Source organism: Castor canadensis, chromosome 2 (genome assembly GCF_047511655.1).
Source record: "Castor canadensis chromosome 2, mCasCan1.hap1v2, whole genome shotgun sequence".
NCBI lineage: Eukaryota > Metazoa > Chordata > Mammalia > Rodentia > Castoridae > Castor > Castor canadensis.
In genome coordinates, this window is record NC_133387.1 from 189,181,525 (window position 1) to 189,758,240 (window position 576,716).

At 40.5% G+C, this 576,716-nt stretch overlaps 13 protein-coding genes and 1 non-coding gene across 33 annotated transcripts; 6 read left to right on the plus strand and 8 right to left on the minus strand.

Moving 5' to 3' along the window:
- Positions 1-571: 571 nt before the first annotated feature.
- Positions 572-63,724, minus strand: Dixdc1 (DIX domain containing 1). Its single transcript, XM_074066733.1, is given in 21 exon segments — positions 572-3,863; positions 5,083-5,191; positions 6,137-6,242; positions 16,649-16,712; positions 17,224-17,385; positions 17,713-17,802; positions 18,488-18,559; positions 18,759-18,851; positions 19,300-19,353; positions 19,747-19,851; positions 22,198-22,248; positions 23,881-23,934; positions 25,136-25,225; positions 27,912-28,060; positions 29,872-29,984; positions 35,142-35,249; positions 35,875-36,106; positions 38,497-38,622; positions 41,570-41,607; positions 41,609-41,772; positions 63,405-63,724. Coding segments are annotated over 21 exon segments (2,121 nt in total). The 5' UTR covers positions 63,465-63,724; the 3' UTR covers positions 572-3,782.
- Positions 63,725-72,151: 8,427 nt separating this feature from the next.
- C2H11orf52 (chromosome 2 C11orf52 homolog) lies at positions 72,152-78,053 on the minus strand. The gene is made up of 4 exons (XM_020175748.2): positions 77,895-78,053; positions 74,341-74,378; positions 73,301-73,353; positions 72,152-73,063 (listed from the first exon to the last, which is right to left on the minus strand). Exons 1-4 carry the CDS (start codon positions 77,924-77,926, stop codon positions 72,815-72,817), a joined length of 372 nt encoding a protein of 123 aa, XP_020031337.1. The 5' UTR covers positions 77,927-78,053; the 3' UTR covers positions 72,152-72,814.
- Positions 78,054-81,459: 3,406 nt separating this feature from the next.
- On the minus strand, positions 81,460-82,790 carry Hspb2 (heat shock protein family B (small) member 2). The gene is made up of 2 exons (XM_020175742.2): positions 82,580-82,790; positions 81,460-82,116 (listed from the first exon to the last, which is right to left on the minus strand). The coding sequence occupies exons 1-2, from the start codon at positions 82,671-82,673 to the stop codon at positions 81,662-81,664; spliced, it is 549 nt and encodes a 182-aa protein (XP_020031331.1). The 5' UTR covers positions 82,674-82,790; the 3' UTR covers positions 81,460-81,661.
- A 758-nt stretch (positions 82,791-83,548) lies between these two features.
- Cryab (crystallin alpha B) lies at positions 83,549-86,919 on the plus strand. The gene is made up of 3 exons (XM_020175744.2): positions 83,549-83,958; positions 85,037-85,159; positions 86,572-86,919. The coding sequence occupies exons 1-3, from the start codon at positions 83,758-83,760 to the stop codon at positions 86,773-86,775; spliced, it is 528 nt and encodes a 175-aa protein (XP_020031333.1). The 5' UTR covers positions 83,549-83,757; the 3' UTR covers positions 86,776-86,919.
- Positions 86,920-96,713: 9,794 nt separating this feature from the next.
- Positions 96,714-102,637, minus strand: Cfap68 (cilia and flagella associated protein 68). Of its 3 annotated transcripts, none has more exons than XM_074066742.1 (4): positions 102,413-102,637; positions 99,532-99,762; positions 98,976-99,042; positions 96,721-98,772 (listed from the first exon to the last, which is right to left on the minus strand). In XM_074066742.1, the coding sequence occupies exons 1-4, from the start codon at positions 102,452-102,454 to the stop codon at positions 98,597-98,599; spliced, it is 516 nt and encodes a 171-aa protein (XP_073922843.1). In that variant the 5' UTR covers positions 102,455-102,637; the 3' UTR covers positions 96,721-98,596. The 3 variants fall into 3 exon arrangements, with proteins under 3 accessions (XP_073922844.1, XP_073922843.1, XP_020031330.1); XM_020175741.2 differs by lacking the exon at positions 102,413-102,637 and adding an exon at positions 101,199-102,315; XM_074066743.1 differs by lacking the exon at positions 98,976-99,042 and having other exon boundaries at positions 96,714-98,772; positions 102,413-102,552.
- Positions 102,638-102,853: 216 nt separating this feature from the next.
- On the plus strand, positions 102,854-110,825 carry Fdxacb1 (ferredoxin-fold anticodon binding domain containing 1). Of its 2 annotated transcripts, none has more exons than XM_074066740.1 (6): positions 102,854-103,058; positions 103,295-103,451; positions 104,531-104,734; positions 104,911-105,069; positions 105,521-106,694; positions 110,687-110,825. In XM_074066740.1, the coding sequence occupies exons 1-5, from the start codon at positions 102,854-102,856 to the stop codon at positions 106,692-106,694; spliced, it is 1,899 nt and encodes a 632-aa protein (XP_073922841.1). In that variant the 3' UTR covers positions 110,687-110,825. The 2 variants fall into 2 exon arrangements, with proteins under 2 accessions (XP_073922841.1, XP_073922842.1); XM_074066741.1 differs by lacking the exon at positions 110,687-110,825 and adding an exon at positions 108,850-109,242.
- On the plus strand, positions 109,637-209,344 carry Alg9 (ALG9 alpha-1,2-mannosyltransferase). Of its 3 annotated transcripts, none has more exons than XM_074066739.1 (16): positions 109,637-109,846; positions 110,687-110,825; positions 111,667-111,801; positions 115,913-115,983; positions 118,454-118,542; positions 120,296-120,431; positions 122,953-123,040; positions 123,506-123,611; positions 131,549-131,671; positions 134,822-134,976; positions 137,978-138,107; positions 138,956-139,103; positions 140,390-140,519; positions 165,133-165,263; positions 193,681-193,799; positions 194,103-197,609. In XM_074066739.1, exons 1-16 carry the CDS (start codon positions 109,716-109,718, stop codon positions 194,138-194,140), a joined length of 1,869 nt encoding a protein of 622 aa, XP_073922840.1. In that variant the 5' UTR covers positions 109,637-109,715; the 3' UTR covers positions 194,141-197,609. The 3 variants fall into 3 exon arrangements, with proteins under 3 accessions (XP_073922840.1, XP_073922839.1, XP_020021388.2); XM_020165799.2 differs by lacking the exon at positions 109,637-109,846 and adding an exon at positions 110,188-110,370; XM_074066738.1 differs by lacking the exons at positions 109,637-109,846; positions 193,681-193,799; positions 194,103-197,609 and adding exons at positions 110,183-110,370; positions 208,888-209,344.
- On the minus strand, positions 207,847-208,038 carry LOC141420937 (U2 spliceosomal RNA). Its single transcript, XR_012445660.1, has one exon. It is a non-coding gene; the product is annotated as a U2 spliceosomal RNA (small nuclear RNA).
- A 77-nt stretch (positions 209,345-209,421) lies between the features above and the next one.
- Positions 209,422-245,559, plus strand: Ppp2r1b (protein phosphatase 2 scaffold subunit Abeta). The gene is given in 18 exon segments (XM_020165854.2): positions 209,422-209,567; positions 210,312-210,402; positions 211,140-211,240; positions 215,229-215,461; positions 215,745-215,892; positions 219,273-219,428; positions 219,639-219,753; positions 220,181-220,251; positions 220,660-220,794; positions 221,975-222,148; positions 226,263-226,323; positions 230,550-230,704; positions 231,039-231,181; positions 231,682-231,773; positions 235,993-236,114; positions 244,255-244,335; positions 245,282-245,294; positions 245,297-245,559. Coding segments are annotated over 18 exon segments (2,082 nt in total). The 5' UTR covers positions 209,422-209,453; the 3' UTR covers positions 245,374-245,559.
- Sik2 (salt inducible kinase 2) lies at positions 242,176-348,682 on the minus strand. 7 transcript variants are annotated; one of them, XM_074066744.1, is made up of 16 exons: positions 348,385-348,682; positions 335,515-335,631; positions 333,122-333,185; positions 281,857-282,018; positions 270,146-270,270; positions 269,605-269,728; positions 268,209-268,429; positions 266,394-266,546; positions 260,091-260,180; positions 252,976-253,204; positions 252,104-252,388; positions 251,807-251,970; positions 250,411-250,521; positions 249,620-249,711; positions 248,189-248,800; positions 242,176-246,750 (listed from the first exon to the last, which is right to left on the minus strand). In XM_074066744.1, exons 1-16 carry the CDS (start codon positions 348,517-348,519, stop codon positions 246,726-246,728), a joined length of 2,709 nt encoding a protein of 902 aa, XP_073922845.1. In that variant the 5' UTR covers positions 348,520-348,682; the 3' UTR covers positions 242,176-246,725. The 7 variants fall into 7 exon arrangements, 6 of the variants coding, with proteins under 6 accessions (XP_073922845.1, XP_020021418.1, XP_073922846.1 ...); XM_020165829.2 differs by having other exon boundaries at positions 260,091-260,255; positions 348,385-348,681; XM_074066745.1 differs by lacking the exon at positions 348,385-348,682 and adding an exon at positions 335,251-335,290 and having other exon boundaries at positions 260,091-260,255.
- Positions 348,683-352,182: 3,500 nt separating this feature from the next.
- Positions 352,183-453,236, plus strand: Btg4 (BTG anti-proliferation factor 4). The gene is made up of 6 exons (XM_074066756.1): positions 352,183-352,975; positions 395,132-395,281; positions 448,086-448,271; positions 448,735-448,872; positions 449,754-449,949; positions 452,946-453,236. Exons 3-6 carry the CDS (start codon positions 448,099-448,101, stop codon positions 453,195-453,197), a joined length of 759 nt encoding a protein of 252 aa, XP_073922857.1. The 5' UTR covers positions 352,183-352,975; positions 395,132-395,281; positions 448,086-448,098; the 3' UTR covers positions 453,198-453,236.
- On the minus strand, positions 380,159-403,554 carry Layn (layilin). Of its 9 annotated transcripts, none has more exons than XM_074066752.1 (9): positions 403,318-403,553; positions 402,745-402,768; positions 400,222-400,519; positions 394,635-394,792; positions 391,283-391,315; positions 390,577-390,660; positions 389,484-389,520; positions 387,818-387,920; positions 385,621-385,759 (listed from the first exon to the last, which is right to left on the minus strand). In XM_074066752.1, exons 1-8 carry the CDS (start codon positions 403,400-403,402, stop codon positions 387,824-387,826), a joined length of 816 nt encoding a protein of 271 aa, XP_073922853.1. In that variant the 5' UTR covers positions 403,403-403,553; the 3' UTR covers positions 385,621-385,759; positions 387,818-387,823. The 9 variants fall into 9 exon arrangements, 7 of the variants coding, with proteins under 7 accessions (XP_073922849.1, XP_073922850.1, XP_073922855.1 ...); XM_074066751.1 differs by having other exon boundaries at positions 389,484-389,523; XR_012445619.1 differs by having other exon boundaries at positions 385,740-385,759; positions 389,437-389,964; positions 403,318-403,554.
- On the minus strand, positions 407,083-431,072 carry Hoatz (HOATZ cilia and flagella associated protein). The gene is made up of 7 exons (XM_074066755.1): positions 430,873-431,072; positions 426,715-427,172; positions 426,076-426,105; positions 425,576-425,646; positions 410,416-410,475; positions 409,796-409,845; positions 407,083-407,319 (listed from the first exon to the last, which is right to left on the minus strand). Exons 2-7 carry the CDS (start codon positions 426,938-426,940, stop codon positions 407,262-407,264), a joined length of 495 nt encoding a protein of 164 aa, XP_073922856.1. The 5' UTR covers positions 426,941-427,172; positions 430,873-431,072; the 3' UTR covers positions 407,083-407,261.
- Positions 453,237-538,898: 85,662 nt separating the features above from the next.
- On the plus strand, positions 538,899-562,518 carry Pou2af1 (POU class 2 homeobox associating factor 1). The gene is made up of 5 exons (XM_020178095.2): positions 538,899-539,070; positions 556,935-557,065; positions 557,598-557,640; positions 557,723-557,988; positions 560,449-562,518. The coding sequence occupies exons 1-5, from the start codon at positions 539,055-539,057 to the stop codon at positions 560,761-560,763; spliced, it is 771 nt and encodes a 256-aa protein (XP_020033684.1). The 5' UTR covers positions 538,899-539,054; the 3' UTR covers positions 560,764-562,518.
- Positions 562,519-576,716: the final 14,198 nt, after the last annotated feature.

Below are 576,716 nucleotides of genomic sequence, written 5' to 3' on the forward strand. Positions count from 1 at the left end.
TTCAAACTGATTTGGAAATTGTGGTTTTTAAAAATACACATTTCTAGCCTGTAGTTCCAGCTGAGGCAGGATCATTTCAGCCCACCAGTTTGAGATCAGTCAGGAAAACACAGACATCATCTAAAAACAAAAACACACATTTCTGGCTGAGGCTGTAGCTCAGTGGTACAAAGCCAGCTTATCATGAGCAAGATCCAGGGTTCAATCCCAAACACCAGAAAAATTTTTTTTCTGAGTCTCATTAGTATTTGCAAATTAAGACTTCTGTCATATAGTTTATACTCTCACATTCGTATTTGTTTTGTACATTCATAATTTCAAAAGGAGTGTAAAATTAGCTTCTTTGATAATAACTTATTTTGTGTTTGCATTAGAAATACCAATAATAAAATATCTGTGGCAGTAACGCAATCTTTATCTCCACTTTCCACTTATTTCCACTTTCCATGTTTCCTCCATGAGTAAACATGCTGCCAGGGAGATCACTTGAGGAAATTTACCTGCACTAAAGGTAAATGGCTTTACTGATTAACCTCAGTCAGTAAACACAAATGAAAAATGATTAATGGAATTTAGTTTGCAAGCTCCATTTTATTCATAGTTTATGTGTGTGTGTTTAATTCGTTCACAAATCTGGTACATACAGGCAATTAAAACTGGTTATCACTTTGATAATCAGAAGCCTCTGGTATACCATAGTTGTCATGAAAACCTTGTAAGACAGGGAGAAAGAATACATGGTAACATTCTCTGAAAACAACAGTTGCAAACATCCATGTTTCTAAGAAAATATAATTTAGATACATATATGTATTTCAAGCAAGCTATACTTCTTACATAAATTCAGATAATAGGAATGTGCAATCATACAGCTTATTTTATGGAAAAATGAAAATAATTATGACCTAAATGCTCTTAAATAATTAGAATCCATTTGGATTGGATAGAGAACATAAATTTTTCCTAATTTACAATCATCCCAGTCAAAAGCAAACTGAAAAGTTGGTCAGTAAGTAGGATTTCCATTACCACGTGTGTTTCTTTTGAGACGGTCTCACTGTGTACTCAGGCTGGTCTTGAACTTGAGCTCCTCTTGCCCTAGCCTCCCAAGTACTGGGATTACATACATGTACCACCACACCCAGCTAACCCATATTCTTCAAGTACAGATTATAATGTTTCAATCCCAGCTAATTTAGGGAATTGAACAAGAAGGGTTTTCAATTTTTAAATTACTTTTTTAAGGAATTAAGCTCTCAACTAAACTAGTTTTTCTGAGGTCATTTGTTTTTAACCTATTGCGGCTTAGTGATAATTTTATGAACTCTAAACATTCCAGTTCTCAAGGATTGAGAACTTTAGCAGTAGCAGGATGGACTATCCCATATCACTGGCACTAAGGGACAATACGATTAATGAGTCACAAGGCTCCCTAGAGTGCAGCCAGTCTATTCCAAACAATGAATCAGTGTTTACTGCTGCTCAGAAGGCTCCCCTCACTTCTGGAATGAAGATCACAACACAATTTATATATGAGTTACCCATGGTGCGTGAGATTAATGCACTAGAGTGGGAAATTTTATCTCATATTCTCCCCTGAATTCAACTTCTGCTTTTTATGGAAGCACTAAGGCCATGCCGACCCCTTTTCCAAAAGGGATGAGATAAAACACAAGGTAGAGGACTTTGATTCTTTGATTTAATTTTCTTTGAAAAGTTAAATTCCACATAGTGGTAAAACTTTGCTGAAAGAAAACTTGACAAGTAAAAACTGATTTAGTGACAAACACTCAAGATAAATTGTACTGGAAATACAATGACAAATTTTGGCCTGCAGCCCTCATGCTGTTATACAGAAAAACACTAAAATTCATGCAACAGAGAAATTGGCAACATAAGAACTTTTTTCTCCACACTTCTTGTGGGGGGTGGGGGGAAGCCCTGAAAACGTACTGTTTTCTTTCCTACCACATTATTCTTGCTTATGGCTGACTTTCCCAAACTTTCCCAGTTATTTCTGCTGAAAAAAAAATCATTCTTCAATAGAAGACCAGGTAAACTTACATGAAAGACATCGGGTGTCTTGAACTCCTGTCTGTTAGAAAAGCAGTCAACTGGATTACATAAAACTAACTCCACAACTAAATACATAGAATTGGAGAGGAATTAGTTGTCATCCGTTTACTCATAATAAAATAAAGCTTGTTCTGAAACTACAAGAGGTGGTAGGAAGAGACTGTATAAAAGCTGCTGGATTCTCTAGAAAATGGGCACAGTATACAGAATGTGAGAGTATATAGAATTCACACTTGAGTTATAAAAATAGACATGGTTCTCAGACAAAAAGAAATGAGTACAAAAGAATTCTCCAAACATGAACTATTTAAAAAAGACACAGCTATATAAAACAACAAGATGTTTTCTCAGAGTAATCTGAGAAATCTGTTTCCAAGGAGTAATCTGTTCAAATGGCTGAAAGGGGGAGATGAACTAGAGACAGGTCAAGAACCCAGAACTGATCTGCCCTACTCTTCTGTTTGGCAGTGTACACTGGTGGTTACAGACTGAATATATATGATATATATATCATATATATAATGGCTGACTGATGCTGGGTGGGTGAATGAGAAAATCCAAGTTATTAAGTAATCTCTGGAAGTTGAACACAATTTAGCTTCTACACTTGAAAATGTTGCACATGAGATATGATTCTAGGTTTTTTCAGCCTGAATCAACCCTGCCATTCACAATTCATGCTCCATGCCCCATGGGTTCTAATGTGCCCTAAAGAATCACCCTACATTAAATATATAATAGAAAATAACTCCAGCCTTGAAATGAGAGCAGACCAGTAAGTCATGCTTAGTACTCATAAATCACAAAGAAACACTGAAATTAATGGTCTGTCTCCTTTCTACAGCAAAGGAGATACCATGAGTTAAAGGAAGTTATGAGACAAAGTCAAGAAGATAGGAGTAGCAGCACCTTTCCATACCTGCCTGGATTCTTAAGGAGCTTTTCACTCCTTATTCCTTTCAAACATGAAGTTCGTCAGTTTGAAGAAAAATAAATGGCTCTAAAGCTACAGAGTCCCCAGAGAAAGCCAGCAGTACTTGAAATATGCCCTATGTGGCTGAAGGACAAGCTGCAGAACCAGTTAAGACCAGGAGAGGCAGCCCAAGGTCTTCAGGTTTTAGCATAGTTCGGCGCAATATGGACAGTACTTTTCCATCCAATCAGCAATTCAGCACCGTTCATGTCCAGTTCAATAGATCAGTGATGAGTAGGCTTTCATCTTTGGTACCATCTCATGAATTAGTTCTGGTTTGCAATATCTGAAAAGCAGAAAAGCTGGTACCTTTGCCTTGTCTGTGAGCAAAAATGCTGGGACTCTGATTGCTGCAACCATTGAGGCCACTTAATACTGTAACACACAAGAGTGATGCATCCAGTTCCCAGGTTCCAGATAATAGCAGCCATACTCCCACAGGAGTGGGATCATCCATCCCCATTGGTTAAGGCCTTCGGTTTGTTATCCTCAGAGTAGAACAAAACACTGTTCTCATGGACAAGGAACTCCAGGTGAACCCACGGTCTGCACTTGGACACGGATCTTAAGTACCAGATATGCCAGGCACAGACACAGGGCTGGCCTGTGACCATCACACTTGGAGAAGCTTCTGTTTTGGCAGCATGATTTAGAAACTTCTTAGTGTACTCTGGTTTCAATCCTCTTTCCTGAGTGAAGCAGCCAGAGAATGTCCATGTTCTAATACTCAACATTAATTCTCTCCATGGTCTTCTTCTACCCAGGCTACAATTTTTCCTTCCCATCCAGGAATGGCATCATCATCATGGAAAACCTAAGTGAACAAAAAAAGCCCAGTGAAAAAATACAGCCAGGCATGTTGGCACACGTCTATAATCCCAGCATCCAGGAGGCTGTGGCAGGAGGACTATGGGTTCCAAGCCCTACCTGGGCTGCATAGCAAGGGGGAAAAAAGGAAGGAAGAGAGGGAGAGAGGGAGGGGAGGGCAGGAGAGGAGAGGGAAGGAGGGAGAAGAAATAAAAGAAAAAGAAAAAAATACAGAGTAAGGTAGGGAGTTTTCCTAAATAATTTCTGCTGATAAAAAAAATTAAGTCCTCAAACATTAAGGATAAGGAAGTGCAAAAGAAATCCTTGAGTTTATGTTCCTTTGGGTTCTCTTCCTAAACTTGCAGTGTAACTGATATTTTATGATTTGGTTTTTTCTTAGTTCTATAGGTATGAAATGATAAAAAAAATCCTGACACTGCTTCGCTCATAGAAATCTGTAAGAATTAATAAACTTCAAATCACAGAGTACTTTGGGCTCCTTAGGAGAAAGCAGTAGCATATGCATTTTAAGAACAAAGGGAAAAATTTTGGTGCCAGGCATTGCGAAGCAAGGGCTGGAAAGAAGACCAGTCTCTCAGAGGCAGTTCTTTTCATTCATTCATTCCATTCATTTCCTAAGCCACTAATAAAACAGGGTTATTAAAAAAAAATTCCCACCTTTTTTTCATTTTGTAACTACAATGAAAGCACTTGAAATAATACATCAGAACTCTCTTTTCCAAAAAAGATTATATTTGGCAAGTGGATTATAAAGAGAAGCATAGACTAAGAAACTACCCAAGGAGTTGGAATAAGCACAATATCCAGAAGTTCCTTATCCTTATGATAAGAAACTACCACTATATAATTTACAATTCTATATGTTCGTGCCTGTTTATTTTGGTCTATGTAGGAAGTTTTCTAAGAATTAGCTACAAACAGAAAAGACTCTTTATTTTATGTTTTTTCCCCTAACAAAATAAAATTGTCCTTTTAAAAATAAAAATCCTATTCAAAGTCTTAGTCAAAATGAGTAAGTCCTAGAATTAAAGAAGCTATCAACATCTTGGGCCATTCTGTGACCCTCTTAGTCTAAAGTAATTAGATTATGGTCTGTGACTCTGGCTAGAGAACTCAGTTACTTCTGGGAACTAGTCCTTGAACAGGAGGCGCTGGGGTTCAGGAATGACCACTAATACTACGCAGACTCCCCATAGATTGGATACCTCCTCTTTAACAGTGCCAAATTCAGGATCCAGCGCTTTGAAATGATACCGGTGATTCCCTTCTCGATCAATAGCTGCCTTAAAATCCTTCAATGTCACCTCCCCCAACCTACAACAAAAGAAGAGTACCAAAATAGACTATTAGTCAATAGGTTGTAAAGATATGTTAGCTTTAAACCAGGCCTGCCAAAGTCAACAGGCAGAAACAGCATGTTAGGTCACTGTCCCTGATAACCAAAGAGGACTCTAAAACATCAGAGGTTGGGGACCCAGCCACCACTAGAAAATGAAAACAGCATAATATGTTGCATGATCTGAGAATTTAAAATAGATTTAATCACTTCAGTCAAATCACTATTCTCTGTTTTTTCCTGGAAATAAGATGCAAGGTCTCTGAAATCAAATTTGTTGAAGCACCGTAAATATTCCTACATTCTCTTGATTTTCTTCTTTGCTACAATAGTACAGTTCACCTATGCTGGTAGAATTAAATCAGGCATCACTATCTTTATCCTTCTGTATTTAGGAAGCTAGTTTCTAACCCAGACCAAGTAAATTGACTCTCTAAAGAAAGAAAATCCTATAACCTATCTCATTGGTCTGAGTTTAAAATCTTTATTTCAAAACCATTTTCATTAGGATGAAGCATATTAACTGAAGTTTTGGAAGGTTTTCAACATAAATTCTCCAGAGATTAATTGCAGTCATCAAACAGTAACAAAGATCAATGAGTAAACACTTGAGAGAGTCCAGGATACAATCCATGACTATCAGCAGGAACTCTTTTGAACACTTAAAAACCTGTTGTTCCAAACTTGGAGCATTATCTGTGTAGTTATCAAGACTGGAAATTCTATTATTTTACAATAGTAAAGTGGCCTTTACAGTGCCACTAGTTACTGCCAAAGTTAGAACTGGAGTCTCTCCCTTGAGCTCTTCAATCCACACAATTGCTTTTCAAACACCTTTGAGCTCCTCATTTGGGAAGTCTCTGACGGTTCTGCCTTGCTTTCCTTTCTTACAGAAAAATAATGATCCCAGCATCTCATCTCACCTCTTTGGTATATTGACCATGAAGGGCGTAAGTGACCGGTCAGTGAAATAGAGCACTTTAGTGCAGGTGCTGCTGACAGCTGGAGAACTCTGTGAGTGAGGCAACCCTGCAATCAGAGAGACTCTGGTTAGAACATTCGATTTGCTCCAAACCGCTGTTCATTTCCAGATACTCGTAATGTCTCAGGAGAATGAAGTTGCCTGAGGTCACAGCATGGCTCTTACCCCTGCCAGATCCCATGTACATAGGGCATGATCCACAGTAAGTCACCATAGGACCATGCGGGCAAGGGGTGCTTCAGGCTTGGACATTATCATGGCGACCATCGTCTCACTCATTCCAGGGATTTCAAGTAGGCAACAGCATCTGATCTGACAGTACTGTAGCTAAAGATCAAAAGAGGACAGAGAATCCAGCCTGGCAGGATTCCAGGGAAGGGAGAGTAGACACACAGCAGGAACTGCACACTGCCTACATTTAAGTTTTAGAAGTCCATAGTAGAGAATACTATGTGATTCACAAAAATAAAAAGCAATAGGGACAAGAACCACAGGGGCAAAGGAACCTTAGAAACTCATCCCAAGGGGCCTAGGCTTCCAGTCTGCCTACCTGAGTTCTTAGCTACATAGGATCTATATGTGTTGGGTATGTAGTTTTAACTCAGGTTCCTAATTTGTCTCTATCCTTTAAAAAGGTCATTTAGGAAAAATGTAACTTTTCACTACTTGTAATTGTGACTTTAAGAGAATAGTAGAAAAGATCAGTCAGAAACTTTTATAGGGTCAAAAGCCAATAAAGAAACTTATTAAAATCTCGCCTGCCAGTTCATCCACATATATTTTCTTAACTTCTTCTAAACGTTAATCCCCATCAAATTGGCAGCAACAGGAAAGCATTTCTGGCTGGGAGGTTAAAACAAAGTAGTATGAAGGATGAACCGGGTTAAAGACAAGGAAACTACTCTTGTGAATTTTTCTTCAAAGAATGTCAATAATCATAACATACATGCCATGATTTTACTTTGTTCCAGTACCTAACACAGTACCTGATACATATGTTGAATAAATAAAAATACTCACTGTGGCATTAAGTCATACAACTCATTCACTCATTTGATCAATAAACATCAGTTGAAGCTGGGCATGATGGCTCATGCTTGTAATCCCAGCTACTTGGGAGGTGACCAGGAGGGCCAGTTTGAGGCCAGCCTGGGCAAAAAGTTCATGAGATTTCATGTCAACCAATGGCTAGGTGCAGTGGCAAGTGCCTGTCATCTCAGCTATGTGGGGAAACAAAGTAAGAGGATCATGGTCCAGGCCAACCTGGGCATAAAGGAAGACCCTCTCTCAAAAATAACCAGAGCAAAAAGGGCTGGGGGCATGATGGCTCAGGTGGTAGAGAGCCTGCCTAGTAAGCACAAAGCACAGTTCAACACCAGTACCACCAAATAAAATTGTACAATTGGCTGGATGTGGTGTTGCAGACCCATAATCTCAGCACATGAGAGGCTGAGGCAGGATCGAGTTTGAAACCAGCCTGGGCGACACAGCGAGACCCTGTCTCAAAGTATCTTAAGACTGAGAACTTTCAAAGGACACTTCCAGGAAGAAGGAAGTGCAAAAGGCGTGAAATGGGATCATGTCTTTAGAAAACTCCAGTAAGGCTAGAGCATAAGAAATACATTGGGAAGTTACAGGTTAATAAAGTCGCCAGAGGCCAGATCACAAACTATTCTGGTTGGCTACAGTCTTAAACCTTTTTTTTTTCTTTTTGGCCATACTAGGGTCTGAACTCAGCCTCATGCTTGCTAGGCAGGTGTTCTATGTGAGCTCACCAGCCCTAGGATATAGTCTTGCACCGTGGGGAGGCACTAAGACAGAGTGGTATTAGCCTGGCATTTTAGAAATGTTAACCTAGCAGCAAAGCATGGATTGGATGGCAGAAAGTCTGGAAGCAAGCAGTCTCATTAACGCAAGTAAACTGAAAATGAGGAAGAGAACAATGCATCCTTGGAGCTAGGGAAAAAACTGGTTTTTTGTTTGAGTTTTTTGGACATGGCAGGGAGACAAGGCCTTCCTGTGTAGCCCATGCTGGCCTTGAACTCTCCATTTTCCTCCCTCAGCCTCCCGAGTCCTGGGAATATAGGCATGCATTGGTGGTTTTCAAACTGTGGTCCTCAGACCACCTACTCTACCAAGAACTGTGTGTAGTATCTCTTTCCATCTTCCTAGCAACTCCATTAACTTTGCATCATCACCCACATTTACCAACGAGGAACGCACGTTAAAGAGTAAACCATTCAACTCCTGAGGCCCCAGGGTTTGTACTAAAATACAGCTGAAACAGTTTTGTTTTACTCCACAGTTATGTTTCCTGCCAGCCACACTGCCTCCTAATCAACATGACAGTAAAAATAATTTTCTCAGTGGTAGAGTTTATTTTTCAAAAACTTACTTTCATCCTAGTTGTTTTATATTTTTTTCCAAAGGTTTTTGTTCCTTTTTTCTCTTATCTTCTTTTTGTCCTTGCCTCCTTTTAATTAAGAATTTTACATTCTTTTCAATTTTTTTCCAGTGTTTAGTGTTTTATATTTTCAGCATGTAAGCAACATTTTTAACAGTGAGATGTTTTACGGTCTTTCTTTATTTTTGATATTAAACACATTAATGATTCCTTTTTCATCTCCACTATCAACTTCTTCTTCTTATTATTACTATTAGTGTTGGGAATTATCATCACCATTATCATCATCCAGCATTATTTTTACTATTAGTGCTCAGAATCGAACCCAGAGCCTTGTGCATGCTAAGCAGGTGCTCTGTCACTGAGCTACGCCAGCCCCAACTTTCAAATAATAATATACCACTTCACCTGTAGCATAAGAAACTTAGAACAGAGCAGTCCCACCCCTCCCTGCCAACCTTCGTTACTATTGTTGTCATACATTTTACTTTTAGATATGCCGTAAACCCACAAAGCATCAGCACTATTTTGCTTTAAACAATTTACAGCAGTTTCTCTTAGATAAATAAAAATGAGAATATAAAAAACCTGGGCTACATAGCAAGACCCTGTCTAAATAAATGTATATGTTCATTTATATGAATATAATATAAATACCTTCATTTTAGTATCATCTTCCTTCTGTTTAAATAATTTATTTTAATATTTTTTATAGTGCAAGTCTGCTTATGATACATTCTCCTGGTTTTTTGGTCTAAAAAAGCAATGTTCTCAAGCTATACAATTCTAAGCTCATAGTTTTTATCTCCTGTTAGTACTTTAGATGCAACCCCCACTCCACCTCCGTACTCCACCTTATGTCTTGCATAGTTTCTGATGAAAATTCTGGTATAATTCTTATCTTTGTTGCTGTTCTTCTTTTTTTCTTTTTCTTTTAAGACAGGGTCTTGCTATGTAGTTCAGGCTGGCCTCCAACTCACAAATCTCCTGCCTCAGTACTGACATTACAGATGTGCAGCCCCATGCACAGCTTTCTCTTTGTTCTTCTGTAGGTAATGTTTTCTCCTCTGGTTGTCTTCAAGACTCTGTTTGATTTTTAGCAGTTTGAATATTTTGTTATTATCCATCCTTCTTTAGGTTCTCTGACCCTCTTGCCTCTGTAGTTTGATGTGTTTGGCTACTTTTGGAAATTTTTTGGCCATTAACTCTTCAAAAAAATTTTTTTTATTTGGTAATACTGGAGTTTGAATTCAGAGCCTTGTGCTTACTGGGCAGGCACTCTACCACTTGAGCCACACTCCCAGCTTTTTGTTTTGTTTTGTTTTGTTTTGAGAGAGGGTCTTGATATGTAGTCAGACTGGCCTCCAACTTCCAGTCCTTCTGCCTCAGTCTCCCAAGTGCTGGGATCATAGGCACACACCACCAAGCCTGGTTTTGACTCTTCAAATCTTTTTTCTGCCCTATTACCATTCTTCTTCATGGATTCCAACTGTACATTTTTTAGTCTATTTGATGTCATCTTCCACAGGTATTGATGCTCTAGTCATTTGTTTCTTATCCTTTATCTTTTTTTTCTTTGTGTTGAAGTTTTGCTAATTTTTTTGTTGTTGTTGTTGTTGCTGGGTGTTGAACTCAGGGCCTCCATCATGATAGGCAAGTATTCTATCACTTGAGGCATGCACCCCTCCCAGCCATTTTGCTGTAGTTGTTTTTGTTTTGTTTTGTTTTTCAGATAGGGTCTCATTGTTTTTGCCCAGGGCTGGACTCGGATCTCAAACTCCTAACTCCATCTCCCGAGTAGCTGAGATTACAGGCATGTACCACCAGGCTCAGTGAAGTTTTGGTAATTTCTATTACCATATCTTCATGTTTGCTAATTCTTTCTTTGGCTGTGATGAGTCCTAATGGAGAGTCTTCATCTTTATTTTCATTTTTAGCATTTCTATTTCATTCCCTGTAATTTCTATCTCATTGCTAAAATCCCTTATCTGTATATGCATGGCATCAATATTTTCACTACAGCATTGAGCATATTATTTTTAAATTCCTTGCCATACCTGAGTTTGGTTGTGTTGATTGATTTGGCTCTTGACAGTGGCTTTTTTCTCTTTTTTGTGGGTGTCTTATAATGTTATTGATATTGTGTGTCAAGACATTAGAGGCAAGAGGATCACAAGTTTGAAGCCAGCCTAGACTACACAATGAGTTTTTTTTTAAAGGACAGTAGAGGTGGAGGTAAAAAATTGTCTAGAAATGGCATACTGCTGGTTCTGCCAGCACTTCAGTGAGACTGCTGAGTTCCCTAGCCAGGATGAGACCTGAGATTGGGACTTTCTTTGTTACCTTGGTGCACCATCAGCTTCAGATTCCTCTTGAGTTGTGTTTATGGGGAACAACTGATTTCCTAGAGGGTTTTTCCTCAATGTTCTTGGCCCACCCTAGGCTAAAGACTTTCCTTGTGTGTGCGTCTCCAGTCAGTCTCTTGAAGCTGTGCCCCTCCCCAGAAGCAGATTGCTGTTGCTTATTACTCAGCGCTTGCTCATCTTGTAATGGGGGTGAGATGGCTATGCTGTTGTCCTGATCCAGACCTAGTCTTTCAAGGAAGGTTTTCTTGATGATCTCTGCCTGCCAGCGGTAGGCAACCGCTAATGATCTGAGCCCAAAATTGTTTCCTGTCACTCCCTCAAGGTAGAGAAATCTTTCTTCCTTTTTCCTTCCCCCTAGCTGTAATGGGTTTTCACCTTTGCCTGGAGCAGAAGGGGGCAGGGAGCAACAGGATTTGCTGTCTTCTCCCTGTGGCTGAAGGCTTTTGCTCCATAAGAGTCCAGTCAGGGAACCAAGCTTCTGCTATGATGGCAGCTGCTCCCCTCCTGGGGAGCCTGCACTACCAGGGGAGGTTGGCTTTAGACTCTGTTCCCACAACCAATCATTTTCATTGGCACCCAGTGGAGGTCCACGGAAAAGTATCTGTAGCGCCCAGGGATCTTATACTCTCTGCTGAGCCTGTAGTAAGTCATTAAAATCTTAACTAAATTCTTCTTATCTCTTTGCATAGCAACCCTATATTCCTCCTGTCTCTGCCACACGTGAGTCAGTGCCAACATCCTATCTTTTTTTTTGGTACTGGGGAATGAATTTAGGGCTTTGTGATGGCTAGGCAGGCATGCTACCACTTGATGATACGTATGCCTCCATCCCTTTTTGCTCTGGTTATTTTTGGAGAAGGTCTTGCTTTTTTGCCCAGGCCAGCCTGGACTGTGATTCTCCTATTTTAAGCTTCCCACTGTAGCTGAGATGACAGGTGTGTGTCGCCATGCCCAGCTTTCTCCCCAAGCCTTTTCCCTGTTGAGACAGGGTCTCACGTAGCTGCTATCTTTGTGATCTCAGCCTCCTGCATAGCTTGGGATAACAGGTGTGTGCCATGGTGCTCAGCTATTGGTTGAGACGGGGACTCACAAAGTTTTTGCCTGGGCTGGGTCTCAGTCTCCCCAGTGACTAGGATTACAGGCTTGAGTCAGTGGCACCTGGCAGGAGTCAGGCTCTTTCCAGCTTTCTACATCCTAGGCAGAAGCCATAACAACTGTATTACTTTTTAAAAACTCAGATTCACAAAATTGAATATTTTAACCATTTTAAAATGTATGGTTTAGTGGCATTTAGTACATCCATTATGTTGTGCAAACTATCATCACTATTTAGTTCCAGAACACTGTCACATCCCCAGAGGAAACCTGTACCCATTAGCAGTCCTTCCCCATTTCTCCCTCCCTTCTGATCTGGCACCTGTCTAATCTTTCTGTCTCTATTAATTTGCCTATACTGGACTTTTCATATAAATGTTCTCACATAATATACACTCTTTTGTTTCTAGCATCTTCCTCTTCATATACTGTTTTCAAGGTTTACCTCATGTTCTAGCATGCATCAGTACTTCATTCTTTTTTTACAGTTGAATAATATGCCACTGCCTGCATAGACCATAATTTGTTTATCCATTAGATGAACACTTGTGTTATTTCCACTTACTGGCTGTTGTGAATACTGCTGCTATGAACATGTTCATACAAGTTTTTTTGAACACCTGTTTTCACTTGCGGGGGGGGGCGTATATACCTAGAAATAAAATTGGTTCATATGGTAATTCCATGTTTAACTTTTTGAGGAACAGCCAAGGAGATTTCCACAGCAGCTGCCTCATTCACATTCCCACAGCAACACATAAGGGTTTCAATTTCTCCACATCCTCACCAATACTTGGCATTTTCCATTTTGTGGAACCATCTAGTAGGTATAAGTATCTCACTATGCTTTGTTTTGGTTTTGGTTAATAAGGATTAAACCCAGGCCCTTGCAAATGCCAAGCATGCATTCTGCCACTGAGCTACACCCCTTGCCCTCGCTATGGTTTTAATTTGCATTTCCCTAATGACTAATGGTTCTGAACATCTTCTCGTGGGTTTATTGGTATTTGTTTACCTTCTTTGAAGAGTTGTCTATTCAAGTCCTTCACTCATTTTTATTGTATTGTTTGTCTTTTTGTTGTTAAATTGTAAGAGCTCTTTATATATTCTGGATCCTAGATCTAATCTAATCAGATTAGATTTCTGATTTGCAAATATTTTTTCCTATTCTATGGGTTGTCCTTTTTTACTTTCTTGATGGTGTCCTTTGATACATAAAAGTTTTTAATTTTTAAGAAGTCCAGTTTTTCCAGTTTTTTCTTTTGTTACACATGCTTTTGATGTCATATCTAAAACCCACTGCCAAGTCCTTAGACATGAAGATTTCCCTTGTTTCTTCTAAACATTTTATAATTTTAGCTTTTATAGAGAGATCACTGATCCACTCCAAGTTAATTTTTGCTTATTTGTTTTGGTAGTACTGGAGTTTGAACTCAACCACCACTCGAGCCATTTGAGTTGATTTTAATATATGGTGAGAGGTAGGGATCCCAATCCATATGGACATTCACTGGTTCTAGGTCAAGTGACTACAGATATATATGGGGTTTTTCTGAACTCTCAGTTCTATTCCATTAATTTGTTGTACTACTTTTGAAGTGGTTATTGTTTTCCCTCAAGAATAAATGGGAAGAAAGGAAGTGAGTTCAGAGAACAGGTCATTTTTTTCAGCAAATTTGGTTGTGATGAAAAAGAGAATGGACACAGCTAGAGGGGAATGAAAGGAAGGTGTTTTAAAAGCATTAATATTTGTTTTACGTTTCTCATATGCCCCACACTTTACCAGCTATTTACCAGATATTTTCATAAAATATCTCATTTAATGCTCACATCCATCAAGATTATCTCCATTCTATAAACAAGGAAACCAGGATTCAGTGCCATTAATTAATAGCTTGTCCACAGGCACACTGAGTGGCAGTCAAAATTATACCTCAAGTTTGTCTGATTTTTTTATTCAGTATTTTTCCTCCTTTCTTGTTTTGTGTTCAGTTTGGGGTATAATTTTGAAGTGCCTTTGGATCTACAAGGATATATCTGATTGGCGTTCAAAAAATACACCTTTTAAGGAGAAGGTGAAGGGGTGGTAACTATAACTGAAGTACTTCACATGCATGTATAAAAGCAGAATAATGAAACCTGTTAAAATGTTTAAAAGGGGGGATAAGAAGGAGTAATAGAGAAGGTGCATTTGATCAAAGTACATTATTCAACAAATATTTATGAAGCATCCTTTATGTAACATCAATGTGAGACCCTGCAGGTCTAGAAGTGAACAAGATAGACTTGGTACCTGTGCTTATTGGACCTGCAGTCTACTGAGCTAGACACCCCTGTGTTCCTTCTAGTTTTTTGAATACTAACTCTGAATTTCCTTTTTTACTTGAATTTTATATGTGCTCTGGGATTCTATTTGAGACACAGACCTAGACCTTTTCATATTCACTTTAGGTGATTCTTCCATTCCCATGGCTTCAACTACTCTTATGTATGGATTATGTTTAAACTTTTATTTCTAATCCCAGCCCTTTTTTGAATTTTAGGCTATATGTATTTTTTCTTTTTTATTAGTGTATTTTAATTTTACAAAGGAGTTTCATTGTGATCTGTCCATACAAAATTTAAGGGTTAGAAAGAGAAGGAGTAAAAAAGGTAATTCAGAGTTAGTGTTCAAAGAACTGGAAGGAACGCAGAGGTGTCTAGCTCAGTAGACTGCAGGTTCAATAAGCATAGGTACCAAGTCCACTTCTAGATCTGCAGGGTCTCACAATGATGGTACATAAAGGATGCTGAATAAATATTTGTTGAATACATAATTGGCTGGCATTGATCCTGAAGAAGAATATTTTCAGGAGACTCTTCAAAACTATTAAATGCTTTTGAAAAGACAAGAAAAGATAAGGTTTGAAAAGTAATCACTTGATTAGACAACCAGAAAGTCAACAGTGACCCAACAAAAAGAACATTACGTGGACTAAATGAGTAAAAGTCATCTTGTGGTAGAGTGAGTAGAGACTGGAAGTAAAGAAGAAAAGAGAGTAAGTATACACTATTCTTTTAAGAAGTGTGATGTAGGAATAAGAGAAATAAGTCAGTAGCTAAGGGCTAGCAGAGTTACACAAGTTTTTGGACTGGGTGAGATGAGAGACATTTCAGTTTTCTTGTGAATATGGATATCCCTGCAAGTTTTAGATTAACACCCTAGTTTACAAAAAAAACTGTAAATTTATTTGCAAGTGTTTTAAATAAGTACTGTATGTGCACGGAACTTTTTCTAGGGAGGGAAGAATTTATTAGGCTTTTGAAAAAGAATTTCCAAATACTTACAACTATTTACATTGACAGTTTACACTAACCTAGAGAAAGTACCAAAGAGGAAAACAATAACATTAAAATCCTCTCAAGAAAATAGAAATGACTATTTCAAAGCACTGCTAAGAAAACACACTGAAACTCATTTTGGAACTAAAATAGTTTGTTCCTTTCCCAGAAAAGATACCTCACCCAAGAGAAAAAGATACTCAGGATCAGAAATTTGAGAATACTGTTTTATTTACTCTAATTTTTTTTTACATCTCATATTTTGTGCAAATGTTTTAAGAGTTTTAATTTACGTTGTTTTTTTTTAAATGGCACTGGGACTTGAACTCGGAACCTTGCATTTCCTAAGCAAGCCCTCTATCATTTGAGCCATATCCCTGGCCCTTTTTGCTTTAGGTTATTTTTCAGATAGGGTCTCACACTTTTTGCCTGAGCTGGCCTGGGATTGCTATCCTCTACACCTCTCGTGTGGCTAAGACTGGCTTATTTGTTGAGATGGGGTTCTGACTAACTTTTTGCTCAGGCAGGCCTTGAACTGTACTCCCCCTAATCTCTGCCCCATGAGCCACTGCACCCAGCTAGGTTATATTTTTTAATGTGGATTTAAAAATTGTGCACACAACATAGAAAATTCATTCCAGTCAGCTTTTTATTATTTGATTTTTATAAATTATTTAGATACTTTTAGACTGAGCCTGGGTTAAAACTAAGAAAAAATGAACAAATACCAAAACCTAAGAAATAAATTGAAAGAGAAATTGCCAGGCAAGGTAATTTCCGAGTTGAATTGAACAGGGGAAAACAATGGCCACTAGATGGTGCAATTATTTTGCAAGACTTAAACTGAATCACCTAAGCACTCCAAGTTCTAAGGAAAATATGCAAAGAAATTAAACTTCTTGCCTCTATGAAAAAGTGGAATTTTTTGTGTGTTATTTGAGACTGTAGGATGATTTTGTGTGTGCATGCGTGTGGTTTTATATTTAGCTTTGTTCAGTGGAACTGTTTAGAACTTGCATATTTTCCAGATCTTTTAGCCCTCTGAGTCCTTCCTGCATGTGGCTAAATGGCATTTGGGTTGATGGTGGAGATGATGTGTGTGCCCTCATAGTCCTAAAACAAACACAACTCTAGCACTGCTAAGGAAAAATATAAAAGTGAAGTGCTACTAGAAAAACTCTATCCCCCAGATAACTAGCAGCACAAAAACACCAAATTTCTCTTCTAATACAGTAGGAGTCCCTACTGAGCGACAATGAGTACTCACTTGAATTAGGGGGCCAGGACTCCCGGGCCCCACCAGCTTGAGTTCTAGGTGACTTGCCTCGAACCTGAGAGCCACACAAAATCACAAGAGTTACAATCAGTGGTAGAACTTCATCAAGAAATTTGAATCATAAAGGAAACCTGAAATCTATACTTTTCTATCGCCTCTTCTACAATGTACAAAATTTAACATATTTATCTTAATAGTAGTCATGAACACTTATGAAAGGCTTTCTAATTTCCAATGCATTTTCTGTACATTTTCTCACCTGAGGCCAAACTCATTCTGGGGAAAACAGAGAGACATATACAGTAAAGAGACCCCTTGGGATCAGGAACCACAATTCCTTATGCACCTACAAAGCTGCTGAGAGCAGAGTTGCCATGAATTCTTTCCCTGGACTGTCATACCATGATGAACAGTCAGCTCCACTGAGAGAAAAACCAAAAGAAAAACCAACAGTAACCTTCAGCAGGGACTTATTCCTTTTACTGTTGCCTTTCTCTAAACTAAAATTCAAAAAACCAAGATTGCACAGGAACTTGTGTAAGCAAGACATCACAGAAGAACATTACCTTTCTTTCTTGTTTCTTCTGTGTCTCCATGATGTGCAGGCGCTCCATGAGGCTGGAGATACCCTGCTCCAAGCTGTCGATGGTGTGGTGCTGAGGATCGTGGCCACTGAAGCTGTTGCGCAGGCTGCGAAGGGCATCTCGGACAAGCTGCAGGTCACTGGTCTGCGGGCAAAAATGAAGTGCTGGTGGTATGGGCAGTGCAGTATTGCCAGCTACACCTCAACTACTGAGTTAACAAAGATAAAGGAGAGGGGTTCCCAGAAAAGTCATTTTTACTTCTGTGGAGGAAAATTTTCCTCCTCAAGAACAGCTCCATTGTTTTTCCTCTAATTCTGACTTTTGGATGGCTAGCAATCCATCTTTACATACCCATCAATTTCAAGAATTAAGGGACTGGAACATAAAAGGCTGAGTCCACTGTGGTGGCTGGGGCACTGTTCTGGTTTTAGCTAGAAGTAGCAGGCCTGTTCTCTAATGCTAGGAACATACCCCTCTGTGGGAGATGGAAGCAGCTCCTTTCCCTGCCACTGGAAGGAGAAAACCATTGCTTTGAGACTTGTGGCTGTTATAGGTGGTCACCTAGAGCAGTGAGAAGAAATGATGCTTGTGAAAAGGAGAATTCTGAACCAAGACTCCTGTCTTATTTTTCTTCTTTATTTATCACTTCCTGACACAGTATGTAATTATTTACTTGTCGAATGTCTCTATTAAAAGCTTCTTGAGTGAAGATATGTTTGTCCTTTTTGTTCACCGCTATATTGATGCTGCACTGGACACTTGGTAGGCATTGTGAAAGCAGAATGAATGAAAGGGAAACCTCAGCCTGGAGCTCTCAACTTCACCTCTACCATGGCCACTTGTCAGTCCCAGCACCTCCTTCATTTGCCTTAGTATTTAAAAACATAGTAACAATGACTAATGTATTGTGAGCCTGACTGTGCCAGGTAACTCTAACAGAATTGAACTTAGTCATTTACGTAGTTTAGTTATTCATGTGTATTATCTGATATATTCTTCCAGTTTCTAGCTGAACCTTATTTCTAAAGTTCAGGTGCTAAGTAAGCAACTTAAGGTTACATATGTAGACAATGTAAAGCTGGAATCTGAAACCAGATTTTCTTATCTAGGAACCTACACTCTTAAGCCCCTCACTGTATAGCCTCCGAACAAACCGGCCAGTGGCCTTGGTTCAGCTCTGGGTGAGAAACAGAATCTCCTTCTCTGCTCTGTAATGTGAGAGGAAAGAATCCAACTTCTAGGTTACCTCATCTGCCTCTCTTTTCATACAGTGGGCCAACAGTACATCTTTGTGTTCCAGCTCCCGTTCTAGGCCCACCTGCAAAACAGATTAAAACAGAAAAGGGTTTCTTCAGGCTTGGGAGCATGGTTCAAGTGATAGAGTGGCTGCCTAGCAAGTGCAAGGCCTTAAGTTCAAACCCCAGTACCACCAAAAAAAAAAAAAAAAAAAAGAAGAAAAGAAAAGGGTTTCTTTAGGGCAAAGGGGCAGGAAAGTCAGTAGCTGGCCAAGTTCCAACCTGCTGGTAACTAGCATCTGAGAGTTTCTGGAGTGCTTCTTCCAACTTGGCCTGGTGCTGCTGAAGGAGGCGATCCTTCTGCCCCAGCTCTTTCTGCAATAGAGACAGAGCTTTCAGAAGTGTGCCAAAACAAGAGATAATGAACAGTTCACCTTTTCAATGCAACGAACACTCATGGCCTTAGGGGAACAGGCTATATCTGGAAGACATTACATGCTCTAATAGTCTTATGTTATGCAAAGATTCTTGGAAGGGTAAAGATGAAAAGACTACCATTTATGGGACACCACTATGGGCCAGCCATGCTTGTCAAGAAAAGGTAAGCAGATCGCTGAAGTTTCCAGACTCTTAGTTCTATGCTCCTCTTCCTGGCTGTGCCATCTACTCATCAGGTCTAGTGAACCAAGGAACACAGAGAAAGATCTCCCTCTAGGAAGCCAGGATGAGAGTGGAATACTTAAGTGCTCTTTGGGAACAGCAACACCGCACTGCTCGTGAATGATCAGATGGAAGTCATTTCCAAGCCAGTATTCACTCTTACTTTGTACTCTCCTAAGAGTCGGTTCCTCTCTTCTAGCTTCCTCTGTAGATCCACCTGCAAGGATAAGGAAGAATTTACCAGTGTGAAGGTACTCTATACCAACCCTCATGAAAACCAGCTACTCGGTCACCAGAATTAATGTTAGAAGTTACACTATACAGCACAGAAAGGACATGGTTATAATACTAATTTAAAAAAAAAAGCACAGCTCCTCTCCACGTCCTTAGTAAGATAACCAGTTCACACAACTGCTACTTGGCCTCAGTGTCCTCAAAGTTCAAGAAGGTGTGGGCTTTTACCTAGGAACAAAGATGAGACTGATGGAAAATAAAAATAATTGCAGAGCAAGATGAGAGAGGTTAGGATGGCAGATCTAACAGCACCTTATGTAGTATCCCCTTTGGCTAGCAGGACTCAGTAAGGTCAGAGTTCACACATTTAACTCACATTCTGGTTATGCAGCTCATCTTTGTCCATATTTGCCCTCAGGAGTTCTTGTTTGAGCTGAAGAACAGATGTGTCCTGCTGAGTCAATCTCTGCTGCAAGGCATCCTGGGGGGGGGGAAAGCAGAGTAATTATTGTGGACCCAATTAATCAATCAGCCAGAATTACTAACAGTTACTGAACCCTTCATTGTATATCTAGCATTAGTTCTGGCAAACTGGGAAGCAAAGGGAGTATAAGGATCTTGCCACAAGAAGTTGAGCAGGGCGTTTTCTGTCCTCTTTTAAGACACTAGCATCTAAAGGAAATTCCTATCCATTGTCCTACCAAGCTGAGTGAAACCTGATTTTTTCCCTCCACCTACTGCTCATTCTACCCTGCACATACTCTTGACAACATGGTGTCCCAGACACAGAATGAGTGGCTTTTAGAATCAGATGCCCTAGATTCAAATTAGAAGTCCAGCACTTCCTGCTTTCACAACACTGACCTTGGATAATGTACTCTCCCTCCTCCTATCATGGTTTTCTCATCCATATCTTGGGCCTATAAATACTCTGTCATCTGGCTTAGCTACTTCTGCTCCCATCTCTCTGCCCAGTCCCCATTTCCTAGAGGGGTGACCCTATCTGTGCTCACCACTCTGTTTATAAAGAATCCCACAAATCAGAGGTGTGGCTCAAGTGATAAGAATGCCTACTTTGCAAGTGTGAAGCCCTAAGTTCAAACACCAGTCCCATCCCTCTCCCCAAAAATGAGGGCAAAATTAAGAAATTAATAAAATTCAATGGACTTTATTTAAAAAATAAGAATCCCTGGAATCACTCCCACTCTGGCTTCCAGAGCTTGGCTGCTGTCCTGCTCCCATTAGCTTCCAGTGCCTCATCTGGACCAGGATGGGGATTGTGTTTCCACTGCTCAGAACTGCTCTCAGACTGATGGTTCCACTTCTCAATCTCCTAGGACCTTAACAGCTTTAGGCTATCTTTCCCTCAATTTAGACCCTCATGGTTCCTACCATGCTTAAGAAAAGGTAGGCTGGATATGTTGACTTGCAAGGGTCAGCTATTAACATATTGTTCTAACCATGGTGACTTCAAATGGAACTAATGGACTGGTGTTGCAGTCCAGTATACTTAGCTTGACTGACTTTCCTCTCTCTACAGACTGCAAGGAAATGGAGCAGGTGCTGGAGAATACAGGAGCCCATTCTTTTTCTTTTTCTTCTATTTTTTTTTTTTTTTGAGACAGGGTCTCACCATGTAGCCCAATCTGGCCTCAAACTTGTGATCCTCCTACCTCAGCCTTCTGAGTGCTAGAATTTGAGCTGTGCACCAACACACCCAGCTGTCTGCCAAAACAGTATGTGGCAAACGCTGTCTAAGAGGTCCCTGGCTTAGCAGTTTAGAGGACCATTTCCAAAGTGCACTCCAAGGGATGTTAATGAGCGACATAGGAGAAAAGGTGCTTCTGTGGTTTATAATTCTAAACTTTTTTAGGCAAACTCTTCATGACAGATCTTCTCAGATCTTTTAATACACTATAATTCACTGTGAAATCGTCAAACCTATAGGCATTTCTCAAACTTATTTTGACCATGGAACACATTTGGTTTTTTGAAGTACTTCAAAGCAGTAAAGACAGAATATATGTTGGAAAATGCTGTTGAGTTACACTCTAAGTTAGTCTGTGAATGGGTGTACAGGGAAAAGGGGAATAGCAGTAGCTTAAGAAGAATATTTAGCCCATATAATCCCACTTGGGTGAAGTAACATGTATTCAAGGATATTAGCTAGATCACTGTTTGTACTGGCAAAAAATTGGAAATAACCTAAAATATCATCAATGGGAGAATGATTACATACATTATAATATACATATACTAGAATAACATGCAACTATAAAGAAGTCCAAGAAACGTCTTCTTAACTGAAATAGAATGATCAAAATACATTGCTAAGTGAAAAAAGCAAGGTGTCAAGTTGTATTTATAGTTACTATCATTTGGGTAAAAATGTGGGGAAAAGATATACATACACATATCTTGATAACTAGTAAGTTGCTCCCAGGAAAGAGAACTGAACAACAGAGGGTGGGGCAGAACTGGCTCACAGTCTATCCTTTTGTGCCTCTAAAACTTCTGAATGTCATTAACTGTTCCAAGACTAAGTAAGTCACATTTTTTTGAAAAGAGGACATTCTTAGTACTTTACACATAAGAGACAATGGAGGTGACAGAGGGAAGTGGCAGCATCATGCGTCACAGCTACCAGACATAAATCTCAGCAAAACAAAGCTATATTCCTCAACATGGCTCACTTCCCACTACAAAGCCCTTTTTTTACTGAGCCTGTTAACAACCCCCAGCAAAACCCAACAATCTTCACCCTCACCAATAGACTACTTTACCTTACAGGGACTTTATTTATAGAACTGAATGTCTTCCTTTTTACCTTTATCCCCTGTAAATTTCTGGCTTCTTGTTTACATTTCAGCAGCTCTTTCTGCAAACCAAATATAGTTAGGTCAGATGGAGGCATCTGGGTTGCTTCAGAAGCATTGCCTCATTCTGTCCACAAGAAGACAAAACCCAGTTGACCATTCCATGAAAGATTAATCCTCTATGCAGGCAGGAAGCAGATGCAGTTCAGTCAGCAGTAAAGACTGACCCACAGAAACAAGAACAGGACCTATTCCATTCTTCTCTGCAACATCCCTACTGAACTACCCAGGTAGAGAAGTGTCTTGCCAAGAAAGAAGACACCCCATATATTCCCTTAGGCTCCCTACATTTAGTAATCTTCATTCACAGGGAAACCTAACCACTATACTCTAAATCCCTCCCACTGACTTGTATGATCACATGTCTATCCCAAAGTCACTAAAGAATTATTTCTGCTTTTAATGTTCGGCAGAGGGTTGGAGTTCTTTAAGTCTCCAATGGGCTATATTGTTCTAAGTGTACCAAACAAAAACACACTTAGTCAAATAATGAAAAACCAGGTGATTAACCTTCCATTTCAATAGATTAAATACATGCATAGGACTGCCACTAAAAGAGACTTTAGAAGGAACACATTCTCTCCTACTGCATCATGTAACATCTTATAATTAGCATATCTAAAACAGGATTTTTAACCTGGACTGTGCGGATGGGCTCAAAAGTTACTTTGCTATTTTCTGGGGTGTTTTTTTAACCTTATTATTTTTTAAATGGTATATGGTGGATGTCTCTATAATTTTGTTGAGATGACTGCAGAACCTGGAAAAGCTGTTACTGCTACTGATATATAACATACTGTTATTACTGGTCTTTTTATCTAAGTTTATATATGTCTCTCTCTCTCTCTCTCTCTCTCTCTCTCTCTCTCTATATATATATATATATTCATTCTACACAAATACATACATAGACATATATAATTTAAATTTTTGGAAACTTTAGCTGTGCTGTCAACTTAGGAAAAATGTCCCCCAGGTTATCATTTTGAGTTGGCACTATTCAGAAATTAGCAGCCAAATTAAACTTAATTTTTTCTATTTGTACAGGGTTAATGCACCACATTAAATATGTAAGAGATTATCAATGTGGATTTAATTATGGAAATTAATAAAACAGTCTCTAAATAAAAGTTTGGGTCTGTGAGTATGCACATACACATATTTTCTAGGGAGAGGATTAATGACTTCAGCTATATACCTATGACTCAAAATAATTTTTAAAAATTAAAAACACTGCACAAACTCCTGAGTTCAAACTCCAGTCCTACCAAAAAAAAAAAAAAATTAAAAACACTAACCTAAAAGAATTCTGGGAACTATTCATAAAAAAACACCACACTGATGCTAGATCCATTTTTTTTTTAGTTAACAAAGAAAAAGTAGAAATATTTCAAACATATAAAAATGTACAACCAATAATGCCATAGACACCTATTACCCACCACCAAGATTAAAAAGGTGCTACCTTTTTCTGATACATTTTGAATGCATTTCTCTTTCAATTAAAGACATCATTCAGATACAGCTAATGTCCCAATGCTAAATCTTTTCCCTCCCCCAGAACTGTCCTGAAGCTGGTGCCTAACATTTCCATAATTTTTTTCAAAGGGCAAAATATGCATGTCTTGACATACCTTTAGGTCCTGATTCTCCTCCACACTCTGATCTAAGCGGCTCTGGATTATAATCTGAACATAGGACAAAAAGTGATGGTTACGTACCTAAACTGTAAAGCTCATGGGCCATTCATTCAACAAATGTCTGCTGTGCGTCTATGAGTGCCATCTCTACAGTGTGGAAGTAAAGACCAGGAAACAGCTCCTCCCTCTAATGACGCAGACACCCAACATGCAACAAGTAAAATTAAAGCTCAGGTGTGTGGGGAGCAGAAGATGGAGTACAAAGAAGGAGAAATGGCAAGAATGAAGCTAAAAAGGAAAATAAGGGCCAGGTTATGAAGAGCCAGTGAAAATAAAGGAGAAACTGGTGGGAAATTTTATGCAAGGTGATAACAAATTGAAATTTTGCCTTTAAGGCAAATTATTATTTCTGTTTTATAGAAAATGGATTAGAGGATGATAAAAGAGGAATCAAGAACCAGGAAAACCAGTTCAAAGGCAGCTAGAATTCAGAATGAAAGCCTGAATTAAATAGTGGCTCTGAGAATGAAAAAAAGTACATATAAAGGGGAGTATCAGAAAGGATTCAGGATGATACTCAGATTTTTGTTTGGGGCATTTTGGTAAATGTAAAAAGACATTTAGTTTCAGTGGTGGGTAGAGGACAGAAAAACTTTAATTTAGGACTCATTGAAATTGAGATATTTATAGGACATATAAATGGAAATGGTCAGCGGGCCATTGTATGTTGCATACACAGAGAAATCTTAGCTGGACACTCATATTCAAAGGATGATAACACTGCCCATTCTGTCTAAGACAGAGTGAAACGCTGAGGAGCACCAACATTTAAGACACAGGCAGGGGCTGGCAGAGTGGTTCAAGTGGTAAAGCACCTGCCTAGCAAGTGTATGACCCTGAGTTCAAACCCCAGTGCCACTAGGAAAAAAAAAGGCACAGGCAGAAAAAGGAAAAAGAGAAGCTTCAAAGTGAACCTGAATATAAACTATAAACTCAATGAGGGTAACTCTTAGATCAGTTTTATCGTTACTGTACCTCTAGCACCTTGAAACAGTATCTGACACAGAGTGAACACTCAGTAAATACTTGTTGATTGGATAAATGAAGAAATCGAGAAAGAGTAATCAAAAATGTGGAGTAAAACTCAGGAAGAGTTGGAGTCAGGAAAGAGCATTTCAAGAAGGCGTGGCAAATAGAATCATATGCTAAAGAGAAGTCAAATGCACCAGTTGTAAAAGTTGGAGCTCACCAGTTGTTCCTCGGGATGGACTCCTGGTTCACAGAGGGCCAAGGGCCTCTCCTGTTCATCTTCAGGTAAGGATCCATTGAGCAGTAAGGCCTAAATAACCACAAAGACAGCAAGAAAGTTTAACTTCCCACCAGATGACTTAATCCAGAGTCAGGCTTGGTATGTTGACCCCAAATTGAAATCACCACCCAGTTTCCTCTAGAAATCTCCTTGGTAATTTTTGCTTCCTTGGAACTTCCAATGGCTCCTCTGAGGTCTAGCTCCTTTTTTCAGGCTCATGCTGCGGGCCTCCTTCATCTCTCTGCACACACATGATCCCCCTGTTCCAAGTCTTCTTGGTCCCAGAAAAAAATACAAAAGCAAATCTTCCCTTTAGAAGTGACAGAATACATTTCAAACTCGAGCTGCTCAAACTCTTTTACTAGCTGGAAAGGGTACTAAAAGCAGTGCAAAAAAGTGTACTAGAATGAAATCCATTGAAAGTACTGAATTGTGATTGTTTGATTTTTGTTTGTTTGTTTTAGTAATTCTGCATTTTTACTCCCTAAAACAAACTGGATAGAAGAAGAAAAACACCAGTGCTGAGATGTCCTCATTCATTTTGCCTTCAGTCTTTTTTTTGATAGAATGTTAGTAAGTAGAAATAAGAGGCAGATTTACCCCAAAGCTAAGAAAGCATCCAGCTTTAGGCCCATGTGCACTGCCTCTCTCAAGGCACAGGCCAGGTGCCAGTGGCTCATGCCTGTAATCCTAGCTATTCAAGAAGCAGAGATCAAGAGGATCATGGTTCAAAGCCAGCCCAGGCAAATAATCCACGAGACCCTATCTCAAAAAACCTCTCACAAATATAGGGCTGGTGGAGTGGCTCAAGGTGAAGGCCATGAGTTCAAACCCCAGTACCACCAAAAAAAAAAAAAAAAAAAAGACCCCATACCTAATATTTATTCCTTATTCATACTCTCTTATTCATAAAGAACCCCCACCCCCATTATAACTGTAGGATTCCTGCAGGTGTTATAAGACCTAGCAGTTCAGTGTCCCTATTTTATATCATTGTCTGTCTCAATTCAAAAGAGAAGAGTTAAATCAGAGGTGAAATCTTATTTCAATAAATATAACACAAATTCGTCATAAAAAGAATGTTCTAAAATCCAGTCAATCATTGGTCTGCTAAACACTAATAATAAATTTTAGTAAATCAAATTATTTGGTTATCCCATTGGAGTCAAGGCAAGAGGTAAAGGCATATCTAAGAAGTTACAGAGCTGCTGGGAGCTAAAGGAGAGCAGTGTTACAGACACAGTGACTAATAGCAGATTGTTCAGCAGGCTCTAACTAAGGCATCATAAGTCAGACATCCTGGATGTGGCTTGGCATGCAACTTGTTCATCAGTGAAAGAGTTAAGAAGCCCTGTGGATGCTGTGAGTCCTTTTGTATTCTACAATGGAACTGAATTCTCATTGTGGTCATGTGGCTGGGAATTAAAACTCCTCTGTTTGCAGGGAATATTAAGATGCTGACTTTCTGCCTGTCAATTTTCTTCTTTTTCTGTTTCATTTGCCATGGAATTTCTCCCAGTGAAAGAAATTCAAACCAAACTGAGAGCCAAACCGATGGATATCCAGGTTCACATAATACAAATTATCCTGGGAAAAACTGGTTAGGTATAATTCCAAAATTCACCCTGGAATACCTCCTGATAAAGCACATGAGAAAAAAAAAAATCATTAAGATATCCCTTAATGGAGTGGCAGAAAAGGGATCTAAAAGCCTCACAAGCCAGACATTTTTTAAATACTGAGCAAATGGGGGAAAACAACAACTTTCTTTGGGAATGTTTAGATAGCAAACGTTCCTCCAACCCTTCTCAGTTCCTGGGGCATACATTATGCAAATTGTTTTACCACCAATCTCCCTTTTTTCCTTTGGGAACCTTTTGTGTCCCCACCCTGTTGCTGGCTGGCTGGGAGCATGCCCTGCATTGCCTGCTGGCTGCCAGAGCCACACACATAATGTGGGCTTTGTTTACGTGTCCATAAATATTTCACAATTCAGAAGCAGTGCAGTTCCCAGCACAAACAGAAAGGAATATTCCTAGGCAATTTCAGGGTCATCAGCACACGACAAGGGCTCCCCCCAAACAGAGACGGTAGCACAAAGATACAGGATTGAGGGGTCATTCGGGGTGGGCACTATGTCAAGTGGGTCAGATGGTCTCTGGGGGAAATTAGCCAAGCTGACACTGCAGGTAGAGGAAAAACTGAGGGCTTTGTTGCTCAAGGAAAACCTCCTCTACCTGATCATTATGTCTTGGCATTCACCTGCAAATGCATCAGGAGTGGGCCAAATCCCTTAGCTGGACTCAAATGGAAACCTGGCGGCATTACTGACTCTTCCACCTTTCCAGCTGCAGAATTCCTGGGAGAAAATTCCTAACTATTCATTAAGCTATTCTTCACTGAAAGCTGCAATTGTAAGTCTGTAGCCCCATAAAAGAGAGAAACCCACCTGTGAAGCAGAGTGGGAATAAGGGCTTGATAGGGGTGGTAATCGCTCTGGAGCTTGCAGAATTCCTAACATCTGTACCATAAACAACAGTCCACAAGGTCTATTTAAAGCAGTCACATGTAATGACTTTTTACTCTCTGTGTACTCTATCTAAACTCCCACTCGACTTTAACCTCATAAACAACTAAAATCAGGTTTTTTCAATTGATACTAGTGAGTTAAAAATGATAATTGGTGCGCAAGGACAAACTACAAGTGAAAGAGTACCTGTAGTCCTGATATCATTTTCTTAGCTTCCTCCATTTCTTTTTCTAAATGTTCTTGTTGTTCCAACAGCTGTTCTTCCCATGAGGTTTCCAGATAGGTTCCAGGGCTCCCTGGCTGCCAGTCTCGGGATAATGGAGAGTCTGTCTCCTCTACAAAATCAAAGGAAGGATTACAGTCCATGTTGAAGAAAACTGATTTCCGGCAGTTCTGGCAGAAAGCGTAACAGAGTACTTCACAGGTTCAGGTCACCTGCCTTCTGAACCTGTCCTCACAGACAAACCAGACTCTCCACCAGGTGGGGTTGTGAGGCATAAAGAACTAGCTGTTAACCCCAGCTCCAAGTTCAGGGAGGCACCACTCACTCTCAGGGAAATCCACCTCTTAACCCTTAGGAAGGAGCAGGCATCTGGCTATCTATTGGAGTCTTGACATGGGACAAATAGATTCTACTCTTAATTCCCTAGAACTGGCATTCCCAGAGCCTGATTTTCCCAGGTACAAAGGAAGGGACTGTTAAAAGCAATAATTCCTGCTGTTACTCTGGAACTTTAGATGGAAGGCCAGGATTCAATATTACTTTGACTCCACTGGGTATAACTGAACCCCTTGCACATATAAGGGTGTGAGTCATACAGGAAACAAACTAGTAAAGCATACTCACAAAACTATTTAATATTGTTCCCTAGTTTTGTTTTATTTCCTTTTTTTTTTTTTTTTCTTTTTTTGGCAGTACTGGGGCTTGAACTCAGGGCTTCATGCTTACTGTGCAGGTGCTCTACCACTTGAGCCACTCCATCAGCCCCTTTTTGTAATGGGATTTTTTGAGATAGGGTCTCACAAACTATTTGTCCAGGCTGGCTTCAAACCATGATCCTCCTGATCTCTGCCTCCTGAGTAGCTGGGATTACAGGCGTGAGCCAACAGTGCCCAACTATTTCCCTACTATCAAAACCTCTGGTGTCCTTGTCCATTTTATCCTAATGCATTTAAAATGCAATATGGACTAGCAAAGGATATGAACGCTGAGTAAGGGTCTTTTATTCAGAAGAGGAATATAATAATTCTTCTGGATTGTGGTGAAGATTAAAAGAAGTAACTTATATGCAGGGCCTGGTAGTAACTGACCCAGGGCAAGCACTAAATAAATATTCTCTCTCTTTCCCAAGGTCCTAGGAATTTCTGACTCAGTAGCACAACTGACTCTTTGGTACCAACACCAGGGCTGAGGGGAAGCAGTTAGGAAGAACTGAATGCCAGTTTTTCTTCTGATGGCTCCAATTTCACAACAACCCTTATGGATGAATAAATTCAATCTAATTCTTGTGTTTTGCTTCTTCCATGCTTCTCTTTTTGTTTAGGTAAGAAAAAGAGAGAGAGAGAAATGAGACAGACTGAAGAGAAGTCTAAACAAAGGGAACTCTTTGTGGTATTTTCTGTAGCTCTCATACCAACCCTGATGTAGCCCTGCTCTGTATTGCATGTTCTTACAGATACCTCAGTCTATACCATATATTCCTGGCTCCAGGGAATACAAATTAAATTAGAGAAGTGCCAAAATTATAAGACAGGAATAATAGAAACTATTTGAGTAAGGCTTCTGACTTTCCCAATGTCATTTCCTAATTCATAGGCAGGCAACCAGCTAAGAAAGGGCCTGTCAATGCTGCTGCAAGATTTTTTTTTTTCTTTTTTGGCAGCACTGGGGTTTGAACTCAGGGCCTTGAGCTTGCTAGGCCGGCACTCTTACCATTTGAGCCAGTTGCTGCAAGATTCTTGGCAGCTGGGACACAAGGAAGAACAATGCTCAAAGGCATTGTAGCTGACACCCCTGGATGCGCAGACCATGGAGAGGAAAAAAGGTCAGAGACCTTAGAGGTCCAGTCAGGACCTCCAAACTCTTCAAGCTGGGGAATCTTTCTTTGAGCCAACCCAAGCAGGCAGACAGGCAGACAGACAGTACCTGTTCTGTTCTCTATTCCTTCAGAGGGAATAATCACAAAATCTGCCTTTTCCTCTGACTGAGTTATGATGGATTCACTCTTTGCACTGTGGATTGGACTGGGTGAAGTCAGACTGTGATCAAAGAAAAAGGAAAAGAAACAATCATTACAAACAGTTGTGTAGAGGCCAGTTTTGATCATTTGTCCCAGAGACATGTTCTTATTCATCTTACTCCGAGTGCTCAACACAGTACCTCGTCCACAGTAAAAACAGTATTTATTGAATGATGAACTTGTTGAATGAATGTTGACTGAAGGAATAACCCAGTCCTAGGAAGTCTTTTCCACAAAAAGGCTGCCTTTAAACATAATTGACTGAGAAGAGAATTATCAGGATAGGCAATCTAACATTTAAAAACCTATGTTTTTTGTTTTTTCTTTTTACCTCCATCCCTAGGCCCATGTTCAGAGACTGATGTCAGTATGTATCTCAGTAGCTTTTGGAGCTGGAAGGAGATTATATTTCCAACACAATGATCTCTCTTACAAGCAACACCAGCACAGTGATCACAGATCAGCTCTACACTGATCCCAAAGAAGGGGACTATGTAAGGGTGACTTGGGGTAGAAATTGCTGGAGTGTATACAGTGCTAGGCCAGGCAGAAGAGCACTGATTTATCAACAACTGAGCCAGAACATGGTAAGAAGTGTAATAGGTTAAAAGGGGAAAGACCTATTGTGGTGGTTAAGGTTTACTTGCTTTACTCACATCAAATATTTACACCTCTGCCACAGTGTTTTTCAAATTGTCATCAGAAACCTCTTCAAAAGCCTCATGTTCTGATGTAACTACCAGCCTTGGGAGGAATGTTCAGATTTGCAGGGAAGCAGATGTTATGTCTCCAGAACAACAGCAAATGGACAAGATGGGAACGTGGGGCTGATACATCCATCCGGTAGGGATAAAGAAGTCTGAACAGCCATTTCTCTGCACCACAACTGAAGAACATCAGCCCTGAAACACTCTCAGGGGCTCTGGGGTCTACAAGCTCAGCCCTCTCTTAGGAATTCTTTCCAAATCCATCACCCAGACAACAGCAAAAGTGTCTAGGATTCACTGACCCACTTAATGTGCCCCTGAAGTCTCCCAAGCTAATCCTCATAACAACCATCAGGAGTAAACTTTCATCTTTCTAGAAACCAGAAAAAAGCAAGAGCCAAGCACAGTGAAAATAAGCCAGAGGTTTCGAAACCTGTGAAGCAATCTGAGGACTGGTGCCTCTCCCACATATATCCACAGGTGAAGAGCTTTGGTTGAGTACTGTGTTCTCTTCCTACTTAGAAATGCAGGAAAACATTTAAAGTGTGTGCTACTTTGAATTAAAGAAAATTGCTTTACCATGTCTATAGATCAACTCAAACAGACAAAAGGATGAGGGCTGGTAAGAAGTGGTACTCAGAAATGGTGAGTGCTTTCTACAACTTTCTTGTCCATTTTTCACCACTGACTTCCAAGTCATCATAAATTAGCTGTTGGAAAAGCTCTCCTCTAATGGTTTTATGTCATTTATAAGGAGCACAGATTTAGGACTGCTTGGGCCTCAGCAGTTTACTTCTTACAGAAATGGGGATCCAGGTGCAGGAAGAACCCTACAACAGCTGCACCTCTTTGCAGAATAAGACAACACCACTTTCTCAGCTGAGAAGGTGCTATGGGTGACATGTTCCACTGCTTGCACTTGGCTGGACCACAGGAGGTATGTGCGAGACAAAGGGGAGGGGGAGGGTTTAGTGTGAACCTAGGATGGATTGGAAAACTGCTTTCCTAAAAGCACAGACGCATGCTCAGCCCCACCTCTTATGTCTTCAGAGTAGGCTCCCATATAAGGGCGGAAGGAGGCGGATATCTGCATACCCAACCCCACTGGGGGCGTGGCAGAGCAGCCAGAAGGAAAACAACATTTTTCTTTCTTGAATTGAGGCTGCCGGGTGAGGCTGCCACAGAGATAAGACCAGGAAACTAATGACAAGTCAACAGATCAAAGACCCAGGACGGACAGAATCCTGAGGCTCATACCAGAGCAGGCGTCACGCCGCCCCCGCCCCAAGAACCTCTATGGATGGGGAAAGTGCATGAAATTCTCGGCATAGGGTTAGAAAAAGTATCTTAATACTAATCAAGTACAAGACTTAGGCTACTCCTCGATTAGCTTAAAGTCCTGTTTCGTAAACAAATAATCCCTTACCTACCATCCTAATCCTCTGAGCTCAGAAAACCCAGTTGTTACAAATCATTGATACATTTCATAATTCCCACAGGTCTAATTTCTCTCTAATCTTAATTTATCAGACAAACAATCCACCAGCAAAGAAACTTCCAAATTAGACTCATATCAATTTTTAAGAATGGGTAACAGACGACAAAAAAGAGTCCTGCTCTCCCCACTCCCCAGCCCCCACCCCCCCACGAAGTGCAAAGACAACAGGGTGGAAAGGGCCATTCCTATTCTCTATAACTGGCTCCAAATTCCTAAAACCACCGTATTTTATAGTGATAATCCCAGGGTAGCAGCCTGATCTCCCCAATATAGCGCCCCCATTCGTCCCCAGTCCCCAGCTGCCTCTGACCCACAACATCCTCCAGTCCTGGCCCTGCTCCCACCCGTGCCCCGATCTAGAGCCAAAGTGGCTTCAGCTCACCATTTGACTTGCGTCCCGCCCATGGTCCCCCTCCAGGCTCCAGCTTCAGCAAGCCTGCTTCCCTGGGTGAAGTGGGAGACTGAGAGTCACATCACTCCCAAATTCGGCCACATCCCCCCCGTGCTGGGCCCAAAGAATGACTTCAGGAACAAGGCAGCCAGCAGAGCGGCCGGATCACCGGAGAAAGTGGGAAGAACAGAGGCAGGCGTTCCGGCTGCAGATCTCGGGATGCTCCGGGTGTGAAGCACGCTGTCCCGGGGGCTCAGACCCTGCAGCAGCCCGGCCTCTGCCGAAGCCGCCTCCCCTCGCAGGCAGCGGGTCGCCCGCAGCTGCATGTCAGCGTCCGCGATCGCTGCATCCCCCAAGACCGAGGCATCTCAACCCATCTCCCACCCCAGAGGCTCCGGCTGCGTGTCAAGCACCCGGCGAGCGAGCAAGCGATCCTACTGCAAGCTGCCTCCCCAATCCCGCCCTCTCGCCCCCTCCCTCCCCACCCTTCCCAGGCTGTCACACACCGTCAGCCAGCACAGGCTGGGACCGGGTCCCACCGCGGCTCTGTGCAGAGGTAGCAGACAGACAGGGCACACGGGCGGGCGGGGGACCCGGAGCCCCAGGATGGGCGGGGGAGGGGCGGCGCGTTGGAGGAATCCCGCAGGGCTCTGGTGGTCCCTGCATGAGCGCACCGCACCGCACCGCACCGCAGCCGCTCCACTCGCCTCGGTGGTCGCGCGGGGCTGCACCAGGGCTCTCCTGGCCAGTGCGGGAGCGGGTGCGGAAAGCCCGCAGGGGAGACCCGCCGTGAGCACTCCCCCTCCTCCTAACCCTCCCGGGTTTCCAGTGTCCTTTTTTCCCAACTAAGGATCATTTTGCTTGGATAGTTGAGAGGTTGGCCCGAGGTCTACGGAGCAACAGGCGGGCAGAGAGCCTCGCCAGGGCGACCCTGTAGCAGCAGGGGAAGGCAGTGAGGCACCAGGGTTATCTTTCTTATTTTCTGAGTCACTCCCTATGCTGAACTGCTACATCCCGGGGTTCCTGACCCCTTCTGGGGTCATAGGGCCATCTGGTGGGCTCCCAGAGTGGGGGATGGGCGTGGCAGTGCCAGAGCCTGTTGGGTCCCTGGCAGCTGTGAGAAGGCTTCTCCTTCCTGAGGGCTCAATGACTAACAGGCAGAGTGCTGACTGAGCATCCCAAAGACCGGCATGAGAAAACTGAAAAATCAGGGAAGAAAACAGAAAGGGGAATGCAAACTATTTTCCTCTGACCCCTCTCTTAGAAAACTGTCACCATTAGCCCTTTGCAGCGTGATTTCCAGTGGGTACCTCATTCACAGGCTCACAGCTCCAGCCCCAGTCTGAGTTCTCCTGCCTGGGGGAAGGAAGCAGGTGCCTGTAGGAGACCCAGGCTCTTTTCCTTCCCTCTCCCCCTAAATCAGGCAAGCACAAGTTCAGGAGAGTGGAAGGCCTGCAGAAACATCTTTTGATTCTGTACCAAGTGCTAGTCCAATCAGCAAGCAAGAAAGCAATGGTTTAGAGCCTCATTAAAAACACACTGTTGCTTAATGGGCACCAGTTTCCTTTTGGGCTGATAAAGATGTCTTCCAACTGGATGTTTGCACAACATTATGAAGGAACTAAATGACACTGAACTGTACACTTGAAGATGGGTAATGGTTACCAGGATATTAAAATGCCGGAAAGAGTTCCATAAGATCTCAGTAAATTAGGAAATGGTTTGTCAAAATAGAATGGAATAGTATAAGGAAAAGAAATACGAGGAAGGAAACAAAGACACATAAAATGAGAAACAGCTAGACTGATCTAGAACAGACTATGTTGGATTGGAACAGGAGAGAAACAATCACCAGAGCATAAATAAATTATGATTCAGCAACCAAATGAAGTTAGTAAATAAGCCAATGTGATCTGGGATATGTTTATGGGAGCATGATGTACATGAGCCAGGGAAGTCATTTTTTTCTGCCATTATACTTGGCATTGGTCAGGCTTTTATTAGAGCAGAGTGTCCTGTTCTGGTTTCTGCACTTGGCTTGAAAGGAGATAGACAGCCTCTCAGCTACAGTCATAAACATCATTAGCCCACTCAAATGCATACTCATCTGCCACAATTCCCAGCCCTATAAATGAACATGGAAACATTAACGCTTTAGACAACTCTCCACAATTTTCCTCTCATGCTGTGAGCTCTGTACAGACCACAATACACTCAGACTCCAGGACAGTGCAATGCCACAGGCAGCTGATACACACAAATGTCAGCCATTAGGTTGTGCTCTGATAGGGCTCTGTCATGCCCCCATGTGGTCACAGCTAAGCACTGGCACAGGGCTCTGCACAGTTCACCCCACCCCCACATACCAGTCAGGGCTGACAGCTAGCTCTTTAATACCAAACACAAACTGAGGGGGTTGGGGGAAGGGTGAAGTTACGGCTTGGCATGTGTTAGGTAAACAAGCTACTCCCCAGCCTTATTGATGCTGTATTGCTACTTGCAGCTAAGAACCCCGAGAATCCCCAAGAATTCAGCTTTCAGCCAAGATGGTAGTGGTAAAGGATCCAAGGCCACAATTACCTGGAACAGCTGGACTCAGATGGGGACCTTTGCTGCCCTTCATACTGCTGCACCAGCGCCCGCACGCTCCAGTATGGATTCTCAATCTCCTCATCCATGCTGCTGTTCCTATAGCCAGAGGCACCAGCAAAGGAGAGGGTGTTAGTCCTACTGCTCAGGTCAACTCTGCAAGCACTGACACCCTACCACTCTGTGAGCACTACCAGTAAGAAGAAGAACAATGCAAAACCCTCACAGAGGACCCTTAACATCTGGTAGGGAAGGGAGGCAGAAAAACAAGTAACTTCACCAATCTGCAATAGCATTGCAGCTACACAATCTCCCTCAGCTGCTACACAATCCCCAAAGTACTTCCTGCCTGGACTCTCCAGGACAGCTCAGCCTTCTGGATACATCCAGGACAGCGCCATCCCCAGGTGGACTAGAGCATTGCACCTACATATCTCCCAGTGAATTAAACACACTGCCAAAGGCATATAATTTAAAATCTTGCCACCAGAGCAAAAATTTACCCTCGTGGTTCCTTTACAGTCTGCTAACTGAAAAATAAACATTTCAAAAGAGCTTTTCTCTTTTGAAATGCCCACCCCAGCCTCCAGTCCATGTTCTTTTCTGCAGTGTGGGACTGTTCAGGTGATATTTCCATCTACCACACTGTAGATGTGGTACATCTTCTAACAGAAGAAACACCAGAGAGAGGGATCAGGTCCCATCCCCGGATTGCTATCCTTACCTCTGTCTGTATCGGAAGACATCCCGTCCTGACCGTGACATGTCATGGCACACATCAGCCAGAGCAGCAGCTGCTCCCTGGGCCACAGCAGTGGCACAGTGTGGTTGGTGACTCTGCAGAGGGGCTCTGCAGTCCCGTCCTTGGCTCACTGTCCTGCTAGAGCCGGGTTTGAAATGAGCTGCCAAGGCAAGGACCAGCCTCATGATGGACTTCAGGTTTCCTTCCACAATATCTAAAGGACAAAGCAGAACAAGATGTCCTCAGAGGGTGCCAGAGGCTGCACACTTATACTCTGTAAGGCAGTCATGGTCTCTGTCCTCACAAAGCCATGTTCAACAAGGAAAACAGGCTTAAAAGCAATAGTGATAAAGTATGATAATGTGTTTTGATAAATGGAATACTGGAGTCCTTGGATGCTCAGAGTACAGGTATCTTAAGGGCTCAGGGATGTGTTCCTAGAGGACAAATGAGGCTGATTGATGAATAGTGCTTCATGAGATAAGAGAGAATGGTAAAGAATAATAGGGAAGAAGGAGCAGTAGGTGAGAAGGGCTGAATGTGAATGAGAACAACAGATGACAGCTGCACTGTCTGATGTTGGAGCCACAAACCACATGTGGCTACTGAGCACTTAATGTCAGTACTCTGAACTGAAATTGTGCTGTAAGTGTAAGACTACTGTACAAGTGTTAAGTACTTAGCATACACACAAAGGAATGCAAAATATTGCATTAGATTTAGTATTAAAGTAGAATGCAAAATACCTCAGTAACTTTTTTATATTGATTTTATGGTAAAATAATATTGTGGATATATTGGGTTAGATAAATATATTATTAAAATTAATTTCACTGGATCTTTTTTATAATGTTGCTATTGAAACACTGTGGTGAAAAAAGTGAAAGGAATTTAGCATTAAAAAAAAAAAAGGACCAGGCCTGGTGATTCTTCCAGCTACTTGAGAGGCAGAGGAAGGAGTACCGAGTCTGAGACCAACACAGGCAAAAGCATGAGACTCTATCTAAAAACCAACTAAAGCAAAAAAGAGCTGGAGTGTGCCTCAAGTGGGAGAGGACCTGCCTAGTATATGCAAGGCCCTGAGTTTCACTAATCCTCAGTTCCAAAAAAAAAACAACTCTGCATAGCTAGAGCATGGGGCCCAAGGGGAGAAAGAAAAGGTGATAGGTGATAGATACAGCGGGAAGAATCAGAGGTTGCGTCTTATGGGACAGGGTAGGCCATAGGAAGGACTCTGGATTTTAGCCTAATGTCCTTCAGGTGCAGAGGAGTAGCACAGGTACTGTAGGTACCCTTAGGTCATTCTGCCTGCAGTGTGGAAAGCAGAAGGGAGTGGGACAAAAATGGATGTAGCAGGACTAATTAGGAAACTGTTGTGTCTCTCTGGGTAAAATACAATGATGCCTTGAATGACAGTGTACCCTCAAAACAGCCCACTTTACTGGGCCAGATCCCCAAGCCCACTCCACATAGAGTACTTTGTCACTCTAAATTCTGAACTAGAGAAGAAAAAAAAGGAAAGCAGACAAAAAAATACCCCAGCATGATAAGAGATCTGGTGAAATCTATCATGCATAGATTAACAAAGAAATGGATAAAATGGAAAGAATGCAAAGAAATGGATAAAATTCTATTTGTTTGGCTTCATAGCCATTCAAATGGGAAAAGGATTGTTTGATACCTCCCACCAGATGCTCTCAATGGTTAGTGTTTGCCTATCTGAACGATCCCAACACAGAGAACCCTAAGAATCCAGCCTGAAAGGAAGACTCCCTTTTGCCCCCTTTCTTACCAGACTCACGGGCAATAAAAACCCAGAAACTGACACTGAAACAGAAGGAGGTCCTGGGGGCTGTGATTTCTCTGGACACCTGCACTGCTCCTTCCTCACAGCCTGGGAAACCCACCTAAGTCGTGCACTGCAGAAGTCCCCTTTCTCCTGCTGGGATATTCTGACAGCCAAAAAAGAAATGCTATAAATTATTTCCCTTCTAGAAACTGGATGGAAAGAGCACAGGTTATGATGATTTGTATTGCCAAGGAATTTGAAACATGTAATTTGTCTTTATTTTTGATAATTTAAATGAGATATTCTAGAATTAATTTTGTCTTTTATTCCCTTACCATTAATTTTCCTTCACAAACTCAAGCAAACCTGTATTCAATTAAAATGAATACAGGCTGACTGTGGTGGCTCACACCTGCAATCTCAGCTACTTGGGAGGAAGAGATCAAAAGAATTGAGGTTTTAGGCCAGTCTGGGCAAAAATATGAGAACCTACCCCAAAAATAACTAAAGCAAAAAGGCACTAGTGGTGTGGCTCAAATGGCAGAGAGCCTGCCTAGCAAGTATGAGGCCCTGAATTCAGTCCCTAGTACCTCAAAAAATAAATAAATAAAATGAACACAGAACTTTTATCTCCACTCAAGTATCTGCATTTGAATTTTGATAATCACTACATCCTAAGAGGATATCTTTCTTTATGGAAAAATGGTATGAGGCCTGATCCCATTCCAGTCTACTCAGAACCCCTGTGACCTGACCAAGGGCCCTTCTAGACTGATGAGCACCACGATCTACCTAGAATATGACGAGGCACTGACCTTTGGCTGAAGTCTGGTGCATACGGATCTTTTTGGAGGCTACAAACTGTAGCACTTTCTCTACATTATTCTTCATCTCTTGTTGGTTACTGGGACTCAACTGCACCCCACTCAACTTTTCTCCTGCTGTTAGGAGAGAGAAAATATATGATGTCATAGGGAGGAAGTTAGCAAAGTTTCTTAGCACCTGGACACAAGGGAAGGAAATACTTTTCATGAACACTAAAATTATCTGTAAATATACAAGTGAATTAAGTCCTGGTGTTCATAGTTTGAACGGGGAAGAGAAAATCAAAGCCTTTTAGAAGGCCTTCAAGTTTTCAAATCTAAATCCACAGGTCTATGAAGTTACTGTGTGTACATTTATTCATTCAACAAATATTCATTGAGCACCCACTGGGTGCCAGGCATTATTCTGGGCCCAACAGAAAACAATGAACAAGGTAAATGAAGTTCCTTTCCTTACAGAGTTTACATCCATAGGTATGGCAGATAACAACCAAGTTAACAAATCAATGTTAATATAATCTCAGGTAATGGTAAGTCTATGAGAATAAATAGTGACCATGGCCTCTCTGATAATATATTTGTGCAGAGCCTAAATAGAGAAAGAGAGGTTCAGATTTGAGGAGGAAGCATCTGAGCCTGAGGAAGCACAGGTACACACCCCAAGGTGGAATGAACTCAGTGTATCTAACGAGCAGCAACAAGACCAGTGTGGCTGGAGTGGAGTGAGCAAGGAGTTGAGTCCCAAGAGAGTTCGGAGAGCTAAGCACAGCCAGCTCATGCAGCTTTGCGGACCACGAAAAGAGCTCAATGCTATTCTAAGTGTATGAGAGAGTGATGGAGAGTTTGAGACAAGGGAATAATATCTGTGTGGGTACAGATTACGTAGGAAGAAACTGGGAGGTTAGTCAGAAAAATGATGAAAATAGTCAAGGCAAGAGTTAATGATGGTTTGGTCTAAAGTGGGAGAGTATGGCTGCTGAGAAGTCAGACAGTAAGTATATTTTGAATATAAAGCAGACAGTACTTGTGACGGATTGGCTATGATACATGAGGAAAAGAATAATTAAGAATGTCTTAAAAAAAAAAGAATGTTTTCTGAGTGTTCTGCTTTAACAACTTTGTGAATGGTAATGTGATGTGTTCCTTAGATGAAGAAACCTTGAAGACAAAGATTGGTGAGTGAAAGGAAATCAAAAGCTCCTATCAGGACATGTGAAGTTACAGCTGCATGTGAGACATCCAAGCAGAGATGGTGGATATTCATGTGTAGAACTCATGGAAAAGTTAACGGCTGAACATACAAGTTTGGGAAGAGACCTCAAATATTTCTAAATAGCAAAGTCACAATATAAAGTAGTACTGAGGGCGGGGGTATAGCTCTGTGATAGAGTGCTTGCCTAGCATGCACGAGGCACCGGGTTCCACCTCTGGCAAAAAAATTTAAAAAAAAATAGTATTTAAAGACTTGTGTTTGGGAAGATAAGAATATATATTGACCTTGTTTCTAGATGCATAGGATTATCTCTGGAAAGCAATGAAAAAAACTATTAACACTGGCTGCCTCCAGAATGGAGAAATACAGACAGAAAAAACACTTCTGACTTATTTATATCGTATTGTACCATCTGGATTTCCGGACAACCCAAGTACAACCTACTGAAGTAAGTGTTTCAAATGGGCTTTGGAACTAAAGCAGACCTAGGTTTGTACTTCTACTTTGGTTCTCATGGTTATGTGACATTGCAAAGTTGCTTAGCCTCTCTACACCTCTTAAAATGAGTAAAATAGTGCAGGTTGACTGTGACTAATTCATATGGTCCTCAAAAAGATTCAGAATTTGGAGCATTTCAGATTTCAGCATTCATAATGCTTAATAGTAAGTGTTATATTCAAATAACCTAAATTCAAAAAAAAAAAAAAACCCTGAAATCTGAAACATTTTTGGTCTCAAGCATTTTGGATACGGGATACTCAACCTATATTTATATCTATATCATAGTTAGCTACCTACTAAGTACTCAATAAATATATCTTCTCTTTTAAGCTTGCTTCCTGAAAGTGGAATAATAACATCTGTTTCCAAGGGTGTGAAGATTAAGTGAAATTAAACAAGGTAGAAAGTGTTTAATCCTGGCAGCTACATTTCCATTTCATTGTTACTATCACACTCTGATGAGTTCATGAGCTGCCCCAAGGTATTCAAGGATGGGCTGGCTGCCTGCTACAAAACTTGCTTCTTCCATACCACTTGCAGGCCCCACATATCTCAAGGACTCCAAGCAAGATCAGCTAACTAATAAAACAAGAAATGTTTGAGTACTTATTTTGTGCACTTGATTAAGGGTAGTGGAAACAGAAAAATTATACTGTCAGTTCTTTTTTCCTCTTTCCTATTAGCATATATTAATTGTACAAAGGGGTTTCATTGTGACATTTCCATATATCCATATAATGTTGTACATGCTATTAAATAACTCAGTCTATACAGCAGAGATAAGTAGATAAATCAAGATTACCACGACTACCTACCTATTCAATGAGAGAAATAATAACAGAGTTGTGGGCAAATTCTCTGGATATAAGGTTACCATCTAGTAAGAGTGATACCAGGACATCAAGAGGAAGAATCCTTTTATTAAGCATATAGTAGTGAGTATCACAGAGAGGTCCTTTTGCTGGTAACATATACTCTGTTTGCCTGGCTACTACTTCCTTTTCTGGTGTCAATTTAGACAAAGGTTCTTTTGGCAAGCCTTAGTTTAGACATCAATTCTTCTGGTAAGCCATTCCTTAACCCTAAGACCAGGCAGAGTGTCCCTTCTATGTATGCCCCTCTGTGCTTATCCCATAAGAATACTAAGAACAACAACAGAATTGATTTTACTTTCCACTCTTTCCAATTAGTTTGGGAGACTCTTAAGAGAGTAGAATGCTCATGTATTTCCAAACATAATACGGTGCCTGGCACATAGCATTTATTGACAATAAATAAATGAATTAACCTTGGGTAAGTATTTTAAGTCTTCTCTATTTCCACTGCCATACATTCTAAAGAAGAAACAACCTGCTTTGAAGGACATATGGAGGATAAAGAAGGTCACATTCTATGCTCGCATCAGAATCCAGGGCCAACTGACCAACAATCTCGATGAGATATGCCAGAATCACCCCATCCCGGAGATCCTGTCGCAGGTCCTGTACAGGCTTCACTGATGGCCTCTTCTTCAGCTGTGCATTCACCCAGGCCACATATGCCTGCAGCTGTTGCTGGAAAAGAACAAGGTGGAAATAAGGGAAAGGAGTCATAATTAATCTTATTCTCTATCGTGCACCCTGTAAGGCAACATGAGAGACTGGGATAGGATAATCTATATCTAGGAGGAGAAGGAAGAGGTTTTAAGGAAAGAAGAAAAATACCATCGTGGTAAACTTTGAGCATGTTCCAAAATTCTCTGGTTTTATGCTAATCTCCACAGATAAAATAATCTCTGACTTGGATGGCACTGCAGACACAGATGAGTGTATCAAGGACGATCACTCCTGCTTTCAACTCCTACTTGCTCTGTTGACAGTGTTGTGGGCTGGGCCCAGGACCTCAGCCAGTTTTGGGGTGAAATCACTGCTGCTAACAACCCACCATGCTTTCCAGTAATAATCCCTCATACACCATGTGCACAATAGCCTGTGACACTCTTACAAATTGATCTTGCAGAACCAGAAATAAACAATGAACCAAGATCAGGGGTGCCTCTCCCATAGCTGATTTCTTCAGAATGAGACTTAACTGAAATCATCTCACAGTCAACACAAGATTTAATCTACTGAGCCCATAATCCTAGGATTGCTGCAGAGTTAGTTTTAATCTGTGTTTTATATTGTCAAAGAGGATCTGGTTACATAAAACTGACACAGAGAAGGAAAAAAAAAAAAGTACAGTGAACAGGGTCCCCATACTAAGACCAAGAGGCATTTTCATTTACTTCAGACCACTAGGTAGGGACAATCTAACTAACTCATCTCAACCCTTGGCTAACTTTACATATTCCATTTTGTCCATGAAACAGAACTTGCATTCAGATGTTTATTTTAATTATTTGGTCAGAAGATGGACACTGACCTCTAAATAGCACCTAAACAACATCATAGTCCAGGCAGCTGCTGGTTTCCATAGTAGCCCAAGACCTTGAACCCAAAAATTAAGTTCAAGGGTTAACTGTATTACATTATAATTTGGTTAAAGTACAGCTTGTTTCTAAGTCCCAATGAAATGAAAATTATGTTAGAAATTACTCACTGGCTGCTTCCTGAGCTTAAATTAAATCTTCATTAGTTTTGGTCTCTGCTGATTCGTCGAAATAAATAAAGTCATTGAGAGACAATGCTAAGGTAATAATCTATCAGCTACTGACAAACTGTAGGAAATTGTACTGACAATTACCAGGAGGATGCAGGAGAGAGAGAGAAATCTAATATTTACTGAGTATCTACCACAAACTAAACACTATTTTTAGTGTCATACATGTTTAATTAGTCAATGAATATACTTGGCACAGGCTCTGACATACAGTTGATGGCTTACTTTTTGCTTTGGTGGTGGTGATAGTGGGGTTTGAACTCAGGGCTTTGGGCTTACAAGGCAGGTGCTCTACAGCTTTGAGCCACGCCTGTAGCCCAAATGATGCTTACTAAATGGTCATATTGTCATCACCATCATCCATCCAATCTGATTCTCAACAAGGCACTACAGAGTCAGTATTATCTCCTTTTTATAGATGAGGTTCAGAGAGGTTATGTAACCTCTCCAGTGTCCCCATAGTTAGGACATACCAGATCTGGTTTTAAAATCCAGTAAATGTGGTCCATATATTTACCAAGGCCTCTTGCTGTCTAATGCACTCTGCAGAACAGAGATGGCTGCATCTTCTGTCTAATATGGGCCAGATACCCATCCCCAGCAGTCAGCTGAACCATGTAATGCTGCAAGGTTTGCTCCCATTGCACAGCCAAAGTACTGCCTAAAGCAGACCAGGCAAAGGGCACTTCTGGAGTGAACCACTCTCATCTAAGGAAAAGGCACTAAGAATAACGGCTGAGATCTGAGTACTGGGATTATATATAAAGCTCCTAGCCAATTTTCCTATATCCACTATCACTATCAACTCAGTACACATTCCTGCTTAGAATCTTTCATTGGTTTCCCATTATCAAGAGAAGATCCTATCTCCTTTATCTGCATGTGCTAGCCCATCTGTTCTCCCTACTCCTCCATGCATCCCCAGTGCCTCAGCACATCCAAACCATGTGCAGTTCCTTAAAGATACCATGCTTTCTCACCACTGCACTTTCCTCTACCTGCTATCTCTTTTTAAGTCTCAACTCAAGCATACCTTTTCTTGAAACCTTTCCCTAACTCTCTTACCCAGCTCAGACTCCTAAAGGGTATCATGTATCACACAGTTGGATCAACAATAATTTGAGTGTAGGCACTATCTTAAGTTATGGGGCTATCAAGAGTCCCATGACTTTAAGAAGCTTGCAGGAAAGAAAGGGAAGAGAAGAGGAGCAGAGAAGCTTGAAGGCTGGTAGAGGCAAGTACTATAACAGGGTGCATGGGTGCTAAGAGAGCATTAACCAGCCCCAAGTCCAAGCTTTAGGGGGTTTCCTGAGGGAGGAAAGGAGACAAAGAAGACTGTGAACTCAAAAGAGCTAAGGTTTGAAATATGCTCTCTGCAGAGTCATAATAGTTCAGAATTATTTCATTCTTAGAGTAACAGGTGTTCAACAAATATTTGTTTGAGTCAGTGAATCATTTGTCGTATTTCATCTGGCCAAGACCTGAGCTGACTACAGAAGTTAATTGTGCAAGGACAGACAAGAACAAGCATTTTTCATTAGGTCAAGTTAATTTCTACTTAAGTAGCCGTAGCCTTCTCTTGGCTGTAAAATTAAATTGTCTCTGATGTGAAACTGATTAGAGGTTTCAAACAGCACTTTCCATGCACATTAATCACAAAAGAGGACTCCTTCACCACTCTTCTGAACACCTATCCTGTCCCAAGACTACCATAGATCCTTTAAACACATTTTCTCCAACGTTAACATGCCAGGAAGATGTCAGTGTATCTACTTTGCTGATTAGAAACTGACACTCAAAATAAAGGTAAAATAACTTGTTCAAGATCACCTAGATAGTGAACTATAAATACGGGCTTCATGTGTAACTCCCAAGCCAAAGTGCATCTCTGAGGTTTGGGGAGAGGTTTTTTTTTTTGTCTTTTCTTTTTTGGTGCTGGGATCGAACCCAGGGCCTCACACATGCTAGGCAAGCGCTGTACCACCGAGCTACATCCCAGCCCATCTCTGAGGTTTAAAGGACTTCACTAAACCTCTCAGGATGATGCACCTAAGTCTACACCACCACCTCCGCCACATCCACACTGGAGTGTGGTAATGATCTACACTAAGTGGCTGTCTACCTCTCAAAGGTAGACATCAGCAGATCAGTCAGCAGCAGGGCATCACTTGGGAACCTGTTGAGAAAGCACATACCCCATCCTTCCCTACCTCTACCAAGTCAGAACTTCTATTTCAACAGGATGTCTTAGTGATTCACATGCACATTTAATCCCACCTACTGTTCCCACATCTGGCTGCACAAAAAGTTAACAAAGAAAAGGCTGGGGATGTAGCTTGGTGGGAGAGCACTTGCCTAGCATGCATGAACCGTGGGTTAATCCCCAGCAACACACTCACACCCACCACCACCACCACCACCAACAACAAAGGAGACTTTCTGAAAACAGACATCACCCCAAATATACCAAATTCTCTCTGGGAGAAAGGTACGTTTTATTTTCCCAAGTATATGTTTCCTACGGAGCTTATTTGAATCTTCTCTTAGCTAAACATTCCAGTTCCCTTAACCAAGGGGCTCACATCCCTGGTGACCCTTAGAATCACCTGGAATGCTGTTTAAAAAATAACAGTTCTTGGGCTCTACCAGAGACCTGCTGGAATTTGTGGGGGCGAGGCCCAGGCATATCAATATCCCTCACGTGCTCTTGGATACATGCAGAGATGCATGGCAAGGTGAACCACTGTCTAAAATGACGTGGTTACAAGGATTACTGTCTTCTGGTCTAAATCTCTCTGAAACCTTGACACTTAGAACTCAACACAATATTCTGAGTGAAAGAGGATGTGAAGCTTCCTCATGCAATTTCTTTCTTTCTTTTCCTTCCTTCTTCCTCCTCTTTCTTTCTTTCCTGCCTTTCTACTTTGGCCACCAGATCATATTGTTGACTTATGCCAACAGTCATTCAAAACCCTAAGTATTATTATTATTATTATTTTTGCAGTAATGGGGCTTGACTCAGTCAGGGCTTACACTTTGAACCACTCCACCAGTCTTTTTTGTGATGGGTTTTTTTCAAGATAGGATCTAGTGAACTATTTACCCAGGCTGGCTTCGAACCATGATTCTGATCTCTTTCTCCTGAGTAGGCAGGATTACAGGTGCCTGGTTTTTAAGTATTACTTTTTAATTTTTTAACTTTTCATGTGAAATAATTTCAGGCTTACAAAAAGGTAACAGAATCAAGAGTTCCCCTATATCTGTTGCTCAGGTAACCAAACTATTTACGCCTTACATAACCACAGTACAATGGTCAAAACAGGAAACTTAACACTGACACAATCTAGAGACCTTATTCAAATTTTGGGTTTTTTAAATTGTTTTAACTGACACATAAAAACAAAAGTTGTTCACACTAATGGAGTACCCTGCTATGTTCAATACATGTATAAATAATGTTTAAACCAGGTAAAAAACACATTTCATCTCCTCAAACGCTTACCATTTCTTATGGCTTATTCAAATGTCACCAACTGTCCCACTGATGTCTTTTTTCAGTCCAGGATCCAATCCAAAATCTCACACTACATTTAGCTGTTGTGTCTCTTTAGTCTTCTCCAGTCTGGCTCAGTCTTTGTCTTTCCTGACCTTGACTTTTTGTTTTGGGAGGGGGGAAGAACAAGTCTGGGGTTTGAACGCAGGACCTTGGAATTGCTATGCAGGACCTTGACAATTTTTTGAAGACTATTGGCCAGTAATTTAGAGAATGCCTCGATATGGGTTTGTCTGAAGTTTTCTCATCATTATTCAGTTATGAATTTCTGTCAAGAACACTGTGCCCTTCCATGTGCTTCATCTCAAAAGCTACACAATGTCAATGCATCATGTCACTGGTGAGGTTAACTTTGACCACTTGGTTTAGGTAGCGTCTACCAGTTTCTTTACTGTAAAGCTAGTTTTTCTTTTGTAATTAATAAATATCTTATGGGAAGTTGCTTTGAAACTAAGAAAATATACTTTTTCTCATCATTACCTTACCCATCCACTTTAAATTTACTATCCCATTGGTTTTTCTTTCCAGCACCAATAATTACTATTGGGTTTCCCAAATGATGGTTTTTTTAAATTTTATCATTGATTCTGTATTTATCAATTGGGATTCTTACTGTAAGGACAAGCTCTTTCTTTTTCCTCAGTTATTTATTTATGTGAGTATGAGTCCATTGGTATTTTATTTTTATTTCTTTATTCTATTATCAATTATTATCATTATTTATCATGCTGCTCAAATTGTTCCAGGTTTGGCAGCCACTGCTCATTCCTGTATCCTTATCACATACCTAGGTCATTTTTTAAAATTATGAGTTAAAAAATGTAAGTGTTGGGCATAGTGGTATACACCTGTAATCCCAGCTACTCAGGAGGTAGAGGTAGGAGGATCACAGTTCAAGGCCAGCCTAGGCAAAAGGAAACTAAACTAAAAACAAACTAAGGCAAAAAGGGCTGGGGCATGGCTCAAGTGGTAGAGTGCTTGCCTTGAGTTCAAACCTCAATAAATATAAATTTACCATCTTAACTATTCTTCTCTTTTTTTTTTAAGGGACAGGGGTTTGTTTTGTTTTGTTTTTTGTTTTTTTGAGACAGTCTTGCTATGTAGCTCAGGTTGGTCTGGAACTCATGATCCTTGTGCCTCCACCTCCCAAGTGCTGGCAGCTCTGCACCACCGTGCCTGTCTAAACCATTTTAAAGTAAACAGTTCAGTAACGTTAAGTGCATTCACTTTGCTGTGCAATGAATCTACAGACCTTTTCCATTTTGCAGTGCTAACGCTGTACCTTCTAAACAACTCCACACTTCCCCCTCCTCCAGTTTGTGGCAACCACCATCCTACCTTATATCTCTACTAATTTGACTACTGTAGGTACTTCATGTAAGTCTTTTGCCTTTTTGCAACTGGTTTACTTCACCTAATATAATGTCCTTCAGTTTATCCACGTTGGAGCATGTGATACGATCTTCTGTTTTAAGTCTGAAGAGTGTGCTATTGTATGCATATAGCATCCATTCATTGAAGAACAACTGGGTTGCTTCCCCCTGTTGGTTACTGTGAGTAATACAGCTAGGACCACGAGGGTGTATCTGACATCCTGATTTCAAATCACCCCAAGCAGATCATCCAATTTGATCATTTTTTTCTAGCATTTCCTTTATCTCTTGACATCATACAATATTCCAGGCTCCTCATCTTATATTTTTCCTGCCTCAACTCTAGAATTAGCTATTTCTCAAAAGAAGTGTGGGTTGTTTTGTTTTTGAGACAGGGTCTCGATATGTAGCTCACTGGAGTCAAATTTGCAGTCCTCCTGCCTCACCTTCCCAAGTGCTAGTGTTAAGGCCCGAGCCACCATACCCGGTTTTCTGGTTCCTTTAACTGGAGGATAGTTTTGAGAATCCAAGATTTGGGTGTGACATATGTTCATTGTTACTGGGATTAAAAAAAATCTAGGTCCTCTCAATATATCAAGTAGGAAACATATGCATCACAGGTGCATCCTTTTCTTTACTTTTTTCTTATTTTTAGCTCCTTTCTCCAAAGGTGAGAAACCTGGTTTTTACTAGTTATACTGTATTTATTTATTTGCTCAATCCTAGAATACACATAGTTTCAGACTTACTAACCTATACTTTGTGAAAAATAAACTTACTAGCCAGGATGCATTATCTGTGTACAGTTCTTTTGTTTCTAGCTTTGTGGTATACAGTCAAAGCACTTTTTTTTTTGTCAGTACTATGATTTGAACTCAGGGTCTCGTCCTTGCTAGGCAAGAGCTCTACTACTTGAGTCATGCCCTGGCCCTGTCAAAGTACATTCTCAAATTACTTTGGTTAGTTCTTCTTTTTTACCACTTCTGTTGTGGTTGATAGTCATTTGTTCTACAGTTAGCCTTGTTTGATACTGTTTTGGGTTCCCACCACATTTTGACATATTCTGGAATAATTATATTTGGGGTAGTTGAAACAACATAGTTCTAAAAGTCAAAGCTATAAATAAAATTCAAAAAGTGTCATTCCTGTTATTCTTCCTATACCATTCCCTTTTCTCTATTCAATTGCACCCCATTCCTATCCACCTACCGTAGATAAATAATCTCATTTGTTTCCAGTTTACCCATGGAAAAAACAGGTTTTTCTTTCTTACGTGAAAAATATGGTATTTTTTTAAACGATATTCATTTTTCACTTCATTTCACTTAACATTCACTTACTGTATCCTAGAAATCACTTATAGAGATCTTCATTTGTTTTTACGGCCATACGGTACCCGCCGTTGTGCAGATATACTATACATAATGTATTCAACCACTCTCTTACATATGGGAATTTAGATTGTTTTTGCCATAACAAACAAGCTGCAATAAGTAACTTTGCACATACATATTTTCATGCTGACTGGTGTTGATCTCCAGGGTAGATTTTAAGAAGTGAGATTGCAGGGTCACAAGGCAAGTGAGTAATTAATTTCTTAAACATTGCCGAAATCCTTGCCATAAAGGTTGTTCCCATTAGTAATGCATGGGAGTACCTGTTTTCCCATAGCATTTCTGCCAATGTGTTAGGTAGGAAATCATACTTTAGTGGTGTTTTCACTTCCATTTCTTTAATTATAATAAGTTTGAACCTCTTTCTGAAGGTTTTGGAATCTGTGCTGTAGCTTCATCTTTGATATCAATATGAATGTTGTCTGTTACTGTCTTCCTCACATTTTTTATTAATGTTTTTGGTCCTTTGGCCCCCCCCATTTTAAGTACTCATTCATATAAGAATGTGAGCCCTTTGTTTGGATATCTGTGGCAGGTATTTTCCTGGTCATCAGTTGTCACTTTGTTTATGATGGGGTTTTCTTTTGGCAATGAAAAGGTTTTTATTCTTATTATAACAAAATTTATTATTTTATTGCCTCTGAATTTTGAGTCATAGTTAGAAAGCCTAACAAGAGACGAAAGAAAATTTTACCCATCTTTTTCTAGGTCTTGTCTGATTTCATTTTTGCATTTAAATCTTAGATCCATCTGGAGTTTATTCTGGTATATGGTGTGAAATACGGATCTGACTTACCTTGCTCCAAATGGCTAACCTCCATTCCAGCACCACTTATAAAAATGTAGTTTCTTTTTATTCCAGTGACTTGAGATGTCACTTTTATCGCATATGAAATTCCCATAAATTCTTGGGCTTATTCCTGAGCTTTCTATTCCATATTACTTGTCTGTGTTTATTCATGCACTAGCACCACAATGTGTTACACAAGTCTGTCTTTTATTTTGCTTGTTTGTTTTATGAATGATAGGGTCTTGATATGCAGCCCAGGCTGGCCTCAAATTCGCTAAGTAACCCAGATAGGCCCTGAACTCTTGCTCCTCCTGCTTCAGCTTTACCAGTGCTGAACAGTCTACATGGTATATTTTAATGTCTGGTAGGGCTACTCCTTCTCCCTCCCCTGCATATTTTCTTAGTGTTTTCTTGACTATTCTTGGCTATTTATTTCTCCATATGAACTTCAGTATCAACTTGTCTAATTTTCTCAAAATGATTGCTGGATTTTGATTGGGACTGTCTAAACTTAAAAATCAACGTAAGGGAAAACAGACATGCTTATGGTGTTGAATAAACTTATTCAAGAACAGGGGCCATTGTTCCATTTGTTCAAGTCTGTCTTGCAGAAGTTTTAAAGTTTGCACATTTCTTGTTAAGTTCATTTCTAAGTGTTAAATCCTCTCTGATGCAATTGCAAATGAGGTTTTCTTGCTGGGTATGATGGTGCATACCTGCAATCCTAGCACTCAGGAGACTGAAGCAGGAAGACTATGTGTTCAAGGCCAACCCGGTCTGCACAGGAGACCCTGTCTCAAAAACCACAAAGAGGTTTTCCTCTACCATTATGTTCTCCAACCGGTTACTGTTTGTGTACAGGCAGCCTACAGATTATGTTGATTTTCTATCTTGTTGCCTTACCTTCTAGTGTTTGAGTTTCTCACTAGTTCTCTATAGCTTCCAGTATTACTATCATATCATCTACAAAAAGAGTTTGCCTTGTTTACTAAGCCTGATGCCCTTAAACAATTTCTTTGGTTTAAATATATGGTCAAATGCCAGTGGCACTGTGTTGAATAACCGTGGAGGTACCGGGCATTCTTCCTGTTTCTAGAGATAGAGAAAATACTTGCAATGATGCCCAAATTAGTAAGTCACTGTTTTTGGTACTAAGGTATGTTTTTAAAATCATTTTAAGAAAGTACCTATCAAGCCCTATTTACTGAATGTTTTTATAAAGAGTGAATGTTGAATTTTGACAAAAGATTTCTTGGCACTTATAATTCTGTGATTGTTCCCTGGGACTTATTAATATAGTACAGGATTATTAATGAGTCTCCTAATAATGAACCTACTTTGTATTATCAGAACTCATTCCACCTAATAATAGTGAAATATACATACACACACACACACACACATACATACACACACACACATACATACACACACATACACACATACATACACACACACACACACACACACACACACACACACACGGACAGCAGCACTGGGGCATGAACTCAGAGCCTCATGCTTGGTATGCGAGTCCTCTACAGTGTGAACCACACCTCCAGCCCTTTGTGTTTTAGGTTATTTTTCACACAGGGTCTTGTGCTTTTAGCCTGGGCTGGCCTACCTATGCCTCCCATGAAGCTGGGATCATGTGCCACCATGCCCAGCTTGTTGAGATGGGGTCTTGCTAAATTTTTTGCCTAGGATGGCCTTGAACCACAATTCTCCTGATTTCTGCCTCCCAATAGCGGTATTACAGGCGTGAGCCACCATGCCGTGTCATAAATTATATTTTTAAAGCAGTATTGGTTTCTGTTGAGTAATAAACTATCAGAGCTTTATATCTTATACTTTTTCACAGATGTTTATTAATCTACAGCTTTCTTTTTTACACTAATATTTAGATATCAACATTATATTTATTTCATAAAAGCAACTGGGAACTTTCCCTTTATTTACAATGCTCTGAAATAATTTATAGGGCATTGGGATATGTGAAAGTTTAACAGAACTGCTCTATGAATCATCTTAGCCCAGGACTTTTCTTAAAGAAATAATTTCTTAGTAAGGTTCTCTATTTTTTCTACAGAAATTGGTCTATTTAAACTTTATATCTCTACCAATTGTGGTAACTGGTATTTCCCTGGGAAATTATCCATTTCATCAGTTTTTAAGTGTGTTCACATAGAGGCCTGCAAAGTCTTTTGTAATTTTTTTCCTGTTTCAATGGCTATCTTCCCATTTTCATTTCTAATTTTGTATGTTTGTACTTTCTCCCTTTTTCTTCTTGATCATGTTAGCTAATGGTTTGTCTATTTGGGTAATTTTTCCAAAAAACTTAAAAACAAGGCAATTCCAAGAATTATTGTTTTTTGGGGTAAGACCCTCTAAAACTGATGCCTAGAACCAACACGGTATTTTAAGTGTAAAACCAAATACTCAAGCTTCCTCATTCAAAATAGTTCACATTCTTCTCTTTTCTGCTTTTTCTTTGTTTATTTTGTCATCACCTCACATGGTTGACTCACACTGAAGTAATTTTTAACACATTCTGCTGTTAAACCACAACTCTATCTTTGTACTTATAAAACTGGTTTCCTTTATCTACATCTACCTTTAATAAATGTCAACTTCTTAGATTTAGTCTATAAGATCTTGTCATTCCAGCCACTCATTGACTCAAACCAACATTTCTTGTGTCCCTACAATCGGCCAGGCATTGTACACAGGCCAGAGCTTCTAGACACACAAGGAAATATGTGTCAAAGCCATTACTGCTGCGCTGGAAAATGCCACCAATGCAGGAAAGGAGGAACAGGATGGGAGATAAGGAGTCAGGAAGAGTCAAGAAGAAAGGGGATGTTTGCCAACAGGACAAAGGAAGGGGCAGAGGAGACAAGAGCCATAAAGGCATCAGGCATCATAGAGGAGCAGTCACTTAATGAGCCAGTGTGTGGCAGAGGTGCTGGGGGCAGGTGATGATGATGGAGAAATGGGTGAGCACAGATCTCCCAGCACTTACAGACTTTAGGCTTACAGACCTTCAACAGGAAAGTGTGGAGTGCTGAAACAGGAGAGTGAAACTGTTGAGCCTGCATCCTAGAAAGGACGTCCTGGACACAGGGATGGAAGGGGAGCACACAGCTTGGGAGAAACCAACGAGGAGGTAAAGCAGTAATTAAAGTGGAGGAAGATGGGAGACTAAACAGAAGCAGTAGCAGTCAGAAAAGGACAAATGCCAAAAACAAGTCAGAGGTAACTAATAGAATACAGGCAGTGACAAAAAGGTCATCCGAAAAGTCACACCTGAGTGATTGGGCTGACTGGTGGTGCTTTAAGTGAGATGGAGATTGCATGGAGAGCCAGGGCTGGGGACAAGCAGATAGTTCAGTTTTGATCAAGAGTCCAAATTATTTGTAGGACACCAGGGTAGACATGTTCCACAGACAGTTGGCAAAAAATAGTCCCAAGCACAAGAGCTGTGGTGGGCAGAAGATACATTTGGAAGTATCTACGTGTAAGTTTGCAAGTCAGATACTAACTGTGCAAATGAGGCAACTGCCCTCTACTGAGCACTTACTACATGCCAGGAATTTGCTGAGCCCTTGACCTCATATTTTCACATTCCCCACACCTCACACTGATCCCATGAGGGACTATATTCCTATTTTACAGACATGAAAACCAACATGCCCACTTATCAGCCATAGGGTAAGAATTTGTACTCAGTGCTCACTCCAACTCCTGGGCTCCACAATCTCACCCAAAGCTTACCCCAATGTAAGGTAAACTGTAAGAAATTGTGCAGCAAGAGAAGGAAAGGGAAGTGGGGCACTTAAGGGAAAGAGAGGAACTCAAATGCACTGAGTGCCAAGTCTTGTCCACCATTGAAGGAAGCAGTGGTTCTTTACACTATCTCCTTTAATCATCACTCCCAATCATTAAAAATCACTAGTCTGAGACCCATTTCTCATATGGGAAAATTTACTCAAGGTCATAGTGCTGATAAGTGCTCAAACAGGGATCTGAATCCACTCCCTGTTACTCCCAAGAATTTACTATTTCTACCATAACAAAGAAAGTTTGGATTTATCAACATTAAAAGGACAAGTAAAATAAAATGAGCAACAATAAATTTAGTCTAGCATGTTTTAGACAGAAGACGAATCGGAAGAGAGTAATATGTGAGGATCCAGAGAGAAGAGAATTTTAAAGCAGGCGGGCAATAAGGTCAAATGCTGCAGAAAAATCAGGCGAAATCTGGGTGTGGTGCACACACTTGTAATCCCAGTACTCAGAAGGCAAAGGCAGGAGGATCAAGAGTTAAAGGCCAGCCTGGGCTACATAGCAAGACCTTGTCTCAAAAAGAAGAAAAAGATAGGACGAAGGTAAAAGGAGGTTGAATATGGCAATGTACTTTGTGTATGAAGACAGAACAATGAAACCTATTGAAATTGTTCTAAGAAGGGGGAGAGGATGAAGGAGAATGATGGAGGGAGTGAATCTACATGCAAATGCCACAATGAATCACCCCTGCACAACTATTATATGCTAATAAGAAAAAAGAAAACTCAGGCTGAGGACTGGAAAGGCATTTGATATAAGAATAACAGGCCCTGGTGACCTTTCAGAGAACAGATACTGCAAAGCAGCAGGGCTCAATCCAGATGGCAGTGAACAGAGAAGCAGCCAGGGGAGGAGTCAGAGTGGGAGCTGGAGAGGAAGGTGGGATGGGGAGGGAAGGTTTTTTAGGTTTTAGGTTTTTGTACGCTGATGTGAGGGGGTCAGTGAGGAAGAAACACATGAAAAGAGCAAAATTGTGTGGCAAGGTTTCACAGGAGAAGAGAAGGCACTTTCGCTGCTCAGGACAGCAGCTTGCTGGGAATGTGGCGGTGGGAAGAGAAAGCTGGAGCCCAGGCCCACTTGGTCATGATCTGATCAAGCTGATCTGCTGAGAGAGAAAGGGACAGCAAGAGTGAAGGGACTAGGAAAGGGACTGAGGTCTGGAGCAGATCCTTCGGGAAGCCAGAGAAAACAGTGACACTGATGATGCCCTAGCAGCACCAGGCACCCAACTAGGGCTGGGAATCATGATGGTGTACTGAGTCAGTCAGCAAGGTCATGTGATTTACTCAGCAGGCCTGGGTCATGAGTGGAGGAAATTAAGAACGGGCTCTTCTAGAGCTGGGAGTGGTCAGAGTGGGCATAGTCACTGGGCAAAGGGAGTATGGGTGATGGTGAAAATGTACTTCAAGCGACTGGGCATGCAGTCTGAGCCAGGGAGAAGAAATCAGAAGAGCAGATAAGCTGAGCGCATAGAAAGGAAAGAATTTGATGGAATGAAAAAAAAAGAAGTGTAATGGGAAAGTAGAGTGTGAAAATTAGGATTTTGAGCACAGTGAGAGTTTCGGAGTTTAAAATTTCAGGGGTGGGCAATACCATCGTCAAAGTTCCGGCTGTGGCCTCGGAATGTGCCCTTGTTTAAGCAACATGGAAGGGAACAGTGGGGATGGTTTGGGGATTGGGAGGCTAGACCATCAGCATCGTGGATCCTTATGTCCTTGATGGACAGTGGTAGACATTAAGGTGCAGACGTTACTTAGTGCTCTGTCCAGGTTTATGTCACTTAAAAAAACTGATGAGCTTGTCTCCAATTAAATCATTAATTTTAGAGGGGAAAAAAAGGTTTGGAAGGGGCTGGCAGAGTGGCTGAACTGGTAGAGCGCCTACCTAGCAAGCACGAGGCCCTGAGTTCAAACCCCAACACCTCCCCCCAAAAGAAAGAAAGAGAGAGAGAGAGGGAGGGAGGATGAGAGGGAGGATGGAAGAAAGAAAGGGTTTGGCATGTCATTACTAGGTCTCATACTGTCGTGGATCTGTTAAATGACATTTAGTTGAGTGATCAGAGCTTCACAATTATGGGAGACAATTCTCCCTAGATGAAGGGCTTTACTGCCCTTCTGTAGGTCTTACCCCTCTCTGATAGTCCAATCCGGGGAGCAGACATCTAAACTGAAAGTCTGTCTCCCAGTGGTCTCAAGATAGCTACTTCTCACCCAGGGTGCTGACAAGACCTGCTTCTTGCTGCAAATGCCTGCTGCTGGCTCTGAAAAACCTGACTCAAAGGACAAAGTACACACATCACCCACTTCTCCCACAAAGATGCTTATCTTAGAAGAGCCTGGGTGAGGAGTGGCTCTCTGCAGTTTGGTTTTAATGATAGATTAGAACTTATTTGCAGCAGAGGGGAAAAAATGTGTTTTTTTTTTCAAAAGTCTATTACTGTGCAGGTGCTGGACTAATAGTTTTTTGTTTGTTCTCCTTCTTTTGCCTTATAATTTTTTTAAAATTGTAACATGTAAAAACCAGATATTTTATATAGGGAAAGCAGATCTTCTCTGGGTAGGACCAGGGTCAGGGTTCAGGCCCTAGCTTATTCACCCTCTTTTTTTCTCTACCTCTAAACCTCCCACCAACCCTACAACCTTCTCCCCATGACCTTGCATCTAAGGCAGCTTAACAGCAAGAAGGCATTAAAAACAAAAAACCCACATAATACACACCAGAAAAACCTATCATTCTATAAGTCTATTATTCAGTAAAGAAAGATGCAACAGGTTCAGCAAAATGAAAATATCTAGAACATGAAGACTACCTTGAACATGCCCAGCCTGTTTCCAACAACAGCTGGAGAGGCACAGTGGGACCGTGACCAATTCTGGCCAGGCCTGTGACAGTAGCATAGGTAACACTCTCAGGGTAACTGCCTGGCTCACATACACTCCCTGTCTAGAGAGAGCTGCCTCTCTGTATACAGTGGTGGGGCTACATCCCTCCTCCACCACTAGACCTGTAGATGGTTCATCTGTCTAAGCTGGTGGGTCCAGACCAGCCAGTCCCTGGAATGCTTTGAACTGGCATTTAGGAAGTGAATCAGTCCCTCCCCTGTCTCCTCCCCACCCCCTCAAAGCTGGAAGGTAGAAAACTTAGATGCTGCCATCAGCTGCCACTCAAGAGCGTGTAGAAGGAATAAAAAAAGATAGAAAAAAGTGGAGGGAAGGGGAGACATCCTGCCAGTGTTTGAGTTCTTGCTTTCCACTGTGTCCCAGATTCTGCTGTGCCCCTACCTGCCCTTTCTGTGGTTTAGATTTTCAGATTTTCCTTGGATTCCATGAATCAGTAAACTCCACTTCCTCTCTCTTCTAGTTCAAGTTGGGTTCTGGACACTTGCAACCAAATTTTTAAAAAAGCAAGACAGTTAATACATACTATGCTGGTGACCATGTAGCACTAATCTCAGTTCAAGTTTGATCTCTAACTCATTCTGGGGAAGCTGGAAGGATGCCAGTATGCTGCAGAATTCTAGAACCACCGAGGGCCTTATTATAATGCTCTGAGTCAGGGGTCAGGGGTTAGGGGAAGGAAGAAGTAGATGCAGCAATGATCTAAGCTGTCTGAGGAATTTGGCTTGATGAGACTGGAACCCCGTTATCAGACCTGGTCTCTATCAGCGTCTTCCAAGACACTCCACATAACCCTACAACTGGTGTTAAAACTCTTCCAGTCTAGACAATTTTGTCCACGTTCTTCATTTGAGTAGGAAATGTTGACCTTGCAAGGTTTCTTGCTGCCAAATGTAGCTTTCCTTCTGTTTTTCTTTGCTCCAAAACTCAAGGTCAAAGAGAATTCCTACAGCGGACTTGTTTGGTTAGAGTTGCAAAAGCACTGAGTGGGTTTCACCAGGGAAGTCTGTGTTCCCAGGGTAGGAGCATCCAAGAAGTCGCTCATGGCTCCCTGCTGGCAAACAAGAAAGGCAGCAAGTTTTTTGTGGTCCAGGAGGAGACATGAATGGCACAAGAAGGAAATTAGTTTTACTGTGAAACCAGATACCTGTTTGGAATTCTGAGACCCTCCAGCAGCAGAAGGTGAACAGATGGGGGCACGAAGTTGCTGGGAAACCAGGACCGGAAGTTTGGAAACCTTAAGTTATGACTGGCCTAAATTCTGCCAGTAAAAAAGCACAATATTATATTTCTTTTCTAGTAACTCTTTCAAGCCTTTACTGAACCAGGAAAAGCTCTTTGTTCATCATACTTGGTGGCTACTTAGGTAAAAATTACATTCACAAGAAAAAATATCACCAAATGTCTTCTTTATCTTATAGACAGGGCTCTTCATATTAGTATTTAGTCCTGTGATCAAAGGATAATTTATCAGAAAGATATCATTCCCTAACCTTATTTTTAATTTTCCATTAGTTGCGTTTCCTAAATAGTCTCTGTTCCTTCATAAGTACATGTTACAAGGTAAGTGTTCAATTAACGCATGAGAATGAATGAATGAATGAATGAGGCTATCACTCTATAGTGTATGGTGTCCCTTATCCTAGAAACAGGATGGAGCTAATCCCATCCTCCTACTACCTCTAGCTACAGAAGGTTATGTCTATGACCATTTCTCCTACGCCTGTAGGGACTGGCTTAGGAGATAACAAACACAGAAATGCATTCAGGAGAGTGTCAGTTTGGGCCTTTGATCTGTACAACCAGGCCCACTGTGGCAAATGAAGCATTTTTAGTGCTCCCCAGACCCTCTAAGCTGCCTGGGGAGCGACATCTAGAAAACAATGTCCTACCACTCTCCACACGCCTGTCCAACCCATCACTCAGCACAAGGAACACAAAGTGCCTGATAGCTTGCAGCCAGGGAGCATCTGCTGAGCTGGCATTGGCTCCTGTGGGAACAAAGCCAGTGAGCCTGGGTGGGAAGAGGAGAAATCAGTCTGGATAGAAAAAAAAGAAGGCAGAGAGGTGTGGTACTTTGTTACATTAAAGACTTAACAGGCCTTTAACTTCTACAGCAAAGCACAGAGAAATTCACTGTGGAAGCATCTAGAGGGCTCTGTGGCCCAATGGTGCCTTCCTTCCTATGGAAGGAACTCATGAAGCACTCAGAAGGGATGCTCGATACAGCTAGTCCACCTGCCAATCCTCTTCCTCACTCGATGTCCCCTTACTGGGATGAGGCCAGACAAAGGGTTTTCCTCTATTTTTCAGAGACTATAAAGTAGATAAATTTTTAAAAATTGACACACGGTCTCAATTTGGCTCAGGATGGTCTCAAACTTGTGAGCTCAAGCAACTGTCCTGCATCAAGCTTCTGAGTAGCAGGGACGACAAGCATGCACCACTGCACCTGAGAAGCAAATGAATCTTAATGTGAAATCTCAATTTCTACTTTTCTACTAGAAGAAAAACTATAGGGAAAATCTGCCAGATCATGTGTTCAAAAGGTTAAGTCTCAGCCAACCAACTTCCTGTCCACCAGCTTTTGCACAAATCAATCCTACAAGGTTCAGCCACTCTGGCATTCATACCACAGCTAGGTAGACGTTCACTCTTCCCCAAAACAGATTTTTTTTCTATCACCACAATTTTCCCTGGTATGATACTCTAAACCATGTACTTTATCTCCATTGGCCTCTGAGCTCGATTAGGGCACAGACTCTGTTATTTGACTTCTATTTTCAGGGCCTGGCACAGTGCCTGATAAACACAGTAATTCAGAGAATGTCTGAGTGAGTGACTGCATGAAGGAAAAAAAAAAATCTGGCTACAGTGGGCAAGAAGGTTGGTGAATGTTTAGTGCTTTTCATGAGATTACTAACAAGAGGTATCTCTATGATCGCCCACAAACAATTTATTATGACATTTATGACAGCATACCATTATGTTCTTTTCAGTATGCCCCATGTCTCCCTGTAAATTTCTTGGAAGCAGGAACTGAGTGTCTTTCACTTCGTTTGTCCACCCCTTCACCCAATTAATAAATGACTGAGTACCTAAATGAATGAGTGCTTACTGGCAAAACCATATTACAATCTCAGGTCTATCCAAATCTTCCAAAGCAAACAAAAGTTTTTTTAAAGGAAGTTCAGTCATCAGAAAAACACCGGCAGGAATTAGAGTTGGCACATTAACAAAGGACAATGTTCATATAACAACTCTCAATACCAAGTGGCAGAGAAAACAAATAGCTTTGAGGCAGATGCAGAATGGGGAAAGTGTAAACTATAGAAAGCCCATAACAAACCAGGCACTGGTGGCTCACATCTATAATCCTAGCTACTCAGGAGGCAGAGATGAGGAGGATCGCAGTTCGAAGCCAGCCCAGGCAAACAGTTTGTGAGACCCTATCTCAAAAATACCCTACACAAAAAGGAGCTGGTGGAGTGATTCAGGGGATAGAGTGTTTGTCTAGCAAGCATAAGGCCCTAAGTTCAAACCCCAGTACCGCCAAAAAAATTTGAAAAAGCCCATAACAGAGGAGATGAAAAGATGACAGCCAGGGTGGGTTACAGAATGCCAGTAGCCAAAATTTATGGATAATTCCCAGAAAAAAATCGACTGTCAATAAAAGGGCTGCACTGACATCAATGACATGGATCAATCTTGTGAGTTATTTGCTGGGCATGAGGGCACCAGAGTTCCATGTGGAATATGTGGTAGAAGAAAATTCTGTCGTGCACAGTTATGCATCGTGGCATATGGATTAGAACACAGGCCAACAGAGGGGACAGGCACACTTTGCTTCAGAGCACAGGTTTCTCTCTGCTGCAGAGTTCTCTTATAATTAACCAATTAGGGCCATAGCTCTGTTTCCTGTGGCAGTTTTCTCTGCCATAGAGAATGAGGTCACAGCCCTAACCACACAGAACTATAAAAGCATCTGGGTGATGAAGGATAGTTTCAGATATACTTGGATCATTCCCAGGAGGTGCCTGGATACATGTGTGGTATTCTTAGCTGCAGTAGCAAGAGTTTCTCAGAGGAATTAAAGCATATCCTGACACTGGCTTTTAAGTCCCTATTTACATCCTTATCACATGCTTCTAACAAGAGATTGAATATTACTAGATCTATTAAGCAACCTTGAAGCCTGGAATAGGTCAAGCAGAGCCCTATCTGAAGTAACCAGTCATACCATTATTCAGTAGCACTAAATGTGATACTGTACATGAAAAGAACTACTTAAAAATTTATTATGTATGTGAAAGAATTATTTAAATTGTAAGGGGCCATTCATGCTGAATAAACTATTGCTTTTATTATTACAATGATGTCAGTTTTTCAGAATTATCAAAAGTACTAGCCAGGAGCCAGTGGCTCACACCTGTAATCTTATCTACTCAGGTGACAGAGATCAGAAGGATTCAAAGCCAGCACAGGCAAATAGTTCAAGAGACCCTATCTTGAAAATACCAACACAAAAACAGGGCTAGTAGAGTGGCTCAAGTGGTAGAGCACCTGCCTAACTAGCGTGAGGCCTGTGTTCAAACTCCAGTACCACCAAGAGAAAAAAAAGTGCTTATTGGCTTTCAGAGTTCAAATCTACTAACAGAAGGGAAAAGATGTACACTAGTGCAGCAAGGGGCTGGAAGAAAGTTTATGGAATGAGTAGAAAAAACAAATATCAGAGAAGAAACATTACTGCATTATTCTACAGATGAGTTAATTATAAAATTGTACATCTGTTGTTTTTAGGAAGACTCCATTACCACTACAAAAAACTCCCACACTCCTCTTTTCCCTTGTTTTGCAAGAATTAGAGGCTAGGGGATATTTATGGAAGCACCAAGGCATGAAAAAGATAGCTAGGTCTCTTGTTTACATGGCTCTTCAGCTGAAAGATTTAGAAGTGAAAACCAGCAGAAAGCAAAGCCTAGGACTGGTTCTTGAGGGTTTTCTCCTCCTAATCAGACACTGGGACCTTCGTTTAAATAAAAAGGGGGAGAGGCCAAAGAGTTTATGCCACAATTGGTGGATGAGTTAGACTTATGCAGCTAAGGACTAGGGGTGGCCCAAAAGCAGAGAGTGAGAAAAGAAGAACCAGGAATACTGCAAGCTCTCAAAGAGGTAGACTTCCTGGCCCTCAGTGTGTAGCTCTTTGTTAACAATCCCCTAACAAGTGTTCAGACAAAAATGGTGCAAAGATGAGGAGTCCTGCAGTGCAGGCAGGATGCAAGCTCTGCCCTTCAATGGAGATTGTGACACCCCTCAGCCAAAGGAAAATTCCAACGCAGTTGGTTAGGCTGGGACAGCATCTCTGCAGTTCTCCTCTCTGTGTCAGGAACAAGGCTGGGACATAGGGGCCAGAACTGGGGAAGGTTCTAAGGCAGGTCACGCTGCAGGACTTCTTAATTAGAAACAGGAATCAAGGAAAGAGTCTGTAGTGCAGCTGTAAAAGAAAATCTTATACACAGATTCATGAGAATGGCTACACCTGGGGAGGGGGGGTGGGGGACAAAGGCACTTCCATCTTGCTCTCAGTGTTCATGTTTAAGAAGAGAATGGGGTTGAGGGTGTAGCTCAGTGGTATATCATCTGCTAGGAAAGGCATGTGTGAGGCCATGGGTTTAATTCCTAGCACCCAAAAAAATGTTGTTTGACTACAAACTTGTTTAAAAAAAACAACAACCACCTTAAGGGCTGGGGGCTTAGCTCAGTGGTACAGCAGTTGCCAGTATCCCCAAGGTCCTAGTTCAATACCCAGCACAGCAACAAAACAACAACAAAAACCCTTACATTTAGGAAACAGACATAAATACAGGGAAGAAAGGGAGAGGTGGAAAGAAAAGGAGAGAGGGGAAAGGAAGATGCAACTGACTGGGTAGGTCTCCCTGGATGCTGGGGAAAAGGCAACCCAATGGAGTGAGGAAAAGCAGCCAGGGAAAACAGAGGGGAGATTATGGCAAGGGGAAGGGTCTCAAGGCAGAATTGCCTGGGTCAGAGAAGCAAATGGAAGAGGTAACAGAACCGTGAGAAAACCTGTTAGGAGAAAACGACCTTGCGTCAACCCTGTCAGATGGAGGTCCCCATGGACCTTCCATCCTGGCTCCCACGCCGGCTCAGCAAACGCTGGCCCCCTCTCTCCAGGTAGCTCCTCTCTGCACATCCACCGCCCGGGATTCAGGAGGGGATTCGCACGTGGAGAGGGCTTGGTGTGGACCACCCCCGTTTGCTGCCCTCCCAAACTTTCTACCAATGCTTCGCCACCCCACCCTCCTTGCCTCCGCTGCTTAGCTCCAGAAATAGAATGAGTACTTCTGCCTTCTGTTCCGGGCCTCCCCGAGGATTCCCGGGGGAGAATCCGGGGGCGCGAGCAAACCACCGCTCTTGGAAGCGGTGCCTTCTGAATCTGCGGTCCCGACCTCTGGGCTCAGGTAAGCCACCGAGGAAGGTCATCGCTCAGCGTAGCCGGGGGCCGGCGGCCCTTTTGATTTCTGCAGGTTCACGGGTTTGCACCGCGCCCCCACGCCCTTAGGCCCCTGGGGTGGGGCGGGCGATTTGCTCCGGGGTCCCCCGAGAGGATGGGGACCGAAAAGGACCCCATTCGGGGGAGGGGCACCGGGGAGTGTGAGGGACGGGACCGTTACCTCATTGAAGCCCTCCTGCAGGACGTCCAGTAAGTTCCCGCGGGTCAGGCAGGCTAGCATTGTTCCTGCGGCGCTCCCCGGGCGGGGGCGCAGCCGGGCGGCCGCCGCCGCCTCCTCCCTCTGCACACAAAGGCTCTCGGCTCAGCTCTTGGGGACCTCTCCCGAGTCCCGCATGCCACTTACTGGAAACCTAGACCCGAGCCAAACTAGCGGCTTGCACTGGGCATGCTCGCGCGGGGGCCTCTGCCTGAGCGGCCCGCGCCGTAGTGGTTCCCATAGAAACAGCTGGGCGCGCGCAGGATGCAGGGCGCTGGCGGGAGGCCCGGCAGGCTTGCGTGCCGGAGAGCCCGCGGCGCGAAGGCGGACCAGCAGGAGGCTCGGCGTGTGCGCGCCCTGCACGGGAGCGCGCGCGCGCGCACACACACGCACCCGGCCTGTAGGCGGGCGTGCCAGTATGTGCACGCGCGGCGTGCATTAACACATGCATGCACACGCACATTTGCGGTCGCGCCAGCGTGTGCACGTGTATGCAGTTACACACCAGACCCGCAGGCGGGCATGCCCGTATGTGCGTGCATTCACACATGCATGCACACATCATTTGACACACAAACGGTTGTGCCAGAGTATACATGTTGTAGTCTCTCTCTCTCTCTCTCTCTCTCACAGAGTTGATTTAAGGCAGCAAGTGGGTAGGAAAGGGAATGAATCATAGGATTTTTTTTTCCTCCAGACTAAATGAAAACAGCAACCTTTTTCCACATGGGGCCTGGAGAGTGAGGTTAGGCTAAAGAAGAGGAAACAGTAGGGAGAGAAACAGAAAAGGGGGTGGGGGGCAGAATAAGAGGATAGAGAGAACTTTAGGTATTGGTATTGGATTACAATTAATAGAACAGCGCTAAACAAATCACAACAGAGACATCAAAGGCAAGCCAAGGATGACCAAGCCTTTTCCAAAATGTTCTCTCTCTCTCTCTCTCTCTTTCAAATAACTGCTAAATTGTAACTCCCCACAGCCTCCGTGGTGCATACCTGTAGTCCCAGCACTCAGGAGGATGAAGCAGATGGATCAATGGCTTGAGGCCAGCCTAGGCTACATCACTAGACCCTGTCTCAAAAAAAAGTAAAACCCATATTTTAGTGAGTTTTTAAAATAAATCAGTTTTAATTACAATGAAAAAATTGCAAAAGTGGCCTGGTGCATTTGACAAAGTTAGGTAAAACTTCCTTAAATGAAAAAGAGAGCTATTTATTGCCCTCTGCGACAAAGGCTGAGGTCATAGCCACGATTAATTATTGTTAAGAAGACTCGTCAGTTGTATGTTCAGTGCAAACTTATTTTTATAGGAAAACTGGAAGCTGAAAGATCATCCATATTGCATTCCATCTTGTGATCCCAGAGCAGATCAGAGCCTCCCCCAAGGATACAGCTGGTCAGTGACAGGCAGCTCAAGAAGCTAGGACTCTACATACCATCTTCCCGAAGGCCCAGATACCCTGCTCAAACCCCCATTACTACCTTAGCAAGAAAAGTCAGAATAAGTCTAACGTGACTTACTCAACCTAATGAACTCCTCCTCATGTCACTAGAGAAAAATTCCTAGTGATATCCTGTCTGAATGTCTAATGCTGCTAAATACAAAAATCTTCTGGAAAAATACTCATCTGTTCCTGACCACCACAGGCAGGAAACAGAGAATCAACACAGATGTTGTGTGGCTGCTGTGAATTCAGTTCTGTCTAAGGCTGGGAAAAAGCTATGACACCAAATCAAATGAACCTGAGCAGCCTATAAATCAGATTACTAACCTTCATAATCTAGTTGGGAGCTTAATTGCCAAGAACTCCCTTCACATTAATTACCTCGATTCATGGTGTAACACCATCAGGAGTGTCCCTAATTTATGTTACTGTAACAAGGCCCTTTATAAAGAGAAGTAGAAACTTGCAGTTGCACAGAATTGTATGCAACATAGGTACACACACATAACAATGTGAACCCAAAACACCCAGTTGGTGGATGAACCCTTACTCTGATTAAGAAACCATCATGCTTTGGACATAGAGGAAAAAAAGTACTAGACATCACAGGGAGGCCTACTGACAGTGATCTGTGTGAAGTGATCAGTGTTTCTTAAACCAGTCTTTGATCAAGGTAAGGCCTGTGAACTCAATGCTCTGGGGAAAGCTTTAACTGAATCTTAAAGCTCTAAAATAAAGAAGTCACTCATTTGACCCAAGTCCCTTGTTTCATGTAAGAAGGAATCAAAGCCAGGAGGGTTGTTCACAGTCACTCAGCAAATCAATATCAGAGCTAAGACCTTTGAGGCCTGGCCCTGCACCCTTTGCACAGCCCTTCACAGCCTGCTGGAGAAATTAAGAGAAAATTATAGGCATTGTGGTGACTTGATAAAAAAATTTGTATAAGGCATATTGCCCAAGATTGTAATATATCATGAAAGTCTGTAAGTAAACCAGTCACATATTCTATAATTCAAGTGTCCACTAGAACTTTCTGTAAAGTTAGAAATGTTCTATATGCTGCCCAATACAGTGGCCACTGGCCACATCTGGCTATTGAACACTTGGAATGTGGCTAAGGCAATTGTGGAGATAAAATTTTAATAGCATTTAATTTTAATTCATTTAAATTTAGATAGTACAATTTCAAGATATTCCGTTTCATTGTCCCTATACAACTGTTGAAGTGTTCCAAAAATTGTGCTAGTTCACATATAGTATGCCTCTCACAGTTGGAAAAAGCATACAGTCCCTGTTGGACCGTATAATTTTTTTTCTCAGAAGATTTATCCACCATGCCTATAATGGTGTGCCTTAGAAAGTGACCCGGGGGTGATGGCCTTTGCCTGTGATCCCCACTACTTACAGAGGCAGAAGGATCTCAAGTTCAAGGCCAACTTTGACAAAGTTAGCAAGATTCTATCTTGAAAACAAAATATAAACAAAAGGGCTGGCTGGGAGCCAGTGGCTCATACCTGTAATCCTAGCTACTCAGGAGACAGAGATCAGGAGGATCATGATTAGAAGCCAGCCCCAGGTAAATAGTTTAAGACCCTACCTCAAAAAACCCTTTACAAAAGAAAAGAGCTGCTGGAGTGACTCAAGCAGTAAGAGCACTTGCCTAGCAAAAGTGAGGCTGAGTTCAAACCTAAGTACCACCACAAAAAGGGGGGACTGGGAGCATGGTTCAAGTGGTAGAGTGCTTGCCTAACAAGTGTGAGGTCCTGGGTTCAATCTCCAGTACTGGGGGGAAAAAGAAAGAAAGAGAAAGTGGCCCAGGTGAAGAAATGAGCCTCAGCTATTAGGCAACAATGATGTGTACTACTCCAGGCATCCTATCCCACCCTGTTGTGAAATCAATCTAAGAGTGAGAAGCCTAAGTAGGTTAGCTGAATGAAGTAGAAGTAACTGGGGCAATGATCAATACCATGTAGTTCTGTATGTAGGAAAACCACAAAGCCCTCTGGGTAACTGGAACCATTCCCGGTGCTGCAGGCCTGTCATTTGCTTGCCTGGGAGAAGCCAAGAACTGTAGCTCTCTGCTTCCGCCTATTGCTGTTGTGCTGCCTGATTGCTGAATTTATAGTGGGCCTCCTCAGTCTTGCATTATTTGGGCAATAATGGAAGACGCTTCTCCACAAGCTGAAAGCCACCGAGATAGCTAAATATAAGCAGTAATAATAGCAAAATTGATTTCTGACTATTTGTCAAGTCTTGTACTAAGCACAAATGCACCTGCGGTGATGGCCACAGTTACCATAAAACAGTTGATTTAATTTTTTAAATAAGAAGGAAGAAAGGTTTGGAGGATAAGTTATTTGCCCCAGACCCAAGTGGTAAAGCCAAAGTCTGGTTTCTTAACCATTATGCTATATTTTTATAGGATGCTCATAACATAGATGGTACTCAGTAAATGTTTTAGATGAATGAATGAATGAACCAATGGCGAAAACATTCACAAATACATTCATCCCTTCTATCAATAAGTATAATAACATGTTTCCCTAATTAAGACTTTGAGCCCTAAGCAAAACTGTCATTTGGTGAAAACATTGCCTGTGACTTTTCTCTGTATAAAACTAGGATGTGTGAAGTTCACACCTATGAAAAATTCAACACATCTATTATGAGAATCATTTGTGACTAGAAAGAAGCAGAAAGTCAGTTGAAGAAAACAATTAAAATTATCAATGAAAATATTATAAATGACCCTCTGAAATAATTTCTTCATCTTCCTTCTGTTTTCTCACCTTAGCCAAGTTCCTTGAGAGTAACATGTTTACAACTTGTACTACATTTACATTCAGAGACATCAGTATAGACATACACAAAAAGGCTTGTACCTACCAGCAAAGATTACAAACATGTCCTGACTCCTCAACTGTATTCTTTATTTATTATTTATTTTTGAGTGTTGGGATTGAATTCAGGGCCTCACGCATGCTAGGCAAGCATCCTACCACTATATATACCTCCAGCCCCAAACTGCTAGCTTTTGTGTCCATGCATTTCCTCCTACCAGTCCATGTTGATCTTAATCTTTCTCAGATGATGCATTTGTCTGGCTGCTCTACTACTCAATGTCTTCAAACATTCCTGTTTCCTACCATGTCAGATATAAATTCTTTGTGACTAAGGGCTTCTTCCCAGATCACCTCTGTTCAGGTTAGAAGACTTCACTGTCTCCCAGATTTACATCTCCATGCTTTCATGACTGACCCAGAATTCCCCATCCTCCATTCATCTGTTACCCGTATCATCACCTTGACTACTTCAAGCTCCACTTCCTCCATAAAATAACTCAACACATTTTTCTGAGCTGCTGGGGACGACATCCTTACACATCTTAAGCAAGCACACTACTAATGAGCTACATTCCTTCCACTGACTAGTCTTGATTTTTATCAGTTTCAAACACTCATCTCCCAGATATCTCATGGTTCATTCCTGCTCCTTTTTCAGGTCTCTGCCCAGATGTCATTTTAGAACTTTGGCCTTCTTTTACCATCCTATTTAACATGACGACACTCCCTCACACCAGCACTCCCAGACCTCTTTGCCTGGTTTATTTTTATTTTCTTCATAGCTTTCATCGTTATCTTGGATAGTCTATATTTCCTTGTTCATTTTATTTTCTGGGACAAGATCCTGCTATATGTCCCAGGCTGGCCTTGAACTCAAAATCCTCCTGCCTCAGCTTCTTCAGTGCAGGGACTATAGGCATGCACTACCTGGTACTTGTTCATTTATTATCAGTTTTCCCCCACCCAGAATGTAAGCTCATGAAGACAACAAATTTTGTGGGGTTTGTTGCTGATTTATTTCCAAAGTCAAGAATATTGTCCAGCACATAGTAGACATTCAATGAATACTGGCTGAATGAATGAATCTTTCTCTTTTTACAATTAAAAGGCCTATCAAGTTCATTACTGTGTTATTGAGCTTTAGTTATAGTTAACTTAGGACTATGGATCTTTGTCTCTTACAGTATTATAATGTCAAATGTAAATAATTTTCGGTGTTCTATATTATCCTCTCCTTCATCCATGCACTCTTTCATTAAACATTCATTAAATATAGGTTGAATAACTCTTATACATAATTGTATGCCAGGTCCTATTGAGCAGAAACTTGAAGAATTGATAGTTACACTTAAATACACATACAACACACAGAGGGAAGAAACAAAACAGAGGAAGGAAATGTAAAAGGAAGACCAGTAAAACTGAGAACTCAACGTCAGAGGAGGGGACAGAGTGCACAGGGTGAATGTGACAGATGAAACGGGTAGAAGGAAGAACATGACAGAACAGTGAGAGACTAGGGTAGGATGCTGCCAAAGTAATCACCAGATGGCAGTGCTTAATATAAATTGTGCCAAAGCAGACATGCGAATATCTACATGAAGTTTTTAACATTCACATTTCAAGTGTCTGCCAGCCATGTGATGGGTGAAAATTCGATCAAGATAGCGACATCTGGTGGATATTTTGAAAATGACCCTGGTGTGTCTCTACTATGAAAACACTGTAACATGGGTTTGCTTCTGCATTAGCAATCATCCTGTATTACTCCTCACTACATTTCTTCCAGTCCCAGGGTCTCACTGCACACTGCAACCAGACTTCTATGAAGGACTTTTCTGTCTCCCAACTGATGTCTAGCTATCTGCTGAAGGATGTATACAAAATCTGACATCACAATTCTTCTTTTACAAGATAAACTTATAATTTAGATTTTTCAAATCTTTTTAAGTAGTCAAATTATTTTTTTTCATTCTCTTTTTTGGCATTACTGGGGTTTCAACTCAGAGCCTTACACTTACTAGGCAAGAGCTCTACCACTTGGGCCACACCCCTGGCCCTTTTTGATTTCTGTTGTTTTAGAGTCTCGCTAACTTTGCCTCACTTGTCCTTGAACCCCTATTCTCCTATCTCTGCCTCTTGAGTAGCTAGAGTTACAGGCAAAAGCCAACACACTCAATTTTAAATTAGTTATTTTCAATGTGAGGGGTAAGGGCAGAGGAACCTAGGCCAACAACAAGGAGCCAATCAGGAATATTACAGTCACTGCAATGATTATCAAACAATTTAAAAAGTTTTAACAATTTTGTATTAACAAACATGAAATGAAAAAAAGCAAAGTCAAAAGTTTGCATATAACATGGTCCCTTGTAAAACATGTACACAGAGAAAAGACTGGAAGAATATTCCAATATATTAACAGTGTTTGCTTCTAGATAGGAGACTTGGGGTTGGTGGGGTTTTTTAAATAATAGTTCACAATATTTCTCAAATACTCTGTAAGTAAAATACGTTATTTCTACAGCAAATCTTATTTAAGTCTTTTAAACAGTGCATATGTTCTGACTAATTGCTAAAGTTTTTCAACCTCTGCCTGATTTCATTAATTCAGAAAAAATAGATGATGAATCAAAGCTCAAGTAAGCGAGAATTTCTACAAGAAGGAAAGGCAAGAAAAAGAAGGTAAATGTTCTGTTCCAGGATCTGAGTCCAAATGTGTATAACTCTAATGAAATTCAAGTAATGTCATCACACGCTTCTCAACAGGATACCAGAAACTTACAGAGGGCTCTGCTGGCTGCAGGGAGTTACAGAATCTCATAACCACTTGAGTCCGCATCTTCAGAGTCCCTAGAAGAGCTGAATCAGGGCCACCTTAAAATAGGAAAGGGAAGAAATGTGCAAATGTGTAGAAGGAGAAAAGAATTCCAAAAGCTAAACCAATCTATTTGGGGTCAGGCCTCTCCCCTAAACCTACAAGTTTAAGTCATCTTGAAATGTCAGGAAATCTAGCCAAAGATATTGCAATCATAACAGGGCTATCACAATGGCATGTTAAAACCTATTACTAAGGTTTTCACAGGAACGAAGAACAGTGCTTCCTTATCCTTTTCCTTACTTCCTACATTCATCAGTCAAAAACCACAGGACAAATTACGAAGATAATGGGAAGAAATACTGGGAGCTCTGCTTCCCGCACTTACCCCTTTCATTCTGAGTTCAGTTTTAACCCAAAAAGACAGCATTTATAATTCCCAAGCAGAATTTGTATATAGAACTTTAAGGATTTGCAAAGCGTTATCTTCAGCATCTTATTTGACCCTCACACTAAATAACTCTTGAAAATAGAGGTAATTTTTCCCCTCCCAGCTAGCTTATAGGAAATGGGGTAGGGAATTGCTTCATTTATTATCGGTGGAGGCAGTCCTCCCTCCCACCTCTTCTGAATCCACTTGCACTACCTAGGTGTGTGCCAGAGAACACGCAGGGAAATAGTGACAACGATGATGATGATAGCGGCAGCCAACATTCGATCACATACTATGTAACGTTGCAAGTGCTTCAAATTCTCACAGGTATTCTATAAGGTTCATGCTATTATTACCAACGTGTGTGTGTGTGTGTGTGTGTGTGCTGCGATTCCATTTTCAGTGCCCTCCCTATCTGCAGAGAATCATCCTTCTTAGGGACCAAGCGACAGGTAGAGATATTTGGGGGAAAAGGAAAGAGCGCTTCCGAGCTCCGAAAGTGAAGCAGAAATTGCACAAGGCTCAAAGTTCAGCCTCCTCCTTCTCACCCCACCCTTGCCCCCTCCATACTCTCCAGTTCCGACCTGAATGTCAACCAGTGATGTTTTCCAGTTACCCGCGCCTGCCGTTCAGCACTTACCTTTTAAATCGTCGGCCTGGCTAGTGCACCATCTCTGCCTCTAGCCTTTCCGGACTCGGCTTTCACAAGCTCTGGCTTGGCCACTGTGTTCCTGTTGCCATGGTGACGCCAGTCTCCAGCCAAGGAGAGTCAGCCCCTGCCAGCCGTGGCCCCGCCCCGCGCCTTCGGACCCCGCCTCCAGCCGGCTCCAGCTGGTCCCTGCTAGATCCCAGCACGCGCCCTGCGGATCCCCTCCGCCCCAGACCCCACCCCTGCCGTTCTGGACCCGCCTCCTAACGGTCCAGACCACAATCCCTGCGGCTTTAGCCCCGCCCCCTGTATTCATGGTCACGCCCCTGTTGATGCAAACCCTCCTCCTTATTGGCCTGTACCCCGCCCAGGGTTCGCCTTCAGCCAGTGGGAGTCCGCCCCCTGTTCGATCAAGGCACGCCCCCTGCTCTCGGGAGACCAGCTCGTCGGCCTCTCTGCTGGTGGGAGGTTGCTACCGCCCTTACGCTGGGCCGGACGCGGCAAAATTCCGCTCCAGCAAATGTGCCAGGCCCATTCTTCACGCCATTTATTGGTTGCAGCGGCTCCACGCAAGAAAGAGCGAGCAGTTCAGCCAACAGTAGTTTCCAGCCCCCTCCATGCTGTTAGCATCTGTGACTTGAAGTCCTTGTGGCCAGTGGCTGGAGAAGTCTTCCTCCATGCCTCACCCCTGCCCACCATCTGTTTGCTTAGGTCTGGAACCCTTGACCTAGCTACTAAGGAAATTGCCCAATCTAGCCCTGGGGCTGTGTGCAAAAGCACAGAATGCTTTTCCTGAGCACCTCCCCTCCAGCTCCGGAGTTTACAATGTGTAAAAGAGATACCATTAGGTAAAACCTAACAAGAGCGGCCCAAACGCATATAGCCTGTTCTCTCTGCACTTGAGAGCCCGAGTAATGTTAGGGGCCGAAGCCTAAGCTTCACCTAACCTCTTTTTGTGGAACTCCATCCATCCATAGCTAACCTAACCACAGCTCCAAGCAAACAATGGCAAATAAGAGGCCATCTCCCCTAGGGAGAGACAAGGGACACGCAGGTTCAGGGACTCTGGAGTTCTTTAAAGCTTAAAAAACGTAGACAACTGGGCTGCCACCCAGTTCCTTAGAGCAGTAGGTTCTCCTTACAGGGGTAGCGGTAAAATGGTGAAAGCTGGTCCCTCTTCCCCAAGGCTTACACCAGGGTCCCATTCTTGCTGTCATAGCGAGGTGTGGCCTGGGGGAAGCGAAGGGTCGCATATTCTGTTGCGATTTCTGAATGCAGATGCTTCACCTCACTGGCGGATCGTGGCTGGACATGGCTGCACACTTGAATGTCGGCATAGTGTAAGTTGCTGTCTTCTGATAGGAGGTCTTGATTCCTCTTTTCAGATATAGGCTGCTGTAACACTCGCTCATACATATGTCCTGTTGTTTCGTGTCTCTGTGAGAAAGGGAGAGAATTAAAGGAGATTCTTCACTTGGTTTTGCCCCTCACTTCCAATGCAGGCCAAGTTACACTGCTGTCCCTTTGCTTTGCTCCTTTTGGGGCTAGAAGAGGCCCTACAGGATCAGCAAATTCTACCAACGACAACTGAAATGTGTTTTTCCCGGGGTGAAAATGCTGAATACTGGGATCCCATGTCTGAGTAGTCCAGGAAGGGGACAAGGCTATTGTTACCTTTGTGCCATTCTTCTGCAGCTGTTGCTTCAATGTGCGTCTTGCTTGGCTCTCTGTGGGGGAAGAAATCCAACTTAAATCCATTCTCTCTTCCCTATCTCTATTGGGACTTTCCTCTTTAAATCTCCCTTGAATTGTTAGGGTGAGCTTGTAATGCATCTCCCTGCCTCCATTCCCACTCTATGCCAGGCTCTGTAACAGGCTGTCCAGATAGAAGGATGAACAGGCTGGGTCCTCTCCTCAGGGAACTTACCATTTAGTAGGGGAGAGAAATAAGTACCCAAAGTGGTACCACAGTGCAATTTTCAATCCACCCTCTCTCGCTCTCTCTGCAGGAGCTGATTCCTCTGTGTAAAACATCCTCCATTCCTCCTCTACTGACTTGTGAACTTGATAGTATTCCTTTAACATCAGTGTTTTCTCCCATTCTCCCACAGCACAAGGGCATATGTTTGTTATAGTACCAGAAGATAACATATTTGTAATAATTGTTTACAGAAATCTCCCTGTCAAACGTGATTTTCAACTCTTCCATAGCTGAGCCCATGTGTCCTTCCCCTTGTGCCTCTTTTATTGGTGGGGGAGTAGTGGGGATTGAACCCAGAGTCTCAGCTTGGTAGGCAAGCTCTCTACCATTTGAGGCATGCCACCAGAATACTCCCCCTTCCTTTTTTTCTTTTTTTTGTTTTCTTTTTTTAGAGATATAGTCTTTCTTATTTTGCCTGGGGCTGGTCTCAGACCATGATCCTCCTTGTCTCTGGCTGCCTACTAACTGGGATTATAGATAGGCAACATCACACTAGGCTTCCCACAGAGTGACTTGAATACAACATAAGCGCTCAGTAGTAATTGCTGGATGAATGATGAGATGATTGAAAAGAGAGCCTCGGGTTCCGGGCTGGCCTTGAACCTAGAAAACTAAAGATTCTCTTTATCCCTTCCAACGTCACTCATCTTTCCTATCTTTATACCCTTTTCAAAAATGCCAGTTCTGTTGTTTCCTCTAATTTGCCCTCCTCTATGCCCCCTCCAAAAGTTACCTGTTTTGTTTTTCTTCTGGAAAGTTGATGGGCAGCTCCTGTGGTAGGAAAAACAGATCACTCATGTGTATGAACTCTGTCCTCTATCTTTCCTCCTTCATCATTTCCTCTAATGGTCTCCTTAGCATTCTGGGATGGCCTTCCCTCACCTCCCTAATGATTCATTCTGAACCAGGTTCAGCCCAAAAGTATTTGTCAAAGGTACCACACCTCTCCCAAACTGATGGTTCTGAAAGGTAGAGTGGTACAACTGACATAACCAAACCTAAAATACAGTTTTAGGCAATGAGGTACTATGTGCCAGGGATGTAGCTGACTGATGGCTATTCTGGGATTGTCTAACAAGCTACTCCCAACTGAGGGAAAGGAAACCTGCCAAATAATGGGGTACTCCTGGATCCAGAGACCCTCATGCTACTTTCTGGGTGCTATTTCCAAGCTGGAATTTTCATTCTGGAGGTTATAGAAGCTTCCACAACCAGGGCTCCTCAAAGAACCTTTTCCAAAAAGTGACCTCCCTCCCTGCTTCCCTGTCCTTGTCTTTAATTAACAGAGAAAGTGAGAGATGTTTAACCTTCAGTGTCCTTTGGGGCACTCTGACTATAGAACAGGGAACACTGAAGTTGGTGAGTGACTCAGCTACTCTGTCCTCCTAGTAATTTCTGAGCCCTTGGGGTCCCGGATGGAGCCTGTGTGTCTATGTGATTGTCAGTAGTTTGCTGCCTAGAGGAACAACAGTTGTCTGAGCAAATAGGCTGAATACTTTGGGACTTACTCCATAAGCTTTTTCTTGCTAGTCCATTTCAGAATCTTCCCAGAGCCAACCCTATTTGTCTGTCTGATTTCTCCTTTTCCCAGGAATTTCCCTTCTTTTGCAAATTAGAGAGAGAGAGAGATAGACAGACTTTTAAATTATGTTGACTACTACAGAAAAAACAGGATTTTTTTCCCACACACATTTGATAGAAGAGTGGATGATGGTATGATTTTGGCTTTGAGGCAGCTTTCTGATTTGAGATCAGTTAGTCTTTATGCAAACACTACAGGTGTCTCAGCAGAAATATGACTTCTGTGTCTTTCAACTTTATTCTCTGCCACTTTAGCTCTTGCTTTGTGTTATAGCTTCCTAGTCATAGACTTCTCCTACAACTAGAGACTCTTCTAACACCTTGCTCCTTGTCACTACTGTTTTCCTACTACTATTTTAGCGGGGAGAGAAAATATGGATGCTAAAATACATGACTAGGGCTATCCAATTTTAGCAAACAGAGCCTGTTCCCAAGTTGGATATTGCGCAGTGCCTGGACACAACTCAAGACAGAATTATTTTTAGGATAGATTTAAGGAAACTAAATGGACACTCTCCCACAGTAGTAGCAGGTATAAAAATGGGTGCAATCCTTCCAGAATGCAATTGGCAATAAGTATAAAAAGCTTTAAACATAAATGTGTATATTCTCTGATGTAGCAGTCTCATATCCTATAACTAATTATGCATATATAAATATGGATACTTACAGTATTATTTACAATTTCAGAAAAATAGGAACTATCATGAATATCCAATATTTGGTAACTAAGTAAGTAGCATATGCGGTCAAGAGAAAACTATGTAGCCACTTAAAAAAAAGGATGTTGGAAGAACATCTAATAGCATGGAAATTTTTATTTTATTAAATTAATAAAAATATAAGGCCAAGCATAGTGGTTCATGCCAACAATCTCAACATTTTGGAGGCTGAGGCAGGGGGATTGCCAGTTTGAGGCCATCCTGGGCAACACAGTATAACCTTGTCTCAAAAAATGCCCTGAGTTCAAATCCCAGTCCAACCAAAAAAAAAAAATCTCCAATGGTTATTGTATCTTTCAGTCTTTGGAGTTTTACTGAGATAACAAGAAACAAAGGAAAATAATTTTTACCAATCCTACTAATATTTTAGAAGGGAAAAATCAATTTTTGATTAGAATATCTGGCATAGTGTCTCTAGAATGTGCTCTAGAGTCAGATTGGCCATGTCAGACTGTGAGACTTTCAGCAAGTTTTTAACTTCTCTGGGCCTCCATTTCCTTATAAATAAAATGAGGGTATAATAGAATGTAAACATCATAAGATGATTGTAAGGATTAAATAAAATAGTAAGTGTAAGATATCTGGCATGGCTCCTGGCCAATAATAAGACTCCCCCTAGCTATCACCATAAGAGAAGTAACCAGTAATGAAGAATATAAATATATAAATACTTGAGGCAAAAGGAAGTGAAAGAACCTATTACATCCCCTTCCCTAGAAGCTTCTCTACGTTTCTAGATGTCCTATGTCTGGGACAACTCAGAGTTTAAAGAGTGCTTTATTTGTCTCCTCAGTCCTGATAACGTTGTAGGAGACATATATTGTAGTTCCCATTTTACAGATGGGTCAATTATGACCCTTGAACATTGGTATCTTATCCAGGAAGGCAGGGACCACATTTCCTTTTTATAAAGTCTTCTGCATCTTTCACTGGGCCTGGCACATAGTACATGTCAATAAATATTTGCTTAATAAATGAATAGATAAATGAGTAAATAAATAGATAAGTGAATGGATAGCTAAATGAATGAATCCAATGTGCTGATTCCAAATCCTATGTGCTTTTCTTGTCTTTCTGTATACAATGATGTTTATTTATAAAGAAGACATCCCTGGGATCTGCCCAGACACTGAATGATATAGCTAGGAGGGAGTAGAACAGGGTCTGGGAGTTTATGGTGAGGATAAAAACTCTAGGAAAGAACAGTTACAAGACCACAAGTAATTTACAATGGGGTTTTCACTGTATCCTTTGTTCTCAAAACAAGCCTATGATCAGAACAATAGGAGATTATGTTAATCTATATTTTAAATGAGAAATTAAAGGACTGCTTATGTCACAGCAAAGGAGGGTGAAAGTTATATTCACATATTCCATGGAATATTCTGCTTCCCACTTCTACCCTAATGTTAAACAAACATTTGTCCAGAGTTGGTTTGCTCAATCTGAGATTACATCTGTGATTATGTAGTGGCAAAAGTATGGACTCTGAAGTCAGGCGCCTGGGCTGGAATCTTGGTTTACCTGCTTCCTAGCCATGTGACTCTGGGCTAGTTCCCTTCTCTGTCTCAGCTTTTTGACTGGCCATAAGATGGGAGGAAGGGGAAGAAGACCATTCACTCATAGAAGTGTTGGGGAAACTAGACAATATTGCCTTCTAGAAAGTTCTCAGATACCACAATTATTATGATGATCTGAGGAAGAAGAGATGGGAGGGCAGGGAAAAGGAAGGAAGAGAACAGAGAAACAATGCCAGTTCACCATTCCAGCTCTGCTCTGGCCACTCTACAGACAGTTGGCTTGGCTGTCTTTTCTAAGGTCTCCTGAAAGGAGTGAGGATGGAAGGAGGTGCTGCTCTGAGGCTGGGAACAGGAGGTGCCAGGCACAGGAAGGTGGCAGTGGGTGGCACTATCTCCTGGATTCTCAGATTCTCAGGCTCCAGGTCTACCAATAGACATCCCCTCTGCCCTTCCACCCTACTTACCAGCTTCCCCCGCAGCAGAGCCGGTTTCCCATGGCGCTTGGTCTCCCAGGGAGCCCAGCTGTTTTTCGACATAAAGAGGCTTGTGCATTTCCTGGTTCCCGGTGTACCTTTCCGTGGCAGCTCCCAGCAAGTCTCTGTCAGTGTCAGATTTCAACCTAGCAGGTTGGACTTTGGAGGCCACCTGCTGGAATGATTCCCAGGTGACTGTTACCAGCCAAAGGATAAAACAACACACACAGGCTCCAGGTGAGAGCTATCTCACCTTTGGGATTTGAAGCTTCTTTTGATCAAGCCATGAACGTTGAGGTTCAAGCTTCAATTAAAAAAGAATCTTGAGCTAGAAAAGGACTCTGGGTTTGCTTAGGAAATGTTTCTCAATGACATCACACTGTCTTTGAAATATATCCTCCATAATGGACTGAAGAGTCTTCCCTTATGTTCACCCAGCACCACTCAGGATTGAATTTCACTGTCAAGGTCATTGATACCAGTTTTTAAAATGATCTCCATCCAGAATCTGGATTTGAATATGAGTTTCTTGGAAGATGGAATTTAGGGAAATGGATTCCCTTTATATTTTCTCTTGCTATTGGAATTAGTGTGGTCAGATCACTTAGCCTTTAGGGCCTAGGTTTCTAGGACCATAAAGTGGAAGAACTGAATTTATCATCTGATCCCCTGCCTAGTATAAAATCGGATGATCCTAGGATTCAAATGGCATCAGCACTTCTTGGCCACTCACCTTCCCCTCCCCAATTGAGGACTACAAAATCTCCACTTACCCCTCCAGTCAGCTTCTACTTCCAATTAATCAAAGTAAGACTAATTCCCCACTCATCAGCAACTAGGATGCAGCTGAGCAAATTCCCCTGTCTAAAATATGGGCTCTTTCTGGGCATGGTGGTGCACATCTATAATCCCAGCTATCTAGGAGGCAGAGATCGGGAAGATCATAGCAAAAGGTAGCAAGACCCAATCTCATCAAAACAAGTTGAACGTGATAGTACATGCCTATAATGCCAACTATGCAGGAGGCATAAGTAGGAATGCAGTCAGAAAGCAGTCCTGGGCCAAATATTTGAGACTCTATCTGAAAAATAGCTAAAGCAAAAAGTCTGGATGAGTGGCTCAAGCGAAAGAGGCCCTGAGTTCAAACTCCAGTACCACCAAAAAAAAAAAAGAAGAAGAAAGAAAGAAAGAAAGAAAGAATGGGATCTAGGAGAATTTGTGAAGTCTATAATGCTTCAGTGCTCTCACTTGATCTTTAATGTCTTCCCTGGATGCTCATACTCAGATCTGCATTCCCAATCTTATGAAATCTGGGAATAGGAGTGACAACCTTTCCAAGTGCAGTAGCTCATACCTATAATCCTAGTTACTGGGGAGGTGAAGATCTGTTCAAGACAAAAAACTTCATGAGACCCCCATCTCAACCAATAAAAGTTGTGCTTGGTAGTATGCACTTATCATCCCAGCTATGCAGGAAATATAAATAGAAGGATTGAGGTCCAGGCCAGCTCAGGCATAAGAGTAAGACCCTATTCAAAAAATAACTAAAGCAAAAAAGGGCTGGGGACGTGATGAAAATTAAATGAGGTATATGTATATAGTCCAGAGCCTGCCACATGGGAAACTCTCAGTAAGTCTTAGCTATTGTTATTATTATTACTTCTTGTTCTCAGCTAATTGTCAAATGATATTTTATTTCTTGTGCCCCAATCAGTACACATGCCTCCCTGCCCCCCCCACCAGTAACTGTATCCTTTCATTCTTGTTACCTGCTCCTCTCCTCCAAGCTTAAAAGCCAGTAATAATTTCCTCTTACCTATAGGATAGAGTTCAAACTTCTTAGCCTGGCACTCAAAGTCCTCCATAATCTGGTTCCTTTCCAGCATGTCTGTAATTTTAGGAAATCACCTAAGAGATTTTCAGATGATCAGAAACTCCATAGAAACCAATAGTATGTTTGTGGTAGAAAATTTAATATGCCTTAAACTGCATTACGAGGAGTATAGAATGATAAGAGTATTATTATCATTCCACTGAAGTCTGAACCAATTGATCCATTCCTGGAATAATCATTTTAGGTCTCTCTGTTCAATTACATGTTACATCATTAATGGCAGTATGTTCAAAAGAAAGTTGTCTGTGTAATAAGTGGTACAGAAAATGCTACACGATATGACAGAACTAGGCACAATTTTGCTAGGGAAAGGAAATCTCAAAAGTGCATTTTTATAATTTATATTTACAATATATATTCCCTATAGTGTATTACTTAGGATTTGATAAACATTTATTGAATAAATGGATGTATGAATGGTTGGATACAATCAGTGTCATTTCTCTAAGGTATGCTTTATTTGCTTGTTTGTTAATTTGTAGTGTTGGGAACTAAACCCAGGGCATTGTGCAGGCTAAGCAAGTGTTCTACTACTGAACTACACCCTAGCTCTGCTTTTATTTTTAATAGAAGGCAATCCTTTAACCAATAATTGAATTCCTTAAGTGGGGGTTCTTATCCTATTTCGGGGTCTCCACAAATCCCTAAGAAGGGTATGAATGGAACTCAAAAATTACATGAAACTATTCAAATTGTATTGACAAATTTAGGAGCATTTGGATTTTTGGTCCTAAGAGGACTTAGTGATAGCTTTTGTCAGATTTTCAAAAGGGGCTGTATCTTCAAGAAGTTAAGAAACAACTATGTAAGTGAAAGAATTTCAGGGGTCTACTATAGCACGGGAAAAAATGTATTTTGGGGGCAAAGAAGTCTTCTGGATACTTCCCAAATCACACACATGCATGCTGTCCTGATTGTAAAGAATAAGTGGGCTAGAGCCTCTGAAGTTTTTCTGGACACCCCATACCCTACTGTCAAGACTCTACTTGCAAGGGAAGCTTCCCTGACCATAATCACTGCACAAGAGCCCAAACTCCCTGCAGTCAGTCTTGGATTAGGTGTGGTAATGCAGTTCATTCTTCTCTTTGGCATGTTACAAAATCTGGGACAAATGCTTTCCCGCTTGGGCCTCCCATGTGCAGAGGATGGGGAGGCTATGGGGTTCCATGATAATGGTGGAGGCTTTTGTGTCTATGCCTCCATGCGTGCATACTCAGCCCCTCGGGATCAGAGACCATTTCAGTGGATAGGCCTTAGTATGGGAAAACAAAAGCATTCACCCCAGGGCTTTCAGCAACTCTCTCCAGCCCAAAACCACTTTCCCAACCCCTACCCAAAAAGGGCCAGACAGTCTGGAGACCCTTGTTTTTGTGTCTCTAATCACCAGCTCAGACAGTGCCCTCTGGGCTGTTTGGATGGCATATCCCTTTTCCCTCCCAGGATCACCCTCTCTTTTGTTGCATTGTGAGAAAATTATGGCTAGGAATTTGATCTGGAGCCAGTGTCAGCTTCCGGGTATGTTCTCAGCATCCAAGTGTGAGCTCAGGGTACTGTGACATTAAGGCACGTTGAATTGAGGAGCTTTTTCTCTAGCTGGGTATGACCTCCTCCTTCTCACCCATCCCACCTTCCAGGCCACAGAATAGGGAGCAGCACAGACAAGACCCTCAGATTTGGGTTTATTCAGCTCCACCCAGAACTAAACCAAAAGCTATGACATGTCCCCAGGGACCAAAACATACATTGTGGACCATGTGGCTTTCCCTTTCCGCCACAAGGGTGCTGCTACCTCTGGGGTGGTGGGCAGCTGCTTGCTTCAAGCAGGAAGGTAGAAAGGGATTCACTGGGTGCTCCATCTATGCAGTCAGGGCTCATCTCTGGCTGCCTCCTCCTCTTCTTCTGGGTCAGGAGGCGCTGGGAGCAGAGAGATGTATACCTCATTGACCTCTGTGTCCAAATGTCGGCCACCCCGAGGCGCCTCCAGGTTAAGGATGCCATCATGGGACAGAGCAGCACGGACCCGCCAGGGGTCGACATCAGCAGGCAGGACATAGGTACGGCAGAACTCTCGGGATACAAAGCCATGGCGGTCCAGGCGCTGAGGGTGCCGGGCAGACACCTCCAGCAAGTTGTCCACAGTCCTTACGGTCACCTCATCTGGGGTAAAGTGGCTCACATCCAGAAATGCCTGGAACTTGCCCTCACTGAGCCTAAGCTCAGAGGCCCCTGCCCTGCTGCCCTCCCCAGCTTGGGTGGCCCGAGGCCGAACGTAGTAGCCATGGTAGAGGGTGGGGGTCAGGATCTCTTCTGGCAGGAGACCTAATGGGCAGAAAGACAAAAGGCAAGAGGCAGGATGAGGAAGGATGTGGTGGGCACAGGGTGAAAAGAGAGATCAGGAGATGGGGGACTGGTAAGAAGAAGAAGGGAAGCTAGGGAGGGGAGGCAGCTGGGAAGAGGAGGCTGAGAAAGGAAATGAGATGGTCTTGGAAGAGACCAACCCAGCAAGGACTGGGAGAAGAGGAGGGGAAAGGAGAAGCCACCCCAAGGCTGGTAAGGGGCAGGTGTCATAGCACTTGGAGGACCTAGGTCTGTCCTGAGGTCATTGGGAAGGGGACAGAACCCTGATTGAGGGGAGTGAGGCAGAGTCTGGGGTGGGGGAGATGGCTCGCCCCAGGAGTTCAGTTAAGCCCCAAGTCGGGTAGAAGCCAGCCATATTGGGCGCCCAGCCCAGAATTTCAGGAGGTGGGGGTGGGAGGCCCCGGGAGTGGCATGTGGGCCATACCTTCTCCGAAGCGCTGCTCAGCCAGACGGCTGGGGTTGGCAAATTCATACTCGGCGGTGGCAGGGTGGGCATGTGGCACCGAGCGGCCCGACATGGCTGCAGTGGCGGCGGTGGCCTTGGACCGAGGTGCAATTTCAACAGGCGTGGCGCGACCCCTCCAGCTGCCGGGACAGCCAGGGCTCAGTCGGAGTGGGGGCGGGGTCTACACCACCCAAAATAGTGCAGAGCGTCTGGGGGAGGGCGGGGAGCCGGGGCCCAGAGTGCGGGGACGAGGGTGTGACCAGCGCCTCCCGGACCCCCTGTCCTCCCCCACCCCCGCACGCCCTTCAGCTGTTGCGGGGCCCTGAAGGGGACAGTTGGGGGTGGGGGATCTTGGCCCTGGAGGAGGGGAACTGGTGCCCCACAGGAGAGCAAGGAGAGGCCTAGCTAAGACCCTCACAGATTCTTTGTGCATTTCCATATCGTCTTTTCTCCTCCTCAGATGCAGGCCCCCTGCACCCTACATCATAGAACACTCTGAATTTAATGTTCTGTGAGCCACATAGCATGAAAGATGCAAGAAACTTTTTCTGATCTTTTTTTTGGGGGGTGGGGGTAGGGGAAAGGTTCTCTGCCAAAATTAACGTCAAAGTCTTCTGAACCCAGGTCAACCCAGGGCACAGTTGAGATGCCAGTACTGACATGTTGGTGGCCACTGCTCTTCTCCAAGGACTCACAAAGAGTTAATGCCCCTGAGGTCCAGCCTAGGAAGATTCCAGTCCCTGCCCAGGCCCAAGATAGTTGTTGGACCAATTCCCGTGGCATGCTAGACTGGAGAGGAGGAGGAGGGGCACATCACCAGCTGCTTGGGATTCCTGACTTTGTCCCAGCTCCCAGAGAACAGGAGATGGGGGTGGGTGTCACTGGACAGAAAGCTAGTGAAACAAGACCATGACAAGTCACTGGCCAGCTCAGACGTGTTTGTGTTTCTCTTTTCTTAGCTCAGTGAGTACTGGGTATGTGTCACACTGCCAAATCCCGGATCACAAGTCTCCATGAACTGGCAGTGAGCTGGGATAATAAAACCCCTGACATCACCATTCCAGAAGCTTCACAAGACTGCATATATAAGGGGCAGGCTGTAGCTGCAGCTGAAGGAGCTGACCAGACAGCTGACCCCCTACAGTCACCTAGCCACCATGGACATTGCCATCCACCATCCCTGGATCCGCCGCCCCTTCTTTCCTTTCCACTCCCCCAGCCGCCTCTTTGACCAGTTCTTTGGGGAGCACCTGTTGGAGTCTGACCTCTTCCCAACTTCCACTTCCCTGAGTCCTTTCTACCTTCGGCTGCCCTCCTTCTTTCGGACACCCAGCTGGACCGACACTGGACTCTCAGAGGTGAGTCTCATCTCTGCCAGGGCAGGAGTGTCCTTTCTGGAACCTCCTGGACACTTCTTTGTTTCCTTAGCTTCCCTGCCTAAGTCATTTTAGGTAGACAGTGCCCAGAGGTGAAGAAAACTGAGCTTACTAGTGGCTCCTTCCCTCCAGGCACTTGTTTCTATTTGATGCTCCTCTATAACTTATTTATTGTGGTGAAGATAATCCTCTGTCCCTTAACTTTTAAGCAGGACACCCCTTTCTGGATAGGTTTATAATGATCCATAGCAAGAAAGCTGCCTTAACTCCTTTGCTTACTTTTTCTGATTCTTCATACTCTTGGTTGATTTTATCATGTCAAGTTTTAGAGCTCAGAGAGAGACCTCCCTCATTTTGAGTTTTTCATCTCCACTGGGTGGAGCTGGACTACCACCACTGTTTTCTTCCTTTCTGTTCCCTCTTCTATGATTTTCTGGGTTCGTCAGGATCTGTAATAGGGCATGGGTCTGCATCCAAACCTTATGAGGAAAAAAATGTAGGTCCACTCTTGGGACCCCCCCACTTGTTCTAAGAGGTTGGGAAAAGAGGTGAACAGATAAGATTGACAGAAGCTGTCACAGATAACACTCTGGTTTAAAAATATTTAAGTGTGAGTAAACAGGAGCTGAGTGGGCAAGGGCTTTGGAAGGACATGCAGAGCCAGCAGAACATTCCAGATTGAGTGGGTAGGAAACTTGGCAGAGACCTGAGCAAGAAAAAGGGGCCTTTGTCTCAGACAAATGACAAAGGCAGGCATTGGGGTCAGACAGGCAGCAGAAGCTGTGCCCAGATTCATCCTTGTGACTGGTCACCTGGGTGATTTGTCTTCTTCCCAGTGGCTCCAAATAAAGCTTGATGAACAAGAGGAGGGGCTTGGGTACCACTTTGGTGGCTCCCCTGAACCAGAGAGCCATGTTATTCAAAAAGGGATTTTTAGCAGACAAGAGAAGGATGCGTTACCTGGACAGAAAGCAAGTCTGCAGAATGATGAGAGTGCATCGGTGTAATCAACATTCCTGCCATCTTTTCTCCTCCTTTTCCCTCCTCTTGCTGTTCCTAGATGCGCTTGGAGAAGGACAGGTTTTCGGTCAACCTGGATGTGAAGCACTTCTCCCCAGAGGAACTCAAGGTCAAGGTTTTGGGAGATGTGATTGAGGTGCATGGCAAGCATGAAGAGCGCCAGGTATGTAACTGTTTTTAGTTTTGCTCATTCATTCAGTGCATACTATATGCCAGTTACTGCCATCAGCCCTCTGAGGCTGTTGACATTCCAGTCCCCAAACATAAGGCTCTAGATTAGGTATCAATGACTAAAAAGCTAAATTAGGGATAGAGCTATTATTCTTATTGTTGTTTGGCCTTTGTCATTTGTTTTGGTTGCCATGGATGGATGAAAGGGATGTTCGCTCCCCATTTAAGTCAGTGTGTTTTAACTTTGGCCATATTAAAAGTATGAGATAAATTTTCAAAAATCTCAATGCTTAGGCATATCTCAGACCAATTAAATGAGAATTTTAGGGGTGTAATTCAGATATCAGTATTTTTAAATTCTCTCTAGATAATTTTAATCTATAAACAAGATGGAGAACCACTGACTTCAGCATAGTGTTGTTAGACAACTGGTTACTTGACATAGTGACATAAACTACAGTACCCTGGATTCAGTTGAGTTTGTGACTTTTCTTTGAGATGTTCAAAATCCACTTCTCTTTCTCAGCCCCTCTTAATGCTAAACTACTTGATTTGCCTACATTTCAGAGCTGAACTCAACTTTTAATCTCCTATAACCATGAGGAAATCAGTTAATTGAGATTTGTTTGGATAGATGCTTAGGATTCAGCAGGTGTAATGGTTAGGGTCAACTATTCTTTGAGGGAATTCCACCAAATGGGACAGTTTCTTATGACTTTCCGAAAAGGCCTTAAGATTGTTTCACAACAATTAATGATAACTGAGAACCTGTGCATAACTAGTACCTCATAATGTCCTCAGAGTGTTTCAATTTTGCTGATATGATTTAATATTGGGCCAGTTTCTCTGGATGGAGTCACTTTAAAAAGAGAAAAGAAACAAGCAACAGTTTTATTGGGCTGGAACATTCTGAGACATTCCTGAAGAGTCAGGACAATTTCTGGGCTTCCTTATAGGACTCAGATCCTCAGTGCGTGGATGAGATTCCAAATCCTGTAGGTTCAGTCAACATTGATCTAAACCTTTGGGAAACACCCTTTGGATGTAACTGTGCCACAGAGTTTGAAGAACTATAAAGTTTGGGGCTGTTTAAAATTTCTTAGTCTCTCATTGAGAGGAGTGACCAGCTACATAACTTTATCCTAACCTCAAACTTGAAATGTACAGCTATTTATTTATTTATTTGCAGTGCTGAGGATTGAACCCAGGGCCTTGCACATGCTAGACAAGCATTCTACCATCAGACTACATCCCCAGTCCCAGCTATTTATTTTTTTCTCATGTTTTCACCGCCATTGTTCTCACCTAAGGGTAGCTGGTAGGGAGGGGATGCCTGAGCTCTGGGCAAGTGGTATTATCTCTTGTTCTTATTTCTCTGCTGCTTTTCTTGTTCTCTTGGATTAGGACGAACATGGTTTTATCTCCAGGGAGTTCCACAGGAAATACCGGATTCCCGCTGATGTGGACCCTCTTAGCATTACTTCATCCCTGTCATCTGATGGGGTCCTCACTGTGAATGGACCAAGGAAACAGGCCTCTGGCCCTGAGCGCACCATTCCCATCACCCGTGAAGAGAAGCCTGCGGTCACTGCAGCCCCCAAGAAGTAGATGCCCTTTCTCTAAATGCATTTTTTAAAACAGGAAACTTTCCCCACCAGTGAATGAAAATGTTGTGACTACTGCTGAAGCTTATTAATGCTAAGGGCAGGCCCAAATTATTAAGCTAATAAAATACTATTCAGCAACAGAAAACTGAGTTTGATTGTTCAGTAGGTTTCCTAAAAATGACAAACACAGCAGATCACTTGAGTCATCACGTTATGATTCAGGGGGCTTCGGGGATTTGAAGTTGGAACAACTGTCCCCACCATCTTTTTTTTTTTTTGTGTGGTACAGGGGTTTGAACTTAGGGTTGACAACTTTGAGCCGCTCTGCCAGTCCTTTTTTTTTGTGATGAGTTTTTTTTGAGATAGGGTCTTGTGAACTATTTGCCTGGGCTGGCTTTGAACTATGATCCTCCTGATCTCTGCCTTTTGAGTAGCTAGGAATACAGGTGCCACCAGTGTCTGGCCTCCACCATTTATTAATGGTATAAATTTAGGCAAGCTGCTTAATCTTTCCCATCTTCAGGTTGTCCGTTTATAACATGGGATATTGGTTTGTACAGAGTTGTAAGGAGTAAATTAAAGAGAAAAAGTAAATCAAGCCCCTGGCAGAGTTCAAGGAATATCAGTCCCTTCTTCTCTTTCCTCTTTTGACTTTGGCTCTCAGTTTCAATAGCTGGAACAAATCTAAATGAGCTCTGGGTACCTCCACATAAAAGGCCTTAGTGCATCTCTGAAATTACATTGCCAGTAACCCCAGTGTCATTTGACATTATCCTATTGATAAGCATTGTCTTGAGCTGATTCACAAGGACAATAAATGGGTCTTGAGTGATTATCACCAATCAAGCCTCTCAGGTATTGTCCAATTTGGAAATATCCACTGCAAGAACCTACCACAAAAAAGTTAAGTTTTGTAATTTCAAGTACTGATCTATAAGTGATTTTATTATTTACCTTAAGCAAAGAAATACTACTCTATAACCCCCTCCCAGAACCAAACCAAACTAGCAAAAATAAAAAGAACTTCTCCATTTGTGGGTATGGACAAAACTTGTGATTTATGTAATGAAAAATAGCCCTGCTATAGTTTATTTGGTATAAATGTTTAGAGACAACTCCTTTCTTTGCCAGCTTCCAATTGATTTCTGATTTCTTACAAGAACTGACCATAAAGTGAGATTCTTGCTTTCATGAAGCCTACAGTATGGAGGATTGACTATGTTTTTGAAATATTCTATAAGAAACAGTTGCCTATATTTTTCATGATGCAGAGGTATGGAGCTGGGATAATATAAAGATAAATATATAGATTCAATTTGATTCCTTTTAAGAAACTCCCTAATAATCTGAAATGCTGTAATCTAGTCAGAAATCACTGTTCTCTAACCTTATAACCAATTTTTGTGACCGTGATGCAAATACTATTGGCTGCCTAAGCAACAGCTATATACTCCCTTCATCTTGCCAACAGTGCCCCAGACTGGCTCTGTTATTCACCATGTTCTTCCCGGCCATGGGTTTCAGGTAAATGAATCCAAGCTCCAACCACAGATGGTCTATCTTGATTAGTCCAAATCCCTTCTTCTGTAGTGATTGTCTTGAAAGGGCTACAATCTAATTATGGCAAATGAGACAGCAGGGGTCTGCTGGAGATGTTTCTAGAAATTTTTTTGTTGTTGTTGTTCTGGTGTTTGAACTCAGGGCCTCATGCTTGCAAGGAGGCACTCTACCACTTAAGTCTCTCTGCTATCCCTAGAAACTATTTTTAAACCAAGAAAAGAGGGAGTGGAAGATAGCTCAGTGGTAAAGCACTTGCCTGCCATATGTGATTTTGATCTCCAGCACCACCACCCAAAGAAAAGAGAGGGAGAGAGAAAAAAAAGAGAGAGGCAGCAGGAGGAGGAACAGGAAGAGGAAGAGAAGGAGAAGGAGGAGGAAGAGAGGAGAGAAGAGGAGAGGAGAGGACAGAAAGAGAGAGAGAGACTATTTCCATATAAAATGTCTATTAAGGGTACTCTTAAGAGGAATGAGGAGTGCCTACTCTGGACATGGAAGGAATATTAAAGATGGTTACCCAACTGAATTTTTCAACAGCATTACTGAGATACTATCCATTCAAGTTGTCCAATTTAATGGTTTTATTGTATTCACAGAGTTGTATATCCATCACCAGTTCAAGAACATCTTATACCCTTCTGACTGAGTGTAAGTTTATAGAACTTAGCAAGATGCAGAGGTAAGGGAGATACATCAAGGAAGAAAGAAAATCATGAAATATGTGTGTATTTAGGTTTGGATGGAGTACTATATGTATGAGCAGGGTATGGGAAATGAGGGAAGAGAGAAAGGGGCTCTGCTGAGGACTTTGGAATTTATTTTTAAGGCTATAGAAGCCAATGAAAGAATTTAATGAAGTGAGTAGCATGATCAACTTATTAGTATTTTAAACTCACTCTAGGAGCAATGTGGTGATTGATTAGCAGAGAGCAAAATGAGAAATGGAGACAGCAACCTACAGGCATTGCAGAAGACTGGATGAGAAAAATAACAGATGTAAAAAAAAGGGGGGGAACAATCAAGAGATAATGTGGAAATAGCATTTACAGAGCATCTATTTGGATGAGGAGGCTGAAAAGGGGGAAGATAAAATAATTTCTTAGTTTCTGTTTTTGACAACTGTGAGAACTTATTGTATAATAATAAAAGTAAAGTGACTAAGGGCTGGGGGCATAACTGAAGGAGTAGAGCACTTGCCTAGCATGTGTGAGGCCCTGGGTTTGATCTTCAGTGAGAGAGACGAGAGAGAGAGAGAGAGAGAGAGAGAGAGAGAGAGACATAAAAGACAGGCATGAAATTCACCAAAATAACAGAATACACTAGAGGAGAAAAAAATTCAAGACACAAGATTATATGTATAGTGTCATATGTTAAGTTTTGGGTCTTTAGAATCTTCAGATGGAGACTTTAACAAATAGTTGGATATTTAAGTCCAGGGCTTTGGCAACATATTTGGGATGGAAGTATGAAGACTTCGGAAGCATATAAGTAGGAGTTAAAGATATGAGAGTGGATAGTATCATCTAGGGTTAGCAAAAAGAGGGGGAATGGAGACAACAAAAGCAGCATTGGGAAAGGCAAAATTAAGGGACCAAAAGAGCAAGATCAGCTCATAAAAGAGACTTAGAAGTGATCAGAGATAGGAGACAAGTCTGTTTGGCACAATGTTATAGAAACCAAGGGAACGAAGATCAAGAATGCAGAGGTGAATAGTCAAGTAGATTACCAAGTATAGAAAGAATGTAAAAGTCAAATGAGCTGAGCTGCAGTGTACATTAGAGTTACCAAAACCTCCACTTCCACGGATATGGTTTTAAGAAAGTGGCAGGCCAAAGAGTAAATGGTGGACAAGACTTCTTAACAAGATAGAAGAGTAAATACATGCTTCTTATTTAAATAAAGAGCAATGGTAGATTTTTTTAAAGCAGAAAATACAAAGATAAATGACAAGTGGAAAAGTTTGGGCCTCAAGTAGGTTGCCTGGGGATGACCCAGACCACCTGCACCTGGATGGGAACTGCCCATGCCCCTCCCCACTTGTTCATTATTGGTGGGAATCTCCTGGGTCTGCCGTCCCCTTGGATTAGTGTAGGTTTTAAAAGCATGTGAAAAAGAAAAGCAGTCTCTCTGCTGACAGACTCCACCGGTGTCCACCATGTTCCCTCTGTATTTCTTTTCCTAACTTTTAATAAACCCCATTTACACCCATGTGTTCTGCGTGTATTCTTCCTCACTGGAATGCAAGCACAAAGGTCTTCTGAAAACAGTTTGCCAAGTTAACAACAACATGGACAAAATAAATCACAAAATATTTATGTAAATAAAATTCAGGAGAATGGGTATGTTGGACTTAGAGTCTAGACCTCTAGAAGGAGGTAGAGGCAGCTGTTGAGTTTATTTAGGGCCAATGGACTAAAAGAACTCAATTCAAGATGGGAGAGGAATTAGCTTACTGTTTAAACCAGTGGCTGTGGTAGGATTTTCTCACTTATGTAAGAAAGTCAGAAAAGTTCTGTCCATTTGCATTCTGGGGATATAGTTGAATAGAAACTTTGGGCTTAGTGAGGTGGAAACAAGAAGACACAGCCTCACCCTGGGAAATGATACATGCCATCCTGTAACTCAGTGATAGGGCCCAATATGATAGCATGACAGTAGCTCCACTTGCCATTATAAAACCTCATTTAGGACTGGGGAAAGGATATTAGTATAATGAAGGCAAATGCAAAACTACTGGGGTGTTGGGAATGGTGAGAACAAAGAGAGAGAAAGAAGGAAAAGCAAACCAAAAAATCTCCCACTAAGAACTGAAATTCCCAAACACACAAAGAAATCTGACTGGCAACAATAAAATAGAATAAGAAGAAAAAGGAAGGAGTAACTTTATTTGAAAATAGCAAGAAATATAAAATTAAAACAAGTAGAAATTAAAAAAATATGAACATGAAAAAGAACCATTTAAATATATTAGAAATAAATCAGAATTATAAATGCTATTAGGGACAGAGATATGGATTTGCAAATTGAAAGATAGCTATAGAATTCACTTGGAATATTGCAAATGAGAGGAGGGGAGAGAGCTGTTAAAAAAAATGGTTAAGAGATGAACCAAGCCTTGTATGCACATATGAATAATAAAAGAAAAAGGAAAAAAAATGGTTAAGATACATCACAGAAAATGAAAGACGAATATGTATCCAAATAGATATTTTGGAAGAATTAATGGAGAAAAAATAAAGCACTATTTGAAGAGATTTTCCAGAATTGAGAATGAGTCTTTAAATATGGGGCAAGATAAAATATGCACTTAAACCTATGACTGAAAGTTCAAAATAATAATAATAATGGAAAATCTTAAAAGATATGAGGATAAAAAGATGTATTAATTACAAATTACAATCAGATTGAGAGCAGATTTCTCAGCCTCAATAAATATCAAGACAACTGAGAAATAGCTTCAAAGTACTTGTTGAGTAGAAAGAGCTGCTGGCCCATAGTTTTAGCTAAGTTATTACTCAAAGAAAAATATCCTAGAAATGCAAAATGGCACAATATTGGAAAAATTTTCAATGTAATTTACTAAATTAATAAGCTAGAAGAAAATTAATTTTATGATTATCCCAACTGGTGCATGGTTCTGCTCCCATATTTATAGGCAGACTACCCCGTTAGTAAATTAAGAATACAAGGAATTTCCTAGGTAGTGTGGTGGTGTATCTTGTAGTCCTAGCTACTCAGGAGGCATAGGCTGGAGGATCACTTGAGTGCAGGAGCTGGAGGCCAGCCTAGGCATCATAGTGAGAACCGGACTCAAAAACAAAATTCCTTAAGCTCATAAACATTATATGATGAAAATTTAGTGAAATATTAAATTTGCCAAAGAAAACTTAAATACATTCCTTTTTTTTTCACCCCTCCCTTGTATGCTCTCGCTTTTATCATGCTCAAAGTCCAATCCCATTGTTGTGTTTGCCCTTGATCTAATGTCCACATATGAGGGAGAACATATGATTTTTGGTCTTTTGGGCCAGGCTAACATCACTCAGAATGATGTTCTCCAATTCCATCCATTTACCAGTGAATGATAACATTTCGTTCTTCTTCATGGCTGCATAAAATTCCATTGTGTATAGATACCACATTTTCTTAATAATACATTCCTTTTAATACACTGCAACAGATGATGCCCACCATCACTTCTAATATTTAACACAGGACTAAGGTTCTGACCAATGCCAAAACAGAAGTAAGGAAGAGATGCAAGAATTGGACAGGTAAAGATGAAACTGTTGTTATTTGCAAATGATATCATCTGCCAAAGGAAACCCAAAAGAATCAACAGAGAAACTACCAGAACAAGAGAGTTCAATGAATTCACAGGATAAAATGAAAGTCTGTTCTGGTTGTCTACTCCTACATGTTAAACTACCCCAAAACTTAGTGGATTTAAGACAATAATAATTCTACTAGAGATTAATACTTTGTAGCACTGGGCTTAGCTGGTCAATTCTTTTTTTTTAACTTAAAAAATTTCTGTATTATACCGATCAGAATAATTTGCAAGATTAGATCATCTGTCTATGTAAGTTTTGACCAACAGCCCTTTGAACTATAGTTCATGATAGACTCAGTTCTTACTCTGTTGTCTACTTGGGAAATGACAAAATCCATCCCATAAGGAGAATTAAGTTATAATATGCATCACACTAACATACTTTTTTTGGTGCCGAGGGATTGAACCCATGGCCTCACACAGGCTAAAGCACATTTAGTTGGTTAGTTATTCAGCAGCTCAGGGCATTGACTGGAATTACTTAATGGTATTCTAATAGTACATGTTTTAATCTGTAGGTTTCAAGGAGGTGCCTGAAAGAGGTCAAATTCCTGATGCCTTGGCAGGGATGTATACCAGCAAATTAGAAATACAGATGAAATATATGAATTCCTAGAAATACATAATTTACCAAACTGAACCATGAATTAATAGAACATCTGAATAGACCTATAGCTAGAGTAAGGAAACGGAATCAGTTATCAACATATCATAACCAAGAAAAAGCCCTGGACCTGATGGGCTATTTACATATGAATTCTATCAAACATTTATTAAACACCAATCCTTATCAAACTTTTCCAAAATACTTAAGAGAACACTTCCTAATGCATTCTTTGTGTTTATTTATTTATTTATTCCTAACACTTTCTAAAATGCCAGCATTACCCTGATTACAAAGCTAAACATTTGAAAACTATAAACCTATATCTCTTATTAAAAAAAAACCAGGGCTGGGGCTGTAGTTCAGTGGCAGAGGGGTTACTGAGCATGCACATCGCCCTGGGTTTAATCCCCAGCACTGAAAAAATTTTTATAATAGCATCAAAAAGAACAAAACAAATACTTAGGAATAAACTTAGCCAATGAGGCAGAACAGCTATGTATTGAAAAGTAAAACATTGCTGAAAGAAATGGACAGACATGTATGTTTATGCATTAGAAAACTTAATACTGCTAAGATATCAGTACTACCCACAGTGATCTACAGATTCAGTGCAATTCCTATCAATATTCCAATGATGCTTTTTTCAGGAAAGAGGAAAATCCTAAAATTTACATGAAACCTTGTAAAAGAAAAACAAAATTGGAAGGCTCAGACTTCCAGATTTCAAAACTTTCTACAAAACTATAGTAATCAAAATGCTGTGGTATAAGTATGAAGACAGCCATATAGATCAGTGGGATAGAGTAGGGAGGCCAGAAATAAATTTTAGCAAGTATGATCAGATGATTTTCAACAATGGTGCCAAGACCATTCAATTGGGAAAGCACAGTCTTTCCAACAAATTGTGCTAGCAAAACTGTATATCCTGCCAAAGAATAAAATTGGACCGTTAGCTTATATGTAAAATTAATTCAAAAGCATCGAAGACCTAATCATAAAAGCTGAAACTATAAAACTTTTAGAAGAAAATTATTAGGGAAAAGCTTCATGACATTGGATTTGGCAGTGATATGATATTGAAGACACAGACAACAAAAGGATAGATAAATTGGACTTCATCAAAAATGAAAACTTGTGCATAAAAGGATATTATCTTGAAAGTGAAATGACAATTCACAGAATGGGAGAAAATATTTTCAAATCATGTATCTGACTAGGGATTAATAATCAGAATATATAAACATATGTAAAGAACTCCCATAACTAAACAACAAATAGACAACCCAATTCATAAATGAGCAAAGGGGCTGGGCACTGGTGGCTCATGCCTGTAATCCTGGCTACTCAGGAGGCAAATCCCCTGAGGTTCAAAGACAACCCTGGTGTCTCTTCCTGAGACACCATCTCAACTAACAGATGGGCAAAGTGGCACGTGCTTGTCATGCTTGTCATTCAGCTACATGGATGGCTGAGCTTAGGAAGATCGTGGTTCCAGACTAGGTAAGACAAAGTTTCCTGAGACTCTGCCTCAGCCAAAAAAGTTGTGGGTGGTAACTGGCACCTGTCATTCCAGCTGTGGCAGGAAGCAAAAATAGGAGGATCATAGTCCAGGCTGGAGAAGGCACAAAGCGAGACCTTACCTCAAAAATAACCAAAGCAAAAGGGCTGGAGATGTGGTTCAAGCAGTAGAGTGCTTGTCTAGCAAGTGCAAAGCTCTGAGTTAAAACCCCAGTATAACCAAAAATAAATTATTGAATGAATAAATAGGAAAAGCACTAAAATAAACATTGCTTCAAAGACAATAGCCATATAGCCAGTAAGTATACAAAAGATGCTCAAGATCATTAGCTATTAGAGAAATGCAAATCAGAACCACAATGAGACACAACTTTACATCCACTAAGATGACTACTGTAAGACAAAAACAAATCAGACAATAAGTACTGGCTAAGATATGGAAAAACTGTACCCTTCTGCAATGCTGGTGGGAATGTAAAACGGTAGAGAAATTCTGGAAAAGTTTGATGTTTCCAAACTCTTAAGCAGAATTATCACCTGATACAGCAATTTCATTTCTTGATATATACCCAAAATACTGAAAGCAGGTACTCAAACAGAAGCTGAAAACCCAAGTATCCATCAACAGAAGAACAGAGAAGAAAACTGTAAGTATATACATAGAGTATTATTCAGTTTAAAAAAACATGGTATAACATGGGTGAGCCTAGAAAACATGATAAAGAACATAAACCAGATGCTAAAGGGTAAATATAGGATTCCATTTAAATAAGGTACCAAGAATAGGTAAGTTCATGGACACAGAAAGTAGAATACAGATCACCAAAGGATTGAAGGGTGGGAGAGGAGAGTTATTGTATAGTTTCACTTTGGAAATGGACAGTATAGTGATAGCATGACATTTTGAATATACATAATGCCACTGCATTGTAAAGTTAAAAATAGTTAAACTGGCAAACTTTATGTTATAATTTTATTTCAGCCAAGAAATGTCCTGGGACTGGATATATGGCTTAAGTGGTAGAATGCCTGCTTTGCAAGCACGAAACCCTGACCTGAATTCAAACCTCAGTACCACACCCCCCCAAAAAAAAGGAAGAAAGAAAGAAATGTCCTAGATACCTAGATACACAGGGAATAGAATAAGATATATCACATATAAACTTAAAATATGTGCTTATAAAACAATATTTATATTGCAACAACACACATAAATTGTTAGCATTGATGAGACAATAACTCAAATTCTAAAACTGACTTAATAATGCAATACAATTTCAATCAATATCCCAATAGTATCTTTTGTGGAATAAGCTGATCCTAAATTTTATATGGAAATACCAAGGGTCAACAAATAGCTGTGGCTGTGGCGTAAGTAGTAGAGTGCCTGCCTAGCAAGCATGAGACTCTAAGTTCAAACCTCAGTACTGCCAAAAAGATAGCTAAGATATATTCTGAAGAAAACCAGGATCAAAATATTTGATCTATTAGGTTTAAGAGAATAGAGTAGATGACAATTAGCTAACAGAATATAATGCAGAGCCTAGAAACAGACCTACATATATACAATTTGTTGATAATAAAATGGCACTGAAAAGTAGTAGAGAAATCATGGTCCTGTAACTAATGCTGGGGCAACTGGATAGCTATATAGGAAGAAAAAGAGAAACTTAGTCACCTCTTAGCATCATATATGACATAAATTCCAAATACATGTGTAGAACATGAAATAATGAAGGTTTGGGAGGTTAAGGGAGATATTTTTAGTTTCTTGTTTAAGAATAGCTTATATGGGAACCCACATAAAGTATATAGTCCTCTTCTTTTTTTTTTTCATTTTTCTTTTATTATTCATATGTGCATACAAGGCTTGGTTCATTTCTCCCCCCTGCCCCCACCCCCTCCCTTATCACCCACTCCGCCCTCTCCCTCTCCCCCACCTCAATACCCAGCAGAAACTATTTTGCCCTTATTTCTAATTTTGTTGTAGAGAGAGTATAAGCAATAATAGGAAGGAACAAGGGTTTTTGCTGGTTGAGATAAGGATAGCTATACAGGGCATTGACTCACATTGATTTCCTGTGCGTGGGTGTTACCTTCTAGGTTAATTCTTTTTTATCTAACCTTTTCTCTAGTACCTGTTCCCCTTTTCCTATTGGCCTCAGTTGCTTTAAGGTATCTGCTTTAGTTTCTCTATGTTAAGGGCAACAAATGCTAGCTTGTTTTTTAGGTGTCTTACCTATCCTCACCCCTCCCTTGTGTGCTCTCGCTTTTATCATGTGCTTATAGTCCAATCCCCTTGTTGTGTTTGCCCTTGATCTAATGTCCACATATGAGGGAGAACATACGATTTTTGGTCTTTTGAGCCAGGCTAACCTCACTCAGAATGATGTTCTCCAATTCCATCCATTTACCAGCGAATGATAACATTTCGTTCTTCTTCATGGCTGCATAAAATTCCATTGTGTATAGATACCACATTTTCTTAATCCATTCGTCAGTGCTGGGGCATCTTGGTTGTTTCCATAATTTGGCTATTGTGAATAGTGCCGCAATAAACATGGATGTGCAGGTGCCTCTGGAGTAACAGTCTTTTGGGTATATCCCCAAGAGTGGTGTTGCTGGATCAAATGGTAGATCGATGTCCAGCTTTTTAAGTAGCCTCCAAATTTTTTTCCAGAGTGGTTGTACTAGTCTACTTTCCCACCAACAGTGTAAGAGGGTTCCTTTTTCCCCGCATCCTCGCCAACACCTGTTGTTGGTGGTGTATAGTCCTCTTAAACAGAGACAAAAAAGGAAATAACTAATAAGTTTAACCATATTAAAATAGACATATTAAAAATTGCTTCCCTATATTCACTGACCCTGAGCTATTCACAACCATTCCCTATTAGTTCCCTACTTTAAAAGATCCATCTTAAATCAGTCATCTCCTCTCATATCCTTCTTTTGAATCACCCCCAAGGCTCTTTATCAAATCAGTGCTCGTCATAGCTCTGGTAGGTTTAATAAGTACAGCTCTGATTGACAGGTTTTCTTGGTGATTTCTATAGAGGAGTTGATGATTGAGAATCCCTTATTTTTTGAGCTATACAATGAAATTGTTATAGTTGAAATTGCATTTCTGAGATACGTTCTAAAATAAATTCAATAAGAGAAAGTATATAAGATAAATTAGTATTAAACTGTGATGGCAGATGGGAGGTCATTAGGTTAGCTTTATTTAAGGTTTAAATAGTCCATAATAATTAGAAAAGTTATTTTTCTTTTCATAGTCCTAAGTAGGGAATATTCACTAAGGCCACAAGAAATTACACCCTATGACTATGATTGCCAGGATTATCTTCAGAAAGCATCTAGTGAATCAAACCTAACCTAAATTGGATTTTGTAGTTCTGCCACTGATAGGATGCAGAGAAGAGCTGAGTTGTTATGGATCTGAAACATTTGTATTTTGAGACAGACTATGTAGCCCAGACTAGCCTTAAACTTAAGATCCTCTGCCTCATCCTATTCAGCATGACAATTAAAGGCCTGTGCTATCTTGGCTGGTGAGATTGAAGAAAAATAGTAGTTTTTAATACCTTCTACAATACTTCTTATGTAGACCTAAGACAAGACAGATTTAACTTAAATTTGACATTTAAATCTTGGTTAAAACAAACAAAAAATAGAGAATATTGTCTGCGCCTTGGGCTTTGTTTATTCAGAGTGATACTGAGTTACAGTGAGGGAAGTTTTTGGTTGTGCTTATAATGTGCTCCCTTCTACATTCTACTCCAGAAAAACAAAGCTTCTTATTCTTCATTAGGATCCCGGACCCTGACGTTGGTCAATATTAGGATTCCATACACATCTGCAGGGATGCTTGATTTGAGGCTTTGAATAGCTATTCATGTAAGTTGACTTTTCTGTGCATTTGTATCGAGGAGGATCCAGTTCAGGTTGATGTCCTGGGAACCAGTGAGGCTCTCGCTTAAATCCTGAGGGAAACAACAGGAATTTTAGTAACTAATCTCATTCTTATTTCTTAGGGAATAAGCAGCAAGTCCTGTCAAAATTAAGAAAAAGGGAAAACTGTTCACTTATTCAACTACTCAGTTTACTTTTATTTGAGGTTCCTTTATGGGTCAGGCACAGAGTTAGGTTCTGAGAATGTAAAAATTAATAAGACTAGTCCACCTACTGTGTGTTGAAAGTGGTATTTTGCTGTTGTAGTTTGCATCATATGTTGTTTCAAAGTAGTGTCCAAACTGGAAAGAAAAATTAATAGATTAAGAATCAAGAAGTCAATGGCTAATATCAGGAAATAAAGCACAAAAATATCTTGACTTCTAATGGGCTCTGTTATATTTGAGATGGACTGGGGGGTCTATATATCATTAGTGTATATATGACTTTCATATTCTTTGTGTGTTTGTTTAGGAGAGATTTAAGGGTAAGACAAAATGTCAAGCCCAAGTAGGGAAGGAACAAAGGAGAAGACAGCCTGAGTCCACATACATTCTGTAGATGAACAGGTAAAGTCCAAACAAAAGCAAGAGAAAAAGAAAACACCCATTGTTTTTTAATTTACAGATAATATTCGACTTCATAGTAAAATAGGATAGGTAATACAGCAAGACTGCTCTTCTCTCCCTTCTTTTCACTTTACTGAAAAATAGCCTGAGAAGTTATTAGATTTCTCTCTCTCAAATAGTCACTGGTATTTAGGGAAACAAAAGAAGAGAAAGTCAGATTACCTGAGAAGGCAAGGGTTTAGGCTGCACAATTTTCTTTAGATCGTATCTTTCCTGGTTCCAGTTGCCCATCAGGGTACGGTTCAAATATGAATTCTCATTAGTGGTGCATCTCCATCCATACTGGGAAAACTTAGACATATCATTCCAGTCTGTCCATACTTCACCATGACCATCTGCATAAATGAGGCTACCATAGTGTGGGTTTGAGAGAAAACAGATAAGGTTCTGTCTCTGAAAAAAGGCAAGAATAGAAAAGCTTATTGCACAAATCAAAGAACAGAAAAGAGGCATCCCTTCCTACTCTCTTCTTTACATGGCAAGGTATAACACAAGCACACTTTACTAACACTCTAGGCTTTTTTCCAAATTTAACTTTTTTTGGCAGCACTTGCTAGGCAGGAGCTCTATCACCTGAGCCACACCTCCAGCCCTTTTTTGCTTTATTTTTCAGATAAGGTATTGTGGTTTTGCTCAAGGTGGCCTCTGACAGATATTCTTCTACCTACAGTGTCCCACATTCTTGGGATCACAGATGCCTGCCACCTTGCCTAGTTTATTGACTGAGATGGGATCTTAATAACTTTTTGACCAAGCTGGCCTCAGACTGCATTCCTCCAGGTCTCCATCTCCAGAGTAGCTATGGTTACAGGCATGGACTACTGTACCTTATTCTAAATTTAATTCATATTAAGTCTGCTTTATTTGTGGATTTATTAGATGAAGTTTTGACCAAACATGGTCAAAAATTAAAAATAAGAAATTTCAAGAACAAAAATTTTAAATTCTTGCATGTGTATCACATAGCTCAGTTGATATGAAAAAACCCTCAATCAGTCCTGCATTATTGTCAGTTGTTTTAAAACCACTGTGTGATCTGCTGAGTGCTTTCCTAGCTTTAATTTTGTACAAATATGCTCCCAAAAAGCAAATGGTGCCCCCAAAGCAAGGAAAAAGTGTGTTCAGTTTAAGTGATAAAGTGAAAGATTTAGATTGGTTGAAAGGCATATGTCTTTAGTGGAAATTAGGTGGTGTTATGGGAAAAAATGAATCAAGCATCCACAGTACAGTACTGAACTCTATGCTTCCTGAATATTCATGGGTTTTCTTCATTGGTAGTCTAGTTGGAATCATATACCATGAATATCAAGGATCTACTTTATGTGGTTCTGTTTCTTCCTCTCCAAGTCTATGCACCCACTAACCCATCCTTTCAATCAGTAGTAGTGGATGGTTACATAAATGCCATCATCTCCCATGCACTGAGAAGAGAAAAAATTTCAGTGTCCCCAATACTATATGAAGAACTAGTTAAAAGTTTAGGTAATTTTAGATTAGGAGTTGAGGGATTGAGGGTATTGCTACAAAAAGAATGAGAAGTGAGAGTTGAATAACTCAATAACAAATGATCAATAAATGATAATTTCCTTCCTTTTAAGCCCAGCTCAAATGAAGTTAAAACCTCTCTCCTTGCCCCTTGAGGGCAGGCTCTGTATTAATGCACCCTGTCCCTCTGCCTTCCCTCCCAAGTGAAGAGTGCTTTGCATATACTTGATGATCAGTATCTGAATTCCAATTTTTTGGTAAGCAATCAAAAGCCCAACTTTTTTTTTGTGGGGGGAGTAGGGCCCAAATAAGTCTGGTCCCCTGGCTTGGAAGCAAGGTGATACCTTCCCTGAAGAGGAGTAACTTGATGTTGAGTAGATTGACTTGTTTGAAGATTGTATAGGAAAGTAACAGAAATCCTTAAGTAGTTGTTCCATATTCAGTATGTAATTCACCAAACCTGGTCTTATGAGTTTTCCAAGCAAAGGAAGAATGTAGATCACTATGACCACATTGCCATAATTTGGGAGTCACAACCCACTACCCTTTTCACAGGCAGAGACAAAGTCCACGATACAGCAATGTGGCATGGCATCTCAGGTAACTGCCTTCACACCATGTGCCTTTGTGAAGAAAGATGCATGCACTGATGTCACCAAACAGCATGATGACTAAAGCTGTGGACCCACAAAATCCAACAGGCTTAGTGCTCAGTCTAGAGACTGTGGTGATGCTGTGCTCAGGGCTAGAGTGACAGAGTCACTATCCACTCACTTGTCCAAGCCAGAATCATGGGGCTTATCTTTGACTCTGATTTCTCTTTCAGCCTTCATCCAATCACTAAATCTTGTTAATTAATTTCCAATTCAGATCACTATTAGTCTTTCTTTCCATTACTTCAGTAGCCTCTTACCAGAATTCCTTGCCATCTCCTCTCCAATCATTTCTCCATAGGCATATTTTTGAAAATGAATATGGAATTGTGCCATCTTCCTACTTAAAATCTTTCAGTGGCCTTCTACTGTTTTCAGAATAAGGGTTATACTGCTAAAATAGCTTACAACATTGGGCTGGATGAGTTGTTCAAGTGTTAGAGTGCCTGCCTAGCCAGCGTGAGGCCTCTGTATTCAAACTCCAGATCTGCTTACAAAAGACTACAACACTCCATACGATCTCGATCTCTTCAGTCTTACATGTTACCCACTCTCCCTCCCACTGTGTTTCAGTCAAACTCGACCACTGTTTTTTCATCATGCTTTTGCATACACTTCCTTCTATCACTTCACTCGTTTTGACCCAGGTCTTTAGCTTTCAATTCAGGTTCACTTCAGGAAATCTTTACACTTTGTCCCCAAACTTGGTAATATCCTTTTGTGTGCTTCCATAGCACCCTGAATTACTCAACAGCAGCACCTCACTGATACATGCATGCAGTTCTCTTCCAAACTGTAAGCAGACCATACCTTGTCAATACACAAATCTAACCCCTCTCACAGTGGCATGGCACATAATGGACACCGGTGATATTTCTTGAATAGAAGATGGGGGATAAAAGCACCTGGAGAAATTCTGAAGAACAAAGGCAAGGAGAGGCAGCCATTTCTGACGGGATAAAGGCAGCTACCGGATGAATGCGTCAGGAACAGGCAGGACACACCCCAGTCTCTCCCTGGGCTTCAGCCTGCTCCTCTTTCCACTCAGGATTCGCCTCAGCCCTCTGCGCCACTGACTGCTTGTGACCTCATGCAGGTGTGACGAAGTCGCTCAGGGTCATCCTTGACCTTTCTGGGAGCATTTGGATCTTCTCGAGGCGTGGGAAGGTGAGGGGATAGGGGATGGGGGTGGCGGTATCTTGAATTCATACTCATGGTTGTCAACTCTGGGACGCGATGTTAAAGAGTTTGTCAAGACAACCGGACGCAGCGAGTACGTCATTAACCAGCGACGGTGAAGGACCAGGCCGACCGGTGCGAAGGAAGTGACGTAAGAAATAAGCGCCATGGAGAAAGCTAATGGGGAGCCAGTGGAGGCCATGGCCCCTCGGCGCCTCCTGTTGGTCGGGGAAGGGAATTTCTCCTTCGCTGCTGCCCTGAGCGAGACCCTAGATCCCAGTGTTAGACTTACCGCCACCTGCCTCCAGGATCCGGTGGACGTGGCTCGCGATCCGGTGGCCCGGGAGAACCTACAGCGCCTGCGCGAGCGAGGTAGCGGGGCTGGTCCCTCCGCGAAGCTCCGCCCAGGGGGCGGTGCGTCCCCAAGTGGAAGGGGTGGGGAGTTGGGACTCACTGAGGTGTTGCTCTTGATCGTCTTACGGAAATTCATAGAATGCTTAGGCTTGAACTGTTGTGCACGGTTCAGGTTGGTGGGGTTTTCCCTCTCGGTGCAGGTCTTAAGGCATCCTTCAATCTCGTATTTCGCAGCTCCAAAATGTCTTTACCAGGTACCGAGGTACGTTTTTGTGTAGACTGCACCCAACTGGCAAAGGCCTTTGAACCGCACGACAGGGAGTTTGATCGAATTTATTTTAACTTTCCGCACTGTGGACGCAAAGCTGGAGTAGCCAAGAACAGAGAGCTGCTTGCCAAGTTTTTCCAGAGGTGAGAAAAGGAGTCCTCACGAGTAAATGTTTAACATCTACCTGATCTAGTTACCGCACGCAAGCATTTTGTAAGGCTCACGTCTAAGTTGCAGTATGTTTGGAGAAAATATAAAGCCCCAAAGGAACCCACGATCTAGTTGGAAAGAGAAACGTGTCACCAAGCGCCGAGTAAAAGTACAAGCAATGTGCTCTTGGGAGTGAAAAGGATTCTCTATTTATTTTTTGCGGTGCTGGGGTTTGAACTCAGGACCAACACCTTGAGCTACTCCACCAGCCCTTTTTTGTAATTTTTTTTTTTCCTCGAGATAGTGTCTCTAGAACTATTTGTCCTGGCAGACTTCGAACCGCCATCCTCCTGATCTCTGCCTCCTGAGTAGCTAGGATTACAGGTGTGAGCCACTGGCTCCTGGCAAGATTATTTATTTTTAATGATGCAAAATAATGAGAGTCAGTATGGTCTGAAGGCCAAGAGCATGGATTTAGGAACGAAACTGCCTGGCTTCAAATTTTGCCTGTCACTTAATAGTTATGATTTTAGGTAAGTTTACTTAATCCTTACGTGCTTCTGTCTCATCATATATAAAACGTGAATACTTATAGCAACTGCTTCATAAAATTATTGTGTGTTTAAAATAGTCCTCTACTCTATTTACCAAAATATGTGATACTATTGGAGATTTCCCTTGGGTCATAGGTGTTAAGAAAACTTTCACAAGGAGTTTTAAGCTAGTATTTAAAGTGAAGAATTTTGATAGGCAAACCCCACCCCCCCAAAAAAAAAAAAAAAAACAAAGAACAACTTTCTAAATGAGGAGGAACAACCAAAGCTGTGAAGTATGTTTAGGAACTTTGCAGACATGACCTTTTTGTGACATACAGAACACCACAAATGTAGAGCAGATGATGACTATTTAGGACATACGATGATACTTTCTTTGTATGTTTGAGGCTTAATAGACCTTTGCAAGTATGATTGGGTTTTAATTGTTTCACAGCTAAACCATGTATACATTGCTACCTCCTATGATATTTTCTACTTCTTTCTGATAAATCCTTGGTGTTTCCCTGCTCTATTAGCTGTGCAGAGGTTCTTGCAGAGGAAGGAGAAGTTCATGTGGCATTGTGTAGAGGACAAGGTGGAACTCCTGCTGATAAGCCCCAGAGAGAATGGCACAACAGTTGGCAAGTGGTTGCCATGGCAGCTCTGGGGGGGCTCATTTTAAGTGATGTGCATCCCTTCAGCTGTGAGGCTGTGCCAGGGTACAAGTGCACTGGATATAGGTAAGTAATAACATAGACCTAGTCTTTTCCTTTTTCATCTCTCTCACTAATGATAAAAAAAAAAATCGCAGCAGACTTTTCCCCTACCAATTTTCTGATTAGAATACTTGTTAGTCTCTGGCAATACTTGTTTTCTTTAATAATGACAGTCTTCATCCTGGTGTCTTTTTTCCCAGGAGTCAGAATAAATGCTTTCGTGTAGAAGGTGCTTTGAACCATATTTTCACCCGGAGCTTACTCTTTGAAGATTCTCAACCCAGAATCTTCCGAATCAAACTGGGAGACCAGTGGTTTTTCTTGCCAGAACCGGCAGCACTTGCAGGAAAGCTGAACAGGTAACCTATTATTTTGCTGGAGATCACTAGTTGTATAGTGATTGTATTGATGGCAACCATATTTTGAATGGATGGTACATGAATTGTTAATGATTTTGGTGCTGTGAATACTTGTCAGTCTGGTATATTGTAGGAGTGGTGACTGCTAGAATACTGGAATACATATATTGTCTCTTCTGGGGTAAGAGTATAGCTGTGGTAGAAAGCTTGCCAAGCATGCGCTAGGTTCTAGGTTTGACCCCCAGAAACACACACACACACACACACACACACACACACACACACACACAAAATTCCCATGGTATTTCTTCTCATGGTAGATGATTTCTTTGTTTCTTTTCAGGATTAATTTAGGGTACTTGCATTCTACTTAGCCATTCATTTTTCATTCTAGCTATGTTATAATTATTATTTGAAGTGAGAAAAGTTGTTTGTCTTTGTGTTTAAACAGGGGTTTCTTGGAAACATCTTCATGCCATCCTGTCAAAACCATAAATGAGAAACTCATTGCTGAATTGGGCACAGCTTTCCCTCTAAAAAGGCTGAAGTGTTCCTTCCCTTTGTTGTCACTGGGGGATACCAATGTTCAGCCTTCTGGGGTCTGTCTATCTGCATTTTGGATTGGTCTCTGTGAAGATAACTCAAATGACAAGTCTCTGACTACTGAAACAACAGCAGAAATGGAGGACTTTGTAGTATCATTTTCAGAACTTAAGCTTCCCAAGAGTCCTGGAAGAGATGGTAAGGAAGAAGCTCATGAAGGAATCTGTGGACAGGCCAAGGTCTGCCTTAGATCTTCTCTTCTAGCTCATGCTCAAGCTGTTGTCCAATCACCAGGCTTCCTCCCAGGTTTTCTGCACGTCCTCAGTGGACCTGTCTTTCGGAAGTGCAACGTTTTGCCTTTTGCAATGCCAGCATTTCATGAGACTTTATTTATACTTGGGTTTAATAAAAACCTGAAGGATAGCTATCTTCCATCACTACTGGATCACCTGAAGGGCATCCTAGATGGCCTTCTGACCCAGCTATTGCCGGAGAACTCTGTGCTGAGAAGATCAGTGGAATTTGTCCTTCAACCAAATGGGAAAGATTCTTTGATTCATGTGAATTCTCATAATTTTGGTCCAGATTATGTCAAGGATCTGATTATTGGGTCTCTCACCACATCTGCTATAAGCATTACTTATGAAGATCAGTGTTTTGTGTTTGTATCTATAAACTTGGACTTATTAGCCATGCTTATCTGGGGTATCTCTGATTGGAGAATATTGTGGACCTTTGATAGCCGTTTCCTGAAAAATTTTGTCCCTGGGAAAATAGAACCCTTTAAAAACTATTCCTTGTATCCTCCATGTTATGTGCATGATATTAGTTTCTGGTTAGATGAAAAGGAAGAATTTGATGAACTAGAGTTTCACACTGTGGCCCGAGCAGTGTCTCAGGATACTATTATATCCATACAATTCCTCGGTCGTTTTCAGCATCCAAAGACTGAACAGGTCAGTCTCTGCTATAGGATGACCTACCAGACGTGTGATAAAGCCCTCACCCAGCAGCAGGCTGCATCAATGCAGTCCCAGTTTAGAAAAGAGATTCAACAACGACTACATATTACTCTTCGATAGGTTAGTAAATTCATTTCTGTACCATAATCCTCCCTTGGATGTGGATGAAAAAGAACTTGCAATTGGTAGTCCTTCCAGGGCTTTTTAAAATTTTTTTATTTTTTTTATTTTATTATTCATATGTGCATACAATGCTTGGGTCATTTCTCCCCCCTGCCCCCACCCCCTCCCTTACCACCCACTCCACCCCCTCCCTCTCGCCCCCACCCCCTCAATACCTGGCAGAAACTATTTTGCCCTTATCTCTAATTTTGTTGTAGAGAGAGTATAGGCAATAATAAGAAGGAACAAGGGTTTTTGCTAGTTGAGATAAGGATAGCTATACAGGAAGTTGACTCACATTAATTTCCTGTGCGTGTGTGTTACCTTTTAGGTTAATTCTTTTTGATCTAACCTTTTCTCTAGTTCCTGGTCCCCTTTTCCTATTGGCCTCAGTTGCTTTTAAGGTATCTGCTTTAGTTTCTTTGCGTTAAGGGCAACAAATGCTAGCTAGTTTTTTAGGTGTCTTACCTATCCTCACCCCTCCCTTGTGTGCTCTCACTTTTATCATGTGATCAAAGTTCAATCCCATTGTTGTGTTTGCCCTTGATCTAATGTCCACATATGAGGGAGAACATACGATTTTTGGTCTTTTGGGCCAGGCTAACCTCACTCAGAATGATGTTCTCCAATTCCATCCATTTACCAGCGAATGATAACATTTTGTTCTTCTTCGTGGCTGCATAAAATTCCATTGTGTATAGATACCACATTTTCTTAATCCATTCGTCAGTGCTGGGGCATCTTGGCTGTTGCCATAACTTGGCTATTGTGAATAGTGCTGCAATAAACATGGGTTTTTTTTTTTTGTAAAATCTTTTTGTTTGTGATTATAGCACTGTTGGTTGACCCTATACTGTAGATACCCATGTCTCTGTCATTTAAACTTATAGACTGTAATGTGATTGGTGGACTTTTGGGGTTGTACAGTATTTTGGTCCTGAGTAATGAGTAATACAACAAACAAAAGAGTGGGTTTTTTTTTTTTTGCACTTTAGATGCTCTGTTGCTGAAAAAAGCAGTAGAATTTGGATGTCTCATCAAATATATTTATAATTTTTTTCACATTGTTAGTTCCTCTTCTCTTAACTCTATCATCACTAAATCAACTTATAAGAGTAGATTCTGGAGTTAGACCAGTATTTATTAGCTTGTAAAGCTGCAAATGCTCCATGATTATCAACATGTCATACTTTTTTCTGTGGCTGACTATTAAAGTCATGGAATTAATAAATATCTGATTTAGGGTTTTGTGTCTGTCTGACTGTACAACCATGTTCCTTCTGCCACTTTCTGTTACCTTCTCTTTCCCTAGTCATCTTCAACAGGAAATGGATATAGGTGCTATGTCCAAGCTGGATGTTTAAACTTGTAACAAATGACTGCATATGGGAACTGAGTAATATTCTGTCTCTGTTTTTAATACTTAGGAAGTTTTAGTATGAAATTATAGTCTTCTAGGACCCTGCAAAGTCCAGTGTTCCCCCTGTAAACCTGTTTCAGATACTGATACAGAGCTCCACAAGGTGGAACTCAACTCTGTGATTGGGGGAGTGAACAGTGTCAGGATTAGATGAATGATCATAGGATTAGATAAGAGTTACAGGTCTGATATCAGCAACTGTAAAAGTGCCTGTGAAACCAAAGGCTTTGTTTTCATTGGGTGTGAAGAGCATGGGCTTTTAGTCAGGCAGACCTCAGATGGAATATATCACCACCCCTTGGGCTTTTTTTTTTTTTTAAATCAATAAAAACAAGATTGCTGTGAGAAATTTTAAAAGGCTAAACTACGTAGACTGCTTAGTACAGTGCTGTAGTACCAATGGCAGCGGCTGATGTCTGGTTGAATTTGCTGCACAGAATTTCATCATTTTACTTTTCTTCTCAGTCTGTACTCTGCTATTGCTGTTTCCATGCTTGGAAGCAGTTATTGGCTGTCTCCATCACTCTCACCAAGGTGTTAAAAGGGTCTTTTTGGAGACCTCTCCTTTTGTAAGAGGTGCTCAAGTTGCTTTTTCTGACTCCTTACTTGAGCTCACAAATTAAAAACAGGAAAAGCTTGGCATTTTTGTCTCCATTTTGTATCTACCTTTACTCTAAGCCATTCTCTTTACAGTCACTTTACAATCACCTTGGATTCCAAAAAGGACAACACTGATAATATCTTTATGACAATGAACTGGAGCCACCTGCAGCTGCCACTCTCCCAGTGAGGACAATTATCCCAGGAATCCTCTCAAACAGGAACCAGATTAGTCCCTCCAGATGATAACTTTCCAAAACTGGACCAGACCACCTGCCTGACCAAGACTGCTCCACCAGTTACAGCTACACCTGTGACTGAACTGTTTATGCATACCTTTGTCCCCTGCTCCCAATTCTTTTGTCTATTTAAACTTATAGCTCATGTCTGTACCCCAAAGATGGCTGAAGATGAGCTGAGTGCTTACTCTGCCTCTTCCCATGGCACGTCCTAAATCGTGTAATAAAGCTCCTTTCTCTGCCTTCACCATGCCTCTTTATTTGGTGTTTAGGTGCAGATGGCCGGACCTGGCATATGGAATCTCAGGAGTTTGGGCCTTGGGTCCAAAACTCCGGTTTCACTTTGGTAGGCAGGTGTTAGGATATTTAGCTGAACACCTTTGCAAATCTCACTTTGTAGAATTCAATCACTTTCCATTTGTGCTTTCATTTAAACGGGAGCTAAAGGACAGCTTTTGTAGACTAGTGCTGCAAAGTGAAGGGAAAGAGCTAAAGGAAGGGAGGAATGTCTAGAGTTAGAAGCGGGTGGGAGGGATAGCCAGGTCTCGGGTTCTGTTTCTTGGTTCTTTGGGGATTTGCCCCAGTGATGCTGCACTGTAGTCGTTTCTGCGCATGTCAGGGCTTTTTGTCCCTCGGCGGACACCGTCTGCTCGCCCAGCTATGTCTGGGCGCTCGCCGATTTGGTAGGGTGAGGAATCCTCCCTGTTCTTCCAGCTTGCCATGACGAGCCGAGGCGCTCGGCAGCGCCTGAAGGGCGGCGGTGGCACTGGCGGGGACCCGGCCCCGGCCGCGGAGAAGCTGCGGGAGCTGCTGGGCAGCCGCGAGGCGGGCGGCGCGGAGCCCCAGCCCGAGTACGTGTGCGGCGCGGCGGGGGCGTGGCCGTGGCGGTGGCCGTGGCCGTGGTCGTGGTCGTGGTCGTGGCCGTGGCCGTGGCCGGCGGGCGGGCGGGCTGCGGCCGCTCGGCAGGGTCTCGGCCTCGTGGCGCGGGCCCGCGCGCTCTTCCGCCAGGTCCTCTGCTCTTGACCGGCGGGCCGGCGTTCGGGTCGGTCTTCGCCCCGCGGCGGCCCTCCGCAGCTCCGGGTCCCCTGCCTCGTGGAGGAACCTCGGAGTGCGGGTCTGTGATGCCCTGGCCCTGGCCCAGGGGGGCTGGCTTCGCACTGCGCCTCGGCCTCTCCTGTCCCCCCGACGCCCCTTCCCACGGTAGTCCTCCGTGCGGTCCCCACCCGCCAGCGCTGCAGCCGCCCCCGCCGCTGGGGCTGCGTGCAGGGAGCCGGCAGCATATGGAGCCCAGGAGCTTAGGCTCCTCTGTTCATTTGAGCAAGGGGGAGCGAGTAAAGCCTTGGAAAGAAAAGAATGGCAGCCTTGTGGCCTTCGAGTGAGTGGTTAGTTGGCTACAGAAAACGTGGTGTTGCAACTAGGCAAAGCTTAGGAATTAATTTATCCCTTAAAAGTTGGAAAGTGGAAGACGTGATTGAAGTCTTCATTACTTACGCATGCCACTCAGAAAGAAAGCCGTTGTTTTGTACAATTAATATGCACCCATCAAAGATAATAAAAAGGGAAAGAATGGCACCTTTTAGGCGAGTGACTTAAGTGCTTTGACATTTCGTGCTGTTCTTTGCCTTTCTGTCTAGTTTTTACCAGATCCTTCCTGACATCCTTTTTCTTGTTCTTTGTTTTCGTTTGGCCAGGTCATCAGGAAACAAAGCAGGCCAAGTCTGGGCACCTGAAGGATCTACTGCTTTCAAATGTCTGCTCTCAGCCAGGTTATGTGCTGCTCTTCTGAGCAACATCTCTGACTGTGATGAAACGTTCAACTACTGGGAACCAGTAGGTGATTTCTTTCTTTCTTTTTCTTTTTTTTTTTTTTGCAGCACTGGGGCCTCAAACCCACAGCCTTACGCATGGGAGGCAAGTCCTTTACCACTGAGCTACACATCCAGCCTCTAGTTTTTGGTTTTTGTTCTTGATTTTCCTGTTTGGGAATTATTATTAAGATACAAGTAACTCTTCCCTTTTATGTCCTAAAAGCTGTTGATTACATACTGTTTAAAGGTTATGTGAAATTTAGCTTGTTTACTCAAAGTTAGCTTGTAACTATCTTAAGTTTTTTTAATGAAAATAATATTTGGAGACTTTTTAAAATTAACAGTTACAGCTCCTCGTTCTACTTCTTACATTCAAAACCACTCCCTCGAGGCAACCACTTTCAACTTTTTAATTTATTTCTTATGGTGTTTATCAAAATAAGCAGTGTTACTAAATATTATGCTTATAATGCCATTTCTTTATACATGTATTATCTGTTGATCAGAAAATCTAGAGGTAAATTTTTTGATAACATTTTACATCAAAAACTGGAGAAAAGATACTCAGTGGGGGTAGTTTAAGAAAAATATAAGATTTAGAGTTTTTCCTGCTTTGAGCTACTTTAAAAAATAAGTAGAGGATTAAATTTAAGCCAAACAACAATCTTGGGGAATTTATATCTTAATATTTTTAATTTTGGTTCATTTTGTTTCTTTCTTAGCCATTAGTCACAAATGCTGAGAATTATAGTATTTTGGTGTGCCTTTGTCTCTTTAACATTTCTTCCTAAAAGTTCACCTATATCCTTTTAAGTGGGATTTTTGGCCAATGTAACCTTTAATGCGTCTGTTTGTACTTTTAGACACACTTCCTCATCTATGGGAGGGGGTTTCAGACTTGGGAATATTCCCCAGTATATGCCATTCGCTCCTACGCATACCTGTTGCTTCATGCCTGGCCGGCTGCATTTCATGCAAGAATTCTGCAGACTAATAAGGTAAGAGCAGGCCACCCTGAAAGCAATTACAGCCGATCCAGAGGCAAGTCTATAGGATGATTTTGAGAAGAGGACAAAACATTAGTAGTGAAGAGGGCACTTTTTTCTTTTCCAGCACTCTTCTTATTTTAACACACTGTGTTAAGTGATGTGCTTATAACAGTGACCAACTTCCTGCTTTCATAGAACTACAGTTTGGTGGGGAAGATGAATATTGAATAAATAATTCTAAATGCAGAGGGGCTTATGAGAGAAAGTAGGGTGTGCAATGGGATAGTGTAATTGGAGGGTCGAATTTAAGTACAGTGATGGCGAGTGATTAAGAGTTAACTGGGACAGGGCTGGAGGTGTGTCTCGAGTGTTAGAGCCTCTAGGTTCAAACTGCCAAAATGGAAAAAAAAAAAAAAGAAAGAAAAAGAGAGAGAGAAAAAGAAAGAAAGAAAAAGAAAAAAACAAGGGCTGGGGTGTAGCTCAGTGGTAGAGTGTTTGTTTAGCCTGTGCAAAGCTCTGGGTTCAATCCCAATCTCTACAAAATGGAAACAAAACAACCCCCAAACCCCAAGAGTTAATTGGAACCTGACTTGCTTAATTTTCAGAAATTTTTACTGTCACATATCTGGGTGTGGATTTTTTTTGGAGTTTGCTCAACTCCTTGAATCTTTTTTTTTTTTTTTTAATCTCTCCTTTATTTTTATTTTTATTTTTTTCATTTTTCTTTTATTATTCATATGTGCATACAAGGCTTGGTTTATTTCTCCCCCCTGACCCCACCCCCTCCCTTACCACCCACTCCACCCCCTCCCGCTCCCCCCCTCAATACCCAGCAGAAACTATTTTGCCCTTATCTCTAATTTTGTTGTAGAGAGAGTATAAGCAATAATAGGAAGGAACAAGGGGTTTTGCTGGTTGAGATAAGGATAGCTATACAGGGCATTGACTCACATTGATTTCCTGTGCGTGGGTGTTACCTTCTAGGTTAATTCTTTTTAATCTAACCTTTTCTCTAGTTCCTGGTCTCCTTTTCCTATTGGCCTCAGTTGCTTTAAGGTATCTGCTTTAGTTTCTCTGCATTAAGGGCAACAAATGCTAGCTAGTTTTTTAGGTGTCTTACCTATCCTCACCCCTCCCTTGTGTGCTGTTGCTTTTATCATGTGCTCATAGTCCAATCCCCTTGTTGTGTTTGCCCTTGATCTAATGTCCACATATGAGGGAGAACATACGATTTTTGGTCTTTTGAGCCAGGCTAACCTCACTCAGAATGATGTTCTCCAATTCCATCCATTTACCAGCGAATGATAACATTTCGTTCTTCTTCATGGCTGCATAAAATTCCATTGTGTATAGATACCACATTTTCTTAATCCATTCATCAGTGCTGGGGCATCTTGGCTGTTTCCATAACTTGGCTATTGTGAATAGTGCCGCAATAAACATGGATGTGCAGGTGCCTCTGGAGTAACAGTCTTTTGGGTATATCCCCAAGAGTGGTATTGCTGGATCAAATGGTAGATCGATGTCCAGCTTTTTAAGTAGCCTCCAAATTTTTTTCCAGAGTGGTTGTACTAGTCTACATTCCCACCAACAGTGTAAGAGGGTTCCTTTTTCCCCGCATCCTCGCCAACACCTGTTGTTGGTGGTGTTGCTGATGATGGCTATTCTAACAGGGGTGAGGTGGAATCTTAGTGTGGTTTTAATTTGCATTTCCTTTATTGCTAGAGATGGTGAGCATTTTTTCATGTGTTTTCTGGCCATTTGAATTTCTTCTTTTGAGAAAGTTCTGTTTAGTTCACCTGCCCATTTCTTTATTGGTTCATTAGTTTTGGGAGAATTTAGTTTTTTAAGTTCCCTGTATATTCTGGTTATCAGTCCTTTGTCTGATGTATAGTTGGCAAATATTTTCTCCCACTCTGTGGGTGTTCTCTTCAGTTTAGAGACCATTTCTTTTGATGAACAGAAGCTTTTTAGTTTTATGAGGTCCCATTTATCTATGCTATCTCTTAGTTGCTGTGCTGCTGGGGTTTCATTGAGAAAGTTCTTACCTATACCTACTAACTCCAGAGTATTTCCTACTCTTTCTTGTATCAACTTAAGAGTTTGGGGTCTGATATTCAGATCCTTGATCCATTTTGAGTTAATCTTGGTATAGGGTGATATACATGGATCTAGTTTCAGTTTTTTGCAGACTGCTAACCAGTTTTCCCAGCAGTTTTTGTTGAAGAGGCTGCTATTTCTCCATCGTATATTTTTAGCTCCTTTGTCAAAGATAAGTTGCTTATAGTTGTGTGGCTTCATATCTGGATCCTCTATTCTGTTCCACTGGTCTTCATGTCTGTTTTTGTGCCAGTACCATGCTGTTTTTATTATTATTGCTTTGTAATATAGTTTGAAGTCAGGTATTGTGATACCTCCTGCATTGTTCTTTTGACTGAGTATTGCCTTGGCTATTCGTGGCCTCTTGTGTTTCCATATAAATTTAACAGTAGATTTTTCAATCTCTTTGATGAATGTCATTGGAATTTTGATGGGAATTGCATTAAACATGTAGATTACTTTTGGGAGTATAGACATTTTTACTATGTTGATTCTACCAATCCATGAGCATGGGAGATCTCTCCACTTTCTATAGTCTTCCTCAATCTCTTTCTTCAGAAGTGTATAGTTTTCCTTGTAGAGGTCTTTCACATCTTTTGTTAGGTTCCTTGAATCTTTAAGATAGATCCCTTTTGCCAAATTTGGAAGGTTTTTGGCTGTTCCTTTTTTTTTTTTTGAGTACCTTTTTAACCCTTTCCAGTTTTTCCTCCCCTTTGGGAACTCTGATGACACGAATGTTAGATTTTTTTATATTAATCTCCCAAATCCCTGATACTCTGTTCATTTTTTTCTTCTTTTCAGTCTGTTTTTTCCTCTGTTATTCACGCTGAGTAATTTCTATTCTTTTTCAGCTCACTGATTTTTTTTTTCCTTTGTCCCCTGCATTCCAGTGTCGAGTGAGACCATTCATTGTGTCTTATTCTGGTTATTGTTTTCAGTTCTAAAGTTTCCTTATGGTTTTTCCTTATGTCTTTTATTTCTTCACTGAAACTTTCTACTTTTTCATTTATTTCAAGTTTTTTTTTTTTTTTTTTGCGGTACTCGAGTTTGAACTCGAGGCCTTGTGCTTGCTAGGCAGCTCCTCTACTGCTTGAACCCTGCCTCAGCCCTTTCTGCTCTGGTTATTTTGGAGATGGGATCCTGCTTTTTGTCCAGGCTGGCCTGGACCATGATCCTCCTATTTTATGCTTCCTGCCATAGCTGGGATGACAAGCGTGTTTATTAGATGAGTAGTCCCTGAACATAGACACTTGTCTAAAATCCTCTAGCATCTAGAATAGTCTCATTGTATAGTAGGTTTTCAGTATGTTTTATTGAATTAATGAATGAATCTGGTTATTACCTGGATCACTTTATTGAACTCAGTTTTGGAATTTTCTTGGTTATAGTGATGAACAAGTTATGTGCATTTACATTGACCAGACTCTGTAGAAGTAGTGCTTGTGTTCTCAGGAATTCAAGGCTCTTTTTTTGTGGGGATGGCAGATTGAACCTAGGGACTCATGCATGCTAGGCAAGTATTCTGCCACGAAGCCATAACCCCCTTAAACATGTTATTTTGTAGTATAAAAGCTATTCAATATAACTTCTATTATTTTTATTTTTAAATTGATATTTCTTAATTTATAGCTGTTTAAGAAGTGTTTGTTGAATGAATGAGAATTATATTGGATTATATTCCACTGTCTTTGTAATGATAAATTTTAATATTTGTATTTAGTCTGTGGAATAGATACAGTATAATTTATCTGATTGTATCTCTAATGAGTTTTTAAAAGATTTTACTAAGTGAATAGTACTGCAATTGACATTTTCATGACTGGAGGCCCCTCGCCCTCCTGTACTGGTAGGTGAGGCTAGGGATGTGAGAATGTGTGTGGTTCTTGATGCATTACTGCTTTTCAGAGGGTCGTACCAGTTTGTAATGCAGTTTATTGATGACAGATGAGAATGGTTTCATTTTTGCAAGTTTTTGGATCCTATCTGTGACTTCTGTTTTCTTATTTTGGGTTTCTTTCAGATTCTTGTCTTCTATTTTTTGCGATGTCTTCTGGCTTTTGTGAGCTGTATTTGTGAACTTTACTTTTATAAGTGAGTATAAAAACTTTGCTTTTAAAAGTGCTAGGAGGACTATACCTAAATATATCATAAATCATATCTCTGATAATCTAGGCACTGATCAGAAGTAGAAAACCCTTTCCTTCTAGCTCCTGAAATGTGACTTCTTATTTGAAAAATAGTCAAGGAGAAATACCTGCAATTACTGTTTTCTTTCCTGAGGCTCATAAATACCATATCATATCATCAGTTTTAATTCTGTCGTGCATGTCTAGCTGGCCTTTATTTACTAGGATTAGTAGAATCTCATTTTTTGGTCCTAGGATACAGGATAATAATTTACCTCTCCCTGTAGCTTAGCAGATGGGAAACTGTTCCCAAAGTGAGACTCTTCCTCTGCTTTGCACCAATACATTGCCTTACACAAAGTAACCACCAGGTGATTGAATATTAGTGGAATTATTATGCATTTAAGTGTTCCAGTAATAAAAATAGCCACCTTTTTACATCTTATTTTAATAGTGCCTTCATGTATTAAGGTACTTGGACTTAATGATCATTATTAAAAATCTTCCCATAGCTAAATATGTCAGATTAAAAAAAAAAAAAAAGACTTTGGCTTTGACTCTGATTGGAGCAGAGGAAAAAAACAAAGTCTGAGGACTGTAATGATAAGTTGGTCTTCATATAGGTTTGTACCTGAATTCAAATCATCTACCTGGTCCGTTAAACCCCAAGTTGAGGTTTTATTTTAAATTGTTCTGGGTAAGCAGTGCCCCAGGCATCTTGTGAAAATTTCCATAGAGAACTGGAGCCTTAATCCAGATGTCAAAAAAATACCAGAAATCAATTTCTAGTGGGCATGAAATTTTAACAAAAATAAATCACAAAGCAGAGAAATGACAAAAGAGGGTGAAAGATATTGTGAGTGAAAGTCATCAGAAATAATCAATAGAAAGGTAACCTGTAAAACTTCCTTTAGGAGGTGTTACTAAATTAAGAATATAGAATAAGTATATTTAACATTTTTAAATAAGTAAAAGAGGAAATTGAAAACATAACCAGACAAAAGAATTGAAAAAGAAGCATAACTTCTAGAAATGAACATATAATATTTATATTATTGACTATAGAATATATAATATCAATAATATTCACATATTATTATTTAAAATTCAAAAAATCAGAAGATAGTTTAAATACAAGATTAGATACTGCTAGTAAGTAAAGTAGTAAAATGGAAGATTTATTTGAAGAAATTACTACAAATGCAGTAAAAAGACCAATAAAAATAAAAGAAAACATAGGTTCAGTAAGTCTAGTATATCCCGAACTGGAGCTGGATTCATAAGAAAAAAATTAATGAAACTGTGTAAAACTCTAGGGACAAAGAATAAGTTGACAGAACTAATGGAATACCTTCAAAGGAATGCTAGCTACTTACACTGACAGAAGATTTCCCAACAGCCAGAAAAAAATAACAAATAAATAAAACCTTCAAAGTGCTGAGAGGCCTGGAGATGTAGCTCAGTAGTATAGTACTTGACTAGATGCCCAAGGCCCTGGGTTTGATCCCTAGCACTGCATAAACAAAACAAAACAAAACTCAAGTGCTCAGAGAAAATGACTGTTATCCTAAGATTGCACAGTTAAACTGTCTTTTAAGATCAAGAGCTAAATACTTTATAGTAAAGAAAAATAAGTAAATAAGCAAATAGATAAATAAAAAGAAGGAAGAAAGAAGCCAACCAAAAAACTAGAGAAATTACCATGAATGTATTCTCACTAAAGGAACTTCTAGAAGATACACTTAGGAAGAAGCAAAATTATTTCAAAAGGAATCTGAGCAAAAAAGAAAATGATTAACACATTAAGTATGTCTGAACAAATAAGACTAAAAGTAGTGGATTAAAAGGAAACCTAAAAGAAAGAAGTAGAAGAAAGTGTATAGTTGCCTAAATTTGAGAAACACCTGTTGAGGTAAAGCATGTAACATTTTTATTTATCTCCTAGTCGTCTTTTTTTTTTTTTTTTTTCCTGACACCTATCATTTACTGAGTAACTTTGTGCCACATCCTCTTCTAAGCACTTGTCCGTGCATTATCCTCAGGAAGTTTCTAAAGTAGTTATAATTATTATCTTCATGTTACAGGTGAGGAATCTGATAGATTATGCAACTAGGCCAGAGTCCCAGTGCTCGTAAGTGGCAGAGCCAGAGTTTGAACTTGTACCCATCTGAATCTGAAGCCTATTATTTTTCATTACATCATGTGATTTTCCTATTGATAGAAGACTTACTTGTAGTCAGCTCTTCTCCTGTGTCAGGAATAAGAATGTCTGGGTTTCTTATGCATATGAAATTGCTAACAAACCTGTCAAGACTGTTCTGTGTTTGACTTCAGATCTTTAGTGTTATTTTTGATGCAGGCATGTTTTTCTTCTATGCCTTGAAATGTTCTTTCTTTAATATCTGGTATACTAATAGTCTTTGTCTTTCTTCTAGGGCTGTGTGCAAGAAATTTGGGCTGCATGTGAGTCGAATGATGCTGGCTTTCTTGGTGCTTAGCGCCGGCATGTTTTGTTCATCTTCCGGTAAGGAGACAGCAGGTTCAGCTGGGTCACGGTTGTCCAGACATTGATTCTATTTGAGCAATGCGTTGATGCTCGGCAGCGCACTGTTATCTACATTTTCTTTATTGGCCTTTATAATAATCTTGTGGTATAAATAAGATATTTTCTCATTTTAGCAGATTAGGACACTGAGATTTAGAAAGGTGAAATAACTTAGTAAAAATCAAAATTTGTAAGTAGTGGAACTGAGTGTCTCACCAGGGTACTTTCTATTACCTTCTTGTATCAACTACCCGCTTCCTTTCTTGGTCCTTAGGGAAATGAAAATAATTTTATATGAGGAAGTTCTTTGTACCTAAAATCTCTATTCTTGGTGGTTCTCTTTTTTGCCCATTATTTGAGATGTATTTTATAGATGTGTGCATCTTCTGGGCATTTTTTTTTTTTTTTACAATAAGCTTCTGGAACTTTATAATAAAATCTTTATCTAGAATTGGTGGCTTTTAACTGTGCTGCCATTGAATATTTGTGTTCCATAGCTGAACTAAAGTGACATGCTTAAAAAGATAGTTCTCAGATCTCCAGAAAAGTTTCCTTACAATTATCTCAACTTTAGTTTTTGCTTGTGTCTACACTAAATATATACAAAAGCAGTATCTTGCATAAATTTTATGGTTTACCTTTTCTTCATTGAATATATCAAAATTAATGTTGTTCTGCAGAGACCTCTGGGCTCCCCCTGGAGTAACTTTGAGGTCTGTTATCCTAAATGTGTCTCTGCTTTACTGTCAGAGCCAGCGGAGACTTCTAATACCTCTGCTCTTTTGTCCTCTACGTTGGCAGCTAGAATTGACAGCTTTGGATGGCATCAAGATTATGTAGCATTTGTCTATGAAAACATTTTTTTTCAGTTACTTTGCTACTTCAAAAATTGATTTTTAGGTATAGGAGATTCCTGGGAGTCTCTTTAGTTTTATAATGTCAGTTGAGGCACAGAGAAGTTGAAGGTACCCTTTGATAGAGAGCCTCTGAACCCTTTTCTGACTTTCTTAAATTTTCACTGCCTATTCATTGTAGTTCTTGTTGGAGTCAACTGCTTTTTGTTCTCTAGTGGTAGAGGAATCAGGCCTTATGAAGTATGAGAGGAAGATCTACATTTTTGTTTAGAGTTGTTAGAAGTACTTTGTTGTAGAGGTCTTGAATGTGCTTGGTCTTCTGCTGTATAGGACAATGTTGTGATAGATATGGATAACAAGGGGCTGTGGAAAGGCCAGATTATCTGTGTCAGTGGATGCAGGATGCAGAGCAGTATTGCCATCCTCCATTTGGCCCTTGAGAAGTCTTCCTAGAATTCCTGTAGGGCACATGTTAGGACTGGGACAGTCTCAGAAGACCATCTGAAGATAAGCTTCAGAAATAAATTGTCAGCAATGCTCTTTAGTCTTTTGAGCATATTCCCTGCCTGGAAATATAACCTAAGGGTATCCTGGGGAGACTGGAATTTTGTAATTTTTGGATTTGAGATATAAGCCAGGAGAGGAATGGCATAGATAATATTAAATACCTGGGGGCCATGTATTGGTACCTAAAAACAAACAGTGGACAAATAAGAAAACCATTGCACTTCATTTTTTTTTTTTTTTTTTTCCTTAATGGAGTATCCCTTTTCTGCATAGGTTATGTTTCTGGTTACTGACATTTTGCAATGTAGCTAACTTTTTAATAATTGGTACCTGATGTCAGGTCTTTTCTTTTCATTTCTTCACTTCTGCAGCTTTCCTTCCCAGTAGCTTCTGTATGTACACTACGTTGATAGCCATGACTGGATGGTATATGGACAAGACTCCCATTGCTGTGCTGGGAGTAGCAGCTGGGGCTATTGTAGGCTGGCCATTCAGTGCGGCACTTGGGTAAGAAACTAATATAGTTCTCCCATGTATCACTTGGGCATGTGGTAAATCTTAATGTTGAATTAGCTCCATGTTGTCTAGGTGTACCTAAAGTTATAGGAATAAGTTTGACTGATAAAAATTCTGGGAAATAAAGCATATATCTCTTAATGTTTATTAATATGATTATTTCTAATGTAAATAGTGACTATCTGCCGTGTGTTAGGCACTGCTAAACCGTTTATAAACTGTTTCTTAAACCTTACAACAACTCTAAGAGAATTATAATTATGAATGCTTTAAGTAGACTTCAAGAGTTCAAGTCATTTGCTTTTAAGATCATGCTTGCTTTGAATCCAGGTCATTCTGACTGTGCAGCTGACTTTATCCACATTGAACCACTCTGTGCTGTGCATTTTCCTTGTTACCCAGGCTTGAAACCAGTTTCTTTCCGTCCTTCTCTTTGCCTCAGCATCTTTTATTCAAAGTTCAGTTGTGTCTCTAATTCCTTGTACTTCGCTCCCATTATTTCTATCCTACTTTGTGCTGCCTTAACTTCTTGACTGTGCTAGTAATTTAAAACAATTTTAGTTTGGTATTGAGGTTATTTAGATGTAGTATTTCTTTATTACCAAAAAAAAAAAAAAAACAAGAGCTGGAAGGTATAGCTCAGTGGTGGTATATTTTCCTAGCATGCACAGGTTCTGGGTTTAATCCTCAGCACTGCAAAAAACAAAACAAAACAAAACACCCCTCCCCTCGAAGCCAATACAATTTATGAGATAAGAAGAATTTCTAAGCAGAGTCAGCATACATAAGAGACATCTGCAAACCCATGTTTATTTGGGAACTATTCACAATGACCAAGCTGTGGAATCAGTCTAGGTGCCTGTCAATAGATGAGTGGCTAAAGAAAATGTAGTATATATACACATACACCTACATGAAATCATGTAATTTGCTTGGTTGGAATGATGAGTCTTGCATGTTTTCTCTCACATATGGAAATAGAAATAAAAAGAAAAAAAGATGACCTGAAAGTAGTAGAGGGATTACTAGGGAAGGGTAAGGAGACCAGGAAGGAGGGGAGGGAGGGAACAGTGAAAAAAGGTAGGCAGGAGGGTGGGTACAGTAAAAGCACAATATATGCATGGATAGGCTGGCAGAGGGCTCAGGTGCTGGAACACTTGTCTAATAAGCTTGAAGCCCCGAGTTCACACCCCAGTTTGGCAAAAAAAAAAAAAAATACATGTACATATATATGTATATCTATATATAGATATAGATAGATGGAAATGTCACAGTGAAACCCATTAATATGTATGGCTGATATGCATTAATAATTTGATGAAAATGTTAAAAGAATAAAAATAAAAAGCATCCCCCCCAAAAAGAATTCCTAATTCTTTTCTTTCCTTGCCCAATTTCAAAGATACTCACTTCTAATGATTTTGTATGTCTTTCCAGAAATTATGTTTATGTGTATAATGCATACTCATATATATACACACCTACATTCTTAAAATGAATAATTATTCTTTTTGTGTGCTTTAAACTGTATAATAGCTTTCCCATTGCTTTATGTCAAATAAGGGGTGGCAAACTATGGCTGGTGGGGCACATCTACCTGGCCAGTTTTTGTCCAGCTCATGAGCTATGACTGGTTTTAAGGGGTTGTTGTAAATAGCCCATATATACAGAAGAATATTTAAAATGATCCTGTGGGTCTAAAATCAATACTGTCACATCCTTTAAATAAAAAGTTTGCCAACTTTTTTTCTGTGACATCCAAATCCTAAGGTGGCTCACAAAGGCCTGAATGGTCTTGCCAGCTTTTATTTTTTCTGCCTTCTTTTGTCATTTCTTCGATTCCTTTTGTTCTTTGTTCTGCCTATATTGAACTTTATTGAGTTCCCCGATTACCTCTGGGTGGCACATTTTGATTGGTCTGCCTTTAGCTGAGATAAGTAATTTCAGGCTCACAATCAGTTAGCAATCTACCATGATTTATTGAATACTGTTGATAAAGTTAGACAGTCATGCTTCCGGCTCTTTTCCAGCTTACAATTTACTAGGAAAGACACGTTGAACAATTAAAAATATGACTTATCAAAGGACAAATACAGGTGCTATGGAAATGTAACTAACTGGGAAGATAAAAAATAAAAACACAAAAGTGCTAGTGCAAAATTTATATAATAGAATGTCTGGTAAGTCTTGGGTCAGTATTTAGGCTAATAGGGCACATTTACTTTTAATTAATGCATTTTATATGTCTGTTACACATAAATATGTGTGAGATGAAGTTTGTTCCAGCAGCTCAGTATTTGTGTTTCTTGTGCATTTGTGCCATGCAGGACTTTGATGAGTACTATGATGACATCTGTTTATTTTTGAGAAGACATTCTTTTACATACTGACTTTCTTCTCTCTTTGCTTCTGGTACAGACATTTTATTCTCAGCTCAGCATAGGTGTTTGTGGATGTGATTTATCTCTGAAGTATTTTACTTAACCTCTCTTTCTGTTTTACTATTAAATAGTTTACCCATTGCCTTTGATTTGCTGGTCATGAAACACAGATGGAAGAGTTTCTTTCATTGGTCACTCGTGGCCCTGATTCTCTTTCTGGTGAGTTTTTTTGTGTGTTTTGTTCTCATGCAATGAAAACCACTTCTGATATGGGAAAGGAAACATTAGTGGTTTTTGTTTTGTTTTGTTTTTGCGGTGGAGTGGGTTTTGAATTCAGGGACTTGTGCTTGTTAGGCAGGAACTCTACCACTTGAGCCATGCCCTCAGTCTTTTTTTGGTTTAGTTAGGGTCTTGTGTTTTTGCCCAGGACTGGCCTCAGTTTGTGACCCTACTACCTGTGGCCTTCAGCGTAACTGGATTGACAGGTGCATGCCACCAACACTTGACTTACTGATTGAGATAGGGTTTTGCTTTTTGCTTGGCTGGCCTTGAACTGCTGTCCTCCTCATTTCTGCCTTCTGAATAACTGTTCATTTGTTTTTCATTCACAGGTTTACCTGTTAGCTTTTTGATACTATTCCTGGAGCAAAACTAAACTGCTGTGTGTTTCCTGCTCTGTTTCAGGTGCCTGTAGTAGTCATCGACAGCTACTATTATGGGAAGCTGGTGATTGCACCTCTCAACATTGTTTTGTATAATGTCTTCACTGCTCATGGACCTGATCTTTATGGTAAGACTTTACAAAATTTGGAGAAGAATTAGAAAATAGCCTAATTTACCTGAGCTTCAAAATTTTGTAATTCAGATGTCTCAAATTTATAGCGTTTCTTTGCTGGTGATCTTTTCCTACTAAAGGTAGAATGATTTTGAATATGACTCAGTGATGAGATGTGGCCTCTTGAGTATTTCTCCTTGATTAATGTGATATTCAGATATTGACTTTCTCTTTCCTGCTGTTATTTCCAGTTTCAGAGTTAGAGTTTTAAGGACTGTTGGGTATGCTATAGCTTTTGATGCTATTTTTTTTTTCCTAATAAAAGTTATTTTTTTCTCTTATTAGGAAATCAACAAGATAACACAAAGAAAATAAAAAAACTAATCCCATTATCTCTCCATATAGCTATTGTTAATACTTGGGAGTATATTCCTTCATTTATTTTCTACACATATACACACTTGATATTACTTTTTCTTTTTGAAACTTGTATTACTTCAATATCAGGTATTAGGGAAGAAAGTTTAGAGAATTTGTAGACAAAGGGTAGCAACTGATAACAGGGTCAGCAAGAAAGGGTGGATAGTTTGGTCAGTTTAGGATTAAGAGAAGATACTGAATGCCTTTAACCTGTGATGAATTCTCCATTGCACCCCCATCTCTATCCTCTCCTGTTGCCCTTTCATTTCACCAGTGATTGAGCCCGTTTTATTTGACCGTGGAGGACATTTTGGTTAGCTACAGTTAAAGTTACAGAAGGATGAACTAGAGCTTGTGCTAATCAGATCAGCCAAGTCAGTAAGCATGTATAAGAGAGACAGTTTTTTCATTAAAATAAGTATAGTTTCCTCTGCTTTAATCTTTTGAGGCTCCTTAGAGTAGTCTATATATGTGAATGTCTGAGCTCTGCTGTGAAGCAGGTCAACATTCCTCTCTCTTTCTCCGCCTGTTATAAATTTAAGACTTTTTGCTATCTGTGTTTATCATTTGCTTGGGCTACCTTGTCAATAAAACCCATAGATTGCATGAGGAGCTCTAGTGTAAGAATACGAGTGAGATATACTCAACCCTCTTGGGATTTTGGGAATATTGTCATCTTAGATGGTAATAGGTTAAAATAAGCAGTGTTTTATTTGGCGAATTGAATTCACAAACCACATAATTAGAAAATAATTACTAAATGAAAGAACTTTAAAAGGCTCTTTTATGGTTCCAAGATCCCCAAGGATATGAGAGAAGGATGTAATTTTAAGCTTTTGCCTCTAGATGTCTCCCTTTAGCTAGGGAAAGTTTGCATGTTTTTAATTGCCCCTTGTTTTAGTTTATTTATAAAATTTTATTTGACTTGATGAGACAATAAAACCAATAAAGCCTAGACTGCATGGTAAATACTGAGTTACATGCACTCCATTGGAAGCGTGTCCTTTCTGTATAGGTGAATTAATTGAGTTAATTTGTGTTAGTTTTGAAAAATTGGCTTCTCCATTTTCATGAATGGATTATATGTTGATATTCTGACTGCTTATTTATAAAACCTTTTGGTGAGAGAACAATAAGCCTGCCTTAGTTGCAGATTTATTACATGTGGTTTTGACCAAACATCAAAAATAAATACATATATAAATAATGAAAAGAAATTTCAAAACAAAAATTTTAAATTCCTACACATTCATTACATAGCTTCGTTGATTTAGAAAAACTCTTAGTCAGTTCTGTTGCCCTCAGTTGTGTTTAAATCATCCTGTTATCTGCTGACTATGTCCCTACCCTTGGTTTTGTGAAAACATGCCTCCCAAAAAGCAAGGTAAAAGCTATGGTAATCCTCCCAAACCAAAAAGGGTGTGTAATGTGCTTAATTTAAGTACTAAAATGAAAATTGTAGCTTTGTTGAGGGTGGCATGTCTTTAGTGGAAGTTGGGTAGCATTATGGGGAAAATGAATTAAGAATCTGCAGTACAGTGCTCACCTCTGAGAATCCTGAGCATTCAGCTCTGGTCTTCTTGGAATCATTCACCCATGCATACCAAGAATCTACTGTGTATGAAAGTGACATGCTTTCTGTTGCCCTGTAGACTGATGGAGCTTAGAAATCTAGAAATAATCCAGCAGGTAGGGAAAGGAGGGGAGAGGAAAGTAGGGGTGAAATAAATTCTGATTTCAATTTATGTTTCTAATTTAATGTTGGGTTGGTTAGGGAACCTGTGGTAGGTTTTGGCATTCAGTGGAGCAGGGTCTGGTCTATCCTTGGACATTGGCATTTGGTATCCATCTCAGCTAGTGTTTTACTGAGAAAGAGTTCTTGGGAATTCTTCCTGCTTAATTTGATGAACCTGTTTTTGTTTTTGTTTTTTTTTTTTTGTGGGACTGTGGTTTCAAACTCAGGGCTTCCTACTTGAAAAGCAGGTGCTCTATTGCTTGAGCCACACACTTCCAGTCCATTTTACTATGGTTGTATTTTGGACATGGGGTCTTGTTGAACTATTTGCTCAGGTTGTTCTCAAACCACTATCCTCCCAGTCTCAGCCTCCCAAGGTGCTAGGATTACAGGAGTGAGCCACTGGTGCCCAGCTGTTGTTTGTTTTTTTAAAGAAGGCCAGCAAGATTTATTTAGCATAAGAAGACAAAGCAAGGTGCAAGGAAAGAATGGAATAGGCTAGCAGCACCTTCTAACAAACTGCCAGAAGGTGGGAGCAGAGGGCTCCAAATGAACCTGCTAGTTTGGATGCAGAGTTGGCAAAAGCTTTGTTGGGTCAGTGGGTTGGGTCAGTGGAAATTATCACTTGGACCATGAACAGGACTGATGCAGTACTGAACTCAGTTTGCCTTGTTAAAGGACTTGTTCTTTGACAGGATTTTTGTGCTTTTACCTCATCTTTGAATTTGACAAATTTTTTGGGTCTGATTTCCATTCTTTTTACCATTGTTAACTCCTTCTTGCTGTACTGAGAGACTATGTTTTCCATTTTAGAGATAGGAATTCCTTGGACATTCTGGGTTTACAGTATAAATTTGTTAATAATGAATCAATTCTGTTTTATCCATCAGATTACATTAGTGCCTTGATTGCTATTGTGTCTCAGAACTACTGAGATATGGTTAGACATGTTGTGGTGTTGACTTGGGATTTTCTTGATACTAAATAAGAATAGATATAAAATACTTTAAAAATACTTCGTCAGTCCATTCAGTAAATGTCAAAGGCCTATCTTTTATAGATGTTTAGATGGTATGAAATTGTCAAACAGTGAGACAGTATGTCTTTTATCTTGGAAACTTCAGCTCTTTTATATTACTTAAATATTTGACACTATTTTGCATTATTTTGGCTATTTTCTAAGAGTTTTCTGCTCCAGATGCCTCATTACTATGGTAGGTACACAATTTATCTGAAAATTGAAAATGCATTAGGCTGAAGTTTTTTTTTTTTCCGTATTGGGGTTTGAACTCAGGGCTTACACCTTGAGCCACTCCCCCAGCCCTTTTTTGTGTTGGGGTTTTTTTGAGATAGGGTCTCATGAACTATTTCCTCAGGCTGGCTTTGAACCGCAGTCCTCCTGATCTCTGCCTCCTGAGTAGCTAGGATTACAGGCGCGAGCCACTGGTGCCTGGCTGGGCTTATAGGTTTTGCATACATCTTTTAATTTTGTTTCTCATATGTAAGTACATAAGCCTATACACCACACACCTTTTTAATGAATAAATAGATTTCAGTTAAAGAAACAATGAATAAATTGCCTTTGAGCAGTTGCCCTGTGTCCTCATAGAACTTTCTATCTCATAAAGCTGTATACACTCAAATAATTACAGTGTAGTATATGGTGTGCTACTGTGGGACGATAGGAAATTGTGGGAACAGGTCCCTCTGGTGGTATCAGGAAAGGTGTGGTTCTTGAGCTGAGCCTGGCAGGAAGAGTAGGAGTTTGTCTAGTAGATGCTGGGGCTAGGGGCACTACCTAAATTTTAGGTAGAAACTGTTCAGGCATGAGCAAGATTACTTTAGTCTCTCCATTATGATTGTAATCATATAAATATTTATTCTTGTATTTGTTCCTGGTTTTCAAAGGGATGTTTCTATACTTTCTTGGCTAGATTACATGTATCATTGACACATTCCAGACCTGAGCTGACTCCTTTCCTTTGAAGTAGGGGGGAAAAAAAAGGAGTACTTCTTCACAGATATTAATTGCAATACCTTCTGTTTATAATATGCCTATTATGTGCCAGAAATTTTATACATACTGTCTTTCACAAAAACTCTGTGAGATAGGCATTATTTGTCCTTATTCCCTTGTAAGGAAACTGAGGTTGAGATAGTGGGGAACCTGCCACCTTAGTTGAAAAAGTGACAGAAATGAGACGAGAGCCAAGGTTGTCTGACTCTCAAGCCTGTGTTTTTCCACTGAAAACACATTTATTAAAATAAAACTATGCAATGTGGCTATTAAGATTCTTCTGGAGAATAAGTGTGGAACAGTGCACAAGTTGAGAGTAGCAGGTCAGATCCAACCCCAGGAGTGGGTGAGAAGTTACGCTTTTGAAGGTCCATGCGTTTTGTCTGAAAGGCTGGTCAGGAGCCCTTGTAGGGCTTGATGCCAGGCTGCGTGCATGTGTTGGACCTTGTTGGGAAAGGAAGAGTGTTTGGATAAAGGAAAGAATACTTGGCACTTAGAGTATTGTAGACAAAAATTGCAAAGTCACAGGCAAAACATCTCTCTGTGGTCAAAGATCAGTAGGTAAAAGTTAACATCACAGAGAAGCAAGTGAGAGGTCTTGGCACCGATTTTGCCAGCTGTAACATTTCGAGTGCTCAAATGGCTCTGCTGAGTGAATAGTGGTGTTCTGTGGTGAGGAGAACATGGACCTGGCAAAGGTATGGGAGAAAACCTAAAGAAAACACTATTCCCTCAAAAAAGAACATTGGGTCTACTCAGAGACGCCACTTTGCCACTTAGGACGGATCTCATAGTCTGTGTGCTTTATCAACATCTTTCAGATCTCTGGACAGGAAGTTTCAGAAGGTGAAGGCAAGTGACCTTTGTTAGAAGCCCTCTGTTTTCTATTCTTGCAGTGGTAGAGGGGAAGCCCCAGTGGAGTCTTACAAGGCCTGCTAGAGTTGACTGCCAGGCAGAACTGTTCTAGAGCCTGTGCTCTTTCCTTAATAATTCTGTGGAATCTTGGCTTTTCTTTCTTGGTGATGCAAGTTTGACGTTTATAAGAATGACTTACTATTATTTGTTCCTATAGCTGTATAAAATTACAGGCCTGTAAAAAAGTTCCTCTACATTCAATCTAAGGAGCAGTAAACATTATTCCTTCTTCTTTTAGCCCCTTTCAAAGCTCCCCTTATCTTCTCTGAATGAAAGGAATTGAGGCACTTTCCATAAAGAGGCACATTGGTGAGTCACTCCTCTGCAGATACACTGCTGCCAGCTTGCTTTCACCTTACATCTTGCACCAGTTCAGTGCTCAGCTTGTCATTCTGAAGTGTTTTGTTGTTTTTTTACCCTGCATCGTTCACTTCTGATGCTTTCTGAGCATAGCATTGAGTAACTCCCTGGAAAGAGATGAAAGTTTATACCTTTCTTTCCTAAGGCAAGTGTCTCATCAAGTAAGGGAGGATGCCAGCTAACAGACTCCACTTTTTTTCTTCCTCTTTGCCCTTGTTTTAAGACTGTTGTCACTTGAACTTTCTTCATTCTTGGCTTCTTCCCCAGTTTTTGCCCCATCTTTCAGGGAAATGACAATCTTCTTATGAAATGTTCAGCTGGGAATTTGATTTATGAGCTCCCAAACACACAAAAATAACTTGAGTTTACCAAGTTAATACTTTTGGTTTTATATCTCAGACTACACCATATCTAGGTAAAAAACACAGATCAAACAGCAGGAGGGTGTAGTCAGTTGTGGTAGAAACAAATATTTGCTAGAAACTCAAAAGCTTCCCTGAAAAAGCAATCTGTATTTGAAAATATCAAGGAGATCCTTTTCTTTCGATGCTCAGCACCTGTTGGGCATGATGTTCAGGGTAACTCCCCTTTCTCTCAGTGCACTGTGTTTTTCTTCGCAAGATCAGATTCTCAGAATTCTGTTAAGAAAAAAGGCGAGTCAAAGGTTGATAGCATTTACCTCCACACTGCTGGTCAGGAGAAGGTTGTGAGAAACCTTACCTTTCTGGAAGCTGGATCCTAAAGGACTCAGTTTAGGAAAGGAAATACGTTGTTAAATACTAATTAAGTCCATATGAGATATGTATTTCTGTTTCTAAAATAAAACTACCCACTGGTTTTATTAGTACTAGTTATATTGGTTTTATAACTACCCCTTTAGTTATTGGGGAAGAATGTAAGATTAAAAATTTCCTTGATGAACTTGGCCTGGGACAGGACCTCTGTTTCTGAACAATCCTACTCATTGTATTTAGACAGGAAGGGGTGACCTTTCCCCAAAGGTGACACACAATTGAACTTGGACCCTTAGTGCACCACCTTCCCTTTTACTCCTCCCCTAAATGTTTCTAGCATTATGATTTTGGTTTCTGATCTTATTTTGTTGTGCAAGCTGCAAAAACATCAGGTTTTTCTGACTATTCCTCTGCCTCCTGATTACCCTTGTAAGCAATGCTGATTGCAGGAAATTGTTACGGTGCAAGGCGGTTGTCACAACACAGTGATTAAAACCCGCATGTGTCATTCACAGCCTGATTGAGGAAATCATACAGGGGGAAAAAGTGGATGAAAAACCTCCTACATGTGCAGGGGTAGGGACTGTTTCTCATCATTCCTATTAAAGGATTTGGGCATAAAGAATAAAAACTAGTGTGAGTGAGGCATGTGTTTTCAGTCATGTTGCTTCATTTTGAATCCTCAAAGCTTCTCAGCAGGGTCTGGGTCTCTGAACATGATCCTAAAAAGACAACCACAAGTTGTTGCTTTTTATGAAACACATGGTGCCCTGTGTACATGACTGTAAAATAGTGGTTATCAAGGGGAAAAATGTAAGATTGTAAATGGGACAAACAGGTGGGAACAAAATGGGAGAGACCTGCAAAGCCCAGACCAAGTTTCATTTTCCATCTCTCGTTTGGTCTGCAGAATGTTGAGAAAGTAGTTAAATTCAAATGGAATTTTTGAGATTTTAGCTCCCTGTGACTCTGTGTTCCTAATCTATTTAAATTATTTGGTTGTTCTAAGAAAATATTAGTCCCATTTGGGCGTGGCACTTTGGGCTGGATACAGTAAATTTGTGTCTCAGTCTGTTTGTGCTGTCACAACAAAATACCCTAGGCTGGGTGATTTGAAAAGAATAGGAATGTGTTTCTCACAGTTCTGGAAGGCAGGAGTCAGGATCAAGGTTCTTGCAGGTTTGATGTCTAGTGAGGGGAAGTCTCTGCTTGTAAGATGGCACCATGTTGCTGCATCCTCTGGAGGACTAGAACTTTGCATCTTACGGTGACAGAGCAGAAGATAGAGTAAATTTTCTAAAAGATGGAAATACAGCTAAATATTTGAAACCTTACTTTTATCTAAAGCATCTTGACTGATACCTTTTTCTTCCCACCTTCTGTTCTGTGCTTACTGTGCATGGTGAGCGTGGAAAGAGAGTAGGCTTGTGGTCTCAGTCATTGAAGACATTGGTCACCATTGTTACTTAAATGGAGTCAAGTGCTGTCATAGGTGTTTAAGGCATCCAGTAATGATGATTTCTTTTCTCTCTTTTTTTTTTTTTTTTTAAGGTATTGAGGCTTGAACTCAGAGCCTTCACCTTGAACCACTACACCAGCTCTACTTTTGTGAAGGGTTTTTTTTTTTTGAGATAGGGTCTCACAAACTATTTGTCCATGCTGGCTTCAAACCGAGGTTCTCCTGATCTCTGCTTCCTGAGTAGCTAGAACTATAGCGTAAGCCATGGGTGCCTGGCTCCAATAATGATTTCTTACTTCTTTTCTTCCTCAGGTACAGAACCCTGGTATTTCTATTTAATTAATGGATTTCTGAATTTCAACGTAGCCTTTGCTCTGGCTCTGCTGGTCTTGCCGCTGACTTCTCTCATGGAATACCTGCTGCAAAGGTTTCATGGTGAGTGGCTAAGACGTGGTGGGTTTTCTGGGAGGAGACAGCAAGTAACAAGGCATACCAATAAATGAAAAACAGTACTACTCATTTGCCATTTAGATTATTTGAATTTCGGATTCAAATTAAACCAGGAAGCTAGGGAGTTATTTACAGCACCATCCAGGGAAGCAAACCCATTCCTGAACTCTGAAGATGACAAGTCTGCATGAGCTTTTGTCTTGTGAAGAAGTATATGTTAACCTGATAGATTGTTGTGCTAATCCATCCAAACATTCTTGGGGAAATTATACTCAGCTAAAAATTTGAAAACAGAACTGAATTTGAAAATCTCTACATAGAGATTCCTTGAAATTGATACTGAAGTTAGAGGAGCTTCGGATTTCCTAAGAACATGATGCTTCTCTTGGTTTCATTTTGCTTCTCTGTTTGCTTCACTGTGAAAGGTTTGGTGTGTCATTTATTTTGTTTGCTCTGATTCTGTATTTCACAGCTGGTGTTTTCTCAAGTTTGGTGGCTCTGGATATCTAGTGCCTGCAGTTTCTTTTACGGAAGACAGATTTGAACAGAAATTCATAAGGTCTTGGAAAGAGTTAAGTCCAGTCTGATTTGGATGCCATGTGATGGGTTCTTCCCTAGCCCACCTCATGCTGCTTTTCTGCTATTAGTGTTTATAGAGCTGACTGGCTTAAATATTAGACTATGAGAATGAACTCCAGATTCATTTTTGTTGTCAATTTTAGGAGTCTTGTTTTAACACAACCATATTGTCATTAGTCTAACAAAATTAACATAATTCCTTAATGTAATCTAATACCCAGTGATGCACAGATTTCCTCGATTGTCTGAAAATGGCTTTTTACAGTTAGTTTAAAGCAGAATGTGAACAAAGGTCATATACTGAGTTTGGTGTCACATTTCTTAAGTTTTTGTGATGTGCCCCATCTTACTTCTCCTAAAGATTTCTTAAAGAAGCTGGTTCATTCATCTTGCATAGTGTACACATTGTACATTTAGCTCTTTGCTTTCCTTGAGGTAACTTAGCCATTGTGTGTGTTAAGGATTACTTTTTCCTCTTTTTGAAAAGAAACTTTTATGACTGTAAAAGTAATCTATATTTGTGGAAATGCTTGTAGTACAAATAAAGAAAAACCAGGATGTTTTGTTGTTCTCTATAGTATGAATCTAATTTTGATTTAAAAATGTGTAATGTATAAGCATATCCACCTAGTAAGAAAATGAGTGGTTTATGACCTGCCTTTATACTTCTATGTGCATTTTACAATAGAAACACTACTTTTATAAAAGGAATGAAGCACAGATATAAAGTATTAGGAAAGAATTTCTCATGGCCCTATTGTCTGCAACCTTGGTTAGTGATACTATAAGTTTAATGTTGGACATTTCAAGGAAAAAAATTTTTTTTCTTGGTACTGGGGTTTGAACCCAGGGCCTTGCACTTTCTAGGCAAATACTCCACCACTTGAGCCATACCTCCAGCCCATTTTGATTTAGGTTATTTTTCAGAAGGGTCTTACATTTATGCCTGGGGCTAGCCTCAGACCCCAGTCCTCACATTGATGGCTTCTGAAATAGATGAGATTATAGGTGTGAGCTATCATGCCCACCCTCAAAATTTTTTTATCATATTTTAAAAATTGTTAGTCTTTAAGATATGAGAGGAAAAGACTGTTATAGAAAATAAATAGGTTTATTTTCTTAAAAATAATAAATTCCCATTTAAAATATACTACCTGAAAAGATATGAATCCTAAAGTATAACTAAAAGTTCACAATCAAGTCTTAGAGTAGGTTTATATAATAATAATTTTTATCCCTAAAGAATTCTGCAGAAGCTGGGTATGGCTTGAGAGGCTGAGGCAGGAGGATTGTGAGTTCAAGGCCAACCTATGCTACATAGCAAGACTCTGTCTCAAAAAACTGGAAAAAAAAATCTGCATAGATTCAGATAACCTCTCAGCTAAAGTAGGCATTGTTGAAGAGACTCTTGATAGTTGAAGTTTGTACTCTAAACTTGCGCACCGTAGACATGGTAGACACCAGGGGGTGCTGTTGGCCTACCCTTTGTCAGCGTTTAGTATGTATGTTTCTTGTCACTAATAGAACACAGTAGGAGACACCTGCACTGTGGGTTGCAGCTCTGTCACTCAGTGCTTATGTATAGGAACCACAGGAACTTTCTAGCAGGCTCTTGGGTCTTAGTGTTCATTACATTGTTTTAATTCTTTTACATGCTTTAAGTACATTTCAGTTCTAGTTTTGAGATTCAGAGTACGTAGGTATTACAGAAGATGAGGGAAAACTTAATCAGTAAACTCCATTAAGAGTGTTTCCAGGGCTGGTGGAATGGCTCAAGCGGTAAAAGCACCTGCCTAGCAAGCATGAAGCCCTGAGTTTGAACCCCAGTGCTGGCCCCCACCTAAAGAAAGAGTGTTTCCATATTTGCCTTGAAACAAATTCTCACCATGTATGGTAGCACAAATCTTTAATCTCATTACTTGTGAGGCTGAGGCAGGAGGATCATGTGTTACAGGCTAACCTGGGCTTCTTAGAGAGACCCTGTCTCTGTCTCAAAAACCAAATCAAACCAAATAAAACAGATGATTCCCCCTACCCCAACCAAAAATCCTAAAAGTTAAACTGACTTATAGCTTAATGAAAAGGGTTTGAGAATCTGACTTTTTTGTTCTTTTGATCCATGTTTCATTGATGTATACATAAGATGAATAATGTAGTAATCAGACTATAGGAATTAAAACTCAGGGAATGGTTTTTGATTTTGGTTAATCTTAGGAATCTTTAATCTTAGTGGCAGGACTCTTGAGAGAGGGAAGGCCTTTTTTTTCTTCACACATAGTATTTATTTAAAGTTCTCTACCCATGAACCTGACTTTCATTCCTGTTCTTAGCCAAGTCCAGTGTCATTCCTCCCTTTAAAGTTTGCATCTCTCAGAGCTAGGGAATGTACTCCTCTTCATACTTGACATCTTTATTACATTGGAGAAAGTGAATACACAGTGGAGACATTTTTTGGGGTACCCTATGGCATACAGCCAAATTTAGATCAAGAGAACATAGAAATACATTATTTTATTCTAATATGATGAAATCTGGATATTTTTCTGTGTCTTGCAGTTCAGAATTTAGGCCATCCTTATTGGCTCACCTTGGCTCCAATGTATATTTGGTTTATAATTTTCTTCATCCAGCCTCACAAAGAAGAGAGATTTCTCTTTCCTATTTATCCGCTTATATGTCTCTGTGGTGCAGTGGCTCTTTCTGCACTTCAGGTGAGTGTCAGGGAAGTGTGTGTGCCTTGTTTCACTTTACTTGTTAAATAATTACAAAACTTAAGGGCAAATTATGAAATGTGTCTACCTAAGATATTTTATCCATAACATTAAACCTGATACACAGGTCATATTATTAAAGTTTTATTTGTTGATAAACCTGTTTATCAGACTTTATTTGCCGATTATGTGTTTGCAGTGTTAATATGTGTAGTTATCTGTCTCTGTTGTCAACAGGAATCCATTTGCTAGTAAAGATGCATTCTTTTCTTATTCATTAATTTATTAATTCAGTAGATACTTACTACCTACTGAGAGTGTAGTGGTTTTTTGGGTGTCATGGGGGATATAAACATGAAAAAACTTGGATTTTTGTCCTTTAGGAGTTCAAGGAAATACTGCATGCAAATAACTGAAAACTCAAAGCAGAACAATCACTTTACATTATAAAAAATGCTTTTGTTGGGGATTTAGCTCAGTGGAAGAGCGCTTGCCTGGCAAGTGCAAGGTCCTGAGTTCGGTCCCCAGCACTGAAAAAAAAAAGGAAAAAAAATAAACATCTCCAAATAAAAAATGCTTTTATACTACTATATATCATGCAAGCAAATCTAGGCAAGGCAGATTTTAGCTTAATTTTAAAGACAGAAAATTGCATTTTTGAAAAAGTAATTTACTAAGGTATAAAAATAGTAGAATAATACAGTAATAGTAATCTTAGGTAGTATTTGTAATATACTATGTTAAGGATTAATTTAATTCTTTTTATTTTATTTTATTGTGCTGGGTGGGGGTACATTGTGGCATTTATAAAAGTTCTTATAATGTATCAAATATATCATACTTGAATCAATTCTCATTTTGACCTTATTATGATGACACTGTTCTTATGTTCATTTTATAGGGAGAAAAGTGAGACATAGAGGTCAAATAATTTGCCCACGTTGATAGAGCCAGAGTCCACAATAAAGATGCATTTCTAATCTATCATATAGGCTACCACATAACGGTGACCCCTGTGCAGAGATAACAGAATGTTTGCTCTTCAACTACTCGATCAGAGTCATACTTGCTTAAGACTTTGGGATTACATAAAACAGTTAGCAATATGGAATACTTTGTAATCCTGGTTTAAAACCTGTCCAACTCAATTCCCTGGCAGAGTTAATCTTACATTTGCTTGTGTATTTCTGTGTTTATGGCCTCAGCAACCTTGGGGCTTTTTCTTGTCCTCTGCTACCATTTGCAATTGGTAGAGAAAAAAGTTAAGATGATAGATTTTGTCCTTAATAAATTGCTTAAGAAATAATTTACAAGCCATATAGTTCACCTATTTAAAGTGTATAATTCAGTGCTTTTTAGTATATTCACAGATAATCTGCAGCCATCACTACTATCAACTTTAGAGCATTTTGTCACTTCAGAAACCCTGCTCCCTTCAGCTGTTTCTCCCTTACCCTCTTTCCCTGTCTCCTCAGCCTTAAGGACCTAGTAATCTACTTTCTTTCTGTAGAGAGTTGCCTATTCTGAACATTTCATGTAAGTGGAGTAATAAGATATGTGGTCTTTTGTGACTGGCTTCTTCCACTTAGCGTAATGTTCTCAAGGTTTATCCGTGCTATGGTGATAGTTTTTAAAAAGTAACCTTAATTATTATGAAAGTAAGTGAGCCTCATTTCAGATCATTTATAATGTGGTGAATAAACTTCATCTTCTAACAAAGACAACTTCTCTAACATTTTTGCATAGCACATATTAAGGTTTATTGTGGTTGTAGTAATAAGTATACATAAAATTTTATATCCTTTTGAACTGAATATTATGTCACAATATTGTCTATAGATGTTGCCATGTCTGTACCCATCATTTTACTAGCAGCATTATGTTCTGCTGACTTGGATGAAATATATAATAATTGAATTAATATTTAATATCCTGAGTTGTTTATATATTATATAATGATTACATATTATTCATGTTAGAATTTAGGTTAGTCATTTATTTTACTGTTACATGTACTACTAGAATAAATATTTTTATTTAGGTCTTTGGATTGTTTACTTAGGGCAGATTCCACTAAAATTTTTTTTATTGAGGTTCTGGGGTTTGTACATGCAAGGCAAGTTGCTTTACCACTGATCTACATTCTGAGCCCTTCATAAAAATATTAAAAGAGTTCAAACATGTTTATGGCATTTGTTACATATTGGAAGATTAATTCCAAAAGTAGTTCCTATTTAGAAGGGAATGAAAGGAGGAAGAAATCTGAGAAGGAGGCTGGTGGAGTTGCTTAAGTGGTAGAGTTCCTGCCTAGCAAATGGGAGGCCCTTAGTTCAAACCCTAATACTGCAAGAAAAAAAAAAAAAGAAATCTAAGGAGGTACTTAAAGACAGCAGATGGGCTGGAGGTGTGCCTCAGTGGTAGAGGACATGCTTGGCATGTGCAAGACTCTGGGTTCAATCTCCAGACTCTAAAATAAAGACAGTAGAATTCATGCCTATGTGTATACATTATAGTAATCATCTAGTTTGTAAAATAGTTTAGTAGATAACTAACAAATTCTTTTTACTTATTGTTTGGTCATTAGATGTTTTGTTGATACTAAAAACTTTAATGAAAACTTGTCATCAGGAGAGTAAAGGGTAATACTCATATCAAATAGGTTGAAATGCTTCATATATCAAAGAAAATGACAAAAATTTTTGTTCATATATTTAAAAAATAAGTTATTAGAACTTTTAAGTACTAGCAAAAATATCCAAATAATTTTCCTGTGAAGCTAGTGAGAATTCATTCCTGGCAAGTTGTCTGCCTGGGCTGACCTCCAAAGAGTGCTAGAGGAGTTGGCTTTGATCTTACAATTTGGAGCTGGTACCTCACTAAGTGCTTGCACCTGCTCAGACTCTTCCTCAGACCTCCTTTTCTGCATCTGCACTCTTGGTATCTCTGTGATGTCTCATGATTATGCATATTCTTTTTTCAATACAGTTTTCTTTTCTTCTAGAAATGCTACCACTTTGTGTTTCAGCGATACCGCCTGGAGCACTATACTGTGACATCGAATTGGTTGGCACTAGGAACAGTCTTCCTGTTTGGGCTCTTATCATTCTCTCGCTCTGTGGCACTGTTCAGAGGTAGATGTGCTGAGATTATTTTAACCCACTCTCACGAGTCACTTAGCCTTGGATTTCCCTTGTTGTAGACTTGTTTAACACATATTTGCTTGGGCTAGGAAGAGGCCTTTCCTGAAGCAGGAGCATGTATACCTAATCATGAGCGGGATATGACTTTGGTACCTGGGACTTGAAATGGAGATTGAGAATTCCTTTTAGTGTGATTAACTACATGTTTTTTTCTCTTTTCTCATTGATCTTCCTCCCTTTTAGTGGCTTCTGATAAAGTAAGGAAGCCTAAACTTATGATGCAAATTTGGAGCTAAAGTCTCATGATAATATTTTTTCTTCTAATCATTATTGGGATCATAATATTAAAATACACTCAAGCTGGGCACTGGTGGCTCACGCCTGTAATCCTAGCTACTTAGGAGGCAGAGGTCAGTAGGATTGCAGTTCGAAGCCAGCCTGGGAAAATAATTCATGAGACCCTATCTAAAGAAAAAACAATCACAAAAAACTGGTCTGGTGGAGTGGCTCAAAGTGTAGGCCTTGAGTTCAAATCCTAGTGCTACAAAAGAAAAGAAAAGAAAAGAAAATATGCTCAAAGAGCATGAAGTTAAGAAGATGAAAGGGTATATAAAAGGCAAAGAAAGCAAGTTTGGCAAAACTTTGCAGGGTCTCTGCTGCAGCCATCTTTCCAAGCAGAAAGAAGTTTTATACTGGCAGAGCAAGCTGCTGGAGCGGCTGTGATTCTTCACACTGTAAATTTTTCATGGATTGCAGTGAGATGTTAATATGCATTAGAATTAAATGCCAGAGTCTCATCTGTCTCATCTTTGGCTTTCACTAACTGTTCTCTCTTTCAGGGTATCATGGGCCCCTTGATTTGTATCCAGAATTTTACCGAATTGCTACAGACCCAACCATCCACACGGTTCCAGAAGGCAGACCTGTGAATGTTTGTGTGGGAAAAGAATGGTATCGGTTTCCCAGCAGCTTCCTTCTGCCGGACAAGTAAGTCGTCCTTTAATTCCCAGAGTTTAAAATGAAGAAGTAAAAATAGCAATTCAATGGCAGGGTCTTCTTAATTTTTCTTTGGAATTTTTACAGTCATTAAATCATTTACCACCTCAGGTTACTGTAGAATCTGTACTATGCACTCATCTCCTGTGTTCAGTAGATTGGGTGCTGTGTCTGAGTGTGTGCCATGCACTGCCCGTAACCACAGTGTCTGGGGACTTCTGAAAATGCTTTGGGCTCTAGAATTCTACTAGCAACTCTTCCTGAGGATTCATATGTGCATTTCTATAATTATTTGATGTTAATCCATTTCTAAAAGTGGTCTAGAAACTCTAGCTAAAAGTACATTCAGAAAAGAATTTGTTTCCATCCAACATGCAAAGTTCTACACAAGTATATAAACACTAGGGAAAGCTATGGTTAAGGAGTCTATACCAGCTTCCTCTACACTGTCTATTGTCAGATGTGATAACATATGGCCTGGAGTTCTTCATATTTTTCTTAATTTGGTCCTGTTTAGATAAAAGGAAGGTCAAGATGAGTTGTGTTGCTCCATTTGAAAACTGGCTTCAGCAGCTTTGCTTTGTGTGGTGGTAATGTTTTGTACTTAATGAAGATCCTGTATTGGGTTGGGGATATAACACGGTTGTAGAGCACTTGCCTTGTTGTGCATGGTCTTGGGTTTGATCCCCAGCATTGCAAAAATAAATGGTGAATGAATGAATGAATAAATAAATAAATATCCTGTATCCGTCACTAATGATTAAATTAAGACTTGTTTTCATACTTAAAGTGTTGACTTTGGCCTTTGACTTTTACATTTGAAATGGTGTCATAGCTGAAGATACTTTCGAATATTACTCAGGAACAAAGTACTTTCCTATTAGTGTGTTCTTAATAACATGCATATGTTTTGTCTTTTTCCTCGATATAATTCACTTGATGAGTTTGCTTTAATTAGGTAAGTCCCTTAGAGCACATGGCATTTGGCAATAAATGTCAACACTTCTCTGCTTGTTTACGGTATGATCATTTAGTTGGAAATTTCACTGCTCAGACTTGGGTGATATGGACTGAGAGACCTCTAGTTATAAATTTCTCAATGATTTTCTTCTGAATTGTGACCTCTGCCTCTGTGCTCCCTGGTTGAGGTTTTGGCAGAAATATTTTTTCCAAGTAAAATGTTTTTCATATGACTTTTCTTTTTGTTTGTTTCAAGTACATTTAGCAATATTATCCCCTTGTGTTTTTCTTATTTTCTTTATTTATGCTTCTGACAGTTGGCAGCTTCAGTTTATTCCGTCAGAGTTCAGAGGTCAGCTACCAAAACCTTTTGCAGAGGGACCACTGGCTACCCGGATTGTTCCTACTGACATGAATGACCAGAACCTAGAAGAGCCATCCAGATATGTAAGGGCTACATTCTCTTCATACTTTTTAGAAAAGAATTCTACCCATAAAATCTCTTGGATATATTTAAGAACATTGATAAAATCAGAAGTTCTCAGAAAGTGATTTCTGTAGAGTAGGGGATACAATAACTTTTGTTGAGAAATTGTGAGTAGTATCACTTTTGTTTTCAAATTACTTCTTTCATTATTTTCTATTAAATCATAATTCAAAATAACTTCTAAGCTTTTTGGTGGGCTGGACATTTTCTTATGGTAGAATCTGAACTATCATTCTGAAACACGTATCATTCCTTGGCCTGCTGAAATAGTTGCTTTGGGAGGTTGCTGGCAGGGTGGCTTATCCTGCTTAGCAAATGTGAGGCCCTGAGTTCAAACCCCAACACTGCCAAAAAAAAAAAAAAAAAGTGCTTGCCAGGGAACTTCCAAGTTGTCAGGTCACTGCCCTTGACCTAGCTATTACTATATTCTTGTTTTAGTACATAAATAGTCAGGAAAACTATTGCCATAGTGAGTATCATGGAACATTCTCTGTTAATGCCCTGATCTTCTGCCTGCTTGTCTTTCCACACTCTGAGATCATTTGAATTTTATTTTGGCTCCTTTGAAAGATGATGCTTTTGACATTAGTACCTATAATAGCTTCGATGGTAAAACAGGTGAGAGCAGTAAAGATAATCCTCCTGGTTCACAGAGAAAGTAAAAGATCATTTTATAAAATTATTGGCAAGCACATTTTTTGCCGGCTGGTCTGTTAAACATTTAGCAGTTTAAATGTCAAATATGTTCAATTTAGGTTTTCTTATATCATATGCTTAAAATGTAAACTAGTGAGACTTGCAATTCTCTCCTGAAGCAAAGCTGCAGCCACATGTGGCCCTTTCGCCTCTCAGATTGAGGCTGGCTAGACTGCCATGGAGACCTGGAGGGCTTATGAATGGTCTTCTTGTATGAGCTTTAGATATAGGCTATGCAAATCTACATCCTTGCCCTGGCTCCCTGAGAAGTTAAGACATGCATTTCTCCAGTCTTTGAATGGAAGGCTCTGATTTGTAGCACAATGAGAATACCCTTCAGCAGGATGAACTGTTATTACTCATTTTTATTTTAGCTGAAGTCACTTCAGGCTTTGATGAATAGAGGATGATCATGGGAACACTGGACATTTAAAAGGTGTGAGAATATACCATGAAAAGGGGACAATTTGAATTCAGAATGATGTTATCAGAAGTCTTCCCATGATTACCAGTTCACCTTGCTTTAGGAAGAGATAACATGGGGAGTATAAAAAGACTGGATTTTGGAGTCAAGTAGCTGGGTTCAAATCCTAGCTCCATTGCTCATCTTGATAACCCTGGGCAAATGAAACTTTTCTGTTTAACTAGTTTCAGCTGCTCTCTATACAATGGGGATAATGACACCTCCTTTGGAATTATGAGATTTGAAATTATATCTGTATCATATTTAGCATAATGTCTGGTTTGTAGGTTTTCTCATGAATCTGATAAGGAAGCCCTTGAGGATATTTATTTTATTTTTTATTAGCATATAATAGTTGGACAGGGGAATACATTGTGATAGTTATATGTGTGCTTACAGTGTATCTTAGTTAGATTCACCCGCTCCATAGTTCTTCATTTTCTCCCTCCCCACTTCTTAGAACAATTTCAACAGGTTTCATTCTTCTGTTTTCAAATATGAATACAAAATACATCCACCACATTCGCCCTCATTCTCCCTTTCCTTATGCCCACCCTCTTCCACTGGTACCAACCTTGGAAAAGACTTGTTTTACCCTCCTGTCCTTAAGAATGGGATTTATAATCTGTCCAAGTCTCTCTCCTTTATTATTATTGTTCCCCAACATGGTTTTTATTCCAGTGCATTCAGGCTCATTGACTTTTGCATTCCAGTGCCTCTGCTTATGTTGTTACCCATGCCTGGACTACCCTTGTCTCTCATGTCATACTATTAGAGTTCTCTTCCAGTCAACTACATAAGTCAATAGTTAGCACTTGTTCCTGTAAATGCCTTAAATATTTGTCTGTATAGTTCATTTAGCCATTTTATTTTGTTTTATATTATTGAAATACTTCTTTCATATATGTCATCTCTTTTCCCATCAGATGTGTGAATGTTATGAAGGGATGATGTTTTTTTCTTGTGTATACATACATACCTGTGATAAAATTTAATTTATAATTTAAGCACAGTAAGAGATTAATAATAAAATAGAACAATTATAATAGTCTACTATAATAAAAATTATGTAAGGGTCAGTGCGTAGTGGTGCACACCTGTGGGCCCATCTGCTTGTGAGGTGGAGGTAGGAGGATTGTGGTTGGAGGCTAGCCTAGGCAAAGTTAACATGAGACCCTATCTGAAAAACAAAAACAAAAAAATTAAAAAGCAAAAGGAACAGGGGCATGGATCAAGTGGCAGACCACTTGCCTAGCAAACTTGAGGCCCTGAGTCAGTACGAAGTGCTAAAAAGCAAAAAAGAAGTGAACATGGTCTTTTTCTCTCAATGTACCTTATTGTACTATAGATTTTAGTAACCTCAGCATATGAGTTTTTTCTTTCCTTAATAAGTTGTGAATTTTCACTTAAAGGAAGTATTTTATAGCTTCCCCTTGGCATGTCCAAATTGCCAGCATCACTTTTGTTCTTTAGAGCCCTTGTTAAGTAAGTAAAAGTTACTGGCACGCAGAACTGCTGTATCATGAGAATGGATCTGATAACCAAGATGGCTACTAAGCGATTAATGGGCAGATAGCATACATATAGCATGGATACTCTGGGCAAAGATGATTCAGGTCTTGAGTGGGACAGTGCAAAATTTAATCATGCTAAGTTTCATCTTGTTGCTTAGAACAGTGTGCAATTTAAAACCTGTGCATTATTTCTAGAGTTTTAATTTAATATTTTCAGACCATGGTTGACCAAAGTAATTGAAACTTTGGGAAATGAAATCTTAGATAAGGGTAATCTAGTGAACTTGCCTTCTCAGTGTGTAATGAATCTTTGTCATTGGGATAATGACATTGAAAGTGGGCTTGAAAGTGTGCAGTGGCCTTTTTTGCACATCTTAGGCTTTAGCCACTGGTTGTCTCTGTTCAGATCATATTTCCATGTATTCTTGGCTACCAGACATTGCTAAAAATGGTTAAGTGACTCTACACTAGTTTCACCCAGAAGGGAGAGATTTTTCCTAATGCCAGTAGGAGTCACTGAAATGCTGGTTGATAAAAGCAGACAAGCAAGTCTACATATCTGCTGTGTGTATGGTGTTGGTCCATGTGGTCATCCACATTCCTGTGGGTGAGAATTTTCCTGCACAGTTCTCTTTGTATTCTAGATTCAGTGGATTTTCCTGCATGGTGGGGAAAGTGTCCTTCAAATCTAGTCCACTTACTTGATCCTTTGGTAAGTGGCGGAAATATTTCATGGCTTACCGTTAAATCTGCATGAATTATGATCAGGGATTCATCCCTTTCAGTTAGCTGTTTAAAAAGATATTTGTTTTCCTCTGATAATAAGAATAATGTGCATTCATTGTATAAAATATTAAAAGCTATGGACAAGAAAAAGATCTATCATCTTAATTATCAGAATATCATCGGTTACCATTTTGGTAGTATTTTTTCCTTTCACTTTTTTCTTGTATAGATATATGTTCATTTGTGTTGAAACAAAATCTTAGTTATTTAAAATTTTTAAGTGTTTAGTTCTTTAAGAAATTATTCTATAGTTATGATTATAATGGTCATATATCTTTGCCTAACCTATAGAAGCTCATGCACTCATATGTACCAGCCCTGATTGTAAGTCCATGTTCATCCAAGAAGGGAAAATCCTTCTGTTCTCCATCATTTCTGAGCATACTAACTAGCAGCATTTAAAAAAAAAAATTGGAGGTGAGGCTTGAGACAGGGTCACTTGCTATGTGTAGCCCAGGCCTGCCTAGAACTTGTGATCCTACTGCTTCTGCTACCCAAGTGCAGGCATTATAGGCATGTACCACCACACACAGCTTGCAGCATTATTTTTATCTGCCCTTTTGCTCTCAGTGACATCTTAGCTAGCCCTGGTGCAGCTGAGTGGTTTATCTAATCTCTGTTTCTGTCCTATGTGAAAGCTAGGAGAGATGTATAGCCTCTCTCATTATCCTCCTTTACCTCTGACTTTATCAAGAATTAGGAATGTTTGTAAATGCTCTGTGGTTTCTGTTGCACTGTTTTAACTGGATTTAGAAATAGTTACTTTTTTCTTTGCTGCCTGTTCTTTCATGGTAGGTCCTGAGTAGCTGTCATTAATAATGGGAATTTGTAATTGTTTCATACTAAGATTTCTGGCAGATCTGAGTTCTGAATTTAGAAGATGCATTCACTATTGCCATTCTTGAAAAATTAAGAATTTTGTTTAGTATTTTAAAGTGAATGATATTTTGCTGATGCCAAGTCAGGTGTCTGATTTTGGAATTATCTAGTAAATGGATAGACCTTGGAGACAAAACAACTGTTTAGAAGGAAGGTTGCAGAGAAGGACTTACCTCTGACTTTGACTTGATGTTTAAGCAGTCCATTTGGCAGCTTACCCATATGTTATTTTTGAAGGAAATAGAGTCACCCTTAATTTTTTTTCCTCCAAACAGCAACATAGTCCTGTGATAACATGTTATAAAATAGTTGAAGTCATTGTGCAGTATGGGAAAAATTGAGTTAGGGACACATTAAAAAAAAAGAGAGATAGGAACCCAATAAAAGCATAGAACAGTTTTACATGTGTTAAATGGATAACACAGATCTTATAATAAATACGGCAGCTTCTCTTGCAAAGATTTGAGGTTTGCTCTTAGGTAGTGTCAGAAGGGTTGCATCTTGTGAAGTAGTGGATTATCTGAAATCTGACAGGGTTGTAATATCAAAGGCAGATGAATAAATGTTGCTCATAACATGGTGAATTGAAGAAGCTGTAGATGTTTCAGTGTGTGCTTTATGCATTTTGTGTATTCCTGCACTGATTGGGTCAGCTGTGCTGATTGGGTAATGAATTGTATATTTGGAAGGAAACTTAAGATATCAAGTCTGTGAACTCTTCATTTTATACAGGCTCAGGGTGATTGTAACTTGACAAAGGTTACTGCTAGGATAAGAAGCTTGATTTAAGGATTCACCAATATTCTTTTCAAATTCCCTCCTACTTCCATATGTTTTCATGAATGCTCTTTGATTAACAAGACTGACTAGACATAACTAGCTGAGCATTACTTCTTTTTCTTTTGCAGTGCTAGGGCTTGAACCTGGGGCCTTGTGCATAATAGGCAAGTACTGTACCACTCGAGCCATGCCCTGAGCCCTTCTGTTTTTGTTTTTGAGACAGAGACTCACTGTACTTTTCTGGGGCTAGCCTTGAACTCTCAATCTTCCTGTCCCCACCTTCCCAGTAGCTGTGATTTATAGGTATGAGCCACCATGCCCCACTTGAGCATTACTTTTTTTAAAAGTTGCTTTGAGGCCAGGTGTAGTGGTTTATACCTATAATCTGAACTACTTGAGAGATGGATATTGGGAGGATCACTGTTCCAGGCCAGCCTGAGAAGAAAGTTAGGAGACCCTCATCTCAACCAATACCTGGGCATGGTGGCTGTGTCATCCCAGGTACTTGGGAACCAAATAGGAGGATTGTGGTCCTGTCCGCAAAATAACTAAAGCATGAAGGGCTGGGACGTGGCTCAAGTGGTAGAGCTCTTGTCTAGCAAGTGCAAGGCTTCGTGTTTAACCCCCAGTAACACAACACAACACACATACAGCTTCTTTCCATTTCTGGAGCTGTGTTTCATTTGTGTCAGGTGTTTTAAATAGTAAATATTATATTTATGAATAAATAGAAATATCAAGGTCTTCCCCCTTATTTTTTTCCTCTCTCTAACTCTCTGATTTCATCATTTCTCCTTCCCTGATGGGAAGTCCTTATTGGAGGAGAACATAAATTGCCCTATTGATCTCCTGGCTAATTGTTACCAGTCTTGAGCATCAAAGCAGGCAGATTCAAATAGCTATATTTACAGTTTAGTCAGATTGGAATCTACTAAGAATTTAATTGAAGAGGGTTCAAAATACTTCTTTAAAATTAATTTCTTATTATCCATGATATTGAAATTTAAAATTTTTTTAATGATCCGTAGTGATCAAATAATCAAAGATTTTTACCTGTGAGTTTACATTTTTATAGTACTGTGAGTTTTTTACTTAGGGATTTAAAGATTCAGTTAACAAATATGTATTTAGCAAGGCAAATATGCATTTAACAAGGCTATATGTAGGACAGAAAAACTGTAAGACAGTCTGTGTAGTTACCAGGTGGTAACTACATTTTTTGATTTAGTTGGAGCGTTTCTAAAAGAGGGAATGGAAAAAAAACAAAACAGAAAAATACTCAAGTCTTTCCCTTTCAAATGTTTCCTCCCAGGTCCCAGTGTTCTCATTTCAACAAGGAAATCTCGTAAGAAAATACTGATGACTGGCAAGCTGATGTAGTGGCAAGACCACTGACAGGAGTTAGGAGAGTGGGATTCTTTTCTGGAGTCAAGAAAAGTATATTTTCTTTTTTAAGTGATGGAAAATTCCCAAGATCCTTGAAAGTTCTTTCTAATTTTAGTAACTATACCTGAAATCCAGTGGGAGTGTTTAGTGTTCAGCTTATTCCATGCCCCATTTTCTTAAAAGTATTTTATGATGGCAACATTTACCTTGAGACATGATTCCTGAGCCAGAGACCTCATGACCACCTTCTGTCCTAGAAGGGATGAGTATCTGCTAGAGGCTTACTTCTGTGCTTTGCAGATGTTTGAGAACTGAGAAGTTACCATTGCAGACTCCAATCCTGACAGTTTCCTTTCCAACTGAGGAGGAAAAGCTGACAATATATATTTTATTACTGTCCAGCTCCTCCCCCAACAAAAGGCACAGTTGACCTCTGTCACAGGCTCTTCTTTCTTTGGGAATATGTATATTTTTTTCTTTTGTGGTGGCATTAAATTGTCATCCTTAATATATGTTTATTGATATGTAAAGTTCATTGATAAATTAGCTTGAATTTCCTCACCATTATCCTTTTTTCTTTGGATTGGAGGTGCTCATTTGTTCTTCAAAGCTTTTAGTGGGCTGGTGGAAACCGAAAGAAGTCACATTTCTTTCAAAATGAGTCTTAAATGCTTGTGTTTTACAAAATTTTAAATTAGGGCATATTTTTAACTTCGACAGCTGGTTGATATGTAGCCTGTGACTAATGAAATGAAACACATTTTTGTTTCACGATCATGTGTTAATGTCACCCTACAATTTTGATATTTTTGGTGCAAGAAAGAATGATTAAATCTGAAGAAACAAAAAAAATGAGCTCTTTGGTTACACTTAAGGCAGAGTTAAATCTAGTCTTTTGATTTTTGAATTGTAGATGATGTGGTTATGGAAAGTGGTTTCAGATTTTATAGTGTGGAATACTCATAAAATTGAGAGAAGAAACTATTCTCTCTGCTTCTAGTTCAACTAGTATTATTTAAGCATTTAGATCCAAGGGGCAGTAGACACTTGCTGTACCAGGGATTTAAACTAAGAAATCTCAATCTAAAAATAGTCATAGTAGGACATTATATTTAGCATGATTCAGATTTTGTGAGGAAACATCAATATCTTCAGGGGAAAAGGTCTAGAATATGTACTGACAGGTTGATGACAATTTTCCTTTCTTTTAAGAATACCTTTTTGTTATATTTTTAATAATAAATCATGCTTTATTCTTAACATTTGAGAAAATAAATGACCATTGTCAGGGCTATAGATGTCAAACCTTAAGCTGCCTAGAAGGTCTTTGGTGTCCTTTACAAACAACACTCCGCATGTGCTCAGTCAGTTGACCCTGCATTTCCCCTCTTTGAGCACAAGAACTTGCTGTTCAAAATTGGGAGATAAGTTTTCTGTTAATTCATTTTTGTCTCTTAGCCTTCTGGCCTCTTCTTAAGTAAGCCATTCAGTCATTACATTTAAGACTGCCTTTGCTGCTCTTTCTGCAAACTAGATATAAACTGCTTCAAAGAAATAGATGTCATTAACCTATTCATAAGCTCTGAGGAAAAAAAAATGTTTACAAACCTAAAACTAAGGTGGATGCTATACAGTAGATTAGGCAAATAGACTATGTTGAACTCATTCAAGCATTAAGGAAGTTAAAGAATTGCATAAAAATTTAAATAAAGCAGGATTTGGTGGCCCATGCCTGTAATCCTAGCACTCAGGAGCAGAGGCAGGAAGATTGTGAGTTTGAGGCCAATCTGGGCTACATAGTGTCTTAAAAAACAAACAAACAAACAAATAATAAAATAAGGGAGGTTAATTTGCTTATTGTTGGGGTTTGGGCACAAAGCCTTGTCTGTACAGTAAGTGTGCTAGAGGCTCTCTGTGGGCAGCGGGGAGAAGACATGGTCTTACAGCACAATAATTCTAACCTCAAATCCTTAGGTATCTTCTTGAAATCATAATTTCAGGCTACAAGCACAACTCTAGTGCTCCATGACAGATCCCACCACTTGCCCCAACATGCTGAATAAAGAGGTGAGTAATGGTGAAGCTCAGAGAGTGGAGACTTACTATGTGGCACAGGCTGCAAAGTCAGGACTTAGCTCACCTGTAGAGTACTGACGTGAGCTTTAGGTTTAAGTGGAAGGAGACCTGGGGTAGGGAGAGAGAGGTATGCATAATGAGACAATCCCAGGCAAAAAAACAAAAGTTCTGCTAGGGGTAGTGCAGAAGTTATTGTCACTGACATCACTGAAAAGAGCAGTATGGTTCCCATGGGATTATTCCTCCTGCTCCAGGGTGTAGATCACCATCACAGGTAATTGTCCTCATTTGAGCAGCGGTCTGTTCTGCAAGGCTCTGCTGGTTTTTTCCTTGTGGGTTGTTACTTTCAGCCCTCCTCCTAAAGATGTTACCCATCAGTTCTGTCCATGGATTCCAAGTTGGTTGCAAGATGAGAATTGTAAAGAGAATAGCTCAGAGCAAAGACAGATAGAAAAGATATAAAATGGAAAGAGATGCCATGCTTTTCTCTGCTTTTAGTTAATTGGTGGGCCCAAGTAAGGGGTCAGTGCTTTTCAGCAAAAACAGTTTAAGTTCCTGTTATATTTTTATTCTTAATCATTTAAAATGTTTTTAATTCTTTTCCTTCATTGGTACATTCATTCACCCATTTATTCAACTTTTTATTGTCCCTGATTATGTGTTGAAAACACAAAGGTGACAGAAAGCATTGTCTCCTATAGATTAAGGAAAGAAAAAAAATGTGGAGGAAAAGTAAGTGGAAGAAACACAAACAACATAAGAGAAAATAAATTTAAACTTTCATAATCAGTATTTCTTGATAGGTTAAAAGTTTGGGGTTCATTCAACAAAAATCATACTCTTTGAAAAGGGAGCCGTAGTAAATGAGTCCTTAGGAAGTAAAAATAGGTAATGGAAACTGAAACAACCAGTAGAAGCCAGGCACAGTGGCATGCTCAGGGGCTCAAGGGTAGCCTGAGTAACATCAGACCCTATCTTTAAATAAATGGATAAATACCATATCACTAGAATGATTAGAGGATAAAGTTGAAGAAATCTTCCATACCGTAATAACACCCAAACAAAGCAAGACAAAAAAAAAAACAGATAGGAAGTAAGAAGGGAACAATAAAATTACAGGACCCAGCATCTAGCTAGTAGGAGGCCCAAAAATAGAGAACAAATGAAATGGAAGAGAGGAGATTGCCAAAGAGATCTTGTGGGAACATTCCCCAAGACTGAGAACATCAGTTCTTAGATTGAAAGAGCCCACAAAGTATACCTGAAATGAGGAGTAAGAAAAGATCCATTCAGGATAAACCAAAAGAGGTTGGTGTTTATTATTATTTGATAATTGAAAAAAAAAATCAAAACGTATCACAAGAAAAAACTGGAAGAGTTGTGAGTAGTTGTCTCTGGAAAGCTGGACAGGGAATAATGAGGATACTGGCTTTTCAAAAGTGGTTTCTTACACTCTACATTTTTTTTAGCTGTGTGCATATATTATATTTTGATAAACTTAGAGACAAATTTAGAAAAGAACCTCTTGCCCTCAGAGTCTAGTAGGAAAGACAGACCTAAATATTCAAAATGTAATGAGCACCATAATCTGCTGTGGGAGTACAGAGAAAGCAGGAGGACTCTTCCTGCTTCTCTAGGTGGGGATAACTTCACATGAGGTGACAGAGAAGGGGACACTGACTCTAGTCAAAGGGAACAGCATATGCAAAGACTTCAATTTGAAAAAGAGAGTGTGTATGGGAAATTGAAAGGCTTGCAGTTTCTAGATTTTAGTTAGTTGATCCCAAGTATTTTTCATTTCTTCCCTGTTTTATTTGTTCTCATGAATTTTATGTAAGCGATTGTGCTCTTCACTGTTTGAGAACACGAGTTCATCTCTTTGTCCGTAATCTTTAAAACCTCCATAGTGCCTAATATGGGGCTATACACAGCATGAGATTTTTGGTTTTTTGTTTTGTTTTGTTTTGGTTTTGGGTGGTACTAGGTTTTAAATTCAGGGCTCATGCTCTACAGCCACACTCCCAGTCTGATTTTTTTTTTCCTTCTCATTTTTATTTTTCTTTGGAGATAAGGTCTCACTGTGTATCCCAAGCTGATCTAGAACTCGCCATGTAACCCAAGCTGGCCTCAAATTCACAATCCTCCTGTATCAGCTTCTTGGGTGTTAAGATTACAGATATGTGCCACCACTCCTGGCCCAACTGATGATTTTCAAAAAGCTTTTAGGCTAAACTATTAAGTAGCCCTCTATTTCATTTCCTTGAAGTAAAGTGAGGCCTCCCTAAACCCTACTAATGATAGAAATATGCTAACTAGGACCTAATCCCTGTCATTTTTCAAGTTTTCTTTAAAGTTCAGGAAGAGTATTAGGTTATAAGCTTCTGGAGGACCAAGATCAGGCCTGGGTTTCTTCTGTCATTTGTTTCTAATGTAAATTGGCACATTTACATCTTAGATGGTTCCCTATCAAGTTTGATATATTGCACAAAGATAGAATACTTTTTTGTTAGCTATGTTAGGTCTCTCTCACACAGATGCTTCTAAATTCCCCAGTGAGTGTCATTTATGGAAACTAATTCAAAGCCTGGAAACTGGGGTTGGAGAGGGTAGTTCAGTGGGCAGAGCTTATACTTATCATAGGCATGGCTCTGGGTTCAGTCCCCAGCACCAGGTGGGGAAAAAGGCATGGAAACAATACCTACCTCCCATAGTTTGTTTTCTTCCATCTAGGCTGTTTAGCTCTCTCACACCTATGAGTCTTAGTTAACTTGTCCCCACAATGCCAGTCTTTTCTTCTTTACCACCTTTCCTCCACCTACTCTGCCAAACCACTCTTCAGGCTGCACATCTCTCTTCTGTAAGAGAAAATCTCCTTTGCAAAGATGAGCTGCTGGTATCTTTTCATTTTCTTGTAAACGGCCATTTTCCCATGGCCATTTACTGCTCCCCAATATTTCCACATTACTCATTTCCCCCAAAAAATCTACTTACTCTTAAAAAAAAATTACTTTTTAACACATGTAATTACAACCAATCAATGATCTGTATTAGTAGAAAAAATTGTACATAAAAGCTCCTGTTCCTGAATTATATTTTGCTACTAGCACTTCAATACAAGAATGAGATGTTTTAGAAATTCACAGAATTTCAGATAAATGAAGTTGTTGCCTATTGAAACCCAACATAGGAATCACCAGAAAATCATTCACTCACCTTCCCTACCCTGTTTCCCTATTCAGCCCTTCCCAACATTTCATGCCAGGAACAGGACATAACTTTATAGGTTGATGCAGATATTAATCTGGATAGGGCTTCATCTATTGAATTTATATTCTTTTGAGAATAATTGTGAAAAGGTTTGGGTTTAAGTACACAGACTCTGTTCTTAGATAGTAAAATGTGTACCAGGAACTGGTAATCATGTCAGTTAGCTGGTCAGTTAAGCAGAGAAAATTATAATAGTGAAAAATTTTCTCAGAATATTTTACCAGCTCTGGATAATTGAAAACTAACTTCCCATTACTTTTTCATTTATACATTAGTATAATGGCTTTATTCTGTTGCCTAGATGGCATGTAAGGTTTATGTTGCTGATATTACTCATCTTAAATAGTAACTCCTAAAGGGCAGATAACTGTGTGTTTGTCTTCCTCTGGTCCCCCACCCCCGAATTTTGTGATACTGGTTTGAACTCAGGGTCTTGTGTTTGCTATACATGTGATCTAGCACTTGAGCCTTGTGGTCTCAGCCCTTTTTGCTTTAGGTTGTTTTTCTGATAGGTTCTCTTGGCTTTGCCTGGCTGGCTTCTAACTACATTCTTCCTACCTTTGCCTTCCTTGTAGTTGGACCACAGATGTGTACCACCACACCAGGTTTTATTGCCCTGACTGACTTCAAATCTCAATCTTCCTGTTTTCTGCCATCTGAGAAGCTGGCAATTATGGGCTTGAGCCACTGTACCTGAATTTGTTGCAAAACAAAAGGAATCACACAGTCTCCCTAAACTTCTTTGTTTTCTAAGTCTACATTTTTATATAAAGTAGGAGGCGAGTTTACACTGAGATTTCTTGAGAACTAAGAGATATAATCCAGACTGGTCTTAATTGAGTTGAGGTTCCAAGTACTGATTTCACAAGGAGGGTGAATAATTTCTTTTTTTATATGTGTCTCTGTATTGCCCAGGTTGGACTAGAACTCCTGAGCTCAAGCAATTCTCCTGTTTCAGCTTCTTGAGGGTTAGGACTACTGTCACCATGCCTGTATGGTTAACTGTCAATTTGATTGGATTAGGAAATGCATAGGAAATTAGTAAAGCACATGTCTAGGTGGGTCTGTGATGATGTTTCCAGTGACAAGTAGATCCTGAGAGCTCTGACCTAATAAGTGGATTAATCGTTTGATAGATTCAGAATATGCATTAGTAGGAGGTGATAAAGGTAGGAGGTGGGCCTGGTTGACAGCATGTCCTTGGGGCTGTTATCTTGCCCTTGCTCCTTCCTCTCTTTTCCCCCTGTCCACCATGAAGTGAACAGCTCTCCTCTGCCATAAGCTCTCACCACTGTGATGTTCTACCCAAGTGCATGGGCCAAGCAACCATGGACTGAACCCTCAGAAATGGTGAGCCAAAATAATCCCTCCCTTTATGTTCACAGCAACATAAATGTAATTAATACAGTGCCTGGATGCAAATAGTTTCATTTCATTTGATACTTCTAATCAATTAGTAGTGGTTGGCTAGAGCCCAGAGTTAAAAAGCATAAGGAGATTGCATGTAGACTCAATAGGAGAGTTCCACAATTGATTAGTGATGTCTGACACAAGCAGTAGGAAGATGTTAGCCCATTTTTTGGTTACTATGGAGAAATAGCTGAGGAAGGATAACTTCATGAAGAAAAAATGTTTTATTTAACTCATAGTTTTGGAGAATGAAAGTCTAAATACCATGATGCAGGCTCTGGAAAATGGTTCCTTTGGCTGCATCCTCCAGACAGACGGCAGAGGTGGGAGTTTGTATGGGAAGAAAAGTTCACATTGCCCAATAGGAAGTCACAGAGACTGGGATCCCTAATGAGGGCATACCCTCTATTTATCTAAGGACCTCCCACTAGGCCCAAATGTCTTATAGGTCCTATCTCTCAGCATTGTCACACTGAAAACCAGGTTCCCAACTTTGGGGTACAAACAACATCCAAACCATTGCAAAAGGGAAACAACTGCCAGAACTTCCTGCATTTGTCATTATCCACCTTTAGGATAGTTAAGGCCCCATGATAAATCTTGTGACATATTCCCAAATTTGGCCTTTTAAAATTTTGTATTAGTGTATATTAATTGGGCAAGGTTTCCTTGTGTCATTTCAGAAATGCATATCACATACTTTGGTCATATGTACCTCTTTTGTTATCCTCTCTTGTCTCCCTTTCCTTTATCCCCTTCTGTATCTTTAACAGTCCCCTGTTCTTTCCTTCTAAAATTCCACATATGAGAGAAAACATGTCTTTCTAAAGTCTGGCTTATTTCACTTAACACAATGATTTCTAGTTCTACCTGTCTTCCTATAAATGACATAATCTCATTCTTCTTTATGGTTGAAGAACATTTCACTATTGTGTATATGCCACATGTGGCTATTATAAATAGTGCTATGATAAACATGGGTTTGCAGATATCTCTGTTGTATGCTGACTTGTATTCCTTCAGGTATATGCCTAGGAGTGGTATAGCAAGATCATGAGGTATTTCTATCTTTAGTTTTTTGAGGAACCTCCATACTGATTTCTACAGTGGCTACACTAATTTACATTCCCATCAACAGTGTATAAGAGTTTTTCCCTATTCTCTACCCCAATCCTTGCCAGCATTTGATGGGTTCTGTTTTCTTGATGATAGTCATTTTGACTGAGGTGAGATAGAATCTCAATTTGTTTTAATTTGCCTTTCCTTTATGGATAAGGATGTTGAACACTTCTTTATGTGTTTATTGGCCATTCATACTTCTTTTGAAAACTGTTGAATTCCCTTGTCATTTATTAATTTGTTTGCTTTTTTGGTGTTTAATTTATTGAGCTCATTATATGTTCCAGATATTAATACCTTGTCAGATGAATAACAGCAAAGATTTTCTCCCATTCTATAGGTTGTTTCTTTATTCTGATAATTGTTTCCTTTGATGTACAGAAGCTTTATAATTGATGCAAACCCATTTGTCAATTCTTATTGCTGTTTCCTGAGATACTGTAGTCCTGTTCAGAAAGTAATTGTCTATACCTTTATCTTAAGTTATTTTTCCCCAGTAGGATCAAAGTTTCAAGTCTTACATTAAGATCATTGAGCTGTTTTGAATTGATTTTTATACAAGGTGAAGGATAGGAATCCTAATTTCAGTCTTATACATGTGGATATGTAGTTTACTCAGTACAGTTTGTTGAGGAGGCTGTCATTTCTCCAACATATGCTTTTGGCACTTTTGTCAAGAATCAGACAGATGTAGATGCATGGGCTTATTATTGGGTCTTCTATTCCATTGCTCTACATGTCTGTTTATGTGTCAGTGCCATGCTGGGATTTTAAAAAATTCTTTCCCACCCCACGTTCTTCACCAAGGTAGGAGACTATGCCATGTGGGAGACACAGGCAAGCAAAGCCAGTGTGTCCAGCTGTCTTCAACCAACCTACCTTCCTGCCTCACCTAAGGGGCAATGTGAGAGTCACCATATGGCTGTGAACTTCTTAGGCTGTAACCAATAGGCACTTTACACCAACCAAAATTTGCCACTTATATTTTCACACAGGGTGGGAGTAGTGACCAATCAATGACAAGAGGTGAGCTGGAAGTACTACTCACCCGATGGAAGCAATGGCTCCATCTAGTTTCCAGCCTTTCCTGCTTGCTAGTCAGGTTCTCTACCACTTTAGCTACAGCTCCAGCCTTTTTTGATCTGGTCATTTTGGAGATAGGGTCTCACTTTTTGCCCAGCCAGTCTGGACTGAAAACTTCCTATTTATGTTTCCTGCAGCAGTTAAGATGACTGGTATGTGCCACCAAGCTCAGCTTTTTTTCAGTTGAGACTGTGTCTCTCAAACTTTTTCCCTGGGCTGGCCTGGAACTGACATCCTTCCAATATCAGCCACTCACATAGCAAGGATAGCAGGCACCTGCCACTGCACCCAGGTATTGGTTGAGATGGGATCATGTGAATTTTTGCCCAAGCTGACCTCAAACTGTGACTTTCTGGATTTCAGTTTCCCAAGTAGCTAGGATTACAGGTGTGGCCCAGTGGTACCAGCTAGTTTCGTCTCTCAGTCATGTCTAGGAGTTCTCAGATGTTGTGGTCATGATTACTTATTTTTTTCTTCATTGTAATAATTCTTTAATATTGTCTTTAATACCTGAATTTCTTTCTTCTGCTTAATCTAGTCTATTGTTGGTGCTTTCCATTGAGCTTTTTATTTGATTTGTGAGCTTTTCTTTTACAAGGTTTTTTTTTTTCTTCCCCAGAATTTTTTTTTTTTGCTGAATTTTTCATGCAAGTCATAGATTGACTACTTATTATCTTTGGGTTTGGCTTTTCAAGAGTTGTGAATTATTTTTGGAGGAATCATATTGCCTTGCTTTTTTGTATTAGTTGTGTGTCTAGTCTACAATTTGTGCATCTGTTTGTATGAATATCTCTCCTAGTTTTATATGGGGGTTTTCTTCATGAGTAGACTTGAGGTCTCAATCTATGCTACTATCTCCCACTAGTGTGGGAGAAAACAGACTGCAGTAACAAGAACATGAAAACTTACCAGATATTTAAATGTAGTTAAAAAAAATTGGAAACAACTACACTCCCAATAAGGGTCATAACAAAAGGAGCTAAGATAATAGGATAAACTGGGAAAGTGAACAGTAATAAAGGTAAGAATAGTAATAAAGTAATAAGGAAAGAAGTGTGGGGAAAAGAGAAAAACAGCAAGATAGGAAAGTGAGAGAAAGTATATGGGGTGAAGACATGAGAAATAATAGTGAAACAAAACAAAATAGAGCTAGAGGCAGAATATTTAGCAGTCCCATTTCCTGATGCCAATAGAAATGTTAGATTTCAATAAGAAGAACACTTGGAGGCAGGTTATTATTATATTCTACTTTTCTCCTAGTCATTTTGGAGAGTTAGCTGCTGCATACACTAGTTTTGTAGTATGGTTACTTGCTGATACAATCCATATCCAAATAGGGTAGACGTACAATAGAATTTTTTTTCTTTCTTTTTTTTTTTTTCAGTTCTGGAGGTTGAATCTACGGCCAGCACATACTAGGCAAACACCATACCACTGGGCTACATCCCCAGCCTTGTTTTTCTTTTTTGTTTGGTTTGTTTTGTCTTTGTTTCTTTGATGGGACTGGGGTTTGAACTCAGGACTTCATGCTTGCAAAGCAGGTAAGATACTGCTTTAGTCACACCTCCAGCCCATTTTTCTCAGGTTATTTTGGAGTTGTAGTATCTTGAACTATTGGCCTGGTCTGGCCTCAAACCTTGATCCTCCCAATCTCAGCTTCCCAAGTAGCTAGGATTACAGATGTGAGCCACTGGTGTGTTGCTCAAGCATTGTATTTTTATATTTAGCATTTAGCATTTGTGTGAGTTCAAACCCCAGTCTCAAGAAAATGTGGCTAAAATGAAGTCAAAAGATATCCTCTCAGAGAAGGTCTTTACATGCAAAAACATTCTTCAAGTTGCAGAACTGGACTTACTTCTAACATCTTGTCTATGAGTTGAGGAAAGCAAGAATAATCTGTTTGGAATTTGGTTTATGCTAGGGTTTGAGTGTGTTCCTCAAAGTTCATGTGTTGGAAACTTAATCCCCCATGCAGTGATATTGGAAGGGCCTAATGGAGACCTTTGGGCCATAGGGCACCACTTTCATGAGTAGATTACTGCTGTTATTGAGAAAGTGGCTTCTTAATAAGAAAATGAGTTTAGCCCCTCTTGCTCTTTTGCCACGTTGACACCTTCTGTCATGGGATCATGCAGCAAGAAGGTCCTTACCAGATGACAGCACCTTGATCTTGCACTTCTTAGCTTCTAGGATTATGAGAATAAATTTTTTAAATCAATTACCAGTCTCAGATATTCTGTTATAGCAGCACAAAACAGACAAAGGTAGTTGTTCTTAAATCTGATTCTTCTTTTGCTTATTTTCCGTTCCTTTGGGTTCTCTAATCCCCTTCTCAACAGCAGGAGCCAACTTGGATCTGAATGGAATTGTATACTAGGATTGCAGTAGTGGAATCCAGAAATAATTGTTGAAGTTGCTTTCTGTAGACAACTCACTTTGATTTTTCCCCTTCTGTAAAATATTCAAGTAAGTCAATCTCATTATGGTGGATTTTCTTATCTTATCTTGAATTCATTTTGCTAATTAGGGATGTTCAGTAGATTTATTATTTGATCTTTACTATATGATATTATGGAAGGAACAGATTGTCTTCCAGTGGCTAAAAGCTTATACATACCTTATCATGGTTTTGAACACCTTGGTGTTAAGTTGTTAGTATCCTGGGGTAGCTGGTAACCATTTGTTTTCCTTCCAAAAAGACTTTTTGGAATGCAAGGACAATCTGGCTGTGACATCTGCTACTCTATCGATGACTAGGGTTGATATGACTGATCTGGCTGTTATATGCATATCCCCTTTCTCCTTTGCCATTCCATGTGCATCCCTACTGAAGCTACATGCTCAGTTGAAGAGGTCAACCTTCCCTAATAGAGGAGGACCATTCTTCAGTCAAGGGTATACGAGTAGCTGTGCTCTCCTGTTAGAACCTACAAACAAGCTCTCAAAAAGACTTAGAGTGCCTGAGATATGCTAAGTATGGTGTCAGGCACCAGGTATGGTGTTGTGGTCAGGAAGCACTGAATCCTTGCAACACTTCGCTACAAGAAGGCCTGGGCCTCCATATAGTGCTCACAGGGCGTATTAGGAGACATGATAAATCAGAATTCATTTCGTGTTCGGAAAGAAGGCATTCTTCCAAAAATTAATACTAAACTAAAAGTTTATGTCAATAGGAAAAAAATTGAAAGATTACTGTTGGGCAGTCAAAGTACCAGATTTTCCTTAACTATGGTAAGGTGTTTGAACAGTTTTTTCAGCTTTAATCCTTGCCTTGCCCTGGACGATAACAGGACATTCCACTGATCTTTCAGCTGTCCTCTTAGACTCTTGCAGAATTTTTTTTACTGCAGTTGTTTACCAGAGAATTTTGAATGACATTTGAGTAATCACTGTCTTCTCTGTGGGGATGGTTTCTGAACTTCACGCTGGCTCTTGACAGAGATCTCTATTTTTACACTCATGTGCGTCATTGTCATTCCAGCTGATAGATGCCTGAATGCAAATTCACATCCTTCCTGCTTTAGGGTTTGTGGGGCTTGGCTCAGACAGCTGGATAGACAGCAGGGGATGTCACTGAGAATAAGAGGTTGGACTATTGATTCTTTTTCTGTCCTCACACAACATTCTAGTTGTGATGAGTTTACTTAATGTCATTGTTAAACCCATTCTGGTTGTTACCTTTTCTCAGTCTTCAGCCTTCTCATAGCCTTTCTTTTTAATTTGAAATTCACTCTGCACCCTAATTTTCAAAACTGTATTTCTCTGCTGCTTCCACATCCTCTCTCATGGTCCCTTCTATTCTTGTATCTTCCACCTCTTTCTTCTGCTCAGTATGGCAGGCATCTTCTGAAATTTCTTTTGTTTTGTTTTTGTTTTTGTGATGGGGTCTTTCTATGAAGGTGGCCCAGGCTAACCTCGATTTTGGGACCCTCTTGCCTCAGTTTCCTGAGTACTGGAACTACAGGCATGTACCACCATGCCTAACTTCTGAAGTTTTATCTATGGTCTTTTCCTTTCTGTTTCCTTTTTGCTCTTTTCATACTCTTTCACCTTTTCCTCTCTCCTTCACTTCCTTTAACCTTTTTCATGCATTCATTGTCCATTTGTTATTTATATATTTATTTAGCACCTACTCTGTGTTTTGTACTGTGCTAGGGTTTTTTGGAATGTAGGAGTAGATAGACACAACCTCAGTTTTTTATTGAGTTCACAATGAATTTCCTAACTAATTTGTAGATTACAATTTTGGAATGTTTTGAGAAGTACTGGCTGCTCTAAGAGCCTGTGGTTTGGGGTCCTGTCCTAGTTTAAGTGGTCAGAGAGTCTTTCCTAAGAAAGTCATTTTTAGCTGAAATCTGAAGGATAACTAGGAATTTATGAGGTGTCAGCAGAGAGTGTTGAGAAAGCAGCTCCCCAGCTCTGTTTTCGAGTCAAAGTGAACTTCTTCCATTTATTCAGATACACCAAGCTTCTTCCCTCCCCAGTAGATGTAAGACTGTCATCTTTTTTCTATCACACCCAAACTGATTCTTCACTGTAACCCCTTCCCTCCTAGTTCTCTGGGCTAGAAATCTTGGTGTCATTGCTTTCCTTTGAAGTAGATCTGAGATATTTCCCCTTTCTTCTTTCATTCCTACTGCCTTAGAAATTCAAGAAAGCATTTTATCAATTCCCATCTCAACATTGCATTAGTAACTGGAGTGCTTGCTTCAGCTTGCCCTCCCACACTTCCTTGCTGTGTCCTCCCCAGTGTAGACAATGTATATCCTTTGCTTTTCTTATTACTTTTCTCTTTTGTTGGTCCTGGGGTTTGAACTGCCCTCTTGTTCCCCAATTTTGTAAATGAAAAAAAAAAATGACATCTTCGTTTGTTTAAGATAGCTACATAGAGAGTTTCCTTGTGATACTTCCACGTATATACGTAATGTAACCCAAATTGGTTCATCAACTCTGTTTTTCTTCTTTCTTAGTCCCCTTGTTATGGTGATTTCAACAGGTTTAAAAATTCTATATTCATTCTTGTGTAGAGAATACATCAACCATATTTACCTTAACTTCTTTCTTTTACCCTCCCCCTCTTGTATGTGACCTCCCCTTAGCGTGACCTGTTTTTCATAATATTGCTGTATTTGTATTAGGCCTATATTCTACATATGAGAGAATACATGTGGCTTTTGGCCTTAAGATAATGTTGTCCATTTCTATCTATTTACCTGCAAATGACAAAATTTCGTTCTTCTTTGTAGCTGAATAAAATTCCATTGTGTATAAATACCACATTTCTTAATCCATTCCAGTAGTAGGGCAAATTTCTATAACTTAGTTGTTATGAATAGTGCTGCAGTAAACATGGTTGTGCAGGTGCCTTTGTTGAACTTGACTCACATTCCTTCGGGTATATCCCTAGGAGTGGAATTGCTGGGTCATGTGGCAGTTCTATTTTTAGTTTTTTGAGAAGCCTCCAAACTGTTTTCCATAGTGGTTGTACTTATTTACATTCCCACCAGCAGTGTATAAGGGTTTCTTTTCCCACACATCCTCACCAATGTTTGTTGTTGCTTGTGTTCTTGATGGTAGCCATTCTAACAGGAGTGAGATGAAATCAGATAAGGTCTTGCGCTTTCTGCCCAGACTGGCCTCAAACCACGATCCTCCCAATCTCTGCCTCCTGAATAGCTGGGATTATAGGGGTAAGCAAATGTGACTGCTCATCCTAAGACCCAGTTTTTATCATCTTACTTGCTTGGTTGAAAAAACCTAGCTTGCTAATGCACAAGACCTAGATTCTCCTCCTTTGGTTGTCCATTATTAGTCTTAGACACTCTGTCTGGTTTCTTTCTCAGCACACCCTTTTTGGGAATAGCAGATTTCCTCTTGTTTCCCTGTAAACCCTGCTCATTTGGGCCTTTCCCCCTTTGTTCTAATTTTACCACCATCTCGAGGACATCTTCTCAACTACTGTAGCCCTTGGTGATCTCTTCTGAATTCTGATTTTGTGTGTATTTCATATGTGCTGATGTCATTTTCTGATCTAAATTGCAAGGTTGAGAACAGAGACATGTCTTACATATTATAGTCTTTAATTTAGGATTCACCAAGCAGTTGCTTAATAAATACTGTGATGATTGGCCAGAGGATTGATTTTTGAAACCATTCAGTGAATGCTGCTAATTCATTTTTAATCATATAGTGTGAGTGGTTTAAGTTGCAACCCTTCCATCTAATGTGTTAGGTTTAACTTGAATTGATAGTAGACACCAGTCAAGGTTGAAATAGTAATTCACTTTCTTGGGGCTCTGATGCTTCAGGGTTCTTTTCTACCAGTCAGATAGATACTCCTTTTGATATTCCAGCTATTTGAGTAATCCTCCATAGTTTACAAGTTTTATTTAAATGATTCATCTCATTCAATCCTCGTTACAACTCAGGAGGTAAATGGTAGTATGTTTAATTTACAGAAAAAAAAATTGAGGCATAAAAATACTTAAATGAGTATGGGTTACCCATCTAGTTTGTGATAGCACCCAGGGCTCAATCTAGGCGTTCTGACTTAGAGTTCCTTTTCTAAAGAGTTTCTGTTTTTTCTCTAAAGAAGACCCTGCCCTTGATGAGACCTAACCATGGTTTTCTGGGGTCCTTTGTCCAAGTGTGTTTTAGTTTTTGCTGCTGCTTCCCAAAGGATGAAATAGAGGCTAAAATTTTTGATGGATTAGTATCTCAATTTGTATGATTTGCCTTGGTATCTTTGTAAGACATTTACTTAGAAAGAATTTAAGTGGAATTTACTTATGGATAATGTGATGACTAAAGCCTAAGCTGACTGGTACAGTTGGGTACTAATTAGTCACCGCCCACATCTGTGGTAGACTGTGTATGCAGCACCAAATCTCAATAGCTATACCAGGAGTGTGCCTGGTAGAGAAGGCCAGGCTGAGGTCAAGAATTGAATTGTCACCTGAGGGCCTCTCCAGACAGGACTGTATGCATGGAGCCATAATAATCCTTGCCTTTGCTGATTCTGTTTGACAGAGGCATGACACCATAAAGCCTTTCAAAACTCATTTCGTGTCCTACAGTGTTTGGGAGCGAGAGTGGGTGTTCAGACAAAAAAGGCTACTTCCTGAAGTGTTTATGCAAAGGACCATTTTTAGAGAGTTATGTGGAATGGAATTGGGTCTGACGTCAATGCCCAGTGTGCTTTCTGTCCCCTGGAGGAATAGCCCATATGTAGAGACAGATGTGAGACTGAAGTCCTTTTTACATATAAATAATGCTGGGAGAGAACAGGAGCATTGCTGTGAGGTGGCAGTGGGGAAAGAACAGTTTACTGTAAGCCAGCAATGGCCATGTTGCTCTTTTATGCACTTTTTAAAAATCTCTTAACATGTACAACTTTTAAACCTAAATATGTAGAAAATAAAAGGGTACAGTACATTAATAATAATTTAATTATCATATAGATAATAATTAATTCCTGTGCAGCCATCATCTAGATCAAATAATAGAACGTTCCAGGACCCAGAACTCCCCAGTTATTTCTTTTGATCACTCTTACACTTCTTTTGGAGCCAGTGTGCTGACTGCCTGGTAGTGACAACCTCACTTTTCCCTTGCCATTTCACATGTATCCCTAAACAATTTAGCTTCATTTTACTCAAATTATGCTACATTTACTCTTTTGTGTCTTGATTTTTCTCCTAACATTATATTTAAATAATTTAACATTATTGCATATAGCTGTAGTTTGTTTTCTTCTGTCAGTATGCAGTGCATCGTATGGCTACAGCACAATTGATTATTTTATTTTTAATGGATATTTGGTGTTTTCAATCTGGGCCAACTGTTTATAATATCATTTAGGACATTCTTGAACTTTTGCTTTGGTGCAGACATTTCTGTTAGACATACTTTAGGTTAAACTATATGAAATTACCATTTTTGCAAATCAAACATCGAATATTCCATATGATGTGGTTTACTACCTAGATTTAGATATTAAATCATTTCCTATGATTATTCGATCACAGGACATATACATATTCAATTGTAGTAGATTCTACCAAATAGATTTCTAAAAATTTTATACCACAGTAACCTCCTGCCATCCACGTGTAGTTGTCATGTTGCATATGGCTACATTTGCTTTACAGTTGCTTGTCATGCTTTTGTTTGCATTTCCTGGTTACTAGTGAGGTTGAGTACTTTTCATTTATTTCAGCCATTCAGAGGTCTTATGAAATACCTTCAAGTAATCTGCCCATTTTTTATTGGGTGTTCGTCTGTATTTTATTGATTACCCAGAGTTCTTTATATGTTCTAGATTTGAATCCTTGAGGCTTGCTAAGTGTGTGGCATGTCTCCTGTGTTCATCTTTTCACTCTCTCTGTGATGTCTTTTGATGAACAGATATTCTCATTTTTAATGTAGTCATTCATCATTTCTTTTTATAGTCGTGTCTTGTTTAAAAAATCTTTTGCTATAAGTTCTTGATGATACTCTACTATATTATTTCCCAGCAGATTTATCATGTCTCCTTCCACTTGTAAGTTTGTAGACCTCCCTCTTCTCCATCCTCCCCCTCTTTCCTTCCTTTCTTCCCTTTTTAAACTAAGGGCATTGTGCTTGCTATGCATGTGCTCTACCACTTGAGCCATGTCCCTAGCCCTTTTTGCTTTAGTTATTTTTCAGGTAAGGTCTAACACTTTTCACGCAGGCTAGCCTTGGATCATGATCCTCCTAGCTTCACCTCCTCTGAAGCCACGATTAAAGACATGTACCTTATTTGGCCGGTTAGCTCAGTTGGTTAGAACGTGGTGCTAATAAAGACATGTACCTCCATGCCCATCTTGTTTGTTGAGATGGAGACTCATCCTGGACTGGCCTCTAACTGTGATCCTCCTGATCTCCCAAGTAGCTGGGATTACAGGAGTGCACCACCATGCTTGGCCTTTGATGCTCTTATCTGAGTAGAGAAAGCACAGGTAACATTGTTTGAGGACTTAGATGTTTGTTCCTTTAAAGTCGTGTGGGAATTCTTAAAATTGCAATTGATGTTCCCTACCCTGCAGGGATCTTTGCAATTGCTGATGAAGATTTGGCCTTTCTCCATTTCAGATTGATATCAGTAAGTGCCATTATTTAGTGGATTTGGACACCATGAGAGAAACACCCCGGGAGCCAAAATATTCATCCAATAGAGAAGAATGGATAAACTTGGCCCACAGACCATTCCTTGATGCTTCTAGGTATGTGGCTTAATCCTAAGAGAACTAAAACCAGTGTAAAAAGTAGATTCTAGAATCGAATAACTTCCAGTCCTGGGATGACTCTTGGAGCTACCATTTTCTTTTTATTTGGGCCCAATGCATTGTCTGTTTTTGTTTAGCTTCTTGAGAAATCTGGTGTGCTCTCTTTTTAGGTGTCATCCAAATGAAAGGCTACTATGTAGTACAGGTAGGTCTGCTGTAGAAAACTCAAATGATGTTTGACGTTCACATGTCTTAATCAAGAGTATTCTGCTACTGTTAGCAAGATTTGGCTATGTCCTTTGAGGAAGTAAAGTTTCCTATCCATCATTTTCAGGCTTAAAACTCAGCCAGCATTGGGATAGGCCTTATTAGATCTTAAATAGAGAGACTGAACAGACCAGGGCTTGGCTGGCTCTTCAGAAATTATCATTAATGATCATTATTTTTGAGAGGCAATCAGGACATTCAGTTTTAGGAGTCAGAACTGTCAGGGTGTCTGTGAGCTTATTGTTTAAAGGTGGGGAGGAGAACGTACAATAAACATAATAAATAAGGTAATATATGGTGTATTAGGATTCTCTATAGAAACAGAACTAAAAGAATATATATAATTATAAGAGGGGATTTATTAGGTTTGCTTTCACGATTGGAGACTGTCTAGCCCAGCATGGCCATCTGCAGGTTGGAATATCTAGCACCTGCTCAGTCCAGGAAGCTGGGAGCCTCGAAACAAGGGGGACCAATTATGCAGCCCCAGTGTAAGGCTGAAGGCCTGGGAGCTCCCTGGCAGTTGCTGGTGTGAGTCTGTGTTAAAAGGCTGAGGAAGGTGGTGTCTGATGTCCACATGTGATGGCAGCAGCGACAAACACACTCACTTGGGAAGAATGAGCTCCTCCTTCCACTTGCGTTCCACCCAGGCCTGCTGCCTGTTGGACGTTGCTGCCCAGGTTCAGGGCATGTTTCCCTCAGTTGCCGTCCCATGTGAGTAGTCTCTGGAAATGCCCTCAACCATGCTTAACTAATCTCTTGGACATCTCGATTCAGTCAAGTTGACAATCAAGTTTAACCATCACGTGCTATATTCGAATGATAAATGCTAAGAGGGAAAAAAGCAAGTTAAAAGGAGGAGTGAGTATTCCCTCAAGTTGAGGGTTCCACCTTTAGCTAGGGTGGACAAGGTAGGCCTCACTGAAAAGATGGTATTTGAACAAAAGAGATGGAACAATAAATAGGAGGCTCCTGAGACTGGAGCTAAGCAAGAGTGAAGAAAAATGGGCAGTGTGGTCAGAGTACAGGAGGCCGTGCTCTCTTCATGCTGTGAAGAGATTTCTTGGCTGTTGAAAGGCTTTTACTTTCAGTGAAAGGGGGAACCATTATAGAGCAGAAATGTTACAACTTCCTTTTTTAAAAGACCATTTTCAGTACTGTGCCAAGAATAATTGGAAATAAGAACAGAAGCAGGGAAGTTAGGAGACTGTCACAATGGTCTCAACAAGAGATGGTTCAGGTCAGGAAGAAAGCTGTGGAGGTAGCGAGATGTGGTTTGATTTGGGATATGTAGCTGTGCACTGGGTTTAAGCTGTGAGAAAAAGAAGGCAGTCCACGATAATCCCAGGGATTTCGATCTGGGCAACTAGAGAAATGAAATTGTCATTAACCGAAATGGGAAAGACCACAAATTTTAGGGGGATAATGAGGGAGATCAACCTTGGTTAAATTTGATATGTCAGATACCAAGCAAACAGAATTACTTATCTAGGCAGCTGAATATGACATGCAAGTCTAGAGTTCACTGAGGCCATCTGAGCTAGAGATATAGACTTTAGACTTGTGGGCATTAGATGGCGTTTAAGAACATGAGACTGGAATGAGATGCCTAAAGGAGAGAATGAAGTTGGGAGTGAGGTAGTATTGCAAGTGAGGGGAGAAGAGGATGGCCAGTAGAGGTGACTGAGGTGGAGTGAACCATGAAGTGTCAGGTGATCCAGGTCAGGGTAGTATCTTTGAAGCCGAAGGATAAACATGTTTTCAGGAGAGAGGGGTCAGCTGCGTCAGGAGCTTTTGATAAATCAGAAAGATAAAGAGTAACAGCTATCTGTTACATTTGGCATCTGGTGAATTAAATTTGGGTACAGGGACTTGAGAGGTTTGGAGGACTTACCTGAGAGGAGAATGGGGATTGTAAACACAGACAAGTCTTTTGCTGTACAGGGAGATAGAGAATAGGGCTATATAGCTATCTGGTTGTAGGTTTCAGGGAAGTTGATAACTAACAGAAGATTTTTAATCTTTTAAAAAAATATTCTTACTGTGGTAATATATAGGCAACAGAAAGGCTGGGCATAGTGGCTCATGCCTATAATCCCAGCACTTGGGAGGCTGAGTTAGGAGGATTACAAACTCAAGGCCAGCCTATGCTATGCAGCAAGACCCTGCTAAAAAAATGCCTTCTAAATCATTTTTTAAAGGTTTTTTTTTTAACTGATACACAAAATGTTTTAGCCATTTTAAGTATATAATTTAATATCATTAAATACATTTACAGTGTTGTACAACCATTACCACTATCAATTTCCAAAACTTAGAAACATCAAAAAAATGTTAATGGGCTTTACGTTTTACAACACTTTTATGTTAGAAAGATTGAGCAGACAGTGGAGAGATTTCCTGTATACCACTGCCACCACAGCCTCCTTCTTTGTCAGTATCAGCCATTTGCTGGGATCAATGAGCCTCCATTGGAACATTGTCATCACCTTACTCTCTCTATTGGACAGTTTTATGGCATAATGTCATGTGTCCACTGCTCTAAAAGTACCTTGTGTTCTACATGTTCTTTACCCTACAGTCTCTGGCAGTCACAAATCTTTTACTGTCTTTATAGTTTTGCCTTTTCCAGAATTCATAGAGAGATGGTACTTGCCTTATGATGGTTTAAGATTTTTGACTTTACAGTGGTCTAAAAGCAGTAGGCATTTGGTAGAAATTTTGGATTTTAATCTTTTGCCAGACTAGCAGAGTGTAGTACAATACTCCCAGTTAGCTATGCCATTCACAAGGCTAAACAAAGACACTTTATAGTGTACTGTGCTATGATGCTTTACAGGTTAGGTATAATTAAATGCATTTTTGAACTTTTTATTATCATATTATTGTTGCACTGGGGTTACATTGTGGCATTTACAAAAGTGCTTACAATGTATCTTAGTTAAATTTACCCCCCTCCATCATTCTCCTTTATCTCCCTCTCCCTTCTCAGAATAGTTTCAACAGGTCTCATTTTTCCATTTTCATACATGAGTACATAGTAGTAAATGCATTTTGACTTACAGTATTTTGGATTTTGTTTATCTGAGCATACCACATCCTAAGTTGAGAAGCATCTGGAGTAAATTGTAGGAATCATTTATATAGATTTTTCAGATTATCTTTTTTCACTTAGTAATGTGCATTTAAGTTTTCTCCATGGCTTTATTTTCTGAATAATATGATGTTCCATGGCTTTATTTTCTGAATAATATTCTGAGTTGGTTAATCTTGACTATCAAATTGATTTGATTGCGGTATATCTAGACCATAGAATACATGTTAGTCAGATTTTTCCATCACTGTGATAAAATCCTGACAAAACAACTTAGGGGAGGAAAGATTTATTTTGAATTGTAGTTTCAGATCATCACAGTAGGGAAAGTATGGCAGAATAGAGCAGCTCACATGGTGGAGACCAAAAAGCAGAGAGAGTGCATGCTTTCTCTTTTTCCTCTTTTAGTTCATCAAGGCTACCAGCTTACTGGGTGGTGTAGCCCACATTCAGGGAAAGTCTTCTCTTAAACCTCTCTGGAAATGCCTTCACAGACACACCTCCCAATCAAATCAGTCATTCACTTATTGAAGGACATATGAGTTGCCTGCAAGTTTTGGCAGTTGTGTTAGTTCATACTACTATAACAAATTACCATAGACTGGGTGGTTTCAACAACAAACATTTATTTCTCACAATCTTGGAGGCTGAAAGTCGAAGATCAGGGTGCCAGCACAGTTAGATTCTGGTGAGGGTTCTCCAGGTTGCAGATAGCTGACTTCTTGTAGCCTCAGATAGGAGGAATAGAACAAGCTACCTTTTGGCCTCTTGTGAGGGCACTAATCTCATTATTTATTTATTTATTTATTGGAGGAACTGGGGTCTGAACTCAGGGCCTTGCACTTGCTAGGCAGGTGCTCTACCACTTGAATCATGACCATAGCCCATTAATCCCATTAATCTTATTCTTGAGGTCTCCAACCTCATGGCGGAATTACCAAACGCCCACCTCCAAGTACTATCACAGTGGCGATTAGATTTCAACATACGAATCTTAAGGAGACACAAATATTCAGTTTATAAGGGCAGTTATGAATAAAGCTGTCACAGGTTTGAACTTAGGACCTCACACTTGTTAGGCATGCACCCTACCACTTGAGCCACTCCATGAGGTCACGCTGTCACAGGTTGAGTATCCCTTGTCCAAAATGCTCAAAACAAGAAGTGCTTCAGATTTTAAATTTTGGGATATTTGCATATAAATAATGAGATATCTCTGGGATGCACCCAATTCTAAACACAACATTGATTTATGTACTACCTTATATGTGTAGTGTGAAGGTAATTTTATACAATATCTTAAGTATGAAACAAAGTTTTGTGATATGGAATTTTCCACTTGTGAGGTCATGACAGCACTGAAAAAGTATTGGATTTTGGACCATTTTGGATTTCAAATGTTCATATTAAAGGTGCTCAACTTGTATGAAACTCACATGCAAGTTTTTGTGCGGATATAATTTTTATCTCCTTTGGGCAAACGCCAGGCAGTGTGATTGCTGCACTGTTTGTTATGACTATGTTCAGTTTTCTAAGAAGCTGGAAAAGTATCTTTCAAAGTGACTGAACCATTTTGTATTTCTACCGGTCATGAATACGAGTTCTTATTGTTTATATCCTTGCAAGCATTAGGGACCGTAAGTCTTGTGGATTTTGGGTAATAGATGTGTAGTGGTATCTTGTTGTTGTTTTAATTTACAGTTTTTAATCACATTGATGTAATAGCATTAATTTTCTCAGTGAATTAGGAAGTGAGATTATCAGTTGAGAATGAAGTGTAAGGAATGAAGTGTTAGAGATTTAAGGAAAGAGAAGGTATAAAATAATTGAGAGTAGTAAAAGACAAAATGAGTTAAAGAAGTACATTTTGATTGGAGATCAGGACTCACTCAATTTTTTCTTTTTTGGCGGCCCGGGGGTTTGAACCCAGGGCTTTATGCTTACAAGGCAGGTGCTCTTAACTCTTGAGCCAGCTGGGTGGGGAAGCAATTTAATGAGTGATCATGGCTTTATGTTGGTAAGGAGGGGAAGGAGGAAGGGCATTGAGCGACTGAAAGACAATGAAAGGCTCAGGATCATGGATGGATGTTCAAAACATTGTCAGAGTTGGACTAATAACAGTAGTGAGCTGGAAAGAATGGAGCATCAGTGATGGTGTGAAGGTCCTTGCATCACATGTGTTCCTTGGTGCTTGGTTTGGTATTTCATAAAGTATTTGGGGTAGGTCTCTATTATGCCTCCATTTTTAAGTTGAGAAGACTGTGACAACAGGAGACTTGGCTTGGAAAGATTCCAAGCTCTGAGGAATAGGAGATCCCAAGTGACCTCCCTGTGAACTGGGAATACCTTCAGAGGATTTTCATTCCTCATAAATTATTCGCAGGCCTTCATTTTCATGACTGTGTGCTCAGAAGGAAAGAAATTAGTTGGTAGTGTTAAGAACTGAAGAGGGTTGGGCATGATGGGCATTAAAAGACCAAACCTACAAATCATGGACTAGAAGAAGGAAAAGAGTTACAAGTTGTAGGCATAGAAAACATATTCAGTAGAATAATAGCAGAAAAGTCTCCAAATCTGAGGAAAGAGATGGTCATCCATGTACAAGAGGCTTTTAGAACAGCAAACAGACAAAGCCAGAAAAAATATCATATTGTAGTTAAAACATTAAATATACAGTACAAGGAAAGAATATTAAAAGCTACAAGAGAGAAGTGTCAACTCACATATGACAGATTTCTTGACAGAAAATCTAAAAGCACAGAAGGCACAGAATGATGTACTTCAAGTCCTAAAAGAAAATAACTGTCAACCTAGATTACCATATCCAGCAAAGCTGCCTATCATAATTGAAGGATAAAGAAAAAACCTTCCATGATTTAAAAAAAACCAAACCTCTAAAGGAATTAATGAACACTAAGCCAGCACTGCAGAGGTACTTAAAGGAATTATACACACAGAAGAGGAAGATAAACACAACCATGAGAATATGGGAAGAATAAATACTCTAGAAGAGTAGATAAGCAAAGAAGAATTAGGAAAGAACCAAACATTACAAACCAACAATATAACAGGAATTAGTACATGCCTTTCAATAATAACTCTGAATGTTAATGATCTCAATTCTTTAATTAAAAGACACAAACTGTTGATTTAAAAAGCAAGACCCACTGTTTGTTAACCTAAAAGAAATGCATCTCACTGGCAAAGACAATCACAGTCTTAAAGTGAAAGGTTGGAAAATGATATTCTAAGTAAATGGAACCTGAAAGCAAACAAAAGTAGCTATGTTCATATTTTACAAAGCAAACTTCAAACCAAAATCCTTCAGAAGAGACAAAGAAGGTCATTTCATATTGAGAGAGGGAACTGCCATAGAGAAGATATAACAATTGAATACACATCAAATGTCAGCGCACCCAATTTCATAAAACAATTCTGGATGTAAATGCACAGATAAACTCCGCCCTCAACACAATAATAGTGTGTGACTTTAGAACCCCACTCTCACCAAAGATCAGCCATCCAGAAAAAAACTCACCAAAGAAACTTTAGAATTAAATGACACTATAGATCAAATGGATTTAACAGACATCTTTTTATACTATTTTTATTAGCATACATTAATAGTAATATCAGGACTTCATTGTGATAATGTCATAGATGTGTGCAGTATACTTTGAACAAGTTCACCCTCCTATTCACTTAACTCCTCTCTCTCCCTCTTTTACAAACAGTGTTTGGTGGATTTCATTATGTTTTCTCCACATACATGTATATGTGTATACATACATGTAATGTACTTTGATCCTCTTCACGCTTAGATACCCTATCCTTTTGCTCTCCCCCGATCAGACATCTCGGCAGAATATTCCACCAAATGTCCACAGAATAAACATTTTTCTCAGTAGCCCACAGAACATTGCCCAAAGTAGATCATATTCTAGAACATAAAGCAAATCTTAAAAAATACAAGAAAATTGCAATAACTTCTTGTATTTTATTAGACCACAATAGAATGAAAGTAGAAATCAACAGTAAGAGAAAGTATAGAAAATATGCAAACATACCGAGACTGAACAATACATTTTTGAATGATCAACAGGTCATTAAAGAAATAAGGGGAAGAACCCAAAAATTCACAGAAGCAAATGAAAATGAAAACACAACATACCAGAACCTGTGGAATACAGTGAAAGTGGTTCTAAGAGGGAAGTTTATACCTCCAAATGCCTACATTAAAAAAATCAGAGATCTCAAATAAATAACCTAATGATAAACCTCAGTGTCTTGAGGTGTCAATCCTAGAGTCATTGGAGGAAAGAAAGAACAGTACAGATCACAGCTGAAACTAATAAAATGAAAACTAAAGAAGCAATGCAAAGGTTGAACAAAACAAAGAGTTGATTCTTTCAAAGAATAAACAAGATTGGCAAACTCTTAGACAAACTCATCAAAACAAAGAGAAGACCCGAATGAACAAAATTAGAGACAAAAGAGGAGACATTACAGTGGATACCACTGAAATCCAAAGGATTATTAGGGAATATTTTGAAAAGTTATACTCCAATAAATTGGAACATCTAGAAGAAATGGATAAATGTCTAGATGCATATGACCCACCAGAATGAACCAAGAAGGTGCAAATAACTTAGGCAGATCAATAACAAGCAATGAGATTGAAGCAGTAATAAAGAATCTCCCAACAAAGAAAAGCTCAGGTTGGATGGTTTTACTGCTGAATTTTTATAAGACCTCTAAAGAAGAAATAATACCAATGGTCCTTATACTATTCCATAAAATGGAAGCTGAAGGAATGTTTGCAAACTCATTTTATGAAGCCAGTATTAACCTGCCACCCTAATGGGAAAAGGACACCACAAAAGGAAAACTATAGGCCAATTTCTTGATGAACATGGATGCAAAAATCCTTAATAAAATATTTTCAAATGGAAGTCAAAAACACATGAAAATATCGTACATAATGATCAAGGTGACTTCATTCCAGGAATACAACCCATGACTCAACATATATGAATCAATTAATGTAATGCAACATAAAGACAGAGGTAAGGACAAGAATCACATAGCCATCTCAATAGATGCAGAAAAAGATTTTGATAAAATCTAATCTCCATGATAAAAGCCCCAAAGAAACTAGGAATAGAGGGTTCATACCTAAAAATAATAAAGGCTGTATATTAACAGACTTATAGCCAACATTATAAGAAATGGGGAAAACTAAAATCATTTCCTATAAAATCAGGAACAAGACAAGGATGTTCACTATCACCACTCTTATTCAGTAGAGTGCTTGAATTCTTAGCCAGATCAATAAAGTAATAGAAAGACAAGGACTACAAGTAGGAAGTCAAATTATCTCCATTTATAGGCATGTCATATGACCCTACACTTAAAAGACCCCAAAGACTCCACTAGAAGATTTAGATCTGATATATGCTTTCAGCAAAGAAACAGGTTATAAAATCAGACAAAAAAAAAAGTAGCTTTTATATATACCATACACCAAAAATGAACTTGCTGAAAACAATCCCATTCACAACAACAAAAAATACATAGATATAAACTGAACACCAAACAAAAAGACATGGAAGACACTAGAAGATGTAAAGACCTCCTGTGTTTGTGGATTAGCAGAATAAATGTTATAATGGGCATACCACCACAAGCAATATATGGATTCAATGAAGTCCTCATCAAATTCCAATGACATTCTTCACAAAAATAGAAAAAAATCCTAAAATTCATATAAAAATATAAAAGATCCTGAACAGCCAAAGCAATCCTGAGTGAAAAAGAATACAGGTATTTTAATACCTGACTTCAAATTATAGTGCAGAGACTTACTACATGGTACTGGCACAAAAACAGACTCCTAGACCAATGGAATAGAATAGAAGATCCAAAAATAAACCCAAGGTGGTATTGCCATCTGATTCTTAACACAGATGCCTGAAACATACATAGGAAAATAAAGACAGCCTCTTTAACAAATGGTGCTAGGGAAACTGGTTATCTACATATAAAAGCCTGAAACTAGATCCCTGTCTCTCACCCTGAACAACAACAACAAAAAAACAAAAAACAAAAACAAAAAAACCAACTCAGAATGGATCAAAGACCTTAATGTAACATGAAATTTTGAAACTTCTAAAGGAAGACATAGGGAAATAAGAGCAAGAATTGACAAATAGGATTGTATCAAATCCAAAAGCTTCTGCAGTGAAGAAGTAGTTTACAGAATGAGAGAAATCTTTGCTAGATATTCATCTGATAGAGGATTGATATGCAGAACATATAAAGAACTCAAAAAATTAACTACCAGAATAACAGTTAAGCTAATCAATAAATGGGCAATGAACCAAACACTTCTCTAAGAAGTACAAATGACCTATAAATACATGAAAAATGTTCAACACTCTTAGCCACCAAGGAAACACAAAACTGCACTGAGATTTCACTTCACCCCAGTGAGAATGACTATCAAGAAAACAAACAAATAACAAATGCTGGTGAGGATGTGGAGGTTGGTGGGTGGGAAGGAACTCTTATTCACTGCTGGCAGGAATATGAGGCCAGCCACTATGGAAATCAGTGTGGAGGTTCTCAGAAAATTAAAACAGACCTCCTATATGATCCAGCTATACCTCTGTGGGCATATATGCCAAAGAATCAAAATCAGCTTATTATAGAGACACCTGTATAGCCATGTTTATCATGGCATTAGTCACAATAAGCAAGTTATGGTAATAGCCTAGGTGCTCATCAATGAATGAATAAAGAAAATGGGGTATCTTATATACAATGGTGCTATTAAGAGGAGTGAAATTATTGTTTGCTTAAAAATGGAACTGGAGATTATCATGTTAAGTGAAATAAGCTAGTCCCACAAAGACAAGCGTCATGTTTTCTCTCATTTGTGGAAGCTAGTGGAAAACAAAACAGACAAACCAAGGTCATGAAAGTAAGAGGGACTACTAGGGAGGTGGAAGGGGAAAGGATTGGAAGAGGGAAGAGGGGGGATAAGAAATAGTATTAGAGGGAGTGAGTATGATCAGAGTATATTATAAGCATGTATGGAAATACAATGATGAAACCCTTTACTATGTACAATTTAATACATGCCAATTAAAAAAAGACAAATAGACCAAAAATAAATCATTCTCTCGAGTGTGTGTTATTGGAGATTCCTTGCCAAGCAGAAGAAACTTAAAGACTATTAAGGCAATTTTGTGATTGTTTCAGATTTAGAAATTCCAAACATCAGTGAATAGGTGAAGAAGCTTGTTTTCAGTAGAAGTTGTTCTAAGATAACCAAGGCCTTTGCTATTGGATTCATGGAGTACTTACTAAGAAAGATTAAAGGGTGTTAGTTTATTTGGAGAATGGTCAGCCTGGGTGGTCATTCACTTCTTTTTTCACTTGTCTTCTCTGTTACATCAAAGGCCTAGAGTACCCAGATCCCATTAGCTAGAGGGATAAGATCAACAAACAGTTTCTAGGCTCTGTTCCCATATAGCTGGTTCCAGAGCCACAGCTTTTTGAGTTTGTCCTGTCTATAGCTGGGTAATTTTATAAAGAAATATGAGCCTCCCCAGATGGGGTCTAAACTAGTTGACAGTGTCACTTTTTCAACCAGACACATTTGTCACTCTATGACCATCTCATATTACATATTTTCTAAAATGACAGAGGATTTTTTTCTTTCTTTGAGCCATGATATAATTGCTACTTGTATAAAATAGCTTGAGAAGTGGGCGGATGTAATGCTTACTCTGAGATTCCCCAGAGAGAAGAGAAGGGAGAGTTTTGCAGTAGTTACCCACTCTGTGGTGGGTTCCTTTCTAAGTGTGGTGAGAGCGTTGGGCTGTGGGAGCCGGGTGGGAGATGCCTCTCCAGGATGTCAGAGTTGACCTGAATAGCAGGGCCTGTTAGTAGCTTTGAAACAAGTTGGGAGGCCCCAGCACTGCTTTGAACAGCAACTTTCCTCCCACGATTTCCTCCTTCATTATAGGTTCCTTTTGTCTTGCTTGCTTTGCTTTCACCTGTGGTTTCTGGAGTATAAAATTTTATTCTTCCCTATTTTGGAGCATATTAGCCTCATCCAGCTGAATTTTAGGTTTGCATAATTAGAGGCGTGAGACATTTTGGGGGAACTTAGATACAGCAGGGTTTCAAAGCCCTGCATATTTATAATTATAGGTGAAGAATAGATACAAGAAAGGAGCTAGAAGTTAAACCCTTCAGCTGGTCTGGCTGGCAAGAGAGGGACCTTTTCTAGTGAAAGGATCTCAAGAACAGCAAGGTGGAGACTGGGTTGGTGAAATATGCTGCTTTGGTCTTTCAGTGTCTAGCACAGGATTCTCAGTGGCCACTGAACTATATCTTATCCAGAGAAATTTTACTAAAACTGACTTTCCTTTAGCCTCCAAGAAGTGAACCCTAAAAAGTCCATTACACCTGTGTACCTGTGTCCTTTTTAGTCCTGAGGGGCAGAGTGGTCTGGCTGATAGCCATTGTCTCTCCCTAACCCTTAGCTCCAGCTGTGTATTTTTGTAAGATAAACTAGTAAAGGATAAATTAACTGGAAGTTTATGTTCTAGTTATTGTGGTGTAATAGTCACCCATACTTAGTGGTGTAAAACAATAACTGTTTATTATTGTTTTTTTCTCATGGCTCTGCATATTGACTGTGCTCAACTAGTTAATTCTTATTCGGGGTCTCTTATGCGTTGACCATGAGATGATGGCTCAGGCTGGAGATATGCTAAGGCTTTCTCATTGTCATATCTGGCAACTGGGGCTGGGTGTTGGCCAGAACACTTACATGTGGTTTGTCTGCATGATCTGGGCTTTCTTACAGTATGGTAACTGACTTCTAAGGCTAAGCATCTCAAGAGCTACATGTTTGTTTTTATGACCTAGTCTTGGAAGTTATACAGTGTCAATTACACCTCATCCTGTTGGTTGGAAGCAAGCCATCTGACTAGCCCATATTCAAAGGGAGAAAAATTATAATTCCTGTGTTTATGACAGAAACATCAAGGAATTTTTGACATGTTTTAAAATCACCACAACTCTTTTTATTATTATTATTATTATTTTTTATTCATATGTGCATATAATGTTTGGGTCATTTCTTCCCTCTTCCCCCACCCCCTCCCTTATACCCCTGCCCCCTCCCTCTACCCCCCCACCCCCTCACTACCCAGCAGAAACTATTTTGCCCTATCTCTAATTTTGTTGAAGAGAGAGTATAAGCAATAATAGGAAGGAACAAGGGTTTTTGCTAGTTGAGATAAGGATAGCTATACAGGGAGTTGACTCACATTAATTTCCTGTGCATGTGTGTTACCTTCTAGGTTAATTCTTTTTGATCTAACCTTTTCTCTAGTTCCTGCTCCCCTTCTATTGGCCTCAGTTGCTTTTAAGGTACCTGCTTTAGTTTCTCTGCGCTGAGGGCAACAAATGCTATCTAGTTTTTTAGGTGTCTTACCTATCCCCATACCTCCCTCTTGTGCTCTCAGTTTATCATGTGATCAAAGTCCAGTCCCCTTGTTGTGTTTGCCCTTGATCTAATGTCCACATATGAGGGAGAACATATGATTTTTGGTCTTTTGGGCCAGGCTAACCTCACTCAGAATGATGTTCTCCAATTCCATCCATTTACCAGCGAATGATAACATTTTGTTCTTCTTCATGGCTGCATAAAATTCCATTGTGTATAGATACCACATTTTTTTGATCCATTCGTCAGTGGTGGGGCATCTTGACTGTTTCCATAACTTGGCTATTGTGAATAGTGGTGCAATAAACATGGGTGTGCAGGTGCCTCAGGAGTAACCTGTGTCACAGTCTTTTGGGTATATCCCCAAGAGTTCACCACAGCTCTTTTAATGCCATCTTCTAAATTAAGTAATTTTTCCTTTTAATGGAGATTTCTTACAGAAGAGACATACAGTGCAAAAAAAAAAAAAAAAAAGAGTTGAGCAGGCTGTTTCCATCTGCAGCTTCTTACTACTCAGGTGGAAAGGGTGGCTGTCCCATGATAGAATTTGGTTGTAAGCCAACAATTTGATATGCTTTAGATGGTGTTCCAGTCCTTTGGGTAGAGTTAGTTTTTCCTCTTGAGCAGTAATTAAAGTCTTTTCCATACATGTCCATCATGGTGATACCCCTACCTTCCTCACTGGTGCCAAAAATACTAAGAAACAGTAAAGAAGAAGAGATCAGAATTTCTGAACTTTTGTACCACTTTTTCCTTTTTCTTTCTTTCTTTGTTATGTAGCCCAGACTGGCTTCTCATGCTACCTTTGCCTCCCAAGTAATTGAGATTATAGGTGTGCCCCACCACACTTGACCCCTATTTTGTACTTTTTAAAAAATTGTCTAATAGTTTCTATTTCATTCTCTATCAGTTTTTGGCCTTTCGTTTTTTTCTTCCTTCCTAGATACTTTCCTGAGAACCTTCATCTGGCAGAGCTGCTCTAGGTCAGATTTGGCTTTAGAACACATTGGTCTTTTGCTCATTGTATTATTCAGCTGCTTAATCATTGAAATTTGCTGAATTTGAGGAAGAATAAAAGTAATAATCCTTTTTTCCACTCCTGAAGCTAAGAAAGTCTATTTTTATGTTATTGTGAAATTAGTTGTCTAGGGTTGGTAGAGTGGCTCAAGTGGAAGAATGCCTGTCTAGCAAGCATGAGGCCCTGAGTTCAAACCCCAGTACTGCAGGGGTAAAAAAAAAAAAATTGTCTAGAAAAAAACCATCTATAGACCACCCATGTGCTAAATCTATGCTGAAGAGAGTCAGGTTTGAAGAGGTCTTTGTTCTAGGTTCCTTGAGAGTTAGAACCACATTTAATGATAATTTTTTACAACTCCCATAGTCTTAGAAAGTATTTATTGGTTATTTGGTGTATTTTACATTCTTAAACCTGGATTTATGCTATGGTAAAAAGAAAAAGGATGAGATAGGATTTCCTCAGAAGCTTGTGATATCCTTACATGGCAAAATAAAGATCATTGAGTTATTTTAAAGTGTACTCATTATTTCATCTCTCTAAATCTTGTCAGGATCATCTGCTTGACATGCCTTCCAATGCTTCTTTTGTTTATCCCATAGAACTAGCCCAAGTAAGGGTCCAAAGGGCAGGGCAGAGACCCTCCTAGACATTATTGTGGTACGTCATCTCTGCTGGAACAGGAAATGGAGCATGTACTACCTGTATTTCTCAGTAGCTATCAGATGGAAAAAAGACTGGTGAAGAGCATTTCCTCAGAAGTCTTGGTGGGACTGAAGACCAGAAAATGTCATTGCCTAATAGCAGTTATTTCTCAGTTCCCTCATTCTGAATATTGGCTAAAGGTGACTGGTCAAGAGGTTATAATGTTATGGCAGATGTTGGTCAGGGCCACAAATCAGTATGATTCACTGTGCACACTAGTTTTATGGTGCCACGATTCCAATTTGTGCTTCAGGAAACTTCCTAATCATTACACATGATGGATCTTTGGTGGTTATTATGAATAGCCACAACTGTGAATCTATTCCTTTAATGACAAGGGTCTGTTGTACATGCCTGCTGAAAATAAAGTGTCATACTGGTCATATGAGTAATGATGACTTGGCAAATTCTGTGTAAACTGCAACCTGAAGTGGTTGCTTGACCTTTTGCGATACCTTCTTTGCTAAGATGGATGTCTGTCTGTCTTGCACCATGACATTCCATGGACCACCATGGTTCCTCTTCACCTCCACACACGCTGTATAGGATTCTCCTTTGCTCTTCCCCACTTAAAGACTTTAGGACTAATGTGTTTGGGAAGGAAACAGAAAAAAAATTAACATTATCTTAGATACTTCTTTTTCCTTGTGGAAGATAAATATTGTAAGAAGAGAGGGAATAAACTTTATGATTTAAGAGTCAGAGCATATTCTGTCATTCACAGAATATTTATGAGCACTTTCTGTGGTATTGGTGTAAAAGCTGGAGATGTAGCAATAAACAGACAAAGTTCTGTCCTCAAGGAACTGGCATTCCAGGTGGCTGCGTGAATGGATGGATGTATGGATAGACAGATAAAAAAGAGGAAGCCAGAGTACTAGAATGCCTTTTTAAAAACTGACAGATTAACCTAACATTTCCATTTGTGCCTGCTGAACTGGTGTCATCAGGGACTGGCAGCCAGTCTTCCATTGACGTCAGCAAGTGCAGATTTAAATCTCCCCAGCAGAATGCTCCCGAGCTCTGATAAATAGGACTGGTAATTGAATTAGAAAACATTCTGAGCCGTCAGCTAATTATGCTGTTCAGGCAATTGCTTTATCCAGGTCTGCTTCATCCCTGAATTGCTTGAGCAACTTTCTCACTGGGGGGAAAAGTATTTCCGCTTCCATGTAGAGGCACATACTTTATTTAGAGAAGTTATGCTGCCTGTTTTCCTCAGGTAATACTGTGGCATTTCACTTTATTGCAGGCATTGTTGTATGAATTTTGATAGGCACTAGTTTTTGTTACAGCTTATGTTTTGCTCTGATCTTTGTTTCCACATGTATGAGTGTGTACATACCCACAGTATATTCCAGTGCTCAACTGCTCTTTTCTTTCACAAAGACAAATAGCCAATTTGATTTTCCTTTTGCAAACAATAATACAATGTAATAAATTCAAAATGCCTTGTTGTGCTTAGTTTGTTAAAGCTATTGATCTTAAAGAAGTTAATAAAATACTCGTTTATTTCAGTTTCAAAGAGAAAGAAATTGAGAAACAACATTTACGGTGTTAGAAATGGAGAGCTCAAACTGACTTGTTCTTTTAATAAAAAAAAATCAGATTTTCCCATTCCAGTTTGGAGTTGACAGCAAGGCTAATTATACTCTGGCCATTTCCTTCTTTTAGAAGAGATTTGTGTGTTAAGATAGATGGTTCTGTGAAAGATCAGAGTCTGCAGGGTAAAAGGAGGCTTATCTTCTAGTGAGGGTTTCTCAGTGCCATGCTCTAATAAAGGATATATTTTTCTTAGCTTCTCCTTATATTTAATCCCTGCCTTCTATATAGTTTTGTGTTCAGGTGTATCTACAAAGGCCTCCTTGTTTTCTGATACATTATTTAGAATTTAGTGCTGATATTCTGATGGTTTTACATTGAGGGAACATGGGTGAATCGGGCTGTTCCTTAGCTCTCTTCATGTGTTGAAGCCTATGTTTGTCCTTAGCAAAATGGTTGTCCCAAGTAAAAAATTCTTGGACTTTGAGTTTCTTGTTAGGAGTAGAAACTGTTTCTTGTTCATCGTGCATTCCTGGCTTTTATTTAACCCATTGCTTGGTGGTGGTGCTCTGTGACTTAACCTTGAACTAAGTTTGAATTGAACTGATACCTCATTTAATGTAATGTCCTTACCTCACTCTTTATCCAGCTGTCTGTTCACCCATCCATACATCTTTCCAACGTGTTCTTTAGCATTTAGTAGTGCCAGGCACATATTGGTAAATAAAACAGACTTAGTCCCTGAAATCTAGATGTAGGGGTAGAAGGATAGACAACAAACAAGTTAACCAACAAAAAAATTTTTTAACTTTTACCATCGTTTCAGCTTGCCATTTGCACTAACAATAATGCATAGTGGCCTTCTTCCATTTCAGTCTAGTCAGTATTTTTCATGACAGTATATCCTGTGTGCAGCCCAAGATAGTAGTGTCTGAAGTATCTTTGGAACTCCCTGGCACAACCTGTCAGCATGCTGGGAAAACAGTTATCACCATTTACCAATACAGATCCTTTTTGCTTTTTTTATACTTTTTAGTTATTTTGTAAATTACATTCTCATTTGAGAATGTAATAATAATCTAAATGTAGCAAGTTTTTCCATATTCTGGTTGTTCATTAATATATATTCCATATTTTAGTCCCATATTCTTCTGGTTGTGAATGCACACATGAATGGACAATGTCTCTAATTGGAAACTTCTTATCTGCTGTCATGCATGAATCTGGAATATATCGATCTTGAAAATACTGATTGCAGATTTCAGATGTGTCACTAATAAATTCTAGCTTATCATTATTGCTGGCTCTTTTTGCACTTGTAACATCAAAATATAATACTTGAATTTTTGTTTTGTTTTTGTTTGAGACAAGGTCTCACTGTATAGCTGAGGCTGGCCTTGAACTCAAAATCCTCCAGCTTCAGCCTTCTAAGTGCTGGGATTAGAGGGCTTTTTTTTTTTTTTTTTTTTTGGTGGGGCTGGGGTTTGAACTCAGGACCTCACGTTTGTTAGGCAGGAGCTGTACCACTTGAGCCATTCCACCAGCCCCTAAGTGCTGGGATTAGAGGTGTGTACCACCACATCTGGCTTGGATAGTTTTATTGAAAACTTTGATGACTCATGATTTTGTGGAAGAGGGGACAACTGTCTCTTTTGCTCCATAACTCAAACAGTTTCATTTTTGAACTTGTAAAGACTACTTAGAATACTTACCCAGTGATATTTTTAATTTCTTCATCATCTGTATTCTTCCTGTTGTTAGGAACGGGATTCCTATTCCTCCGAGAGACAGAGAGCCACGCGTGAATGCAATCAACAAAGCAGAGTTTATTGTGCTGGCTAGCCAGGGTCGAGCTCCCACACGGACACGCAGGACCAGTTAGGAAACACGACCCTGAGCCTCTTTAGGGGAAATCTTATATAGACCACTACCTGCCGTTACAGCAAAAGCCCACGCAACACTTAACCAATGATTTTGTAACATCTTATGCAGTTTCAGCCTATTGAGCAAAAGGTCAGCAGTTGTGCGCATATTTTCGTTATCAACATTGAGCAAGCAGGCAGAGCACATCTTGCACGTACCTCCCGTCATCTTTCGCAACCCGCTCACATTCCTCACATTCTATAGCCCGAGCCGAGCCCTGCGGCTCTGCTTATCTTATCTACACGGGGGCATTTGGTACCGGTTTCTCCAACAGGGGGGTGGGGTGGATTCCTATTCCTTTCATTCCCCCCTTTTCTTATGGCCTAAATTGAGGAATCATTCTCAAGGGGATGAAGAACCTGATATTGTTGGCGGAGGACCAGAAGTTGGATAGTATTAATTCGACCTTTGACAAAAGTCATAAGTCGGTTCAGAATCCAGGGTCCTATGGTAACAAGTAATAGGAGGATTATTATTGGCCCTGCCAGTGTAATTTGACTAGGTCCGGTTTTGAAACCCCCCATTTCCATTCACCATCGTTAGATGTGACGCATGCCCATGACTTACAGAAAGAGTATTGTATCCCCCCACAGTCTTTGCTCTTTTGGTGGCCCGGGCAAGCATAAAAACCATAACGTCGAGCTGAATCCGGGGGGGGGGGGGGGGGGGGTAGACCTGTAGGCAGGATTGATGTCTCTGAAGCAGAAGTGTAGTTTCGGCCACCAAGTTCCCAATGGGGCAGTGTGAGTCGTCTCGTTGAGGGTGGTATGTGTCTCCCCATCGGTGAGTATCCAGGTTTGTTTATAAGGCTGGTGAGGGTTGGTTTTGGCAAGGCTCCTGCTCTGGGCAATGAGCAGGATCAGGAAGATCATCCAACTCATTCACAACGGCTCCTGAAGACTCTGCATGTTTTTGGGGCCGCAAGAGCTTTAGCTTTAATGGGTTGTCTGGGTGCCACCGCACGGTCCACTCTTTAGCCCCTTTTTGTTCCTGATGATTGGCTCACCGCACGTGGGAGTAATGGATCCAAGGTCTGATGCCGTCAACCTTGAGGGCGGTAGGGGTAGTAAACAGTACAACATAAGGTCCTTTCCATCTAGGCTCTAGGGTTTTGGACTGATGCCTTTTAACCCATACCATGTCACCTGGGACTATGCCATGTTCCAGAGCCGGGACCCTCTCAGCAGCGTGGTATGCTTGAATTAAGGGCCATATTTGTTGTTGTACTTTAGCTAGAGCCTGTAGCATACTCAGGTAATTTGGGGCCAGATCACCTAGTCCCGGGCTTAAGGTCCTTTGAATGATGGGGGGTGGAGCCCCATACAGGATCTCAAAGGGGGTTAGCCCATGGACATAAGGGGAGTTCCGAACTCGGAAGATGGCCAGGGGAAGGAGCGTCACCCAATCACCGCCAGTCTCCAGGGCCAATTTGGCTAAAGTCTCCTTTAGTGTCCTATTCATCCTTTCCACTTGCCCTGAGCTCTGGGGGTTATATTCACAATGTAGCTTCCAATTGGCCCCCATAGCCTGGGCTAGTCCCTGCAGGACTTTACTAACGAAAGCCGGACCATTATCTGACCCAATTGCCTCGGGCACCCCATATCTGGGTATGATTTCCTCTAGCAAGGCCTTTGCCACTACCTGACTCGTCTCCTTCTTTGTAGGAAAAGCCTCCACCCAGCCCGAAAAGGTATCTAAGAATACCAGCAAATATTTGTACCCAAACTTTCCTGGTTTTACCTCAGTAAAGTCCACTTCCCAACTTCTTCCCGGAGCCCTCCCCCATTCCCGAGTACCTGTATGGTGCCCCTCCCTTCGTCCTGGTTTCATGACTGTGCAGCTGGCACAATCTTCCACAATTTGGTGGACTGCCACGGTCTGGTTGGGAAATCGGAGCTGCGTGGATGTCAGCAGGTCTAGCAATTTTCTTCGCCCCAAATGGGTGGACTTATGTAAGTTAATCAACAGGAATCATCCGAGTTTTTCGGGCAGAATTAACTTGCCTTCCAAGTCGCTTCTCCATCCGTTTTCCCCTTCTCTAATGGGGGAGTGGGCTCTCATCCAGGTGAAATCCTCCGTGGAGTATTCTGGTCGGGGGGGGGGGGGGGTAGCAAAGGGAGCTCTGGGACAGGCACGTCTACAGCCGCGACCATGGAAGGACTCACCATTGCTGCTCTCTTTGCTTCTTGATTTGCTCTGTTGTTACCGACAGCTTCCGGCGTCTTGGCAGACTGGTGGCCTGGGACATACATCACTGTCACTGCCTTCGGTTTTTCCACTGCCATTAATAGACACTGGACCTTGGCCAGGTTCTTTAGATTTTTCCCTTCTGCTGTGTGGAATCCCCTTTCGCGATAGATGGCCCCGTGGACATGGATGGTACCGAAAGCGTAGCGACTATCGGTGTAGATATTGACTCGCTTTCCTTTTGCCCTCTCCAGGGCCTCTGCCAAGGCAATTAATTCCGCTTTTTGGGCTGAGGTTCCGGGTGGGAGGGCACTGCTCCATACCGTATTTCCTTCTTGGTTGACTACAGCTGCCCCTGCCCTTTGGACTCCATCTTGGACAAAGCTGCTTCCATCCGTGTACCAGTTTAATTTGCAGCCAGACGGGGGTATCCTTTAGGTCAGCCCGTACCTGTGTAACTTCGGAGAGGAATTCTTTGCAGTCATGGACAGGTGTCTGTAGTTCCGGGTTAGGCAACAGGGTGGCAGGGTTCAGGATTACGGGATCTGTGAATGTGATCCGAGGGGAATCCAACAAGAGCCCCTGGTAATGAGTGGGCCTGGCATTCGTCATCCATTTCCCGGGGGGTTGTTTAAGGATTCCCTCCACCGGGTGAGGGGCCGTTACCCAAAGGGCTTGTCCAAAGGTTAATTTATCGGCTTCTCTCACCAGCACGGCAATGGCCGCTATGATGCGGAGGCAGGGGGGCCATCCTGCTGCTACTGCGTCTAATTTCTTGGAAAGGTATGCCACTGGTCTCTTCCAGGGACCTAGCTGTTGGGTCAAGACTCCTTTGGCTACCCCCTTTTTTTCATCTACAAACAGAGTGAATGGTCTTGTAGGATCTGGCAAGGCTAAGGCAGGGGCCTGCAAAAGAGCTTCCTTTAGCTGGTCAAAGGCCTGTTGTTCTCTCTCTCCCCAACTCCAATCTGGAGCTTCTTTGGTGGCCTCATATAGGGGTCTGGCTATTTCCGCAAATCCTGGAATCCAGAGTCTACAGAACCCCGTGGAGCCCAGGAATTCTCTCACTCCCCTAGTGGATGTCGGGGATGGGATAGCCAAAATAGTCTGTTTCATGGCATCAGTCAGCCATCTTGCCCCATCTGCAATCCGATAACCCAAATATGTCACTGACCTTTTACAGATGTGGGTTTTCTTGGCACTCGCCCAATATCCCAGCTCACCTAATTCCGTTAGCAGGTGTTCAGTAGCCTCGTTGCATTCCTCTCGGGTTTCTGCCGCTAACAGTAAATCATCAACATACTGTAATAGAGTGACTCGCGGGTGGCTCCGGCGAAAGGGTTCCAGGTCCTGGCTCAGGGCCTCGTTAAACAGGGTGGGAGAGTTTTTAAATCCTTGCGGCAGTCTGGTCCAAATAATCTGTCCAGATTGGCCCCCATCCTCGTGCCATTCGAAAGCAAATAGTGGCTGGCTAATTTCTGACAATGGAATGCTGAAGAAAGCATCTTTCAAATCAAGGGTTGTATACCACACTTGCGAGGGGGGTAGGTGGCTGAGCAAGGTATAGGGATTCGGAACGGTGGGATGAATGTCCTCCGTCCGCTCGTTTACCTTTCACAGGTCTTGCACAGGCCTATAGTCCTTGCTTCCTGGCTTTTGGACGAGGAGCAGAGGTGTATTCCAGGCGGACCGACAAGGCCGCAGTACTCCTTCCTTTAATAGCCTGCGGATATGAGGGGCTATGCCTCTTCGAGCCTCCTCGGGCATAGGATACTGTTTCACCCGAATGGGAAGAGTGGAAGCCTTCAATTGTATAACTACGGGAGGGAGGTGTTTGGCAAGCCCAATTCCCGCAGTCTCTGCCCAGGCCTTGGGGAACCTTTTTAGCCATTGGGCTATGTCCCCTTCTGGCTCCTGCTAGTCCTCAAACAGACGGTGTTCGTCAACCAATGATAGGGACAGGACATGTATCGGGCTCCCCTCTCGATCAGTCACAATTATTCCATCTGGTTCAAAATGGATATGGGCCCCTATTTTGGTGAGTAGGTCCCGTCCGAGCAGGGGAGCGGGGCTCTCAGGAACGACCAGGAAGGAGTGTGTGACCTGGTGTTTTCCTAAGTTTACCTTTCTTTTGGTAGTCCATGTACATAACTGTGTACCGGTGGCCCCCTGAACGACACTTGTCCGTTCCCTGTTCAAAGGTCCATGTGCCTTGTTTAAGACCGAATACTGGGCGCCGATATCCACCATGAACCCCATCGGCTTCCCCTCCACATGTACTGTTACCCAAGACTCGGGGAGGGGGTCTGAGCCCCGTCTCCTTCAGTCCTCTTCTCCGGCTAGGAGGACTCTGGCCTGCTCTACTGCTCGTTCCCTTTCCCTATTATCCCCCGGCTCCTGCCAAACCCTCTTCTTCCCTTTAACCTAGGGCATTCTCTCTTCCAATGCCCAGTTTCCTTACAGTAAAAACAGTGTTCCTTATCCAGGGTCCTGGTGTGGCCCCCTCCCCTGGGTTGGTCCCGGACACCCGCTAGGAAAATACGGGCCATTTCTCTCTGTTGCTTTCGGTTTTCCTTAGCCCGGAATTCCCTGTCCTCCTTTCTCAATTTCTCCTGGACCTCCCTGTCTTCCTTCCTCCGCCTTTCCTCCCTTTCTTCTGGAGTTTCCCTAGCAGTAAAGACCTTCTCTGCTATTTGTAGCATTTCCCTAATGGTCATTTCCCCTAAGTTTTCCTGTTTATTGAGTTTTCTCCTAATGTCTGGAGCTGCCTGATTAATGAATGAGAGCACCACAGCAGACCGGTGGAGCTCCACCTCAGGGTCAATAGGGGTGTACTGACAGTATGCTTCGTAGAGGCGCTCTAAGAAACCAGCCAGGCTTTCGTTTTCCCCTTGGACGACTGCTTTTACTTTTGCAAAGTTGGTGGGCCTTCTAGCGGCCGCTCGGAGACCGGCCATAAGAGTCTGGCGGTAGATTCAGAGATGCTCCCTTCCTTCTGCGGTCCCGAAATCCCAATCAGGGCGACGTAGGGGGAAAGCCTCGTCTATGGCCGGTTGGAGAGTTGTGGGTCTCCCATTATCCCCCAAGACGTTTTTTTCTTGCTTCGTTGAGGATGCGCTCTCGTTCCTCCGTTGTAAAAAGGGTATTGAGCAGCTGATGACAGTCGTCCCATGTGGGACGGTGTGCATGCATGACGGACTCCAGGAGATCTATGAGACGCTTAGGGTCTTCCGAAAAGGGCGGGTTCTGCGTCCTCCAGTTATGTAGATCACTGGAGGAGAAGGGCCAGTACTGAAACTGTTGCCCCCCTCCCGGTCCCCCTTGGCCTACCATCCAGACTGGAAGTGTAGGGACAGTTTCCTCCCCCTGTGTTGATGAGGAGGGCCCGTCTTCCCCCTCCCTTTCCCGAACCCCTCGGGGGCGAAGTCTTCAACCCATTCCTCCTCCTGCTGCCAGTCCTGTTGAGGAGGATGAGGAAATTTCCTCCTCCGGGGCACTGGCTTGGCCAGGGGGAGTCACGTATGGAGGTGGCCGATCTTCCTCTGCCCCTGCGAGGGATGGGTAAAGGGGGGAACTCTCTGGTAAGACCGGAGATGGTAAGGGAGGTGCCCTATTCTGAGGACCGGTCAGGGTGGGAAGAGGAAGTTTCTCCTCCTTTATGACCAAGGCGGGCGTGACTGGGGTTTTAGCCCTGGGAGTCGAACTCGAGGGGTGAGTCAAAAAAGCTGTTAACCAAGGGGGAGGCTTCCTCGCCAGATCCTCCCAAACCATAATGTAAGGGACTTGGTCTGGATGGCCTCGATTGTCTGGCCGAAAAATGACTGCTTTAACCTTAGTGATCAGGTCTAGGGAGAGGGAATCTTGAATGGGCCATCCGACTCCGAAGGTAGGCCACTCTGCAGAACAAAAGGTGTTGAACTTACCTTTCTTGATGACCAGACCTGCATTTAAGGCCCTTTCTTTAACTTCTGAAAAGTGAGAAAGGATCAAAGACTTTGGGGTTGTCTGTCCCTGTCCCATTGTGGAAGGAGAATCAAACACCAGGAGAGATAGAACAAAAAGGGTGAAGACAACAATAATTCCACACACACAAAACACTCTCCAGCACTCGCTCGGACCGGTCCTTCTCTCACACTGGTGCACACCCCATTCAACCTCCTCACTGTCCGACTTGGATATCAGGCCGAAAGGCGTCCACTTGATGGGTGGTTGGTCGACTAGCTCAATTAGTTCTTCACCTGGCGCCAGGGTTCCTAAAATGCTCGAGCCCAAATGAGAGGAGAACCTCTCCCAGCAGGACCCTGCGGTCCTCCTAATGAAATTCTCAGAATAGAACTCCCTGGGGATTGGCCAAATCCCCGCCGCGGCCCAAATGGAACACTCAAGTTCCTCCAAAGGAGGGTTTTGGATCCCCTCCCAATGCCTAGGACTTGAGATCGCCCCTGCTTTCTCGCAAGCAAGTTCTGTCTCTCGAGAAAATGGAATCTCGCTGGGGCTTCCAAATGTTAGGAACGGGATTCCTATTCCTCCGAGAGACAGAGAGCCACGCGTGAATGCAATCAACAAAGCAGAGTTTATTGTGCTGGCTAGCCAGGGTCGAGCTCCCACACGGACACGCAGGACCGGTTAGGAAACACGACCCTGAGCCTCTTTAGGGGAAATCTTATATAGACCACTACCTGCCGTTACAGCAAAAGCCCACGCAACACTTAACCAATGATTTTGTAACATCTTATGCAGTTTCAGCCTATTGAGCAAAAGGTCAGCAGTTGTGCGCATATTTTCGTTATCAACATTGAGCAAGCAGGCAGAGCACATCTTGCACGTACCTCCCGTCATCTTTCGCAACCCGCTCACATTCCTCACATTCTATATGCCCGAGCCGAGCCCTGCGGCTCTGCTTATCTTATCTACACGGGGGCATTTGGTACCGGTTTCTCCAACAGGGGGGTGGGGTGGATTCCTATTCTTTTCACTGTCATCTTTGTAGATCTGCCATTTGTCCACTTAATGAGCTGTATGAAAATTTGGCATACAACATATAAAAGATGAAAGAGTGTACTCACATGGTCCAAGTTCTTACTGCAAAATATTACATTTCTTTTGAATGACTGAGAATATCTTATTTTTGTCACTAGAAATATGTTGTTCACTTATTAATTCTTTAGTTTGAGGAAATTTGTCTCATATGTTACCCCTGAAAACTTGTAGCCTAAAATTTTGCTTATGATCAATTCCACCATCATCATTAGAGTCTGTTGTGCTGCTGTTTATCTCTTTGCATTCATCTTTTGATTGTCTAAGAATTGTGAAATGTCTTCCTCTGTAAATTTCCTTCTCATTTCTATTAAGGGTGGAAAATAAATTCTGGATTCTAAACTGTGTTCAACAAAGGCTAAAAGTAGGCTATAAATATGGTATCTCCAATCATTTATACTTTATTTGAGAGATGGTGCAGTGTACCCATGTTTATTGAGCACTATTTGCAATAGCCAAGCTATAGAAACAGTCAAGATGCCCCACTATCAACAAATGAATCAAGAAAATGTGGTATTTATACACAATGGAATTTTACTCAGCCACAAAGAAAAATGAAATTTTGTCATTTGCAAGTAAATGAATGGAACTGGAGAACATCATCTTAAGCGAAGTTAGACAGGCTCAGAAGGCCAAACATCGCATGTTCTACCTCATGCGGATTTATAGACCCAAAACAAATGCAGTAACATTATTGGACATGGGTCACACACTAAGGGGAGAACCACACAGGAGAAATAGGGAAAACTTGAATGTAGTTGATGTGCTCACTGTAGAGAAACAAATATAGTAATCTTAAACTGGCAGAGGCCACTATGGGAAGGGGACCAGGAAATACGGAAGAGGTCTGGTAGAGATGAACCAATGTGAGTTGCAATACACATGTGCATGGAAGCAATGCTAGGAATGTCTTTGTAGAGCTATCTTTACCTCAAGTTAGCAAAAACACTGTGTCTTTCTTATTATCTTTTATGTTTTCTCTTCAACAAAATCGGAGAACAAGAGGGTGGAACAGGTTCTGCCTGGAAGTGGGGGGCGGGGTGGCACAAACAACATATACACATGTAAGTAAATGTAAAAACGATAAAAGAAAAAAAAATTAAAACAAAAAGAAGGATGGTGCAGTGCTTTTGGCATTGCAGTAGGAAAATTGAAGGCTAATACAACAGCAGTGTTTAACTTTATTGCTGCGTTATCCTTTTTGGTGATTTCATCATTCTTCCTCTTTATTCTCCTATTTTTTTAAAAAAACATAACTGTAAATAATTTAAGATATAGAAAAAATAAGACCAAGATCTATAATGTGCTGTACATTTATAAAACAGTGCTGTGGATATACAGTTTTTATTATTCTGTTTTTTAAAACATAGATCTAATTTTCTTTGTTCTTTGGAAGACTCTGAAAAGAATAAAATTACAGACTAGAACTCCTCTCAAATAGTAAAGAATTGCTCTAGAAAGAAAGTAAAAAACTACAGGATCCAGTGGATCCTGATGTTATACTAAGGGCTGAGTTGACCAGGAATGAAGGCTATAAAAACGAAGCTTTTATTGTGGAGTCATTTGAAATGTAAATGACACTTACACTTGCAGAGGTTTGCTCCCGCTTGCGTCTTTCTGTTCTGTCACCTTATCTGTACAACATAAACAAAAAGAGTAAATTTACTTTTTTTTTTTTTTTGGTCTGAAGCAGGTGCTTCCTCTTCCTGTTCATTTTATTTGCCCTGTTGTATCTCGCATGTCTCTTTTCCAAGCCTCTTTTCTCTATCAAAGTCCTTGAGCAGTTAGCTCTTGGAGTGAAGTGCATATCTGATGCTCACAGGGCACTGCCAGTGTTCCAGTTGGGAAGTATCTCTAAGAGGTGTGTTTGCCAAGCACGATATCATTGTGTGCAGGCATTGCAGGAGTCTGCCAAACCCAGAGGTAGGTTGCCAGTACAAATGCCACGTTGACATGACATTTACGAGTTTAGAATTTAGAAAAGAACTGGAAAGTGGAACACCCCTCAACTTTCTCATTTAGAGTGGTGGTAACTGGGCCAACATTTTATTTTCAGAGTCAGAAATCGTAGTCAGGAAGTAATACTTCATATAGAATTTGAAGCTGTCACTACAACTTTTTCTAGGAAATGATAAATCCTTTAAGCCTGATTCTGGGATGCAGGATAACCATTATGGTTATGTATGAAGACTCTAGAATAAAACCTGAATTTGAATGGGGCGCTATCACCCCCATGAATCTGAGCAAGTTGCTTAATCTGACCCTGAGCAAGTTTAGGCTTCAGTCTCCTATTGTAAAACAGGGATAAAAATGTCACCTTCCTCATAGGATTTTCAGATGAACTAAATATATTGAAAAGCAAAAACACTCTTCAGAAACCCATGAGAAATTCAGGCTTTCAGTTCTTGTATTTCAGTGGAAATAGAATTTTCTGGGGACACACTGTCACAAGAACTTGTGTAGACTCTCTTCTCGACTTAGTCATTACTGGAACACTATACACAGGCATCTAAGACATACTTTTCCTTTTCTCTCTAGAAAAATTTATGGCTGGAATCAGAGTCAATTGAGTATTAAGGATTTCTGCATTTTTTTAGATGCAGAAACCATTTGGGTATTAAATTCATTTCAAGCCAAGGATGGTAGTACATGTCTATAATCCTAGCACTCAGGAGATAGAGGCAAGAGATGGAAGCTTGAGGCCTGCCTGGGTTACTGAGGGAGTTTAGGCCAGATTGGGCTGTATAGGAAGACCATGTGTCAATCCTCCCCCCCAACTCCAAAAAAATAATTCATTTCAGGAATAGCAGCCCTTAAAGTGACATGGAACTTTTCTCTGGCACATTCTAATGCAAAATGAAGGCCTAAAAGCTATTTTGAAGGATGTACTGTGGCTTATTAGGGAGACTACTTTAGGGTTTTTTCATTACCAGCTACTTTGTCTTGATTAAGTCTTTTATCATGATCTGGTACCTAAGTAGGCTTTTTTTGTGGTACTTACATTAAATACAATGCTTGCTATTGCACTCAGTTTATTTCCATTAATCACTTTCAGAACCATGAGTAAATTCTTCCAAATGACAAAATTCTTTTTTTCTTTTTCCCCCCTGTTTTTCAGATCTTCAAAGCTGCTTCGGGCATTCTATGTCCCCTTCCTGTCAGATCAGTATACAGTGTATGCAAATTACACCATCCTTAAGCCTCGGAAAGCAAAGCAAATCAGGAAGAAAAGTGGAGGTTAGCAACACACCCGTGGCTCCAAAGGACAACAACCTTGTTAACTAGTGATTCCCCTGACCTGACCCCCTCCAAGTCATCACCTGTAGCATTTGCAATAAAGGTCATCTGACAGGAATACTGGAATCTGGGTGCTTTTGGCTAGTCAATCTATTTCAAAGTCTAACTAAAGTCCATTCACTTCTTGCTGTTTCTTTGTTCTGCATGTAAACTTTTTGCAGATAGGTAGAGAAAAGCCCTAAAGCATGGGTATATATATTGCTCTCCATCTCATTGTTTTTCTTCTGTTCAATTATTTACTAGACCGGAGAAGAGCAGAACCAACTTACACGAAGAATTGAAAATCCCTGGACTGGATGGCTGTGTTAAGCTGTTCTCTGCACTCTGGCCTGGCGTCCGAGAACTAGCAAGCCTGTCTTAAACCAGATGGGCTTCTTCACCAAAGCTGTTTGGCAACTCCAAGCAGACCTTTCTGTTCAAATCCTAGTGCTGAAAAGGAGCACAGGCTAGTTGCCAACTGACAGGTCCTTTTCACCTCCAGCAAGGCTAAACTTCTATATAGCACTTCACAGGACTAGGACCCTGTCCTGGAGCTATCTCAGGAAAAAGGTCGCCATTTGAGGAACTGTAACCTAATTTCATTATACATGATGCCTCTAGATTTCTTTTTATTTCCTTTTCAACCAACTTAAACTATATGGTTGTTTTTGAGGAGTTTTTTTGTATTTTTTTAAGTTTTAGCATGTTATATCTTAAATTCTAGACTCGTCTGTACAAAGGTATCAACAGACTATATAGGGTAGCCTTGGAGAAAATGAATTCTGTCAATTGGGAGGTTTGGGTGACATCACATTCTGAGGCCATTTCTGAGGGAATTAAGAATTTCTTTTTTCTTAACTCTAGTGAAAAGGAGCAGTGTGTATCTATAACATCTATTTTTTAGTTCTGTTTCAAGGCACATCCTGCATGGGGCACTTCTAGTTGAATAGGCAATGATAAGGACCCAACTGAGATGTAAAAAGTATATACTATTGTTTTACCTTCACACACAGTATTTCACAGTTTATAAGGCATTTTCACAACATCTCATTTGTCTCACAATCACAATGTGAGGTAGACATGGCAGGTGATTTTATCCCCACTTTACAGATGAGGAACCTGAGATTAAGGAGGGGGAGGTAAAACAACTTGTCCAAGGTCACACATTACTCACACGATAAGTAGTTGAGCTGAGACTAGAATCCAGGTTGCCTAACTTCTTATTTAGTGCTCTTCCAAGCTTTCTTATTCAATGATGAAAACAATACTTGAAAGGATGATGAGGCTAACTAGATTGATATTGTAACTTTCTATTTTAAAGAAGAATTTTAGCTATATTTCTTTGAGTTCTTTGGAGCCTCCAACCTGCCTGTGTGTTAGACTACCGCAGCAGTGCTATGTGATGGAGCCAAGCCTGCAGCAGGAAAGTACTGCTTATTTTGGAAGTCATGTTCCTTTGCAGCCACACAGGATCCAACCTATTCCTATCATCATCCATCTGCAGCCACATTATAGGTGCCTTACTTTCCTAAGGGTAACTGACTCTAATGTGAAAATAGGATGAATCTGTTTTTCAGAATTTCCATCTCATTTTTCAAGAGAAAGACTTTTTCAGGTGGAACTGATCCCAAGGAAGGAGAAAAGTGATTATAGGAGAAATGGGTAGTTACCATATAAAAAGTCTCCTTTTGGGGACCCCCCTAAAGGAATATTTTAGTTGGAGTTGAAGCAAAGGAGAGGTAATAGGTCCAGGCAGTATAGAACACGATGATAGTAGAGGAAGACTGGAGTCTGGCTTGCTTGAAAGATTTTATCTGGCATTTAATTCTCAATACTTGATTACTGTTTTTCAGTGCAAATAGTGGGTGTATGATCTGACTGCAAGATAGAGAACTATAAGTGGAGCATCTTGCCTTACTTATGCTACTAGGTGCTCCTTCACAGTGTCAAGGTCTTCTACTTTTTCAGGAGTATATAAAAGGGTCCAGAAATGGAGCTCAGTGGAGAGTGGCTTTTTTCTAATCAAAGTGGTATGGGCGGCTTGGGTGGTAGGGATTCAGTGGTGCAGCATGTGCTCAGCATGTGTGAATCCCCTGCATTCACATGTACACACCAAAAGATGGTACAGTGCTCATCTATTTTTATCATCTGGTGTGTTTGAAAAAAATTTTACAAAGGCCTTCTGAGCCAGGTACTGGTGGTTCATGCCTATAATCCTAGCTACTCCGGAGGCTGAGATCAGGAGGAGCACTATTTGAGGCCAGCCTGGGCAAATAGTTCTCAAGACCCCATCTCTAAAATAACCAAAGCAAAATGAACTGGAGGTGTGGCTCAAGCAGTAGAGTACCTGCTTTGCAAGTGAGAGGCCCTGAGTTCAAGCCCCAGTGCCATCAAGAAAAAAGAAAAAGTCTTCTGACCAAGAACTTAATTATAATACAGCACAAACAGGCCAGGATTGATGAAAAGCTTCCTTGGAAATACCAATTCTCATCCCTTTGAAAACCTCATTTTGGTTTTGTCTGTTCTATGTGTGTTTTTAGTGAGAGCACAATAAATTGCAGAGCACTGTGCCAAGTGCTATAGGTAAGGAGTACAAAATGAATGTTGTAAAGTTATTTTTCATGTGGTTTCTGATAAACACATTTAAAAAAATCTCCATCTCAGCAATACAGGTTGGTTAGCTTTGCCTGGGAAAAAGTGTTTCAAACACCTGGTAAGAGTAGCATTTCTCCTCCCAAGAGTCACTGTTCAACATAAACGTGACTATAAGAATGAAGTATCTAAGGCACTTATTACTGCATAGATTGTTGGGTATCGAAGAATGAGAGACTGCAAATCATTCATAATAGCCTTTGATTATACGCTAGATGAGGGAGTGGGAACACTTGGCAGGTCTAGGATTCTCTGATCTCTGCTCTAAACTGCCTTATCTGAACAGAAATCTTGTGACACTGAGTACCATTACTGAACCAGCCTGTGTGCTAGGCATCCATTATCAAAACTTTCCTCTCACTTGGTAGGTGCCATCTGATTAAAAAAGAAGAAAGGTCATTTTAATTTCTTGGGATAATCACAGAAAATTGCAGCCCATCTCTTTATTACTGAATTCAAGTTTAGAAGCAGCCTCTTGGTTTTAAATGTTGATCCCAACCATTTACTTAGGTCATTTTTCCTAGTCTTGAGTTGCAGAAAAGAACCCTGAAAACCTGATAGGATTTTGCAGTATGAGGCAGGGGAAGACCACTTTACCAGAGGCAACCTTCATTGTGCTTGACATTTCCTGGGCTTCACTGGATTATGAATGTATGGTGACTGTGTGGCCATCTGGCCAGTACCAAGCAGCTCTGCTTTTATTTCTTTTTCTTTAAAGAGGGAAAAGAGACACAATTAAATCTTTGCCTTGACAGACACAATTAAAGCTCATGTGTTAACTGTTCCTGTGCTCCTACATTAAATGCCTTGAGTAAGTGGGTAAATGGACATGTGCTTAGCTCACATATTTTGCAACAGAAAGATCAGACTTCCGTATGGCATTGTTGGATTTCAGAGGCTTGCTGTTAGAGCTGTAAATGTGAGTGTTGCCTTTAGCTTTTCAGTCTGTATAACCGTGTGGTTCATGCTGCCAGTGAAATAAGGAAGCAGTACAGTGCTGAAGCACTTCATTTGTCTTCCTGATCCTTGAGCTTTATTTCATGTGTCAGTGTTCACATACTTCTATATTTTCTGTGAAAGAAAAGGCTAAATAAATCTTGGCAGTTTTATTTTCCTTTTCTTAAGGTATCATTTTTTCATTTGCTTTCAGCTTTTAAATCTTTGCTGATTTTGGAAATTGATGGAGCTTATTTCCTGTCCCCCATCCCATGCTCAGTGCATGGGCCTGCTGTCTATTCACCAAACAGCCCATAATGCTTATCCTGAAAACTTCAGGAAGAAGCCTTTGGGAAACTCAGAATTAATTTTATTTCACTATGGAAGAACCAAACCTAATAGAAATTGATGCTTGAATATTGTGCTTAAAAGAGATGATGTTCCTACTTCCATCTTACATTTTTGGATTGGCAATCTGTAGACTGAGAAAGACTAATTTTCATAGACATCCTGAAGGCTGTCAAGAGGAACAAAACTTTTTTTGTAAATGGATTTCTAACATCATTCCTATACCTTCCACCTTATACCCAGTAACTTCTGGAGGCCATCTGGTCTTTATACTATTGGTTATCATTTTTCTTTCTGTCAGACCCAAAATATCCTTGAGACTTGGTTTGATTTATTTCTCCCATGTTGTTTTAGCAATGAATGTTTTTATTAGTTTACTTTTAAGAGAAAGAAGCCCACAGCATTCGGTTTTGTTTTTTTTCCCTTTGGCTCATCTAAAATGTCATCTTTTTCTCTGTTTATCTGTTAATCTACTTTTGGGACTTTGTCTCTCTCTCCTAAGAAGCCTCTCTAGACTTCAGATCTCAGTGATTACTTCCTTTTCTGAATCCTCTTGAGTACATAGTACCTTGACTAAGGTATAGGACCTTACCATAGGAACCTTGCAAACCTACTTCCCAAGAATGTTGTTGGCAGTTGTGTGGCAAACATCATGCCATGTTCCTGTGTGTTCCCATGCTCAGCATGATTTCCTGAGCATTTTGGTACTGTACATTTTTATTGTTAATGAAGAAAGAAAAGAAAGAAGCTTAGAACTAGTATTCAGCTGTTGCTTTCAATTTGGTATGGATTCTTAGACCATAGAAAATTCAGCAAGTCATAAATTTTGAAGAACAAAAAGGATAATTTGCAAATGAAGCTTAGTATGTATGTAGTTTAGCAGTTTTGAAATGCATAAGTATTTTGAACAGAAACAGATTCTCAGGGTAGCTTCTTAAAAGAAAGACAGGACACGTTCATTGAATATTTCTGCTACTTGATGTTGGAGGGCCAGACTTGGTACAGGAGACCCCTGAACAAATCTGGGTCTTTCTGATCTGCCTTTCTTGCAGGTATGAGGAGCACGTAGATCCTGCCTCCTACGTGCTCGGCTAGGGACAGAATATTGGCTGCAAGGTGAACTTGTAGTCATATATTCTGATTGAATAATAAAGTATCAAGTGATATTTTAAACCTGAAAACTGTTTTGGCTCTCTTTAGCTGTGGAGTTCAGCCTGGTCTTAACATTTAAACAAATTATAACCAACACATTTGATAATGAGGGAAATTCAGATTAGGGATGTGAGATTATAGAATTGTAGTAACAAGGACAACCTGGGAACTTCTGATAGTAGCTCTGTAGAATAAATGACTTGTGTTTAACAATGGGGTTTATATAGCATTTTACCTGAGTGTGAGCTTGTATATTAAAATTTAGGTGAGTCTTCAAGTATCTTTGTAAAATACTTCAAAGTAGACAGGCTTTTTGTTGGCTTTCACTTTTGTTTTCTAATTTCTGGGCTTATTCTGTCATTCCATGACATCTGCTTTTATATAAAAGTATAAAGCAGGTGACTTTGCTGGTCCTGCGAGCCAGAGTATGTGATTCGAGACAGACTTCTGGCTAGGGTTTTTCTGAGACCCATGACCATGAATTCCAGATAGGACCTGCTTTAAGAGGGCTCTTTGATCTCCATTTGCCTATAGAAATAGTATTTGGCAACTGACACCATTGGAATTTGGTTTGTCATTTTAACTCACCAGTCCCAAGTAGCCAGATAAGAAGGGTATGCTTTTCAGTTTGTTTGCGTCCACATTGCACTCAATGCTGGAGAAGTTGTAACCTGTAAAGCATCAGTTCTCAACAAGACCTGCACAAGACAGTCACCTGGAGACACTTTAAAATTGCCACTCTATCTGGTTGACCCCCTCAGGAGTTCTGAGTTTGTAGTTGGGGATAGGAACAGGCATCAGTACTTTTTTTTTAAAACTCCCTAGATAATTTTTCTAATACATGGCCAGAGTTGAATACCAGTGCTCTTGATAAAGACTGAGGTGCAAGGGCTGGTGTGTGGCTCAGGTGGTAGAGTGCAAGGTCCTGAGTTCAAACCTCAGTACCACAAAAAAAAAAGTCTGAGAGATAAGCATCATCACACCAGGATCAAAGATAACTAAGGGGGCAGAATGTCTGGTTTCTCTTATGCCCTCTGGGCCCTGCTTGCCAGGGAAACAATTAACTAGTGTGACACTGAAATATGCTAAGAGATGTTAATAATTCACTTTAGTTCTCATTCCATCCATCTGCCATCTCAGTACATTGAATGATAACACATCTGGTTAAAAAAAAAAGAAAAGAGAAAGAGAAAGAAAAAAAAAAAGAGAAAGAAATGACTGCAATTTTGGCAATTTCAGGCCTATTTAGTGCCATTTTATGGATTTGTTAGGTGGTAGGAGCTTGAGCAGGCAAACTCAGCCTTCAGGAGGACTGCCTGACCTTCAACCCTATGGCTTGTGACTGGTTGGCCTACTCAGGTAGGGATTTGTGACTGTGTCGAGTAGGACAATGGAGAATAAAATGTGGATATGTTTGAAGTCATATTTCCGGCTCAAAACCACTAGGGGAACCAGCTTTGTACTGCTTTTAAAATGTATTTAGCTCTGTTTATTGGAGACAGTACAGTAAGGACCCTACTTTGCCTTTGTTGTTTTACCACTGGTCTGCAGAGAGAGCTTCCCCTTGATGTTTCTGCCACCTCCCCTCAGACATTCGAGCAAGGTTAATCTCATTTTGAGAGAAAAGGCCTGAAGTGAGTTCATTCAACCAATAAGAAGACACCATGTACAACTCAGTAGTTGGCTGCACCTCTTTCCTGTCTCCTTATTAACACTGTGTCTGTAAGTCTTCCTGGTGTTTCCTATGGGGTGTTCCCATTCTTTTCTTGCCAGTGAAGTATTTGCAGACACTTGTAGGAAGGGCGGCTGGTTTTTCAAAGCTTACATTTATGAAACAATCTTAGGAATTTTTCTAACTCAGCCCTTCCCCCTTTCCTTGGGCCTTTTTCCATATTTGTACTCTTACAGTATGTTATTACTGGAGATATTTAAAAACAAAAAAGTACCAGAGTTTAAATTTGCTGCCCCCTTTTAAAAATTTTGGTTTTGTTTTCCTGTCTGACGATGTAAGGCAGCCTCATTATTGCCATGCCGGAGCCTAGTAATGTCCAGCAGAGGGCACCCTACTCTCACTCAAATTTGCAGATACCTTCCCTCCTGCAACTTAAATCTATTCAGTGCTTTTGAACTCGTGGTGTAATTCCAGTGGAAGTGGCAGTATTTGAATCGCATGCTTTAGAGTCTGTCATTGCACTTCTTGTATTGCTACAATTGCAAATATTTCCCAGAGAAAACCATATCCATAATTTCTCGGGATGAACTGTCCATCACAACAGTGGTTTCTGTTCCCTTCAGTTCTATTTGCCATCCCCTTGTAGGTAATGGTTGAGAGGGAGAAGCAGCTACTCTTTGGAACAATTATCACCCATTGGCCTATTTTCAAGTTTTCATACATGAGCAAACTGTGTCACGTGCATATTCCTAATTTCACCACTGCTAACTTACTGATGTTGTCAAAGGCAACCCAAGGGATGTACGAATGTCCAGGGTTCTTTCCTTCAGATGCCAACATACCATCTCAGTGCAACCTGGCATTTAGCAGGGTTCGAGCCCTGTGAAGTAAGAGGCCTTGGGATACCTGGGCCCTGGGTGAGGACCAAACATTTGCAGAAGGAAATAGAATTTGCATTTTAAAAGTGTAGGATAACCACCAAGGCAGACCTGGGCCTTAAGGAGCAAGGTCTGCTCAGCCAGATGTAAAATGGGCAGCCCCTTAACATGTGTGACACATGACACCATCCTTTCATCTTCTCTTTAGAAACATAGCAGACTGTGTGGGTCTTAAACTGGTGTTTTGTTTCCTTGTATGGTTTGTTTATTTTTGTACACCATTTAGATTGTCAGATTTGCTTTGTGGAGAAATATTACAAATAACAGCTAACTTAAACATTTGGGGTGGGTAAAACATGTGTCTGCCTTGTGCAAGGCCCTGGGTTTGAGGCCCCAGTACCACAAAAGGAAAAAGAAAACAAAACATTTACTTTATGTCAGGAATATTTTAAATTGCATTTTCTCACATAATCCTCACAGCAGGCTTATGAAGTATTAACTATTAACCTTTTTATAAATGGAGAAACTGATGCTGGGAGATTATGTGTCTGTCTAAGACCACATGGGATTCAAACCCAAACAGTCTGGCTCCACTGTTGGTCTCTCTGGCTGTCTGTTTGTCTTTCTCTTTCCCAGGGCCTCACACATGGTAGGTAAGTGCTGTACCACTGAAGTTACATTCCCTGTCCATCATGACTTCTAAAGTACACAGTCCATGACCCTTTTGGATGTTATGACGGAGAACATAGAAGGATTCGATGGGCAGAGAGGGCAAGACCTAGTCAAGGCTGTTTCATTTTTTATCACCTTAATCTACTTCCAGTCACCATAGCCTTGAAGGTTGTCCAAGGAAGACATAGTGTACAGATAGTACATTCAGTCTTTGTAGGAGCTTTGCAGAACATGTGGGCCTTGGCTAATTTTAATCACCTAGCCAGACCAGAGATGACTTCCTGAAGTCCTAGAAGTTAGTGGAAAATCCGGTTTCTGGTTACAGTCCCAGCTGTATTTCTGCTGAGCTATGCATGTCATGTCCAGGGGATCTTGGCAGGTACTGATCCTTTCTTATTCCTGTGAGTAACTCTCTTAACAGTTCTGCTGGGTAGATCAGAAAAGGAAGTGGGAAGGAATACCATCTTCCCACTATAGGCAAAAGCTTATTTTTAAGTAAGCCTGCTTTTGTGAAATCAAACCTTTGTCTAGCTGGAGTCTGGAGGCAGTGTGCCCAGGCTGAAAGGCACTACTTATGTTGGCTGGGTCCAGTACAAGACATGGTGATAGGCTTCCAAGAATAAGAGAGAGAAAGGAAATCTAGATTCTACCCTGTGGACATAGCAGGGCTGGACAGGGAATAGCGGGGTAGAAGTCTATTAGACATTCATTATCTATGGATGGCACAGGCAAGACCAGCCAGGGGGAAAGGCAGAGGGGTAACCAAGACCCAGAAGGTTTGTTTGATTCAAAATTCAAAAACCCTAGATAAAATGTGGTATCTGGTATTGAGTCCTGTAATGGAAAAAGGGCATTAGTGGAAGAATGGATGAAATTTGAATAAAGTCTGGAGTTTAGTAAGTAGTAAAAAAATTACAAATCTCCCTTCCTTCTCTTTTCCCCAGGTACCCAATTACCTTGCCATATTCAATCAATGTTATTACTTGTATGAGTCCTTCTAAGGGTTGTTTTGTTTTATTTTGTTTTTTTTGAGATAGGGTCTTACTGTGTAGCCCAGGCTGGCCTCAAGCTAGTGATCCTTCTGCCTCAGCCTATGCAAGTGGGGATGTACTTCAGTGGTAGAATACCTGCCTAACACGTGAAAGCCTGGGTTCTATTCCTAGCATTGCAGGGGAAAAAAGGTACAGGTGCATGTGTGTTCATTTTATTTTATGCCAAGTAAAATGGTCTCTACTTTAAAATTAAAAAAAAAATGTAGTGCTAAGGATCAAACCTAGGGCCTTTCACATGGTAGGCAAGTGCTCTACCACAGAACTACATCCCTAGCCCCTAAGATAACTTTTATTATCCATTAAAAATTAAATGACCCACTTAGGAGGAATATATTATTTCTGAACATTTGCAGATTAAATTACACCTGCAAGTTCAGTAACACTATGTACCCTGCTTTTTCACTTAACACTGCAACAAAGGGTTTTTGTTGAGCTGTGTGTAATATCTGGCAAGATAACCAGGGGATCTGTTTGAGAACATTAGAACCCATAATAGGACTCAGAGGCCAAGGCTATTGAGAAAGGTCACTGTGCTTGTTTGATCTCTGGGTTTCATACAACTTAAATCTAACCTTGTGCATAGAGAAAGCACTAATCCTGACTGCTGGGGGCCTTCACACCTTAATCATCTCCAGACTACTTATAATACCTAATACAATATAAATAATATGTAAATAGTTGTTATATTGTGCTTGGCGTGGGCACCAGATTCAGTGAGCTCTTGGTAGTAAGTGACACAACTTGTAGCATTTGTGTAGTGCTGTCCATTAACAAAGCACTTCACAGTATGACTGTATTCCTCACAACCACAGAGGTGAAACTCCCATATTACCCACGAAAAAAAGTTTCTAGAAGGCCCGGAGCCAGGTCTTCTATGTCATGTACCCCTTTTGTTCTTTCACCCTGGTTCTCCCTGTTGCCAAATCAAACAAATAGAACGTTTTCTTACCTGCTTCTACTTCCTCAGGAGATAATTACTATTATGGCTGATGTTCAAAGAGTTGCTCTTGACAAGCACTAAGAATTTTATTTTATTATCTGTTTAGCTAGTTTTTAAGTTATTTATTTTTAAGACAGGGTCTCTCTATATAGCCCAGGTTGGCCTAGAACTCCCGATCTTCTTGTCTCTGCCTTCTGAGTGTTAGAATTACAGGTGTGTATCACCATGCCTGATTCTTAACTAAGCATTTTATATGAATTTAATCTTCTTAATAGCCACATAAAGTAAGTTTGACAGAGTCTATAGATGCAGAAACAAAGGTTCAGATAAGAGAAGTTATTTGCCCAAAGTCACACAGCTAGTAATTGGTAGAGGTGGGATTTCAATCTACAATCTTCCCTGACTCTCTTAACCATTGTATATACTGCCCTGAAGTAGAACTGACCATGCCATTTCTTTGATTAGCTCTTCCTAAGAATTCAGGCAAAGTTTCCCCCTGGAAATCCAATACCTTTAAAAAAAAAAATATATATATATATATATATATATATATATATATAGTCATGAGCTATAGAATAGAGGTGGGGGTGAGGCAGGATGAATAGTGGTATTCCTGGTTATGAGTTCCACAGTTTCATCTGATTGTGTAACTTCAGCTAAAGTCTCTTTCTTTTTGTCAGAGTATTCCTGTCTATGAACATGGGATTTGAAATTTGCCACAAAGGAAACAGAGAAGTGAAAGAAAGTGAAAATACTGATGTGAAATTGAAGGGGAAATATCTTGAGTTCCATAGAATGATGACATTATTTGTATATATATAAATTTAAGGTATTCTTAATGCTATGGTGATAATTACTACTTTGCAATGAATTAAGAACTGATGTGGGAGTTAGTTTACAAGGTCATCTTGGTAAATGAAGATACAGTTGGTCCTCCTTATCCATAGGTTCTGCATCCATGGCTTTAACCTTCCATGAAATGAAAGTATTTAAAAACTATAAAAGCATCTGTACCAAACTTATACAGACTTCTTTTTTTGTCATTATTCCCTAAAGAGTGCAACGTAACAACTATTTACATAGCATTGACTTTGTGTTAGGACTTATAAATAATAATCTAGAGGTGATTTAAAATACATAAGAGGAGCTAGGCTTGGTGGTACATGCTCATAATTCTAGCACTGGAGAGTTGGAAGCAGAGGGATCACAAATTCCAGACCACTCTGAGCTACAAATTGAGTTCAAGTCCAGTTTAAGCTGCATAATGAGACCCTCCCTCAAGAAACCAAAGGCTGGGGATGTAGCTCAGTTGGTAAAGTGATTGCCTATTATGTGCGTGACCCTAGATTTGATCCCCAGCATCACACGTAAAAGAAAAAATCACACACACACACACACACACACACACACACTTGTAGGTTCTATGCATATACTTTGCCATTTTCTAGAAGTGGCTTGAGCATCCCAGGATTTTTTATGGGGGGTGGTGTCTTGGAATTGTGCCCCCACGGATACTCAGGGATGATTGAAGTTGGAGAGCTCCTCTGTGTGCTTCAGAGCACACAGTTCTGTTTGTGAACTGGGCTATCCATCACTCCATTGCTGGTATTTTCAATGGGACAACAATCTGAGTCTGTACTGAGAGAACTATTTACAGGTCTTCTGCATTTGGCCTTTTCTCACAGTGGGTGAACTCTGTGGATCAGATCAGCATTTGTATGAATGGCTACGAGGGAGTGGTAAGCTTAGTAGGTATAAGGCATGGGGCCCAGAGAGGATAAAGATGTCATCTAGACTTCCTCAGGATTGATCCTTTTCTGCTGTGATATTGAGAGCTGTTATAAGCACAGGAGTTGGTGGCTGTCAATTCCATCTGCCTGTGCTTCCCCATGTTCTTGATGACAGTGGTTTTATGGGAACTGAACAAGTCTAATCCTGTCTTCCCTGGATTCACACTGGCTGAAGAAACTGTATGAGGGTGTTAGAATTCAGTGCCTTTGTGTTGAGAATTCTCCTTTTCCTAGAGCTGCCTTAAAATCCTCAGCCTAATCAACTGTTTCCTCTGGTGCTCCCTGGTTATTAGTTTCTTGTGGTGTCTGTGGGAAATAGAGAGGAGGCCAGAGGGAGCTGTAGCAAGGAGAGAAGGGTATGGAAATAGCTCCATGCTATAGCACTGTATTAGTAGTGCTTGGCTAACTACTAATCATACATACAGATCATATTAATCTGGCAAAATCCACAGGTGATAAACAGTTAGATGTTGATAAGCTTATTGATAAACAGAGCTGTCATTTGCCTTTTCTGGACAGAGGTGGTCTCCAAAGACTTTCAGATCCTATCTGAGCAGATGCTTGTTTATTGACATAGAAATTGCTTTTCCAGATAAACTTTTTAAATCAATGACTTTCATATGTGAGTGCACATTGTACTCCCTGGGGAGCATTATAAAAATGTCTAGTTCCATTCTTAGGGACTTTCATTCAGTAGGTCTGGGGTGGAGGACAGAAATTTGCTTTTTTTTTTTTTTCATTTTTAATTTTTGGTACTGGGGTTGAACCCAGGACTTCGTTCATACAAAGCACGAGTCTGCATTTTTAACAGACATCTTAAATGATTAAAATGATCAATAGACCATAACTCCCCAAAAAGACTGCTTTGGAATTTGGTCCAGTTTTTGAAATAGCTTCTTTCTGCTGTAGTCTGTTTTAATCACCTTCGTCACTGAAGGATTTATTAGCATCTTTATGTTTATTACCTGTTTAATTCTCATAGCATCATAGTAACTAGAGCAGGAACTAGGTGGTTAGCTCAATTTTATTGGGGTGAGGGGGTGGAGGGTGCAATGGAAGCACAGGGAAAGGTAGGTCACCATGAGTCAGAGACAGAGGTGGGAATTGAAGTCCAGCATTGATGACTCTCAAACCAGGCAATTTTCTGAGGCCTATTTTCTCAGCTTGTGAGTTCATATTTAATAATAGTTATTCCTGACATCTCTAATTCATTGTGCTTGGGCAAGCAAATCATACCTGAGTTTTTAAAATAAAATACCTTAGCATATCAAGGCTTTTCTAAGCTCAAGCTAATGTCCAGATGGTGATATGTGTGGAATGAATTTAATTTGCTTTTTTCTTTTGCTTTTGGAAAAAGTCATTTCCAAAGACTTTTTTGAGTAAAGGAAAAGAGTTCTCCTTTCCATGCCAGTAGGAACACCCCCCCCCCACCAATCTTCTAACTGATAAAGTACCAAATCAAAAGCTTCTTAGCCCTCTGTCTGTCAAACTTGAGTAGTATCTGGACTCTTTTTTTTTTTTTTTGACAATGCTGGGGATAATGGAACCTAGGCCTTCAGTGTGCTAGGCAAGGTCTCTACCACTGAGCTCCAAGACCTTGATCCCCAAAATCCTGAAAACTTTCATTCAACTTAAGTTATTAACTGCTACTTAAACTTATACAAACCAGGAATATTATGTTCTTGTATTCATAGTTCTTATACCAGATCAGATTTACAAATGAAATACAAATGAAACCACAAGACTAATGCTATTCAAATTAATGATATTATGGTAATTTAACATGACAAATGATGTCTTTTGCTAAAACTAAACCATTCTTCTTATTTTAACTGTAATATTGCCTGCTAAAATCACCTTTAGAGTTCAACATGCCTGCTCTATGATATCTTAATTTTCTCACTTTTTTTTTTTTTTTTTGGTGCACCGCTCCTGGAGGTACTGCACTACCAGGTGGATGCGTGGAGTGGACGGAGCAGGCTCCTATTCCATCTCCTAGTCCCAAAAAATCCATTTAACGTATTGTCCTCGGATAGAGGACGTATCAGACATTAAACTGATAAGAACAGATACTACACTTGATCTTAGCCAAAAGGCCGAAAAGCGATCTCTCACTTTTAGAACTACTGAGACAGTACAATTCCATCATGTCATTTTGTTTTCATTTTGTGCATAAAAGCATCTTTTTCATTTTTAGTTATTTATCCCAGAGTAAAAGCAGTACTGAAACATACGCATGAAGCTGGTGAAGTCCCCTGTCAATACTGATTTAAAGTAGTCATTCCAATAACCCAGAATCTATGCAAATCTTAAGTCATCAAAATGAAGATAAAATGAAAACCCTAGGGATATCCACTGACCAAATGTGAGAAAATCAAACCTTCAGTACAGAAGGCGCTATCTACTGTGTTTACTTCCAGAAGGCCATGCTTTAAAAAAAAAAAAAAAAGTCTCCCAAATTGCATTTATTAATTTTAAAGTAAAATTATCATAAAAGTCATTTTGGAACTTAAGATCATCATAAATTCCAGTCCAAAACAAATAAAAAAATGGACATTCTAGTTATTTTGTGCTGCCCTAAAAGGGTAAGTGAAAACTTTACATTAAGTTTTGTAAGCAAAACCCTCCCAGGCCCTCACCTCTGCCTTTGAGGACTTCTGGAGGTGTAGGGAGGCCAATTCAGGCTTTCTTCTACAATAAAGTAACCACCCCGCCCAATATGGAAGATTAAAGCTTGCCCTAGTTTTGCTTGTTGTACTTCTTGCATGCTAAAGAGCTAAAAAATGGGAGGAAGAAAATACAACAGAAGGCACCATTCCAGTACCAAACTGAAAAGAAACACAAAAACAAGAGAACAGCATGTTTTTAACAGCTTGCATGGAAAAAATATTGACTGGGGAGTTTGGACAGCACTGTTCTTTTTCTCTCACCGCCCGCCCGCGTTATTTGTCTTGCAGAGCTGGAGCCAGCCACGATTCTGGCCAGCAGGCTGAAGGAAGAGGTGGAGGGGTTTGGTGGAGGCTTGACGCCCAGGGGAGAAATTAGGGCTGGAGACCCAGGGGCTCAAGGCCAGGACGAAGGCGGGGGAGGTGCTAAAGCCTTCTTCCTCCTGCCCTCGAGCACCGCCTTTGGCCCGGCTGCGTCCTAAGAAGGCACAATACCTATCACTCAGGTAGGTCCCTGAAACCTTCAGACCACAACGAGCAGGATGAACATCTGCCCCTGTTTCTTCCGGCTGGGGAAAGGACGTAGGGGTTCCACTCGCTGTCTCAGCCCATCCTTCTTCTGGGGTTCAGACTTACAATTCCTACATTGGGGGTCGGGCCGAAGGCTCCATCAGCAGGAGAGAGCCTCAATTCCCCCGTCTCCTGGGAGCCCGCGCGCGAGCCTGAATCCCGCCTGCCTGGGCGCGGAGCGGGGGCGGGGCTTGAGCGCGGGGCGGGGCTTGGGCGCGGGGCGGGGCTTGGGCGCGGGGCGGGGCCCGGGCGCGGGGCGGGCAGCGGCGACCAGCAGGAGAAAGAACATGGCGGGCGCGGCGGGGCTCGGGACCGGCCCGGGGGCCGCGGGCGGAGATGGAGACGACTCGCTATACCCCATCGCGGTTTTAATCGACGAGCTCCGCAATGAAGATGTGCAGGTACTGGACTGGGAGCAGGGAGCTGAGGCGGGCCCGGTGGGGCGCGCGGTAGGGGAGGCGGAAGGCCGGCGCCGCGGGGTTAAGGGGTTGGGCGGGGAGGAAAGGGATTGAAAGAGCGGGGCTCGGGGCAGAAACTTGACCCGGAGGCGGGGAAGGGCCGGTGAGGGGCTGTGGTGGTCCCCCGACCCTCCCTAGCCCGGCCCTCGGGAGTCGGCTCGGGCTGGACCGTCCCGGCGGTGTCAGAACCGGCTTCCCGCCGCGCCGGTCCGACCCGACCCGGGTAGTGAGCGGGCGGGAGGGTCGCGGGCCGCCGCGGGGAGGCTGGGCGGCCTGGCTTGGCTGGCGGCCGGCGGCCTTTGAAGTGCAGCGGAGCCTCCCTTCCTCTCGGCGCCGCGCGAGCTTGTTGGGGAGAAGGGATGCGACTTCTGGTTAGCCGGTGAGGACGCGTGTCATCTGCGGTGGGATTCTTCTGAGTTCGCTCTTTCCGAAGTTAGCTCACTTCTTGGGTGTCATCATTCATTCATTTATTTTCTGAGCCCTTCAACGTTTTCTCCGAGGAAACTCTTCCTCTGCCTCAAGAGTGTTACACTGCTCCCGAACTGCCTTGTGAATGAATCTAAACGAAAGGGTTACCCGCATTTTTATACCTATATGCCGCCATTTCACCTGTTTGCAACTTCTGGCTTTTGTCCTTCAGTGCAACCATTTCTTCACTTTGTTCTATCCACTTTGCTTTTTATGAAGCTCCGCCTCAACAGTATTAAGAAGTTATCAACAATTGCTTTAGCACTTGGAGTAGAAAGAACCCGAACTGAACTGCTGCCATTCCTTACAGGTATGTGTCTTTGTCTAAAGAAAGGCATGGGCCATTCGTGGTGGCTCACAGCTTTAATCCCAGCTGCTCTGGAAGGCAGAGCTGAGTTGGGTAGTGGTTGGAGGCCAGCGTGGGCAAAGGTTAGTTAGATTCCATCTCACCAACAAGCAGGTGTGGGGTTGTATGCCTGTAATCCCAGCTACATGGGAGGCATAAGTAGGAGGATTGTGGTCAAGTGTCTGGCTGGGCAAAATAGCGAGATCCTATCTGAAAATAACCTGAAGTAAAAAGGCATGGAGACTTGGCTCAAGTAGTAGAATACCTCCCTAGCAAACACAAGGCCCTGAGCTCAAACCCCAGGACTCAAAAAGCAAGCAAGCAAAAAAAAAAAAAATGGACATCCTTCATTCTGTTTCTTTTCTCAGTGACTTTTGAAACTTTGACTGTTTTATTTTTAGAGTTTGTTACCCAAAGTACCACTAAGTACTAAGTTGAGCCTGTACTTTCTATGCAGAAGAAGCAGACCAAAGTGTTTAATAATGTGCTAATGGGAAAGTACTTAGTATGGGAGTATGAATTTCTTAATTCTGTAAAACAGACGCAGGAAGACTGTTGATTAAGAGAAGGAAGAAAATGCTTTTAGGGTTGTGACTGGACCATCTCACTATTAACAAGTCGAGTCTATTCCTACTTTTGTTTGTGTCCAGCTTAGGGCCACTGGTCCTTGTTGATGAATACCTGATTGTTCTCCTTTCCAGATACAATTTATGATGAAGATGAGGTGCTTTTAGCTCTTGCAGAACAGCTGGGAAATTTCACTGGCCTGGTGGGAGGTCCTGACTTTGCCCACTGTCTGCTGGTGAGTATTTACCTGCTACCAGCCTTCCTTCTAGAACTTATGTAGTATACAGGATACATTGTTTGGTGATAGATACTGCAGTATTTTTTATGCAGATCTGTTTTATGCAGTATTTTTATACAGATCTTATGGACAGATAGTCAAAATGCTAGTCGTTGAGAGAATTTTGAACTCAAACCTTCTTATTTTTTTCTCTACTGAATAGAAATACTTGTTTCTGCCTATGTAGACTTACTTGTTAGAGGCAGGAAGGAAAAGGATTTGATTATTTGTATAGGTTTCCTCCCCGTCCTCTGAAATTGGAAGTCTTAATTTTCATCTGGAAGTATTTTTTCTGTAACTGTGTACCTTTTGCTTTTGATTTAGTTTGTGAATTTGATGAGTTCAAGTTAGTGGACATTTGTTGAGAAGCCCACTGTATCAGGCACATTGTAGTTACACCATTAATGTTAAAGACCAGTGCAGATGGAATGAAGCCTGTGTCTTTCTGTGTAAACAAATAATTACTGCACCATCTTAACTGGAGAATATAAGCACATGCAAAGTACACAAGTAATAGAGAACAGAAAGGGATCAGCTTTGGGTTATCAGGCAGGACTTCTTGGGAGATGATGTTTGAACTAGATTTTAAAGGATGACTGAGAATTCAACAGTTGGATAAGGTGGGAAGTATGCTTTAGGGTTTTAAATATTGTGTACATGATGCCAACTCCAGAGAAGATAGATAAGTAGATAAGTGTAAGTTTATAGAAATTGATAGATTTATTATGCACTATATATTTATCTGTGATATATCTGTAATTTTTCTATTTGGATGTCAAACAGATATTTCATATATACCTACAACAGAGCTCAATTTTCTTCCCAGAGTAATGCTTCTCATTTAATTGTTAAAGAGATAAAAACCTAGAATACTTTTTCTTTTTTTTCTTCCTTTCTTTTCCCTTTTTCCTTTCTATGTTGGGGATTGAACTCACAACTTTGTGTGTGCTAGGCAAGCACTCTACCATTAAGCTGCCTTCCCAGCCCTAGAATGTATACAAGGTATTCTAACTCCTCTTTCCTTCCCCACCTCTAATCCATTAGTAACTCCTATAGATTGTACATGTATTTCAAGTCAGTCCCTTCTCTCCTTCTTTACTACTGCTGCCCTAGTCAAAGTACCATGGTTTTTCCTTTAGATTACTGCAGTATTTTCCTAACTACAGATGTCCCTGATTAATGATGGTTTGACTTAGGAGTTTTTGACTTACAGTGGTGCAAAAATGATATGCATTCGGTGGAACTTACCTCAAATTTTGAATTTTGATCTTTTCTGGGACTAGCAGTATTTGGCACATTACTCTCATATGTAGCCCAGTATTGGCAGCAAACTGAGCTCCCTCCGGGTCAGGCACACAATCACAAGGGTAGACAAGGCAGTACTCTTCAGTGTACTTGGGCCTAAACTGTGATGCTTATAGGTTAGGCTTCAATGCATTTTTGACTTAAGGTATTTTTGACTGATGATGGATTTATTGTATGTAATTCCATTGATAGTGAAGGAGCATCTGTAGTTGCCTTCCAGTATTCCCTCCCAGACCTACAATTCACTCTTCACCTACCAGATGGATCACTGTCTGTGATAGCTCCTAGAAATCCAAACCTGACAACTTAGCTTACAAAACCTTTCTGTGATATGCCTTTATAGGCTTATCATGTATCATAGTCCCTCTTGATAACTTCATTCCCTTCTCTTTGGTCTTCTTTCATTTCTTTGAATAAAAACAATTTTATTATTGCCATAAGACCTTTGCCCAGGTACTGCCTCTAATGAAATGCTATTTTGAGCTTTCTGTGGCTGGCTCCTTGTCATGCAGACTTGAACTCATCAGAGAGGCTTTCCCAAATCACCCAACTTGAAATAGCGTCACAGTCACTCCTTATCACTTCATCTGGTTCTATTTCTTTATATAGTACTAGTTGCCATCTAAATTTTTCTTGATTCATTGTATTTTTCTGCAGTAGATTGTAAACTCCCCTTAAGCAAGGAAACTTGTTTACCTGTTTCTTCATATTGTTAGAGCTAGATTACAACAGTAATCATTTATTGAAAGAATGAGTTTCATAGGCTTGGAACTGTGAAGCTTTTTTTTTCCTAGGTTCCTTATTTCAGGACTCTGCTTCACCATCTTTTTGTTTGTTTTCTTCTTTTTTTTTTTAAATTGTGCTAGGGGTACATTGCGGCAATTACAAAAGTTCTTAACAATTTATCAAATATATCATACTTGAATTCACTATCTCCATCATTCTCTCCCCTTCCCCCCATTCCTGGAATAGTTTCAGCAGGTCTCATTTTTCCACTTACATACATGTGTACACAGTGTTTGCATCATATTCATCCCCCTAACACCCTTTCCCCACATCCTCCCCACTCCCACTGGTACCAACTGCCCAGATAGTTCATTTTGTCTGCCCTCGGAACTGTGAAACTTGTTGAATTCAAAACTGCTGAAGTATGAAGAATTGAAGATGGAGTAGACAGGAATGGTCACCAGGGGCCAGTAAGAAATGGACACGGAGAAGTGGGCAGACTTCAACTCAAGAGACAACTCACAAGCAATTCTCTGGAGTTTGGTCTTATCTTGTAGTAGTGTTAGAGGTAATCCAGGGGTACTGTGTGAGCGGAAGTCATAACAGGCGGGATAGATAATGAAAGATTCAGGTAAGAGGTAGTATCTTTTCTTTCCTTCTTTTTTCTTTTCTTTTTTTTGGCAGTTCTGGGCCTTACTTAAGCTGTACCCCGATGGAGGTATAGAGTACCCTCTATAATACAGAACTGTCTACCTCTGTAACTTTTTTTTAAGTCTAGGCTGATGCTGTACTTCTTGAGCCTTGAGCCAAGCCTCTAGCCCTTTTTGTTCTGGTTATTTTGGGATGGGATCTTATTTTGCCTAGGCTGACCTAGACTGTAGCTGGGATGACAAGTGTGTATCACTGTCCAGCTTTCTCTGTTGAGACGGGGTCTTGTGAACTTTTTTGCCCAGGCTGTCCTGGAACCTTGATCCTCCTAATCTTCACCTTCTGAGTAGCTAGGATTACATGTGTGAGCCATTGTCACCTGACCAAATAATTTTTGAACTGTATAATTAGACATTTCATTTTGAGTCATTATTCTTTTGTTTCACTCTGTTGGTCATTTCTCCAAGTGGAATTTTGTGATTTACCCTTTGTAGTTTGTGGTGGATGCTGAATCTATATGGACCAAATGCAAATGCAGAAAGGTTTAGGTTCAGAGAACCAGCCTGTTTTCACTTTTCAGGGGGCCATTGGCATATTCAATTTCTGACCCTAGACTAGGCTCTCAACCCCTTTGGTCTCTTCTGTTTCTAAAGCTGCAAGCAAGATGTCCTACCATTTCTTTACTCTTCATTTGATTGTTCTGTCAGAAATTCCTGCTCTTTGGTTTATGGAAAGATTCTGAATGTATCGGCCTTTTATGGGTTAGATAAAGTGATGGCATGAGCTAGTAGACAGGGTTGCTTGAACCTCCAGGAGTGGTAGGGTAGTGCTTAAAAAGCTGTGGATTCAGTGGTCTGACAAGATGTCATCATGTAATTGTGCCCAATGTTGGTTGTATTTTTGTACTTACTCTTAAGGAAATACACACAATTCTGTCTGAATTTGGCTACATATCATTTAAACTTAATGATTCAGCTTCCAGTAATATTAATATTGTGTCAAGTCTTTTACACTGTGTCATATTGTAGACACCATCTGGGAATTGCCATCTGGGACATGGGATCTTGGCTTTTCAACAGAAGTCGTGTCTCCAGGTTGACTATACCATATGTTATCCTGGTGTGAACTGAAAGTAACCATTTGGTATGAAGTAGCTAACATTCTGGTTACATGTCCCTCTTCCCTTCAGCCACATTAAAGGTGACAATCTGTATCTAACCTCATTCAATAAGTTTCCCTCTCTGGTTTTCCTTTTTGAACTGTCCAGCCTCCTTTGGAAAGTCTGGCGACTGTGGAAGAGACTGTTGTTCGAGACAAGGCTGTGGAGTCCCTGAGGCAGATCTCCCAGGAGCACACTCCTGTAGCTTTGGAAGCTCATTTTGTACCTCTGGTGAAACGCCTAGCAAGTGGCGATTGGTTCACTTCTCGCACATCAGCTTGTGGTTTGTTCAGCGTTTGCTATCCCAGAGCTTCAAATGCTGTCAAGGCAGAAATTAGACAGTAAGATACACTTATTTTTTAGTATTTGGGGTTATTGGGTAGTCATAGCTGAGATTTTACACATGACCCTGAATGATGTTTCCATACCGGGGTAGTTGGGTTGTGCCATTTTTTTTAAAAATTCATTTGAATATACCAGTGTTTTATTTTTGTTCCTTCTTTGAGTAGAAACCTAATCACTGATATTTGTAAGAGACAATTTTTTTCAGTATCTTTCTATGTTGGGTATGTTTAATAAAACCATAGTATTTGACAGGAATACCTTCCTTGTTTTCTGCTATAGGCACTTCCATTCTTTGTGCTCAGATGACACACCAATGGTACGACGCGCTGCTGCTTCCAAATTGGGTGAATTTGCGAAAGTTTTGGAATTAGACAGTGTGAAAACTGAAATTGTTCCATTGTTCACTAATCTAGCTTCAGATGAACAGGTAAATCAATTCTAGTATTTAAGAGGCACAGATCTATGTGTTCCTCCCCTCTAACATTTTAAATATTTCTTTAGGGTGTTTTGGTTCTTATGGTAGGTCCTTTCTGCAAAGTTAATGCTTAATTCAGGCCTGGTATGACTCATCTCAGTGTCACATTTCTTTCTTAACAAGACCATGATTTTCTCCCTTACATTAGCAGTTGTTAAAAGAAGAGGGAGTCAAAGAGGAAATGGTAGCCATAATAATAGAAAGGAAGAACAAAACCGCATCAAAGGATTGTATACCTTTGGGAATTGCAGGCTGTATTGTGATGTGGAGACTTTGAGATGAATAAGCATGTATTATGTTTAGAAAGCCATTTGGCCTCTGTACTAGTGTATGGAACTACTTGGTATAACAGCTTTAAATCCAAGTGTCTGGATTTCTTTGGTATAGAAAAATAATAAAAATAGCAAACATCTACTAATGTACTTAATTTTGGCTGTTTCTCTATATGGAGGGGGTGGATTGGTTCCAGGATCATCTGAGGATGCTGCAGTCTGCAGATGCTCAATTCCCTTTTGTAAAATGGTGTGGTAGTTGCATGCTGCTGTGTTTAGACTCCTGTATATTTTAAACAATCTCTAGACTACTTACAAGGCCTAGTGCAACATAAGTGATGTGTAAGTAGTTACTACATTGTTTAGGGAATAATGACAGGAAAAAGTCTGTATGTGTTCAATATAGACAGAATTTTTTCCAAATAGTTTCAATCCATACTTGGTTGAGTACATAGATACAGGAGGTTGGCAATTTTTTACCTGCTACTTGTTTTTAGGGTTTTTTTGGGGGGGGGCAGTGAAACTGGGGTTTGAACTCAGGGCTTCATGCTTGCCCTCCAGTCCATTTTCTCTAGTTATTTTGGAGATAAGGTCTCATGAACTATTTGACCAGACTGGCTTCAAACCGGGTTCTTCCCAATCTCAGCCTCCCAAGTAGCTAGGATTACAGGCATGAACATGTCTTCTGTATGTCCTGCAAAATGGTAGTTGAATCTAGAGTAGGGGTTTGTAAACTTTTTCTGTGAAGGCTGACTAGTAAATATTTTAGGCTTTGTGGGTCGGATAGCCTCTATTGTAATTATTCAACTCTGCTGTTGTGCAAGAGCAGCTGTAGAGAATACGTACACCAACAAACATGGTAGTATTCTGTTAAAACCTTATGAAAATTATGACCATTGTTTTCTTCACCCTTGACCTAGAGGCTTCATGAAATTTAGGTTTGATATTTTTGGATGGGGGTATGCTAATAGTAGCATTTGATGCTCAAAAAATATTAAATGCTTTATTGCAAAATATGTATGTGTGTGTTCCTTCTGACCACTAATAAAAGACTCATTCATTCATTGAAAAAATAATTACCCACTCTATATCAGGCACTGTTCTAGTGCTGGCATACATTGTTAAACAAGGTATTCAGAGGCCCTGCTGTCATGGAGTTTATGTTTTAATAGAGAAAAGCAACAATAAACAGATAAATATCAGGGGTAAATGTTATAAAAATTAATTAGGTTGGCATAATAGGGAGTGATTATAGGGTATCAACTGGTTAGTCAGGAGAGGACTCAGAAGTGACATTAACCAAAACATGAAAAAAAATATTGTCCAGTCCTTTTTGTAGAGTGTCAGAGTTCTAGGAAAAAAGAATTTCAGGAGGAGAGGACATGCGTAAAGGTCTGAGGTGGGAATATAGTGGTGGAAAGACTCTGGTAAGAGGTGAGGTTGGAGAAGATGAATAGGGTCAGAGCTTTAAATCAGAGTAGAGTTTTGATTTTCTTCTGTAGATGCAGTGAGACTCCATTGAGATTTTGAGCAGAGATGACATGGTGTAATTTACATTTTTAAATGATCAATTCTGGCTTCTAGGTGGAATGAGTGAAAAGGAGGAGAATAGACACAGAATTAGACTTTTAGAATAATAAGGCAAGAGGTGATGGTTGTGAACTCAGGTGCTAATAGTGAAGATAGAGGTTAAACAATTTAGCACTGTTGCCTTGGCTGAGGGAAGAGGAATCAAGGTCTAGAATTTTGACTTGAGCATCTGGATGAATGATGGTATCATTGCTAAGATTCAGTGGAAGAGGAACAGATACGGGGAGAATATCAGATTCTGAAAGAGAAGTGATAACAAGAATTTGCTGGCATATATTTCTGTAGGTAACAGTAATTCCTTGATTCAGCATCATTTTCAAAATCTAGAAATAGCTCAGTGGTCACTACCAAGAACCTAATTCTGTCTTTTTTACCTGCTCATTTTGGAAACAGAGCAGGGCAGTGAGTGTGTCGTAGGCATATATGGTCAATTATTGTTGATGTATTTCTTTTTCTTTTTCTTTTTTTTTTATTGGCAGTAATGGGATTTGAACTCAGGTTATTTGTTAGGCAGGTGCTCTACCACTTGAATCATACCTCCAGCACGATGTACTTTTCCAGTATTTTGGAAAGTTGGAGTCACTGTCATCTTTCTCTTGGTTATGTATATTCCACATATTTGTGCATTGATAAATTCAGTTTTTTGTCCTGTTTCACTTGGGTGTTCACATATTTACATGTTTCAGTTTCTGTGATTCCCAAGTCTACCGCCTCAATTCCTAGTGTCCAGTTGAGTTTTAATTATATATTTCTTCTTGCTCAAAGGACGTATAGTTAGTTGGTGCATTGGCATTTGGCAGTTTATAGTTGCATAACTGAGTTCATTAATCCTATACATTTCTGATTTTTTTCTAGACATGGTTACCTCAAAGTTTGTTTTTGATCTTCAACATTTATTTTCCACTTTTTTTTTTAAACTAACTTTTCCTTTGTTATATCATTCTCATGCCAAAACTCCTGTGAATCCTACTGCAAACTGTGAAGTTTGAAAACTGAGCTTCCTAAGTGATTTCCCAGACTGGAGGTGTGGCTCAAGTGGTAGAGTGCCTGCTTTTATAAGCATCAAGGTCAAAGTTCAAACCCCTGGCCTCTTTTTCTCTGTTCTAATCTGTTATAAATAAATTACTCATGTCTGATTATCATTTTTATCCCTCAGTTTCCTTCTACAGTAAAGCTTTGAATACATTATTAAAATGTTCTTTTTTACATTTAATCTTTATATTTCATTTCACTTTCCTTAATAAAAACTGCATCCTAGCCAAGGTAATTTGCTGTTCTTGAATAAAATCACTTGTATATTTATAGCTTTCACATGCCATTCTAGGTGAAGGGAGCAGCTATTCAACTACTTCAAACCACATATGGTGTCCCCCCCCTTTTTAAGTAATACCTACAATAGCACTGCTGCATATGACACATGGCCCCATGGCTCTCCATAAATATTGTCTAACAGAAATTTTGTTCCTTTAGGATTCAGTACGTCTCCTAGCTGTGGAAGCTTGTGTCAGTATTGCCCAGTTACTATCTCAGGATGACCTTGAGGCCTTGGTAATGCCTACCCTTCGGCAAGCAGCAGAAGATAAATCTTGGCGAGTTCGCTATATGGTAGCTGACAAATTTTCAGAGGTAAAATTATTGTAGTGGCATTTTGAAGTATTTAAGGACATCCCTCCACCCCCAAAAAAATATTTAAAAAGAAACATTCTCTGTTGTACTGAAATGTTTTGAATTCTTTTGAGTGGGAAGTATTGTAAAAATACACTTGAAGATTACAGTATTTTATTTTCTAATTATTTTGTTAATATGCATTAAACCAGTTCAAAATTTTTTTTTAAGCTCCAGAAAGCTGTGGGTCCTAGAATCACCCTAAATGACCTCATTCCCGCCTTTCAGAACCTACTTAAAGATTGTGAAGCTGAAGTTCGAGCAGCCGCTGCCCACAAAGTAAAAGGTTGAGTTCAGTTTATGTGGTAACACTTGTCATTTATTTGGGTGCTCTGTCTCTTTTTTTTTTAATGTTAGTAAATTTTGCTCTTTTTAAAAATATTCTTGAGTATGTTTCAAATAAACAGAAATGATTTCAATGTGTGAAAATTTCACATTGTCTTATAAAGCTACTTTATATTTCAAACCAAACAACTATTTATCTTTTTTCTGTAAAAAACGTATTTGCAGGTTGGATTTCTGTTGTATACAAGGACTTAAAGATAGACTATTTCATTTAAAGTGAGAGTCATTTTTCCCATTAGAGCTTATTGACTTAAAAATATGATTTGATTTAACTTGCACTTGTTGAAAAATCCTAATTAAGTTTACTTATTTGACTTCTTGAAAATGGCTGTGTGGGAGCACTAATTTTCTATTTATTATCTCTTCAGAACTTTGTGAGAACTTGCCCATTGAAGGTAGAGAGACCATAATTATGACTCATATTCTGCCCTACATAAAGGTAAATGTAACCTCATTTTATTTTGCCTTACTTTGTCTTTTTTTTTTTTTTTTTTTTTCTTTTGGCATTGGGGGTTGAACTCAGGGCTTCATGCTTGTAAGGCAGGCGCATGTGAGTTACAACTCCCGCCCGTGCAGATATATCTTACCTCCATTTTTTTCCTTTAAAGTTATTGAAGTTAAAGGTGGTGAGGTAGATATGTTAAATTTGTGATGCTATTTATTGTTATTAATGCCTGTTGTAATTCTAAAATGTTCTTTGGTGCTTCAGTCTGTTACCCAACATCGGCTGAGGGGACATTGTCAAATAATGTATTGAAATATTGCTCTCCTTAAGTTCCTTGGAAGATGATGTGGAGGTTTCTGTTGTCTTGCAAAAAAGAGTCTTTTAATTTTTATTATATTTTAGGAATTAGTATCTGATACCAATCAACATGTCAAATCAGCTCTAGCTTCTGTAATTATGGGACTATCTACCATTTTGGGCAAAGAGAATACCATTGAACATCTTCTACCTCTTTTTTTAGCTCAGTTAAAGGATGAGGTAAGTCTGGCTATCAGTTCTCTTACCTTTGATAATGTGATTTTGGTTTGGGCATTTGCTAAAGTAGGAGCTAAAATATGGAAATGGATTTTAAAAAACTCCAAAAACATAACTAGCGGTGCTGGTGGCTCATGCCTGTAATCCTATCTACTTGGAAGGTTGAAATCCTGGAGGATTTCTGTTTGAGGCCAGTCTGGGCAAAAAATTAGCAAGAACCTATCTCAACCAATAGCTGGGAATGGTGATGTGCGCCTATTGTCCCAGCTATGGCCAGGAAGCTTAGAATAGGAATACTGTGGTCTGGGCTGGCCAGGGTAAAAACAAGACCCTATTTGAAAAATAACCAGAGCAAAAAGGGCTAGAGGCATGACTCATGCCAGAGAGCGTCTGCTTTGCAAGCATGAAGACCTGAGTTCAAATCCCAGTACCACCAAAAACACAAACAAACAAAAAACCCCATCATAACTTACTTTAAACTTTTGACAATCCCACTGTTTGGGTAGGGGGTTACAGATTCCCCAGAATGTGGGTACAAGCCTAAAAATGTCTGTTCATCTTCTCTGTTTAAGTTTTGCTTTGTATTTACCGGTTCCTTACCTCTCAAGCTAATGTATCTGTGCTTAAAAATGTCTTTTATATAATGATAGCTAACATATATGTTGTATGATTGATATGTGCCAGACATGATACTAAGCTCGTTGTGTATATTGCTAAATGTAATACAACAGTCTTATGACATAGATCTTTCTTGTACTACCATTTCCAGATGAGGAAGCTGAGGCACAGAGGGATTTTGCCTGAGATCTCTTGGCAATGACAGGAGACTTGAGTACATGTAATTTAATTCCAGAGCCTGTGCTCTTTGCTGTCCTGTAGACTTTTCACAGGAAGTTCTGGTTAAGATCACTTACATTTATGTGTGTTGAATTACATATGTACTCAGTATTCACTATTTCCTTTATGCTATGCTTTTTTTTTTTTTTCCTCAGTATTAGGAATTGAATCTAGGGGTTGTGCATGCTGACCTACACCCCTAGCCCTGTACGTTTTTTTTCCACCAGAGTCAATCCTTTTTAATTTTAAATTTTCTTCACACTTTTAAATCTTAATCTTGATAGGAGAACATTGTGGAGAGGACTTAATTTTTAAATGTGGTCTCTGGGGACTTTTGTACTTACAGTGTCCTGAAGTTCGTTTGAATATCATCTCCAATTTGGATTGTGTAAATGAAGTGATTGGAATCCGTCAGCTCTCTCAGTCTCTCCTTCCTGCCATAGTGGAACTGGCTGAAGATGCCAAATGGAGGGTCCGGCTTGCCATCATTGAGTATATGCCACTGCTGGCGGGCCAGCTGGTGAGGATGTGTGCTCTGTGAACTGGAGGGTTGGGTCAAACAGTGGAGCTTTACCATGGCAAGTAGGAGGCCAAAATAGTCCATATGATTTTGTTTATTTAGATGCACAAAAGTATAATAAGCTTGTTCTTCTTGCCTATAGGATGGTTTTTATTTTCATTAGTACATTAACTTTTAACAGAAAGGTATTATAGAAATACATATCATTTTACCACTACCATAGAACAACAAAGCCACAGAAGAATATGATCCAGTTCTTGGTATATGGAACATAAATTTTATAATGTCTAACGCCTATGTGACTCTTAAGGAGTAATCCACGAAAAACCGAAGGAAGTATGGTTTCAAGATAAGTCAGCTTCACTTTTTGTTCAAGATAGCTTCTCTGGTTGCTTGTGTTCTAAGCAAAATGTCCCTAGGAACCATTTTTCCTACATTGTGATTAAAAGTGGTTGAGGAACACCATATAGAAAAGCTTGGCCAGAGTCCACGTTATCACAGTGTCTGTTAACTGTTGAGTTTCATTATTAGTTTTACTCTCATACTACTGTAATGAAAATTTCAAAGCTGGACCATTGTTCCACATATTTTCTGTTTCAGTAGGTGTCTTAGATAGTACTAACTTTCATAGACCCTTACTCCTGCTGATAGTACTTAATAACAGTGTATTGTAAATGTTAGGATATAATTGGAGAGTTGACAAGAGACTGTATTTGGTGTTCCATTTCTGCTGGCTTACCATAGTGCCTGTAATAAATTAGGCACTTGACCATTGTTGATTGTTGAATAAAAATTGTTTTATTTTTACTATCTCAAATATTAAATAAATATTTATAAATTTTATTAAATAAAAACTTATTTAACACACTCTGTGTCAGTGTACTGCTGACATTACTATGGTTTGCTTCATCCTTCTGCCCCACTTCCATAGTTTATGGGGTTTATTTTTTCTTTTCTTGGACCACTGAATTTGTTTTGTATTTAGTGTATGAACATGCATCTTTGTGGATGTTTGAGGCAGTATGTTTATAACATTTGAAGTGTGCCATTCTTCAAAATGGATGCCAAAGATAATTAGCAGATCTAAAAGGGTCAGGCAAAGTCATCTTGTCATCCTTGTCCACTGTTACTTCTAAATGCTGAAGGTCATTTTCTGTCCTTCATTGGTTAACTGTCAGAGATCACTCTCCACCCATTAGCAGCAGTGGCTAATAGGTTTGCTGAAGACTGTAGGGAGGGTGAATTTTAGTATCTTTTTTTGTGTGTGTGTGTGGGGAGAAGGGTTTAAACTGAGGGCCTACATCTCGAGTCACTCTGCCAGTGCTTTTTGTGATGTTTTTTATATTTTTGAAATAGGTTCTCGCAAACTATTTGCCTTGGCTGGTTTCGAACTGTGATGCTCCTGATTCCTGACTTTTGAGTAGCTAGGGTTACAAGCATGAGCTACTGGAGTCCAGCAGCACCATTTCTTTTTAACCTCTTCTCTCCCTCAACCTTGAAAGTCTCCAAGCACTGCTAACTTATACTGAGCAGTATGGAAGCAAGGCACATGGTGACTTTGGCTGGCTTATACCTGTCTGACAGGGGTGATAAACATCGCTATGGGACATTTTGATTTTCAGTTTTAAACTTCTTGTTAGAATATATATTCTCCTTAATTTTTCTTTTTTAAAAAAAATTTATTAGCATGTATTTATTGTACAGAGGGTGTCACTGTGATGTTTCCATATGTGCTTGCAATGCACCTTAGTTAGGTTCACCCCCCACCATCATTCTCCCTCATCCTCCTTCCCTCTACTTAAAATGATTTTGACAGGTATGAATGTTCTGTTTTTATACAAGTATGTAAAGTACATCCACTGTATATACCCTCTTTTAACCTCTTCATTCACCTCCCGCTCCCACTATTCCCAGCCTAATGGGACCTATTTTACATTCTTGTCTGTACTTCATTATTTGTTTATTCATTGTTCAAAGGGGTTTTACTATGGTATTTCACCTGTAAATATGTTGTACTTTAATCATCTATTATTCTTTCTTACCCCTTTCCCCTAACCCCTTGTTAGTCACCTGTGTTTAGTTATGCGGTCTTCCTACACAGATGCAGTGTATTCAGTATTACTCACTCTATCTTTTTCTCTTTTTTTCCCTCTTTCCCTTGTCCCCTCAAACAGTTCCATGATTGCAAACCTGTTTTCGGGGCGGGGGGTGGGGGGGGAGTGTGTGTGTGTGTCCGTGTGTCCAGATCGCAGGGTCTAAGGTTCGGGTGCCTTTTTTGCTAGGATCACAGAGGTTTTAGGACCAGAAGGCTGATGACCAAACTGGCAAATTTTTTATTTTTGCATTAAGCTTATAAGTAGTACAAAGCTGGAAGTTATACACTGCAAGGAGAATTTCTGTGCCTGGGAAACAATGCCCTCTACCTGAAAATAATGTCCTCGCTTCAAAACTCCCTGGTTTCATAAAAAAAACTTGGACTCTCCTGGTTTCACCTAGTTTCTCCTTGTTTCACATACACAAATCCCAGGCCTGGTTGCCAAGGGCATGCTGCCCTGTTCCTGGCCTTTCATAAATAAATATCTTCAGGTTAATGTTTCTTTTCTCCAGACAAAGGGAGCCACTCCATGTTTCCCTAAAACCCCAGTGAGAGATGTGGTGTACCTGCAGTCTCTGACCTTGTCAGATTGTGGCTCATGGCTCCCAACATTTATACATATGTATGATTTTGTATTTGTGTATTTGTTTATCTTTTGGATCTATCTTCCACATGGGAGAGAAAACATTCAACCTTTGTCTTTGTGAACATGATAGTCTTACTTTGTTTAACATGATAGTCTCCAGTTCTTAATTTTTCTTTATGTGTAAAATATTTTTGATAATTCATTCAACATACAAAATTCTCTAAAGACTATACATGGTCTGCCTTATAGACCATAAAGAGTAAATATAAAGTTAAATCACAAAAATCAGGGAATAAAAGTTAAAGTTAATTAAGACTGAAGGAAAATCCTCAACCTGAAATGAAAAATCTTTGAGAGCTGAACTGATGGTCTAGTTCCCAAAACCTGTTCATAATGGTCTGTTAGGTGATGCCATTCAAGTACTATTTTCAAAGCACAGACCTTTATAGTTCATGCCTTTATTTTTAAAATACATAATCACTGGATCAGGAACTTGTGTAGAATTCAAAGAATCAAAAGACTAAACTTACTAGACCCCAACAGGAAGGCCCCAGGAAAGATGTTCACTGTGCTTCCACACGTGGTGTGGAAGTCCTGGGGTGAGAGGCCTGTGTAAATGACTCCTACAGCTCATACTCGCCCTGTGCTGAGGCTGCCCGGTTGACAGTCATGAGGAGCTGGGCTGGGAGAGCCAGGTGGTTCTACTGGTAACTTCATGCTGAGGCTCCGGCCTTGTGCACTTGTGCCTGCCTTTTTCTCCCTCTGTTGCTTTCTCCCATTGTCGCAGCCTTAAGGATTTGTTATGTAGTTAACCAAAAAAGGGAACATGACTGAGAATTATTATTATTGACAGGTATTTTCCTGGATAATTTATTTTTACCAGTAATGTAGATTTTGCTTGGAAGACTGTCTAGTTGCTTTCTTCCCACTCCTCTGCAGTATTGTGTCTAGCTTCTGGCCATCCTGTTCTTCTGCCTAGCAGGGCTGATGCCATTGCACTTATGTTTTCTTTTGTTTATGATTTTTTTTTTTCTTGAGATGGTCTTACTAGGTAATCCAGGCTGGCCAAGAATTCACGATCCTTCTGCTTCAGCCTCCTGAGAGCTGGGTGGTGCATACCACCCTCCCCCTCAGCTATTTGTTTATTTATTTTGTGGTACTGGGGGGTTGAATTTAGGGCCTCATGTTTGCTAGGCAGGTGCTCTACCACTTGAGATACTCCACCCACTCATGGTTGTTTATTTATGATTTCTGTCCAGTAAAATAGATTTATACTTTGTAAATCCCATGGTATTACTTTTCTGGTTGTTTCATGAATTCAGCTTGTTTGAAAACAAGTATTTAGTCTTTAGTAATCTTTGTGTAATATAAGTAGAGTGTCTTGATTCCTAAACTTTAGAGATGTGTATTAATGGAATATTCTCTATTCATAGGGTGTGGAATTTTTCGATGAAAAGCTGAATTCTTTATGTATGGCCTGGCTTGTGGATCATGGTGAGTAGATAACTTAAAAACAGATTATCACGGAAAGCCCAGGGTTTTCATATATCCTGTGTTGTCCATACACTTCATGATTTAACCACATATTTTGTCTTAACAATGTAGGGATGTAGAAAACTAGATTATTCCAGTAGCTTTCTCTGAATACATATTTGACATTGCTTTCAGTCATTTTTCTACTTAATAAATTTAATTTGTCCATTAAATAATCTCTTTGTTCTTTATTACCCATCCTCTCATGTCATCTTCTGACTTTCTCTGTTACATACATACTTATTCCTTTTGATGTCAATTGCCATCAGCCATTAGTGTCAGCACCTACACTGGGATGGAAGGAGATTGGAATCAAATGAAGGACCCGGGTAGGAAGAAATGGCTACTTGAATTTTTGGAGGTGACGTACACATGAGGTTTACTGTAGGGTAGTGTAATTCCAGATTCTTAGGAGTGGGAGACATTGGGTGTGCTCTGGTTCTGGTGAAAGGAAGGTTTACTGCTTATTCCCTGACTGCTGCTTCTGAGTGTTAGCTTAGGGCAAGTCCGATAGGACATCAGGACTGAGCAGGTGACTTTTTGGTGAGGTCTCAGGTGTGTGTGCATGTATCGTCTTGTCTCTAAGGCAGCAGCAGGTAGGAGACACTTTTTGTGCCAGGTCCCAGGTCTAGATTTGGTCCCAGGTCTAGTGTGGGCTTAGACTTGCTCTGTGTGACTTTGAGATCTCATGTGACATTATTCTGTGAGCTTTGGTTCCATGTTTTGGTGGATATGACAGACATCCTGTTTTAGTCTGCAGCCTCCTATATATACTGCATATATGTATTAACTATATCTCTGTTCCTCTGTGGATCTCTATGGCTAGGTATTTGGGAGGAATGAGAATATCTGTGGCCGGGTACCAGTGGCTGATGCCTGTAATCCTAACTACTTGGGAGGCAGAGATCAGGAGGATCTTGGTTTGAGACCAGCCCAGGCAAATAGTTAGGAGACCCTATCTTGAAAAAACCCATCACAAAATGGCTGGTGGAGTGGTTCTAGTGGTATCATGCTTGCTTAGCAAACTTGAGGTCCTGAGTTCAAACCCCAGTACCACCAAAAAAAAAAAAAAAAAAAAGAATGTGTCTGCTTATACATGTAGGTAGTTTTGTTAAAAGCATCATTTGTATCATATGGGAGATCATACGATTAAGAGTGTGAAAAGAAAGGGTGTGGAAAATAATGTCACATTCTGTAAAGGCACATATGTGGGTATTACCAGTGTATTCAAACTAGATTGTGAAGACTTCCCCATTTCTTTTTTTCTCAAAAGTTATCTTTTTATGACCTGCCATCATATTTTACAATAAAATCTAAATTTGCTAAGTCACAGGAAAGAAATTTTTCTCTCTTTTTTAATCCTAAGAAGTGTTTATATTATTTGTGATAAATATTTATTGTTAGCAGAAATGGCATGTCCCAACAGATTTTTATATTTGAACTGGAATTCTGGACTGAGTTTTTTTATTTTGAGGGACTTTTAATTCTTACTCCACAAAGAATTCCTGACATCATTTTATCTATAATTGTTTTCTCAGTGCAAATTAATTGCTCCTTCCTCATTTTTTTTTTCCTTTGATTTTGGGAGCAGAAGAGACCTTTATTTTATTGGAGCAGTATACCAAAGTGGTAATGGCAAGCATTCTTTGACCCAGTGAAGTAGCAGTTCTGCAGTTTTTCTGTTAATTAACCATAGGGGTTTTCTGTTGTTTTGCTTTTGAATTTTACTATACTTTAGAATTTTAATATGTTTTTTAACTTGAAAAATAACTGCTTTTGTATTTTAGGTGAGAGTTATGTAGTGATCACTGATTAGTTGGGTTTTTAAAAAACATTTCTCCTGGTTATTAAACTATTACAGGACTACTGTGAAAAATCCAGAGAGATTTAAGGAACAAAGTATGACTTACCCTATGTTTCTGTGGCTTTCTGGACATTATTGATCAGAAGGGATGGATTTAGGGCTGGGGATGTAGCTCAGTGGCCCTGGGTTTGATCCCCAGTAAGGGTGTGTGTCGGGGAGGCAAGGATGGATTAGAGTAATTAAAATTTAAAAAAATTATATTAGCATATGTTGTACAAAGCAAGGGGCTCATTGTAAAATTTTTTTTAATTAAAAATTGTTTGCAGTGCTGGTTATTGAACCTAGGGCCTCATGCATGCTTAGGCAAGTGTTCTATCACTGAGCTACATTGGTAGCCTGGGGAATTTATTTTTTTATAGAAGAAAGGAAAAAGTATCAAAGTCAAGGTTGGTGAGTATAGATAGAATTAGACACTTAAAGAAACCTTACAGGTCAACCTGACCTTGAGGGAAAGAGAGAACGTGACAGACAGGCAGACAAAACAGGAAGAGAGAAAATAGGCAGACTGTGGAATGGTTTGCACTCTTCTGACAACTGAATTGAGAGGAGCCAAGAACATAGTAGGCATGTAGCCAAGTAGAGATGAGTGCAGTAAGGTCTTGGTCAGGGCTGAGTATGTGTGCTTCATCGAGTCTCTGCTTACTTTGGTAAAGGAATCCCTTCCTATGATGATGGCATTATGGTGAGAAGAACCTCAAGTCATCAAAGGAAAACACATGATCTAGTTAACCTCACCTTAGAAGGAAGAACTTGGGAGGGGTTGAGCCAAAGACTGTGTGTGTGTGTGTGTGTGTGATGGAAAAGAATCTGTCTCACTGATAAAATGATTGATTTGCGATTGCTCCTTAGAGAATGCTTCTAGGCATTCTTCTGGGCTGCTTCTCTTGTAGACTTTGGTCAATTTAAGCATTGGTAATAAATTGTATGGTTACTTATCTGTGGTGTTTTGCCTGTTCTCATTGTCATTGCCCAGAAGAATCTGAGGACTGGGAAAGATTGGGCATTTCCTGTGTAGAGGCTCACATAGATTGTCTAGAACTGGGGCTGTGGCTTGGGTAGTGTTTCTGCCCTTCCTTGAGAGTTGGGCCTGCCAGGTGAAACAGGTGAAAGGAAATCAGCACCTACCATCCTTAATTTGTTATCTAAGCCCAAATTTTGCGTGCTTCTGCATCTGTGAAATGATGTGACATAGACCAGGCTTTATATGGCAACTAATTTTGAAAGAATAGTAGCTCAGATCTTTATGATGCCTTTGACAAATTATTTTATATGGAATTATTGGATGTTAAAGCAGACGCATTTATTTACAGAAGACACTTGACATCTTGTCTCACTCAACCTAAACATTTGTAATAGAAAAGCAGCAAGTTGAACCCAGGGGCTTGAGCATGATAAGTAGTTGCCCTACCACTTGAGCTGCAGCCTCAGCTCCAGTCTTAAAGTTTTTACGTGTTGTGTAAATGACCACTGTGACCTCTGCAGTATTTCTTTGATGTCTTTCTCTCAGCTACTAGAATAATCTAAATACCCACTGCTATTTAGATACCAATAATACTGGATTATTGGACATCAATAATACCAGTGCTAGAATAATTAAACTACTCATTGGTCTTGAGGTCACAGGTTTGCTTTAAAAATCCACTGAACCCGTCACTGTTATCAAGTCTAAATGTAGTTTTCAAAAAGTGCTCTGTGGTCTGGGCCCATTGTAACAGTCTGACCTCACAATCTCACAGCTTTTCTCTTTTTCCTTTTTCCCTTTGTGCCCTGGGTGCATTTCTTTTTACTTTTCCTTTCCAGGAATTTTTTTCCCCTCTTCTCTCTTCCCACACAAATCCTCCCTCATCTTCATGGCCCAGTGCACTGTCTGTCTTCCCTGTTCCCAGACCTCTTGTTCCCTCTACTCTAAAATCCTACAGCCTTCACAACTTTTACTACACATCATCATAAACTTCATTATTATTGACTTTATTCCATGGGATTTCTTGGGGTTCCTTAGCTTTCATTTTCTAATAAGAGTATGTGATTGGAGGAAAGTATACAGTGATTTCTTTCTGTAACATGTAAAACCTTGTAGGCACTTGGGTCTCTGTTAATTTTCCCTGCGTATTAATGAGCTCCTCATATCCCTTTCCCTTGGACATAAATATTTTGAAATAGCAAATCTATGAGTTGTAGCTGAGCTTGCTTATCATTGTTGGATGAGTATATTTGGGGTCTGTTTGCAGAGATTTTGTTTTTGGTTCATGTTTGATGTTGATCTAAGTAGGTCGTGGCTTCTAAAGCAAGCAGTATGAGAATGTGTTCTTGACCCTTTCTGCAGTTTATGCCATCCGAGAAGCTGCCACCAACAATCTTATGAAGCTAGTCCAGAAGTTTGGTACAGAGTGGGCCCAAAATACCATTGTTCCTAAAGTGTTAGTAATGGCGAATGATCCCAATTATTTGCACAGGATGACCACTTTATTTTGCATTAATGTAAGTATTACATAATTAATGCTAATTTCAGACATTGAAGCAGTGACAAGTATTTATTCACAAGTATTTCTGAATGCACTGTCTTCTATTTGAGATATGTTTCATGTACTAATTTGAACAGGAGATGAGAGAATATGTTGATTTGAAAATTTACATTTGTATTTTAAAAGTTGTGATGTAGTTGTAAATTCTGATGTAGTTCTCTGATTCTTTAAATGCTTCCTGATGTTCCTCATGCTAGAAACATTTTCCTGTTAGTCAGTTGCTTTCTTATTAAATATTTGTCTCACTAGATTTCAGTCTTTTGAATGTGACATCTAATTTATTTTTCTAGGCACTGTCTGAAGCCTGTGGTCAGGAAATAACCACTAAGCAGATGCTGCCCATCGTATTAAAAATGGCAGGAGACCAAGTAGCAAATGTGCGTTTCAATGTGGCCAAATCTCTCCAAAAAATTGGACCAATTTTAGATACCAAGTAAGATTTTAATGTTACTCATGTTTTAAAAGTATACTTTAGTAGGAAATAAAAGCTTAAATTAAGTTTATTGATGTTCACTTTACCTGGAATATGGGATTGTTTAAAGAAAATAATTTAGCCACCATTTTTGTGTGCCCGCTCTTGATTTTTTTTTCCTCTCTCTCTTTTTTTTAATCTTTTTTGTGGTACTGGGGGGTTGAACTCAGTGCCTTGTGCTTGCTAGACAGGTGCTCTACCACTTAAGCCATGCCTCTAGCACTCTGACTTTTATATTTAAGCTCTGTATTTGCATAGATCATTGTCTGAAGCCAGTTTTCCTGAGAAAATCTTTAGAAATTATTTGGTATATTTTTCAAGTTTATATGTGTTTTAAAATATTTTTTATTTTAAACCTTTAGAAATTACTATAAGGCCAAAAATAATTACCATAAGGATTTCCATAAAGAATTTCTCTGACCCACTAGACTGTCTTTTACAGATAATTCTTTGAATTTTAGTGCTTTGCAGGGGGAAGTTAAGCCAGTATTACAGAAGTTAGGTCAGGATGAAGACATGGATGTCAAATATTTTGCACAGGAAGCTATAAGTGGTATGTATTTCTGTTTTCTGACTTGAAGCTTATGGTCTGGTTACTGGGGACTCATCTCTATCCTGTGAGTGTGGTAAAAGGGCAGGGTGATAAGCATGAGAGACAGTGAGGGGTGTGATTTCCTGGAATGCTGGGGCCCTGTTTGGTTACAAACTTCTTGGCCCACTATACCCTAAGTGACCTGGCCATTTTCTTAGTTCCATGTTGAGGATTGTGTAGGATTATGATTCTTATTGTCAAGAAGAGTTTTAATTTGGATTTAACTAGTCTTTAAAGTTTAACTTCTGTTTAGCCTAGAGAGTAAAAGAACAATATAGGCAGAATGAAGAAAATGACAACAATGAGAAGATCTTGGTCTCATGCTTTTGGATCATTGTTACATGCTTAAAATTCACATAGATCGATCATTCATGAACTTTCTGTACCACTAACCTGATTTTGTTTGGAATTTTCCAGTTCTTGCGTTGGCATAATGAGGAACAGGAGGGAAAAGCCTTTACTAAATACTTATCACAGATTTCTAGTCAATGTGTTCTTAAACTGGGTGGAGGAGAAAAACTGGAAAACCTTCAAGATCTCTTCCAAGCAAATGATAACAACGTAGAAGAAATCAAATTTCAGTGACTTGATTCTTTCTAAAGATGAAATGAGATTGTTTTTACTCATTTCTTTGTTGGGATAATTATTTAAGTCATTCTTATTGACCAATTCCTGATATTTGGTACAGTCATCTCATGATGTCTCTTCATGCTTTTTCGGCTCCTGCCTCTTCACTTTTGAATCAGGCCCCAGCCACTTAATATTCCGGACAAAGCCTGGATGGATTTGGACCCAGACATGGAATGGAGCAATTCTTTTACTGTTTACATATATCTGTACTTTTCCATCATTCCAAAGTTAAATGTAAATGGTTTAGAATAACTTATTCTATAAAGTCTCTGGTTTGGAGGTACTTTGAGATTTGACTGTAGTGAAAGTCACATTTGCCTGGATTATGATGGTTGGCCCAGTATCTCACATGAGGGGAATATGGAAGCTCAGGGTTATGTATTGGTTGCTTTGGTTTTTTATTTGCTCAATTTTGACTGTAATCATGCCATTCAGAAACCTGAAGTGTTGGATGTATCTTGCTGCTAATGTGTGATGTTGAAACCTAACAATTTCAGCGGCTCAGCACTGTGACTGCCTTCAGATATCCTCTTCTCTCCTGAGAAACTTTAGCTTTAGTGCCTCCTACTAAGCAGTAGTTCTGCTTCAGTAAGATTGTAGCTTTGTGTTTTAAATGAGTGTAGGAACCACTGGAACAATACCGTATGTGTTTCTTACTCTACCTGGTTCTTCCAGTGATGGTAATATCTTATCCTGGCTACATTGTGCAGTAGCTCTCCAAATTGAAATTTCATTGCTAAGTTTTTGGTATGGGTGATGCTTGAATTTTATTTAAAATGTTTGCTTTCCTACTTTTACAGTAAAACCTCGTTAATTCCTCCTGGAGCTTAAGGAAGTAGGTTAAGCTGAAGGGCTTGCTGAAGCAGGTTGATAGGATGTACTACTTAAACAGTTGTCAAGCTCTCTAAAATTACCTGATTGTCACTGGGCATGCCTGTTCAATCACTCTTTTCAATTACATCACATACTTCCCATGAGTTCACACTTTTTTAAAAGAATTCAGTGTTCTTTTTATCCTTGAAATATACATACATATTTGTATTTCATGGAGAATTTAAATATTGATTTTCACATAAGACTTGCCTGGTCTCTGATGAATTTTAGTTAATGAGGTCTTCCTGTAATTTTTCTTTAGTGCATCTTGCTTTGTAGTTTGGTGTTTCCATTTTGGGTTTTGAATTGTTGAGTTCACTTACAACATCCTTTAAATCTGCCAAGCCCTGTTTTGTTTTGTGAAGGCCCAAAGATATCTATAAAACTTTGTACATTAAATAATTCCATAAAACCAAGTTTGATTAAATTCTTTCAAATTTGTCTTACCTTAGAAAAGCAGAACAGAAAATTTAAATCAGAAGTTATTATCCTTCAAATAACAAATTATCTTGTAGTATGTTTCCATTTTATGACTTCTCAGGCCAAGGATTAAATATTTTCTTGAGCAAAGGTCTTTCTTATATTTTCATTTTAGTATCTTAAAGTATTATGCTTTAAACATTTTAACTTTGGTTTCATGGTTCTTATTTTTATGACCTGCAAATATATCCTCTTCATTGAATTTGAGAGACTTTTGTCTTGATTTTTTAAACAGATTTGCATTGGAGTTATTGCTTCACTCTTTGGAAATCCCATTGGCTTGAGAACTGATTTTTACATGTCCTTGGGCCCCTCCTTTTCCCAGAGTTATGCATTTACCTTTCTGCCTTAAGAGTGTTCAAGGGACAGGCAGTGAACCCTTGCTTTGCTTTCTCAAACTCTGGCCATATAACACAGCAGGGCCCCCTTTTTTTTTTTTTGATGACCCCTTAGGAACATCATTATTTCTTTCTGACTTAAGGAATAAGAAATCTGTTACTCTTCACAGGAATTGCTCTTCGGCTTATAACTTGGCCGTTTTATCCATGTGTTCATTTTCCTGTCCTGGTTTCACTAGGATATAAGCTCCAGGACCTCTTGAGGGCAGAGGTTTTTGTCTGTTGTGTGCTATGTTCCTAGCATCTGGATCTGAGGCTGGTGTACATAGTAGGTGCTCAATAAAAATGTATTCAATGAATGGGTTTTAAAATCTGTCCTACAATGTGTTGCACGCATGGTTCAAAGTTATTAAGGGCACCAGACTTTCTTATTCTCTGGTGACACAATTGAAGATTTTCAGCTCTTAGGAGCGAGCTTGATGTGGCCCTTTGCCAGTCCCCAGCTTCGGCAATAGCTCTTTTTGGATTTGTCTGCTTGCCTCAGGCATACATTGCTTTTATTTTTGTCCTGGGCAGTTTATATCAGTTTGGTTTATTAGGAAGGTGAAGCCAAGACATAGACACACACAACTTACGGCAATTAAAATGTCTAATCAATTATAAGATTCACCTTAGTGTTGGTTGCTACAGTTTGTGTGGGGTTTATCCCTCTTGGGCTTAAGAGGTCAGATCTTGTTTCTCTGACAGTGCTGTCAAGGAGATAGGAACCTGAAGATGCATCTTGTTTCATAAGAATAAACAGATTAACCTGGTTTCAAATGAGCCTTGTGGAAATAAGGGCAGCCCTCAGCTCACGGAATATACCACAGCTTGGCTGCTGTGGTACAGGGCCCTGCGGTTCTTTGTAGGACAACTTGTCCTGACTCAACACAGACAGCTGCCTGACCTTTGACCTTTGTCCAAGCATCCAAGATGCTTGTATAGACCTTTGAAGGGAAACACATGTCATTTCTGACCCAGTGGTTACACTGTCAGGGCTGTCTGTCACAGCGTTGTTCCCTTATTAACCAGTGTGCTGTCGCTGAGCTGAAAGCTTGGTGTTTTCCTGTAGAGGTCACCTTGATTTTACCCTATGCCGCCCCCTATACCCAGACCATCAGGAATGGCAGGGCAAGGCGGCCAGGCAAGTTGGTGCTTGTCCTTCCCTCTTGCCTTTTACTTAATTTTTCATTTTGGTGCTTGGGGTATAAAAACTGAAAGGAGGCCCTGTCATCTAGTGTTCTTGGTCTCACAGATGAAATGGTTGCCAGCTTATTTCCTTTGATTTGCTAGTGTCCTGTTTTTATCCAGTTCCTTGCTCCTTTCCTTAGAGATTCCCCAGTCATCTTCTGTATCTAGAATGTGCTCACTATTCATTGTTTGCCTCCATGGACCTGCTGTTTCCAGGAAATTACATAATGTTCAGTTGAGATGGAAATCTGGAGGATGAAGAGTGTTTAATTACTCACTGTGTAGAAAAGCCAAGTCTTTTTTTTTTTCCAGTTGTCTTAAACCGATATTGTCAGTTCTGAAAGGAGCCAGGTCTTTTCTGTTTGTTCAGGGATCTGTAGGCCATTGATGACCAAGATGTGCTCCCCCGCCCCAACCCCCCACCCCACAACTATTACTGTAAGGCCCCACGGGTGGCTCTTCTGAGGGTATGTTAAGGCAGGTCCCCAGGTAAGTTGGCTTTCCCTGCACAAGGGCTTCCTGTTGTGGTGCTAGAGCAGCTGAGGGCATGCGGGCTGGGAAGCATAGGTGGGCTTGGGAGGATGTGCCCTGCTCAGGGACAGTCACCGTGCCACTGTCTGTATCTCTAGTGGTGGCACAAAGGCTAAGGAAGCTAGATTTTCCTGTGAAGGCCAGTGAGGAGCCCAGGGCCCCTGGGGCTGACAAGAACCACTTCCTGAGACCCAGAGTGCCTGGAGAGGACACCAAGAAGGTAAGTGCCCCAGAAACCTGGGGCCAGAGTCCTGCCCTTTCAGGGTCCAGGGTAGCCAGTGGGGTCTGGTACTCTTTAGGGAATTGGACCAAGAGGGACAGAGAGGCAGTGATTCCTACTCTGTCCTGGGGAGACAGCTGGTGTTAAGGGCCAGGAAAGTGTATTTTTTTTTAAAGCACATTACTGTTTTACTTCATTCTGGGAATGTTTTGTGGGGTGGGGGACTCGCTCTCCACAGCTGTCACTTCTGTGGCTCCATTGAGTCTCCCTCAAGTCAAGAGATGGCAAGGCCCATACAGAGAATAGAAAGGGTGTATTGGTGAAGAGTTGCTTGTGGAATGGACTGTTCACTTTTCTCACAGTCTGTAAAGTTATTTGCCAGTTCCACTTCATCGGTTAAGATAAAAGTCATGTCTATCTTGCTTTATAAGCCCCATTTGCTGCCTCTGCATGGAGAAGGGGTGCAAAAGTTCCAGTTCGGCAATCAGGTTGGTGCAGGTTATGGCCCAGGGCAATTCAGGATTTGGAAATGCACTCAGAAAAGTTGCACAGAAGGGCTTGGCCACCTGCTGATGGTAATTAATTTTACCCTTAAAAATTAATTTGGCCTTTTCACCCACTCCAGTGTGTTTGAAAAGTTTGCCTTTTAAATCTCAGTGGCTTGTCATTTTATGTGAAGGGAGGCTGTGACAATGGTTTTTCCTGTTCTGCAGCCTCTGAGCAGCAGTCACTTGACTTAATGTGTTCTTGCTTCCTGTGGGCTGTGTGCTGGGGTCCTCAGGCCTGATTGCCAAGTGCCTGTGGTTCAGGCAGCCCTGTGTGTTCTGCATCTGCACAGGGGAGGAAGTACTGAGTGACTGGTGCTCACAGCCTTAGCCACCCCTAGATGTAGAGTAGATCTGCTGTCTACTCCATAGAACTTCCCTCAGGGAAGAGAGCTCAACCAAAGAATTGACAACACCGTTAAGAGGCCTAGACCACACAATTGTTAGGAAAGAAAGGAGTTTTTTCCTACAAACTCAGGGCCATGTGGCCATGCCAGCAAATGCATGGTGTATACCTAATCTGAGCTCTGGTCACTGAAGCTCCTGGTGCCTGCTAAGCTCTCAGAAGGCTCCGCAGCTGAGGATGGCATTGGCTGCCATTCCTTGAGCCTTGGTAAGCATTTGACCAAAACATCTCATTAATCCTTACAACTTCAGCAGTACTAGTTGTCCTCTCCATGCTTCAGGTGGTTGAGAACCTGCCCCAGAAGCTAACTGTGCTAGTTCTCTGAGGCTGCAGTTCATTGAATCCAGGAAAATCCCCTGCCCCGATGACTCGGGGACCCTTCCCTGCATTTGTTTCACTTGAGGAAAATGACCTGAGGGTGAAATGGAAAGGGAGTTGGCTGTTGCCAGGCAAGAGCCCTGTGTGTCAGGGGCCGCAGCCATGTTTGTGATCCAGGAAGTCATCCAGTTGCAAACCAGAAACTGTTCTTAACCCCTCTCTGTGGTGCACAGCAAGCTCCCTAGTTGTCCGAGTGGGGTGAGTGAATGTTGGGTGTTGAGAGCCCTGGGAACTGTCCTCAGGTCTTGCCAGCTTTAGAGCCTGGAGGGAGCCATCTGACGTCCCGGAGTTGTGCCTGCTTCTCAGTGGCAGAGTGCAGCCCAGGGATGAGAGCCAGTTCCTCTTGTTGAAGGCGCCTCCTGAGTGCCTTGGAGACAGACGAGCCTGCTGTGCACTTGATGACACATGCATCGGTCCCCGTGTCTGCGCCTCCTCTCCCCTCACCTGAGGTGTAAAGCTTGCTGGAGAGCAGTGGGGACTATCTCCCACCCTCTGTGAGCCCCCAGGTCAGTTCAGCAGCTCCATGTTCTGGTTGGCCTGCAGGTTCTCTGACCATGAAGCTGCTGCCAGGCCTCTTGTCAGGAGAGGGTTAACAGGGGATTTGTTTATTGAATCACAAAGTAGTTGTCACATGATTTTAATCAAAACACCATTTCCCTGACAACAGTGATGTCAGTCTTGTTATTGCAGGAAGGAGCAGCTGTGAGGGACGTTCAGTCTCCATGCGAGACCAGGTTTGGAGACTCACATCAAGTGAAGCATCCATAAATAATGATCGCAGACACTCTTGGAGGCTTATGGAATCCACCCTCCTCTTCCTTTTCTTCTGTCTGGACAGTTTGTCTTGTAGAGACATTCACCAGACCCTAGTTCCTGCACCGAGTCTCAAGCTCAGACTTCACCTTTCTTATCACATGCTCTCTACCCTTGAGTCTACTGCTGGCTTTTTCTGTTTTCCCTCTTTCCCCCAACTCAGTTACTTGGGCCCTTGGGGCTCTGGTCTGTGCCTTCAGGCATCTGTCTCCTCTCTGGGACCTAATCCCACTTGTAGGTGACCCAGGCTCTGTGGCTAACCTGAAGTGGGGGCCATTCTGCTCAGGCATCTGGCTCATCCCTCAGAATGTGTATGTGGGGTAGGTGCTGCTGAGGGTGTTGAGCAATTCTGAGTCCATTTATGGATACCTGAAGGGCAGGAGTTCAATGGCCCAACCTCTTGTCCGGTGGATTAGTGCTCTTGAATCCAGAAAGACTACAGGAGGCCCAAGTTCAGTCAAGAGACCAAAGACCACATGTGGGGATGTATCCTTTATCACATCCCCAGAGGCCTTCCAGCTAGGGGAATTGGGTCCCAAAGTTCACCAAGAGGTCAGAAAGTAGGCTGGTCCCAGGGCCAGCTAGAGCAGTGTCCTCAAGTTCCGGCCTCCTGTCTGTGCCTTTTCAGCTGTGGGGACTTGGGGACTGGGGAGCCAGCTCTACACAGAAAGACTACCCTGGTCCTACCAGCTGCTCTTCACCCAGGGGCTTGACCTAAAAGGTAGGAATGAGAAAGGCTTTCTAGATAGGACACAGATTCTCAAGGATGGTCTTTTCCTTGTACCCGCGGCTGATGCTGTCCAGAATTCATCTCCAAACATTCAGAAAACCCAGGGCAAAGTTTTTGGGTCTTAAACTGCAGCAACAAGTGGTCAGAATGGGGCAGTCACCCTTAAGTCTGTAAAGAGAGACTTCACAGGCACACAGCTTGTTTCTGGTCCAGTGTTGGGACAGAGTTGGAGCAAAGACAGGTAGAACGGTACTGTGACAGGCCATCCAGGGTGGTGGCAGAGTCTTCTGGGTGCTTTAATTTTAGGGCAGTGCTGTGACAGGCTGTGCTGAGCCTCAGGATAAATCTGGAGTTGAACCTGCCAGTCTGTTCCCAAGTCACCACTGGAGACAACAGGCCTTTATGGTGTTTCGCCTGGGTGAGTGGATGAGCTGGGAGTGGCCCCCAGGGACTGAGGACTTGGTCAGAGGTTCTTTGCTGCCTTCTGGGCATCCCTGGCAGAGCAGGGGTAAGCATCACTTGTTCAGAGTGCCTGTCTAGCAGAGTGGCTGCCCTGGGTGAGATGGGAAGCTGGGCCTTGTTTTCCCTAGCATTGTTTCTTGTGGGCCCCTCCTTTGCTGACCAAACTTGGGCTTCTGTAGTGACCTCAGGCAGTTCCAGTAGGTTCTAGCCTAGACACAGGTAAGACTGTGAACTGGGCCCTTTGCGTGGTGTGCTTTGGGGCAAGGTTTGGTGGCTTTCTCTCAGTTTACTTGTGTCCCATCCCATTGCCAAGGGGGTGGGCAGCTCAGGGTCAGAGTTCTTAGGGAGGCCGCCTTTTAGGCATCTCAGGCCCCATTATTCCATCTTTGGGGAATGAGGAGGAGGAAGATTGAGTCAGAGCTCTTAGAGCCTGTCTGAGGGAAAAGAGTGACTAAGTTCTCCCTTGAGAAGATGAATCCCAATGCCTCACTGTCTCTGGAGCTTTCTGCACAGCCAGCTTTGGTATTCTGGCTCCAGCGAGAAGGCATTTTCACGCACAGGGTTCTTCCTCCTTCCCAGGCAACTTGCTTGTTTTACCCAAGATTGGGCCTTCTCTGTGCCGATCCCAGGCCAGTCTGAGTCAGTCGGGCTCAGAAAGCCACAGAGACATGCATAGGAAGGGAGGAGGCAGTGCTCCCTGTGGGCCTTTGCAACTGTAGCTCTAGGAACTCTGCCACATGGGCAGACTGGGACGTCTGTAGCAAATGCCTCACTCTGCCCAACCTCAGCTTTGGCCTTTTGAGATCTGTGGTCTTTGGTACCTGGATGGAGGCAGGTGTGTCAGTGTCAACTCTTTCTGAGGTGAGGGTCCAACCCCTTCAGTTCCGACAAGATTCACATCTGTCTTCTCATGGACATTGCCTAGTAGATCCACACACATTCTTCCATCCCAGGAGAGCTGCTCAGCCTTTGAAGTCCTTAGCTGGAGCCAAAACAAAAGCATAGTTTTGCTCTCATGATGAACCCTCAAGGCAGAACAAACCATGGTTTGTGCAGGTGACGTTGCCTTTGTAGCTACACAGCCCTAAAGATTTAATGCACACAAGCCAGAACTCTTTTTGGGCTGCAGGCAGAGCAGGAAACTCCCCCTTATGTGAGTCCACCAGGGACAGAGCAGTGTATCCTTGGCAGGGAGGGTCCCTGTAAGAATGTTAACTAACAGATATTCTTCCCCTCAGTCCACAACGGGTCTTATGGGACCCCGGAACCACCTCCTCCCCAGATAACTGTCCTAGTTAGCATCTACAGTCATCTGTGACCCCTCAATTTAAGATCTAACAGGGTAGAAAAGAGCAGCTCACAAGAATAGAACCTTGGGCTTGTTCACAACCCAGCCTCATGTGGTAATGGGAGACTTTGAAGGTGTGGTTACTGACGCCACTTCTGAAGTTGGCCAGGCAGAGGCCACAGGGCTGGCGCTCTGGCTTCTGTGGCCCTGTCCTTCCTTATACCTGCCTGAGTGGAAGACTTCCTGAGCAGTGAGCTGGGGGCCTGTCAGTGTTTGCTGGCAGGACTGCTGTTACTGCCTGTGTCCTGGGGCATTGGGGTTATTTTGGCAGCACAGCAAAATGATGGAGAAATTCAGTGGGAAAGGGAAAAGTCTGCAAAACACAGTTACTGAAATTTAGTGTTTTCCTTTAAAAAAAAAAAAAAAGGAAACTCAGGGGCACTGAATTCTTGGGTAGCCAATGTGTGTATATATATATATATGAGCTGTTTGAAGTCAGGACTGAAGCAGTGAGCGGAGCTGTGATGCGGTGTTCACAGTGAGGGCTCTGCCCTCCCAGCCCTGTACTGCCTGCCAGCCCACCAGTGAGCAGCCATTCCTTAAGCTGGGAACTGTCCTGGTTCTATCAATCATGGGCTCAAGAGAATGGTTTGAGTGAGTGAAACCAAATCTCAGTTGAACCTGCTGCCAGAAAGCAGGGTTTAATCCTGCCCTTTCACTCAGGGCCTGACTCTTCAAGTCCAGAATGTATGTGTATGTGTGGGTGAACAGCTGTGCAGAAGGTCTCTCCAGTACCTGAGAGCCCTGGCTTGAATCTCAGACAATGGTTGTTTCTGTGAAGACTTCATAGTGTGAGACTGAGTGAGCAGTTTGAGTCTTTGGCAGACCCCAGAGAAGAGGTGACATTGTGACTGAGTAGCAGTGTCTTGCTGGCCTTCCTGGCAGCGTGGAGCATATACCTTACCTACTTGTGGCCCTGCAGCTTTTGCCTATTCTGGGGGAGCCAGACAAGAGCTCTGTGTGCTTGTCATTCCCCCCGCTGACAACACACACACACACACACACACACTCACTCTCTCTCTCCCTCTCTCTCTCTCTCTCTCTCTCACTCACACACTCCTGCAGCCCAGGGCCCTTGTCCAGACTACCTGGGCTGATGGGCTAATTAATGAGGCCCAGCGGGGCCCTGTCCATGTGTAGGCTGTGGTTGGCAGAGCTTCCGTCAGCGATCTGCAGCGGCTAACGTGTACTCAGGCGATTCAGAACAAGGTATTATTTACCCTGCTGACGTCAATGGGAACATATTATCCACTGTCCTTTTCTGCAGCCTGAAATGAGCACCCGTTCTCAGAGAATGCAGCACCTTCCAGTTTTAAAACTCTACCCACGGCCTGATGGAGGCCCACCTCGTTAGCCTGACATTCATATCACCCAGGCTCTTAGAAAACAAGTTGTTTTTATTTTAATTCAAGAGGATTGGAAACATAAAAACAGTACATTTTCCTTGCAGAAAACTACCCCGTTTAAGTTACCATTTGGTACAAAGATCATTTATTAAACTGCATTTTAGGCGACTTTCTAACATTGAGTGTGACAGGTTACACTTTGATTTTTTTTCACATTGGAGCTATTATGATTTGCACTCAAAATACCAAAGCTGTTGAACTCACTAATTTTTCTTAGTAATTAAGGACACAGAAAAAAATAGCTACAATTAGATTAAGTTTAGCAAAAGTAACACTCACAGACCAGATATCCAGCAAGACTGCCCTCTCCCTTTAGAAATGAGCAGACAATCTTGCCCTTCCCCCAAATGCAAAAACTGTTACAGTTTTTATTTCTGAAGCTGCAAGCCCCAAAGACAAGCCAACCTTCATGTCTCTCTGCTTCTTTCCCCTTCATAGACTGTAGTGAAGGCAGATTTCTTTTGCCACAAGTAGTGAGAAGGTGCGACTACTTGAATTTCCTTGACTGAGAAGACCCTGAGCTGGCATCACAGCCAGCGCAGGCCCAGCTTATCTGGATTTGCTGATGTAACATTATTCCATCTGGGGTCCTATTTTTCCAGAATGTTGTGTTTCTATTTTTAAAGTTTCCCCTTACCCAACTCATTTTGGCTCTATTAGGCAAAGTATTTGCTGAAAGCATGTTATTTTTTTTAATCCTAAAAGTGTCTTATTAAGCTCTCCTACTTGATAGGACTTAACTGTAAAGAAATGCTATGCATCTCCTCAGGATAAAGGCTGACTTTTCTTTCTGAGCTGCCCCCTTCCTGGGGTTGCATCTGTTGACCTGTGGTGGTGGCTGATGTGCAGTTCGGCCCCTGGCAAACCAGGAGGGTATGTCCTTCCATCACATGCCTCTTGAGGAAATTACGACATTGTGCAACTTGGAACAAGTAAACATCTGATGTGAGCCTAAACTCCTGTAGTTTACTGGACACCGAGAGGAGGGCCAAAATCTGTGGGGTCCATGTCTGTCTCAGCTTTGTCCAATGCATGGCCACCTGAACAGCTGCAGTTGTCACCTGAAGGGCTCAAGGCAGCTGTCAAGTGGAGGGTACAGCTGTGGGGACAGCATTCTATTCACCCAGTGCCTGACCACAATGGGGGCTTTGTGGATACAGCTGCTTGCTTATGAAGAGCTCGGTGCCCTGAGGAGGGGAAGAGGGTTCCTTGACAGTGAGAAGGTTACAAACCAAAGCCAGAAAGCTAGTCAGTCCAAGTGCTTGTCCTGGCTCCTCCACTTATGAGCATGACCTTGGCTAAGTCATGTCCACTTTCAAGAGCTCTGCTTTCCTCAGCTAGGAAAATAAGGACAATATCTCCCCAACTAATTTCATAGAATTTGTGAGGATTACAAGAGATTATATGTGAAGGTGTTTGGTAAATTAATGTAAAAATAGAAGCGATTGATCCTTTCGGATAGGCGAGCTCAGTATTTGGGCAGAAACCATCAAACTGATTGCTGGCTAAGCCTCTGGGCAGCGCTGTGGCTTGTTTCTCAATCTGCCCACTGGCATGTGCTGAGTCTGCCAAACATGTTGAAATCGCCCAGATAATACGTGAGCAGAAGGTGGTGGCGCATGTAGGATGGTTGAGAGTCTTCTAGACTCAGCTGGGCTGCCTTAACTGGGAAGAAATGGTGAAGCAATTACTGAGAAGATGTGGGAGATCAGAGACTTCAGGGGCAAAAGGGGCCTTGAAAGACTCCCCTAGTCCACCCTGCCACTTCTTAGGGCAAACGGAAAAGCTCTGGCATCTTAGGCACTTCCCTGGGCCACAGGCCAGGGAAGACACACTACAGGGTCGGTCAGAAGAAGCATATACTTTTTTTTTTAATGTTATTTTGTTCCATTTATAAACAGGCAGATAATACTGCTCGTCTTCTGTAAATCATTCTGAACATAATGAGTTCTGTAAAAAATGTCCAGAAGCAACAAAAACAAAGATCCCTGCCTATTCAATGTCTCCAACTTACTTACTACCTGTTCTCCAGTTTTTACCTTTGATGTCTAGGCACAAAGAGACCGAGCGGCTTGGGTGGCTTCCGAGGAGGCAGTAGAGGCAGCCCACTTTAGGGGTACCAATGCAGCAAAGGTCAGCCCTGCACTGGAATTCTGCAACTGCTCACTGGGACCAATGTTCTAAATGATACTACGTAATGTCTAACTGAGGAGGAATGTGGAGATTATCTGGAGTGTGAATTTTCTTTAAACCAGTGGTGACTTAAGTATAACTGCTCACAGTTGTTTTTAAAATGTAATCCAGAGCAGAAAAACCCTGGTCCCAATATCTGTAAGACACGGACTTGTCTAGAGGTTGGAGAGCCCTGCCCAGGAGCCAGCACTCTCTGGGTGCCCATGTCCTGAGCTGTCTCACACCTGGGGCCCTTGATTAGCTGTCACTGGAAGCTGCTGCTTTTCACTTTCCTGAAGTTTATGGCATATCACCAAATCCCTCTCTGCTGGGAACATGCCCTTCTTCCCAGTTTTAACACCTAGGCCAGGGTTCTGAGTTTTCCTGACTTTGGCATAATGACACAGCACATGGACAGACGGGGAGAGGTCAGGCCCAGGAGTCCTTGCTGTACGCCTGCCAAGGGCTCGGTTATTGAAGGGGATGGGGTGAGGTGGAGGGGATGTTGTCCCTACAACAGCACGTAGCCCCCAGTACTAAAGTCAGGAGGGAGCACGAGAGGCGAGTGCTCATTTCAGTCCCACACCTGTGACACCAGGACAGTTTAAACACTTGCAAGTTCTTAATTTCCGAGGAAGAAAGGGCCCTGACTTCTCTACCCTGGGAGGCAGTCTGACACGGAGGAAGGGCTTTTGCTCAGATCAGCTCTAACAGTCCTTCAGTCCCATCTCTAGTCACCTCCTGGGGACCCCCATGTTATGATCTTGGAGGGTTTGAGGTGTAGAAAGCTGTCCCCTTTATAAGGTGGCAAGAGGGCAGACAGGCCTAGCCAGGCAGGGTACGGGCTGGTAGGCAGCTCCCTGGGGGTTCAGAAGCAGACACCACCCTCTTTCTGTTTGCCTTACAGGGATCAGCATGTCAGTTCATGTAAATATTAGAGACACAGTTGCCCAGCTGGAAACTGCAGAACTAGTGCATTTCCCCCAAAGCAGAGCGTAATACCCCTGGATTCAAAAAAGATCATAAACAAAAAAATTAAAAAAGTACCACACATATTGCACTTTTTTGCTGAATGAAATTTTTACCTCGCCGTCCATCTCACCAGAGACTCTTGGAGGAGCCTGGTTCCCAACCTAATAAAGCTAATGATTAGTGTCCAGTAGTGAGCACACTGCTGATGGGAAACAGACTGGCAAGCAAGTCAGGATCTCAAAGTCACCGCTCATCAAGAGTGGTCCTAAGCCTTCTTAGTGTTACCTTAGCATTGGTGAAGAGAACACTGCTCAGAAGCTTCCTGCGGTCACTAGGTAGGGGATAGAACAACAGAGGCGATTGGTCAGATGGCTGAGCGTATGCCTAGCTGACCCACAGAGCCAGTCTCTTCTCACCAAGCTTACATCTCAGGAAATACAGGTGGTTATGGAACTTAGTGATTTTGCTGGGAATAAGTGATAAGCAAAGGAGCTCACGACGAGGTGCCAGCAGGAGGGGTCGTGCTCTTCTTCAGGTGACTGTCCACATCACTGCTCTGTCTGTTGGTGCCTGACAGGCCTGGCCGCTGCTGGGTGCTTCCCGACTTCTCTCTGCATCTTTTTTCAGCCAGCCTTTCCACAGTCCCTATCTGTCACCTAACTGACCTGCCACAGCTCCTAGGTATCCTGGGCTAAGCAGCTCACAGTCCTTCTGGGGCTTAGGAGTTTATGCCAGTGTACAAGTGCCATTCCTGCAGTCCTGAAATGAGCAGCCCCCACTTTCAATCTGGAAGGCATTTTCATTTCATCAATATTCTAGCGCTTCTGCAGTGTAGTTTGGGAAAGCATCCTCCTTTAGTCTAAACAGATCAAGCCCTGTTTTATAACTGGCTTTCTTTGCAAAGACTTCAAAGAGATTATAATGAAATGATCTCACAAATGAAATGATGTTCTTTATCTCATGAAATCATCAGTCTTAAGCACAAGGAGGAATAAACAACCCATAAAAGGATCAGAATTCATTCTTTCTGGATTTTCACTGTGTTATTAAATCACGAAAGTGACAGTCCCTCCTGCTACCCTTCCCTGCTGGCACCCAGAGCCCAACTCCAAGCAGAGTGCCTCTGCAAAGCAGCCTGGCACCAGCGGGGGCTGTGACAGCTAGGCAGTCTCTGGCAAGCCACAAGGACTGCTCAAGTCACCAACATTGGCAGGGGCTGGGCTGGGGGCCAAAACGGCTCTCCGTAAACTCCCATGCTCTCCTCACCTGCCTGGACACTTACTACAAAGAGGAAAGGCAACTTAAAGGTGTTCTAGATGCAGCATCAGTGTAGTATCTCTCTTCTTGTGCTTTAAGGAAGACGCTTGTGCTTAGCGCATTCATCTGCTGATAGGACAAGCCACTCTAAAGGACAGAAATTATAAGTTTTTATAAATAATACTGAACTGTTAACATCTGGATGTCACTGTCCAAATACCAGATTATTCATTATGCCTAGGCACACAGTTAACTAGCTGTAGTATCTATTTTTCACTTACTTTGGTGAGTAAATTGTATGGGTTAAGTTTTTCTAGAAATATAGATGATCTGCTTAAATGGTTAACACATCTGTGATTCTTTGAATATTGCTGTAATACTTGAATATTTCAGTACAAGTCAAAACCTTAAGGAAATTAAGAATGCCGATTCCCACATGGTGGAAAACAAACTGAAGTAACTTTGGATTTAGCACTGACATAAATGGAAACTGGATTTCTACCGAAAAGAAAGAATTGAAGTATGACTGGGGGAAAGGCACAGCATGACCACTTCACATGGGACATAAAAGTTCATTTTCTGAATCCTTAAAATGTCTGAGCCCTATATAAAACTGTCCAAATATGCAAAGCTCAATAAACTATTAGCAATAGTATAAGTCAAATAGTGTAAGTCAAAGGAGTTACTATGTGGTGGAAGAGAAAAGTCCCCTGGAGATGGACCTCCCACCCACAAGTCTCCACCAGAGACTGCACAGGAAGAGCCTGGCTTCCTGGCCCAGGGCTGGGGCTCCTTGTGCTTTCCCGTTTCTTGCACCAAGCCTCCATGGTGGTGGGTTTCCTGTTGGTTCTATGGGTGACATGTTTGGAGCCCTGAGTATATTCTGACTCTTGGTAACTCGGGCACTTCTGCACAGGTGCATCACTTGCTCCTAGATGAAGACTACAGATCTCAGGGGTCAGTGCCAGCTGTTATTTAGTGGCCCCTGAAACAGAGCTCCTGCTCTACTGCTTTGCGATGGTCAGTCTTGGAGACAACCTGCATCAGCAGCCAAAAACTTACGACTCAATGGCCAAGCACGGCTTTCCTTTATTTCCTGTGCATCAAATTTCATTACATATTCTTGATTTGCCTTGAAGCAGTGTGTGGTGGCCTTTTTGGTTCGGCCTATGGAAATTTATGCAACGCACACATTCTTCCTGCTTTCACCAAGGTTCCCCTTGATAACGAACTGGTGTAATCCTGCATAAAGCCTATGTATAAATGTTGTTGTCTTATGAAAACATTTGTTGGTGCCTCTCTTGGGAGCTTGTTACACCTTACTTAAGGGCCTGAGCTTCAGCCTACAACTATATTCCAACGCTTGCCCACAGAGAACTTTGTGGTAGGACAGAGCCAGGAGGAAGAACATCCATCCCAGCCAAGCCCTCTGATTCCAGTTGGGCAACTTCATTTTTTTCCCCATTAGGGAAAGGGCAAGAAAATAAGCTTTAAATTTAAAAGGCTGGAATAAAAATAGAAGTACAGTCTGCCTTCATTAGCCCCAACTCACTTCCTGTGCTGAGATTAATTCACCAGAACATACCCATTGTGTTGTGGGTCCACGGCGTCTAGCATTTCACAATCAAAGAGTCCAGGGAGCTCAGAGAGGGCTAGCGGGTCATAGCTGGAGGAGGCCTCCTGCAGTCCTGAGCTGGGACAGTCCGGGCCTGAGAGACCACTCTGCTGGGCTCCGTCCACTGGATACTGACAGGGAGTAGCATAGTCTGGTGCCGACGAGGTGGCACTTGGCAGCTCACAAGTCTGATAGGAGAACTGTAAGGGGGCTGGAGCAGCTCCTGGCTGCTGTGGTGGTGGAGGAGGTGGTGGGGGTGGTGGCTGCTGCTGCTGCAGCTGCGTGGACAAAGGAGGTGGAGCCCGGGGACTGGGCGCCGAGGGCAGGGACTGCAGCTGCATCTCCTGGTACTGGCTGAGGAAAGGGGTGTATTGCATCTGCTCGGAAGAGGGCTCCAGGACGGGGCTCAGGGGCTGGGTCAGGCTGAATGGCGGGGGCTGCTGGGACGGTGGTGGATTCTCCTGGTGGGGAAGGGGCAGCTGCTGATTTGGCTGAGGGTAGGAGCTCTCCGCTATCTGCATCTGATTAAAATACGCCTGCAGCTGAGATTGCTTCTGGAGGAAGAGCCGCTTCTGTTGGAGCCTAAATTGGTAACACCAAAGGAGAGCATGTGAAATCTTCTCAAGTAGAGGCCATTTTCATGTCAATCTAATACCAGGCATTAGATTCAGTCCCCACTTCTGTATTTGGGGGAGGGGTGTATGAGACAGGATCTCACTATGTAGACCAGGCTGGCTTAGGACTCACAATTCTCCTGTCTCAGCTTTCTGAGTATTGGGATTACAGGTGTGAACCACCACACCTGGTAATCCCCCACTTCTCTTTTCCATGCAAGGAAAAAAAAAGCGGGAGTAAGAACTCACCATCTTGGGTTTCTGAAACTTAATTTCACTTTTTGCTCCTAATTTTGATAGACCTCAGTGCTAAGTGGGCAGGAATGAACTGAAGATACTGAGCTTCTCTCACTATGAAGTGAGAGGCTGATTTCTCATCCCAGTTGTGCAGAAGGGGAGGTAACACCTTGGCCTCTGTGGATGTCTGAAGGTTGATGAATCAGGGTAATTCTACCTTGGCCAAGCTGCTGCTACTAGTGAGGCCTGCGGGCACGAACAGCAGCAAAAGAGGAGGCCTCAGCAGTCGAACCCACTTACGGTGCTTTAGGCCACTGATTCTGAAAGCTTAGGTCTAGTCACATCCCAGGGGTAAATGCTGGAAGAAAGGAAAACAAAGTGCATTTTGGGGCTGCTGTTCTTCAGGCCCATACTCCATGGATGCTGGAATAGCCTCAGCATCATTCTTGGAAAGACTGCACATGCACTGAAACCTGTGTCTCCAGAAAAGGGCAATGCACCCAGCATTCTTCAGGCTGCCATGAAAGTAAGTGACCGAAGAAGCCCTCACCTGTGTTCCTGCAGCTGCTGCTCCAGACTCCGAGGTGGTTCTTTACAATAAAGCTGACAAGTGTTCTGGGCCTTTGACAAAAGGCTGGGTTTCTGGAAGAGCAGAAAAGGAATACAAGCATGACCATATGCTGCCATCTAGGATGTAGTTGACAGACCGTTTCTGCCTGGAGGGGGAATCCAAGTTTGGGCTCCAGAATCTACATGGGGCCTTCAAAGGGACTGATGTTCACCCTTTGAGCCCCAGAAATGTATGGGGTCAGCAGGCCAGCGTTGTCTCAGATCTGCTCTAATGTTTCCTACATCTAGGAATCCCCAGGGACTGAAAGGTTCATGGAGAACAAGAAAAGTAGGCTTAAATCATCCACATTTGCTGAATAAATGACTGAGTCTTAATGGGATCTATACAGTTATCATTTCTTAGGATTCTCATGTACTGTGTAGACAGCCCATGTTAACATCTTGGAGACTTGAAATTTCCTTTTTTTTTTTTTTTTTAGTATTCTCTATTAAGTATAAAATTAGAAACAAGTAGGTCAGGGCTTCCTTTCCTCCACTCAGTACCTTATCCTTTTCAGGGCCTGAGGACCCATCCTTTCCCATTGCCAACAGAATATAAGGCTAAGTCTGAACATGTTTCTAGAAACTGCAAGTACAGAGTCAGTCCTACCTGCCTATAAGGAATATAGTGTCTACCCTCTGTAAACACCAAGTGGAACAAGTTTCTGCTTTACAGAAAGGCAGGTTCTGCATGGACAAAGTGAGCTGGACTAATAAGGAGAAGGATCCCACCTGGAGTCTATGCTGCAGGTATTGGGTTTCCAGGCTTTGCCTTGGGGAAAGGTGAGGGTGCACACTGGCAGGGAGAGTGGAGATGCTTTCCTGTTGCTGAGAAACTTTCTCCTGAGAAGCAAGGGAGGGAAAAATTTCAACTTTCCATGTAAGAACGTTTCAATTCTTACTTTATGTACCTTTGCAAATGACTCTGTAAGCCATAATACTCAAAGCCTTTACATATCTAACAGGTGAAGGTTACTGACTTTGCAGAGAACTTCGACCTGCATGATCTGTCGCTAACTATTGCCTAGTAGTGCGTGGACCTCAAACACTATGGAATCCTTGACGCAATGAAAACGGGTTCAAAATAAAATTTACTGGATAAACAGCAACATTTATTATATTTTAGCATGAACAATCCACTTATAATATTTAATATAGCGACTCACATTAAAGTAGTGGCAAAGGTTCAGAAAGCCAAAGGCCACATGTTCTCTTTCATGTCGGGGAGAAGACACAATACGAATACAAGCAATATTATGAAAAACAGGTCATGCTAAGGGGAGGTCAATAATGAGAGAAGGAAGTTCAGAAAGTGAATATGGTTGATATACTTTCTATGCAAGAATGAATATAGAATTTTTAAACCTGTTGAATGAGAAACAAAGGGGGTGGATCACTTTGGGTTATAATACATATATATACATGGACATGTCACAATGAAACACCCTATATAGCTATGTTAAACAAACAAAAATATCTCTTTTTTCAAACACTGAGAACAGGAAGGTAAAACACTTGCAGTCTGGGAGGCTGGTACCGGAGGGAAAGGCGGATATAAGGAGAGGAGGTTGGAGGGTGAATGTGGTGGAAATATTCTGTACACGTGTATGTAGCTGGAAAAATGAGAGCTGCTGAAACTATTCCAGGAACGGGAGAAGGGGAAATAAAGGAGAATGATGGAGGGGTGAATTCAACTATGAGATATTTTAAGAAATTTTATAAATGTCACAGTGTACCCCCAACAATAATATGATAATTAACAAAGGGAGAAAAAAAGTAGTGGCAAGAAGCTTCCCATTTGGGTGGCCTTTATTATTCTTCATTTGTGTGTTTGTGTGCTTGGCTGGGGGGTCAAGGAAGACTGTGAGAGTCAGCCATCTACAATCTGCCTGTGACCCAAATCTGGCTTGAGTGTGTCTAGGCCTCCATCTGGTACTGACCACCTGGAGCAGCATGGGTGGGTCTAGGCTGTCAGTGGCGGCAATAAGGAAAGTTTTCAGACTGGGTTTTCCTTAAGTGCCTGCCTGTCCAGGACCACAGAGCATCCTCTAAGGGAAACCCCCCTCTTCAGGACAAACCCAGTCTCATACTCAGAGCCATGGTAGGTGGGTAAAGCCAGTGCAACCACCTGAGGGCAACTGCTGGTGAGGTCTTGGAGCTGAGGAGCAGCTGATGCCAAGTTAGGATCTGCCTCTGAGCCCATCTGCTCATAGAGCAGCTGCACTTTGTTCAACTCCAGAATTCCTTTGGTTCTAGCCAGATTCTGTAGATGTTGTCTAAATGCTACAATTCCTAAAAGAAAGTACAAAGAACAGATAGTTTTTGTAAAACTCAAGGTCTTTTAGTGATCACAGTTCATACCATCATAGCAATAACCCTCTCAACTGTTCTGATCCGAGTTTGGAAAGCCAGAGTAAGCACTTGCCTTGGGTAAGGGAGGTATCCGATGCCCTGCGGCCTTCTCTGAAGCTCACTGGTGATCGGTTGTGGACCTCACGTTTCTGGGAGCTCAGAGCCTGCATGGCTGGGTTGGCAGGTCTCAGGCTTATGAAAGGCGAGGTCATGCGGGGTGAGGGCTGATTGGCTAACATGATGTCCTTCAGGGAAGGGTTGTCCTCCAGAAAGTTGAGGTCCCTCTGAGCAGACCCCATATCATACTCAGAGTCCACACTGTCAAGGGAGGGGTTGTCACTCATAGAGAAAATTTTCCCTTTAAGAGAAAACAAAACAGATATAACCAACAACAGCAGCATCTTCTCTGAATTCAGTAATGGCGCAGGAGGCGCTTTAGCCTCGACAGCAGCAGCGTCCTTCATCTACTCAGGAGGCAGAGGTAGGAGGCTCACTTGAGCCCATAGTTTTAGATCATTCTGGGCATCAGAGCAAGAGAGCTCCCATTTCTCCCCCAAAAAAATCTTTTCCAGGCTGGGGAGATAGGGACATAGTTCAGTGGTCGATTGCACGCCTAGCAGTATAGGCCCTTAGTACTGCAAACAAACCAACCAACCCACCCCCACCTTTTCAGAACCCTTTTACAGGCAATTTAAATATCTGAATTTAGTGCGAAGCTGTACCTGTAATATCTTGGCTGCTCTAAGGGAGCCAGAGGCCCTGAGGAAGTACACTGCACCCAAAGAACCCTAGAACGGGTTTGTTTTAATCTTTGTTAGCTGCTGAGAAGGCCTCATCTACATAGCCCACTACATCTCTCCACAAAGCATAATGGTGTCATTACTACCTCTTGGTGACTTGAGTATAAATATGAAGAGTTAACCTGGCATTTCTCTGATACCATACCTGCCCCAGGCATCACGACCAGTTGGTTGGTCACTTCTGACAGTGTGTGCCTTCGCTGCCCACTGCGTGTGGCCTGGAAAGCTTCAAAGGCATGACTAGGGTCTTCCTCGGCTTCCCCTTCTGTCTCCAGCCCTTCATCAATGGAGGTCTCCATCACGTTGCTAGGCAATGACTGGCATCCCTTCCTCACCAGGACAGGAGGCACAGGGTCAAGAAGACAGCCGTTTACCTAAATGTCAGGGGCATGAGGGGAAACTATCAGTTGGTATTCTGCAAGGACCTCGAAAAATGCCAGGACTTGTAGCAAATTAGAAAGTAATTAAATATTAAGAGTGCACGTAATTATTTATTTCTAAAGGCAACACATAGATTAGAAGTTAAGGCAAGTCAACTGCAGCACTAGAGACAGAGCCAATTATGACACAAACTGGCCCGGCCACCCAGGTTATTCTGAGTCATCACTACGACAATAAACACTTCTTTAGTGGTTTCCTGATGAAGAGGGGTATGTTAGCTCGAGGCCTACCAGGTTTTGTTTTTTAATAAGGGAAACAAAGAGGGGGAAAATGAGATTTTTTTTTTTTCAAGTACATGGCTCGTTGGTAAAAGAAAAGAGTAGTCACCAATATTTTTCTAATTTTGAACCACGAAACACACTGGAGGATACCAGACATAATCTTAAGTACCTGCCCATTAGACTTTAACTAGTTCTGTGTGCCTGAGGAATAGAAAGTAAGAATTCTTTGAAGACACACAGATATCACAAAAAGGATTAAAAAAAAAATTCAAATGGCAAATAGCCAAAGCCTTCCATTATAGAATAGCAAATGACTCACAGCCCCAAATTCCAGCAGAGGTTAATAAACGCCAGCATACGGACTTCTCTCCCCTCCAGCACTTCATACAGGATCTACAGTTCCTGTGTCCCAGGAGAGCTCAGCTTGGCTCTGGGTTAGCACTCCGCCTTCCTGTGCAGTTGCCAAGCAAGCCACCTAATGGCAGGCAAAACAGTGCACAAGGGGCAGTTGTGGTTTTGAGTTCTTCTGGCTGGTAAAAGCCCCAAAGAGGAGGCAATTATTTACCTCATTACCCTAACTACTCCCTGGTGGAAATCAATCCATTTTCCCCTTGGAATTAGCTGCTCATGAGCAGCCAGGAGAGGCGCTCGGTTCTAAGCACTACTTTCACCTGGAACACACAGGGTCGAGCTATTGTTTCCTCTGAAGCAGAAGCACTCATACATGGGAGAGGTGACGTGGGGCAGCTCTGTGCCAGACACAGGAAACTTTCCTCTTATGGCAACCATCTGAAGGCGTTGTAAGGCCCTTTCTTTGGACAGGGAGAGCTGGTGACTCACAGCTTTGTTTGCATGGGGGAGGAGATGCTTAGTCCCTAAAAACTATCCCAGGGCTGTTCCTTAGCCAAGGTGAATGATGCATTGCAGGACTGTGTAGTGATGAACGGTCGCTTCCAAGGAAGAGTGGCAGATACCTTCTTCCTGGACCACACCGATCTTCCCCTGGTACCAGAAGACAGAAACCTGAAATCTGACCAACAACCCATTCTCTCCTTGGCCCTTCCCCAGATATGTTTTGCTGGTTACTTTTTTTGTTTTGTTTTTTGTTTTTGGTGGTACTGGGGTTTGAATTTAGGGCTTCATACTTGCTACGCAGGTGCTCTACCACTTGAGCCACTCTGTCAGCCCTGTTTCGTATTTTCAAGATAGGGTCTTATGACTATTTGCTCAGGCTGGCTTCCAACTGAGATCCTCCTGATCTCTGCTCCCCGAGTAGCTAGGATTACAGGCGCGAGCCACTGGCACCTGGCTAAGTTTTCCCTTTTGACACTACTAAATAGTTTTCTTGTCGGAAAGAAGGCTGAGAACTTAGATTCATATTTCCAGTCAACTTAACTGGCTACTAATCCAGTTTGCTGACCATAGCCTCAGATGATTTTAAATGAATAAAGCAACAGAGAAAAGGATGTTAGTAATGAATTATCCTCTGAGCATCTTTTTACTCACAGCCTCTGTCAAAATTTTACCAGACATTTCTTGCAGCATAAGACATGTAAAGCAGATTCTTTAGTTCTCCTTAATAGAGAAAAGTCAGCTTTTCCCAAGTCACCCAAAATACCCTGTGATACCCCTAATTTTACTTAAATTGGCACCTTATAAGTTTATCTCCTCATGTAGACTAGAATAGGAATTAGGTGTTTGATAAAAAAACAGTGGGGGAATTCAATTTCTTCCTGCTACAACTACAAAATAATGGTCTGAATTTTTTTTAAAAACTGATCTGACTTTTCATCCTGGACAGGTAGAAAACAGTGCTCTGATGTTTGATGAGGAGTGAATGGCTCAAGTGGTAGAGTGCCTGCCTAGCAAGCGTGAAGCCCTGAGTTCAAACCCCAGTACCACCAAAAGAAAACATTTAGTGATGTTTGATAAAGAGTAAGAAAGCCCATTGGGGTGGCTTATAGTGAACAGGTATGAGCACCCTCAGTCATGAGTTCAGGTTTCCCTGAAGCAGCTGGACATCATACCATCTGCACCTGTAAATTTACTCAGGATTTTCTTAGCAAGAGCCTAAACTCAGCTCTGGGACTTATGATGCAAATATGGGGCTGATCCACCTAGCTGACTTAAGCTGCTGCCAGAAATAAGATTTTTAGTTCTAGGAAATAATCTAGATTGATATCAATGGTAGGATTTCAAAATACAATGTGGGTGAAATGTACATTGTCTAATACATTGCTTTTGTCTTTCCTTATCATATGTATAGGTGGTATTCATGTAGGAGTTAGACCCACGGCACCACATCGCCAACTGAAAAAGGTCCTAAGCCCACTGCAAGTCTAAGATTCTAGCAGACTACTGAGGACTCAACATTTGTGTCTGTTCCAAATTCTTATGTTGACCCCAATCCTCAATGCAACTGTATTTGAGATGGGGCCTCTAAGGGAGTGAGGCCAAGAGCCAAAAGAAGGGGCACCAAGAGCAGTGTGGTGGTACACATCCGTAATCCTACCACTCAAGAGGCACAGGAAGGAGGATGGTGAATTAGAGGCTACATAGTGAGATGCTCTCTCAAAAAAAAGAAAAACAAGGACAAAAACAAAAAAAACCCCAAAACCAAAAACCACCAACTTCCTCTTGAGCACAGAGGAAGGCTTTGTGAGGTCTTAAGACAGAGGGAGAGTGTTGCTGTCTATAAACCAGGAGGAGGCCCCCCATTAGAGACCAAATTAGCACTCTCAGCCTCCAGCACCGTGAGAAATGAACTTCCTTAGCCTGTGTTATTCTGTTATGGTACAGACGCAGACTGTCTAGTGGACTAAACCTCAGTATGAGCTTGGAGGCGGGAGTGTGTCTCGTTTAATGCATCCTATATACCAGGCAAGCTTGGCACATATTGAGGAGGCGCCACAGGCTCATACCTCAGCTCATTTTCTAGTGAGCTTCTTAAACTCTATCAAGGGCAATTTCTTTCATTCCTAAACTAGGAGTGAAGTTGTTTGGGAGGACTAACTAAGATAACATATTAAAAATAGTACAGTACTTAACATTAACAAAACAACACATTCTCTATATTATTATTTCTTGACCAAAGACAATGCTTTGTACCAATAAATTAAAAGCATGAGAATAATACTTTAGAAATGAATAAGAATAATTTTACAAATTTATCCTTTTTGTTGTTGTTGTAGATTTGTTTTTGAGATAGTCTTATTAAGTAGGCCAGTTTGGCATTGAACTCTCAATCCTCCTACCTCAGCCTTCCTAATGCTGGGATTACAGGTATGTACCACATACCTGGCTTAGAAATTTATTCTAAAGAAATAATCAGAGATATAAAAGTCAAAGATTTAGACATAGGTTACTGATGTAGAAAAAAGGATGTATGTGATGTTCAGCAAGAGAACAACTAAGTAAGGGATGTCTGTCTGATGTATCAGGCAGTTGTTAAAACTCATACTGTCAAGGAACATTTTATGACATGGAAACATGCTCCTGATCTAATGCTATGAAAAGGAATACGACTTTGTTTAAGAGCCTTTCTACCCACTGAGCCACTGCATCGTCCCACTTCCCCCTCCCTCCCCTCTACAGCAAGCATAGTCAAGTATACTTATCTTTGTGTACTGGGATAATGGATAAATTAAATGTATACTTACCCCCTCTGAATTTTTCACAATGCTTATGACTAGTTTTATTTTTTTGTTTTAAATTATAATGTTATAAAACGTTTAAATTCAGAAGTAAAAGTGAAATTTCTGCCCCCAAAGCCTTAGCGATTAACACTACTAAGAATTTGATACAGTTGCTTTTCAGAACTTATTATACCTTTAGAATAAATAAAAAAACATTTAAAATGTAATTCAACAAGAAACACCTCTACAACACTTGCATTTTTATGGGTTAGCCTCACAGTTCCCTTTTATCATCTAGCTATGAAACTGTTAAATTAGAAAAATTTTTTATAATGTCTAATTAAAATGCTAAAGATGACTGATGTGTAGAAAATCCATTATTTACAAAGAAACACTCAGTGAGGAAGATGTACCCTACAGGGTTTAGGCATCTGTCCTCTTGCATGGTCCCTTTGTTGCCTGGGTCTCAGTTACTGCTCATCTAGAGTTGGCTGACTCTCAGAAAGGTGCCATTTTTTTCAAGGAGCACCAAAGATTCCTGGAGGAAGGAGAGGGAACACTTTGAAATGTACAATGCTTGTCCCTGACTGGGAGCAGAAATGAAATTAGCAACACGTGCAGCCATGAAGAATCCTTCAGAAAACCAATGAGCCTACGGCAAATGTATACAATATGAACAACAGGAACTGTATCAGACATTTATGTGTGCCTTTATCTATGGGCCTCCAAGAAAGAGGAAGGAGGGAGGGAGGAGGGACAAGCACTTTTGCTGGGATAAAGGAAATGATCCACGGTAAGACCAGGGATGTTTCTTGCCTGGCTGGTGTCCGAGTGGCACTGCCAGTGTGGGTGGCCAGTGCCACCGTGGCATCATTCTTCTTACAAATGCAAATGCCATCTAGCTACTGTCTGTATCTTTTGCAAAATCACTCACTTCCTGTCTGTTTCCTAGCTACTGTAACAATCACAAGCTTTAAAAATAGCTTGCCCTATATATTACAGCAGACAGGGCCCAATCTGTGTTGCGGGCCTGATGCCCTCACAGACAAGATTTCAGCAGACTGCATTTTAATTTTTTCAAGAGAATTAGATCTTCAAAACGAATTACGTTGCCCTAATTTATGCCTAAATTTCTGAGTGGGAATGTTACAGTGATTTGTAAGGTCATTTTACAGGCTAGGCAGCTGCAGGCAGAGAAACCGGACTGTCCACAGGAAGTACACTTGTCCTCAGGGACTTGGACACAAACTACTTGGGTTCAACAACTTGGTGTCACACCTACTGTGGGGGCCTGGTGTCAGCTGCGCTCTGGCCAAACTCACTACTTACCTTCTGAACCCAGTTGCCCTCCAGAGGTCCTGATTTCTGAAAACAGCACTCAGCATCCCAATTATCTATGCTTACAATCTTGCTGGAGGTTCCCTATCCATTCTATCTGTGACATCCATTGCTTCCGTCCCTGCCTCTCTCCTTTCAGTATGACTCTTCTGAGTCCAGGCTGGTATCATCTCCCTCACGAACACAGGTTTAACCTTCCATCTTCCTGCCACCAGTCTCTCCCGTAACTGCATGCGAGGGAACAATGGGGCTAGTGTTCTGAAGCACAGTGCTTCCTGGCTCAGAAATCTTCAGCTGCATCCCACTGCCCTAACGATCACTTCTTCCTTGTCTTACTGATCCTAAGCCACGTGCCCACGCTGAGGGTACCTGTCTGGAGAACAAGCCTACATCGCGTGGCTTGCCACTCCAAGCTAACCTCGCCATCTCTTTCTCACACCATCCCTTCATATGCCCTTTCCCTCGAACTGAACAGCTCCTCTGATTCAGATGCACCGAGGGTTTGCTAAATTTTGCTTTTGCTCAGGCTTTTTCTTCCACCAAAGATGTCCCACCCTAATTTCCATTCACCCTGATGCTACCCCACTTTTCAGTTCCCTGCTCTGAAAGTTAACCTGCCAACCTCACTGATCAAACACCAAAAGCAACTCCCCATAGTCTCCATAATGGACCAATCCTATTTTATCTTTTATCAATTTATTCAGCACCTGGCATGCTGTTACATATAATACTCCTTCTGCTAGATGATAGTCTAGCAGACTATGAGGTAGAGTTCATGTCTGATTCAATTTTTTATTATACCTAAAGAGGCTAGAAAGACAGGAAACTAATATTTATTAAGTATCTAAATTATGCTCCAAACATCACACACACATTATCTCAATTAATCCTCAGTGGTCTCATAAGGTTGTATTCTCATTTTACACAAGAGAGAACCAGGTTTGCAGAGGTTTAGTCACCTTGCCCAAGTTCACACAGCTTGGTTCATAGCCACTTGAACATACTCAAGACCTGTGTTCTTTTATGATACCACTACTCATTAAAATGACCCTCTGTATTTCGTTTGATGCTAAATATATACAGCACATATTAGAAGTTAAATAAATATCCATTGCATGAGAGCGCCCATCATCTTCTGTATGCTAAAAGCAAACTATGCAGTATACCAAATGTAAACTTACTCTTTTAATCATGTCCAAATGGGCCAAAAAAAACCAAGTTTAGCTGACTAGGAACCTGTAGCACCCTCAATAGAGGCTAGGCAACAATATCAAACTCCATCTCACTACAACTGCTAACTTTTTTTTTCAAAGTTACAATTTGTTAAAAACAAACAAACAAACCCAAACACTTGTGAAGGAATCTAGAAACTTGGAGAGACAAGCACCTAGTTAAGAAAGGAGAAAGAAGATGCCTTTTGAGACATCCTAGGAGGTGTGACAAGCCATGTTATCACAATGATAAAACACGTAAGAATTTAGCTCTTCTACACCAAAACAAAAGAAAAAGCAAAATAAAAAACCCCCAAAACCAACAACATTCCTGAGTGACCTGAGGAAGTGATAGTGTGGACTAACTGAAGTGTGTAGCCACACGCACCCCGAGCCTCCAACACCTACACATACCTTTGGAGTGTCGACACGCTCTTCTTCCATAAACGCAGCTTCCGCCTGACAGCTGGACGCTGGAAATGAAAAGGCTTCCACGTTGGATGCCTGTGGGAGGAGGGTAGATCGCATCAGTCTCACGTTTGTTGAGTGCATGGTCACTGGGAGCCCCACAGTCTGCGCCTGCAGGTACGACAAGAATGGACAGTATGACAACATTAATACTCCCTTACAAATACACACTCCTCCTGGGGCAATATGAAGATAAACTTGTTATTGCAACTCCGGGAGAGATTTGATCAAATATGTATCAGGTATAGCTGTAAGTTTGAAGATGCTCAGCAATTGGATATTCTGAAATTGGGTGTACAGAATTTGGTTCCTTGTCCCTTGATGAGGCACAACTTTCACATAGGTGACAAGGAATTAAAGAATGCTCTTTGCTTCAACTCAACAAGCACATATTGTCTCTTTCCTTACATATATGTCTGGGAAAGGTATAAAGAGGACTAGAAAAGCTGCTGTCTGTAGGAGCTCACCACTGAACCAGATATATATTCCCCCACAACTAGTTACAGCACAGGTGGGTGCACTGAACGAGGTGCATGCCTTCTCTCCCTCCTCCCCTTCTCCTTCTCTCTCAGTGGAGTGAGGTGGCGTCTTTCTTGGGAAGAGGGAAGCAGCAGTTAGGTGGAGGTGACAGGGACATCCTCCTTTCCTTGAGAGGATGCCCAGTTGAGCATGGCCTGCTGTGCAGGGGAAGGACAAATGCTGACTGCTATACCAGTTCTCATCCTGAAGTCAGTCAACCTATAGAAACCCTGGAGGCTTTTAAGCTCATTGTCCTGTCTCCTTTGTTAACATCTCTAAGTAAACAAACATTACAAACTCTTCTTAAAAAGTCACTAAGAGAATCTTCTTTCTGACAGTTGGCAAAGGACTGATTCTACAGACGAAGCTACTGGATGTTCCTTTCATCTCCAATCCTTCAAAATCAGCAGAGTAACTGATCAGATGTGTTTGAACATAACTGACAGGGACCGAGCACTATGCCGACTGTAAAAGGTCTTTCTTTTTTCTGCTACTTTTTTTCTGAGCATTAAATTCAAACAAACAAAAAAGACAAAATAGTATGAAATTCTAGCTTCTCTCTCAAGACCTGGCTTTGACTTCTTGCTCTATCACTTACTGTGTGACCTTAATCAGGTTACTTAACTTCTCTGAATCTTATTTTCTCCACCTGTAAAAAAGGGCATCATAATACCTACTTCACAGTGAAGTTAGGATTATAAAAGGTAAAAAATACCAAGTCCTCAACTCAGTAATGTTAATTCCTCCTTTTCTTTCTAAAGTCTTAAAAGTGATCCCAAGAACATAGGAATGAGACTATAAAATGAATGCATTTTGTGCTCAGATTCTATGTAATGGTTCTCAGAATTTCAAGGCAATAGTTTTCAAGGATGAGGCCATAGGCTACTGCTACCCTTTATATCTCAATATGCTTGAAATATATTTAGAATATACTCATATTTGGTGTATTCCAAAATTAACATTATTGTAGCTTTAGTCACTTAATTTCTCTAGTCACCAGCTCACAATGTAACATTGAGACTTCCTAGTGAAGTACATTTATTACATTCTTCTTACCCCATCTCCAGCTTTTCTTTCTTTCTTTTTTTTTTTTTTTTTTTTGTGCTACTGGGGTTTCAACTCTGTCTTACACTTGCTACACAATTGCTCTACTACTTGGGCCACTCTACTAGCCCTTTTTGTGTTGATTATTTTGGGATAAAAATCTTGGTTTATAACCAGGCTGCCCTGGACCATGATCCTCTACTTGTGTTTTCCTGCATAGCTGGGATGACAGGCACAAGTCACTGCACCTGGCCACTGGTTGAGATAGGGGGGTCTTATGAACATTTTGCCCAGGCTGGCCTTGAACTGTGATGCTTCTGATCGCTGCCTCCTGAGTAGCTAGGATTATAGATATGAGCCACCATGCCTGGCTCCAGCATCAGCTTTCAATCAGAGTACAGAACTAAAGTTTGATTTCCATTTCCCAAATTTATTAAAGCACTCCATCTATATGAAAGGAAAGAAAGTATTACCTGAAGACACCGCACTGGGAATGAGATGCACACATTGTAACTACGAATGTTGCCCCTTCTCAGTCCTCCCTCTAACTAGCTCTGATTCTTTAAATGGCAGGAGTGTGATGTGCCAGATCAAGCACAGCACATTTTCCTTGACTACTTTTACATCTGCCCTGGACTAAACAACAAAGGACCATGAACTTGGTAAGGACAGAGAAATAACAATTTGTTGTGACATTTACTTCAGAGGAAATAGGATGGTAGATTTTAGGGACTTTTTAGAAGTCTTGCAATCACCGAGAACTGATGAAGTCTTTCTGGGGATGTGGCTCAGTGACAGAGCATTTGCATAGCCTGCACAAGGCTCTGGGTTCCATCCCCAACACCACAAAAAAATAGTAAGGTGTAAACATTCAATGGCACGCTCAGCAGCACACAGCTGGCCAGAGAGCACGCTGCTGATCGATAAACAGACGCTGCTAATATGCCAAGGAAGTAGGTGTCACCAGCTTCTTTAACTAGCACGATCATGAACTTATGAGCATGTCCAACCATTGTGACCACTTCTTAGACCATACTTATTGCCTTGAATCTCCTCTGACTTTGTTTTCCAGACCATTAAAATAAAAATAATTTTCTTTCCTATGGGAAGATTGTTACTTTTCCAATAGGCACACACTTGTTATGGGCTGAATCGTGTCTTCCCAAAATTCCTAAGTTGCAGCCCTATCCTTCAATGCAAATGTTTTGGAGCAGGGTTGTTAAGAAGATAATTAAGGTTAAATTAGGTCATAAGGGTGAGGCTCCAATCCAAGAGGGTAAGACAAAGTTTTGCCATGTAGCCCAGGCTAGCCTTGAACTCATGATCCTCCTGTCTCAGACTCCTGAGTGCTAGGATTATAGGTATATGCCACCATGTGCGGCTAACATTCTTATAAGAGGAGGAAGAGACACCAGAGATCTCTCCACAACTGACAGAGGAAATGCCATGTAGGGGCACAGTGAAAAGGCACCCATCTGCTAGTCAGGAAGAGAGCCTGTGCCAGAAATCAACTCTGACCTTGCATTTCCCGCCTTCAGCACTGTGAGAACATAGTTTCTCTTGTCTCAGCCATCCAGTCTGGCATTCTGTTATGGCAGCCCGAGCAAACTAGTACAATGCTCTGTCCTATAGTTATGGAGGGCAACATCTAAATCAGTAATGAAAGAACTGAAATGAGTGTTCCATTCTTTTCTGCTTACAGCTGATGTAAACTTGGAATGGAAGAACTGTTAAAAAGTAGTGGTTAGAGTTGATGAGAAAAAGGCAAAACATATTTTTTCTAAATAGTTGCCTGAAGTCAAGCAGATGCAATACTTATGGCATGTTATATAGCAAATAGAAGTACTCTAAACCTATTTCAGATGGGAATAAATTCTAAGTAACAATAATGTGAACTTGATCACCAGACTAGATTCCTTAGAGCAGACTGTACCCTAGTACCTCAGAAGCCTCAGTGGCTGGACTGTGCCTGACAGATGAGTACTCAATTTTCTGAACTCAAAACTCCTCCTACAGATGAACCAACTGTTGCTCAGTAACAACTTTATTAAGATTAATAATAATAATTAATAGCATAATCTTATGCTATTTCTATATGGAACTTAATGTCTGCATGATTCTACAGTTCGTGTGCTCTTGGTATTGGAGTGTGCTGTTTCCTCAGTGTCTTATTCTGTAATAAGAAATTCAGATCTTCCTTCTCTCTCTTTTTAAAAATAGAACATTAAAGAATTGAAACAAGAAGCCTGTACTAAAACTTTAAGAATATTTATATCCACAAACTTTTATAAACCACTTCCACACAAAAATGTGTGGAAGAGAGAAGGGTCATTTCCTTCAGCTATAGTGCCTCCTGTTTAGCATCCAGAAGGTCCTCAAGACAAGCTGGCGGATGAGCCTTGAAGACTACCATTTGAATTAAGCACATTTGAGTTTACAGTAACTAGGATTCTATGATGATCCGTGCCATCGTAAGGTGAAAAGAACTCATGTGTGCTTGACACTGAAAAACAAAGCCAACAGGCATAGAAAGCCATGTTGTCCACTGAGACCTCAGGCTGAACTCAACACAATTTGGGCTACCTAAGCAGATTAGCTTAAATTCTAGATAGGAAAGGATATCTTGTACACTAATACATGTACATGCCCCGGAGCAATTCTGTATTAATCCCATGCCACTCCCTCACTTGTGTAATGTTTAAGAAGAATCAAGACACTTGGTGAGGAAAGCCTGCTGCACTGGGGTTCCTGGCTTCCTACCCTTCTATCTGGCCGACTACACAGGTGGGCAGGGCACCAATGCATCTCACTATTACTACTCCAGCTTATCAATTCCCATTTTCTCTCCCACTCTGTCTGCTTGAAAGCAAACCATTCATCTTTTAAGGTCTCCAAGTGTTTAGAGATACTCTAACCCAAATATCTGGAACTATATTGATACATTATTTGACTCACATTTGTATCAATACTACATGATTTTGTATATAAACAAAATATACAAGTTTTCTATTTAACCAACATTTTATTTTCCTTGTTTTCATATGTTCTGTATAAGCCAATGCAAATTTTTCTTATAATCTTACAAATTTTGTAAAATTGCCAAAGAAATACAAAGTAAATATTCTGCTTTCAATTTCACTTTGAACAAAGAGAGTGCTCATGGGAGTAGATAGGAATCCTAACGCACAGGAACAAGTCACTCTTCTCAGTTTCTGTATAGATGACTCCTCAGATCCAGCCTCTCTCCTTGGATCCAGGTCCACATTCCTTCCTGGCAACCCAGCTTCTGCTACCCCTGTGCCCTGGTGTTCAGGCCCCAGAAACAGAGCTGTCTATAACTCACTGTTGTCCCTTTCTCCCCACAATTTATTTATTACTTTATAATATAAAACAAATGCTTAGCTAGGGGTGTGGCTCAAGTGGTAGAGCACCTGCCTGGCAAGTATGAGGTCCTGAGTTCAAACTCCAGTACTGCCCAAAAAACTCCCCCAAACCCAAAAAACAAACACAAACAAATATAGCACTGTGTGCCAGACACAGTTTTAGATGCTTCATAAATATTAACCAATTTTACTGTCACAGATTCTTATTATTACCCCCATTTTATACTTGATACTGTGCAGTGCTGACCCTCTGAACCATTGCCAAGTTCATATGGGATCTAACTGTGAAATGGTTCACATTCTTGCCCCTTCATTTCTGCTTCCACCATCACCACATTAGTTTAAGTCTTCAGCATTTCTTTTCTCAATTACTATAATAATCTCTTAACTGCTCTTCCAAATTTCTTCTCTTTCCTATCCAATCCATCCTTCCCAATACTCTCAGATTAATTAGCTTAAAGAATGGATATAATTCTGTAACTTTCCTGCTTAATAGCCTTCACTGGTTCCTTATTGCTTCTTGAATTATAAGTAAACTCTTTACCTTGACATTCTGAGCTCTTCACAATATGGCTTCAACTTACCAATCCAACTTTTACTTCCTTACACTTCAGTTGAAGAGGGCTAATTGGAACAAGGTCTATGATTGCCCATGTGAACACTTCTGCTCATCTCATGCTGCTTCTTCTGACTACCCATAATGTCTTCAAGTACTGCCTCTCCTCAGCAAAGTCCCACACATCTGCAAAAATGTCTTAAATGCCATCTCTCCTGTGAAGACTTTCCCAATCAGATGTGCCTCTCTCCCCTTACCCTTAGCTCTTCAATAGCCCTCATCTTCCCCAAATAGCCCTCATCTTCCCCGATTTTCAATGATGATTACAATCTTGTCTTATTTTGTTTCTACAGTGTGATGTCTGAGGGCAATGACTGTGTTCCACACATCTTAACACCTAGATGGCCTAATAAAAGAAGTTTGCATTTGGTAAATCTGCCATAAAATTTTGTTAAATGGAAAAAAGTTGTTAAATGAGACTGAATGTACAGGCTGGTTACATTAATTCTTGATATAAGCAAATGATTAAAAATATCTCAAAGAAAAAAATTTGAAATAAATTGAATTCATAAAAATAAGAAGGTGCTACAACATTTGAGACTCCAGTAAATGACTGAGGCAGAAAATTTCCAGAAAAACTGGCTGTGGAAGATGAAATCCTAACCCTTTGCAATACACAATGAAAGATGTGTCAAACATGAGAAGAGACACACACACAGATGAGACTATTGGCTAATGGGGCATTACCTTGGCAACTGTTTGTTCTGCAATGGTGCTAGGCCGCCGTTGGCGACCATCAAGCCTCTGCTCCACAGGAAAACTACTTCTATGTGACTTTAGGCGCTCCACCAACAAGAAGTAAATGGCAGCAAAGTGGTTATAGCTCTTGTTCTGCAAAGACTAAAAGAGAAACCAAGTGCTGAAGGTAGAGAACAATACACCAATCCAATGACCCACATCTTTCTTTAAAAGGGGAGGAGACAGAGGAATCATGTGTTCTTAAAAAGTAAAGTAACAAAGTATGCTTCAAAATGAAACCTCTTCTAGAATTTAGATGGGAAGGCATAAAATTTCCAGTCTCTAGGATTAGTTACATAAAGGGTGATACCTTTAAATGATGTGCCTAGCCCTTTTACATTATCAGGTTCCATTTATTTTCTGGATTAAGAGAAAACACCATCACTATCTCAGGCAGACATTCCCAATGCTGCCATATGCTCCCATCTCCTAGCTGTTACTATGGTTCAAGGTCTGGAAGCACTCTAAGCCCAGAAGTCCTAATTCCATTGCCTAAACTCACATTCAAATCATTGAAAACTCTGAAATGAAAGACTAAAGACTTGGGGGAACTTTCTGATAATTATTTTGGGCTAGAGAATGACATCTGGATGCTAGATGGAGAGACACTGTGTCTCGGTTCTTAAGTAATTTTTTCTCTTGTTTTTGCAGTCGCACCCTTTTTGAAGCCTTGAAAATAAACTCACTTCCTAAACTTTCACATCTCTAGCCTGCCAGCTTTCTCAGGATGCTAATGCAACAGAGAAACAACTGCTCCATCAGCTTTTAGTTTGCATGGAAGGTGTGCAGGATACAATGGATGCAGAACAGCCTCAGCAAAATCCACCGGCCAGCTGGACCACATACATAGCTACTGACATGGATGTATTTCACTGTCAAGAATGGAAAAATGGGGCTGGCAGAGTGGCTCAAATGGTAGACCAACTGTCTACAATGGTGCTAGGTCACCGTTGGTGCCCATCAAGCCTCTGCTCCATAGTTTAAACCCAAGTACCATCAAAACCCACAAAACAGACCAAAGAATGGAAAAACAACCCTGGGCGCAGGAGAATGCTCGTTTAGCTTAGTTTATAGCTACAAGGCAGCACAACCTAGAGCCTTGACCTTTCACGGCAGACAAGAGGCATTTGATACTCTTTCTTGTTATGTGTCTTTTTTAATGCACTGTATTTTGCCTCCACTGTTACGAAGGTATTAAAAGTATGTATAGCCTATAAATATGCTAACTAGTAGAGGATAACAACAAAAGTCAAGAGGAACTTTCCAGGTTCAAGTCCTTCTTAGTCCTATGACCCCCTAAGATTTCCAGATCAAGACCCCATCTATTTCTGCCTTCTTAGTTTCTCTGGTTCACAATCTAAATCCACTGGCTTTCTTAAATTTGATGCCTTCATTTCTTGTTCCCTGTTTGACCCACAGCCTTGTTCTACACAAACTAGTTTAGTGCTGATCTGAAACTTCATGCTTCATCTTGGAAGTTACTTTCTACCTTTGTACTTGTTAAGCTTCTGTCCTTGCCACTTCTGAATCCTCTATAAGCCCTTTCCCTTGAACTTTTGGCAGATGGAGCAAAGGAAGGAATTTAGACACTGAATAAAGGCAAATATAGAGTCTGATGTAATCGTAAGAGAACACTGAGCAGTAAGCCAACATACTGGGGAGGCATGTGCTAAAAGACCAAGATGACAGGTGTGAGTGTGAAATTTCTAGGTACCAAGTGCAGAAGAAACCTAACACATCTTTAGTCAAATCTGATCACTTTACCTCAATTGTTTTCTGCTGATCTATTCCAAGGCTGTGCATCAATCGCAGAACCTGTTCATTAAATTCCCCGATGGATGGCTCATTTTCTTGCTCTTGTGGGTAGAGAACAGGTCTCTGCACAGGGACTTCTATGAGCATCCACTTATGCTCTTTAATCTGAGCTATGGTTAGCCGTTTAGATGGGTCAAGGACCAGCATTCTTCGAATAAGGTGCTCACAATCTGCAGAAAACACAGTATCACAAAAGTCGTAAATCCCCTTGCAAGTCCGGATTATTTGTTTCGCTCATGTGAGTGATTCTGTACAATAGTGTTCATCTTTGTAGCCTCCACTGGAAAGCAGAGGACAAATCAGTAAATGAATACAAGAAAGGTATTTATTTGTCAACTTCACATGGGTGACAAATACTTGAGAAAAATAGGATATGGGTCTGATTGTGCTAAACGAGCCTTTGTACTGAATTGCTTCACTAAAAATACCTAGTCGCAGACTTAGATTTCCATTAAAAACAAACAACTAAGCCTCACTCCTCAACAAGCAAATAACAAATTGATCCAGTCACATCTAAGGTTGATTTGGTAAGGCGAGAGCCCTCCAGTCAGCTGTCATTTTTCCTATCAGTGCCATTGTGACAAATATCTGTGATACATTATTTACTTCTGATTACACTCAGAAAAACTACACTGCTGCAACTTGGAGGCGACACCAGGTTCTTTCCTCTCACACAGTAACCTCAGAGCACCATGCCCAGTGCTCTGTACACAGTTACCTTTACAATACCCCTGGGGTAGGATCTATTGCTATTTCCATCTTACAGATGAGGAATTGAGATACAGGGAAGGGATATGATTTGTCAAGGCCATATGGCCAGAAAGTGGTGGACTCAGGACTCCAAGCATTATTTCTTTTATTAGTAGAAACAAAAGAGGAAAGGCTGAAAACCAGAAACAAAACTAAGGAGTAAATTTAACTGTCACTTATGCAACAACCCAATACAGAATAAGCAGAGATTATGACATCTTAACTTATTCATCAGAGTTCTGCCAGTGGCTTAATTTTAAAAATTTTAATTGTGCAAAATCTATTTCATACTTAGAGTAAAATGGTTGTGAGCAGGTATCTATGAAGTGCTTCTGTAAGTCTAAAATAAACCTGGACCATTTATAGACCCAGAGTGAATAGGAAGACTTGCTGCTCTTTCTCTGGGAAACTTCTGTTCTCAGTTACAAGTAGGAAGGCTGGAGCTTATCTCCTCTCCATGGAGGGTGGTGGTTGTTTCTATGGCTTTTTAAATGACTCAGTCATTTTCTCTGGTACCCAACCTGTCTGGAAAAGGAAAGTTTTGCCTAGGCATTTCATCTGCAAAGCACAGTTAGTAAAATGAACAGCTTCTTACCTTCTGACATGAAATATGGAATCCGGAATCTTCCTTCCAAAACCCTCTGCCTCAAAATTGGAAGTGTCGGTCCATCAAAAGGCAGTGCACCACAGACAAGCACATAAAGAACAACTCCCATACTCTAAGGAAGAAAACAGTGCAGTCACTTTCCAGGGAGAACTTGAAACACTATTTTTCCTTAATGGTCCCAAGGCTCTTGAAATAACATGGACTGAAAAGTTCCTGTCCAAAATTATTTTCTCAGAATTTGAAAAAAAATCTTATAGTAACAATAAGTATAAGAAATACCAAATGATCTGAATTTGATCATTCTGCTTACTGCTTAACTTTAAATTATTGCTAATATTAGGATGGTAATGCCTGTCCCTAGAAATTCTTCTTTGGGGTCCATTTCAAAATGTTCTGATGATTATAGCCCAGTGGATGGGGAAAGTACAAAATAATGCTTATGTGCTGAGTACCAGGAGCTTCTAAGATGGACCAGACTTCCAAGTGTTATCATTACAGACACATTTAACACAGCAAAGCAAAGCAATACCCAAATGTCCAGCTGTGGTCCTTCATACTGCTGCCCTTCAAAGACTTCTGGGGCTGCATAAGGGGGGCTGCCACACCACGTTGCCAGCAGTTCACCACTTTTAAAGAAATTTCCAAAACCGAAATCTATTGGGATGGAAATAAATGTTACTTTCATCTATGCTCTCAGACTACACTGCATTTCTCTGTAAAAATTTTATAGCATGTTTTATTAACAACGTCACTACTATTCACTCTGTGAGGACTGGGATGACATCCATCTTGTGATGTCCCTAGTCATTAGCACAATGACCAGCAAGCAGTAAGCACTTAATAAATATTGAATGAAGGTATATGTGAGTTGAGATTTTTCTCTCAAACAGTGTGAGAGACTGAAAAAAGACTTTAACCATGTGCGAGTGTGTGTGTGTGATTTTTTTTTTTGAGACAGGATCTTGGTATGTAGCCCATGCTGGCCTTGAACTCTTGCTCTTCCTGTTTCAGCCTCCCCATTGCTAGAATTACGGGAATACTCTACCATACTTGGTTCTCAAACCACATATTTTGAAGGCTAAAAGAAAATCCATTAGTGTGGATAACCATTGTGAATTTGATAACCATAGGATTTAAATTACTTGATTAGTAAAGAGCTTTTTATCGTATATGGTTTGTAAGGAAGGAAACAAATACATAAACATGGCTGAGTGACTAGCTGTTCTTAACTCCAAGGTATCAAGATATAGAACCTTGAGCAACTGAGTGTAGATTTTCCCAAGCAGTAACTCTTCACGTGCTGATCTACACATTCTGGTGTAGCCACCTACCTATGTGTACAGCTTGTTAACATACGATGGCAATATGGCCCAGCCACAGGCCACCTACCACCACTATCACTACCCACTTGTGGAACGCAGTAGTGTTTTATGTCAAAACAGTTGATATCCTTCCCTTTATTATCTTGATCCTACTGAATCTACAGCTTCTGTTTACAGAATGTACTCTGCATGTGTTGTACTCAAAACGCCTTCAACAGTCACAGAAAACTTCACTGACTTTTGGTATAAATTCAAGTTTACTCTTTTGTTATGTCTTTCTACAGTCATGTTCTTGCTGAAGAAACAAATTCCTATTATACTGAAAGTTATACTCACACTCTCTTATGTTGGGAACTGACAGGAACTGGCTCTACAGCAAGCCAGTGCACAGCACTGAATGCAACAGTAAGATTTAAGGAACACCCCAAAAGGGACTGAATCCAGTCTCCATTGCCAGAGACACTGGCTTTGGGACTTGGGTCAGGGTTTGTGAGCCTTGGTTCTCCATTTGTAAAACTTCAACAATAAACAGACCTAGTCAGCAGGCTGTTGTGTAGGGCCAATGTGTCAGTGTAAACTCACACTTTGCTTGTACCTTGAGACTATGCATGCATCTGGACCTCAGACAAACGCTCTCTCAATTCAGGCAAAACATTCTCTAGGCTTGCTGACATGAGGCCTGGTGGAAGGCAGTAGTAGCAGTAATAACTAATCCCATTATCCAGGGTCACCAAGTCACCAAGTTAGGGAGAACTAGAGTTGACTTTCAGTTTTGTCACTTTCTAGCTTCAAGTCCAGGGAAGTTATTTAACTTCCTGAATCTTAGTTTCTAATCTCTACATGTGAGATTAGCCCCTCCAGACAGGATGTGGTGAGGATTAAATGAGATGAAGGAGGTAAACTGCCAGCACTCCTCTGTGAAACATTACCAACTACTGCCTTTTAGAGGAAAGGTCCTGAAGAAATACACAGGAGGGGCAGAGAAAGTGTAGTGCAAATCTAAGGCTTTGGAGAGCAGCTCTGTGGACTAGGAGGCACTACTTCAGCCCTACACCCCTTTCCAAAATGAAAGCCCTTATCTTTTCCACTTAACCACTCCTATCACCTCGTAACCCATATGTATACATAGAGATACACTCCCAAATGATTCCAAGAAATAGATAATCAAATATGGTTTAAGGAGGAAAAGGTTAATTTCACTCAAGAAAAGCCCAGAGAGTGCCTGAAATAGGTATGATAATGGCTGCAATTTCAACAACAATCACAGGATGGGTTTTTAGTATATGTAAGTTGAGGAGACTCTCCAAATAGCATCATAAAGTTTCAGTGTCTCAAAGAGCCATGACAGAGTTACTTCATTCTGAACTTCCCTATACCGTGGTGACATGAACTCAAAAGGGTGATTGAACCAGGGCTGTTTAGAAGCAGACTAGCCATCATCATCATCACTGGCCTTGGGATTTCTTATTGGTATACTTCATAGCAAGAGAGTAAGAACAAGAGCTAGGGAAGTATGATGTCTGTCATAGTCCGGTTTCAAACTTGGCTTTAGAGATCTAAGAGAAAGCTTCCTGATCACCCATAAGAAAAATGGTACTGACCAGGCATTTCTAGAAAGTTTCTGAGAAAAATCTAGATAGCTGAGAAAAATAGGAACTTGAGACTGTAGGAACATTAAAAGAAATGCTAAGACTGGATGTGGTAGCATATGCCTGTAATCCCAGGTACTTGGGAGATGGTGATAGGAGGATCGAGGTTCTGGGCAAAAGCACATGACTGTATCTGAAAAACAAACTAATGCAAAAAGGACTGGGAGTATGGCTCAAGTGGTAGAGTGTTTGCCTATCAAGAGCAAGGCCCACAACTTCAATTCCCTGCACTATCAAAAGATAAAAAACAAAAAAAAAACCACTGAAACCTGGCTTCCTCAGCTATTACAGTATGATCTATGTAGAGGTCTTCTAATTTCTTCAAAGCACTTCAAACTTGTATTTGTAAACACCTGATGAATGGGTGAAGAACACTCTGGAGTCAGGCAGATTTGGGATCAGATACTGGGTTTTCTACTTAGGCAGGTAATCCTGGGCAAGTTACTTCATTTCCTAGAGCCTTGGTTTTATCATTTGCAAAATGGGGACACTATTTACAGTTCGTGAAGTTGTTGTAAGTACTGATATAAGTAGACAAATATACAATGCTACTGAAATACAGTAGGAAGTCAGCAAATGGCAATGATTGCAGGCCATTGTTGTCATCATTATTTTACACGTCTTCCCCATCAGACTAAATTCCTTGAGAGTGAAGTAGCTGATAGACTACTCTCCCAGTCCCACAGCATGCTGTCTACAGATACTAGCTGCTCAATAAAGGTTTGCTGCGGAATATTTTGTCCATATCACTCTTTTATTCTTTTTTTTTTTTTTTCAGTGCTGGGGATTGAACCCAGGGCCTCATGCATGCAAGACAAGGCTGCCCCATTGGGCTACAACTCAGTCCAAATCCTTATCTCTTTTTAAAGCACTCCTCTATGTGTTACATGGTGATCTAAGCTCTTTGAAGATTTCTTCCTAATAACTCTGAGGAAGCCCTACTTTAGGATGTGGAGCAGAAAGGTAAGCGCCTTGCCAGAGTTAACTATTATGCTGCAAAACTGGAATAGAAGCCTGGCTTGACTTCAGAGCCCTCACTGTTAACCACCACCTTTACGTCCTTCCCTGCCACAATGATTTATAGCTTTTTTTGAGCAAGTTAATAATTGTCAAGTTTAAGAAGTGGTAATGGGAAGGTACTTAAAAATAAAAGTCTTTTTTATTTCTTCACAGGTCTCTGGATACTTTTCTTCACTCACAACTACAGCTTTCTGCTAAACGCATGTAGTGAAATAAGGGGCAAGTGAGTGAAGTAGGAAAGTTCGGGATGTTTCTTATCACCATTTATTAAAATGGAATGGGCTATACAGTTGTCCTTTTTTATCAGTGGGGTATTCCAAGAACCGCCCCCATAGGTACCAAATCCACAGATGTGCAAACCCCTCATATAAGATGGTATCGTATTTGCATACATTTTACACATACCCTCCTGTACACTTTACATCATCTCTGGATTATAATACCTAATACAATATAAATGCTATGCAAATAACTGCTATACTGTTTAGGGTATAGTGACAAGAAAAAAAACCTGTGCAGGGTCAGTACTGATGCAACCTTTTCCAATCCCAGTTACACAGTACCCATCATCAACAACATAACAATTTTTTTTGGAAGGGAACATTTTCCATCTGTGGTTGGTTGAATCCCAGGGTGTGGACTCCACAGATATGAAGAGCTGGCTATGTTCATTTCATCACACTAACAAAATCCATCCATCCCTTCATTAAACACTTGAGTATCACACAGGTGTTAACCACTGCAGAAACAGAAGAGAGCATCACTATGCCATTGGGAAGCACTACGAAAACAACCACTCGAGCATTCCTTTCTCTAGGTAAGGCTTAATCTGCCTGGCCATGCTGGAGAGAAAATCTTTCTGATTTAATTCTATGATCTGCAAGGTAACATCTAAACTTGTGGCTACTCTGTCATAAAATTTATGCCATGCAATCTTGGGTCCACTTAATATTTTTAACATCTTATTTTGAAATACTTTTAGATTTCCAGAAGCGTTAACAACAGTTAGGTGTTAACATGTGATATAACTATAGTACAAAACTAAGAAAAGTAACACTGATTTAAAACTATTAATAAGCCACAGTTTTTGATTTCATGTTTTTTCCTGTGCCCTCAGAAGGTGATCACATTAGAAGCTATCTTAACATCCTTATCAAGTTATAATTAAGATGTTTACAGATCAAATGACAGAAATATATACTCCCATTTATTTGAGAAATCTATATTCTTTTTAAAAGTGCATACTGTGCTAAACAGATACATTTTGTTCTTTTTGTGTCAAGATGGTACATACTCCCATGATTCTAAGGCATGCCTCTGAGGTTTTACTCCCACAATGGTTTTGAGATTTCTTGATCTATCTGTACTTTCTCACCCACTTTTTGTATGGGCTGAATGTTTATAGAAGACAGGATTTGGGCTACAGTCTTTAACCACAGATCAGTTACTGACTCTCATGGAAATCAACTTGGCCTCAAAAGCTGAGTTCTGTAAGTACTTCTAATCTAACCAATAAGACCAAGGGTCTACTTGACCACTTACTGGAACTACTATTACTGCTTTCAGTTCTGCTTTTTGAAAGTTGACTGACTGACCTTTATTTCCCTGATAACAAAAACCATTATTACTGTCATCAATAAATATATAAATTACCAGTGCCCAAACATCATTAGCAAAGAGTTAATGTTTTGGGAATAACAGAACCTTGCAGAGAGTAAATAAGCTCATTCTGATGACAACTGTCCAGTGAGAAACCAGTACAGGAGAGAATTCTATTGCTTGTTGGGTTGAAATAATAAAATAGATGGAACGTTAAGATGCATCTGGGGGAAATGCTCAGATGCAGATTCTGGTTCAATAGGTCTCGGATTGGGTCTGAGATGCTATACTTCTTCTGAGCTCTGGTCCCTAGAGTGCTGTGAGCAGCAGGGAACAAAGTAACACAAGTTGTGAACAACATACAGAGATGTTTAAAAGTTTGTAACTGTTTACTGTTGCAAAATGATGATAATTACTAAATACTTTCAGGATTTTTATTTAATTAAGGAAGAAGTGTTAGGTAAACTAAGTCATTTAAGAAAAAGAAAAAAAAACCAAAACAGTGAAAAGCCTGTCTTTAAGCTAAGAAAAAGTAAATAATTTCTAGTAATCAACACAACCAACACAATTTTTAATCTCCAGCAGTGTGTTCATGATGTCTAATTTATAATTTAACAAATCCTCTTACTGGGCAGCAGATGGCTTTAGGGTTAAGTTTATCCTTGTTTCTCAAATTACCAGCAGAATTTAGCTACCCAGCCTGGATAAAGAGTTCCATGTCCTTTCTAATTACTGACAGGAGTGCAGAAGACAAGCATGAGGAAAGGAAAGCCAGGAGTGGGATAGAAATGGAGCTGACCTCCTGCACACACTGAACAGTGAACAGTAAACACTGAATTAATGCATACTTTGTTGCTCACTTGCAAGAAAAAGCCAGTTTCGCAGTTCACTTGGGAACTTCAGTCACTGTCCTGGTCTGACAGGAGGGTGAAGGAATACTCCACAATGCAGATGAAACGTGATCTTGCTGACCAATAGGAGCCATCTATTTGTCCACTGAGAAGTTCAATGAGCTAACGAGCAAATAAATTCCTTCCTCAGGCTCAACAGAGTAAAGGTGGGAAGGGGAAAATCAAGCCAACCAAAGCCCATAGAGCTCTCCTCCATGTTCCACTTAATGTGCTGCTTCTGCTGTATGGACACGAAGTCTCACTGTGCTTGCTACATTCCACATAATCTGAGTAGCAGGAAGAAAACAAACGAACGGCTTCTGGTAAATATTTTCCCAATAAATCTCGTTTTTACCTCCTCTACCCTTTTTCAGTTCTAGAGCAGAAACTGGAATCTTGCACACAGAAATCTTGTGCCACAGTCTTCTAGTAAACAGGAAGGTTGTTAGAAGCAATGACACCGAGAGATTATAGGCCACTGAACCAAGCCAAGAGGAAGGGTTCCTCTTAGGCTAGAGACAAGTGATATGTGATGTATAGGTCAGATTGGTCAGGCTAATTATACATGACTAATTACACCTAAGGTTTCTCCCAGAGGAAAAAATTAATTTTCATTGAGCGGAGATAATTTCATATATAAATCATAAATTTCCCTTGTTCTTTTAAAATTTGTTATTAATAAGGCCTTAAGGCTGGTTAATTAAAAATATGTTGAAGTGGGTTATACGCCTATCAAAATTTTAAGGCGTTTTTCACATGCAATCGGTTATACATTTAATACAAATAATAGCCACTTTTTCTTGAGTGTTTATATGGTGCCAGGAGCTTTAATTAACAATTTATTTTACAAACACTTCACTAGCACTATGTACCAGGCACTGTTAGAAGTACAAGGCAAATATTAATTCAAGTAATAGCTACTGTGAGATATGAACTTGTGTCATTCTCCCTTTACAGATAAGGAAACAGAACAGAAAAGTTAGAAAATGTATCCAAGCTAGTAAGTGGCTGTGCCAGGATTCAAACCTGGGTAGCCTGCCATCTAGAGCCCACACTCTTACCTGGTACGCTGTGTTGCCTCTCCTCTCTAGTCATCACTAATCTCTATAATGTCCCTGAAAGACAGCTTGGTCTCCATCCAATAGATACAGAAACCCTGATCCAGACAGGTTAAATTATCAGCCCAAGATCACAGCTATGAATGGCACAACTAGCATTTGCACTAAAACTCTCTTCTTAAACTGAGCACTCTACATGAAGCCCTGCTTGAACTGTGATTATTTTCTGAAAACTTCCTCCAAATAATTCACACATTTTAATCCTTATCTAATTATTTATTATAAGAATTTCAGGTTGGGAAAAGTGGAGAATACAACTAAATGTTCTTCAACTTAATGCCTGAGTATCCGTAAGCCAAAAATACCTATGACACAATAGTACTGCAATTACTAAAACTGCTCAAAGCCAATACTGCTTTGCAGTCAGCCTCTTACTCTGAATGTCCTGCTGCTCATATTTTACAAAGGCTGGAGGCTCATGATTAAGGCAATGTGCACACAAAAGTGTGCTAGAGTCTGTGGCTCTTTGGCATCTAAAGTCATTACTCACAGCAGGGAGCATAAACTAGAAGCTGATCGCAAAGCTATGTGTCTGTATTTACTAGAATGAACCATGCCTGATATTTCTACTCCATTTTCTGTCTTCTAAATATAGACAAACATTTTAATTTAAACCTAGCTTTGTTTTGTGCTTCTTTCCAATTTCGACATACTAGGATGTTAAAACAGCTCATTTATACACCTTACCTAGTAACTAAAGAGATCTTCATAAGTAAAAGAAATAGGAGCAAAGTATAATTTGAGTCAATAACTTTGTATTTTATCCTGGGTTGTTGCAATTTCTTTTCAATGTTAGATTTCTTTAAAAGTTAAGAATTCTCAGAGATCAGAAGATAATGTTCTTAAAGATAAGCAGGGCCTTCAGAAAGTTGTAAGATCTATCACTAAAAAACAAAAGTTCTAGAGAAATTCTTGAAAGAACACATATCAACTTTTTACAACACATGGAATCCTTCACTGTCTGACCCCTGCCTACCTTTCTAGGCTCTTTTCCTCACTGGCACTCTAGGAAATCTACTAGCTCAGGCCTGGAGCTTCCCTAAACACTTCCAAGTTCTCTCTGGCCTCTCTGCCTCTGCCCATATGCTTGAAGCAACCAACCGGACCCTGACACCTACCTCTCTCTCCTCCCTTTCTGTGCCTGCCCCACCCCAAATACATTCTTGTTAATCAAGTCTTAGCTAATAATTTCCTTGATTCATCCACTCAAGAGTTAGTCTTTCTCCTAGCCTCATAACCTTGAAAACAATGATCGTTTTGTGTTATATTTACTTAAAGGTCTGTCTCTTTACTTTGATTAACTCCTTACGGTGAGAGCAGAGTTAAGCTTTTTCTCATTGCTATTGTTTTTGTCTTGAGGTGGGTGTCTCTAGGACATAGCCCAGGGCATAATAAATGTTTAAAAAACATTTACCAAAATTTAGGGTTGACAGAGAAAAAAACGTGAGCATGATTATATTTGAGTGCTTAGACATATTGTGTGTGCGCCTGTTTTGTTTCCACTTGTGAGGAACAGAAGCAAGGATACTAAACAAATACAGAATGATGGAACCTCAAATTCACATAGTGAGACCCTCTTGAGGAATAGCTGACACACAATGCTTTGCAACTACAACACTGGCCAGACAGACCTGGGTTTGGATTGTCGGTCTGCTACCTATTATCTGTGTCACATTAGTAAGTTGTTTAATCGCTTTGTGTTTCAGTTTTCTTGTCTAAAAGCTGTCAACAGGTATGTAGCTCCCAAGATGAATGACAGAAGTACCTAGCAGAGTGCCTGAAAACAGTGAGGGCTCAATTAAATGTTAATTGTCACACTATCTTAGCCAAAGGAAACAACTTTTAAGTATCTGACATTTTACTTGTCTTCTATACAATTAGAAGGTCTTATTTAGGTATTCAAAAGCAAAAATAAAAACAGTAAAGCCCAACAAAACAAAAATTTTAATTTTGCATAATAACATTAGCCACACTGCACTGACATATCTGCATTTTAGGCAGAATTATAATAGACATGGACAGGTAAGGCATGGTTATAACCTTAAAGCAATGTTATATATTTTGTGTTCACAAGTTTCTTTAGTGTCTTGCTTTGATATTTTTTGAAATGCCAGTGACAGAGTACTTCCTAATTCCTATGGCATATGATTCCTAATCTTTCTCTGCCCAACAAGACTCTCAAAAAACTCTTTTGAGCTACTTTTTTGGTGGCTTTTTGTTTTGATAGTAAAGGAACATAAAAGTGCAGCAGGAGTTTCTCCCTTGTTGTTATAGAGACGGGACTTAAACAAACACAAAAAAAATGGTACCTTGCCTGAAAATGGTAATATTAGGGCAGTTGGTGATTTTAAGAAGAAAATTTAAAAATTCCAGTGAAGTGAATTAAAGGAGGTTGGCAAAAACAAGTAAAATGAATGAGACCAAATGGAAAGCCAAAAGATGATGATGAAGGGGGAAAAAAAAGCATTAATGGAAGAAGTAAACAGATATTTAAAAGAACTCCTAGACTGTAGAGTAGGGATTTTCTACACACACAGTAGGGATTTTCTATCACATCAGTGCTGACACTTGTTATCTGTCCCTTTTAGTATTGCCATCCTAACAAGTTTGAAGTGGTATATCAGATGGCTTGGGTTTACATTCCCCTGATGGTCTATTTTTGGGTTTTTGATGGTACTGGGGTTTGAACACAGGGACTCACACTTGCTAGGCAGGCTCTCTACCTAGCCACTCTGCCAGACCTGTTTTCCACAAAATAGAAAAAAAAAAAAAAAGAAAAGAAAAACTGGAAAACATTCTGACCTTTTGTTACAGTGAATTGCATTTTCACAACAAGAATGACAATCAATTCACATTTATCTATCTATTTATCTATCCATCTATCTATCTATCTATCTACTTCTATGTATGTATTTAAATATAGCAAAACATAACAGCTGCTTTTCTCTGCAGACTTACTGAGTCCAGTGAATATCCAACCTAGCTAATGTACCAATCGTTTTTGCCCAGGTCCTTTCAGCTGGTTATCTTCCTGCACCTCTCTAACAATTCTAGAACAAACACCACCACTTGTAACTATGCTATGTTTTTAACCCATGATCTTATTTTCTAAAACCCTAACCAAAGTAAACTTCCCTTTCTCCCACAACTTCAACCTCTACTATTGCTGCTCTGTTCAGACCATATATTGTTTGCTACACTGCTGCATGGGATCCCTCATAAATCTTCCTGTCTTTGGTCCTACTCACAGCTCCCACACATCTTAATGCTGCTGCCAGAGACACACTGCTAACATGCAAAGCTAATCATGTAGCCCAATTCTACTCTACCCATATGCACGCCTTAAAACTTTCAATAGGCTAGATTTTATTGCCTACAGGATAAACATGACAATTGTTTACATGGCATTCAAGGCCCTTCATATTCTGGTCTTTACCTGCTCATCCTCTATCACTGCTCATGCATATAGAGTTTTACATTTAACCAATACTGAGCTGTAATTCTCACCATTCCTATCTCCATCTACCTACCTGCAACATCCTGCTTCTGTTTAAATTCTTGGCAAGCCTCTAAGTTCAAATAGTTCCTCCTCTGTGAAGCTTGCCTGACTCCTCAGCTAGCCGGATGTTCTCTTACTTATACTCCTATGTAGTTTGTACACATTCTCCCCCACTTTTAAAGTGCTGGAGAACCAAATCCAGGGCCTTGCACACATTAGGCAAGTCCTCTACCATGGAGCTACACCCCCCAGTTTCTGAACGTACCTGTGTGGTGACAACTATTGTATTATATTTTTCAGCTTTATTAAGGTATAACTGACAAATAAAAATTGCATATATTCAAGTTGTACAATGTAATGTTTTGAGTGTGTGCATATATATATATATACACACACACATATATACACACTCTGTGAAATGATTTCCATATATCATACAGTATTTGGCATAGCACAGTGCCTGACAAGTAAAATAATTTACTGCGTGAATGAGTTTTGATTATGTGAATAAAGAAACTCGGGCTGGAGATGTGGCTCAAGCAGTCTACTGCCTGCCTAGTAAGCATGATGCTCTCAGTTCAAATCTCTCCACTCTCCACCAAAAAAAGGAAAATTCACCTAGAAACTCATAAAAACTTTTACACTGTGCAAGGTCTGGGAGGAAAACAAGCAAAATGATCTCTAGCCTTAGTTTTCATGCTATAAATTAAAATTCTATCATATTAAAGCAAGGCAAGGTACATTTGTGTCTCAAATCACTCATGTGCTTCTGTCACTTCCTTTGTCTTTTCTCTGTACCTTCACTATAGCCAGCAGCCATAATGAGAAGAGCAGGTTAGAACACCAGCAACCTGCATTCTCCTCTGCCCCTATTGTCTCTCTAATCACTCTCACACTCGAATGCTCTTCTCCACAGAGCCCTACCAATGGACCTGGACACAAATCGGATCTCAGGTGGAGCCCTGCAGGTGTGTATATTAATAATGAGCATATTTCCCTGCCTTGTAATCACACATAGCAGTAAGGAAACAGATAAAGAATCTTTGAGAAAGTCAGCTGTCTCCACACCTGCAGGGCTGTTTCTGTACACCCAGGGCAATGCCTTACATCTCATCATTTTAGAGCCAGCTGTGTCCCAGTTACCTGCTATTTTGATATTCATGTTGTTATCCAGCAGGAGATTTTCAGCCTTGAGGTCACGGTGCACAATCTTCCGGCCGTGACAGTAATCAACAGCAGATAGGATTTGCCAGAATTTTCGCCTGGCTTCAGACTCATTTAACCGGCCATGATTAGCAAGATAGTCTGTCAAAGAAGAGAGAAATCAGAAGTATTCATCAAAATAAAATAACCCCAGTATTAGCATTCAGGATTTTTTGGGGGGCCTCAAAAAGTTTTTTTCATAAACAATTAGTGTTCAAATAACATGCTGTTTTCCAAGTTTATTGCCTTTGGAGAAGTAATTCCAGTCATATTTTATTGGAGTCCAGATAAACAATGACAGCCCAAGTCAGATAACACTAAGTGGCACAGTAATCATAGCACAACTCAAAATGATTTTTAAACCTAGATATTCTGGGTTTTTTGGTTGAAAATTTATTATTTCTTCTAACCACATTTAACACATAAAATTTATGTAAGACAAAGAATGTGAATGAATTCTTTGACATTTCATCAGATAAGGAGCATTTTGCCTTAATGTTTTTGTGCAACTATTACACAAACCAACTGTGACATGAGTTATGCTGGAAGAAGCTTAAATAATTCATATCCTGTTGTGGTCAAAGGACAGTTCTAATGTACCCAAGAACACACAGACTTGTTTTCTAAACCATAGCCATGACAAACGACCATAAGACAAATACATTTTGCAGGATACCTTAACTATTTTACATCATACATTAATAATCTTTATTAAAGCAATTTACTTGAAAATTAATTCCACATACATGAATATAACTCAACATTACCACTCATCAAGCGTCACCTGAAGATCTAAAAGCCTTCTGAAATTATCTTTTAAGTAGGAGTAAAATCAACATAAATCTTAAAAGACTTCTATTTAGGATAATGTTCCTAAATGAGGAATTACATGAGTGAGTCAGTATCAGCCACATCATTTTCTGCTTGAACGGACGTGGTTTACTGGCTTTTAAACTCCATGTCTTTCGCCCATGCCACTTTCCCACTTACTATCACATTTTCTAACATCTGAATGAGACTTCAGTTTTCAAAGCATGCTCTTATTGAGCATCTCACTTAGTAATTCCTAAAAGCCTCCATCATGATTACTCTAACTCCCATATTATAGATGAGAAAGCTGAGGAGCAGAGGGATTAAGTAATCTAGCTAAAAATGTACAATTGGTAAGTGAATTAGTTGAGCTGAGACCATAATTTATCATCTTGCGGATGCTCAAATGCCACCTTGCTCTTAGCCTCTTATTACTTCAAGTCTCTTCTCTGAACTCTTTATCACTTAACATGCTGTATCACATTGTAATTATCCACATGTTAAAATATCTCGATGTGTGCACGTATCTGCACATACATGGCCCTACTAACATACTGTGTTTTAAAAAATGAAAGATACTTGTAAGGTTCCTGAAAACAGGAACCATGTTATTCCCTTCTGCACTTCCCACGAAGCTTAGTACTGTACAAACCATTATAGGTACTTAAAACTTTGCCCATTGGGGTCCTTTCATGGTATCATGAACTTTTCCATCAACAATATTATAAAAATATGTAGCATGCAGTGATGAATGACTTACAAGCATAACTAGTCTACATATTCTACATGATATGCTTTAAATGAAAATGGGCAGCAACTGAGGTCAGCTCATAGCACCCCCCTTACCTTTAGCCTTTATAGTATCCATCCATAGTTTTAAAGAAGAAAGAATCAAGAATATGGAAATTTTTGGGAAAAAAAAAGTGACTAAATTGTGAAGTGGAAAATGAAGCTTCTATAAACCAGAGTCTCACTTCTATAGTGGATAAGCATGGAGATCCATAATAAAGACCTGGCCACATGAGAGGAATGTAACATGTTTTCTTTGAGGTAATGCCTTTTGATTAATTTCTTTCTGCTGAAAATGCTGAGTCCATGTGGATTAGTGGGAAAGATTTTTGAGACTTTACCAACAGGGAGAAACCTAACAAATTCAATGTGAACAAGTGAAAGTTAATATATATGAAAAAGACCCAAAATTATTGACAACAAAATGAATCCTAGGAAGCATAATGGAATCCGTAGCTGTTTTCTGAAGCTATCAGTCCAAACTGGCATTACCAGAGGAAAGTGGAGGGGACACTTTTAAATTTGGCATCAAGAAAGGTACTGTCTAAAAACCAAACACATAGTCTATCAACTTAAAATTACCATGGAAATCCAAAGTCATCATATATCAATACAATACAGTGTGAGAAAAATGATAACATCCAAATTCCAGAGATTAAGAGATAGCCTATTTAATGAGATGGGACACTCATTTATTCTTTAAGTGGAAATCTTAGCAAGTCTTCCAAAACATCTATTGTCTCCACTATTTGTGATTTCTGCAGTGTAGGCATCCCTGAATATTATGATAACTGATGAGAAATTAGTAACAGACATTAACTCAGGCAGAAACCTATGGCCGCAAATAAAATCAGGGGAGGTATACATAATTCTCTTTGAGGAATACTATTATCAATCCAACTCAAGTTAACATACAAGAACATTCATGTTTCACACTGAAAACATTAATTATGATTATAGAACAAACTTAATAGCAATTTGGTATCTGTTTAGGTGTTTATTTTGGTGAGTAGATAGTTTTTCAAAAATTTTCTTAAATGTTACAATAAAACTCATTATTTTATACAATTAATATTCCCATTGTCCTGACTGTTAAGGGGAAGTAATTTTATATTTATGTCGAGTTTAGTAACAAACCCTTAGAGTTATATTCTGAATGGCCTACTCTCCCATTTTATTTTTTGGTAAATGATGTTTATTGTATTTTATAAAAACTATGGTCTGCAACAGATCAGACAATTTAAACTGAACACTGAAGGTTCTGAGAAATACTAACATAGATAATTAAATAGGCAATAATATACCTATGTGATAGAGGAATAAGTGCAAAGGAATAAATGCATCCAAATAAGTACATTATTTTGTGAACATCTTTCTAATTTCCTTTCCACTATAAAGGTTTTTATTTATTTACCTACCTACCTATTTACTTATTTAATGGGATGGGATGGGATGGGATTTGAACTCAGGGCCTTAAGCTTGTTAGGCAAACACTCTACCACTTGAGTCATGCCTCCAACCACTTATTAGAAAAATTTTAAACATACATGAAAAATAGAGAAATATAATGACAGAACTCCCAAGCTTCTAAAAGGATCAACATTTAGCCAACATTTGGCTTCATTTATCTTTTTGATTCATTTTTGCTATACTAACCTAAAGTCAATCTTGATATCATGTTGTTTCATGATGTTTCATTTTTGTAGACATCTCTCAAGGAGACTTTTACATAAATACAATACTACTGTAACAATTCACAATATTAACAGTTCCTTAATATAGCCTAATACCCAGTCTGAATTTTAATCTCCCCAGTTGGCTTAGTTGAATCAGGATCTGAACAGGATGTTTGTTTTGTATTGCTTATCTTGTCTTTGGAGTCCTTTTAATATTCTGGAACAGTCTCCCAATTGTCTGCTCTCTCTTTTCACCAAGGCGCTGACTTGAAAACACTGGGTTGGTTTTCTATGTTTTGGATTTGTCCTTTGCTTCCTCACGATATTGTTTCACTTATCCTTCAAGCTTCCATATTTCCTATAAAGGAAACTCAAATATGAAGAATAAATTCAGGTTTAATTTTTTTGAAGGTGGCAAGAATTTGTCATAGGTGCATCTACTGGGAAGAATGTAATATCTGGTTCTCCTGTTTTTAGGAGAACTAAGTTCTCGGGCTGAAAGCCTGATCCTTCCTTCTGATCAGTGTTTCTGCTCACATCATGATCCTCAAACTCCAGCATACACTAAACCTGGAGAGGCCTTGTTAACGACAGACCTCAGAAACCTAGCCTCGAAGGCTTTGATACAGCAGGTGTTGGAAAGAGCCTGAGAACTTGGGTTGTTTTTAGAAATATCCAGGTGATGCTTAAAATGGTGTCACAAAGGCCAGTTTGAGAACCACAGCACTAACAGTTTGATTATCCCTGCTGGCCACACAGGGATCAATGATTTCATTGGCGATTGCAAACTGTGATTTTCTAATTTTCTGATTCCTGACACAATTATTAAACGAAATTCTTCTATAGAGAATTTTCTCTTGTCGACAAGGGCTATTTAGTTATTCTAAAATGCAAACTGGACAGGACTAGAAGGATGATGAATGCTAAATTCTTTCTTACTAAGTACAACCTTTCAAAGTAAGGAGGACATACAAGTTATTCCCACTGATACTCTGAAGATTTGTATGTCGGCTTGCTTTACTAATTAGGATTCTATTTCTTCTCTTTCACAATTCTTTTAGGTATCAAAATGAATGCCTAGATTTTTATATATTCAATTTGTTTCAATCAACTGTAGTAATTATTCTTTCTGACACTCAGATTTGCCCATCTTTGGCCAGTGAAAATCCCTTCATATTGATTTTTTTTTTTCCAGTGCTGGGGATTGAACCCGGGGCATCATGCATGTTAGACAAGCCCTCTACCATGTAGCTAATTCTCCATACCCTCCTCACGCTATTTTTGTTGTTGTCTTTAAAATGACCTCAGAAAAATTCATACTTTTGCTATTTTTTGGCATAATAAAAATATCTCATGCTTATCTTGAATATTTCCTGCCCCAAATCTGAGTCATTTTTCTAAAAAGCTTGGTGTTTTTTCCCTGGAGAATGGTATCTGGGTGCTTGAGGTGTTATTATTTCTGGGTCTGTACTACTCCTAAGCTTTTGCAGGGGCAGAGATAGGAGACCAGAACTTTAAAAAAAAAAAAAAGGGCTGGGATGTAGCTCGGTGGTACAGCGCTTGCCTAGCATGCCTGAGGCCCTGGGTTCGATCCCAGAACCAAAAAAGAAAAGACAAAAAAAAAAAAAAAAAACCTCTCCCCTAAAAAAAAAAAAAAAAGGATTCATTCTGCTCATTTCCATTTAAAACTTAACATTCTAGGAATTACATTTCTTTTTTTAAAAAGTAGCTTTTTGGTTTTTAATATTAACATTAAGTACTTGTTTATCGTACGATAAAATAGCTTTAAAATAGCTAACTAATATTACTACCAATAATAACATTACTGAAGTTTAAAAGTTAACATTCCTCTATAGTTCTTTTTATTTGGAGGTTATATCTAAATAGTATGTTTTAAAAATATTTGAAAGAGTGATGTGTGGTGTATTGCCAATATGATACAAAGACACTGTGTCTGTTTTCAAATATTAGGAATTATTTTTCTCTCTCTTCTTCAACTTTGCTTATTTGGTGGTACTGGGGTTTGAACTCAGGATTTTGTGCTTCTTAGGCAGGCACTCTACCACTTGAGCCAAGTCTCCAGCTCAACTTTATTTTTGAATATATAAAATACCTGATGCTTAACATAATAAAGAGTTAAAACTATGTACAAGATAGAGCAGTCTTGCTGCCATCTCTGTTCCCCTCCTCTGCCTACAGGTAAATTTTTAAATCAGTTTTTTGGTTTACCCTTTCTGTGTTTGATTTCATATGAAAAAAATACACCTATAATTTGTATTTTTCCACTTCTTACTTAACAACATTTTTTACCGTTTCTTTTCAAACTTAACAGCAGATCACAGAAATCATACAAATTCCTTTACAAGACTGCAGGTAAAAATGAAGGCTTAGGAGTCAAGTTTCTTGGGTTCAAATTCTGTCAGACTTGCCTAACTATGTGATCTTGAACAAGTTACTTAACTGCCCAAATTCTCTATTTGTTAATCTAAAAATGGGGATAATAATAGAACCCACCTCACAGGTTATGGGAAGATTAAATGAAAAAAATTCAATTAAAAAGATAAAATCTTGGCATAGTACCTGACATATAAAAGTACTAAAAATGTTACCTATTACTGTACTTTAATTATAATATTAATGGTGTTGCTATTATCAGGGATGGACTCAAGCTATATTCTTTTCAACCCTTGCTCCTTGCGATGAGATTTGTTTCACACCCCACTGAATTGCTCTAAAGTCACCAGCAACTCTCTTAGGCTCTCAGTTTTCACTTTTTATGACCTTTCAATTATATTTAACACTTACTTGGTCACAAAATAAACACTTCTCCCTACTGATTCTGTGTTTACCTGGTCTTCCTCCATCTCTTTCACTAATTGGCTCTTGTTCCTCTTCAAACTGCTGGACACTACATTCTAATCTGGGTCCTTTGCTTTTTTTAATACTGTTTCTGTCACAGAACTACTCTAAACTACCACCTGCCTATGGATCATCTTTGGTCTGCTTTACTCTTGAAGCTGGATGGTGCTGATTCTTTTTCATAACCTTCTCATTCAGTGCTTATCTTTGGAATGCCTCTTACTCACCCAGTTGAGAGATGTCTTAACACTGGCCTGGAACCTTCTGCTCACAGATCTTACCAAGAAACTAATGGAAATTATACAGACATACAAATGTTTACACAGAAATTTGCATGTGATTTTTGGGGAGGGGGAGGGCTATAAAATCTTAGGTTCAACACTGGTTTAAGAAACTCTTTTCTCCAGGATTTTGTTCATTGTTACAATCTTAATAAAAATAATCTTCAGATTTGCCAAGCATGTTTGACTTTCAACATTTACTTACTTGTATATCTGTACACATTTCTTTCTGCCACAGCACCATTAGCAAGGCTGAGTTTTCTTTTTTAAATTAATATTAATTTTATTATAAGAAAGAAGCTCTTAAGGTTTTATAATCAGTTACTTAATATGCTAAATAAAATCTTACAGTACACAAGAGACTTTTAACAATGCAATTGCTATCATCATTTTCTTTCTTTTTTTTAAACAAACTTCACTACCACCTTCTAGGTCACTATAGCTAACATCTTACAATCACTCAACCTCAAAAACTCAAGAGTCATTTCCTACCAATCTCTAAATTAAGTATAGCTGAAGTCTAAATAAGAATGTTTCAAGTTATACAGATTCAAGTTTTATATAGCATCACTGTTCGTCCTACTCTTATAAATAAGTCTAAATTTCACAGCATAGCGCCTGACACACACTCAGTGCTCAGTAAATACTATCTGCTATTATCATCACCACTACTTCATGGAATTTCTTCTATTTCCCCAGGGATAGGAGGCCACTTTCCAAGCATCTTATCAAAGAAGTGAGAAAGACCAATCCAGTTTCCTCAAGTTGAGTTCCCTTAAGTTTCAGGGATATGGAAATTTTTGCGTGACTACCATTGAGTAAATATGCTGATGACAATTTCACAGTTTATTCTTAAAAAGTCTTTAAAAATTTAAATAATTAAATCCTGGCCAGAGGTTCCTAACTTGCAAAGACTTCACATTTCTAATTACTAAACTTGAGAAAGTGTTTTCAGGGTATGACCACTAGGAACCCTGAGACAACACCAAAGCAATGAAAAGTGACTTATCTGTGCTCTTCAAAATGTCTTGAAGATCTGTTATTTTCGGTTCCCGTATCCAGAGCTCTACTAATCTTTTTCACTAACAGGTATTTTCTCTAATTGGTACAAAAATGTTCTGTGAAATAAAATCCCGTCTTACTGTAAATCTGAACACCAGTCATTGTCAACTTTGCTTGCACGGTTCTCACCAAGCAGTCTTGGATAAAACACAACTAAGAAGGGACTGTCCACTACATAAAATAAAAAACAAAAAAGTTAGTGGGCACTGGCTAGTGTGTAGCATATAGGCTTATGTTCTTACATGTGAGAAGCAGCACTAAAAGATGTATACAAAAACTATCAGCCCAGCCGGACACCAGTGGCTCAAGCCTGTAATCCTAGCTACTCAGGAGGCAGAGATCAAGAGGATCACGGTTCAAAGCCAGCCTGGGTAAATAGTTCGTGGGACTCTCTCTTGAAAAAACCCAACACAAAAAAGGGCTGGTGGAGTGGCTCAAGTTGTAGGCCTTGAGTTCAAGCGCCTGTACTGCGAAAAAAACAAAAAAAGAAAAAAGAAAAAAAAAGAGAAAGAAAAAGTTTTAGCACATTAATATATGTATCATCTGACATATGAAAACAGAACAGAAAGAGTTGTTTGATCTGTATTAGGATAATTTGAGTTATCTTAATTTTATATATTAAATAATAATGATTTATAAAGTTAAACTTTTAACCTTGAGACACAGTTATGAATATGAAATTACAGATCATAAACACTTTGTTTTATTGTGCATGTTTTTGTAAGCACATAATCATTTCAAATTGTGTGTGTAACAAAAATTAAAGAAACTGTTGCTTGTGGTATACTCTGGCAATTTAATTGTGCTTTTAGCAATTTCCCCTACTTAGACTACTTGCATCTGTTAGTCTTGAATCAGTACTCCAAACTACATGGAACATTAAAACAAATCATGTTCTTCTGAGAAGTAAAATGAGTTTTTGGTTACATGATTTAAGCTTTAAAGGTTATTTACAATTGATTTCCACAATTTCCATGTTTAAGTGGTCAGCAACAATTAAAAGCAAATAAAGTCAAAATTTTCTAAAATTACTTATAATCATCACATAGAAGCCAATAAGGTTGTAATATAATATACGACAGGAACAGATATCAAATAGATGAGTTAGAACGTCTTTCATTTCTTTAAAGTAAAACAAATTTCTGTTTTTTAACCCAGGAAAATTCTAAAATACAGTAGAACTAAGTTCTAAGTTCTAGTGTGAGACAAGCCTAATTTTGCATTCTGGCTATATTTTTCACTGTTTTGTGAACTTGGACAAGCCTGGATTACTCTGGCTTTCTAAGTAACAAACTCCAACTTTTGTTTTTGGTCATCATCATAGTTTAAATTGGTCTACACATGAATCTTAACTTAATGGCAAAGACCCTTGGAGTGGTTTTTATTTATGTGTCTATCTAGTTGGCATGTCTATACACAGCAATTTATTTTGTTGTGTGAGAATATCATGCTGTCCTCAGTGTCTAACAAGACACACAAGATATACGAGGGAAAAACTAAAACTTCTAATGTCGAAGTATTTAAAAGGGCAAATCAAGGTTTATAAGATATACATGTGTAAAGAACATTTTTTTGGCCCAGTTTCATATATGTGGTACAGGTCTTTAAAAAAAAAAAGAAAAAACCCCAAATCATGCTGAGTATGATGGTGGCTCACGTCTGTAACCCTAGCTACTCAGGAAGCAGAGATCAGCAGGATCTCAGTTCAAAGCCAGCTTAGAAAAATAGTTTGCAAGACCCTATCTTGCAAATACCCAACATGAAAAAGGGCTGGTAGAGTGGCTCAGTCATAGAGTGCCTGCCTAGCAAGTGTGAGGTCCTGAATTCAAACCCCACTGCCACCAAACAAACAAACAAACAAAACCCAAATAATTGCAATTATGAATCACAATGAAATCAACTGCATAAGAGTGATGAACACAGTAACATGGAACAACATAAGGCTCTCAACTGTGCTATCTTTACGTCAATCTCAAAGTAGTGCTTTCTCCCTCTTAGAATCAAATTAAGGAAGAAAGTTAAATGACTATGCGTTTAAAGGGTAAGAATCACACATTTACTCATCTGTTAAATAAATATTTGAATGACTTCTTGTGTCAGTCTGAGCATGTGGCACTTTGTCCTCATAATACGTCTATGTCAGAGAAGGAAAAGACAATAAATAAGCAGACAGATAAAAATGAAAATTACAGGGCACAATAAATGCCAGAGAAATAGTGTAATCAGTTGGAAACTACTAGGGAAGGCCACTCTAGACACTCTAGACAGGGCATTATGAGAGGCTTCTATGAGAAGGTACTCTTTCAGCTTATTCTAGGATGAGATGTATTGTTCACGAAACCAAAAGGAGACCAAGGAGGCTAAAGCCTAAAAATGAGGAGAAAGGCACAAGTAAATCTAAAGAAGTCATCAAACTAAGCAAGGATTTGCAAGCCGAGGAATGGAGTCTGTATTTTAAAACACTGGGAGACCATTTAAGGGTTTTAAGTAGGTAAGAAACCTGACATAATTGATATTCTCAAAGCACTTAAAAATAATCTGAAACTGTAAGTTTCTTTTTATAAGCAGTTCTAAAACTTAAATTTAAAAATGTAAGCACTTCTATGGGAATAGTCTTGATAGGTGATGAGGGAGCCACAAGGAAATAAAATTCAGTCTCTAATGAAAACAGATTTATAATTCATATGAGAAAAGAAGGACAAATAGTAAAAACTTTAATCAGCACTTCAAGACAATCCTAGAAAAGGTATCATTAAGCAATACTGGCTTGCAGACAAGATGAAATATCATCTGAAACACCATAAACTCTCTTAATATAATTCCAGAACAATAGCTTGCTGATTTTATATAAGAATGTTTTGTTAAATGTCCCAGAACTGTTTTTAGGCAGTTATTAAAAAAAAGAGTAATAGCCTAGGAAAGTGTTCATATGTAATATTACCAGGTAATGATATCATTCTGATAGTTGTAAGCATTCCAGACAATTCCCTAAATAGGTATATTCATCCCACCTATTTTTGTCATCTCTCTGGGACCTCACACTCTGTTGTGGATTATTTCTGAGTAATGAATTTGACTGGACTGACAAATGAGTCATTCTAAACTGAACTACTGATGTGTGCTATTTACTCAACTTATGGTAGTGTTACAATAATATTTATAAATGCAATCTGGTCACACTTCCAACACGTTCTTTACACAGATAAATACATCCAGATAGCTATTTTGATATGCAATTATTTCTTAAGAAGGAAAAATGTACTCAAAGCATGATGGTTTACCAAACCATGCGATTTTTAGGAATTAGAACTCAAATGTTAAACTTGGAGAATAACATACTGATGAAGGAAGCTAATTTGTCCATTTTAACATTTTGGTTTCTGTATAGACATACTCTAAAGATAGCTACATTTTTAGCAAGTACTTGTTATCTGAGACATTGTTATTATTCATGCATAAATCAAAGGGTAGTATATGTGTATTTTTTACTTTTTCATGGAGTTCTTCAGATTAATTGAAAGGTTAAAGCCATGCTGGTTTGGTTCATCCAGAAATGGATATTGGGAATCCAAAAGTATGGATTAAGCTGTGCCGAGGAGGAACAGTTTTTCAATGATGCTCTTGCAATAAAGCTAACTAATAGTAAATTAAGGTTCTTAGGAAAACTTAGTTCAGGAAAAATCAAGCTTCTTAGTTTACTAACTGGTGGCTTGACTATTATGTATGCTTACTGGGGTCCCATTAAGTAAATAACAATAATAATATGAAGTCACTTGTCAATCAAGGAGAAAGACAATAGTGAAAGGGAAGGGCTAGCTGGAAAAACCAGGACTCTAACTCAAACCATTTAGAAACCAGAGGATAGTCAATTCAGGGACAAACATATGACAAAGCTGGAATCTTTCTGTGGTAGATTACTGTTCCCATTTCTGCACTCCTTCTCTTTAACAGAATTACTTATCCATGTCTTGTGTCATATGACTTTGCAATGTCTCCTAGTAGAACAGGTGGTATACACCCCTTTGTCTCTGGTCTTGGTTATACGGAATGGATGTAGTTTGACTTGATCTTTTGTGTTTCTACCATCTGCTTCAAGAAGAGTATGCTCAGAATGAGATGTGGCACAGCTCTAAACCCAATCTACGGCCTGAAGTGGAACCACACCATGTGACCAACAGACAAATAATATTTGTTGATGCAAACCACTGAATTTTGTGGCTACTTGTTATGTAAACATTACCACAATAGAAAGTCTGGTGCCTAGACAGTAACACACACGCACAGGAAATCAATGTGAGTCAACTCCCTGTATAGCTATCCTTATCTCAACCAGCAAAAACCCTTGTTCCTTCCTATTATTCCTTATACTCTCTCTACAACAAAATTAGAGATAAGGGCAAAATAGTTTCTGCTGGGTATTGAGGGGGTGGGGGGGAGAGGGAGGGGGCGGAGTGGGTGGTAAGGAGGGGGTGGGGGCAGGGGGGAGAAATTACCCAAGCCTTGTATGTACATATGAATAAAATTAAAAAAAAAAAAAAGAAAGTCTGGTGCAATTTCCAATATTAGAAAAAAAGTTTAGCTGGGTGCCAGTGGCTTGCACCTGGAATCCTAGCTACATTGGAGGCTAAGATTGGGAGGATTGTGGTTTTAGGTCAGCCCAGGCAAACAAATTGTGAGAGTCCCCCCATCTCCAAAATAAACAGACCAAAATGGACAGGAGAGGTGGCTCAAGCAATACAGTAACTGCTTTGTGAGCACAAAACCCTGAGTTCAACTCAGCCCCACCAAAAAAAAAAACCACTAAAAAGCACACAACTATACAATGAAACTTTTTGCCATGCAATTTATATTGCAATATTCTGTGTTCCTTAACTATTACACATGTATTTGTATTACTTTCAGACATCTTTAGGTACCAAAACCAATTGGCCTTAAAGAACATTTGGTTGGGAACCACTCACGTAGACAATATTAACTACTGGCTCCATTACCTAAGATAACATATAAAAGATGAGTCCTAAGCTTCCTCTCAGGAGGAGGTCACTTGAACACTTTTTTCAAGTCAGCTTACCCTCTGCCTCCTGTTGATGTCTAGGTTCAATGTTTGGAAAGGTACAGAAGTGATTAGGCAGTTCTGAACAATGAATTATGATTCAATCCCAGAAATTAAGGAAGATACAAGACAGAGTGGATACTTATGGTTAACTCTTAAGTCAAGGGAGTAATTAAAAAATGAAGCTCCTAAGCTACATTGAGTAATGTCAAAAACACTGGGCTCTGTCCTCAGCTATTGGCAAATAACCTTTGTAAGCTTCAGTTTCTAAATATATATAATTAGTGTAATCTCTAAGGTTGCCTTTAATTCAACATTAATACCACAATAGATAATCAACTTTTATAAAAATGTGACTTCAAATTTCCCCCCCTTTTTTTTTAATCTCATTTCTTCCCCTGTAATTTCTAATACAAAAATCCCTAGGCCACTTACTTAGGACTAGAGAGAAGTTAGATAGTAAGATATATTATGAGGGTGACTATGACACTGCTTTTCATTGAGCAGTGAGGCTAAAAAGACGAAATCTTGGGTGGAAAATGACAGTATGCTAGAAGCCAGAAGATAACAGATCAAACCTAAGAGGCCCACAGGAAGGGTAAGTGGTAAATGGCTCCAGTTTGGGTAGCATTCAGGGATCTACCACAAGAAGAAGGGCTTGAGACCCCGCTTAAACAGCACCACAAACCAAGATCTGACTTTCACAAAGGTGCTAATAGTGTGTCAAAACAGGAACGTGTAGAGGGTCAGAAACACAGCCCACTAGAAGAAGGATATGAGACCTTAGAACCCTGTATCTATTTAACATGTCTTTTAAAATTTTTTTTGTCTTTTCTTTTTTGGTGCTGGGATCGAACCCCAGGCCTCGTGCATGCTAGGCAACGCTGTACCTAACATGTCTCTTTTTAACAGCAGAACGAGAAACTGATCATGTTCAGGAAGACTGTTGGTCCTAAGAAGTTAGTGATATGACCCTGAATAATGGGCAACAGGTATAGTCTTGAGCAGTTTTTGTTTGTGGCCTTTAAAAGATAAAGGACATGACTTCATAGAGTTGGGTTTGCAGATTTGACTCTTGCACCGAATGATGTCTCCAGGTGGTTTAAGTGGTTAGTCTTGCGCCACATGCGTGGTTAACCAGGAAAAAAGATTAGCATGGGTTTCTAATCATTATTCTTAGGAAAACCACTATTACCCCGTTTTGCTGACATATGAAATTTGAAGTAAACCACTGTAAGATACAGTTTGGTATCTTTTTTACTAATCCATAAGTGTTGTTAAAACCAGAGTTTAAACTCCTAGTGGTGGGAGCAATAGTTTATCCTGAGTCTCACTGTGTATCCTCAGCTCAAAGCTCCAGACCCACCAAAGTGAGAACATAGCTCTAGGACATGAAAGAGATTAAAAGCCATATATTTTTTCACAAATGTTGTATCTACAGCTTTCAGAGCAAGTGTTTTCTGAGTACTTTATTGACATCATTTAGTCACCAGTTTTGATGGTTTCTGACACTTCTAGTCAATGTTTTATCTACTTGTTCCTTCCTCTTCTAGAGGAAGGAAAAAATAAATTGATGGTAAATCCATTTTGTTTTCCAGGAATTTATCATTTAATTACTATTTGATGATATAATATTGCAAAAATGTTAGTAAAAATAAATTATGATGGTTTCATAAGTTGATTGTGCACTCTAAGGCTAAATAACCATCTTAGCCATAAAGTTCTCATCGTTAGATAAATACTATTCTAATAGAGTGGAACATATTTCATAACACTAGCGTATTTTAGAACTGTGCAAATCAAAAAAGAGTCAAAGTTAAAGCCTTGGGGGAAATTCTACTGAGCTTGCTCTATTTGAAATTTAAAGACTGTTATGCACTAGTATTATCAACAGTTCAATCAGAATACCTCACATACTATTCAAATATTTGTGGACCATTATGTTCTTATATAAATAAGGATGTCTATTAATCAAACAAGTTGGAAAAGCTAGTGAGATCTGTCAATGCCTTCGGATATGATCCATTGAAATCTCCAGCATGAATTTATAATTCTCATGCACTGAGTTTCTGGCTTTTTGCTTCCTCAATAAAATTTCATCATGCAGATGTATGGCAAAGATTAAATTCACAGTATTTTAAGATACTATAATTAGGTTGCAGTTTGTGCCATGAATGGAATAAAGTCCCATAACACAGAGATGAGAGGCAGAAACGATCCTTTAGGAGCTGAGAATGTGAAGTAAGGTTTGGAGCTGTATTCTCCGGTCAGTGAGAGACAGAGACAAAATCAGAGAGGATGGTAGGAGTTAAGGAAATTATGCATTCAAAAGGCAAACCAAAGATGGGTTTAAAGACCAAAAAGCCTAAATACTGGGTAAATTAGCATAGCCAGAATGCAGCTAAGGATTAACAGTTTAACTGTTTGTTTTACCAGAATGTTTTCCAATTTAATTTATCAGGATTTGTGTGTGTGTATGAAAACATTTGTAATTTTATAAGGAAGTCAAAATGAAAAGAGGGTTCTTTCTAATAATAATTTTGATGAAACATACAAATCCCATAAAGTTATGTATCTATACAGAATTATTGAGCTCATGTTCAAGATACAGGTAGATTTTGAGAGAAATAAATATACATATACAAATGTGTTTCCTCTTTATCTCTGTCTCTCTCTTCCAAACTCATACCAGTTTAGTTCTGCTCTAGCCAAAACAAGACTTGGCTAGAAGCAGATTTCAACCATATAAAAATAAAGGAATGAGTGGGAGAGCACTTGCCTAGCATGTGCAAGGACCTAGGTTTGATCTCAAGCATTGCAAAAATAAAAACCAAAAACTAATTAAAGGAATTAACTGCAATTCTTATTCTCGTTCAAACTTTTTTCCTTCTTGATTTATCTGTCAACCATTCACTCATTAATTAATACAATGTTGGGTACCCTGCTCTCTAGCCCCACTTATCAACTGCCTACTTGCCAACTCTACATAGACACTTACCAGGCAGCTCAAACTTAACATGCTCCAAACAGAACTCTTAATTATCTCTCTCAAGCCTGGACTATCCCTAGTCTTAATAACACAGAAAAAGGCTACTCCAATCCTTTCTATATTATGTGAATGGAATGTTCAACTATCTAGTAAATATTTTGAACTGGATATCATCCTAATCTTGTATATTCAACATGTCAGGATGAAACTTGTTACTTATTCCCTTTTTAACTTCCCCATTGCTATTAATGGTACCAGCATTCCTCTTACAGTTATCTTTGACATCTGGCTTTCCTTTATTCTGTCACAGTCTGCAGTGCTTTCATTTGTAATTTCACCATCTCTATCACACAGAGTATCTTTTAGTTTCAAATATAGGTGCTTATGAGAAAACAGTAATGGTAGATTCAGGTAAATCTACCCTTCCAACTCCACCAAAGATTTTCATTAATTTTTATAACAGGTCAGGAAAAAACAGAAAAGCAATACCATACCCTGAGGAGAGGCCTTGGAGGAAAGCACAAGACCTGAAATAAACCTCCACACCCCACTGTAACATTAGAATTTAACAGAAACCCACTCACTGCAACTGTGATGACTTTGAGCTTGCTCCACAAGATGGACTGAAATCCCTAGCATCTGGTGCCCTAAGACAGATCTTCATGTGGTTAAGTGCCAGTCTTTTAATTCTTAGAGATTCCAACAGAAAGGTTTGCTTCAGTGTCATTTCTAAGAACCTTCACCACCTTGTCTACTTCTTATCAGTACAGCGATCCTGGTCACACTTTAAAGCTTCTTCTGCCCTGCTATTTGGAACTCTCCAAGGTTCTGACACATAAAGGTGGTCAGGTATCCTGGGGATCAGCACTAGGAAAACCAAAGTTCACAGAAAATAGTACCCTAGGCTTAGTGGTTCCTAGCCACTTCTAAATCTTGATTCTAATATCTCTCAGTCATTTTGGCCTTACTTGGATCATTCCATCCCATTCTTGGTCTACATTTGCCTCATGGCACACCTGGGACATCAACAAATCCTATCAAATTCATACAGCATCAATCAATTCCTTTCCTATTTCAATTATTTTTCCATGTCCACTTGTTTGGAAGTAGAGTTCAATGGACTGTGGAAGAGACTTAATTTAACTTCAATTTGTTTGGTTAGATTAGAGCCACTGCAACTGGAAAAAAAAATGTTACAAATGTGTAAATTCCTTCTCTCCAAGAAAGTGCTCTTAGCTAAGGGGAAAAAGGAAATGATAACGGGAATATGACGAGCAGTAGTATAGGCTCTTCTGTTCCAACAAACCCGTCAGAATCCAAGTAGTTACGCCATTTTGAGCAGACACAAAAGACAGAACTGTCAGAATTAATACCAAAAGAACTCTTGGCTTTCTTCTCATTCTCTCCCACCAGTCTGTGCAACACCAGGAAAATGCTGCTCCAGCCTTTTCCTGTGATGAAAAGTAGTCAGAAGATATGATTTTTCCCCAAGAAAATTTAAAAGTCTTCCAAAAATACTTTCATGGAAAAACAAGGATAAGGGCAAGGTTATGGAGAATTAGCTCAAATCCAAGCTAATTAAAGAACTTTTTTTTTTTTTTTTTTGTGGTACTGGGGATTGAACTCAGGGTCTCACGTTTGCTATGCAAGCACTCTTCCACTTGAATCATACCCCTAACCCTAAGAATTTCAATTTTACTTCTTGGGAATTTTGCACACATGATAGAAGGCAAAAGGCATAATATAGTGTTTTCTAGAGGAAAGAGAGACTGGTCCTGGCCTCATTTCCCTCCTCTTCTTCCATGAATAGCTAGAGCATGAACTCTGCAGTTACAATGCCTACTTTCAAACCCAAAGACCCACTGACCAGTTGTACAACTGAGGTCAGGCTACTTTTCTATGCCTTGGTCTCCTCAACTGTGAAGTAGGTATGATAACTACATCTAGTTCAAAAAGTTGTATGAGGATTAAATAGTTAGGGTTAAACATTTAAAATAAAGACTGATGTACTATATCATTAATATCGGACAGCTCTTATCTTCAATATTTACTCTTAAGCTGACTGCTTACTACCACCTGGAAATCATAGGATAAAAGACATTTTTTTTATATTTGCTAGAGAAATCCTCAGTCCTTAATTTGCCAATGTGAAGTTGAGATCTTTAGAAGGCTATAATACTCCCCTCTATTTGTGAATCTAGACTCCTTTCTCATGGAGCAGGTCAAGGACTAGCTTTTGTGGAACATGCTATAGGAGCAATCCAAGACCATTTTGAAAAGTAACCATCAGGGCTTGAGATAAAACTGAAAAGAACAGATGCCCTGTGCCCTTTTTTCTTCCTTTACTCATCCCTCCTCCACACTCTGGCTTCTCTTTCTTACCAAGGCTTAGGTAGTAATTGCAATGGGTTGGGGGTATAGCTCAGAGGTCAAGCACTTACCTAGAATGTGCAAGGTCCTAGGTTTGCTATCCCTAGCACCACCAGGGGAAAAAAGAAAAGAAATCATCCAATTGATCTCAAACAGTAAATGTATTGCCATTTATCTTTGGAGAGAACCTTTCTGGCTTTCTAACCAACTTCAGTTTTCCTTTTGATCCACAATCTTATTCTTCAACAATGTTGTATTTTGAATACTTTGCTTACATACTGTACCAAAACAAAGAAAGAGTAGATACTCAGTATTTTTAGATTATTCTTAAGATCTGGTATGCACAAACTGACCAAGATAAAGACCTTCTTTCCTTTGCAGAAATTAATCCTGAAAATCATATTAGATAACATGGGTTGTATTTTTAATCTATTATGTGAAGTTTTAGAGATTTTGTCTTTCCTGCTACTATACCCTTATATGGTATGTTCACTGTGCTAGGGACTTACCCTGAATGACTCCAAAATATGCAAAAACTTCATGAAACCAACTATTCAACATTTTATGACAAATAATAAGATGCATTATTTACTAAAATCAGTGTATTCATTACTTAGTTTTTATGAGGAAGGACCATGTTTATAAGAATTCAGAATGGGGGGTGGTACAGGTGTGATGACCATGCCTCTAATGTCAGTTACTCTGGAGGCAAAAATCAGGAGGATCACAGCTTGAGGCCAGCCAGGGCAAAAAGCTAATGAAAAGCTAATGAGACCCTATCTCAAAAACAAGCCATGGGGGAGGGGGAAGGCTGGAGATATGGTTTAAACAGTAGAGTGGCTTCCTAGCAAGTGTGAAGCCAAGTTCAAACTCCAGTACCTCCAAAAGGCAAAACGACAAACAAAAACTCCCCAAGTGAGGCATAGGGCCACACTCTTGTAATCTGATACTCAGGAGGTAGAGGTAGGAGGATCACAGTCTGAGGATGGCCCAGGCTAAAATGTGAGACCCTATCTATCTGAAAAAACAAAAAAAAAAAAAACAGGGGGCATGTCTGAAGTTGTAGAGGTTCTAAATTCAATCCCCAGTACCAACAACAACAACAAAAAAGAATTCAGAAGATGGATCCAAAAGAGGTATACATCAGATACATTTCAGGGTACCTGTCACCATGCCCTTCTACAGAGTCCTGGCTCATAGTGCAAAGCAGATATATTTTATACTACATATATACCATATTAGTCAGCTTCATGTACACTAGAGATAATTAACTTATAAAAGAGAAAAGGTTTATTTTGGTTAGAAGTTCTAGTTCATAGCTTTGTGCTTCTAATGAAAATGGCACATCATGGTGGGAGAGCAAAGCAGAGAAAAGCTCACCTTAAGGCAGCTGGGAAGTGAGAGATAGGAAAGGTAAGGGTCAGGGTATCAACATCCTTTTGGAAGGCACACCCACAATATCTAAGGACCTCTCACAGGCCACACCTTCTAAAGTTCTTACCAACTTCCAATAGTGCCATCTTACGGGCCAGGCCTTTGACACATGGACTTTTAGAGGATGTTTATCCAAACAAGAGTCAGGTCCTATATACCATAGAGATATAGTACATATGTAGTATATGCTGATAAGTATACAAGTGATCCAAAGATAATCACAGTAAATTGTCTTTTATTCTGATGGAATTCCAACTTTCTTCAGGTAAAATTTCTGTAGTAATTTTCATTTTAAAAGAAAAGTTTCGCAGCTGGCAAAATGATCCAAGTGGTAGAATGCCTGCCTAGCAAGTGTAAGGCCCTGAGTTCAAGCCCTTGTACCACTGAAAGAGAAAGAAAAAAAAAAAAGCTTATATATCAATGTTTATGGACATTTGAGTTCCCATCAGTGAACTGCCATTCCTGTCTTCTCTCCAGGTATAAGTCTCCCATGACCACAGAGTAAAATGGCCTCAATCCCAACTCCACAGATGGATCTGGTTGAGTTTCACGGTAGTCCCATTCCCTTTGCCAACAATATTTTCAGGAATGGTAACATCTCTCGCTCACCAACACAGCTTATTATGTCAAACAAACCTCTAACTATAAATGTGGCCAATAAAAACTGAGGAGAAATATGCTCATTTCAGGGCAGATTGTAGGGACATTTCCTCACTTTTGAGGAAAAGCATGGGAAGAAATTGCCACTTTCTGCTCTGAATATTGTTATCTCTGGATGTGATCCTAAAATGCACAGCCATTTCCCAAAGGTAAACACTAATACTGAGGATGGCAAAGTGAAGAGTTGCAAAGAACCTGGGGCTCTTGACAACACAGTTGAGTCACCAATCAACTGATTGTGAAGGTTATCCTTCCTCCAGACTTCCTGGAGTGGGAGATAATACCTCTCCTCATGCCTCAGCCAATTTGCATCAGGTTGCTATTACTTGTAGCTGAAAGCTGCTAGATCAGAAAGGATATTGTGACTTGGATTAAAAAGTGAGCTGAATCAGATAACCAAGACAGGTTATCTGATTCAAAGATAAAGAGGGAAATTGAACTGAAATAGTATATAGAAATAGGAAACTGTATAAACACACAAGCCACTGTGAAAAACAGCAGAGAGGAAAACAGCTAGAAGAGAGGTAGAGAAATATATGTAGCAAGAAGCAAAGAAGTCCTTATAAAGAATGAAATTGCTCTTTTCAGAAAAAGACATCTTTTAGCTTCTGGTTTCCATGATACCTCAGTGGAACTACTTTTCTTACACTTGAAACAACTCTGTAACTTTATACTATATTTTTCTTCATGAGAATGGGGTTGAATGTGTGCTCTACCACTTAGCTAGGCTACATGGCAGTATATGAATGGAAAAAGTCAAGTTAAAATTGCAAATTAAAAGGGGCCAACAATAACAGATGAGGGACTAAAGAATGGTTCCAATTATAATAAAACTTAAGAAAGAAGACTATAAAAGTACATAAGAAGCAAAGAAAATGCCACATTATCAGTATCAAACAAACTGGCCATTAAAAGGGATCAAACCATGTGTCAAAGATGTTCCACAGATAACAAAAAAGGTATCTGAATCAAGCACTAGATTTTCAAATCCTTTCCTGACACATTTTTACCATTCATTTATTTTTATGCCTTTGGAGAAGAAAGACAAAGCTTGATACTTTCTCTCAGCAACGTCTCTCCCATCTGATGCCTCTTTTCCTCCACTTCCTCTTCCCCAGCTAAGTTCTGTCAATATTACCCTTGTATTAGTCCTGATTATTTCACTTGGATTCCTCATAAGGTAATCACTATGGCTCCACTGTGTCCCAATTCCAACACAAATTAATCTTTCTACACGGAACTCTGAATATGTCATTTCTCTATTAAAAACTCTCAATAGTTCCACCATGCCTAGGTATTAATTACTCCTTAGCCTAGTTAACATACAGACCCTCCACCATATTTCATTTCAGTCTATCTTTAAGCCCATAGTCTCTCTTCCTTTTATCATCTCCTCCTACTATCCACCTTTCTGTTCTGATCTGCTCCAGTCAACCCTTAACTTCTTTGTTCTCCATATAAATGCCATTAATTTCCTATTTCTGTGTTAGTTTTACCTTTATCTGAAACTTAGCCCCTTACCACATAAAATCTTAAGCTCTCTTCCATCTTTCTGGAAATAGGAAACTTGTATAAGTCACTGAGAAAAATAGCAGAGAGGAAGACAGCTAGAAGAGAGGTAGAGAAATATATGTAGCAAGAAGCAAAGAAGTCCTTATAAAGAATGAAATTGCTCTTTTCAGAAAAAGACATCTTTTAGCTTCTGGTTTCCATGATACCTCAGTGGAACTACTTTTCTTACCCTTGAATTACCATCAGCCATCTCTGTAACTTTATATTTTTCTTCACAAGAATGGGGTTGAGTGTTTTTTGAAGTAGTAGTATGTACTGATTATTAAAATCAGCATATGAATGGGTCAAAGTAGAGATATGTGAAATCACTGTAAGGATTACAAAATCAACAATACTTTATTAGACCATGCACCCAAATGGGAGTTTACCAGAAAGGGGACCAGCAATCCAAGTACTATCCAGAAAAGATATCAGTCAAGCAGACCACATGCTTTCAATAGTTCCAACTCAAATGCCATCTCATGTAAAAACTCCTGCCTTGCTCTTTAACTTCAGTTATGTTGTATGAGTATTGTCTCAGATATCCCAAAATCTTGAAAGCCAAAAGCCCACATCTTATTTTAACTATAGCCCACAACGTTATAAGTAGAGCCTTACAAGTAATAAATGCTCAATAAATTTATGCACAAATTTATTAGACTATGGGAAAACAAAAAAGAACACAGAAATCTCATTTTCCATCTTCAGATTAAAGTAAGAAAGTCCTTTAAAAGGGTTTCTACTTCTCTCTCAAGGGGAATTTGAGTTAGATGAAGATCTAGTTTGAAGTGGGCTATGTTTTGAAATGTGGCCTCTCCAAAATTCAGATGTTGGTATTATGTAGGAACTATGATGGTGCTGAGGCAAACAGTTCATGATGCTCCTCCCTGTGAGTGGGATGAAGACTCTTGTAAAAGAGGGTTCATGCAGTCTTTGGTCTCTGGCCCTTCTGCCTTCCACCATTTGAGGAAACAGCCTTCCTTCCTACCAGAGGATGAAGACCTCACCACAGCGAGGCTTGAACATGGACTTCCTAGCCTTCAGAACTGTGAGACATAAACTTCTGTTCTTTATAAATTAACCATTCTGACATATTTTATTATAGCAGCACAAAACAGACTAAGACACAGTATAAGAATATGAATAAAATGTGTGTTGATATTACATTAAGGAAAAACAGAAGTTTCTGAGAAAAGTTAAGTCAGAGAACTGACAGGAATTGCAACAAGCTTACTAGCAACTCAAGTTTGAATTTTATAGCATGATTTATTTTATTTGGAGTGCCAAAATCACTAGATTTGAATACATATTATATGTAAGCATATATATGTAAGCATAATGTAAAACAGAATAATTAATGCAAACAAATTGAATCAAATTGAATGGGGTTTTTTTTTTTTGCATTATGAATTATTTGTTCCTGGTTCTATTAACCTCAATGAGGTTCTCTAAAAGGAGACTCAAAAAAATGCTGCCAATTGCTATGCCAGTTATCCTTACAGAATGGTAACAAAGTAACTAGTGAGCTATACATATGGATAATGGATAACAAACTAGCTTGAAATAACATAATAACCAGAACACAAGTATCCTTTGTTTAATCATTAAAATTATCTGTATAGGAATATGTTTAGGACGTTGAACCTTCTTGGTAAACTGAAAATTACATACTCCCTAGTAAATGAATAACTAGAATCATTATTAACAGGGAACTGCCTAAAAGCAATTATAAATATGATCTTGGCCAATTCTGTCTTGCTCCATAGAAATATAATTTTGGTTCAAATAGTAATTCTCAATGTTAGCTGTGGGCTAAGAACTCTGCAAGGTACAAAAGACACACACAGAAGAAACACTACCTGCAAGGAGTTCAGTCCAGCAGAAGAGACAGATCTATAAGTGTATAACTATAAAACAGTAAGTATAGCATTGAGAGGTGTATGCAGGCCATTAGGAACCACAAAGATGGGACCCCTTCCTAACCTACCTAGTGGGAGTCAAGAGAGGCCTCTCAGGCCACTGTTCCTTCAATAATATCTATCACTTCTATTTCTGTCCTCATCAAAGCTTATATGCACAGCCAAAAAGGAACACATTCCCCATACAGATTTTTTTCTTTTGGCCTCACACTTGCTAGCAAGGTGCTCCTCTACCACTTGACCTACTCATGCTAGCCCTTTGTGGTGTGTGTGTATGTGTGCATGTGTGTTGAGTATTTTGAGATAGGGTCTCACTTTTTGCCGAGGCTGGCCTCAAACTGTGATCCTCCTGATCTCCACCTCCTGAATGGTTAGGATTATAGGCGTGAACCCCTGGCACCTGCCCCGCCCCCATAGAGATTTTTAGCATAGTTAATATAAAGAAGTTAAAATTTAAAAAAATTACTGGTACCCACTGACATACATAAAGAAGTTTAAGACTTCATATTTTACTAATAGATAAAGTAGCTGAAAGAAGAGGAAAACACAAATTTTTAAATGTAAACATTTAAGCCAGGCATGGGGGCCCACGCTTATAATCCCAGCACTTGGGAGGCTGTGGCAGGAGGGTTTTGAGTTTGAGACCAGCCTGGGCCACATAGTGAGACCCTGTCCCACCAACATAAAATAAACTTCTGTCTCTAATATAGTATTTTATATATAGTTGAGGAATTCACTGATAAATGTGATTATTACACTATGGAACAATGCTTTATAAAATCTGATTAAATTTTCAAAGGAATGATTGTAATGTATTCTGAAATCAGATTTTATAGTCGTAATCTGCATCTCCAGTGAAAAATAAAACTATTCCCTACCTGAGGAGGGAAATTTTTCTTCATGTGCAACACACATTCTGCATGAAGCTTTTACACAATACTCCTCTAAAAGTCTGAAGCTGAAGGGTGTGCAGATTCTTAATGAGACACAACAGATGGACATGGTTAGTGAAACATGGTTAAGACTGAGGAGAAGAGGCAGTTGATGACAAGCAGAAAAATGTACAATTCTCACTTGCATTTAGGTGTGGGAAACTAATTTAAAAGCTACTTAAGATGCTGGTCTTAGAATTGTAAAACAACATTTTAAAAAGTCACTTTACACTGATTAAACAAAGCAAAAGAATTTATTTGAAATAATTCATATTTTTTTGTGGGACTGGGGCCTGAACTCAGGGCTTTGCACTTGCAAAGTAGACTCTCTACTTCTTGAACCACATCTCCAGTCTATTTTGCCCTAGCTGTTTTGGAGATGGTGGTCTTGCAAACTATTTGCCCAGGCTGGCCTCAAACTGCGATCCTCCCTATCTCAGCTTCCCGAGTAGCTAGGATTACAGGCATGAACCACCAGCACCTGGCTCATAATTTGGTTTTTATATAGATAGAAATATCATCGGCATACCAAGCAATATTATCATGTAACTGAGTCAAGAAATAAGTGAAGAAAACGAGGCAGGTAGTCAGAATCTATTTCAGCCAATCTGACAATGGTCAAATACTGTTTGAATAATAATGGCTCAGATCTTGGTGTATGCTTTATTACACAGATTAAAAACCTACAGCACAGAGATTTCAACAAGTAAATGAAATGTTGAACAAAGAAAATGAAATCAGCCACTCTACCCTTGACATCTGGGTTTTTTCTGTTTTCTGTAAGAAATCACTCAATCAGTAGAGCTTTTGTGAGTTTTCCTTCCCTTTCAAATGCATTTATTTTGTATTGAAAACTGAAATAACACAAATCTTAAGATCATTGTTATGGAGCAGAAAAATATTTGCTATCATATACTTTATTGTAGTCACATTCTACTTCAACAATTTCCATTTTTGTTTTCCTGCTAATCTTTGCTCCAAATCTTAAATGATGGATCCTGTCTTACTGATCTCCAAATTCTAAAACACACACACTAGTGCCAAAGAATGGCCAATTAATATGCTTTTTAAATTGTGGACTTCTGGACAGAAGCAGCCTAAAGATGACACATTTTTCTGAGAATATCAATTATTTTTATAACAATTAGACAATATAAAATGATATATACTGGAATAACCTAGAAATTTCAAAATAAATTTTAACATAAAAAGACAAAAAAAAAAAAAGAAAAGAATGGCCAATCAATACAATGGAATAAATTAAATGAAATTCAAAAGGTGTTCAAACTAAGTATAAATTTCAGATAACTTACAAGGGAATGAGACAGATCTGAAAAGGGAAAGAAAACTAACATCACAGAAACCTCCCAGTGGTCCTGTATCATGGGTGGAACACCATGGTACTGGCACTGAAACTGGACTGAATCTACTTCTAATATGATTCAGGGACATAAATCTACATCCTGACCACTCTCCATTGCTTTGGGTTCTTAGAAAGCTTCCCTGAGAAGCAATGTGCACAGTCATGCCTGGATCTAATCTAATCTCCACACTGTGAAGAAGATAAGCCTTCTTTAAACCACCATTTTTAGAAGCCTTTCTCTCTCTGAAGTATTCTTTCCTATGAACATGACAACTGTCTTTCCCACTGCTCTTCTTGCTAAATCTTCTCTTTTCTCTCCTGCTGTTTGAGCAATTTTTCTTGTAGCAGTAGAAGTTAGTTAGGACCAGGGCTGAGGATCAAGTTACTGAGCACTTGTGAGCTAAAGAGGAAGGATAAAAGGTTGCTCTTCTCACTCTATGGTTATCAGAATTCCTTAAATGATGGTAAGCAAATTCAAGTCTGAAGTAACTTTACTATCATGTACTATGACTGAAGAATCTCCGATTAAATTGTTTTTCCATAATTGAAATAACAATGTCTTGACTATTGTATGAGTTCCTTTCTGTCCTGCTCTTGGAGTGGCCCTTCAAGCTGAGGGGAAGGACAGTTAGTATTGGGCTGAGGGTTAAGTTCCTAAGGCCTTCTATCAGTACTGCTGAGTAGGAAGGATGACAAGCTGAAGTGTCTTCCTGTAAATTTTCCTCTTGGGGCATCTGGAAAGTCTTAGGATCAATTTGGGTTAAAAGTTCAGTAGTTGGTTCTAGGGAACTTAGCCCCAGCTTGATGCTCCTCCTGGCATCTATAGTTCTTGCCAGGAAGGTTCTCAAACTGCTAAAACTTGGCACCACTAGAAAGGACTCCAAGCTAGTTTGGGAATCCAACAGTTTTAAGAGCAAGAAATGGGCCATCTGACATTTATTAAGGACCTGCATATACCTCAGACTAGATGGACATGGTAAGGAATAAAATATAGTATCAGAACACAATTTAATTGAGGAAAGAAACAAATGGTTGAAACAGTTTATTTCAGCATTATCATGCAGATGTGAGTAAACTGGTATTAGAGCAGGAAAACTTAGCATCCCGCTCTGTTCCATCCACCAGGAACTAACTTCCTCTCTAAAGCACTGTCCTAATCTTTAATTCAGACTTCAAAGTCCTCCAAACCCTCTATATCAAACCTTATGTTTTCCAACAATGCAGGCATTTTCAGCCTATATGAAACTTAATAAAACTTACATGATTTCATATGTTCATATTCTAATATCAGGAATATTTCTAATTCTCAGCAGTCCTTATTACCTGTCTTCACAATCTCAAGCTAGGTAACAATACAGTGTAGTACAAAGTGTAGTTCTCACACTTAGTGTGTACAAGAATCACTTTGGGAAGATTGTTTTAAAATGCAGAGCCCTGGATCACATACCCAAAGAATCTGATTCAGCAGGTTTGTTATAGAACCTAGGTACCTTTTTATGTAGTTATTCCTTATAATTTCAATGTTTGAAGTCTACAAAACATACTTTGTTATAGTAGTTAAGAACATGGGCTTTTTAAATTAAGACACATTGGGTTTGATTTAATCAAGACTACTTTTATTTGTTAACTGTGTTAGCATGAGCAAACTTATTTTGCCACTCTGAATTTCCCTTTCCTCATCTATATGACGATAACAATAATACATCCATTTACATGAGGTGTAAATGAGACCAGCCATACAAAGTGGTTAGTATAGTACCTAGCATGCAGTAATTATAAAATAAATGACAACTTACTGGTTTTAGCACTATTAACAATAATTTTAAAATGACCTTTTCTAATCAAGGCCATCTCCATCTTTTTGGTTCTATTTCTTTAAGAAATTAATTAGATGCCTGTCACATGAATTCATGATACTCTCATTCATGTCTAAGTGATCCTTGTTTTTCATGATAACTTGCTTTAAATGGGAGTGGTATGTCAAGAAGGAGCAACCAAGATATTAATGACATATTGTCTATCACTAGGGTTCTTCGCAAAACTGCAAATTAGGAGATTTGATTTTGGTGCTCTACCAATTTCTGTCATTCCTCCCCTCCTTACCCCTCAACATATGAGTATTCCAACTGACTGAAAAGATGTTAAAAAGTCAGAACTAATTAATTTTGGTCATAACTAGCCACCAAATCTCACGTATTTAGTGTATCCAATAACAAGATTTAAAGTTAAATGTGTTTTCTGTGTTAAGACTGATCACATCATTTACACATATGTATGTGTATGTATATGTAATATTTAACCCCTTTTATTTCTATATGTTTTTCAATGTACCTAATGTGATAAGTTTTTATAAGAAACTATGTTTAAATGAGATCTTAGAGGCACTGATGTGTTACCCTCAGCACATAAAGGTATGTGGGATGCATATTTTTATAAGTAGTTGCCCTTGGCTCCCTTGTATAGCTTATAATTATACTTGTGTAACATTTATGTAAAGCTTTTGGAATAACAAATTACTTCCAGTAAATTTATCAGCCCACCAAAAAGAAAGCTACAGAGCCAGCAAAGTCATCCTGGCCAAGGTAATATATCTGCTATTGACAAAGTAAAAAACCACAACTTATGCTAATGCAAATTAATCAAGATGAAGAGCCTACCATAGTGGGGTATTCAATGCATCTCTGGAAACTGAATTAATGAATGAATGTACAACAATGGTTACCTTTACATACTTCACATGAAAGCACATAAATTTATCTTTTTCTTAACCAACTAAAATTTAAAACAAGTTTCCCATTAGAACTCAAAGCCTGTCTAATTCCTATGAATTACTACATTCATTAACTCAAATTTAAATTATTTCATTTAGATGACTCAAAGAACTAACTTCCTTTCACATGGTATGAGAAATAGTAAGCATTTCAACTAAGAATATGTAGCTTGGCAACTTAACAATATCATAAACAATATCAGAAATTTAACTTAATGTCTGAAGTGCTAGTAAAAGATAAAAGAGGTCAAGTAAAATCAGCAAAAATCATTTTATTTTCATGAATATAATCAAAGTTAGAAAACATAATAATCCCTCTATACTGAAACTCATAATGAAACTCTTTCTAGAAAATTCATGTCTCCTGAGACTTATTAGAACTTTGAGTATAAGTATAAAAAGTAAGCTCACTTTGGTTTTAGCACTCATTGAATACAAACTTGCTTCAAGCCTATTATTTTTATCTTCATTTACCTTATCTAGTTTTAAGAAAAGCATTTTTCTTATTTTAAACATGAAGTTGGGAAAATAAGCAATGTGGTCATTCAAAGATTTTATATTCTGAGATTTGAATTATTAGAGATATGAATAGGAAAAATAGATCCAGTTGAGAATGACTGTTTAAGAAGACCAAAAATGTCTGTAATATTTTTAGATATGGATGCTTAGCTTTTACTTTCCCCAAACTAATAATTATGCCAAGCATTTTATAACTATACCAGAGCACTGTATTACTATTTCTACAAAGGATACATAATAAATATTTCTAAAATGATAAGTAAAGTACTATTTGTTCTTTTTAGGGGAATGCTATTTTCATGAGAGCTGTTTCTTACTGACTTTCAATATAGAGGATGAAAGTCTTCTCTTTCTAAGCTTTAAAGAGCAGCAAGTAGAATATAAACCTACTGGTAATTATATTTATGTTATCCTCTAAAAATCTGATTATTTTCTTCAGTTTTTTTCTGAAAGTCTATGACAGAGATAGCTTACTCAAGTTGTAAGGTGAAACCTAGTTGTTCAGAAAAGTCAAAGGAAAAGATAATTGCTAAAGCAAAGATTTGAAATATATCTAAATCAAGGATATTAAGTTATATCTTAGCTGTGTAGCATATTCACACAAGGAACGTACATTTGCAAATATTATCTTTATGGAGGAATGATTTATACACTCACAATCAAATAGTAAAAAGTTCAGGACTAATGAACTGTTGAAAATTAATATTAAGAAAATAATATCTCATTTGCATATAGCTCAAAATTATGGTTGTTAGTAAGATACTACACTGTATTTTTCTGTCTCTCTTCAATCCCTAGATCAACTTCTAGATGTTTAAATACTTATATGAGGCTACTAAGAAAAAAGTTTTAAAAATTTATGAAAGAGCTATTATGGAGAAATGAGCTTGTTAGCCATGAGAGAGAGATGTTGAAAAAAGCACCAGTAATATCTTCCTTCTGTACTTCCACCATCAACATGACACTACCACTACCATCTGCACCTTCACAAGGACACTGAATGAGCACAGTAACAAAAGTACAGACATACAACTGCATTGTGTTGCCACTTGTAAAATGTTCTTACATACATTATCTTGCAGAACACTCATGAATAAATGAATGCTCATTCCTTGTTGGGTTACCTCAGCAAACAAGGATTATTAGTCCCATGTAGAATGATGGAACTGCATAATAGAGCTAAGATAATTCAAAGGGTCCTTCTGGAATCTAGCTGAGTAACTTTTCCACTCTAACACTATAAATGTCACATATTCGAATCCTTTCACTTGGTTATCTTCATTTACAGACAAGACATTACCTGAGCCAGGATAAATAATTTACCCTGAACTTGCAATAACAATATATTGTTTTAGAACACAGTGGCCACAAACTAAAGTGTATAGTGTTTGATTAGCAGATTCAAAGTCAGAGTATAGACAGATACATGGGATATGTGCAAGGATCAACAAAATGCTGTACTCACAGATGGAGAAACAAATGCGCAGAAGAAAGAATGAAACTATGTGACACTACTCTAACCAGCTATGGTATGTTCAAATATAATAGGTGCTAGAACACTGGGGTTGACAAGCTACATAACATATCAATTATAAAACATGCATAGCCTGACAGAATTTAGGAAAGAGTAAAAAAGTATTCATTTTGCTAACAATTCAAGGATACACTGACTGGGAGGCTGTAACTGGTAAAGAGATGTATATTCCAGCAATATGACACACTCACCAGTCTCCTGCCTAGTTGGATCTTCTCCAACATTTCTAAACTGAACTGTAGCACTGTCTCATTTTTTCAAAATGAAATATACTTATCTTTTCCAAGAGTAAAAGTAGTGCACACTCGTGAAAAAATTTAAATGCAGAAATACAATGTACAAATGAAAGCCCCTCACAATCTCACTCCTCAGATCACCACTGTAAAGTATGATTCATATTTACCAAGCTTTTCCCTATATAGAAAAAATATATTTGTATAATGAAACATAAACATATATATATTCACAGTGCAAAATATGGGACATATATTATATGCTATGGTCTAAATATTTGTGTCTCTCCTTAAAATTCATATGTTGAAACCTAATCCCCAATGTTAACAGTATTACATTGTGGGGATCTTTGGAAGGTGATTAGGTCCTGAGAGAACTATTCAGGATTAGTGCCCATAAAAAAAGAGATCCCAGAGAGCTACTCACTTATTCTAACAGGTGAGGACCCAGGGAAAAGTGAGGAAACCAGCCCTTACCAGACATATGGGTACCTTGACCTTGGGCTTAGCAGTCTTCAGAACTATGAGAAATACATTTCCGTTGTTTATAAGTTACCCAGTCTAAGGTATTTTGTTATAGCAGCCCAGAAGAACTATAAACCGCTACAAATGTTAACCATATGAAATACTAACAATGTATTTTAAATCCTAAATGCAATGATACCATAATACTATTCTGTAACTTATTATTTTTAGTCTCTTAAAAATTTATCACTTAACACTACAAAACCCATCAAACCCATTTGCATTTTTGTTCCTATCCACTCATTGATTTACATATTTTTCTTTTTAAAAACAAGAGGTCCAGAAAGTTTTTAAGTGTGTTAGTTAACAAAGTTGTGTTAGATTTGCAAATCAAATTCCTCACACAATGAGGAAGCAAACCTCATGCGTCCTCATATTCCTTCATCTTTTCCAACATGAGACATATTGTGCACTTAGAACAGGTGAAGGTGTTAGTTTCATTACAAGTAAATTTGAGTGAAGCAGTACAACTGCTGAGAGCAGTCCCTTAGAAAATGAGTTACATGCCATGTGGCCAGTATGTTAGAAAAAAATGTTCCCTTTTTCTTAGCTCCTCTGGGCAAACAAAGATTTTCCCATATTTGTTTGGCATTGTGGCAGACATTAAATATTATTATATTTTATACTATATTATCAAAGGTTTTAATATTCTTGAGGTATTGCCTATTTATCAAGAATCAATAAATACCAATATTCAAAAATTATTACTCCATTATCAAACAGTTATGGAGCAATAACATCTTTTGATGGATTTGCAAAGATTGCCTGACTACATTTAAAAATATAAAACAGGGGCTGGGGATGAAGCTCAGTGGTAGAGCATGTGCCTAGCATGCACAAGGTTCTGGATCTGATCCCCAGCACTACAAGAAATAAAAATACAATACACTTAAATAGCAAAACAAATTCCTGTTCACTCATTCAGTTACTGAGTGCCTATTATGTGCCATGTACTTTACTGGATGTTGAGGATACAGAAATGAGTAAGACAGATCATGCCCTGGAGAAAATTGTGAGCAGTAGGATAAAAATGCATAAACTAAAAACAGTACTTTATAACAGACAAATCTAGAATAAAATGAATGAAGAAAAACTTTTAACAATGGCATTAAGATTTCACAAATGATGTGAAATCTGAACTAAGCTAAGGAAAAATGAAGAGGATTTTTGCCTGGTGAAAATGGGGGCAAAGAAATTCTGGAGTTGTAATAATAAGAAATACATCTAATCTGGTCTTGTCTACAGTTCTAGGCACAGAGCTTCTAAATCCTCTGGAATTTCTGAGCGACAAGGGCATTCTTTCCTCTTCATAATGAGCCCCTTTCAACCACACCAGAGTTTATGCTAAGGAGATAACCCCAGATGAGCTTCAGGATGGGAGCTAGTTGAGAGAAGCCAACTGTGATCACAGATTTGGAATTTCCAGCCCAGTCCCTGGGTTCTCTGGGAGGAAGAAAAGTTGGAGATAGAATTAATTACCAATGGGTTATGATTTAATCAGTTGTGCCTATGTAATGGAACTTCCGTAAAAACTCCAAATGACAGGGTTTGGAGGAATTTCAGGTTGGTGACCATACTGAGGTGCTGGTAAGTAGTGTGCCCAAAGAAAACATGGATGTTCCATCCCACCCATCCTGGCAATACACAGCTCTTCCATTTGAGTTCCTGAGATGTACCCTTTATAATAAACCAGCAAATGTAAACCATTTTTCTGAGTTCTGTGAGTCATTCCAGCAAATTATTGAGAAGAAGTTATATGAACCCCTGCCTTTGTAGCCCAGCTGGACAGAAATTTAGGTAACCTGCTACTTGTGACTGGCTTATGAAGTGAGGAGAGTCTTGTGGGGCTGAGCCCTTATTAAACCTGTGGAGGCTGATGCTTCTCTGTGGAGTCAGTGTGAGAATTGAACTGAATTGTAGGTCATGCAGTTGGTGTTAGAGAACATTGGTTGGTGTAGGAGAAAACCCATCTATTTAGTGTGAGAAGTGCTGGGAGCCAAAAAAAAAAAAATTCAGATGGGTGATGGCATAGATATAGGAAAACAAAGAATGGGAACCTTCCAAATTGACTTAAGGAAAGGAAAAGAAGAGATTAACATTCAATAAATGTCAGGTACTGTGGCATTATTATTTATTTATTCTATACACCAACCATTGTTCAAATGAGAATCTGAGATTCAGAAAAGTTAAATAACTTCCAAAGTTACTTATTGTATAAAGATAAAATTAACAACAAATCTAGTTTTGCAGATCTTAATTGGCTTTATTTGCAATTCTAGAACTGAGTAGCAGTCTGGATACAAAATGGTTCAGAATACTCCTGCTCCACCACATGGGAAGGCTATATTCAGACAGAGAAAAGGAAGTGAACTATGGAAGACAGAGGTGAGGTACAGAGACCACCTGAATGGTTACAACTTGAGGCTGCCTTATTGGAACATGATGAAACCAAGGAAAAACCTGAATAAACCTTCAAGTTTCCCTTGCTTTTACACACCATGCAGCTACATATCACACCATTAGCTCTCCCACAGATAGCATCCATGAAGTAAGGGTCATAGTAGTAGTTGCCTATGTTATTTTTCAGGAATTTGGAGGCTGATTTTATCTAACTCAAACCAGTTAAAACCACTGCTCTTTCACTTGGGTCTGCACAGATAGCCAATGGGTGGCCTTTTGATGTTAGAGAATAAAATTCCACTCTTAGATCACACTAATGCCATCATTTTCCCAACAAGTGTCCTATGAAGAGTCATGAAATTTGATTATGCATATGCAGACCACCAATTGCCTCACTTTCCCCTGCTGCCTCTAATCACTTTTCCCCATGCCTTAGACCACCCTGCTTCTTTATCCCTAAAAACTCCAATACTCTATCCTTAGGGATGTAAATTTGAGAGTTGGATCTCGTGTCTCCTCATATTTGGTTGCCTGGTTAGTAAACGTTTTTTCTTTTGCAATTCTTGTAGTTCCAGTTATTGGCACACTGTGCAGTGGGCAAAACAGGCCTGGTTTGATAACATTGGCCACTTGTGATTGGTTGAGACTCAGCTCCCTGTTACAAGATTAGGTTACAGTCTGTTTACATATTAAGTTAGTTACAGTTCACTATAAACAGAGAAACTGTTAGGCCAAACTTAAAATATATACAGAGGCATCTTTAAACCAACTTAACATTATTTACATAGTCAACTTACAGCTGAGCTGGGATAAAAATCCAAGTCTGTAACTCTAAAGCCCATTGTTTCTCATACAGTACATACAGGGGAATAATGGCAAGTGAAACAGGAAAAAGAGGCTAACTCTATGCCATAAGGATCCTTACCTGTCACAAAAAGAAACTGATAGACAAGAATTACAGAAGATTTTTTAAGAAAAGAAATAACAATCCAGTGTTGCTTTATTTTAACAATTTTTTTTCTGGCAACACTGGGGTTTAAACTTAGGGCTTCATGCTTGCAAGGCAGGTGCTCTACAGGTTGAGCCACACCTCCAACCCCCATTTTAATACTTTTTGGGGTTTTTGTTGTTGTTATTGTTGTCACTGGGGTTTGAACTCAGGGCCTCACAATTGCTAGGCAGGCGCTCTTACTGCTTGAGCCACTCCGCCAGCCCCAGTGTTGCTTTAGATTAAACTGACAACAGTGCATAAAATAATTGATAAGAGAAATACTGGACATAAGAGACCAACTGGGATGCTAATTATAAACTGAAGTGAATTAATGACGGACTACACTAGGGTAAAGGCAATGAAAATATGAAATGAATGAAAGCAAAAATGAGAAATATGTTAAAGAAAATCTGTAAGACTAGGCAACTAACATGAGAATGAAGGATGAGTCAAAGATAATCTAATGACATAAGAATGATCATATTGGTGAGGATTTTGAACACAGGAAGTTTATTCAGAAGATGTTCTAATTTTGTAATTTATTTTTCCCATCCCAAGGCAGAAAGGAAGGACCTGGAAATTTAAAATTCAGAGTAAAGATTTGAAAACCATCTGCCTAGAGGCAAGGGAAGCCCTGGGAACAGAGGGGTTCACAGTGGAGGAACGGCAACTCCTTCTCTTAGGAGACAGGAAACTGAGAAGACAAAGGCCTAACACCAGGAAAAGAAACCTGTCACAGAAGAGAATGAAGAAAGGGCATGCTAAGTTTCAAGTTGTTGCAGTCAAGACAAAAAGATGAACTAAAAGGAAGTGGGCGGATTTGGCCATTTGTTGGTGACCCTTACCAGATTCTATACTTCCACTGAGTTGGTAACTCTATACCTTGTAAATATTACCTCTGCTTGTTAATAATTGCCTATCATTTACTGACTTTTTAAACAATGCTTCTTGTACTTTCTAACAGCACTTCTCACAAAGTATGATATATCACAGTTTGTTTATAGTTCTCCTTTAAACTCCACAGACCCTCCTCCTCTATCCTCCTCCTCCCAATGCCTAAAGAAGAACCTGATAATTATTTCTTGAATGAAGAGCCAAATAAATGACTCACCATGGGATAAAGAAGCAAAGATAAAATGTTATACTATTTAGTGTGTAGTTTACCAATAGTAAAGCTGAATATTTAGTCTTAAAAACCCTGATATTTAATGAAAAGCAAATGTTTTTTTTTCTAGCAAATGTATTTTAAGAGTTAAATATATGCAGGAGCAAAAGAGATTATTTTGCCTGTTTTGAAATGACAGACTGAGAACTCACTAGGTTTCTCCTCCTACATCAAATCCTGGAAATGACAGAAAGTTATGTTAATTAATTAATTAGAGATCACATGACAACAAAAGGATTTGATGGGCTAGAAATGGGGAACATTTTGCAAGCTACAATAGACTAAATTGAAGTAAAGGAGAAAAATCACAGACTAAGGTGGACATGGGCTTAAGAGGTAACACACACACACACACACACACACACAAAATTAGCAGCAGAACTTCTAGTGTTTTATGCCCAAAGGCACAGAACAGGCAAGAGCCAACAGCATTACTAGTTGAAATACCACAGAAGGTACAGACAAGTCAATTTGGTCTGAGTCCATACCCTCGCACAACACATCCTGGGCACTGACACTGATTCCAAATAGGAGTAACCTGTATTAGATCTCAGAGAGACAAGGAGGAGTTCCAGGTGGCTCGAGACACCTAGAATGAAAGGGAAGCATTCATTCTCAGTAGATCAGCCACCAGTGTATCTACCATAGAAGTAATTTCTACTCACTCAACTCTCATTGAAAATCCTACGTTTAAACCTCAATGACAGGTCTTAAATATTTTCCCCAAAGAGGCAAGAAAGAGAATAACAAAGAGTTTCAATGATAAAGATGTATATGCAATCTAAAAACGAACAAACTCTTAAGGAATATAAATTCCATTTAAAACAAAACAAGTTCAATAAATGAAGAAAACACCTAAGGAAACAAAATTAAAATAGGATTGGAATAAGATTTCAAGGTAAGTATGCTTGTGTTTACTAATAATCATGATGAAGTAACATGAACTACATTTACTCTTCATTTAATACAAACAGAAAACTGGCTATATATAAAACAATTATTTTAAGACACTAGCCAATACACAACATAGAACCCTGATTCCTAAGAGAAGAGAAACAAATTAGGTGAGATCTATGACCTCATGGTTTTCTGCCTAGAGGTATATGATCAACTCAGCAGAGGTAGAGATCCCAAGCAGACCATGGTTGTATCTCTGAGTAAAGACAGAGTTAGAATACCAAAAGTCTGGAGTTTCTGTAAGATATGAAGCAAAGCTGTAGAGAAGAGGGAGCTATGCAGAAAAATAAAATCCCAGAAATCTACAGAGCAGTGCCATTAGGTCTTTACAAAACATTAGGAAACAACGTGCCTAGGATGAAATTTTCTACTTTTTTTTGCAGGGGGAGGTAATGGGGTTTGAACTCAGGCCTCACACTTATACTTATTAGGCAGGTGAGCTACTGCTTGAGCCACTCCACCAGCCCCTAATTCTGTAAGTCTGGGCAAAGAATGACTTCAGTCTGTGAGATAAATGGATCCCAGAGCTCACACAGGGTTGATAATCATCTAAATTCCCACCAGTCAGTGGAGAGTTTTCACTGATCAATTAAGGCATTCTGTAGAGACCTCAGAAAGACAATGCCTTAGCAGCAAGACTAAATTTACTAAAATATAGAGGCCACTTCAACTCTTATCCTAACAAAACTTGAAAGGATCAAACTAAACTAAAAGGAACTTAACTGCCTGCCAAATCTCAACACTTTTTAAAGGAAGACAACAAAATCTAGACACTTGATAATGTAAAGTTCACAATGATCCACATCAAAAAAGTAGATTTTCCTACATATTTTGAGTAGGAAAATGTCACCTATAACTAGGGGAAAAAAAAAAACAGACAATAGAAACAGACCTAGAATGAAAGACAAGATACCATCAGAGGATGTCACAACAGGTATTATAACTATGTTGAAGTATTTAAAGGAAAATACTGTGATGAGAAAAAACATCTGGAAATAAAATAGAGACAAGAGACTGTATCACATCCATTCAATAAATACAGGAAATGGGGAAGACAAAAAACTTACAACTTACAAACTAAAAAATGTAAATGGTGGAATACCAACAATCAACTTGAGAAAACAGAAGTCTCAGCAATGGAAAATGTCTTTTTTTGGTTGAATTGGGGTTTGAGCTCAGAGCTTCATACTTGCAAAGCAGGTACTCTACTGCTTAAGCCACACCTCCAGCCCATTTTGCTCTGGTTATTTTAGAGATAGGGTCTCAAGAACTAGTTGCCTAAGCTGGTCTCAAACCAGTATCCTCCTTATCTCAGCCTCCCAAGTAGCTAGGATTATAGGGGTGAGCCACCAGCACCCAGCTTGGAAAATGTCTTAAATCAGTAATTTACACTCTACAGCCCCAAGAACTCAGGAATTGACTAAGGAACTCTGAAAGTTAGCATAAAGTGAAGTTAAACTAAGGATGATCAGTTGGAGATGGTTTATGAAGTAATTTAATACCCAGATGTCCTCTCTTCTTCTATGCATCTAGGCAAGTGTACTGACTTCTACCTCAGTAGAAATCTGGAGGCTTATTCTGTTGAGAGACTAATACAGAGTATCTCTAGACCTTGGGATATGAAGTACAACTGAGGCGAGGAATAATATCACATTGAAAACATGAGGATTAACTAAACATATGCTTATGGATACTGACAAACCTCTTCCTTCATTACTCATGAAAACTATAGCAACCAAGCCTTCACTTTCTAAACAGAAGAATGGGAAAATCTTCTTCTGGTAATCTACCATCTCAGGTATAAAGATAAAAATATCGGAAATCTCCAGTATTAAAAACACAGATCACCTTAACAATAAAACTCATAGATGAAAAATCCCATCCACTGGCTCAATTTCCAATTACTGTATTAGTTCCTTACTTTAAAGTAGGCATTAACAACCAGGTATGGTTAGTAATCATCTAAAAAAACCAACCTCTCCAACATAAAATATATTGATAAAAATAAACACACCAATAGGAAAAAAAAAAACAACTTGGAGGGGAAAAGAGAAGAAAAAATAAAATTATTATAGTTATTCTCAGAGCTAAAAGAAGATAATAAAAAAAATCAATAAAAAAGAAAAGCATTAATTTTAAAAGGAATAACCAGGGAACAAAATAAACTAATAGATACTAAAAATGTAAGAGTAACACAAAGGTTGGAAGATAAAGTTTATGAAATTCCCTAGAAAAGCAGAGCAAAAAAGGCAAAGGGATGGCAAATAGGAGAACAAAAAGAAAAGAGTATCATAGGGCCGGTCAAGGAGGGTAATATCTGACTAATAGGCTTTACCTGAGAGAGAAGAGAAAGAAAATTAGGTTAAGAAACCATCAAGTAAGTAATTCAAGGCAGTTCACCAGAACCAAAGAATATGAGTTTCTTGATTAAAAAGACTCACCACTAGCCCAGTACCATGAATCAAGCAAGACAGACTTGGGTCAGGTAAGATAGCTCATGCATCCCAGCTACTTGGAAGACAGAGATTTGGAGGGTCACGGTTGAAGGCCAGTTTGGGCAAAACTTGAGTGAGACCCCCATCTCAACAAATAAGCTGGATGTGGTGGCATGCACCTGTCATCTAAGCCGCACAGAGAACATAGATAGAAGGATTGCTGCCTAAATAGCCCCTGGGCAAAAATGTGAGATCCTCCCTGAAGAATAAACAAAGCAGAAACTGGACTGGGAGCATGGCTCAAATGGTAGAGTGCCTGCCTAGCAAGCACAAGGTCCTGTGTTCAGACCCCAGACTTACACCAAGGCACATCATTGTGAATTTTCAGAACGTCAGGGACAAAAAGAAGATTGTACAAGCTTACAGCATAAAACAATAATTCACAAGAAAGGATCAGCAATTGGATCACTTTAGGCTTTTCAAAAGTGACCCTGGAAACTTAAAACAATGGAACAATGTCATTATTATTAATATTATTGTTACTTTTTTTTTGATGGTACAGGAGTTTAAACTCGGGCCTCACACTTACTAGACAGGTACTCTATCCCTTGAGCCATATCCTCAGCTCTTTTTTGCTTTAGTTACTTTTCAAATAGAGTCTCATGTTTTTGTCAGGATAAGCCTGGACCACTATCCTATTTGTACCTCCTGTATAGCTGGGATGACAGGCGTATACCACAATGTCCAATTTTACTGGCTGAGATGAGGTCTTGCTAACTTTTTGCCCAGGATGGCCTTGAACCATGATCTTCCCAATCTCTGACACCTGAGTAATAGGGACTACAAGGCATGCACCACTGAGCACACCACCTCCTCATTTCCAACTTAAAATCTTATTCCTAAACTATTAAGCATTATGGTAGACATGCAAGATCTTAAGATATGTAAGATCTTAAAAAATTTACTCCTGTGCATCTTTTATTCAGTTTTGCTCAAATATGTATCAGAGTCTTTCACTGACCACCTTTTATAGAAGAACACACCTCCATCCTCATCCTGGCCTCTTTTCTTCCTCACCTTCCTTACTTGCTTCTAAAATACTGACCTAGTACATGTTATTTTAATTTCCCCAACCTGAAACACTCTCACAGAAATATAATCTCCAAGAAGTCAGGGACTTTGTTCACTGATGCATTCTTAGTACCTAGAACTCTATCTGACATAAAATAAGCCCTCAATAAATAATGTACAGCTTTGATAAAAATAAAAAATAATTTTAAGAAAGTAGGAAATGGAGCAATACAACAATTAGACTATCTATTCATGTAAGAGGATAAAATGAAGGTATTTTCAGAAATGCAAGATCTTCTTAAGTGTTACATAAGAGATTTCTTTCTGAAAGCAGTGAGGATATTTGCTCAAAGGAAAGAGAAGATCATCCCCTATGTGGACTATGGCTTTCCCATCTTACCCTAACTAGGAAATCTAACCCTCTCAACACCTTCAATAGTAAATTAAAAACTTACCTCTGGTATTCCCCTTTCCTAAGCAAAGAATTAACTTTCCTTTAATTAATTCAGTCTTACTGAAAATTCCTTAATACACCAGTTCACTTAATAGAGGCTTATCCAGAAAAAAAAAAAAGGAAAATTAGGGATCAAAACAGACTGCCAAAGTCATCACATTAATAGAACTTGGTTGGGTGTGGTTATGGCCAAGACTGGAAGAGCTGAATGCTTGTCTCTCTCCCTTCACTGTGGCCAAGCTACAGCTGCCAGACATGGGAGTAGCTTGTTGCTCACAGTACAGAATGTCAGCTTGAACCATAACCAAAGGCAGACTGCCAGTGACTAGCAGGAGATAGCTGAAGTTTAAAATAGAAGTTACAGGAAAACGGGACTGCTTTTCAGAAACCTGTCTATTTAATTAAGGCCTGATATGCTTATATTTCCAAACATATGAAGTTTAAAAACAATTCAATTAAGTGACAAGTCTATCCTACTCCTCAAATGTATGTTTAGAAATTCAACTTTATTTCCCTGATATTTATAGGGCCAACTTTTTAGGTCTATAAATTCCTCTAGTGCACTGGTCAAGTCACTCATTTCTGTTTTTGTCTTTTAAATTACCAGCACTTAGTCATGTTATCAAGCACATAGTGCTTAACTAAATTCATACCACTCAGACTTCCACTCTTTCTATGTTGAGGAACCCACTGACGTTCACAAATGTTATGTGGTACACTCAAGGATGTTTATATTAAAATTTAACAGCAGAACTAGGATTAGCACACAGATCTTGTTCCTAACTTAAAAAAAAATGTCTGGCCTAATTTAAACAAAGGCAGGAGGGAGACCAATAAAAACTGTTTGAATCATGACGCATGCTGACTCTTTCATGTAGTTACTAGTTAACTAGAAAGATTTACATGTAATCCAATTAGATCTGACATCTTCAAAGATAACTTTATCACATACATCTAATAAAAAATTTGAAGGGAGGATTCTAAATTTTATATCTAAAAATGGTCTAATTTTATCTGCATCAATTCAACATTTGCATACCTCTTCCCAGGAACACACCAACCCAGCATCTTTCCAAATTGACATCTACCATCTTCAGATGCGTAAAAACAATGCTTGCTTATACATCTGCACAGCAGTATCATGTTCAGTTAATAAAACCCAAAGAGCAAGTGCCTGGGATGTGACTAGAAAGAAAGCTAGGGAAATGTCATTACATCAATTCCATACTGATTTTTGAATTTATGCTGAAGGCAGAAATACTTTAAGCAGAAAAATGACAAGGATGAGATCTGTATTATAGAGAGATTATTTTGACAGTAACATGGAAGCCAGCTTAAAAGAGGGACTAATTGGGAGTCAGAGAAACCTGAGGCTACTGACAGAAATTGGAGAAGTGAGGATACATTTAAGCAATATTGCATTTGGGCCCCTGATTAATAAGTTTAAAAAAAGAATTAAAACTAAAAATAGAGCCATGCTGTTATATGAAGTGAGTAAAACCAAAGTTTATTTGAACTCATACAGAGAGCAAACAAACACCTCGCCTAGCATGACCTTCAGGCTTTAAGATGGTAACTAACAGCTATAAGAAATTGTCCCTTGTGTTCTCTGAGTAACCAAGTGTCTAAAGGTATTCTGACTAAACCAAAGCCTTTTTCAATGATCCCAGCTGGCATCCTAATATGTTACAATTGAAAGGGAAAGACAGGAAATGAATCAATAAATCTCAGGCACATGCTCAGCCTGGGAAGACACAGCATACCAAGGAGCAGAAACCTAAAAACAAAGGCCCTGAGTAATTTAATTACCAGGCCGGAATCTGCTAACTGCCAGTTTAATTGTTTGAACAGTGCCCAAATTGTCTGACAAGGTGACCACCCTATGATTTTTGCACCATTTATTGCATGTGAACACATGAATAAATATGAGAATAGTTCTAAAGAATGCAGAAATCTTGAATAACTTTCATTAATCACACCTATGATTCCAAAGGAAAAATTCAAAGTCAAAACCTTATCATATTTATAAATAACCCAAGGTTCTTTTTAGCAAAACCATATTCCATGCTACCAGACCAAGAAAATAAAATCCTTCAAAGATAAGCACCAACTGACAAATGGGTCCAGGAGCTTGGGGGGGTGGGGGGGTGGGGGGGGGTGGGGAGGGCCCGAACAATATATACACATGTAAGTAAATGTAAAAACAATAGAAGGAGAAAAAAAAAACTGGTAAACAAAAGTTAACCAGATTAAATGTATATGCTCTTATTTACAATAATACTCTGCAAAGGTTATTTTAAGGGCAGTATGGGAGTTGGAAGAAAGGAAGTAACTGTAAGGTGGTAACTATTAGTAAGTCCTCAAAAACAGTTTAGTATCCTAGAGGAAGCCAATTTTCACCCTTGACTCAGTATTTCCTCATTCATATTTATCTCTCAAAGAGTAAATGCTGCTTTCAAAACCTGAACAAAGAAGCACCTCAGACTACTTAACCTGGTACTGTTCTCCTGTTGGTTTCACTGAGTAAATAAGTCTAAGTCTATGAGGCCAAAGTAGACTATTACACTGTTCTCTCAACAGGCATTTATAAAATGCTTTGTATTGGGTTAAATCTACTAGAAATAAAAGATAAACATGAAGACTTAAAATAACAATGAAAAACAGTGCATAGATACATTATAAAATGAGCTGTACAAGAAAATTTCATAGAATGCTCTCTTAAGAAGAAACCAATGTGGACAAAATTTATTGAGGAAGACTTTATTGAAGAAATGGAACTTCAGCTAGAAATTTTTTTTAAAAGGCAGGATTGGCCAGGTGCTAGTGGCTCATGCCTGTAATTCTAGCTACTCAGGAGGCAGAAATCAGGAAGACTGTGGTTGAAAGCCAGCCTCAGGCAAATAGTTCATGAGACCCTATTTGAAAATATCCAACATAAAACAGGGCAGGTGGAGTGGACCAAGTGGTAGAGTACTTGTCTAGCAAGTGCAAGGTCCTGAGTTCAAGCCCCAGTAACACACAGGCAAAAAACCAAACCAAAACAAACCAAAACAAACAAAACAGGATTGGAATATGTAGAGAGCAGAGGCTTTTTTCTAGGGCTCCAGATTAACATTAGCACAGATCTTGAATCAGAAATTTACAGGTTCTATTTTGAGAACCAATGTGAAGATCAGCTTAGCTATGGATTTTGAGATAATTAGATTTGATAAGAAGTCCATTGGCCAGTTTCTAAAAAACTGAAGACAGGAGCCCAAATGCTTCCTATTTCCATTATAGATAAGGAGGGAATATAGGGCCAAAGCCAAACATTGTATCAACAGGAATTGTTAAACTCACCATAGTGAAGAAAACGATTAAGTGCCTTCCTAATTTCTAGTCTTTAGTGATAATAGCATATTAAATTAATGATACCAATGAAGATTCAATTCAATTAAATGGCATACTTAAGCAGATGAGGGGAGAGCAAATAATCCTTCAGGCAGAAGAAAAAGAAATGAGCAAGTCACTGAGACAAAAAAAAATCTTGTAAGTCAAAGAATTTTAAGTTAGTACACTGGAGTGTTTAAAATCTCAGACTATGAAATCATACTAAATCTGTGCTTCGCTAATGCTACTTCTTTGCTTACGTGCTCTGTAATTCTGGGCCAAATGTTTAATCTTTGTGTTTCTCAAGTTTCTTCTACTGTAAAATGGAGATATTAATAATACCCACAAGCATTCAAGAACTACACCTTACTGTTACTGATTTTAAGGACAGTATGTATAGTGAAATGATTCTTTCGTGTGTGTGTGTGTCTGTGTGTGTGTGTGTGTGTGTTGCTGGGCATCAAAGCCAGGGCCTTGCCTGCCAGGCAAACACTCTATGCTGAGCTACATCACCCAGCCTGAGTGTAATCATTCTTGATGCCTTGTGAAGAACCCTGGACTTCATTTCAAAAGCAAGGGAAATTCCTGAAAAGTTTAAAAGGGACTAGATTTTTATTTTAAAAAGAATACTCACATAGTACCTGTTAGAAGAAAGCTCAGAAGGAAATTTTATTCTAGAATTTACTACTAAGAAAGACTTTCAGGAATAGGTACCTTTCTTTCTCATACATACAATTCTGCACAGTTTGGCAAACATGAAGCTTGTAGGCCCTGATTGCTGCCTATTTGTGTTCCTTTGCTCCCCTGACAATTGTCTTCTACTCTCACAGGTATTCTCTAGTTCAGCTCTCATCATTTACATTTTAGAATTATCCTGGTATTACTCTTTTAACACTTTAGCTCTTTGTGGAAGAAGTGCAAATATAATTAACTGAAATAAAATAAAGCATAAACACCATAGCTTCATAATGCATGAATCATGCACTATAGATGCATTTCCAGCATGTTACCATAATTGCTCTTTTGGCATAGACTTAGTCAGATGGAGCAAGAAAACCAGATGGCATAGGAAGCCTCTATGCAAAGCAGTAGATGAGGAGAGTGAGAAGATCTAAGGCCTTTGCTGACTTAGCAGGGCGCAGTTATAGCAATCATGCCAGGAGAAGACAACATGAAAGTGGCAAGCTGCTGGGAAGTTAAGTACAGGCTCATGGCTGGCGTTTTTAATTCTTATATATACAAGAAGCATTGCCTGCTATAGAACTCTCTGCAGATGGAACCATACAGTGTGTCCAGCTTCTTTTGCTCAGTACAATGTCTGTGAGATTTATCCATGTTGTTGGATGCACAAACAGCTTATTTTTTTAAACCTGTTGAGTCATTTTTCATTGCATTTCCACATCATTTATTTTGGACACAATCTCTCACTGATGGACATTTGAGTTGCTCCTGCTTTGGATGATTATGAAAAGGGCTGCTATGAACATTCTTGAAGAAGTCACTTTTACAACCACCGTTTTTATTTTTCTTAGGTAAGCACCTCATAATGGAATTGCTGTGTAATTGTTTAGCTTTATAAGAAACTGCCAAACAGATCTCTTAAGTAGCTATACCATATTACACTACTATCAGCAAAGTATGAGAGTTCTAGTTGCTTCACAGCCTTACTTACATTTAATGTTGTTGAGCTTTTTAATTTTAACCACTCTAGTTGATGTGCAATGTTACTGGGCTGGAACTGTGGTTTTCAATTTGTATTTTGTTGATGACTAATATTAGTACTGTTGGAATATTCTTTCTTCTGCTTACTGGTTCTTCTTATAACTCATTTTGAAATATCTGGTCCAGTCTTTTCCCATTGTTAAATTGGGCTGTCTATTGTTGAATTTAAGTTTTCTTTTGAATTTCATTTGTTTCCATATCTTTAACTGCCACCTGTTCGTATCAAACAATGTCCTGGTATTATCTCCAACAACACATTTAAAATCTAATTAGTAGGGGACATTTGTACTTTTAGCACTTGGGAGGCTAAGGCGGAAGGATTGAGAGTTTGAGGCCAGCCTGGGTTACATAGTGAGTTTGAAACCAGTCTAGGTTACATAGTGAGATCCTATCTTAAAAAAAAAAAATCTAATTGATCATTTTTTACTCTAAAACCAGACCTATATACTGTTGTCAATCACATCACCAATATTCTTAAAGCATGTTTGCTTTACATCCTGACTCAGTGTTTGCTTTTTGATAGTCAACAAGACCTCTTGCGAGGTAGTGGAATATAAATATTAATAGGACAGCTCTGGAACTGCCTTGTTCAAATCCAGAGTGTCACTTTGTTGCTGTGTGACTTTCAACAAATTACTGAAGTTTCCAGTTCCCTCCTCATAAAGTTCTTATGAGGTTTAAATAAATCAGTCACATACATTAAATAGTACTCAACAAAAAGGGGGCACTCAACAAACATCAGTAGTCATATTTTTAGATTTTTGCTTAAAATCTTTTTCTGTGATTCTGACAACACCTTAATCTAGACCTTTAGCTTTACATGTAAGTGATTAAAATAGTCTCTTATATGGCCTCCTTCCTCCTCCTCTAATTCAGACTGCACACCACGGCTGGACTGTCACTTTTTGGGTTAAGGAAATAGCATTTGTAACAAATAATCCTAACCCCTTATCTAACATTCAAGGTCTCCCACAACTTCATGACCTGCATATGGATATCCACTACAGAACCTGGTACCTGGGGGACCTGGCCTACAATTCCAATGTTAGCACAACCTTCCATTTAAATGCGTCTAAAAAAAAAGGTCTCCCATAACTGGTCCTTCCATACCTCTTTAATTCATGCTTCCTACATGGGGGGAGGGGAGGAAGGGAAGCATTCAAAAGGTATTCATCAGATTGTGCTTAAAATAAAATAAAAATCCAGAAGCAGCAAAAAAAGCATCTTAGGGATACGGGAGTGGGAAGGATGGAAGTCTGATATTTTCTGTGACAAACTCTGCTCGATTAACTGTCCAAGTATAAGTTTTGAAAAAATTAAAACTCGGAAGATAGATACAAATCAAGAGAGAAAAGAAGGAAAAAAAAGAGAAAGGTTAATTTACTAAAGCAAACAGTATAATCTGCAATTTGGCTTCCACGCTAAATTTTATGGATAATCAAGAGACCTATGCAAGGTATAGCTGGGCGTATCCATTCACTCAGTGGAGCTACCCTAGTTGCACACTGAAGAGTTCGGGTTTTATCAATAAGCAACAGGGATGCGAGTAAAGGTTACTGAACTCTTTAAAGCAACTGAGGCCAATAGGAGAAGGGGACCAGGAACTAGAGAAAAGGTTAGATCAAGAAGAATTAACCTAGATGGTAACACACATGCACAGGAAATCAATGCGAGTCAACTCCCTGTATCCCTGTATCCTTATCCCAAATAGCAAAAACCCTTGTTCCTTCCTATTATTGCTTATATTCTCTCTTCAACAAAATTAGAGATAAGGGCAAAATAGTTTCTGTCAGGTAGTGAGGGGATGAAGGGGAGAGGGAGGGGGCAGGGAGGCTAGGGAGGGGGTAGAGAGAATGAGGGAGAAATGACCCAAACACTGTATGCACATAAAAAGAAATAAATACAAAAAAAAAAGGTTATTGAACTCAGTGGGATAGAATAAAAACAATATTTTGAAAAGACAAAACAGGAATTATTTTGAGACATACTTGATGGGGAAGAAACAGAGTATGGTAAGACACAAAATCTTCACTAATAGAAACATGAGGTGATGAAAGCCTGTATTAGGGTGATGATTGTATAAACAGAAGGATTTGATTTCAAGTCATTTTGCAAGAACACAGGGTATGTTTGCTGGCCAACTAAACATGAAACAAAGGGAATGGGAAAAAATAAAATAAAAAAGAGGAACACAACACTCTCCTAGCAGAACAGGACTAAAGGAATAGTTGTAAAATTAAATAATGATTCCAAAGTTATAAACCTGAAGGACAAATGTTAAAATACAGTTCAATATACAGAATTCAGTACTGCTTATGTGGCTCTTTTTTCATTTAAGTCTCCAGTTGACTTAAAACATTTTTGGCTCAATTCAGTTAAAATCTCTACTACTTGATTAACACTGTCTGGACTGTATCATCTCATATATGCAGCAGATACACAACGCATCAGTTATTTTACTAAAGACTGTTCTAATGTCATTACCTTGTTTTCAAAATTACTTTTTTTTTTAACAATTAGTAGTTATTATAGGAAAGTAAAAAATAAAGATAACTAACATGATTATGTTTGCATTTCAGAAAGATAATTTTGGAAACAGTGGAAAATATAACAGATAAGAAATGACAGCATAATATCGACATGAAGAATGAGAATTCTGACCAAAGGCATTAGCAATGGGTATAGAGAGACAACAATGGGTATGGAGAGATGGGGCCTTCTTGGAGAGATACTTAGGAAGCAAAATGGGCAGGATGTAAAACCATCTGAAGAGGGACAAGGCAGAAGAAATCAACAATGACATCAAGGTTTTCCGTTTAGATGACTTTGTTCATGATGAAGCTAAGTAAGGTAAAGAAATAGTTTTTGTGAAAAACACAATGAGTTCTGTTGGGCTATGCGCTATGACAGAGTCAAAGTTAATAAAAATAAATTGGACTAAATGAGCTCCAAATTCCCCTTAGTCTTCCATTCTACAATAGTGAAGACTATCCAAAGATTTCATCACTCTTTCAAATTAAGTTCTATTACTCATTATCTTCAGTGCTCAAGAAATTAACTGTACTAGGGAGTGGAAATAAGATAACTTAACATTCTTGTTCCAACTTTTCTATCCACTTTAGATTCTATTTTGTGGTACTGGGAATTGAAGCAAGGGCCTCTTAGTAAGCACTCTACCACTTGAGCTATTCCCCCAGCTCTTTTTGGAACATTAATCACACATTTTCCCTACATAGTTGACATTAAAAATAAACTTTGTACGTGAAAACCCCCAAATTATGCCTCGATTTATATAAACAATGTGATCCAAACCTATTTGAAAGGTCTTAGCAAGAAAGAAATAGAGACCGCTTTCTTAGAAGTGAGAGCTAACATGGAAAGCCATTTCTAGTTAAGACTGTAGCTCAAAGCTTTAAAAGTATAATAGGGGGTAAAAACTTAAAAATCCTTCACCTGACCTCACTGTCCCTATCAACGATCTCCACACTTCCCTTCCTTTTGGAAAAACTCCTTGAAAGTCATTTACTTTGCTCTCTCCATTTTTCTTCTCTTACTTGTTCTTTTTAGAAATTTATTTTCATTACATAGTTCAAACATATATAAAAGTGGAGGGCATCCAACAGTGAACCCCAATATATCTATTATGCAGCTTCAACAACTAGCAAAATATGTTCAACCTTGTTTCAGCAATACCCTTCTCTTCCCTCCCATTCCCTTCTTTTTTAAAATTAGTGTGTTAATTGTAAAAGGAGGTTCATTCAGACATTCCCATCCATACATATAATGTACTTTGATCATATTTACCCATTATTGTTCTTTTAACCCTTTTAATGTAGCTTTTGGCCCAGTCACTCCATCAAAACTGCTCTTATCAACTGCCAAATACAAAGGTAAACTGGAATTTTCACTGTTCTTAGCCTGCCAGCGTCACTTGACATGGATGCTCACTCCATCCTCCTGAGATTACATTGTTCCCTTGGTTTCCAGGATACCACATCCTCTTCACTTTCTTCTTTCTCTGTTTCATTGCTGGTTTCTCCTCTTTCCCAACCCTTTAATGTTTGAGTGTCTCAAGGATCAGACCTGAGTTTCTTCCATAATTATACTCACTTCTTAGGTGGTCTCTGTCTGCTGAGAAATCTTACTGATTTTACTTTCAAAACATTCTGGGTTTGATCACTTACAACTCCCTGCACTGCTTCAGCTTTGGTCTGAGCCATTATTATCTACTTCCACAGCCTCCTACCTGATCTTCCTGTTTCTATCCCTTCCCACTACAACCTATTCTCAACACAGCAGTATGTGTGACAGTGATTCTTTCAAAATGCTAAACCAGATGCAGTCACGTCTCTGCTGAAATTCTGCAGAGAATGGTTCCTTAATTTTACTCAAGGTTAGAGCTAAAGTTCTTAGAATGCTACAAAGTCCCTAAATCTGACTACTCCTGTCTCCCATTTTCCTTTCTGACTGCATTTCCTACAATTAGCCATCCTCCTTGATCAGTCTTGCTTTTCCCTCTACCCTTCCTGCTATCCTTTGAGCATACTAAGCACACTGTTGCCTCAGGCCTCTGTATTTGCTCTTCTCTATCTCTGGGTAATTCCCCTTTTCCCCATATCTAAAGGACTGTGCTTTCAAATCTTTGTTCAAACGTCAGTAAGACTTTCTTTGATCACTCTATTTACTACTGCAACCAACTCTCCCATTCGTAATGCCTCCATCTTTGCATGTGAAGGCACAGGAAAATATGAACAAAACTGAGGAGAAACATCAACCAATCAAAACTGAAAGAGATGCTGGAATTAGCAGACATGGGTATTAAAAGTTGTTATAATTGTATTTCAGAAGTTTAAAAAGCTAAGTAAAGACATTAAATGTATAAAAGAAGGTCCTAGTTCAGTTCTCTCTAAACTTGTACAATGTCTGAGATGAAAAATACACTGCTTTGGAGAAACAGCAGGACTCAATAACTACTATTATCTGATCTTTCCTTCTTAGAAAGAAGGGTAAAAGGAAAGATGAAAGGAAAGAACATCTCCTTTGCAATGCAACAGAACATTTCTTCCTATCTTTGACTATCCAGTCTCTTTAACACAGATGAGAGAATTAAGCAATACCTTTAATAACATAACTGCAAGAAAATGAGTTACATTCCATACTTTTAGTTTACTGGTTATTTTATTATAGTCCAATACTTAAAAGTTTCTAACTCACATTGTCAGTTCTTAAGTTTGTAGAAAAATAGGAAGTAGCCCATTCATGCAGATTAGTGCCCTGGCCAAATTTAAAAACTTTAAAGAAAAAAAGCTTACCAAATATTTCTCCATTTTTGGCATATTCTGTCACAAGGTACAACATACTCTTGGTCTCCATTACCTGTTGATAAATAATTCCATATTAGTCTGACAGGAAGGACTGCGCTTACTACAACATTCTATGGGATTACCTAAAGGAAATTATTAACAAAAGAATCAATTATAAACAATGCGGAAGCTGGTGAAATTTATTAAGTCTGACTATATGCTAATATTTTTGGGGAAAATCTAGATCCTTGGTCTTATAAGTGTATTCCAAGGTCCAGCAGTAATAGCACTGCCCAGGTGCCTGTTAGAAATGCAGAATCTTAGGCCTCGCCCCAGACCTACTGAATTAGAATTTATATTTCAACAAAATTGTCAAGTGATTTGTAGGCACATTAAAGTTTAGGAAATACTAACATGGATAACAGAAGTTTATAAGATTAACTTTTCAATACCTCCTCATGGAGTTTTTGAGCCCTACCTTATCATTGTGTCCCGATTAAGAAAAGAATAACAAAATAGAACAACTTAAGTTTATCTGACTGTTGCCTGGCACAATGTGCTTAATCCTCCTACAACACTTTAATATTGTTATAAAGTACTGAAATTTTAAAACATTATTTGCAAAGTTCTTCTTCATAGTTTTACTGTTATATACTGTTATTTAAATTAGTTTTTCTAGGTTCAGAAAAAAAAATGTGTCACTGTCACCAATTTGATTTTCAAACTATATTGAATAGGTAGCTAATTAGAAAGAAAATTAATTTTCAGATTCAAGATAAGAGATTTTTAGCTTTCTTTTCTGTAACACTCTTTAAAAGCTATCTACTGAAGGTTGAAAACAAATTGTGTCCTAAAATATAGGTTTAGGAACCCACCCCCCCAGGCAAAAAACTAAGAGCTATTTATAATTTGGGACTAAACAATCAATTAGTAATTCAACTTCAATCAATTACAGTATAAATAATGATAGAATCACTATGGGACTCACAGTTTTATCCTCAGTTTAGCTTATGGTTCCGAGATTCTAAAAATATGATTAGATTTTTGGAATTATCTCTCTTAGGAATAAAAAAAAAGCTTACAGGGAGAAATAATCTTGATATAAACTTAAGCTAAGAGGCCTCTACAGTTTTAGATTTTAGGAAATGTTTTGAATGACACATTCTCTCATTCTTAGGAGTCATGTCATAAACTGATCTCCAATCTTTTAAAACTGTAATGTTCTATCAATACATGTTGCTTAGCCAAATATATATGTATGTATGCATGTACATGTATGAAAACACATATGTGAATAAATATTTGTGCATGTGCCACAGTATAAACATGATTATAAAATGCACACAAGAGGACACCATAAATATAACAAGAAATTCTAATGTTTTCTTCTTCCTACACTCCCAAGGACACTCATGCTAACACATTTGAGTGCACAATGGTATGATAGTAAACTGGCTTTCTGAGAAAAAAAAAGGTCCTGATTTGTAAGCCAATTTCTGTGGTATAAATATTTGTGGGTTCTAAGTTACTAATATGATGTTAATCAGCTCCTAAAACTCTGAAAATTTAACAGTCTTACAAGCCAGGATAGGCTGAGTCCAGCATACCACAGGTGCACATATCATACATCAGATTTTGGAGATCAAAGTCATAAGTCAGCACAGCCCTTCAGTTTAGAAACAGTTTTCCAATTAAAAAGTCTACATATTAATGAACAAAAATATTTAAAATATTTTATATTATCATTAATCATGACATACTTTTTAAAGACCTGAGAAAATGTTTCTTTTTAAAAAACATGGTTTATAATTAAAAGAGATTCAGATTATAATACAAAATTATCTTAATAAAAATGATTTTTAAATGATTTATTTTCGTTATTTGATAAAATATGTCCTGTCAAAAAGATTTGGTGCTAGGTATTACAAAGAATGCCACTAAGTAATATACTAGACTCTGTATTTAATAAAACATAAACAATATTTTTTTAAATAAGCAAAAGTGTCATATCCTCATTTATGGTGCCACCATCAAAACTCAGCAGGTTCAAACAGGGTATAAATAAATAAATAGGAATCTAAGCACCAACTTAAAATTAAGCTAGTAGGGCTGGTAGAGTGGCTCAAGCAGTAGAGTACCTGCTTAGCAAGTGCGAGGCCCCGAGTTCGAGCCACAGAACTGCAAAAAAAAAAAAAAATAGATAAAATTAAGCTACCAGTTAGCTTCAGATTTGCAATTTCTTAATTTACAGATAATAGAGAAAAATGGATGTGCTTAGGTTGATAGAAGCACATTTCTTTTATAGATCATAAAAAGTAACATAAAAGGAAAAATCACAATGCAAAACATCCCTATTTTGCACTGAATGTGGAAAGCATGAATAGGCATAAGGCTAAGCCTACCTGATAAAGTTTGATTATGTGAGGGTGGTCTAACATTTTCATTATTTGCACTTCTCGGTAAATTTTCTCGAGGTTCACTGCATCCAGCTGAGATTTATCTATTATTTTTATCGCCACCTGCATCCCAGAACACAAATAAATATAATTAGTATATAACAGTTAGCTTTATTCAGTTAATACTCCATTTAATAAGTGACATCTGACACTTTGCCTATAGGTTTCTATGAGAATGAAAGCAAGTTTAAATTCAATGCTCATTAATTCATTTACTCAATAAACAGCTCTTAAACCATATGTAAGGCACTGCAGTAGATTTTGTTTAGCAGTGTCTTCAGTACTATGAAGAACAACTGTTCAAAGTCACTTTAATAAAATATGTTGCACTCAATGTCCTTTCTATATATCTACAAGATGAAAAATAAAATATTAGTAATTTCACCCAGTTATCTCATTGGAAAGTACCTACAAAGTTAGGATCTGCCAAACAGAAAGCAGTTTAGAAAACAGTTTCTGTTGTACTGAAACACTGCTTTTCTACAAAAGCAAATGATAAAGATATACATTTCTGAAAAAAAAAAGTTGAGTGTAAAAATATCAATTGGATTAAACTTCATTTTAAAAATCAAAATGTAAAAAACAAATGTGAAGAGTTATACTTTAACTTTCTAAAAGGAATTTGATCTCAGAAAATGTGCCTTCATTCTGTCATAACTAAATAGGAACCCAAATAATTCCGAGGTTAATAATTTGAAGGAATTACATTTGAAGGTGAATGACTGTGTAGTCAGAAATCAATAATCACACACTTTTTGTTCAAGAACAACTAATATTTTTAAAAATTAGTAGATAGTTGGTTGGAAATAAGGCAATCTGATTTAAATAAAATTTTCAGATAATGGGAACTCCCCAAATTTAATTCCATTGTGAAGAAACTCTAAAATACACTTCATGTTCTATCAAAAACTATTCTAAATATAATTTAGTATTACGCTGTTATTTTGAGGTAACTTTTAATGTCAAGTACTGTATGTGCCTTAATGGTTCAATATTCTGAAAAGGCCTGCAAGAAAATGGAACTCAGCATGTCATTTTACCTCATTCCCTCGGTCTCTTGTTCATAGGATTAGATTTTTATTTTTTCCTTATGGTTGCTTTGTCCTTTGCTGTATTTCTCAGCACTTACTGTATATTTCTCTATTTCTAACTTGTTATGCAACTTGTTTCTGATTTAAATTAATTGTAACTCACAGAACAAACCAAGCTTTCCAGGGGAAATCAGATTACTAATACAATGTGTAAAATTAAATGTACTGCCTGACAAGAAAAGTGAAAGCTTCTTTTTAAAGCAGTAAAGTGTGAAATCTATTTTAATTTTATTTGGTGGGGCTTTATTTCTTATCATATTCAAAATGTTCTAGAGAGTTAAAGGTGTCAAACTTTGTTACTTAACACTGTCCTTGCTATTAGAGATAGTATTGGACTACTCAAACCTAAAGACATGTAAAGAGACTCCTTTCTTCCAGTTAAGAGCATGACAGAATCCAGGATTATGACTGACTTTGGGTAGATGCTGTCAGATAAGAGGGTAGGGGTATACTTGAATTTCTTCAACTTTCTTTGGGAAGGTCACATGGAGTTTCCAGACATGCTTATTTTGAAGAAAATACCTTGTCCCACAATTACTACACTGAGTCTTTCATTATGAGATAGGCCACAGTGGCATAATAAATCAAATTGGAGAGAATGAAATCATGGTTTTTAAAAACTCAGCATGATTATCATCATCAGAAAATATTGTATATATCTTATTTAATGTTGAGGAAAGTTTAGTTTACAAAAATTAAAGCAAGGTATTACCCAAAGATATTTTTATATTGTTTTGGAATCTTGGCCTCAACAATAAAAAAGTAAAAAAAAATTTTTAAACTAAAAAAATATAAATTATCAAGTTAAACTTTAAAGAAAACATTAGAAGTCTCATTATTTTTTCGTATGAGAAAAAAAATCTCTGACAATTCTCTCTTCAGTTTTACCTTGAGTTACAGACAAATCTATACCACTCTTTATAAGGTTTATAAGGCTGCTAAAGGAGGATTATGCTTCTCTAAAGAGAATATAGAGCATGTATTAACATGCTCCCTGTAATATGGAGAGTCTAACTACTTTAACAAGCAAACCCAAAATGTATAATGATTCAAGGACAAGCACAACAGAAGTTTACTTCTTGCTTATGTAGCAGAATTGGACGGGTGAAGTTAACAGCTATGAGACTCAAAGAGGCTTTTCTATATTTAAGGTGTGGCTTCCAAGGTTACCCTGGAGATTGGCTCTAACCAAAAAAAAAAAAAAAAAAAAGCAGGGGTGTGTGGGAGTGGGGGAAGAAATAGTGCCAAGGGGGTCTCATGAGACCTGGGAGCAGTACACATTATTTCTCCTCATTCCATTACTTAGAATAGTCATGAAACCATACCTAAATGCAAGGGACCCACAGAAACAGTCTGGTTGCCAGTTGGAAAGCAGAGGGAACAGTAGATTTTTGGTAATCAGCTAGGAGTCTCAGCTGTGCTCAATGTAGGTCTTTACCAAGAACTTCCCAGAAATACAGTAATATTGATATGACTTTCAACTGTATGGCACTTTTAAATTTTACATGATACCATAATGTATTTCATTTCATTTATTTCTCAATTCTGTTTAGTAAATGGATGTAGAAGTATATTATGAGTTGATGAAACTGAGGTTCAAAAGGTATCACATATTAGCATACATGAGGTTCTAGCTTCAAACCCAGTAAACCCCTCCCCTCCAAAAAAAAAATAGTCACATTATCTACAAAAGTCCTAAAGCTATAGTGAGGTGTTTTTTTTTTTTTTGTGGGGGCAGGGGTACTGGGGTTTGAACTCAAGGCATATATCTCAAGCCACTCCACCAGCCCTTTTTTGCAATGAGTATTTTCGAGATACAGTCTCACGAACTATTTGCCCAGGCTGGCTTCGATCTGCAGTCCTCCTGATCTCTGCCTCCTGAGTAGCTAGGATTACAGGCATGAGCCACTGGCACCTGGCCGTAGTTGAGTTTTAAAGGGAAAAATCCAGCCTGGGATTAAAAAAAAAAAAAATTTCATGAAATCTGATTCCGACTCTCAAGGAACTTAACAGGTCTGTGACTGATGAACAAATTTTATCAAAATAAACTGTATTTTGGAATTTCCCAAATGATATACTGAAAGTTCCCAACTTACAAAAAGGTTGTGTTCTAATAGTCTATCTTAAAGATAAGGATGAACTAGGATTTCTAGGACCTTACTCTCAGAACCCCTTCTCCTATGTTCTTAACATAGGACCATGGGCAAAATCTGCATAATCACAAGAAAGTCAAGGCCAAGCAAGAGTTTTTGTTGGCCAGTGCTGGTGGCTCACGCCTGTAATCCTAGCTGATCAGGAGGCACAGATCAAGAGGATTGTGGTTTGAGACCAGTCCAGGCAAAAAAGTGAGACCCATCTCAAAAATACCCAACACAAAGGAAAAAAGGGCTGGCAGATGGACACGATGGCTCATGCCTATAATTCTAACTACTTAGAAGGCAGAGGTCAGGAGGATGGCAGTCTGAAGTCAACCTAGGCAAATAGTTTGCAAGACCCTAACTGGAAAATACTCAATGCAAAAGAAAGGGCTGGAGGAGTGGCTCAAGTGATAGGATGCCTACCTAGCAAGCATGAGGCCCTGAATTCAAACCCCAGTACTACCAAATAAAAAAAGTTTTGTTGCTGTTCATCTAAATTATTCAACTCTCTGATTCTTAATTTTACATGCATTATCTTAAAAAGAATAAATCAATGAGTTCTTATGGCAATAGAAAAAATAATGTTCTTTTTAATAGGGAACAAAAGGAAGGCTTCCTAACTCAGGAGGGTATACAAGATAAATGAGAACCACACTGAATTCCCTGTGAAGTAGCAATACTGAATATTCAACCTCAGAAATACTCAGGAAAATGATTTTAAAACAAAACCTTTTTCACTCCTTATATTTACCAAGATTGAAAAATAAATGTCCCAATGAAGTAAGGTTTAATGAGATGACCATCTTTTACAGATTGCTGGTAGGAATATAAAATTGGTTATAATTTTACTAGAAAGCAGTTTGGCAATCTTAAGGACTTTATAAATCATATAATCCATTAAGCCAGAGGATTCACTTTCTAAAAAAATTTGAATAATCTGAAATGACAAAGATTTTTATATAAATATAAGTAATACAGTATTATGTACAGTACAAAATAGAAATAATTATGAAATTATATGATTATAGTTATGTTTACATTATAAATACTATAAAAATGGTTCCTTCTAATATATGGGAAATGCTTAAACTAGTAAATAGAAAATCAGGAGATCTGTGAGGTTTCAACACAAGATATGAGTAGAAAAAGACAAGAAAAAACTAGATATAAAGAGTCATTTGATAGGACTTTTAAATATATACTTAAGAGATATAAAGAGCTTAATGGTACTAATTAATGCTACCCATCATAATTATTATCCTAAGATGTTATATGCAATAAAAATTGGTTTTCCAATTGCTAAACATTTAAAAACATTCTTAAAAAAAAGATTCATTTGAACATGACAAATAAAGGTTCAGATTGTGTATTAGTATTCTGCTTTATACTTCTTTTGTGCAATTTTTCTTAAAATTACTTTCCTTATTAGAAAAAATTTATTATATACGCTAACTTCTCCATCTGTGAAAAAGTATAGTCATTTTTGTTTCCTTACTTTCTAAATTTCCTAGGATATGGCTACATTATTTTATATGACTTACATATCAATTAAGATCATATACAGAAATGCTTCCAAAAATGTTAAATAAAAACATGAATGTAACAACTATGTAGAATACAAATTTGCAAGAACAAGAAACTAAATGTAAGAGCAGAAATAAAATCTGTTAAACTAATAAATAAAAGAACTGTTATTTTTCAAATTGTAATTTAATGTTAATTTTAATTTTTCAATAATTTCAGAAAAAAGTATCACTTATAAAAGAGTATTAATCTCATACATTTAAAGACATGTCACACAAAAGTAGCTTTGGGAACTTTTAACAGAAGTTGACAGTCAGAGCTATTCTTCTCATAACAAGTCAAAAGGGCTTAACATGTTTGTTATTTCATACAACAAAAATTAACTTCTGTTACTTATTATTAATACATTAATTCTACCCCGTCCTTCTGAAGTACCAAGTAGCATTATTCTTTAGCATTATTCTTACCACACAATTAGGTCTTTGAAACTAAAAAAAAAAATAACTTTTCAAACTTAGACAGATGGTCCTCAACTTCTGATGTTTTCGTTAAGATTTTTCAAATTTAGATGGTGTCTAAGTGCTATGCATTCAGTGGAAATTGTACTTCAAACTTGATCTTTTCCCGGGCTAGCAACGTGCAGTGAAATTCCCCAAATGTTGGATAACAGTGGCACGTAGACCTCCCAGGTGTACCCAGTCAAGAGATAACGAGAACAAATTACTAACAGCATGCTATGGTGGTAAGCTGAGGTGCCAGGTAGGTTAGGTATATTAAGTACATTTCAACTCTGTCTCTTCAGTTTAGGATGGGTTTATTAGGATGTAACCCCACCGCAAGTCAAGGAGCACCTTGACTGGTGGAAACCCAACACACCAGCCTATCATATGATTGAAAAGTCAGTGTGACTTTGCCATAATGAAAGGATTTCCGAAAGCAGTGCAAGTAAGCAGGAAAACTGACATGGAATTCCCTAATCACTCTTTCATAATATATAAATTAGACATTTTCCCCACGTAATTTGACTTTTAAAATTAAAGTATATAAACAACAAAACAAATCCTCATTGAGATTTGACTTTTTGTAATACTGGGTAAGGAAAACAGTTCAGAGGAAAGGTAAATGCCCCATGTTTCTATATCCACAAAAATTGAACTGAGAATTCTTAAAAATACAGGTGATTAAAAATAATTTCGTACCTTAAAAGTATTTAAACAACTCAACAAAAAGACAATGAAATTAAAGAAGGGTCGGAGGGGAAAAAAAGCAATTAGGAAGAGAAGTGCAAATAACCACTAAGTACTACTATAATTAAAGCAGTCAAAGAAATGCAAATTAAAATGACAAAGAAAATACTAACAACTCTGTCAATTAAAAATAAAATAAATATAACAGACTATTACTTCCCCTACCAAACTGGCAAAGACTTAAAGAGTAGTACTCCTGGGAAGTACGTGTTCTTCCCGGTGAAAATTAGTGGGTACCCTTTCTAGAAGGTCATTTGGCATCTCATGCCATCAGATGGAAATACACATACTCCTGGACCCTGAGGGAACGATCGGGTACGGGCAGAGATGTATGAAGAGGAACGCCCTGAGACACCATTTTAGAGATAGCATGAGAGAGAAATGAACTGAATGCTCACTAATATGAAATTATTAAATAAAATACCGTCTTATACAAGAGTACTACATAACCATACTTTACAGTGCTATTGTTTTTGGCAGTACTGGGGTTTGAACACAGGGCTTCACGCTTGCTAGGCAGGCGCTCTACCACTTGAGCCACCAGTCCTGTTTTGTGTTGCTTTTTTTTTTTTTGAGATAGGGTCTCACAAACTATTTACACAGGCTGACTTCGAACTGAGATCCTCCTGATCTCAGCCTTCTGGGTAGCTAGGATTACAGGTGTAAGCCTCTGGCATTCAGCTACAGTGTTTTCTTAAACTTGGAAATATTAATAGTATCCTAAATTAAAACATAATTATGTATATAGACAACTTCATTTTTTATTGCCTACAGATAAAATATATGTGAATAATTAAGAGGAGATGAACCAAATATTCTGCATTCTGAAAAGTGGAAGTGAGGATGCTTAGTTTCTTCTTTAGGCTTTCCAAAAATGGCTACCATGAACATGCATAACTTTCGTAATTGGAGAAAATCATATAAATATTATGTTTATTTTCAAGAGGAACTTTAAAAAGTTTTAGCATTGTTTTCCAGTTCAATCCATCCGAAATACATGTCTTAATCTGTTAAAAGTATTTTTAAAATTTTTAATGAGGAATTTCTGATGAAATTCCTGAGTTTAATTGTCTTTCATCTTCTGGTAACCTGAAACTGGATATACAGGCTATTTTTTCTTGAATGATAGAAAAGCATTCTCCACAAATGTTCTGTATAAAGAAACTTTTACATAAATAATTTATTTTTAAAAGATGGAGGTAGGAGAGGTAGCAGATATATGAAAGGAGAATAAGCTATCAGAGGGAATCTGAACCAGCTGTACTCCAAGGAAATGCATCTCAATCAGCAGTGGGCCATGAACCAAATGTCATCATGTGAATCCAATAAGATAGGCCAGTTTCAGTTATTTCCAAACAAATGTTTTCTTAATAGCCTGATACTGAGATAGAATTTCCCAGAGTATTTTAAATCAGAACACATTAAACTGTTAAAAGTTAAAAATTTCTACAGAATTTAAACATTTACACAATTCTTATTTTGCGCATGTTTTTTCTCTCAAAAAAGAGAAGATAATTTTGAACAGTATTTAACAGAATAATTGCCAATTATTATTTGTCTAGGGTGCCAAGAAACTATATTGTATGACAAATGTAATTTTTATCTTAAGACACAATTAAAGAACATACGTTATGCCTAGATGTAAATAGCAGTGATTAAGTTATCTGGTAACAAATGAGTCCTTCTATTACACATAGGACAGCTGCTTCTTGAAATCTGGAATATTTTGCAGTACAAGGTTAACAGCAAGACTAATGAATGGAGTCTTAAAATTTTAAAACAAAATGTAAAATCTGAATACACTTAAAAAATAAATTGTCTTCAAGAATCATTATAATCGTGGTATAATATGCCCTTCTCTTTGTACTCTTGCTATAAAAATGCAACTTTGCACTTTATTTTGGAAAAATTTTTAAATCCTATATGTTAAGGTAGTAATTTAAGAATTATGCCTAAATAGAAGAGTCCCAAAGTGTATGTAGAAAGCATTTCCGAGAACACAAGCACTTTTCAGAATGCTCCTGGTACCAGTTCTGCATTCCAGGTTCCTTTAAAGGTAAGGAAGTAACCTAACACCAACATGCCATTCTAATAAGACAATTTTCAGAGCCTCTGTGAAATCTCCTAAGAGTCCATGGACCACAGATCTGTGTGTACTAGGAAAGCAATACAAGAATGAGGGTGTTAATGGAATTTTATGCAGCCATGAAGAAGAATGAAATGTTATCATTCGCAGGTAAATGGATGGAATTGGAGAACATCATTCTGAGTGAGGTTAGCCTGGTCCAAAAGACCAAAAATCGTATGTTCTCCCTCATATGCAGACATTAGATCAAGGGCAAACACAACAAGGGGATTGAACTTTGATCACATGATGAAGCGAGAGCACACAAGGGAGATATGAGGATAGGTAAAACACCTAAAAAACTAGATAGCATTTGTTGCCCTCAACGCAGAGAAACTAAAGCAGATACTTTAAAGCAACTGAGGCCAATAGGAGAAGGGGACCAGGAACTAGAGAAAAGGTTAGTTCAAGAAGAATTAACTTAGAAGGTAACACACATGCACAGGAAATCAATGCGAGTCAACTCCCTGTATAGCTATCCTTATCTCAACTAGCAAAAACCCTTGGTCCTTCCTATTATTCCTTATACTCTCTCTTCAACAAAATTAGAGATAAGGGCAAAATAGCTTCTGCTGGGTAGCAAGGGGTAAGGGGGGAGGGGGTTAAGAAAGGGACAGGGGTAAGGGGGAGAAATGACTCAAACATTGTATGCATATATGAATAAAATTAAAATTAAAAAAAATGAGGGTGTTGAGGAAAACTCAGTTATCTATCATGTAAAAGATCTAAAAATAACTAATAATCATTAGTGATATTATAGGTAATTCTTTTATTTATATTTTAAATATTTCAAAGATAAACATGATGGATTTGGTAATAAAAACACTAACTCTTCAATGTAAAAATAAAACCACCTCACTTAGTAACTTCCCTTCTAGTAATTTATCAGCAATTCCTCCTTCATAAAAAAAATTCAAAATGGAGACAGTTACAAACACAAAAAATGTTCCCTATATTTACCTTAAGTGAAAATTGGAAATTATATATTTAATAATATTTAAAATTGAAATCATTACAATGGGATTCATTCACAAGGTGGAACACTATACAGTTATTAAAACATTATTATAAAGTATATACAATAAGCAAAATGTTTAGCCATTAGTGTAGGTAGAAGAAAGAACGTAATCTCCATACACGAAGTGTATGCTCTCATCCAGGGAAAGTGCATTTAAGAAGGAGTAGGGGGAAATGTGACATAATGTTAAGAACAGTTTGCTCCTATTGATAAAAAATTAGACACATACTTTTTGTTTGCTGTACACCTTTTTATTCTTAACATTTTCTGTATCAAAACATTATTTTAAATAAAAAAATTTTAGGATGCAAGTAGCTTTTCTGGAATTATGAGACAAAAAGCTATATAATTAGCTAGAAGGAAAAAGTTACTTCCTAATATAGTACCAAGAAAATAAAACAGTATTCAGGGACACACACAGAATAGAAAACTAACAACCATTATTGCCTAAAATAGTTTAATAGCCTAAATGCTATTATCCTTTTCCCATTATGCTAATTCCACAAAATTAGCTTCTCTAATTCATAAGCCACAAACCAGTACTACAAAGCTTTTATGAAAGCTTTTTTTTTTATTATATTTGGAAGCTGGATTCTACCACCACCTGCCTTCCCTTTTGTGTGCAAAATTTACACAGCGATCTGACATATGGATACTACGTCATATTACATAATTGTTTTTTTAAATGTTAAATTGTTTGACAGACTAAAATGAAGATCTCTTTTACCTACTTATTTTTTTTTCCCTAAAAGGGAAACAAACTTGGAGCTGCCAACCTCTGCAGAAAATATATCATTTCTGAGTGACACAGAACAGGAACTAGAGACAAACAGCCAATTAAAAATAAAAGTTTTCAATTATTCATCACATATATGTGTAAGTTAAGCTCTAAAATTTGCCTCGGGATCAAAATTGGGAGGGGGGAAGTTCTCAAAGTTTTAAAACACATAAACTTACATTGATATTAAAGAATAATGAATAAACTTTTATAAACAATATAATATTTTGCTGATATTTCCTTTATATCATACTCTCACTGTAACTGTAGTATGTTTAGCAATGAAGCAATAAATAATATAAAGTGTTAAAAGTTTTCACTATCTTATTTAGAGTTTTTAAGGTAGTTATTATGTATCCAGTGAATGAAGAAAAATTACTACTTTAAAAAATACATTAATAGGCACCAGTGGCTTATTCCTTGCTATTTAGGAGGCTGAGATTCAGAGGATGGAGGTTCAAAGCCAGCCTGAGCAAATAGTTCATAAGACCCCATCCCCAAAAAATAACCAGAGCAAAATTAACTGGAAGTGTGGCTCAAGCATTAGAGCACCTGCTTTGTAAGGGCAAAGCCCTGAGTTCAAAATCCCAGTCCCACAAAAAGAAAAACTCATTAATAACAAATGGTATACTTTAAGAAACAATTGTATCCATGCCCTCTCTAAACAACTCTTAATGTGAATTACATAAAAGTTCACAGAGCAATTTTGCAGATTTTACGATCTACAAAATCTTTTCTGTTCAGAAATTGCCAGGCCATCTCTCCCACTCCTCTCTGTACCTTTAAATTATCGCCAATCACACAAAGTTACCACAAATGTTCACACTCACCCATCCTAAATTCAAAATATTTCCACTTATTTTGATAATTTCTTTAGAAAAGCACAAGACGGGACTATAGACTAAAAATGTAACCTTTAACATAAATCATTTTACACACATATACTGCACACACAATATAAGATGAGAGATCTTTCATATCTGGCCAATGCCTTCCATTACAAACACATTCGATCTCTGTCAAAGGACAATGTTACTCCATAGTGCCCCCTAGCTCACTAATAAATGTCAGTTTGAAAGGGACACCATTTGAATTGTCAACTTCCAGTGTGTCAGTTACCATCAGCTCCACTTAAGCAGCTCTTAAACAGATATTATATTGGCTAAATTCGATCTGATAAGTAACAGCTGACAAATCTTGCTAACAACACCTATAAGAGCTGATAAGAAAAAACATGAACTAATGGGTTTGGTATTCAGTCAATAATACAGCTCAAAAGTTCTGTAGTTTCTCTGTAAGATGCAATTTGTTTGATTTTGTAGACAGTAATTAAATAAGGACTCATAAAAATTCACATTAAAATGTTTCCTTTTTATGTAACTTAAGGGGAACTAGCATAACATTTGGCATGGCTCTTTGGAGAAACGGAACCACTCTTAATTTTAGCAAAATGCTGGGATCAGGTTAAGCTATGCAAAGACTTAGTAATGTTAGTACTCATCGTTACAATCTATAAATTACTAACGCCAGTAAGTCTGTGAAAGGAAAATTGTGATAAGTCAGGTTTGGGTTGCTTCAGGATCAGCACGGGGAGGCAAAAGGCAAAGACGACATCATGATTGCTCTGTCCTTTTTGGAAATGCACATTAAGCAAAACTAAGTACAACAACTACTAAGAAAATCACTCAAGTTTTCAAATGCCCTTTGCCTTACACAAGTCACTCTGGAATTAAAAAAAAAAAGCAATCCTCCTTTATTGTACATTTAAAGACAAATACTTTCCTACTAATAAGAGGAAAGGGGGAACAGGATGAAATCTGCAGGGAAAACTGAGAAACGGTGAAAATCTAGTGGCAATTACAATAAGGCAGATTGGAGTACGCCAAAACTACCAGGTTTTATTCTGAAGAATGGTTTTGTTCCTATCTTTTCTTCCCCCCAAGGTATTTAATTTGCAGGTCTGAAAATAGAGACCCCGAGGAGAGCAGCTTGAGTCAGTGGAAGGAAAGGGGGCGGGTTAGGTAAGAACAGAGACCGGTGAGAAAAATCTGTGCGCTGCATTAGAATGTGCAATTGGCGGGGGGTGGGGGGGAGGTGGAGTCACGGTCAGGAAGCAGCCGAGGGCTTCAGGAGCAGAGCAGGCAATCCGAGGTGACTTACGGAATGCGCTTTCACAGCCAGAATGCACACCAGGTAAAGGGACAACCCACCAACGGTGCAGCTGCTGAAATGACCATTACAACCAGTCCTATTGTCTGGAGCATTAGATGGAAATGCCTCAGGCAAGAGATCTAGCTGGGCAGCAGACACCAAACCCGAGACCCTGCAGGGCAAAAGGAGGGAGCGAAGGATGAACAGTGGCCTCCCGGGCATCCCGGGCCACCGGGACCCCTTCCTCGCTGCACCGAGAGGGAAGCCGGGGTCAGGGCCCCGCGCGATCCCGGTCCGCGGAGCCCGGGCGCAGGCGGTCCCCGACTCAGGTTGGCAACGGCGGTCCCCGCGCAGCTCGGGAGCACCGAGACTTCCCCTCCCACCCCACCCCCAGCCGAAAGCGGGGAAGACGCGGAACTTGGGCTTCGGAGCGGAGGCCACAGACCAGGTCATGGCCCTGGTGGGAGGCTCCTGGAGCAATTCCGTGTGGACACCAGAGTTGGGCAAAGCCCCCGGCAGCCCGAGGTTCCAGTCAGACGCGCTTGGGTCGGGGGGACCGGGCCCCGATCCCTCGGTTGCCCACCGACCCCCTGCACCTCAGGGTCCTCACGGTCCCAAGGCCCCGCTGGCCTCGGCCAGTGGCGCAGCCTCTCGGGTCGCACCACACTGCAGCCGCCCCTCTCGATAAACAGCTCCTCTCCCAAACCCTCGCCTCGGACGCTCCCGCCGAGCCCCCGGCCGCACCTCCGTCTTAGTGATCCGGTGCCGCCCCAGCTTCACCACGGCGAAGTTGCCCTTGCCCAGCGTGCCCTCGATGTCGTAGAACCCCACCCGGACCGGCCCGCGCTGCAAGTGCCTCGGGCCATCCGCCATGACCATGCTGGGCCCCGCTGCTAGACACGGCGACTGGAGCGCGAGCGAGCGAGCGAGCGAGCGAGCGGGCTGGCGGCGCGGCTCGGCTCGGCTGGGCTCTGGCGACCGCCGCTCCGCTCGCTCCTGCGCTCCTTCCCTCCCGCTCCGCAGGGCCCAGCCAGGCGCGCGCCGCCGCTGACGTGAATCGACGTCAGGGGGCCGGGGCAGGGGGCGGGGGCGGGACCGGGCCTCGATTGGTCACCATGGCGACCGGAGCAGCGCCGACGTCGGCAGCTGAAGGGAAGAGGGACGCGGCGCGGGCCTGGTTGGCGCGTTCCTTCCGGGCCCGGGCGCCCTCCCCGCTTAGTCGCTGTCGGGGGCGTGGTCTCCGCTCGCCACGCCCCTTTCCCCAGCCTTCCATGGAAGGGCAAGAGCGAGCCCTGGTGGGCTGTGCGGAGCGAGCACTAGCGACCTGCACCGAGGCGGTCTGGTTCCTTTCTCGCCCCGACGTTCTCCGCCCACCTATGGACCTTCCCGCCAAAACCTCTCACCTATGAGTAGACCGCACCCTAAATTTGGAACCCGCAAAGCACTGTGGCTGAGCAATGCATTGCTCACCGGCTTCTTTCTTTGTGTCCTTTCCTCTTCTCGTTGCTATGTAAATCTATCCACATTTTGATGTCTCTGAGCAATCAGGCTGACAGCAGGCGGTTGCATATAGACGCACAGAGTGTCACCGTTGAAGGGACCCTAGAGATTACTTGATCCGGGGTTGGAAAACTCCAATGGGTATGGAAGCCTAGAACCCCTGAAATGAAGGCGAATTTCTTCTTGAGCGTGTTTATGGGGAGAGGAGACCAAAGCTTCTATCACATTTCTTCAAATAGTTTTAACCTGAGAAGGTTAAAAAAAAAAAGTATTTATCTAATACAATTTCTTTTCAGATGACGAAGCACGCTGCAAGGAATGAAGGGTATTGCCAAAGTCACACAGGTAATGAACAGTGACATTTTAATACTTTGAAGTATATTGCATGCCTCCAGATCTTGGTTGCTGGGTACCATTCTTCACTAAAAGCAACCAGACTCTTTGGCTAAATGACTCATTTCAGGATAGAGACAGGAAAAGTATAAAATGCCCTTGAAAAATCTTGTATCAGAAAGCAAGATTGCTTGTATATGTCAAGTGGGATATATCAAAAGAAAAAAAGGAGAAGGCTTGAAAGTACACCCAATTACCAAATTTATAATGAGAGAAATAGATGATCAGGACCCATGAGTGCATACTTTCACCTTAACTTTTAAATAAGTGATTAAATAAGTTTAAAAAAAAGGTGGGAGAAGTGAAAAGTTCTTCACAGTGAAATACATACTAATACATGCAGAAGAAATGGTGAGGTTATGAAATCACCATTTTACAACTGTTAGAGTATTAATTGATTCAGACAAGAATTATCATTTGATGTTAAAATCATTGAATGAAACTTGGCTGGGAAACAGGCTGTTTACACAGTCTGGAAATGTCTTTGGATTTCTTAGTCATTGCAAAGGGTGAACAAAGAAAGGTACCTTTACAGTGGAGAAATCTGACAGACACCATCCTAACAAAATGATCCAAGTTAATGTCACCAGTTATGGTCTGATGTGAGGCACTGGAGACATATATGTCTTATGTAATATTCAAATCAGAAAAAAATAAAATGGAGAAGCATTCTACTCCAAAACTGACTTGTGTACTTTTTAAATGTCATTGTCATGAAAGACATGAACAGTTCTAGGTTTAAGGGATTAAGAGACATGCCACTAAAGGTAACATGTGATCCTCAAAAAAATGTTAAAAAGGAATGTTTTCAGGACAATTGTTGAAATTTGAATGTGGATTGTGTTAGGTAAAAGCACTGTTTTAGTGCTAAGCTTCTTGAATTTTGTAATATACTTTGTTAAGAAAAAGTACCTTTAGGAATTACATACTGAAGTATTTAGGGATAAAAATTTGTGGTTTTCTTTTTTTACAACTTACTCTCAAATGGTCTAGCAAAGATAGATAGATAGATAAAAATGTACCAAAATGTTATATTGATAAATCTAGGTGAAGGATATATGGTAACTTACTGTATTGTTCTTACAACTTTTCTGTAGTTAATTTTTAATGAAAATTAATATATATGTGTTAAAGAAACATATTTCTTTTCTTTTTCTTACTTTGAGATTGACTAACTCTTGGGTTCTCCACTTTGCCAGACAGATGAATGTGTTTTAATTCTTCTGGAGATAGGTTCTTTTAGGAATCAATGAAAAGCCACTTACTCAAGCACCCGAACCTGCACAAAGACGCACTAGAATTAATCTCCCCTTTAAAGTACACCTTTTGGACAGAAACGGACTAATTTTTAATCTGAGTATTTAATCAGATAATCAGGCAATCACCTACTTACACAGTCTGAGAATAAGATCTGATCTGAGGCCAAAAAAGAAAGATAAAGGAATGGCAGGGAGTACCTAAAATTTTTTGGAAAACCAGAGTTCTCATCAGTGTGCTGGAGTTTACAGGTTAGAAAGGAGGACCAGAGACAGGAGAGAGCTAGAAGGGACTGTGCCAAAAATCAGCATCACCCATGTAGAAATGCAGCAGGCATGCCACTGAATACTACTAGTAGATTGTAAATGTAATTCTGAAGAACTATATGTGGACTGATTTAAAGTCTTGCAACCTTGGATCCCATGGTTCAGCTTTATTTCCCCTGATTTAAAAAAAATCTATTAATTGATGGTTATATACATTTTAGCAATTATTAATTTTACCCAACTATTGTTTCAACTTCTTCTTTTCTCTTTCTCTCTCCCTACACACACACACACACACACACACACACACACACACACACACTTACTTACTTCAGGAAAAAAAATGACAGTAGACAAATGAGAAAGAGAAGAGACCTTCAGACAGGCCTCTCTTTTTGTCTCTGGTATTAATATAAGGGAGATGGAACACTGTATTTACTAGATTTCCTATTTGACCTTTAAAATGCAACATTCTCAGCTGATGTTGTGAGTCTACTATATTTGACATTGAGTTGAATTAAAAATGTTAACAATTCAAAAAATCAAGAAAATTCCATGGCTCACAGTGCAGTACATGCATATTTTGCTGAAGTAGACAGCTTGTTGAACTTGAAAAACAAAATGTGTGCCATTTGTTTCGTTGATCATAAAAAATGTCTGCATTTTTACTGTTTTATCATTTCAGGTCCGAAGGAAAGTCAGTAGGCTTAGGCCTGGATTTAGCTTTTTAAAAAACTGATGAAATCTTTATTAGATGACTTTGCTCAGGAAAAGTTAAATGGGTAGAACGAACACTTTGCTTTTTATACTAACAAAGAAAGCAGCATAATAAGAAAATCCAACTTTCTGACCTATGCAATTCCAAGTGCTTCTTATCAGTAGTATAAAATACAAGGGTTCATGAAAGCAAGTCTCAGTCAGATTAATGAACATGGTGCCACCATATGTAAGGTATTATTATGGGAATAAACTAGAGGATTGAGCCACTTTGAAGAAAACTTCCTTTGGTACTTTTGTCTTTTAATAGCTTTTTGCAGTATAATTGCTTTTTTATATAAAACTGTACATATTTAAAGTGAAATTATGATAAGCTTGAACACATGCATATACCCATAAAACCACAAAGTAATAAACACATTCATCACCTCCAAAACTTTTCCCCTACTTCTTTACCCCCCCCACTGTGTTTTGGGGGGATTAGAATACTTAATTTGATATCTACTTTCTTAAATTTTTTAGTGTAAAATATAGTATTGTTCACTGTATGCACTATATTATTCAGTGGATCTCTGGAACTTTCTTATTTTGTATAACTGAAGCTTTACAACCTGTTGAACAACACCCCATTTCCCTTTCCCCCAGTCCTAGGCAACCACTATTCTTATTCTTTGTTTCTTTGACTGTTTTAGGTACTGCATATGAGTGTGATCATACAGTATTTATTCTTCTGTGACTATTTCACTTAGTATAATGTCTTCCCGGTTCATCTTTGTTATCACATACGGAATTTTTCAAGACTGAATAATATTACATTGTGTGTATGTGTGTGTGTGCCCACATGCCACATTTTCTTTCTCATTCATCTGTTGATAGATATTTAGGTTGTTTTCATATTTGGCTTTCATGTCTAATGCTTTAGTGAACATGGGAGTACAGATAGCTCTTTGAGATCCTGATTTCAATTCCTTTACACAAATACCCACAAGTGGGAGTGATGAATCATAGTCTTATTTTTGTCTTTTAAACCTCCATACTATTTTTCATAATGGCTGTGCTGATTTATATTCCCAACATCAGTGTGCAAGAATTTCACCTTCTCTACATCATTGCCTTACCTTTTTAAAGTCATGGCCATCCTAACAGGTATGAGGTAATAGCTCATTGAGGTTTCGATTGGAATTTCCTGATGATTAGTAAAGGTAAGCATCTTTTCATATACCTGATATATATTTGTATATTGTCTTTGAAGAAATGTCTATTCAAGTCCTTTGCCCATTTTTAGATCGGTTTATTTGATTTTTTGGCAATCCAATTGTAAGAGTTCCTTATATATTAACCCTTATCAGATACATAGACTGCAAGTTTTTTCTCCTATTCTATAAATTGCTTTTTTTACTCTATTATTTCCTTTGCTGAGTGGAAGCTTTTTAGTTTCACATATCTTAGGTGTCTGTCTATTTTTCCCTTGTTGTCTGTGCTTTCACTGACATATCCATGAGGTCACTGCTAAATATCAATGTCAAAAATATTCTTACCTAAGTCTTCCTCTAGGAGTTTTATCATTTTAGAGCTTACATTTACGTCTTTAGTTCATGTTGAGTTGATTTTTGTGTATAGTGTGAGGTAAGAGCCTAGTTCTATTCTTTTGTGTATGGACATCCAGTTCTCCTAACACTATTCGTCGAAGAAACCATCCTTGTCCATTGTATATACTTGGCACCCTTGTTGAAGATCAGTTGACTTTTATGTGTGAGTTTATTTCTGGGTTCTCTGTTCTGTTCCATTGATCTGTATGTTTGTTTTTATGTGGATATTATACTGTTTTAATTAGTTTAATTTTATGATTTTTTTTGAAATCAGGAAGTGTGAGGCTTCCAGTTTTATTATTCTTTCTCAAGATTGTTTGTTTCTTCAGGGTCTTTTGTGGTTCTTCATTCTTCTTAAGGATTTGTGGATAGACCACATGTCAAGTCACAAAACAAATCTTAAAAAAAAAAAGATTAAAATCAGTATCTTTTTGACCACTATAGAATAAACCTAGAAAGCAATGACAGAAGGAAAACTGTTAAAGTCATGAATATTTGGAAATTAAACAACACACTCCTGAACAATCAACAAATCAAAGAAGATATCCAAAGCAAAATTAGACAATATTTTGTGACAAGTGAAAAATGAAATACAGCATACTAAAAATTATGGAGTGTAACAAAAGCAGTACTAAGAGGAAGTCTTTCAGCTCTTTCACGGATGGGTGACCATGCCTTAGCTTGATTTTTTTTAAGTTTAACTTTAACTATAATGGGTTTTCTGTAAATGATGAGCGAATGATTTTCTCTAACGCTTGAAAATAAATTCAATTTTTTGTCTCTTCTTTAGATGAGTTTTTCTTAGGATCTTAAATTTGAAAGGGATCTTATAGAGTATCTTGAGTTCACTTTCCCATCTGACACAAAATCTTTAGGCACTTAACAGGTGGTGTCAAGCCTTGGTTTATTGCTTCATTTAAGAGCCCAGTCTCTTATGAGGCAGTTGAAAACATTTCTTCAGATTGGCTCCCTTCTAACTGCTGCCCATAGATTTTTAGTTCTTTTCACTAGTGCAAAACGTTCCAAACAAATAAACCTATTGCCATCTTTTTTCAGTTGTCTAGGCAAAACATTCCCAACTTTATTGTTTACCTATATTTGTAGCCTTCTAATCTTTTTTTGTTATACTTCTCTGGACTCTAGCTCATCCATGTCTCTCTTGAAATATTGTTCTCAAAAGTGAACATACAAGCCAGGTGTGGTTCATACCTGTAATTACAGCACTTAAGAGGCTAAGGCAGGATGACTGTGAGTTTGAGGCCAGCCTGGGCTACATATCAAGACTGTTTCTCAACAAACAAACAAAAAGAAACAAAAGCTAACAAACAAGTGAACACAGTAGTCCAGGTGTAGTCTAAACAGTGGAGAATACTGGCTATTGACTGGTCCTTCCTTTGATCCTGAAACTGTACTCATACTAATTTGGCCAAAGAATTTGCTAGTGCTCCTTTTAGCAGTTACAGAAGCACAGTTCAGAAAAGACCAACTGAAGTCTCTTGGTGTTTTAAAATAATTATTATACTAGGTCACTCTTACAATTTTCTTTGGCAATCAATTTTTTAAAAAATACAAAATGTCATCTCGTTAATTTTGCTCATTGTTTAAATAATAAAATTGTTTTGATTCTTTGCCATCTATCATATCACTCTGTTTTTTGAGATAAGGTCTTGCTATGTAGCATAGGCTGGCTTTGAAATTATGATCCTCCTGCCTCAGTCTCCTGAATACTGGGATTGCAGGTATACACTACCATACCTGGTTCCTGTTACCTATTCTTTAGTTTCATAAGCTGTCTTCAAATTCTACCAGCATATTTTCTATACCTTTATTTCAATCATTAGTCTTTGTATTACCACTCCTAGCACATCTGTGTGGCTCGTAGTAGGTTCATGGCTGTGGATTGGTAAACTGGTAAATAGGGCAAAGCCTGGGCCAGAGTTCTAGAGCTTGCCATGTTCAAGTTTAACATCTATGATTTATTACTCCACACTCATTGGACTTGGGTTTTTCTTTATTTTTTTGGTGGTACTGGGGCTTGAACTCAGGACTTTGTACTCGCTAGGCAGGTGGTCTACCACTTGAGCTACACTCTAGCTCTTTTTACTCTGGTTATTTTGGGTTTCTCTGAGTCCTTCCTCTCTTTGCCACTTCTGTAAGTAGTCTTTTTTGTTATCCAGACTCTTATTTACAAGGTCTGATGGAGAAAGCTTCTGTTATTCTGCCTTTTTGCCTGCTCTGGTTATTTTGGAGATAGGTTCTCTCTTTTTGCCCAGGCTGACCTGGAACCACTATCCTCTTAGTTTCAGCCTCCTGTGTAGCTTGGGATTACAAGTACACACCACCACACCAAGCTATTGGTTGAGGTGGGTTCTTGCTAACTTTTTGCCCAGGCAGGCCTTGAACGACTATTCTCCCAACTTCAGCTTCCCAAGTAGCTAAAATTATAGGCGTGAGCCACTGGCTCCCGACTTGACTTGGTTTTTCATGTAACTGTGAGTTCTAGTAAGAGTTTCTGTCCTCGCAGCTAGAATAAGATTTTAAAGAGGTCTTTGACAACTCTTTTGCTTCAACCCTCAGTTAATTTCTCCTTAGTTTATCCCTTTCTGTTTTACTAATCTTCCCAACTCCATTAGGTCATGAGAGTTGTATGCATGTACTACATTCGTGGTAGATGCTAGGGACACAAACATGAATAAGGCACAGTCACTGCCCTTGAGAATTTATGGTTTAGAGCAGGAGCTCTAGATCCACTTCTTAGGTGTGACTTACTAGCTGGTGACTTTGAGGAAGTTGCTTCATCTCTCTGCCTGAGTTTCTCACCTGTTCACTAGTGTTAAGTAATACCATCTACCTCAAAGGATTATTGTGAGAAGGGTGGACACAAATAATTTCCATGTAATGCTGAGAACTAAGACAAGCATTTTGCATGGGAGTTCAGAGCGGAGGCATTTAGCTCAATTTAAGGGTTCCCAATGGAGGCTTCCACAAGGACAAAAGCTAAGCAGAATTGTAAAGGCCTGCTAAGATCCAGGTGAAAAAAAAAGACTGGATGAGCATTTGAAGAAGAAATAGAATGAACAATCACCCCCCAGGGTAGTGTAAGGAATAATATGCTCAGCTAACCACCACCAGTTGCAAACATCTAGATTAAATGATGAAAGCGTCCATAGACAAAACTGAAAGATACCTGGGACCAGGTCATGGAGGGCTCTGTCTTCCTCTTCTAGTCATGCCATTGCCTCTAAACCCCTCTACAGAGAAATTCTGAAGGTGCAACTATGTAGGAAACTTCTGAAGTAATGGATTCTGACTATGGCGTTGATAAGCTGTGAGAGAGATGTTAAAGATTGCAACCAGGTTGTTGACAGGTGTGAACAGTTACTGAGAACTTACCACTTGTCACTCATTCTTCGGGGCACTAGGCAGACAGAGGTGGATGAAATAGGGTCCTATCCCTCAAAGAGCATATGGTCTATTTCATTTAGCTCTTACTTCTCTTAGATAAGGGTACCATGATAGACTGTTAAATAACTTGCAGAGGTTAATATATATTGTGTATGTATACTGGAGCAAAATTGTTTTCTAAGAGTCAAATATTTTAGTTTGCCATTTATAAGTTCTGGATACATAATTCCGGAGCTCAGGAGCAAGACCTAGGGTGAAAATGTAGAGATTGAAAAGTACTGACAGTTGAAGTAAAGGATGTGGACAGTATCAATCAAGGGGAGCATCAAGAGTAAAGGAAAAGGGCTGGCAGAGTGGCTCAAGTGGTAGAGCATTTGCCTAGCAAGCATGAGGCCCTGAGTTCAAAACCCAGTATCACCCCCCCACCCAAAAAAAAAGAGTGAAGGAAAGGCAGAACCTATAATACGTATAGTATTTGTTCAGCACTCACAGATGGGCAACTAAAAGGAAGCATCTTTCCACTACCAAAAAAAAAAAGAGGCCAAAGAAACAAAAAAAAAAAAAAAAAAAAGAGAGAGAGAATGAGTGTGGGGGGGGTTAACCTTGAATTCTGGGAAAAAGTAACTTAAAGGAGGAGAATTTTAAAAAGGAAGGAGTCCTTCTTAAAATTCCTTTCTCCCTTCCTTTCTCCCGTCCTCTCTCCTTCCTTTCCCTCCTTTTTTTCCTCCCTCTCTCTCTTTCTTTTTTTTGAGAAAGGATTTTGCTATGCAGCCAAGGATGGCTTTTCCTGCCCCAGCCTCCACAGTGCTGGGATTATAGGGGTGTGTCATCACGCCCAGCAGAAAGTACTTTCAATTACTGAAAAGCTGTCAAGCAAGATAGATTGAAAGGAATTCATTGGATTTAGTCACAAAGAGATAATTGATGACCTTTATGAAGAGGTTTCCGAGTAATGGTGATGGAAGCCAAACTGGAGTGGGTGGGAAGTGATGAGGAAAACTGAGCATAGACTATTCTCTTAAGAAACCTGTCTGAGGACTGTGGAAATGACTCAGTAGGAGAGTACCTGCCTGACATCTGTGAGGCCCTGGGTTTGATCCCCAGTGCTGCAAATAAAAGAATCTTGTCTAGGGAGAAATGAAGATAGAAAGGGATATAGAGTCAAATGAGAAGTTTGGTTTTTCTTTTTCCTTTTTTTGTCTTTTTAATTTGTAAAGAATCGAATATTTTTGGAATGAGCCAACAGAGGTAAAGGTTGAAATAGAGGTAATTGGAGATAATGAAGAAGGCAGGGAAGTTGAGTGTGGTGCTGTGTGCCTGTAATCCCAGCTACTTGAGATATGGAGACAGGAGGATCCAAGTCCAAAGTTGGCCCAAGCAAAAAATTGAGGCCCTGTCTGAAAAACAAACTAAAAGCAAAAAGATTAGGTCATGGCTCAAAGGATAGAGCTATTGGTTCAAACCCCTGAGTTCAATCTCCAGTACCACCAAAAAAAAAGACAGGAAAAGAAAAAGGGAACTCCAGAACATGGGCAGGTGGTGAGATGCCTCCTTTACTCTGGGCAGTTTTGCCTGCAGGTTCATGGGTAGTTCACAGGGTAGAAAGTTTGCCCTTGGTATCTGTTTCTTCTTTGAAATAGGAAGCAGATTTCTGCAAAGAGTGTGAGTGAGAGTTGGAGGAACAGGAGCGCTAGATGACTTGTGAAGGTTTGAAAAATCCTCAGGAAATGACATTTAAAATGAAATCTGAAGAATCTGTAGGAGGTAGCCTGGGATGAGATGTGAGGAGAACCTTACCAGTGAAAACTTTCTGAGTATCTTTAAAAAAATTATTATTTTTTCTTGGTGCTGGGAATCAAACTCAGAGCCTTGAATATACAAAACATGTACCCCCAGCCTTCTGAGCATCTTGAAGTGGGAAAAGCTAAACGTGTTCCAGCTGGACATAATAAGGGAGGAAAAGGGATGAGGTTGAATGATCAGGTTAACACCATATTTTTTTTATTGTTTTATTATTCATATATGCATACAAGGCTTGGGTCATTTCTCCCCCCTGCCCCCACCCCCTCCCTTACCACCCCCTCCGGCCCCTCCCTCTTCCCCCTACCCCCTCAATACCCAGCAGAAACTATTTTGCCCTTATTTCTAATTTTGTTGAAGAGAGAGTATAAGCCATAATAGGAAGGAAGAAGTGTTCCTGGTTGAGATAAGGATAGCTATACGGGGAGTTGACTCACATTAATTTCCTGTGCATGAGTGTTACCTTCTAGGTTAATTCTTTTTGATCTAACCTTTTCTCTAGTTCCTGGTCCCCTTTTCCTATTGGCCTCAGTTGCTTTTAAGATATCTGCTTTAGTTTCTCTGCGTTAAGGGCAACAAATGCCAGCTAATTTTTTAGGTGTCTTACCTATCCTCACCCCTTCCTTGTGTGCTCTCGCTTTTATCATGTGTTCAAAGTCCAGTCCCCTTGTTGTGTTTGCCCTTGATCTAATGTCCACATATGAGGGAGAACATATGATTTTTGGTCTTTTCGGCCAGGCTAACCTCACTCAGAATGATGTTCTCCAATTCCATCCATTTACCAGCGAATGATAACATTTCGTTCTTCTTCATGGCTGCATAAAATTCCATTGTGTATGGATACCACATTTTCTTAATCCATTCGTCAGTGGTGGGGCATCTTGGCTGTTTCCATAACTTGACTATTGTGAATAGTGCCGCAATAAACATGGGTGTGCAGGTGCCTCTGGAGTAACCTGAGGTTAACACCATATTACAAGAGTCCCATTTATGCTAACTCATGAGGTGCATATAACCCATAAGACTTGAAGTGGGAAAAGCTGAGAGGGCTGGTGGAGTGGCTTAAGTGGGAGAGCACCTGCCTAGCATGTGTGAGGCCCCGAATTCAAACCCTAGAAGCAAACAAAAAAAAATCTTCCATGAGAATGGGACAAATTTATTAGGGCCCATAGAACAACTTCTGGGCCATAAGAAGACCCAGTTGAAGGGAGAAAACCATAAATTGGTAGAAATATCAATCCACATAGTCATGGGATTTTTTTTTTTTCAACAGTGGTTGGGAGGCTGATGTCAGATTGGTGGAGTTTGCCATCAAAGGAATAAAAGAGTTGAGGGTTCAGGAAGAAAATTACTGAAAACACGAGTCATGTTGTCTGGGTAAAGAATGAAATGAAGATAAGAAGACACAGGAAAACTGGGGAGGATATGGAGGGCTCAAGAGTCTGGAGCATAAATTAGAGGAGAGGGAGGGAGTGCAGGATCTTCAGGATGAATCATGTTCTATGTGTTATATTTGAATTAGATATTGTTCTGGGTATTAAGATTCAGGAGATGGCATTGAGAATAGGTGATCAAAATAAAGAAGAGCTGCCTCTTTCTCCACAATATTTCTAGTACCCAATCCAGTGCCTGGAACATAGTAAGTCTTTAATATATACTAGTTCAAAAATGAATAAAAATGTTTTCCTTTCTGCCTCCCATGGTATTAGACCAATTTACCTCTTCCTCATGTATTTCATCTGTTAATTATCACTATGGCAAATGCTCTAGAAGAAAAGTACTACATGTCATGAAACTGCGTAATAGGGAGTCCTGATCTGCTGAGGGATGGAGGTCAAGAAATTTTCCTCAGGAAATGACATTTAAAATGAAATCTGAACAATCTGTAGGAGGTAGCCTGGAGATTAGATGTGGAGAAGGTCTTACCAGCGAAAAAATTTCTGAGTATCTTTTTGTTTTTATTTTTAAATTTTTGGTGCTAGGAATCAAACCCAGGGCTTTGTGCATGCAAAACTCATAGCCCCTGCCCTCTGAAAATCTTGAAGTAGGAAAATGCTAAAAGTCTTTTAGCTGGTAGTAATGAAGGAGGAAAAGGGATGGAGTTGAAAGGACAGGATAGGACCATATTAGATGAGGTCCCATTTATGCTAAATCATGAAGTGCTTATGGCCTATAATACTTGAAATGGGAAAAGTTGACTTATCATTATTGTTAGCTTATAAGCATTAGTAAGAATTACACTATTTTTATGAGTATGTGATTCTACACAGTGAGATTTGAAAACTGCAAGGTTTTGTTTGTTTAAATGTCTTCTCCAGCCAGCCTGCTGCTTCCTTTCTAAAGTCTTATTCCTTTGGAGTTAACAAAGCAAATGTGATAGCCTTACAAAAGCCACTATTAAAATCACTTAGGTTACCTTAGAGAAAGTCTGTAGGCCTCCTTCTTCTGTACTGTTCTAGTTTTTTCCAGTAAGTTTTATGATTGGTGTCTTAGTCCAAAATATCTTAGATTAGAAAATTTGGCAGAGCGACTCAAGTGGTAGAGCACCTACCTAGATTAGAAAATGTATCAATAGTAGAAATTTATTTCTCAATTTTGGAGGATGATGTCTGATACCAAGGTACCAGCAGATTTGGTGTCTGGTGAAATCTCACTCTGTTTTATAGATGGCACCTCATGCTGAAAGGGGCAGAAGTGTGTGTGTGGGGAAGGGTAGGATCTCTTTCCAGACTCTTTAGAAGGGCATTGGTCCCATTCATGAAGTGTCTGCCTTTGTGACCTAGTGTTCCAAAGAGTCTTCCACCTCTTAATAACATCACCTCGTGGGTTAGATTTCCACATAGGAATTTTGGAGGGACACACACCTTGAGATCATAGCAATTAGGTTAATTAGGTGTTTGAATAGGGAACAAATAAGCTTAATTAATGGTTTACAAAGAAGACAAAGAATAGAGCAGAGACCTTTGTGGATGACAGGATGGGAGGCTCAAATAGGTAAGCATTGTGAAGGAGATTTTGGATTTTGGGCTTTCCTGGAACAGCTAAGGCCTCAGGGATATTTGTTTCACAATTTTGTATAATATAAACCTATCCAAAACCTTGAATTTTAGCAAGATAGGTAATTAATTGCCCACCCCAAGATCAATCTTGGAGAAACTGTTTTGAACTGGTATATATTCATGTGTGTGTGTGTGTGTGTGTGTGTGTGTGTGTGTGTGTGTGTGTGTATGTATGTGTGGTCAGGGCAAGTCTGAAGTTTCCACTCTAACCCAAGTTGTGGTTGGTGACATGGTACCCAGCCTGAGCTTGGCAACCTGGTGCTTGGAGCTCTCCACCCTAGTGCTGCTTCTTCCCCTCCTCTTGGGCTCATTGGATGTTGACACACAGAGGGATCTGGCTTTTGGTCTTTTTCCATTGTAATGCTTCGGCACAATAGCTGACACCATCAGGGAAATGCATGTGTGCTCACAGGTCAAAGCAATGAAGCATCTCAGGAGCACTGCCACTTCAAAAGAAAGGCACGGTCTGCGTTCTAGATACCACCAGAAGCACATAGGTTAGAGCAGATACACAGCAAATATAAAATAAGGATAAAAAACCATGTTGACCTAGAATTGTTTTACTTGGGTTTATTTTGTAGCATATAAATCTGAGGCATGTGAAAATAACATGGTGTTTGTTCATAAATAGAAAAATAAACTTTTGGGCAAATAGAGAACTTGGAAATAGACCAGTGTACATCTGGAACTTTGATATATTATAAGTGGCAAGGCAGACCAATGAAGAAAGAAAAGACTATTTGATAAATGTACTTATAAAAATTATTATCTGTATGGAAAAAATGCCATATTTCCATACCTACAGATGGCTACCTCATACCATATGGAAAAATGAACTCTAGATAAGTTAAGGATTTAAGCAAAGAATTTATTAAAGATACAAAAAGACTACTTTAGCCATAAGAAAAAAGATGAAAAATCTGACAATTTAAAATTAAGAACTTCCAAACATTGAAAGATATATGACTAAAAGGAAAAAGAGAAAGTACCAGCTGGGAGAGGATATTTAACCAACAAAGAATTAATAGCAAGACTTGCCAGATGTGATGGTACCCACTGTAGTTCCAGCTACTCAGGAGGCAGAAGTAGGAGGATCATGAACTTGAGGCCAGCCCAGGCAAAGTTAGACCTTATTTCAGAAACAAAATACAAATCAGATACTCTTTTTATAAAAGTTCAAAAGAAATGAAATTAAGCAATATAATTTTTGGTAATACAAATATGTGATTAAAGCAATGATAACAAAAGCAAGCCAATAATAAGTGTGAGAATCAGGAAGGGAAGTTAGAGGAATGGATTGGGGGAAACTCATAGGTGATTGTAAATGATGCTCAATGTTCTAATTCTTATATTGGTGGTTGGTTCACAAGTATTTATATTAGTAATAATAATCAAATACATGGATAAGTGTGTATATATATACATATATAGAGAGAGAGAAAGAAGGGGAAAGAGAGAGAGACAGAGAGAGAAAGAGGTTGTGGTTGAATCTAGGAATGAGAGTGTGTCACAAATCAGATACTCCAATTCTGGTTTTAAGTTCTCCATTTGAGTACAAAAATAGCAACTATCTTGATCACATTTTATTCTTAGTGTTACCATAATTAATCCACACACTGAATCTTATTTTTGGTTACTATCATAATCCCCCTTTTATAGGTGAGTCGAAGCTCAGTGAGTTCAAGTGAATGAAGCTGGCATATGGTAGAATTCAGAATTTGAAGTCTCCTCTGCTTAACTCTAGGGCCTGGCCTTTAATACCTGGCTAGGCTCCCACTCTCTGAGACTATTTCACTCACTAATATACCCACCAAGAACAGTTATTCTGTTGAGAATAACAATCTTTAGATATGCAAAGGTAAAAGTTTACTTAACATTGAAATAGTTTGCTATACGTAGTAGGCCACAGCAAGCTGAGGAGTTTGCATGTGTGACAAAGTGGAAAAGCTCAAATGAAATCTTGCATCATATCATTGAGTAATAAGAATTTGAATGCAAGAAGACTAAAATAAGACATGTCCTGCACTTTTAGATGGAAAATGATTCATTCCCTGAGGCTGCACAATGTTCCTTTTCTTTATGCCCACACACCACAGCAATGTAGAGATATAGAATGTTCCCAAACTTTTTTAGCGTTTGTAAATTTGTTATGCATCTAATTTATTCTGCTTTGTGACCTAACCCAAGTATCTTGGTTAAAGAATGCCAAATGTGAAGCTCCTGCCCCCTCTACTGGTCAGCCTTGTTTTGTCATAAATATCTTTCTAAATATGCATTCATCTACCCTGTGAGGAAAGATAATTCAATGCCTATTTCCAGTGTCCTGTGGAATTTTTTTGTTTATTTGTTTTCTTTGGAGAAGACAGTTGGCAGTGGGAAAGAGAGAGGAATATGTATTTTTATTGTGAAGAAGACAAAATGTCACCAAGAATTTGGCTTGTAGGCAGATGCTATATTACTGAACTCAGACCAACTCTTTGAGGGGAATAAGACCAAATCTTTTGGAGGTGAGAACATTAGCTTTGAGGCAGCATCTTCAACCTTTGTTTTACAGCCAAAAATCTGTTTTCTCAACTCATCATCCAATTAAATTTATTAGGTACTCTCACAGATATCTATCTTATTGGGTATATCTCTATCTCTGTCCTCCTAAAGGTGGTATTCGCTTCTCCTTCCTGTGTTTATAAACCAAATCTATTAATCAGAGTAAAATGAAGACCTCTAAGGGCAGAAATCACATTTAATTTTCTGTTGGGTTCACCCCCCCAAATAGTGCATACCACATAGTAAATAACAATTATACTACTTAGCTTCTCAAATTGCCACATAAGAGTAGAAAACATCCCCAGTCAGTAGCCCAGGGAAATCCAAATCAAAAGGATAAAAGAAGATGCTGACCATGCACCAGCAGACTAAATACAGTCATTTTATTGTTGTACCCATAATCACTATTTGACTAGAAACATTTCAGGGTATGTTGACTCCAGGATGCTGAAGTTCAACAATCAGGTTCAGAAAACATCTATTAAAACGATTTCCCTCTTCCTCCATCTCTAAATCCCCAAATTGTTAAACACTGAAGATGGCTAAACAATACCAGTTTATATTCTTTTTCAACTCATGCAGTACTTGACCACAAAACCCTGAATATAGTGAAGAAGCAACTCTGAGAAGCTAGATAAGTTTCTGCAGGCGAGAGGCCAGGAACCTTGGATTGTGGCCTTGGCTCTACCAAGTTGTAGGTAAGTAGTAATTGGAGTATCACTTCAGTTTACTTTGTGCCTCAGTTTCCTTATTTGTAGAGCAGTAATAATCATAACTGCTCTATGTACTAAATTAAGGGTAGGTGGATTATGTATACACTGCATACTCTCGGAAGCAGTGAGGCTTGGGCTGGTCATCCACTTACAACTCCATCATCTAGGCAGACTGAAGATTTCTTTTTATTTTGTTTCTGTAGACAGGGTCTCGCTGTGGCCTTGAACTCATGATCCTCCTACTTCAGTCTCGTGAGTGCTGGGATTACAGATGTGCACCACCATGCCTGATTCAGACTGAAGACTTCCAACTTCCCTCAGGCTGGGACAAGTGAGACCAGTGTATGAGACAACATATACACAAGTATATACACCCCCCACAAATTATTAAGGAGAACATGAGCCCCTCTCTTCCTTGGACATTTAGCACTGGCACAGCCTGCCATAAAGCCTAAATATCCTCTCTTACAATTAATGCTATTTAGGCCCCAGGAAAACATTTTCCCACATCTCTTGTTTTATGTCCTCAATCCAGAAGGTGGCTGCATCTATATGAAATAAAGGCTTGTGGGTCATGCCATTTCTAAAGATGAGCCCCACGGTATTTTGAAGTGTAGAGAGCACTTGAGTGATGGAAAGTGCTCAGATAGGTGGTAAAACAAATTAATCACTTTTTCAAATCCTCTCCTTTAACAAGAGTAAATATTTTCCCCTAGCTAAGTATTGTTCTCCAAAAGTACTCACTGTACATTTATTTTTGCTTTTTTTCTGTTTATAAATTAGGATGTTATTCACAGCTGTTGTACATGGTGGTTTGAGAATATTTTGCAACATTACATAATTCACCTTTCTCTTAAACAGTATATATGAAAGTGTATTTGCCTCCTTAGGCTGTTTTAACTACCTAAAACTGGGTGGTTTAAATAGCAGAAATTGATTTTCTCACAGGTCCAAAGGCTGGAAGTTCAAGATTAAGTCTCAGCAGTATGGGTTTCTGGTGAGGCCTCTGGGCTTGTAGATGGCGCCCTCTCCATTTGTTGTCATGTGGCCTTTTCTCTGCGCATTGTCGCAGAGTGCCCAGGTTTCTCTTTTTTATGTAAGGACAGCAGTTCTATTGGATTAGAGCCTCATCCTACGGGTAGAGGAGGTAATTAAGGTTAAGGTTAATCTCAAATGTTAAGGTTAGGCTCCAACATCAGAATTTGGGGGGTACAATTCATACTATAACTAAAATATGAAGTATTGTATGAATCTTTGCATTGGCAAGTAGAAAGAAAATGACTTGTCAACGAAAATTGTTTTCTTTTTATAAACCAGTAGCATTTAATTGAATTTTCAAAAGTTAGAATTTCAAGCTTTAACATGTTGATATTTATTCATTTTAATTTGTATTTTGACTTTTTTTTTTGGCAGTACTGGGATTTGGACTTAGGGCCTCACACTTGCTTGGCAGGTGCTCTACCACTTGAGGCACTCTGCCAGCCCTTTTATGTTTTGGGTTTTTTCGAGATAGGGTCTCCCGAAGTATTAGCCTGGAGCTGACTTGGAACCACGATCCTCCTGATCTCTGCCTCTTGAGGAGCTAGGATTATAGGCATGAGCCACCAGCGCCTGGCTCAGTTTCTTTTTTTTAATATGTATTTCTTTAAGAAAAACAGTAGGTTGTGAGGCTTGAACAAATATTTAAGATAAACACAGGACTTTGGAACAAAATTTGCATTTTCCAAGAATTTTGCTTTGCTCTGGGTCACTTCCCAGGGTTGTGCAAGCATACACGTGCGTGTGTGCGCATGCCTGCGCGCGCCTGAGTTCGTGCGTGTGTGCGTATATTATGCAGCTTGCATTCTTCTCTCCCAGAGTTTCATAGAAAAGATTAAGGAGCCCTGGAAGAAATATAAACAACTGTCTAGGACAAGAAGAGTTCAGAGTAGGATGTCTAGGGAGGAAACGAGAGATTCCAAAAATAAGTCCTCCATCTGAAAAGGAAAGAGACAATTAGGCCATGTTGCTGGCTTCATTGCTTGGTTCTTAGGACAGCAAATCATTCATTCTGATTCTCTGTGGGCTGGTTAATTGAACTCTTTTCCCTTTGTGGAGATGGCTCAGGCTTGACCACCCTGTTTGTTAGTATGTAACTGCTTGGTCATTAGCAAAAGTGTGGAAGGCACAGAACAATCTCATAGTGTTTTGAAAAAACAACTAAATGGATGTTTTCGCTGATGGTGGATAAGTAGTGCTTCCTTTGTATAGCTCTGTACTCTGAGCTCTCAGTTCCACCAAGGCACTATGAAATTGGGAGCGAGTTCACTGCACATTTCCTTGTTTGCAAAAATCAGATGTTGATCACAAAATGATCTGTAATAGCCTGGATTTTTCTTTTTTACCATTTTACTTTAAAGTTTTCCTTTACTTTTGAACATTTTTTCATGTGTTTATTGGCCATTTTTATTTCTTTTGAGTGCTGTTAGATTTATTTGCCCATTCATTGACTGGATTAGTTGTTCTTTCTAATTTTTTTTCTCACAGTACTAGTGTTTGAATTCAGGGCTTTGCACTTTGTAGGCAAATGATCTACCACTTGAGCCACACCTTCAGCCCTTTTCTTTCCTTTTGTAACCCCCTGATATACAAATTTAATGATAGTAAAAAGAGCTTAACTAGATGGCCTTCAGGAACCTTCTTTGGTTCACTGAGTTTTCAAGGTTTCCAAATATAAGGATTTTACCTTTAGTCCTGATTTTGAATTGGAAATATTGTTATGAATGAATGATGCATATTTAAAATTTTTCCTAGCTCTGTCCCCTGAAAAGTCCTTAGAAATAAAACTAAACCAGTGAGAAAGCCTTCCTAGCACCCAGACTGAGGTCTCTATGTGCTAATTTTCCCTAAAAGTAATCAAGGTATGGGTATGTAGTGAATGCTGTAGTGTGTTCCCAGATCCCCCTTTCAAAACTCAGGACTCAATCCTTGGATTGCTGGGAACCCAACAGTGGGTTTTGGCTCTCAGCTGAGTCACTCTTGGGACATTACCTCTAAACCAAAATTTCTCAGACTCTGCACTATTGACATTTAAAAAAATTTTTTTTTATTATTGTTGTAATGGGGGTACATTGTGATATTTACCAAAGTTCTTACAGTATATCATAGTTGAATTCACCCTCCCAATCACTTTCCCCCCATTCCTGGCATATTGACATTTTGGACTAGATAATTTTTTGTTGTTGGGGACTGTTCTGTCCATTGGAAAATGTTTTGCAGAATCCCTGGCTTCTATCTACTAGATGCTAGTAGACTCCTACTCCTGGTTATGACAATCAAGAAATATCCTAGACATTGTAAACTGTCCCTTGGGTGGGGGAGAAACTTTCTACTATTGTGAAACTACTACTATAAAGTGACACAAGCCACCTTACCTAAGATCACAACTCCACCCTCAGGGGCAGCCTACATCCAATGACTAATTAATGTGGGTTTATAGAGTCCAGGCTCTTTGGCCTCAAGGCAGACCATCTCGAGCACTCTTTGTGGGATTGTGATGATGAATATGTTGTGCTATAGGGCCTTCTACTCAGTGCTGTATTTCTCCCTCCCTGACAGGTGTTGACTCTAGGGCTAGTCCCCAATGAACTTGCATGTAAATACTTAATTCAGTCTGTTTCCTGGGGGAATCAACTTGAGACATGACATATTATGGAAATGACTAAAATATAAAACATGCCATGATAACCCTGGAATATTTTGTGATAGCAGAAAGTAAGGAAGCTGTCAGTGTTGAAAGGATTTAACAGTCAATGTATTTTTTATTTTATTTTTTTTTTGGGATGTTTGTTTGTTTGTTTGTTTTTTCCTTTTTCTTTTATTATTCATATGTGCATACAAGGCTTGGTTCATTTCTCCCCCCTGCCCCCACCCCCTCCCTTACCACCCACTCCGCCCCCTCCCTCTCCCCCCCACCCCCTCAATACCCAGCAGAAACTATTTTGCCCTTATTTCTAATTTTGTTGTAGAGAGAGTATAAGCAATAACAGGAAGGGACAAGGTCAGCAGTCAATTTAGATAAGGTCTCACTGGTCAAAGATAGTCAAAGATGAATATCAATAATGATAGTAACACAACAGATCGGTGCCTAAGTTCATGACATAAAAATAAAAATGTCACGGTCACTTTGAAGGCTGTAAGAACTGCCTCTTAATTTTTGAAAACTGATAAAAGAAAATAATCAAGCATTTTACTTATCTTTCTTATATTACTTATAACAAATAACCAAACAGTTGGTGAGAGGCAAGAGTCAAAAAAGGATAGAAGAAATGATAGAAGCAGACTATCACCATTTTGCTTTGCAGTCCCTAAAGAGTTAATGACCTTAAGCAGTGATCATCAATAACTGATAACAACAGAAAAAGAAATAGCCAGTTATCAGATACCCCCTGATGAATAGATAACATCATGATGTCATGGTCTTTTGGCATATTTAGGGGGCAGTTTATAAGATTTCCCTTACTTCTGGCATCAATTGCCAGTTTGAGGATTCCCCAAATCACCCTTAGTTTTGATAATTTGCTAGAAGGACTCATAGAACTCACTGTAGGTTGTTATACTAATGGCTTTGATTTATTATGTCAAACGGATACAGATTTAAAGTAGCTAAAGAAAAAAGTACACAAAGCAGAACCCAGAAAAGTTCCAGTTGTCTTCTCCCCATGGAGTGATAGACAGCCCTACTTTCTGATATTTGATGTGTGATATAGATTATTGGCAAGCAAGGAAGCTTACCTGAGCTTTCTTGTCCCAGTATTTTATTTGACCCCACATGACTTGGTCTTCAGCCCTCATAGATTATGTGTGACCCAAGGCTCCCACCTTATATCACATCATTATATAATCCAGCTTGACCCAAGGACCTCAAGCAAACAAAACCACTCCTATTAAACATGCTATTCCAAGAGTTTAGAGATTACCTCCCAGAACTGAGGTCAAAAGCTAGACCTGTTTGGGGGCATGATTAAATTCTTTGCTAAACATCTTGCAAAACAAACAAACAAAAGACATTGATTCTGGGCTGAGGATGTAGCTCAGTTGGTAGAGTACATGCCTAGCATGTGCAAGGACCTAGGTTTAAGTCATTGCTCGGCAAGAAAAACAAAAAAAGACATTGAACTGGAGTCTTATTAAACCTTTAGCTCCAACTAGCAATTTAGAAAAACACAAGGGATAGAGAACCTGTTAAATAACACTATTGGAAATATAGCTCATAGAAAACTATAGGCCCATCAGCCTGGTATGTTTAACAAAAAATATATTACTCAGTTGCAATGGATGTCATTTGGATCCTGATTAAAATAACGAAGCTTGAAAATATTCACAAGAGAATAATTTTTGCATCAAGAATTGTATTATTGTCATGTTTAAAGAGCAAAGAGAGTCTTTATCTTTTAGAGAGACATATCAAAATATTTATAAATGAAATGACATAATGTCTGAGATTTGCTTCAAAATAACCTGTGGGGGAGTTGATACTGGATGAGGTTTTGGATTGAAAAAGACTGGCCATATGTTGTAAGAAAGCAGAAAAAAAAAGGTTGTGTGTTCATGTGTTCATATTTGCCACTTTAACAAATGTCAAATGGACATGCAACATGGCTGAAGGGACACAAATGGCTTCATTGGGCCTTGCTTTTCTGCTAAGCTGCTGGTGTACAATATATAATTCTCAGTTATCTCCTATTTTAATCTAGGCCTTTGAGAGAAATGTTGGTTACTTTGGTAACTACTATATATATATATATAGTTTTTTTTTTAAGGTACTGGGGTTTGAACTCAGGGCCTCATGCTTGCTAGGCAGGCTCTTTACCACTTGAGACACACCCCCCAGCCCTTTTTTGCTTTAGGTATTTTTTAAAAATAGGTTCTTGCTTTATGCCCAGGCCACCCTGGACTATGATCCTCTTATTTATGCTTTCTGCCTCACTGGGATGACAGGTATATGCCACTATACCCAGCTCTTTTTTTTTTTTTTTAACAGTTGAATACTTTATTGACATTACAAAAGACACACATGCTGATGCCCATCTTGGGGTGTTTGTACATTAGATCTGCATTTTGAATCATCAAAGATGTGGGAATTATGCTATGTATCCTGACACTATGCAGAAGCTTCTAGTCTCATTGATAAACATATCACTAACATTAACATGCAAAGATTTTGTTTCTGACCTGTGGTCAAAAATTTTTCTCCATTATTATTTTAAAGAAAATAACCTTTAAAAATGACAGAAGTGTGAGCAGTTTTTCTTCAGGGAAATCAGTTCATACACCCTGATTTGCTGTTCCTTCAGTACTGCTTTTCTGGGGGTAGGCCAGAGAACTGCCTTATTAAGAAAAGATTTTTTGGTATTTCAATCCTTAACTCCCTCCACATAAAGGCCAAGATCTGTCTTATGCAGCAGAGTCCTGTAAACTCATACCCAGCTTACTGATTGAGATGAGATCTTGTGAACTTTATGCCAGGCTATCTTCCCAATCTCCATTGTCCAAGTAGCTAAGATTACAGATGTGAGCCACTGCGCCTGACAATGGATCTGTTTTGTCTTTATTTTTCATGAAGAACATTACAGTTTTACTAAGATGGTAAATTTAATGTGGATGAACATTATCTCACATTATTCTTGTAAAAATAATGGCTCAAAATTAAAATGATTCACATTTTCCAGTTAAGTATATGTTTTTTGCATGTCAAAATACATGTATATGCTGGAATATTAAATTTACTAAGCAAAAGGAGTTTTTAAATGATGAAGAGAAGAAAGATAAGGATTTCAGAAGAATATTGAACTTCATGTATCCAACCTGCACCTACTAAGCAATAAACAAAGTAATTCTGTTCCCAGCCAACAGAGATTCCAAGTGTCATAAAGAATACTTATTTAACAGCTGGTGGAGTGGCTCAAGTGGTAGAGCATCTGCCTAATAATCATGAGGCCCTCAGTTCAAACCCCATTGGCACCAAGGGAAAAAAAGAATACTTATTTGAAGCTTGATAACATTTTGTAAGCTTTTTTTGTCTTACAATACTCTAGTTCAGATCTTGACTATCTCCCATGTGTTGAAGACTTGGTCCCTAGCTTGTGGCACTATTAGGAGGTGGTGAAACCTTTAGGAGGTGGGGCCTTGTGGGAGGAAGCTAGATCATTGAAGGCATTCCCTTAAGGGAATATTGGAGCACAGCCCCTTCCTGTTTCTCCTTCTTTTCCTGGCTATCTGAGCTTCCTCCACTATGTGCTGCCACCATGATATACTGCTTTGACACAGGCCCAAAAGATATGTGCCAACCAGTCATGAATGGAAATCACCAAAACTATGAGCTAAAATAAATCTTTCCTCCTTATAAGTTGATTCTTGCAGGTACTTTAATAAAGTAACACAAAGCAGACTGACAGAAATGCACTTAATTTTTTGACAGTCTACTTTTGAAAAGGTGATAGTTCCTAATACTGTATTTTCACTACAACAGAGATTTTGTAATCATTTCTTTTGTTTAGACACTTATGACTTATGCTTCCATCTTGTCTCCTTTGACAGATTTCTATATTGGCTTTTCTAAATTCAAGTTCCATATTCTGAAAAATAAAACTGCTAAGATATCTTTTACAACGTAACTATCTTTGAGGTTTCTCAGATAGTTGTTAGACAACACCAAAGATTTGCTTTCTCATTTTGTAAAAGGAGGGATGCTGGAAATCATTTGGTACACTTGGTATTCTCTGTATTGTGAGAATTGTTTCTCAGTGCTCTTGTTATCTGTGTTATTTTACAACTTTTAGGAAAATTATTGATTAATTTCTTATAGGATACTAATAGAATACTCCTCCTCTTCTGCCTCCTTCTTTTCTTAGGGTGCTGGGGATCCTTCCACAATCTTGGGCAAGTACTCTACCACTGAGTTACATTCCCAGCTTATTAATTTTCTTCTTGTAGATACTGTTGGTTATTGTAGTCAATTGACCCAGCCCATTTATAGGTTTTCTTTTTCTTTCTTCCTTCCTTCCTTTTGTTCTCTCTCTCTGTCTCTCTCTCTCTCTCTCTCTCTCTCTCTTCTCTCTCTCTGCCTTCCTTCCTTTCTTTCTTTCCTGCACTGGGTTTTGAACTCAGGGCCTCACCCTTGGTAGGCAGGTGGTCTACCACTTGATCCATGCCTCCAGACCTTCTTTTCATATACAGTTGCATAAGCAGTTAGGGAGTATATCAGGAATGAAGTCTTCTGGAAGAAATGTCAAAAGATTCATAACCTCCATCAGTAACAATCTGAACTAGATACTAAATGCACTAGGTTCAGGGGTACAGGCTTCCCAGTTGTGTTAGTAGGCCCTCCATCACTCAAACAAATACCTGCAACAGTCAACTTATAAAGAGAAAAGTTTTATTTTGCTTACAGTTTTGGAGGTTCCAGTTCATGTTTGACTGGCTCTGTTGATTTTGGGCCTGTGTTGGAATAGCACAGCATGGTGGGGAATATGTGGCAGAGCAAAACCACTCACCTCATGGCCTAGAGCAAAGGAAAGGAATGGACTGAGTTCCCACCATCCCCTTCAAGGACGTGCCTCCAATAACCTGGACCCCTCCCACCCACTAAGCCCTATGTCTTAAAGGTTCCACCACCTCCCAATAGTGCCTACATGGGGACCAAGATTTTACTACATGAGCCTTTAGACAATACTCAAGATCCAAACTATAGTATGAATATAAGCTGACACTGTCACCAGGAGCACATAGGATTTCCAAGACTTTTTATTCAGTCCAAAAGCAGATGACTTTCTGATGGTTAATTAAACCAAGATGAGAAATCAAGAATTAATGATGCCAGAGATTAATAATTCAAGTGGTAGCAAGTGTGAGGCCCTAGGTTCAATCCCCTGGTACTACATACATACACACACACACACACACACACACACACACACACACACACACACTATTAAGTGATAAGCTAATAAATCAAGAAGAAAATCTAAGAAAGATGATTCTGGAGAAAAGAAAAGTGCACATTGACTTGCTTATCTATAAAACTACATATAACAGTGCTTATTATTAATTTGTCATTGTTGCTTCTCTTTACTTTTCAAGACCGTGTTGTTACAGACACAGGTTCAGTACCAATCTGTAGTCTTTCCTATTGGGATATAATTGGATAAAGAAAACTTATAACAGTGACCATGTCAGAAGTGTCACATTTAACACTTTGTCTTCTTATTATTGCTTATGTCTACTCTTCAACAAAACTGGAGAAAAAGGCAGAACAGGTTCTGCCTAGAAGCAAGGGGGTGGGGGGAGAGGAAGAGAGTGGGGGGCAGGGGGGAGAAATGGCCCCAACAATGTATGCACATGTGAATAAATGAATAAAGAAAAAAAAGTTTTACTTAATTAGACATGATAAACTATTATGAAACACAGGTTGTACTTCATACATGAAATGATACCCCCAAATCCTCTAAGGAAACTTGCCTTGTACCTGCTTTATGGCTAGTGAGACCTCAGCCCAACTTAGAATCAGCAAAAATGGCTGCTTCCTGACAGAGCAGGAACACTGACAGGCTTACGGATCTCAGAGAAGGACACTCTAGTTGTTAGTGTCTGAGGTAAAGCTTGCTAGAGACAAAATGGATGCCTCTTTTTCCTAGATTTGGAAAGGACAAGGTAATTGATAACAGCAATTCAAATGCGTTTGTGACATTGATGTGACCAAAGGATGAGTAAGGGCTTGATGAAGCCTCTAGACAGAAGTTAATCCTCCAAGCCTTTGTATCACGACTTTCATTTGTTAAGCCATGCGATAAGGTTAATCAACACCTCTGTGATGCACCTATGTAAATGAAACTGGCCAAAAAGAAAAAACCCCACCAAGTTGATGATATGAGTCAGAAACTCTCTGAACAAAACCCTTGTGGTCAAACCCATGCTTAAGGGGCAGGAACTGGCCAGAAGGAGGGGACTCATAAAGGAGGAATGACACCTTGTACTGATGCCATTTTGAGTTGACATATTATGTACTACAGTCACAAAAACAAAACAACCCCCACCCCTGAAAAAACCCACAAACACCTGGCATTCTTAAAAAAAAAACCAAAAACTGAAAAGGACAGAAACATCCTGCTTACCACTAGTTTCTAAATGAACCATGTGGACCCTTCTACTAAGCTGCTGACAACCTCATGCAAACAACTTCATTCCTGATTTTTATGATATTGATTTACATGTATAGATAGGTGGCAATCTTTGTGATATAATTATCATGTTAGGGACAAGCTGGTTATATTGGTAACTTCTTGTGTTTCACCTCTCAATAGCAATTGTTCTTTGCTTAGAAAGCTCAGTTGCTCTACGTATGGTCTCCCTTGGAAGATGGTAAAAGCAAAATTTTGTAATGTTTTCATGTCTGAGTTCTTTCACACTTGATACTTGTTGGTGCTGGGTGAAAGGTACTTCACGTCTGTTTATTATTCTCTCTAATTTTGTATATGTTGTTAAATTTTTGAAATAAAACTTAAAATAATACATAGGGGCTACCCACAGTATCAAAGAGATAGGGTCAGTAATTTCTACAGAGATATAAGACGTAGTTTAATTAATGTCCCAACTTCAGGCTTCTTGGAGGCTGTTTTCAATTTTAAAGTACACGCTTCCAGTAGAAACAGTGAACCATCAAAATGATAGTTCTGCCATTGGCAGCCTAGGGCCAGGCAAAGTTATCTTCTGTGGTTCTAAAACTGTGTTTTCTGACCCACTAGTGAGGTTAGAATCCTCACTGTCAAATGACAATGAAGGAAGCTAGAGTTTCCAGGGGTTTTTTTTGATGTACTTAGTATACATGTCAAAAATGGATCTAAAATCTATGGCAACTGAAAAATATTTGTCTTAATAAATGTTTGGGAAACAAATGTTGGTATTTGGTTTCAAAATTGTTTTTTTCAACACTGATATTCGCAGATTCAATTCACAATGAAGTCCCATGGAACGTGGGTTGTTTTTAAAAATCCCATATGGATTTATTCTGTGAAACCCCTTGGCACATTTAAATCCTAAGGGATTCCTTTGGATTTTTTTGGCTTTTGTTCATAATTAATAATTAATTAATTAATTATTGGAGGTACTGGAGTTTGAACTCAGGGCTTCACGCTTGCTAGGCAGGTGCTATACTGTTTGTGCCAAGACTCCAGCCCTTCGTGATTATTTATGATATGTTCTCTGAAGTGTAGAAAGAAAGGACACAAATTGCATTTTGTCATTTATATACTTAACATCTACTTACTGATCTGTTGTGTGCAAGGTATTGTTCTAGGTACTCTGGAAATATATAAAAATGAATTGGATATATGCTATGATCTCAATTTACTTTCAGCCCAATGAGGAAAAAAATTTGTGGACCAGATATTAAGCTAGGTGCAGGGATGCAGAGCTGAACAAATTTCCTGACTTCACATTGTTTCACATAATTAAGACAGGTAAATACAGGAGACAGAGAAGGCCTAATGGAAAAATAACCTTGAAGATGAGTCAGAAAGGACAAATTAGGGTTAGCCATAATTCAGGTTAGGTGAATGGGGCAGAATGTGTACTTTAAGGAGAGGGAAGAGCAGGTACACATAGAGGACCTAGATGGAAAAGAGCTTATGTCTTTGCTAATCTAGAAATCTGATCCTTCCAGGATCTCAAAATGGACTGGACGCTGGACATCAAGTTACAGTGGAGTTTTTAATGTATAAACCAGAATAGCAATTTGTTAATCCATAATGAAATAAATATCCTGTAGAGCAGAATGCTATGACCTGAGTACTTCTTTTCCCACTGTTAGATATATGTGAGAGGCTTTTTAGGTCTATAAGTTTGCTTCGCAATTGTGGCATCAGAATTGGGTCTTAATTGCATAATCTTCAGGTTTCCAGTCTATGATAGCTAATGTGTGCACCTCTGCAATATGAAGAGAGTTTCTGTTGGGAATAGATGGGCTAAACTTGAGGGCCTTTTCCGTTAAGTAGTGTTGGAAGTACACATTAATCACTTACTCCTCCATTTTTTGTGCTGGCCATCTGGTTCTGATTCTACTTTTTATTTTTTTATGTCCAGTCAATTGCCAGGTCTTATTAATTCTGCTTCCTTAACGTCTCTTCAATCTGGTATTTTTAATTTCCATTGTCCCCATAATCTTGTGCCCACACTACTGAAATAACCTTCTAAGTGGTTATATTCTCTCTTGCTTTTTTCCTCCTCTAACCTCCTCTCTACACTATGGACATGGAAGAGTCCATAGTATAGAGATTAATTCATAATGGTATGAATTTAATCATGTGATACCCTACTAAACCCCCATATCCTTTGGGATTGTATCAATGAGGATCTTGACATGAAACAGAATTTGTTCCACATGGTTCTAAGGAAGAGCTTTAATGAAAGTACTGTGTGTGATATATGAATAGGATTAGGAAAGCAATAACTAGCAACAGTAGGAAGATGTTGGCACCCTAGCGCTGAGAGGAGAGGAGAAGAACTAGAGTTACTGGATTTCCATTAACTAGAGGACAGGCCAATGGATGATGCTTTAGTTACAGAGGATGCAACTACCACTGTGGATATGAAGGGAATGGGGAGAAAAACATGACCTTCCTTTCCTCCTGCCAGAGCTTCCTATTACCCATTTTTTTTTTTTTTGTGGGAAACCAGCTGGCAGGGGAGTTGGGTGATGCAGTCTGCAGGGGTCATACTGCTGGGGCACAGAGCTGTACAAGGATGGTAGAAAATGGATCTGAGATATAGTGAGGTATGGGAAAAGACAATCAACACAGGGCTAAAGTTCAAGTTCTTTTGCCAGGCTTATGAATCCATTTGTGACCTAACTTTTTGTAGCCTCTCAGTCTTGTCCCCCCATCCCTACTCGATATCCCTGAGCTCAGTCATGCTGAGCTGTATGAAATCCTGCATATGTGCCATGTTCTCACCTCAGGCATCACCTCCTCTAGGAAGTAGAAACTAGCAACAGGAGGACTCTGTAACTTGGACTCATCCAAAGTCCTGCCATAGCATTGTCATTGTATACTTCATTGACTGTCACTCTGACTTTTTACTAGACTGTCACCACCATGAGGGAAAAGACTGCATCTTACCCACCGCTTCACATTCCCAGTGTTAAGTACAGAAACTCATACAGCAGGTGCTCAATACCTATTTGTTGATTCACTAAATAAACACATTAATGCCATTTACTCTGCAGCACCTACAAACCTCTAGTCAGGCTTCACCAGTAGATCACACTTTGATGTCTTAAAGACACTTTTTTCAGTCACAAGTCATTATCTATGTATGGGTTGACTTCCATAGTTAAATTCTCAGGTGACTCCTTTATTTTTAGGTAATAGGACCTACTCTGCTGATTTTCCATGCACTGTCTATAGGCAAAAGGTATTAAGAACATGGGAAAGGTAGATACAGGCAAAGAGATAAAGAAATTTGGAAGAAGAGAAAGGCTTTAAGAAGGATATGACACTTAATATAGGGAAAGGACATACCAAGCCAAGAAAACAGAATAAGCAAAACCAGCAATAGGGAAGTGGAAGAGCAAAAGTCTTGACTATTTTGTCTGTAGGTGGACAGATCATGGAGACCACTGGGTGCCAAGCTGAGGAGTTTGAACAGGTTTCTGTAGACAATGTTAACCTAAGTAATAAACAGGGAGAGACTCTCTAAAGAAAAATAATTTTATGTAAGAATGAGCATGGTATTGCAAGTCTGGTATATGCATGCTGTAACAGATCATACAACATCTGAGGAGGCAAAGGAAGACAAGGATGTAACTGTTCACATTAGATCTCCCTGTCTACCTGGGACTTCGCAAAATAAATATTATTTCGTAGAAAGTGATTCAATCTTTGCGTTTTAATTTATATCTGATTATTTTGTAGATCTTGAAATTCTAGATTGAATTCTAGTTTGAATATTTCTAGTAGCATAATAAGGAAAAGATACAAATTGAAAAGGGCAGCTGAGAGAGGGGAAAATTCATCCTGGTTGCATTTTCCAGGAATGGTTTTCATTTCATGTAACACATTTATCAATTCCCAGTTAAGTGCAAGGAACTGCTTTAAGAGTTGGAGGTTTCAGGATGAATAGGATATGATTCCTGTAATTGAGTGGCTCATAGGAACAGAAGTAATTCAGAGGTGTGTGAGACTGTGAAGGTGCTGTGATAAAGCATGTTGAGGGCTGTGGGAGAAAATAAGCTTGGGGAGGCTCTCATGGGCAGGTGGGGCTTTTGGAAGACTCTTGTCTGTGTGAGGAGGAGGAAGTATGGTATATTAGGTTCCAGCTGCCACTCTGCTGTGCATCGGTAGCATGTAATACATGGTGCCATTTATTTATTTCCAACTGTGCTTCCCCAGCTAGGTCATGAGCAGCTTTGAGGCAGGGCAGTATTTATCTTTCTGTCTACAGTATTGCAGACACAGAAGGTCATTAAGAAATGTCTCAGTGAAAAAAATGTAAGAGTATTGTATGAGAATGCAAGTTATTTCCATATATACTTATATAAGTAAAAAAAGCAAAGTAATACAAATTTTAAAGAATAATGACATCCCAGTTGCCTCCACATTGGGATATGTAGCTTGGCTATTTTTAGAATATGCAACAAAACGAAAATGCACCTTACAGGTTGGGTGATCTTAACCTGTCTATAAAAATAATCTGTCTTTTTGAGCAATATCATTATGAGGATTAAAAAAGATGTTTGTGAAAGTACTTGGTACCAGGTAGTCTCTCTGTGAATTAATATTATTTCTTATTCATCAAGCCCCAGGCCTCTGCCAGAGAGAAGATTTAGGTGTTTGGTAAACTAGCTCTAGTGTTTCCTCCATGCCACTTCACTATTATTTCCTGTAAGGAGAGTCGCAGCGGTGTTTCTGAGCCTTCTCCCTCATCCTCAGCAGAACTTTCCCTGCCCAGCAGGAGGAAGGCCTACAATTCTTTTCCTTTTTCCCATTTTTATTTGGAAAACTTTCTAATGGGGACTTTCAAAGACACATAAAAGCTGGGAGAAGAATGCAATGACCTTCATGTAACTCTTACTCATTTTAAGAAATTATCAAGTTTTCTAATCTTTTCTCATTCATCCTCCCACCATTTTTTTCTTACTGGCATATTTTAAAAGAAATCTCAGAAATTAGATCATTTTACTGTATACATCTTTAACCCATTTTTTTACAAGACCACTACATCATTGTCATTTCTAACAGAAACAAAGATAAATCTTTAATTTTATTTACTACCCATTCCATGTTCAATTTTTTCCAATTATTTTTATGACACATTTGTTCAAATAATCCAAATAAGGACCCCACATTAATAATTCCTTTTCATTAAAACTCCAATCCAAGGTATACATGCAGTTGGTCCTGGGTTAAATCCTCAACATACACACATACTTACTCCAACCTGAGGATGGTGTCTGTCTTGGAAACAATTTGTTGTATCAACTTAGGTGTGGGAAATTCAAGACCACAGGTAATATTACCCACTTTTTCTCTGTACCATACACACAAAAAAGGCAGCTCCTAATCTACCCAGTGCTGACAGCACCCCAGCCTACCCTTTGAGCTTGAAGAAAAGAAGATTTGGGGTGAGTTATCTGCCAAGTAGAGTAACTTACAGTATTACCTGTTCCAGCTCAATTTTTTTCACGTCTCTTGTTCATTGTGTTGTGTGTTAGGGCTGGGAAGCTAAATGATGAAGAGGTGTGTGGCACAGAGTGGAGCGTTTAGGGAAAGGTCCTCAGGCTTAATCCTAACTTATCTGATCTCAGTCTTTCATAAAACTAGCTGTTCGAAATTCTCCCAGCAAGAATAAGAAAGAAGACTTCCACTTTTCTGCTCCCTTTCTGTTCTGGCTTCTATATAGTCACAGGAAATTTGCTGAAATGTATGCATTGAGATGAGGCTGAGGTGTCTTAGAGGTTATCACATCTAACCTTCCAACCAGAAGATAGAATACAGCCCTGTGGTAATAGGAACTAACACCTATATTAAATCCTGACAGCATGTAGTCGAGTGGCTCAAATATCTGGGGCCTCCAAGTCCAACTCCCAACCTATGGGAGGCCTTTCCACAAGGCTCTCAAGTGGTGAGGTCCTTACAGTGCTCGCTGTCTGCAGGTGTCCTCCTGTGTTCATGGAATTCCCCCACCATGACTTTCAAGTCTCTGTCTTAGTTTTGCCCTCACTTGTTTCACAGAATCTCACAATTTGGGAGTGAGGGCAGGAGATATAACTCCATGATAGTTGGAAAATGAACTTCAATTTACAGTAAAAAATCGCTATTGCTTTAGCACAATTAGATTAAATATAAACAGGGTTAATACCAGCTCATATTTAATGAGCACTTGTCATGCACTGTATTAATTTTCTAGAGCTACCATAAGAAAGTATCACAACTGCATGGATTAAGCAAAACAAATACATTTTGCTCAAATAATGGAGGCTAGATTCTAAGATCAAGGTGTCAGCAGAATTGGTTCTTTCTAAGGGCGATGAAAAACACTCTCTTCCACACCTTTCACCTAGTTTCTAGTGGTTTGCCAGCAATCTTTGGCATTCCTTAGCTTGTAGAAGCATCACTTTGGTCTCTGCCTTCATCTTCACATGGTGTTCTCTGTGTGTGTACAACTGAATCCAAATGTTCCCTTTTTATAAGGATGCCAGTCATTGGATGAGGGCTCCAGCCTAATGACTTCATCTTAATTAATCTGCCATGATTCTGTTTCTAAAAAGGTCTCATTTTGAGGTACTAGGGGTTAAGATGTCTAACACAGGAATTTTTTGGAGGGGTGGACACAATTCAACCCATAACATGTCCAAGTGTGCTGCTCATATTTTGTAACTTTTATTTTCACAGCAGCATTTCCAGATAGGTCATGTTATCCTCATTTTAGAGATAAGGAAACTGAGACTTAAGTAATGAAGTAATATGTTCAAGATTGCATAGCCAGTAAGTGTCAGAAATTGGACTAAGAACCTAGACACCCTGATTCTAGAACCCAGTGTTTTAACAACTTCATTGTCATGTCTTATCTGCCCTTATATTCTTATCTCCTTTTCTCTTAATTGTTGCAGGAAGTTAAATGTCAGAAACTGAATGTTACAATTCAGTAAAAAATGCCACAATGTACCCCCAGCACAATTAAAAGAAAAGAAAAAAAAAAAAAAAGTTAAAATTTCTGGGACATCCTAACACTGCCACCTCGTGGTGTAAACAATTAAAGCAGTCTCCTGTCTCAGGCTTCCTGATAAAGTTGCATGATGCAAAAAACCGCTCACAGGCTTTCCCTTCACATACACCAACACTGTTAATCAATTATAAATTCTACTTGCTCCTGCTGTAAACCAAACACAGGGCCTGTGAGAACAGAGAAGTACGGAACAACACAAGGGTGGAGCCCTTTGAAGGGATATAAATTTTGCTGATTACCATATGTAACTGATCATAGAAAACTCTTATTCAGTAAGGTAATATATATATTTAACAGATTTATATTATTGGAAACTTAATACCAGTCTTACTGTATTTTGGAAAACTTGTTTCTCCTAGTGTCTTAGCTCTGATGATCCATTCTGGTCACTGTTTCTGCTGTTCAAATTCATTATTCAAAAATAATTCAAGATTACTTAGCAATTAGTAACATTTATTGTTCTTTGGAAGAAAGACAGAGAGGGCTGTGTAGAATGATTGGCCTTGTTGCTTCTCCATCTCGATTGTGAGGTTTTCTAGGTCTTCATTTTAACACATCTACCTCCACCATTAGGTAGGTCTTAAAATAAGTTCAGAAGTCATGTGGACATGACAGGCTGAGATTAAATGAGAAAAACATCATATTGAAATTAAATAATTTTAGAGCTGTAAGACACATTGGACTTTAGTCTAGATTATACAAATTATTTGTATTTCTGTAGCGGAAAGATGGGAAATCTTGGGAGGAAAGAAGTCTCTGAATTCGCTTTTCAGGGCAGCTCCTCACAGTTCTCTTCAGCCTGCAAGGGATGGCAAAGGTAGGGTTTGGGATCTGGGCCTGAGTCTGGGGCCAGAGTGCAGCTGATAGCTTTCTCAGCGACTTGTTGTCATCGTATATCAGAGGTTCTCAGATGTTTTCAACCACAATATCATGGCAAACTAGTGTGCTGAGCTCAGAGGTGAGTAATATGTTTCCAATAATCACAGTACCAACATTTGCAAATGCTTTTCCTTAAAAAATTTTCAAATAACAGAAAAAGTTGCAAGTAGAGTATAAAAAACATCTACCACCAAATCATCTGAGAGTAAGTAACCAACCTCATGCTCCATCATAGCCTTGACACTCTAATATTCATTCCTACAAACAAGGAATTCTCTTAGCTTCAGCACAACCATTGAAGTTAGGAGATCAGCATGAATATTACTACCCTTGTCTTCCTTTCCTTATCCTTCCCTTCCCTTCCTTTCCCTTCCCTTTTCTTTTCTTTTCCAGTGCTGGGGATGGAATCCAGGGCCTTATGTGTGCTAGGCAAGCACTCAACCACTGAGCTGCACCCCTAGCCCTAGGAGAACTACCATTTCAAATGATGAAACATAAACTCGATGTTCAACTTGAACATAGCAGGCACAACATTTAGCAAATGTTTGCTAAAGAAGCAACGTGTAAATATTAGAGGTAGAAATGGAATTGAAAAAGTAGGAAGAAAAACGATACTGAATAATTGATATTTGGGGTAAGACAGGCTGTGTCCAAATATAGAAGGATGAAATCTTATGGGTCCCAGTGGAAATGACACATATAATGACAAAAAAGATGATGCTGAAGATCAAAGGGCCCCTCTGATAACCTTAATCTCTTTTAAAGATTAAGAATGTATCCTTACTTCTAGTTTTAGTGACATAATTAAAGTAAGTTGTTATCACCATTCCCCAGCATCTGTTTACTTGTTACTATGCCTCCTTCTTAGGCAGCAGGAGTTCTTTTCAAACTAAAATTGCCCAATTACCTTCTCCACCCAGGAAGAGTGTGAAAAACATGTCCCATTAACTTTTCAGCTGAAAGATTCAGACAATTTTACATTAGTCTGGAAGATTCGTTGTACATATTCAACAGCCATTGGTTACCTATTCTGCACTGGGCTGTCATGGGTTGATGAAGGCCAGTTAGGATTCCTGTCTTCCTGGAGCTTGCTGCCTACCTGGCTGGATTGGTAGGGCACAGTGAAGGATAGAAAGACAGATTATAGAGTCGACATGGAAGCAAAATAGGAACTTGGGATATTTTAGCACAACGAATCAGGACTTGACACCATGGGCTCACTGTTGTTGCTTAAAAGTTGTAACTCCACAAACACCCCTCCACGCAGAGTAGGCAGAAATAGTATTTTTGCTACTCACTCTGTTTTCTGCCCCTTTAAGGCAGGTATCCAGGCAATGGTAACAATCTATTACATTCACTATTACTCTGACACAGACTAGTTAACTCTCTTTCCTTTGGGACTCCATATATGAGAAGCAGTTGCTAAGTTATTAAAAGATAATGTGTAAGAGGACAAGTTCAAATGGAAGATTAAGACGCTGACGGAGATTGCCTATGACTCAAATAGCAGCCTTCCGACCTTCCAAGTATTGATGACTGATGCTAGGCCAAGGAACTTTTCTCTAGATTGGAGACCAAACGTGTTTGAAATAGCCAAGTCCCTAAAACAAGAGTAGGATTATTATCCTTATTAGTATGCTTATGCTGCAGTAAAACAAACATGGAAACAGAACAATGTGTAGTTTCAGGGCTGGGAGCACCAATAAGCCCAGAAGCAGAGACACAAAGTTCATTTTTAGTTCCTAAAGTATTTCCAAGTTGAATATTCTATGTTTAGATGTCAGGAGAAAGAAAAAAAAAGGTCCCCAGAGGCCACACGCAGAGGAAGGGCTGTAGACACAGACTGACTAACATTCTGCTTCCTGCTTTTTATTTGATTTTATTCTTTGAAAAAAAAAAAAACAGATAACGAGAATTTCTGATGCACAGGCCAGCTTGGGGCTTTAGCACATGGGGTTTGGAATAACTCTGTAGTTCCTGTCTCTTTGTGATTATGTGTGCTGCTGTACAGAACAAGGAAAACAACTGGGAGTTGCTGGGGTTTCCAGGTGCCACAGCCACAACCCCTTACCCTGCCAGGTAAAGCACTGTCCCTCGGTCAGATATAACCAGGCCACTGACGTTCACTGAGAACCTCCTATGTGCTGAGGCCTGGGCAAGGCGCCTTCTCATAAAGTCAGGCTGGGTGAGGGGCTGGGATAAGGGATATAGCCAGAACTTGGGGTTCCAACAGGGACAAATGGGGTCCACATGCCGCCCCCCTCCCGATAGCATTTTCATAGACTTTCAGAGTATTTTCCTCATAGAAAGTAGGAGAATCTTGCTTCTTGTTTCTTTTGCATTCCTGTTCAAGTTTTTTTTTTTTTCACATGTCCTAATAACCATAAATTTCATTCTCCACCCATCCGGATTCCTTGCTCCTCCCCACTCTGTCCGGGGAGAATTCATAAATGTCATTGGTCACAAATCCACTCTCCATGCTCACCAGAGTCACAAACCCACTTTCTGAAGGGTTCACAGCTATGTTGTCATAGTCACAAGACATGTCGTCTGGAGTGGCTTCTCCCGAACACACACGGAATGAAATATTTTTCAGGTCTGGCCGGGGCTCGGCTAAGTCAGCTTCGCTTTGTTTCCTTATGACGCTGTAAACCTCCAGATCTGGGCTGTTTTCTTGGTGAGGAGAGGGCCAGATGGCGTGCTGCTCTTTTGTGCTACAGTCTGGCTGCTCCCGTTTTCTACAAGGAAAGAAAACCAGGAGACTGAGAATATCTCTGGGGTCTTCCTGAGACAGGAAGAAATAACCAACCAAAGGTAGCCACTAAGCCATACTTCTCACCTACCTAAACCTGCAGGCCAGGGCGTTGGGGTGGCATGTGTGTGTGTGTGTGTGTGTGTGTGTGTGTGTGTGTGTGTGAACAAACCAGGAAAGTGTTATGTTCAAAGCGATTGTGTATCTGTCATTCATTGTTCCCAGAGTGTAGGGAACAGATTATTCTAGGCCCCTGGAGTCCCTCGAGGGCCCAGGAATAGAAATGGATGGGCAAAAAATAATCAAACTTAAAAAAAACCCAAAACTTGTCTGTAAGTAAAATCTAGCATGTCCACTCCTTATGAAAACAGGGGATACATCAGAGTGGAATTAGTAATATATGGACACGATCGCCAACAGAAACCCTATTTTTACATCATATTATAGTTTCCTTGAAATGTCTTAGGCTTATCTCCACTTCAAAATTGTGATAATTATACACACTGCTAAGTAAAGAAGTAGCATAAAGAACACATGCACCACTGGATCACATATTCACTTTTAGAAGTATTTTGCTAAGCTATACAACAGTATAATCTGCTTCTTTTGCATCTCAATGTATTTTGTTTTATGCATTTAAAGATATTGTTCTAGGAAGAGGTCCATAGGCCCTGCCAGGTCAATATAGGGTCTATGTTATCAAAAAAAAGGTTAAAAACTCTTGGAATAGATAAGATTCCAGCTTGTGTTAGAATTCCCTAGTCCTGGTAAGGTGTTGTGTAGATTGAGGAAGGTAAATCAACCAACTGTAGAGTAAGCAGTTAGAAAAAAATTATTTATTTTTGTGTTACTGAGGTTTAAACTCAGGGCCTCTTGTCTGCTAAGCAATTGCTTTATCACTTTAGGCATGCCCCCAGCCCTTTTCTGCTATGGGTATTTTTTGGATAGGGTCTCACATTTTGCTTAGGTCAGCCTTGCACCATGATTCTCCTATCTATGCCTCCTGTGTAGCTGGGACTATAGACATGGAATTCCACACCTGGTTTATTTGTTGAGATGAGGGTCTCACCAATTTTTTTGCCCAGGCTGGCCTTAAATGGTGATCCTCCTGATTTCTGCTCTCCCCTCCCCCAGTAGCTGGGATTATAGGTGTCAGCCACCACACCCAGCCAGGAAAATATATTTGTAATTGTTTCACCGGAATTTTACTTTTAGATTCAAAGGAAATAAGTAATAAAAATTACAATAATGACTAACATTTTGAGTATTTATTATCTGCCTATTCTGCATGTATTTACTGTTTTAATTCTTATAATATCCTTTAAGGAAGTTATTAAACGAAACAGTTTCTATGTTGTAATCTTCCTGATACCACTCAAATTAGTTAACAAAGGAAGTCAAACTTAAATTGGACCTTAATTTTCCTGTTGTAAAAATGGGAATACCATCCTTCTTTTGTGTATACTATAGTGATGGGGAATAAGAACACAATGGAGAACAGTTCTGTGTTCCTAAAAACTGGGAGCACACGACCCTGACCATAAAGGGAGGTTATATAGCTGTTTTGTGGCAATCCACTCTTGCGTATTCAATTAAGTTAATTAATTAAAGGGAATTTGGCTCTTTTGTTTTGAATGAAGTGACTTTGTGTCAGATGCTTACCAGAATGCTTTGGAACAGTCATTTTTTATGTGGTCCATTAGTCATTCCTTACTCAACAAACATTTTTGGAATGATGACCTATATTCATGAAAGTACTTTGCTGGGTGATACATGGATACACAGAAAGTGAATAACAGGGGATCACCCTTCAAGTTGTTTAAAGTTTTCTACACACACAAAATAAAGAAAGAAAGCTCACTCTCTTAATCACAGCTCAGCACAAAAGGCTCAGTCCTTCTGGATGCCCTAAGGCTGCAACAGAATTCCCTGTCAGATTTACAGTGGCCCTTCTCTTGGACCTGCCATGGCATTTAACGATGTCCACAGGACAACGGCCAAATCTCAGAGTGCAGAGAACACATTACACGATGGTTTTACTTGCCTCCTTCTACAGATCCAAACCCAACACACAACTGTGGTGACCACAAGGAGGAGGAACAGGGGGATGCTGGGGACCAGGATGTAGGCAAGATTTAAGGCAGTTTCTGGAAAGGAAAAAGTATCATATCAGCACTAGTGAGTTGTTTGTTTTGTTTTTCCTTCAAACCAGGCTTTGAAAAGCATAATTGACACAGAGTATTCCAAAGAGTATGTTGGCAGAAGGTGCTAGATGCTTGAGTTACCCAGTTAGCAAAAAGTCTTTTAGTTTCAACAAGTCAGCATTTGCTCTCTGTCCTGTTATTCTAAATATAGGCAAAAATAAGTTTACATTTTTGAGTCTCTTGTTAATATCTTAAGGGCATGTTGGATAATTTTTTTAAATTTAATTTTTTAAGAATCATTGTTGTACTGGGGGCACATTGTGACATTTACAAAAATTCTCACAATATATCATAGTTGAATTCAGCCCCTCCACCATTCTCCTTTATCCCCCTCCCCCGATTCCTGGAATAGTTTCAACAGCTCTCATTTGTCCATTTACATACATGTGTACAGAATATGTCCGCCATATTCACCCTCCCATGTTGGATAATTAAAAAAAAACTTAGAGGAAAGAGATTCTCTCTTTCCTTGTCCTTCTCCTTAGTGAAGCAGGGGTTGTTGTGGATGGCATTGATGCCTTTGCCTTTATGGACAACCACAGTAGTTCCCGAGCTGGGGGTGGGAAAAAGGGAGGGGAAAAAGAAGCAAACCAGAAGTCTCAGTGTCATCACTAGGAAAGAGAAGGGGCCTATGAATTACTGTAAAACCTTCCACCCTTTCTGACCAAGGCCAGCTGGATTCAGCTGGGTCCATGCACAGTGACTATGAAGAGCATTAAAGTGCTACAGGCCTGATTTTTTTTAAACTTCATAGTTCTTAAGACTTAGAAATCATTCCCACTCCCTCCAGGGACTTCGGAAGGGAGCAAGGATTGGAAACTAATCCCTTCCTCCTCTCATGGATCTAAGATTTCCAATCATCTAGAATATGTTCCTTTTTAAAATGGTTCCATGAGGCTAAAACCCTGTCAACCATCAAAAACCAAAAAAAAAAAAAAAAAAAAAGCACTCTGAAAATCTACTTTAAATATTACTATAATAAAAACTAAGAGCTGTCCCAGAATGGTGGTGGACAGGGCCAGCAGTCTGCAACAGGAAGACCAACCATGTGATTATATGGTAGGGGCTATGAGCTGCGTGGTAAAAGCCCAACTTCCTCTGGAGATTGAGTTGCATCTCATGAACAACGATCAGTCATGCCTTTGTAATGACACCCCAATAACATCTCTGGATACCAAAGCTCAGTGGAGCCTCCTGATTGGTGTATGTATTTATGTGCCAGGAGGAGTGTATTAGTTACTTTTTCCTAACTGTGACCTAGATAGCTGAGAGAACAACTTAGAGGAGGAAAAGAGGAGAGGATTATTTGGGCTCAGTTTGAGAATGTTCACTCCATGGTTGCTTGGCCCATGTGTTTGGACAGAACATCAGAATGGCAGGAGTGTGTGAGGGAGGAGGCGGTTCACCTCATGGTGGACAGGAAACAGAGAAAGAGGAAGGGACTGAATACAGGTCTAACCTTCAAATGCATGCTTCCTGTGACCCACTTCCTTCAGTTAGACCCACCTCCTAAATTTTCCAGAACCTTCTAAAAGAGCACCACCTGCTGGGAACCAAGGGTTGAACAAATGAGCCTGTAGGAAACATTTCATATTCAAACCATCACAAGGAGGATAACACATCCCGATTCCACCCATAAAGGTCACAGAAGACTCCCTATTTTGGAATCCTCCAGACCCCCCTCCTGTGTGTCCCTTCATTGGACTGCTCTTGACTTGATCCTGTTTGAGTACAGTGTTTTCCTGGGTTCTGTGAATTGTTCTGGTAAATTACTCAACCTGGGAGGGGCCATGGCCACCCCTGGGTTTCTAGTTGGTTGGTCAGATGTGCAGGTGGCCTTCGGACCCCCAAACTTGAGACTGATGTCTGAAGACAGGGCAGATGTGAACTGTGTCTTTAAGCTTGAGGGAGTCTTGTGCCGACTTAGTGTCAGAACTGAATTGCAGTATTACAATAATATCTTTCATTTTATGGACACAGTAGTGCTCTGCAGTAGGTAAGAAAAACATCATTATTTCCATTATGTAAATGATTAAACTGAAGCACCAAGAAATTAGGTTTTTTTTTTTTTAAGTTGTCCAGTGACAAGAACCCACATTTCCCTGTTGAAACTCAGGGGGAGCATAAAGATGAAAGTCTATTAGCACTCTAACTTACCACCCCATTTTCTTTTACCTTTTATGATCTAGCTTTTTAAATGTTTTTGTCCATTTCCTCTATTTGTTTCACAGATATTAATCCCAGATTTGTACATCACAGCTGGAGTCTTTCTGGTCTTACTTCTCTACATCTACTCTCTCAGTCCCTACCCTACTCCAATCCCATGACCATGGTAGTTCCCAAGGCTTTGTCTTCATGATAAATGACAGGAGCTTTCACTTCCTGTCTAGTCTGATAACCAACTGTCTTAGGATGGCTCCAGTTGCATATTTCACTGTGAAATCTAACATTTCATACAGTTTTTGCAAAGTCACAGATGCCTTGCCTAAATTCCATTTTTAAGGAGCTATGGGAAGAACAAAGTAAGGAAGGTAACATGGATAATTTGTGATCAAGGGAGTCACATTATCTGTTTTCCCTAGGTAAGTTCTGTACACACCTTTGCTTTCTTTAAGTGTTTCTTTGGCATCTTCTTTCTGTGTTTCTTCTGGAGGTATGGGTGTTGCTGGCTCTATTCTCTCACCTGAGAGAGAGACACACATGAACTTGAGAACTTGGAGAGGAACTATAATTCAGGTATTCTTTGAGGTTGTACCATGTTCAAAATGAGATGCCAAAAAGCAGTAGCACTTTGTCTAGTGACATTTTATAAACATAGAAACAAAGGGTTGAATTTTCTACCCTAGAGATTTAATTGTTATTATCTTTTGGTGAGACCCTTGCTGTCAAGGATCAGGCACCAAAACAGCCAACAAATAGCTGGCACTGAGCCATATAAACTACTGAGGTGCCCAAGGGGAAGAGCCAATGACTACGGCTATGACCATGAGAAATCAGTTTGGTTCATTTCTTGTCTCATCAGATTAAGTTATTCCTTTCATATTGTCAATAGTAATAAGTAACATCCTAAACTAAATTTGCAACTGTTGCATTTCAGCTTTGACAGAAATAAATAATAGCAGAGAGTGAGACTAATGAACTAATTGTTATGACTAGGTGTGGCTTATACCTGTCCAGCTTGTCTGGGTTAACACCAGTGGTCTTTCGGTTGAATAATCTGGTCTAAAAGATATTTGGTTCAAATTCTATAAAGAGGGACTGCAAAACAAGTCCAAATTAACCCAAATCTTACATGACGGTCTTACCTCCAGGCCTCGTAGAAGGAGCTGTTGGCTTCTCTGCAGCAGAAAGAAACAAAATAAAAAACAATAACTAATTTCTCTTGCCTTGGAATGAAATAAGCTAGAGTATGGTACCCACTTCCAATAAATTTTATTTATCATTATCATATTACTCCTTGTTGCCAGATACCAGGAAATGGTTTAGTTAAGCCAAAGAAATACTTCTGCATACTTTGCTTCAGTGCTTTTTTTCTTTTTCAGAAAACTTTAAAATATGGAAATTTCTAAATGTGCACAAAAGTAGTAAGTCTGACATAATGAACCAGCTTTCTCTCCTATCAAAGAATAGCTATAATAACGATAATCCTTACTTGCCTGCTACACATCTGGCCTGGATTATTTTAAAGCAGTCAAAGACATTTTATCAGTTTATTCTGGGGATATTTTAGAGAGTAACAAGTACTGCTCTCCAAGCAGTGGAAGTATTTGAGTGCCTGGCCAGCCCCAAGTTAGAGACTGGTGATGGGCCCTGAGGTATTTGAACTATTTCCAAGAGCCTAGGAAAGTCAGGTTGCACAGATGAGCCAAGTCAAATGTTTTTGCTTTTGACTGACTTCTTGTATAGGCAGTCAGTCTCATATGTTAATCAGATGCTTTCGAGTTCACAGGGACTGGGCCCTTAAGGGCCCCCCAAAAGGCCCAAATTACAAACCTATTCTGAAGTTTCATTCTGAAAGGACAGAAACATTGGGGGTTTGAACTTAAGGCTTCAGGTTTACAAGGCAGGTTCTCTACTGCTTCAGTCTTTCCTCCAGCCCATTTTGCTCTGATTATTTTGGAAATAGGACTTTAGTTTTTCCTTCTGCTCTAAAGCTTCCCGACATCTCTGGGATGATAGGCATGCACCATCATTCCCAGCTATTGGTTGAGATGGGGTTTTGCAAACTTTTTGCCTGGGCTGGCCTTGAACTGTGATCTTTCTGATCTCAGTCTCCCAGGTAGCTAGGATTACAGGTGTGAGCCACTGGCACCCAACTAAATCCATTTATTTTTAAGCCCACTTATATAGTACCCACTATGTGATACTGTTTTAAGGGTTTTATAAACATAAGCTCAATCTTGATAATCACCTAAGAAGGAAGCACTATTGTATTTTGATTTTGTATATTGTATTTTGATTTTGTAGAAAACTACTATACAGAGAGATTATGTAACTTCTCCAAACTTCACAGCCAAAAAGTAGCTGGTCTATTATTTCAACCAAATAAACTCAAGTAATTAAAATAGGAAAGAAACAACTGTGCTTGGTACTGGAGATAAAACAGCAAATAAGAAATAATTCCAGTCTCTAAGGAGCTTATATTCTACATGATGGTCATAAAATCTGGACAAATATGAAAACATTAATATGAATTTTATGATATCACATTGAAACACGTAGTATTCCATGACAATCTGTGATCTATACATATTGTTGTCTTTCCACACAGTCCACTATGCAGAATGGCAGTAAGTATGGCACTTCATCTGTCATGGCTTAGATGATTTCGCTCTGATTTTCCCTGAATGTTCCTGTGCCTTTAGTGTACTCCACAAGTAACAAGTGTTCAGATCTGGATAGCATGCCACCTGCTGCAGAGGCCACATATTTCAATAGTTTTAGAGATGATTCTCCCAGTCCCTTGCCACTGTAGCATAATGGGACAGTGTGCCATCCTGTGGGACCCAGAAGCAATCTTCCTCTAGCTCACTAAGTGGTTAGACATCTATGTTTCCAGACTTCATGCCAACCATGTAGTGAAAGGGACAGACCTGTAGACAGGTGGTTGAAGTACTGTGTGTATGAGGTGCTCTGATCTTCATGCGAGGACCACCTAACCTAGTTTTGAGGGGTCCTGCAGGCTTCCTAAAGGAAATTATTTTTTTACTTCCTATTTTGAAACAATTTCAGATTTATGAAAATTTGCAAGAAGAGTAAAATATCTTTCACCTTATCATTTTACCATATTTTGTGTACTTAATTATTCTATCTATCCATCTATCTCTGTCTTTATTCATGTTTATATGCATACATACACATACATAACTTTCACAGTGCTCTTTTACTCCTAATGACTTCAATCTATATTTTAAAAGGGAGGGCATTCTCTTACATAACCACAGTACAATGATCAAAACCAAGAAATCAACACTGATATAAAACAATATTGTCTAATCTACAGACCTTTCACATTCTTCCAGTTGACCTAATAGTAGCAAAACTAATGAAGAATATGATTTCAAGTTCAAAAATAAAGGAATGTTAATGAAAATTTCAAAATCTCTCATTTTGAAAAATGTTAAAGAAGTATGACCATTTAAACCATGAAGCTAGTAGAATATAATTAACAAAAATGATGGAAAGACAGTTTGTAAAAAGTGCTTTGCTTTCACTGCTCTGGAAGGTGTGGGTCTTTATAACCTCACCGGCTGAGGCAACTCTGCATGGTGACATCACCGGGTCACTGGAGAAGAGAACTCATCTGAGGGGGTAAGGAGGAAGGAAAACATCTTTCAGCAGCAAAAAAATTGCACCCAAAGCACAGTCCAAACAACGTAAAAATGACAGTACTATTTAGTCCCAAACTAGATAGAACTAACAAGTCACTATTCCTGTCAGAAAAGAATGCAGAATTGGGGCCAAGCAGTTGGCTTCAGGGAGGTGAGAAACTTCAGGGATGGATCAAGAATGAGTTCAAGTTTAAATCTTAGTTACAAAAAAGGAGTTTAGGAAACTTCAGCAGAGGGAGACTATGGGCTTGTAGCCAGTTTAAAACCCTTCAGATCTGGAAGCAAATTCGAGATGAATTTGCAAGGCATATCTAGAGGGGATGAGTGGTTTGGGAGTTTTAAACTTGTTCATCAAAGTGCCTGTTATCTCTGCCTAGTGCCAGTGGAATCGGTGTACTTTATAATGTTCCTCCTTGGGTCATTCGTGTGTTTCCCAGAAAATATTCTTGCTGTTAAGAACAATGGTCAGCCTATTCCAAGCTCCTACAGCCAGTCTCACATGTGGAATGAGTAAGCATTTGTGTTTGTCCAGAGAGAGCTTTTTCTGGATGTTCTCAGAAGTCCTCCTTTACCACCCATAAATCAGATCCTTCCTTTTTTCAACCCTTCTCTTAGCATCTGATAACCTTCCTTTGCTAGAATTACTCCTCCATGAAGAAGTGCCATTACACTTCTCTTTACAAGAATTCCAGAAGTCTGACATTGTTGGCATTTATCACAAGCTTTCTCAACGACCACATAACAAATTCTTGGTATTAGCAGCTGTTTATGAAGTGGGAGAGGAGGCTGAGAATTCAGCCACGTAACTTGGGAGAGGATTCCTTACCATTGGAATATTTGCAAATGAAATTGTTCTTCACATTGCATCGGTCATCGTTCCACTGGAACATGTAGTAGCCCCCGATGCCGGCGGGTGCCGATGGCTGATGGTACATGACCACACACACCTCGCTGCCACAGGAAGGCTCATCCACATACCAGTTCCTATAGGAAAGGTTTAACAGTAGAGGCAACTGGAGAAACAGACCCTCAGGACTTCCAGGATTTTTGTCTTCCTATCAGGTTCTACTGAGCCATGAACAGAAGATTCTGCTTCAGAGTGTGACACAGAGAGAGTTGAAGCACTGCCAAAAGGCAGAACCATGTGCCCTTTAAGATGGATGCCACAATCAATGATCTGACATTTACCACAACCTCTTCTCAGAGAGAAGTATATAAGCATATAATATCTGCAAAGTGATTATAAGAAAAAGCAGCAAGCAGGGCTAGTCTGGATGATCTTATTTCGTTTTTGCTGATTGTGTTTTGTTTCTCTTTTTTCAGAGATCAGACTCACTGAGAAGAGGCATGGCATATCTTATCCTGATGTTTCCCTGCTTCTCAATAGCCGTGGTTCCCATCTACCTCTGGATGGTAGATGGGAAGTTAAGCATCTGAGTGAGACATGCCAAAATACAGAGGTTGTCAAAGCAGGTGAGGAGCAGGGACAAGGGCAGGAAGACTACTTGGTCTTTTTCTGTTTTAAGTCATTTATATTTGATGAGGCCAATAAGCCTCTTGTCTTCCTCTGCCGCATGTCTTATCTTTGCCACCTTATGTACCCTTGTAGCAGCTTTAACAGCATTAGTTCTACTGTCCAGTGGTAACTGGAGTTAAATGGTGCTGCCACTCAGTTGGATATGTGAGGGCTGGGTTAAAGCCTTGGTTCCCATTGACAGTCTAAATCTGTAAGCACCCATCCTATCTGTCGACTCAAGGCTGGGCTTTGTGGCTTACCTGGCTACCTACCTGAGCTGTTTCCCTGCGGGCCCCTTGCCCTGACTCTCAGACTATGTAGTGGGGCACTGCTACTCTTCCTAGCTTCTCTCAGAGCCCCTCCTCAGGTAAGAGACAGCTAAGAGACAGGTCTCCTGGTAGTGTTACTATATGGCTCTGCTTCAGTTCTGTGTTGTAAGTCAGCTAAAGGGAAAAATCCTTTGTTGTATTCACTGGGTTGAATTTCACGAACAATAGCTGAGCTTGCAATAACCACTCCTTGGACATTATGCTTGGCTGGTGGTAGGCTCTATCAGGGCACCTCATCAGTTACTTCCAGACTATTTTCCAACCCCATTGGCCTTATAGCTTTATAGTATTTCATCCCACAGATAGATAGAATACATTCCTGGCATATGCTTTGGACTTCAGTCAGTTTTCAGACTCATAACTCACTGATAAAGGGAAAGACCAGGTTCCTAGGAAGAAGACTCTGCAACGGTGTGGTGGGTGCATATGATAATAATTTTCCCTGTTCTTCCCTCAAAGGGACCTTTAGCCATTTACTTAAGCAAGAATACACTGAGAGAAAAAGAGAATACACTGAGGAAGAAGATATATCCAAGTATTATAAGGACCGTTGGACACAGGGTATAAGTTAACATTGATACTCAGACTTGAAGTGTCACCAAAGCTATCCATTACAGTGGGAGCATACTGGAGCCAGGTATTAAATAGAGGAACAGCTCACTGTAGGATCCAGCCAGAAGTCATTGTTTCAATCCCTAAATGTACAAATTGAATTGATGTATTTGGTAGTTGGTATAGTTCCACATTGGTTATTTAACCTATTGAAGTAGAGAAGGCCAAGTGGAAGCCTCTGAAACTACATTCCTCCCTACCTCTGCCAGACAATAAATCAACAACAGTCTCTTAGCAGGGGAAGATGGAGGAATGTAGTGCTACCTTTAAAGACCAAAAGAATGCAGGATGATGTTCCCCATTATATTTCTATTGAATACACTAACCAGATTCCTGCAAAAACCCAGCAGATCCTATAGGATGATACCAAGCTCAACCAGGCAGAACTCTGATTTTAGCTCCTGGGGCTTATGTGGTATCTTTGCTAGATACAGATCTGGAGAACACATTCTTCCACATTCTGTGAAGACAATCCGGAACAGTTTGTGTTCACAGGGACTGGACAACAGCCTACCCTCATGGTCTTGCCTTAAGGCTATGTTGATTTTTTCCACCTTCTGTCACAATATGTTGAGAAGAGGCCTGGATTTCCTAGAAATCTTGCAGAAAATCACACTGGTTCATTATATTGCATTGCTGAAACCTTGCCAACTGGACCAGGTGAGCAAGAAGTAGATAGTACACTGGAAGCTTAAGTAAGACTCATGTGCTCCAAGGGTGAGAGATAAACCCTAGGACATTCAGGGCTCTGCCACCTCATTAGAATGTAGAGATGTCTAGTAATCTAGAGAATGTCAGCACGTCACTTTCAAGTTAAAGAACTACTGCATCATGGAGTAATTTGATGAAGGATTCCAAATGCAGCAAATTTCACGCTTGGGAATACTGCTTGGGCCCACATACCAGCTAACATGAAAGATGCTCAGCTCTGAGTAAGATCCAGAGCAGAGGATTCTGAAGTAGGTCAAGAAGACTTGCACTTGGGCCATATGATCCCATAGATCCTATTATTAGACATGTCAGTGGTGGGAAAAATAGTGCCATATAAGATTCTTGACAAGAATCACAATGCAGACTACTGGGTTCTGGAGCAAGGTCAAATCATCTGTAGTCACCTTTTGAAAAAACAAGTCCTGGATTTCTACTAACCAAGGAGCACCAACCAAGAGACCATGCAGCCCCACCTGCCTATCATAAGCTAGGTACTGTCAGATGCACCTTTTATCACAAGTCTGAATTAATCATTGTAAGGTATATACCTGAAGAGGTATATCCAGGACCAAAGGGCATTGTATGACATCTACCAGTGCCTCAGCTCACAGCAGTGATGCATGGAAGAGTTCCTTATGACTAGCTGATGTAGGTAGTCTGAGTTTGGTTCATGGATATGTCAGCTAAGTATGGGCAAACAAGCTGAAATGGCCAGCTGCTATACTGAAGCTCATCTTAGAGGTGGCCTTGAAAGCCAGTGGTATGTGGACAGCCTCCCATTGGCCGGAGCCTAGTCAGTGCACCCAGTTAGCCACTTTGGAAATAGAACTTATTGGAAGTTAGAATATATAAAGACTCAGGAGAAAGGCAAAGAGCATGGCCAGTTGATAAGAGTCTGGAACGAAAAGACTGGAAGACTGGGAAGGAGGACATCTTGTATAGAGTGATATGAACAGACATATGGGAGAGAGCATAAAGTCTGACAATTTTTCTATCACATGAGAAAGTCTACCAGTGAGCATCTACCATGAAAAAGGCACTAATCAACCAGGGAGACAAAATGAGCCATCCTGGTGATGACAGCTAGCATGTTACTAGCCAGCCTGGTACTAGTCTGGTACTTGCACAATAAATACCTAAGTAGAGTAGCCATGGTGGTAGGATGGAGGTTGTTCATGAGCTCAAGAGACTGGCGGTACACATCAAGAATGATCTAGCCTGGACTGGAGGCATGGCTCAAGCAATACAGTACTTGTGAAGCAAGCACAAAGCCCTGAGTTCAAATCCCAGTACTGAAAAAAAAAGAATGATCTGGCTACTACTATTGTTCAATGTCCAGCCTTCCAGCAACAGGGACCAATGCTAGGCCTGACATAGCACCAACACTTGAGGGGACGAGTGTAAATACACTGAACCCTTGAATGAATAGATACACAATCTGCTCATGGGTTTGCCTCTCCTGACTTAGGATCTTAGTCAGCACCACTATCCAGAGGTGTGCATGGTATTTAATCTATCAAAATAGGATCTCAAATAACATTTCATCAGACAAGGGGATCTATTTTACAGCAAAGAAGGTGTGGGAGTAGGCACCTGGCCGTGAAATTTACTAGTCAGATCACATATTGCACCATCTTGAAGCTGCCAGTTTGATAGTGATGAAATAGCTTATTAAAAACACAGCTGTAGCATCAGCTTAGAGAAATACTGTGGGAAGGGCATCATCCAAAAGCAGTATATACCTTAAATTGATGATTTATATAGTCCTGCACGTGCAAGAATAGAAGACGTGGGTCTGGGACCAACAGATAAAAGCAAGAGTACCATCAATGGTAGTGAACTACTTGGGGCATTTATACTCCTTGTATCTTCAGTACTTCGGGAGTTTAGAAGTCCTTAGTTCTTGGGGAGGGGATGGGGAATACTTCTAGAATATATAGCAAGAGTCTTATTGAGCTACGAGCCATGGCTATAACTTGGACACTTGGAATTCTTATGTCCAGGGACCAGTAGTCGAGAAGAGATGTCATTATCTTGGCAGGAGGTAATGGACTCTACTCATGAGGAAGAGGTAGGTTTGCTGTATATGTTATAGGCAGGGAGAAGATTCCTAGGTTATCTACTTGGATATCTCTTGGTACTTACTTCCCAATTTTTGATGGTCAATGGAAAAGTACATTAGTTACAGCCCGAGAAGTGCCAGGTGACTAGGGCCTCAGACTCTTCAGAGATGAAGGTCTGGTCATGCCACTGGGTCAGCCATTAAGACCATCAAAGGGTCCAGAATCTGGACTGTATACTAGAGGAAGAAAGTCAGTAAATATCAGTTTTGTACCTGGGGCTATCTTCAGTCCTTTTCTGGGTTTTTCCTAGGAAGAGAAGCCCATGAGAATCCTGGAAGAGATTCTCCCAGAACTTACACAAAGACAAGATCCGATCAGTATAATGGGTAGACAGTGATAGATGCTGACATGCTGTGTTAAATGTAACAGGCAAAAATGTGCTTTTGTCTTCATCCTTTGACTGATAATGACTTTGGCTGTTTTTCCTTATAATTGCCATACCAATTGGATTTTTTTGCTTATGACTTACATCTCTTTACCTAAAGGTATTAACTCTTTGTTATATTTTTAGAGACATTTCTCTGGTACCACGTCTGTCACTTAATCTTGATATATTACATGCTTGTCCATGTCACTGCATTTTTTAGGGAGGAATGATGGCAATGCCATGGTGCCAATGATGTGGTGTGAGGGGTCATCAGTGTCTTGATGCTGTGGGTTTAATAGGGTCCTACAAACTGCAGCCTCCCTGAAGTCCCCACTCTTGGCAAATCCTTACTGTTAGATCTTGGCTCTTTTTTCTTGCCCCCATCAATAGTTCTCCACCATCTTGAATCCTATCCTACTAGCTCTATGGACCTTTAGTCTATCAGTGGGATTCTAATCTGAAAGGCCAAATAGCCAGAACCACTGGCTTTAAGCATCATGTACCATTGAAACAATGCTGCTGGGCTTCACCCACCTGAACAGGGCTCTTTGGATATCAGCTGGATTCGAGACAAGGCTGCGTTCACCACCTTCACCACATTGCTCTCCTGTCAGTGATTATTCTGATGTTGTGACCTACCAGGGATCCGCTTGACTAGGTCTCCTCTTCACCACAGATCTGGCATTGTCCACCCAGCCTGCCTCTTTTCTGAATTATGTCAAGGGAGTCAGATGCTGTGGGTTCCACACACTTACCTAAATTTTGATGTGCTGCCATCTGTCCAGGCATAAAGGTCCTGGCAGGCTGTGCTATTGCTTTGTTTCTCTGCATGCCTCCTGAGCCCAATCCAGAAATCACCATCAGAAGCCAAGAGGTTTTCAATGAACTTTTCTATCAGTTTCTGCTCATCTTCAGACTCGATGCTGACTAGCTGGCCCCCATCACTCCCGCAGGTTTCTTTGGCTTCCTCAAAGTTCAGTCTTCGAGAAGCATCATGAAAGTAAATGACTTTATAACAAGGCCTCCGGGTCCCTCCCAGGCAGACCAGCTGCCCTAGAGAAAAAAGAAGGCAACCGTTTCAGTGTCTTCCAAAAGTATACTAGGACAGCTGTGCTCCAAGGCATCTGAATGAAGCTATTTCTGGGTAGGAGTCTGATCACTCATTACTCATCAGCAGACTATTCGCATGTCAGTTAGGATTCCCAGAGAAAATTAATATCCCTTCCAGCATGTAGCTGCCATGACTTCAACTCTGATGCCCACATTGTATGGGGACACCATATCTTGTTTGTTCTATTACAGATTCTTGAAAAGCAGACATGACTATCTTTTAAAAGAAGATTTATGGCGTCACTTAAGGCACACAAATCACTTTTATGCCATTAGGGAGTCTCAGGGGGCCAGCTAGCTTGAAGTGAATATCTCTGTTAAGTGGTTCCTTCAAGTCAGTGAGGCACTCTGAAGTCAGACATGGATTCCTCTATCCTGAAGTCTTCTGCCTATGCAGCAGGACTAATTCACTTAGTCTCTGCTGTGAGCAGAAGCTAAGGGCATCAGATCCGTGGGCTTTTCTGATACTGACAGTCAGTCCCCTGACTAGAGACAACCACTAAGGTTTACTGAATTTTTCCAATGTGCCACTAACTACGGCGAGCCCTTTGCATTTACGTACATACTGTATTTCCTTTAACCCTTTTAACCAGCCCTTGATATAGATACTGTTTATGCCCCATTTTACAAACGAGAGAACGGAGACGCAGAGAAATGAAGTCATTTGTCTAAGGTCACACTGCTATCAGCAGCATCAACCAAGTCAGAGTCCAGAGCTGATTACAAAGTCATGCCCGACCACTGTGCTATACTGCCCACTGCCTGCTGCCTCCTTCGCCTCAGGCTCTGGTTGCCCTGACTGACACCTGAAAGACTAAAGACTATTTCAGACACCTGGATGGGATTCCACTGAGCAGCAACTAACGAATCATCCACCTGCACACACTACCCTAGCCTGTGTGTGGATGATGAGTTTTATTGCAGCCTAAACCTTAGACTCAATGTTCTGTTCAGTGAACACTTGTCAAGTGCATCCTCTTTGCCTGGTACTGTGCTAGGTGCTGGGAATGCAGGAACAAATGCCATTCCTAGGCCACTGGAACATGCAGTATATGTTTCTGGATCTATGAGTACAAAATGAAAACCACATTTCAACAAGAAGAGCGGTCTCCTGCAATGAAAGAGCCAAATTGTGGGCTGTGGGTGTGAATTACTGCCACAGAGACAACAGTAAGGGATTTTGGTTTGGGAACCTCTTCCCAGGCTTTCTGGAATGTTCTCATTTCTCCAACTTGTTTTGCAGTTGTACAGGGAGTAACTTTCACTATTCCCAGTTCTGTCCAGGCTATAGGGCAAAAGGCCCTAGACAGTTAACTGCACTATTAGTGCTAAATAGGAAAGAGATGATCCAGAAAGTTCCAGGGAATCTTTACTATTGTCTATGTCTTCTCATCACTTTTCTAAAGAAATTCTAAATGTGCAAGAAACTGGAAGAATTTTGCACGTTCTCCCTTTCCCTGTTATTCCTGGCTGCTAAATAAAGACTCTCTAACTGGACCAGTCCACCAGTAAATTAGGAGTACTCAAAAAAGGGTGTCTTCACCAGGAAGTGTCTGCCATGCACCCTGGGGAGGAGAGTGGGCTAGCCCAGCTTCTCTGGTTCCTTAAAAGGGTTGCAAATCAGGCTGCAGCGGAAAGACCCCGGAAACCCTCAACCTGACCGCTAGCATAACATAAGCGCGACTTGAATTTACTGGCAGTCCCTACTACTTTTCCATGCCAGATTGTCAAGGGGAAACATAACACCTTAATCCAGTTTCCTGTATGGGCCAGTCTGGCCACACATCCCAAGTCCACGGGTGAGTGCGACAGCTGGAAAGAGGCCCGAGGCCCCATCTGGTTCCCCTGCCTTCAGGAAGCGTCTTTCTCTTCTCATTTGCAGGAAGGGGAAGGGCGGGCGGGCATTCATTCCCACCACCACGTACAATCCTCACCCAAGCAGCAGCTCATTTCAGCCACCCTCCCCTTTTGCTGCCTCGAACCACACCCCCATCCTGAAACCAACTTTAGCTTCCTTAAGTCAGCCCCACGGGCTGGTTCACCCTGGTGGAGGAGACTCCCAGTCTTCTCAGTCCTGGTGCCCGAGAAGGGGACGTGAGAAATGGCACAGAGATTGTCCCCCAGACATGCAAAACAATTTAAAGAGGCAAGAAGCCAGAACACTGTACCTCCTCTGGGGTCCAAGTCCGAGGCTGCAATGACACGACGGAAGGAAGGAAACAAACAGAGAGTCATTCCCCGAAGCCAGGCGGGGTTCGTCCCGCGCTAACTAAGCCGCTTTCCTGATCTCTAAGCGCTGGCGTTCCAGGCGCTGGAACCTTCCTCCAGAAGAGACCAGGAGCAACAGGCAGGGTTGCCGCAGTACCCAGCACCGCCAATCCAGAATCCAGCCCTGTGCGTGACAGTTTCCCCGAGGGGGTGGCAGGTGGGAGACAGTTGGAGGACCTGCTCCGCATGGGGGCCTGGGCACTACCGCACTGCGCTCAATGGGACGGCCTGAAGGAGCACCCACAGAAGCAGGTCTGCCCACTGCTCTACCCAGCCTGCATCCTCTGACCCACCCCGGTAACGGGCCGAAACGGATTTCGAGCGTTCCAGGATACTCAGGAAACAGCGGTCCCTGGAGTCCCAGACGCGGGCGATTGTTCCCTGGAAACCGAGGACCCCAAAGGGCTGGCGTGCACTGGGTGCATCAGCCCAGCCGACCCGGCACCAGCCTCCTACCCAGAGCGCGCACTCACCGCTCAGCAGGCGGCTCCTCGCGCCCCGCGGTCCCGCCAGCAGCACCGCCAGCAGCACGGACCGCAGCACCGCTCCCGGCTGCATAGTCCGACTCCAGTGCGCCCTGGGACACCCGCGCGCAATCGCGGCGGAGCCAGAGGACAGACCGCTGCGTGCGCGACGACTGCGGCCGCGGCAGCAGCATCACCCTTGCACAGACGGATTCCGCACTGGGAGGAGTCCGGGAGGGCGCAGAGTCAGTTGGTCGCCCCTCCGCCGCCTGGGACGTCACTGCGGGGGTGGGGAGGAGGCAAGCTCCGTGGGCAGGTCAGCCCGCAACAGCCTCCTTTCGCGCGCTGGGTGACAAACATCGCCGCCTGGAGGGCAGTGAGCCGTGGAGGGGCCCGGTTCCCTATTCCGTATTCTAGCACCCCCCCCCCCAGAAAAATCTTGAGTTTGCGCTGGGCATGGGGCAGAGGGAAACCCCAGTACTACTTCTCTAAAATTGGATGAAGCGCGCAGGGTGTCCCAAATAGTATCACATCTTGCCCCCACTTCCCAGGGACATAACCAAGTTCGCGCATCTCTGAGGGTGTGGTCTATTGCCCGGGGCTCAAGAGACCTCAGTCTTGGCGCTCAGGGCTGCACTTGGGAAAGGAAGGGTCTGCTTGGAGAACAAATGCTGATGCACCTGGTGTCCACAAACACAGCGTGGACAGCATGCATCCACGAAAAGTGGATGAGTTGGAGTTATATGGATGAGAGGAGAGCGGCTTCCACCAGAAAGCGAGGCGTGTTCCAGACCTCAGCAAGAAAACCACTCTGCTTTTTTCAGGGCACACGTTGGGAGGTGGGAGTGGCGTTTATGGACTTCAGTCTTTGACTGGTGGTAGAAGAAAGATGACTGACTCCCATTCTCCCAGGAAAGAATGACCTCACTTAGCTCTGCAAAAGCTTTTCTAATCAACCTAGCCCTCAACGTGTGCTTCCTCTTCTAAGCTCCCTCTTCTGTAGCTCTGTTTTATATTAACTTCTCATAGTAAACAAAATTATTTTAAATACATATAATGAAATAATAAAGACAGCTTGCTGTGCAAGGCCTAAGGAACTAGGTGGCAGAAGTGAGTCTGGGTTGCTTGCTTTTCCCCCCACTTTATGCGGTTGTGAAGCACAGCAGAAGCGCTGTTGGTGGTACTTCACACTTGCGGGACAGGCACTCTACCACTTGAGCTATGCCTCCAGCTCTGGACGTCTGGGTTTATGATCCCAGTTTACTTCTGCTTATCAGAATAGTCAAGAAAACAGAGCTCTTAAGGTCCTGAACCTCTGCAGTCCCAGACAAACAGGCCTGGATTAAACTGGGCAAGTGAGGAGAGGATCTGTTTTGGCACCTGCTGAGAATTGGGGAGGGGATGAGAAGGAGCTTGTGCAACTGCAGAAAGCAGTCTATTAGCAGGATGAGGACTGACCCTAATGACAAGTTCATCTAATGGCAAATTCATTCAAAGCCCTTCTTTGTGTCCTGGTTAGAATATTTCACATCCAGCACACATTGCTTCTGGAAAGCCTTGGTTATCAAAGCAATCAAAGACAGAACTGCCACTGTGGGAAAAAGCACTTGGAAGTGGTGCTTGATGTTCTGTTTCAGATGCTGCTCTTCCTCATTTGATGTCTGTGTGGCCTTTGGCAAGTTCTTTAGCCTCTCTGAGTTCCACTTAACTCTTGGTAACATTAACAGTTACCTTAACAGTTTTGTGAGGGTTTGCCAAAACTATATATGTCAATGTGCAGGTGTCTGGGCACTCCATATCAATTCAAAAGGATTTATTTCCAATATTATAAAATCTATTACAACTTAATCAAGCTGTTCATTAAATAATTAACTCATGTCCTGAGTTCTCTCTTTGATACTCTGACCTCTGTCCAGATTGACTTTGTTAGCATATACAGTCAACCAAGCAGGGGATAGATTACAATAATGTCCCCAAATCTTATACCTCCCAGTATACACACCATTTACCATGATATTGCAGGTCCCCTTATTAAATAGGTAGAATATATTTTTCTCTATCCTTTGTCTTTGTGTTTGACCATGTGATTGACTTATTTGGCCAAAAGAAATAAGCTGGAACTTTCTGAGCCTAGACCAGAAAAGGCCTCATATGTTCTTGTTTGTTCTCTTACTTCTCTTCATTTTCTGAGAGGAACATACCCCAGATATCCTCTGGTCCATGAATATTCTCAGAGAATGGCAAGTAGAGCAGAGCTGCTTTGGCCAGTCGATAGATTTGTAATGTGAAAGAGCTATTCTTCGTGCTATACCCTGAGCAGAACTGTCTGGCCAAGCCAAAAAAGCTAGATGACTCCCACAGCTACCTGCAGGTGTGTGAGTAGTAGTAAACTTGAGAGCTCTGGGTTATCAGTATTGTACACCTGACAGTGCAGGCAGGTGTTCTGGGGCTTGGGAGGGGGGGCTGGTCACCAAGGAAGCTCACAAAGTAGAATTTGTCTTTGTAAAATTTCTTGGCCTAAGGTCTAATCCTTAGTTTGCAAGCTCAAACTTAATTAAGAGATTATCAGTTGAGTATTCCTTATCCAAGATGCTTGGGACCAGAAGTGTTTTAGATTTTGGAATATTTGCATATAATGAGCTATTTTGATGATAGGACCTAAGTCTAGACACAAAATCCACTTATCTTTCATATATACCTTATGTACATAGTCAGAAGGTAGGATAGCTGCATCATATGGAGGTTATGTCTTGGGTGAAGGCCAACAGTGAAGTGAATGGAAGTCCTAAACAGAGCTGCAAACACTGGGGAAGCATCTATAACCCTGCATAGGCTGCCATTTGGACAATGCAAAAGGGACTTTAACTTTCTCTTTTCCAATACATAGCAAAGGGAATAAGCCTTGAAAGTGAGATAAATTGGCAGGGGGGTTATGTACATATTGTGAGGAGCCAGTGACTCACAGAACTAGAAGCAATTCAGTTATGATTTTATTTTATTTGTGGTACCGAGGTTTGAACTCAGGGCCTACACCTTGAGCCATTTCACAAGCCCTTTTTGTGTTAGGTGTTTTTGAGAGAGGGTCTTGCAAACTAATTGCCTGGGCTGGCTTTGAACTGCAATCTTCTTGATCTCTGCCTCCTGAGTAGCTAGGATTACAGGCCACTGGTACCCCAGTTCTGATTTAGACATGTTCTAGAAATGGCATAAATCAAATTTTGGAAAAGGGATTATTTTTACAGCAAGAATACTGAAGACTTTTAAAGTTTTCAAGATTGCTCTTTTCGCTGGGCACTGGTGGCTCACTCCTGTAATCCTAGCTACCTGGGAGGCAGAAATCTGGAGCATTGTAGTTTGAGGCCAGCTCAGGTAACAGTTCCTAAGACCCTTTCTCAAAAACACCCAACACAGAAAAGGGTTGGTGGAGTGGCTCAAGTGGTAGAATACCTGCCTAGCCTTGCAAGAATGAGGCTCTGAGTTCAAACCTTAGTATTGCCTAAAAAAAAAAATTGCTTTTACCATCCTTATTTCCTTATAATTATTTTTACCAGTAGTCTAGTTGGGGAGCACATACAGTCTCTGATTGTTGTTTCATACTGCAGATCAAATATATAAATTCTGGAAATATTCTTCAAATAAAAAGAGTAAACAGGAGTTTGAGAAAGTGTGAGACGAGAGGGATAATTATGGTGTGATGTCAAACACAGTAAGATGCAGTAAAGAAGACAGACATGGTCACTCATTCATTGATAAAATCTATAGAAGTTTGCATATTTAACTTTATTAGCTTATTTTAACATAAATGTTCAATTAGTAAAATTCTTAGAAATCTGCACTAACTTTATTTCTTTGTATATTTGAACTGTTCTGTGATCCAGTGATCCTGATGTAAGTGTAGGTTGCTTTCAAAGTGAAGATATGTGTAAGTTGTCCTTTGTCATGTGTCAATCAAATCAGTCCAAGGCTTTGACTTCTTCTTTGTCCTTTTTATCTGACTCTGATGACACTTTCCTGTTGGTAGTAATATGCAGTTCCTACACATAAAACTCTGATATTGTGAAAACAATGCAGCACAAAAAAAACTTTTGAAAATTTCCCCAATGAAAATTCACTAGTTTGGATTCTAGATCTGCATTAGGTTTTGCAATCCAGTATAAACAGATGTGGAGAAGTGGTTATTACACTGCACAGTGTGACTTGAAAGGCATGGGAGAAGACCACCTATCTTAAATACATTGCTCACCCAAGAATCAGACTCCTACTTGGTACTTGATTTATTTGGGTTATACATTGTTCCTTCTACACAGCCCTCTTTTAAAATGTAAATATTCCTAGGGTAAATAATAAACATATTGCTACTAAAACATTTCTATGAATATGCCTTCCAGTTTTTTCTTTCTGATGGAAGGGGACACAGATTATCCTAAGAAGGTCTGTGAAGTATATGGCCATACAACCCTGAATACATGGATTGTGTAATCTCAGAAGCAAAACAGGGATGGGCCTGATTGGTACTTGACTGGGAGGTCTGTTGACAGAGAGATGGTCAAGCTATCTCCATGTATGTAGGTGAGTCTTGGGCAAAGAGGAAAAGATGGAGTGAATATAAAAGAGAGCAAAGTTAATGTATTTTAAAGTTGTGTCTAAAATATTTATCAAATTTAAAAAAGTTTATCCATTAATGTATAGTATAAAGACATCAATATCTCAATTAGCTAATACTGAAGTACATAATATTCCTTAACTATTTTTTAACAAATATTTTCTGAATTCTCTGGACACTTTTAGCAACCTAATTTCTCATGAAGCTTATGAGATAGTATAGACAAGACAGAAAATATGTGAAATGTTGAATACTTTAAGAGATAATAAGAGTTAAATAATTATAAAACATAGGCACAGAGTAATGCATGATTAATTGCCCAAGAATGGTTCAGACAGTAACTATAAGAAATTCAGAAGAAGATGTCACTGTGAAATGTAATGAAAATTCAGTGTTTGGGATAGAGGAGAGAATTAATATACTACAAAAGGAATTAATATATTACAAAAAGAATATACACAGAATTTAAACTAAGAGAATTGTTTAAGCTATAAAATAATGTCACTTTAGGTGGATCAATGTGAGCAGTAGCAGAAATGCTCTATAAAAATATGTGCAAAGCTGGGTGACAGTAATCCTAGCTACTCAGGAGGCAGAGATCAGGAGGATCATGGTTCGAAGACAAATAGTTTGTGACACCCTATCTTGAAAAAACCCAACATGGAAAAAGGGCTGGTGGAGTGGCTTAAGGTGTAGGCCCTGAGTTCAAGCTCTAGTAATGGAAAAAAAAGTGCAAAAATCCAAGGTGACCAGATATATCCGTGAAGCTACTCGGTGACCAGATATATCCGTGAAGCTACTCGGTGACCAGATATATCCGTGAAGCTACTCGAGTAGTAGTCTCCATCCATTATTTGAATCAGTTAAGTAAATCTTTTGATGGGGCTAGTTTTGCTTCACTCTTAGAAGCAAAATCATCTGGCTAAAATGCAAGAAATGAAGCTGCAGAGCATGGTGTAGACAATATAGTGAGGTGAGTAAATAATCTCTTCATTTTAAAAAGGTTTTAACTAGCTGGTTGTGGTGGGACATGCCCATGAGCCCAGTCCTTAGGAGCTGAGGCAGGAAGATTGTGACTCTGAGGCTGTAGGAAAACCCTGTGTCAAAAAAACTCAACAAAAACAAACAAAAAGAAAGGGCTTTAAAATTTAGTGTAGACATATTCATTCTTTAAGGCTATTATTTTGATAACATTAAAGAGAACCTCAAAATCAATAAAATAATTAAAATTCTGTTACTTTTTTGAATACAGTATGAAAATAATCATTGTTGAGTTAGCCATACTGGTTTTCATTCAATACAAAAGTGGAGGGTGTTTTGGGTTTTTTTTTGGTAAGTGAAGGGCCATCAATGCTTAATTAGTGATAGCGGATTTCTTTCAAACCCTCCCAGAGCATGTTCCTCATCCCTTTCTAACATTGTTCCAGGGATAAGGCTGTTACTCGTCACCAAAAGGCTCAAGCCTTTTGCTACATGAATGTAGTTTTGGCAACCTTAGTGATGTCAAAGGTGGGCTCATGGCAAGTCATCTGTAAGATCTGCTGACAACGCTCAGATGGCAAGGCTAAGCTAGGCAGCGGAGGGTGGAGCTGGGAAGGCATGATGGCAGGTGAATGCAGTAACCCAGGATGAGAGGGGACAGTGAGTGTGTACTGAGACTCAGGGTTCATCTGCTGTTAACTTTGCACCAACTTAGTACATAGTCTATGGATAATACAGGTGGGTTCACAGGCTTTAATACCTCTGAGGAGAAGGAAGTTTATTTGAAGCAAGAAAACCTGAAGACAGGTGTGTGAGTTTTTAGGGAACAAAGTAAGAAAAAAGAAGTGCTTCTTTAGACAATTAGTAAACAGGTGAGAATATTTTTGACAGAAATAAACTTACTTTTCTTGTACTTTGGCCTTAGGTTTATAAGGAAGGGAAACCAGTTCTTTCTAAAAACAAAACAAATAAAATCAGAAAGAAAAAAATTTGCTTCTTACACTAACTGAAATTAACTCACTTGAAAAATAAGGTTAAATTATCACAGAATTTTTAAAGACTAGCTTCTTAAAACTGGAAAACACCAGTCAGGAATGTTCTAGGTTAGGGAACTGAGGCTCTTTCAGGAGTGTGTGCTTGCACACCCAGAAGTTCCCAGTGTGATATTATTATTTTTTAAACTTAATGTGTCATCATTTGTCATTCTTTAGCATTTTAGTATGACCTAGGGAAGTTCAATCAGTGTAAAACAAATATTAGCATTAGAGTATCCTATAACTTTATAATATGCGAACAAAAACCAATTACACCTCATTTCTTATGCCAGGAGAGCTACAAATTATGGAAATTGTTTACCACCTATTGCCACATTATCTGGCCGTTCTGTTTTGCCTCTGTCCAGTGTATAGAAGGCTGTGCACTGTGGGTATCTACATTTAAGGTTCAGCCTACAAAACCTCTGAAAATTTACCACAGATCATTCTTTCTGATAGATTTACCAAACTGCTTCCTATAAGTCTCACCGAGATCCTTTCTTCTCTTTGTTTTCTTAAGAGCTGGAGAATCTCATCTCTCCTTTTAGCCTGTTTAAATGAAAAAAAAAAGTGGATAAGTCTTATCATTCAATAATAAAAGCTTTACATCTGCAGAAAGCAGAATTCTTCCATTTTATTCTGGTATTGGCTGAACTTCAAAATGTTTTTTCCTTGATAAATTTATGTAAAATAATTTGGTTTTGTTTTTATTTTGGCCTATAACTAGTTTTTCTTAAGACCTTGCCACACGAACTATGCTAAGAACATCATATACGTTATGCCATTATTTTCTTAAAACAACTCAGTAATTTATAATTAGTTTTACTTCATTTTGCAGGTGTAGAAACTGAAGTAGAGTAAAGTTAAAAATGGCATCTCTCCTTTCTCTGTTTTAGCTATTAAGACATGCACACCTTTATGTCTTGACAAGGTTTCAAAGCATAAAAACCTAGTTTAGTGCAGGCATGATGATTTATAAACATGTAGACTATAAAATAGGCAAATAGAGCTAAAAAGAAATCTCATTTATATTAAGGCTAAAAGAAAGTAGGAAGAAGTGAGAGTAAGATACAGATTTGTTGAAGGCAGAGAAAAACTCTAAATCATCTATCTATTCTAGTACTGAGTACTGTGCTATTTTCCTAGGGCTGCTGTAACAGTAACACAAACCAAGTGGCTTAAAACTACTAAACTGTGCTATGATGGTCTCAGAGTTCTGGAGGCTAGCAGCCTCTAGGCTTCTTTGCTTAGTTCTAGTTTCTGGTGGTTTGCTGGCAATCTGGCATTCCTTGGTTTATAGTAACTCGAATTTCTGCCTTCATTGTCACATGGCATTCTCCCTGAGTCTCTGTTTTTGTATGGCCATCTTCGTATAATGACTAGAGTCATTATAAGAAGTCATTAAATAATTATAAGAAGTCATTAAATAATTTCTCTGCAATGACCCTATTTCCAAATCAGGTCACATTTTGAGGTACTGGGGGTTAGGACTTCAGTGTATCTTTTTTTGGGAGTGTAGGGACATATGTCAACCCATAATAAACACCTATGATGTAACATTTCTGTGTTAATGGCTGAACAAAACACAATTATTGCCTGTAAAGTGACTGTAGAAAAAGACAAGTATATCATTTCACTGGCTCTGTTATGGGTTATATAGTCTACAATTAGAGAACTAAAGCTAGGGACCCTTCACTCACACTAGGGCATGTGTGAGTTGGGGATGGGGACTCATCCAAAGTTGGTGATGCCTGTACTCAGAGCTGAAAGTGGTCTTTGCCAGTTAATGACAGAGACGGGATAGGAGAGAGCTTCTGAGACAGAGGAGAAAAAGGATACATAAAGCCCTACAAGCTGCTGCATTGCTAAGTAACTCCTCAGAGAGATTTCAGTCCCCCTGGCTCAGCTGCAAAAGAAGCTAGAAACTTCAGGCATGATCTGACACAGGAGAGGAGGGCCCACGCTGGGCAGCTGTAATCAGCAGCTGGACCAGGCCCACTGGGTGCCGTGGCTTTGTATCATTCTGTTCAAGTCGTATGAATTGTGACTTTTATGAGCCTACAAAATTTTAATTTATTTGTGGAGAATAATTTTTACTTTTTACTTATATTTTAGGCATCCTATATCATAGTTACTGAAGAAAAAGTACTTTTGAAAAGTAAGCTAAGTTTTATAATATCTGTTATAGTGTTACAGATTGAATGAAGTAATGTCTATTGATAAAGACCTGGGATGTTTTCATTCCACATATTCAATGTTAGTTTCTTTTCCAACTTTTCCATTAAATGTGTACTCAATTGGAATGAGCCCCTCCCGTCTCAGGTAACAGCATTTTATACCTTCATTATGGTATTGATCTTCTCTTCCCATAACATTTCTTAGTTGCTGCATGTCTCTTTCAGAATCTGATTCATTTGTTATTCTTCCTTAGAGCTCAGAAGTGGCTTCTTTATGTTACTGAATGAATTTTTGTTGAATTGAATGAATGGAGTCATGATGTATGAGTAGAATCATTTCGTACTGTCGAATACAGAATTATTAACCAAGCCAATCCCCCTACAAACTTTTGCAAAATGAAATCCAACACTGGATAAGTTTAATTCTGAAAGTCCCCTATGAATAGAATTATGTCATTATTTTCTGTGTAACTCTTGGGAAGTCATAGGCAAGTTATATTGTCGTGCTTCTAATATAAAAATATGAATATTTAGTTATAGGATTCAAGAATAATATATCATGCATTTTTTTCTTTGGCCTAAGTTCCTTTTTTGTTACAACAGATCTTAGTGTATAATCAGGTTTATATTATAGTATACTAGAAACAAAGATTTCATGTGTGATTTGATTTCTGCTTCCTGGACATGTTCCCTGAGAGTGAACAACAAAACTACTGTAAACATCTGTGTCATCTGACCAACAATGTCATGAACTATTTTAAGAAATCTCTGCCAGGAAAACTATATAATCCAATGGTAAGAGAAAAATCCTTGTAATTTGCAATATTAGCAGGGAAGAACAATTTGTTAATTTCATAATAACAAAGGAGTTCTCATTTTTAACCATTGTGTTTTGGTTGCATTCATCAATGGAAGTTTGTAAGACATTTGGGTTATTTAATTAATTCTTAAAACAATAAGAAATTTGGGTCATTTAATTCTTAAAACCAAATCTTGAGATCATAATTTACATTAATAATGTCTTAATATTTGTAGCTTTAAATGCTTGTATTGGAAAAAAGATAAAATGGAAAATTAAGAAACAAAGTAAAGAGGGAAGGAAGTTGTAAGGAAAATCAGAACTAACCCAAGGTTGAAGGAAGAAGTTATAAAAATCAATAATGAAGAACATAGAAGAGAAAAATATGATAGAAGATAATAGAGACAAATGTTTTTGGAAAAGATTATTAAAATAGATATTACTTTGTCATGATTACTTAAGGAAAAAAGATACAAGTAATTAGAAATAAAAGGTTAATATTTATGACAGAGATTAAAAAGATGATTAAAAACACTGCACATCATTTATATCAATGAGTTTGAAAATACAGATGAAATGGACAATTTTCTAGAAAAAATAACTTGCCAAACTGGCTCAGGAAACAAACAAACAAAATGATCAACAATGCAAAACAGATAAACAAGCAAAGCAAACAGGCAGTGACATCTTTATCATCTCCACTAATTTCAGCTACCAGTTAGCGAGACCGCTGGGTTCACCTTGGCTTGGCTTGGGTCTCCCCACGGTCCTTTGCACCCTCTCCTGGCACCTTGGTTGCAGTAAGTTAGCTTCTGTCAGGGAGCTAGTGCAAAGTGTTGCAAAGTGTGGAGATGGTTGAAAATATTCTTTTTCCAGATGGTTTTCAGTCTGGTTGAGAACCACTGATCCAGACTTTCAGCATCATCATGGTGTTCACCTCCTAATTAACACTTGTTGAGAGAGGCACTATGAGAAGATAAATTATCTTTTATTTACCTGCAGAACTAACTTTTCTCTCTCTATTTCTACTCCACGGTTGAAATTTCAAAATACATCTTAAGTGGTCATTTTTCTTTTTGCAGGTGGTAACTAAATACATGACTAAGGGAAAGCATTACGAAACATTTTAACACTATGGCCAAGCCAGTCTTGATTGGCTTTTAATCAGGATTTAGTTTTTTTTTTTTTTTTTTTTTTTTTTGCGGGTAGTGGGACTTGAAATCAGGGCCTTCACCTTGAGCCACTCCACCAGTCCGATTTTTTTTGTGATGGGTTTTTTGAGATAGGGTCTGGTGAACCATTTGCTCTGGGCTGGCTTCAAACTGTGATCTTCCTGATCTCTGCTTCCTGAGTAGCTAGGATTACAGGCGGGAGCCTCTGGTGCCCTGGAGGATTTGTGTTCTTGTGTGACCATGCCTTTGTAATTGCTTCATCATCCTTCGAGATTGACTACTTCAGTCAAAGCATTTCCATTTAATATTCTAAAGCTTATTTTGTACTCATGTGTGAAAATGGAAAAATGAGACATGTTGAAACTCTTCCAGGAATGGGGGGAGGAAAGGACAAAGAAGATGAATTCAACTATGATATAGTGTAAGAACTTTTATAAACGTCACAATGTACCCCCAGTACAATGATAATATGATAATAAAAATAAATAAATATTTTTTAATTTTTCGGGCTGGGAGCATGGCTTACGTGGTAGAAAGCATGCCTAGCAAGTGTATGACCCTGAGTTCAAATCCCAGTGCCACTAAAAAAAGCAGTCATAAAATTTTTATTTTTCAATTATAGGTTAAAAATAAAGGAAGACAGGGAAATCAGAGAAGATTAAAAACAAATTTTCATTGAGTAAGTTCTAGGTTGTCAAGCCTTGTGTGAGTTCCTTAGAGAACTCGTTCCATCTTCATAATGCAGTGAGGTAGGCCTCATTACCTCCTTTACACATAAAAATGAGCATTTTTTTCCCAGGGTCACTTAGCTAACTAATAACTGATAGATCCATGGATTCAAACTCATTTCCAGTTCTGTTTGACTCCACACCCTCTACTTCCTTTGCTCCAATATGGTTTTGGAGTTCTCTCTCCCCTTCCATCCCCTCTCAGACAGAAAGAGAGGGAGGAATTAATCCAGTTTGGGGTCAGCCTTGATTAGAATTAAATTTACTCATTTGAAACTTTATTTAATGGTATCACATGGCACTTTGCAAAAAATGGCAGAAGGGTAAAGAATAGATGAGTTATAGTGGTACTTATAAACTAAAGGCTTTCTAAGATCTTATTTAATGTAAACTTAAGTATTTGTGATAAGATATTCAATTATGTTAACTATAAACATTTGAGGAATTACATCCTCAAATTTAGAATGTTACCTAAGCAGAATCAAGGTTCTATGGCTTAACAGAGATTGAGAATATTAAATAATTTTCATTATCTTGAGGTTCCATAATTTAATTTTTAATTCTAATGTCAATGATTGGAGTTAATGGTCCTATAAGGCCATGAGGGGATTTCAGTTCTATTCTACATAGAATCTTAATCCTCAGTAGGCTCCATTTCACTTGTGTTATGAATTCAATATTGAGGAACATCAGAAGTATGATAGGCTTAAGGTAAAACTATCAGTAAAAAAAGAAAAACTCACATTTGGGCTTGATTTCAAGAGGTAGTAAGCACCTATTGGCTTGTAGATTTTGAAAATAGAATCCACCAACTATGAACTTATTCTATGAATTCACTACTTTTCTCTGTATCTATTGACTGAAAACAGCTATGTAGGTTCTATGACTGCCAGATGGTAATTCATATCTACTAAAGTAATAAGATACAGAACTATTAGACCTCAAAAAAACTACTGTGCACTTTAAAAGACAGGCTGAATAATCAGTGAAAAGGCTTTCTGCAGCACTGATATGACTTCAGAAGGCAGACTTAACTGCAGTAATCTATGGGAGTGGGTGGAAGATGCTGTAGGAAGGAAAAATGCTGACTTGCAGGAAAAAGATGCAGATCTAAGCGCCTTCTCATGCCTTCTGGACATTGCTTTATCCTGGCTCAATTCCCAGCTCTATATAATTTTCATTAAAAAATAAGTTTATTAAAATGAGAAAAAAATAGTTATTATATAAAAGGAATCAATACAAATTTTTCTTAAATATTGATTTTAATAAAGTATGAATTTATGTTATGGGGAAGAAAATTTGTATTTTCCTCAGTTCTGTTATACATATTTTCTAACTTATTTTACATATCTCTTAATAGAAAACCAGTAATAATTGCCTGAAGAATATAGCTCTTGTTTTATTTATTTTATTTACACACACACACACACACACACACACAAATGCATGCAGGGCAAATATGTAAGTGATTTTTTAAAACTCTGCTTTAGTAATAATAAAGGTACATAAAAAAGTGGTGAGATTTTAATGTGGAAAAAGTGAACATAAAATGAACACTACACTTTTAAATTTGATAAAGCATACATATTTTATGGATACCTCTCACTATGTGAATTATTTGCTGCTAATGATACTGTCTGCAATAATTATCAGGGCTTGTCTTTAGTAAACAAAAGTCTACAGACACTAAGATTTTCACAGATACATGAATGGGAGAATGGACTGACCTCATCTTTCAGATATGTCTTTCCTGTCCTGCCCCAGAAGGACTTAGGAAGGAGGGGGAAGGGAACTCCCATACACAGACTTTGTCTCTGGCTCATACCTCTCTGACTTTCTAGCCTAGATATTCACAGGTCGATTTGACAGCTCCACATACCTATCTCAGAGGCAAGTCTAAACTGGGTGAGTTTAAACTGAATTTTTAATCTTCCTCTCCAAAAAACCCAACATTTGACCTTCATCTGATATTCCTTATTTCAAAGAATGGCACTATCCATCCTGTTATACAAGCCAGAAAACTATGAGTTACTTTTGATAACTTCGCTATGCCTTACCTTCTATATTCAACATATAACCTGGTTCTAGCTGTTTTACTTCCTAAATATATCTCAAATCTACTTTTTCCCACCCCACTGTCACCATCCTAATCCCATCAGCCAACACCTCCCTGATGGATGAATGCAATTGTCTCTAGTCTGGTTTCCCCACTCCTGGCCACTTTTGGTTCTTTCTCCACACAAAGGTCTCTGATAATAAATCTAATATTATCAATTCCCAATATGAAAACCTTTCGGTGGCATTTTATGCTTCCTATTATGACATAACCTTCTTTAATATCCAAATTGGTCAATCAGCTTCCAAGGTGCACAATGCCTTTCCTAGCATAGGGTCTTTGAACATGCTGTTTCTGTGGCATGGACCACCCTCTCGATGTTCCCTTTACCTCCTTCATCAGGCCTAGTTAATGCCACCCTTCCTCCCAACTCAGTTTAATCTTTGTAGAAATCTCCCATGATTCCTGTGATTGGATCAATACCACCTTCTTAAATGCTCTCCTAACATCATGTATAATTCTTTCATAAATATTTCTCTCCCTGATTAAGCTGCAAGTTTTAGTCAAGGGCAAAGTTCATATCTTTAAAACATTTTTGTTGATGTTCATCACTGTACCCCAGTGTCTAATGCAATTATCAGTCAGGCACATAAATAAGATAAATCTTGCACAAATTTTCTTTTGTGTAGAAGTTCTAGCATATGGAGTATTGTTTTGCTCTGTGTCCAGTTCCTTGTCTCTCATTCCTTGTCTAGTATTCCGGACACTCTGGCACAACTGCCCTGCCTTATTTTCACTGCCTGATCCTACAGTCCCACTCTCATGACAAGACTTCTCTTGATGCTGTTAAACTTTGGCACCATGCCCTTACACTTCTATTATCTTTTTCTTCCGAGATCATCTCTGGGGACTCTTTTTGCTGTGACCTATCAACTACAATGTATTTCCACTCTTCCTTTTGCACAGCTATGTATCAGCTGAGAACCTCTGCCCTCTGTGTTCTGTCCTTTGGTCCTATTAAATGAGTACCTCATATGATATCCAGCTCAAGGAACTGGGCTATCGTACAAAATCCTGTCTAGACAAATCATATCGCCCTCTTGTTCATTCATAAACACTTCTTTGGTAGGTTAGGAGATTATCTACTATTTGCCAGGTTCTATGATTATCAATTTTTAAAAGCTATGATCCTTCTCCTTAAGGAATTTTGAAACTGCTGGGGAAGTACATCAAATGCACTGCTGTACTGTGTTCCAGGGATGATCTAGGGGAATGCATAGGGTCCTCGGTAAACTAAGACAGGAGCATTAATGTCAGACTGGGCAACAGCAGAGGCTTGAATGTGACCACTGAACTGTTTGGAAGTACAAGTAGGAATTGGCTAAATGGAAAGGAAAGACAGAGAGGCATTTCCAACCAAAAGAAACAGAAGGTTCAGTGTCACAGAGTAAGAAACAGAACTATAAGTGGTTCAAATGGGCACAGGGTAAATTGCACTTGCAGGGTTATGGTGGTAGGTGAGGCTGGGGAGGTATGGCAGGAGGCAGATAGTGAACACCTTTGTACATTAGAACGTGATTCCACCAATTTTAGGAGTACAGTTGATTCTTCTTATCTGCAGTAGTTATGTTCTAGAAAGTCACAATGAATAATGAAAACAAACCATTGCTCCTAGCTTCCCACCAGCCTCTGGTCACAAAGTTTCATATCTGGAACACATAGCCATGTTTTATGTGTATTTCTGTTTTACAACGTACTGTTGGTTTATCAGCATTGAACTCATGCTGAACAGAGCTTATCTGATGCATTCATTTTCTTGATAAGAAACAGGGCAGCCTTCTTGCACTTAGGAGCAGCAGGCAGAAGACCATTTTAAATGGTAAAATCACACACACACACACACACACACACACACACACACACACACACACACCCCTGTGCAGTAGAGCTGACAGCAAAGCATCACACTGTTTGACCTCAGCAAATTTTTCAACCATTTTGTGCATGTCTGCAAATGAACACAAAAGTGCATGACTATTGACTTTGGGGGATACAAATAAATTGTATCTGGTAGGAAAATTTGCAAATATGGAACCTATGAGTAATGATGACCTTGAAGATGTAGCAGAGAATTTCATCACCTAAACATCTTCCCCAAGATTGAATAAATTTTGAAAACACACTGGTCTCACAGATGTTGTAAAAGAATAAAACATACTTACATAGTTTTTTAAAAATCATTTGCTACCAAAATATTTGCTTGGTATGCAAACACACAGTCTGCTTTTATAATTCTTCCAGTTGAATACTTTGAAGAAAGAGGAACAAGAATTTTAAGTGACTATTTTTTGTTGCTGAGAAAGAACCCACTTCCTATTGTATTCTTTTCATGCTGAAAAAGGAATTTTGTAAGTGTTATGTTGGGAAAGGACAGCAAAACTGAAAGCCAGCTAGCACTGCTCCTGTCTAGGAAGGCTATCCCTTTCATTCTGACACAGGAGAGGGTTTTCTTTTTGCATGGCATCCTGGCAACGACACTGGGGGAACTCCTGTAGCTTTGTTTTGGTTCTTAGAAGCTGACATAATGATTTTAAGTGTCCTTTTCACTACTTTAAAAATGTCAGATAATGGATGGTAATGTTAAAAATTCTCCACTTTCATGCCTCAGTGTCTAAAAATACACCTTTTTGAAGCTTCTACGATTCTTCTTCTAAGAATAATGTCATCATTACATGATTTGATTTTGGTTCAAGGAAGTGTCTTATAGCAGGCTTGGACTATGGTCTGTATCGGTTGTACAGGATATGTAATAGAACAATCTAACACCCGTTTCCAACAAAGACCCTGACTTAGATGTTGCCTCGCAGATCGGTGTTTTCTTTGTAAACACCTTTATATTCACTCATGTTACAACTTTGATTCCAAATGGGCATTTCCAAACGTTCATCTCTCTCTATGTGCCTCAAGTACTGCTCTGACCTCTTTATTCTTCCAGCAAATGAATTATTTATAATTCTTCTTTATAAAGAGATAATCAGTTAAAGAGCTTTCTTAAAGGTGGTAAAACTGAAAAGCAAATTAGTTTTATGATTTCAAAGAATAAGCTGACTATTCATTTATTATAATGTTTTCAGACTACTTTTGAACTCTCAAAGGAAGAATAATGGTCCAGGATAGAGCCATAAGGTTTCCTTTATGGACACAGTAAGCCATTTAATCTTGACAGACTCAATTGTTTTTGATTTCCTGCCATGGATATCCATCACAGAAATAGTAGTTATGATTAATAGCATTTTGTTCACTAACCAAAAGCATTTATAATGCATACCTGGAAAATATTCTAAAATGAAGAATAACATTAAAGTTTAAAAACTTGAACAACTGAAAAATCAATATCTATTTGGGAAAGGGGTCTACATAAGCACTTTTAGAAGAGATGGACAATGAATTCCTAGATTTTCGTTAATATTAAGGAGTAAGTGATGAATTAAGCTTCAAGATAATTTATGGGAAATGCTTTCCCCCACTTTAAGATGGAAATTATATCTGGAATTTGCTTATCAATGTATATGTTCAAAGAATGTAGAAAATCCTCTTATATAGATTATGATAAATGTTTTACTACTTAAAAATACTCTTTCCCCATTTATTTTCTACCATCAAGCTAACAATTATAGGCTAGTGATGGCAGTAATACAGGAAAGTATTACAGACATAGAAAAAACAGTAGCATAAAAAAACAGATTCTGTTTCAATAGTTAATTCTGTTTCAATAATTTATCATATCCGGACCCATGAGATAAAACCAAAACTGAGCTGGGCATGGTAGCACACACCTGTAATCCAAGTACTAGGGAGGCTGAGACAGTAGAATTACTAATTGGAGGTCGGCCTGGGCTACACAGTTATACCCTGTCTCAAATTCTCCTGCTTTCACACACACACACACACACACACACACACACACACACACACACACAGACACAAAAGCAAACTAAGAAGAGGAGATGTGCTTATTGATTAGTTTTGGGGAATATTCTTTTTTTAAAACTTTTTATTCGTATATGATAGTTATACAGGGGGTTTTGTTGCAACATTTCCATATATACATATATCGTAACTTGGTTTGATTCATCCCTTCCATTATTCAAGATTTTGGGAGCATTCTTGCAAAAATTATCAACCTAGAAAAAATTTGCCAGATGCATCTATGTGGAAAAGATTGAACTATCACAGGGCTGGAGTTGTAGCTCAGAGACCGAGTACATGCATGAGGCCTGGTGTTCAATGCCAGCATCAAAAAAAAAAAAGAAAGAAAAAAAAACTAGAGAAAAAGAAGTATCACTATAGAACAGTGATTAAGAAGTTCAATTATGCACTTAGTTATTCAATGAACAAATATTTTTTGAGTTTAAGTAATCAGAAAGGCATTGGGTTAACCAAGTAAGACATGAACTCTGTCCTTACAAAGGACACCTGGTAAGGGCAAACCATGGCCAAGCGCTTCACATACCTTGCATCAACTTTGAGGTAGATTTTAAACTTCATTTATCCTTTTCCATTTGAGGAAGCTGAGCATCACAGGGGATAAGTATATTCCTCAAAGTCACACAAAGAGTAAGTGGCAGAATTAGGCTTGCAAACCCAACTTCTTGTCTCAAAAGTCCACTATGTTATGGTGCTTATGATCTAGAAGGAGAGAAGCAGGCACGACTGCCTAGATCAGAGACTGTAAAAAGTACTATGTGAGAGGATCGGTGACTTGCCCCACAAGCACAGAGAAGGGAGCCATTTATTCTGCTAGTCCTAGGTAACCTCTGGGAAGGCTTTTCAGAAGCTGGCATGGGAGCCAGGCCTTGAAGGTAAATGGGGAGGAGCAGGTCAGGCGAGGCACGGGAGTGCACTGCAGGTTGAAGAAGCAGCTTATAGTTCCATGGGCCAGAAACAGTGTTTCTCACTTGTATTCATGGCATAGTTTTGAATTTTAGAATATTTGGGATCATACCTGAACATTGCCACAGTCAGATATCACTGCAATAGGATGAGTTTATTAAAAGGTTAATCTCATGGATTTTGGAGTTAGGATACAGGAATTTGAATCTAGGCTCTGCCACCAGTGAGGAACTCTGGAAAATCAGTGGAGCCTGTTTGATCATCTGGTGATATTCATGAGGGGCTATTTTAAGGAGTCTGTGGCTTGATGAATGCAAAGTTCTCAATACACACTCAATAAATTGGTTTTTGTAAAACTATCACAATATCATCTGAGGACAGCTATGAGAGCATTCAGATATTGCAGGATTCTTTGGCTGCCTTTTTGTGTCATGGAATTCACTATAATTTGGGTCTGGAATGTCTCTCAAAGGCTCATGTGTTAAAGGTTTGGTCCCCAACCCATGGTGCTTTGGGGAGGTTGTATTTAGTTAGAGCTGTGACCAAAATACCTGCCATAAACAACTTAAGGGAAGAAGGATTTATTTTTTCTCATGGTTGCAAAAGGGTTCTGTCCATGATGGCGGGGAGGGCATGGCAGAGAAGAACAGCTTTTATCATGGCGGACAGAAGCAGAGAGAACAGGATTACAGGAAGGGCCAGGGCAAGATATTACCCGAAGGATACCCCCACCTCCAGTGACCTGCTTCCTCCTTCTAGGCCCCACCTCCTACTTTCAGCACCTTCTAATAACCTCATCATATTATGAATCCATCAAGGGATTCATCCACTGATTAGGTGAGAGCCCTCACGATCCAATCACTTCCCAAAAGCCCATCAACTGGCCGATACATGAGGTTATGGGGACATTTCATATTTAAATTATCATAGAGGTGGTGGAAATTTTAAGAGGTGGGATATAGTGTGAAGTTTTAGGTCACTGGGGACATGTCCCTGAAGAGACTGTGGGACCCTACTCTCTTCCTGTCTCTCTCTAGCATCTAGTTATGCTTCTGCTGTGATGCACTGCTTGCTACAGGCCCCAAAGCAATGGAGCTAACCAACCATGGACTGAAACCTCCAAAACTGTGAGCCAAAAGAAACCTGTCCTTTTCTTTGGGAGTACTAGGGTTTGAACTCCAGGCTTTGCACTTGCTAGGCAAGTGCTCTACTACTTGAGCCATACCCAGATATGGTTTTGCTTTTGCCTAGGGCAGGTCACAGACCAGGATTCTCCCTCTTCCGTCTCCTGTGTAGCTGAGATCAAACAGGTGTGTGCCACCATGCCTGGCCTCCTTTCATCTTTTTAAGTTAACTAGCTCAGGTATTTTGTTATAGTAATAGAAACTTGACTATTCCAGCATTATTTGAATAGAATTGTACAGCATAGTACTGACTAAATTTTTCTCCATACTCAGAAGGCACTGTTTGGTTAATTCTTTCGTTTCTGTTGGCTCACTGGTTGTAAGGCCTCTTATCTCCTACTTAGCAAATACAACTATCTTTTATATTGCATTGCAGGACCCCTTGGCTTAATGCAAAACTTGGCAGGTACTGTGCATATTTAGGTATTGAAAAATATATTTTACCCATTCATCACTTCAGTAGCACATATAGGAGGGGTAAACAATATAAAGTGGTTAAGAACCAACCATCTAGAGTGTGGGGAGTACATAAGAGGAAGAGTGGTTAGGGCGAACAGTCCAGTTACAGTCAGGTTGGAAAGGAACCTGGACATGCTGAGAAGTTTGGTCTCCATCCTGTACAAAATGGGGTACTGAGGAGGGGGCGGAAGGATAAAAATGAAGACAGAGGAGTAGCAATATCTTCTTAGCATTTTAGTAAGATAAGAAGTGCATCCTGAAGAATGGCTTTGTATATTCTTTGACAAACTACATTCTTCAAACTGAGCACCATGGGAAGGTTTCTTGATTTTTTTTTTTAACTTTTTTCTTTGGCAGCACTGGGGTTTAAACTCAGGGCCTCATGCTTGCTAAGCAGGTGTTCTACAACTTCAGCTTCTCCACCAGCCCTTTTTAGGGTTGGCCATTTTTCGAGATAGGGTCTTGAGAACTATTTGCTCAGGCTGGCTTCCAACCTCAGGCCTCCTTATCTCAGCCTCCTGAGTAGCTAGGATTACAGGAGTGAGCCACCAGTGTCTGGCTAGCTTTCTTGATTATTTATGCTTGGTTTTTATGCCTTTCAATGTGTTCTTATAGTATTATATGTATTTATCTATTATAATAATATACCATAATTATTGACTATAATTGGCTGTCTCCCCCATCAGATTGTATTTTCCTTAACATCAGGGGCCACATATTATCTTTGCAGCCCAGCATCTAGTACAGTACTTGCACATAGCAGACTCTCAATAAATATCTGTGGAATAAATTGAGTAGTTAATAAATTAATTGAAGGACCCAAGGCAAGGAAACCAGTTCTAAGATTATGGTGATGATAATGATTTTGGTGGTACTGGGGTTTGAGCTCAGGACCTTGTGCTTGCTAGGTAAACATTCTACACTTGAGCCATGCCCCAAGTCCTTTTTGCTTTAGTTTGTATTTAGATAGGGTCTCTATCTTTTGCCTGAGGCTGGCCTCTGACCATGATCCTCCTCCCTCCACCTCCGGCTTGGCTAGTATTACAGGCATGGGCTACCACGCCAGCTCAATTCTAAAATCATTAATATCACAGTCTGTTAGGATTATATTTGTCTGTAACTGACATCATTGTCTTGTTGATTAATAGTTTGTTTTCAACCTTTTATTTTTAATCCTTTTCTAAAATGAAATACAATGAAAATTAAATCCCAAAAGTACAAAAGAAGTTGCCTTCTAATGTTTTTAACTCACTGCAAATTAGGCTTTTTTATTCTTATACAGTCCTGGCATAAATATGCAGTACATAATATCCTAAAAAGAGAAGAAAATGCTAATTGTTATTAATCACCTAAGTTTTTGAAGGAACCATCAGCAGTCCACAAAGTGAATTTGTGTGATCAGCAAATCCAAGTGTACCATTCTGTAATTTATGTGGAATTCCCGATACATCCTTTAGAGTGAGCCAATATCTCCAGTGATTAAAGACATTAGGCCAAAACAGTCTTCTATAACCTCACAGGAATAAACAATGTTGCTATAAATCACCATATTAACTGCTGAGTTAAAGGCTGTGTCTGTGTCATGAAGATCAAACAAGGGAAGTTGCCAAAAAAGAGACCTGTGCTCACAGCACATGGTTCGACTGCACCAGTGTGTTCAATTTTAGCCATTAGTCAAAACAGGTCTAGATGACAGACTCATTCCTGGGATCATTTGATTTTGACTTATTAAGATAGTCCTATTTGATTTTCCTGCTCTTATATATTTTTGTTCTTAGATTATTGTATGTAGTTTGGGACCTGGTTGAAAAGTGTGAATCTATCTTCATTTCTCTCAGATTCTGGCTGAGACTGAGAATAGCCAAAGTTTAATAGAATTTCTTTATTTTTGACTTAAAATTCTACAGAGGTTTTTCTAATAAGCTGACACACCAGGTGCAAATCTTTTTTTTTCTTTTTTCTTTTTTGGTGGTACTGCAGTTTGAGTTCAGGGCCTCACGCTTTCTAGGCAGGTGCTCTACCACTTGAGCCTCTTCGCCAGCCCAGGAACAAATTTTTATATACACGTGTTTAAAAAAAGAATGTCACAAACACCAATAAACACATAAATAACAAATAAGTAGTCAAAATTATTTAGAAATTTAAGGAAAATCAGAAGACATGAAATATTTAGTCTACTACCTTTTGGAGATACTTTTCTTTCTCCTCAGATTCCTGAATCTTCAGGGCTTTAGCAAAGACAGCTTCATTCTCTAGAGGAAATAAAGTCAAATTCAATCTGAAATAATTTTATCGTGATTTTATGATAACATCGACACAGAATTGGAGAAGGGCTAAAAGAATAGGAAGGTACACACAACTACACACAGTACCTTGAAACCTTCTAACCAGTCATAAATAAATGGAGAGTTCATTAGCTATGGCGCTCCAGGGAACCTCTAATCTCTTTAGCTGATGAGTAAACTTGAGTGGCGACACCAGAGGTCTCAGAAGAGAATAGATGTGTAGAATCAAAGTTTCCAATTTCTACATTTCTATAAAACTGTTACAGAAATGTATGTTTGGGCTCTGGATAAATAGTGTGTGGTCCCTAAGGCAAGGTCTTAGGTATGAAACTCAGAAAGTGGTATCAAAGTGTAAAGTAACCTAGGAGTCAGAAAGGCATTAAACTTGGTACTTACTGTTATTCTCAGACTGGACAGGATTTTTCTCTAAAAAAATACAAAAGGAAAGTAAAGTAACCACTGGAAAAGACCACAACAGCAGATGTATTTGAATTTTCTATACCTGTAAATATTGCATAGTAACAATTTTCTAAAGGGCTTACTGGTCCTTGAACTTGGTTCCCAAAGTTGACTTGCTTTTCATTTCCTCTAGTGCTTTCAAGTTTGAACTCAATTATGCAAATACTAATATCTTTAATATCTTTTCAGCCAACGCTATACCATTTCCTTGGATTATTCCATAATAACCCAAGTAGATTGTAGTTTGTCAAGTGGATGCCAAAATTGAGATGCTTAAGAAGTATTTTTAGATATAACAGTGATACCACTGAACCTATTTGGGTGGAAGGATGACAGGAAGGGTTCAGGAACTATTTATATATGTGTTTGTATATACGTCTCAGGTGTATCTGTACACTATATAGTGTATAGATAAAATACGTATTTGTGTATGAAGTACTATGTGCAAGCCTTTCAAGCATTTGAGATGAAAGCATTTTATAAGGCTGGGCAGTTTTTCCAGAAGGAGGTCTGGTATCTTCCAGATTGATTAGGATGGAGGAGAAATGAAGGCTAGGAGGCAACTACTTGACTCACCGACCACGGACATCTTAGAGGGTCGAGCCACCGCCAGACGCTGACTGCTGCCTCTGCTCAGCACCAGCTGGGATTCGGTCGGGGGGTACATGGACGCCCCGAGCCAGAACTGCTTAGCCAAACTGACATCCTGCTCCGGGCAGCCGGTGAACACCAGGAATCCGGGCGGGGAAATTTCCTGGGACTCCTGGGCACTGCTAGGCGGTTCTCTGGGCCCGCTTTCCATGGCAACCCAGGACGCTTCTCCAAAGTCCCTCCTCCTCTCCCGCCCCGCCCGGCTCCGAGAACCGTCGAGGTGCCAACAGCCACCGGCCGGAAGCCCTAGTTACTGGCGCAGCTGTTGGGGTCCCCGCACGCTGGTGGCCCCTGTGAAGCCCACTTTTGCAGCCATCTCAGGTCTCTGGGCCAGTCCAAGCCTTGGAGCATCAGCTTTGCGACGTGTCCTGTCCTGTCCTGGCCTGTCGGAGGCAGTGGGGGAGCACGTTAGCCTCTAAAATCCTAACTCAGCCTCTCCTCTCCCCAAAGATAGCTGAATAAAGTGAATTTTAAATTCGTTGGCGCCATAGCTCCAATCCCCCCTTCCAGACAAAAGCGCCAAGGCTCCGCGCTGAGGCCTGCGTTGGGGAATTCAACCAGGCGGTTAAAGTCCTTGCCTGTGAGAGTCAGAGGCTTCAACTGGGCCTTTAGGTACCTATTCGTATGGCTGGGATTCCCTCCCCTCCAATCTTTTATGAAAAATCTTAGAAAAAACAAGCTGGATTTAAATCGTAACTGCGTGCACTAATCATTCCCACCAAAAGTTGTCTGGGGCTCAACCGTTGAAAATGGTTACTTAAAAGAAGGGATATAACTAATAAGTGGACCGAGTTACTTAATGTAAAATAGTGGAAAAATGTTCGTGAATCCTTATAAAAAGGAGATTTTGCTAATCTAGGAACAGTGTAACCATTTCAGCCATCGCGCTTACCGCGACCGGAACTGTGGAAAGAAATGGACAGGTAATAATATCCATAACTGACATCTCCATGAGACTTTATTTCCAAACGTTAATAACAATATGATGTCACAGAAAGTCCAATAATAATATAATCACAAGTCCATATAACAAGCAGATCAATCACTAAGGGAAAAATTCTATTTCCCAATGTAAAGCATCTAAAAAACATTTTGGTTAAGAGCCTGAAGGAAAACTGAAAAAAATACACATACATATTACATACATGGCATATTGAGCAGCTAAATGCTAATTTTTCTCTTGGCTGAGCAATTGACAAACAGGCAATGCATAAATCAACCCCAGCGTAGTCCAGTAGCCTTCCCCACCCCCCACCACCACTGACGTTGCACACAGTTGGATGAATCCCAATCTTTTTACCTGGCCGTGTGGTTAGTGATTGGTACTACTAGCAATCAGCTAACTACACTGCCTAGTAACTAGACTCAGAAAAAAACCTTGCCGTTGGTGCCCGAGGACGTTGTGACCCGCAAGTCACTGGTTAAGTTGTAATTCACTTTGGTGACTGGCTTGGTGACTACCCTACTGTTGATGGGAAATAAGGCACAATAAAAGCACAGCCTACGGCACTGTTACACGAGGGGCTTCTCCAAGCAGCTTAAATGCCCTTATATCTTAAAGCCATTCGACTCCACTGAGGTGGCTTTCCTGAGATTGTAACCGTCTTGCAGCGACTCCTAGAGAGCGCCCCCGATTGCCCCGGGTCTGGAGCGAGCCGCCCGCGCGTTCCCGTGGGTTTTTACTCGCACTTTGGCAACGTGCTCGCGGACCATCGCTGACGCATCGCTCTCCCAGCGCAGCTCGGGGCTCTCAGACTCGGCGGGGCGGCGGGAGATGCTGTGCCTTGTTTTGATGGCAGTGGAGTTAGTGATTGCAAGCGCCATAGTACAATCAGCTAATTACACTGCCTACAAACCGAGCACCGGGCGCCGGCCCCTGCAGCTCCAGGATGCTCCGCAGTGCCGACATGGTATCCCCGAGCACGCGGCCTGACCGCGGGGTCGGGTCCCCCTCCACCTTCCCGTTTCCCCGGCCCAGGGCGAGGGTTCACCGGCACCGAGTCCCTACGGATGCGCTGGTCCCCCCCCCCCACCCACCCCGGAGCTGGCCACGCACCCCACGGGTAACACACGGCCAGCGGGAGGCGCTGTCCAGGGACCCCCCCCAACCCCCACATCCATCCTTCCCCCCAGGGCCGCGCCCCCGACTCCAGGTGGCCCCGGAGTGCCCCCCCGGGCTCCCCTTCCCGCGGTCTCCTGCACCTCCCGGGCACCCCGCCTTTGGCTTCTTCGGACCCTACTCCCACTTCCCTCTGCCCGGCCTGGCCGGCTTCACAGAACTTCGCAGCTCCCAGCCCAAACCCTAGAGCCGCTCTTCACCCCGTGCGCCCCGCAGCTCCGACTGGCCGAGTGACCGTAGCTGCGCGGCCAACTGCCCTTGGAACCCCGAGGGCCGAGGGGGCGGGGCGGGCGCGAGGTGGGGGGCGGGGCGGGCTGGGGGAGGGGAGGAAGCTGCGCGATGGGGCCCAGGGAGGGCCTGGGTGGGGCCTCCTGGGAAGACACCCCCCCCCCCACAATGGAGGCACAGATACTTGAGAAGTTTCTCTCCCGGGTATAGCCAGAGGGCATTGCCCAAGAAGCCCAGCAGTTCTCCCCCTTCCTTCCCCAGTTTTCATGCCCCCCTTCTGCTCAGAAAACAGCTTCCCAGGTGCCTCAGATTACAAACTTGAACTTTCCAAAGGGAATGGGCCTGGCAGGACTGCCTTTGACAGTCCTACCAGGCAGTGCTCTCTTCTTCCCTCTGGGATTTGACCCTAGACTTTGATAGGGCCAAATTAGGTGATCTTGTTAGATCAAAGTGTGGTCCTTTTGAGAGCATGGGGTGGTTTTGGTTTTGTACTGTCAAGGTCAGCTTTAGGCAAAACCATTACAACTCCCAGCCCATATTTACTGAAATACCTGCTATATATATTCAATGCTTGGAGGCCATCGGTTCTACCGTCCATGCTAACGTCTCTAACAGTCTAGGCGGTGACACAAAACGAGCACACATTATTTACCATTCTAAAAGTATATAATTTCCAAACGGAATAGACTTTACTAAGAAAAATAAAGGGGGAATTGTCAATGAGAACTGTAATAACAGGTCAGAGAGGGTTCCTGGAGGAGGTGAGGTTTGTCGGGCCTTGAAGCAGGAGTACATTTGGAAATGAAGGGTGAGGTCTGTAAAGGCCTGAGAAAGAATGTCTTATCACAGTAAACATTTTCCTGTTCTTAAAATTTTTTCACATCTGATTGATGTGGATTTGTTTGTGTGCATTTGGAGTAGGTTGGACAAAGGGGACAGTGACAGAGGACTTTTGGGTCATCTTTACTAAAATTGTTTCCTCTAGTTACTCTTTCCCCTCCTTTCCTTTAGTGAATGAACCAGGAAAGGACAAGGCAGATTCTCTCACTACACACTTTATGGAACTCAATTGGAAGTAGTCCCCTTAGAGTATGGTCTTTGTGCACCCAGTATAATAGGAGCACTCGTTGGCCTGCTGCCTTAGCTCTAAAGCAAACTTCACAACTACAGATTGATTCCTAAACCCAACCAACAGCCTCACAGATACCACTAGCAACATGAATTGGAGCCAATAATCCTCATTTAACATGAATTCCAAAGTCAAACTATTAAAACACAAGAACTTCCCAAGCATGGATTGCATTATCTTTGAATATGAAAGACGGCATATTTTTTTTTTTTTTGCCAGAAGCATAATTTGTTCTGTGAACCGCAAGAGTAAGAAATCAAAGTGAAGAAGAACATGTCAATTGTAAAATCAACTTGTAAAAGATATCGTCTGCACATAACTGTACTTTGTCTTCATTCATCCAGTACCTGGGAGGGGCACAGTGTTTGAGCACACTATGTAAATCACCACACTCATTTCGGTACACATACATGAGTAAAATAGGGATCAGAAATGGTCTCCATTCCACTAACAACACGCAGGCCTGTAAATTTTGTGAAGAAATAGTTCTAAAAGCAGTTCTGGTCTTTCAAATTGTTAGTCATTTTTACCCACTCTGATACTTGATGCTTCTTCCTGTTTGATTTTTTTTTTTTTTGATCATGACTTCCATGTTAAATAATCTTACCTGAACTGGATTGCTGCCATTCAAGGTGATGATTGCCTTAGATGTCTTGAAAATTCTATTTTTAAAATTTTTCTTCGAAGATAATTTAAAGAAATCCCTCATATATAAAAATCACCAAGATGCATTGTCTCCTGAAGTAATTTTTAAAATGCAGCTTCATTGTATCTAGTACAGCTAAAAAGGTAAAATAAAGGCAAAAAATGTGTGTGGCCTAGTTCTGTTTGGGAAAAAAATTAAAAAAAAAAAAGAAAGAATGCTTGTTCTTAGGGTTGCTGTTGATTTGGCCTGCAGTTACTAGAGAAACTCCAAGGATCTCATTGCCTCTGTGGGTCATGTTGAGGCATGCCTGCAGACCAGGGAGACCTGTGATTTAATCTAAGTAAGAATGCTTTCGGTGTTTAAAATGCTGAAACAGAAGACTGCATTTGTTTTAGACAGCACCAGGAAGGCACCTTTCAGGGGCATTGTTTACTGTTTTAATTTCTAGGCGGTTGGTGATCAGGGAGATGAGGAAGGAGCTCTAAGGAGTTGAGGTGGTGAGGTTGGTGATTAGTAGGAAACCTCGAAGAATATCGAAAACAAACACTTGCTACTTTAGCTTTGGCAAATTTATATTGGCTTAATTTTCCACTCCTAGATAAAAGAGGAGGTTGATGGGAGTTGAGAGTTACAAAAGGTGGAGATGATGTGCTCCCTCCCTGTAACTCCCACCAGCACACCACCTGAACCTTTGAAGGAGATTGGTGGGGAAGAAGTGAAGAATGAGACTGAATAGAAATGATGTAGCAGCTTCTTTTTAAGCTTGTGTTTTAAATGCATGTTTACTCTTAGGAACTATAAAACCATGTTTTGATTTTTATATAGCTCATCAAATGTCAGATTACCTTCCTAACAAACATTCAAGGTAGTATACTTAAGAACTGGTTTGTATGTTGAAGCAAGACTAAATTGAAGTCAGTTTGGTGTCTTTGAAGAATCTGTTTAAATTTGAGAGATTTTCTGAACTGCTAGCAATTTTTCTAATTCCAGACTTTTCATTTCATTGTATGCTCATTAGGAAAAGTGCACTAGATTCTTAATTAGCTTCTTGTTTATGTTTATTGATTAATCAATACTGTTGCTTTCAGTATAAAAATGTTAATTTATCTTTTAGGTATATCAGAAACAATCTAACAAAATAGGCTTCATAATTAAAGTGGCTGGAAGTCTTAGTTATGGCTTCTGAAGTAGAAGCAAGCATGTTAAATATTTTCCATCTTTAGAGAACACAGTCTCTTGAGATTTATAGTCTAATTGGAGGGACAGACAATTTTATACATAATTAATTAAGATAGTTAAATTCTGTTAATTGTATTAACATAACATCTGACAGTGATATAAAAATTAATATTCATACAATAATTTGTATTCTGAATGCATCAATTAAATATTTATGTACTTTATGCATATATTATGTATTACATAATATATGTATTATATTTTTATATCACATATAAATATTTTGAGTAGCATCAAGATGGTTAGGTTAATTAGTGCTTCAGGAATCCTGAGTACTAGTTTAAGTTCCATTATTGCCAGAATTTAGGAAAAGGATAAAGAAAAATCATCAAAGATTGAGACAAAGAGAAGGCTCGTGGAAAAGATGCAACTGAACCGAATCTAGAAGACAAAGTACAACATGGATGAAGAGTGGATGCTAGCAGCAGGAGCAATTTGTGAAGGAAAACCACAAGCAGATTCACAGATGGAAAGATCACAGCCAACCAGTTGGGAGGGCAGTTGGCTGTGGACATCTCTCCCCTGGGGAAATAATATGAGAGAGGCAGGAAGGTCAGAGATAGACCATGGAGAACTCCAGTGTTGATCCAGGGAGTTTTGATCTCTTTCTTCTGACTGAAGAGCCCTTGGTATATTCAGTGTGTTTGTTATTTTATGAAGGTTAAAGTAGAATAGATTAGAAGAGGGAGAGACAGAGGAGACTAAAAGTCTGTTAGATTATTTTAATAAATCTTGGTATGGAGGGATATAGGAAGTACAGGATGAGCAAATGAGTAAGAGAGATTTTGTGAAGAGATTTTTTTTTTTGGCAGTATTGGGGGATTGAATTTAGGGTCTCAAGCCTAGGCAGGTGCTCTACCATTTGAGCCATACCACCAGCCCTTTTGCTTTAGTTATTTTTAAAATAGGATCTAGTGTATTTTTGTCTGGGATGACCTCAGACCATCATCCTCTTACTTACACCCCCTGTATAGCTGGGATGACAGACGTGCACCACTATGCCGAGCCTGTTGGTTGAGATGGGGTCTCATAAACTTTTTGCCTGGAATAGCCTGGAACTGCTATCCTCCTGATCTCTGCCTGCAGGGTGCTGGGCTTATAGGTATGTACTGCATCCAGCCTACGAAAGAAATTTATAGGACTTGGTGACTGGTTAAAATGCAGTGAGAACAAGATTAATTTCCAGCTTGGCATGACAAGTAGAGGGGCTGAGGGGAAATGTAGTCAGAATATAATTTTGATGAGTTTAGGCCTCCTTTTAGGTTATGGAAGAACATTGTGGTAGAGTTCCATATGTGAAGCTGGAACTCTGGAAAGAGGCCAGAACTGAAAAGAGAGAGTTAGCAGTTTTCTAAAGCCGGTAGTTGAGATCATGGGGATGAATGGGTTCTCCAAAGGAGGTACAGTGGCTTATTCCTCATTGCCCTGTCACCAACTGCTACTCTGCTATGGTTCACTCAGAAAGGACAGAGTAGGTGATAGACAGTCCTGTAGTTCTTTCTTTCTTTATTTTTTTGTGGTTCTAGGGTTGGGCCCAGGGCCTGGTATATGCGAGGCAAGCATTCTACCACTGAGCTACATAGACAGTACCCCTGCTTAATGTCTATTTTAAGACAGGGTCTTGCTGTGTTGTGCAGGCTGGCCTTGAACTTTCAGTCCTCCTGCCTCAGCCTCCCTAATTGCTGGATTACACGTGTGTACCACTACACCTGGCAGTAATGTGCTATTCTGAATAGCAAATAAAATGAGGACTGTGAGAGGGTCCTTCGTCCTTCTATTCAGGGGCTGACAGGAGGAAGTTAAACTTGAGAAGGGCTAGCATAGAAGAAACAGAAGATTTGGTTCACATAAAAGCCACAGGGTATTAAACAGGGTCAGGTGTGCATACAAATCCAAAGGAAACTGCACTGCAGGAGTACCAGGTGGCACTGCCCCAGGACAGCAGGTGACTGGGCTGGCACTACCGAGGGTTTTTGTCAGGGTTCAAGTCCTTGAGTCAGGAAGGATCAGTGATCATTTCTAGGCTGTAATTAAACAGATTAACTTCCCTAGCCACTGATTGGCCTCTGTCACCTCTCCAGAAAACCTCAGGTAGATTTTCCAGGTTTGTAAAAGTAATTTTAGGGTTTTAGTACAGTTAGGTAGTAATTTGAATGTGTGACTAAAGAAGGTTTACTCTTCTTAAGAGCTCTAGGGGCTGTGTCCTTTAATTCTGTGAGGCTCAAAGGAGGAAGCTGACTATGGTGTCAGTTAATTTATTTACAAGAATGAAATACTTCATGCAGTTCCCTGAAGCATCACTCCACATCCACTTAGTCTTGCTTTTATTTCTACTATACTCATTTGGCAATGAAGACTTTTTTCCTACATGGAATTTATATATAGTTCTAAAGAATTACATAACTCACTTGTTACCTTTATTTCCTCTGCATCTATAAAACATATCTCAAGGATTGCATCATGTTTATATTTAGTAAAGTTCCCATTGTCCTTTCCTCTCTTAGCTCATCCACATCCTGTTTAAATCTCAGGCAGAGATCAGGATTGTGGTTCGAAGCCAGCCCAGGCAAATAGTTCGTAAGATACTATCTTGAAAATATCTAGCGTGAAAAGGGCTGGTGGAGTGGCTCAAGGTATAGGTCCTGAGTTCAAGCCCCAGTAGTGCCAAAAAGTAAAAAAAATCCTACCTCCTGGATAAAGTCTTCTGTGCTGCCTTTAGCACATCTTAACTTTAACTTCTTTTAAACTGAATATGTTCACTCCATATTCAACTGAATATATTCACTCTACAGTTCATTGTTTTCCATAATAAAAATACTATAATCCTATACTCACATTGTATTTTGAATTCATCATTAAATTATGATAATGTAGAGTACTGCTCTTCTATACACACATTTATTATATTAATGTGCAGTGCTGTAAATGCAAACACTTTTCTTATACTATGAATGATTTTTAATGGGTTATCTTGATTTCTAACATGCAACTTGAAAACCTGTTTCAATAATGAATGTAACTTCCCTTAAATGTGGTTTGAATATAATGGGAGTGAGTTTATGTGTGGGTCATAAAATCATTCATTGCTTTATAAAATGATGCTACTTACTGCTATTAAAAATATGCTTTCCCTAACAGAAGTGGATGTGTGCTAAAACACCTATATCCTGGTACCCTCATTAGCAAATGGTTAGGTAAGCCTGGAGCTATAACTTGTAGTTGAAGGAAGGCATGCTAAACAAATCCTATAAGGCTGATCTTAAGACAGATTATTAAGATTATCAGATATCTAGCAAATTTAACACTCAATTTAGATGATATCTTAAAATTGCTTATTGAAGTTACCATACAAAAGACATCCCCACATACCTGTGGCACAATTCACAATAGCTAAAATATGGAATCAGCCTGGGTGTTCATCTATTGATGAAATGATAAAGAACACACACACACACACACACACACACACATACACACACACACACAATGGAGTATTATTAAGCCACAAAGAAGCATATCATTTGCAGAACAATGAATGGAGCTGGAGGATATCCTGTTAAGTGAAATAAGCCAGATGTAGAAAGACAAGTATCATGTTTTCTTTTATATGTGGAAATATACAAACAAAAAATGACCTGAAAGTAGAAGAGGGATTATTAGGGAAGAGGAAGGGATTATTAGGGAGGTAGTATGGAAGGAGGGACGGAAGAGGATAGAAGGGAGGGTGGATAAGACTAAACATGATATACACATGTATGGAAGTATCACAGTGAAACATTAATTTGTAGAATTAATATGCATTAATAGTAGTGATAAAATTAACCTGACTCTTTAAAATTATAATAAGCATAAAAGTTTTCATTTTATACTGAAGTTTAGTTTTTTTGCTTTTTTTGTTTTTGGCAGTACTGGGTATGAATTTGGTGCCTCCTGCTGGGCAGGTGCTCTATTGTTTGATCCACAATCCCAGCCGTTTTTGCATTAGTTATTTTTGAGATAGGGTCTTGCTTTTTACTCAGGTGGGTCTGGACTTCTTTTTTTTTTTTGCTTTTATTTTATTTATATGTGCATACAATGTTTGGGTCATTTCTCTCCCCTTTCCTCACTACCTCCCTTACCCCCTCCCCCCTCCCTCTCCCCCCTTACCCCCTTGCTACTGGCAGAAACTATTTTGCCTTTATCTCTAATTTTGTTGAAGAGCCAGTATAAGCAATAATAGGAAGGAACAAGGGTTTAGCTGGTTGAGATAAGGATAGCTATACAGGGAGTTGACTCACATTAATTTCCTGTGTGTGTGTGTTACCTTCTAGGTTAATTCTTTTTGATCTAACCTTTTCTCTAGTTCCTGGTCCCCTTCTCCTATTGGCCTCAGTTGCTATTAAGGTATCTGCTTTAGTTTCTCTGCGTTGAGGGCAACAAATGCTAGCTAGTTTTTTGGGTGTCTTACCTATCCTCACCCCTCCCTTGTGTGCTCTCACTTTTATCTTGTGATCAAAGTTCAATCACCTTGTTCTGTTTGCCTTGATCTAATGTCCAAATATGAGGGAGAACATACGAGTTTTGGTCTTTTGGGCCAGGCTAACCTCACTCAGAATGATGCTCTCCAATTCCATCCATTTACCAGCGAATGATAACATTTCGTTCTTCTTCATGGCTGCATAAAATTCCCTTGTGTATAGATACCACATTTTCTTAATCCATTCGTCAGTGGTGGGGCATCTTGGCTGTTTCCATAACTTGGCTATTGTGAATAGTGCCGCAATAAACATGGGTGTGCAGGTGCCTCTGGAGTAACGTGTGTCACAGTCTTTTGGGTATATCCCCAAGAATGGTATTGCTGGATCAAATGGTAAATCAATGTCTAGCTTTTTAAGTAGCCTCCAAATTTTTTTCCAGAGTGGTTGTACTAGTCTACATTCCCACCAACAGTGTGAGAGGGTTCCTTTTTCCCCGCATCCTCGCCAACACCTGTTGTTGGTGGTGTTGCTGATGATGGCTATTCTAACAGGGGTGAGGTGGAATCTTAGTGTGGTTTTAATTTGCATTTCCTTTATTGCTAGAGATGGTGAGCATTTTTTCATGTGTTTTTTGGCCATTTGAATTTCTTCTTTTGAGAAAGTTCTGTTTAGTTCACTTGCCCATTTCTTTATTGGTTCATTAATTTTGGGAGAATTTAGCTTTTTAAGTTCCCTGTATATTCTGGTTATCAGTCCTTTGTCTGATGTGTAGCTGGCAAATATTTTCTCCCACTCTGTGGGTGTTCTCTTCAGTTTAGAGACCATTTCTTTTGTTGAGCAGAAGCTTCTTAGTTTTATGAAGTCCCATTTATCTATGCTATCTCTTAGTTGCTGTGCTGCTGGGATTTCATTGAGAAAGTTCTTGCCTATACCTATTAATTCCAGAGTATTTCCTACTCTTTCCTGTATCAACTTTAGAGTTTGTGGTCTGATATTAAGATCCTTGATCCATTTTGAGTTAATCTTGGTATAGGGTGCTATACATGGATCTAGTTTCAGTTTTTTGCAGACTGCTAACCAGTTTTCCCAGCAGTTTTTGTTGAAGAGGCTGCTATTTCTCCATCGTATATTTTTAGCGCCTTTGTCAAATTCAAGTTGGTTATAGTTGTGTGGCTTCATATCTGGGTCCTCTATTCTGTTCCACTGGTCTTCATGTTTTTGTGCCAGTACCATGCTGTTTTTATTGCTATTGCTTTGTAATATAGTTTGAAGTCAGGTATCGTGATACCTCCTGCATTGTTCTTTTGACTGAGTATTGCCTTGGCTATTTGTGGCCTCTTGTGTTTCCATATAAATTTCACGGTAGATTTTTCAATCTCTTTAATGAATGTCATTGGAATTTTGATGGGGATTGCATTAAACATGTAGATTACTTTTGGGAGTATTGACATTTTTACTATGTGATTCTACCAATCCATGAGCATGGGAGATCTCTCCACTTTCTATAGTCTTCCTCAATCTCTGTCTTCAGAAGTGTATGGTTTTCCTTGTAGAGGTCTTTCATATCTTGTTAGGTTTACACCTAGGTGTTTATTTTTTTTGAGGCTATCGTAAATGGAATTGTTTTCATACATTCTTTTTCCGTTTGCTCATTGTTAGTGTATAGAAATGCTAATGATTTTTCTATGTTGATTTTATATCCTGCTACCTTGCTATAGCTATTGATGATGTTTAGGAGCTTCTGAGTAGAGTTTTTTGGGTCTTTAAGGTATAGGATCATGTCATCTGCAAATAGGGATATTTTGACAGTTTCTTTACCTATTTGTATTCCTTTTATTCCTTCTTCTTGCCTAATTTCTCTGGCTAGGAATTCCAGTACTATGTTGAATAGGAGTGGAGATAGGGGGCATCCTTGTCTAGCTCCTGATTTTAGAGGGAATGGTTTCAGTTTTTCTCCATTAAGTATAATGCTGGCTGTAGGTTTGTCATATATAGCTTTTACAATGTTGAGGTACTTTCCTTCTATTCCTAGTTTTCTTAGAGCTTTTATCATGAAATGGTGTCGAGTCTTATCAAAGGCTTTTTCTGCACCTATTGAGATGATCAAGTGGTTTTGTCTTTGCTTCTGTTAATGTGGTTTATTACGTTTATTGATTTTCATATGTTGAACCACCCCTGCATTCCTGGGATGAAGCCTACTTGGTCGTGGTGAATAATCTTTTTGATGTGTTGTTGAATTCATTTTGCCATTATTTTGTTGAGGATTTTTGCGTCAATGTTCATTAAGGAGATTGGCCTATAGTTCTCCTTTTTGGAGGTGTCTTTGCCTGGTTTTGGGATAAGTGTAATACTGGCTTCATAAAATGTGTTTGGCAGTTTTCCTTCCCTTTCTATTTCATGGAACAGTTTAAGGAGGGTTGGTATCAGTTCTTCTTTAAAGTCTGATAGAATTCAGCAGAGAATCCATCAGGTCCTGGACTTTTCTTTTTGGGGAGACTCTTGATTGCTGCTTCAATTTCATTTTGTGTTATAGATCTATTCAGGTGATTAATTTCCTCTTGGTTCAGTTTTGGATGATCATATTTATCTAGAAATCTGTCCATTTCTTTTAGATTTTCAAATTTATTTGAATATAGGTTCTCAAAGTAGTCTCTGATGATTTCCTGGACTTCCATGGTGTTTGTTGTTATCTCCCCTTTTGCATTCCTGATTCTACTAATTTGGGTTTTATTCTCTCCTCATTTTAGTCAGGTTTTCCAAGGGTCTGTTGATCTTGTTTATTTTTTCAAAGAACCAACTTTTTGTTTCATTAATTCTTTGGTTTTTTTGGTTTCTATTTCATTGATTTCTCTCCTTCTATTTGTTTTGGGATTTGCTTGTTCTTGTTTTTCTAGGAGTTTGAGATGTATCATTAGGTCATTGATTTGGGATCTTTCAGTCTTTTTAATGTATGCACTCATGGCTATAAACTTTCCTCTCAGGACTGCCTTAGCTGTGTCCCATAGGTTCCAGTAGGTTGTGTTTTCATTTTCACTGACTTCCAGGAACTTTTTAATTTCTTCTTTTATTTCATCAATGACCCATTGTTCATGAGTTATTCAGTTTCCAGCTGTTTGCATGTTTTTTGTTTTCATTTTTATTGTTGAGTTCTAGTTTTATTGCATTGTGATCAGATAGAATGCACAGTATAATTTCTATTTTCTTATATTTGCTGAGGCTTGCTTTGTGCCCTAGGATATGATCTATTTTGGAGAAGGTTCCATGGGCTGTTGAGAAGAATGTATATTGTGTAGAGGTTGGATGAAATGTTCTGTAGACATCAACTAGGTCCATTTGATCTATTGTATATTTTAGATCTAGGATTTCTTTATTGATTTTTTGTTTGGATGACCTATCTATTGATGATAATGGGGTGTTAAAATCTCCCATGACCACTGTGTTGGAGTTAATATGTGATTTTAGGACCATCAGGGTATGTTTGATGAAATTGGGTGTGTTGACATTGGGTGCATACAGGTTGATAATTATTATTTCCTTTTGGTCTATTTTCCCTTTTATTAGTGTGGAATGTCCTTCTTTATCTCGTTTGATCAATGTAGGTTTGAAGTCTACTTTGTCAGAGATAAATATTGCTCCTCCTGCCTATTTTCAGGGGCCATTGGCTTGGTAAATCTTCTCTCAGCCTTTCATCCTAAGCCTATGCTTATTTCTGTTGGTGAGATGGGTCTCCTGTAAGCAACAAATTGTTGAATCTTCCTTTTTAATCCATTTCATCAAATGGTGGCTTTTGATGGGTGAATTAAGTCCGTTAACATTAAGTGTTAGTACTGATAGGTATATGGTGATTCCTGTCATTTAGTTGTCTTAGTTGTTTGAAGGTTTGATTGTGTGTACCTAAGTTGAGGTTACTCTCTACTGTCTTGCTTTTTCTTTTCCTGTGGTTTGGTGCTGCCTGTCCTTTCATGGTTATGTTGGGTTTCACTTTCTGTGTACAGAATCCCTTGAAGAATCTTTTGTAGTGGTGGCTTTGTGGTCACATATTGTTTTAGTTTCTGCTTATCATGGAAGACTTTTATTGCTCCATCTATTTTGAATGATAGTTTTGCTGGGTAGAGTATCCTGGGGTTGAAGTTATTTTCATTCAGTGCCCGGAAGATCTCACCCCAAGCTCTTCTTGCTTTTAATGTTTCTGTTGAGAAGTTGCTGTGATTTTGATGGGTTTACCTTTGTATGGTATTTGTTTTTTCTCTCTTACAGCCTTCAATGTTCTTTCTCAGGTCTCTGTATTTGTTGTTTTAATGATAATATGCCGTGGGGTAGTTCTATTTTGATCTGGTCTGTTTGGTGTTCTGGAGGCCTCTTGCATCTGTATGGGAATAGATTTCTCTAGATTTGGGAAATTTTCTGTTATTATTTTGTTGAATATATTATGCATTCCCTTTTCTTGCACCTCTTCTCCTTCTTCAGTGCCCATGATTCTCAGGCTCGGTCTTTTGATGCAGTCAGTGAGGTCTTACATTTTCTTTTCACAGGTCTTGAGTTGTTTTACTAATAGTTCTTTGGTTTTTCCTTTAATTAACCTTTCATCTTCGAGTTCTAAGATTCTGTGTTCTGTTTGTTCTGTTCTGCTGGATTGGCCTTCCATTTTGCTTTGCAATTCTGTTTCATTCTTTTTTCTGAGGTTTTCCATATCCTGGGTGGTTTCCTCTTTAATGTTGTCTATTTTTGTCCTGAGTTCATTTATCTCTTTATTAATCGTGTTCTTTGTTTCACTTTGGTGTTTATTCAGTGCTTCTATGGTTTCTTTTATTTGTTCTTGTGCTTTTTCAAATTCTCTGTTTTTGTTGTCTTGGAATTTCTTGAGTGTCTCCTGTACATTTTGGTTGACCATAACCAATATCATCTCTATAAAATTCTCATTGATTACCTGTAGTATTTCTTCTTTTAGATTATTCTTTTGGGCTTCATTGGGTTCTTTGGCATAGTTTATCTTCATTTTGTTGGAGTCTGGATCTGAGTATCTGTTTTCTTCATTTCCCTCTGGTTCCTGTACTAATTTTTTGCTGTGAGGAACTGGTTTCCCTGTTTTTTCTGTCTTTCCATCATTGCCCTTGGTGGTGTTATTGTCCCTGTACTGTGTGCAATTAAGTATTTTCTATCTTGTAATAATAACAATGATGATATTTAGAATGGAAGGGTGAGAGGAGAGGGAAAGCAAAGAAGTTAAAGAAAAAGGGAAAAAGAAACAAGTAAACAAAACAAACAAACAAACAAACAAAAGTTTCAAAGATATAAACAGGGAGAGATAGTGTACTAATCAACAGTAAGCTAAAGAGGCATTAGAGAGACAGACAGAGGATTGAAAAAAAAAATCTCCAAGTTCAAATGCAATAAAGTTTCAGTCTTAATGATTTTGGTGTTTGTCCCTCAGCCTCCAATCCTGGAGATGGTGTCTTAGAAGTAGTTCTGTCATTGTCTCATCAAAGGGAAAAAAACCCAAACCAAACCAAACCAAACCAACCAACCAAAAAAAAACCCCACAAAGTGTCCCAAGTTCAAATGCAATACAGTTTCAGTAAGTTTTTCAGCATGCAGGTGTAGTTCAGTTGTTGTCTCGTCAAAGGAAGAGAGAAAAACAAGAGTCTGGAGACAGTTCTGTGAATGGTATCTGTGGCTGTGGCTCACCTGCCTGCTGCTGTCAGCTTGCTGTTGCTGGAGGCGTTATTTATGCAGATCTCAGGAGTGAGCTTAGCACTCACCTGGCCCATCAGGCTTTGTTTACTTAGAGTTCTCCTGGACACGACCACCACTACTACAAGCTTTCCCCTTTCCAAGCGCACTGGGGGAGGTGACACTGCACCCGCTTTCTCTGGCCTACGTGTTTGTTTACAGCTCATGTGGGAAGTGGGTCTTCCCCCCTCTCCTGTGGAGTTTTCCTCCCACTGCCACTTTTACAAGCTTTCCCGCTCCTGGTTGCTGGGAGGGTGCCACTGCTCCTGTCTTCTCCGGCCTGCATGTTTATTTACAGTTCCGTGAGGGATTGCCCCTCCCCCCCTTCAGCACTCAGGGCACCCTGCCCACTTTGCTACGTGTCTTTTTTATTGTTATTGGTTATTATTCAGTTTTTTTTTCTTTTTTCCCTGGGTGGGGGGTCGGTCTGTCCAGGGGGCTATGCTGATCTGGCCCAGGATTGTCTGTGGGAGTACTGTGTGCCACTTCACTCACCTTGTGGTCTGTGTTTTCCCAAGCGGTCTGGGCACTGGCATCTGGCTGCATGGGAGCCCTCCTGGTTTCTCCATTTAATGTGAAGGTGGGGATGCTATGCATGGGGTGGGGGTGTGGAGGAGTCAAAGTTTTGCCTCTTCTCGGTGGTTTTTCCTGTAAGGTGTATCTCCAGCGTCTCTCCAAGATTTTACTTTAGGAAGCACACTTTCTGCTTCCTCCTTCTAGCTGCCATCTTGGAATCTCCTCAGGTCTGGACTTTGATCCTCCTATTTATGCTTCCTGCATAGTTGGGATGACAGGCAGACACCACTGGGCCTTATTGATTGAGATGGGGTCTCGAGAACTTTTTCCCCAGGCTGCCCTTGGATTGTGATCCTCCCAGGTAACTAGGATTATAGGCACAAGTCACTGTGCCTGCCTGAGATGATTTTTGTTCTTAAAATTTTGGCATGTTCTCTTCTAGTTAAATATGAGGTTGGCAGTCTGGTCCTGGGTGATCTTTTGCAAAACTGTAGTATCTTTTCAGTGGACATAACTACCTAGGCATTTAATTGCCATTGAAAGTTCAGTATACCTTAATCTGAATTATCTGTCATTATTTTATGCTGGTTCTCCCACTGAGCTGGTTTAGTATTTCAATGAGAATATTATTCTCTTGGTTACTAATGCTTGCAATTTGGAGTCATTTAAAAAATATCCTACCTTTCAAACTCTGCATTCAATCACTTGTATAAATATCTGATTTTCCTCTCCTTCAATACACAGCAGTGTCTAATGTATAGAAGGTGGCCAGGAAGTAATCACCAAACGAATGTTAATAAAAATAGCAGGATAGTTGTCTTTAATGTCAAGGAGGTGATTTAAGTCAGGTGTTTTAATTCATCATACACAAGTAGCTGAAGGAAGTCTTGCTTAATATTTACTTTCTACCTGATTGTTCTTTTCTGAAATCTAAATACATTGTTGCTCTACCATTCAGTGCACACCTTCCAAGGCCTGCTTAGACCTGTTGCAGAAAATAATACTAGGAGATGGGGCTCAAAACCTCATCAGCTAATGTGCTTCACTAACCAAAGTGCAGCAGAACATTGTGTCATCTGGGAATGTAAAGTCATGAAAAAATTATTAAACACCTGGCACCACTACTTTAATCATGTAAACACAAATACTAACCATTTCAAAAGCAGCTGTGATTTTTTTGAACATAATTTTTAAAATCTTTGCAAAAGTTTCCCCAGCAAATGGCTACAAAAGATGAGAAGAAATGATGCAAATTTGTCATAAGAATCGCTGTTAAACTCAAGGCTTTATTGAATAATCTAATGTGCAAAGTAAATTTAAAGATCTTCCACTTTTGCCACACATTACAGTTGGGAAGCTTTTTAAACGTCTTGATGCCCAGGTTGTACTTATTATGAATTCAATCAGAATGTCAGGAGGTAAGAGGCAGCCATCTGGATTTGGAAGGTGATTCCAAGTGTAGCAGTTTGGGAACCCCTGCCATTGAGTATGGGAAAGAGAACTGTATCATGCTCAGCTGAAATCAATACTGTGAAGGTGAAAGATTATTGAGGTAGAAGTCTCACTTTTATTTTATTTTCATATGTTCTGGGCATATGGTATACATTTGAATACTTACTGAATTAAATTGAAGTAGACTTAAGTCAATCTTAAGTTGTCATTCCTAGAAATCAGGGTGCTCAACCATCTATCTCAATATTCCTTTTATTTACCTTTTCTCATACCTCTGAGCATTAAACGTATTACAATAGTTCCTAATACTGTATTCCATCTCAGTTCATGACTGCTGAAAGTTTTATCATATATACCACTCCAGCATGTCAGAAGCTATCCAGATCCAAATTCTACTACCACTCCTCATGAGGTGTTTATTCTAGTCAGCTCCAAAAGTCTATTTTAAAGTCTTCTTCCTTAGAACATCTTGATACCAATGGTCTTAAATTGGTTTCCTTCACACAGACTGTAGATGGGAGTTGCACGTGGAGGGTTTATTAAGTGGAGTGCTCTTGAGAGAACACCCATAGGGAGGGAGGAAGATAGGGTTGGGAATGGTGACCAGTGCCCAAATTGCAATGGCAGCCATGGCCTGTCTTACTGGAAGGTGTAGAGATGGAATGAATGGTTCTTCGGAGTTGTTACAAATTGAGCCAAAAGAGACAGGTGTTTGTATCCCAACAGGGATACATTTTATCAAATCCATTTACTTTAATAAAGTTTATTAATTTTTAAATGACTCTTAATTTGTTTTTAATAACTTTAAAAGTAAAGCATGGGGCCAGGTGCAATGGCTCAAACTTGTAATCTTAGCTACTTGGGAAGCAGAGATTGGGAGGATTGCAGTTTGAGGCCAGCCTAGGCAAAAAGTTTGCAAGACCCTATCTCATCCAATGACTGGGAGCTGTGGTGCACACCTGTCATCCCAGTTATGCAGAGAAGCACAAATAGGAGTATCACAATCCAGGCTGGCAAGGACATAAAGGAAGGCCCCATCTCCAAAATAACTAGAGCAAAATGGGCTGGAGGTGTGGCTCAAGTGGTTGAGCTCCTGCTTTGCAAGTACAAAGCCCTGAGTTCAAACCCCCGTCCTACCAAAAACCAATAAAAAAACCCCCACAGAGTTATAAGCAGTAGTTTCTAGCTAACATTAATAGAGTACTTACAGAGTAGCAGGTATGGTTCTAGGCATATATTACTTAATTCTCACAGCAACCTTACAAAGTGGACTCTGTTGTTATCTCTTTTGTGTACATGAGGAAATTGAGGCACAGGGGTTAAATAACTTGATGAGGTCACCCAGTAGATTGAGCTGGGATCTGAAGTTAGCAGTCTACTTCCACAGTCTTTTTTTTTTGCTTCTTGGTGATACTAGTGATTGAATTCAGGGTCTGCCACTTGAACAATGCCCTAGTCCCTTTTTGGGGGGTTAGTTTGTTTTTTAGATAGGTTCTCCAGCTTTTGCCTAGGCCATCCTCAGACTGCTATCCTGCTAACTCTACCTCCTGAATAGCTGGGATTATAGGCAGGTATCACCATGTCCAATTTGAGTTCTAAATTCTTGACAGGCACATTTCATATTCCCCCCTTTTTTCAGATGCAGATCTTGAAGACTGAGATGCAGATTAGAGGTTGAGAAACTTCCCTAAGTTTGTAGTAAGATAAAGAACTGGGATTCAAATTCACAATTTTGATTTTATGGCTCATTTCTTTGAAAACAAACAAACAAACCCTTCTCTGCTATACTGTCTTCCCGTAGGCCTTAGACCAGGTGCTCTAATTATCTATTGCAAAATCTTGATGATAATCTTATGAGGTCGCTGTTGTACCTCCCATTCACAGACAGGAAACTGAAAGTTGCACAGGGAGACTTAGCAAATTATCTTAGATTATGCAGATATAAGTTGTAAAGTTGCAGTTCACATCCAGGTCTGCCTGACTCCAAAGCCCACTTTCTTAAACTTTATGCTTTTCAGGAAGGGAAAGATGTGACAAAAACAATAGCATTAGTGAAAAAGGGTACTTGCAAACTCACTGTTAGGTAGTGATGTGATGTGATGTCACATCACTAAGGTGAAGGTCACCTAGAAAACACTATTTGGAGTGAGGGAGGTGACAGTCCTATGCTAATCTTTACTGGTGGAGTACACTTGGGGCATTGGGTGCAAGCCTGGGCCCCCCCATACCATGAACTTTAAGAGAAGATTAGTGATAACACTTTAAATTCATTCTGATGTGAACCACCCCACCATGATCACTGTTTGAGTAATAGTCTACAGGAAGACCTGTTCACAAGCTGAGAATATGAATACAAGCTGTTCTCCAATAAAGAGAAGACTGGAAGGCTGAATAGCTAGTATTGAAAACATCATCACATGGTAGGGGATTGGATACAATTGGTACAGTCGCTGAGGAAAAAACTAGGCTGCATGCATAGAAAATCAAAGAGATGGATTTGGCTGCACACAGGAAGGAAGGACTGACTGGCATTTGGGACTTCTTAGAAGAGTAATTGGTTTCCTTGTAAGATAGTGCATTCTAGTTCCCTGTTAAAGCAACTGAGTGTCCAGTAATTGTGGGTGTTAAAGATTTATATATGTCAGTGTGGTGGGTCTTAAGTTTTAATGCATATAAGAATCATCTGGGGAAACTTGTTAAAGGCTGAAGCATGCTTTACCTTCATTCAGAGTACTGCTTCAGCAGATCTGGGGTAAAGCCCAAGAATCTGTGTTTTAAATAAGCAATCCAGTGAGTTCAAATCAGGTGGCCACTGATTTACTCTCTGAGAACTAGTGAGTTAAATTCAGATCTTGTCCACTTATTCCACTAATAAACATTTTAGGAAAAAATAGTGTGTAAAGACTGTTAACAGAAGGGTGTCTTAAGTTTTGTTAAAGATTTAAGACAAAACAATTTAATACATTGGTAGAACTAGAGATGAAATGATTGGAATACAGGATATTAGGATGTATACAGAGAAAGCTTTTGTCATAACATATTAAATAATACAAGATGTAAGTCCAGTTTGAAAATCTTTAAATACTTTAAATAAAAAACCCATTCTACTTATGCCAAGAAAAAATCTGATGGAATCCTGGAAAAAGTTACAGGATTGTTCTAATGGACAGCACCTGTGTAAGGTGAGCCACCAATCAGCCTTTGGGGCCAAGGCATATATAACCTGCCGCCTAAGCTTACAGAACAAGTGTGGGTGAGAGTTAGCAACAGAGTAGGGTATAGTTGTTTTTCTAACTCGGGCCCACTTTTTGGTGGGACTAAAGAGATTTTGCTGGCAAGTATACTACATGTTTGGCTAATCTTAGCTTAATGTGTGCAATTTAGTAAGCCACGTTTTCAAACTGTTGTCTCTTGATACGGTTTGCCCTTGCCAAGTAATATTGTAAATCATGGTGGTTAGTGTCATTTATGTCCCTGTTAGGATCTTTAATGCTTAAGTTGCATAATGATATTCTATTTAAGTGTTTTAAAATTCTTAAAAGACTTTTTTTCCCCCTCTTTTAAACTGGGTGAGTTGAGGAACTGGTGTTCTTGGCTGTTTTGTTGATTGATAGTGTTGATTTACACATTAAGTTCACTAAGGATTTCTTTCAAGCAAATGATTTTTTAATTTAAGGCATATAAAAATTCCAAGTGGAAATTATATATTGCTAATTTCAACCTTTTTTTCTATGTAATATTTTTCTTGCTTCCTTTTAATGGTATTGGTTCTACTCGTAGGCTGTTTTGAACCATGAGAGACGAAATTGCAACAGCAGTTTTCTTCGTCACAAGACTGGCAAAAAAACATGAAAAACTGAGTAAACAGCAAATAGAGGTCTTTGCAGAAAAGTTGATGAGAATCTTGTTTGAAACATACAGAGGTCACTGGCACCCTGGTTACCCTTCTAAAGGACAAGCCTTCAGGTGAGAGCTGGCATGACACAGGGTGTGGTGAAGAGAAGGAACCCACAAGCAGTAGTATCACGAGGAAAGTGTAGTGGTTTTGTTGTCTGTCTACAAGTAGTGAACGTTTTATGGGCTCAAGTTCATTTGTTTGAACATGGACTTGAAAGAAAGATGTGTGGTGGATGACCATGTGGTTGACAACTGTGATATGGGTCAGATAATTTCTAACTTCTATTTGTCTTGAAAGACACACAGTGAACATCTGGTGACATAATTATGTTACTTGCAGAATACATTCTGAATATTCTGAATCACTTTTGATTCTTTACTCCCATTTGTAAGAGTATTGGGTGAGGGGAAGGTTGGGGCAAGGACAGAACTGTGAATTTTGGAGTAATGCATCCACAATGTGATTTTTTTTTTCCTACTGAAGTAAGTGCCTTCCATCATGTCTTCATTTCCCTTCCCTTTCCTCCCCAAGGTGTATCAGGATAAACAATAATCAGAATAAAGACCCTATTTTGGAAAAGGCTTGTACTGAGAGTAATGTGAAATTTTCTCACCTGGGACTGCCAACGGAGATGACCATATGGGTAGATCCTTCTGAAGTGTGCTGTAGGTGAGTAATCTCACTTTGTGTGCTCTGCAACTCCTAGAAGATTTAGGTTACTCAATCAGCTCTCTGTACCTTTTATGAACGATAATGTCCCAAACCTGTGGTTTAGCAATAAGAACACTGCTTAAGATTTTAGTTGCAAGCTTGTGTTAGACAATCCAGACATCCATTCAGAGTGGATGGAGTGTCAAGCGCAAAGACTTTAACCACTGCACCATATTGCAAATTGTAGAGTTAGGACTTCTAAGTACTACAGGAAATATGAGGAAGGAAGAGAAGTTATCTACCATGGGGGCAATTCAGTCTATTAGTTGAATTGAAAGAAACTGGCCTTTGTCTTTTCCAGCAATTAACCAAAATAGCCTTTGCAGGATATCCTCACTCATTATAGAACAGTTCTATAGCTGAAGATCATAGTGTCCTCCCATGTATTTGTTTGAAATAACTCTTGGTATTTTTGAAATACCTCTTTTTAAAAGTTAGTATGTTGTCTCTAGACAAGATTAGAAATAAAATTTGTGGGAAGACTCTGGGCACAATGTCTCACACTTGTAATCCCCGTTACTCCAGAAATGGAAATCGAGGCCAGCCTGGGCAAAAAGTTAGAAATACTGCTCCCCCATCTCAACCAATAAAAGCCAGTTATGGTGGCAAGCACCTGTCATTCTAGCTAATCAGGAGGCTTAAATAAGAGGCTTAAATAAGAGTGCAGGCTGGCTGGGACTCTATTGGAGAATTAAAGCAAAAAGGGTTTGGAGGAGGGATGGGGAATGTCTAAAGTGCCTGCCTACTGAGTGCAGGCCTTGAGTTCAAGTCTCAGTGCCTCCAAAATGAAAAATTGAGGGAAGCTGAATCCCTAATGAATAATTTCTTTTCCTACTTAGGTATGGTGAGAAAAGTCACCCATTTACAATCGCTTCTTTTAAAGGCAGATGGGAGGAATGGGAACTAGCTCTCCAAATTAGTTATGCTGTTAACAGAGCCACCTTGGATGACTCCTCTGGCACCACTTCTGATGAAGAAAGTTGTAGGGAGCCTCGGGCCATTCCTAAAGTCAGCAATCCCAAGAGCATCTATCAGGTTAAGTGGTTTCCACTTCTCTGCACTTCTAACACTAAAAAGATTGTGCTTGATGTAAACAAATAAAACACGAGAATGAGTCTATAAAGATTTAAAAACCTCCAATGTTAATATTTTGACAAAACCTTTCCTGTCCCCTGCCTCAACCCCTATATATTTCCTTTACTTGGCTGAGTTCTTAGAATCTACACGGTCTTTTGTTGTCCTGTTTCTTCATACAGTATTTAAAAAAACACAGATTGACTTTCACTTAAATTCCTTTACATATTAAGATGAGTGGGGTTTTTTTTGTGTTTAATTTGAGACAGGGTCTCCTTATGTAGCCCAGGCTGGACCTGAACTCATGATCTTCTTGCCTTGACTTCCCCAGTGTGCACATTATATAGGCTTGTGCCACCAGACCTGGTTTAGTGGATTTTGGTTGTTTTTTGTTGTTGTGAATCAAAAAACCAATTATAAAGGTCAAAAAGCTATAATTCTGGTACTACAACAGTTTTTCTCAAATAATCTTTTTATAAAACTAAAACTCCAGGCTGGCAGAGTGGTTCAAGTGGTAGAGCACCTGCCTGGCCCTAAGTTCAAGCCCCCAAAATAAAACTAACCCAGTCAGGTATGGTGGTGCTCTTCTGTAATCGCAGCACTCAGGAGGTCAGCCTTGGGCTACATAAACCCTATCTCAAAAGTCAAACAAGAGGAAAGTTTCATTTTAAAGTTTTGTGGATGTGTGCAGTGTGCTTTGAACAGGTTCATACCTTATAATGTGGTGCCTTAAATCCTCTCTCCTCCCATTTTTCAGCATTTAGTAGGTTTCATTGTGCGTTCATATGTATACATATAGATCTACATTTACCTGTGTATCATACTTTGATCCTCTTCACCCTTTTATTATATTATGTTGAGTCTTACACATTTTTTATTGAATTTATTCCTTACTAGCTTATGTTTCAAGGTGATAGTATAAATGGTATCATTTTAATGTCATTTTCAAAATGTGGATTAGAAGTATACAAAAATCAATTTTGTACATTGATCTTGTCTCATGTGAACTTGTTAAATTAATTTTTAAATGTTGATAGTATAGTTTTAGAGATTTTTTTAGTCCTTTCTACCATACAATTGTTTTGTTGAATAGTTTTACTTTTCTCAAAAAAACCCCCTCCAAGCAACAACAACCCAAACCAAGCATACCAAAAGGTATGTGTATTTAAGTACGTGTAATATCCAAAGATATGCATATTTATGTTTCATGAAACAATACTTATCTTCACCAGGAGTGTCCCCCCCCAGCACTTCCAACCGAATTCAATTGAATTAAAGCACCTAAATTGATTTTGCGACCCACAGATTGAAAACACTGATTTAGAGAGAATCTGTTAAAACTTTATATATGTTTGTATCTTAATCACTCATGTTAAAGTGTTAAGGCAATTTAAATTTTTAAACATTTTTAACAGTTTCCTCCTTATAATTTGCTACTATCTGCAGACATTTTGGATTGTTTCCACAGTGTTTTATAAAAAAGCTACCAACTTAAAACTAGATATCGTCATGCAAGGTACTTAAGATTTGATTCTTAGATATGGAATAACTGAGTCACTGATTATGGACATTTTCCTGGTTTTTAAGAACATTCCAAAGAGTTATAAATTTTTGTAGTCTTAAGAGTTCCATGTGAAAGTATCACTTTACCAGTGTTTCCTAAAACTGGCTATTCTCATTTTATAAACAGATAATTTGATAAAAATGGTAATAGTGCTAGTGAAATGAAACACTTAAGAAAATCTCTACTTGCTCAAATATTTTAGGTACTTAGTATTCTGAGTTTTTACCCTTTCACTAAAGTCCTAATGTGTTATTAGAGGTTCTTCATAGGTCAAAAGTATTTTAACCCCTTGGTATATTACTGGCATTTTTTCTAGGTTTCTAAACTATATGTGTATAAGTCTTATATGCATAAGAGTTTAAAACTATGTACAACAAGCTCACCTTATTCATGGCTTTATTACAGTTTTGACCAAACGTGGTCAAAAAAATTTTTAAATCAAAAGAAATTTCATACAAATTTTAAATTCCTGAGTCAGTCCTGCATTATTGTCAGTTGTGTTTAAATAATTTTGTGATCTCTTGAGGGTTTCCTTGCTCTTAATTTTGTAAAACTTTGCCTGTCAAAAAGCAAACGATGCCCTAAAAGCAAGGTAAAAGTGAAAGTGCTTAATTGGAGTGACAAAGTGACAATGTGTGACAAAGGTGGTATGTCTTCAGCAGAAATTGAGTGCTGTTTTGAGAAAAGTGAATGAAGCATCCATAGTACAGTGCTAAACTCTGCATCTTGACATTTGGGTTTTCCCTGATGGTCTCCTTGGCACCACAGATACTGCAGTAGCTACTGTAGTAAAATATTTGCCCTTTATTTTTAGGGTTCAAAAAGCTTTCTTCTAGCTTGGGATCAGGTCTGTGTGTAGGGTAATTTTTTTTTTTCCCAAAGTGTTGTCTGTGAATTAGTTGTATCAGTCATAGGAATGTTTACAATGGGTCTTCCTTGCTCTTGGCTCCAGAGACCATGATTAAGCAGTTTTGAATTGGGCCGACAGGAGTCAGGAGGGGAAGAAGTGGAAAACCCAGATACATATACAAACATGAAATGTAGCTTAAAAATTCTCAGTTGGATTAAAGAATTAGTTTTGCCAAAAAGTACAAAGGAACTTGAAATTTCAGGTATTTAAAATACTGGCGAATTGTCCAAAGGTGATTGTTTACTTTCACTTTCATAAATTTGTATTGTTTTTGAAAGGTTTACTTCTGAGTTAAGGGTTTTTATTTTTCATTTTACTTACACCTTTATTAGCACATATTAACTACACAATGTGTGGGATTTCATTGTATTTCCATACATGCATAGAATAGATTTTTGGTCATAGTCATACTTCTTTAGGTTCATATTCAGTCCTTAAAGTTACCTATTCTGTGATCCTCAAACTTTCTTTTTTCCCCCTCAGGTTGAAAACCTCAAACAGCCCTTCCAACCTTGGTGCTGCATCCCCCGCAGAAGGAATGTGGTGGGTGGTAGTGTGGACCTCCTAGCTAAGGCGTACCATGCTGCACATAGGAGCCTCAGGTGTTACAGGCCCGCAGTGTGCCGCGTGGACAGGTACCACTGGGTCAACACAAGTGATAACCCAGAGGCAAGGAGTGCAGTAGGAGAGCTCAGAGGAGAGGCTGTGGTTCCCCTAAAACAAAAACGAGTTTAAGATGAAAATAGAAAAACCTACACTAGGGAGGAGAGTTCATGACGGTGAATCCTTTCACATGTATCATGACTTTTTAGCTGAACTTTTAACTCTTAATTTTATATGAAGTTTTAGGTAACACCAGTGAATATGCCCAGTAAGGTAATGGAATGAAGATACTGACTTGTGATAAGATTCAATGAATTATGAAAAGTAATTATTTCAATAAACAGTTTTTAATACCTTCCTAGTTCAGCTTGTTGCAAGAAAGTTCTTAAAATTTGTGTCTTTGTTAGTCATTGTTTTCAGAGTAGACTTTCATTTAAAAAAGGAAAACCCTGGTGGTATACTATTCTGGGTTCAGTTTTATTACCTCTCATACTTATTCTATTTTACAAGCCAGGCAATAGCTTGTTGGAAAATCATTTTTTAAGGTACAAAAGTCCCCTTGTGTATCTTTTTAAAAAATTAACTTAAGAATTTAGTAGACTTAATAATATATTTCATAAAAGTGATACCTGCTTCTTATAAAGAATTCAAGCTTAGCAGAAAAACACACCACCAAGAAAAAAGAAATCCTACTGTCTAGCTAAAAATGACCATTACTAATATTAAATGGTGACTTTTTTGCAATCATCCAGTCATTCTGACCCTTTGGTCAGGGACAGCAGGCTTTTGGGATCTTTTATGGTCTGTGCTCAGTGGTGTTTATGGATTGTTGACTTCATTTCTAAGCTTGGAATGTATGACTAGAAAAAATTTGTGAACCTCACTGTCATTTCCTTCCTTGGGTTTTGAGATCCCCAGCCATTTTACCTTTTTTTTTTTTTAAATACATTTTTAGAGTTTTTATTTATATATAGTGCCCAGAGATTTTAGTTGTACTTTGTGGGAAAAGTAGTAAAGAATGTCTACTCTTATCTTCCTGAAAATAGAGGTCTACAGACCATTTTCAAAATAAAAGATTCTTAAAACAAATATCATGCTTTTAGTAAAGGATCCTTTCTGCCAACAGTTGGTAAAACATGGTTTCTATATTGATTGAGGTTTTTTTTATCCCTTTTCTGGTCAATGGGATGTACACGTGTATATTTGCACACGAGCTGATTTCTTGAAGATAACTAGCATCTCAAACTTTTCAAAGAAACTTGCTGTTTTGATTCAACAATATACATAAATGCAGCGGGAAGAAGAACATGATCCCTGTCTTGGATCTGTGGCATTCCCATCAAGAAACAAATGCTTACTAAAAGCCTATAGCTGTTAGTGTATTAATGGAAATGGGATGGAGGGCCCAAAAAGTCAGCCAGGAGGTTAATAAGATCATGCTCTGCTAGTGCTTTGTTCAGCCAGGACTGAGGAATATGGGAAAGATCTCTAATTTCTGCACTATTTTTTCTTTGCCATTCTTACAGAGGCCCTGGACTTTTGACCCAACTATCCTAAATAGTCTTATGTGTCTGGCTGAATAATCTTCACTTTGCTTTCTGGGAAATATTTTTTTAAAATAATTTATGTGAGTAGCTAAATAAAGTTCTTGAGGACACATATCCGAAATTAATCAAATCAAACGAAGACCTTCTTCTCAAAGTACTAGAGTCTTTAATTTTGTGTAGTTGTTATGCATTGGTTTGGGGGTGTGCTTTGTTTACCAACTCCCAGCTCATGGATGAGATGAGAGATCAGCTCCCTTGTAACCTGCCCTTATAGGCAACTACTGGTTTGTGACTGTCTGTGTTATGAAAGTAATGTGATTTTAATGGAAATTGTAACTAACGAGGCCATTTGAAGGCTACAAAATTTAGTATGTGCCTTGCTTGTTGACTAATCTGTTTAAACTGGATTAAACTAAGTGACCACCCTCTAGAAACAAAGAAATCTGATTTCAATGTCAGTGTAAAGTGCGAGAAATGGAGGAGTAAGAATCAGTGTGTGGCTTCTGAGCAGACAGTCTTCATGGCTTGATATAAAAATCTTCTTTACACCTTAACTGTAAATCTTGTGATGAAGTGTCAAGTGTTTTTATTTTAACGTATTTTCTCTGAAGTAATGTACCATTAGTATTTTGGTTGGATTTATGCTTAATCCTTAGCCATATATGGGTATCTCCTCATTGTGATAAAGGAGCTACAGAGTGAAAATAGTGAATATGAGATAGACACTGAATTCACTAATCAATTACTGCTCATTAGTCACCCAAATAATGCTTGTGTTAATTCTTTACTAGCCTTTCTTCCATTGCTTTGGAGAATCATTAACAGTTGCTATATCAAAAAAATCCTTTCTGCTTTTTATGTTGAACCAAAATATGGAGAATTATTATACCTAATGGGAAGAAGCTTGAATTGTAGGCATTGGATTCAGATTTGTAATCTAAGCTGGCTTTTTTTTTTTGTGGTACTAGGGCTTGAACTCAGGGCCTTCACCTTGAGCCAATCCACCAGCCTATATTTTTGTGAAGAGTTTTTCACGATAGGGTGTCACAGAACTATTTGCCCAGGCTGGCTTCAAACTGTGATCCTCCTGATCTTTGCCTCCTGAGTAGCTGGGATTACAGGAGTGAGCCACCAATGCCTGGCTGAGCAGGCTTTGATGTGGAGTTTATATTTGAATTTTTTCTTACATTAAACTCATGTGATGTCAGTGTCTCTCCTGATCTGTGCTCTAATCTATCCCAAAACTTAATTTTCAGATGACTGCTTACCTGTTTGCTTTGGTGTTCTAACCAGGGCATCCGATGAGAATTTTGTCTTATGTTGCTTGGTCTATATTTTAAGTACTCTCATTCTAGGTCCTCAAATATTATACAAACGTATCCACTGAATCATGTGATTTAGAAAGTTTTAGATGTTAGTCAGCCTGACAAAATAATATATATGAATGTTGTACTTTTGGAAAGAGGTCAATTAATATCTTCAATATATATTTTAATAATACATTTTCCTTTTATCTTCTGTGGCAAACATTAGCTCTTATTAAATATAAACCCAAAACTAACAGTTATGTGTTTTATATATGAATAGTACATTTTCAAATTCTCTTGGCTTCATCAGATGTCTTGATATATTTATAATCATGAAGATCAAAATGAGGTCACCATTTTCTTTCTAGATCTAAAAACAAGACAAACGTAAGTTTATAAAATGAAGAAAGTAAAGAATTCCTAAAAATCAATAAGTAGACAATTCAATGGAAATGGGCAAAAGATTCAAAGACTTCTTTACAAACGAAAATATTCAAATGACATATAAACCTGTCAAAGATGTTGAGTTTCGCTGGTCATCAGGACATGGAAATTAGTATACCACAAGCTCAAAAGATTGGCAGAAATATAAAAGATCTAAGATTATCAGAACTCTTACTCCCTGATAGTACATAGTTACACAATCATTTTGGAATTCTAGTTGGTAGTGTCTACTAAATGCTCTAAGACCAGAATTTCTAGTATACCTAAGTATACATGGCTAGTCACCAGAAGGTGTGCAAGAATAACTGTAATAATCTCTAACTGGAAAGAATCCACACACATCAACAGTATCAGATGAGCTGATATGTTCACACTTTATAGTGAAAAGAATCAACAAATTACAACCAACAAATTACAACCATATGCAACAATATGGATGAATCTCACAAAGCTCAGCGAAAGAAGCAAAAAACCCCCTCATTTTATAATTGTAGTATCATGTTTGTGAACAAGCAAGGACAATGTTTGAAGTTAGAGTGATTACTCTTGGGACAGGTGACTAGAAGGATGAAGAAGATGGTTCTGGGAAATCAATCTGGATGCTGGAATATGGGACTATTAATATTGGACCATTCATTCAGGTGTATATTTTTGTTCACTTTTAAAGCTGTTATATTAAAGGTAACTTTAATCTCAAATGTTGGTGATAATTTTAAATAAAGTAGATTGGGGGTCAGGGCTATAGTTGGTGGCTCAGTTATTTCTCTAAATTGTTAGTTTCTGATTTTGAGGTTTTGTAGGTCACCACTCTGTGTGAGGGAAGTTAAGACTTTAGGGGTTTTCTTTACTAATATTCCCATCAGTATTAGAAAATACTAGTGTTGGTGGTTCGGAGCTAAATTTTTGTTGACTTTTAAAGATGCAACATTTTAAATATCTATGATTAAAAGCCTTTTTGTAAATCAGCAGTAGGAGCCATTATGGGTTAATTGGAAAAGTTCTGAATGAGAAGGCAATGGATCCAAGTTCTGGCTACTTTTTGTCCTCTTCCACTGGGTGAATGGGGGCAAGTCTGAACCTCAGTTCCTTCTCTCTACGATTAATACTTCATCCTTCTGCCTTTAGGCGAGTAAACTCTATGAACTTTTGAGTCCTTCCTACCTCTGAGATCTAATGAGAAAAGTTCTTAAAGTAACTGATGTAACTGATTCATACCACCAACAATTCCACGTTCTTTCTTCTGCCACGTTCAATTGTGAATACAAATACATTTCCCCACACAAATGGATCTTGGGGTATATGTAGCAGGGTATAATCTTATTAATCATATGGACATCTTACCTTATCTTTGTCCCCAATTCTTTCCCTTGGTATTCTTAGAATTTGTTGCTCTGTAGCAAGGATGCTTTTCAGGAAGTGTTCCATATTAGTGAAGAGGAGAAGATCTTGTTTCTCTTGATGTACTGTAGGGAGTGTGGAGGACAGAGTTAAAGGAAATGAGCCAAAATGTGGACCTATGAGTACTGTGTACAGTTTTGCTTTTAAAATTTAGACCTCTTCCTAGATGGTGATTGGCAGGCAGAGGACTAATATTCCAGCTTCACAACTGTGTCTCAGACAAGTTAACATTTCAAAGCCTTAGTTTTCTTATCTGTAAGTTAGAAATAAAAGTACCATCTATCATGTAAGGGCATGAGGAAGATTCAATAACACATGGAAAACTCAGCACAACATCTGGCGTGTGATAAACATAACAAATGTTGGCTATTTGTCTTAGAGTTAGCTCTGTAGATTGTGATATTTCAGTTCATAGCATCAACGTCCATGTAAATGTTTATTCATTAACACAGTAAAACCTAGAATGAGCCTGCCATGTAGGCTACAACAGAAAACAAAACCATCCTCTCTGCCCTCCTGTAACTTATATTGTAGTAGAGGAAGAAAAATAAGTGCAAGTAAAATTTTGTAGTATTCTAGGAGGTGATATAGGGAAAAAAATTAGAGCAGAGTAAGGGACAACTGATGAGTCATGCCAAAGAGAGTTGCAAATTAAGATAGGATAGTCAGACTAGGCCTCCTTGAGAAGGTGACATTTGAGAAGAGACAGGAAGGAGGTAAGGGAATCAGGTGTGCTCTAATTCCTTAGGCTAGGGTTTCTCAGCCTTGGCACTACTGCCACTTTGGGATGAATAATTCCTTGTTGTGGGTACTTTCTATGCATTTAATGTTTTCCAGCATCCTTGGCTTCTACCCATTTGCCAGTAGCACCCCATTTCCCTGAAGCATGACGATCAAAATCCTCAGACTGCCAAATGTCCTGTGAGGGATAACATTGCTCCTGGCTGAGAAGCACCACATTAGAGGAAGGAACATTCCAGACAGAGGGAGCCCTTAAAAAGGCAGATACCCAGTGTGCTTGAACTTGAGTGAGAGGAAGAGTGGAAGTGAGAAAAAAGGGGACTTGGCTTCTTTGCCTTTTATTCTGAGTGAAATGGGAAGCCACAGAAAGATTTCAAGCAGAGCTGATTTTTGTTTTTTAAAGGGTCACTTTGCTGTGTTGAGAATACAATGAAGAAAGGCAAGGGTGGACTCAGGAGACCAATTAGTAGATGATAGAGACCTAGACAAGAGATGGCATGTGTTAGCAGGTAGTTGATGAGCCGCAGTCAGATTCTGGGGTTGGTGAATGATACAGATGGAAGTTTAAGGAAGGCTTTAGTCTGAAAAACCTGAAGAAGAGAGCTGCCCTTAACTGAAATGAGGAAGGTTGTGGGTGGTGCAGGTTTGGAAAGAAGATCAGAAATTGAATTTTGGACATGCTGAGTTTGAGATAATTATATCTAAGTGGAGATGGCCAGTAAGCAATCAGAGATATGAGGTGAGTTAAAGAGTTGGGATTGAAGATAAAGGTTTGAGAGTTGTTGACATATAGATGGGATTCAGAGAGAGAAGACTGAAAGAGTCTCCAAAGGGGAGTGAATACAGCCAGAGAAATGAAGAGGGCAGAGAAGTGAATCCTGGCCCTCCAACACTGATAGTTCAGGGAGAAGAATGATCAGAAAGGAGACAGAAGAACAATAGAGAGGAAGAAAACCAGAAGAAGCCTGTGTCTTGGGAGACAAGAAAACAAATGGAGGTAGAGAAAGGGATTAGACATGCCAAATGCTAAGCGATGAGGAGAAGTGACCCACATGCGTTCTTTTACGTATAGGAGTTAGAGAATAACAATGCTGTGGTTAGAAGCCTGTGTTGGTTAATCTGGATTGCCAACTTGATGGAATCAGAGGAAAGCTAGGAGATCAGTAAAACAGACCTCTGAGTGTGTGTCTGTGAGGTGGTTTTCAGAGATGATTAGGTCGTGAGACTCTGACCTAATCAATGGTTTAATCCATCGATGGATTCAGAATTTGAAGAGACTGTTGGGAGGTGGTGGTGGAACATAGTTGGAGGCAGTGGGTCAGTGGGGTAAGTCTTGGCCCTGGCCTCTTTCTGCTACTCTCTGCTTCCTGGCCACCATGAGGTGAGCAGCCTCCACCATGTTCCTACCATCATGATACTCTGCCTTGCCGCAGGTCCAAAGCGCCGGATCCAGCTGACCTTGGCCCTCTAAAATTATGAGCTCAACAAATACTTCCCCCCTTAGATTGTTTACCTTGGGTATTGTGTCACAGCAAAAAAAAAAGCTAACACAATGACTAATCAACATCATAAAATAAGTCTCTGACTCAGTCACTAATGGAGATTTGACTATAGAGAAATGCATATGGAACATTTATTTAGGAGTCAGGATTCTAGACTCTAGTCTCAGATCCACCACTACAGATAGCTTTATGACTTTTGGCAATTTGTTTACTCTTTCCTTAAATATCAGATGTGACTAAAATACCTATTTTTGCAGGATTGCTGAGTAGATCAAGTGAGCCAACATATATAAAGGTGGCTTTGAAACAAAAAAATTTGATATAAAGAATGAAAAAAATATACTTTTTATAACTCAAGAATAGATTGATTTTTGTTAAAAATTTTTGAGACAGGGTCTCACTATGAAGCCCAGGCTGGCCTCAAACTCACAATCCTCCTGCCTCAGCCTCCAGAGTATTGGGATTACAGATGTGTGCTACCATGCCTGGCTTGAATTAATACTTAATGGATGATCTTTTTTAAGATCATGGACTGAAATTCTAAGATCTTTTATTTTTACTTAAAATTATTAACACATATTAATTGTACATATTAATGGAGTTGAGTGTGATATTTCCTTACATGCATATAGCATGCACTTATCAAACCCAACCTCCCTTTTCCACCCTCCTTCCTCATATACCCTTCCCAATCTCTAGTAGTTACTCTTCTACTTTCAGGTTGACTTTTTTTTTTTTTTAGCTTCCACAGAAGATGTGTGATTTTACTAGTGAAGTCAGTTTTTTTTTTTTTTTTTTGCAGGCAGCATATTGTTGGATTTTTGCTTTTTATTCATTCAATTTGTCTGTATCTTTTTGTTAGAGAATTTAGTCCTTTTACATTCAAGGTTATTATCGATAAGTAAGGACTTACTATCATGTTGTTGATTTTCTTCTAGTTGTTTTAAATATATTCTTTTCTTTCTCTCTTATCTTTGTGGTTTCATGGTTTTATTGATAATTTTTTTTGGTATCTACTCTTCTTGTGGAATTTATGCTTCCACATGCTTTCATTATGGTAGTTATTTTTCTTTCACTTCTGGATGCCAGACTCCCTCAAACAGCTTTGGTAATCCTGGCCTGGTGGTGATGAATTCCCTCAGTTTTTGTTTTGGGACACCAAATATCCCAAAGGTCTTGGATGCTACGTATCTTTTCTTTTCTTCTTCTCTTCTCTTCAATCTCTTTTTTCTTTTTCTTTTCAAGATTTCCATTTTGTTTAAATCTCCGTGTCTTTGCTGAATTTCTCATTCAGCATTCATCAGTGAACATCCTGCATTGTCTTCCCAATTTCATTTCGCTGTTTATCTGTATCCTCTTGGAGCTTGAGCTTTTTTTTTTTTTTTTTATACTAATTCCTTTAAATCCTTTTAAAAAAAATTTTGGAAACGAGGTTTTGCTATGTAGACCAGGCCACTCTTGAACTTTTCTATGTGGCCCAGACTGGCCTCATAGTTGTGATCCTCCTGCCTCTACCTCCCAAGTGCTAGAATTCTAGGCATGCACCACAATGCCTGGCTTAAATTTCTTTCAGGCATTATAGCCATCTTGAATTTTTTTAATCTGCCACTAGAGAATTATCAGGTTCTTTTGGAGGCATATTGCCTTATTTTTTCATATTTCTTGTGCTCCTGTAATATAGTTTCCCTATAGCTTCTTTGGCTGTGATTAATGACTTTGTGCATAGTGAATGGAGGGGTCCAAGAGACCTCTGAGGTTTCTGTGGGGCAGGCAAGAGTGGGAGCAGTGTAGTGGCTTAGCCAGCTGTGGTGCACACAGCAGTGAGTGTGGAGTGCTTACTGTGTTGCTACGCCTACTGTGGGAGTGGTGGCCCCTATCTGGTAATGGGGGTTTCTTCAGGCACTTTGATGCTGACCCTAGCAAAGACCTCTGGCACTGGTGGCCCCAGCAGTGGGGTCTGAAGCACTTGTCCTGTCACTGGAAGTAATGCAGGTCCAGATGTTGCATGAGGAGAAACGGTGGCAGGAACCACAGCACCTACTCTGTGGCTCTCACATTCAATCCTGACAATGGTGGGTGCATGGTAAGACAAGGTGTGGGGGTGGAATGATAGCAGGGACTGTGGTGTTCCTCTGCCATGGCAGTGCATGCCTGGGAGCAGGACTGTGGCTGTTACCAGGCAAAGTTCATCTTGGTCCTCTGTGCATGCCCCCTGGCAGAGTGATGGCTGGAGCTGGGCTCCCCTTTTCCCCTGCACCCACTCCTTCAGCTTCAGTAGGCACCTGAGGACAGGGTAATAGCCACAGCTGCCCAAGGCCCCTTCAGCACACCTCTGTGGGTAAGCCAACAGTGTGAACCAGTTTTCCATCCTGGCCCAGTCAGTAATGGGTGCCTGAGCACAGGGCAGTGGGAAGGGGTGGTGAAACTATATGGGTTCCTGCCTTCAGTCTGGCACTGGAGCAAGTTCACATGCAGCTGGCCCCATCTTCAACCTTAGAGGTCAGGTGCCCCAATGTGGTTCTTGAGGGTAGGGCCCTCCATTTCCCCCTATATTGCAACACCATCCATTCCCTACAATACAGGGCACCTGGGCATCTTAGGGCACGGTCACTCTGCTGGGCCAAGTTGGATTTACAAGACAGCTATCTCCCAAACCAGGACACTGAAATATCTGTGGAGTCCCAGAGATGGGAATATGCAAGGTTTTTTTGACCCCTTTCCAAACTTGGATAATAGCATACTCTGTGCGTGTATGTGTCTGTGTGGTGTACTGGGGATTGAACCCAGGCCCTTCCACGTGCTAGGCAATCACACTACTACTTGAACCCTGCCTCTATCCTTTTCTTTGTATTTTGTTTTTGAGATAAGGTCTCACTAACTTTGCCCAGGTTGGCCTCAAACTTGTGATCTTCTTGCCTTCACCTCCTGAGTAGCTGGGATTACAGGTGTGTGCCACCATGGCCTGCTAATAGTTCACTTCTTCAAATGTCTCTGAGCCATAGCACTCTGGGAATTTACTGGGAGATGACATGAGATCTTTTTTCCAAAGCAAAGCTAGGGTGCAGAGTTCAGGTCACTTATCTAAAGCTGTAAGCCTGTGAGAACTGTGACACTTTCCAGTAGCTAGAATTATCAGCATCCATACTGACAGCATTTGCTGGGACTCTCCTGCTCACCCTTTCCCTGGCAAAGGGGAGGCTCTTCCTCCCTGGCTAGGAAGTCAGGTGGCAGGTGCTGGGGTGTTCCATTTCTCTTATATGCTGTTGTCCCAGCTTTCAGACTATTACAAGGCTTCAATCTCTTTCTTGCATTTTTCTAGTCACTTACCTAAAATGCAGCTATGCCTGCTCCTTTAATTCTTCTGCGTGGAAGGGGAGGCCAGTGCCAGGTACCTCTATTCAGCCATGCTGGATCTCCGAGCTCTTTTATTTGTAATACTTAAAAAGCTTAGATGATGATTTTTTCATAAAGTGCTTTAAAATACTAAGAAGAGACCATTGTCAAGTTTGCACAGAAAATAGCACATTGTAAGTGTGAGTAAATATGCTATAATTTGGGCCTCTAAGTTTAGTCTCTGAGTCATAATGGATTTTATAGATGGAGTTCTGCTTCCTTATTGATGTTAGACATGAAGTTAAATAACTATGGACCCACATTTGTAATTCCTGTGACTCAAAGATCTGTGTAACCACCTCCTGTACTATAGAATACAGGATTTTAAAAATATTGTCATAGTTGTAAAATATGAACTCTTTGTATGTGGGAGAAGTAGGAGGGGTAGGGGAGAAGAAGAGGTTGGTGGTAGGGTGAATAAGATCAAAGCACATTATATGTATGTGTGAAAATAGCATAATGAAACTCACTATAAACTTTTAAAAAGGGGAGGGTAGGAGGGGGGCAAAGAAAGTAATAGAGGGGGTGACTTTGATTAAAACACATTATATGCATATAAATATCAAAATGAAACCCCTTCGTTCAATTAATTTATACTAATAAAAAATTTAAAATTAAAAAATAAAAATATAAACAAAGGGCTGGAGGCATTGTTCAAGGGGTAGAGCACTGGCCTAGCATGCAGGATATCCTGGGTTCAATCCCCAGTACTGTAAACAAACAAACAAACAAAACCAATCAGCTGCTTCCTCCCCACCCCCTTAAATTTGCTTCCATTGCTCATCTCTTTTCTCTATCAAATAGTATTGAAAAAAAAATACCCACAAATTTACAAAGTTAAAAAAATTACTGAGTTTGAGAAGCAGGCTGAGTGTCAAGGCATTGTACCCTCTAGGGAGGCCAGAAATATGTGAATAGGTCATACACCAAGGCGTGTTTCTTTGTGAAGAAGTCAGTGCTAACCAAGACCATATGATACCCCAGGTAGAGTTCGTTACCTCTTCCGATGCCTCTGGTTCCAAGCGAGGCTCATGCTTCCTTTCAATGAGTTTAGAGAGAAGATCTTGTTCTCTTTCAGAGGTGGGCTGCCCCTCCAGCAGGATAGCATGCATGCTTTGGCCAAGCTGACTGTCCCAGGAAGCCACCGACATTTGCAGTGTGGTAGAGAATGCTTCCCTGAAATAGACCTTCAGCCCCTGGCCGAGGAAGAGAAGGAACTGATTAGTAGAACTTTTAGACAGTCGCTGTTAAAGCTTCAAAAGAATAGCTGAAAATGAGACTTGAAATTTATCGTTTTTACCTTTCCTCATTAACAATTCTAGTGAGGTTTATGTATTGACAATTTAATGTCAACAGAAAGTTGAGATTCTATTCTCATGGCAAGTCCACTTTTCTCAACAAAGTGGCATGTGTATTTTGTCATATGCATGCAAGGTGACGGAGTGGTGTATATGTTTGGTTGTATGCTACTACGGGAAATTTGATTAGGAAATTTCTCTACCTGGCCAGAGAGCAGGAACCAAAGACCACCCATGGGACTCAAATAATTTGAAATGTTGCAAAACTTAAAAGCACTTATTATCCTGGAGAATAGGGTGTGAGTCACAGAGAAAGAAGAGAAAAAGTCCTCGGCATGTCACAAATACCTTATAAAATAACCTCAGGAAGCTGGGCTTGGAGTCTTGGTGGAGGTCCCCAGCAGCGATATGGGCCAGGCAGCGGATCAACAGCAGCACAAAACTTCCCACGTTTGCCAGACTCTCTCTTTCAACGTACAGTGTGCTTTCAGCTCTCTGAGTGCAAAAGAAATCCAAGCATATAGAGATGTCAACTTCAGGGAACGTTTCTACTGCCTTTCTTTTTCTCAGCTTATTTAAAATAAGACTTTCTGAACCTAATGGAAACTTACTGAATGGAAGATTCAGAAGCCAGGAAAAAGAATTGTTTTAGGTCAACTCTCTGAATAAGTATTTTGCCCATTCTTTCCCATCACCCATCTCCATCTTACAGAAAACAAACTAGTAGAAATTCAGTACAACACTATATATCTGATCACTATTTCCTTAAGCAGTGATTTTCAAAGTGTAGGTTGACTAAGAATCACAAGCCAGTGATTTTATTTTTGGAGCCTATCCCAGAATTTCTGGTTCTGTGGGCTGTGGATAGACCCAGGCGTTTCCATTTTTATCAGACTCTCAGGTGGTTGATAAAGAAGGGCCAAGAACCACAGTTGGAGAATTACTGCCTTAGAGGACACTCAGACTGTGTTTTTCATATTTGTAATCAAGTCCTCAGATCACCTGTCTTGCAGTTGATTTGAAATAACTTCTTTATTTATTATCTTAGGATGCAGTAGGTTGTCATGGAAATCCTCAGGTGATTAGAATCAGGCTGAGCTGTGGGCTAGGAGGATGATTCTTGTGTCAAATACACCAGGATTTCCGTCTCAACTCTTGGCTGACACTGTGATCTTGAGGCGGTTTCTTAGCATCTCTGGTCCTCAAATTTCCAGTCATAAAATGGAAACAAGAGTGCTTACCCCATAGGGTTGCTAGAAGTTATAAATGAGGCAATGCATGTAAGGCACCCAGCTGAGTGCCAAGCATACATCTTCAATGAATCTTGGGTTTGTTTCCCTATCAGTAAAATTGTATTAAATTCCTGCCTACTTCCTAGAGTTGCTTTGACGAGCAAGTGAAATAATACCTGGAAAGTACCATGTATGAGTATATTTTGGTTTTATTAAGTTCCCTAACAACCTATGAGTCAACTATAAATCACTTCCCAGTCCTCTAACATCTACTGGTAATTCCTCCTCAGAATCATTTACCAATGGAGTCATTAGTGTTGAAAGTCTGTATGCACCAACTTAGAGTTACCAGCAAGGCACTTCCAATCTACTAGGATTTGAGGAGCTAGTACAGGAACAATTTAGGTATTTTTTCTGTAGAAAGATGTTGATTGTGCAAAATTTCCTGAAGCTGGAATCATGACTCTTACAGGAAATACCAGTTTGGAACCAGCTTTGCTAATGACAAAGATCCATGAATGGGCACAAAGCCATTTTGCTTCTCTGGGCACCAGCCAGGACATATTCACTTCACCAATTAGGAAAGCTCTTACTCATTTGTTATGTTTTAACTGAATGACTTCTTTCAGAGGGGGAATAAAACTTGTCAGGATTTGAGAGAGAAAAGTGTTTTATAAAATTTGTTCCTTTTACTTCTGCTTATTCCAGAATTCAATGAAATATATATGGGAATAAATGTGTAGCACCTCATAGAAGAAGGAACCGTGGAAGGCATTGCCTGATGCTTCCATGGCAGGAAGATGAGAAGCAATCTGCAGAGTGATTTCTGGAGCCTGAAAAGAATGACAAAAAACAAAAGCAAAACCCAAATCCATCCATTTGCTAAAAAATTCTCATCAATCAAATTAGTGAAAGGAACTGCATTGGAACATCAATTTCAATTGTAACAGGGTAAGTAGATTCAGCATATATTATAGGAAAAAGGAAAGCATCTTAAACTGTGTCAACCATGATAGTCAGTTTACTACCTTTTAAAATTTACTATCTAGGTGTGGTGGCATTTGCCCATGATCCCAGCACTCAGGAGGCTGAGGCAAGAGAATCAGGAGTTCCCGCCAACTTGGGCTACATGGGAATACTCTGTCTCAAAAACAACAATAACAAAAACTTGATTTATTACTTCTTATTCTAGACTGGCAGTCAGGGATGAGGGCTTGTGAACCATACTGCCTGGATTTGAATCATGGTTAATTCTGGCCATTATCATGGGTCAGTTTATTCAACTATGCTGTCTTTTCCTCTCAGTTTCAAAACAGGAAAAAATAACAGTGTCTGTGTCATAGGATTTTGTGAATATTGAGTGAGTAAATTCATGTAAATAATTAGAACATTTTCTGTCAGCTAGATAGTGCTTAATTCATTCTGCAAGTGAGTAATGTCATTCAAAAGGTTTGACTATTTAAAAAATATTTTTTTGGTGGCAGTGGGATTTGAACTCAGGGCTTCATGCTTGGTAGACTGGCCCTTTTGCCATTGAGCCACTCCACCAGCCCAAGGTTTGTCTTTAGATTGCTAAAATAACTCCCATCAGTTACCACAGAGGAGGGACCAGAAAGCTCACTGCTCTGGGTGCTTCACCCTTGGGAGGATCACTGCCTCAAGGATCCTTCCTGGCCACCCTGAGTTCCTTAGCTCCTCTCAGCACCCTGACTACTCCACAGAGAGGTCAGAAACCAGACTTACATGAATCTGAGGGATGAGGAGGCGCAGGATGGAGAGGCCATACTGATAAACCACAAACTCCCTGGCAGAAAGGTCTGTGGTTTGCACAATCATCAGCTGTTCCTTCCGCATTGTCTGAGGCTTTGGCAGATCCTGCAAAGAGGTTTTTGGGTCTGCAGAAATCAAGAAAAGGCAGTAACAAATTTTCTGAGTTTCTGTATGGTAATGATATGTTAACAACAGCAACACAACTCAGGTAAGGAAAAGGTTTATTTGTAGCCATCCAACCATCCATCCATCCATCCATCCATCCATCCACCCATCCACTCATCCACTCATCCACTCATCCATCTATCTACTCATCCATCCATCCACCCATCCATCCATTCACCCATCTATCACCCACAGAGAAGATGGCAACATATTTTCTTTTATTTCACAGAGCTGTTTGGATCATTGTATGTACTGCATTCAGAATAGTATTTGGCACAGTAAGTATTCAGTAAATGTTGGCTGTCTTAAAAATATTACCTCCCTACAAAATTGTCTTTTTATTCTTGAGAGGACAATAAAAAATGGGTTGGGTAACAAGGTATAGGAAGGCGTGCTGAACAAGAAGTCCTATATTCTAGCCCAGGTTCTATAAGATGCTGAGAAAGTCACTTAACTTCTTTGAGCAATTGTTCTCTTATTTTTAAAAATGAATGATATTTCACCATCTCACAGAGTTAGAGCTGTATTTCCAGGCATAAACAGACAATGCACATAAAATTGCTTTCAGAATTAAAGAGCCAATATAACTGCAAGAAGGTTGAAGTGGAGTGGAAATCCTTGAAGGAGGGCTCAACTCTCTGCCCATCCATTTCTTAGTTCCCACCAAAGGGAAGAGGAGTTAATGATGAGGTTGGTCAAGTTCCAGGGTCAGTAAACTTTTTTTGTAAAGGACCAAATAGTAAGTAGTTTAGTCTTTTCTAGCCAAGAGCTCAAAGTGGAATTCAGTGTGAGTGTTCCCTATGAAAATGTTAGAAGTGGGGCTTCATTCTCCTATAAGCCCTGCCTTCTCTGATACACAGTGATCTGCATTCCTGATAACTCACCAGATTATGTTGCCTGAATCTCTCTTTTAGCATTGCCCTCACAGTATTGGATAGCTTTTCTAATGGAGAAGCAGGTTGAGCACACAGATGCTGGGGAAAGGTTTCTTGTTTAGTTGGCCTATTCAAAAACTTGTTTTCTTGTCTATAAAGTGAATGCTAGTACTTCTCTGGGTTTTTGTAAAGATTAAATGAGTTAATGTATCTAAAGATTAGGAAAAGTACGTGACATATTGTAAAATATTATTTTTCTTTTGATGCCCCACCCCCATCACAAGCATTAAAAAAATGTAAAACCATTCTTAGCTCACACACCATACCAAAACAGGCAGCAGGCTGGAGATGGCCTATGGGCCATGGCTTGCTGATCCCTGCTCAGGTTCAGGGGTGCTCATGGAGCTGTGTTGACTATGGCCTTAATTATGGTCTGTGGAAAGGCACACATTCATTTATTTCTACTTGGCAGGTGGATGAGTTGAATTAGACCAGGCTTTTCAGGGAAGGCCAGCCACATTCTCTCTTGACTTCCAATTCTAATAGGTGGTATTGGTAAAGTGATCTGGGGATCTTTTTTATGGTATACAGTCTTCTTCTCCTTTATCTCGTCTGGGTATTCCTGACCCCACCCCCCCATATCTTACACTTTTAGCATAACACCTTTTAACATGTTGGGCAAGGGAAAAAATACCAAGATTTAGATTCAGTGTTTGGTGGGAAGATAGAGGGCCTTTAAGAATTCCCTTTTGGGAATTAGGCAAATTATAATTACAGTAGTACTTTTATTTCTATTTGTTATTCCTTATATGAAAAAGTCCCCAAGGGACTTCTTGCTGCTATATGATTCATCTGGAATAAAATTTCAGTGAGCATTTCCCCAGAACCTGTACAGCTCAATCTGCTTCCCCATAAGAAAAACCATCCAATACTATGAGGGTAATGCCAAAAGAGAGATCCAGGAAACATACTCTGAGGAGTCCCCAGGAAGGCAGCCCTTTGGGATCTTAGGGTAATGATGGGGAGAAAGGAATGATTGGTAAGGCAGGATTCTAACATTCTCATTTCTCAGGGGTTAAATCATAATATACCTTCAATGCCCCAAGAGGCTTCCACAGGAAAGGAGGCTACCTGGTTTGTGGTGCATTTGCTTCTGCAGTTCAGGTACTTCCTTGTTGGCTTGGGGCCAGATTTGTATTTTCTTCATGATGGATAACAATGGTGAAGTCTGGATAGTGTCAACTTTATCTGCGTCTGAACAGAGGGGAATATAACAGTGGAGGGACCGGGTGCTGGTGGTTGACTCTTATAATACTAGCTACTCAGGAGGCAGAGATCAGGAGGATCACAGTTCAAAGCCAGCCTGGGCAAATAGTTCTGGAGACCCTATCTCGAAAAAACCCATCACAAAAACAGGGCTGGTGGAGTGACTAAAGGTGTAGACCCTGAGTTCAAGCCCCAGTATATATATATATACATATATCTAGATAGATATAGATATATAGTGGAGGAAAGGTTTGTCTAAATCTATATAGAGATATAGATATATAGTGGAGGGAAGGTAGAGGAATGTGGCTAAAGTCAGAAAGGGCCAGATATGGCGTCAGCTATAACAGGCCCCAGTGATCCCAACGATGTATTTTAATACCCTTGTGTAATCTCCTCCCTGAAGTAAGGGTTGGGTCATGTAAGTGAATAGACTGCAGCAAAAATGATAGGATGTCTCTTCTGAAATTAAGACACAAAAAGACTTTGACTTCCAGCAAGGACTGGAGGTCTGTTAGCAGCCACAAGAGTGAGCTTGGAAGTGAATCCTTACCCAGTCAAGCTTTGAGCTGCTGCAGCTCTGCCCAACAACTTGGTTGCAGCCTGTGTGAGACCCTGAGCCTCAGGCACCCAGGAAAGCTGCACCCATGGTTCACAGGAACCATGAGATAATAAATGTTCATCATTTTAAGCATGAAATTTTGGGGTAATTTGTTGTGTAGTGTTCTTCCTAAAGAACCCACTAGGGCCTGCTCCTATGGTGCCCAAAGCTCTAATTGTAGAATTAGGACTTAGCAAAATATGACCAGGGTTGGCAGCAGAAGGGGATGATGGACAAGTGACCAGCCTTACCTGCTCCTGGCCTTTGATCCTCCAGCCCTCGGCCATAACCTTGATCTCCCACTAGCAATGCAGTGAGGTTCTTCAGGAATGGGATCAACAAGGGGCAGGCAGCTGCCTGGTCCCTGAGAGATGTAGTGACTATTCCATAGAACCTGTCTCCAGGGTAATTCTCCAAACACACAGGGGTTCCTGAGGCAATAATCTAGGATGAAAGTCAGAACTGAATTCCCTACTTGGTCCCCCACTGTCTCACATGTCTGCTTTGGGAGTTTCTTTGTGAGTCTTCCATCGGAAATGGAAAAACAGATCTCAGCAGCCATGTTCAGAGGTCAGTACCTGGGTATGCAAGAGCTGGAGGCGGCTTAGCTCCCTTTTGTACTGCAGCTGACTGAGGGCCCTGTCCAGGAAGTTCTGTCTCTCTCTCACCATCTTCTGAAACTCATCAGACAGGTACTGTACTACCTGGAGCACAGGAAACATAATGCCTAGATTAAAATGGACCTTCTTTCAGTTTCCTCCTGCCCCCATCTTAGCCCATCCACTGTTTTGTGAGCCTACTTGCCCCTGAATTTTATATGACCCAGAAGAACCACATGATAATATGGGAGGATGTGCTCATCTCACCGGGTCTCCTTGTCAGCCTGTAATCTTACCTTCCTGGGACGGTTCCAGGCCTGTGGGCTCTGCTTTCTACTCTGCAGCAGCCACACCTCCTCTTCCTGGCCCTGCAGCCGGCCAGATGCTTGTCTGAGCTATTCTGCTGCCTGCCCCAAACTCTGCAGAAATCTCCTTGTGCCCAGTTCCACTTGTGCCTCCTCTTTCCACTCCTCTCTGTCCACTGCAAAGGGTAGAGAAAAGGGCCATATGGCAGGAGCTACTGTTTGGAGTGAGGAGGAGAAGAAAAATTTATGGAAATCAGGGGACCCGCCAAGTATGACCCAGGGCCTGGGAGAGATGAGTGAATTCAGAGGGTGAGAGGGTCTCCCCTACCCCTGGGTAGCCGTGGGTGGTGGCACCTTTCCTAGCAGGTTCCTGCTGTGGGGATCTGTCCCACCTTGAGAGAGCAGGCCCCGTTCTGGACTGCTGACGGTACTCAGAGCTCTGGCTCTTCGCTGCGTCTCCTGCAGGCACTGGGCCTCCAGAGCTGCACAGGCCTCCTGGGCAGCCCCCAGCTACTTAAGACAGAAAGTGCAAAGGAATGAGCCAAGGAGGAAAGGCAGAACTCTGGTCTTACCCACCTCAGGCTGGTCCCTCCTCCCCTCCATGCATCCTGCTGAGCACCTAGGGGTGACCAGAATGGGAATGTAAGCCTGGGAAGTCTTGGGGCTGTGTCTTCCCTAAGATGGATTCAATTCCTGTGGCTAGCAGAGAGACAAGGACTTCAAACTTGCAAAGAGAAACCTGTGTGGTCTTGGCAGATGGGTGGGGCATGAGGTGGCACCTCTGGGCCTCACCTGCAAGCTGGTGTCATTTCCTGGAGTGAAGCCAAGGACCTGGCTCAGGTATCCTAGGAGTTCTACTAGCCACTGCTCCTCCTGTTCCTGGTGGTGCCAGTACTGTTGCCGGGCTCTCAGCTCCCGCTCCAGGAGGTCCTGCTGCAATGTCCAGCCTGTTCAGGTTTCTCTAAACACTCTAAGCCCCATAGGACCTGGCTATAGATCCAAGGCTTCTCAGGACACTCTGGGCATCCATGACTAAGCTTGGTGAGGCAGTCAACTTGGTTGCAGATGGAAAAATAACCACACGACTCTTTCAAGCTCCCCAGTCTTCCCTCTGAGTATCTTGCTTTCTCACAGTGCCCTGTGTCTCCTGCCCCCAACTTTCTCTTAGGGAGGCCAAAGGGGATGGGCACATAGCCATGGAGACTAGTTGTCACCCCCTCCCCCCATTTGGTTCCATCATACTTATCTGTGAAACTGTGGTGTCAGGGCTTGAATTTAAATTTCTTAGTTTCTAATAAGAAGCTCTTATCATCTATCCATCTTTGTTTCTGAAACTGTAACTAGTCTTAGACTGCATGGTTAAGACCCTAAATCATTTTTATTTTGATGGAGATCTGCCAAGGGCTGAATTATTGCAATAACCGCCCAATGAGGCTTCCTGCTCTGCTCTGGCCCTGCTCCATCCATCCTCCATTCAGCTGCCAGAGGGAAATTTTTAGAATGCTGATTGTACATAAACATTAAAGTGTCTGGAAGGAGGAATGCCAATCTATTAACAGTGGCTGCACTGTTATCTATTATGGTGGGAGAAACTGGAGGAGAGGCCAGTAGTGTCTGGATGGGGACATCAAGGGGTGTTGACGATGGGATGGAGAGCGTCTTCATTTACATACTTTAAAATGTAGTGGGGATTTTTTTTTGTGTTATTCCATATTTTCCAAATTTTACAGCCTTAAAAATTAATATCTGACATGTCCACTTAGAATCCTTCAGCAGCTCCACATAATTTTCATGATCAAAGTCAACGTTTCTTGGCTTCTGAGCATTCAGGTTGCTCAGGAAATCTATTTCCTGCCTTCGTCATTGGCCTCGCTGCTGCCTTTATCCCTCTGTCTTCCTCATTCCTGTGAAAGTTTTATGGTTTTATCCATGCCACCTTTGCACTTGCACCTCTCCATTCAGGTTTCAGCCAAATGCTGCCTCTTTTGGGAAGACTTCTTTGACCTCTCCTCCCTATCACTGGGATGCTCCTCCTCTGAGTTCCCTTAACACTCTCATAGATGCTAATCATGGTTGGAACTGATGATCAACCAATTTCTTGGGGATAGGAGCCTGCCTAATTGCCCATGTATCTCAATTGCTAACCCATTGCTTAGAACCTAGAAGAGCCTTAATATGTGGATGCTGAGTGAATGAATGAAGGAGTGAATGAACAGATTAACTCCTACATACCAGATCAGGGTCCCTCATGTCCCGCGGCAAGGCTTCTAGCACCTGCACCACAGGCACCACCACTCCAGCAGAGGGATCTGTTTGAGCACCAATGACAGGTCCATACTCCCCAGTCAAGGGGTCTATGGCTTGAGCTCCAATGGAGATTGGGACAAGACCTGTGTGATTACAAGTCCACCACTGGCTTTTGTAACCAGAGATGGGGGAAAGAAAGAATGGGGCAGTCATGGGAAGAAGGAAACATGGCAGGAAGGGGGCCAAAGGAATTCCTTTTACCCTTTGTGGGACTCTGAGCTGGAGTAGAGGGCTTCCTGATGGCCACCAGCACTGAGGGTAGGATGAGTGGTAGTTTCTGAATCACTGGTCTTTGAAAGGACCCAGTTTTCTCAGGGAGGACAAATCATCTTTATCCCTGGCATTTTGAGACTTTTCAGCGTCTTTATTTTGAGTCTTAGCACCTCTAATAGAAGCATCAAAATGGCCCATCCCTTGGCTCATGAGTGAATGGATCAGGGGTCCCCCTTTGAGCTTTGAAGGGTTTTCTCAGACAGACCTCAGTCACATTCCTGATCCCAATAAGGTTTTAAGGGTTCTGAGTTCCCTCCTACCTTTACCCTTGGCATCTTCCATTGAGCCTGCCAGGGGTGTGGCATTACCAGAATTCCCATCTTGCTGCATTCCCAGGACGGGCATCATAAGCCCTGAGCCCTCAGGGTCTGGAATCTCCATCCCATACAGGGCTGGGACCCACATCTCTGTTCCAGGATAGCACATCACTCCTAACACAGGGCAAAGGGCAGGGGAAGGAGGAGTGGAGGGTTAAGCAAAGCCACCTAAAGTCTTTGCAGACTCACGGTGCCTTATCCCTGACCAGAGAGGCTGTTCTGTAAAGAAGCATTTGTTTCCTTTAGGCCAACTTGGCATTTTGAATGCAGAAGGGAAGAAAGGACGACACCCTGTGGCCTGTTTTGGAAGAATCAAGTCACAACTGAATGGCATCAGATGTTTTGGGGACACTGAGAACAATTTCTAGGCCATACCGTAAAGTAGAATGAGAAGGGGATTCATATTTTCAAACACCTACGATGTGTCTGAATTTGAGCTAAGAACTCCAAATAAATTACCTATTATTTGGTCCTTTAACTAAATTTATGAAATAGTACTTATCTTCATTTTAAAGATGGTAAAATAGTGGCAGAGTAGTTAGTAACTTTCTCAAGATCAAAGAGTTAGTAGATGGTAGGGAAAGTCAGTTCAGATCCCAAATCCTGGTTCTTTTTTGTCACACTATGGGCAGAAGGAACCTTCTAGAAAGAGTGAGATAAGCTCCAGGAAGATGCCACTCCTACTTCCTCTTCCTGCTTTTCCTTGAATTAGGGCTGTTGAGGGAGGTGGAGTAGCTGGGTGGGCTCCTTTCCTGAGTTTGTGGGTGGGAAGTAGAAGGCTTTTGCAGGAATAATAGAAGGGCGTTGAGGATTTGGGAGATTCCGGCTTTAGGCCTGTCTCTGCAGCTAACTGGAGGACCCTGGCCGGGCAAGTCATCTAACTCCTTGTACTTCACATTCCCCATATAAAACGGGTGTGATATGCGTGCTCTGTTTGGTGATCTTGTAAAATAATAAGAGATTTATACTTCCAAAACATAAAGGAATTGGCAAGAGATTGAAAGACAGGGTGTAGCCAAGCACTCATGGAGATGGGACATGGAGTCCTCCATTCCTTCCCTCTTCCCTTGTTCATAGCTCTACATAGCCAGTGGAGCTACAGTCCTGTCCCTTAGTTCAGTTGAGGGGCACGGAAGTGCCAGGTCATTTTGGGTCTGGGATTGAAGGGCCTAAGAGCTCTCCACCCAGATGAACACGTACCTAGGTTGCCGCCACTGGTTTCAATGCTACGCGCTACCTCCAGCTGTCTTGCCAGTCTCCGTGCCTGCTGTAGGACGTGGTACAGACTCAAGGCCAGTGCCTGCTTCAGGTCCTCGATGGAAGCCTCCAGAAGTCCCTGGGCCCTTGACACTGCACTCTCCTGGCACTGCTGGAGTACTGTGATCACTTGCCTCTGGGCCACCAACACATTGACATCCAGTAGAGCCTGCGACCCTCCCATGTGGGGCAATGTCCGGCCCTCCTGTTGGGAAGCCCCTTGGAACCAGACTGTCTTCCCACTCAGTGGTTCCACAAAGCTGTCACCGGGGAGCATGTGGTTCCCTGTGGCATTTCGTAGCCCTCCCAGTGCAAGCACCTGACCTAGAAGCAAGAAACCAAGAAAGTATGGGAAAGGGACCTTTGGGAATATAGGCAGGTGAGGCATAGGGGAGGAGGGCCCGAGGCAAAAGTAAGCAGGTGGGATAGAGCAGGGGTGAGGGAGAGGGCAGAGGGGAGAACACTGTGCTGGCAGCAGGAGGAGTATCCCTCCTGGATTTACTGTAGAGCCACCTTCTTTCTCTTTCCCCTCCCTGGGACACTGTAGTGGAGGTGGGGAAGGGGAGAGGAGGCTGAGAAGGAGGAGGCCAGTTGTCAGAGGTGGAGTGAGAATGAAGGGTAGAAAGAGGAGATGGGATGGAGTTTGCTGCCTGGACCAGAGCATGGGTGTTGTAGGAGACAGGGAGAAAGGGGTGGATAGCCAGGGCAGGCAGAGACAAGAGTGTGGGAAGGCAGCACTGAGGGCGCCAAGAGACCTGTGTGTTCATCCAGCCCGACACCCAGGATTGGTGCTATGCCTCCTGTGACTGGGTCCTCCATGGGGTCCCCCAACTCTGTAGGGGTCAAGGTCTTGGTGAGAGAATTGCAGTATGTCCCCCCAAGAGTGAGCCACTGCCTTGTTTGGGGGTGCAGAGTCACAGCCAGCACGGGAACCTCTATGCCCATGTTGGGGTCGGTCATGACAGCCCCCAACTGTGATGTCCTTCTTTGTTGCAGGACAGGCAGGTGTGTGGCTGGAGGGCAACCTGTGGCAGGACAGGTTGGGTAAGGCACGTTAGGGGAGGATGGCAGCTTCTGAGGTTCGGACACCACCTGCACAGGAAAGACAGGTGCCCCCTTTATGTGCAAGCCTCCCTCCCTCACCCTGCAGATCAGGGCAAGGAGGGGCCATGGGCACCTGATTTCTTTCATTGACCAACTCTCTGCAAAGGTGGGACCCTTTGTTTTTTTGGTGGGACTGGGGTTTGAACTCAGGGCTTTGCACTTGCAAAGCAGGCGCTCTACCACTTAAGCCACACCTCCAGTCCAAGGTGGGACCTTCTGTATCCATCAGGGACAGTAGGTGAGAACGGGGAGATGTTTCCTTTTCTACTGGTCACTAAGCCCCCCGTCCAAGGTCAGAGCCCTGCTTCCTCTGCTCTGATCTTGAGGAGTTCATTCCTGAGGGCCACAGGGAACTCTCCCCTATCTCCAAAGTCTAAAGCGAGATTGGGGTTCATTAGTGGGCCAGGGTCGCACCAGAATTAGAATCAGAAGTGGGTACCAGGGTGCCGCTCAGCAGATCATATCCCAGGTGTCCAGCCTCAGGTAATATGCACCCAGTGTCAGGGTGGATGAAGTAACCCTGGGGTGTGGGCCCTGCATGGCCACTGGCTGGAAGCATCATGCAGTTGGGGCCAGGGACCATCAACTTGGTGATGGGACTCATAGTGATGTCATCAATGCCCCCTCGAGGGTCTGCTGGGGCTGCAGGAAAACAAAAGCCACTGGCTTGAGTGAGGTGCATGAGGCAGGTGGGGGTTTCTTTGCTGGTGACAGGAAGGCTTTGGAGAGAACTCCACCCCAACCCTACAGATATGGTGCTCCCTTGTCTTTGGCTGAATCCAGAGCAGGACTCTACACTGAGCACATGCTGTTGTGATAGCTTCAGGTGGAAGACTGGCAGAGACTGGGAAATAGTGACAGCCTTTGGGGTGTTGAGATGGGTCTGGGGACTCCCAGAACTCCACATGCTTGCAATTCCCTGATAGACTTCTTTTCCAGGTAAGGCCAAACTTGGCTATTTGCATTTCGCGAACTTGGCTATTTGCATTTCTCGAACTTGGCTATTTGCATTTCTCGAACTTGGCTATTTGCATTTATCTGCCAGGCTTTTACTTTTGGAGTGAGCCCCCTGATCAGAAAAGCTATAATTTGTGGTGGTTTTTGTTTCCTCCTGAATTCTTCCCATTTCAGAAGTTCCTTCTTTTTTTTTTTTTTGTTTGGGGCACCCACAGGAAGCCCCTTCCAACCCCAGGGGCTTCCACTTTGTTTTTCCCTCCTCTTCCCCCTCCTCTCCCACAGGGTGCCTTGGGAGTAGAACTTGGGTTTCTGCAGGGCTTGCTACCCTGAATGCAAAGACAGGTTTTCTGGGCTCACCTGGCTGCAGCAGCTCTGCCCCAGTGCCCGTGCCCAAGAAGCCCCAGGCCTTCAAGCGGTGGCCCCCCTGCAGCATGGCTTGGGATAGGTGGCCCAGAACAGTGTCCAGCTGGGGAACCACCCTGCAGGTACACAGGGTAGGATTCATATGGGTATAGGAACAATTAGAGATGGGAAAATGACACTTTGGCATGGCCAGTTTGGGGACTCCATGAAGCCATGCCTACCCTCCCTTAGTTCATATCTCACTAGCCTGACCCAGATTAACCAGGTACACACCCTTCGGGGCTCTGCCCAGCCTGGGAGGTCATCTCTGGCCCAGAGCCTGTAGGTGCCTTTAAGCAGTCTCTGAGCTTCCATCAGTGCTGAGCAGAAAGAGGCCCATTGGTCTTGCCTGGCATGGAGGTCTTGGTGAAGGAGCTCTAGTTGGTGATCAAGGCTTGCTGCGTATTCACCTGCCAGGTGCCTCCTCCTCCTGGCCTCTTCCTCTGCACTCCTTGCAGCTGCCTCAGCAGCCTGGGTCAGAGAAAACCCTGCCTGTTCAGCTGCTGGTGCTGCAACCACCAGGGTACCGCAGCCTTGGGGACTGATCACCCAGCTTCCCCTAGAAACTCCAGAGTACTCTGGGCAGGAGTAACCTAGCAGCAGTGGTGAAGGGGGTGAGAAATTCCCAAGATGGTTGTGGGGGCTCTAGTTAAAGATCATGGGGCCAGGAAGACAGATGAGGTGGGAGGTGCTATATGAGGCCACCTGAGCCTCCGTGATGGGAGAGAGTTGGGTCTTAGCACAGTGGCCAGATGGGAAGGTGTGGACACAGCCCCACCTGTTGCTGCTCCCTTTGGGTGCTTCCTAGAAGCTGGTCAGTGGAGGCTGGAGTACAATGCTGAGCACTCCACAGCTGCCGGAGGGAACGGGCTTCACTCAGAAGTTTGAGGTAGAGGAGTTTGAGCTAAGAAAGAAGATAGATTTAGCCTGTGAACTCCATCCTGGAACCATCCAGCCATTTACTTCTGGGAGTGCAGTGCCCCCTGCTGCCAATAGCTGGAGAGGCTCCAGAGAACCAACCCCTCAAGACACTTGGAAGTGTCTTGGATGAAAAATGTCTTGGATGTAAGTATCTTGAAGACTTGAGAGAGCCTCAAGTCCCACCATACACATTCTACCAAGAAACCCCTATTTTTATTATTTTTTGAGACAGAGTCTTGCTATGTAGCTGAGGATGTTCTTGAACTTGTCATCCTACTGTCTCAACTGCCCCAAGTGCTGGGATTATAGATGAGTACTACCACATCTGGCTATTCTATTTTTTCAGTACTGGGGACTAAACCCAGGGCCTTCCACATGCTAGGCAAGTGCTCTGTTGCTTAACTACATCCTCGCCCCCCAGCCCAGCTTTTATACTTGGACTTCTAGTGCATGGACTTTTCTTCTAATACCTGTCATCTCTTGGACTATGCTCATGTGACTGGTTTACTGAGGTCCAGAGATGGGGACTTAAGAAGAGACTCTAGAGGTGGCCTTGGTAGATTCCCTGCTATAGATCTAAGATCCTAGGCTTCATAAGATTAGTCCTAAATTTAATCTGAAATCTATCTCCTCTACCAATAAGCACTCCTTGTTTTCTGATTCCTTATTGACTGACTATTTCTCAAAGCTCTATGTCCCACCAGCCCTCCCAGAGGTGAATCCATTTCTAGCCCCTACTTGTTTCTCTAGCCTTGGGTGGAAGTGTTGTTAGGCACTACCCATTACCTCCTCCTTGGCTGGCTGAGTTTGTTCGTCACCATCAGAGATGGCTGGTGCAGGATCGCAAAGAAGGCGTCTGTGTCAAACCATTCTAGATCTACCTGCTCCTCAGCCTCCCATGGGAAGCAGAATTACCCTCCCAAAATACAAATCTGTGCAGAGTTACAATGTTTCTCTCTATAGATTCTCCATAGCCTAGACTCAGTCTAATTACCAATGGCCTGGTCCTTGGATGAGCAGAATTAACACTGTCGAGAAACTTGTTAGAAATGCAGAACCTCAGGCCTCTTTCATTGCTATTATCTGAGGGCCATGCTTTGAGTAGCAAGGGGGAGAAGGCGAAAGCCCCAGTATTTTGTATGCATCGTCTGAACTTTTCTGAACTTGGACATATTGTGTGTGGTTATTTTACTTTTTTGTTTAAAATTTGTATTTAGATGTCTCTCCCCATATACACTGTACTCCTAGTACCTGGCAGCATCCGTATACAGCAGCTAATCAATAAATATTGAGAAATCAGCTGGATGAATGGTGAGGAACTGAGTGATCAGTGATCTAGGAAAGTGGAAAATGAAGCAGGAGCTGGCAGTTAGATTTGGGGTTCCTTCTGGGACACTAGTGCAGCTTGTTACTCACCATGACCTCCCTCAACTCTGGGGACACCAGAGTCATGGAGTGATTGTCCCCTTCTCACTGACATCATCCCAGTTCTTGGGGAAGTGTAGACATCAAGGTTGTATCCTTGTTGGTCCTGAAGGAGGGATGGGGAGCAGTCTTCCAAGCCCAGCTGAGGCTGTGACACTGAATCTACAGGGTTCATAATGGGGTGGTGGGAAGGAAAGGGGGATCTGAGGGAAAGGCATCCTTTCTGAAGACTCTGAAGGGAGGGATCCCCATTTGACTTAGAGAAAACTTTATCTCTTGCTTTGACCCCCTCTAATTGGTGTCTGTTCTCCACAGTATTGCTGGAGCACAAATGGAAGTCTTACCAGCTACAATCACTTGCTCAAAATTCTTATCTGCTGCCTAGAAGATGAAGTTCAAATTTCTTGGCAGAATCCATGAGACCATCCACAATTTGGATTACAGAGACTGAATTGTTTCAGCCTTATCCCTGTCCTCACATCCTAAACTCCTGACGTGGAGGATGGCTTTTGGTTCTCTGAATGGATGAGTAGGTTTTGTGCCTCTGGACCTTTGCTCACAATAAGGGGTTGTCTCTTGGTATCCACAGGGATCAGTTCCAGGACCCCCTGTGGATACCAAAATCCATGGATGTGTAAAATGTCATATTATTTGCATCTAACCTATGCACATCCCACTGTATACTTTAAATTAGCTCTAGATTACTTATACTACCTAATAAATTCAAATGCTCTGTAAATATACTCTGTTGTTTATGGAATAATGACAAGAAAAAAGTCTGTTCATGTTCAGTACAAATGCATTTTTTTCTGAATGTTTTTGTTCTGAGGTTGATGGAATCCATGGATGCAAAACCCACGGGGCCAGCTGTACCCCTTTTGTCTCCCTACCCCTCCTCCTATCAAGTACACACCCCTTACTTACTCACCAACCCCTTTGTTAACAATAGGGACCAGGTTCTTAAACACCTCTGTCTTATTTCAGGAATCGCTTCTTCCGGAAAGTCTATCTTGGTCCCCCAGGGAGAACAGTCAACCCTGTCTTTGTGCAGGCAGGACACCCTGGACACACCTTCGTTAAATCTCCATGGTTGCTGGCATTTATCTGCTTCCTGGTCTGCATTCTCCCCACTAAACATTAGCACTGGGCCTGAGGCTGCTCCTTCCTCCCCTCTGCATCTTAGCAACTATTACAATACCTGCTGCAAACAGGAACAGGGAGACTTATTTACAGGGAGGGGACAGGAGAGGTCATCTTGTATGGTACTGGAGATGTCACATGCTCAGCCTTACTTACCAACAGAAGCAGGCAGAGCCCCAGGAGCAGCCCAGTCTCTCCCAGGACTCCTGGCCACTCAGACCTCTTCAGGGGCCTGGGAATCTTGGCGATGCCAGTCTGGATGAGATACCTGGGAGTCGTAGAGGCAAAAGGCCCATCCCCAAAGCACTGGCCCCCGGGTGGGAGAGTGCGGAGGTACTGAGTAGAAAGAAGTCTGTTCAGTCTTTGTCCCATGGTCTGCTAGGGACTGGCCAGAGGACAGAACAACAACCTAGGCATGGTAATGCTAACCAAATAATCCAGATCATTGTGTAGACCTGGGGGAGGGTGGAATCTGGGTTTTCCTGGGAAACTCATTAACCTCAAATGACTACCCACAGCGGGTACCTGAGTGCTGGCTCTGCACAGCCTCTCAGGGACTAGTGCTGACAGGGTGAGATAATAAATCTGGTGTGTGACATAGACAGACACCTGGATCAAAGTTGGCATACTGCACAGGTCACATAGATAAATCATTACATGGATTGGCTTAGGATATGTGCCTTCAGAATGAAAGAGGGGTGGGCAGGGGAGAAAAAGTAGAGGGCTGAGAGAGATCCCAGAGGTCCTAAGGCATTTAGTGCTAGAATATCCACCTCACAGTCCTTCCTTTCTTACACATCACATGTTGCGTTGCCATGGAGGGAGCTTTAGCACACCTAGAACCCGCTGTTAGGATTATGGGACCCTAAAACTTTGATGGGGGCATACCCAGCATCTCCTTAAATGGAGCTCTGTTTAGGGTATTTCATGTTTTTTAAAGAGAGGAGAAATGGTGGGATAATGTCTTAAAGAGGCAAACCGTTGTACACGAACCATCTTCCGATGCTGGTTGCTACTCAGACGGAAGATGTAGACCCCAGGCAGGGAGAACTGCTGCAGAGGAAGGTGAGGGCTTTGATCAGCAAGCTGAGACTCCTCAGCCAGTGCCCGGAAGCGCCCCCAGTCAAACTGCTCCAGTGTGTTGTAGAAGTGGCCCCTGGGGATGGAGAGAGGAGAGAGAATGCCACCACCCTTTGGAGGTTGTGACAGATGCCAGAGTCTCCGTGGTGATGGGCTGTGACTCTGCACACTCACAGGTCATATTCAGGGTAATGCTTGTGAGTCACCAGGAAGGCCAGAGTGTCATTGGTTTGAAGGCAGACTGTGGGGTTGCGGATGCCCAGCTCTGAGAGTGACGAGTTTCCAGGATGTGTGGAGTTGAGCCTCAGTGACCAAGGGGAAGTTGGGTGTCCTTCCCTCAACTTTCCTAGGTAAAATTCCAAGCATGAGAGAGAGCAGCTGCTCTTCAGACAGCCTTGAGCTAGGGCTTAGGAGGGGTGAAGGAGGGAGAAGAAGCAACCAGCAGGCTGTGACTCTCACTTGAATCCTGGTCTGGATGCCTGGGATCAATGAGGGGCAGGGCCAGTGAGTGCAGGAACTCAGGATCTGGTCTGGTCAGGCCCAGGAATCCAAGCTCTAGAACAAGATAGGGAGTTCCTTGACCCTGCAGAAACTGGGCCAAGAGCTTCCCTCATGCAAAGATACAATTTGAAGCTGTCCAGCCCTGACTGGCCCCTAGAAGGATCCAACTTTCTAAAGCATGAAGAGGTCAGAATTTACATGCACTTCTCAGGGAACCCTTCCCAGGGGAGATGTTGTTCCCACCCCCCGTCCCCCTGGCTGTCTCCCAGCTTCTGCTAGAGGCAAGGCTGTGCCATGAAGTATTATGTTACCATCTACCTTGACCACAAACAGAGGGACAGACTTCTGCCCTTGGTCCAAGTTGCAGGGATGGCCCACAGCACGTGGTGAGGAAGGCCTGTCCAGAAGGTAAAAATCCTATAAATGGATGTGGGGGGAGTGTAGTCCGTGTCGGGTCTTCCCTGAAGATAAGGAGAGTTGATATGCTCATCCCAGCAGGGAGGTAGGAGAGCACAGGGCCTTCCCAGAGTCATGTCTGGTCTGATTGTCCTGACAGGGGTAGAGGAGAGGTTGGTAGTACAAAGAGTTCTAAGAACTCCATGGGGTGAAACAGGTTTGAATCATAACTTCTTGGCTATAACCCTTCTCTTTAATGAATACAATGACCTTTGCATCTTTGAAGAGTTTTATAAAGTGAAATTAAATCAACCAAGGGGCCAGACATTTTCTGTATTTCTGGAACCTTCCATGTAGGGCAGGTTATGATGGTGAGATGAGTCTTGAGCAGTGGTCCCTAACCCTATGCACAGTCCCGTCTTGCATGTTTTGTCTTTGGAGGCAGAAGTTACAGGCCTTGCCTCAGCATGGGTTGGACCTCAGGACATGGTACCTGACTCATGGTGCCTTCAGTGATGGAAATCCGTGGGATGCCCTCAGGGCAGCTGAGCTGCAGCATGTGTCTCTGTCCTTCTGAGCATAGGGGGCCACACATGCCACTTGACTGTTGTCCTGAGCACAGGCAGAGTCCTAGGCCTGGGTCATAGCCATGGGCGTCTTCTGGTGTGGCACAAACCTGCATAAAGATTCAAACTCCTTGGGGATGTTCCTCCCAATTATCTCCAGCTCCTTGTAGGAAGTACCTCTGAGTGCAGGGTACAGGCCTCCATATTTCCAGGCAGTGGCCAGTGGAACAAGCCCAGCAGCTAGGAGGTTGGGCATTGGAATGGAGGTTGGAGAAGCAGGAAGGCAAGGATGTGATTTATGGGCAGCCTCAGCCTCCTAGCTCATGGGTGCAGTGGTCAGTCCATTGACCTTTGGTCAAACATAGCCCCTCCTGGTTCCAAGTGGCCCCATTCTTGCAGCTCTTGTATTCTCTCTGGACACAGCCCATTGACTTGCCAATGTCTTGGTAGCCTGGGAGGCAGGGGCACTGACCATCACTGGGCTGGGGGTAAGCAGGAGTGGGAAGAATCCCATTTTAGGTTAGCTAGTTAATACTTGGTAGCAATGAACCACGCTCAACCCTTTGGAGGTAACCCTGCCTGAGAGGAGCAAGGGAGGGAAAGTGAACAACAAGCAGGATCGGAGTCAGGTCAGAGGAGAAGGCTACTGGAATGGTGGTATCATCTCTGTCAAAAAGACGTGAGAACTTCAGTGGCAGAAGGATTCGCATAAACATTTGTTGGCTTACAGGGAAAACTCAAGTTGGAAGGGCTTGGACCAGGCTGTGTTTTGGGAGTCATGATGGTAGACAATGACACAAAGTTTGTCTTTTCCTCTGAGGAGGGTAGCTAGATTTAGCAAATAAAAACACAGGGCATATGGTTAAATTTGAATTTCAGATACACATGAATACTCTTTTTTAAGTATGTGTCATGTGACACTAAAAAAAAAAAGTAACCATTATTTATCTGGAATTCAAATGCAACTAGGCGTCCTTTATCTGGCAATCCTTCTCCCAAGTCACTTAGAAGCATGAACCAATTCTGGTCAGGTTACACTTAACCTGAACTTGATTTGGGACAAAAATCGTCCTGGATATGCAACATTCCCTAGGGTCCCACTGCCAGAGGACATACCTGGAATACTCGCCCAAGTCCCCGACAGATACACGTGTCCTTGCCCTCCTCTGGCTGGGTGGCCTCTGAGCCACAGCGGAAACAGGCATTCTGTCCTTGCCAGGGGTTGAAGAACTCCGGAGGGCAAAGGTTGCAGAAAGGGCCATTGTGGGCACCCTCTCCAGAGAGGAAAGTTCTGGAGAACTGCACCCAGTGGGGCAGGGTGCAGGTGGTGAGCTGGGGCAGTCTGTGCCTGTGAATGACATCCATGAAGTAATTAATGCTAAGACTTGGCTTCCAGGACCCGGGGAATTTCCCTGACTCCCCAGGGGCCCAAGTGGATCCCTGACTAATCTCTTCCCTAGTAGGAGGCTCTGAACCAGCTCTGCCCAGGAGTCTTATAAAGTCACCAGCTCCCCTCAGAGTGGTTTTTCTATTCCCTCTCTTCATCTTTACCCCCAACTCTTTTAGCTCAAATTCAGCCCACTCTCTACTCTCTGGGCATCCTCGTGGGTTCAGCTGTTCTTTTGCACAGGGTAGCTTACCCTTGCAGTCCTGAGGATTCTCTTTGATCAGGCTCACTGTGCTCTGGAAGATGAAGCAGAAGAGAGCTATGAAGGTCCATTTCCCTGGGATGTCCCCAAAGAGGAGAATCCTCATCTTCTGGGCAGGAGTGACAGTGGCAGGGAGAGAAGTAGACATAGAAGTGGGTGGAGGACTGTCACATCTGGGGTGCAGATGCAGAGATAGAGGTGGTACCATGACAATGACACAAGAAGAGGGTGAGATAAGGATGGCTCAATAGGAGAGGTACAGAGGGATCTGAGTCCAGGATCTGAATGCAGACAGAGATACCCACGAAGGATAGCGTCTTCCATTCACAGCAGCTCCAACAAAACACTCGCTAAATATTTTGTGATAATGAAATCTGACACTTGGGTCCTCTTGGTCAAACAATGCAAGTCTATGCTCTTTTCCCCCTCTCTACAGTATGTTTCCTTCCAGAGTGCCAGTGATGTGTGTGTAGAATTGGGTTTAGTGAGGGAAAAGGACATTCCAGTTCCTTTCTTTTGCAAAGCCAAATAGTCGACCTTGTTTAAGCACTCTCTGTGTGCAAAACCTTGCAGAAGAGATGCAAAGGGAAATAATACAGCTGCTGCCTTTGGTGCACACACATCCATGTTTCAGAGGCCCATAGGATTTCATTGTTAGAAAGGATCTTGGAATGGGGGGATGGGTTGGAAAAAGGAGAAGGATGGATGGGGTGAATTCAAGTATGATATACTTGATATATTGTAAGAACTTTTGTAAATGCCACAATGTACCCCCAGCACAACAATAAAAAAAATAAAAAGGACCTCAGAGATCATTTAGTTTTCTCCTCCCAATTTACAGAGGAAAAGACTGAATTCCAGAAAGATTGAATTCAATTTTAATTGGGGAAATCAGTCAAGTGCTCTTAAACAATATGCATACAGGAAATAACTGGAAACTACAAAGCACCCAGAGAGCCCCTGGTATAACCAGGTGATACCCTGGATAAAGTGCTCGGCAGGTGGTGGGGAGAAAGGTTGCCTTTCAAAATTGGATAACCAGTAGACTTAGTGCTTGTAAAAGAAGTGATAATAGGGTAATATTACCTAAGCTTGCTTTATAGCTGCTATGAAAAATCAATCAAGCTAACAGGACAGGAAGTGTTTGGAAAGTCATAAAATGGTAACAGGTTCATTGCTTATGAGTGAGGTGTGGCTGTTAAGGAGAAGGAACTGAGGTTCTGGGACTTTCAAGGTCACCTGGTTTGTGAGCCCAACTTATGATTTGTAAATGAAATTTTTTTTTGTTTTTGTTTTTTGGCAGTACTGGAGATTGAACCCATGGCCTCACACTTGCTAGGAAAGCACTTCACCACTTGAACCATGCCCCCGGACCTTTTTGGCTTTCATTATTTTTCAGATAAATTCTTGTACTTTTGCCCAGGATGGTTTTGTACTACCATCCTCCTATCTCCACCTCCCAAGTAGCCGGGATTATAGGAGCGCACCACCACACCTGGCTGTAAATGTAATTTTTAATTGTAAGTTTATGTAGTAGCTTCAGAAAACTCATTGCATTACTTTGTTGTCAGGTCTAAGTTATAGAAAATAAATGGTGTTTCTCATTTGTTCCATGTAACTCACCAATTTTTCCTCCAAATGACTCATGACTAGGTTGCTTCTGAGAACTCCTCACCCAGGACAATTGTCCTCTAACTTAGGGTGTATCATTCACTCCCATTACTTAGTCAATCATTCCAAGGATATTTACTGTGCATTTACCATCTGCTAGATTCTCTTCTGGGGCTGATGATACTAAAAATATGTGCTTCGAGCTCAGAAGAATTGTTGGGTGCTGTTTTGCAGCTGGAGCTGGAAGGAGAATTGCTGGAGTGCAGAGTAAAGGCGTCTTAGAGAGACGTTCTTGAGGAGGAAATTGAGATGGCTGAACATGTATTCTGAGAAAATATGGCTTACATCCATGCTGTCTAATGGAAATACAATGCAAGTAAGATACGTAATTTTAAATGCTTTATTAGCCACTTTAGGAAGTAAGCAGCAGGTGGAATTAATTTTAATTATTTAGTCCAATGTGTCTAAAATAGTCCTTAAATATGTAATCAATATAAAAATAGAAATGTGGTGTTTTACAGTTTTTATTTACTAAGTCTTTGAAATCTGTTGTGCATTTTACCCTTAGCACATCTCAACTTGCACTAGCTACGCTTCAAATGCACAGTAGCCATAGGTGTTTAGTGGTCACTGTACTGTTCAACGCAGGCTGATATCTTCCTATAGAGCCACTTCTCTGAAGGGTCTCCCAGCCTGCCAGTGCTCTCCTGACCTATTCATTTCTGTCATCTGCTTTCTTTCTGAGTAGCTTTGTCATCCGGCCCTTGTCTTTCCAGTAGGTGGCACTGTGAGCTTGCAGGAAGTGGTGAGTTATGGTAGAGGGTGGGTGTAGAAATTGGAGGGAGGAAGGAGGAGAGGAAATGCTGTTGCAGGGAGTGTATGTGTGTGTGTGAATTAGTATCACTGTCTTAATTATTTGATGGAAGTTAAGATGAACATCTGTGTAATGTTTTCAAATTCTCTTAAAACTGTTCTTTCTATATCAGTTACACATTTCCCAGGTGGCAGCGTGGGAGCTCACCTTGTTAATGGTTCTTGCAGTGTGAGAAGATAGGTGAGTTTCCTCCTGTTCTGAGAGCTTATGGGAAGTCCTGTAACCTCCTGGTTTGTTCCATCCTGTGTCTATTGCTATCATGGCCAGCAGCTTTCTGTGTCCCCCTCCCTTGTGAGAAATCAACTTCCACAATTTCTTTCCACCTGGTGCATGAGGCACGAGAGTGTGCTTGGCTGGTACACTAGGGGCCTACATAGGATCAGCTTGCTTCAGTGGCTGGAGTGTTACTGGTGGAAGGGACTGTAGGGGTGATTTCCTTCAACTCTATTTTTCTATAGATAGGGAACTCTAAGGCCCAGCACAGTGAAGTGACTTGTCCTGGGTCACCAGGGGACAAGACAGAAAATTCGCATAAGGTTAGGTCACTGGATAGAATTTCTAGAAATAGCAAAACGAAATACCTTTGGTGAAAATAAAACTTTGGATTCTAATTGTCCTCTATTTTGAGATATCTGGTTTTGGAGTCTTTGGCCAGTGGGGACATTTTGGGTCTGGAATGTGTCAGAATATGTAATGAACCCCTTGCTAGGTGCAGTCCTGTGGGACTACAAAAGAAGTCTACACCTGAGTAGACTCTTCCTCTAGAGGGCCACAGATACGACAAAAGAGGGCATAAATACAAGATGTAGGAACGAGTACTAAGTTGTGTATAGGCTGAAAGACCTCAGGGAAGAGAATGCTTTTGGATGTCGTTGGCATGATTAGCGGGGGGAGGGGGTTGTAAAATACTGAAGATCACTCTGCCAAGCCAGCCATGCACAAGTGATGCCACCAGACTTCCTTTCTGCATTAACTCACATATTGCATTCACCTCGAGACTCGGAGATGGGAGCTTATTCATTCCAGCTCTTCATTCCGAAGATGAGAAAACCAAGGCTCGGAGAGGTAAGGAGTTGTCATCAGACAACTGCCATGGTTGATAGCAGTTGATATACCCAAGTCCTGTTGATGTTTTCTTCACAGTTGTCACAATTGCCTTTCCTTTGAGCCCCCAGTCTTTTCTCTTTGCACCAGTGTTTCCCCATTGTTAATATTTCTTTTTTTTCTTTCTGTCTGCCAAGGCTTATATTAATATCCTATTTGACAGGCAGGTTATAACTTTCAAAACCAAACTTCCGTGATTGGTGTTTGACTGTGGTAAATGCTCCGTCCTGCCCTGCCTCTCACACAAGAATTTCCCACTTGATCACAGACACTGCGCTCTCCTGCCTGCCCTCTCCAGCTGCTCAACCTCTCCCTTCCACTGTTGTGTTGCTGCCTTTCCTCCAGTTTTGAAGGAAATCTCATTGGATTCTATTACCTCTTTTAACACACTCTCTCCTTATCCCCTTCCCTAGCCTCTCTCCCCCACCTCCCCATCCTTCAGTAGAGGTCTGGGTTGATCATACTGAGTTATAATATATTTTCATCACTGGTCTAGGCAGGATTCTTCTCCTGTTTTATTTATTTGTATCCCCCCATTTATTCTCATTTCCATCTCCCTGTAGACAAACATTCTAACAAACCAAGTAGTGTTTTGTGGGTCCTTGAAAATTGGGGACTGTTTAAGGGTATATACTTTTTGAATGTATGTACAAGTGGCTATGCACTGCTCCTGGTTTTTATTCCTCCCTGCCCCCACACAATTGTAAAGCCCCCCCCTGGGTTGCTGAGTGCACCTCTAGCTTGAGCTGTCTAACAGGGGCTTATTGCTTCACCCTTTCTTTCTGCCTCTCCAGATAGCCAGCAGGTCTGCATTTGTTGCTCCTTGGGCCTTCTGCTGTCTCCTCTCACCCTCTGACTTTCATTTGCATTTTTTCCTAAAACTGCCCTCTCCCAGACTCCTGGCAGCGCCCCTGGCTGCCACTTTCAGTTCTGGTTTTACCTAGCTTTTCACTGGTCTGACTGATTGGGGATTTCTTAACTTCCATGATTCCACAGTCCCCTCAGACTCTATTTTCTTAAAAAATGTGGCAATATATTTTTTTGATAAACTTATTTTAGAACAGTTTTAGATTTACAGAAAAGTTGTGAAGATAGTACAGAGAGGTTCTCATGCATGTCATACCCAATTTCTCCCATTATTAACATCTTACACTAATATGGCACTGTGTGTGTGTGTGTGTGTGTATGTGAGAGAGAGAGAGAGAGAGAGAGAGAGAGAGAGAGAGAGAGAGAGAGAGAGAGAGAGAGAGACCAGGGCTTGAACTCAGACTTTTTGCTTGCAAAACAGGTGCTCTACCACTTGAGCCACACCTCCAGTCCATTTGCTCTGGTTATTTTGGAGATGGGGCCTTGTGGGCTGGCCTTGAACCATGATCCTCCCCATGTCAACCTCCCAAGTAACAAAATTACAAGTATAAGCCACTGGTGCCTGGTCTATATGGTATATTTGTTATAATTACAGAGTCAATGTATTCTTATTAACTAAAGTCCTCACTGTTCACATTTCCTTAGTCTTTACCTGTCAGCCTTTTTTGTTCCAGGATCGTACATTACTTTTAGTTATCTCCTTTGTCTCCTCTCAGTTGTGACAGTTTCTCAGACTTCCCTTGTTTTTGACAATCCCAGCAGGTATTCTGTAGAATGGGCCTCAACTGGGATTTATCTGATATCTTTCTAGTGATTGGACTGGAGTTATGAGTTTTTGAGAAAACCTTAGTGCTGTAGTGCCAATTTGATCATGTCATAACAAGGGCACTTACTGTCAACATGTGATTCACTGCTATTGACCTGATCACTGGGTGAGGGAGTGTACATTAGGTTTCTTCTACATTAAAGTTGCCCTTTAATTTCCCCTTTCCATACTGTACTTGTTGGGAGAGGAAAGTCACTCTACAGCCCACACCTAAGGAGTGCAATATTGGTCTCCAGCAGCCAAAAGGTGGAGCATCTATATGAGTCATTTGGAATTTTTCTGCATTTGAGATTTGTCCCTTTCTATTTATTTATTCAGTCATTTATTTTATATTTTAGGTTGAAAGTATTTTATTTTTTTCTCAAAATGGTCTAGCATTGACCACTGGAAACTCTTTCAGTTGGCAACTGGCTCCTTTGGACATACCCCATAACTGTGTGTGTGTGTATGTGAGAGAGAGTGAGCACTTCCTAACTTTTTTGGCATTATGAAATGCACTCTTCTTGTACATTTCCTGCTCCAGTCCTAGAATTAACCATTTCCCCAAGGAGTTCTGAATCCTTTCATTAGAGAATGATGTTAGAATCTAGGACATGAGTGTTCGATATGCTTGTGGTCTCTTAGTTTTCAACGCATTCTTCTTTTCCCTTTCTGCTAACTCTTCTGTCCCCAGCCCAGTAATCATGAGGATTTCCCAAGGGTGAATCACACATTCAACTCAATAACAGTCTTGAGTCCATACAAGAATGTGTGAGTAGTAAAGCACAGAGTTGAAATTCAAGTGTGGGAGACAGTTTGACATGTTGGACAGCTTGAGGGCACATAGGGCTGTGACACTCATGCCCTAGAGAATCCCTAAGCAGTTAGTGACTAATTCAGACTATGAGATCAAGGGAATCTCTGAGCTGGCAGCTGGAAGAAGGATGATCTCTACAGCCTGTTCCCATCTCCCTTAACTGTGGTACCCAATCAATGTCCCTCTCTGGATGGAGCAACTACCACTGAGGTTTGTTTCCTTCTTCCCTATCAATGCTTCTTTCCCTCCTTTGTGGAAATGAGCAGATCTTAGTCTCTCCTCAACTTCTCCTGAGGATACATGTGGTGATAGTTTATTTAGGGAGGTTGTGGACACATGGAGTTTGCTGTCATATCTTCATTCTTTTTATACATGACTTAAATGTTTCATAATAAAATTTGAAAGCTATTTATGAAGAAAATAAAAAAAGAAGTTGTGTGTGGCCCTGGCCTGTGTGACCCTGTGTCCCAGCTCTGAGAGCGGGGACTGCCCCTCCAGACACCTGCCACACCCAACTTGGAGCCAGGGAGAGTGCAGCTGGCTTGGGACAGCTGTGTCTGCTGGAGCCTGTCTGACCAGGTGTTGCTAGATGTTGATGTGGCTCAGTACCAAGTGGTACAGCAGATAAAAACCCATCCTTTCACCACTCACACCTGTCCCACCCCCATCTCCATGTTCTACCTCTGACTCCCAGCGTGCCTTAGAGAAGTGATGTTGTGGCCACCTTTCCCTATAGCAAGGACTTGCTGCTGAGACCATTTGGCAAGGGCAGGGGCTTTAAATCCCCTTGCCTTGTGGGAGCATCTTGGTGTCTACCCTGACCTGAATTTTAAGTTTCTTTATCGCCCATCTAAAGCCATGTATGAATAAAAACATGAAAAGGGCAGCTCTGGGTCTCACAGCAACCAAGAGAAACCAAAGGTTTTGTCAGCAGCCAAGGAGGTAAGAGGCAGGCCTGGTAGTAGGTCAACTGCAGACGCTATACCAGGCCATGGCAAGAGCAGGATGTTGGTTTGCATTTCTGCAGGGAAAGAATGACAGTGATTCCCACACTTAGTGCATACAGGCTGCTGCTGCTGCTCTATTTGCAAGGCTGAGCTATCCAGCCTTTGTGCCCAGGAAACCCTGCCTCTGTACTATTTATAGGGGCTGGTGGTTCTTGAGAGGACCCTTGGATGGTGTGGTAAAGATGTCTTCAATGACCAACAGACATTGACAGAAGTGAGAGTCTGGGACTTCTGAGCCAGGGTCAGATGAAGTCATAGCTTCTGTGCAGTTTTTTGTAATACTCTCTCTGGGAACCTGGATGTGCTATGTAAGAACTCTCATTACCCTGAGATTGCCATGCTAGAGAGGCTACATGTTGACTCTGGTCATGAGTCCCAATTGGGCCAGACACACCAATTCAGAAGCCATGAAAATAAGACCATCTTAGATGCCCCCCATATCAATCTGTTTATCAACTAAATACCACAGAGAAACTCCCATTGATACATGTAGAAGAGAAGGCTTACCAAGACGATCCTGAACTATCACACTGTGAGATGTAATAAAATGACTTGTATGCTGCTCAGACATAAATAGGCAACCAAGATAATTGGGACACGCCCATTCATATTACCAGTCTGATTACCAATGTCCAAATTCTGTATCAAAATAAGAAACAGGGGGTCTTGGTTCATTTTCAGAGCGAGTTAGCTGAGGGACTGGAGAGGAGACTAAAGAGCCTGGGCACGTTGATGAGTGTCCTGGAGGCTCTTGGCTTGGGACAGTCTGATTACCCTGAAGAGACCTGAGGATAAAGTGTAAAGCAAACAGGAAAGCCAATTTACGGTGGGGAGCAGGGTGTAGAAACTGAGGAGGTGGGTCTGAAGGGGAAGTGTGTGGGTCAGGGTTGGACACTGAAAGAGGACCAACTATGTAAACAAGGAACTGGATTTAGGGAAAGGGCAGGGGGATGAATTGGGTCTACAAGAGTATGGGCAACCTGGAGCTGGTGTCTGCAGGTGTTCTAGAAGCCCCTGGCTGGTGCCTTCTTCAGGGCTCTGCTTGCCACCCCTTCACTTGACTCTCTTTAAAGAGCCCTGCTTGGCGTCCAAATGAGCTCACACAAACAGTACAGGTGCAGGCCTGGCCCGTAAACCACAACAGCCAGGGCCCGTGCAGCCACAATGCACTGGGCAAAGCCTCCAGAGGGGGATAAAGGGCGACTATTTGTTTAGCATCATTAGCAAGAGTCCCAGAACCTTGCAAAAGCAAAGCAGAAACTTTTGTATTAAGGAGATTAGACCTTAAACTCAACTGAGAAGGCTCTGCTATATTGAGTGGCTTTGTTGTGCCTGGCATTATGTGATTATATGCAAATCACAGGGAGGCCTCACTGGGGTCCTGACCACAGAGGCTTAGCTGCCTGGTCAGGGTGGTGTGCAGAAAAGGGTTGCCATACGTGCTGGTTGGGCTCTACCCAGCACCCCAAGTGGGGAAGCCTGCATTTCCTCAAGTTTAGGGACTTAAGAATTTGAAAATATGTTTAACATGTTAACCAGAAGTTTCTGATGGATGGATAGGAGTTAGGGAGCAAAACGCCACCAGGAAAGTATGACTGGAAATTCCTGACATGTCCAGTGGGGATGGGGGAGGTTCTCATATCTGCCAACCCTCTGCCTATCTCACCTGTGACGTTGTTCAGCACTCCCTCTTGTGAAATGTAGATTAATGTATGTGGTCACCAAGGAAATGGGGACATGTTTTGGTTTTCTGCTTTTCTTTTCCCTTAACCCTTGGCCATGATCCCTCGTGTCTAATTATAAGAAGGATTTGAGGAGATTATCTTGGATTTATTGATCCAGAAAATGTTTAATTAATGTCTACTCTTGGCGAGGTGCAGTGCTGGGTGCTGTTGGGGGGGAGGTTATGGGTGAGAACAGAGATGAATAAATTATCCCTGTTGATTAGAAGTTTTAAGATAAGATATTTATCCAGGTAACTAAAATACCTGGTGGAAATTGGTAAGTACTGGGGAAGATGACTTGCAAGGGTGCTTGGCTTCTAATCAGGGCTAATTGAAAGTTTGGGGAAGGTTTCACAAAGGAAGACACACCAGAGCCAGGCCTTGAAGGTCTGGAAGCTGAGAAGGAAAAAGAGTAGAGGGCTGCAGGAACCAAACATAGGGTACAGACTGGCCTTGTGCCTGGATCATACTGGGTTTTGGGACTGGGGAGGACAGCTTGTGAGCATTGGGCCCAAGTTCTGTTTTTGTGCTCGAATTCGGCTAGCACAAATTGGCACCAGAAGTCTGACGTTAGATGTAAGCACAGCAAGATCGTGTGTCAGCCCTTGCAGAGCTGCCAATCAGTGTCATACTGGAAACTTCTGTGTCCTGCCTTTGTGTGTGTGTGATATTGGGAGTTGAACTCTTGTGCTTGCTAAGCAGGTGCTGTACTACCTGAGCCATGCCATGCCACCCCTTTATGCTTTGCTTATTTTTGAGGTAGTGTCTCACTTTCTGCCTGGGCCAGCCTGGACCTCAGTTTGTGCTTCCTTTGTAGTTGGCATGACAGGTGCATGCCACTGTGCTCAGCTATATTAGTTGAGATGAGGTTTCATGAACGTTTGGCTAGGCTGGCCTTGAACTGCAATCCTCCCAACCTCTGCTTCCCGAGTAGCTGGGATTACAGGCTTGAGCCCCCATGCCTGGCTTGGTGTCCTTCGTTCAGATGACTCCATAGGCACCCTGGCCTCCTCCTCCACCTCTTCTCCTGAGCATCTTCAGCTGCTTCTCAGTCCTTGATAACAGGGTCAGCTTGGACATTTCCAGCACCCTGCTTGTAGGTGGGGATAAAATGCTGCCCAGCAGGGTCAGGGGTCACAACCATAGTTCCCTCCTCTTGGGGTGGCTTTGGGCCTGGCTGGGTCCTGTGGATCTGAACTGAGCATGAGGGTGGAATGAGCTTGGCTGCTTGAATGCAAGACAGGAGCCAAGACAGGGGCTTGCTGATAGAGATCACCAAAAACCTCTGGGACTAACAAGAAAACCCTGAAGCTGAAGGCTGGGTAGGTGAACTGTGCACCCCAGGAAGTAGCAGAGCAGCCAAATCAGGTAAGAGACAACTGGATGGAACCTGGAGAGCATAAACTGGGGGTGTAAGGACGAACTTGCTCCTGAGCTGTAGGATGTGATGGGTTGGCGTACTGGAGTACCAGGGCACTCTTTATTGCAACTCTAACCCTGGTGTGGGCAGTGAGGACACTCCAAGACTTTCTGTCCCCTGTAATAGCCAACTCATTGCGCTTGCTAGCATATTTCCAGAGGCAGACACCAGTTCCCATATTGTGTAGAGATTAGAGCACTGGACTGAGAAATACTGTCGTGTTTGGGGAAGAGGACTGGGGTTTGAACTCAGGGATTTGCACTTGCAAAGCTGACACTCTACTGCTTGAACCTCGTCCCCAGTCCATATTGCTCTGGTTATTTTGGAGATGGGGGACTCTTGAACTATTTGCCTCAGCTGGCCTTGAATCGTGATCCTCCTGATTTCAGCCTCCCAAGTAGTTAGGATTATAGGCATGAGCCACCAGTGCCTGGTGGGAAATATCTTTAAAAACTGTTCCTTTCCAGTCCTCTCCATTTCTGTTCCCAAGGGAGCCTCATGGCAGACTCCTCAGGGACAGTAAAAAGGTCACCATGGTCCCTTCTGCTGTCCTCCTGAGCACTGGAGAATGAGTCCTTTTTCTACTTTCTACAGGTCTTTGATCAATGCATTCATCCCCTTTTGCCGGAAGCGTCTGTGAGTATTAAGGTGAGAACTGAGTTCTGAGGGGGCATAATAGATGGAAGGAAAAATAAAATTGCTCTTTGGCACTGTGTGTCCCTTGTCCCATCAGAGGAACGGCTGTTTTTGTGAGGGTGGAGGGTGCAGGGGGCTCACGCAGGATGGGTGCCAGGCAGATGATGGGGGAGTTGAAAAACATTTTGTAAAGGTATCTTCTGCAACTTGGGCTGGATAAAAGACACCGGCAGACGGGGCTGTTCACCTGCTAGGCTTTTGTTCTGCCCTTCAGTGTCTGCTTTCCACAGTCCTTGGGGTGGGGCCATGCTGGAGAGGCCAGGCTGTCTGCCATCTGCAGGAGAAATACAACAAACACCCACACGCCAGCCAACGGAAACTCTCAGCGAGCAAAACAAACAGCGAGCAGAGGGCGCCCTGCCTGGAGTGCGTGGATGGGCGGGGAGGCTGGAGAGGCACAGGAGAGGCGACAAGGCACCTGCCTGGGATGGGCTGTGCCTGGCTGGTTGCCCCCGCAGGGCTGGGCGAGGCTGTGCCCACATTAGCCCTGCCTGGCCCCCTCAGTTCTCCCCTGGGAGAAAAGCCAGGCATTGCACAGCTGGAGTTAGTTAGCACCAATTCTATTGATCACTAATACCTGACTGCTGGGTTTACTGAGTGAGAACGGTAGAATTAGATAGGTTGGGCTAAAGAGGTGACTTTGCCTCTTCAGTAGATATCTCACTGAGCCTTCTGCTTCCCTGTCTGTAAAATGGGGAGATGACAGTGCCAAACTTAGAAGGTAATGAGAATGAAAATACCACTATAAAAGCACTTTGTAATTTGCAAAATGGCTATAGGAATGCTGGTTGTTACCAATTTTCTTTGTGTCTGACTATTTGATCACAGCAAGTGGTCTGGGTGCATGATTCTGGCCTGTGCACATGTACTTCAGTGGGGGGGTGGCCCTTAGCCTGGGCAGATGGCATTTGGGGAAGTCCTTCAGCTTGTGGAGAAGAAACCCTGGACTGACAGCTGGGCTCTGAGGCTGGGTCAGCGAGGAAGTGAGTACTGAGATAGCATGGAGCTGGTGGGGCCTGGAGGTATAGCTGATGACTTGGTGGCATTATTAGGCTCTGATCTCCTTAGGGTTGAGGGCTGGGCTGCAGGTCTCCCCTAATACCCTGCTGTCTCTGGGGGATCTGCTTCCCCACTTTCCCTAGCATTGCACCTTAGTGCTGTGAGTGTCCACAAACCTGTTAGGACAGGGCAGGCAGTTTGTTTGCTCTTCCCAGGGCCCAGCCTGGTGGGCCGGACTCTAAAGTATTGTGTTACTCAGCCAAAGAATTCCTTTCCTGGCCTACTTCCATTTATAAAGTGGAAACAAAACCCCATGAGCTATGTGTGCCCATGGCACCAAGCCAGGTCCTCAAGTGTCACTTCTTGGGAAGCTGCTTCCTCCCCAGGGCAGGGTGTACCCTCCTGGGGAAACAAGAGCCCTTCTTCTCTTTCCTACCCAAGGTGGTGGTGGTGGTGGGTCTTCTCCAGTTCCCACCCACCCCAAGAGGCCCTGAATTCTCTGACACTACCCTTGAATGTTTTCTTCCTCCCAGGTCTGAGTCCCTGAACCCTGAGAGCAAAGTAGGGCTGAAAGCTTTCCTTGGCCCAGCAGAGACCAGGGTTGGGTTGCTGGGTTTTTGTCGCAGCCCTGGCTTAGGGCTGGTAGTACTTTGGCAAAGAGAACCACCAACGAGGAATTCTTGCCTGTGGCCTGGCCCTCGTCTCTGTTTGCTTTAAGAAACTGAGATGGGTTTTGGATCCTTCAGGGCTTGTCTTGCTAGGCTTCAAGGCTCTGATCAGAACTAGGCAACCCTAGGGAAGCCTGGACAGCCCTGGGCCAGCATTTCTGAGCTGTCTTGCTGGAGAGTCTTAGGACCAGGTGAACTCTGCACTTTCAGGACCTGTCAAGTGAGATCTCTTATTCTGCAGCCAGAGTGGAGATGGCTCATGGATGAACAGTGAGGCAGGGAGAGCAACAGGTGACGGGGGAAGTGGTCGATAAAGGTATTGTTCAGTGTCCAAAGGACCTCAGAGATTCCCTGCTGTCCTCTCTTCTTCCTGGCTGATTGATTCTGTTTCTATCTATAGAAAGCTAGGAAACTTGGATTTGAGCCTGCCAGTGCTATTAATTCACTGTGAACAGATCACTTCATGTCATCATGGCCCAGTTTTTCATTTGAAAAATTAGGAAATCAGACTGGATGATCCTTAAGGTCTCTTCCAGCTTGGGTGTACATTTTATGGTTATTTATATCCATGGACCACTGCAGATGATAAATAGGGGTTTGTGAATGAATTCCTGGTACCATCTCCTCTTGCCTCATAGTTAGGGCTGGGTTTACCTTGCTGGGTCCAGTTGAAATGACAGGAACTTCTATAACTGCTTCCAGGAGAGATAGAGCCCCCAAGACTGGAGCTTTTCCTGTGTGTCTGTTCCTCTCACAGTTTCCAGAAACAGTGTTGGCTCACATTAATGTTTGTCAAGCAAATGGAATATTAAAGGAATTAGTAGTTGGTGTGCTAATGCTTACTAATTGGTACTGAGCCATTCTCTCTCTAGCTATTGCACTCTGACTCACTTGGTGACATTCACTGCTTCCTATCTCTCTGACAGTCCCCTGGGCTTCAGCTCTGAGTAGTTCTTGGTACACAGTTCTCCCGTCTCTGCTCTGGTCCCTCTCTGCGTCCTCTACTGGGAATCCCACCCATGCTTCATGATAGCATCTCCTACTTTTGTTCTAGTGTCCCCAGCCTTGCATTTCGTTCGAATTCTGCTCTTACACCTCTGATTGAATGTTGGAAGAAAACTTAGACACCATTCAATCAGATCCCTTCCCTGAACTGCTCATGCTTCTCCTTCTGCCCATCAGTCCCCTCTCGAGGCAGCCCATTCCATTGTTGTCTAGCCTGGAGGTTGCCCTGTGTCCTGCTTCTTCCCCTCATCTGTCCCCTTGTCTAGATTGCAAGCCTCTTAGCAACAGAGGCCATATCTAAAGTGTACCATTTCAACTTCTGCTCATTAAATAGTGAATATTTGATAATGTGGTTTGACAATTTGAACTTACATGGATAGGGCTACTCTCTACATAGGTTATGGAGGTTCCCTCTGTTTCTGGAACCAGAAAGCTCTGGGTTTGAATTCCAGTTCTACCATTTACCAGCAATGAATCTTTCAGAAAATTACTTGTCTGAGTCTTGATTGCCTTGTCTTTTAATAAGGCAGTGATGATAACAATACCTACCTCATAGCTAGGTGTGTCTATGTATGTGGACTCACAGGATACCACAAATTCAGCTCTGAGAACAATGCCTAACCTATGTCAAGGGCTCTGAAAAGGTAGTTATTATTAGGCCAACACTGATAGCTCATCGATAGTGAACCTGGGGCTCTAGGCTAACCACAAAGCAATATACCGCTCTTGCTCTGCCCTTTCCCATCCTCCAGCTTTCCTCTCAATACAATACTGCATGAATAGCCCTTCTCTACTGTCTGGCTCCAGGTACAATGATAAGTCCCTTAATTTCCTCTTCTCATCACAGATATGATATTGGAGCACAGAAGAGAAAGGAACTAATGAATCTAAGTGAGAGACAATGCTGAGCTACTTTTATAAGTGTTGTGTCAGCTTTCAAAATGCTTGTAACCTGGCAGAAAAAGGTTAGTATGCGTGAAGTAATTAGAAAGCACTGTAAGCTTCCTATGATGAAGGTCTACGTGTGACGTCCACACTCAGTTGAGAGGGACTTTAATATGGTAGTTAAGAGGTTCTGCACACATTAAAAAACACAACAAAACAGGATTCTGATCTTGGTCCTACCACTTAGTGGCTATGTCACCTTGAGTAAGCCATTTAACATCTCTGGGCCTATTTATTCATCTGGATTCTTTTGTGAGGATTAAATGAGGTTGTGCACACTTTTGGGCAGTGTATGACACACAACTAAGGCTCCATAGTGTTGATTATTATTTTGTGATTTTTGTGGTCAGAAAAAAAGTCATTGAGGTTATACTCATCAGAAGGGTATAGATAAATTAAGAGGAAGGAGGAATGCCTTGTAGATGAAAGCAGTAGCAACATCAACAACCAGGAAAGAGTGGGGGATGCTTAAGATCAGTGGGTGGGTAGCAGGACTTGAGTAGATGACATCATCTTGGAAGAGATGAGAAACAGCAGATGGAGCTGGCCTCTTCTGACTCTCCTGTGTCCAACGTGGTGTTTGCTTAGCAAGGGCTTAGGAGTTGCTGCTGAATTTCTTGACTGGACAATCTTGGCCTTGCTGTGTGGGCCCATACCTCATGTGAACAGCTTTACAAGTTCACTGTTTTTTGTTTTGAACTCTTCACCCAATATCCTAAAGCTTCCTGGCTCAAACTCCAGAAATGTTCCTTTTTGTAGTATCTTCATTTTGGTTAACAAGTCAAGGGACATGTTATCAATACTGTTTATAATTGAGAAGCTACCACGCATATTTTTTCCCAGCATTTGCCATCCAGACACAAATGTCTGCCTCATTTTGGAATCAGACAGTGTGATTTCATCTGTTACTACTGGACTTTGAGCAAGTTACTTAACCTCCCAAGTTCTATTTGCTCATGTGTAAAATTTGCCTAACGTGTGACTTGTCTATTCATTGCCTCCCAGCTCCACGTTCACCTTTCAGGACCTGCTGTCTACAGCACTGGCTGGACTCCTCAGCGTTTCTCCCTCCCTGCAACATGATCTTAAGCCTTGTCAGTAGAAGGCACCTCCTTCTAAAGTAAGTTTTGTTAGTAACTGTTTAATGAGCATGGGATTTCTTTTAGAGAGGGATAGGAATGTTTTGGAGTTAGACGGTGGTGATGGTTGTACAACATGGTAAACATACTGAAAGTCACTTCATTGTACACTCAAAGGTGATTAAAATAGTGAATTTTATGCTATGTAAATTTTACCCCAATAAAAAATGTAAGATGTGAGGATGGGACAAATTCATGAATGGAAAGAGCTTAGAACCAGGTTTGGAACATAGCCAGTGGTTTATAAATGTTAGTGTTGATTGTACTTTTGCTGACTTATTTAGCATATAATCAGATCTACCATTAATCTGTTATTGACCCTACCTTCCCTTGAGCTAATGAGACCCTCACACTGGATTTCCAGTTATTATGAACCCAGCTGCCTTGTAGCTATTCTTACCTCTTAGGCTGAGGGGCATGGGTGGCCTTCTCTGGGAGTGGGGTTGCTGATGGCCAGGGGCCAGGAATAGCTCTGCATAGGCAAGAATTGCTGAGTAGCAGAGAAAGTCAACAGAGAGCCTAATGTTCGGCTTTGTGTCCCAGGGTCCTGGGCCTCTAGACCACAGTTACATTTGAGTTATGAAGAGCCCATGATACCTGGCTGTACTCTTCCCCATGTCCCTCTGCCAGTCTTCTCTCTCTGGTATGGTGATTGTGAACACCAAGGCCATAGTCTTTAGCTCCTTCTGGGGAACAAACATGAGGGTCTCTGGCTGGAGGTGCTGCAGAACTCTGTAGTTCTGCATGGTCTGCCAAGTCTCACAGACCAGGGCTCCAAGGAAAAGAGCAGGAACAATATGGCAGGATTTGAAGTCATCCAGGGGGCCTAGTTTGGGGTGATCTTACTTTGGGATGTCATCATAGACAATGATAGAGACAGTTGTAGAAAGGTGTAGGGATCTAAATAGGGAACTTAATTCCTTTATTCCCTTCATCTGTTTAGTAGTTCTTGTCATATCACTTAGTCTATGAACCAGAATTCCTATTCTAGACTTTATTGAAGCCCATATATTTCAGGTCAGCACTACCACTGAAGTTTTCTGTTCTAATATCTCCATGTGTATACACATGCTTACTGGACTACTTGTTTTAACTCTTGGTTAAGAAAACATGGCCAGAAGTTGGATCCCTCTCTTTTGCATTGCCTGTCATGACTGCTTGCTGGGGACTTGTCAGAGAGCAGGAGGGGACGATATTACTGCCTTGGCTTGCCTCCCTGCACAGCTGTGTGTATACTCAACAGAATGCTGGGAGGGGTGGTCCAAAATCATTGACTTGTGATGTGACATCTTTGTCACTATCTTGCCACATTCCATGAAGCTGATTCAGGACATTTCAAGGAGTAAATGCCCATGCAGAAAAGTAGAGAGGCCTGCTTTTAGGGACCACACATGACTGACCCCTACTCCCATGGGATATCTGCAGCTCCTGGGTAGCCTTGATTTTGGGGTCCCTGAAGAGTCAGGGCATTCCTCTGATGACTTTTCTTGGACCTCCCTTCACACACAGCTACCAAACATGTTTTTCATCTTCATTAATCTGCTCCTCTTCTCACGTTTCTCAGGTCACAGCTGCATTGTTATCTGATGGGCTCACCGCCAGCTCCATGAAGCCTGACAGTTACAAAGGGTGGATTAGCTGCAAAAAAATATTTATTAGAAAAAAGTCTCTTTTTATTCTTCTGTTGTGTTATATGGACTTAGCCACGTAGTGCCTGCCTGAGGTAAGAGTAGCCCTCTCTGAGCTGTGAGCAGAAGTTCCATATCTGGTATTGGCAATGGCAATTGGGTGGCACCTACCAGCTATGGACCATCTCTCTCCAGCTTTTCCTGGAGGATCCTGCTCAATTTCACAACTCAGAGAGGTCTGTAATGTGGTTGCCTTTCTCCAGATAGTCAAGTGTCTTTTGTGAATCATCTCACCTTTCTGAGTCTCCAGAGTTGATGATGAGTAGAGAACTTCTCACTTGGGAATGATTTCAATTTAGTAGCTCCCAATTGCTTGGAGGTTTCATTGCATTATGAGAGAAAGAGGTTCTGATAATTCATAGAGGCAGGCAGGGTTTTTTCCTTTATGCATTTAGGAAGAATGCGTCCACTAGGTCTCCAGGAAAATCTACTTCTTTGTGGGGAATTGATTTTTTTCATGGTTTTGATGCTTCACTGGTGGGATCACAAATTGAGAGAGTTTGCAAGCCTGAGAAATGTGCTGATGGTACCACCCAGGCCCCTGTGTAGTCCCTCAGGACTGGGTCTGTTGGGGCACATGCACTTGGAATCAACGCTGGAGATGTCAACTTTCCTACCTCAGCCTGGGAGATGACTGGGCCATGCCTGCCCAGGCCTGCTTGTGTCTAAGGCAGTGTGGTATAGGGGGCAAGTAAGAAGCCCTGGGGGCTGGCAAGAGTGTGACTTCTGATCCAGTGGTGGTCATCTTCTGGACTCCAGGACAGTCTGGATTCTGAGGGCAATGGGGAAAAATTGAAGAGTCTGTATTTCTCGGTTGGGAATTGGGATATCTGGAGAGCATGGGGGGAAATCACTATCAGAGGAGAAGCCAGGGTGTGCAGCATTAGAGCTCCTAGAGACATTGGTGATTGAAACCCATTGTCCACCCACACTACTGCAATTCAGTTCTCTTCTGTACCCCCACCATGTTTGCCATACACATTTCTACTGTGTGTTTCCCTCTCCTGCATGTTCTTCCAGAGAACCTGTCTTTCCAAAGCGCTTTGGAGACAGGCAGCAAGAACAATAGGTGCTAGGAACTTAAGGAGGTGTGACAGCACACTAGCCAGCTCTTCTTGGTATTTTGTCATTCACTTGCCTTCCCTTTCCCTTTCTTTATACTTTCTCAGCATCTCTATTCATATCTCTCTCTGGATGGACCACATCCTGCCTCCTTGGTGGGCCAGACCTTGGGCAGAACCACATTCACTCATCAGCTCTGTCCTAATCCTTGTGACTTCGTCTTGATTCTCTGGTGTTTGGATAATGCCACCAACATCCTAGAAGCCACACAGGCTATCGCCTAGGCCAATTTTGATACTTTTCTTGCCTTCTCCTCTACCTGTTAGCTTCCAAATTGAGTACAGTAGTCTGCCCTTATTCACTGGGATATGTCCCAAGACCCCAGTGTACTTCCGAAACCACAGATTGTAGTGAACCCTATATATACTACTTTTCTATACATATACGTGTAAAATAAAGCCTAATTTATAAATTAGGCACAGTAAGAGATTAAGATTAACAGAAATAGGTAATATTAAGAACATTTAAACAGCAAACTATAATAAAAGTTATACAAATGTACTGTCTTTCAAAATATACTGGTGTGCTGTACTTACCTCCTTCATCTTGTGATGATGTGAGCTGATGCAGTAGCTGTGTGGTGAGATGAAATGAGGTGAATGATACAGGCATTGTGATGTTGCTTTGAGAACCCCATGTGCTATTTATGGTCATTGTTATTGACTGGGATGTTGTGTGTTTGCTGCCTATGGTGAGGGTGGGCAGTGTCTCCGAACTCTTTTTGGGAGAGATTAGCCAGCTCTTTGGGAGGCAGTGCTTAAGTGAATCACTTAACGCACACAAATCTTTGATCTGGGTGCAGTGGGGACCCCAGAATACCTCTCATTAGTCTGGTCCTGTGTTGGGTTAATGGCCTGTCCTGGGTGTCACTTCAAGTTCTGTGTTGTCTGGGGAGCTCTGTGACTGAAGATTTGTAAGATCTTTTGGATAGAGATACCCTGATTGGGAGTGGTGGGTTGAGGGTGAGCTGGAAGGTGTTTGTGAACCTAAATGTCACAGAATAGTGACAGGGGAGAGCCTCATCCTGCCAATCTCCCTTGTCCTCCACCACAGGAACCATCAGTAGGGGGAGCTCTGTCACTGTGGTGGCCCTTCCTGCTGAATGTGGGTAGACAGTGTGGCTAGGGACCTAAAGAGGGGCTTGAGGAGCAGCCAAAAGTGGCCCCTCTGCAGGAAGGTCTCCAGATGAAGAGGACATGTCAGGAGTCACTGACTGTGGAAAAGAAATAGTCACGGCTAGGTTTGCCTCTCTCTCTCTCTCTCTCTCTATTTTTTTTAGGTAGATTCTCACTATGTAGCCCAAGCTGGCCTTGAACTCATCATCCTGTCTCAGTCTCCTGAATGCTTGAATCACGGGTGTGTGCAACCACACCCAGCTTGTGGTTTAGATCTTACATGTTCCCCCAAAGCTCTGTGTTGAAGCAGTACTCAGAGGTGGGGTCTTCCAGAGGTGATTAGATCATGAGGGCTCTGACCTCATGAATGGATTAATCCACTGATGGTGCTCTCTCTCTCTCCCCCTCTCTCCCTCCCTCCTCATCCCTAGGAGGTGAGCAGCTTTATTTTGCTTCTTGCTCCCCATCACAATGATGTTGTGCCTTGCTGTAGTCCCCAGGTGACAGGGCCAAGTGACCATGGACTAAAACCTCTGAAACTGTGAACCAAAAAAGCGTTTCCTCCTTTTACGTTGTTTATCTCAGGTACTTTGTCATAGTAACAGAAAGCTTACTAACATACACTGTGCCTGGTGCCCAGGGGTTGCTGGAGTTCTCAGGCTAAACATTCAAAGAAAATGCACCAATGTCCTGACTTAGAGTCTTAGACAGATGGGGAAGGGAAAGAGAGATGCCACTTCACTAAGATGGAAGCTGCCAAGGCACCTACATAGTATATAGGATCCAGAGTTGTCTTCCCTACCCTACCCAGGGCTGCCTGTGGGGACTGGCTGCAGTGGAGGATAGGGATGGCGCCCCAGAGGGAACCCTGAGGCTCAGGTGAGACTTGCCTCTCTCAGAGGTTGCAGAGCTACTTCATTACTCAGTGCTCTTTTAATAAGGCCTGGGAAGCTCAAGGACAGATGTTAAGTTTGTCATCACTTTTGCACATGCGTGATGTGATTCTGTACAGTGTGGGTCCAGGCTATGGAAGAGGATGAGACCTGGAAGGTCCCAGGGTTAGAGCCTGGAGGCCATTTCTCATGAGTATGGAGAGGAAAGTCCACAGAAGTGGGTCAGCATGGTTTTGTTCAGAACCATTCTTGCCTTCTTGGTGATTTCTGAGATCAATTTTTGTTCCTTGGACATTGAGACTGAGATGAAATTGGGATGACAAGGAAGATAGTTGGCTTAGGGATGGAGGAACAGTTCGCTTGCATGTTTCTTAAAGACTCTGGACCAGAAGAACCTTCCTTGCATTCTTCCAGCTTGGCATGAAAGAAGAGACAGTCTGACTTGTAGCAGTTCAGGAGAATCCTATCAGACTGAGAGATCAGAGTCTCTCCAGGTGAATGGAGAGAGGCTGGCTCCCCTCCTCAGCAGCTTCTGTGCTGTTTTGAATTCTCTCTCTCTCTCTCTCTCTCTCTCTTTCTCTCTTTCACACACGCATACATGCCAGGGTAACTTCTACTTCCTGCAACTAGGCCCAACCTCCTAGTTTCTACCACTTCCCAATAATGCCATCAAATTATGAATCCATCCATGATTAAGCCATTGATAAAGTTAGTCTTATGATCCAATCACTTCCCCAAAGCCCATCAATTAGCAACTAAGCCTTTAACCCATGAGCTTTCAGGGGCCATTTCATTTTCATTTGAAAACAACCCTTTAGAAAAATTTACAAAGCCCTGTATGATGTTCTCTCCCTGAAAGATATGCTCTTCAGACCCATCTCACACCATTCTCTGTATTTGAGCTACTTGTGACATTGCTTTCTTGATTTTGCCATGCTCTTTTCAACCTCAAGACTTTTGCACATGTTTCATTTTCTGGCATGTTCTCTCCCATCTCTACCCTATCCCTTTGTCTAGATAAATCCCACTTATCACTCAAACCCAAGCCTAGGTGTCAATTCCCCAAGAAAGTCTTCCTGGACCTCTAGGATTGTGTTCCATCATGTACTTTCAACTCTTTTGGTACTACTTGTCATGATTACAAATCATTTGAATAATGTAATTGATTATTTTATGTTTTATCTGTTAGAATGTAAACTTCATGAGGGTAATGCCTATGAGTTTGTATTTTGTCTTACTCTCCAGTCAGCATGGTGTCTGTCACAAATTGAGTACTCAACAATGACCACCAGATGTCTAGTGCTAGACAGACTCCTCTGGCCTGTTAGAATTTTCAAATTGTGCGGATGCTGCTTTTCGTTCTTACCCACAGGGCAGAAGCACAGGTGGGCTAGGTAGTTCTACATGAAGCTCCTGTGACTTTTGAGGCTCAGCTCTTCTGAGAGATTGCAGTCTCATCTCTTCCTGTTTTGTCTCCCCCAGAGAGTCTCTGCTGAGGCAAAGTCCTCTCCCTCCTGTTCACATTGCCTGTCTTCTCCCTACCTAGTCTTTGTCTGAAAAAATGTGGTTATCTCTAGGCAAAGCCCAGATGTTACCTGGTCCAGGGAGCTTGTTAGCTATGATCTTCAGAGTTAGGCTTCTTAGCTTGGCGTACCGGCCACAGATACAGTTTCAGGATGAAGCTGAGGAGCCCCCTCATCTGGATTGCTTGGGATGGTTTTGGAGCAAGCTTTTTATATCTTCTAGAGAAGTCAACAACTTGTTTCTGTGAGTCCTCCAGGACTTGTCACCTTGAGTCACATTCAGGGGCAGCTGAGAAGATTGTGAACTTTCCTTTCCTTACAAAACTGGGATATATCTTGGTGACTGAACTCTGAGCATCTCTAGCCATGCCAGTTGTCTCTTGTGGGCATGCTCCACTGCCCCCCCACCACTTGCCTGCTCTTGGGCACTGTTATGCTGAGTCAGTAACATGCCCCCTACTGCCTTGGTATTGTGTGTCCAACCTAAACCGAATCTGGTTACAATACGTGGGCTTATCTGGAAGCCCACATCCTGTATTCTTTTCCAACATGACACTTAGCCAGCTGGCAACCAATAGTGAAGAAGAGCCCTGGGAACTGAGGCTGCTGAATACTCATGACTCCATAAAGCCAAGGGCAAGAGAAATGTGGATGGGGAGGCCATTGTGCTGGCAGACCTCTCTTTCTGCTCCATGCTGGTTCCTGTCTAGCACATGAGGGCTCTGGCTGGCAGTCAGAAATCCATTGCTGCTGCTTGTTGGTGGCTTGGCACTTCTCCATCTAGCCAAGGCATTTGGACCTTTTTGTCTGGGTTCTGCTTATGAACTTGGGAAGCCAGCCAATAGTTCTCCTTGGAGACTTCCTCCATTGATGCCATTTCCCCTCTTAGTCCCGAGGGAGATGTGTTTCTTTATTTCCTCCACATTGACACCTTCTCTTGCCCTTGGCTCACATACAGAAATCTGGTCATCAGTGTGAATGAAGCTTTGAATCTCTAGGGTTGTAAGTCAGAAAGAGTAAGTCAGCTCTGGGAATGATTGGCTATGGCTTTAACAGGAACTCTCTGGCACTTCTGTGAGCATCAGTATTCCCCTCCCCTCACCTCCCCTCCTTTCCTCTTCCCCTCTTCGCTTTTCCCTTCCTTCCCTTTCCCTTTCCCTTTTATTCAGGGCTTTTCCCTTCCCTTTTTGACAGGGACTCACTGTTGTAGCCTGGGCTGGCCTTGAACTCATGATCTTCCTGCTTCAACCTCCCAAGTGCTAGGACTTCAGGCTTGTACCACTTTGTTCAGCTACCAGTATTAATTTATGTTATGGCCTGAATTGTGTCATTTCCTTCATTAATTCTTAAGTTGAAGTCCTACCCCTCAGTACCTCAGAATGTGACTATTTTAGGATATGAGGTCTTTAAAGAGGTAATTGAGGTAAGATGAGGTCACATGGGTGGGCAATATGAATAGTGTCCTTATAAGAAGAGACTAGGACACAGATAGGTATAGCAGGAAAGCTCTGTGAAAACAAAGAGGCGAAGGTAGTCACATTTAAGCCAAGGAGAGATGCCCTCAAAAGAACTCAACCATACTAACACCTTGACCTTCAACTCCCAGCCTCTACAACTGTGAGGAAGTCAATTTCTGTTGCTTAAGCTGCTCAGTCTGTCGTACTTTGTTTTGGTAGCCCTAGCAAACTAACACAACCTCCTTAAGACTAACAGGGAGGGTTTGCAGAAGGATCAAGAGAATAGTGGGTGAGAGGCTCCCATTTTTGACTAGTGTCTTCTTGGGCTGTCAAGATTGGTAGTATCTCTTTGGCTTCTTTACTTCCTTCTGCTCAGGCAGCTGCCATCCTCATCTTGTTTTGGTGGCTAGTCAAAGTGACTAATCAATATAGCATTTCTACTCTTGGCTTATTCACCCTTGGTGAAAACCTTATGATAGGACCTGTAGAATCTCAATGTTCCCCGGCATGGGAAGTCCTGCCTTCCAGGAAATAAATGACGATCACTTCGCTACCATGTGGTAGGTGTAGGACAGTGTTCAGCAGAGAGATAGGGGAACACAGAGGAGGACAACTTGAGCCTGTCTGTGGAGGTCACAGAAGACTTTGGGAAGATGGTAGCAAAGTCTAAAGTTTGTTAGGGCTTTAGATCAGGGCCTGGCTCTTGCTCATCTCCTTCATCCAGGTATTCTCTAGGACAATGCTTTGCTCATCTGGTTATGCTGTGTAAATTATTCTCTTGAAGTCTCTTCCAGCTTTCCGATTCCATGCTTCTATGATCTAAGAGGTCCACAGCAGTCAGTTACTTGAAGGTGCTGGTGGCAGATGTCATGAAGATTTCAGATAAAGACATTGTACTTTGCAAAGTCATTTCTGAGCAATTAAACTGGAAACACAGGAGGAGAGCACAGCAAGCTTCTCTTCTTAGCTCAGATTTCTGGGAGGATCCTCAGGCATAACAACAGGAACCCAGCCAGTGCAGCTGCCCCACATGGATGATCAGAGGTGATGTCTTACTCTTCACAAAGTAAAGGTTGGTCAAGCTCCTCACAGCTGTTTCCCGCCCAGAGGAAATCCCCTAAGTTCCCAGGCAGTGTAAACTGCATGTTTATAAAATACGCCCCATGGCCCATGAACACCAAACACTCCTGATGCACAAACCTGCAGCGAGTGCACAGGGATTCTAGAAGCTTGGAGGCAGGGCAGAGAACAGTTAAATACCAGAAAAGCATGGCTGTCCTCTGAAGAACAGCTCAACTGGTCCAACAAACATGCAAGTCTTTTGCAAACAAATTGTGGCCAGACCCCTTTTAAAATTGAGGGGTCAGCTCCACAGCACCTGAAAAATTAGGGGTAGCTTGTTTTTCCCATCGGAGGCTACAATTAAAATCCTTTCTGCCTGGCTTTTGCAAGATGGAATTGAAAAAGTTCACTTGTGAGAAGACAGGAGATGAAGAAGGGAGCCCCTTTCCTGCACAGATCATGGGGTGCCTTCAGATGAGCTGTTTTGTTTCACGCTGAGCTGAGCTCACCTGGGCAATGACCTTGTGACAAGAATACCAGGCTGAGTCCAGATCAGCAAAGAGAAGGCAGGAAGTGGAAGAGGAAGAAAAGTGAGTGCAGCCATGCGAAGAAGTGACTGGCTGAAGCCTACTCAGAACTGCTGGTTAGCATCACTTTTAATCGTTCAACCAGAGTTGATAGAAGTTTGACCAAAGCAAACCCTTGTAGTGAATCTGTGTCTTAAAAAAAAAAAGTCTGGTTTAGACTCATGGAAATAAGACAGAAGTATTGGAATCACCAGACTCTCTATAAAATATTAGGCCTATCCTTAGCTGCCTGCGGGCCACACAGGATTGTGTCTGGCAATAGCTTATTGGGACTCTGGGAAGTACTGGGGACAGGTTTTGTCCAAAGTCTACTCTAAGACTTCACTGCAGGCCCTGTGTGAACTCCTGATCTGGTAATCAGAGAATTACAGAAATGTAATAAAAATAAGAAGAATGACTATTATTATTTGATCTGCTTAGGCACAGTGATAGGCACACACAGTAAGTATCATTTAGTACTGTCGAGGATCACAATCAACCCTTTTCTACACAGGAGAAGACAAGGTGTAGAGAAGTCAACGTGATTTCTCAAGGTCATAGGCCGGAATATTCACTCAGTCAGGGACCCTGAACCCTGTGCCTGTGCTCTGAATGGTCACATTACCGGGTCCTGGGAAGTTAACTTCTGGACCTTCCGGGGGTTTGGACTGTGCTGGGAAGGGGTATGAGTTGTTTCACTAGAACCAAGGTGTGCTCTGGATCTATGTGAAGTACCCCATTCTGTCTTGTGACTAACGGCTTTCAGATCTGTTCTTCCTCTGATCTGACTTCAGGAAGCCAGAGTCCCCTGAGGTCTGGGTGTGTGTGCTTGGGGACACTATCTGAGAGGCACACCTATCTAGGATTGAATGTAGCAATATAACCAAGGAGGGATGGAGAGATAGAGGGATAGAGGGGTGGAGAGAGAGAGAGACAGAGAGACAGAGAGAGAAAGAAAGAGAGAGAAACTCAATTTGTTACTTCAATGGGCAAGGAAAGAGATAAAGGCCCCTGTAGACCCATTCTATGAAGTTCCTTCCCCCAGCCAGGTCATACCACTAGTGTTCCCTTCTCAATGCCCTCCAAGCCCTTTTCCCTAATAAATAGCTAAAGACATCCTAGATTGCCTGGAATGAAAAATATCCTGGAACTTAACAAAGAAGCTATCACAGCTGTCCTCTCCTTAATATGTCCCTACCCCAACCCCCAGGGTTTCTGTATCTTCCCTTTCTAGCTCCATGACCAGATGGACTTCATTCTTCAGCCTGACCCTCTGACTTGTGTAATATAGATTGGTCTAGCCATTGGGCCGCACCAGATTTCTGCTCCCACCATTTCTCACACCACGGTAGGGGCCCCAGGCTCTCTTTCTGTCTCCTTAGCCCAAACTCTGGGACTTAGGTCAGGAGGATATACTGCTTTTAAGTAAAAGGAGAAATGACCAATTCTGCTTCCTTCTATCCTTGCAAGCCCTGCACAGTGCTGTGTTTTATGCTCACTCTCTCTGACTTCTCAGCAAGCATTAGGGTCACGGTTAGTGGTATCAGCTACTGTATATATAAAAAGGGGCTCTGAAGAGGAACCTATGGAGGAAGAGAGAGATCAGGATTAGGTTTTCCTCCTGTGGGGCTGAGAGAGTTCTTGGTAACTTGCCAGCCAGTCCCAGGGTTTTCCTGAGTGAGGCTAATTCTGTGCTCTTTCCTGAACTAAGCAATTATAGTTGGCACCTTAACTTCAGCCTGGGTTGCAGAGGAGTTAGTAAATCTTTTAGGCCATCTTGCAACTGGAATCCCATGTCAGCCAGGTGGGCAGGCATTTTGACCACAGCCATTAATTCTTTTTAGTTTCTCAAGGAATACATGACCATTAACTCTTCTGGGCATTTCCTCTCCCTAGGCTCCCCAAAGAAGTCTTCCTCATTAATTCTCTATTAGGTACTCTTCTCCCTCCCCCCACCCTACCCCCAGCTGGGAAACCTGGAGCATCTTTGGCAAGCTCAAGCTTCATCCAGTCTCCAGTTGGGAGGTACCAGTTGTCAGTTCATGCAAATCAGTTTTGCCTGGGGGAAGGCTCAGAGGCATTGATGTTGTCCCGTGTTCTGGGAAGCTGCATTTTTCACTGATGCTTTCAGGTGATCTGGATCTCATTACAGACAATGAAGTGGAGTGTGATTCTGAGGAGGTACATGAGAAATGGGAACTTGGCCTTCTGGTTGCCTCGAGGGTTGGTAGGAGAGAACCACAAGCCTGTCCAGATCTTATCTTCTCAGGAAAGGGCAGGAAAACAACATAACAAAACGGCTGCTCAGAGGAGAACACCCCCTGGTGTCTTCACACCACACACCCACGAGTGGTGAGGTGCCATTTGCCATGAAGATAAAGGAGGAGACTGCAACAGGAATCCCCTGTGGGGTGAAGGAGGGGCCATCAGGCCAAGCCCGGGGATGGACATGCTCAACTCTCAGGACTTATTATATCTAGTCAGACTGCTGTCCCTGGTGAGGGGCACTGAGGGGTCTGCCTTCACTCTCTAGAAGAGGTGATCCAGCAACAAAAGCTTATTGAACATGCATGGTATGTCTGCCCTGTGCTCTGGGGAATCCAGTTAAATCCAGTCCTGACCCACGTGGAACGTGATACAAATTGAGTAGGGACACCAACCACAAATAAAGGAAAAGTTCAATGACATAACACACACACACACACACACACACACACACACACACAGAGTACACACAAAAGCAGTTACAAGTGGTACATGACTAATTGGCAAATGAAAGACAAATTCACTCTGGTTTGCTCCCACACTGACATTTTGCTAAACGGACAGAACCACTGTAGCTAGCTGAGGTGGGAGTGGGTGGGACCTCTCAGGGCAGATTGGCAAGACTGGAACGACCTCTACATCTTCAGTTATAATGTGGGAAGTCCTGTTTTCAGAAATGGGTTCAGGGCCAGTTTTGCCATGCTCTCGGGAGGTACTGATTATATCTTCCTGCAAAACCTCTACGATACCTGCTCACATCTGTCTCTTCCCCTTCCATTGGAACCCACCACCAGCACTTCTTCCATTGCTTGCTTTTAGTTGTCTCTGATATGGGCTCTGCTTCTGTCCTTCAGGGTGAGTGCCAGCAGCTTGTCCACTGGTGCCTTGGCTGGGCTCTTCTTCTCTCTGTCCTTAGTTTGAGTCCCCATGGGATTGCCAATAGAAGTGAGTCAAATTAGAAACTAATTGGTTTGGGAGCAAGTCCCAGCCCTGTCACTCACGAGGCATGTGACTGTGAAGGTGAGCCTCAATTTATTCATCTGTGAAGTGGGTACAAGAAGGATATCTTTATTGTATATTGTTAAAAAGCTCAAATGAGATTCACAGCATCTGGTGAGTGTCCTGAGTCTATGGTTGTGTGGAAATCCACCAAAGTCTGTGCTCAAGCAGTGCTTCTCAAATTTGCATGTGTACTCATGTCTGCTAAACATGCAGATTTCGGTTCTGTAGAACACGGAAGGCCTGAAATTCCATACTTCCAGTAAGTTCCCAAGGGGTGCTTCTAGCACTCTGGGTAGCAGAGTACTGAAGAACTCTGTGACCAAAATCTTGCATTTCCCTGATTTGCTTGTGTGCTGAACCTTCCCTGCGTTGGTAGTTTATTCTTGCCTTCTCCATGTTTGGAACCATTTCCATTCTTCTAGTCTCTATTTCACTCCATCTCTGTAGCTGGCCTTTTGTCACCTTGGTCTGTTTTCCCTCTTGCCTCTGACTCCACACTTCTCTCTGACCTAGTCTTCTAGAGTAGCACTGCTTACGCCGATTACCCCTCTCTAATGTTTCTGTCTCAGGCCTACAGGCTCCCTTGCAATTTGCTTGAGGTTACCTTTGGCTAAAACCTATTCCATTCTTTCCCCTGTGCCACCAAGAAGCTTATAGTTAATTGTGTTTTGAGTAATAGCAGTGTTGTCTCCCTAAGTTTTCTGATAAATTAGCTGCTTCTTACTTCTCATCCTTTCATGTGTTGGTTCTTATAAATTTAATTTTTTGTTTATCGTAGATGCTGCCATTTTCTCAATGAGTAATCTTGGGCAAGTTATTTACCCTCTTTGGGGTTCCATTTTCCCCTCTATAAAGTGGGGGAAATCCTGGCACCTACCACATGAGATTGTTGGATTAAATGAGTGCATATCTGTAAAGTCTTTAGAACAGTGCTTGTACATGGCAAGCCCCCAGAGAATATTATTTATTGTTACCTAAAAACATTGTTATTAGTACATAATAATTGCACAGGGGGTTGTGTTGTGACATTTTCATATATGCATACAATGTACCTCAGTTATGTTCATCACTCCATTTATTGTTACTTTTTAATAAACTGCTTTAAATCCTGTTGACAAGAGAGAAGGGCGTCCTTATCATGTCGTCACGATGTTGTCATCATCAAAACCATGTTAGCGTTTGAAATATGTTGACTACAAAATACCATGATATTTTCATATTGTATCTTCTAAATTAGAAAGAAATAAATTTAGGACAAATTAAACCAAATACAGTGGAAAGGAAACTTTAGGGACCTTTGTGTCTCTTACAGTCTAATATGAGATGGGTTGGAATGAAAGACTGTCCTCCTGCCTCTGCGCCTTTAAGCCACAGTATTTACTGATGGGCCTCATAATATGGGTATTGCACTGCTTAGTCGCAACCCAAGCAGTTCTCTTGAACCTGCTTCCTTCTCTTTTGCCCTTCCTCTAGATTTCTGATCCCTTCTAACCCCTGAGCTTTGGACCATTGCTGGCCCAATTAATTTCTTTGTACTAATGGCTGAGAACAGCTGGCCTTGTCCGACTCGACACATTTCTTTCTGCTTCAGGAAGCCACCCCATTTACCGGATTCCACCCCAGCTCCTAGAACTCTATTTGATGGCCTCCTGCGGTTCTTGTGTGCCTGCTCCACACCCTCCCTCATTCACCCAGCGAAATTTACTTCATTCTTTGCCAAACCTTGATATAAATAATACGGGATGTAAAAGTCATCAAAACAAAGTTGTAGCTTTCATGCAACAAAGAAATGAGCATATACAGTGTCAGTACATTCTCCATGTGTGGCCCATGGTGGGCAGCAGTGGCATCAACCTGGGATCTTGTGACAAAGTGCAACCTCCTGGAATCAGAACCTGCATGTTAACAAGATGTGCGGGTGATTCGTGGACACATTACAATTTCAGACATGCTGTTTATAACAGAGAGTCCGTTCACGCCATGAGAGGGAAGAAAGCCTAGGTTAAACAGCTGGAGGGTGAAGGTGGGTGCAATGCATGTGTGCTATTTTATAAAGCATGGGTAGTGAGGCTGCTTTGGTAAGCTTGCATCTGCTCAGTTACCTGAGGAAAGGAAGAGTGTGTCAGTTGGAGAAGACTGCAAACACAAAGCCCTCTGAGCAGGAGCATGCGTGGCCTGGTCAAGAACTAACAAGGAGGTCAGTGCGGCAACAGTAGAATGAAGAGGGGGCAGAGGAGGAGACTAGAGCAGGGAGGACGCCAGATCACATAGGGACTGGGCCACAGTGAGAACTTGGGCTTTTACCCTAGTGAGATGGGAAACCATTGGAGGATTTTGAACAAAGCAGAGACACAATTAGCCTTTAAAAGTACCTTTCTAGCTGCCATAACTGTGGAGGTTAAAGGTGGAGACTGGGAGACCAGGTAGGAATTGCTCACACTAATCTAGGGGAGAGATGATGACAGTCCAGACTTGTGTGGTGGTGGTGGCAGAGGTGCTGGGAAGTAGCTGGAGTCTGGACATAATTGGAAAGTAAAGTCAACAGGATTTTCTGATAGATTGGGTATAGAAAATGGAGAAAGGAGAGTCAAGGATGACTCCAAGGTTTAGTCTAGGGAACGAAGATACAACTGCCATTTTCAGGAGGAGCTGGTTTAATGGAGGAAATGAAGGATTTTGTTTTAAACATGTCAAGTGGGAAATGCTTTCTAGAAAATCAAGTGATGTGTTGAAGAGACAGTGACTTATACAAGTTTAGGTTTGTGGGAGACATTTAAAGTAGGATGACCTCAGGATAGTCTATTCTGTCTAGCTCATTTCACAGCTGAACAAGTCTGAGTGAGCTGAGGAGACTGACGAAGGGCATGTAATTAGTTGGCGATAGAGCTCATTTTTGATCTTTTATACCCATTACATGCCACCTCTCCGTGCATGAAGTCTAGCTCAATAAATTATTGAGATAGATTTGTTTGGTTAGGGAAGTTCCAGAGCCTTGTAGGTATGTGGAAATGTAGGAAACCCCACCCCTGATGCTTTCTGTCAAAAACTCAATCCTGGGTTAGAGGGCTTGTGGATTGGATCAAAATCTTTAGTCAAATCTGCCTTTGACAAGGATCACTTAGGGCAGAGGGATAGCAACCATCTAAGTTCTTTTCTAAGATACTGACAGAGGCTCTGTGCAACTGGGTTCCAGAAAGGGTGTCAAAGAGACTCATTGACTTATTTTACAAATGAGAAAGGTAAGTGAGTAATTCATGATCCCATTGCAGGTCAGTGACAGATCTAAGACCAGAACAGGGTCTTCTGACTCTCAGTACAAAACTTAGGAATTGGAGATGGAAGATTGTGTTCAACACTCATCATCCTATTAGCCCCAAGTGGGAGGAATAAGTCCTTGACCTTCCTTTGGGTTTCATGTGCCCAGGTGTGTGACACTGTGTGAGTCACTTATCCCTCTATGTTAGCTTCTTCACTTGTAAAGTGGGTTGATCAAAGCAGATAGCTCATATAAAATGTCCAGTGAAACCGCTTTCTTTCTCACCACCACACACAGCATTTTAGTATTTCAAATACCAAAACCATCCAAAAGAGAGGAAGTAATCAGAACCCAAACCAAATCCTGTACTAGGAAGAGGACACTGATGTAGGACAATCTTTTGTGTGTGTTCTTATCTCTCTTGTCAAGCCCTTTTCCCACTCCCTCATCTCCTGAGGAGGAGATTTTAAACAGCTCTTACCATCTCTTCCATTGCTTTCAGAGAATACATGGGTATTGGATGGGTGCACTGTCAATCTCCCATAACCACAGAGATCTGCTTAAACACCCATTTCCTTCTTCCCATGTGGTGCTATCCTGCTTCTTCTCTTGGTTAACTCCACTTTCCACTTATGCTTCACAACTCAACTTAGAGGTCATTGAATCCGCCTTCGTCTATCCTCCATTACCTGGTTGGGTCCTCCTCTTCTGCTCTTCCATAGCACCCTTTGGCTCCTTTTCAGTAGTAAGGATCTTCTAATGTTTACTTACTTAAAAGCCCACCTCATTAGGAGGGGGATTCTACTTATTGTTTTATCTACCTGGCACATATGTTCACAGTAATGGATTTTGGGTATATGAACATACCATGCTTACTTGAGTGGCTGAGGATGACTTCATTAGCTTCTGTCTACCATCTCTCATGGTCTGAATTTCCTGGTGAGGGAAGAGTCTTCAGGTTGTCCAGCCTCCTTCTTTGCACCTCCTGCCCTGAGGCAGAAATGAATGAACACAAGGGCTCTTGTTTTGTCTACCCGGCTCCAGCTGTGTACCCTGTCTCCTGCTTGTCTGAAATCTTCTCTTGAGTGGTAGAGATAAGGATGTTGATGCTGGCTGTGGCTGATGGAGGAGTCAGGCTTATCCTTGCCCATAGCTCTAAGTTCCTGGTTTTCTCTGAGCGAGTCTGCTCCTCACTCATAACTGAGAAGCCTCACTTGCTGTGGAACCTTCCCTGGTATCTGGTAGTCTCCGCCTTTCATCTGTCCTGAGGGCCAGTGGCCAGGCTCATGGGACTCTGAGCAAGTCATGGTCATTGGTTATCACCAACCAAGAGATTAAAGGAAGTGGGAGAATGTAAGAAAGGCAAGTAGGAAGATGGGGGATGGCTTCTGGCCCCCTATCACCATCAAAGGTGGTCTGAGCTACACACAACCACTTCCACTTGACCTCAGGTATGCCTGTCTGCCTACAACATGAGCTTGGAATCTGAGGACAGGGACAGCTAAGTGTCACACGAGACTGGCATCAACCTAGGTAAGACAGTGCAGAGATTGTTTAGGTTTTTCAGTGGCCTTGACAAAGCCCTTTTTCCTAGTATTGCTCCCCAACTTGAGTCCTGCATGTCCCTTCCCATCTGACTTCATCCAAATCCCCACACCCTGAACTTTATCCTAATCCCCACACCCTGCACTTCATCCTAATCCCCACACCCTGCACTTCATCCTAATCCCCACACCCTACACTTCTGGGCCCTCCTGATTTAAATGAATAAAGCACAGTGGTCTCTCCCACTTGCATTCTGGAGATAGTCTTACCCAGGTGCAAATCCTGGGTCCACTGCAGATTGCTGTGCAAGTTATTTCCCTCTCTGAGGGTCAGTTTTCTCAGTCAAAATGTGGCAAATATTATCCACTCCTGGGCTTTGGGAAAGATCATATAAAACAATGCTTATGAAAAGTTTTTGAGCCCTCAAGAAATAGTGACCATTATGCTGTTTTATAGCTACATCTTAATCCACTTTGTCAGAAGCAATCTCTTTCCTTGCTGTTACTACAGAACATTGTAATAATAATTTATAATAATTTAAATAACATAAATAACAATATGCAATGTAAGGCTGTATGCTATATTTACTATGTAGTATATATATGTATAGTATTTGTAGTCTATATTATTTATTTGGCAGTACTGGGGTTTGAACTCAGGACCTAGTGATTACTAGGCAGGTGCTGCACCACTTGAGCCACACCCCAGCTCTTGTCTTTTTTACCCAGGGCTGACTTGGACCATGATCCTTCTTTCTATGCCTCCTGTTTAGCTGAGATTATGGATATGGTGTGCCACTCTGCCTGGTTTGTTGGTTGAAATGGGGTCTTGCTAACTTTTTTCCTGGGCTGGCCTCAAGCCATGATCCTCCCATCTCTACCTCCTGAGTAGCTGGGATTACAGGTGCACACCACCACACTCAGTCTATATTATGTATTTAATACCATCATAATCTAATCAGTACATCCCATTTCCTTACAACATTTTTAAATGACTTGATGTTTAGTCAAATATCATATCCTCCCTGTGTGACAATGGCTTAATTTGTCACTCCACTCAGGTAATTTTTTTGGGCAGAGGTTGAAACAGGTTCTCACTAGTATCCCAGGCTGGCTTGAACTCATGATCTTCCTGCATCTGCTTCTGAGTGCTGGGATTGCAGGCATGGCACCCAGTCTTAGATAATATATTGATTCAAGTTTGCAGAGGGAAGGGGAGTATCTCACTGAAAATTAATGCTGTGGTGTGAGAGAAGGGAAGTTAGTTTTGTTTGGATGGACTTGGATGCTCCACAAATCGCCTCTTCTGCCCCTGAGATAACTCGTGTCACCAAATTTACCCTGTCTCCCCACAATGCAGGTGAAGGAGACCTCAGGCTATCAACATCATTTCTCTTTCCCCATCCATCATAGAGCCATGGTGAAGACTCTTCATTTCAACCTCAGTGCTCCATAATGGAGGCCCTGGAGGGGAAGAGCAGGAATGTTTGAGGTCAGGATTCCGAAGCACAAAAAGCACAAGTTAATTACCTATGGCAACTCAGGTGGGTTTCTATGTACAAAATTGTTTTTCATCTTGGTAACCTGCAGCTATACTGTGAGGGCTTCTGGAGTAGAGGAATGGCCTGTGCCCTGTCCAGAGACATGCTGTAAATTAAGAGCTCATAGGAAGATGGGCATAGATGCTTTGTGAGAAGCTCGGAAGTCCCCACAGAAGATTTTGGTTTAATAACTCACAAGGGTAAAGGGACTCATTCTGAAATTTTTGCTTGGGGGGGCTCTCCTTGAAAGTTCCATTCTGCAAAGAGGTGCTTGGTTCCATTGAATTTCTTTACCAAGTCAACACAAATTGCAGTGTGGAAGTGAAAGTGTGGTGACATTTCCAATTCGGTATTTTTTTTTATTTGCCTTTGGCTAAGAACACAGTCAGATTTTTGTGTACAGCATGGATTCTGAAAGGCCATTGAAGGCCCAGTGGGAGGATCTTTAAGGTCTCTCTGGAGAACTTCAGCACAAACATAGCACATGCCAACTTGCCTTGAGGCTGGGAAGGCTGAGGGCTTCTCTGCAGCAACCTCACTCTTCCTGCACACTAGCCCTGGAAGGATCTGGAAGGCGCATCCCTTGGCTGCTGTATGAGGCTTCATCCATTCATCCACTGAACAAATATTTGTTGAAGTTCTGCTAGTGCCAAACCTATTCTAGGTGCTGAGCATATAGCACAATCGGCAGTGATCCCAATGGACACAGAACTCAACTTCCCTCAGATGGGCTCACTATTGTTCTTCTGCTCTTTCTGATTTTATGTGTATGTGTGTTATAGTCTATATAAATGTATCTCTGTTTTCTTAAATTTTATATATAAAGCTTAGATTTCTTAGGTTTGTATAAATAGTATACAGTAAGCCCACTTTATACACATAGTTTTGACTAAGTGCAATCAAAAATAAAAAAAAGAAAAGAAATTTCAAAAACAATTTTAAATTCTCTTGCATACATTACATGGTTGCATTGATGGGGAGAAGCTCTCAGTGAGTTCTTCATCATCCTCACTTGTGTTTCAGTCATAACGTGATCTGCTGAGTGTTTCTCTGCCCTTAAGTTTGTGAAACTATGTCTCCTAAAAAGCTAATGTTGCTCCCAAAGCAAACAAAGGGCATTAAATGTACTTAACTGAAGTGATAAAAGTGAAATGTTGAGATTTGTTGAACGGTGGCATGTTGTCAGCAGAAGTTGGGTGGTGTTGTGGAAAAGATGAATTAAGTGTTCACAATATTTGAGATAAAGAGCATGCAATAAGATCTACTGTGTACAACAGTAATTTTTGTGACGGTAATGTAGTCTACTCCATGTGGTTTCAAGTTATGAATGCTCAAACCTACTGTATGTATGAAATAGGTAAATTTGAGTAATTTTAGAGTACTGAATTCCATGCATCCTAAGCATTCAGTTTTTCTTCAACAGCAGTCTCCTTGGAACTACTGTGTGATGAAACGAATATATTCACACAAGCAAGTAGTATATAGGTAAAATTATGATTATATTCCTTTAGATTGTGTATTCTAAGAAGGCAGGGCTTGGGTTTATCCAGTTACCTTTGTTTGAAGCCCAGAATACTTCATTCATCCCACCATTCATTCATTCAGTACCAACCTTCTAAGGGCCTATACTCTGAGTTGGCTGGTGAAGGTGCGGTAATGGGCACACGCATAGAGATTATAGTCTCACTTAGTTAAGTATGAAAGCTGAGATAATGGTGCCATGATTTTTGTTGACATTTAATTTGGGTTTAATGATATACAGATCTTGCTTGCTCATTGAGTGAGAGGGAGCCTAGGCTTCCTGCTTCTCTCTTCCTACCCTAAGGAGGGAGGAGTAGCAGCTCCAGGAGCACCTCCTGCAAAGGGCTTCCCAGACTGGGACAACCACTTGGTGAAATGAGTAAAGACAGTGTTTAGCCACCTCAGTTTCCCTTCCTTAGGTGACCTCATCCACATATTCCTCTTGATCCAGCATTGTTATTCACCCCCTTTCTTTCCACTAAAACCTCTCAGAAAATCTCAGGCGCTCATTCACACTGCATTGCAGTGTGACTGCACATTGCATTGACTGCAAGTCAATGATTCCACTTTAAGGTGTTAGGTCCTTCCACAGGGACCATTGCCTTTAGGTAGGGACCAACATTTATACATGGTTTTCAACCTCCACAGTGCATAGCAGAAATAGAATTCTATGCCCCGCTCTTGCTCTGTAATAATAAAAACAAACAACCCCTCACCCCAAAGCCCTCCATAAGTGAATCTCATTCACAACCAGGGCTGAAATTGGTTCCTTGTTGAAGTGAGAAATTTTCACTTTGAGATATCTGGACCAGCAGCACAAGCGTCACCTGGAAACTTAGAAATTTAAAACTTCAGGCCTGCGGAATCAGAAACCCTGGGGATGGGGTCTAGCAGGAAGAGTTTTATTAAGCCCTCCATATGATTCTGATGCTTCTTGCTGCTGATCCACTACTGTAAGTTTAAGGACCAAGGTGTTTAGTCAAGAGTGAGGTAACATGAATGGGTAGCAGGGGTGCCCTTGAAAACCACACTCCACATATGGTTGGTTATTCTGTAGGCACACAAAGCCATCACTGGTTGCTTGTGGATTTGTTGAGACTCCCAACTTTGCAGACAATCCATAAATCTTGTTAGAATCTTTTCTTCTGGTAGGAAGGGCAGGGATGATTTACCAAAATGACAACAGCAGATAGGGTAATAGTACCAATTATACTTGTTATCAGTGGTCATGACTACCCCTATCCTTCCTCATGCCCCATAAACCACAGACCACAAAAGAGGTGGACAGGGCAGAGGCTGAGACCGTGGGAGGGGACATAAATGATTTTCTTTCTTAAATTACATTGTTCTAAATTAGAGGCTATGGAACTCTTTTACGTAGAATTTCTTTAATTGTCAATCTTATCTCAAAAACAGCAACCCAAAATACTCAGAATATAATGTCTTGATGGCCTGAAACCAAAGAAATTGTTTCCTGAACATTTGGCTGAAATGTTGTGATCTTTTAGTTTTTTTTAACCAACACTATTTCAGTATTGGTGATAGCAAAATGAACAAGAGAGACATAATCACAGATCTAGGAGGAAAAGAAAACAAGCAAGAAGCCCTTTAATGAAGAAGAGATGTAGGGTGCTATGTGATCATTTAGTAATGGGATGGATCTTACTTCTGGACTTAGGTAAGTCCTTTCAAAGGAAGGGCTACTTCATCTGAAAACTGAAGATTGAACAGCGATCATCTAGGAATACAGGGGAGGGAAGGAGAAGGTGTGGAGAAGAACACTGTAGAAGAGGGAAGACCATTGTGAAGCCGTGGGGTAAAGAGAAAGCCTGGTATGGAAGTTTTAATCATTATAAGCTGAACATGTTGGATCCTAGAAAGTGTGGTAGAGTGTGGTAGGAAGTGAGGTTAGAAAGGCAGCAAGTATAGACCCCGGAGGGCCAAGGAAGTTAGCTGAAGGATTTGGAGCAGGGCCTAAAGACAATTGGAAGCCATGGAGGGGTTTAAACAGTAGAAGAAGATGATAGATTTGCATAAAAAAATAAATCTCTTGGCTGCATTTTGAAAGTGGATTGGAGGAAGAATTGTGGGTATTGGGAGACAGGAGATGTCTGTCATACATATTAAAGTTACAAATGTTTGCTTAGGGAAAATAGGAAATGATTGAAGAAATTAGGAGATTAAAATGTATAATTAATCTTCTGTTCCTTTTTCAGCCCAAGTTTTGTTTCTTTGGATGAAACACATTTGTGACAGCTATGGAGACCTAGCCAGTGGCATGTATCAATTAGCCAATACTAAATGAACATCAGCGTGTCAATCACAGTATCACACACAGTGCTGGACACCATCTGGATTCTGGGATGCCTTGGTTCTTGCCTGCAAGACACCAACAACCAAGTAATGGAAATTAACAAGAGTACTTAAAGGTTCGTTGAAGATTCAGGCACTACGTGGTCAATTATCAAAAACGTAAGAATTGAATCACAAACCCTCTAAAAGGAGGACTTGTAATGTTTCTGGGGAAGACATAGATCTTGGGTAAGGTTTTGAAGGATGCTGGGAAGTGAGTAGACCAGCACCTACGGGAGCACATTGCAGGCTAGGGGTGGTACAAGCTGTGGGGTTTCTGATTGCATCCACATTTGTGGTTTCAATTTGCTTTGATTTTCAGGGACAATCAGCTGAATCTCAGATATATGGAAAGCACATTAGCTTTTTGGTAAAGAATGAGGGACTAGGAATGTTCCCTTCTTAATGAGTGGTCACTTTTCTGCTGTACTGCTGAAAATACAGCAGAATAGGGGAAAATGAATGGACTTGGTTGGAAAGGTGTGTGGGGTTGACTTGGAAAAGCCCTGGGAAGGGCAAAAGGGATTGAGGCACTGCTGTGGCGGAGTGCAGTGGGCCTTCCATAATTCTGGCTCGTCACCCTGTAGGTCAGGGTACCCTGGTTTCCCAAACATTACCTAGTCCCAAGTCAGTTTAGAAGTTACATATAACAGAAAACAGCCATTCTAAAAGTTCCATCCTAGAATACTCAACTCTTAGCCTCTTAACACAGGGCTCGTGGAGGAGTTAACTGTTCTGAAGTTAACTGGCTCTGAATGACCTTCAAGTCTCAGGTTCAAGTTGCCACCATCCTGGGCAGGGGCTGGAAAGGAGGTCTAGTGCAAAGTTACTGAAAGTGTGTCCTGCAACAGCAGCATCAGATCTGACCTGGCTTGAGAGAAGACAGGCATGTCTGTGGGAGTGTCTTCTGGAGGACACCTAGACTGGCAAGGGGGCTAGGCTGAGTGGCTATGTGAGGAGGTCTAGATGATACAGGAATCATTTTTATGTCTCCACATCTTTCTGGAAGACTTCAGTCTGCAGGATGAGTCCCAAGGCCATGGGGAGAGCCAAGCATCCCTACTCTTGAGTGTTCTCTGGAGATGCATGCAGGACTGCCTGGACTGACGGCTGGGGAAGCCAAAGATGTGTAGAGACCCCAAAGACACCTAGGATTTCTACCCACTCCCTTTTCGCTGAAGTTGGACCTTTCCTCACTTTCATACTTGGAGGATATGCTTAATAAAATTTGTCACCCCCCCCCGCAGGGTTCTTGTTATAGAAATCAGTGGAAAATCTTTGTCATTTGAATGATCTTTCCATATTATTCTCTTTTGGTCCCTGCTGCCAGACTTAATGGTATGTCCCTGAAATAAGGGAGGTCCCCACTCTGGGGTGTCCTCAGGCATTGGAGCCATGAGTCCCAGAACCAGCTCAGCATGCACAGACCAGCCAAGCCTCTGCTGGGGTCACTGGGGGCAGGGATGGGGAATAGAGGCTGAGGGAAGCCAGCCGGAGGAAGAACAATGGACTAGTGTGAGTGCTGCCTGAGGGGCGTGTGGAGGTGACAGTCCACCAGGGCTGTGGAGGCATGTTTGTCCAGGCAGGAAGCCACATGGGACCCTGAGCCAGCATCCCCTGGCACATCTCCTGACCACACCTACAGCAGAGCTCCTGGGCACCTCGAGGAGGTTAGGAACTGTTGCTGGATGCCCAAGCCCCAGCCCACCTGGCTTCATCAGTTTCTTCCTTGTTTCCTAGTTGTGGCTGAGCCCTGCCCTCTCGTCTCCGGGAGAGATTCTCTACTATGTTCAAGTCCCTCAGAATTGTCCTTAGTCTCCTTGTGGCCTCACTGTCCAGGAGGCAGAGAATCTAGGCCTGATGAAATGGTGTTGAGGGAAAGAGGCCCGAGGGACAGAACACACTGTAGGATCTCTAACTATATATGTGGATGAATGAAGATTTTATGAGTGTCCAGGGCTCTTCTACTGAGTTCAAACTGTTGGGCCAGCAAAGGTAGAACCAACCATATATTGTTGGGTGAGAGTAGGTTTAATCACCAGATGGTATCATTCCTGGTGTCAATCATGTAGGGACAAGGTGTGCCTCCTAGACCAGGCATGGGACCGGACCAAATGTCCTTGGAAGGAGTTAGGGTGTGCCCACGTGGATATAACAGTAGAAATGAGGAGGTAGGACAGACATTTGGAATTAATTTTTATACCATTTATGGAAAAGGCAGGACCTGTGGCCCACAGGAATGAGCTGGAGTTTGTGGTCTTAACTTCCCTTTACTTGATAATCTTTGGGACTTGTTCCTAGTATAGGTTTTCTGGCTCAGTATTTAATAAGACAGTGGCCAATATTGACTGAGCATCTACTGTTTTTAGGCTTTGAAGTATGTCTTCTCACATAGTGTCTGATTTGATCTTCATAATCTCCTGATAAGAAATTTTTGTGTCTATATTTTACAGATGGGGAAATTGGGCAAGAGAGTATTAAGCACTTTGATCAAGGTTCAGTTTTAAGTGCTAAGCTGGGATTTGAACCCAGATGTGTCTGATTCTAGAAATCATATTCCTATCTGCTTTTTTGTTAGGGAGACTTTTAAGCAGTACCAACCAGTCTCTATTATGCCGAGTGTTGCTAAGAGGAGGGAGCAAGTTCAAGTTGGATGAAGCTTTACAAAGGGTAGCAGAGCACTCAGAGTTGCAGGTAAGGTGAAACTTGTGTGGTGGTCAGTCCTTCCTTCCTAGTGCATTTCCCTTTGTTCCGTGCCAGACCTGAGCATGGAGATGTATCCTGTGAGGGCTCTGAGTGGCCCTCACATCTCAGGTTCAAGTCGCTGCTCAGGGCCACCTGCCCCCATCCTGGGAAGGACAGATGGTTTTGCTTTAGTGACTGGAAAACTTCCCTCCTGGTTTCTCTGCAGTCACTTCCAGTGGTTTGCAAAGGTAATAATGGCTAATGAGGAAGTTCTTTTAGAAGTCATAGCGCACTGGCACCAGGAGGCCCCCAGGATACCAAAATCCATGGATGCTTGATTCCCTTCCATATGGTGTCATATTTTTATACAACCTACACACATCTCCCCATATACTTTAAATCATCCCTAAATTTTTTATAATGGCTAATGCTATGTAAGTTATATATTTTGTTTTTATAGTGCATTACTTATGATGACAGAAAAAAAGTCTGTACACATACAGACAGTATTTTTTTTTTGAATTTTTAAATCTGCAATTGGCTGAATCCATGAATATAGAACCTGTGGATATGGAGGCCAATTGCATCCCAGGGATGGCCTGCATCCCAGGAGCCATCCTCAGCCACTGCCTGGTTTCAGCACGCACTTCTGAGGCATTTACAGCGACTGTGCCCCTCAGCTGCCTGAGGATATTGGATGGCTGGACAGGTGCAGGTGTATGAATGTCTGCCATTTGCTATGATCCAACTAAACGGTTTGAGCTGGCATCGCAGCCTCTGACAGATGGGAGCATATGGCTGCTAGACTATGATTAGATTATGTGTTTCATTGGAGTTTATAAACTGTGATTTAACAATCTGGTCGTTGGTCCTGAGTAATAACAGGAGAGATCCATGGAAACAGTGGACATGGAGGAGGCCTGCGGGGATCCAGAGAGTATCAGGCACTGTGATATCTGCCCTAGCAATCTTTGTACTTGTTGGTGCATGTTTGTGAGCCTAGGTGACTATCGTCTGTCAACACTTTGTTGTGTATCTCATACGTCTCTGTGGTCCAGACCAAAAGGCCTGGCTTGAGTAGGGGGATGGGCCCTACCTCATGCCCATCCAGGGGATTGTAATAGCTGTCTCCTTGTATGCTCACTATTTGCGAGGACCATTGTACTGTCTTACGCACATTAAGTGATCTCATCCTTTCAAAAGTTTTATAATTTATGTGTCTAGAGAAGATGAGGTTGATGGAGGCAGGATCAAACCCAGGCATTGGTTCCTGGGTCTGCGCTTCCATTACCCAGCTTAGATGCTACTGCACAGGCTGGAACGCTCGTTCTCCGAATTGCCTAGAACTCAGCAGCAAGGGAGGATAAGCCCTGCTTTCTGAAGATAGGTGTCATAAAGAGAGGGCCAGACAAGTGCAGCGCTTCTCAGATATGAACCCCAGATCAGCATCGTTATCACCTTAGAACTTGTTAGAAATGCAAATTCTCTGGCCTCATTGTAACCCACCGAGTCAGAAACGCTGGTTATGCTGAGTCTGGTGCCTGCTAAGGTTTGGACGCCACTGGAAAAGGGAATCATGAGGGTAGGTTGTGAGCTCATTTCTGCTCTCGCCCTGCTTGGTAACCAAGGGCCAGTGATTTTCTCTCTTTTTTCAAGGAGATGCGTTATCAGAGTTTGTGTCCTGGCTGCCTTTGGAGAAAGAGGAAGAGTCAGATTATGGAGAGTCCTAGTAGACTTTCAGCTTCTGGACTCAGCATCCCTAGTCAAACCCTCTGGAAGTAGCTGTACCAGTGGAAAAAGTCACTAGACCCCTGGTTCTCACTTCCTGTGACTCAACTTGGGCAGTCACAGGAGCTCAGTTTCTATGTTGCCATTGGAAGGGCAGTGGCTGGAGTTCAATTGATGTTTGTTGAAGTTAGGGTATCTGGGTTTAATGCCGTTGATGGTTTTTATCTGTATCCCTCACCTGAGTTTTAGGAAATGCTGTTCTCAATGTGGCAAAAATGGTTATTAATTAATTAGTTAATTATTTTTCTCCCTCATACTGGGGTTTGAACTCAGGGCCTCAAGTTTGCTAGGTAGATGCTCTATTACTTGAGCCAGGCTACCAGCCCTTTCTTTGCTTTTAGTTATTTTTCCAACAGTGTTTCCCATTTTGCCTGTGGCCAGCCTCGGACCACAATACACTTTGCACATAGCTGGGATTACAGGCGTGAACTACCACATCTGGCTTATTGGTTGGGAGGTGGTTTTGCTAACTTTTTGCTCAGGCTAGCTTCAAACAATGATCCTCCAGATCTCTTCCTCCAAAATACCTGGGATTATAGGCATGAGTCACCAAAACAGGCCCTAGGATGTTTATTTATTTATTCTTGATGGTATTGGGGGTTTGATCTCAGGGCTTTGCACTTGCTAGGTAGGCACTCTACTACTTGAATCACACCTACAGCCTTTTTTTCCTCTTGATTATTTTTGAGATAAGATCTCATTTTTTGCCCAGGCCGGCCTACACTGCAATTTTTGTAGTTTATGCTTCCTTCTGTAGCTGAGATGACAGATGCATGCTACCGTGCCTAGCTTTTTTCCACTGAGATGGGGTCTTGTGGACTTTTTCTCCCTGGTCTGTTTTAGAGCCACAAACCTCCTGATCTCAGCATCCCACGTAGCTGGGATGGCAGGCACATAACACTGTACCCAGCTATTGGTTGAGATGGGATCTGTGGAACTTTTTGCCTGGGCTGGCCTCAAACCACAGTCCTCCTAGTCTCAGCTTCCCAAGTAGCTAGGATTATAGGCATGAGCCACTGGCACCAGGTCCCAAAATGTTTATTTTGAGAGACACTTTCCAGTCCACTTCTTTCCTCGTTCTGGTGAATGTAAGCTCTGCGCAGCCAGGAACTTGCTTTGTTGTTGTTCATTGCTGTATCCTCAATGTCAAATATAGACTGGTTGACATTTAATGTGTATTTGCTGAATGCACGAAGGGACGAGTGAGGGAATGAGTGGATGGCTGGATGAACAATCCATCTATTAGGGACTTAGGTGTATTGTGAGGAGGTAGTGTGTCATGTGACCGGGAGCTGTGGGGTCAGCTCAGGCTGATTCCCAGCTCTCTTCTTTATGAACTGTGCGTTTTGACCAAGTTTAACCCCTTTCTGTCTGTTTCCTCGTATGTGAAATAAGGCCAATGCTTCAAAGCATTGATATGAGGATTCAAGGAACTGAGATGTGCTGCAGAGCATCCAAAGCAGTTACTAAGGATGCCAGAACCCTTGACTGTATTGGCTTTGGGGTCTGGAAGACACATGTGGGGCTCCAGAGGTTGTTTTACCTCTGTCACCCCTCTTCTGCTCACCCCCATGGTGTCACTGTGTCTATTTGTGGGACACATAAACTAAGAGGTCCTTATTTACTTTTTAGAAAAAAGTACTTATGCCAAATAAATTTATATAGTGTATGCCTGTGATATTTATTACATCTTTTGTATTTTCTCCCATAAATAATGGAAGAATTGGGCTCAAGTTAAAAGCTTTCATATTCATTAAGAAATAGCCATATTCATTATTAATAAAATAATAATAACCATTATAGTTGCTACCACTTACAGTCTTTCCTATGTGCTGGGCGTTGTATACTTTGGTGGCCAAGGACTCTCTTGGACCAGAGATGATGGACGCTAAGGTGTTGATTGCATGTCAGTAGCTGGCTTTATCTCTGGGTTTACAGATGTCAGCTTAGCCCTGCTTCACTCACTAGATCATGTTGCTGTTATACCTCATAACTCTACAAAAAATACCTCATGTAGAGTTCCTGCTTAATTGAATTAACTGCTTTATTTTTGGAGATTTCTTTTACCTTCAGACTACAATTTTGAATTTTATCTCCTTGTCTTTCTTTTTCTCTTCTTCCGCTTCCAAGTTTCTATATCATTTTCATCTTCTCTGTCTCTTATTAATTAATTAATTCATTCATTCAAGTTGCTCACTCATCAAGTTAGAGAAGTGGTAATTCAAAAACAAAGTGGTGCAGCTGCCGGCCCTCCAGCTCCACCCGTGACTGAAAGTTGCCCAGGAGCATGGCAGGAATGCAAACAGACTTGTCAGCACATGTTGGAGCTTTTGCCTTTTTTGTAGTAAACTATCCCTTTGACTCACAAGGAAATGAATGTTGGTTATATTGCAAATCATAGTTACATGGTATTTGGGCACAAATCACAAAGTGCATCTAGTGAAAATCTTAGTCACTGGGAGGAAAAGAAGGAAGTTCCTTTGTTGCATCTTCAGAAGGAAGGGTGATTGACAAGTAGTGCCTCAATCATTGAACAAACTCCCTTTCCTTCACTCTTTTGAGCCTTTACCTCATGGAGAGCAGGGCATTGGTCAGTAGCTCATCAAGCCAACAGTATCCCTGCTGTCTGTGTTTTGGAGAAGTGTCACACAGAGAATGCCACACAGAGAAGCAATGAGGCTGAAAGGTCTAAGTCCTGGACAGGCAGAACTTGTGCCAGGTTATATGGTCACCAGATCAGTATTCCATGGAGGAGGAGGAGTGGGATTGTTTCTGGTGGCAGAGAGTGAAGAGCATTCAAACTCTTTCCTATGTGTGGGAAATGATGTGTGTTTATGTAGTCAAAGGAATGTTCCATGCTATGCTTAAACTGGAGGGTTTTGTTTTCTTCCTAATCAGGGCTTTCTAGGGGCATTCCAATGAAGAAGAATTGAAAGAGGATGGGTGGAAAAATAGATCTTGAGGAAAAAGGAGGGGCCGGTTTTGGGTTGTTAGGTTGGTGCTTCCTAAAACAATGTCACCTGAAGTGTTTGTTTAAAAAAATGCACTGAGGAAACCAGCCAGTAAATAGTCATGAACCTCTCCAGACCTACTGAAGCAGGTTCTCTGGGATGGAGTAGATGGTGAATGTCTTTTTATAATAAGTATCCTATGTAATTTGAGTAGGAACCATTTTCTAGGAATTCTTGTGGGATTTTCTATTATTAAAAAAATTTTTTTTCATACCAATAATAACTTGCTTGAACACGGGAACTGCATCTTTCTTAACTTAGTAGTCCTAATATCTAGCACAGTTCCCAGCACAAATGCTCAATAACCATTTGTAGAAGTATCATAGAAGGTATTTTTTTAAGGCAGCCATCAATTGTGCACAGAATGGGGGGAAGGTACTGTTGGTGATATGGTAAAAATATCAAAAAATAAAGCCCATTATTCAGTGGCAAGTGCTGTAGCAAAATGGTGAACCAAAAAAAAAAAAAACCCATAAAAAAATGAACAAAAAACCCACATGATGGGTAGAATAGCCTGGTGAGTTTTTCTTTTGCATAGGCTATTTTCCAAAAGCTCCATGGTAATAATAGCATCAAAGGAAATAACTACCATGCTTTCTTGATTATCTTCGAAGATCCTTTATGGCATTCCTGAGCTATAGGTGTAATTAAATTCACCTGGTCCTTAGTTTTCTCATCTGCAAAATGGATCTGCAAATGGACATGGATACTTGACGAATTTGAGGGGAGGATGTCAGTGTGACTAGAGGCCATCTGTGCAGCATCAAAGGGCATTGAAGAATAGCCATAAAAAGAGTTGGGCACCCTCCAGCCTGCTATGGAGGCCAGGCTGTTACATATAATAAAGCCCTGGCTTCTGAACACTGGCGCCCATCCAGACCACTTGTTTTAAATCAATTTCCATTTAATCAAGCGGATGTGATTTCCCTTTCATAGTGCCTAGTCATAATGTCTAATTATTTAAGGTATAATAAAACTGGAAATCCCAATCATTAAGCCCAATTTTAGATAAGGACCCGCCATGCAGCTGTCTGTCATATTTGCAAATGGTGGTTGGGAACTTGAGAAGTTGAGATGTGATCTGAATCCAGCTGCTTTTTTGGCAAGGGTAGTGAGACCTGGTCTTTTCTTGGAAAAGTACAAATTGGCAAAGCTTGAAGGGCTGCCTAGTGCACATGAATTTTGAGAACAAAAATATAAAAAGGAATTCTGTTATGTAGTATCTTGATCTGAACCAAAATGAAATTAGTGTATGTAGGAAATTCTACAATAGGCTACTGCATTTAATCACTTATTATTATTATTTCAATTTGAAGAAACTGCAACTAGGAGAACCTGAACAACTTCGTGCAGTGAAGACAAATTCCAAGCCACTCTCTGACTCTCCCTCCGTTTTTTTTTTTTTGATACTTGGGTTTGAACTCAGGGCTTTGTGTTTGCTTAGCAGATGCTGTACCACTTGGGCCATGTCATCAGCTCTCTGAATCTAAATTAAATAATTTCTTCATTATACTCTGCCTCCTCCTAGAGGAAGAAAAAATGGCATACATTGTTTTTGGTAAATTTTTATTGATATAAACATAAATGTCTTAAAGTACACTGATCTTCAGTGTACAGTCTATTTATTTATTTATTTATTTATATATTTTTAATTCATTTATTCACATGTGTGTACATTGTTTGGGTCATTTCTCCCCCCAAAATGGTGTACATTGCTGGAGAGATGAGAAGTGGGTTTAACTGACTTGGCATGTAAAGGAATGTGAGAGGGTTCCTGTAAGCAGCAATAGAATTTGATATTTTATGTGTGGATTACCCATTTTGCCTTGGAGCCCATTATTATTCTAGCTGGACATAAGCAATTTCTCTTTTGCATACTAAAATATTTGCTATCACATTACTCTTCTTAAGAAAGCAATGGTTCTTATTCTCAGGACTCTCATGAACTCTGTGGACTGTCTTCCAAGAAAAATGTCCATATGTACGTAGGATTCATGACCACTCTAGTCCCCCTCTCCTCTTCTACCTCAAAGGCCAAGAAATACTTCTTTACAATCTGACTTTACAAATTGCCCTGAGTTTCTGGGCCACAGACAAATTTCATAGTCTTGGGATTATTAAACCTATGGATTTTCTATGCTCTAGTCTGCTGGTATTTGCATTGGTGGCAATAGAAAGGTCATATGGATTTTCTGTCTATCAACACCAATTATCCATATGATGCTGACAATTTCTAGTTTATTTATTGCTGTATTCCTAAGCCTGGCAAAGTATTTGGCACATTTACATGATGTAATTTATATCTTTTTGTTTTTAATATATATTTTTCTGAAAATTGTAGATAAAATTGTTTGAAAATTAATTCAGAATGCAATAGGACAACTTGTTCTTTTATGAAATTCATCTATGAGTTCTCCATTATGTATATCATTGTAGGTTTTTGGTATGTACTTTATCAAGCTAAGGAACTTTCCTTTTAGTCCTAATTTTCTAAGACCTATTTTTTAAAATTGTAAGTAGATATTGAACTTTATCAAATAGTTAGACATTGATTGAAGTATGTCATATTTTTTTCTTCTACAGTTCATCAGTGTGGTGAATTACATTGTTAAGTTTTCTAATAGTAAACCATCCTTGCATTCCTGGGTTAAATCCTGTTTATTATGATATATAATTATTATGTCATGATATATTATAATTTGTTAATGCACTATTGAATTCCACAAACTAATATTTTATTTAGGATTTTTAAATCTATGTTCACAAATTAAATGATTTGCAATTTTCTTACATTGACCTTATCTAGTTTTAGAATCAAACATTTTATTTGTAAACTTTCTTTTTTTTTTTGTCATAACTATAGCATTACACTGTTGGATATTTTAAAATATTTGAGTTAAATCTAGGAAGCTATAATTGGTGATCGCAATCCTGTCATATTCATTATCGTTACTGTACTGTTAGAGTTTATCCTGTCATCTTATTTCTATTTTCAATTCCATTTAAAAAATACCCACTTCTTGTTTTCCATAGAAAGGTCCACATTTTCTTTAGCTGATTTAAAAATGGAACATTCTATTTCTGTTTTTATAGTAAGAACAAAAGTGGTGACTGCCTCTTACTTCACCATTGCACTTAGGCTTATTTTCTGTTACGATTTCTTAAATTTGTGGATAGCTCTACAGATTGAACATTCTAATCTGAAAATCCAAAGTCTGAAATGCTCCCCAAATCAGAAATTTTTTGAGTATTGACATGACATTGCAAGTGGAAAATTCCACACCTGACCGCACGTGACAGGTCACAGTCAAAATGCAGGTGCACTGAAAATATTGTGTAAAATTACAAGGTGTATATGAAACATAAATGAATTTCATGTTTAGACTTGGGTTCCATTCTGTATGGACTCCATTCTGGGCTCATTATGTACATGCCAATATTCCAAAATCTGAAGAAAATCTGAAACTTGAAACACTTTTGGTCCTACACATTTAAAATAAGGGATACTCAACCTGTACTTTCTTCTTCTTTTTAAATTTTTATTGTTTTATTATTCATATGTGCATACAAGGCTTGGGTCATTTCTCCCCCCTGCCCCCACCCCCTCCCTTACCACCCACTCCGCCCCCTCCCTCTCCCCCCCACCCCCTCCATACCCAGCAGAAACTATTTTGCCCTTATTTCTAATTTTGTTGAAGAGAGAGTATAAGCAATAATAGGAAGGACCAAGGGTTTTTGCTAGTTGAGATAAGGATAGCTATACAGGGCATTGACTCACATTAATTTCCTGTGCATGTGTGTTACCTTCTAGGTTAATTCTTCTTGATCTAACCTTTTCTCTAGTTCCTGGTCCCCTTCTCCTGTTGGCCTCAGTTGCTTTTAAGGTATCTGCTTTAGTTTCTCTGTGTTGAAGGCAACAAATGCTAGCTAATTTTTTAGGTGTCTTACCTATCCTCACCCCTCCCTTGTGTGCTCTCGCTTTTATCATGTGCTCAAAGTCCAATCCCATTGTTGTGTTTGCCCTTGATCTAATGTCTGCATATGAAGGAGAACATATGAGTTTTGGTCTTTTGGGCCAGGCTAATCTCACTCAGAATGATGTTCTCCAATTCCATCCATTTACCAGTGAATGACAACATTTTGTCTTCTTTATATAACAAAAACTTTAGTGTGATTAACTATCCCTTTGATTTCCTCTAGAGCCACATATCATACGATTAAATCAAATATAATGTAGATGTCCCCTGGACACTTGTGCAAGCATGTTGATATTTTTTTAGATATTTTTTTCTGGGCTTTTTTATTGAATTTTCTGTTTCCAGTTTTTAGAAAATTCCTGTAATAAACTTGAGCCAAGTACTTGATGAACTTTTGTTCTGGTATTTCTTAAAGCATTCTCCTAGGTAGCCCTTTTAATTTGAATACTTCCTCTAAAAGCAATTTTAATGTAAGGCCTTGTAGGTCTGAGGATATATTTGGATGACAGTTTGGCTGGATTTAAAGTTACAGGTTCAATGTTCTCTTTCCTCAATGTTTTGAAAATGTTTCTTCATTGTGTGCAATCTAGTTTTGCTGTGAAGTGTACTATAATTATAATTCTTGGTCCTTAGCTGTTAGTATACTCTTTTTCTCAGTGTTAGTTGTTTTAAAACTCCATTATCGTGTGTTCAGGTGTTAGTTTTTCTTTACTTCTATTATTTGACTGTCTCTGCTGATATACAAAATCTGATTCATTGGCGAGCCTCTGGGTTCTCTCTCTCCTCTTTTCCAGAGAACAGGAATTTATCCCAGAGGATATAAACCTCAAATAATCTGCTCAAGGTTTTAATGATAGTGATCCATTATTACTAAGAATAAACAGACATTTGGCTTTCACTGATTCGAACTTAATCAAGATCTGTTAGTATAATTACTTAGAACTCTGGGTCTTGTCAGATGAACGTGAGTCTGACACCTAGCATATCACCTAATATTCTTGTGACATTGGGCAAATTAAATTTCCTAAGCCTTTGTTTCTTGGAACAATCAGACGAAGTTTTCTCACTTAGTTATATATAGACTAGATTAATGTATATTAGGCTTAACATAATGCACAGTAAGTAGTTATTATCATTATTATTACTTCATGCAAATTGTTGTGTAAGGCCTGTGGGGAGAAACAGAGATGAATAAGAAAACTTTCATAATTTCATGGACTTGGGCTGAATGAGACAGATAACTAAAATACGAGCAATGTGAAAGAGGCCCCAAACAGGGTTCATATCCTCCTAAAAATCTATGAGACATTTAGAGAACCACGTGTTCATTTTATAAACGTGGAAACAGAGACTAGAAGAGTTATGTGATTTGTTTAAGAAGACACAGCCAGTGAGTGGCAATGCTTTGAGGGAAACCTATGTCTCTAGGAGCTAAGCCAGGCCTGGATGTGCCAGTATTACCAGAGGAAACTTCTCTAATAGTCCCAAGGCCTTGTGATGCACCAGGCCTGGCTGTGGCATGCGGCCTCTGTAGCATGGGCCCCCTATTATCCTGAAGTTCAGAGGCTTTGGGTAAGGGCTCGTAACTCAACCAGGAGATAGGCTTCTCTGTCTTTAGAATGAATTGCTGCTGTGAACATTCCTCCTCAAGAACTGTCCTCAATCCAACAACCCATTAGAGATAGTAATTCATAACTTCACTGAAGAACTTTTATAGGAGGTGGTGGGGGGATCAGCATACAATAGATCCTGAGTGAGGCACTTGAGTGACAAAGATGAAAACTCTCTGAGGGACCTACAGAGTCAGGCAATAATTTACCATCATTTAGCTAAGAGACAAAGTGCTTTCACCAACAAAAAGCTGGACCTTTATAAATGAAGAGGTGATTTTCAGATGAGGAGGACAGCAAGGTTAAATAGGAAGTTGCATGGATGCCCAGTGGTGTGTAAAGGGTACTGGCAGTCAGTGGAAGAAGGGCAGTGGGAGATGCAGCTGGAGAGGAAGGCAAGGGCTTGATTGTGTGGCTCAGCTCTGTGACTGAATAGAGAAGGTGAAAGCTTCTTAAACTGGAGAAGAGCAGGATGTACAAGATATCTTTGAGGGTGTTTGGGGGGCAGAGCAGCAAGGTCCCAGGCTTGCCTTATCTGGGGTCATAGCCATATGGTCATGGTCTTGACCCCAACTGATTGGGTCACTGGAACTCAGCATTTGGGCTTCACATATACAGCGGCAGAAGGCTTCCAAACTGGGAAGGAGCCCATGGCCTTAGACACTATAAACTCACTACAACTTCTTCTTGGAGAGGTTTCTTGTTAATCAGGTGGAGACATTAGGAGAGAGACCCAGTTTCTACTGCACCAACAAGTCCCCTTTGAGAAACCAGTTCCATTTAACGAGCAGGAATGTCTTCTCCTTTCTTCTCTGAGTTAGTTGGCCCTTTTCTCTGTGGCCATATCAACCATCAGAATCAGCAAACCCCATATTTAAGCAAAATTAAGCCTTGCCATTTTGGTGGGGACTGGGACGAGGGGAGGGGTCACTGAATTTCAAAGTGGAATAAACAGAAAAGCAGTATTAAAAGAATGAGGAGGTTGTTTAGTGAGGCTTGAAGGAAGGACAGGTGTTTCCTCCCTTGTTAAGAATCAGTGACCCCTGGGAATTGCATTTCCTGTTGAGCAGGCGCCCATGGTGGTCTGAGTCTTCCCTGTGTTCTGGTGGTGTGGAGCCCTGTATGAGCACCAGAGAACTCCCAGTGTTTTTCAGAGGGTCTTTTGGGGGTCCTCACTGTGGGAGGAGGTCCAAGACTTGACGTGGTACTTGCACCATTTGCACTCATACACACCCTGACAGCCATACCCTCAGTGGCTGTGTGTGAATGGTCATGGCCTCCTGTGCTGTGTGGTTGTTAGTCCCAGCTGGCTGGCTCCATGCATGAAGCATGAAGCACTCTGCAGCTGGGGGGCCTCTGAGGGCGCACACAGTGGGGTGACAGGCAGGGTTGCTGAAGAAAACGCGCCCCGTGCCTGGGGTGGGAGGATGTGATGACGCAGCCCCACGCAGCGGGAACTCAGGCCTTTAAAAAGCCCAGGAAACAGCCTCAGAGCAAGCGGTGGCTCCACTGGAGGAAGCACACCCAGGTCTCACATTAAAGAAGCCAAACTGTCTGCTTCAAAGAGAAAAGGTCACATCCTGTCACAGGCCATGCTCTGGCAAAAACGTAAGTGGTTTGGCTGCGGCTGTCAGAGCCAAGTAAGCAGAGGCAGGGCCTGGAGAGCTTGGGTTGCCCAGGAATCGGGGAGCTGCCGGGTGATGGGGACTTAGGGCATGGGTTCCAAGCCGAGGGAGGTGGGAGGGGCGAAGTGGGCGAGATGGAGCCTGGTGGAGAAACCCACCTGTCAGAGGTGATGCTGACTTTCCAGGCTGGAGGGGAACGAACTAGTGTCCCAAGGCTCATCACATCTCCATCCTGTGCATGAATCACTGTGGTGAACAAAGGGCAGTTTATGATTCACAAGACAGAAGCCAACTACGATATGGGTTTGGGGCTGGGAGGGGAACACACAGGGCTTTATTTTTATAGACAGCCTGTTGTGCAAGCCGTGGGCCTGTTTGTAGCTGAGTTGCTTAGTCTTCTGCAGGAGGTGATTTGTTTCTGTGGATGTGTTGGGATGGGGTGGAAATCTGGTTGTGTGAACCATGTCTTCGCTGCTTTGCTTTCTTGCCTCTTGTAGCTCTTTTTCCCATTTTGTGGCAAGGTAGGTTGTATATCCTGCTTCAAAGGGGCAGCAGATTTATCTTTGACCTTGGTTTTTATCCCTGGAGTTGAATGGAACAACTGTGAACTTTATTTTCCATTCTGTAGATCAAACGGAGACTTGTGTTATTAGTAATTGAAGTGATATAGCCATGATCTACAACATTCCTTTCATGAGGTAAACAAAGTCAACTCAGTGGTCTCATGAGAGTTGAAACTCATTAGGGCTCAGTTCCAGACTTCCTCAAGCAAGAAGTAGTATCAAAAGTTGACCTATGTTTCTTTTTAAGGGGCTTAATTTCTTTCAAATGCCTTTTGATAAGTTCAGGTATACCCTATCTCAAGCAAATTTAACATAAGAGAATGCAGATTTATAGAAAACAGATAAATCAAAGAAGTATTTATTTGATAAGAAATAGAACTGAAAACACAACTTCATTGATTAAATGTAACTTACAATCACAATGTCACCAATTCATTGTTTTCTTTTCTGTGTGTGTGTGTGTGTGTGTGTGTGTGTGTAAATTCTCTGGAATCAAGCTTGTTAATGTGTGACTCAAGAGAATGATTAAAAATTTTCTCAGGTTAAGAAGTCCCATCATGGATACTAGCAAGATGCATTTTTAAAATAAAAATAACTGAACTTTAATTAGGGCTTGATAGCTATGGTCTTTTAAAATAATTAGGAGTATTCCAGATTGGATGGTGTGATACTCCTACCAGAAGGAGGACGGAGCAAGACCCCATCTTTCTGGGAGCAATGACAGCTATCACCATTGGCAGTGCTATGCAGATGACAGCAGGAGGGACTTCATGTCTTTGCTGGTGGGGTCTAAGCAACCATATGCCCCGTGCTGAATCATTTGGGTTTTGTGTGAGCCCCCTTTTAATTCTTAGGGTTCTCTTATTTAAAACAGGGATAAGAAATAATCCTATTCCACAAAGCTGTCCTTAGTAAACATGGTGCCACCAAAATGCCACTAACTGTTCTGATTCTGCATCAGCATCTGAGACATGGGTTGCTTCCCTGAATATATAAGCTACCACGTTCTTATTCTTCAGTATGCACGACATTTTCTTCTCATGCCTCTGAAGTGATAAATTGTTTAGTTTTTAAGAAGTGGTTGTTTGAGGGAATACTTCTGTCTGATACCCCAGGGGCCAGCCAGGTACAGCAAAACCCCATCATAAGGGAGTCCATGTTATAAACTCGTAGTGGAATAACTAGGGTGGATGTTTCCACATGATCAGATGAGCACACATCAAAGTTCTCTGTAATAGTCCTCTGGAGCCTTAAAAAAAATTAAGAAAGACTCTGCACACCAGACCTATTCCCTTACCCTGGACCCAATTCTGTGGTACTCAAGGCACCGGGGTGACTAAACCCTGTGGGAAAACCAGTAAAAACAGGGCGGCATAATCAACCCACTTAGAATCACCCGATGGAAGGGCAGGGTTTGAAATCAGACACCAAGAGTGCTGAAAAGGCACTTTCTTTTTTCAGAAAACACCCTCAAGGCATGAGCTGAAATGACTGTACCCTGGGCTCTGGAAAGGGTTAAGAAAACATTGACTTAGTAAGTGTGGCCTCCTCCCTACCTGGCCCTTGACACTGGTTTGTGGAATGAATGTGAACACGGGCTTGGTTAAGATCAGAGAATTGCATGACAAAGTTGAACTGCTGGCACAGAGAAGTGGAAATCTTCAGGTCCCAGCCATGGATTTGAAGTTTGCTTGACCGGCCAGTTGGATACAGAAGTGGCTCCACCTGCAGATTCTTTCCCTGGGTTCTGCACTCAGTCTTCCTGGTCCCACGTAGGCGAGAACTAACATCTATCCCAACAAATAACAGTGCAGTAGAAACAGCGAGACAGGGTTGGTCTTGACAGTTGGTTCTGCAACTGAGTTGTTTCACCTTTTCACATTCTTCAAAATCTGGAAAATAGGGATTCTGCTGCCTTCCTTACTGTGAGAACTAACGTGGAGAATGTTGGTTAGGTGCTGTTCAGTTCCTTGGTAAGCAGTAAGATAGTATCTTCCCTTCTGGACACTTCCATAAGCCCCGCTGGGTTATGCCAAATTCCTTCCAGTCTATCCTTTTATATATTTTGATTAGAATAGTTAAATAACTCCAATGAAAATATTCTCTGGGGATAGATCTAGCAACATTTTCCAGTGGTCTGAAACAGGAGTCTGCAAATATGACTCATGGGTCAAATCAGGTGTACTGCCTGTTTTTATAAATAAAGTTTTATTGGAACAGGGCCGTGTCTATTCATTTGCATGTTGTCTAGGCTACTTTTGTCATAAGGACAGAGCTGAGTGGTTTTGACAGAGACTGTTATGGCACATGAAGCCTAAAATAATTATTAATTGGCTTATTGCTGACCTGTATTGTTATGTGATTTGGTTGATACTTTAGGCATTCAGTTCCTCAGGTTACTTACTATCCTGGGCTTGTACAGTGTCAACATAATGGTAGATAAAGTTTAAAGCCAATTCATTAAGTAATTTGTTCGATACCAAAAATTGATTCGATTGAACATCTTCCTTAAAAGTGATGGAATTGCATGTAATGAACTTGACACCCCTGTTAGAAAGAGAATGATTTGGATAACTACATTTTATTGTTGTTCCTTGAGCTACATGATAAAGAAAAACAGGTTAATTGATTTTCTTTGAATTGGCTGGGTGTTTCGTGTCCCACGGACTTGGCCTTGGTATGCCTTTACTATACTGCCCAGGGAGGCACCTTAGGAGCAGAAAAAAGTTATTGTCAAAGTATTATGACACAAATGTGACTTTGCTTTCAGACAATTTGAACAATGTTTATGTTTAGCAAACATAAATTAGGGTGTCAAGTTTCTCATACTATAGAATTCTGGTCTTAGGATTTACCCTAGGGTTTCACTGAATAGGAATCATTTTTAGGCAGTTAAAGAGAAGGAAAAAAAATGTGTGATATACATATAATTTTTGGAACCTTGGAATCTCTTGCATAAATTCAGACACACAAACAAGAATTAATTTATCTGTGGACAACCTCTGATATTTCTGCTCTGTTACAGCCTTTGCTTATTTAGTGAGCCTAATAAACACCTCTGCTTACTAAGTCTGTCTGTTGATTCAATGGATCTTGCTGTTACAGAGAAGTAGAAGTCAAAGAAGACAAATTCACAGGCACCTTCTGCAGGTGGAATATGGGACATCTACCAAGTATGCAGATTTAATTAGTGAAAGAGATGATTTTCAAGGTGAATATGTTACCGCCTCCTGTCTGTGTTTACTAAAGAAAAATGATAAATTTGTTCTCTCTACACCCAAAAAGTTACTGAGTCAGACACTTTGAAAGCTCTCTTCAAATTCACACTTGTAAATCTGTTTTTTTGTGAGGAACAAAAAGAATCAAAGTTGTCTATACTTGTTCACCAAATGTCCAAACATTTGATTCATTAAGAAGTCCTGTCATGTATGCTTTTAACTTTTCCATTACAAAGTAAGTGCATAAGCTTTTTCGTAAAAAAGTTAATTTTTCTGACTAAAGGAAAATATCCACCAATTTCTCATTCTGAGCCAACTAAAGTTTGGCTGATTGATTTTGACCATTACCTTAATTTTTACCTTTCTGAAATGCTTAGGAACTCTCTGATTTTCTCATTTTTGATAAACAATGCTTGGCAAGAGTAAGTCTGGCTTGGATGAGAGGGGATTTTCTGAAGCCCTCTTGTCTTAGTTGTATGACACTGTGATCAGGGGCATTATTGTACACAAGAGACATGGACTCTACTTTCCAATCTATAGATAATCAGGTTTTGGAACCTTTGCTCAGCCATCAGTTCATCAGTCTCAGATGAACTGGAACTAGGCTTTTCCTGACTTAGGACAAGGAAACTGAACTTGGTTGAACTTCTTTTTCAAGTTCTAATAGTTGATTTCTCCTAAGTGCTTATCAAATATATTTTAGATCAAGAGTCCTTCATTTAATAGAAAGGATTCTTGCATTAGAGTAGTCCTTTTCAACCTTTGCTATACATTGTAATGCCTGGGGAGATTTATGGAACAATGATGTCTGGGTCCTAACCCAGAGTTTCTGGTTAAATTTTGGGCAGTGGCATTTTCAAATACTTTTTTGGGTGATTCACATGTTCAGTTAAGGTCAAGAATTCCAACTTGGAGATTGAAACCAATGGATTCTAATGTACCTTTTAGTCTGTATACTAGTATGAGAAGGCCATGCTCCATCCTTCAAATAGTGAAAAGTAGGGACTTTGGGGAGATATGTACTTACTTGGTGCCATGCTGTGTATCAAATGCTCTGCTGGATCAATTTGGATTACATTTGGGTGCTAGTGAAGAGACTTGACATATTAGAGATCTAAATAAAACAATAGTGTACATTCATATAAATAGAAGTTCTTAGGAGGCTATTCAGGACTCCATGGAGTGGAGTCCAAAATATCCCAGGCTCCTTCTGTCTTTTTGGTCTTCTGTCCTTGGCATATAGCTTTTGTCCTTAAGGTTTTTTCATAGACATCATCATAACTCTAGTCACCACATCTGTGATCTTCATCACATCTTTAAAGAAGGAGAAAAGGGAGATGCGAAAAAATTATGCTGCTCTACCACTGTCCCTCCAATCTTTTTTGACATCTCATGGATACTCCTCTCTGCAAGAGAGAAGAGCATAATTGTTTAGCTGGGCACATTGCACCCCTTCATAATGCCAGGACTGTTAAAAAAGAGAGAATGCACATGTTGCATGTGATAACTGCCGGTCTTTGCCATACTTTGAACATATTATTTCATTTAATCCTCATAAAAACTCCATGGCATGGGCTCTGTGGTAAGGTCTTTTTCAAAGTTGAGGAAACTGAGCTTAAAGATTATGTTAGAGGCTCAGTCACACAGCAGAATTTATCTACACCAGAGCCCACGTATTGATTGACTAAGCTATCCTGTGTCCCTGCCATGGACCCTGTCTCTCTCTCATGGCTTAGTAAGGAGCTCTTGGTGAAAGCTCAGACCTTCTGTATTAGATAAAGGCCAATGGCAATATGGAGTGCTTCTGACCTTGAGAACTTCATTTTTGATGTGTTTAACTTGTGTTTCAGCTTACACATTGAAGAAAACAAGTACTTTTCCTACTGGCCTTTTGCAGATATGTTGGCCACAATGGAAGGCTCACAGAGGGACCTAGGGTTTACTCCAAAGAATCCAGCCCATCTGCTTGCTGGACAGTTGTAATGGAAAGCATTGTGTAGCAGCTTTCCCTCTGCTCAAGGCTTTAGCCTTGGCACTTCCTTCTTTCTGAACTTTCTAATCTTTGGAAAAGTCAGGCTGTGCTTCGTGTGTGTGTGTGTGTGTGTGTGTGTGTGTGTGTGTGTGTAAGTGGGGTGTTGAGAACAAGATATAATGATTAGGGCTTTATATGAGAGAGGGACATCTCTGTTTGCTTTTAGTAATTTAAAGATTAGTTTCTGGATCTGAGTTTGAGTCTTAGATTTTTGCCTGACTGGTTGTGCAGTACTGGCATGTCCCATCTCCTTAGTTAGAGCAAGGATGTGTTTTTTCCTCCCCAGAGTTGTGGTAGCCGTTTACTACTGTGTTAGGCATGAAGTAAACACCCAATAAATAGTAGTTGCTATTATTATTTTTCCATTTTATCTCGCTTTATCTCGAGGACAAAGCTTATGCAGACTGATTATAGATTACAATGTGTATGGTCTTCGAGTTCTCCATTTCTTATGAAATGACAGGGCACATATTCACGGTCTTGAAATTAATACTGGAGTTCATGATCATTCTGGTGGTTAACCTGGCCATTCTGTGACCAACTTGGCCATGACTTCCCTACCACCTTTGTAAAGTAGGGTGGTAGTAAGGTTTATGCTAACTGGCAATCTTGTGTTTGTTTTTTAATTCACAGGATTGGACTGAGGTGTTTATAAACTAGTTATGAGGAGAATGACACTTGAAATATGCAAGAAATAGCACTAATGATACCGAAAACCGAAACAACCACGTGCTGCCTCCTTTTCTTAGTAATGGTTTCATTAGCACTACTTTCTGGGAAGAGCTGGTAGCCAAAGAACTATAAACCAGAATCATTCTTAAACAAGGTGTTGGGACCAATAAGAATTTGGCCACCCTTAAGGAAAGGTGAATTACTTTCTAATTCACTAGAAAGAGCCATAAATTTAACTGAAAGAGAGGAAGGGAATAAAGATTGTTAAAACTTTCTAGGATTGAGAAATATTGAGATTAAGAAAAGCAAAGAAGAGGGGCAGAAGAGTTGAAAATAGAGCAAGTGTTGCTGTTGAATAAAAGACACATTGATTCAGGAAAGAAAGGTGTAAAAAGAAAATCAACCACTTATTCATCATTCCATGCATGCATGTACCCATATACGCATACATCAAATAATGGAACTATTTCCATCTAGAGAAATTAGTGCAATAAATTATCTTCAGCAGAAGGGAGGGGAAGATGGAATCAGGGAAGAGTTCATAAAATATATGGTATGAATGTAGACTATAAAGAACAGATAATAGTCAGGCTCCTTTTCTCCTCAAGTGGTGTTATATTTTGTCTTTTTTTGTTATTTCATTTTTTATTATTGTTGTACTGGGGGTACAATGTGACATTTACACAAGTTCTTAGACTAAATCATAGTTGAATTCACCCCTTCCACCATTCTCCTTTATTCCCTCTCGCACTATTCCTAGAATAGTTTCAACAGGTCTCATTTTTCCATTTATGTACATATGTACACAATATTTCCACCATCTTCAGCCTCCTACACCCTTCCTTATATCCTCCCACTGGTACCAACACCCCAGACAGGACCTGTTTTGCCACCCTGTTCTTCATTTTTGTAAAAACAAGATATTTTGTTTGCTATACAGAGTGTTTCATTGTGGCATTTCCATGTATATATGTATTATGGCTCAAATTGGTTCATCCCATCTATTTTTCTCCTTTATACTTTAGTCCCCTTCTTATGGTAACAATAAGGCTCTTTGCTTAGATTCTGGGAGATATAGAAGCATCTACTAGGAGGAAAATCGAAGGATATCTAGGCTAATGTACACAAATTTTTGTCATAATCCTCTTATTAAAACTAAATCTACTGCAGAACCCCAATATAAAAGCAAAAAAGCAGCAGTTTGGGAGGAAATGTCCAGACTTCCTGACTTCTCTGGCTCCGTCTCTCTGGGCACCTGTAGGCACCATAAATATATTCTAGGGTTCTTCAGGTCATAGTTGGCCACCATGACCCAATGAATCCTTCAGTCCATTCAGCAAGATCCCTGATAGCTGGCAATAGCTTCTTGGATACAGTCCCTGGGAAGCATGCTGTAGTGGTTTTCAGAATGCTTCGGGAAGCTTCCTGTGAAGGGATCATGTGTCTTTGTTTCTTGTAAATAAGGAGAGAGGAAAAGTCCTCCAAAATTGACCTAGTGACATCTTCCTGAACTTGATATTCTAATAAGTGCTTCTTTTCTCCAGTGTTATTTATAAGGGAATTCCCCCCACATCATGAGGGATCTTGGTTAGTAAATCTGAGAATTCCCCAAAAAACTTATCTTGACTGGCAGTTATGTCTCTTATCATGAGTCCACCATTAGAACTACAGGTATAAAGAGTCTTTCTTGCAAGGGAGTGGCCCTTACTTAAAGTCTCAAGAAAAGTTTCTTTCTTTATCTCTTTGGTCTTGAAAAGCCAAAATTAAAATGGATGGAACTGGAGATCATCATGGTGAGTGAGATAAGGCAAACTCGGAAAGACAAATATTGAATGTTTTTACTCATACGTGGAATCGAGGCCTAATAATAATAATGATACATAATTGTAAAGGGTGGACTGTTAAGCAGGGAGATAGCAGACTGAGGAAGGGGAAAGTGAAGGTGATGGGGGGGGTGAATATGATCAAAGTACATTTTATATATGTGTATGAAAATAGCATAATCAAGTCTAATAAAAACTAAAGGATGGATGGGAGGATTAAGAAAGAGTGACATAGATGGCGTGAATTTGATCAAAGCACATTATATGCATGTATGTAAATATCACAATGATATCCCTTTGTATAATTATACTAATAAAAAATTAAAAGAAAAATTAAAGAGAAAATCTAAAATTAGATATTGCTTAAATCAAGAAACAAGGTTAGGACCTCTAGATGCCTAACCACAGATTTTTTCTTGTCCTAGATCAGACTGGCATTTCTGAATTCAGAATTTTATGTAATAAGGAAAGACATCCCTCTCTCCTGCTCCATCCCTTCCAGTAGTTCTGTTTTTACTATAGAATTTAGGTGGGCACTGGGATGGGTGGACTCTCTTGCTTGATGTGGGACTACTGATCAGGCACCCTCAGGTTAGACCCTTTCTTTCCCCCTTTGATGTCTTCTGCTCTCAATAAAGCTGAGACAATGCCTCATGTGTCAGCCAGGGACCTGTATTGCTTTAACAGGTTGTAAAACTCCCTTCTCTGAGCACTATATTCTAGAGATGTATGCCACACCCTGCCACACCCTGAACATGGCCACATTTCTTGCATATGTGATATGCACTTATAGGTTTCTATTCTTCTCTATTGGATGAATATCTATAGCACAGCCTCAGCCATGGCTGGGTCCTGGCCTTTTGGAGTTGCATTCAGGTTCCTTAAGGGGAGCATCTGTGGTCAGGATAGGGGCATGTGGTCTTACTCTGTGTGCCACCTAATTGCTGTCACTCAAAAATATCCAAGGTGTTTATTCTTGGAGGCGTTCTTTGAAAAATCTGAACTATCCACAAACTTAATCCTCTGGTGGCTGCTGAAGAAGGAAGTTTGTTCAGAGGGCAATATTTTTACAGAAGGCCAATGCCAGAACTCTGGTGTTTCCTGATCAAGATTTTTGTCTGCGAGTGAAGTCTTTGACCAGTTCCTCTCCCTCCTTGACCTTCTTTTCTCCTAAACAGGACTATCCTTACGGACATCAGACCTAGGTACCTAAATAATGACTTATAAGAGCATGAAGAAGGCAGGGTGAGACAGGCTTCACAGGTAGCAGAAGGCCCCGAGTATGCTCAGACATTCAATATCAATGTGCAGCAAGATGAGGGCAAATTTCAGTGACTGTAACAAGGCTACTTTTCTGGTGAGAGATGAGCCATAGATCGTTGGCTGAGACCAATGGAGAAATAGCCATTTGCTGAGCACACAAATATATCAGGTGTTTGTGTCAATTTCATACAATCTTCATAATAACATTTTGAGATGGATATTATTATTATCATTTTATAGGTGGAGAAACAAGAAGTGACTTGTCACAGATCACACACTTGATTAGCAATGTAGAAGGCTTTCCAAACTTGGTCTGCCTGGGTCAAACTATACCACACTGCTTTCTTCATGTCGAGGATTTTAGGGTTTCATTGGGTACATCTTCCCCTTCTAATTGAAATAGGTCCATCCTTACATTTCAGTGACCCAAAAGCCACTGAAAATTTGAATCTCAGAAGGTGACACTTGAGAGTCAATAGAGCACCCCGGAAGCCAGCTGATTTCCATCTTAGAATTCAAACCAAGATAGGGTCGACCAGCTGGTGAGACATCCTGAGGGGTCATCCAGAGCCTGTTACTTTGAGTGTCTTGGATGAAAGAAACTCACACTCCTGGTGTGGCCTGAGCCTCTGACCCCTGACCAGTCTTTCTGCGTTGGAGAGTGAATAGTCATATCCCTTGCCCTCCTCTTTTTATAGTCCCTAGAGACAGAGGGCCCCAGCTTGCTGCTCATTCAAGCCTTACTGAATCAGGTGGAGGTGGAAACCAGCCAAACAAACCAGATCCACCTCAATAGTGAAGCAGATACAGCTCTGTTACAGCTTATAATTCTAGATTTGTTTATGCAACTATTTGATTAAAGTTTGTATATCCCACTGGGGGAGACTGAAAACTCTCTGAGGGCAGGTACCTCATCTGATCCATTCAGTAACTGCTTGTTCAGTGAATGGCCTACCAGGGGCTTCTTGGGACATGTGGTACTGGAGATGGGAACCCTTTCTGCTCTGGTGACCTCGGTTTCTGTAAAAGGCAGGCAGCTGCAGCTGGTTTCTCAGGTGGACCTATTTGCTGTCATTTCAGTCGAAAAATACCAAAAATAAAACTTTGTGGGGAATTGTTTGAGTCTCTCAGTTCCCATCACACCTCACGTGAACAGACTGCTGGTAAGTTTCTTATGGAGGATTCTTTTCTCTCTCCACTGGGAAACACCATTTCTTGGGGAAAATGGCAGTCAAGGGACACCGGATTGCAGGAATCCAAGTCACACTCCTATTGGAGGAAGGAAAGTTAGGACTGCCCCAGGGACCATTTGATGACTAACCTCTAGTGCCACCCAGAGAAATGGGATTTGCCTAGGCAGAGAGAGGCAAGTGATGAGGCAGAAATGGATTGTGCTTAGATTCAAAGGTCCTAGGTTTGGTTGATGACACCATTACTTACAAGCATAGTCCTTGGCCAAGTCACTGAACATCTCTGAGACTCACCTTCCTCATCAGTAAAAGAACAGAGGAGCAGAATACCTCTCCTCCCTGTTTCAGAGGTTGTGATGAGACCTCCCATGAAATCATTTGTGTCAAAGGCTCTGTGAGCCACAGAACGTCATGCAAATGTGATTATTTCAGAGTTCCTGGGAGTTAAGGCTGTAACCAAAAAACACATGGACCTTTGTCACCCATTCATTCAACTTACCCAGTCTCCATAAAGAAGAGGTGGATCCAACAGCCTTCCAGGTTCTGTTTGTTGTGCAGGGTGTTTGGAGGGAGAGTGGACAGGGCGAGTAGAAGGTGTGGAGAGAACCTAAGAAAAGGATGCCCGGAGGATGGTGCTTGTGAGGGAAGAGTCAGAGGACTGCCACCACACAGAAGTCTCTCACATTTGAGACCTTTGAATGATCCCACCTGAAGTCATGGGATGGGATACCTAGAACTTTGGGAATAATCCAGGTAATCCCAAGGCCTTTGGATAGAAATCCCTCAGGCAGAAGCTTAGTGGGCAAGGATAGGCTGCAGGTAAGTGGGCTTTTTATTTATAGCTAACATTAACTTGAGAGGAACCCCTGCTGGCTATGGCTTCCTTTAAACAGTGGTCACTTTCCCTTTGTTTTGGGGCACCAGAAATATTTGAGGATCCCTTCCTGGTCTCTCTTTATCAGAGCTGTTCTCTCTAGGTCCTTTCATCCTCCCTAGGTCTATCTAAGGAGCTTCTAAGGGACCATGGCCCTCCTTGAACTTTTCCCAGTGGACCTGCCTGTGGTTCATGAATGAACCCAGCAGGACTAATGGGAGAGAATGTGTCTCTTGGACTGGGGATACGGGGAGGAGAAAGGTCACTAAATCTTCCCTCCCCTTCTCTGACCACGCCAGGGTCAGCTGTCATCTTTGCAATCCCCTGAGAGACATCCTAGTCTCCACAACATTACCACTTACTACTAGGCTGCTCCAGCAGCTTGATAAGCAACATAGAATCATAATTCAGTCGATGTTCCATTTTTTTCCTTTGTATCTTCTGAACAACTTTTGTAAAGTCACATGGGTGCTCCTGCCCTGACCCATGTCTATTCTCTGCCTTGAGTGTTATCTAGATTGCTAGATATATGAGTGACATGTTTACAGTTCCTGCTGCAGGGTCCCCTCAGTGCAGACATTAGTGAATAGAAAGTCCACATTTACATGTATTTGGGATCTCTTTGTTGGCTTACATTAAAATAAAAAAAGAAAAAGGAAACTACAATCTAGTATAAATTGGGTGGGAAAGCCTTTCTGTGGCTGTCAAGTCCAACCTTTGGCCAAAGACCAAAATCTTGCTTCCTGTTTGAAAAAAAATCAGCCATTGTCCATAAATGAAAAGAACAAACTTGAAAACTTTGACTCAGACCTTCACCCTAAGCAGAGCACCTGCAGGAGTTTCAATTAAAGATGTGTTAATCCTGTAGCTGACCTGAGCTCATGTTTTCCCAAAGAGTTTAGCTAGCTCAAGCCATGAACACAAAAGGTCCTTTACATTTCCATTTTCAATTAGGAGCTAGGGCAAGTTTGTTAGCCCTAAGTTTGAATTCTTACTTCTCAGTTCATTTTCGGTTTTGCTACAAGTAAAGGGAAAATTATTTGTGAGTCTTTTTTCTTTTTAATAATGCCCAAAAATCAGCATTTAAAGATAATAGGTACAGTAGTTATCTGGAATCATTAATAGTTGTAACTGATAGTATGTCATACATGTGTCCTTGTGGGTTAGGTGGTTTTTATCTTTCAAAATGGCCTGTGTGGTTGCAAGCTTTGAGGCTCAATCAGTTGTGAAAGAACTCTTAAGTTGGCAAGACTGTCAAGATGGATTGAAAGGGTTTCTGCTCTCTGCTTTCCCCGTGATGGAAATACAGGCTTATCTTAGTTTCCAGCCAGTGCTTAGAGTAGTGCTCTTAACTATTGTCTAATCTGCTACCCGGCCTGGTGGCTCATGGGAAATCTCAAAAAACCACTGGCTTGGAGAAGGGTCTTCTCTCAAGAGTGCCTAGGAGGCTGTTGTAGGGAATGAATGCCTGTATAACATGGACTCTTTTAAAGCCACCTTAGAAGAGAAATTACTGGTGACCTGCCTCCTTAGCTGAGTAGCATCTACATTGTGGCATGAATGTGGGTGGCATGGGGTTATTAAGTAACCAAGTGTAGATGATTTTGCATATTTTGTCTGTGATATTTTATTGTACTTTCATCAAGGAACTGGAACACCATGCTCATTTAAATCAGCGGAATCCTATGGTTCCGTAGACTGGTGCAGAGTGAGCACTATTGCCTGTTTGCAGCCAGGGTATTGCGTGAGATGACCTGTCGGCTTACATCTGTCATCTCTGCACCCTCCAGTGGAACAGCAGCTGCAGACTCTTATTTTTGTGATGCAGAGCACGTCTGGGTATGTGGCAGGGGGAACTGAAATATCCTGTGCTGACTTTTTATACTTTTAGATTTTTTTCATTGCTCATTTTGGTAAAGGGAAGCCTTCATTGGGGCCCAATTTATGGGTTTTGCAGTAAATGAGTTTTCCCCCTCTTCCTTAAACGCCATTGGCAACTGATGTCTAGTAGTATGGAAAAGAAGCAGTATGGTGAACTTCTTAGCTTTTGGCCCAGTGAGGGCCAGAAGTTCATGTTTAGATGGACAGATTTTTTTCCCTATAATGGACACCTGGATGCTCACGGAGACTTACAGGACCTCAGATCACAGGCTAAATGGTGAGAAAGCTTCAGGCTCTAAAGGCGTGCTACCCTGGAGCTGCAATTTGGCCAGGTGGCTATGGAAATCTCCAGTCAACTCTACTTTGGGAAATTGGGCTTTCATCTTTTCTGCTGTGCATTATGATTTTCAATCTCCTGTTTTATTTTCTTCAGGGACTCTTTTAAATTATTATTTTGAGAAATTATTTTAATAATTTGTAAACATTTCTTTTAATTTTTCAGTTCAGTTGTTTTAAAGTTAGCTCAATTCAGGGATCCAGCAGACCCAAGGTGAGGCAATCATGATTTCAGACAAACTTCCTCTTCCAGCTTTGTATTTTGGACTCAGTTCTTATGGTGGTGGGGGTTGAGTGCACAGTGTTAACTGTGGAATTAGAAATGTCCATGCTTGCTTCACATAGATTGGCGGGAAAGGCATTGAAACTTGCAAGCACATTTGGCTCTTGGGCCCCTTGGGAATTGTCCTGAGGCTTTGGATGCTGAGAGTTCATGGGCACTTTGAAAAGAAACTCTCGGAAGTATCCTCACTCTTGCCGGCTCACATGGAGTCAGTTACAGGATTTCTTGGCAGCTGGCTGTGGACACAATATCCCAGGGGACCTTGGAAGCTGTGGGGGTTTTTGGCTGCAATAGGAAGAGGTGGGGACTTAGAAATTGTTCTGCATATGCTCTGCTGTGCCAGGGCACATCTGTTGATATTGTAGGTTCCAAGGAAATCCAGACATTTGAGGGCGATGCCCTCCGTTCACAGTCCTCTTTGTTCATTCATTTAACAACAATAGGAGGCAGGAAACCCTTACTTGTCAAGATCCTGGAAGTTCCCAGTTCTCTTTCCAACCAAGTATGTGGTGTGACCACTTCCTGGGAGGGTTGGGACCAAGTGACCTCTGAGTCCTTCCTCAGAAGTGCACATGCAAACTAGAGTGGGATGAGCCCTGTATCTGTGTCTGATCTGGACTGAGGTGTGTGCATATGGGATTGAGCCTTTCCTTGACCACAGTGCTCATACCCGCCCCTCCCCCCACAACTCCATGCCCCACATTGCTTCCAGGTGTGCACAGTGCTTCAGGTTGTACTTTGTGACTAAGGAATAGTAGGAAACTGTACTGGAGACAAACACAGATTGAGTGATATGGCTTTGAAGAAAGCTGATGTGGCCGGAGAAGACCTTGAGGAGTGAGCAGAATAGAGAAGAGGTAGAAGCTCCTCTGTCTGCCACATCAGGTCTCACGTGGGGCTCCGTGGGTAGCACTTGGCATTGCCTAGCATACAGGGATGTGGGAAGCTTGTGCAGCAGTGAAGTTTGGGGGGTGGTTGAAAACATGCCATTGAGAAATGGCTGAAGGTATAGGACATTCAGGGCTGTCTAGGAATAAGATGCACAGGAAATAGAACTGCCACTCACATTAGCTCACATGCACTAAATGCTTACCTATGGCAAGCTCTGTAGTAAGCACTTACATGTAATCTGCAAATTCCCCTACAATACACTCACCATTGTGATCTTTACTTTATAGATGTGAAAGCTGTAAATAGATTATGAATTGCGAGTTGCATTACAAGGTAATGAAAGGACCATATTTATGGTGCTTGTAACCTTAAGGCAGGTTCAGTAGGAGGAAGAGCTTTCCAACATTATCACTCTCCAAAGGAAAGTGGAAGTGGATGGAGGGGAGGGAAGAAAAACAACATATGTGGGGTGTCTGCCATATGCGGATCTGGCCTTTGGAACTTCCCAGGTATTATTTTAGTTAATCCTCACAGTTGTGTGAAGGAAGAGCTGTTATCCCATTACAGATGAGCAAATTGAGGCTCAGAGTCATTAAATAAATCTGAGCATTTTCTACCAGCAATGACGACCCAGATTTTGCAGATAGATGTTTTTTTTTTTGGCTCTCAAGTACAATGTTATTGCTGCTTAGAACAAAGATGGTGTCCCCCAGCACAGTACTATGTTGGCTCCGCCTGCTAGGCACTCATATCAGCCTGCACTGCACAGATTGTGGTATTCATTTTATTGGTAACTTTTATTGCTGGCCTTCCTAGCTGGGCTGCAAGACCTACATGGGCAGAGAAGCTGCATCAATCCTAGAGCCCTGCAACATTTGAGAGAATGAATGAATGCCAGTAGAGGGTCCTTGTTATGATAGAAGTTAAAATTTGGATAACTCCTACTGGGATTACGAGGAGGTTCTAGTGTTCAATCAGGGATGAATTATCAGTGCTCCTAATCTCAGCTCGTCTTTGGGATTGCTGAGGAATCTTTATCCATACTGACTTGCAACCCTACATGAGATCCCCAGGATCGATTCCCTGGGAGCAGGGCCCAGGGCACCTTTATATTTTGTATCACTCTCTGGTTGGCTCTGCTAGTGGTCAGGTGAAGGACCCTGGCAGACAGGACTGAAGCCTGAAGATGCTGGGGTCCTTGCCCATACCATCTGCTCCAGGGGCTCACTGCCCTCCTCTCACTGACTATAACCAAGCTTCTCTGCTTGCTGGGCCTCCAGCGAAGGCCATGCTGGTGCTGAGAGTCCAAGGGAAGCTTGGTGCAGAGTCAGGCTTGGGACGTTATCAGCTGGGTATTTACTAAGCAAACTTCAGCCAAGGCCGCACTACGGATCCGGGTTTCACAGATACCTATGTTTCCGGAGTTTTGATTCAGAGCCTGGGTCTCTGGAGCCCTTATCAGTGGATGATAACAGGCTCTCCGTGTGAGTCCTAAGGGCCAGTGGTTCTCTCCAGTCCTGGGGGACCTAGACCTAGTCATGCCCTCTAAGGGCTCAGGCCACCTGCTTTTGGTGTGATCCCTCAGGCCAGGAAGAGCCCTGTGCTCCGCCTCACATTTTGGGAGGTGCTTTGGTTTCTTGGTTTTTGAGGGAAAGGAAACCTTTTCTTAGTGGCCAGGTTGACACTGTCTGGCCCCAGAACACATGGGTCAGCATTGGGTATTTGTTCCATGTCCTGGAATTGCCAAGAACCTGGGAGTCACTTGCTTTAGCTCATTCATTCTCCAGGTCAAGGAGAGAGGAGGGGCAGCACATTTTTTTTTTTAAAGAATCACTCAATTGATTAATTAACAAATAACTACTCCCTGAGCTTATTATGGACATGTCACTTGGGAAGACAGAGAGAAATAAGGTGCAATATCTCACCTTAGATGTTCACAATCTAGTTGGGGACATTAGAGATTTACAACAAAGAGGATAACTAATTATTACAGAGCAGGCTGAAAATGTGTTGAATGGGGCTGGAGGTGTAGTTCAGGGGCAGAACACTTGCCTAACATGTGTGAGGCCATAGGTTCTATCCACAGCAACAAACCAAACCAAATACCATAACTCACCCCACCCCAAAATTTGCTGAATGCTTACTCTGTACCTGATGTTCTATGACAAATACACTTTACTTCTAATTTGCTGCTCAGGTGGTTCCTCACAACATTCCCTTGATAAGAAATCACAGATTAAGGGGCCCAGAGAGGTTTAGTAACTTGCTTAGGATCATATAGTTAGGTTGTGGCAGGAGCAGGATTTGAGACATGTACCATCTGACTCAGAGTCCCTGCTCTTACTGTCATCTTCTACTGCCACCTATTTGAATACTGATAGGTCTGGAAGGGCTGGAGAAGTTGTGGATGTAGAAATTCCAGGTGTTACGGGGAGGAAAAAATTGAGGGAGAATTCTGTTTTGGAGAAATAGCAAGTGAAGGTGGGGATATGGGGCAGGCAGGACCACAGAGAGCAGTACACATAGGCCTTCTAGCAGGAGTCAGAGTTTATGTAGGGGTCAGCATGCAAAGTGCTCAGAAAAATGAGCTTGGATCCAATTGTGAAGCCCTTCTAATTCTAAACAGATGTCTTAATCATCTGGGTGTAGGGGAGTCACAGAAGGTTTGGAGGCAGGAAGAGGGACAATACCAGGAAATACACTCTAGGAAGCTTCATGGTTTACCCTGTGTTCAAGCAGAGATCCTAGAGAAAACAAGCATTTGGGGTTGGGGGACCTGACTGAGAGGGACCGTGGGCTCCAGTGACATTGCTTTTCACAGCCACAGCTCCAGAGCAAGCCCCAGCGCCACCCCGGCCATACCAAGGTGTCCGAGTGAAGGAGCCAGTGAAAGAGCTGCTGAGAAGGAAGCGTGGCCATGCCAGCAGCGGGGCGACCGTCCCACCTACTGCGGTGAGGGCTGCTGTGGTCACTGTGTGTGTGTGCATGTGTGTGCATGTGAATGGGATGGTGAGGGTGGCGAGAAGGATCAGGCTCGAGTATACTTCCTTGCACCATGAGACACCCATGGGGCACAAAGGCAGCAAGCTACCCGGTGATGCTACAGAAGATGACGGACTTGGCCTACAACAAGTTGGTGGTTGTTTGGAGTAGGATAAGGGAGATTGAGGCTGTCTTGCATGGCCCACTGAACAAAGCCCCTGTCAAGGCCTGAGGGAGTGATGACACACACCCTGAAGTGAGTTGGGCTTCTCTCTGGGAAGAGGAAGACTACAGTGCCCCAAGTTCACAGACTTCTTGCTAAATGGAAACACAAATCCCTCAAAAAATGCAGTTGGAGATGGTTTGGGGTGAAGGTGGGGTGTTTTGTTTTAACAAGGGAGATTCTTCTCCAGGTTCCCCTATCCTGGGGCCCCTGGGAATTCCCTGCAGTGGCCTTGCTGGAGATGGCTAAGCACAGGTCCTGGTCTTCTCTTCCCTCTAGGTGGTGCTGCCCCACCAGCCCCTGGCGACCTACACCACAGTAGGTAAGAGCTCCCGGCAGTCCTTGTCTCCTCCAGGCCCCTCTTCTGTGGGACCTTCACTTCTGTAATTTCCTTTTCCCCACAGGTCCTTCCTGCCTGGACATGGAGGTCTCTGCTTCTACAGTGACAGAGGAGGGGGCCCTATGTGCTGGCTGGCTCTCTCAACCTGCCCCAGCCACCCTCCAGCCCCTGGCCCCATGGACGCCCTATACTGAGTATGTGTCTCATGAAGCCGTCAGCTGCCCCTACTCAGCTGACATGTATGTGCAGCCTGTGTGCCCCAGCTACACAGTTGTGGGGCCGTCCTCAGTGCTGACTTATGCCTCTCCGCCACTCATCACTAATGTCACGGTATGTAACACAAAAGCAGCGCTGCATCCATCCATGCTGATGGCACCCTCTTACAGGCAGGACTGACTCTATGACCCTTAATTTTCCTTGCTATTGGTTTCCAGGATTATTGGGTCATCTAAGTCCACTGCATTCTCTAGGGAGACCTTTTCCTATTTCCACTGACCTTAAATACCTTTCACAAAAATATCTTATGCCTGTTTTGCCATACTTTATGTTCCTGGGGTTTGGGAAGGATTCCTGCCTCTTTGATTGAATCTTCCTAGCCACTCTGTAAGCAGTGGGTCTAAGTGATAATGAATTGAAATTTTTAGTGAATAGGGTACCAGGTGGATTCTCTGGCCAGGGCCAGCTTTTCCTTTCAATTAAGATAACTTAGGGAGTGATTGTTCACTTAGCCATGGAAATTGTTAGAAGATTTCAAGGCTGAGCAAAAGGTGATAGAACTTTTTAGAAAATTAGTTTTGATTCAGATCTACCTGTAGGATGTATATATATATATATATATATATATATATATATTTAGTTCTATCTCTAGATTCAGATTGCCTGTGTTCAAATCTCCACCCTTTCCTTCCTAGCCATGTGTCCCTGGGTTTACTCATTTGACCTCTCTGAGTCTCAGGGTCTTCATGCAAAATGTAAATACTAACAAGATTGCAAGATTGCTAGGATCAAATGAGCTAATGCATACGGAACTGCACTTAGCACAGTTTCTGGTATACAGAAAGCACTCAATAAATGTTAGTTGTTATCATCATATCAAAGTCAGTCAGCCATGTTAACCAAGGTCCACAAACCAATTTTAGGATCTTGACAACTGTGGGTAGGAAGTAGTTAATACAACACATTCCCTAGGCAGCTCATTTCCATCTCAGGGGCCTGGGGTGGAGGACACAGTGGTTCCCAGTCATTCCATTACTGAGGATTCTTTTCATTATTTATTCTCTTTGATCATTCCCACTTCTGCTTTGAAAGGTTTTGTGTATCAAACAAACCATATTTATTAAGAAATAATTTATTTGTTTTGCCATTTTATAAAGTAACTCATCAAAGCTGGCCTGAGCTACCAGTTAGCACTCTTGATCTGCAGAGATAAGACCTGTGAGGATCTGGTTTAATGTAATTCTACCCCTGAGCAAGGAACCATACAAGTTGCAGTTGTATAGGCTGAGCACTCAAAAATGAAGGATTTCCATTTGGAGTTTTGAATTATACAGATATTCAAGCTTTCCCAGCTTCAGCACCCTGGGTCGGGGGAGGGGTGGTCACATTAGAAAGAAAGAAAGGAGGTGGTGGGATGTGCACACAGCCTGGATGGTAGGACCCCCTGCTCCATCATTCAATGAAAAAACATCCTAAAGCCTTGCTATTCAAACTGTGGTCTTTGGACCAGCCACATAGGCATCCCCTGAGATTTGGTTAGGCATACAGAATCCCAGACCCACTCCACACATCTTGGACCAGAATCTGTATTGTAACAAGATCCCTGGGAGGTTGAAAAAGGTTCTGCCCTCAATGACTCTAATGATATACTCTTAAGACATAGTAGCAACTGGGCAGAGATGACAAAGGAGATAGAGACAGAAGGGAGAGAATTTTGGCTTGCTTCACATCAATCCATGTGAGAACCTCCTCTGCTTTCCTCAACTGTGAAAGACTACGAAGAGTCCAGGGCCTGCCTCTCTGACTGGCTTGATGGCTCAGCTTCCCTGTGATAGTTACCACCAGAAGACTGGGAGGTGATGGTTGGTGCTGGTCCATGGAAACGTCAAGATACCAGAGCTGCTGAGTGGAGCCAGGACTTCCTTTGTGTCTGGAAAGGACAGCAGCCATCTTTGAGATACAGCTACTAGGCTGTGACATTTAACATGGATTTTCATAGACTTAAGATGTACATATTGGGGTGGAGGCATGGCTCAAGTGGCAGAGTACTTGCCTAGTAAAGTATGAGGCCCTGAATTCAAACTCTGGTACAGAGAGAGAGAGAGAGAGAGAGAGAGAGAGAGAGAGAGAGAGAGAGAGAGAGAGAGAGAGAGAGAGGGGGAGAGAAAGAAAGAGAGAGTGAGTTTAGGATGCATATATTTTTCACATTTTTAAGATCTCTGAAATCACCAGTATATAATTTATATTCAATGAAATCTGGAAAATCCTATTTGCTCGGCCCCATCACTTCATTTCTATTCATATCCCATTTTATAGGTGAGAAAGATGAGGCTTCCAAGTTGGGCAGTAGCATGAGTTAGGACATGTAGCTAGGAAGTGACAAATGAGGGACACAGTTGAGGTTTGTCTGGTTTTCCCTTGAGGGTGTCTTTGAGTAGGAGGAGGTGGAGCCCCATGAAATGAAAAACTAGGGAAGGACAGAGTTGAGGGGGAACTAAAGACTCCCACGAGGCAGGGATGGGCAGGTGGGTATCCCAGGCCTACTAACCCTTGGTCCTATGTTTCCCCATACAGACAAGAAGTGCTGCCGCACCCACAGTGGGAACCCAGCTGGAGGGTCCAGAGCACCAGGCTCCCCTCACCTATTTCCCGTGGCCTCAACCCCTTTCTACGCTGCCCACCTCCACCCTGCAGTACCAGTCTCCAGCCCCAACCCTGCCTGGGCCTCAGTTTGTCCAGCTCCCCATCTCTATCCCTGAGCCAGTCCTCCAGGACATGGATGACCCCAGGAGAGCCATCAGTTCCCTGGCCATTGACAAGCTGCTTTTGGAGGAAGAGGGGAGCAATGCATATGAGCTCAACCACACCCTCTCTGTGGAGGGTTTTTAGGGCTGAGAGTCATTGTCCCTGAAACTGGGATTTTAAAAGGAGCCTAGAATGAAGCCCTGATTCATATTTGTTGGAGGCGTCATCTCATAGCTATACTTTCTACCCCAAACTACAATTGGAGTCTTTTCTCCCTCCCTTCCTTCTTCCCTTCTTCCCTCCTCCTCTCCTTCTCCTCCTATCTTTCCTCCTTCCCCTTTTCTTTATTTCTTTCTTCTTTCCAGTTTTCTTCCTTATGGGGAGGGAATTACAGGGATATTAGCAGTACTATTTTATGCCAAGTGTTGACAAGTTGCTCTCACATCTCATTCCTCAGAGAACCCCTGTTCTCCAGTGCAGTTAGCAGCAGTACTGTGGAACTGTCCTAGGTCTAGGTTATGCCCGCTGTCATTTTGAAGTGTATGGGTGCCCACAGGAAAACTAGTGCTGCCACCTACTCCCTAGTGAAGTGGCCAAGGGCAGACCTGATGCCAGTGTCCTTGAGCTGTCAGTTCTCACAGTTGCTCTTTGTTTGCTGTTCTCAGTCTTGGCCAGATTTCAGGTCTGGGCAGCAGTCTCAAGGGTTGGGTTGGGGGTTGGGGAAGGAACCAAGGTTAGTGACAGAAGGGAGGGACATGGGAGGGATGGGAACATGTGCATGTGTGTCTGTGGTTGGAGAGGGCATGGAGGAGGAGGCTTCGGGCTTTATGGGGAGAGGAGGAAGGCTAAGGAATGATTTAGCTCCAGCTTACTTTGTTCCTAAGAAGGACATAATCACAGGAAAACTGTTGGCTTAAGAGGTGGTTTTGCAGCGATTTTTGAGAATACTTCCAAAGCCGAGCTGTTAGAAATAGGTTGGGTGATGTTTTTGGCCATTTCTGTTCCCTCTAGACCCTCCGCCGTGATCCCTGAAGGGTAACAGGAAGGAGGTACTTGCTGAGTGTATGATGTGGGCTGCTTTAACATTTCAAATCTCCCTAAGCCACTGTTACGTGAAGCTAGGGCCTCTTCCCTCCAAGCACCATCCTTCCTGAGACTTTCTAGAGCCTCAATCACAATTACCATTAGGTTTCGTTTCAAATTTTATTTTATTCTTACCAGAGAAATGGCAGATTTTCAGGGGACTGAGAGCAATTATTGCCCGGGTGCTCAGCTCCTGATTGTGGGTGAGGGCTTTGGGAACTGGCTCATCGTCTGCTAATGATTCCATGGTTATCACAAGGAAGACACTTCAGTTGTGGAATCCACATAAAAGTAATAGATTTTCTGGGAAATGACAGCTTCTTTGACACATTAAAATTTTTTTTTCTTCTCTGTGTTTATTTCAATCCAAATGTCTCAGTGTCTGCCTAAAATCCCAGTACATGTATCTTGAATTATTCTGATTCACTTAAAGCTTATGACAGTGTCTTAGGCGATAAATTGTATCTCTGTTAGTAGTTATGGTGAGCAGGCAAGGGAGAAGGGGAGGTCTGAGTCCTGTTTCACTTAAGCCTTGTTTCCCATAAAAACATTATGCAAGATTATCTAACACCTTGAGGATTTGAGAAGATACAGAAGCAGCCTCCACAAAGGAGGCAAAAACTAGCCTCAAAAAAAAAAAAAAGTTGGCAAAAACTAGCAAAGAAATAAAGTACTTTGTGAATTTGCTAGGATTGAAATGGTGTCTTTCTCCCTTCTTATCTTGAGGTCCAATATCTGTGTTGTAGTTCACCAGGGTTTCTTCCTGGGTTATTCTGCTAAAAAGGAAACATTTTCAATAAAGATTTATAGAACTTTTCTGTGCCAAAGTGTTTTGTTTCTTATCAAAGTAATTACCCCCTAGCTTTCAGTCCTGTCATTGGAGGAAGGAGCTTACTCTAGTCTTGTTGGTTTTGCAAATTGATCTGTTGGAGGAGGAGATAAAAGCTGTCCCATTGTCCTGCTGTCCAGTTCTGCCCTGAGAAAATGGGTGTGGCTAGTGTGCTTGGTCTCCACGAGAGTGGGGGTCTGAGAGTTCAGAGAAAATCTTTTATCCCTGCTGTTTCTCCTGTTTCTCGTGTTACAAGAGTAATTTTTCATGATGATGGGCATCCAGGGATAAGTTCTACCATTGGAAGTCCACAGCAAACTCTAAAAAGCCATCAGTCAGGCCTCAGGAGCTTGTGACATCATGTCCAAAGGAAACTATCTCTTGGGGCCAGACTTCACAATGCAATGGAAATCCAAGAAGCCACTCAATCCAATTCTTGGAGTCCCTGTTTTGGAGGGGTCTCTTTTTCTGACTTGCTAAGGGCCTCTGAGCTCACTACCTGCACTGTCAATCTTTATAAGGGTAATTGTTTTAAAATTATCCACATTATTCTGTGTATGTCCTTATTTCCAGATTTTTGGGGACAATTGCACACCCAGTTATTTAGTTCACTTGAGAGGATTAGCACCACTCTCCTTTTGCGTATTCATGCAGATCATAACCAAGAGAAAACGCATGGAAGGAAAGGGACTTGGATTTCTCCTTCTCTGCTTTACTGAGGTACAATGGTTAAGGAAAGATCTATTTAAAATGCACTTTACAGTGATGATTCTAAATAGGTATTTCTCCTTAATCTGAAAGGAATTGTCTTTTCCCAAATGACTCAGACTTACATATCTATGTTCCTCAAATCTGCAAGCCATTTTACGAAACAGAATAGCATCATCCTTTGTGTATAACCCACAAAAGGTCCTGGGTCTTTAGGAGAAAGATGCATTGATACTGACCAACCTCCTTGGCAAAGCCGATTTCTAAAATAAAGTGCTTTCTGCCTGAGGAAACTAAGTCAGGATGATGTTCTTTACAGTTGCGTCATTTGGCCTTATTTTCCCACATCCACTCCCCACTCGGGGAGCAGTGGCTTTGGGCTTTCTGTACTTGGACACCAGGAAGCAGACAGTAGACCCTAGAGAGATGGAGGGGGTGTTGAGCAGATCTGCCACTCCTGCAGTGACTCTGCCACTCCCTGCAGTGACTCAGCACCAGCGTCACAGGGATGACAGGTGCAGTCACTGATGTGCTCCAGATGGAAACTCTGATTAAATGCACTATTTTTTTTTTGTTTTGTTTTTGTGATAGTGGGGGTTGAATCCAGGGCCTTGCTCATGCCAGGCATGCACTCCTACCACTTGAGCTATGCCCCCAAGATTTTAAAAAATTTTGTTTTTGAGACAGGGTGTTACTACTCTTGTTCAGGCTGGCCTAGAACTCCTGATTCTTCTGCCTCTGCCTCCTAGGTAGCTGGGATTAAAGATGAGAACCACCACACCTGGCTAGAGGCACTTTTGAAATTGAATAATGGGTCCTTTCGCATTTCAAAAGTCATTCTTCCCTCATCTGAGGCAGAGTGGAAAGAAGTTTGTAGCAGATGTAAGTAGGTTGGAATTGGGATAATATCTGTGTAATGTCCATTGTAATATCTGACACTGTAAATACACTATAGAATATTAGTTCCTCTTAAGTAGAAGTTTAAGAAGTCTTTTTGCACCTGAAACCTTTAAAATTTAAAAAGGCTCACAGATATGATAAAAACACATCATATGTACAATTTAAAGACAAATTAATTTTCTTATAGCTGATATCAAAACAGAATCTCCTGGCTGGAAAATAATTTACCTTCCTGTTCATCAGTTTGAGGTCTGAGATGAGGATATCTTTCATAGACTCTTTAAATACTCTCATCAATTATTTGGTCATAATAAACGTTATAATTCTAGTAACCACAGCTATTAAAATTATATTTACTGAAAATCCTGTGTCTTCTTTGCCAGCAAAGTTCAGTGCAGTAACCTGGGCTTCTCAGAAACCTGGGTGTCGGCGTGCACAGGTGGGTTGGGAAGCAGCTGAGAGAGATTCACCTACTAGGAGCTGAATTCCTCAAGGTTATCAGAGAGAGTTTTGATAATTCATCTAAAGTGTTTTTTCTTTCATCATTTTTCTATGAAAAGTTTCAAATATGCAAAAACGTTTGAAGAACCATACAGGGATCACCACCTAAAGCCTATAATTAGAGTGTGACTCTAGTTATCACAATTTATCCATCTACCCACCTTCTTTTTCTGTTGATAAACCTATTTAGACCCATTTCTCAAGTGCACTCATCTCTAAATACTTAAAGATGCATATATTAAACTGCTATTAGCTTAGGTTCCTTTCTTTTTCTATTGTGAGGTTAAATGTATTTATTTTTAATTTCTGTCTTTTTCCTTTTATTGATGTATTAGCATATTGTAGGTATACCAGGGGTACACTGTGACATTTACAAAGTAGCAATAATAAACCCTCCCTCCTCCCATTCTTAGAACTGTTTCAGTAAGTCTCATCGTCCCATTTTCTTACATGAATACATAATACTTTCATCATATTCGCCCTCCTTCACCCTTTCCTTATGACTTCTGGGTCTTTTTTGTTTGTTTGTTGAATGGCAGCACTGGGGTTTGAACTCAGGGTTTTACACTCACTATGCAGGAAACTCTACCACTTGAGCCACTCTGCCAGCCTTGTGAAGTCAAATTTATATATAGGAAAACAGGCAAATCTTATAGGTACCTACCATTCACTGAGTTATGGAAAATTTGTACACTGGTATAACCCATCTGCATTGATACAAAAAATACTATTAGCCCTCAAATTCCCTGTTGTCTCTGTTATCAGTCTCCACTTCCATCATTGTTTTCACTTGTTGTAGACTTAAGCATGTGTGGAATCATACAGTATATACGCTTTTATATGATTCTCCTTTCACTCAGTTTAATTTTTAAAATGTTCATATATTGTTGATGTGTAAGCAGTTTGTTTTCATTGCTGAGTGGTGTTGCATTATATAAAATCTACCACACCTTATCTATTCTCCTGTTGACTGACACTTGACTGTTATGAATATAGTTGCTAAGAACATCATTGTGTGTGTGTGTGTGTGTGTGTGTGTGTGTGTGTGTGTGTGTTCCTATGTTATTTCTCTTGGGTAAATGCTCAAAAAGAAATTACTGGACCATATTGTACATAGGTGTTTAGTTTGTAAGAAGTGCAGAACTTTTTCTAAAGTGCTTGTGCCGTTGTATACTCTCATCACCAACAAATCAGAGTTCTGTTTATTTCACATCCTTGACATTTGGTTTATCTTACTTTGGTTTTCATTTGTATTTCTTTTGATGATTAATAATGTTAGATATTTTATCATCTATATATTTGCAGTTCTTTCATTTTTGTTGTGAAGTGAGTATTTAAATATTTTGACTATTTTAACAAGGCAATTAATTTTATTATTGAGTTATGTGACATCTTTACATGGATTCTGAATATAATTCCTGCAACAGATACATGTCCCACGGATATTTTTCCCTGGACTATTCATTTTTCCAATGGCATCTTTCATGAAGCTCTAAATTTTGATGCAGTATGATTTATCATTTTTACGAGTGCTTATTTTTGTTTAAGAAATCTTTTCCTGCCCCTTAAGTTGGAAAGATATCCCATTTTCTTCTAGAAAATTGGTAGTTTTATGTTTTACGTTAACTTCATGCTCTATTTTTGTGCAGGCTTGTGTAGGAGTCAGGATTCTTTTTGTACTCTATATGGATATTCAATTTTCTAGCTCACTTTTGATGAAAACCTTTTCTTTCTCCATTGTATTGTTCTGATGCTTTTCTTGAAAATTAAATTATATAAATGTGATCCTATTTTTGGACTCTCTTTTGATCTATTTGTCTGTCATATGTCTGTGCCATACTGTCTTAACGACTGTAGCTTTATTACACATTTTAAAATCAAATATGTAAGCCTTCCAACTTATTCACTTTTCAAGATTGCCTTGAATATTTTAGTCCTTTGCATTTCCGTGTAAATTTCAGAATTAGCTGTCAATTCCTGTAAAAACATCCTGGTAAGATTGTGATTGTGATTATAGTAGGTTTACAAATCAATTTGTAGGTAATTGGTATCTCGAAACATTATATCTTCCAATCTATGAATATGGTATGTCTCTCCATATCTTTTGGTTCTTTAGTTTTCATTTCACAAATCCTGCACATTTTTGAAACATACTAAGTATTAGAATATTTAGTATGTTTTTTAGTATTATTATAAAGAACATTATTTTAAAAAATTTATATTTCACTGATACATAAAACCAAATATTATACATATCAATGGGGTAATGTGAACTGACCCATTTATGGTCTTGTCTCTTTTTATTGCTTTTGACTTGAAGTCTATTTTATCTGATATAAATGATTTCTTCTGGATTCCATTTTCATGGAGCATCTTATTCCCTCCCTTCACTTTCAGTGTATGCATGTCTTTAGAGGTGAAGTGAGTTTCTTGCAACCAACATATAGTTGAGTCTTTGTTTCTAGAACCCATTCTGTCACTCTATGCCATTTAATTGGATAGTTTAACCATTTAAATTCAAGGTAATTATCAATAGATAAGTTCTTACTACAGCATGTTTTGTAACTTATTTTCTAATGTGATTGTAGTTTGTTCTTTTTCTTACTCTCTTTTGTTATTAATTGATTTGCCATAGAATTGTGGTTTCATTTCTGTTTGTTAGTTTTGGTTTCTCTATTAGAGATTCTTGCTTTGTGGTTATCATTGGCTTATTGGAAGTTTTATCTTTTAGTTACTGGAAACTACTTTGAGATGATGAACAACTTCACATAATGATGGACAGGAAACAAAAAAAAATAATAGGAAGAGAAAAAGAAATATATACTAATAAGAGAACTCTATACTTTTACTCTATTCCTCCCCACAGTTCAAATTTTTGATATCCCATTTTACACCATTCTATATTGACTGTTTCTTAACATATTAATGTGGCTTGGTTTGCTTTTAGTTGTCATAATAAAGAGATGAATAGTTAAATGGTTATTGCTCCATGTTTACAATATTATAGCATTCTGAATTAGTCTGTACAATTACCAGTGAGTTTTTATTACTTCTCATGTATTTTTCTTACTTAATTAATGTCTCTTTCTTTGCTTTGAAGAACTCACTTTAGCATTTCTGGTAGGATAAGTCTAGTGGAGATATTCTCTCAGCTTTTGTTTGTCTGGGAACGTCTTTCTCCTTAATTTCTAAAGGACAGCTTTGCTAGGTTTAGTATTCTTGGCTGACAAGTTTTTTCCTTCAGTATTATGAAAGTGTCATGTCCTCTCCTCTCATTTAAAGTTTCTACTGAGAAGTCTTCTGTCAGGTGAGTTGGGACATACTTATGTGTAATTTGTTTCTTTTCTTTTAAAACCCTAAGAATCTTCCCTTTTTTATTTGTTTTATTTTTGTTATATATTGTTGTACTGGGAGTATATTGTGACATTTTAAAAAGCACTTACAATAAATCTTAGTTAAATTCACCCCTCCATCATTCCGTTTTATCTTTCACCTTTGAGAGTTTGATTATAAAATGTCTTTGTGTAGACTTGATTGAGTCAAATCTGACTGGTTGACCTTTGATCTTCTTGTACCTGGATATTTGGATCCTTGTCCAGGTTTGGGAAGCTTTCTCTTATTTCTTTGAATAAGCTTTCTACCACTTTGGCTTTCTCTAGTCCATTTTGAATCCTAAGAACCTAATATTTTCTCTTTATTACTGTCCCAAAATTCCCATAAGCTTTCTTCATCCCTCTTCTTTATTTTTCTTTTTCTTGGATTGTGCATTTTCAGACAGCTGTCTCTTCTCTCTTTCTTCTGTTTGATCTATTCTGCTATTGATGCCCTCTACTACATTTTAAATCTCACTGAGTATATTTTTAGCTCAAGAATTTTGGTTCAATTTAAAAAATGCTTCTATCTCTTTGTTAACTTAGAGAATTAAATAATTTATTTGTGTTTTCTTCAAGCTCATTGAGTTTCCTTAAAACACAGCATTTTTTTTTGAGGTACTGAGGTTTGAATTCAGGGCCTTGAGCTTCTTAGGCAGGTGCTCTATCACTTGAGCCATGCCCCAAAGAGCTGCTTTCAATTCTCTATTTGATAATTCTCCCATACGGTTTAGTATCTAGTTTCTAGCACCTTGTTTATTTATTTATTTATTTATTATTGTTGTGCTGGGTGGGGGTACATTGTAGCATTTGCAAAGGTTCTTGTAATGTATCAAATATATCATATTTGAATCCACTCCCTCCACTGTTCTCTTTCATCCCCCCTCCCCTGATCCTGGAACAGTTTTAACAGGTATAATTTTTGCATTTTCATATATGTATATACATTATGTGCACTGTATTCATCCTTCTACCCCTTTCCCTGCTACTGACCCCTTCCCACCATTGTCAGTGCCTCTCCCTGTGGAACCTGTTCCACCCTCCTGTTCTCCAATTTTATAGAAGAAAAAACATAAAAGATAAAAAGAGAAACATGGTGTTTTTGCTAGTGTGAGATAAAGATAGCTACACAAGGAGATTCCTTGTGTTGTTTCCATGCACATGTGTATTACAACCCCAATTGATTCATCTCTACCTGACCTCTTCACTCTTCCCTAGTCCACTTCCCATGGTGGCCCTGGCCAGTTTAAGATTTCTATATTCATTCCTGTACCGTGAGCACATCAACTACATTCAAGTTTTTTGGTTTCCTTCTCTTATCCTATTCCTCCCATACCTGGCCTCCCAATAGTGTGATCCATGTCCCATAATATTGCTTCATTTGTTTTAGGTCTAGAATCTGCATATGAGGGAGAATATGCATATTTATGCCTCTGAACCTGACTAATTTTACTTAAGATGATGCTCTCCAGTTCTGTCGATTTACCTGCAAATGACAAAATCTCATTCTTCTTTGTGGCTGAATAGAATTCCATTGTGTATAGATACCACATTTTCTTAATCCATTTGTCAGTAGTGGGGCATCTTGGCTGTTTCCATAGCTTGGCTATTGTGAATAGTGCTGCAACAAACATGAGACTAGCACCCTATTTTGATTGTTGGGTTAGGCAATGGTTTCCTGAGGGCTCTTGATGCTCATTGGTCTGTAATATAATCTTAGCATTGAAAATTAGGTATTAGGTATTGATTCCTGTCTTCATAATCTGGTGTTGTTTGTGCCTGTTTTTCTAGAAATCCTAAGCACACTGCTTATTTCCTGAGTCTGTAGTCACTTGCACTATTTCAGCACTGGATGGCACCCACATCCAGGTTTGCAGGGAATCTGCTATTGGTGCATTTTCACTCTTGTAGCACTAGAGGGCGATCCAAACCTAAGTTTATACCAACCCCACAGTTGGGTTGTTCAGAAGGAATAGTGGAGCACCTATAAAGAGTAGACCACTCCTACAAGCCCCTCTATGGCAGATGCCTCATCCAGAATCACTGGCCTCTGCCCAGGTACTGTGAGATTCTGCTGAACTCTGGATGAATCACCATGGATGGGCCTCTAGCTCTTATGCCTCATCGTTGGCCACAAATGCCAATTACCCATTTCACACAAAGACCTTGGGATAGGACCAAGGTGCATGCTGTTATGAGCTACCTATTGCTGAGGTGGGTCTGTGGCCCAATACCACTATAACCAATGACAGGTAATGCTGACTGGACTTGAAGTTCAATAGTTTGGAGCTGCATGTCTTCCCCTGGTGTGGTGGCTGTTCCAGGTGCTCCATCTGCAGGCAGGCCTTGCTTTCTTGGTTCTTATGAAGGTAGTCTGATGCATGTTACAGCTGTTCAACTTGGTGTGTCTGTGGGAAGATGATTTCTAGAAAATCTTACTCTGTGCCATCTTGCCTTACTCTTGGAAATTGTTTCTATTTTGTTTTTTTTTTTTTTGAATTATTATTAGCATATTCAATTTTGTGTTTTGACCTTGTATTGCTTTTTAGTTCTAGTAGTTTTTTTATGTTGTAGATTCCTTAGGACTCTATGCATTAACACTCTTGTTTGACCAGAAGTGGCATTCTTTCTTTTATTTCTTTTTTCTTACTTTATTGCTTTGGCCTGAACTTCCAGCACAATGTTAAATGAGGTGGTGAGAGACAAAATCTTTACATTGTTCCCAATGTTATAGAGAAAGCTTTTAATGTTTCCCTTATGTGTTTTTGTTTTTGTTCTTTTTCTTTTTTGCAATACTGAGGTTTGAATTAAGGGCTTTGCATTTGCTAGGCAGGTGCTCTATCACTTGAGCCACACACTTCCTTTTGCTCTGGTTATTTTGGAGATAAGGTCTCACTTTTTAACCAGGCCAGCCTGGACTACAATCCTCCTATTTTTTCACTGGAATGACAGGATTTGTCTGGAACTGCAATCTTCTAGATCTCAGCCTCCCAAATAGCTAGGATTACAGGTGGGGCCTGAGTTACTGTACCCAGCTAGTTGTTGGTTTTTAAATGGATTCCCTTTATCAGCTTGAGAAAGTACCTTTTTATTTTAAATTTGCTGCACTAAAAAAATCATAATAGCTGTTGAATTTATCTGGATATTTTGATCCATTGAGATGATCATGCAGTTTTCACCTTTACTTTGTTAATACAATTAACTACATCCATAGTTTTTTGTTGTTTGTTTCTGTAGTGCTGGGAGCACCTCATGAATGCTAAGCAAAGCAAGTGCTCTACCACTGAGCTACATCCCAGCCGTTTCTTGATCTTTTTTTTTTGTGGTACTGGAGTTTGAACTCAGGGTCTCATGCTTTCTAGGCGGGTCCTCTATGACTTGAGCCACTCTGCTAGCCCCATTCTGTGTTGGGTTTTTTTCGAGACACGATCTTGTGAAGTATTTGCCCAGATTGGCTTTGAACTGTGATCCTCTTGATCTCTGCTTCCTGAGTAGTTAGGAATAACTACTCAGGCATAAGCCACCAGTGCCTGGCTTTCTTGATCTTTTTAAAGAACCAAATTTGATTTTGGAAATACTGTTTTTGTAAATGTTGTCTAAGGTTTCTATGTATTTTATTGGTCTCTACACTTATTTTTATATGTTCCTTTCTGTGTAATTTGGTTTTACTAGATTAGGATTTCTCAATCTTGACACTATTGGCATTTTAATTGGATAATTGTTTGCTGTGAGGAGCTATCCTATGTATTATAGGATGTTTAGCATCAACCCTGAGCTACCTGCTAGACGCCAGTAGCTCTCTCTCACTCAGTCATAACAATAGATATTACCAAATGTCCTCTGGGGAACAAATTTTCCCTTGTTGAGAATTACTGACTTGTATTTTAAAGATATATCCTGAAGTTATTGCTTTTTACTTTTGTGCTTTTTTTTCTAATATACATATTTAAATCTACAAATTTTCCTTTAGCAATATCTTACCTGTGTCCTACAAGTCTTGATATATTTCCTTATCATTAATTTAGAAATATTTTCTAATTTTTCTTGTAGTTGCTTCTCAGGCCCATAAGTTATTTATTTTGTTTAATTTTGAAATATTTTGGCATTTTTCTAGATAGCATAATATTACTGATTTGCAACTTAGTTCCATTATAAAAGAATATAATGAGCAAGGTCTCAATCATTTAAAATGTATTAAGGCTTGTTTTGTGATTCAACATTTAGTCTTTCTTGGTAAACTTACCATGTTCTCTTCAACAAAAATGTAAATTTTGTAATTATTGAGTGTAGTGTTCTATAAACATTAATTAAGGTGATTTATAGTGTTGTTCATATCTTTTATAGACTTACTGATTATTTTTGTCTAGTTCTATCAATTGCTGAGATTTCTCAACAATTAAAACTTCTAACATAATAATGAATTTGCTTACTTCTCCATTTAATTCTGTTGACTTTGGATTCATGTATTTTGGAATCTACTTATAGGTGCATACACATTTATGAATAGATTCTTATTATTTAAACCTCTCTCTATTTCTTGTTATATTGCCTGTCTTGAGGTCTGCTTTTTATAATAATGTAGCTACTTTAGCCTCCTAATGCTTTACTGTTTGCTCAGTGGCATAGGTATTACTTATGTATTTAGGTATTGCATTACTTATGGAGACAACTGTTTGTATGCTCCCCTCTGGTCTTCTCAGCAACCTTACAAGCAAATGATATTATTTCTGTGTTACAGAAATGAAACTGAGTCCATAGGAGTTAACTGATTTTCCCAAGACCTCAAGGTTAGTACCAGAGCCTGATTTCTTTCTTCCTCTGATACCTGGGATTTGGTCACTATGTTATGTTTTTCTTCATAGATGAAGTAGAAAGAGACTAGAGGGATACAGTGTGGCATGTCCAGTGATAAGTGAGACATATGTGGAGAGGTAGTATATTTTCTGTCATCTAAAGTCACGGATGCTTATATACTCCAGGCTTAAGATTGGCTGTAAGGAAAAAGCTTTTGGTTATATTATGCAGATGTTGAGACACTGTCAGAATGATTGACATGAAGAATACTTAAGGTCTCTGAATATCAGAGGAGAGGCTGGCTGTGAATTTCATTGTTACAACATACACACACACATGAGAATCAGGCATTTATCTTTGTTATGTGTGTGTGGTGCTGATCAGACTGGAGGCAGGATGGGTAAGATTATCTTTAATTGGCTTTCCACTCAAGATTTCTTATGGAGTCATAGGAGAAACTGACATGTCCAGCTGTCATTCCCTGGAGGATTGGGACTCTAAGCCCCATGTGGCCAAGCTGTGGTTCCACCTGGGGCTTAGCTGTTTCAGCTGGACCCAGGGGCTCAGCTATGGAAATACCAATTGTGAATTTGTATTTGTGCCTTCCTCCCCTCTTGCTTTTAAATCTCTTCTTCAGAAGAGAATCTGTCTAGGGAAATTGACCAATAATTTTTTGTTTATTTATTTTTATTCAAATGGTGAATTTTATAACTCTTTGAGATGAACTTGTGATTTTTATTAAATATTCCTAGCTTTGTTACATTGATTTTTTTTCTAAAAATATTTCATATTACTTTGGATTACCCAGTCCAACCTTATAATCTCCACCTCAACCATTTGTTGTTATTAAAATAAACTGTGGAACTTTCCACCTCTGTGCCTTTGACTTGCATTTACTACCCTTGACAACTCACCTCCAATGCCTGCTTTCAAATACAACTTCTCTGAGACACCCCCATCATCTGGTCAGTCGGAGTAAAAGACCGAGTTCCTGGAGCCCTGTGAAGAAAATTTTCCCCTTCCAGCGAGCCCTCAGGAACCTGGGTGAAATTATCTCCCCTTCAGAAGGTATGGGGAGGTAACTGTTTGGTTTCAAAACCGGTGGGGCAAGGACAAACCCATTGGATGAGCCCCACCACTCTCCGAGTGGGCATTTTCTGCTTGGCAGGTCATAGGAAAACTGCCTTGACCAGTGGTGTTGACTTTTGCTCTACAAATGGATGGAAAGGGTTAAGCATTTGGACAGTTCCCAACTTGCCTGGCTTGGTAATTTCTGGAGAATCCTGGCACACCCAATTTGCATAATACAGACTTATCTCCTGGAAGCTGCAGTGCCCTGAACTCCCAATGCAAACGAACTCCAGCTGTATTAATCTCTGAAGCTTAGGGGGCTGGCTGGGACATTTGTGGGACCTTGTGGATCACTTTTCCCCACCTCACTGTCCCTTCCCCACAGGTAGCAAATGTCCTGACAGAGCTCCCCATATCCAGCGTGAGAAGAGCAGTGAAGGTGACTCTTACCACCTTCTCTTCAGATGGGGTTAGGAGTATGGTCAGGAATTAGAAAGAGCAACACAGGGCTGAGGGACCCTTCAGATTTTCCCCATTCCACTCCTTTTCTCTAGGTTTCATTCTGACAACTTATGCCACCCTCTGTGGTCCTTCAAAGTGCTTTATTATTTAACAAACACTTGTATAGCACTTATACTGTTGTAAGTACTTAACAGATACAAACTCATTTTATCTTGTGGCAGCCTCAACAACCCAGCTCTGGTGTCTGGCTGGTGGTGACTGTGGTCTATGAGGTCAGACAAATCTGGAATCAAACCTGGTTTTGTATCACTTGGTAGCCATGTGACCAAAGGCAAGATGCTTGGTACCCTGCACCCACCCCAGTTTCTTCACTGTAAAATGTGACCTCAAAGGATTACTATAAGGATTAGATTAGATAATGTATACAAAACATATAAACTAGGGCCCGACGTCATGTGTGACTATTTGCTGTGATGACTATGAGGAAGAAAACCTGCTCCCTTAGTGATTCCCCTCTGAAAACTGTGGCATCCTTGCCTGAACAGAGAAAAATCCACAGTGTTCTAGAGAGATGTGGCTGACTTCCCAAATTCTGGAACTCTGCCAGGAATGACCAGAGGTCCATTTGCAAGGGGATCTATGCTCTTGGGAAATCTTCTACCTACTGCAGAGCGGAAGGGGTAGGGGATGGAACGGAACCAGAATTCTACTGGAAGAGTGTTAGGGTACTGCCCAAACAGGAAACTCAGTTGTGTGCATTTGTATTTCTAATTGGATGCAATTCTTTGCCCTGGAAGAGCAGAAACCTTGACTGAGGTATATGATGGTGTCCCTCTGAGGGAGTTAAAAGGGCCAGGTGTCACCAATCTTCTGAGTGGGTCCCCCTCCTTAGCCAATGTGTTTCCTGCCATTAGAAGCCTTTTTGTGAGGGACACCCTAATGACCTCTGCCAATGAGGCCCCCTAGGACAGGGTCACCCCTTCCTCATCTCCAGGGAGAAAATTATATTCTGATCCTGTCCCTTTGGTGGAGCAGAGGATAGAGGTCTTGATCAGGGAGCTAGACATTCCCAGGGACACCGTGGGGATGCCAGGATCCTGGATAGCACAGAGAATCTGGGGACAAGCTGGGAGCAGAGAATGACTTTTGCCCCCGAGGAACTTCACTTCATGCTGGTCTTTTCCTTGAGGCCTGGGACTCTTAGACTTCCTTGGACTTGGGCAAGCTGCCTACCTCTGGGCTGAAAGGCCTGGATTTGTCGGCAGCCTCAGGCACCAGCTCCTCTTGTCCCTCCTCCTACCAAGTTAACCTGCTGGTAGGAAGTTAATGAGTGATGTATTAAGTTCCACAGGTGACATTACTGCTGCTTGCCCCGAGAACTCAAGATAACCGAAGGAGACTTTTGTTTTAGGTCTAACATTTCACAAAGCTCATTTTGCCCAGGAATGTAGATTTTGTGTCTTAGAGCAGAGTTTCTGCTAAGCTTGTCCATGACAGCATCCACGGCTGTGCTGTGGGAGTAAATTCTGCCCCTCTTGGTCGCTTCTCATTGAATCAAGATAAGGCATGTAGAGCTATTGTCAATATTTAATCAGGATACACAGGAATTGGCTCCGTAAAGCAACACTTAGGACCTGTGTTTGCAGACTTTGGCTGGGAGCCAAGGAAAGTATTAGTCCCAGGCCTGAGCTTTAAGGGCACTATTACACAGCTATTTGTCCCCAAGTTGGTCACAGGAATTCAGATGAATTCTGAATTCATCTGTTTAACACCCTCCCAACCCCTAGACCCTTATGTATTTAATAGCAGTGCTGGTATTTTGAATCTGTCCTGGGCTGGGAAGGACAAAGCTGGGAGATCCAGCCCTTACTTTCTATGAAAAGACACCCAGCTTTCCCAGCTGGACCTTCCCAGTCCCCTCTCTTTGCTTCCACTGCTCTGTCTACCTTCTCTGCACAGCTGGTGCTCTGTGGAGTCAACCAAGAGAGGGCTTTACAGGAAAGAGGACATGTGCTCAAGTTCTTGTATTTGCCCCTTTCAACTTCTAAGTGACTCTTTGTAGGGATTTGGTCTCCCTGTGGGTGACATCCTGACTTCAGAGGTAGGGGGATTCTTGGGTGCTGCCATGTTGGACCAATCTGTTTGGATGGTTTATGGATGAGTCCTGTCTTCCTGTTTCAGAAGCCTCCTCTGAACTCAACCTAGCATGCTTCCCATCCATCCAACTTTCTTCTTGGGTATCATCTGCCCTTCCATTTCTTCTCCCGTGGGTTTTGTGTGAGTGTGAGTGTGTGTGTGTGTGTGTGTGTGTGTGTGGTGTGTGTGGTGTGTGGTGTGCACATAAGGAGTGGCTGAGGAGTGGGCTCTCAGTATCCGCC

Coding starts and splice junctions, on each gene's coding strand:
- Hspb2 (XM_020175742.2), bottom strand. CDS start 82,673: ATGTCGGGCCGCTCGGTGCCACATGCCCACCCTGCCACCGCCGAGTAT. Junction 82,117..82,579: donor TGAGCAGCGCTTCGGAGAAG/GTATGGCCCACA, acceptor TCTGCCCATTAG/GTCTCCTGCCAGAAGAGATC.
- Alg9 (XM_074066739.1), top strand. CDS start 109,716: ATGACGAGCCGAGGCGCTCGGCAGCGCCTGAAGGGCGGCGGTGGCACT. Junction 111,802..115,912: donor GAATTCTGCAGACTAATAAG/GTAAGAGCAGGC, acceptor GGTTTCTTTCAG/ATTCTTGTCTTCTATTTTTT. Junction 120,432..122,952: donor CCATTCAGTGCGGCACTTGG/GTAAGAAACTAA, acceptor ACTATTAAATAG/TTTACCCATTGCCTTTGATT.
- Fdxacb1 (XM_074066740.1), top strand. CDS start 102,854: ATGGAGAAAGCTAATGGGGAGCCAGTGGAGGCCATGGCCCCTCGGCGC. Junction 103,059..103,294: donor ACAGCGCCTGCGCGAGCGAG/GTAGCGGGGCTG, acceptor TGTCTTTACCAG/GTACCGAGGTACGTTTTTGT. Junction 104,735..104,910: donor TACAAGTGCACTGGATATAG/GTAAGTAATAAC, acceptor CTTTTTTCCCAG/GAGTCAGAATAAATGCTTTC.
- Sik2 (XM_020165829.2), bottom strand. CDS start 348,519: ATGGTCATGGCGGATGGCCCGAGGCACTTGCAGCGCGGGCCGGTCCGG. Junction 249,712..250,410: donor ACCTGCAGCATAGACTCCAG/GTGGGATCCTTC, acceptor CTGCTCTTCCAG/AAACCCAGCCTTTTGTCAAA. Junction 248,801..249,619: donor CAGCAGCTGCAGGAACACAG/GTGAGGGCTTCT, acceptor TTACCAATTTAG/GCTCCAACAGAAGCGGCTCT.
- Cfap68 (XM_020175741.2), bottom strand. CDS start 101,291: ATGGAACAACTACTTAAGGATTTCTGTTACTTTCCTATACAATCTTCA. Junction 99,763..101,198: donor GTTACTCCTCTTCAGGGAAG/GTATCACCTTGC, acceptor GCCTTTTTTCAG/AGACAGAACCTTATCTGTTT. Junction 99,043..99,531: donor CTAAACCCTTGCCTTCTCAG/GTAATCTGACTT, acceptor TTTTCTTTCCAG/TTTGGACACTACTTTGAAAC.
- Cryab (XM_020175744.2), top strand. CDS start 83,758: ATGGACATTGCCATCCACCATCCCTGGATCCGCCGCCCCTTCTTTCCT. Junction 83,959..85,036: donor CCGACACTGGACTCTCAGAG/GTGAGTCTCATC, acceptor TGCTGTTCCTAG/ATGCGCTTGGAGAAGGACAG. Junction 85,160..86,571: donor GCAAGCATGAAGAGCGCCAG/GTATGTAACTGT, acceptor CTCTTGGATTAG/GACGAACATGGTTTTATCTC.
- Layn (XM_074066748.1), bottom strand. CDS start 403,402: ATGCAGCCGGGAGCGGTGCTGCGGTCCGTGCTGCTGGCGGTGCTGCTG. Junction 390,661..391,282: donor TCCTTCTACGAGGCCTGGAG/GTAAGACCGTCA, acceptor TCTCTCTCTCAG/GTGAGAGAATAGAGCCAGCA. Junction 387,921..390,576: donor AACACTTAAAGAAAGCAAAG/GTGTGTACAGAA, acceptor TTTCCTTTCCAG/AAACTGCCTTAAATCTTGCC.
- Btg4 (XM_074066756.1), top strand. CDS start 448,099: ATGAGAGACGAAATTGCAACAGCAGTTTTCTTCGTCACAAGACTGGCA. Junction 448,272..448,734: donor TCTAAAGGACAAGCCTTCAG/GTGAGAGCTGGC, acceptor TTCCTCCCCAAG/GTGTATCAGGATAAACAATA. Junction 449,950..452,945: donor ATCCCAAGAGCATCTATCAG/GTTAAGTGGTTT, acceptor TTTCCCCCTCAG/GTTGAAAACCTCAAACAGCC.
- Pou2af1 (XM_020178095.2), top strand. Junction 557,641..557,722: donor GGCGACCTACACCACAGTAG/GTAAGAGCTCCC, acceptor TTTTCCCCACAG/GTCCTTCCTGCCTGGACATG. Junction 557,989..560,448: donor CACTCATCACTAATGTCACG/GTATGTAACACA, acceptor TTCCCCATACAG/ACAAGAAGTGCTGCCGCACC.
- Hoatz (XM_074066755.1), bottom strand. CDS start 426,940: ATGGAAAGCGGGCCCAGAGAACCGCCTAGCAGTGCCCAGGAGTCCCAG. Junction 426,106..426,714: donor CTCTAAGATGTCCGTGGTCG/GTGAGTCAAGTA, acceptor GTATTTTTTTAG/AGAAAAATCCTGTCCAGTCT. Junction 410,476..425,575: donor AAGAAAAGTATCTCCAAAAG/GTAGTAGACTAA, acceptor TCATTTAAACAG/GCTAAAAGGAGAGATGAGAT.
- C2H11orf52 (XM_020175748.2), bottom strand. CDS start 77,926: ATGGGAAACCGGCTCTGCTGCGGGGGAAGCTG. Junction 73,354..74,340: donor CCAGAAGAAAAACAAAACAG/GTAACTTTTGGA, acceptor CTTCCCCCACAG/AGAGCCAAGCAAGACGCACA. Junction 73,064..73,300: donor TGCAGAAGAATGGCACAAAG/GTAACAATAGCC, acceptor CCTTTCTCACAG/AGACACGAAACAACAGGACA.